The sequence below is a fragment of the Stegostoma tigrinum genome, chromosome 5, assembly GCF_030684315.1.
Source record: "Stegostoma tigrinum isolate sSteTig4 chromosome 5, sSteTig4.hap1, whole genome shotgun sequence".
NCBI classification, from domain to species: domain Eukaryota; kingdom Metazoa; phylum Chordata; class Chondrichthyes; order Orectolobiformes; family Stegostomatidae; genus Stegostoma; species Stegostoma tigrinum.
This window is the reverse complement of record NC_081358.1, coordinates 121,918,615-122,495,330: the sequence shown is the minus strand read 5'-3', so window position 1 is coordinate 122,495,330 and position 576,716 is coordinate 121,918,615. Positions and strand designations below refer to the sequence as shown.

The 576,716-nt window shown below is 42.7% G+C and overlaps 3 protein-coding genes across 10 annotated transcripts; 1 reads left to right on the top strand and 2 right to left on the bottom strand.

Moving 5' to 3' along the window:
* Positions 1–10,012: 10,012 nt before the first annotated feature.
* On the bottom strand, positions 10,013–92,160 carry LOC125451874 (NIPA-like protein 2). Of its 2 annotated transcripts, XM_048529566.2 has the most exons (11): positions 91,939–92,160; positions 68,069–68,137; positions 63,184–63,355; positions 44,133–44,192; positions 41,295–41,416; positions 38,264–38,360; positions 34,168–34,303; positions 27,760–27,848; positions 21,229–21,292; positions 20,584–20,678; positions 10,013–12,527 (listed from the first exon to the last, which is right to left on the bottom strand). In XM_048529566.2, the coding sequence occupies exons 1-11, from the start codon at positions 92,044–92,046 to the stop codon at positions 12,421–12,423; spliced, it is 1,119 nt and encodes a 372-aa protein (XP_048385523.1). In that variant the 5' UTR covers positions 92,047–92,160; the 3' UTR covers positions 10,013–12,420. The 2 variants fall into 2 exon arrangements, with proteins under 2 accessions (XP_048385523.1, XP_059502361.1); XM_059646378.1 differs by lacking the exons at positions 20,584–20,678; positions 21,229–21,292.
* Positions 92,161–165,565: 73,405 nt separating this feature from the next.
* Positions 165,566–173,611, top strand: LOC125451435 (potassium voltage-gated channel subfamily S member 2-like). Of its 2 annotated transcripts, XR_007247298.2 has the most exons (4): positions 165,566–165,794; positions 165,979–166,147; positions 169,564–171,689; positions 173,403–173,611. XR_007247298.2 is itself a non-coding variant. In XM_048528499.2 (3 exons), the coding sequence occupies exon 3, from the start codon at positions 169,613–169,615 to the stop codon at positions 171,014–171,016; it is 1,404 nt and encodes a 467-aa protein (XP_048384456.2). In that variant the 5' UTR covers positions 165,566–165,794; positions 165,979–166,147; positions 169,564–169,612; the 3' UTR covers positions 171,017–173,611. The 2 variants fall into 2 exon arrangements, 1 of the variants encoding a protein (XP_048384456.2); XM_048528499.2 differs by having other exon boundaries at positions 169,564–173,611.
* Positions 173,612–190,521: 16,910 nt separating this feature from the next.
* Positions 190,522–575,444, bottom strand: stk3 (serine/threonine kinase 3 (STE20 homolog, yeast)). Of its 6 annotated transcripts, none has more exons than XM_048529774.2 (12): positions 575,331–575,436; positions 532,328–532,383; positions 531,409–531,489; positions 517,261–517,389; positions 500,058–500,172; positions 448,455–448,619; positions 439,862–440,029; positions 347,688–347,825; positions 309,399–309,524; positions 264,889–265,078; positions 242,851–243,026; positions 190,522–196,585 (listed from the first exon to the last, which is right to left on the bottom strand). In XM_048529774.2, the coding sequence occupies exons 4-12, from the start codon at positions 517,275–517,277 to the stop codon at positions 196,427–196,429; spliced, it is 1,254 nt and encodes a 417-aa protein (XP_048385731.1). In that variant the 5' UTR covers positions 517,278–517,389; positions 531,409–531,489; positions 532,328–532,383; positions 575,331–575,436; the 3' UTR covers positions 190,522–196,426. The 6 variants fall into 6 exon arrangements, with proteins under 6 accessions (XP_048385731.1, XP_048385732.1, XP_059502237.1 ...); XM_048529775.2 differs by having other exon boundaries at positions 532,328–532,379; positions 575,331–575,432; XM_059646254.1 differs by lacking the exon at positions 532,328–532,383 and adding an exon at positions 556,482–556,542 and having other exon boundaries at positions 575,331–575,422.
* Between the last annotated feature and the right edge of the window lie 1,272 nt (positions 575,445–576,716).

Here is a 576,716-nt window from a genome sequence, read left to right as displayed (position 1 = left end):
TCATCAAGTTTTCATCTCTGGATAATGAATTACACAGTGGAAACTAAACAATGAGTAGAAATAAACAAATTAATTACTGGCTTGAGTAAAGAGGATTTTTTGTTTGTCATTAGTACAGAGTTTGACTCAATTCTTCCCTCGATGTTCCTTGATTTGTTGTTCTCTTTTAAATTGATGTCTTTTTCTACAAGCAAGAATATTTTTGGGACTGTTTGTCTAGTTTATCATTGACTCTAAACCGCATCATGCTTTCTTGCAGATCATCCAAGTCATTTCCAACCATTTACTATCAAATGCTGAAAATGTATGGCTAGTCATTTTGTCCTGTCTTAGCATCTGCTCAGTTTGCCCTTCTAATGGGAAAAAGAGAATTTTAAACCACAGAAGGAGGCTATCCAACCAAATACACTTAGAAGGCCCTTTTGAGAGTGTCATCGAATTAATCATGGCTGTGAGTCAGATGGTTGTGGGTTCATGTCTCACGCCATGACTTGAGAACAAAAAGTGGGGAAATTGTGTTAAACCTGTACGGAACCTTAGCTCAACCATACTTCAAGTACTGCGTGCAGTTCTACGTCAGAGGATTATAGGAATGGGAGTAGGCTATTAGCCCTCTGAGCCTTTTCTTGGCCTTCAATTAGACTATGGCTAATCCTCTACTTCAGTGCCATTTTCCTTAATATTTCTGTATCCCTTAATGCCATTCGATTGCAGAAACTTTTTGATTTCTGTCTCGAACCTACTTGATAATTGAGCTTCCACAGCTTCTGGAGTAGACAATTCCAAAGATTCACTACCCTCTGAGTGAAGAGATTCCATCTCATCTCCATCCTAAGTGCTTGCCCTTCATCCTGAGATTACATCCCCAATTCTATGCTCACAGCCGGGGAAAACATCCTATCTATATCCACCCTGTCTCTGCATAAATACCCTCATTCTTCCCACAATCCCAAGGATTAATCTGGTGAAAGTACATCCCTTCCTTAGATAAGACAACCAAAACATACACAATACTGAGATGAAGCACTCTCAAGACTCTGTATAGCAACAAGACATTTACAATCCTGTACTCAAATCCCCCTGAAATGAATGGCAACATCCTGTTTACTTTCCAAATTGCTTGCTGCAACTGTAAATAAGTTTTGGTGACTCATCAAAAAGAATACCTTTTGTACACCCACGCTTACAAACCTCTCACCATTTATACAACAATCTGCCTTGCTGCTATTTCCTAGCAAATCAAATAACTTTACACTTATTCACAACATAATCCATCTGCTATAATCCAGACTATTCTCTTAATCTGTCCAGGTCTTCTTGAATTGGCCTGGGATTCCCCACACATCTTACATTCCCAAACAGGTTGGTTTATCAGCCAATTTGGAAGCATTACAATTGGTCCCCAAATCCAAAGCATTTAATCTTGGGCTACTCAGTTAGTTACACTGATCTGGTTCATTGTTTCTCACAGATGTTTCATTACCCTTTTGCGTAACATCATCAGTAACATCTGATGAAGCTCCATTACGAATTCCCGTGCTTTCCTAGAATTCCTGGAAGCCTGGTATTCCATGAAGAAAGCCATCAACAAACACATAGAGGTCGACCCCACATACACTCCACTGCGAAGGAAAGCCGGAAGTGAGGTAATCCAGCTCAACGCACTCCAGAGTTTAAAAACCAGGCAGGAAAACACACTGACGCTTCTTTGGAGGCTGCACTGAGGATGTTAACCAGCACGGTAACAAAACGTCTGCGGAATAACAACGAGCCAGCTCGGTGAGACAACCAACCACAACACCCACAAATCTACTCTAAAAGCCAATTAGTTACAGCCTGTCACACAGGGAATGGTCCCTTTATCCCTACTTTCTGACTATTAGCCAATTCTCGATCTGTGTTAATATATTCCCCTGTAACATGAACTCTAATTTTATTCACTAACCTCCTGTGTGGGTTATCAAAAGCAAGTAATACCCTCAAATAAAAATTCCAGAAAGGTTTTTTTTCATAAATCCATGCTGACCCTGCCCAGAGGACCTGTTTTCCCAGTTAATAAGTTTTCCAAAATTATTTATTAACAGGGATGGGTGCATTGCTGGCTAGGGGGCATTAATTGTCCATCCCTAATTGCCCAGAGGGCAGTTAAGAGTCAACCACATCGATGAGGGTCTGGAGTCACACGTCAGCCAGACCAGGTAAGGATGGCAGTTTCCTTCCATAAAGGACATCAGTGAACCAGATGGGGTTTTACTGACAATTGACAATGGATTGATTGACACTTCATTCCAGATGTTTATTGAATTCAAATTCCATCATCTGCTGTGGCAGGATTTGAACCCAGATCCCCGGTCCATTATCTGGGTCTCTGGGTTAACAGCCCAGTGATAAAATCACTGCACCATTGCCTCCCCTTGTTCGTGGCTGATCAAGTACGTCAATACATTTTAGCCACACTATCCCAATAACCCATTATACCATTGCTAATCAAAAATCAATTTCTACCTGAAGCATACTCAGTTACTGAGCTTCCACAGCCTCTGGGGTGGACAATTCCAAAGGTTCACAACCTTCTACGTAGACATACGTGAACAACCATCCCCCTTATTTATTTTTAAATTATGCCCCCAGGCTTTAGACTGCCCAACTAGGGGAAACGTGTCAGCTGCATCCATCCTACCAATCCCTTTAAAAGTCTTGAGAGTACAAGTCTAATTTGCTCATTCTCACTTCTAGGACAGTCCTATCACCCTGGGAACAAGTCTGAAGAAGGGTCTAGGTCTGAAATGTCAGCTTTCCTGCTCCTCTGATGCTGCTTGACCTGCTGTGTTCATCTAGCTCCACGCTTCATTATCTCAGATTCTCCAGCATCTGCAGCCCCTGCTATCTCTGGTGAAACTTTGTTGCACTCCCTGGAAAAATATCATTCCTGACATAAGGAGACCAGAACTGCGCACTGTTCTTTAGGGGCAAACTCCTACAACATTGAAGTAAAATTTCAATACTCCTGGACTCAAATCCTCTTGTGATAAAGTCTAACCATTCCATTGTCTGGTGCAGCATCGACTGGACATTCCCAGCTGGGGCCACGAGCTCATAATGTCAGGCACTAATCTCTAATCCTGGGAGATTTCTTGTGTCTCCTCTGTGACTCAGGGCAGCCAGTTGTAAAGCCACCCTTTGGCAGTCCATTCATACCCGCGACCCCTGCTATTTAAAAGGGAAAACCGTCATTTCCCAGTCATGCACCAGCCTGACTCGGACGTATGGTGTCTCACCATCACTGGGTCAAGATCCTGAAATTTCCTCATTAACAGCATGGCTACAGTGCTTTTGCAATGCAGACTGCTGTCGTTCTCAAGGTAAGTCACTATCATGATCGTCTCAAGGGATGGACGAAAAATATCAGTCTTCCCTGCAATACCCATATTCTGAGGGTAAAAACACTGGCCGTTGGGACACGATGCTCGTGTGCTGTACTTAAAATACCTGGGTTGCTATAACACTAAATGCATCAAAATTGAGTTGGAAACTATCTTGTGGATTAGGTCAGAGGAAAACAAAGGACCGATAGTACGCTGAGATAACAGCCAACAAATCCTGGAGCCATTACCAGCGTTTACAGACCATATAGGAAATATTACAATAGCATCACTAGAATCTTAAAACACAAAAGAAGGCCATCTGGTCCATCGTGAGATATGACTGCCAAAGCATGGGAGATGCTCAACATATTCCAGAATCTCTCCAAGCTGTAAAGGTGGGGAACTGCAGATGAGCTAATATTTCAGTTTTGTTTTGCTAACACTCACAGACAGACTGGATTTCTTTATGAAAATTGGAGAGATTAGACCATGAAACATAGGAGCAGAAGTAGGCCATTCAGTGCAGTGAGATTGCTTGGCCATTAAGTAGTACATCTATGTTGGGATGGAAATGCATTAGGGCAGCAGTATCTGTGAATACCCTGAGGAAGACTGGACATCTGCTGCTCAATTCAAGTGGAGGCAAAGCCAGAAAAGACGTTCAAAACTAAACGGTCCTGTTTCTCCTGGCTGGTGGACCACTAGCTTTGGTTTCAAATCTTGCAGCTTGGAATGTTAGAGCACTCATCAATCGTCTCAAGAGTGACAGTCAGGAAAGGAGGACTGCAATCAATGTGAACGATCAGAAGTCCAAACTGTCATAGCTATGCCCATAGGAAAGGCTGATGGTGACCATTTTACTCAGAATTGAATTTGCCAACTTGACTAGCATCTTAGAGGCACTGGAAGAACTCTCCAATTGTACAAATCAAAAGACTCATGAAACTTCACCTACAGATCAGTCCACATCACCAGCACTTATTCCCCAACCCTCAACTCTGATGAAGACTTTAAAGGACAATTATATTCCTTCCTCGGTGAAATTCTCACTGCCATCCATAAAGAAGATCATCCTTCTGGGGAATTCATTGCCACATTTGGTCACCATACCTATGTCTGTGGAGGAGTCATTACCAAACACAGGTGGTTAAACTCAGTGCAAATGGCATTCTCTAACCGGCCTAAGTCTGACAGTTAGAGCTGATCATCTACCACAACATCACGGTCTCATGCTGCCCACAGTCATCTGTTTCTAGAAATCTGCCAACTTCTTGTCTTGAGCTCACTCAATTACTGGGTTCCTAGAGCTCTCTGGGGCAGAGAATTGCAAAGATTCATCACCTCTGAGTGAAGTGCTTCCTCCTCACCCCGAAACCCTGCCTCTCAGCCCTCCCAGCCAAGGGAAACAGCATTTTGCAAGAGGGTGTAATGAAACAAAAGTCTTATTTCAATGCTTTGCATTTCCATTGCAAAGAGTTCTTTCAGGTTCAGGCCATGCATTTCAGATGACTGAGGATAAAGATGCTTCAGATCTTCCCTCTGATTTTTGCATTGTGTCGAGTTCAGTATCTAAGGGCACTTCGCTGTAAATGTGTAAACATCTTCTCAAGTACCAATTACTCACGTAGGTTCCACTCGAATAAATATTTCCAACCGAGAGAATTTGTTGGCCAATCATTCCACCAGTTTCAGCAAAGCACTCTCCAAAATTTTCCTAAATCATCACTTTTTTTCTTCCAAAAACAAAATTCTATGAATGCCTTTCCTGGGGAGACAGGAAGGAACTTGACTGAGGGTGAACAGTTGTCTTGTCTTGGAGAGGTGACAAAGTTGGCCATTTGCCTGTAGTTTCAATGGTACCCTAGATAGGACACTCCTGAAAGACAAAGGTGAGAGATTGTGGAACAGGAACAAATAGCAGCATGGCTGGCTTCAAGATGGAAAGCAAACAATGGGAATGAAGTTATTCAGAATTGCAGAAAGTAGGAAGTGGTATTTGATAATGATCAATGTTGGAGCCACTGCTGTTCACAGTTTACATTATTGATATGAACTGCAAAAATAAAAGGACAAATTCGAAATTGACGAATGTCAGAATTGTTGGGGCAGTGAGAGGTAGAAGGCATGGTCAAAAAAAGGAACACTACAACAAATTACTGAACGATATTAATATATGCAGAATAGGGAAGAAAATGTTTGGCTCAGATAAGTGTAGGGTTGCACATTTTTCTCAAAATAATAGGAAGGTCACTTAGCACAAAGGAAGGCAGTGATGGTTGTGTAAGGGCGATCATCTCAGCTCCAGGACGTCTCTGCAAGAGTTCCTCAGGGTAGTGTCCTTGGGCCAATCATCTTCAGCTGCTTCATCGATGACCTTCCCTCCATCATAAGGTTAGAACGGGGGATGGTCACTGACGATTGATCAGTATTTTTTAAAAATTCATTCATGAGATGAAGGCATTGCTGATTAGGCCAACATTTATTGTCCATCCCTAATTGACCAGAGGGCAGTTAAGAGTTAACCATATTGCTGTGGGTCTGGAGTCACATGTAGGCCTGAAGAGGTAAGGATGGCAGTTTCCTTCCCTAAAGGACATTAGTGAACCAGCTGGATCCTTCCAACAATTGACAATGGATTCATGGTCATCATTAGATTCTTAATTCCAGATATTTATTGAATTCAAATTCCACAATTTGCTATGGCAGGATTTGAACCTGAGCCACCGGAACATAATCTGGGTCTCTAGATTAACAGTCCAGCAATTATACCACTAGGGCATCATCTCCCCCTGCCGTCTCCTCCCCCACATTCCAAATGTTCAGCACCATTTGCAACTGCTCAGATACTGAAGCAGTCCATGTTTGAATAGAACAAGATCTGGACAATATCCAGGCTTAGGCTGACAGTGCCAAGTAACTTTCATGTCACACGAGTGCCAGATTTGAACATCACCAACAAGAGAAATCTAACTATTCACCCCACTAACATTCAGTGGCATTATCATTGTTGAATCCCCCTTGAGAGGGTAACAACTGATCAGAAACTGAACTAGACTAACCATAAACATATGTGGCTACGAGAACAGGTCAGAAGCTAGGGATCATGAAGTGAGTAACTCACCTCCTGGCTCCCCAAAGCCTGTCCACCATCTCCAAGGCACAAGTCAGGACTGTAATGGAATATTCCCCACTTGCCTGGATGGGTGCAGCCCCAAGAATCTTGACACTATCCAGGACAAAGCAGCCCACTTGATGGGCACTATACCCACAAATATCCACTCCCTCCACCACCGATACTCAGTAGCAGCATAGCGTATGATCTACAAGATGTACTGCAGAAATTCACCAAAGATCCTGAAACAGTACCTTCGAAACCCACAACCATTTGCATCTAGAGTAGAAGAGCAGCAGATACATACAAATACCACCCCCTGCAATTTCCTCTCCAAGCCAGTCACCACCCGGACTTGGAAATATATTGCCGTTCCTTCAGTGTTTCTGGGTCAAATCCTGGAACTCCCTCCCTAAGGACACTGTGGGTCTAGCCAGGGCACGTGGACTGCAGTGGTTCCAGAAGGCAGCTCACTGCCACCTTCTCAAGGGGCAACTAGGGACGAGCAATAAATACAGGCCCAGCAACATCCACATCCTGTGACGGGATTAATAAAAATTTTAAGTTAGAAGGTGAGAGTCTTGGTGAGGGGTAGAGTATTGCTAGGAGTATTAAAAGACCAAGCAGAAAATTGCACCATGGGTTAGCAAGGCCCTAGAGAAAAAAAAAACAAACCAAACACCAGGTTTTATTTTGACAGATGTAAAATTTGAAAGTTCGAATAAACCTGAATCCAAGCTGGGTAGAAGGAAGTTACTGCAGATGTTGGTAATAACAAATGCTGGAGATCACAGTAGGTGGGATAGCATCCATGGACAGAGTGAAGAGTCATCTAGACACGAAACGTTGGCTTGCTTTCTCTCTACGGATGCCGTCTGACCTGCTGTGATCTCTGGAATTTGTTGTTTTCAACTGCATCCAACCCAGGTTAGGTTACTCTCAGGTTACTTCCCCATTAACGACTACTCACCCTCCCAGCCTGATCGTTAGCAACTCCTTTGTCTGTCCAACTGTCTTTCTCTTTCTTTGGGCTCTATCCTATCATTTACTCCCACCCACCTCCCTATTTTTTGCATATAAACTGATGTTTTCCCAGCAACCATGAGTCCTGAGGAAGGGTCACCAGATCCGAAACATTAACTCTGTTTTCTCCTCCACGGATGCTGCCAGACCTGCTGAGCTTTTCCAGCAAATTCTGTTTTTGTTCCTGACTCACAGCACCTGCAGTTCTTTTGGTTTTTATTTGCGTAGGTTACTCTCAGGCCTGGATTTCCTCAAGATTTGGAACAGCTCCAGGGATGGAACTTTATTCTACGCTTCTCACCTCCATTCCTGGTGCCCACGAGGCTGTAGATAACACCTCGCACTCTCAGTGCGGCTGGCTGTAACATCAGAAGACTCATTACCTGCCCAGCCCCTGTAATGTTTGTGGAGTCAGGCATAGTTTCTCCATGATGTGTGAGTCATGGTCCTCTGAAGATTCATGAATTATATTTTAGATTTGCCTAACTTTTTAAAGGTTAGTTCAAACACAGAATAAAGGAACAGGAGTATTCCAGTAGGACACTTTCTGAACCCAAGGAAAATAGTAAAATGAGCACAGTATTTACCTACTTGAGGCTGTTCTCAATTAAAAAAAAGGAATAGGATTCGGCCATTTGGCCCTTCAAGCCTCCTCCTCCATTCAATATGATCATGGCTGATCATCCAACTCAGTTCCCAGGTTCCTGCTTTCTCCCCCAAACCCTTTGATCCTTTTGGCCCCAAGGACTACAGCTAACTCCTTCTTGAAAACATTCAGTGTTTTGGCCTCAACCACTTTTTGTGGCAGTGAATTCCCCAGGTTCACCAGTCTTTGGGTGAAGACATTTCCCCTCATCTCAGTCCTAAATGGCCCACCCTGTATCCTTAGACTGTGACCTCCTCCTTCTGGACTCCTCGGTCATTGGGAGCATCTTTCCTGCATTTACCCTGTCTAATCCAGTTAGAATCTGATAGATTTCTATGAAATAACCCCTTATTCTTCACAACTCCAGTAAATATAACCCTATCCTAAAAGTCCAAAAGTTCTTACCCACTTTCCTATGCCCTTTCCATGCTGCCTGTGCTCCTTATCACAGCTCAGCACCAACTCATACCCCTCAATGCCTTTATAGTCTTTATGTCAGCTCACACACTCTGTACACCCCAAAACCATTTTTAAACACCTCTTACAAACTCATGCCCCAAACCCACCTCCAAGGTCCCTTTCTAGCTCTATACCAACTCATGGCTCTTCTGTTTCCACTCATCTAGCCGATACTATTATGAGACAGGTAGTTACAATGATATGTATGGAACTGCTTGGAAAGAAAAATTATTCACAAGCCTTCTTTTGGCAAAACTTCTGTTTGTACAACTTTATAAAAGTGTCAATCAGACAGAACATTAATATATCAATAACAGAGACTTAAAGCACTTCACACCTGTTAATCATATGCAAACAGACATTTAGACATCAACGAAAGTGATCACAGAAAGCACAAAAATCACAGCATATCTCCTGATTCAGATTACCCACTGTGACAGTGTAATATCAGCCCATTGGGTAATACAAACAGTTCTGGTCCTTACATAGAGGGACTAGAGAGGGAGCAGAGAAAGTCTAGCAAAGTAATGACTAGAAATGTGAAGCTATATATCAGGACAGGGTCTCTTATCTAAGGGATAACCTAATAGAGGTCTTTAAAATTATGAGGGTTTTGATTGGGTGGCTAGTGACAGAATGCTTCCTCTTGTGGGAAGAGTGTAACATGAGGTAACAGTATAAGATAGTCACCAAGAAATCCATTAGGGAAAACATGACTCTCTTTACCCAGAGATTGGCGAGAATTTGGAACTCAATATCACGGTGAATGGTTGAAGTATTTAGTATGGACGCATTTAAGATTAAGCTAGATAAGCAGATGAAGGTATAGAAGGACATGCTTATAGGTGAGAGAGAAGATCATGTGGAATGTAAACATGGACGAGTTGGGCTGAATGGACTCTTTCTAAAGGCATAGAGTACAAAAGCAAGGAGGTTAGACAAGAGATAATGGGAACTGCCGATGCTGGAGAATTCCAAGATAATAAAATGTGAGGCTGGATGAACACAGCAGGCCAAGCAGCATCTCAGGAGCACAAAAGCTGACGTTTCGGGCCTAGACCCTTCATCAGAAAAAGGTTAGACAAGATACTTGTTAGCTCTCAGTTGGAGTGGCTTGGAGGTTCGAGATTGTAGAAGTCCTGGCTTTGAAAGGACCTGTTTAGGAACACTTGGTGAATTTGAACTTAGTAAATAAAAACCAGAAGAAGTGCAGATGCTGTGAGTCAGGAACAAAAACAAAGTTGCTGGAAAAGCTCAGCAGGTCTGGCAGCATCTGTGGAGGAGAAAACAGAGTTAACGTTTCGGGTCCGGTGACCCTGAGGTTCTGAGGAAGGGTCATGGACCTGAAACGTTCACTTTGTTTTCTCCTTCACAGATGCTGCCAGACCTGCTGAGCTTTTCCAGCAACTTTGTTTTTGTTATTGTTGTTTATAAAAATCAGATTGGGGGGAGTGACGGCTGGAAGAAGAGAGGATTGTGGGAACGTTGAAGGGACACTGGAGGAAATTAGAACAGTCAGGTGGAATGAAGCAGAGGGTGAAGTGTGGGAATGGGAATATGGATAGCATATTCTACACCTCCAGCATCAAAACACAATGCACAACCAATTATACAAAACTATCCAGCCAGCTTGAAGCCAAGACACAGCCAGCTGGGCAGAACGGCAAGAAAATCATCAAGCGGTAAGGAGAGTAATACAGGAGAGACACGGACAGGCACAGACAGAGAGAGACAGGGACCAAGGAACTGAGAGAGAAAGAGAGAAGGTGGGGATGGAGAGAGAGAGAGCATGCAAAACAGGGAGAGACAAAGAGAGGGAGACAGAGAAAGAGAGACAAGGGGACCAGGAGACACGGAGAAAGAGAGAGAAAAGGGGACAGAGACAGACAGAGGGAGATACAAATAGAAACTAGGGAAAAGCAGCGACTCATATGCATCAGGGCCGGAAAAGGAATTGACCAATTTCTGATCCATCACAAAATATTCTCTGTTTTCTTTTTAATAACTTTTTAAAGGCATTTGTGAAGGTGAGAATATCTTGAGAACAGGAATCTTTTCTCATCATAGTGACAGCAGGAATTTAACATGTGACAAAAATATTAAGTAAATACCTAAACATAAAAATTCTAAAATAAATACTCTTTCCTACATATTAAAATAAATGATGCAATATTATAATACAGTACTTCATGCTGTGGGTTGAAATGCTGCTCCAGAGACTTGTGCCTATAATCGAGGCATGACATGTGGTGCATTACTGGGGGATCCTCAGACCTGAGACCATTAGAGAGCCAGAAAGAGCCAAGGTACTCCTGTGTGTCCTGGCCAGCATTCATTTCTCTCTCAACATCATCAAACCCTATTCAGTCACAGATCACTATCCTGTTAGTAGTATCACATTACGTACAAATTGACCGTAATTTGTCCTATGTTAGAAGTGCAACACTGCTGTCATGTAAAGTACTTTCTAGAGAATCATACTGCCGTTAAGGTACAGGAGCCATGTAGCCCATCAAGTCTATGCTCTCTGCCTCTGTAGAATGATCCATTCAGAGCCACTCTACTTCTGCAAATTTACTTCTTTCAAGTGCTCAACCTATTTCCTTTTACAAACACCATCTCTGTCTCCAGTTCTACCACCTTCCAACTGATTACACTCAGAGTCATGGAGAGGTGCAGCACAGAAATAGACCCTTCGATCCAACTCGTCCATGCTGACCAGATATCCTGAATTAATCTAGTCCCATTTGCCAGCATTTGGGCCCTATCCCTCTAGACCCTTCCTATTCATATACCCATCCAGACGCCTTTTAAATGTTGTAATTGTACCAGCCTCCACCACTTCCCTTGGCAGCTCATTCCATACACACAACACCCTCTGTGTGAAAAAGTTGCCCCTTATGTCCCTTTTAAATCTTTTCCCTCTCACCTTAAACCTATGCCCCTCTCGTTATAGTCGCCCCTACCCTGGGGAAAAGGCCTTGGCTAGACACCCTATCCATGCCCCTCATGGTTTTAGAAACCTCTGTAAGGTCACCCCTCAGCCTCCGACGCCTCCAGGGAAAATAGCCCCAGCCTATTCAGCCTCTCCCTGTAGCTCAAACCTTCCGACCCCAGCAGCATCCTTGTAAATTTTTCCTGAACCTGTCCAAGTTTAACAACATCTTTCCTTCTTAGAACATTCCCTGCCCATTTTCATGCTGAAAACCTTAAATCCGTGTCCCCTTGTCCCCGCGCTTTAAGTTTTATGATTTCCTGAGGTCATGAAGACAGTATGAGAGTGTGTTCTTGTTATTTAAAACAATCAACATCATTCCCCAGCATGGATGACATTTTTTCCTGATTGATTTTCCTCTTGCATTTCCATTGAATGAAGCAGCTGAGCTGATCTCCTTAAGTGCATTTTATACAACAGATTAAATAAACAATGGAAAGAATTTTTGTCTTGTTTCTTTGTTTAAACCTGGGAATAAACACGTGTCCATTTGTCCAGAGGTGTGCGTGAAATCTAAGTGGAAAAGAAACTCTTCAGCTCAAAGTTAGTGGTCCAATATCAAACAGGGTCAGGAAGACTGGCTATCTGATACACACGTTTAAAAACAACTAGCAACGATAAAAGGAGTGTTATTTTCCACTGTAAACACTTGCATTTACTGACTGAGCCACAATTGGCTCAACAGTGCTGAGTTCAGACACAATATTGTCAAATGAGGGATCCCAGGCCAGGCTGGAAAAATGCTAAAAATATCTAACTCGATGAGATGTTAAAGTTCAGTTAATGTTTTGAATATTAAATCCAATCTGTGTTTTAATGGTTATTTTACATCTTCACTCAGAGAGTCATTGTTCTGTTCTTCATCATTTACAGTTCCATAAGAATTGTTGTTCAACCCTGGTTGGATCTTCTCGGTGCTCCTTTGTTCTGCCAAGTAAATGAGAAAAAGACATAATTAAGTACATCAGAGATAGTAGGAACTGCCGATGCAGCAGCCAGAGATAACATGGTGTGGAGCTGGAGGAACACAGCAGGCCAGGCAGCATCAGAGGAGCAGGAAAGCTGACATTTTGGTTCAGGACCCTTCTTTAGAAATGGGGAGGGGGAAGGGAGCTCTGAAATAAATGGGTGGGGGGGAAGTGGGGCTGGGGAAGGTAGGTGGGATGGTGATAAGTGAGTGCAGGTAGGCAGTGGTGAGGATTGGTCAGTGAGGTGGGAGGAGTGGATTGATGGGAGAGAAGACGGACAGGTCAAGGAGGCGGGGATGAGACGGAGGGTTGGTCATGGGAGGAGGCCTGGGGGTGGGGAGATTTTGAAACTAGTAAAGTCCACATTGAGCCCATTGGGTTGTAGGCTCCCAAGGTGGAATATGAGGTGCTGCTCCTCCAGTTTCCGGGTGGCATCATTGTGACACTGGAGGAGGCCCAGGATGGACATGTCGCCCAGGGAGTGGGAGGGGGAGTTGAAGTGGCTTGCGAGGTGTCGTGAACCAAGTGTAGGTGCTCTACAGAGTCATCTCCGAGCCTCTGCTTGGTTTCACTGAAGTAGAGAAGGCCACATCGGGAACAGTGGATGCAATAGACCACATTAGTGGATGTGCAGGTGAACATCTGTCTGATGTGGAAGGTTTTTTTGGTTCCTTGGATGGGGGTGATGGGGGAAGGTGTAGGGGCAGGTGTAGCACTTCCTGCTGTTGCAGGGAAAGGTGCTGGGGCTGGTGGGGAGTGTGGAGCGGACAAGGGAGTCGCGGAGAGAGCGGACCCTGAGGAAGGCAGATAGGGCTGGGGAGGGAAATATATCCTTGGTTGTGGGGTCAGTTCATAGGTGGTGGAAGTGGCAGACAATGATACATAGAATGGGGTGATAAATGGGGGGGCACAAGAGGGGCTTTTTCAGTGTTTAATTGCTTCTTGAAGTGGGGTGGTGGGGTGGAGGGGTTTGGGTGTAGGGGAAGGAAAGGGAGGAGACTGCGAGCATGATAGCTATAGTACAGAGGCCCAGGCTCAGACCCTGGGAATATATTCTAATCCCATCGAGGCAGCTGCTGGATATTACATCCAGCTACTACATCTGGAAGGGAATCTGAACCTAAGTCATGGTGCTGGTAACTGAGACAACCACTAGCAATAATCAGAAAATAAACTCATCTGTTTCAGTAATATCCTTCAGAGATGGAAATCTGCTGTCCTTGCCGGGTCTGGCTTACATGTAACTCTCACAGCAATCTGAGTGACTCCCAACTGTCCTCTGAAATGGTCTGATAATCCCATCAGTTCAACAATAGTCACAGATGGGCAATAAATGCTGGTCTTGACAGGAAGGGCTAGATCCCATGAAAGAACAAAACTGTTGGAGTTAAAGTCACACTCACTGTATCCAGTGATAACGTAACAATGGGCTCAGAGTTGCAGGATTCATTTCCTACTCTCCGTCATTTTGAGAAACATACAAGTGCTTTTACAGTCTTTCTAACAGGCTTATCTGTGTGGTTGGCTCTCTGCCATCTGCCATGAAGGAAACGCCTCGCCTGAGGCATGGTGACCCTCAGGTTAAACCACCACTGGTCATCTCTCTCATGAAAGAACTGCCCTATGGACCACTGGGACTACGGGGGCTTTACCTTTACCTTGTGCAATATACATTTAGAAACCCAAGAGAATGATTGAATTACTTTTCAAATAACGCTTTTGAGTCATCAAGTACATTCTCATTGATGCTAAATGCTTGGAATGTGAGAGTCAGGGAATACTGTCAGAGTGTGGGACTGCTCCCAAGGAAAACATCCCAGGCCTGATATGCAAACGGATAACGATGGGTTTGGAATGACAACATATCCACAAAACTATTTGAAAAATTAATTACATGAAATGTTGAGAAGATTTACTAAATTAAAATGCAGGGGCAGATGAGTTATGGTGACTGGAAGCATATGATATTGGAAGTGAAGTATACCATCTGTGTGTTGGAGAGGATGAGAGGTCAGAAGTTCAAATTGAACAGTTTTTTTTTACTTATGACAGTTGTTGTACAGGTATAATGAGGTCAGGCAGTCTCTCTGCTGAGTTGTGCATGCAGTTAGCTCCCAGTTTGGTAACACTGTCTTGTCTCCATCGTGCCCAAGTTTCAATGTTGAAGGCTTCGGCTATTGACACATTTCCTCCTCTGAGGGAGGGGACAGTGGAGGGCAGGGGGGAGCAGGTGTGGGTGGGTTCTCAATGTCCAAGGCTTGTTGAAGATTGTGAGGAACGAGGAAATCCATTTCATCATGTCGTGGCAAAGTGAAGATAATGGAGACCGTCTCAGACCTATCCTTGTTGGTGGCATGGAAACAAACGAACGCTGGAGATCACGGCAAGTCAAACAGCATCCATGGAGAGACAGCAAGCTAACGTTTTGAGTCTAGATGACTCTTCATCAGGGCTAAGGTGTGGAGAGGGCAGCATTTATGCCATAGTGGGGGGGGGTGGTTTGGGAGGGGTTCGTGGCGGTGGTGGAGGTAGAGTGCTGGGAGAGAAAGGATGTTGATAGTGCAGATTAAGTGATTGGAAGGTGAGACTGGCAGAAAAATGGTGTGTCTAACAACCAGGCTAGAAAGACAGGGCAGTTCCTCTGGGGTCGGGGAGGGAAAAGAGGACATGACGACAGAGAAGGCAACAAGTAAAGATAAAAGTAAAGGAAGAAATGGGAGTTGGTTCACAGTTTAAAGGTGTTGAACTCAATATTAAGTCCAGAGGGCTGCAAACTGTCTAGGCTGAAGATGAGATGATGTTTTTTTCAGTTTGCACTGTGATTAACACGCTGAGGACAGGCAGGTGGGCGTGTGAGCAGGACACTGTGTTAAAATGGTGCAGATATGGGAAGGTCAGGGACCTGCTTGCACACAGACCAGAAATGTTCTGTAAAGCAGCCACCAAGTCTGCGTTTTGTTTCCCCAATATCGAGGAGGCCACATTGGGTGCAGCAAATACAATAAGACCATAAGACCATAAGGCCCATCAAGCCCACTCTGCCATTTAAATCATGGCTGATGGGCATTTCAACTCCACTCCCCTGCACTCTCCCCGTAGCCCTTGATTCCTTCAGAGATCAAGAATTTGTCGATCTCTGCCTCGCAGGCATCTAACGTCCGGGCCTCCACAGCACTCCATGGCAATGAATTCCACAAGCCCACCACTCTCTGGCTTAAGAAATGTCGTCTCATTTCCATTTAAATTTACCCCCTCTAATTTTGAGGCTGTGCCCATGGGTCCTAGTCTCCCCGCCTAATGGAAACAACTTCCCAGTGTCCACCCCTTCTAAGCCATACACAAGATTGGAGGAGGTACAGGGGAAATGTTGCTTCACCTGGAAAGAATATTTATCCCTTGGATGGTGAGCAGGGAGGAGGTGAAGGGACAGGTGTTGCACCTTCTGTGGTTACATGGGAAGGTGCCGTGGGGAACGGGAATGGTGTTGGTAGTTGTTGAATGGACTAGGATGTCTTGGAGTGAAAGATCCCTGTGAAATACAGACAGGAGAGTAAGGGGAAGATTTGTTTGGTGGTGGCGTTCTGCTGGAGTTGTCTGAAATGACGGAGAATGATCTTTAGAATGCGACGGCTGGTGGGATGAGCAGTGAGAGTCAGGGGAACCCAATCATGCTGTTGTGAGAGATGGGAAGGGGCAAGGGTGGGAGCATGGGTGATAGGTCAGATGCAGTTGAGGTCCCTGTAACCCACAGTGGGTGGGAAACCACAGGCATGGAAGAAGCAAGCCGCCCCGTTTGGGAAGGTGGCATCGTTTGAATAGACGTAACATAGGCAAAGGAACAAGGAGAATGGGGTGGAGTCCTTGCAGGATGTGAGGTGTGATGAACTCATTGCGAGGGTAGCTGTGGGCATCAATGGTATTGTACTGGAAGGCAATGGACATTTTATTCCCCAAAATGGGGACAGAGAGGTCAAGGAAAAGAAGGGAAGTGTCGGAAATGGATGATGTGAAAGTTATAGAGGAGTGGAAACTGGAGACAAAAACAAATTTTTCAAACTCCTGCTGGGAGCATGAAGCAGCACCAAAGCAGTTGATGCACTGAGAAAAGGATTGTGGGATGGGTGCCACTGTAGGACTGGAACCAGGGTCGTTCCACATACCCCTAAAGACGCAGGCATGACTGGGACCCATGTGGTGCCCACAGCCACTCCTTTGACTTGGGAGAAGTGAGATGAATTGTTCAGTGAGAACACAAGTTCAGCCAGGCGGAGGACAGGGTAGTGGATGGGGTTAGCTCAGGCCCCTGGTATGAAGCTGAGAGCTCTCAGACTATCCTCATGGGGAGTGGAGATATAGAGGGATTGGACAGCCATGGTCAACAGGAGGCAGTCTGGGGCAGTGAACTGGAAATTATCAATATGCTGGAGGGCATGAAAGGAATCATGGATATAGGTGGGCAGGGTCTGGACAAGAGGAGAGAAGTCAAGGTAGGTTGATATGAGCTCTGTGGGGCAGGAACAGACTGATACAAGGGTGCATACTAGGGGAGCCTGGTTTGTGGATTTTGGGAAAGAGGTAGAAGCGGGCTGTCCAGGGTTGGGAGACTATAAGGTAGGAGGCAGTAGCGGGGAGGGGGGTGCAGGAGGTTGGTGACAGACCTGGCAACAATGGCTTAATGTTCTGATGTGGGGTAATGGCCTGGGAGCAGAAGGAAGAAGCGTCTGAGAGTTGGCATCAACTCATGTCAGATCTGAAGAAGAGTCATCTAGACTTGAAACGTTAACTTGCTCTCTCTCCATGGATACTGTCTGACCTGCTGTGATCTCCAGAATGTTGCTTTCAGTACATCTGCAGTAATTTGCTCCCACATTTTGTTAATGACATGTTCAATCTGAATTCAAGTTCTGGTGTGAGTCATGATGTATCATTTCTCCAACAAACCTTATCAGTCATCAGAAGCCACTGAATTCTTGCAAAAATCTCCCAGAGACTTGACCTCGTTTCTAACAGATTGCAGGAAAATGACAATGAATGAAATAGAACATGCTGGTCACAGTTAAGCAGAGAAACTGGGCTTGCACTAAGTATTCTTTGTTATTCATTCATGGAATGTGAGCATTGCTGACAACTGCCCTTGAGGAGATGGTGGTGAGCTGCCTTCTTGAAGACCATGTACTGAAGGTAGGCCCACAATGCCCTTTGGGAGGGAGTTTCAGAATTTTGATTCAGCGACGCTGAAGGAATGGCAATAAATTTTCCAATTCTGAGAAAGGGTCACTCCAACCCAAACATTAACTCTGATTTCTCTCCACAGGTGCTTCCAGGCCTGTTGAGCTTTTCCAGCAACTTCTGTTTGTGTTTCTGATTTACAGCATCTGCAGTTCTCTCGGTTTTTAAATGTATTTTCCAAGTCCGGATGGTCAGTGGCTTGGTGGCGACCTTGCAGAGTGTAGTGATCCCATGTATCGAATGCCCATTGTCCTTCTGGATGGAAGTTATTGTGAGTTTGGAAGGTGCTGTCTATGGAGCTTTGGTGAATTGTTGCAGTGCACCTTGTAGATGGTACACAATGTGCCACTGGTACAGTCTGCCTGCAGTGAGTAGTTGCATAAAGTGGACATTACAGGGATAAAATTCCTTTCAGTTCCCATAGTTTAACAGTAGTAAACAAGGACCTGTACCAGAACAAGGGAACTATCTAAAGCTCTGTGTACTCATAGAAACCCAATGAAACATTTACTGAACCATTTAGCTCAATCCTACAGGGGACCAGATGTCCCTACACTACAGGGCATCAATTACTTTCTTTGTACAAGAAAATAGAACAGGTTAATGCATCTGTGGTGAGGTAAGTGCTATAAGGGAATGTCCAACCTTTGGGAACAGCAATGCTTTTCCTCAGTTTGCTTCCAAAATCTCTATTTTATGGGCTTGAACTGCAGGCTCCTAGTAAAAAATATCTCCTAGGCTTGTCTGATCAGGAGACTGGGCATGTGAGGGAGGATACAGATTTTCTGTATTGTATTGGATCTTTGAACATAGTGGGATGCATTGACAGAGAGCTCTGGAAGCTCTGGAATCTGGGGCTTCACAAGAGAGGTACTCAATATCAAATCAGGGGCATTTTGCTGAACTATTGTAAATTGCCAGTGAGGCCCCAGTGGGAGTACTGAGTCCAGATCTTGAGGAAGGATACGAGGGTCATCGAGAGAGTGCGGAGGAGATTTACCAGAATGGTTCCAAGAGGCTTTTTTTAAAACTCCACAAGATTGGACTGGAGAAGCTGGGGTGTTTTTCCTTCAATCGAAGGAGATCGAGGGAAGATTTGGTCCAGGTGACAAGATGGTGACCGATTGAAATGAAGCTGTTCCCGTTATCGGGCCTTATTGCTGAGAGTTAGTGTGAGAACTCTCAGGAGGTTGAGGGAGTGGACCTTCACAAAATGTTATCATTCAGCAAGACAAGGAGGCATTATCCCAGTGGCAGTTTTGAATGACTGTAGACTGTTACCTAAAAAGACTGTAATCATGTTGGATATAAGCATGTAGCACTGGCTATCAGTTGTCCTAATGAAGGTTATTGTTCCTCTAGTTTAAAGTATTCGTTACATATAATGTTTCGTTAATTTACTTATAGTTTACAGTAGAAGTCTTAAAATATATCCATCTTGGGTATTTCGTTTTAACTGATCAGTGGGAGTGCAAATCTCATGTTTAAAATAATCAGTCTCAATGGACTTGTGACAATCAGATTGGTTTTTCATCCTAGTGTGAACATTTTCACGCAAATTATTAGATGCCATGAAATGACCATCGATTGTTGTTAAAAAAATGTGGTTAACTATTGGCCTCCAAGAAAGGTAATCTGTTCTTATTCGCTCTGGCCCATGTGGCTCCAGAACCACAGCACTGTGGTTCATTGGTAACTACCTTCTGAAATACCCCTAACTCCCCAGGCCTGTCCACCATCTACAAGGCAGAAGTCAGGAGTGTGATGGAATACTCCCGACTTGCCTGGAAGGGTGCAGCTCCAGCAACACCCAAACAGCTTGCCACCATTGAGCTCAAAGCAACCCACTGGAGTGGCACTACAGTCTCAAAAATCTACCCCCTTCACTCTGCAGCAGTGTGTACCACATGCACTGCAAAAATTCAGCAGGGCTTGTTAGACAGCACCTTCCAAACCCACAAACACTTCCCTCTCGAAGGACAAGGGCAGCAGATACATGGGAACACCACGCCCTGCAAGTTCCCCCCCAAACCACTCACCATCTTGACTTGGAAATGTATTATTGTTCCTTCACTGTCGTTGAGTCAAAACCCTGGAATTCCCTCCCTAAGGGCATTGTGGGTCAACCTACAGCACTTAGACTGCAGCGGCTCAAAAAGGAAAGCTCTGGGATCTGGGGCTTCACAGAGGAGGTATTCAATATCAAAGCAAGGACATTTTGCTGAGCTATTGTAAATTGCTAGTGAGGCCCCAGTGAGAGTACTGAGTCCAGGTCGGGTCAGCAGACTTGAGGAAGGATACAAGGGTCATCGAGAAAGTGTGGAGGAGATTTACCAGAACGGTTCCAAAAGGGTTTGTCAAAACTCCAGAAGACTTCCTTCTACAGTGCAATTAGGGATGGGCAATAAATGCCAGATGATGCCCACATTCCATGGAAGCATAAGGAGAAACAGCGATGAAGGATCCTTTAGGCATCATCAGCCATGTGTGTATGATGATGTATAACTAATGGTGGCACCTTGCTGTGGGATCAGTGTTTTTGCCTTGTCATAGTCAGGAACTGCCTGCAATTGTAGTCAACTTAATCACTCTGAATTTCACCAGCTCTCCAAACTAAATAAAAACTGCTAAAATGTAGTTTACTTTGATTTTTTGCCATATTTCCAAGTCCTATAGGTTGTGTTGTACTTAATCACTGCTAGTATTTTTTTTTGACTTTTTTTTCACCCATGTTTTGTAAAATGACTAGGACTGACAAATATAATAACCACAGAAAAAATTCATACTTGGAACAGGGCCCATGTCAATATACGGGACTTCGGATGTCTGCTTTTCTCTGTTTTTGGCTATCAGGAAAACTCCAAGGAATGACAGCATGCACCTAGGAATATTGAAACAAGACATCACTGAAGACAAAACACGCACTCCAACTGTCCGACATCCTCACATTGCCCCTTTACACTGTTCAATGTGTGCAAAACAATCCAAACTTAGAAGGACTGTTCACGCATGAAATCACTTCTTATGACCTCCTGCCTAGAAAATCAACTTGGTAAGAACACCCACTCAGACTTGCACGGTGGCTCAGTGGTTAGCACTGCTGCCTCACAGCTCCAGGGACCCAGGTTCGATTCCACCTTTGGACAACTGTCTGTGTGGCTTTCCTCCCACAGTCCGAAAGGTGTGCAGGCTAGGATGATTGGCCATGGAAAATTGCCCATTGTGTTGAGGAAATGTGTGGGTTATAGAGGGATGGGTCTGGGTGGGATGCTCTGAAAGTCGATGTAGATTTGTTGGGCCGAAGGGCCTGTTTCCACACTGTAGGGAATCTATGAATAACAAGTTGTGGGACGAAGACACAAAACCCACGCAGGGAAGTAAAATGTGGGTGTGGGGAACTTTGCTTACCATTTGCTACTCTCATCACTTACCCAAATAAGAACATAAATATATTAAGCAAGGCAGCACCACGGAACTCCTGATAAAATATCACTCCTGCAGTGCAAAAGAAAGTCATAATTAGATGCTGTATACGCTATTCACAGTAATTAAAAAAAAATCTTACTGTACATTCTCAGGTGGCCTCCAATTGTAAATAGTTTCACATAAACATATGTTCGGACTGTAGCAGATTGCAATATCCAACCATCACTCCACTTGTTAAAGACAGAGTATTATAAATGGTGACGAAGACAATACCTTTGAATGAAGAATGAAAAGAAGCAGAATGTACAATTTCATCCGGAACCTAAGGGATTTGGGATGTACAAACACAAATTTAGAGGAGGCAATGGCCTTGTGGTGTTATCGCTGGACTGTTAATCCAGAGATCCAGGTAATATCCTGGGGAGGCTTGATTCGGCGAGGCGGATGAGGGTCCCACTTCCTACAGACACTCGTCCTCACCCTCAACAACTTCTCTTTCGATTCCTCCCACTTCCTACAGACAAAGGGGGTGGCCATGGGCACCCGCATGGGCCCCAGCTATGCCTGCCTCTTTGTAGGTTACGTGGAACAGTCCATCTTCTGCACCTACACAGGCCCCAAACCCCATCTCTTCCTCCGTTACATTGATGACTGTATTGGCGCCACCTCTTGCTCCCCAGAGGAGCTTGAACAGTTCATCCACTTCACCAACACCGTCCACCCCAACCTCAAGTTCACCTGGGCCATCTCCAGCACATCCCTCACCTTCCTGGACCTCTGTCTCCACCTCAGGCAACCAGCTTGTAACTGATGTCCATTTCAAGCCCACCGACTCCCACAGCTACCTAGAATACACCTCCTCCCACCCACCCTCCTGCAAAAATTCCATCACCTATTCCCAATTCCTCCACCTCCGCCGCATCTGCTCCCACGATGAGGCATTCCACTCCCACACATCCCAGATGTCCAAGTTCTTCAAGGACTGCAACTTTCCCCCCACAGTGGTCGAGAACCCCCTTGACCACGCCTCCCGCATTTCCCGCAACACATCCCTCACACCCCGCCCCTGCCTCAACCGCCCAAAGAGAATCCCCCTCATTCTCACACACCACCCCACCAACCTCCGGATACAACGCATCATCCTCCGACACTTCTGCCATCTACAATCCGACCCCACCACCCAAGACATTTTTCCATCCCCACCCTTGTCTGCTTTCCGGAGAGACCACTCTCTCCGTGACTCCCTTGTTCGCTCCACAATGCCCTCCAACCCCACCACACCCGGCACCTTCCCCTGCAACCGCAGGAAATGCTACATTTGCCCCCACACCTCCTCCCTCACCCCTATCCCAGGCCCCAAGATGACTTTCCATATTAAGCAGAGGTTCACCTGCACATCTGCCAATGTGGTACGCTGCATCCATTGTACCCGGTGTGGCTTCCTCTACATTGGGGAAACCAAGCGGAGACTTGGGGACCGCTTTGCAGAACACCTCCGCACAGTTCGCAATAAACAACTGCACCTCCCAGTCGCAAACCATTTCCACTCCCCCTCCCATTCTTTAGATGACATGCCCATCATGGGCCTCCTGCAGTGCCACAATGATGCCACCCGAAGGTTGCAGGAGCAGCAACTCATATTCCGCTTGGGAACCCTGCAGCCCAATGGCATCAATGTGGACTTCACCAGCTTCAAAATCTACCCTTCCCCCACCGCATCCCAAAACCAGCCCAGTTCGTCCCCTCCCCCCACTGCACCACACAACCAGCCCAGCTCTTCCCCTCCACCCAATGCATCCCAAAACCAGTCCAACCTGTCTCTGCCTCCCTAACTTGTTCTTCCTCTCACCCATCCCCTCCTCCCACCCCAAGCCGCACCGCCATCTCCTACCTACTAACCTCATCCCACCTCCTTGACCTGTCCGTCTTCCCTGGACTGACCTATCCCCTCCCTACCTCCCCACCTATACTCTCCTCTCCACCTATCTTCTTTTCTCTCCATCTTCGGTCCGCTTCCCCCTCTCTCCCTATTTATTCCAGAACCCTCACCCCAACGCCCTCTCTGATGAAGGGTCTAGGCCCGAAATGTCAGCTTTTGTGCTCCTGAGATGCTGCTGGGCCTGCTGTGTTCATCTAGCCTCACATTTTATTATCTAATATCCTGGGGATCTGGGTTCGAATCCCGCCACGGCAGATGGTGGATTTTAAATTCAATAAAAACATGTGGAATTAAGAATCTAATGATGACCATAAAACCATTGCTGTTTGTCGTAAAAACCCATCTGGTTCACTAATGTCCTTGAGGGAAGGAAACTGCCATCCTTACCTGGTCTGGCCTGCATGAGACTCCAGACCCACAGCAAAGGGGTTGACTCATTACTGCCCGATGGGCAATAAATGCTGGTGTGATGCCCACATCCCATGAATGAATAAAGGAAGTCTCTGAAGGTGGAGGCACACATTGAGGAGGCTGTTTCATACATCATTGTTCCTTCAGTGTCACTGCGTTAAAATCTGGAACTCCCTCCTTAACAGCTCTGTCAATGCCCCAACAGCCCAAGGATTGCTGAGGTTCAAGGAGGCAGCTCATCAATTTCTCCAGCGCAGTTATATGGTTGGAGCAAAAAATGCTGGCGCAGCCACACTTCATGACTGAATGCTGTTTTTCGAAAAAATGCAGGTGCAGTAAGTAGAAAGATTGACTGAAAACAACTTGCAAAAAAAAACAGAGGCAAGTTGTGGTGATCTGGAGTACTCTGTCTAAAAATTTCAACAGTAACATTTGAAACAGAATTGGTAAAACACTGAGTGACAGGATTAACAGAACAGTTCATTTGAAAATCCCTATTTAAAAATAACAGCAGGGGCATGATGGACTGAATGGTCCCTGGTGTCCTGAAGCACTGATTCCAGTATATTATGAATAATGTGGTTTGTGGCAGTATCTCATATTCAATTTGTCTATGCATCGATATGAAAGGCACATTAAGAAAATATTTGCATCTGAGTATTGCAGAAAATAAGATATTTTGTTGAAACGATATCTTGCATTTGTTGATATATTTCTCTGGCAGACTGTATTAAATAGGACGTCCCTGGATAATCCTAAATGTGCAAGAAATTATGCTGACAGTCGATTTAGGATTGTCAGTCAGGCTCACAGGACGGTGTACTTGCCCGTACTGAAAGTACACAGGATCCTGGTCTTAGCTGACAGAAAGGCCATGTTAATGCACTGTGACTGCGTCTACTTAACAAAATAAGCAATAGACACTTGCTGGTTCACTTCTCAGAGCAATGCCCTGACCAATCAGAGCTAACTTGCTTGGTTGAAAATTTAAACAAGCCTGGCTATTAACTGTCAATCATTATTAGCTGGTGCACTCTCCATAGCAAAACCTCTACCAATGAGAGTCCATTAGTCAACAAATCAACATTCTCTTCTCATGCAGTGTAAATGGTGGCATTCTTCTTGAATTAGTATTCTTGCAAATTGTCCTGATGGGACAACAATTCTCAACAATTGTGGCTTTTTTCAGCATTTCGCAAACTCTGTGTTACCAAGTAGCTATTTATAATTGTACTACAAATAGTTCCAGCAAATTAGTACATGCTTCCCAGGTGTTGGTTGCCAAACCATAAGATTATTAAACAATTGTCTAGGTTTTACTTCTAGACAGTGAGTTTCAGGATAAGATCCCAGCTTTATAGTCTCATTTAATCACCTTGTGTGAGAAATTTGGCATGACCATGAGATCTCCCACCAGCGTTCACAGATACACTATAGAACGTATTCTATCTAGGTGCATCATGGCTTGGTATGGCAACTGCTCTGCCTAGGACTATAAGAAACTATAAATAGTTGTGAACTCAGCCCAGACCGATCTTCCATCCACTAACACCATCCATACTTCCTGCTGCCTCAGAAAGGTAGCCAACATCATCAAAGACCCCTACCACCCTGGTTAGAATCTCTTCCAACCTCTTCCATCAGGCAGAAGATACAAAAACTTCAAACACACGCACCAACAGATTCAAGAACAGCTTCTTCCCCGCTGTTATTCTGAATGGACCTCTCAAATCTTAAATTTAGTGCTGACCTCACAGCTGTAATATTGTATTCCTCACCCTGTTCTATCATCCTATGAACTTTGTCTGGAATGATCTGTCTGTACTGCACGCAAAACAGAACTTTTCACTGTACTTAGGTGCACGTGAAAATAATAAATCAAATCAAACCAAACTCATTCGGCCACAGGTTCCCTGTGGGGCACAGTCATCACATTGTCTCACAAACTGAATACAGTGTTATTCACAATCTTTAGGCTTGTGATAGATCTCTGGAAGATTATTTCAATTCATCTTGTTCTTTACCTGTGGCCTTGCCACTGTTACATGTGCTGAGCCTACACACTTTTATCAATGTTTCACACTGATTTTGCTTTCAGGCAGCACACTCTAGCTCACAGCAACATATAATTCTCCTCATCTTTCTTTGGTTCTTTTTTCAAATATCCTAAATCTGTGTCCTTGATTAAAATTCCTCTAGGATTTTGAATAGCGTGAAACAATATCTCCCCTTAATCTTCACTGCTCTACTCAGAGCGAATCCTTCATAATTTAAAATTATACAATCTTATCTTTCTCCTTTACATGATTTACTTGATCCTTGCACAAGTTCAAATCATCCTTCATTTTATTTCTGCTAAATCCATAACTCTAACGGGTCTCATGTGCTATGCACCATTGAATGATGAGCTTTTCGGTTTGTTATTTAAGCTGATATTAGAAATCGCTGATCCTTAAATGCATGGCAGTTTCTTGATAAAACCATCACTCCTTGCTGCAACTATTAATCATTCATTGTGCATGAGTAACATATTGGCTGACAGAGGTCCAATAGACACTTGATATTAAGATCAGGCTAACTCTGAATAACAAAGCATGCTAAGTCCACAGTTTGTCTTGCAAATACCCTGGCATGATCCCAAAGCTGTAATTTAACCAGAGAAGCACAGTCTCATAATAAACACAATTATTTACCTGGTTAATGCTTCTCTGTTGCTATTTAGTGTTGCTATCAGCCAAATCGATAATCTCTATTGTTTTGGCCAGCGCAATGATGATGGGCAGAGTGGCCTCCTCCTGCACAGCAGATTTTCTTCACTTTCTGCACATCTGAAGATGAGGAGTGTTCAGGTATGAGAGGAGAGAGCAGGGAGGGGTAATATGTGAATTTCTCCTTAGGAGGGCCAGCACTGAAGCAATGGGTTGAATAGTCTTCCACGCTATAATTAATCTATGCTTCTATTGTAATGTCATCTAAATAGCAGCATTCTGTTCAAGAGAATCACTGGCTGAGAACTCAAAGAAATGAAATATTTTTCCCAGTGATGTTAACAGACATAACATTTGCTGAAAACCTAGAATGAACTGGAAATAAATTTCTGTAATAAAACATAAAAAAAACTCCTGTCAACTAAGTACAATAGCAAGTTACAGGCTCAGAAATGTTCACTTTGGTTGCAGTCACTGTCAGACAATACACTGTGTTTATGACTAATGTCCTGTCAAGGAGGTAGGAGTCCAGAAGCAGGGGTACGGCCTTAAATATGAGACAGGAGCAGAGGCTGATATCAGGAAGCACTTCATTCTCAGGCAAGTGGAAATCTAGAGCTCACAGGATCATAGAATCCCTAGAATGCAGATGGAGGCCACTTGGCCCATCAAGTCTGCAGCAACCCTCTGAAGTGCATCCCAGCCAGACCCTATCTCTGTAATCCTGCATTTACCATGGCTAAGTTACCTAGTCTGCACATCCCTGCATCTATGGGCAATTTAGCATGGCCAATCCACCTTAACCAGCACATCTTTGCGTGGGTTTCCTCTAGCTCCTCCCACAGTCTATACATATGGACAATGAGCAAACTCCGTATAGTCACCAAAGATTGGAATCGAACTGATGTCCCCTATACTGTGAAGTAGCAGTGCTAACCACTGTGCCACCGTACCACCCATTAAGAAGCCTCCCTGCCTTAAGAGGCTGATGAAGCATTTCTTTTGGGGAGAGTGTCAATTATGAATGTACCAGCTGAGGTTGACAGATTTTTTTAATAGGCAAGAGTATTAAAGCATTCAAAACCGCAGAGAGTGAATAGAGTTCAGATACAGATTATCCATAATATAATGTAAAATAATGAAATAGGGGCTTGAGAGACCGAATGCTCTTTTCCTGTTGCTACAATACTGCAGTCTCTCAGACGCGGCCTGCAACATCTCACAACAATATCTGTAAAAGATTGTGCTACAACAATGTACACAATGCATGACACAATGAATAGTTCCAAAGAAGCACATGCCTCATGTCTTTTTCTGCACAAATGGGTGTTTGAACAAAGTGTCGATTCCATCGCATAATAAAAGTGAACAAAGGAAATTCTGAGAGAACGCTCCAATAATTGCACCATGTCCTTATTCACTACCCTGGACAGTTATTCGATTCTCCAGCAATAATTAGGAGAGGTATTTAATCATACCTGCTATGATGGCACTAGCTGTGAAGAAAACAAAGTTGATTGGCACCACTTCTGTCGCATTATAGAGTCGCATTGCTTGGTTCAAGAATCTGAAATAAAAATCACTTTCATTGTTTGCAACTCCAAATTCAGCTCACATAATACAAAAGATCTTTCTATGCAACATTTCATTTAAGATTTCCAAAACACAGGAAGACAGGCAGTTCTTAATTTCCACAACAGCCCTCAATACTTTCGAAAGGTAGTCACTTTGTGGTTATGTCGAAAATACGACAGCCATTTTACACTCCACATTCCAATGGAGATAATATCCTGATCACTTTTAAACTTGTAAACAGAGATAGCATGAGAGATATACTAGCTTGGACACCAGGTTGAGCCCCAGATACTCATCAACTATGGCAGTGCGGCACACCCCAGTACTACACTGGAGCAGCAAACTGGATTTTCCTGGTCAAACTGTTCAATCTTGTACAAGAGGAGTTTCTGCATTTGAAAATACAGGTTTTGATGGATCAGCAATTTTTGGATCAGCAAATGGAGGATGGTAGGGGAAAGAGGGAGGTAATGGGGGTGCTTTAATCACATTGCTTGCCACATCAGAGGGTGGTAGTGTAGTGGCACAGTCCCACATAGTTGAGAGAAACATAAAAACAATATGGGCAGGAGAAGTCCATTCAGCCCTTTGAGCCTGTTCTGTCATTCAATATGATCATGGCAGATCATCCAACTGAGTCCCCTGTTCCCACTGTCTTCCCATTCTCTTCGATCCCTTTAGCATTAACAGCTATATCTAACAGTATGTCTGTAATTATATCCATTTTATACATCTGCCATGACAGGAACATTAAGGGAAACAATTAGAAAATGAATGAAACAATAACAAAATACTGCAGATGCTGGAGATCAGAAACAAAAACAGAAATCGATGGAGAAATTGGTCTGGCAGCATCTGTGGGGACAGAAACAGAATTTACGCTTCAAATCCATCACTCATCTATGGAAACTCAGTGAGGTCAGTTCAGGCAAACATGCAGGGCATTGTATTCACCGGACATACAGCACAGAAAGGGACCATTCAGCCCAAACAGTCCATGTTAGTGTTTCTGTTTCACATTTCTATCTATCCTTATCTATGTCCATCATTCCAAAAGTCCATTCTCTTCTTCAGTCTAGTTCACCCATAAATGTATCTATGCTCTTCACTTGCGCCACTCCCTGTAGTAGCAAGTTTCACATTCCCGACAGTGTCTGGATTCCCAAATGGACTTTTCAGACGACTCTCTTATATTGATGGTCTTTAGTTATGCTCATTTGAAAAGACAGTGCAGACACAATGGACCGAATGGCCTCCTGCACTGTAACAATTCTGTGACATCCTTCCTGAAAGAGGAAGCTTTCTCCCTCCTTTGGGTCACCCTCATAAGGTACTCTTCAGAGCATAAGAGACCCAACTTGATGCATGCACTCTTGCATTTCTATTTAACTCTTGTAAATTTTCTCTGTGTCCTCTCCTGTTGCTATATATCCTGGGATACAGAGCAGCAAACAGTCACCCAATTGTGCTCTAACTAAGGTTCGTTATAGTTTTAGTACAACCGTTGTTATTAGACTTCTGAATGGGCCTCAAATTTCAGACCTAATGTTGAGCTTGTTTTTTGAAGCTTCCTTAAGCACCTATTGTCACCAGGCTGACTGTCTTGGAAACTGGTGAGACAGACGACACTGCCAGTCTGAGAGGTGGACAGGTCTGCGAGTCAAAAATTGGTGTCGAGGTAGAGCCGAGAAGTCAGACATCACGGAGAGCTGTGGCAATAGGGGACTCCATTGTGAGAGGGACTGACAGGGGTTTCTGCGGCAACAGGCGAGATTTGAGGATGGTGTGTTGCCTTCCTGGTGCCAGGATCCAGGACGTCACTGACAGAGTGCAGAGAATCCTCGAGGGTGAAGGTGAAGAGTCAGAGGTGGTGGTGCGTGTCGGCACTAATGATGTCGGGAAGGAAAGGAGGGGCATTCTACAGCAGGACTTCAGAGAACTCGGAAGAAGGCTGAAAAGCAGGACATTCAGGGTGGTTTTCTTCCAGTTCCTCGGGCTGGAGAGGGCAGGAACAGAGAGATAATGGATTTGAACATGTGGCTGGTGCCGGAAGCAAGGATTTAAATTCTTGGATCACTGGGGTATGTTTTGGGGTAAGAATAAATTGTACAGGAGGGACGGTTTTCATCTTAATAGGTGGGGGACCAGCATTCTGGCAGGCAGGTTGGCCACTGCAACACAGGTGTGTTTAAACGAAGTAATGGGGGGCAGGGGCCAAACTGGAAATTTAAGAATCAAGTTAAAGGGAAATTGAGAATAAGAGAAGTTAAGAAGGACAACAGAATCAACAGAGCACAAACTCAAGAAGGGATCGTACAGTCTGGCCAAGTGAAAGAGGGATTGATAGGAAGGGTGAAGGGAGAAGCAAATTAAAAATATTATATATGAATGCACGAAGCATAAGAAATAAGGTAGATGAGCTTGAGGCTCAGTTGGAAGTTGGCAAGTATGATGTTGTGGGGATAACTGAGACGTGGCTTCAAGTGTACAGGGCCTGGGAAATGAATATTCAAGGCTATACGTGCTATTGAAAAGACAGACTGACAGGCAGAGGGGGTGGGGTGGCCCTGTTGGCGAGGAATGATATTCCCTTGCGAGGGGAGACATAGAAGCAGGAGATGTAGAGTCAGTATGGATAGAGCTGAGAAATTCTAAGGGTAGAAAGACCCTAATGGGAGTTATCTACAGGCCCCCAAATGGTGGTCAGGATGTAGGGTGTAAGTTGAATCAAGAGTTGAAATTGGCCTGTCACAAAGATATCACTACAGTTGTTATGGGAGATTTCAACATGCGGGTCGACTAGAATCAGGATGGTACTGGACCCCAAGAAAGGGAGTTTGTAAAGTGCCTCCGAGATGGATTCTTAGAACAGCTTGTACTGGACCCTACCAGGGAGGAGGCAATTCTGGATCAGGTGTTGTGCAATGAACCAGATTTGATCAGGGACCTCAAAGTAAAGGAGCCAATAGGAGGTAGTGACCATAATATGATAAGTTTTAATCTGCAGTTTGAGAGGGAGAAGGGAGAATCGGAAGTGTCAGTATTGCAGTTGAATAAAGGGAACTATGGAGCTATGAGGGAAGAGCTGGCCAAAGTTCAGTGGTACAATACCCAGCAGGGATGGCAGCGGAACAACAATGGCAGGTATTTCTGGATATAATGCAGAAGGTGCAGGATCAGCTCATTCCAATGAGGAAGAAAGATCCCAAGGGGAGGCAGGGGCAGCCGTGGCTGACGAGGGAAGTTAAGGACTGTATAAAAATAAAAGAGAAGTATAACATAGCAAAGATGAGTGGGAAGCCGGAGGACTGGGAAGCTTTTAAAGAGCAACAGCGGATAACTAAAAAGGCAATACACAGAGAAAAAATGAGCTGTGAAGGAAAACTGGCCAAAAATATAAAGGAGGATAGTAAAAGCTTTTTTAGGTATGTGAAAAGAAAAAAAATGGTTAAGACTAAAATTGGGCCCTTGAAGTCAGAAATGGGTGAATTTATTATGTGGAACAAGGAAATGGCAGAAGAGTAGAATAGGTACTTTGGATCTGTCTTCACTAGGGAAGACACAAGCAATCTCCCAGATGTAATAGTGGCTGAAGGACCGAGGTTAATGGACGAACTGAAGGGTATTTATATTAGGCAGGAAATGGTGTTGGATAGACTGTTAGGTCTGAAGGCCGATAAGTCCCTGGGACCTGATGGTCTGCATCCCAGGGTACTTAAGGAGGTGGCTCTAGAAATTGTGGACGCATTGGTAATCATTTTTCAATGTTCTATAGATTCAGGATCAGTTCCTGTGGATTGGAGAGTGGCAAATGTTGTCCCAATTTTCAAGAAAGGAGGGCGAGAGAAAACAGGAAATTACAGACTGGTTAGCCTGACATCAGTGGTGGGAAAGATGCTGGAGTCAATTATAAAAGATGAAATTACAACTCATTTGGATAGCAGTAACAGGATAGGTCAGAGTCAGCATGGATTTACAAAGGGGAAATCGTGCTTGACTAATCTTCTGGAATTTTTTGAGGATGCATCTATGAAGATGGATAAGGTAGAACCAGTGGATGTAGTGTACCTGGACTTTCAGAAAGCCTTTGATAAAGTCCCACATAGGAGATTGGTGAGCAAAATTAGGGCAGATGGTACTGGGGGCAAAATACTGAGTTGGATTGAAAATTGGCTGGCTGACAGGAAGCAAAGAGTAGTGATAAACGGGTCCCTTTCGGAATGACAGGCAGTGACCAGTGGGGTACCACAAGGTTCGGTGCTGGGACTGCAGCTGTTTACGATATATATTAACATAGACGAAGGCATTAAAAGTAATATTAGCAAATTTGCCGATGACACAAAGTTGTGTGGCAGTGTGAAATGTGAGTAGGATGTTATGAGAATACAGGGTGACTTGGACAGGCTAGGTGAGTGGACGGATGCATGGCAGATGCAGTTTAATGTGGATAAATCTGTGGTTATACACTTTGGTGGCAAGAACAAGAAGGCAAATTACTATTTCAATGGAGTCAAGTTAGGTAAAGGGGAAGTACAATGAGATCTAGGTGTACTTGTACATCAGTCAATGAAAGCAAGCATGCAGGTACAGCAGGCAGTGAAGAAAGCTAATAGCATGCTGGCCTTCATAACAAGAGGAATTGAGTATAGGAGCAAAGAGGTCCTTCTGCAGCTGTACAAGGCCCTGGTGAGACCGCACCTGGAGTATTGTGTGCAGTTTTGGTCTCCAAATTTGAGGAAGGACACTCTTGATGTTGAGGGAGTGCAGTGTAGGTTCACGAGGTCAATTCCCGGAATGGCAGGACTATCATATGTTGAAAGATTGGAGCAACTGGGCTTGTATACACTTGAGTTTTGAAGGATGTGAGGGGATCTGATTGAGGCGCATAAGATTATTAAGGGATTGGACATTCTGGAGGCAGGAAGCAAGTTTCCGCTCATGGGTGAGTCCAGGACCAGAGGACACAGTTTAAGAATAAGGGGTAGGCCATTTAGAACAGAGTTGAGGAAAAGCTTCTTCAGCCAGAGAGTGGTGGATATATAGAATGCTCTGCCCCAGAAGGCAGTGGAGGCCAAGTCTCTGGATACTTTTAAGAAAGAGATAGACAGAGCTCTTAAAGATAGTGGAATCAAGGGTTATGGGGATAAGGCAGGAACAGGATAATGAATGTGGATGATCAGCCATGATCATAATGAATGGTGGTGCTGGCTCGAAGGGCTGAAAGGCCTACTCCAGCACCTATTGTCTAGTGACTTTGTATTCCTTGCTCTGTTCAATCTTTGTATATTATGATCTGCCTGTACTACATGCAGAACAAAACTTTTCACTGTACCTAGGGATAATGGGAACTGCAGATGCTGGAGAATCCAAGATAATAAAATGTGAGGCTGGATGAACACAGCAAGCCCAGCAGCATCTTTTGTGCTTCTGAGATGCTGCTGGGCCTGCTGTGTTCATCCAGCCTCACATTTTATTATCTTGGAAGCTTTTGTGCTCCTGAGATGCTGCTGGACCTGCTGTGTTCATCCAGCCTCACATTTTATTATTTTCACTGTACCTAGTTATGTGTGACAATAATAGATCAAACCAAATCAATCCGTGGCACTATGCTGAAAAGCAGAGGAACTCTCCCTGCTCTCCTGGCCAATATTTATCTTATGATCTGGTCATTACTACTTTCCTGGCAGTCTGAAAAAAGTTCATTCCGGGCTCAGAACGTTAATTCTGTTTTTCTCTCCCTACAGATGCTGCCTGATCTGCTGAGTTTCTCCAGCACTTTTTTTTAATTTCACATTGCTATTCATGGGAGCTTGCACTGACTAGCTGGAAATTTTCATTTGTTAATCTACATTGACATTGTGAGCTTTTATTGCCCAAACCCAACTGCCCTCAAGAGGCTCTTTAGCCATTTCCAGAGGGCGGGTGAAAGTCACTTGCATTTCTGTGGGGTCTGAAATCAAATGTAGGCCAGAACAGTTGAAGATGGCAGATTTCCTTTCTAAAGGCAGAGCATTAGTGAACCAAATTTTTGTTATGATAATTGATAGTGATCACGATGACTGTAGTTATTTTTCAGTCCAGGTTTTTAATGAATTCAAATTGCACCTCCAATGGTGGGATTTCAACTTATGGCCGCAAAACATTAGCCTGAAACATTAGCTGTCCAACGACATGACCACCACATCACCAGCTCCCTAAATTGCAACAGTGACTAAACTTCTAAAGTATCTCCTTACATAAAGTGCTCCCAGACAGCCCGAGGTTGTGAAAGTCTTTCTTCTCTTTACAAACTGTTTAGTGAAGTCACTTACTGTACTTGGAAAATACAAGATGTGATCATAATGACGAACATGACGTAGAATATGGGATACTGGAACTGAAGCTGGCCCTGAATGGAGCTCGTCACCATCCCAGAGACAGCTTTTACTGAGATCACAGTCAGTGAGGCTGAAAAAGACATACAGTCAGTCAGTCAGGATCATTACATCATGTACGCAAATGTTAAACTGAAACAGCAAATAGGGCTAGAGCACAATGTACCATTTCAGTCTCCTTAGGCCAGGGAAGAATGTGCTTCCTTTAAAGGGGGTATCACAGAAGTTAACGAGATTGATTTCTGGATTGAATGGTAATCCTATGGCTGAGACTTGAAGAATGAGAGGTGATCTTACTAAAACAGAGAGAGGGAGCTGACAGGGTAGACACTGAGAGGCTGTTTCTGTCACATTGGAAAGTCTGGAACTACAGGGTATGGTTTCTTTAGAAGGGAATGGCTGTTTTAGAGACATATATATTGTATACACAGAGTCACAGAGGCCTGCAGCACAGGAAAAAAAACCTTCAGCCCATTGAGTCTGCACAAAAACAAGCATCCAATGATTCTAATCACATTTTTCACTCAATTTCTGTGTGTTTGGCACCTGGAAAGCAGAGCTATTTAATCTTCAAGTGCATTCAGGACAAAGACTGGCAGGGACTCCAAGGAAATCGGGGAATGAGGAGATCATCCGAAAGAGTGTTGTTGATGAAGGTCATCACAAGGAGTTAAATGGCCCACTCCTGCCCTCAGTTCTTACAATAAACAAACAAAGATTGCACAGGCCTCAGGGACTGGAGTTGTGATTTATAATAACAAGCATTTAGCTCTCTCCAGAGCCTGAGCTGTAATATCAAAGGATGAAAAGTCATCCTGCAGCCTATTCTCCCAATTTAAACAAAGAGAATTACATCACACCACCTATCGACAGTGCTTGAATAGAAATGCTACGTTACACTGAACCAGTGCGAGGACAGAAAGCCACCAGAGGAAATGCTGTAATGATCAACAAAAGGAGATGGAAAGTTCCCGCTGCAAAGCTGGGATATAAATAAGCACCATCTTGGGATGTGGCTTGAACCCTCCCTCTGTAAGTGACCAATTGAATTGTTAGTGTCAATTCTGTTTGTGCATTGGTTGGGTTTTGGAAGTGTTTTTTTTTCTCCAGTTTGCACAATCTTTTGAACGGGGCACAATATCAGTGACTGGTGAAGTTTCTGGGTAAAGAACTGTAAATAACCCCAATTCAATGGTGACAAATATTCTCAGCTGTTTTGGATCCACAGGTCGTTTTAGGAGGTCTGGCGGAGGTGGTAATGTTTTGAAACATTTTTTCAACAAAAGCCAGTGAGAATCAGGAACTCCTCCTAAGCAGACATCAAGACAAGTCAAGGCACTTTACAGACAATGAAGTACTTTTGGAAGCATTTAGGAACATCAGGTTTGGGAGCAGGAGTAGGCCATTCAGCCCTCTGAACCTGTTCCACTCTTCAATAGATTATGTCAGGTTTGGCTATGGTCTTAGCTCCACTAACCTGTCTACTCCCTATGCCCCTCACCTCATATGTGACTCCCTTGTATATCAAGAGTTATACCTAACTAGGCCTTGATTAAATTTAAAGGTACGGCCTCCACCTCATTTGGGGGAGAATTGCACAACTGAGTAATCTGAACAAAATTTGTTCGTCTCTGTTGTAAAGGAGGTCTCTTATTCTTAATTTTCTAGTTCCAGTTTCCCCTTCAAGAAAAATCATCTTCCTCCTAGTACCTACCCTATCCACTCTCTTCAGAATCATTTTGGTTTCATTCTCCTAACTGCCAATGTGTAAAAACTCAACCTGCTCATTCTTTCTTCATAAAGATAAATTTTTCATCCCAGGAATGAGTCAAATGAACCCTCTCTGAACTGACTGCAAAGCAATTACATCTCTTTTTTTCAAATAGGACATCAAAACTGTACCCAATACTCCAGATCTGGTCTCACCAGGGTCATGTACCGTTCTAATAAACTGCCCTACTTAAATATCATGCGCTCACTGTTGTTAAGTACAAAGCATTTAGCACAGAAAGCAAATTAAGTAACCCTGTCTATCCTCTCAAGTAGGCACTTAAGAATTCCTGAACATAATTTTGGAGAAAACATGGGAACAGGAGGAGTTTATTCAACCCCTCAAGCCTGTTTGGACACTAAATCAGATCATGTCATCCAGCCCCATCGTCTGAACTTTGCCCCACATTTCCCTAATACCCTTGTGTAACAAAAACCCTGCTCAGATTTAAAATCGAAAATAGCATCAATATCCATTTTTAGAAAGAGATGATCTGGCCACTGCTGTCTGTAAGCACTTACTGTATGCAAATTGGATGACACTTTCCCGAAATCGTAACAGTGACCAGCTACACTTCAACAAGTACTAAATGGGCTTTAATATACTTTGGAGATTCTGAAAGGTGCTTCATGAACTTTACTGCTTATTGTTTACCTTTCTTGATTGGTATGAAGCAAATGCACCAAAAATATTTTCCTATGAGAATTTGTTGCAATGTAGCAAATATTTAATACAATAGCTTTCATTTAGCCAGTGCACTGAAAATATAGTTGCAGTAGAGATGGGTGGCTACAATGGGTTAAATCACTTCCATTTAAATCCAGTGAAGTTTCTTTGCACTGCCTTGATGTTTACAAACCGCCCCCACCCCCTTATCTAATCATTTCTGTTATCTCGGTCTATGTTTCCTTGCTGGGTATGGAGTAAAAGTGGGTTAAACTGTTGCGACGAATGGCATGGAGGATTTAAGCACCCTCTTCTGTACCTGGTATTCTGGCTATGTTGTTAAGGTGCAAGATTCACACGGGCTGTCACCCAAGGGTGCTAACAGTAGATTTGGGGTGACATTCCAGCTCAGTGCTGAGGGACATTGCACTGTCAGACGAGATAGTGGATGTCAAAGATCCAACTGCCACCATCTCCCGACCAATATTTACCTTCAATCACAAAAAAAGCAGACAATCTGGTTATTACTACGTTGCTGTTTGTGGGGACTTGGTGTGCACACATTGGTTTCTACATTTACTACAGCAAATCAAACACAAAAAAAAGTCCTCCATCGGCATATCCTGTGACAATATATGACAATATAAGACATGAGCAAGAGCTTTTGTGCTCCTGAGATGCTGCTTGGCCTGCTGTGTTCATCCAGCTTCACACTTTGTTATATAAGACATGAGAAAACCCTCTTCCTTTCTGCGTGGTTTATGTGGATTAACATAAAAGAAGCTCTATTATAGGAAAGATGTGGATGCTTTGCAGAGGGTTCAGAGGAGGTTTACCAGGATGCTGCCTGGACTGGAGGGCTTATCTTATGAAGAGATGTTGACTGAGCTCCAACTTTTTTCATTGGAGAAAAGGAGGAGGAGAGGGGACCTAATTGAGGTATACAAGATAATGAGAGGCATAGATAGAGTTGATAGCCAGAGACTATTTCCCAGGGCAGAAATGGCTAGCACGAGGGGTCATAGTTTTAAGCTGGTTGGAGGAAAGTATAGAGGGGATGTCAGAGGCGGGTTCTTTACACAGAGAGTTGTGAGAGCATGGAATGCGTTGCCAGCAGCAGTTGTGGAAGCAAGGTCATTGGGGTCATTTAAGAGACTGCTGGACATGTATATGGTCACAGAAATTTGAGGGTGCATACATGCGGATCAATGGTCGGCACAACATTGTGGGCTGAAGGGCCTGTTCTGTGCTGTACTGTTCTATGTTCTATGTTCTAAGTGTTGGATGGCTTAACAAGGTGGTGCTTTAAATCAGCATTAACTACCTGTACGGCAAATTGTAATAATCACTGAGGAGGAGGTAACTGTACACCTTCGTATAGGCAGCAGCAACTTAGTGATTCTGTTGCAACTGCACTTCTGAGATTTGTCGCACCTTCACAACAGGTTCCTCATTTCCTTAGCTACTGCCTGCGGCTCACAGAGGCTGGAGATGCAGGCAGGAAAGGATTTGCTGACATTAAGACATATTCTCCCCCATGTTAAGAATGCCAGAAATGAAAACTGCAGCTATTCCCCGCTCAAGGGCAGCTCTTACCAAGTATCGAAGACATCAGCAGTAGAATCACTATGTGGTTCATGCCTCTTTTCTTGTAGAGATACAGCAAAATAACGAACAGTATAAATTCCAAAGCCTGTGCAGAAGCAAAAACAAGATGCGGTTTTACGCTGTGCCTCCAAAATTCCATATCAGAAGCAGAGATATTGTTTTCTGTAAAAATGCAAGAATATTTTGCCAGGCCATACCCTGCACCTGAACTACCCATCAGTTAAACCTTTAGAGCAATAAGGTTTGTAATAAAGGTAAATGGTCTGACAGAGATTCTCCTAACACACACTCACTTCACCGACCACCAAATGACCGGTCACGGCTGCACTTCTCAAATTTCACTTGGTAGAATGAATCCACTTGACGACCACCTGATCCACCATTTTCCACATTGATTCTCCTCACCACCATTGCACAGTCACAGCAATGTGTACCATTTACAAGACACATAGCTGTAACTAACTTGGGCAACTTCTGAATCCGTGACCACTTCCATCTAGAAGCATGGGGACAGCAGATCCATGGGAAAACCACCCCTCTGCAAGTTCCCCTCTTAGCCCCTCACTATCCTGATTTGGAAATATATCGCTGTACCTTCAGTGTCGCTGGGTCAAAATCTTGGAATTCCTTCCTTAAGGGCTGCATGCAGCGCAGCAGTTCGAGAAGGCAGTTCACCCCCACCATTGCGTCCACAGGCAATAAATGGTGCTGTTTCCATCAAAACTTACATCTCATGGATTGATACATTTAAATAAATAGAAAGACAGGTTGGCCACTTCAGCCATTCCCTCATTACTTTGCTTCAGGATTTTGCACATTCCTTGGGAAAGGGGTTGGTTATCTTGGAAAGCTGATTTGTGACACAGAGAGATACTAACAGAGTGGGTTCGATTCCCGCACTGAGGTTACTATGAAGGACCCCCCTCCTTGCACTCCTGGTGCGAGTGTTCTGTGTTCCCTCACATGTTCTTTCACTTTGTACTGTTGCTGACATCGGCAATAACTGTAAATCAACTTAAAAGTAAAAAGAAATCCACGGGCATTAATGAGGAAGAAAGGAAACAGATACGTCTGTAGGTTGGGATGATGTAAATAAGGGGAAGGATGTTCCTGTGGAGCATAAAGAAAGAACAAATGCCTGTTTCTGTGCTGGAAGCTCCATGTAATTATTGTGTAAATGGAGTCATCCTGTGTCACATCAGAACAAACATGAAAAGCTGCAGAGCTCCCTATGGTTTGGAACCTGTAATATATTTGATCGACCAAAGACCAAAACACACAACCCGGGCATGCTGCACATTCACAGCTAACCGAAAGCTGCTCAGTCCCACCTGCCTGTGATCTAAATTGTGCCAATTCCTTACCAGAGAACTAGTGTACGCTGACAATGCTGCGCTGACATTCCACAATGGGGAATACCCTCAGCAACAAATGGGCAGACTCTCTCGTAATTAAAGAGTTTGGTTTGATGATCAGCACCAGGCACACAAGTGTTATGGTCCAACATATTGCCATTGTGTCATCTCCCAAAACTGACAATGTGACACTGCAATTCGTTGGTAGCATCACATTTCTCTGCTCTAGCAGTCTACCACTTGATGCTGAAATAATTTTGTTCCCACTTATGTCTGGTCAGTTGTTGCAGGAAGATTTACCAAAATTCCAGTTTCCGACCAAAAATTACTTCCAATGCAAAATGTGAACATGAACGAATCTCAGCTCCCAAGGTATGAGAAATCACTAACAGCAGTGTTCATTGTCAGCTAGCTACAAACAGAGAGCTGGGACATGGGCATTGTTGGCTAGGCTAGCATTTGGTGCCCACCCCTAGTTGCCCCTTGAGAAGGAGGTGGGGAGCTATCTTCTTGAACTGCTGTAGTCCATGTGCTGTAGGTAGGCCCACAATGCCCTTAGGGAGGGAATTCCAGGGTTGTGACTCAGCGACCCTGAAGGAACGGCGATATGTTTCCATGTCAGGATAGTGAGTGGCTTGGAGGGGAGCTTGCAGGAGGTGGTGTTCCCATGTATCCGCTGCCTCTGTTCTTCCAAATGGAAGCGATCATGAGTTTAGAAGGTGCTGTCTGAGGATCTTTGGAAAGCTGCTTTTATGGGACGCATGTTTCCTTATCTAAGCCAGCAATTTTAGCCTATTCCTAATTGCTGTCAAACTGAGTGGCTTGTGAGGGTCATTGCAGTTAGGAGTCAATCACATTGCTGTGGATTTGGAGTGACTTAGCAGGCCTGGCCAAAGAGCTCCAATTTCCTTCCAAGACTGACATTAGTGAATCAAATGGGTTCTATGAAAATTGAGAGTAGTTTCAGACTGATTACTGAGACTCACTTTCAGCTGAAATGAAATTTCACCAGCAGCTGTGGCAGGATATGAACCATGGTCCCTAGCACAGAAACATGAGTCTCTGAATCCATTGGTTCCACTGAGAGTATGTCACTTTCCCTCTGAAGTCTAGAGCGAAGACTATAAGCAGTATAGTAGCCTGTTTGGGGTGATATAGGGAAGCACATCTTTACTCCAAGGCTAGTAGAAATCTAGAATCCTACTCCTCAAACGTTCCAGAAGTTGCCGATCAAACTGAAACAATATCAATTTATTAGTTAAGGGTATTAGAGAACATAGAACCACAGAAAGTAACCAGAGTTAACATATAGAGTAGCCATAATCCCACTGAATGGCAGAACAGGCTTGAGGAGCAGAATGAACTTTGTGTTTTGTTTTGAGGAGAATTTTAATTGGTTTAATTCTCTTCCACGCGGGAGGCTGGTTCAGTGATATTTATTCAAGGCTGACCAAGATAGATATTTAATAGATTTGGGAGTCAGGGATAGACAGGAAAGTGGGTTTGAGATCACAAAAGGATGGGCCAGGACCTAAATGAATGTTGTAGCTGGCACCATTGGTCCAATCCTGTTCCTAAGGCTGGTGGGAACAGTCTGCGGGAGTAAACTCCAATGGGAGCCCTAGAAAGCCAATTCACATATAACTTATTTCAGATTCTCTTACCAAATAAACTAGAAATGGCCAACTGATGAAGTATAGACTAATTTTAAGGGCTGTGATTTCTTGCTGGACATTAATGGCAAAGGTCACCAGAAGATAGGCTCCCAGTACGGCCAACGATCCCCCTACAGGAAAAACAAACAAAAATAGAGATGCTTTTAACTTTGGTATGTGTCAGAAGATCACTTCATACAGATTCCAATCACTTTCCTTCCCACATTCCTGGCCAATATGAAGTTGGTCACCAATAATCCCAAATGCCCAATTGTCCATGACAACTTTGCTGAACTAAGGAGTTCTTCCACAGTTGTTTCCAGGAGATGCTATGATTTCAGGGGTATCTTTAGATAGCTGGTATCTGCATTGTGCCATGACTGGGTAATTACCATATCATGTGTTTTGCAAAGGGAGCTAATCAGTCTTTAAAATGACCACCCATTCCTACAAAATGGCTTCCTGGATACACATGACTGTACTCCTGTATTGAGCAGGCACTGGGGGTAGACTGTCTCAGGAAGAGATTATAAGAGGGCTTTTTGAAATTCAACAAACATTTCCAAGGGTCAACAGGGAAAGTTGCTGACACAGGTTTCCCTGGGAAGAGCGAACAGCTATTCCCAGCTCACACAGCCTGAAGGAGAATCATCGAAGCAAATGGATGAGATAGTTAGAAGTTAATTACCTCAGCTAAAAGATGGCTCTGTCAGCTAAATGAAAATATGGTGTGACAGTTCTGGGATAGCAGCAAGGTTAAGTTTTGATCTGTGTAATACCGGCTGCAAGATTCCATTCTGATCAGAATTCCATGAAGAACAGTCAAAATCAGGAAAAGTAGATCCTCAATCAGGAAACTGAGGAAGGGTGATGGAACATGGTGTGCAACTGGATGAACGCAGCAGGCCAAGCAGCATCAGAGGAGCAGAAAAGCTGATGTTTCGGGCCTAGACCCTTCATCAGAAAATCAGACTGAGGGTGTCTGGCTAAAGACAGCTGCACTATAGTGATTTATACCTGCTCCAGGCTATAGTGACTGGAACCAGGGTCAGATGGATCTCATTGACTATGAGATCCTTGACAGGAGCTGTTAACCTGGGCCAGTCTGGGAGCCCTGGCGGACAGATGTAAATAAACAGGAGATTCCGAGAGTCTCCTCAGACTAGCGACAGGCTCTGAGCTGGCTGGTCATAGCCCAACTACTGTGCACATGTAAATATAGGGTGACTTGGTGACAGGATACCAGCCTCTGTGCAGTCATTTCACAGGCCTTAACATGGAGTGCCGTAAATACAGACAAAGAAGGATGCAAAGAGGCTTCAAAGTGATTTAAACAAGTTGAGTCAGTGGGAAAACACATGTCAGATGTTGTACAATGTGGCTAAATGTGACGTTATACACTTTGGTGTGAAAAACAGGGAGGAAGAATATTACTTATGTCGCAATGTGTGCTCTAATACATCAGTCAATGAGACAGGCAGGTGCAGCAAGCAATTTGGAAGATAAACGGTATGACTGGTCTTCATTGCAAGAGGATTTGAGATCAGCAGGAGAGATGTCTTACTGCAGTTATACAGGGCCTTGGTGAGACCACATCTAGAGTATTGGATGTAGTTCAATCTCTCTCCAAGAAAGGATGTACCTGCCACAGTGCAACAGTGCATCATTGAGCTGTAACTGGGGATGGCAGGACTGTATGAGAAGTGTTTAGCTCAACTTGACCTTCACTCACTGGAACTCAGAAAGATGAGAATGAAATGTATAAAATTCCATCAGGGCTGGACAGACAAGAGGCAGGGAGGAGATTTCCCCTGGCTGGCGAGTCCAGAACCAGGAGACCGAATCTGAGGATATGGGTTAGGCCGATAAGGACTGAGATGAGTCAATATTTCCTCATTCTAAGGATAGTGAAACTGCACAATTCTCAGCCACAGAATGCTGTGGAGGCAACATCACTGAATATATTCAAGAAAGAGATTGATAAATTTGGATAATAAAGGCATTAAAGGGGCAAGGGTGAATCAGCATTGAGATAGAGGATACTATACTGCTATCTTCCCTTCTTCCCAGATTCCGTGTTGCTCAGTCCACCTGTGGGCAATGTCACCAGCTATTTAACCACGAAAGCCATCACAGTTGCTGAATCTAAGACTACAACAGCTTAAGCTCAGAAAAGACAATCTTCAAGCAAGCCAGGCCTGTAACAATAACAGACTGTCGGAGGCTCACTGATGATGTTACCTAGAATGGTGACGAAACGTCTGAAAACTAACCTTCCAGCTCAGCGAGCAAACTCCCATCCAGAGCCTGGCTGACTTGTGACTGCAGACTCACAGCAGTGCTGTTGGCTGAGCAAGGGTAATTACAGACACTGACCTTGCAAGTGTTCAGATTCCATGAAAAAATAAAATGAAGTATGGGCTGGGTGGGCTGAATGGTCTGTTCCAGTGCTGTACATTCTATAGCATTCTGTCTATTATTCCTCTGAGATGCTCACAATATTGCTTCGTGATGTAAGTATTTTAATGTCAGACCTTCTGCATGAACCACCACACAGTTACCTTCACTGTTTTTTTTAATTTTCAACAACTGGTTGTTTATTGCTCTGTAATGTTAACTCTGCTTTCTTTTCACTGATGCCGCTAAGTTTCTCCAGTATTTCCTCTTTAGTATTTCCAGTTTCCACAGCTCTTTGTTTTGTTTTAATTATATATCGTGTTGTAAACTCATGGAGCAACATCCAAGTAAAGGCAATCTCTATATAAATCAAGGGCCTGCTGCTTTAATGCACCATCAATGCTCACTAATCAGACATGTAACTCATGTATTACACAAGATATGACTTACCCAGGATATCGGAAGATCGTAGGGTCTCCTTCAAGAACACCACAGAAATGGCTGCACTAGCTAAATGCAAAAGTAACAGTTTTTAGTATTAATACAAAGTTAATGGTAATTGTTAAAGGAAAGAAAAAGAAAATTGCAATTAATGGAGCAGGACCCACATTCTGTGATTAATGGAACACATTTCACAGTCAACAATAAATTAAAGGCAATTCCAAAGCCCACAACCACTACCATCTAGAAGGACAAGGGCAGCAGATACATGGGAACACCACCCCCTGCAAGTTCCCCTCCCAGTCACTCACCATCCTGACTTGGAAATATATCGCCGTTCCTTCAGTGTCACTGGGTCACAATCCTGGAATTCGTTCCCTCAGGGCATTGTGGGTCAACCTACATGGACTGCAGCAGTTCTAGAAGTAAGCTCACCCCAACCTTCTCCAGGGATACTGCCAGCAACGTGAACATCCCACGAAAGGATAAAATCAAAATTCAGAAAAAACGCAAGTACCCATGCAGCCAGATTGCCAGAGCTCTTGCAGTCGGCTTTTTTTTGCTGTGAGCGTGATGCTTTTGGTCGAGTCACAAAGTTGTGGGTTTAAATTCCAGATGCTTGAGAGCAAAGGTTCAGGCCAAACCCCCAGTGCAGCGCTGAGGGAGAGCTACTCGGTCAGAGGTGCCATCTTTCTTATATAATGGTACAGTGAGGCATCCTCACCATCTCAGCAGGATGTTAAAATTCCCATGGCAACAATTCAAAATGCAGCAAAATTCTCCCCAGTACCATGGCCAAGGCCGATCTTTATCTCCAGACCAATATTACAAACCACTTACGCATGGTCATTGTTACTTGGTTTCTTTGAGAGAGTTCGATGTTCAGTTACAGCACACAAGGAGATTATTTGGCCCATTCAGTCCATTTCTGTTCCAGTGTTATGCCCATGTTGGAGATCTCCAATCTTATTACCTCACAATCAAAACCATAGGAACAGAGAGGTGCCATTCAGCATCCCCAACTCATTCTAGCATAAAATGAGATCCTTCTTGCAAACGTAATTCCACCTAAGAAAATATTTACTTTACCCTGTGTTTAGCAGGAATAGAAATCAGCACAGAGGGAGAGCCATGAAAGAGGTGTTGGTTATTAGCTGACAGACTTAAAGCAAACCATAATCCTGACCCAACCACAGACATCAATATCAGAAACTGGAAGGGAAATACTGAAACAGCTTTGCATGTTATTGTGTGGGTGTTAGGAAGATTTCCTCTGCCTGGAATGTAGGAAGAAGCTGCGGGAGGAATAAAATGTCACCAAGCTGCAGGCAGGCAGCACTGGAGTTTGAGATGGGGTTGCAGTCATCTGTGTTAAAAAATAAAGCAGAATGTTGTGCTCCTGACTGAGCAACACCCCCTTAGGAAACGCCACTGAATTATTGAACTTCTGTGTTTCTAACAAGGCAATCATATTCTGGTCTCTATCTGATAAACTAAGGGCAGTTTGCAATTATAATCATCTGGAATATCTGACAAAATGCTGTTCAAAATGACGCAGGGAAAAGCTAATATAAAGAGGCCTTTGGCTAGGTTTTTGGGCCACTGCTTAGAGGGGGCATGAAAAATGTGGCCAACCGGATCCCTTTCCTGATGTCGGCCATTTTGGCCTAGGGCCCAGGAAGGCTACTGTTGCCTTGAGACCGGCAGCACTTAGGGTCCGTAAAGTCCTCTTAAAGGAAGGTTGGAATGTTCCAGTTGGCCTCCTGTTTCCCCAAAGTGATAGGCATCAATTTAACTGTTGGAAGGGAAAGACCCAGGCAGCCATGGTGCTCCGAAGCTGTCCTTCCATGCCTGTCTGGGTGTGAATGCACTCAATGGGGAGGAGCCTGTTTGGGATTCCTCTCTCAGTAGTGACCCAGCTGCTTTTGGTGATTTTTAATTCAAGTTCTGTAAAAGGTAGTGAGAGGCACCCATCCTCTCTGCTATTTCATTATTTGCTGCAGACTGCAGTCAGTTCCTCCACTTCGGATTGGCCCTCCAGTTGAGAGAGCTTACTTGCCAGCTTTAACTGGAAAAGGAGAACTCAACTTCCAAGAAATCTTAAACTGAACTGATTTACCTCCCCAAGGCTCATTCAGGACCTGACAAAATTCCCTAGATAGTGGGGAAAATTGAACAGGTGGATGTTGGAGAACTGTCCAAACCTCTTGCACCTTAATGGCTGAACTCCTAGGCCTTATCTATGTAGGCCGCATCTCTTCACTTCAGAAAGTCACAGCTCACTGCCAGGAGGGAGTGGGATTTCAAAATGAACAGACCCTAAAGAACATTCCTGGGAAGGGATGGATGTGGTAATATTATGGCTTTAAGTGGTTTATTTTGTTCTGTTTATTTTTTGTGAAAGGTTGAGACAGGGGCGCCAAGTCGTCTGTTCCAAGTCAACAAAGTAAACAGCTTGTGGTCTTGGTCTTTATTTTAAAAGTTGGAACAGTGGGAGCAGCATGAGGGGTAGAGTCAAACTCCCACAGAACCAGTGTTTTAGTTTAAGTCGCTGCTGGGGGTTTTGAAACTGCTTAATATCTCCCCCTGTTACAGCAAAACACTGGAGATCCCCTCTCTCTCTCTGAAAATTTTCTCTTGATGTTCTTTCCTGCTGCGATGGAGAACTACCTGTGAGATAATCTAGTTTACTGAATTTGCCTTTGCCAAGGGTGTGTTTGTGTGATGTTACTATTATTGGAACAGTTGCAATTTAGTAGTTAAATAAGCTGTTATTCTGTTAGGTTTTCTAATAGATTTGTTATTTCAAATCTTATTTCTTTGGTTTATATTTTAACTGATAGGGTAAGAACGAAGTGTGGTTTGCTTCGAGCCTGTTTGACCAATCAAGCTGCATCCAAAACACATCGCCTTACACTTGCCTTAAAAATATGAAAAAGTTGGGATCTAGGCTAGCTTCTTAATATTGTTTGAGGGGTTTAGTCTGCTCCATAGCAATGGGAATGTAACTGCATTAGGAGGAATAAAGATTCCATATGGGGTTTAAGGGAACACATGGTCCCTTCCTGACTTGTAATCTCATCCAGCCCTAAAACCTTCAGAGATCTCTAAATTTCTCCAACTCTAGCTTCTTCTACATTCCTAATGCTATTTGTTCTACACTTGATGGTCATAGTTTCAACGGCCATAGCCCAATGCCCAGGAATTCCTTCCTTAAAACTCTCTATCATTCTACCACTTCAAGATGCTTCTGAAAACCTGCCGCCTCAATGATGGAGATAGCAAGAACTGCTGACGCTGGAGTCAGAGATAACACAGTGTAGAGCTGGAGGAACACAGCAGGCCGGGCAGCATCAGAGGAGCAGGAAAGTCAACATTTTGGGCCAGGACCCTTCATCAGGACGATGTATACCGAAACATTGACTTTCTTGCTACGTTGATGCTGCCTGACCTGCTGTGTTTCCCCAGCTCCACACTGTATTCATTTTGACGATGAATTTGGTGACCAGCTATAATATCTCCTTAGTAACCAAGTGTGGGGCTGGATGAACACAGCAGGCCAAGCAGCATCTTAGGAGCACAAAAGCTGACGTTTCGGGCCTAGACCCTTCATCAGATGAAGGGTCTAGGCCCGAAACGTCAGCTTTTGTGCTCCTGAGATGCTGCTTGGCCTGTCGTGTTCATCCAGCTCCACACCTTGTAATCTCTGCTTCTCCAGCATCGGCAATTCCCATTATCTCTAATATCTCCTTACATGACTCAATGTCCCATTTTTGTTCGTTAATGCTCCTATGAAACTTTGGGGCCATTTGCTACATTAAAATGGTAGTCAGCATTTGTTGCTCATCCCTTTAACTGCTCGGCTCTCTGGGCCGTTTCAGAGGGCAGTCAACAGTCAACCACGAAGCTGAGAGTCACACATAGACCAGACTGGGTCAGGATGGATGATCCTTTCCCTCAAGGACATCTGTAAGTAGCAAACGAATACAGTTCGAACAGTCATTGTTTCAACGTCAGTTTTCTCAAAAAACATTTAACTTAAATTACACCATTCTGCCCTAGCAGGGTTTGAGTCCTCATCCCCCGAACATGAGCCCAGTTGCTATACTGTAGCCTCCTCCAAATAGTTCTCACTATTTCGATTTAGTAATGCATGTCATTTTTTGGCATCTCCATATGGACTCGATGTGCTTAAGGCAACCAGGAAGCTGGGGGCTACACTACTGGGTAATTTGAAAATGGTACTCCACTTAAAACTCATGCTGTTTGAAGAGAGTAGGTCCCTGCTGTTGAATCTGTGACTAGTCAGGGAAAGTGAGCACTATGCGAGTTTTATCAATTATTGTCAGGAACTGAGTGACTAAATCAAACAGCCCTATTGAAACTCCCCAACCTGAGTTATCTGCCTTCGTTGAGAAAACCCAGTTCCAAATCTCTGTCCGTTTCTTGTTCTTTTTTCTTGGCAGCTACCATCTCTCTTATTTTCGGCCAACGATGTACCTACTTGAGAAAGGGTGGGAATTTTCCACTGGGACCAGTTCCATTCTTTCTGTCTGCATTTTTTTTTGAACTTGAGCAATTGAGAGGACGATTTCAAGTATAAATACGTTGCTTCTAAATAGCAATTTTATTAAATCCAAGCCTCTCACAGCAGTAAAGCAGAGCTGGGGAAAAAATATGCTGCCTCTCTTTTTTTTAAACTGTGAGTAACCATAGAAACAAGGGAGTTATTTGAGGCCTCACTGAATGCTCACATCAGGTCAACTTGTTCACGATTGAGCTAATCACCACAAGCCTCACACAGTCTGCATGGACGCCCCCGTATAGAAACAGGATAATCAACGCGAGTTACTGAGACAAATTGAACACTCATCCCACTTTGACCATCATCCACATTTACAGAAACAGGGAAGAAATGCTTCCAGATCACTGGGGTTCCTTATTCATTTTGTTGTAGCTCCGAGAGTTTTTCCAAATCAACCGTTACAGTGAAGAGCAGTGTGAGTTAAAGTTCTGTGGAAAGTCCAGGATTATTGGGTCAGTTATGATCTCACTGAATGGTACAGCAGACTCGATGGGTCGAACTGCCCACTTCTGCTTCTGTGATTTATGGAGTTGCAAATTATGGTCAGGCCACTTGTCAAATTTTTTAAGAAAAGAAATTCTTTCATGGGAAGCGGACATTGCTCGTGAGGTCAGCATTTGTTGCTCATCCCTTTAACTGCTCGGCTCTCTGGGCCATTTCAGAGGGCAGTCAACAGTCAACCACGAAGCTGTGAGTCACACATAGACCAGACTGGGTCAAGATGGATCAGAGATAATGGGAACTGCAGATGCTGGAGAATCCAAGATAATAAAATGTGAGGCTGGATGAACACAGCAGGCCAAGCAGCATCTCAGGAGCACAAAAGCTGACATTTCGGGCCTAGACCCGAAACGTCAGCTTTTGTGCTCCTGAGATGCTGCTTGGCCTGCTGTGTTCATCCAGCCTCACATTTTATTATCTTGCGTCAAGATGGATGATCCTTTCCCTCAAAGATGTCTGTGAGTAGCAAACGAATACAGGTCAAACGCTCTCTGATGAAGGGTCTAGGCACGAAACGTCAGCTTTTGTGCTCCTGGGATGCTGCTGGGCCTGCTGTGTTCATCCAGCCTCACATTTTATTATCTACAGTTCAAACAGTCTTTGTTTCAATGTCAGTTTTCTCAAAGAACATTTAATTTAAATTTCACCATTCTGCCCTAGCAGGATAGTCCCCATCCCCTGATCATGAGCCCAGTTGCTACACTGTAGCCTCCTCCAAACAGTTCTCACTATTTCGATCAGTTGACAAACGGCCTGGCTGTACCAAACGCTACTCACTGAATTCAGTAATGTAGCTGACACCAAAGGCCCGAGATAGGACAGTATGTCACAGTCCAATAATAAGGAGCTGGGAGGTCATGTGGTAGCTGTACAGGACATTGGTTCGGCTAATTTTGGAGTATAGCACACAATTCTGATCTCCCTCCTTTCAGAAGGATGGTGTGAAACTAGAAAGGGTTCAGAAAAGATTTACAAGGATGTTGCCAGGTTGGAGGGTTTGAGCTCTAGGGCGAGGCTGAATAGGCTGGGGGTATTTTCCCTGGAGTGTCGGAGGCTGAGGGGTGACGTTATAGAGGTTTATAAAATCATGAGGGGCATGGATAGGGTAAATAGCCAAAGTGTTTTCCCCACAGTGGGGAGTCCAAAACTAGAGGGAATAGATTTAGGGTAAGAGGGGAAAGTTATAAAAGGGGCCTATGGGGTAACATTTTCACGCAGTGGGTAGTGCATGTTTGGAATGAGCTGCCAGAGGAAGTGGTGCAGGCTGGTACAATTACAACATTTAAAAGGCATCTGGATGGGTATATGAATAGGATGGGTTTAGAGGGACGTAGGCCAAATGCTGGCAAACGGGACTAGATTTATATAGGATATCGAGTCAGCATGGACAAGTCAGGCCTCAGGGTCTGTTTCTGCGCTGTACAACTCTATGACACTATGTGATAACAAGAACTGCCGATGCTGGAGTCAGAGATAACACCGTGTGGTGCTGGAGGAACACAGCAGGCCAGGCAGCATCAGCGGAGCAGGAAAGCTGACATTTCGGATCGGGACCCCTGACCCAAAACACCTGCTCCTCAGATGCTGACTGGCCTGCTGTGTTCCTCCAGCACCACACGGTGTTATCTATGACACTATAACCGCTCAAAATGTTGTCATAAGACCTGAACCTCAAATTTCCCCAACACTGTGCTGTATAGTAGTGACTAAACTGTGTAATCCTCATAGAAATATATAAGTGAACCAACGTCCTTTAGGGAAGGAAACACGGCCTCCTTACCGATTCTAGCACAGAAATATAGAAAATGGCAGCAGGACTAGGCCATTCGGCCCTTTGAGCCTGCTCCACCATTCATGGCTGATCATCCAACTCAGTAAATCAGGCAGTATCTGTGGAGGGATAAACACAGATTACGTTTCGAATTCAGTGACTTGAGCTGGTGAAGGGTCACTGGATTGAAACGTTAACTTTGCTTTTCCCTCTACCAGATGCTGCCAAAGTTAATGTTTTGAGTCCAGCAGCCCTTCATCAGTACAGGTCACTGGACCTGAAACATAAACTGTGTTTATCTCTCCACTGACAGACCTGCTGAGTTTCTCCAGCAATTTTTGTTTTTGTTTTAGATCTCCAGCCGTTCGCAGTTCTATGTTCTGTCCAACTGAGTTCCCTGTTCCCGTGCTTTCTCCCCACATGCTTCAATCTTTTTAGGCCTAAGTACTATATCCCCTAATTGAAAATATTCAATGCATAGGCCTTCACTGTTTTCTGTAGCAGGGAGCACAGGCTCCCCACTCTCTGGATGAAGACATTTCTCTTCAGTGGCCTACCCCTGGTTCTGGACTCCCGGGGTCAATGGGAATATCCTTCCTGCTGTCTGCCTAAACATGACCCCAGTCTCACAACCACGTTTCAACACTGAAATGTTGATTGCATTTCAAATCTATTTTGGGAGGCACCTGAAGGTTTTATTTCAAATGAAAGCATTTTTTTTCCCCAATGTTCTTAGCTGTTAGCCTTCCCTGAAGGGGTGTAAGTCAGCCACACAGTTTCACCACAGTAGGCATTAAGTAATAGCCACATCTCGAGCCTGAATGATAAATTTCTCTGAGAACATCCAGTCCTGCTGTTTCAGCCTCTTTACAAGCTGTTTGCTTGAGCTAATCCATGACTAACAAAAAATCCCCAGCGGAGCGACAAAATAAAAACCAGCAACATAGATTAGGAAGCAACGTGCTCGCAATGTCACTGCTTAAACTATGCCTTCAGCTCCCAAATGTAACGTCACCATAGCAACATCCATAACAAACCACTTTCTAATTTAATTTGGTGCTGTGCTTGTTAACTCTACAATTCAATAACGAGAAAAGTTAATCTTTACTTCAGGCAGCCTGTTGGATCCACACCATTTAAAAACACACAAATGGTGATTTTATTACATTCAGCTAAAGCAATGGCCCAAAGCTTTCCCAGAGTTCACCAAGCCCTGGATCTGTAACTTCACCAGATCCGTCAGTCAAGTGCCTAATCCGTGTCTCAGGTCACATTTTTGAAACGTTTCGTCAGTCCAGGGCCATTTCTGAGGGCTGTACAATCAACCACAGTGGGTCTGGTGTCATATGTCGATCAGACCAGGTAAGGACAATAGAAAATAGGAGCAGGAGTTGGCCATTCAGCCCTCCGCCATACTACATGATCATGGTTGATAACCCAACTCAATACCTTGTTCCCGCTTTCACTTCATACCCTTTGATGCCCTTTGCCCTGCGAACAATATCTAACCCCGTTCTTGAGAATATTTAATATTTTGGCCTTAACTGCTTTCTGTGGCAGAGAGTTCCACGGGCTCATCACTCCCTGGATGAAGACATTTTCTCTCCTCTCAGTCCTAAATGGCCCACCCTGTATGCTTAAACTGTGACCTGGGGTTAGAGGGTTTGGGCTATTTCCCCCGGAAAATCAGAGACTGAGGGATGATCATATAGAAGTTTACAAAATCATGAGGGGTATGGATAGGGTAAATAGCCAAGGTCTTTTCCCTGGGGTGGGGGGAGTCCAAAACCAGAGGGCATAGGTTTAAGGTGAGAGGGGAAAGATAAAGTAGGGACCTAAGGGGCAACTTTTTCACGCAGAGGGTGGTGCGTGTATGAAATGAGCTGCCAGAGGAGGTGGTGGAGGCTGGTACAATTACAACATTTAAAAGGCATCTGGATGGGGACATGAATAGGGAGGATTTAGAGGGATATGGGCCAAATGCCAGCAATATTATTGATATATAATATCAGGTCAGCATGGTCGAGTTGGACTAAAGGGTCTGTTTCCATGCTGTTTATCTCTATAACTATGACTCTCTAGTTCTGGACTCCCCAGTCATCCAGAGTATATGTCCTGTGTTAACCCTATCTAGTCCTGTTAGAATTGTACAGGTTTCTATGAGACTCCCCCCGATATTCTTCTAAACTCCAGTGAGTATAATCCGAACCAATCCAATTTCTCTTCATATTCCTGCTATTACCGGAATCAGTCTGATAAATCTTCACCGCAATCCCTCCACAACCAGAGCATCTTGAATTGGATGACTTAAGACTAATCAACCACATTCTCATGGTTACCGTTACTGAAACTTTACATTTTAGATTAAATAAATTAGTTTAAATTCTACCTGCTGCTGTGATAGGATTTGAATCCATGTCACCAGAATATTAGATAACAAAGTGTGGGGCTGGATGAACACAGCAGGCCAAGCAGTATCCTGAGATGCCGCTTGGCCTGCTGTGTTCATCCAGCTCCACACTTTGTTATCTTGGATTCTCCAGCATCTGCAGTTCCCAATATCTCTGATCACCAGAATATTAGCCTTCTCTATTCCTCGTCTAATGACATTAGCAGTATTAACCAGCTCCTCTAACTACAGAACTAGAGCTTCAGCTTTCTGGGTACAATTGCCAGTTCCAGAGCAGATTGCATGAATTTGAAAAGTGCTCTTTTCCTCTGAGGTTCTGCTCAAATGCATTTGTTTATTGCCGAAAGCAAAGTTCTGCCACAAGTCAGTGCAATCAGTGCGTGTGATAAATCTCAACTTCTTTTCAAAATTTGTTTTAAAAATTATCCTTCTACTTACAAGTGAGAAGCTGGCGAAATTTCATTAAAACTGCTGAAAACAGGCTCCCCAGGACAAAAAATGCTGGTAAGGTACCAACTCAGCAGAACCAGATTTTAAAATGATGAAAACTGACTTGGAAAAGAAGGAATTAGTTTCCTTGTTTGAATGATCAGAGCTGTTCTGGGATCCAGCAGCCGCTCGGTAGGTAACATCCTTACTTCTGAGCCCGAAAGTTCAGAGTTCAAAGGTGCAGCAAATTACTGCAGACGCTGGAATCTCTCCCAAAAATGACAAATGTTGGCGATTACAGAGGATTAGGTAGCATCCATGGAGAGAGAGCAAGCCAGCATTTCGATGAACCATCAGCCAGACTTGAAACACTCGCTCGCTTTCTCTCCACGGATGCTGTCTGACCCACTGAGATCGCCAACATTTTTTGTTTTGGGTTCAGGGTTCGAGTGCCTCTCCGGGTGTAAACACAAACAAAATCTGGTGCAGCACTGAGGAAGGGCTGCACTATTGAAGGAGCCTTTTTCTACATGTGGAGGTACTAGTGTTGGACTGGGGTGGACAAGGCCAGAAGTCACGTGACACCAGGTTATAGTCCAATAAGTCTATTTGGAATCACACAAGCTTTGGGAGTGCAGACCCTTTGTCAGGCGCAGTGACAGAGCAGGGCACGCAGACCCAGAGTTTATAGGAAGCGAGACCAAAAGATCATTTCAATGGTGTGAGTGGAGGGTCAGGTGATAAGTCTCTGCAAGTGACCAACAGTATTAAACGGTGTGTAAAGTGTTTATCATGTCAATGTCAGTGCTCTGCTGCCATGACAACAAGGCAGAACCATAGGAATATAAAAAAGGTGACATCTCAGGTCATTCACTGAATTTGTTCAGCATCTGACTCAGAGTTTTAACCTGGAACCAGGCTGGTTTTATTCCGAAAGCTGGAATTTTTAAGATGCCACACTGATTGACCATGACTACAAATTATGTGCTGCTGAACAAAGAGATTGTATCTGCAAATAAACAAACATCTTGGAGGAAATGATTCACCCCATAGCTGTGTGTGTGTGCGCACGCGTGTGTGTGCGTGCGTGTGTGTGCACGCGTGTCTGTGTGCAATAAGTAATTCAAAACTGTAGACACTAATTAATATAGAGAAATCATAACAAGTTATCAAGGTGATGCTGTCAAAACAGGACAGTAAGGAAGGTTTTACAGATATAGAACAGTGTGGTGAGGTCACATGTCGCGTGGCACGACCCCAAGATCCCGGTTGAGGCCATACTCATGGGGACCGAACTTGGCTCTCAGCCTCTGCTCGGCGACACTGCGTTGTTGTGTGTCCCAAAGGCCACCTTGGAGGATGTTTACCCGAAGACCCAAGGCTGAATGTCCTTGACCCCTGAGGTGTTTCCCCACCAGGAGGGGACACCCCTGTCTGGCTATTGCTGCACTGGGTCCGTTTATCCATTATCAAAGCGTCTGCGTGGTCTCGCCGATATACCATGCCCCGGGGCATCCTTGCCTGCAGCATATGAGGTAGACAACGTTGGCCGAGTCACATGAGTATCTGCCGTGTATGTGGTGGGTGGTGTTCCCACATGTGATGGTAGTGTCCATCTCGATGATCTGACATGTCTTGCAGAGGTTACCATGACAGGGTTGTGTGGTGTTGTGGTCGATGTTGTCCTGAAGGCTGGGCACTTTGCTGCGAACAATGGTCTGTTTAAGGTTTGGTGGTTGTTTGAAGGTGAGAAGTGGAAGCGTGGGGAAGATCTTGGTGAGGTGTTCATCGTCATCGGTAATGTGTCGAAAGCTGTGAAGAACGTGGCACAGTTTCTCCCCTCCTGGGAATATCGGACGACGAAGGGTACAGTATTGGTCTCATCCTGTTCTGTCTTCTGAGGAGGTCATTACGGCTTTCTGCTGTGGCACGTCGAAACTGGCGATCAATGAGTTGAGCATTGTATCCTGTTCTTATGAGGATGTCCCTCAACACCTTCAGGTGTCCGTCACGTTCCTCCTCATCTGATCAGATTCTGTGTAGGCATAGGGCTTGTCTGTAGGGGATGGCTTCTTTAATATGCTTAGGGTGGGAGTTACAGAAGTGCAGCATTGGTGACGTTATCTCTCAGCTTGCGATAGAGCGAGGTACTGAGGCATCTGTCCCTGATGGAGATGTGTGTGTCCAAGACTGAGACTGATTCTAAGGAGTAGTCCATGATAAGACTGAAAGTGGTATGAAAGCTATTGATATCATTATGCGTGGAGCTGGAGGAACACAGCAGGCCAGGTAGCTTCAGAGGAGCAGGAATGTTCTTCAGAAAGAAGGGACCCCACCCAAAACATCAACTTTCTTGCTCCTGTGATGCTGTCTGGCCTGCTGTGTTCCTCCAGCTCCACACTGTTACCTCTGACTCCAGCATCGGCAGTTCTTGCTATCGCCGATATCACCACACAGTTGTTTCAGTGATTCCTCGCTATGAGTAGAAAGGAAGAAAATCTCGTTAATGCATCTGGTGTAAAGCGTTGGACGGAGGTTCTCTGCAACAAAGAAATCGTTTTTGAGCCTGTGTATGAAAACGTTGGCGTACTGGGTGTGTTCAAATCTGGTCCCCATGGCTGTTCCCTGTGTCCGGATGAAGGCCAGTTTGTCGAAGGCGAAGGCATTCTGTTTAAGGATGAAGTGGATGAGTTGTAGAATGGCGCCTGGAAATTGGTGGAAACTAGCTGTTGGTGGTATTGAGCACTGAGGTTGTTGCAGCGATGCTGTCATTGTGAGGAATGTTGGTGTAGAGAGCCAAAATGTCCACTGTGACAAGGAAATTTCCTGGTTCGACTGGGCTGTTGGTTCTGGAAGGTTTCTGTAGCGTCACGACAGAAGTTGGAGGTTTGCTGTACAATGGGTTTCAAGGTGCCCTCACCGTAGCCAGAGAGGTTCTCACACAGGGTCCCACTGCCTGATACGATGAGACGTCCAGGTGTGTTAGCTTTGTGTATCTTCGGAAGCAGGAGAAGTCTCCTACATGGGAAGTATGCGGGATGAGAGTGCATAGGATACTCTAAAGGACTGGATCAAAGGTCTTAATCTGTCTGTTGAGTTCACTGTTCAGATCAGCAGGTAGCTGTCTGTAGTATTCCTGGTCATTCAGTTGTTGGTACACTTCCTCGCATTGTCCTTCCTATTCTGTACGGCAATGGCTCCTCCTTTTTCTGCTGGTTTGATGTCAATGTTGTGATTGGCCTTGAGAGCACAAAAGGCGTTGCGTTGTGCCTGGGTGACGTTCTGCACTACCTTGTGAGTGCAGGTGATGAATCTGGCATGAACACATCCCCCATTGAACACAGAGCAGGGGCTTCACAGTGGGGCCAATTTGATTCCTTCTTTTTTGGCCCCTGCACCACGATCTCTCTGTTGGCTGTTTCGGTTCACTGGTTGTCTCATGTCAGCTCGCTGCTGACATCTTAACATAGAAACATAGAAGATAGGTGCAAGAAGAGGCCATTCAGCCCTTCGAGCCTGCTCCACCATTCTTCATGATTATGGCTGATCGTCCAACTCAATAGCCCAACCCTGCTGCATCCCCACGACCTTGATTCCATTCGCCCCAAGTCCTACATCTAGCCGCCTCTTGAATACATTCAACTTTTTGCATCAACTAATTCCTGTGGTAATGAATTCCACAGGCTCACCATTCTTTGGGTGAAGAAATTTCTCCTCATCTCTGTTATAAATGGTCTACCCTGAATCCTCAGACAGTGACCCCTGTTCTGGACACACTCACCGTCGGGAAAATCCTCCCTGCATCTACTCTTTCCAGTCCTGTTAGAATCTTATAAATCTTTATGAGATCTCCTCTCATTAATCTGAACTCCAAGAAAAACAATCTCACCTCGTACATTAGACGCGCGATCCCCAGACTCAGCCTGGTAAACCTTCGTTGCACTCCCCTGAGAACAAGAGCTTCCCTCCTCAGAAAAGGAGACCAAAGCTGCACACACTATTCCAGGTGTGGCCTCACCAAGGCCCTGAACAACTGCAACAACACATCCCTGCTCCTGTACTCGAAACCTCTTGCACAGAAGGCCAACATACCATTTACCTTCTTTATGGCCTGCTGCACCCGTACGCTTACATTCAGCGACTGGTGCACAAGGGACACCCAGGTTTGTGGAAGAATTTCCGGAGCCTCATTTTCCTGATGGATTCCTCTGTGTCTGCCACCAGACCAATGGGGCTCGTTTCGGTGGAGGGGCAGGAATCAAGCCCTTGGCTGAGAACTTTCGATTTTGTCTGGTTGAAGGGTGTGATCAGACAAGTTGACGATGGGCTTCCCTGTGTTGGTCACGCTTTCACCCATGGAGCCGGGGTGGTGACTCTGAGACAGATTCTGAACAAAGCCTCACACCTACTATTCAGTGTCTGACCTGCAATGTTACCTGTTGTATACTCCTATGGCTCTGCCTGATTGTCATGACAGCACGGCACCGGTTTTGACATTATAAACACTTTACACACCGTCGAACATTGGTGGTCACCTGCAGAAACTTATTATCTGACCCTCCACTCACACCATTTGTATGATCTTTCGATCTGTCTGTCTATAAACTGTGTGTCTGTGTGCCCTGCTCTCTCACTGCACCTGACGAAGGCACTCTGAAAGCCTGTGTGATTCCAAATAAACCCATTTTCTAGATGAGGATGAGAAACTGATCACCGAATTCCTGCAGTGCAGAAAGAGGCCATTCAGCCCATCAAATCGGCAACACCAAAGATAGATTTGATTGAAATGTATGAAGTTCTAACAGGGCTAGACAGACTTGATACAGGGAGGATGTTTCCCCTGGCTGGGGAGTCTACATCCAGGGGACACAGTCTCAGGGGGATATGGGGAGATCAGGGAACACTTCTTCAATCAAAGGGGAGTGAACCTGTGGAATTCTCTGTACCACAGGAGGCTGTACAGTCCAAGTCACTGAATATATTCAAGAAAGATAAAGACAATTTTTTAAAGATTTTAAAAAAAAGTACACCCAAAGCAGGCCTCACTCACGATATCAGCCATGATCACTAGGATTTTCTGCTCATCTACTTGTAAGTATCTCAGAAGCTTTACCACTCAATCCAGCCTCTTTACACAAAAAAAAACTAATTGGTGTGACTTAGAAAGTGTTTCAAATGTGATTTAGAATTAATTCACTAAAAAGGATGACTAATGCACACCAATGTTTTAAACAAGGGCCTTGCATTTGAATCAAAACCAGAAGTTGCTGGAAAAGCTCAGCAGGTCTGGTAGCATCTGTGAAGGAAAAAAAAAATCAGAGGTAATGTTTCGGGTTCTGAGGAAGGGTCACGGGACCTGAAGCATTAACTCTGATTTTACTCTTCACAGATGCTGACAGACCTGCTGAGATTTTCCAGCAACTTCTGGTTTTGTTCCTGATTTACAGCATCTGTAGTTCTTTCACTTTTTACCTCGCATTTGAATAGTACCTTCACAATGACCGAATGGCTCAAAGTGTTTCGCAGTCACTGATGTGCTTTTAGATGTGTTGTCCATGTTGTAACGTAGGAAACCCAACATGCGCACAGCAAGTTCTTACAAACAGTAGAGTGTCTTTGGCCAGCTAATCTGTTTCAATAAGGTTAGACAAGGGATAAATGTTCGCCAGCTCACCAGGAAGAACACCCTGCTCTTCTTTCCAACACAGCCTAGATTATTCCACAGCTACCTTGAGAGAGCAGGTGGGGTCTCAGTCCATCTGCCATGGCAGGTATGAAACCCCTGTCTCCAGAACAGTAGCTTGAGATTCTGGTTTACTCCTCCAGTGACATTACAACTACACTTCACCTTTTCCCAATTCATCAAGCAGGCACAGCAGAGGAGGAGACTATTCAGTCCATCACGGCTGCACGCACTCCTAAAGTGACTTGCCCTGTCCCTTACCCCAAATCATCTCCCTGGAGCATTGCAGATTGGGTCTTTTCCAGATATTGAACTGTACACATGCATCGAGCCTTGGGAAGATCTCACTTGGGAGTGCTGTGTATGTCTTAAGGTGTTAAATGCACGAAATATGTAGGATTTATGGGTCCCCTCTGGTTTTATCACTCGACTATCAATCCAGAGATCAAGGTAATACACTGGGGACCTGGGTTTGAATCTCACCATGACACATGGAATTTGAATTCAATAATAATCTGGAAACAAGGATTTAATCATGACCATGAAACCACTGCCTATTATCTGTTTTTAAAAAAAAACCCATCTGGTTCAAAGTCCTTTAGGGAAGGAAACTGCTGTCCTTACCTGGCCTACATGTGACTCCAGACCCACAGCAATGTGACTGACTCTTAACTGCCCTCTGGGCAATTAGGGATGGGCAACAACGGCTGATCCCGCCAAAAATACACACATCCCATGAATTAATTTTTAAAAATGTGTTACATTGGGGTTGAGATTTGTTTGCAATTTGCAAGTGTCCCCTGTTTTGTTGGGTTCCTTGTGTCTATGTTCCAAATATCTCACAGAGCCATGAGGAACACATCTTTTACAGCTGGCCACCATTTGAGCCTTCCTGCAGAGAGAGATTGATCTAGGATCTTCACTCTCTTCAGCATCACTTTGAGGTTAGCATTTAATGTCCATCTCCAAATACTTTTGCTTCATTAAATACAGCTACAACAAAAGGAAATCCCAAAAGTCTTCTGTAAGCAAATCAGTGGCAAAACAGTGCTAAAAGGAGTAGGGCCCACTGGAATCCAGAAAGGGGGTTTATATACTTAGAGGCAAAAGATACTGTGGTGAATACTTCGCACCTGTCCCTATTTACAAGGCCCCAGGCCACGGTGACGGAAAGGAAAATTCTGTCATGAGAAGGGTTTAAAATCGACAGGGTGATGGTATTGGAGAAATTACTGACAATTAAAGTTGGCGAAAGACCGAGACCGGATGAGATGCACCAAAGGATACGGGAGTGAGAGTGGAAACTGCAGACGCTCTGCCAATTATCTTTCAATCTTCCCTGGATGTGGTAGCAGAGGATGGGAGAATTATGAACATGTCAACTAAAAAAACAAAGGTTGTAAAGATCAGCCCAGTTGGCTTAACATCATCGACAACCAATTATTCAGGGTAGATTTTAATAGGCATATGAAGAAGTCTGCATTAATTCAGAAAAATCAGAATGGATTTGGTCAGAGAAAATCATGTCTAATTGACTTGGAGTTTTTTAGTAAAAGAGAGAACAAAGAGCTTTGCTGAGGGTCATGCGTGTACATAAACTTCCAAAAGGCATTCAATACAGTGTGACACAGCAGGCTAATGAGTTAACATTTCAAATCTAAATGCAATTCTGTTTCGATCGCCAGATGTTGCTGAGTTTCTCCAGCATTTTCTGTATTTTTTTTAATTTCAGTATGTTACTGTGAACTGACATTTGGAATACTGTATCCAATTCTGGTCTCCCTTCTATAGGAAAGATTTTGTTAAACTTGAGGGAGTGTAGAAAAGATTTCCAAGGATGTTGGAGGTTTTGAGCTGTCACGAGAGGCTGCATGGGTGGGGGCTTTTTTCCTCTGGAGCGTTGGAGGCTGAGGGGTGACTTTACAGAGGTTTATAAAATCATGAGGGGCGAGGAAAAGGGTGAATAGCCAAGGTCTTTTTTCCAGAGTTGGGGAGTCCAAAACTAGAGGGCATAGTTTTAAGGTGAGAAGGGAAAGATATAAAAGAGACCTAAGGGGCAATCTTTTTACACAAAGAGTGGGTCATGCATGGAATGAGCTGCCAGAGGAAGTGGTGGAGGTAGGTACAATTACAACATTTAAAAGGCATCTGGATGGCTACATGAATAGGAAGCATTTCGAGGGATATGGGCCAAATGCTGGAAAATGGGACTAGATTAATCTAGGAAATCTGGTTGGCATGGACCAGTTGGACCGAAGGGTCAGTTTCCGTGCTTTACAACTCTATGGTTCTATGACTTGACAGCAAAGGTACAGCTCACAGAATTAAAAAAAAGGCATAAGAGAAAGAGAGTGATGTTCAATGGCAGGACAAAGGTTTGCGATGGATTTTCCCAGGGCTCGCTACTGGGGCCCTTATTTTTCCTCGTTCTGTCAACAATCTCGAACTTTGCAAGCAAGGGGCAATTTCAAAGTTTGTAAAGAGTAAAAAAATTCTTGGGAAAATTTTAAACCCCAAGAATAATGTAGAATTTTCAAATGATGTTGTCACATGGATGGAATGGGCGGATAGGTGGCAGATAAAGTTCAATGCAGAGAGAGCGAGGGGAGACACTAGGGCACGAAGGGCATAGAGAGATGGTAGAAATAAAGGATCCTATTCTGAAAGGAGTTCAGAAGCAAGAGAGAGCTGGTTGACATGTACACACCGCTGAAGGTAGCAGGACAGGTAGAGGGAGCTGTTAATGAAGCATACATTATTCTAGGTTTCATTTATAAAGCATAGAGTATCGCAGCAGGGAGGCTATTCTGAACTTATAAAAGGCACTGGGTAGGCCCCAACCGTGGTATTGTGTACAATTCTGGGTGCCACACTACAAGAAAAATGCGAACAAATCAGAGAAGAGGTTGATGAAATGGTTCCAGGAGTGAGAAACTTCAATTCAGAGGATAGGATGGGGAGGTTGGGACTGTTTTTCTTGGAGAGGCGAAAGCTAAGGGGAGATTGGATACAAGTTCTCAAAATCATAGAGGTACGGGACGGAGTGAATTGAGAGAACCTGTTCCCACTCAAAAAGGGTAAAGAAGCAGAGGGCACAGTTTTACAAGTTTTTTACAAAAGGAGCGAATGCGCGGTAAGCAAAAAGCTTTCTCAAATGGTTTCGGGTCCAGAGTGCGCTGCCTGGCAGTGTGAAGCAGGTTGGTTCAAATGAGGCATTCAAGAGGGTCTGAAACAAAAACAGAAATCAGTGGAGAAACTCTGCACATCTAGTTGCATCTGTGGAGAGAGAAAACAGACCTGGTTAAGTCCAGTGATCTTTCTTCAGACTGGACTCAAAACATTAACTCTGCTCTCTCTCCACAGATGCTGACAGACCCAGGTTTCTTCAATAATTTCTGTTTGTTTTAGATCTTTAGCGTCCACAGTTCTTTGTTTCTTTTGCCTCATTCAAAAGCATATTGTCGCTATTTAAGTAACTGGCCAATGTGAGGGGTTAATGGGAAAAGGCAGGAGATCGGCACGAGATTAAAATGCTCTGAAAGCCACAGCAGACAGGATGGGCAGACTGGCCTCCTCCTATGCCATAACTATTTGGCGGTTCTCTGTCCAGTGTCTGTACTCGCAATGTAAATCCCCAGGGATTTCGGGTGGTGAGTGATCAACCCTCAAGAAGAGCCTTACCAATGACAGAGACACAGCCCAGGGGAGCAACCAGAGTGGCTGGAGCGAAACCATACGCTGCAAAGTTCCCCAGCTCACCCATTCCCATCAAAAGGATTCCACACCACCACAGCTTGCTCCTGTAATATGGTGTTTGGCTTTCTTGGCACAATAGACGAATGTGCGTATATTTCTGTGATAAAAGAAACAAGAGTTTTGGGATTACAAAACAGATCAAGGTGCTCAGAACATACACACCAATAAGTTGAAGGCTAGTTTGTCATGTGAAAATGCATCATTAAAATGGTCTATTCAACATCAAATAAAAACTAAAACCTACTTAATGTAAAATGTTTACAATGTAATTACATTTCTCCAAATTTCCTCCAACGTTGAACAGAGGTACATTTACAAGTTACAGACCATCCTGGACCACATTCACTGCATCCAAGATAACAAAGTGTGGAGCTGCATGAACACAGTAGGCCAAGCAGCATCTCAGGAGCACAAAAGCTGACATTTTGGGCGTAGACCCTTCATCAGAGCAGTTCCCATTATCGCTCACACATTCACTGCATCCGACAGCTTTCTGGTTTCGCTTAGAGCAAAAGGCTACCAAATGACAAGGTCTCATTTCATAGAACATAGAACATAGAACAATGCAGCATGGTACAAGTCCTTCGGCCCATGATGTTGTACTGACCCATTACCCTACTAGGAACAGACTACCCCGCACACCCTACATTTTACTATCCTCCATGTGTCTACCCAAGAGTCATTTAAAAGTCTCTAATGTATCTGACTCCACTACGACTGCTGGCAGCGCATTCCACACGCCCACCACACTCTGTATGCAGAACCTACCTCTGACATCTCCCTCCGATCACCTTAAAATTATACGCCCTCGTAATAGTCATCCCTGCCCTGGGGAAATTCTCTGATTATCCACTCTATCTATGCCTCTCATCATCTTGTAAACCTCTATCAAATCACCTCTCATTCGTCTTCATTCCAATGAAAAAGGGTAAAAGATTTCACTTGTATCTTACTCCAATGGAGGGTAGTTGATTAATTTATTCACTTTTTTTTAAAACAATAAACTCTATGCAGATCTTTGAGCTGTTTTAATCACAGTTGTGAATGGAAACCCCCCAGGTTGTTACATGATGAGTTTGATCGAAGGAAGTCTTTTACTCATTTCCTGGGCTTGTCCCGGAAGTCAAACCATGCTAATCTATGATTTTATTTTATTGTCTTCAATCATGAACATATACATCACTGGCTAAACCAGAAGTTAGTGGCTATCCCTGACTGTTCAAAGTCAACAACATTGCTGTGGGTTTGGAGTCACACATAGGCCAGACCAGGTAAGGATGGCAGATTTCCCTCCCTAAAGGGCATTAGTGAACCAGATGGGATTTTACGGCAATCAACAAACATCACCTAGTTGTCATTATTCACGATTCATACAGTGCAGGAAAGGCCCTTAAGGCACATCGAGTCTGCTCCGGCACAACGACCACTAGGAGTGTGCTCATCCCAATTTACTGCACTTGTCCCTGGAATATTATGATATTTCAAGTGCTCATGCAAAATTTTTTTTAAAGGTTGCAAAGTTTCCAGCCTCCGTAGCCTTCCCAGGCAGTGCATTCCTGATTAAACTAATTATTTAAGAAGGCAAAAGTGAGTTGAATAAATGCTTTTGACACAGTCAGTGGTAAGGAACAGCATGCACCGTCTGAGAGTGAGTGGAGGCAAATTCAGCTGAGGGATTAAAAAGGGAATTACATGATTATTTGATTAGAAACACAGAAAATATGAGGAGGCCATCCAGCCCTTTCAACCTGCTCTGCCAATCAATATGATCATGGCTGATCATCCAACGCCATCCCTGTTCACGCTTTCTCCTTATACCCTTCAACCTGTTTAGATCTAAGAACGATATCTAATTCCTTCATGAAAACATTCAATGTTTTAATCTCAATAAAGTGTGAAGCTGGATGAACACAGCAGGCCAAGCAACATCTTAGGAGCACAAAAGCTGACGTTTCGGGCCTAGACGCTTCATCAGAGAGGAGACCCTTTCTGATGGGTCTAGGCCCGAAACATCAGCTTTTGTGCTCCTGAGACGCTACTTGGCCTGCTGTGTTCATCCAGCTTCACACTTTGTTATCTCGGATTCTCCAGCATCTACAGTTTCCATTATCTCTGAATGTTTTAACCTCAACCGCTTTCTGTAGCAGAGAATGCCACAGGTTCCCCCACACTCTGGGTGAAGACATTTCTCCTTGCCTCAGCAGAAACAATGTGCAGGGTTACCGGGAGTAGGCAAGAGATTGGCACTGGTGAGATTCTCATCTGAAGAGCCAGGATGGGATGAATGGCCTCCTTCTGGGCCCATAATAACCCTGTGAATCTGAAGGTGACAGGCCGGGGTGGGTGGGGCACTATTGCTAGCATGCACCCCAAGGGAAAGGGTGTGTGAAGAAACAGGAGCTGGAACCCATGAGAACTTGGAGTGGAAACTGCACCACCTAGTTATTCACATCAATCCACAAGACAAAGAAATTGGTTAAATGGGGGCACAAACAAGCAATGTACCCAAAGACACTGCCCCACCCTACATCTCGCTTGTGTGACACCACCGACAGCTTTCAGCACTACCCCAACCAGTCTGGAATCTGCTATGAGACTAGATTTTAATCTCGTTTGCTTTAAAATAGTTGTATTTGAAGAAAATCACTCAAAAAGGATATATGAAAGTATGGAATTGAAGAACTTTTTTTTTCTCCCCCCAGAAATGGCCTATGTTTTCTGGGGTTTAGAAGTGATCTCATTGAAGCAATTAGGTGCAGAATACTGACAGCCCCGAAACAGGCTCTTTGGCCCATCCAGTCTATCCTGGTGTTTATTGCTCTATACGAGCCTCTATCTCATTCCATTAATCCAGCCTTCTACTACTTTTCTCTTCATGCGTTTATCCAGCTTGCATGGAAATGTACACATGCAGGAGAAACTCAGCAGGTCTGGCAGCATGTGTGGAGGGAGATTCTGGTCAAAGATGTCTCTCCCTCATTCATTAATGACTATGTTTTCTTTGTGATCCTTGGGTCTGATCTCACCTTCAAGAGTGGATATCTTGTCCGTCCTACCAAAGCCAAATATGAGTTCCCTGTTTTGGTCTGTTAATTTAGCCCAGTCAGGGAGCCCTGGCTGGCAAAGATACTAACACTCTGGTAGCTGATTGTGTATGATGTAATACTAAAGTCAAGGACTGTTCATGTGTAAATAAAGGGTGACTTGGTGATGGGAAACCAGCCTATATGGGGTGATTTCACCATGGAGTGGAAATTGTACTCAGAAGGGACACTTTAAACAGATGCTGATCTCTAAACTCAGGCAATTTCCCAACCTGAGCTATACGCTGGGCAAGAAAATCCTCATGTCCTATCTCTGAGGTTGCAACAGAAAGAGGGATAGACAGCATTATCAGAGTCATGCAAGCCAAGGCTAGAACAAAGATGGAGAGGAGCAAGGCACGTGATGGGGCAAGGAAGGGGAAAAATTGGTAAATGATTCACTGGAATGGTAAAAATCAGTGCACTCAGAGATGGCAGGTCAATGAGGTGACCGAGATACAGAATACAAGCGAACATGGAAACTAGCGATGCAAGAATTGGAAGAATTGAAACCTGGAGAGTATTATAAATGCCATGTGGATTCCAACAACAGTCTGTTCAAATTAATTACCAGCAAGTAGAAGTCACCCAGTTGAAAGCTCATCATTGTAATCAAACCCTAAAAATTAAGATAATGGGAACTGCAGAATCCAAAGATAACAAATTGTGAAGCTGGATGAACACAGCAGGCCAAGCAGCATCTCAGGAGCACAAAAGCTTTTGTGCTCATGAGATGCTGCTCGGCCTGCTGTGTTCATCCGGCTTCACACTTTGTTACCTAAAAATTAACAAGCCGTTTGTGTATTTTAATGAGCAGTTACATAGATCCAGAAATGCTTCATTCATGAAAGAAGGTGCACTTTCTCACATTCACACTCTGACTAAAGAGACAAGTATGAGGCAACTGGGAAGGCAGTGAAAGCAAATTGAACAAATTGACTTTCTCAAGGGAATTGGATGGACTGCAACTGTTCAAGAAGGCAGCTCACTCTTGCCTTCTCCATGGTAATTAGGGATGGGCAATAACTGCTGGTCTAGCCAGCAACCGCTATTTCTCAAGAGCACATGAAACAAAAACTCAGTTTTAAAATTGCAGACTGGCAACAAAGTTGTTCCTTTTATCGTAGAATCCCGACAGCATGGAAACAGGCCCTTCGGCCAAACAAGTCCACACCAACCCTCAGAGCATCCCACTCAGACCCATTCCCCATAAGCCACCTAATCTACCCATCACTGAATACCACCAGCAATTTAGCATGGCCAATCCACCTACCCTGTACATCTTTGGACTGTGTGCAGAAACCGGAGCACCCGGAGGAAACCACGCAGACATGTGGAATTATGTGCAAACTCTACACTGACAGTCGCCCTAGGGTGGAATCAAACCCAGGCCCCTAGTGCTGTGAGGCAGCAGTGCTAGCCACTGAGCCACCGTCCTGCCTTGCATTATTGAAGATGGGGAAAGATTAAACCAATTGGTTAGCAAAAATCTAATGGCATTTCCAACCGGCTCTGGGAACACTTTGGAGGCAGGCCAATGAAAGGAGGCTGGGTGGTTCAATCCAGAAATCATATGAAGAAGATCTCTAGGGGTACACCTGGGCAGAGTTGACAACATGCTGCCAGCCTCAATGGGGACCATGGACAGTGACCCCAACTGGTGCTTGGTAGATGCAAGATGACAAACAAGTGGATTCAATCCAAACAAGATGCAGAATGTGGCGTACCTGTATATTTAGCGAAATACTGATGAGGACATTTCCGGCTATTGCCAGGACCGTTCCCAAAATGTTAGCCTGCAGAAAACAGAAAAGAAACATTTCCATAAAGAACAGGATCCAACACCAGTCCTGAACGACTATGTTTTAATGCAACAACAACAGAACAGAATAATGAGCATTGCCAATCTCTGCTCATCCAAACGCTGATTTTTCAACAAGGTAGCCTGCTTTCTTCAGGAGGCTGTCTCAAAGACAATGACCCACGTAGAGTTTGTTCTTAAATCAGGTGTCAGATTTTTGTTTGCCAATGTAAATCTGACAGAAAGAAGCAATGTTATCGTTCACAATTTCCCTTTACACTTCTATTGCTCACCCTGGATAAGGGGTGTTAAGGGGTGTTGAGGCCGGTGTAGGGAAGGAATTACAGGAATTAATTTTGACTATTGCAAGGGAAAAAGGTGGGAACAGGTGCTGGACTCAGCCAGCACCTGGCCAAACTGCTACAGCTTCTCTAAACACAAGAGCAAGTTCCTCTGAGCAACAGAGTCTCAAATAGTCATTCGGTAGTTCAGAACTTGAACATGGCTGAAAAAAAGACATTTTGTCAAAGCTTTTCATCTTGGACTCATCAGGGCATTTCACAAGAATACCAATTCAAGTGGAAAAGTTACATTCATACTAAAAGAGAAGAAAGCGCTGACAGATTAACAACTGGACCCCGATTGTTAGAGGTGTTGCCATGGAAAATGCATCAATTAGTGCTGATTCGCAGTTAACAGCCAGGCTTTAAGTTTTAAACCAAGTAGATCCATTCTAATTGGTCAGGGTGTTGCCCTGTGAAACAAATGACAGAATGGCTATCAGTGATTTTGTTGAATTGAAACGGGCGCTGAATGTGTACATGTTCTTCAGTCCACAAAGGATAAGACCCTGTATATTAAAATATGTGGCTTCTAGCACACAGCAGGATCAACTTGCAATCCAAAACTAATTGTTGATATAATTCCTCATGCATTTGGGATTATCCAGAAAATGTTGTCCAATTGCAGAATCATATCTAATGTTGTGAGTTTTGCAAGTATGAGCTTTATGTGATAACAAGGTGTAGAGCTGGATGAACACTGCAGGCCAAGCAGCATCAGAGGAGCAGGAAAGCTGACTTTTCGGGTCTGGACTCTTTTTCAGAAAAACGGGTCCAGGCCTAAAACATCAGCTTTCCTGCTCCTCTGATGCTGCTTGGCCTGCTGTGTTCATCTAGCTCTATACCTGGTTATCTCAGATTCTCCAGCATTAGCAGTTCATACTATCTCTGAGTTTTACGTGTGTTGTCATGTTTATGAAGGATACATGTTGTTTGATATTATCCACCAGTCTTTGGGGCATTCCATCCTCAGACCTGGCATCATACTGGAACTGAAAGCCATGTACCCATGCCCTGACTGAACCGAGTTAACCCAACTAATTTAAAAGTTAAACAAAAACCAGCTGTTAACTGTCAATTACATTCTCCGTGGCAACACCTCTCCAATCAGAGTTTACCTGCCAACCAATCAACGCTCTCTTCTCAATAAATATAAACGTTGGTTGTCCCCACAAATTCGTATTTTTACAAATGAGTGTAGGACAAAAAAACCACGATAAAATGAACTTTCTTTTCCACAATATACTTAGCTTTAAAATCCCAAACTGTAACTCCCTCCTTCTATAGATGCACAATGACTCCTCAATTCTATGTAAGCTACACATACAGTCTGAGGCCGTTCGCTGCTGGCTGCACACTGCAATGTTTTATGGCAGTGGGGTGGGCGACGGTTCGGAGTTTACAGATTGAATAATTGAAACCCCCATCGAGGTCATGGCTTCAGGTCACAAATTAAGTATTTTATCAAAACCGCCCTCTGTCCTTAAAACTCTGGTGATGCGTCACCCCAGGAACACAGAAGGAATCAATCATTCACTGCACTAATAACTATTGTTTCAGTGAGTGTTTTATAACAATATGCTCCATTGTACAGATACGCACTGTACTCTGGTGCTGTGGTAAAGATCAGCTGTTCTGAACTGGCACAGAGTCTTCTGATAAATTCCTCATCATTCAATCGACTGTTGTGTCATTTCTCCCCTCCCAGAGTAATGTTTGGTGTTATTATTCGCCATTCATCTTGCTGGTCTCCGTTTGGAGCATTAGATTAGATTCCCTACAGTGTGGAAACAGGCCCTTCGGCCCAACAAGTCCACACCGCCCCTTGAAGAATCCCATCCAGACCCATCCCCCTATAACCCACACACCCCTAAACACCATGGGCAATTTAGCATGGCCAATCCACCTAACCTGCACATCTTTGGACTGTGGGAGGAAACCGGAGCACCCGGAGGAAACCCGTGCAGACACGGGGAAAACGTGCAGACTCCACACAGACAGTTACCCGAGGCTGGAATTGAACCCGGGTCCCTGGTGCTGTGAGGCTGCAGTGCTAACCACTGAGCCACCGTGCCGCCCCTGTCTTCTAGCTGCCTTGCTATTTCCAATAGTTTGTTTCCTGCTCTTTATCGATGAAGATTCCATATCCCACAGGTTGATTCCGGTATTGAGAGGGTTGGCTTATGAGGAGAGATTGAACAGACTGCGACTATACTCACTCAAATTTAGAAGAATGAGAGGGGATCTTTTGGAACATATCAAATTATGAAAGCAATAGATAAGATAGAAGCAGGGAGGTTGTTTCCACTGGTGGGTGAAACTAGAACAAGAGCGCATTGCCTCAAAATAAGGGGGAGCAGATTTAGGGTACAATTGAGGAGGAACTTCTTCACCCAAAGGCTTCTGAATCTGTGGAACTTCCTTCCCAGAGAAGCAGATGAGGCTTCCTCATTGTGTGTTCTTAAAGCAAAGATTTTTAAACAGTAAAGGAATGAAGGGTTATGGTGAGGAGATAGGTTAGTGGAACTGTGTCCATGGAAAGATCAGCCATGATCCTATTGAATGGCAGAACAGGCTTGATGGACCAGATGGCCCACTCCTGCTCCTACGTCTTATGTTTTTAAAACATAGAGAGACTATTTACATTGGCATAAGGGCCAGTATTCAAACCCTTAGAGGCAAAAGAGTAACAGATTAGATGAGGATATTTTTGAATAAACTAGCGAGTTATCAGCTGGAATGCACCTGACCGAAAGGATCATAAAATCTGACTGCTGATAGGGAGGGAAATCTGCCAATGGTATCTGATCTGACCAATGTGATTCCAGACCCATTCGTCGACTCTTAACTGAACGCTGGATCACTTAGGGATGATCAATATTTTCAGCAATGCCTGGGTTCCACAAGAGTTAAAACTAAAAGAAACTTTCAGAGCTTACAGATATAAAGCGACTTTCAAAAGAATCAAAAGTGACATGAGAAAACAAAAACTATTTAAAAAATACACAAGTTGTTAGGATCAATGGAAAATGGTTTGCAGTATTCCAGCTGTGGTTTGTCTAATGCATTGTGCAGTTTTAGCAAACCTCTCCACTTTTATATTCTATTCCCTTTGAAATAATTTTCCATTTGTTGAAGTTAGAAGCTAGCTTTAATGATTCATGAATGAAGATCCCCAAATCCCACTGTTCTTTATCTTTCTGCAGTCTTTCTCCATTTAAATAATTTTCAGCTCCTCCGTTCTTCTTGCAAAAGTGAATAATCTCACACTTTGTCATCCCTGTACCTGAACAGGTTACATATCAAATGCGTGAATAATGAAATACATATGTATTAACTAAAATAATAACACAAAAGTTTTTAAATGGCAAAGCTAAGAGACAATTTCCCCTGGGCTTACTAATTCAGTCTGTCCCTGAAGGGGAGAACTTGATTTGCAAGCACTGTCACTCTAACAAAACCTGCGTCATCAACAGTAATTAGGCCCTAATTATTCCCACAATGTGCTGACTCTGATTACTTTTCTTCAGGCAGAAGCCATGGAGTGAAATACAGTTCCATAAACACAGAAGCTAGAGAGAAGTGGCTGATCTAGCTGATTAGTGTACATTTGCAGTAGTTTATATTGGGGTGAAAGGCCTCCTATAAGAGTCTATGATCCCATCTGTCTTACACTTCAACAGCAGTGCACTAGAGATAATGGGAACTGCAGATGCTGGAGAATCCTAAATAACACGGTGTGGAGCTGGATGAACACAGCAGGCCAAGCAGCATCTTAGGAGCACAAAAGCTGACGTTTCGGGCCTAGACCCGATGAAGGGTCTAGGCCCGAAACATCAGCTTTCCTGGTCCTAAGATGCTGCTTGACCCGCTGTGTTCATCCAGCTCCACACTTCGTTATAACAGCAGTGCACTATCTCAGCTGCCTGTTTCCTGATTCATTCCTCAAACATTTTCTACACATCTTCCATAAGACAGTGATAATAAGAACTACAGATGCTAGAGTCAGAGATAACACAGTATGGAGCTGGAGGAACGCAGCAGGCCCAGGCAGCATCACAGGAGCAGAAAAGTTGACATTTCGGGTCAGGACCCTTCATCCTTCTGAAGTAGGTCTCCGACCCGAAAGGTCAACTTTCCTGCTCCTCTGACACTGCCTGGGCCTGCTGTGTTCCTCCAGCTCCACATTTTGTTATTCCATAAGACAGTGCTGTGTTATATGAGAACATAGTACTATTGGGGTCCTTACCCTTACTGGATATATCCCTGGCGGTTTCATTGCGAGATCCCTACCTCAGGTCAACCAGTCCTAGAACCTCACAGCACCAAAAGAGACCAATGGGCCCATCTAGTCTGGGCCAGCTTGCCCCCTGTTCTTTGCCCTATATCCTTCTCAGCTCTGTTGCTGGTCTGTATGCTGTAGCCAACAACAGCTGATAGATGACTACATGCTACGACTCCTCCAACCCATCAACCCCACATTCTGGGCGGGCAACAAGCTAAGCCAGAGCTTAGAGAAACACTTTCTGCTGCTAGGAGGCTCAGGAACTAGACAACAGCACAACGAGCAGGAGAAGAAATCAACACAGCACATTGTCATAACCTGGAACGAACTGCCTGAAAGAGCAACGCAAATCAATTCAATGGGAAGCAGGTCACAGAACTGGGAAGAAATTTGCAGGAGGATGGGATAAAGGAGGGGTCTGGAACTAATTGGATGCTTTTTCCACAGACAGTACAAACACAGTATGTCAAATAGCCTCCTTCTTTGCTGTAGGGTCTTATAATTCCACTGTCCTACTTCAATCAGTCTTCCTGAATACATGCTATAAGTCACTCCCAAGGATGAAATGCCTGGTGAATTTACTGAACAGCTTGTAATGCGATAGATTCTCATAAATCCTGTGGCTAAAACTCTGCATGTAACTAACTAGAGTCACTTTCCAATGGCCTTGCTTGCTGCAGGCAGCTGTCAAATCATTAATAGCAAACAGTGCTTCACCATCCATCAGCCTGGCCCATTTCACAGCATCATCACCAATGTGCTGCTGACTGGTGGCTGGCGCCTCTTCCCTCCCTCGCCAGCTACAAACATAGAAAACAGGAGCAGCAGTAGGCCATTCAGCCCTTCGAGTCTGCTCCAGCACTCAACATGATCACAGCTGATCATCCAACTCATCCTGCTCACCCTTTCCCCATGTACTGTTCAATCACTTTAACCCCAAGAACCATATCTAATCCTTCTCGGAAACATTCAATATTTGACCTCAACTGTTTTCTGTGATGGAGAATTCCATAGGCTCCCCACTCTGGGTGAAGACATTTCTCCTCGTCTCCTTCCCAAAGAGCCTAGGCTGATTCTTAGACTGTGAACCCTGGTTCTGGACTCCCTCTAGTCATTGGGAACATTGCTTACCCTGCCTAATCCTATTAGAATGTTACCGGTTTCTATGAAATCCTCCCTCATTCTTCTAACTCCAGAGAATATAGTCCAGTCTCCTCATACATTTGTCCTAACAGCCCATAATTAGACAGGTATATTGTCATTACACTCCCTCCAAAGCTTGAATGTCCATCTTCAGGTTGGGAGCCCTAAACCGTACACTGTACTCCAGATGTGGTCTCACTAATGCCCTGAACAACTGCAGCAAGACATCTCTGCTCCTGTATTCAAATACTCGCGCTCAGAAGGCCAATATATCACTTGATTTCTTCAGCAGCCCCTGAGCCTGCAATGCTTACTTTTAGCAACTGCTGTAGAAAGACCCCCAGCTTTTAAACACACCAACGGAACATTACACCCGCACAGGCCTAACGAGACATCTCCTTGCCAGAAGGATATCCTGCTAAGGCCTGACATTCTCGGTCAATAAGTGGAGACATGGAGTAGAACAGCATGGAAAATAGGAAAAGGAGTAGGCCATTCAGCCCTTTGAGCCGTGGAAGTCAAGAGGGTGACCCGAGGTGATTCACTCAAAACGTAGTAGGGATTAGGGACTTCTGCTGAGGAGTTGAGTTTGTTCTACCAACAGCAACAGGGACTAGGAGGGAACAATACAGATTTATTCAAATTTATGAAGGGATTTTGTAAAGGTAAATAAAGGAGAGAGTGTTCCACTGGAACGTTGTTTAGTAACTAGTGAAGGTACAGATTTAAGATAAAGAGGCAAAGAGCCAGAGGGAAATAGTGATTAATAGTTTTAATCAAAAATTGTTGAGATTGGGAATGCACTGTCTGAAAACATGCTGGAAGCAGATTCAGTTGGAACTATTGAAAGGGACCAGCTCAAATACTTGATGATGGAAAATGTACAGCACAATAGCTAAAAGAGTAGAGAATGGGATAAACTAGACAGCTCCTTTAGAGAGCTGGCACAGGCCACAAAGGTGGAATGGCCTCTTCCCATGTTGTATTAAAATATGAGTCAATCTGTTCTGGATTGAACCCAAGGAAATGGGCATAGAACCTGCAAGGAGTAAACAAACGGTGTTGTTATGTGCAGAACAGGAGAACTCACTCCTCTTTCGCCACTCCCTGTGCTACACAAGCGAAACATTGATGGCACACTGCCATAATTCAGCACAATCCCACAACATGGTGTTTGCAGAAAAGGGAGGCTCCAATTATAATTTACAATACTGCTTTAGTTTGATGAATTCAAACAAAATGTTGGTGATTTTGTTTTGGAAAAGTGATTCACCAAATATTGCTGGCATCAAGATGAACATTTATTGTCCATCTCTGAGCACCACAATTATCATGTCAGAAGTGATAGATCAGCAAATAGTTACAGCACCATTGGCCATTCATCCCACCATGACTATGCTAGGCCTCCACAAGAACAACTCAGTTCACTCAGTAGCCCACACTTCCATCATGTGTGCTCTCCCTGAAAGCATGTCCTTCTAGATGGATGTGTTCATGGGTTTGGATGGTTGTGTCTAAGAGCTGGATGAACTACGGATGATTCGGAAGGCAGAGGGGGTAAATGAGAGGAGTTACCGGGAGTTGGTCACTCCTAAGGCTCAGGACAAGGATATCAGAGATAATGGGAACTGCAGATGCTGGAGAATTCCAAGATAATAAAATGTGAGGCTGGATGAACACAGCAGGCCCAACAGCATCTCAGGAGCACAAAAGCTGATGTTTCGGGCCTAGACCCTTCATCAGAGAGGGGGATGGGGAGAGGGAACTGGAATAAATAGGGAGAGAGGGGGAGGCGGACCGAAGATGGAGAGTAAAGAAGATAGGTGGAGAGAGTATAGGTGGGGAGGTAGGGAGGGGATAGGTCAGTCCAGGGAAGACGGACAGGTCAAGGAGGTGGGATGAGGTTAGTAGGTAGATGGGGGTGCGGCTTGGGGTGGGAGGAAGGGATGGGTGAGAGGAAGAACCGGTTAGGGAGGCAGAGACAGGTTGGACTGGTTTTGGGATGCAGTGGGTGGTGGGGAAGAGCTGGGCTGGTTGTGTGGTGCAGTGGGGGGAGGGGACGAACTGGGCTGGTTTAGGGATGCAGTAGGGGAAGGGGAGATTTTGAAACTGGTGAAGTCCACATTGATACCATTAGGCTGCAGGGATCCCAGGCGGAATATGAGTTGCTGTTCCTGCAACCTTCGGGTGGCATCATTGTGGCACTGCAGGAGGCCCATGATGGACATGTCATCTAGAGAATGGGAGGGGGAGTGGAAATGGTTTGCGACTGGGAGGTGCAGTTGTTTGTTGCGAGCTGAGCGGAGGTGTTCTGCAAAGCGGTCTCCAAGCCTCCGCTTGGTTTCCCCAATGTAGAGGAAGCCACACCGGGTACAGTGGATGCAGTATACCACATTGGCAGATGTGCAGGTGAACTTCTGCTTAATGTGGAATGTCATCTTGGGGCCTGGGATAGGGGTGAGGGAGGAGGTGTGGGGGCAAGTGTAGCATTTCCTGTGGTTGCAGGGGAAGGTGTCGGGTGTGGTGGGGTTGGAGGGCAGTGTGGAGCCAACAAGGGAGTCACGGAGAGAGTGGGCTCTCCGGAAAGCAGACAGGGGTGGGGATGGAAAAATGTCTTGGGTGGTGGGGTCGGATTGTAAATGGCGGAAGTGTCGGAGGATGATGCGTTGTATCCGGATGTTGGTAGGGTGGTGTGTGAGAATGAGGGGGATCCTCTTTGGGCGGTCCCAGATGTCCAAGTTCTTCAAGGACCGCAAATTTCCCCCACACAGCGATCGAGAACGGCCTTGACCGCGTCTCCCGCATTTCCCGCAACACATCCCTCACACCCCGCCCCCGCCACAACCGCCCAAAGAGGATCCCGCTCGTTCTCACACACCACCCTACCAATCTCCGGATACAACGCATCAACCTCCGACACTTCCGCCATTTACAATCCGACGCCACCACCCAAGACATTTTTCCATCCCCACCCCTGTCTGCTTTCCGGAGAGACCACTCTCTCCGTGACTCCCTTGTTTGCTCCACACTGCCCTCCAACCGCACCACACCCGGCACCTTCACCTGCAACCGCAGGAAATGCTACACTTGCCCCCACACCTCCTCCCTCACCCCTATCCCAGGCCCCAAGATGACTTTCCACATTAAGCAGAGGTTCACCTGCACATCTGCCAATGTGGTATACTGCATCCATTGTACCCGGTGTGGCTTCCTCTACATTGGGGAAACCAAGCGGAGGCTTGGGGACCGCTTTGCAGAACAACTCCGCTCGGTTCGCAACAAACAACTGCACCTCCCAGTCACAAACCATTTCCACTTCCCCTCCCATTCTTTAGATGACATGTCCATCATGGGCCTCCTGCAGTGCCACAATGATGCCACCTGAAGGTTGCAGAGACAGCAACTCTCATTCCGCTTGGGAACCCTGCAGCCTAATGGTATCAATGTGGACTTCACCAGCTTCAAAATCTCCCCTTCCCCCACCGCATCCCTAAACCAGCCCAGTTCGTCCCCTCCCCCCACTGCACCACACAACCAGCCCGTCTCTTCCCCTCCACCCACTGCATCCCAAAACCAGTCCAACCTGTCTCTGCCTCCCTAACCTGTTCTTCCTCTCACCCATCCCTTCCTCCCACCCCAAGCCGCACCTCCATCTCCTACCTATTAACCTCATCCCACCTCCTTGACCTGTCCGTCTTCCCTGGACTGACCTATCCCCTCCCTACCTCCCCACCTATACTCTCTCCACCTATCTTCTTTTCTCTCCATCTTCGGTCCGCCTCCCCCTCTCTCCCTATTTATTCCAGAACCCTCACCCCATCCCCCTCTCTGATGAAGGGTCTAGGCCTGAAACGTCAGCTTTTGTGCTCCTGAGATGCTGCTGGGCCTGCTGTGTTCATCCAGCCTCACATTTTACTATCTTGGATTCTCCAGCATCTGCAGTTCCCATTATCACTCACACGAACAGAGTAGTGTTCTCTAGTTTACTACCAGTGCCACGGGATAGTGAGGCGAGGTACAGGGAGCGGGCGCAGCTTAACACGTGGCTGCGCAGCTGGTGTAGGAGGGAGGGCTTCAGATATGTAGATAATTGGGATGCCTTCTGGGGAAGGTGGGACCTGTACAAGAAGGACGGGTTGCATCTGAACTGGAAGGGGACCAATGTCCTGGGTGGAAGGTTTGCTCGAGTAGTTCGAGAGGGTTTAAACTAGTATGGCAGGGGGGTGGGAACCTGAGCTGTATATCGGAGGTGAGAGTTGATGCAGGTGAGGCAGTAGCAAGAGGTAGACCAGCTAGTGGGAAGGATTTTCCTGGGAAGGAACCAAGGGATCAGTTAAAGTGTGTTTGCTTTAACGCAAGGAGTATCAGGAGTAAAAGTGATGAACTTAGAGCATGGATCAGTACCTGGTGCTATGATGTTGTGGCCATAACAGAGACATGGGTTTCTCAGGGGCAGGAATGGTTGCTGGATGTTCCAGGGTTTAGAACATTTAAAAAGAATAGGGAGGGGAGAAAAAGAGGAGGGGGTGTAGCACTACTAATCAGAGAGGGTATCACAGCTACAGAAGCTTCCATTGTCGAGGAAGATCTGCCTACTGAGTCAGTATGGGTGGAAATTAGGAACAGCAAGGGAGTAGTCACCTCGTCAGGGGTTTACTACAGGCCCCCCAATAGCAGCAGGGAGATTGAAGAAAGCGTCGGTCGGCAGATTTTGGAAAAGTGTGGACGTAGTAGGGTGGTTGTAATGGGTGACTTTAACTTTCCCAATATTGATTGGAACCTCCTTCGAGCAGAAGATTTGAATGGAGCTGTTTTTGTAAGGCGTGTTCAGGAGGGTTTCCTAACGCAGTACGTTGACAGGCCGACGAGGGAAGAGGCCATTCTAGACTTGGTGCTCAGAAACGAGCCGGGGCAGGTATCAGATCTTGTGGTGGGAGAGCATTTTGGTGATAGCGACCATAACTGCCTCACATTCTACATAGCTATGGAGAAGGAGAGGATTAGGCAAAATGGGAGGATATTTAATTGGGGAAGAGGAAACTATGACGCGATTAGACATGAGTTAGGAAGCATGGACTGGGAGCAATTGTTCCATGGTCAAGGCACTATAGATATGTGGAGACTGTTTAAGGAACAGTTGTTGCGAGTGATGAATAAATATGTCCCTCTGAGACAGGCAAGAAAGGGTAAGATAAAGGAACCTTGGATGACGAGAGTGGTGGAGCTTCTTGTGAAAAGGAAGAAGGTAGCTTACATAAGGTGGAGGAAGCTAGGGTCAAGTTCAGCTAGAGAGGATTACACGCAGGCAAGGAAGGAGCTCAAAAATGGTCTGAGGAGAGCCAGGAGGGGGCACGAGAAAGGCTTGGCAGAAGGAATCAGGGAAAACACAAAGGCATTTTACACTTATGTGAGGAATAAGAGAATGGTCAAAGAAAGAGTAGGGCCGATCAGGGATAGCATAGGGAACTTGTGTGTGGAGTCTGAGGAGGTACGGGAAGCCCTAAATGAGTTTTTTGCTTCTGTCTTTATGAAAGAAACGAACTTTGTAGTGAATGAAACCTTTGAAGAGCAGGTGTGCATGCTGGAATGGATAGAGATGGAGGAAGCTGATGTGCTGAAAATTTTGTCAAATATTAAGATTGACAAGTCGCCAGGCCCGGACCAGATTTGTGCTCGGCTGCTTTGGGAAGCGAGAAATGCAATTGCTTTGCCACTTGCGAGGATCTTTGCATCCTCGCTCTCCACTGGAGTCGTACCTGAGGACTGGAGAGAGGCAAATGTAATTCCTCTCTTCAATAAAGGAAATAGGGAAATCCCCGGCAATTACAGTCCAGTAAGTCTCACGTCTGTCGTCTGCAAGGTGTTAGAAAGGATTCTGAGGGATCGGATTTATGACCATCTGGAAGAGCAGGGCTTGATCAAATGCAGTCAACATGGCTTTGTAAGGGGCAGGTCATGCCTCACAAACCTTATCGAGTTCTTTGAGGATGTGACTAGAAAAGTTGATGAGGGTCGAGCTGTGGATGTGGTGTATATGGACTTCATTTGATAATGTTCCCCATGGTAGGCTCATTCAGAAGGTCAGGAGGAATGGGATACAGGGGAACTTAGCTGTCTGGATACAGAATTGGCTGGCCAACAGAAGACAGCGAGTGGTAGTGGAAGGAAAATATTCTGCCTGGAAGTCAGTGGTGAGTGGTGTTCCATTGGGCTCTGTCCTTGGGCCTCCACTGTTTGTAATTTTTATTAATGACTTGGATGAGGGGATTGAAGGATGGGTCAGCAAGTTTGCAGACGACACAATGGTTGGAGGTGTCGTTGACAGTATAGAGGGCTGTTGTAGTCTGCAGCGGTACATTGACAGGATGCAGAGATGGGCTGTGAGGTGGCAGACGGTGTTCAACCTGGATAAATGCGAAGTGATGCATTTGGAAGGTCGAATTTGAAAGCTGAGTACAGGATTAAGGATAGGATTCTTGGCAGTGTGGAGGAACAGAGGGATCTTGGTGTTCAGATACATAGATCACTTAAAATGGCCACCCAAGTGGACAGGGTTATTAAGAAAGCATATGGTGTTTTGGCTTTCATTAGCAGGGGGATTGAGTTTAAAAGTCGTGAGATCTTGTTGCAGCTCTATAAAACTTTGGTTAGACCGCACTTGGAATACTGCGTCCAGTTCTGGTCGCCCTATTATAGGAAAGATGTGGATGCTTTGGAGAGCGTTCAGAGGAAGTTTACCAGGATGCTGCCTGGACTGGAGGGCTTATCTTATGAAGAGAGGTTGACTGAGCTCCGACTTTTTTCATTGGAGAAAAGGAGGAGGAGAGGGGACCTAATTGAGGTATACAAGATAATGAGAGGCATAGATAGAGTTGATAGCCAGAGACTATTTCCCAGGGCAGAAATGGCTAACACGAGGGGTCATAGTTTTAAACTGGTTGAAGGAAAGTATAGAGAGGATGTCAGAGGCGGGTTCTTTACACAGAGAGTTGTGAGAGCATGGAACGCGTTGCCAGCAGCAGTTGTGGAAGCAAGGTCATTGGGGTCATTTAAGAGACTGCTGGACATGCATATGGTCACAGAAATTTGAGGGTGCATACATGAGGATCAATAGTCGGCACAACAGCGTGGGCTGAAGGGCCTGTTCTGTGCTGTACTGTTCTATGTTCTATGTTCTAGTACACTCTTGGACTGCAGACAGACTTCACAGAATCCCTACAGTGTGAAAGCATGCCATTCAGTCCATGCCGACCCTCCAAAGAGCATCCCACCCCCTACCCTATCCCTGTAACCCTGCATTTCTCATGGCTAATCCATGTAAACTGCACATCACTGGTCACTACAGGCAATTTAGCATAGCTAATCCACCTAACCTGTGGGAGGAAACAGAGCACCCAAAGATAGAGGGAAAATGTGCAAACTCCACACAGACAGTCTCCTAAGGCTGGAATCAAACCCTGGTCTCCGGCGCTGTGAGGCATCAGTGCTAACCACTGAGCCATCGTGCCACCCAGACCTGCACAGTATATCAGCAACAGAGAAAATCTACCAGCAATACCTCCACCATATCCCCCAGAATCAAAGAGAAGGCTGTCAATCAAATATCTTGAAGCTATCTGCATAAGCACTTAGGCAAAACTCTGGCAAAATCAACTTCAGTAGAATCTCCCCCTGCAGGTTCTCAATTCTCAAATGGCCAGTATTTCAGCAGACCACAAGAAATCTCTACAGTGACACTCTGAAGCTCTCCTTAGAGCATGGCAATGTTGACATTAAAGACTGGAGGAACTTACTACTAAGCATTCAAACAAATTACCTATTCAAACTTCAACACGTTTTGAGTCCCAACATCTTAATCCGTTATTGGAAGGTTGTAACAGTTTTTATATAGACAGTAATAACACACATTTAGAAATACTCAATATAAACAAGCATGGAGATATGAAGATTTGACAAATTATGTCGGTCAAATTTATCAGAATTCTTTGAGGAGGAACAAGTAGGATAGATAAAGGGGAGCCTTTAATGTAATAAGCTTAAATTTCCAGGATGCATTCAATAAAGTACTACATGATAGGCTTCTTAATAAAAGAAGCCCCTGTGATGTTGGAGATAGCCAATCCTCTATTAATACTAATACACTAACAGAAGACAAAGAGTTAGGATAAGGGAGCATTTTCAGGATAGCAACCAAAACTATTGGACTGCCTTAATTACTTACCCAGAATGGCCACAGTTACTTACAGAATGTATTAATGACTTGGGTGAGCAAAATGAACGTGCTATTAGCATGTTTGCAGATGATACACAAATAGGTGGCAAGGCAAGTGGTGAGGATGACATTAAGAGTCAGCAGAGGGATAATTACAGGCAGCATGGTGGCACAGTGATTAGCGTTGTTGCTTCATAGCACCATGGACCTGAGTTCAATCCCACCCTTGAGTGACTGTCTGTGTGGAGTTTGCACTTTCTCCCTGTGTCTGTGTGGGTGTGCTCTGGTTTCCTCCCACCATCCAAAGAAGTGCAGGCTAGGTGGATTGGTTGTATTAAATTGCTCATAGTGTTTAGGGATTTGTACATTGGTGGGTTATAGGGAGGATAGGTTTGGGTGGGTGCTGTGAAGGTCAGTGTGGACTTGTTGGGCCGAAGGGACTGTTTCCACACTGTAGGGATTCTATTCTATGATATAGGCAGATGTAGGAAAATGTCAGGAAAAAAAAATCACTTTGGCAGGAAGAATAGAATATGAATATTACTTAAATTGAGAAAGACTATGGAAAGCTACAGCACAGAGGGAGTTGGGAGTCCTTGTGGCTGAAACGCCTACATCCAAGTTCAGCACGTAATGGGGAAGGTAAATGAAATTTTAGCTTTTATTTCAAAGGAAATTGAGTAGGAAAGCTTTACTAAAATTAAAGGCACAACTTAACCACAGCTGGAATACTAGACCAACAGCTTTGGTCTCTGTAGTGTCTATGACAAGGTCAGCCAGTTGGACCTCATATTCTATGAGTTCCCTGATTGGGGCTGTTAATCTGGTCCAATCAGGGAGCCCTGGTTGTCAGAGATAACGAGGAGTGTCAGAGGTTCTGTTCACTCTGAGAGCTGGGTCAGTGGTAAGGACTCTCCACATGTAAATAAAAGGTGACTTGGTGATGGGGTACTGGCCTTTGTGGAGTTATTTCAGTCTCCTTATCAAAGGAAAGGCATACTGGCACTGAAGGTAGTCCAGAGAAGCTTCAGTCGGCTGATACTGGGAAAAAGGGATTTGCTTGTGAGGTAGTTTGGGCCTGTACTCATTGGAGTTTAGGAAAATGAGAGGTGTCACTATTGATCATGAGTCTGAGGGGCTAGACAAGATAAACGTGGAAAAGTTGTTTCCCTTTTTAGAAGAGTCTGGGTCCAGGGGGCATGATATCAGCAGAGCAAGGGGTCACAGATTTGTGATAAACATGAGGACGAATTTCTTCTCTCAGTGGGTAATGAATCTGCGGAATTCTTTACTACACAGGGCTGTCAAGGTTGGGTCTCATTTGTAAGGGGTCAAGGGGTATGGGTTGTAGGAAGGACAATGGGGTGAAGAAACACATCAAACATTATTGTACAGTGAAGCAAATGAAATGGGCTGAATAGCCTAAATTTTGCTCTGATGGCCTAATGGGTCATCAATATACTCGAGGCTGAAATATATTGATTTTTAATCAGTAAGGGAATCAAGGGTTATAGGGAAGAGGCAGGAAAGTGAAGTTGAGGATCATCAGATCACCCATGATCTCACTGAATGGCAGAACAGATTTGATGGGCTGAATGGCCTACTTCTGCTCTTGTCTTATGATCTAGAGTACCAATTGTGAAGTAATGAAAAGGAAGTAAATCCCACAGTCTGCCCAGGGAGATGTCCTGCGCCATGATCAGTGGGTTGAGAATCAGCTGTTCAGTCCCTTGAAGACAGAATTTCTTGGCTCTGATTGATCAACACCCATGAGTCAAACAACAGCCAATGACGACAAATTATAGTTGTAATGTAGAGAAATGAAAGGAATCAATTTGCACTTAGAAAGCTCTCGCAGTGGTGGTGACCTACACATTGTTCCAATTACTTTGTTTGAGGGGCTAAATACTGGGATTTTCTTCCAACAGGATTGAACCTGTCATACTAAAAGGAGCCAGGCAGGGAATTGAGTTAATCTCTCATTGAGAGATTTTATACAACGTGCTGTCAGCCTGTGACTATTTCTGGCCCCTCTGATTGTGTTGCACTCCCTTAGTACTGCATTGAAATGTTCACCAAAATCGTGCAAACAAATCTGAGACATGAGACATGGCCCTCTGATTCAGATCCTACATTCCAGCTTGCAATGACCCATCTTCTGAGCCAACATTTATCCCCATGCGACAAAAAACAACAAATAACATTGTTTCAAAGGCACAGAATTAAAATTGCCAACAGTGAGATGAGGCCTTTCTCTACTACTGTGAACTATTTTGATCTGTGGGCAGATTGATTCCCATTCTCGATACGATTTCACTGGCTTCCCACCTCAGTTTGGGTTTCGGGTCGGACCGTATCCTCTGGTAAGATAAATGCATTAAAAAAAATGAAATATAAGCCAGAGAAGGAATGTGACAGTGAAAAATGAAAAGGATTAAATATTGAGCAGAAGAAAAAAGGCAACAGCAGAAAGAAAACGACAAAGAGAAAAGGACTGAGCGGGAGATCAGCAGTAAGAGAGAGAGACAGGAAAGAAAACAGGACTTGTGTGAAAGGGCAATTTCACCTCTAGCAGAGACACTGGACATGTCGTTTTTACTGTGATAGTTAATCATGAAGTTTACATAGTATCTGACCTGGGATTTGTTAAAACACTTCTTCCTGGGTGATTACTGGAAATCCAAAGTCTCTCCAATTACATTTCTCTGCCTTTTTCATCAGGACAGGGAATTGGTGAACTCAGGTAGCTGGATAAGAGATAATGGGAACTGCAGATGTTGGAGAATCCGAGATAACAAGGTGTAGAGCTGGATGAACACAGCAGGCCAAGCAGCAGCAGAGGAGCAGGAAAGCTGACGTTTCGGGCCTGGGTGAAGGGTCTAGGCCCGAAATGTCAGCTTTCCTGCTCGGCCTGCTGTGTTTGTCCAGCTCCACACTTTGTTATCTCAGGTAGCTGGATGACAGGTTTGCAATGCAGTGGAAGGCTAGCTGCACAGGTTCAATTCCCACTCCAGCTGAGATTACTACTAAGACGTGCCTCTCAACACTGACCAGCGCAACCTGCCCTAGTGAGGGGGCAACCTCTGAGCCAGTATGGCAGCTTTGCCTTTACTGTACAGGCTAGAGAAAAGTTGCACTACCATTCTTATTTTATGCTCACGAAAAGCTCTGGTGATGCTTCCCAAATGAAATGTCTGAATTTATTCTATGAGGAACTGCTTGGCAAACAACCTTTTTTTTATTGAGCAGTAAAGGTTTGTAAACGCCTTGTGTCAATTTGTGGAGCTTTCAAGATTGCGTGGGCAAGGAGCAGAGAAACCAAAGGAATGTGCATGTGTGACCTGCAACATCAAAGGGCAAACTTCCAGGTCAGGAGCTGAAAAAGGCCACTCAGCCCCTCAAGCCTACTCTACCATTCAACAGGATCATGGTTGATCCAAATTATTTCACATTCCCAACTATCCATGTTCATTCTTTCTGCAACAGTGATGTTTTAATGACTTTGCTGGGACATTTGGCGCTGACCCTGTTGTTGACAATGGGAGGCATTGCTGCTTATTAAAGGAGGTTGATTCTGCTGTGCTGCCCATGGGGGAAGAGAAGTGTTATTTGAAGCGGCAGTCAAAATCATAGCCTTCGTACTCATAGCAACCTGAAAAGATAATAATATGCCTCACTGAAACCTTAGTGGGAAAGAGAAAACTTCGCAGATTCGTCGAGACCCACTATTAGTGTGGAAGCAGACCATTCGGACCATTGAGAGCACAATGACCCTGTGCAGAGCACCCCACCCAGATGCAACCCGTACCAATCCCTATAACCCCGCATTTCCATAGCTAACCTACTTAGCCTGCACATCTTTGGACACTTTGGGCAATTTAGCAGGGCCAATCCATCTAATCTACATCAGGTTAATAAATCAGTTGAATGATCTGATTCAGTGAAAAACAGATGTGACAAATAAATGGCCTATTCTTAGTATTGGTAAAAGTTGGGTTCTACCCATTATTTAAGTATCCTGAGAAATTAACACCAGTGCTATTCTCTGCACACTGTCAGCCAACAACAACTTTGCCAATTGACCCAAATCTTTTCTTGGCCTCGGGGACACTAAAAGTGCATGAAAGGGCCAATGATATTTCAGTAGCTTAAGAATATCTACATAAATGCTATTACATAGAAAAGAATCCAAAACTTCATTTCCCTTGGCTTTTCAAATCATGCCTCAGCAACAGATAAAGTAATATTTTTTGAAACACAAAGGTTTAGTGAGCTCCTCAGGTGATTCCATGAGCTTTACAAATCAGAAAGGTCATAGGCTCCATGTCTGATAAACGCTGGGTTGAAACACCTGTTATTCAGTACAGTCTGGGGCTGGAGGGACATAGCAGGCCGGGCAGCATCAAAGGAGTAGGAAAGTCGACGTTAGAGGTCGGGATCCTTCTTCAGAACTGGGGTGAACACAGGAGGTATAGATAATAAGTTTGCAGATGACACCAAAATTGGAGATGTAGCAGACAGCGAAGAAGGGTTATACCCATTTCCGAAGAAGGATCCCCACCCGAAACGTTGACTTTCCTGCTCCTCTGATGTTGCCTGGCCTGCTTTTATCCTCCAGCTCCATATTGACTCCAGCAGCTGCAGTTCTTGCTATCATCTAGTAAAGATTAGATGGGGAAGTCTGATCCCACCATAATCAAAGGCTTGCTAAGTAATTATCATTACATATAATACATGTGGCTATATTGAAATCATAAATGCAACTAACATTAAGGAATTTAAACAAGTCACTGTAATTTGTAGAAAGAACCCCGATCCCATCAGCGAGAAGGGGCAATTGAAGGACGAATGGTATAAAAACCAAAGACCAAATGATGTATAATGAAAGGTATAAACAAATAATCAACACCGGAAAACAGATGGCATTGTAAGGGGGCAATTGCAACCCATTACTTAGTTGTCATGACCCTGTGGAAATTGACTGCAGCTTCAAAAGGTAACAAACAGCACCCATTTAGTGTGATGCTGCTGCAAAATGTCGAGGAAGGGATGTAACAGTCCCTGTTGGAATGTGGTCAATAATCGTAAGAGCCCAAGGACAGGTGATAGGGGGTCTGGCAAACATTACAAGATGATAGGAGGACCTATGGTGGACCATGAAGTTGTCCATTATTGATCAAGTATTCACAGGATTGGATGTGCAGGTCAGAGGGGATGTGTCAATGTTGCATGTACCCATTGTAACGCAAAATGTATAACTAGCTCGTCCTTTGCCTTCCCCAATCGTGTCACTGGCCTCCGATCTGAGCTGTTATTAAGAGGGTAACTGGGCCCCACATGAAAGTCAGATTTGGAGTGTTCTCTGGCCTCTCCCACATACCAAGTTATAAAGGAGCCACAAATAAAGATTGTTTTGCAAATGCTGAACACAGCACTCGCACTCCTCTGTCAAAAACCTTTCCAAAAAGTTGTGATTATTTAATATCCTGGTTATTGCCTTACATGACAGCACTGTTCACCTTTTCAATTTAAATTCAGAGTTTTCTCTTTGAATAATCAGTTCATCTTAGAGTTCACATATCAGTTAATATTTCACAGAATCTCAGGAGGCCATTCAGCCCATACTCCCTCTCCTAACTATTTGAAAGAGCAATCCAATTATTTCCATTCCCCCCTTTTCCCCATAGCAATGTAAAATGTTCCTATTTTTAGGACAACATCCAATTCCCTTTCTCAACTACCTTTATCAATCCCTTTCAGGTGCTGCATTGCAGATCGTAAAAACCAGCTGCATTGAAAAATCTCTCCTCATCCCTTATAGGTTTTACTACTGATTTTAACAAAATAGATCTTTTACAAATGATTACATCCCTCAGATCCAGACAATGTGTTTCCAATCAAACATGAGAGCTTGTTTGAAATTCCTTAGGAAAGTAGGAATGAAAATGTTGGACCAAATAATTTTGTGCTGTTGCAATTAAAAATGATCAACATGTGCAATACTTCTTTACAGTCAGTGCTCGAGTTCAACTCAGTGAAAACCTTTTGGGGAATGTTTGTTTTGAGTCACACAGTACTGTATGAAGAGTATCTTATCTGTACTCGGTATTTTATTTAGGCTACCAGAAATGCAGAGTCTATATTGTTAAGAAGGGCATTATTTTAGACTAAACTCTGGAATTCCATCCATAATCCCTCCCACTCCTCCCTTAAGAAGCTCTGTCGATTTTAATCGTTTTAGCACCTTTTTTTGTCACCCATCCTTATATCTAACATTTTCAACAGGCTTAATTCATACAAAATCTACTGCTCTCTGGAAATCATTCCCTCTTTAATTCTCTCTGCTGCCCCCTCCTCAGCTTGAAGATGCTCCCTCAAGTGAGAAAGAACAGAAGCACAGGAAATAGGAGCTGGAGTAGGCCATTCAGCCCATTGAGCATGCTCCGCCATTCAATATGTTTGTGGCTGATCATCCAACTCAGTCACCTGATCCCACTTCCTCCACATAACCATTTTCTATGAGATGTAGGAAACACAGCATTTTGTGCACAGTAAGCTCCCACTGTGGACTGTACTGCAGATTTTGGTACTGGAGCTGCTCCCTGTTCCTGAGGGGATGCAAAAGGGGCTTTTGTTTCACACCTCATCTAAAAAAAAGTCCATGTGACCGTGCCACACACCCCCAGTACCACAATGGAATGCCATTCTGCATTGTTTCCAAGCTTCTGGAGTGGGACTTGAACCTACACACTTGGAACTCAGCAGCGACGTTGTTGCCCAGTGAATCATGGATAACAAGTGAAGGGCTGTTGCTCAGAGCATTCAACACCCAGTGTAAAGTTCACATTCTAATCTTTCAACTGGTATGTCTGCCCAATTTGCGTAAACAAGCAGCCCAATGTCCACTATGATAGCACTCCGGTGCACGTCATGGGGACATGATGGTAATGATACTGGAGTAGTAATCGGGAAGTCTAGGCCAATGGTCTGGAAAAGTGGGTTCAAAGCCCCCCAGCTCAGCTGGTGGAATTTAAATTCAACCTGCAACTGAAAGCTAGTCTCAATGATTTTACTTTTTATTATTCATTTATGGGATGAGGACATATCTGACTCGGCAGCATTTATTGCCCAGAGGGCAGTTTAGAGTGAACCACATTCCTGTGGGTCTGGAGTTACATGTAGGCCAGACCAGGTAAGGATGGCAGTTTCCTTCCCTAAAGAGCATTAATGAACCAGATGGGTTTTTCCAACAATCAACAATGGATTCATGGTCATCATTAGACTCTTAATTCCAGATGCCAACTGAATTCAAATCCCGCCATGGCAGATGGTGGAATTTAAACCCAGGTCCCCAGAACATTATCTGGGTCTCTGAATTAACAGTCCAGCGACAATATCACTAGGCCACCATTGCCTCCCCATAATGACGGTGACCAAAATGGTCAACTGTCATAAAATCCCATTATGGTCGCTAAAATCTTTGAGGCTAGCATTCTGCTGTGACTCCAGACTCACAGCAATATGGTTGACACTTAACTGCCCTCTGCAACATTTAGTGCAAAAGCAGTTAGGGATAGGCAACAAAAGATGAAAATAGTTTTTCCTTGTTCTTTTGCAGGATGTGCATGTCGCTGGCTTTGCCAGTATTTATTACCCATTCCTAAGTGCCCAATGTTGCTGTCGGCCTGGAGTCACATCTAGGTCAAAGCAGGTATGGATGGCAATTTCATTCCCTAAAGGGCAACTTGATGTGTTTTACAACAATTGACAATGGTTACACAGCTGTCAATGACTTTGTTGTGCCAAACTGCAATACCTTTAAAAACCAAAAGAACTGCGGATGCTGTAAATTAGGAACGAAAACAAGGTTGTTGGAAAAGCTCAGCAGGTCTGGCAGCATCTGTGAAGGAGAAAACAGAGTTAACGTTTCAGGTCCGGTGACCCTTCCTCAGAACCTGAGTTCCTCAGTTCTGAGGAAGGGTCACTGGACCCGAAACGTTAACTCTGTTTTCTCCTCCAACGATGCTGCCAGACCTGCTGAGCTTTTCTAACAACCTTGTTTTTGTTCCTAATTTACAGCATCTGCAGTTCTTTTGGTTTTCATCTTCAGCTTAGACAGTTTACAGCCTTCTGGACTTTAAAATTATAGTTCAACGTCTTCAAATTGTGAACTCACTCCCATTCCCTCCCTTTCTTTTCGCTCTACCTGTTACATTTCCTGTAACCCTCTCTCCCCTCCCTCCACCCCAGCCTGTTTTTTTTCCAGTCTGGCAGTTAGACACATCACTGTTCTGCCATTCTTGTATTCTGATCATTTATTCTGCACTATCAACAACCTTTCTCCCCCAAGGACTCCACCCTCAAACAGCACCCCCTCCCAAACCACTATCGCATAAATGCTATCCCCTCCATACTTCACGTCAACTCTGATGAAGAGTCATCTGGACTTGAAATGTTAGCTTGCTCTTTCTTCATTGGTGCCACCTGGCCCATGGTGATCAGCAGCATTTTTGATTTTCAGTGTTCGCTCTTGGATGAGGACATTTATTTATTTGTAATCAACCTGTTCAGAAATGTTATGACACACCTCTGGAGCAGGTGGAACTTGAACCCGTCACCCGCTAGCTCAGAGACAGGGACATTACCACTGCACTTGTTGGCCCTTATTTCAATTTTGCTTATTGGCAGAATGAAACTGGATCTAACTGCTAACGCAGATAATGATAAGCAAGTTGCAAACTGTCAAAATGGATGAAATTTTGGAGGAAGAGGTCAGGACCGACAGTGAGGAGAGGAGGAAAAGAATCCTAAGTTTGCCAGCAAACATTCCATAGTTTTAACAGCCATTTCCTTGCTCAGTCATTGCTGGCGACAAGTCTTCAAAATGATGGAGAGGTTTGTCTGCCCGGCGTATAAAGTCACCACACTCTTAACAAGATCACAGGGCTGTTCTCTCTCTCTGTCTCTCCACTGAGAGACTATGATGATGCTTTAACCTGGGCAGTGAGACTGCTGCCTGAAGTTAAATGGCAGTCCTTTGAGTTATTGGACCCTCCAGGCACCTCAATGCCTGTAAATATCGTGTGAGCAATGGGAACTGCAGATGCTGGAGAATCTAAGATAACAAAGTGTGGAGCTGGATGAACGCAGCAGGCCAAGCAGCATCTCAGGAGCACAAAAGCACAAGGATATCTTTGGCTTAATAAAATGTGAGGCTGGATGAACACAGCAGGCCAAGCAGCATCTCAGGAGCACAAAAGCTGACGTTTCGGGCCTAGACCCTTCATCAGAGCCATCTTTGGCTTGTTTGGACAGAACGTTTTTGTTTCCTTGATATGCTACAGTACAGAACTGAATTGCACTTGTGATTATTTATATATACAGAAAGTTTTTTTTAAATAAAGGTTTAATCCGAGGGTCATGGTAACCACAGCGAGTGGGGATGGGGGTGGGGGTGGTAAAGCCAAGCTGTAGGTATCATTCTGGATCACATTCCAGTCAGCTGGGCTAAGCTTTCCCAACCGTGTTGTCAGCAGGGCCATTGAGTTCAAAGGGTTGGGGGGCGGGTGGAAAGTTTACAGTTTGTGCATCTCTTAATCACGAAACACACACAACGGAGAAAAGAAGCTGAAGGAAATCTGCAACAAACGCAGAAAGGTGCTGGAGGAGCTCAGCAAACTGCTCCAAGCATGTCACTGCTTTGTTACAGATTCGCTTTGATTTGTAGGCAATTCTCCCCTCAAATGTCACAGTGAAAACAAGTTTTTTTTTGCCCGAGACTGAAGCGTCCGCGGCTCAGCCGGGGACCTGCTTACCTGATAAGGGTGCAGGTTACTCCAGGTATGTGGTAGCGTGCTGTTGTGTCGCTCGGAAACATTAGCAACAAGCCCCGGGAGGGTCACCCCTGAAACTGCACTTGCCATGGCTCCCAGGGCCGTCCTTACCGCAGTTCCTTCTCCTACCGTGGGTTGGGGCGCTGCACCCAGTCAAGCATCTCTCCCCGCCTAGTTTCCAGCCCCCCGGTACTTCCTGATCGCTTCAGGATATTGGAGAGAGAGAGAGAAAGATGACAAGGCGGAGCCCTGATACTCAAAAGATATTGACACAAAGACATCCCTTGTGTATTCGCGACAGGCACTCTTTATTAAATAAATCTGTACAGAAATAACACAGTGTGGAGCTGCAGGAACACAGCAGGCCGATACAGAAGACGTTTGGAGCCTCAATTTCCATTTGCATCTTTTTTTAATTCACTGAACTTGGAGAAACTTCGCTCTTGAATTAATTTTGAAATAAATTGCTCTGTGCTCTTTTCATTGAAGCAGGAGGTGGGGAGGTTACTGGGCGAAGGCAGTGTGGAGCTGGGTGCGAAAGGTCTGACCCTACCCAGACAGAAATGCGGAGAAAATTTCTTTAGTTTTATTAGCGTGTTCAGAGATGTTGACCGAAAGAACTGCGGATGCTGTAAATCAGAAACCAAAAAACAAGTTGCTGGAAAAGCTCAGCAGGTCTGGCAACATTTGTGAAGGAAAAAAAAATCAAAGCTAACGTTTCAGGTCCAGTGACTCCTCCCTCAGGTCCTGCCAGACCTACTGAGCTTTTCCAGGAACTTTTGTTTTGGTTTCTGATATGTGACTGCCTGCCTCTGGAGCAGGTGGGATTTGAACACAGGTGTTGTGCTCTAGGGGTTGAGGACATTACCACTGATCCACAAGAGGGCCCCTAAAGTTTCTTCAACTGGAGAGCAGGGAACCTGTGGAATTCACTGCCACAGAAAGTTCTCGAAGCCAAAACATTGTGTGATTTCACAAAAGGATTGGATATCACACGTTGGGGATCAAGGGATTGTGGGGAAAGGCAAGATCAAGCTATTTAGTTGGATGACCATGATGAAGGGTGGAGCAGACTGGAAGGGGTGAAGAACTTACTCGTGCTGCTATTCTCTATGTTCCCATGAGTCATGAACATTTGCATTTTTATTGTCCCATACAGCCAGAAGCAAAACGGGGAGGAGGCTTTGAATCTGAAATGCTACAACAACATAGGAGCAAGCTCAGAAAAATCACCTGGGCAAACAGCTAACAATGTTCTAAGAGAGGGAGAGAGACATTTTTAAATGTAGGATCATCACCTTAAATGTTAATTTTCTATTTCCATTATTTTTAGTTTAAATTCATATTGCTGAGAATGCATGGGCTTCAGGACTGAAATAACTGCACAGCGGCCAGTGTCCTGTCACCAAATCACCGCTTTATTTACATGTGCACTGTATATGGGCTGTGATCAGCTAGCTCAAAGAATGAGGAGACTTTCTGAATCTCCTGTTTAAATCTGTCAGCCAGAGCTCCCAGATTGGTCCAGGTTAACAACCCCAATCAAGGATCGCATAGTCAATAAGATCTACCTGACCCTGGTTCCAAACGCTACAAGGACCCTTGGAGTAACATTGTGATGATGTCACAGTGCTCCTCCTCTCTGGGCATAAATACAGTGTGGGTGGGGTTAGAGAAGAGAGCAAGAAAGACTGGGAGCAGACCAACTAGTATTAGATGGTAGTGTTTATAGAAACATCTTTCAATAATGTAAATTGGGGAGGTGATGACCGAGTGGTATTATCGCGGTACTGTTAATCCAGAGACCCAGATAACGTTCCGGGGACCCGGGTTTGAATCCCACCCGGCAGATGGTAGAATTTGAATTCAATAACTATCTGGAATTAATGGTCTAATGATGACCACGAATCCATTGTCAATTGTCAGAAAAACCCATCTGGTTCACTAATGTTCTTTATGGAAGGAAACTGCCGTCCTTACCTAGTTTGGCCCACATGTGACTCCAGACCCAAAGCAAAGTGATTGACTCTTAACTATCCTCTGGGTAATAAATGCTGTCTAGCCAGTGATGCCCTCATCCTGTGAACGAATTTTTAAAAACTGTAAGCTAGAACCTAGTGTATTCCTGGAAACCATGTATTTGTTGAATTAGACCTTAATAAACAGTGTTAGGCATAAGCCCAAGCCTGAAAAAAATTCTTGACCTTGCCTTGCCAAGCATTTATCTTTAACCCAACTCATGAGCTCAAGGTTTTGGATCTTTAGCGGTGGCTGGAATCCGAATTGGCCCGGCCAAGAGATACCTGAATAGTACTTTTAGAAAGGTGGTCACGCTGCAGGCCTGGACCGTGGAGGAAGAGTGGGAATGGGAGATATATCCAGAGAACCAAGCAGGCAGTGCAAGAGTCCTGTGATGTTCTGCTGAGGATATTGGTTCCTCAGAGGAGTGAAGCAAAAGCCAGGTTTGTGGCACCAAAGGCAGCTCAACTGTATAAGAAGCAAGGAAGAAGAGGTGGAGAACAGTAGTGATAGAGGAATCAATAACCAGGAAGGCAGGACTTTCTGAGGCTGTAGGCATGACTCCTCGACTGTGTACTGCCTCCCTAGTGCCAGGATGATATTGTGCGGCTGCAGGCAATATCAGGGTGGACAAGCAGCCAGAGATCATGCTCCACATTTGTATCAATGACTGGAATAACAGAGCTGCTGAGATCCTGAAAGCAATTTTCCAAAAGCTAAATAGGAGACTGAAAGGCAAGACATCAGAAGCAGCAGTTTCAGGATCACTGAATTCTCCCATGTGCTGGCAGGCACAGACATAGGAGAATTGAGTGATTGAACATGTGGCTGGAAAGCTGGTGTAGCAAGGATGAGTATCAGATTTCTGTGGCATTGGAAATGATTCTGGACTACTTGGAACTTGTACAAGTCAGGGAGTCTACACTTGAGTCTGACCAGGACAGCTATCCTAGCAGATGATTTGCCGGAACTGTTAGGGAATGTTTAAACTAGGCTCTCGGGACAAATTCAGAGAGTAGAAATTCAGAGCCAGGAACAGGAGACAGAAAATTAGCAAGGATATCTGCAAGACAAGGCAGCAGAGGTTAAAAAGTAGATGGCACAGGAATTTGGCCATGTTTAAATACGCGAAATCAAGGGAATAAATTTGAGCACAGATAGCCATGCAGCAACACAATCTCATTGCGATCACAGAAACTTGGCTTTACAAAGAAGCAAAAATGACAAAATTCCTGGATAGAGAGTTTTCAGGTAGGTGATCACTTAGGTCAATGGGCTGAGGAGTAGCAGATGGAGTTTAATTTGGATAAATGCAAGGTATTGAATTTTGGTAAAACAAACATGGATAGGATTAGTGCAAATAAAAGAAGGGCCTTGGGTAATTTTGCAGAACAGAGAGACCTAGGGGCTCAGGTACATAATTCTTTGAAGTTTGCATCACAGGTAGACAGGGTGGTTAAGAAGGCATTTAGCATGCTTGCCTTCATTGCTCAGACCTTTGAGTGTAGGAGTTGGGATGTTGTGTTGAGGTTTTACAAGATGTTGGTGACTCCTGTTCCAGAGTACTGTGTCCAGTTCTGGTCATCATGTTACAGGAAGGATATTATTAATCTGGAGAGGGTTCAGAAAAGATTTATCAGGATGTTGCTGGGAATGGAGAGTTTAAGATATAAAAATAGGCTGGATAAGCTAGGACATTTTCTCTAGAGTGTGGGAGGTTGAGGGGTGACCTTATAGAAGTTTATAAAATCATGAAGGGTTTAGATAAGGTGAATGGCAAGTTTCTTTTCCCTTGGATGGGGGAGTTCAAAACTTAGGGACATATTTTTAAGGTGAGATGAGAAAGATGTAAAATAGACATGAGGAGCAAGTTTTATTTTAATAGAGACTGGTTTGTGTGTGGAATGAAATTGCAGAAGAATTGTTGGATGCTGGTACAGTTCCAGTGTTTAAAAGACATTTGGATAAGTGAATGAGAAATGTTTGGTGGGATATGATTTAAGCGCAGGCAGGTGGGACTAGTTTAGTTTGTAATTATGTTCGCATGGACTGGTTGGACCAGAGGGTCTGTTTCCTCGCTATATGACTCTATGATAGATATGATAAAACATTTGGGGTGTAGTATTATTGGTTAAGGAATAAATTCCGGCTATGGAAGGGATGATGTATTAAAATAATCTTCAAATGAAGCGAAATGAAAACAAAACACTGCAGATGCTGGAGAGCTGATAAAAGAAACAGAAAATGCTGGAGAAACTCAACAGGTCTGGCAGCAGCTGTAGAGAGACAGAGAGAGAGAGTTAACATTTTGAGTCCAATATGACTCTTCCTTGCTACTCTGGTTCTAGGGGGTATGGGGTAAGTTGGATGTAAAATTGATGCAGTATAATAGTCGACACGTAAATTGAAAGCAACACTCAGCAGAGCCAATGTTGAGTCTCTTACTGTTTATGATATTAGTGATATGGAGGAAATTTAAGGAGACAGACTGATTTTTGATTAGTAACGGGTTGAATGGTTTTGAGCAGGAAAATGCATTTGATTCCCAGATGAGAACCACCACAATTGTATTGAATGGCAGAGCAGGATCGAGGGCTGAATGGTCTACTCCTGCTCCCACTTTTGATGGACTTTAATGTGGGATGCAGGATTGGGAAATTTGCAGATGGCAATGGCCAAGTAGTTGAAAGTAAAGAGGTTAGAAGTTGATTCCAGAATGGGGTACCATACTGTAGGGAGAATGTGAATGCATTGGAGAGAGTGCAAAAGTGATTTACGAGAATGGTCCCAAAGGTGAAAAACTTCAACGACAAGCTTAGATTGAAGAGGTTGGTACTGTTCTCCTTGGAGAGATGTAGATTAAGTGGAGATTTGGTAGGGATGGTCAAAATCATGAGGGCATGGTGTTGGACAGAGTGGATAAACAGTTCCCACTCATAAAGTGATCAAGAAACAGAGTAAAGATTGAAAGTGAAGTCCCAAAGCTGGGAAAACCTATCTCACCCAACAAGTGGTCAGGTTATGGAATGTACTGCCTGGAAATGTGGTGGAGGCAGGGTCAATTGAGGCATTCAAGAGGGTGTTGAATGGTTATTTAGAGTCATAGAGTAACACAGCATGGAAACAGGCCCTTCAGCCCACACTGGTCCGTGCTGACCACGGTACCCACCCAGCTAGTTCCAATTGCCCACATTTGGTCCATATCCCCCTCTAAACCCTTCCCATCTATGTACCTATCCAAATGTTTTTTAAATGTTGCTATTGCACCTAACTTTCTCTGGCAGCCCATTCCAAATATGCATCACTCTCTGTGTGAAGAAGTTGCCCCTCAGGTCCTTCTTAAACCTTTCCCCTCTCACCTTAAACCAATGTCCTCTAGTTTTCAATTTCCCAACCCAGGGAAAAAGACCATATGCATTCAAACTATCTATACCCCTCATGATTTTATACACCTCAATAAGGTCACCCCTCATTCTCCCATGTTCCAAGGAATAAAGTCCTATCCTGGCCAACTACTCCCTATAACTCAGGCCTACTAGTCCTGGGAATGGCCTTGTAAATCTTCTTTGTACACTTTCCAGTTTAACAATGTTTTTCCCATAAAAGGGTGACCAAAACTGTACACAATATTCCAAGTGCACCCTCACCAATGACTTATACAACTGTAACATAACATCCCAACTCTATACTCAATACCTCACCTGATGAAGGCCAGCATGCTAAATGCCTTCTTCAAACCCTGCCCACCTGTGATGCCACTTTCAACAAACTGTGTATTTGTACTCCTAGGTTCCTCTGTTCTACAACACTCCTCAGGACCTTACCATTTACTGTATAAGTCCTACTTTGGTATGACTTTCCAAAGAGCAACACCTCACACTTATCCGTATTGAAATTCATTTGCCAATCCTCAGCCCATTTCTCCATATGATCAAGATCACTCTAATTTTTGATAACCTTGCTATCAATGATATCTCCTAATTTTGTATCATCTGCAAACTTACTAATCATGCCTTGTGCATTCACACCTAGATCATTTATGTAAATGACAAATAAAAAAGGTCCCAGCACCAACCTGTTTGGTACTCCACGAGCCACAGGATTCCAGTCTGAGAAAAAACCTTTAACCATCACCCTCTGCTTCCTACCATCGAGCCAATTTAGAATCCAATTCACTAGCTCCCCCTGTATCTCATGCGATTTAAACTTCATGACTGGCTTGCTGTGTGAGTCTAAAGTCCATATAGACAACATCCACTGCCCTTCCCTCATCTATCCTCTTGGTTACGTCTTCGAAAAACTCTAAACAGTTTGTCAGACATGACTTCCCGCACACAAATCCATGCTGACTAACCCTAAACAGACCTTGATCACCCAAATATTGGTTAATTCAATATTGGTGACACTGGACTGACTCTCTGGTGGTGTAATAAGCTCCTTTATTAACACCCCAATTACAGAACCGTAATCCCTACAGCTCTCTGGAAACAGTATCTTCTCCAATAAATTGTCTACCATTGACGTCGGGCTCACTGGCCTGTAGTTGCCTGGCTTGTCTTTGCTACCTTTCCTAAACAATGGAACAACATTAGCCACCCTGCAGTCTTCTGGAACTTCACCAGTGGCTAAAGATGAAGCAAAAATCTCTGCAAGGGCCTCTGCAATTTCTTCCCGAGCCTCCCACAGTGCCTGAGGATGCACTTGACCGGGCCCAGGGCATTTTTCCCACCTTAATGGGATCTAAGGCTGCATTCACCTCCTCTCTGGTAATATACATGTGGTCCAAAACATCCCCACACAGTAAACACTGAGGAGAAATATTCATTAAAAAACTCACCCATCTCCAACAGCTCCGCATATTGCTGATCTTTAAGGGGTCCTATTCTCTCCCTGTCCTGTGGAGTTCTCCTGTACAGTTGTGATGATTATGGCAATGTCTCCCAGAATTCCACTGTGATGACGCTCAGCCACCCTCTGATTTGATGAATAGAAATTGTGTACAGGGGTATAGGGAAAACCAGGAGAATGGCACTAAGTTATAGTGGAGAACTGTCAAGGCATAATGGGCTGAATGGAATGGTGTCCCTGTTGGACTGGAAAGGAATAGATAAAGTGTTGTACACTGAAAATGCATGTGTTGATGAAATAATGTATATGATGATGTGAAGCTGACATCAATAATCCCATGTTATTGACACTCTGAGAGGATGGAAGAACTGTTTCCAGAGAGCTGTAGGGATTACGGTTCTGTAATTGGGGTGTAAATAAAGGAGTTTGTTACACCACCAGAGAGTCAGCCCATTGTCACCATTGGAGAAGTCAGAGATAAGGATGCAGCAGAGTAGGGACAGTCTGGTCTAAAGGGATCACAGCCTAAGGATAAGGTTAGGTCATTAGGGCTCAGATGAGGAAGAATGTCTAGACCCATTAAATGGTGAGTCTGTGGAAAGCGGTTGAGATCAAAACATTGCATCTTCTCACAAAGGAGTTAGATATCATTCTTATGGCTGATGAGATCAAAAAGAAATGGATAACTATTTGGAAAACTTTTTTTAAAAAGATTTATCCATTGGGATGTGGTGTCACCGGCAAGGCCAGCATCTTTTGGCCCTCCTCTAATTGAGCTGTGATTGGTCTAACTGTACTGAACAACTGATTTCTACAAGAGCAAAGGATTATCATATGACGTGAGATTGATTCAATTGGGCCTATATTCATTTGAGTTTCAAAAAGTGAGAGAGGATCTGATTGAAGCATATATAATTTGAAAAGAGCTAGACTGATCCCCTGGTTGGGGACTCTTAAACACAGGCTCAGGTTAGAGGGTAGACCATGTGCGACTGAGAGAAGGAAATGTTTCTTCATTGAAAAGACAATGAATCAGAGATTGCCATAGAGGCTGAGTTACCGAGCAGGTTCAAGAAAGAAGTTGAGACAGTCTAACATATCAAAGGCATCAAGAGATATGGGGAGAAAGCAAGAATATAGCATGGTGATGCAGGATTATTATTAATTCTGTTGAAAAACAGTGCAGGATCAAAGAGTTGAATGGTCTACTCCTGCTCCTAGTTTCTATGTTCCAATGATGGGTAACAGTCTTGTGGATGTTGAGCTCATTTTAGGGCCCAGAGACTGGTGAGACTGGTGTTTGTAACCAAAGGAAGCACAGAGTCCGAATGCTGTATGACTTCAAGATGGAGTTGGATATAGCAACTGAGGCTAAAGGGTTCAAGGACGGTTTGTGGGGGGGGAGGGGTTGTGAAACAGGGAAGGAGGAACAGGCAACTGAGTTGGATGATCAGCCATGATCGTAATCAATGTTGGAAACAGCTCAAAGGGCTAAGTGGCCTACTTCCTATTTTTCTGTTTGCACTTCGATTACTCTGAACTTTCAATGGGTGTCCCTTCACCGCAGGGACCACAGCCATTCAAGAAGACAGCTCCCTGGGACCTTGCTCAGAGAAGTGAGGGATGAGCATTGAATGCTGGCCCTGCCAGTGAAACCCACAGGTGAATTTTAAAAAGCTCACACATGATTTAGCCTGAGATGTATTTCCAGTGCTTTATTGAAGGTGTTCAATTTTTTTGTCTCTACTTTTATCCCTCATTTCAGTTTATATTGGTATCATTATTCACAGGAATCATCATGACTTATCTTCATCACCTGGCATATCTCCCTCATCTACAGAATGTCAAAGGTCAATGTTTTTAAGAAGAGAAAAAACTTCTACCAGTACCTCAGCACCAAGAGAAATCAGCTGTTTGTGGATTAAACCAATTATTTACTGGTGCCTGGTTCCTCCAACATTGAGAGTGAATTGGCCCTAAGCACTAATCTCTATTCTGCAACATTTGAGGCCTATTGCTGATCTAATCTGCTTACCCTTACCTGAAAATGATTAGCATTTTGCTTACTTTAAAATTAGCTCAGGGAAAAAAACAGTGATCATTTCTAGCCAGATATGAGTAATGATGCAGCCACAAATCATAGTATAGTGATCATAAATGTCAGGATTTGTACAATCTCGGAAAATGTGTTTCCAGCTATGATGTATTAGCTTAAAGAAGCACTCAGTATGATACATTAGCTTCCACTGATACATTTAGTGCAGGGCTGTTATCTTTATTTTTAATGCTTTAAGCATATCTGTGTGAGTTTTCTGAACTGTATGGAGTTATTACAAGTCAATATGAGTGATTGTGAAATTAGTTGTTACCTCTGAGTGTTTGAACCTGACTCAGAGGCTAGAGCAGTCAGTAACTCAATGTTCCTGTGATGTTGATTGGTTATGCCTTGTCAGAGGGCCATGCAAATGTGGAAACATTAGAGTCACCTTGAATTATGGCAGAGTGCTGTGGATTGGATATTGTGACTGTGTTCGGGCTTCTATGGAAACCATGGAAAAACAATCACAATTTCTGAGGAAATTCATCCTCATTATTAGGTTAGATCAAAATAGTTGGGTATAACAAGGTGTAGAGTTGGATGAACACAGCAGGCCAAGCAGCATCAGAGGAGCAAGAAAGCTGACGTTTTGGGCCTGGACCCTTCTTCAGAAAATTCTGAAGGCTGATCCCAGATACAGAGGGACTGTCTTATAAGGAGATGTTGAGTAGGTTGGGTCCGTACATAATGGAGTTCAGAAGAATGAGAGGAGTTCTTATCGAAATTTACAAGATTCTTAGGAAACTTGACACAGTAGATCTGGAGACGTTGCTTCCCCTTGTAGGAGAATCTAAGATTACAAACCAATAATTTCAGAATAAGGGGTCACACATCTAGGACAGAGATGAGAAGGAACTTCTTCTGTCAGAGGGGGGTGAATCTGTGAGTGAGTTGCTGCAGCCACTCTTTTCAATAGTACATATTGCTGCAATTGAGCATTAGTGGTGAAGAGATTGGATGTTAAAGGTGGCAGATGCAGTGCCAATAAAGAGGGCTGCTTTGTCCTGGAGAGTGTCACATTTCTTGAGTGATATTGGAGCTGCCCCCATCCAGACAGGTGGGGACTATGACTCAGATGCAGGGACATTAGTGCCGAGACAGCACTGGGAATTAATTTGACTACCAAAGTTCATTTTATGTAGCTAATTTATCGACTAGTCTAATCATGGGCAATATGTTGGTCCATTTCAAGGGAGTACAGTAGGGGCTTCAAACACATCCTGGCAGAAAGGTGTCAGTGTTGAGGATTATCGTGGAGGAGATTTTGTTGTCAGTCTTCACTGAGAGCGATCCGTGGGTCAGGAAACTGAGGATCCAGTTGCAGTGGGTGGAGCAGAGGCCTAGCTCTCAGAGTTTTCAGATTAGTCTGGAGGGGATAATGGTGTTGAAGGCGGAGTCAATGAGTAGGAGCCTGACAGGGATGTCCTTGTCATCCAGATGCTTTAGGGATGAGTGTAGGGCTAAGGATGTGGTGTCAGCTGTGGACCTGTTTTGCTGGTAGACAAACTGTAGGGGATTGAGGCCGGCTGGGAGGTTGGACTCGATGTGGGCCATGACTAGGCTCTTGAAGCACTTCATGATGATGGAGGTCAGAGCCACTGGGTGGTAGTCATTAAGGCATATTTCGCCTGTTTTCATTGGCACTGAGATGCTGGTGGTCTTCTTGAAGCAGGTGAGGACTTCAGATTTTAGAAAGGAGAGGATGAAGATGTCAGTGAACACTTCTGCCAGCTGCACAGGATCTAAGTGCATGCCTGGGGACTGCACCTGGGCCCGTTGCTTCCGTCGGGTTTGCTCTCAGGAAGACTGAACTGATGTCTGCAGTGGTCACAGAGGGAACCAGTGTGTCCGGGACTGTCGGGGCAGCTGACACTGTGCTTCTGGCATTCTGTTTGAGGCGAGCACAGAAAGCACTAAGCACATCAGGGAGGCATGTTTTGTTTGTCCACTAAACCAAATTAAATCAAGGTGGTACCTTCACCAACCACACTGTAACACAGCCTAAATCCACCTCCAAACATAGAAGAAGATAGGACCAGGATGAGGCCATCCGGCCCTTCGAGCCTGCTCCACCATTCTTCATTATTATAGTTGATCGTCCAACTCAGTAGCCTAATCTTGCTGTATCTCCATAACCTTTGATCCAATTTGCCCCGAGTCCTGTATCTAGCTGCCTCTTGAATGCATTCAATGTTTTGGCATCAGCTACTTATGTGGGAATGAATTCCATAGGCTCACTGCTCTTTGGATGAAGAAATGTCTCCTCATCTCCATCCTAAATAGTCTACCCCAAATCTTCAGTCTGTGACACCTTCCCTGTATCTACTCTGTAGTCCTGCTAGAATTTTATAAATCTCAATGAGATCCCCCTTCATTCATCTGAACTCGAGCAAAAACAATCCTACTGGTCAACCTCTCCTCATATGTCAGACCTGCCATCTCTGGAATCAGCCTGTTGCACAAGGACACCCAGGTCCCACTGCACACTCTCCCTCCCAATTTACAGCCATTCAAGTAGTAATCTGCCTTCTTGTTTTTGCTTCTGAAGTGAATAACCTCACATTTATCCAAATTATACTGTATCTGCCATTGATTTGCCCCTCACCCAACCTGTCAAGAACATACTGAAGGATTTCTGCATCTTTCTCCACAGTTCACCCTCCCACTCAACTTGATATTATCTGCAAACTTTGAGATATTACGTTTTGTACTTTCAACGAAATGATTAATATATTTTGTGAATAGCTGGGATCTCAGCACTGATCCCTATGGCACCGCACTAGTTACTGCTGCCAATTTGAAAAGAACCCATTAATTCCCTCTCTTTGTTTCCTCTCTGCCAACCAGTTTCCCATCCACCTCAGATAACAAGGTGTGGGGCTGGATGAACACAGCAGGCCCAGCAGCATCTCAGGAGCACAAAAGCTAACGTTTCGGGCCTAGACCCTTCATCAGAGAGGGGATGGGGAGAGGGAACTGGAATAAATAGGGAGAGAGGGGGAGGCGGACCGAAGATGGACAGTAAAGAAGATAGGTGGAGAGAGTATAGGTGGGGAGGTAGGGAGGGGATAGGTCAGTCCAGGGAAGACGGACAGGTCAAGGAGGTGGGATGAGGTTAGTAGGTAGATGGGGGTGCGGCTTGGGGTGGTAGGAAGGGATGGGTGAGAGGAAGAACCGGTTAGGGAGGCAGAGACAGGCTGGGCTGGTTGTGTGGGGCAGTGCGCGGAGGGGACAAACTGGGCTGGTTTTGAGATGCGGTGGGGGAAGGGGAGATTTTGAAGCTGGTGAAGTCCACATTGATACCATTGGGCTGCAGGGTTCCCAAGCGGAATATGAGTTGCTGTTCCTGCAACCTTCGGGTGACATCATTGTGGCACTGCAGGACGCCCATGATGGACATGTCATCTAGAGAATGGGAGGGGGAGTGGAAATGGTTTGCGACTGGGAGGTGCAGTTGTTTATTGCGAACCAAGCGGAGGTGTTCTGCAAAGCGATCCCCAAGCCTCCACTTGGTTTCCCCAATGTAGAGGAAGCCACACCGGGTACAATGGATACAGTATACCACATTGGCAGATGTGCAGGTGAACCTCTGCTTAATGTGGAAAGTCATCTTGGGGCCTGGGATGGGGGTGAGGGAGGAGGTGTGGGAGCAAGTGTAGCACTTCCTGCAGTTGCAGGGGAAGGTGCCGCGTGTGGTGGGGTTGGAGGGCAGTGTGGAGCGAACAAGGGAGTCACGGAGAGAGTGGTCTCTCCGGAAAGCAGACAAGGGTGGGGATGGAAAAATGTCTTGGGTGGTTGGGTTGGATTGTAGATGGTGAAAGTGTCGGAGGACACCCCCAGGACATAACACCAGCGCTTCGTCGGAGGCTCACTGATGATGTTACCTAGAATGGTGACGAAACGTCTGAAAACTAACCTTCCAGCTCAGCGAGCAAACTCACATCCAGAACCTCCATCTCCTATCTACTAACCTCGTCCCACCTCCTTGACCTGTCCGTCTTCCCTGGGCTGACCTATCCCCACCCTACCTCCCCACCTATACTCTCCTCTCCACCTATCTTCTTTTCTCTCCATCTTCGGTCCGCCTCCCCCTCTCTCTCTATTTATTCCAGAACCCTCACCTCATCCCCCTCTCTGATGAAGGATCTAGGCCCGAAACGTCACCCTTTGTGCTCTTGAGATGCTGCTTGGCCTGCTGTGTTCATCCAACTTCACACTTGTTATCTTGGATTCTCCAGCCGCTGCAGTTCCCATTATTTCCTATCCATCTCAATCCACTTCCCCCAAAGGTATGTACTTTAATCCTGCACATTAATCTTTTATGTGGGACTTTGTCAAATGCTTTCTGAAAGTCCAAATATGCCACATTGACTGGCCCCCTTGTTAACTCTAATAGTTACATCTTCATAGAATTCCAACAGATTTGTCAAGAATGATTTCCCCTTCATAAATCCAAGCTGATTCTGTCTGATCCTGCCACTGCTTTCTAAATGGTCTGCTATAAAATCCTTGACAATGGATTCGAGAATTTTCCTCACTATCAATGTTTGGCTTACTGGTCTAGAATTCCCTGCTTTCTCTCTACGCCTCTTTTTGAATATTGGAGTGACATTAGCCACCTTCCAATCTGCAGGGATTGTTTCAGAGTCTAGAAAATCCTGGAAGATGACCACCAATGCATTCACTACTTCCTTTAGTATTCTGGGATGTGTATTATCAAGTCCTAGGAATTTATCAGCCTTCAATCCCAACAATTTTCCCACCACCATTTCACCACTAATATTGATCTCCCTCAGTTCTTCCCTCTCACTAAATCTTGCATTCTCCAACAATTCTGGTATCTGATTTGTATCCTGTTTTGTGATTATAGAACCAAAGTACGTACCTAGTTCCTTAGCTTTTTCTTTGTCCCCTGTTAGACATTCCCCCATTTCTGCTCCTGTATTTGCTGGTGGACATTGGGACTCTGTTAAGCAGTACCTTGATTTAAAAATTCTCAGCTTGTTTTCAAAATACCTCTGTGGTCTTACCTGTGAAATTGCCTCCAGACCCCACAACTCCAGGAACCCCCACTCCTCCAATTCTGACCTCTTGACCATTCTCTGTTTTTATCATAATCCCACCAGTAATTGTGCCATATGTTCCCTAAGTCCTCATCTTTGGGATTTCCTCAAACCTCCCCACCTCCTCCTACCTTTAAGATCTTCAACTCTGGGATTTCCTCAAACCTCCCCACCTCCTCCTACCTTTAAGATCTTCAACTCTGGGATTTCCTCAAACCTCCCCACCTCCTCCTACCTTTAAGATCTTACTTTAAAATCTTTCCAAGATTTTGGTCACCTGCCCTAATATCTCCATATGTGGTTCAGTATCAAATGTTGCCAAACTTAGCTCCTTCGGATGCCATTTAACATTGAAGAGGCTATATAAATGCAACTTGTTGGGTGGAATGATCTGTTAGCTTGCATATCCTGTATAATTTTCACCTTGGAATGTGCTATCAGTAGAATTTTGTTTTTATTTAAGACTCAGGGCATAATATGAGGAGATGGTGGTGATGTCTTTGGACCAGTAATCCAGGGATCCAAACTAATTTTCTCAGGACGCAGGTTCAAACCTTACCCAAGCAACAAAGGACAATTTAAACTCAGTGAACGATCCTGAAATTGAAAGCCGGTATCAGGAATGGTGACTGTGAAACCATTGTCAATTGTTGTAAAAATCCCTCTGATTCATTAATCCTTTAGCATAGGTATAAGTGCCATGCTGACCTGTTCTGACCTACGCATGACTTGAGACCCACAGTAACATAAAGGTAAAGTTGCCATCATGCTATCAAATTAACCCCTGTGGCAATCCATCACTAATGAGTGTGATTGCCCACTGAGGAAACTCCATGACACTAGTCATGGGGTTTTAGGTCCTTGTGTGAATGATGAGCCCAATCCTAGAACCATATCCCCCAACATGCATTTGGCAGGTGTTTCTGGGAGATTGAAGTGGTCTTTGGCCTCGAGGCCATTGGCATTCCTTTCTCTAGTTCCTTTGTTGTACTTCCTCTTGCCTCCAGTGTACTCTCAAAGAATTGTTCCCTTTCATAAAGGTGTTTACTCCAAGTTGATTTCTCCTTAACAAGGCTCTCCCATACATTGACAGCTCTGTCGCATTCCTTGAGGAAGACTTCAGCGAGTCTTTAAAAAGTTTCCTTTGTCCTCTTCTCATTTGAGTGCCTTCCTTGAGTTGGGTAAAGATGATTTGCTTTGGCAGTTGGAACTCAGATGTCCTCAGCATGTGGACGGCCCAGCAGAGTTAGTTTCAGATGGCCATAGCCTTGATGCTGGCTCTATCAGCTGCTTCAAGGATGCTAATGATAGTATTCTTGTCCTCCCAGCTGATGTGGCAAACCATCTCAGAACAATGTTGATGGGACTTCTCAAGGATCTTGACGTGGCATTGACATGAGGTCCATGTTTCAGAAGCATATTGAAGAGTTGGAAGGATAATTGCCTTATAACATAAAAGGGACTTGGTATTAGCACAGATATCACAGTGGTTGAAGACTCTCATTCTTCGGTATCCAAAATCAGCTCTCGCAGATTGAATATGGTGTTGGAACATACTCGTCATTATCAACCTTAGATGAGTGCAGAGAGTTGAATGAGTGGGGAGGGTTGCGGTGCCAAAGGATGTTACAAAAATAGAGGTAGACAAATCCATGAAGGAAATTACATCTAAAGGCGAGAACTGTTACATGAGGAGATGTGCAGCCAATGTAGGGCTGCACACTCATTAGGGTGGAGGGTTACCATGGCTCAGGTGGGGGGTAGGTTTGAGAAGGCAGTGGCCTTCATGATAACCTCAGCCAGTGTGGGAATTGAAGCTGCACTGAATAGTATTACTCATCATTTCAGATTGCCTATCCAGCCAACTGAGATAACCAAACCCCAGGTGGTTGCCTGCTAACTGTCCCCTGAAATGTTCAATGGGAATTAGAGACAGGTATAAAACTCTGACCTTTACAATGATATCTCATTGGAAGAATAAGAGAAAAATAAAACAATAATGTAAGGTGCAGTCTATGACCTAGATGTCACTGTCTAACATACTCAGGAAATAGACTGAAGGTCTCATTTATAAAACCCACTTTGAACACTTCCATGAGAATACAGCTTGGCTTCATACCAGTCCATCACCTTCACTCCTGATTACTTCCAGGTGGAAATTCAAAATTAATTTAGTGGATTTGACGGAACTGGAACAATCTGAGATTAATGCAATGCAGCATTCTATCATTTGGAGGAATGGCATGAATGTGCATAGGCTACAGTTCCCTTTGTATCCCTAGTTTCTCTGTAGGCTGTTAATTGCTGGGTATTCGATCTGTTCCCCTTCCTGGACGACCCTGAGCTTCTGACCCCCGCCCCTCCATCCTGTCCATCACCAAGCCCACTAGCTTCCACTTCCATGACAGCTTCCAAATATCTCCTCTGTTCTCTGTCTCCTGGTCTGATATTAATCACCCTGTCATCTTTCAGCTGCCTGGTCTCCAGCCTCCGGACTTCTCTCCTTAAACCTCACTTCTCCTTTACCTCCCTCAATTTGTTCCCTAAAGTCTACCTTTCTGACAGAGTTCCTGTGATATGCTTTCCAAGGTGCCATATAAATGCATGTTGTGGCTATTGGTATGAAACACAGGAGATCCCATGGTGCAGTGGATAGTACCAACCCATAAAACGTTACACCACTCAACAGTGACAGGGTATTAAGAGCAAGAGAGATTCCTGGCTGGCCGTGTGATGTCCATACGCCAGGCTACAACATGCATTGTAGAAGTGTATGCTGTCATGACAATCAGAATTCCTGAGTGACCTGTGACACATCTCCATCACCAGCTCAAATAAGGACAGAACTCTTCTGCCATTTCCCAATTGTTATTTTCCAGCCTCATTCTCTCAGGGGCTTATGTTTATTTTAGCCTCTCTTTTATTCTCAACATTTATTTTCTCCTATATTTAATATCTTTGGTCATCTTATGTTTGTTTCCCAAACCTCTGGTTAACCACTAATCTTTGCCACGTTGTATAAAACAAAGAACAAAGAAAATTACAGCACAGGAGCAGGCCATTCGGCCCTCCAGGCCTGCACTGATCGAGATCCTCTGTCTAACCTGTCATCTATTTTCTAACAGTCTGTGTCCATTTGCTCCCCGCCCATCCATGTACCTGTCCAAATATATCTTAAAAGACGCTAACGTGTCTGCGTCTACCACCTCCGCTGGCAACGCGTTCCAGGCACCCACCACCCTCTGTGTAAAGAACTTTCCACGCATATCTCCCTTAAACTTTCCTCCTCTCACTTTGAACTCATGACCCTGAGTAATTGAGTCCCCCACTCTGGGGAAAAAGCTTTTTGCTATCCACCCTGTCTATACCCCTCATGATTTTGTAGTCCTCAATCAGGTCCCCCCTCAATCTCCGTCTTTCTAATGAAAATAATCCTAATCTACTCAACCTCTCTTCATAGCTAGCACCCTCCATACCAGGCAACATCCTGGTGAACCTTCTCTGTACCCTCTCCAAAACAACCACATCCTTTTGGTAATGTGGCGACCAGAACTGTACACAGTACTCCAAATGTGGCCGAACCAAAGTTCTATACAACTGCAACATGACCTGCCAACTCTTGTACTCAATGCCTCGCTTGATGAAGGAAAGCATGCCATATGCCTTCTTGACCACCCTATTGACCTGCGTTGTCACCTTCAGGGAACAATGGACCTGAACACCCAGAACTCTCTGTTCATCAATTTTCCCCAGGACTTTTCCATTTACTGTATAGTTCGCCCTTGAATTTGATCTTCCAAAATGCATCACCTCGCATTTGCCTGGATTGAACTCCACCTGCCATTTATCTGCCCAACTCTCCAGTCTATCTATATTCTGCTGTAATTTCTGACAGTCCCCTTCAATATCAGCTACTCCACCAATCTTAGTGTCATCAGCAAACTTGCTGATCAGACCACCTACACCTTCCTCCAAATCAATATCACAAACAACAGTGGTCCCAGCACAGATCCCTGTGAAACACCACTGGTCACAGGTCTCCAATTTGAGAAACTCCCTTCTACTACTACCCTCTGTCTCCTGTTGCCCAGCCAGTTTTTTATTCATTTAGCTAGCACACCCTGGGCCCCATGATTTGTTTTCTTCAATTTGATACTTTCCTTAACTTCATTGGTTAGTAATGGTTGGTTTATGCCTTTCCTAGAATCCTTCTTTCTTACTATTTGTCATGAAGCATGAATTATTCTCTTAAATGTCTGCTATTCTTCATCAACCAACTTTTTCGCTAGACTCCTTTCCCAGTCCACTCTAGCAACCTCTCTCCTCATTCCCGCCTACTTGCTTTTATTTAAGTTGTGCACATTTATTTCTGACACATCAGGCCAGGCAGCATCAGAGGAGCAGGAAAGCTGACGTTTCGGGAGGGTCATGACCCAAAACACCAGCTTTCCTGCTCCTCTGATGCTGCCTGCTCTGCTGCGTTCCTCCAGCTCCACATTGCGTTATCTCGGACTCCAGCATCGGCAGTTCTTAATATCTCTATTTTGGACCCAAGTTTCTCAGTCTCAAACCGAATGCTAAATTCAACCATATTATGGTCACTGTTTCCAAGGGAAACCCTTACTCTGGGGTCATTTATTAGTCCTGCCTCATCGTACTGATCCAAAATAGGCTCATCCCTGGTAGCACCCTTGGCATGTTGTTCTAGAAAGTGACCCTGAATACAATCTATTAATTCTTCCTCATTCCAGAACCAACCAGGGGTTAGGCTATTCAAGACAATGAGACAGAATTAATTAACATCATCATGGTAAAGGGATCTTAGATAACTGTGGTCATAACATGACAGAAATTCATTTTCCATTTGAGGGGAGAATTTTGGTTGTTTTAAACCATGAAGGTAATTGTAATTGCATACAGTTTTGGTCACTGGCCCACCAGAAGGCCGTGGACGCTTTGTAGAGGGTTCAGAAAAGGTTTACCAAGATGTTGCCTGGTATGGGGAATTTTAGCTGTGAAGAAAGCTTGCGTAGACTGGGTTTGTTTCCACTGGAATGCAGGAGGTTGAAGAGCGACCTGGTAGAATTTTATAAGATTGTGAATGGCATGGAGAGAGTGGAAAGTATGAGGCTTTTTCCCAGGGTGGAGCGGTCAACTACTCGGGGACACAGGTTCGAGGTCGGGGGGGATAGTTTAAAAGAGATGTGCGAGGCAAGTTTTTCACAGAAAGGGTGATGAGTGCCTGGAACACGCTGCCAGAGAAGGGGGTGGAAGCAGACACAAGAGCAGCGTTTAAGAAGCACCCGGAAGAATACATGAATAGGAAGGGGATAGTTCCTAAGTGCCATGCTCCAATTTTGAATCCAGGATCTTTTGGTTCAGATGCAAGGAAGCTGCCAACGATGCTTAACAGTGCAGATCATCGGCCTGCAATGGAAATATTTCAGAAGGTAAGCATCCACGGAATGCTGCTTGTGTCTTGGCAAAAAATGTAGCTTTGGAGTAAATGACTTGCAAATCAGCCCCCTGGCTACAAACTCCCTCTCGACTCCTGCAATCTCCAGATATAGGAAAGACAGTGACATGAATAATAAATACCATCCCAGCAAGATTTTAATGAACATCAGTCTGCTAGTTGGGATCATGCAGAATCATGAAACTTTAAACAATGCTGCAAAACACAATGTCTTCTCTTAATGTGATACTTGCTGGAGGGTGGCAAATACTAATTGCTGTATTGTTGGTCAGACTATACGCATGAAATTTTTCAGATTTCCCCTAATCTGTATGACTTGTGTTTTATGGTACAGCAAACCTTTTTTAACCAAGACCTATGGGACCAGGAATGTTCTGGCTGATCAAATATTCTGGATAATCAAAAGGCCCATATAATCAATGTAAAAATACACACTAAGTAATAGACATACAATGCAGGGGTATATACACATCACTATTATACTTTATTTACAGCATAAATCACAAGCTATCTGCAGATCTTCAGCTGGCAGACTAAGGCAGTAAGCTCAGTGCTTGAAGAATTATTGATTTCCTCGACTCAAAGCTTGATGTCTTTATCTCTTCCTCATTCGGTTGTCAGGTTCCCAATAGCACTGTGGTTCCATTTGTGTCGATTGATCAATAAATACTCTCTGTATTGTAGTCTGAAAGTCATTATCCCAGTAAATGTCACAGCCTATCACTGTAGCTGAAGCCTCATCAGCTAACCTGCAGGTCAGCACCAATACTGCGCTTCGTGTGAGGCTGGATGAACACAGCAGGCCAAGCAACATCTCAGGAGCACAAAAGCTGACGTTTCGGGCCTGGACCCTTCATCAGCAGGCCCGAAACGTCAGCTTTTGTGCTCCTGAGATGCTGCTTGGCCTGCTGTGTTCATCCAGCCTCACATTTTATTATCTTGGAATTCTCCAGCATCTGCAGTTCCCATTATCTCTGCGCTTAGTGGTTATTTGTATGCTTGGTTCTGGACCAAAATGCTATGGGTTTGCTTTACTCTAGAAATCAGAGCAGGTAATCTCAGCCAACAGTTTAGTGCCGAGGGAATGCTGTTTCAGTCAGAAGTGCTTTTTTATTTGACATCAAGCTGAAAAAAATGTTCTCCTTTGGATGTAAAAGGCTCAGTGGCAATATTTGAAATAGAAAGACGTCAAGCTTTATGAGACCCCCTCCAACCCTTGTACCTTTCTGCCCCAACACATTCTGTGCTCAGCATGTAAATTGACCCTGGATTTCGAAGAAGGCACAGGAATAGCAGAATGAAGATCTGAACAAAAATCAGAAGGTGCTGGAAAAAGTCAGCAGGTCCACCAGCATGTATGGAGAGCGAAATAGTTGACCTTTCAAGTCCGGTGGCCCTTCCTCAGAACTTCCTGAGAACAGCTGAGAATGGGTGGTAATTATAATTGGGGTGTGATTGGAAGGCATGGGAGTGAGATGGAATGATGGAGATGGTGCCCAGGAAGAGAGAGAAGACAAAGGGAATCAGACATGGGATTGCTAATAGTAAGCTGTGAAAAGGTTACTGATGAATGGCTGATCTTGGGAACTGTGAATAGCTGAAAATGGGTTGGCCACACTGGGAGTGGGTAGAATAGCTGGAGATGATGTTGAGAGAGACACACAGGAGAAGCAAACAAAAGGATTACTGATGATAAACCAAGAAGAAGCTCAATGCTGAATGGGCGCCAACAGCAAGTGTGAATAGTTGAAAATGGATTGGCTGTTCTAGGAGCAACTCATACAGAAAATGACTTTGGTGTGAGGGTGTGGGTAACAAACACGCAAGAAGGGTGTTCATGCTGTGTACTTGCTAACCTTACTGTTGAGTCCTGAAGACTGTAAGGAGTTTAGGTAGAAGATGAGGTGTTGTTCCTCCAACTTGCATTGAGTTATGACAGAGCACTGCTGCAGATGAGGCAGAAATGTTGGCTTGGCAACACAGTGGTGTGTTGCAGTTGCAGGCACCCTGGTCATTTCATGGCCAGAGCATAGAGTTTTTGGCAAAATGGTCATCCAGTCTGTGCTCACCTCCTCAGTGTGAAGGAGACCGCATTGTGAACAGTGAGTACGGTAGACTAGATTGAGCAAAGCAGAGGGAAATCATTGCTTCACCTGGAAACTGTGTCACCTCCTCCCAGCCCCACAGTACCTTCCCTAACAATCGCAGGAGTTGCAACATTTGCTCATCTACTTCCTCCCTCCTCACTATCCTGACACATTTTTTCCTAAACCCATTCCTGTTATCAGCATAGCTATCACCATTTCCTAACTGCTTTCCATTCTGGCGAATGGTCTACAGACTTGATGCACTGCCTCAGACTAGACGGCATCGTCAGAATAAAGGGCACTAATTTAAGACTAAGATGAGGATTCTCTCAGAGGGTTGTGAGTCTTTGGACTGCCTTGCCGCAGAGAGCTAGGGAGGCAGAGTCGTTGTGTACATTTAAGGCTGAGATCAAAAGATTCTTGATCAGTTGGGGAATGAAGGATTACAGGGAAAGAACAGGAAATTGGATGTGAGGAACGTCAGATCAGCCACGATTCTATTGAATGACAGAACAGGCTTAAGGGGCCGAAAGGATTACTCTAGCTCCGATTTCTTGTGGTCTTATGGTCTCTTTTTTTTCTCTCCACATGTGCTACCAGATCAGTTGGATACCTTCAGCTCTGTCTATTTCTGTTCTGGTTTCTGAAAGGATTTTTTTTGAAGCTTGAAAGGTCAATTTATCCACACTGTTAATACGATTTTTCCATTAATGCACCATTTGCTGCCTGTCCCAAATTGTCCCTCAAACTGAATGTCTTGCTCAGCTATTTCAGTGAAGAGTTAACCATTTCCATGGGCTGGGCCAGGTAAGGATGGCAGATTTCCTTCCCTGAAGGACAATAATGGACCAGATCAGTTTTGTTTTGTAACATTGTATGATAGTTGTCATAGTTACAATCACAGAGACAGATTTGTAAATAACATTCACCTTCCTTCAGTTGCTGGGGTTATTGTACATCCTACGCCTTCACCATTAGTCTGAGCCTCTGGATTAAGCCCATTTACCACTCAAAGTGCGTATCCTTTCCAAATTTCATAAACAGCATTAAATGTTGAGGAGAGAGAGAGAGAAAGAGAAAGACAGTAAAGGAGGCAGGACGGAAAGAGGGCTTGGGTTTGAAAGGTTGGGGGATGTGAAATAACTGCACAGAGGCCGGTATCCTGACACCAAGTCACCCCTATATTTACATGTGCACAGTACATGGGCTGTGACCAGTCAGCTCAGAGCCAGTCCCAAGAATGAAAAATCTCCTGTTTATATCTGTCAGCCAGGGCTCCCTGATTGGCCCAGGCTAACAACAGTAAACAAGGATCTCATAGTCCTGGTATCAATCTCTACAGGAGGAGGAAGTAAAATTGACATAGAAGATCAGTCATGATCAGATTGAGTGTCAGGATGTCTCCTCGATGTGCAGTAGAATAGACACAAGCTGGCAGGGGTAGAAGTTAGGCATGGCAAGAAGACCTGGTGAATAACATTTAAGGAGGCCCTTTAAGAGCAGGATACCACCTGAGATGGAGCAAAGGAGACTGTGATGGAGCAAGCCTGGTGGTGGTGGGGGAGCATGGGGGTTTTCTTTCTGCACATTGTATTGTATGGGAGGAAGGGAACTACACCTTATTGAAGGCCAGAGTAGATATGAGGGGGTGCACAGCTTATTCCCCTTTCTTCAACGTAAGAATAAGCATTCAATGTTCAGACCACTGCCCATGCCGAATTTGTACCTGGTAAATGTCTCTGATGCCTTTTTGTTAGGAATGATGAAACTGAAGTTGTACGGTATAGGGAACAGGCTTTGACACATTGCTGGGTGTTTTATTTTGTAAAGGGTGAAATGACAATAGTATGAATGGGTTATTGGCAGTCAAGGAACAGGTCAAAGAGCCTGAGAGCAGCTAGGTTCTGAAAGTTGGTCTGTCTGAGTAAAAGATTGGAGAGCAGTGCTGTAATGCGGTTGCCATGGTGCATTTAACCATCGATCCATTAATTTGTCTTGCAACGGGTCTCCTTCAGAAGACGACAATTATTCGTGTCATTAGCTGTCAGTGGGTGAGGCAAATTACAGTGACACATTGTAAATTAATCTTAAACAAAAGTATTTCATCACTTAAAAGAAAATTGCAATCGATAATGAGCGCCAGGCCAGAAATAATTAAAAACACGAGCCAAGAGTCACTAAAGCAAGGAATTTTTGAAGGAGGTTTGAGGGAAAGGGCTGAGCACAATTGCAAGCATTATGGCAGGGTATTTTCAGAGTCAGACAATGGCCATAAAGCATTGTTCACAGGGCAGTTCAGACATGAAAGTAAGGTGATTTGAGTAAGTAAGTCAAAAATGGTTTCTACTGGCAGAAAGATGGTAACCTTGGGAACAAAAAATGCTGGAGATCACAGCGGGTCAGGCAGCATCCATGGAGAGAGAGCAAGCTAACGCTTCAAATTTAGATGATTCTTCCTCAGAGCACTTTGAGATGTGGAGTGGTCACAAAAGGCACTATGTAAATGCAATCCTCCCCCGGGTGGGATGGTTTTAACCTGTGCACCTGCTGCTCACATGGGACCACAGTAATATCTTCGAAAGTGAAAAGCATTACAAATCTATCGCAATAGTGAAATCAATTTCAAAATGTAGTCACCCCTATCATGCAGGTGATGGGAAATGATTGAAAAATTACTCAATTCAATCATGTAGCGCCATTGATTAAGAGAAGGAAAGGAGCTGGTCCCTGGTGGCTCTAATTCAAATGTTTTGTATCAGATTGGGGGAAATCAATGAAAGACATTATACGTGATGAGATTGCTGAAGAGTGCAATGGCTATTATGAATATTGAGTATGTATTGAAGAAATGGGAATTTGATCTCACACAGCCTGTATGAGTTTTTTGAAGAAATGTCTACAATGGAGAGCGATGATGATGATGTTATACACCCTGGTTTCCAAAATAATTCAGAGCCATACTAAAATCAATTCAATGATTTAATCAGATGAGGTGACGGGACCAACACGTGGAGGATTCTTGTTTGTAAAGAGGCTGGATTTGAATGGGCCCCTGCATGGACAAAATTAAACCCCATCGTCCTCATTGAGCTTAGAGCAGTACAGCTCAGGAACAGCCCCTTTCGGCTCACAATGTTGTGCCGAACATGATGCCTAAATTAAACGAATCCCTTCTGCCTGCCCTTGGTCCAGACCCCTCCTTTCCTTGAATATTTATGTGGTTATCTAAAAGTCTCTTAAATGACCCTATTGTATTTGTTCCCACCACCACCCCAGTAGTGCGTTCCAGCCTCCTACCACTTTCTGTGTGAAACATTTACTGCTCACATCTCCTTTGAACTTTCTCCCTTTCACCTTAAATGCATGCCCCCTGATATTTGACAGTTCACCTCTGGGAAAAAGATGCTGACTGTTAACCCTCTCTATGCATTTCATAATTTTATAGGCTTCTATAAAGTGTCCCGTCAATCTCTGCTGCTCCACAGTAAACAACCTTAGTTTTTCTAGTCTCTACTGACAGTTCATACCCTCTAATCCAGGCAGCATCCTGGTAAACCTCTTCTATACTCTCTCCAAAGCTTCGACATCCTTCCTGTAACATGGCGAACAGAATCCAAAGTTTTATAAAGCTGCAACATGGTATCCTGACTCTTGTTCTCAATTCTCCAACCAATAAAGGCAAGCATGCCGTATGCCGTCTTTACCACCCTATCTAATCTCATGTTGAGACCATTGCTGTTCACCGTTTCTATTAAAGACTTTTGTTAACATTTGTTAAATTTATTTTGTCATGTGATAAGGCAGTATTTATTACCCAAATCCAATTACCCTTGAGAAAGTGGTGGAGAGCCATCTTCTTGAACTGCTGTAGTGTATATGGCGCCAAGTCTTGATGGTGTGAATTTGGAAGAGAGCTTTCAGATGGTGATGTTCTTAAACATCTATTTCCCTTGTCCTAAGCTGTAGGGACTGTGGGTTTGTTGTTTTCTAAGAAGTGTTGGTGAATTTCTGCAGTGCATTTTATAGATGGTTCACACTGCTGATACTGTGTGTGTCAATGGGAAAGGGAGTGAATGTTGAAGGCATTAGAATGGGTGCCAATCAAGCTGCTTTGGCCTGGATGGTGTCAAGCTTCTTGAGTGTTGTTGGAGCTGCACCCATCCAGGCAAGTAGTGAGTATTCTGCCACACTCCTGACTTGTGCCTTGTAGATGGTGGACAGGCTTTGAGGGTGGGGTCATGCGGTGAACTACTTGCTGTAGAAGCCTATTATTGCAGTGCTTTGATCCCACTTAATGACAATACTAGACCAGTTAGATACAGAGAGAGAGACCTGCTTTGATAGACTATATATATTCCTTTTTCATTTATTGTGGTGTACAGGTACATTCATTGAACCCATTCAGAAGGTTTTACGATTATACTTTCCACAAAAGAACTTTGCTTAGGTTTTCTTCTTGTGTTATAATTCTTTTTGTTACTTCATAAAAGAAACAGCTAAAACTCTGACTATAAACACCAGAAGGAAGGATTCAACCTGTTTTGTCCCAACAACTTTACAGACAGCCAAAATCTCAGTGAGTGGTCAAGTCTCTCTCCACAAGAAATCTTCTTGTTCAGCTGCTACAATAGTAATCATTTTGTTTGGCTAATTTCAGCATTTGTTTGATGCTTTATCCTTTGCTTATTGCTTCTTGCTGTGACCTTTAGCAAGCTATTAACTAGGCTCACTTATAACTTAACGTGTGTTATCTTAACTTCATGTCTTTGACAGTCGTATGGAAAGTTTCTCCTCTGACATCTTCACAGCCTCTGTTTCTGATATTCTACTCAGCAAATCAATATTTTCCTACCACCCTGACATCTTGGATTGCTAGTAACAGGATCTGTGCTATTATGGACCTGTAGTCTTTGAGTGGCGCTATCTCTGTCTGGATGAATTGCTCACTTACTCTCTATTTTTCTCTCTTTCATCAGAACGTAAATCCCAAGTCAGAAAAAGCCCTTGCAATTATTTCTTTAGGTGGTTTGCTGTTAATTGATCCAAACTCACATGATTTCTTGAAACGCAAGCCTTTTAACTCATTGCTCAAAATGCCTTTCTTCCATTGTAGCTTGCAAGCTTTCAGAACAGCAATAATATATTAACCTTCATCACGGTAGCCCCAGTATTTACATGGAAGGTTCAGTTCAGCTTTTGGTGATAATCGGAACTGCAGATGCGGGAGAATCCAAGATAATAAAATGTGAGGCTGGATGAACACAGCAGGCCTAGCCGCATCTCAGGAGCACAAAAGCTGACGTTTCAGGCCTAGACCTTTCATCAGAGAGGGGGATGGGGTGAGGGTTCTGGAATAAATAGGGAGAGAGGGGGAGGCGGACCGAAGATGGAGAGAAAAGAAGATAGGTGGAGAGGAGAGTATAGGTGGGGAGGTAGGGCGGGGATAGGTCAATCCAGGGAAGACGGACAGGTCAAGGAGGTGGGATGAGGTTAGTAGGTAGAAGATGGAGGTGCGGCTTGGGGTGGGAGGAAGGGATGGGTGAGAGGAAGAACAGGTTCGGGAGGCAGAGACAGGTTGGACTGGCTTTGGGATGCAGTGGGTGGAGGGGAAGAGCTGGGCTGGTTGTGTGGTACAGTGGGGGGAGGGGATGAACTGGGCTGGTTTAGGGATGCAGTGGGGGAAGGGGAGATTTTGAAGCTGGTGAAGTCCACATTGATACCATTGGGCTGCAGGGTTCCCAAGCGGAATATGAGTTGCTGTTCCTGCAGCCTTCAGGGGGCATCATTGTGGCACTGCAGGAGGCCCATGATGGACATGTCATCTAAAGAATGGGAGGGGGAGTGGAAATGGTTTGCGACTGGGAGATGCAGTTGTTTATTGCGAACCGAGCGGAGGTGTTCTGCAAAGCGGTCCCCAAGCCTCCGCTTGGTTTCCCCAATGTAGAGGAAGCCACACCGGGTACAATGGATGCAGTATACCACATTGGCAGATGTGCAGGTGAACCTCTGCTTAATGTGGAAAGTCATCTTGGGGCCTGGGATACCTCACCAACACCCTCCACCCCAACCTTCAGTTCACCTGGACCATCTCCAACACATCCCTCACCTTCCTGGATCTCTCAGTCTCCATCTCAGGCAACCAGCTTGTAACTGATGTCCATTTCAAGCCCACCGACTCCCACAGCTACCTAGAATACACCTCCTCCCACCCACCCTCCTGCAAAAATTCCATCACCTATTCCCAATTCCTCCGCCTCCGCCGCATCTGCTCCCACGATGAGGCATTCCACTCCTGCACATCCCAGATGTCCAAGTTCTTCAAGGACCGCAACTTTCCCCCCACAGTGATCGAGAACGCCCTTGATCGCGTCTCCCGCATTTCCCGCAACACATCCCTCACACCCCGCCCCCGCCACAACCGCCCCAAGAGGATCCCCCTCGTTCTCAGACACCACCCCACCAACGTCGGATACAACGCATCATCCTCCGACACTTCTGCCATCTACAATCCGACCCTACCACCCAAGACATTTTTCCATCCCCACCCCTGTCTGCTTTCTGGAGAGACCACTCTCTCCGTGACTCCCTTGTTCGCTCCACACTGCCCTCCAACCCCACCACACCCGGCATCTTCCCCTGCAACCGCAGGAAATGCTACACTTGCCCCCACACCTCCTCCCCCACCCCTATCCCAGCCCAATGGTATCAATGTGGACTTCACCAGCTTCAAAATCTCCCCTTCCCCCACCACATCCCAAAACCAGCCCAGTTCGTCCCCTCCCCCCACTGCACCACACAACCAGCCCAGCTCTTCCCCTCCACCCACTGCATCCCAAAACCAGTCCAACCTGTCTCTGCCTCCCTAACCTGTTCTTCCTCTCACCCATCCCTTCCTCCCACCCCAAGCCACACCTCCATCTCCTACCTACCAACCTCATCCCAGCTCCTTGACCTGTCCGTCTTCCCTGGACTGACCTATCCCCTCCCTACCTCCCCACCTATACTCTCCTCTCCACCTACCTTCTTTTCTCTCCATCTTCGGTCCGCCTCCCCCTCTCTCCCTATTTATTCCAGAACCCTCACGCCATCCCCCTCTCTGATGAAGGGTTTAGGCCCAAAACGTCAGCTTTTATGCTCCTGAGATGCTGCTGGGCCTGCTGTGTTCATCCAGCTTCACATTTATTATCTTCAATTCAGCTTTTAGTCATTGGTCCAATGACTAAAGGGTTAATAGTGATTGTAACTGGAACATAGAATCAGAGAAGACCCTTTGAGCCTTCTAAAATTTACAAGTGATATGATGGTATATACAAAGAATAGTAATTCAGGTCTGGAGACATGGATTGCAGGGTGAATGTTGCATGGTGTCTAGGATGGCAGATGTCATTTTAATGCAGACAAATGTAGGCTGGAGAAGCTCCAAGAATGTTTCTAGCAGACAGTGCACTTGTTGAAGGTAATGGAGCATAACACGAGCTGAAACAATCATTGAGAACTCATTAAAGGCTCAGAAACAGTAGGGTAGAAATATCAGGGAAAGCAAATTGGAAATTAAGCTGTCGAACCATTCAATATGGAATGAAGAGCCCTGCACCTCGGGTGTATAAGAATTTGCTTATGGCTTCACTCATGGTACTACGCTGGGTCAGTTTTGCCACAGTACAGATGCTCTTATACAGAAGGTTAATAGTTGGTGTTCATGATAATAGATGTTCCACAGATTACCGATGATCATTTGGTAGTAGAGATCTTGAATTACTGAACAAAGACACAGATACGTTTTTCCGTCATCGGGACAATGTACAAGAATTACATTATAATGGGAAAACCAACATTTCTGCTGTTTGGAAGCAGAATGATGATTGATTGGCAATTGGAAGTGTTGCTATAAATAATGCATCTACTAATGACGATTGACATTTAACTGTCAAAGCCTCAATAACATGGTCTTTTTTCAGTAATAAGTTCGACAAACTGTTTGTTATGATGATAGGGTCTCAAGAGTTTGAAGCATTTACTTTGCAGTAAATGAGCTTGTAAAGAGGTTGTTCAGTGATTGATACATTGGATGTAGTCCAGTTGGATAAATATTTTTTGGATTGATAACAATTGTAGCACTTGAGGGCATGATATAAAATCAATTTCAGGAATGTTCACTTTCAAAGCTATTAGGTTTTCAAATGACTGGGGCTAGGCTTGAGGGGAGGTGTGGGAACAGGCTGGCTCCTTTTCATTAAAGGGATCATGCTGAGGGACAAGATTTATTGCCTGTCCCTAGTTGCCCTTGAGAAGGTGGTGGTGAGTTACCTACTTGAAGTGCTGCAGTCCAAGTGTTGTTGGTTGATCCACAATGGGAGGAAATTCCAGGACTTCGACTCAGTGACACTGATGGAACGGCGATATATTTCCAAGTCAGGATGGTGAGTGCCTCGGAGGGGAGCTTGCAGGGGGTGGTGTTCCCACGTATCTGCTGCCCTTGTCCTCCTAGGTGGTAGTGGTTCTGGGTTGGCAGGTACTGATCTTGTAGATAACAAGTTGATAACTGTGGTGTCAGGCAGGAAACGTCCAGATGTTTTCTTTCTGAGCTAGCTACAAGATTTTGTTTTGCATTTTTCAGATTTCACAGCTTTGACCTGGATCTGCAACATACACAATTACACAGTTTACTGGATAAGGGAATGAAAATCCAGAAATCTGGAACTTTCCCTTCCCTGTAGGGTTGATGAGCCTGGAGTTGGCGGAAAACTTCCACACAGCAATTGATAGATTTTAGTTGTGGTCACAGATTGGAGGCCAGGGGTAGATACAGATGAGCTGTGGTCCATGTGAAGGGCAGAACAGGTTTGAAAGCTGAACAGCCTACTACTAATGGCATCTTCCACGACCCTACATTTCTGTGTTCCCAGACCCTGGGGTCACCAATACATTCGATCGGGAATGCAGAAGTGTTGTTCAGGAAGCAATGAGAGGGCAGAAGTCATCAATGTAAGGAAGTAAAACACTGTGGATGTTGATAAAAGTCTCCAATCTGAAACAACTATCTTCAGAGATGTGAACAGACGTTTTCAGTACTTCCAATATTTTCTGTATCAGCTTATGACCATAGGGCATTATTGACATGAATAGCTGAGATACACTCAAGGAGAAGAAAGAAAAACAGATGAGTCAGAGTAGGACAAAAGGAAGAGAGAGTGGGTGGAGGATATTGTGAAGTTTAAACACCAGCATGAATAAGTTGGGCCAAATGACTGTTTCTGTTCTAGAAATACTTCCAAATACTTTGTGATGTTCATGTTGCAAATTAAACTAAGAACCAAGATTGGTTAGAGTTATCAGTAACCTTGTGTCTGTGCATATGCTGGAAACATGTTTTAACCCATCAGATTGACAAGTGTCTCTCACATGACTGGATAGTCTAATGGGGAGGGAGGCAATGGTGTACTGGTAATGTCACTGATGTAGTAAACCAGCAAGCCCAGGCTAATGCTCTGCAAGCATTGGTTCAAATCCCAGAGCATCAGATTTGAATTCAATTAAAACTCCAGCCTAATGGAGACTGTGTAAATGCTGTCAATTGTCATAAAAACCTATCTGGTTCACTTGAGGAAGGGAAACCTGCCATCATTCCCTAGTCTAGCTTAAAAGTGATTCCAAACGCAGAATAACTCTTAAGTGCCTTCTTGGATGGCAATAAAACATGAGCAAACACAAAAAAAGGTGTTTTTTTTAAGCGATATAGGTTCGGAAATATACATCAAGGTACAAGTGAAGGACTCACTGCATTGTCCTTCACATAGTATCATCTTGATTACATGGTTAACCTGGACCAGTCAGATTCAAAACTGAAATATAGCAAAGTGTCATAACACTTCAGAGTCCCCATTTGGTTTTCAGTCTATAAAAGATCAAACTCAGAAATAGTACCAAAATGAAAATAGACTTCTCAAAGTACAATAGGTTCTGTAACTCAGCCAATTCCACCTGGCACACCATACCCGCCACCCCCGCATTACCATCCTTTCCCACCTCGCTGACTCACCTAGGGCTGGATTTTACAGTCCCTGTGCCATGCATGTGTGCCCACTCCCACCTCTGCTGTCATTACACCAGCAGTGGCGAGGCCATTGGGTAATTCACCCAAGTACAGGACACATTCTGGGCCCTGTGGGATGTAGCCAGTGGTGGGAGAGGACCAGGCAGAGTGTCCACTCTCAGCAGCTTCCAGTTGGTTCTGGCCAAGTAGAGGGATGACTCTGTATTGGACAGCTCCCTCCCAGGGTCTTCTGCTCACATCCATAAATCTATTTTCCCCCCAGTCCCTACACTCACAAGGGCCCACTAGGCTGGCCCCCAGTACAACTGTAACCTCAGTCCCCTCTCCCTCACCCCACTTACATTAACAAAGGCTTCTTGCCTTTGGGATATGGCTGCAGTCCCAGCATTGGCCACTGCCTCTAGTGGCACTGCTGGGATCAGAGACATGACTTCCTCCTGAGATGGAGATGGAAGTTTTATCTCATTCCAAGGGGAAGTTGGCAAGCTCACCCCCTCCCCGCAATGTCTGTCTCCTGGAGGAACCTGACACACTACAAACTAGCCATTTGTACCCAAGGTCCAAATCAAGCTTCATCCTTCACATAGAATGCTCTTTATATAAGGCTCTAATCTGAGACTCCCATCAGGTGGCCATAACAGATCTTCAGTCAGTGTTTGGAAGAAGGACAATGCAGTGAGTCCTTCACTGGTACCTTGGTGTATATTTCCCAACATATATCGCTTAAAAAAAGCACCTGGTTCTTACCACATTGCTATTTGTGGAGTCTTATTGTTCACAAATGGGCTGTTGTATTTCCTACCGTACAAAAGTGACAACCATCCAAAATTATTTAATTACATTTTTGTTATTTTAAGTGGTTTGGCTTGCACTGAGATTATGAAAGGTCCTATACAAATGTAGGTCTTTCTCGCAGCTTCTCGATATCTCCATTCCCTGACTTCCAGGTCAAAAGTTTTGAAGATAAAGGGTGTTCTCTTCCTGTGTTGGGCCCAAACAGAAACTGGACTGCACATGAAGTGGCATTGTTGGTCTGCCCGCTGATCTGCCACCTCGTTCCCTGGCTTTCCAGAGATAGAAAGGAGAGGTCAGAAAGGTGAAGTCTCCTGACTCATCTTAAAACATATAATGTTCAAATTGCTTTTTGTTCTATTACATGAGTCTGGTAACTGATATATGTTCACTGTACTTGATTGGTTAGACTTGGATGTGGGCTCAGCCCAAAATGAACGGATACCATAGAAACCAGCTGAGCTGTGAGCAAATACTTCCTGCTGACTGAGATATTGTAAAACTCTTGTTAATAAAGCTGTTGTACATTTAGGAATAATATCATCTCAATATTGCTCAGAGATATGTGAAATATACAAAAAAAGTGAACATGAAGGGCCTGTTCTGTGCTGTACTGTTCTATGTTTTATGTTCTATGTGGACAAAAACAGCTATTGACCACAATGAACATTTATGATCCAACCTCTCTCTTGCCTAAACTCAAGGGAAATACAATAGATGCTGCAGATCTGAACTAAAACAATGGAAAGTGTTGGAGAAACTCAGCCAATCTGGCAATATCCATGAGACTGTAACAGAGTTAGCATTTTGATTATGATATTACTCTTCTTTAGAACCTTTAAACTCAGAGATCATCGTTTGCCCTTGCCACTTTGAAAATGAAGGACATGGGAAGCTGGTGGTAAATTCCACAATTTCTCATCTGGCTTCCTTCCACAAGCCTCATAAAATTCCTCTCGAGGTGACCAGCTAGGAAGAGGTCAGCTTAAATAATGCTGCTAGTAAATGTAATTATTTTCTCCTCTTATGGATGTCAGATTCTGAATCCCATTTACATGGAACTACTTAGCAAGACTACACAGATGAAGGCAACAGTAACTATTTTAAGATAAGCTATAGGAACATGAGTTTTGGGCCCTCAAACCTCCTCTGCCAATGGGATCATGGCTGATCCAACATTTCTCATGTCTGCATTCCTGACCTTTCGTTTCTTTTGATATTCTTCCCAAGAGGCCAAATCCCATGAGATTTAATTTACAGGTAGGTTGTGGTGTATTGGTGATGTCACTGGTCTAACAGAAAGTCAGATGACGGCAGATGTGCAACTACGACTGATTGGTGTACTAACCCATCCAGTTCACTAATGTCCCTTAGGTATAGAAATTACATCCTTATCCAGTCTGACCCAGACCATTAGGGTTGAATCTTAACTGCCCTCTGGACAATGAAGTATTGGTAATAAATGCTTACCTAGCAAGTGAGGCCTACATCCAACAAACGAATAATAAAAGCAAAATTGCAGGCCAGAATGTGGCCTTTAGCTGTCAGGAGGTGCATGATAAATACACACGAAGTCAGCAGTGAAGATTTACAGAGGTGTACTGGTTAGCATCTGGGTAAATGCTCGAATATTTTCCCCCTCATGTCACCGTTCTTGGTCAATGAGGTATGCCTCTTTGCTGACTACCAGGTTACATCTGTTCACTCGTTAACACTTCCTAATAAAGCTTGCAAGATGCTTGATCAGATACTAATCCTTCTTTAAATGCAAGTGATACCAGAAAACACTTCCCAGCCAGTGTCAAAACAAGTGCTTGCTTCACTTCTGATAAAAAAAACTATCTTCAAGCCAGAGAATTGCTCAGCACTGGAGGAGACCACAGGGCCCATCATGTCTGTGTTGGACTTTTCAAAACTCAATCCAATTAGTTCTGCTGCACATTGCCTCCTCCCACATAGTCCTGTACCATTGGTGCCATTTTATTGACTTAGCAGATGCCAATTATGCTCCGTTAGTTCAATTTACCCGTGTTATTTGCGATAACTGATTAACAATCTAGATGGCCTCTCCACAGCAAGTGAAGAGACTGTTCTATTAGAGAAAGCTGTTATATTTTGGAGGAGGCGTCCCTATTGCATGGCTAAAAGCTCCACGTTTGAGATCATTGCACAACATTTTGGGCATGGAAGGTGCATCAGGGACATGCCTATCGGGGGATTGTCTGTTAGTATATTCTTCTAATACTCCTGCCAACGGGTGGCATCAGCAGGAGAGTTTCTTGCTCAGACGCCCAGTGTTGGAACTACTGCAGGAATTTGCACTTATCCAATGGAAGTCATAGTCATAGAGATGTACAGCATAGAAACAGACCCTTCGGTCCACCTTGTCCGTGCCGACTGCACATCCCAAATAAATCCAGCCCCATTTGCCAGCATTTGGCCCATATTGCTCTAAAACCTTCCTATTCATGTATTCATCCAGATATCTTTTAAATGTTATCATTGTACCGGCCTCCACCACTTCCTCTGGCAGTTCATTCCATACACGCACCACCCTTTGCATGAAAAAGTTGCCCCTTAGTTCCCTTTTAAATCTTTCACCTCTCACCCTAAATCTAAGTGCACTTGTTTTGGATTCCCCTACCCCGGGGAAAAGGCCTTGACTATTCATTATATCCATGCCCATCATGGTTTTATAAACCTCTATAAGGTCACCCCCTTGGCCTCCGACGCTCCAGGGAACATCACCCCAGACTATTAGGCCTTTCCCTACAGCTCAAACCCTCTAAACCTGGCTTCATCCTTGTAAATCTTTTCCGATTCCTTTCAAGTTTCACAACATCTTTCCTATAGGAGGGAGACTCAGATTGAATGCAGTATTCGAAAAGTTGATGGCCCATTCCTAGGAAATGAGGACAGGAGAAACGACAAGGAAGCCTATCTGTTCAGATACTCTGAAGTTCCTTTGTAAAAACTTGTTTCCGATTGCCGCACTTTCAATGATATAATTACTCCTGGAGCTAAGATAACACAGTGTAGAGCTGGATGAACACAGCAGGCCAAGCAGCATTTTACGAGTACAAAAGCTGACCTTTCGGGCCTAAACCTAAGATGCTGCTTCACCTGCTGTGTTCATCCAGCTCTACACTGTGTCATCTCGGATTCTCCAGCATCTGCAGTTCCCATTACTCCTGGAGCTTGTAGGTAAGATTAATTGAATGAATCATTGATAGGTCTGGATCACATTCCAGAGAATGAGGCCTGTGACCAATAACTTTCTATATTTTTCAACCTGGTAGGCTGGTGACTGCGAGCAGCCAAGCTGGAGAGTTGGTTATGTCAGCCCACAGTAAATTGCATTTAGAAACCAGCTTTAACCAGATGAGATGCCACGTATGTCTTGTCAAGCAAAACAAAATTAGGCACTAACAGAACTGTGTAAGGGAATGCTGAAATAACCGAAAGAGAGAGAAACCTAAAAGATTTGGGAGAGCTAGACAGAGAGATATTGTTAAAGGAAGAAATTTCATATTCAGGGCCTTGGTACGGTTACCAATGATGAAGCAAAGATTAGATACAAGAGACAAACACAATCCATTTATCATATTGTATCTCATCGATACTGAGTCAATCACTAACTGTAAAGGGGCGGCAATCATTAAACCTTTGGCCAATGAGTTCCTAAAACAGGACATGTTTTTGCCCCTTGCCACTAGCACACTGAATAACCGAGGAGTAATGTCCTTGGAAACATTTACATGCATCTAGAATGTCCTAAACTCCTTTACAATTAATAAAATATTTCCCGAAATTTTGGTACTATTTGTATTGTCAGAAACAGAGCTGCCAATTTGTGAAGACCAAATGTAATAACCAAATAACAAAGTGTGAAGCTGGATGAACACAGCAGGCCAAGCAGCATCTTAGGAGCACAAAAGCTGACGTTCCCGGCTTAGACCCTTCATCAGAGAGGGGGATGGGGAGAGGGTTCTGGAATAAATAGGGAGAGAGGGGTAGGCGGACTGAAGATGGAGAGAAAAGAAGATAGGTAGAGAGGAGAGTATAGATGAGGAGGTAAGGAGGGGATAGGTCAGTCCAGGGAAGACGGACAGGTCAAGGAGGTGGGATGAGGTGGTAGGTAGGAAATGGAGGTGTGGCTTGAGGTGGGAGGAAGATATGGGTGAGAGGAAGAACAGGTTAGGGAAGCGGATACAGGCTGGGCTGGTTTTGTGATGCGGCGGGGAGGGGAAGAACTGGGCTGGTTTTGGGATGCGGTGGGGGGAGGGGAAGAACTGGACTGGTTTTGGGATGCGGTGGGGGAAGGGGAGATTTTGATGCTGGTGATGTCCACATTGATACCATTGGGCTGCAGGGTTCCCAAGCGGAATATGAGTTGCTGTTCCTGCAACCTTCGGGTGGCATCATTGTGGCACTGCAGGAGGCCCAGGATGGACACGTCATCTGAGGAATGGGAGGGGGAGTTAAAATGGTTCGTGACTGGGAGGTGCAGTTGTTTACTGCGAACCGAGTGGAGGTGTTCTGCAAAGCGGTCCCCAAGCTTCCGCTTGGTTTCCCCAATGTAGAGGAAGCCACACCGGGTACATCCCGCCCACAGTGGACGTCGACAGAACCCCAGCCACAGCGGACGCCAACGGAAACCCCGGCCACAGCGGACGCTGATGGAACCCTGCCCACAGCCAACGACCACATCGCTCCGTCCACAACCTCCACAGCCAGCAACTCCAGAGAAGACAGCCACACTGAGCCCTGCCGCATCTTCACCTTCCCCCCAGACCTCCCAGTGACTGAGGACGAACGGCCAGTCCTAAGCAAGGGGCTCACCTTTGTCCCCCTCCACCCACACATCAACGAATACCAGTCACATTTGGACATAGAGCAGTTTTTCCGCTGCCTTCGCCTCCACGCTTATTTCTTTAACCGGGAGCCTCACCCTCCCTCCACTGACCCCTTCACCCACTTCCAACACAAGTCCTCTTCCTGAACACCACCCCCAGGCCTCCCAACCTCCCTTGACCTCTTCATCTCCAACTGCCGTCGAGACATCAACCGCCTCAACCTCTCCACCCCTCTCACCCACTCCAACCTCTCCCCCGCAGAACGGGCAGCCCTCCGCTCCCTCCACTCCAACCCCAACCTCACCATCAAACCCGCAGACAAGGGAGGCGCAGTTGTAGTGTGGCGCACTGACCTCTACATCGCCGAGGCCAAACGCCAACTCTCGGACATCTCCTCCTACCGCCCCCTTGATCATGACCCCATCCCCGAGCACCAAACCATCATCTCCAACACCATCCGTGACGTCATCACCTCAGGGGACCTCCCACCCACAGCCTCCAACCTCATTGTTCCCCAAACCCGCACAGCCCACTTCTATCTCCTTCCCAAAATCCACAAACCTGCCTGCCCTGGTCAACCCATTGTCTCAGTCTGTGCCTGCCCCACCGAACTCATCTCCACCTATCTGGACTCCATCTTCTCCCCTTTGGTCCAGGAACCCCCTACCTACGTCCGTGACACCACCCACGCCCTCCACCTCCTTCAGGACTTCCAATTCCCTGGTCCCCAACACCTCATTTTCACCATGGACATCCAGTCCCTATACACCTGTATTCCTCATGCAGATGGCCTCAAGGCCCTCCGCTTCTTCCTGTCCCGCAGGCCCGACCAATCCCCCTCCACCGACACCCTCATCCGCCTAGCCGAACTCGTCCTCACCCTCAACAACTTCTCTTTCGATTCCTCCCACTTCCTACAGACTAAGGGGGTGGCCATGGGTACCCGCATGGGCCCAAGCTATGCCTGCCTCTTTGTAGGTTACGTGGAACAGTCCCTCTTTTGCACCTACACAGGCCCCAAACCCCACCTCCCTCTCCGTTACATTGATGACTATATTGGCGCCGCCCCTTGCTCCCAAGAGGAGCTCGAACAGTTCATCCACTTCACCAACACCTTCCACCCCAACCTCAAGTTCACCTGGGTGATCTCCAACACATCCCTCACCTTCCTGGACCTCTCAGTCTCCATCTCAGGCAACCAGCTAGTAACTGATGTCCATTTCAAGCCCACCGACTCCCACAGCTATCTAGAATACACCTCCTCCCACCCACCCTCCTGCAAAAATTCCATCCCCTATTCCCAATTCCTTTGCCTCTGCTGCATCTGCTCCCAGGATGAGGCATTCCACTCCCGCACATCCCAGATGTCCACGTTCTTCAAGGACCGCAACTTTCCCCCCACAGTGGTCGAGAGCACCCTTGACCGAGTCTCTTGCATTTCCTGCAACACATCCCTCATACCCTGCGCCCCGCCTTCAACCACCCCCAGTGGATCCCCCTTGTTCTCACATACCACCCCACCAACCTCCGGATACAATGCATCATCCTCCGACACTTCCGCCATCTACAATCCGACCCCACCATCCAAGACATTTTTCCATCCCCACCCTTGTCTGCCTTCCAGAGAGACCAATCTCTCCGTGACTCCCTTGTCAGCTCCACACTCCCCTCCAACCCCACCACACCCAGCACCTTCCCCTGCAACCGCAGGAAGTGCTACACCTGCCCCCACACCTCCTCCCTCACCCCCATCCCAGGCCCCAAGATGACTTTCCACATTAAGCAGATGTTCACCTGCACATCTGCTAATGTGGTATACTGCATCCACTGTACCCGGTGTGGCTTCCTCTACATTGGGGAAACCAAGCGGAGGCTTGGGGGCCGCTTTGCAGAACACCTCCGCTCAGTTAGCAACAAACAACCATGCCTCCCAGTCGCGAACCATTTTAACTCTCCTTCCCATTCCTCAGACGACATGTCCATCATGGGCCACCTGCAGTACCACAATGATGCCACCCGAAGGTTGCAAGAACAGCAACTCATATTCCGCCTGGGAACCCTGCAGCCCAATGGTATCAATGTGGACTTCACAAGCCTCAAAATCTCCCCTCCCCCCACTGCATCACAAAACCAGCCCAGTTCGTCCCCTCCCCCCACTGCATCCCAAAACCAGCCCAGCCTGTCTCCGCTTCCCTAACCTGTTCTTCCTCCCACCCCAAGCCGCACCTCCATTTCCTACCTACCACCTCATCCCGCCTCCTTGACCTGTCTGTCTTCCCTGGACTGACCTATCCCCTCCCTACCTCCTCACCTATACTCTCCTCTCTACCTATCTTCTTTTCTCTCCATCTTCGGTCCGCCTCCCCCTCTCTCCCTATTTATTCCAGTTCCCTCACCCCATCCCTCTCTCTGATGAAGGGTCTAGGCCCGAAACGTCAGCTTTTGTGCTCCTAAGATGCTGCTGGGCCTGCTGTGTTCATCCAGCTCCACTCTTTGTTATCTTGGATTCTCCAGCATCTGCAGTTCCTATTATCTCGAATGCAAATACTGTTAACTGGCATAATTTTTTAACTAGTTTGACCTCCATGCGACTTCGGGCCTTTAGCCTCGCAAGTCACTCTGTTGTCACAAGTCATTATAAAGTCTAAATAAAGTGCTGAAACTGGATGGACTCCTGGCATTAACTTAGACACTGTAAACAGCAAGCCTGTCAACGGTGCCAATTGCTCATTAATAACTTATGGGGGTAAGTACCAAAATGGGGAGAGCGGTCCCTCATCAAGCAACAGCCTGACATAGTCAATCTCACAGAATCATACCTTACAGACAATGTCCCAGACACCACCATCACCATCCCTGGATATGTCTTATCTCACTGGCAGGACAGACCCAGCATGGGGGCCGGCACAGTGGTAGACAGTTGGGAGGGTGTTGTTCTAGGAGTGCTCAACATTGACTCCAGACGCTAAGAAATCTCATGGATTCAGGTTAAGCATGGGCAAGGAAACCTCCTGCTGTTTAGCATATACTGTCCTCCCTTGGCTGATGAATCAGTACTCCTCCATGTGGATCAGCACTTGGCGGAAACACTGAGGATTGCATGGGTGCGGAACATACGCTGAGTGGGAGATTTCAATGTCCACAAGATTGCCCTAGCAGCAGGGCTAGCGATCAAACTGGTCATGTCCTAAAGGACATAGCTGCTAGACTGGGTCTGCGGCAGGTGGTGAGGGAACCAACAAGAGGGAGAAACATACTTGACCTCATCCTTCCCAATCTGCCAGCTGCAGTTGCATCTGTCCATGTCAGTATCAGTAAGCGTGACCATCGCACAGTGCTTGCGGAGACAAAGTCCCGCCTTCATGTTGAGAATAACTTCCATCATGTCGTGTGGGACTGTCACTGTGCTAAATGGGGAAGACTTTCAACCAATCTAGAAACACAAGATTAGGCACCATGAGGCGCTATGGGCCATCAACAGCAGCAGAATAGCATTCCACAATTTGCAACTTCATGGCCTGACATATTCCCCACTTAACCATTTCCATCAAGCCGTGAGATCAGCCCCGGTGCAGGAGGACATGCCAGGAGCAGCACCAGGCACAGTCAGAGTCAGATGAAGCTATAATACAGGACAGCTTGCATACCAAAGACAGGCCTAAGAAATCCTACAACTGATGGATCAGATCTAATCTCTGCACCCCTGCCACCTCCTGTTATGAATGAATCTGGACAATTAAATAACTAACAATGGTGGATGCTCCACAGATATCCCTATCCTCAATAACAGGGGAACCCAGCACATCAATACAAACCCATTTACAACCAGGAATGCTGAGTAAAGGATCCATCTCAGCCTCATCCAGAGGTCCTTCGTCTTACAGGTGCCAATCTTCAGTCAATTCATTTTACTGTGAAAGCCTGTGAAAACAGTGAGTGCTCAAAAGGCTATGGACCCTGGCAACATTTCAGCAACAGCACTGAAGACTTGTACTCCAGAACACTCCAGACTTATAGCCATGCTATTTTAGGACAGCTACAACACTGGAATCCACCAAAAAAAATGTGGAAAATTGTTCAGGCTGTGTTCTATACATAAAAAGCAGGACAAATCTGACCCAAAGTTCACCATATGTATTAGGGTAATGGCTAAATAGGAAATACATGAAGCTAAGCCACAGATAAGCCTGATACCAGTGAATGATGGAACAGGTTGAAATGCCTTCTGTTCCTATGATGGGCTTCAGATTGGTTTCACAGGTCGGCGTAGCATCGAGGCCTGTACTGTGCTGTAATGCTCTACGTTCTATGTTCTATGTAGGTGCTTACTTTTTTTGTAATCTTACGATTTGCCATGATCAATAATTATTTCTTGTCTTGTGGGTGATGAGTTAGTCAACACCTAACACAAAACAGAAGATTGTGCCCACAGACTTCCTTTTAATTTGGAAACAGTGCAATAAAACTTTGTGTTGTGTGGAATTGTGGTTCTACCACTGATGTTATCTACAAAGAAAAAGGGACAGAAAATGAAGAAGCTGTAATTAGGAGAGACACGTTTATGTTTCACAGGCTGAAGAAACAGGACATTAAATGTTGGGATGTGAAGAGATGCGCTATTTTAGATCTTAGAAAAAAGAATAAATTTGCAACCAGACCAAAGAGATTAAATTATCATAAGAATAGTTATTTAGAATGAGTCATTTATGGATTTTCCCTTGATGTGTGGCAAGATTGAAGAAGCATTGGGTTTAACGATAAAAAGATAGATGATCTCATCCTAGTTCAAATATGATGTTAGTTTGAACATAGATTTCATCATTACTTTGATGGGAGATGCTTATCTACAAATATTTTTGGTTAAATAGTTTTGTTTTCCCTCTCACCAGAGTTTATAGTTGCTTTCTTGCAAACCTCTTTTGAAGTTAGGAGCAGTGCTGATAAGCAAAACCTACACCATGCTCCACTTGAAGCATTTATAAGACAGCTGGTTTACATCTTTATTCCATGATTTAATGGAACAGTAAACATGACAAAGTATAAACAGATTTCATCGCTAGGGCCTCCTCACCCTACACCATGGACTCAAATATCATATCCAGGTGCAGTGTCCCAACGAACGAATGAGAAAGTAAAGCAGAGCACGTGTTGCTGTGGATGCTATTGGAAATCCATTATCATCTCTTTTTTTTACAAAACACGCTTCAAAAATCAAGAAGCTCAAAGCTATGAGTAACGTTCTGACTTGTTATTGAAATGTTCTGGGGTCGTAGGGGCCAGAATAAAAATGATTGAATCATTTTTCCGGTCAATTACATGCAGCATGCACATTGCTATCAAATGCCCAGATTAGTTTTCCCCTAAAAAATTCAAGTTGTTTAAACAATGAGTGCATTTTGCCTGAGAAATTACCCTGCTTTTATTGGGAGATGTTGCTGTAGTTTTCATCACAAGTTCATTTACGTTATTAATTCAGAAAATGTGGGCATCATTGGCTGGGTGGCATTTATTATCGATTCCTAATTACCCTGGAGAAGGTTGTGCTGAGCTGGCTTCTGGAACCAATGCAGATGTGTGACATAGGGAGAGAATTCCAGGATTTTGACACAGAGACATTGATGGAACAGCAACCTAATTCCAAGTCCAGTGGCCTTGAGAAAGTGATGAAGATGGTGGATCAAGTGAGTAGCTTTGTCCTGGATGCTGTCAAGTTTTAATATAGTTGCAGCTGTGGACGGAGAGGATTCTATCACTCCCTGACTTCAGCCTTGAAGGTCGTGTACAGGTTTGGGGTGGTGTTTACTTCAGCATCAAATAGTGAGGCTGCATTTGCCATCTCCAATCTATAAGGACTGCTCTAGAGAAGTTTGGAAAATAATCACCAATGCATCCTATTTTTTTAGAGCCACTTCCTCTAGTACTCTGGGAAGGAGATTATCTGATGATTTGTCAGCCTTTAACGCCATCAATTTTCCCAACAACATTTTCTTCCTAATACTGATTTCCATCTATTCTGATCTAATATTTCTGAAAGATTTTTGTGCCCTCTTTTATTAAGACAGAACCAAAGTAGGTATTCAATTCTTCAGCTAGTTCTTTCTTGTCCACCATAATTTCTCTGGTTATTGACTGTAAGAGATCTCTATTTACCATTATTAATCATTTCCTCTTCACATATAGAAGCTTTTACAGTCAGTTTCAAAATTTCTTGCAATTTTATTCTCATATTCTATTTTCTCCCTCTTGATCAAAGTTTATGTCTTATTTTACTGAATTCTAAAATGTTGCCAATACTTGGCCTTACTGCTTTTTCTGACAATGTTATATGTCTCTTCTTTGGATACAATTCTATCTGAATTTCTTTTGTAAGCCACAGTTGAGGCACTTTTCTTCCTTTAATTTTGTACCAGACCGGGATGAATAATCCGTGCACATGTTCTTTAAATTTGAACATACACCATCAAGCACTTTAGGAAGGTTTCCCAAACCATTTTTGCTGACACATACCCTCATGGTTATCTTTTTACTTGTTGCAGTATCCGAACCTCTGACCTGCTCTTGTGACCATTGTATTTATATGGCTAATCCAGTTCAGTTTCTGGTCAATGGTAACCACCAGGATACTGTTGGTGGGGATTCAGAAATAGCAATGCCATTGAATACTAAGAAATAACAGTTAGATTCTGGCTTGTAGGAAATGAATGCTGCCTGCACATGTGTGGCACAAATATTACTTGCCACTTATCAGATCAAGCCTGGAAGTTCACCAGATCTCATTGCATTTGGATATAATATCTGAAGAGTTGGTATTGGTGCTAAACATTGTGTGATCAGTAAACATCAACACTTCTGAGTTTGATTTTTAAAAATCAGGTGTGACTGGTTAGGCCAGCAGTTATGTACAATTCCAAGTTACCCTTGAGAAGGTGATGGTGAGCTGCCTTCTTGAATCGCTGCAGTCTGTTGGTGTTGGTAGATCCACAATGCTTTTAGCAATGGAATTCCAAGATGGTGACCTAGCGACACTGAAGTAATAGCTACACATTTCCAAGTCAGAAGGATGAGTAGCTTGGAGGAGAACATGCAGGTGGTAGTGTTCCCATGTCTCTTCTGCTCTTGTCCTAGATGGAAGGGTTTGTGTGCTTGGAAATTGCTGTCTAATGGTCTTTGGTGAATTTCTGCACTGTATTTTGTAAATAGCACATACAGCTGCTACTGAGCATCAGCGATGGAAGGTCTGAATGTCTGTGGATATGGCGCCAATCAAGCAGGCTGCTTTTTTCTGGATGGTGTCAAGTTTCTGGAGCATTGGTGGAGCAGGGCCTAACCAGGCAAATGGGGAGTATTCCATCACATTCCTGACTTGTGCTTTGTGGATGGTGGACAGGCTTTGAGATGTCAGGAAATGAGCCACTTATTATAGGATTCCTAACCTCTGACCTGCTCTGACTGTACCTCTATGGTGAATCCAATTCAGTTTTTGCTCAATGGTAACCTGCAGGATATTGGTTTTGTGGGGATTCTACGAATATCAAAGGACAACGGTTGGCTTCTCTCTTGTTGGAGATGGTCATGGCCCAGACTTGGGTGGCATAAATTTTACTTGCCACTTGTCAGCCCAAACTTAGACATTGTCCATGCCTTTGTGCATTTAAAAGTGCACTGCTTCAGTGCCTAAGGAGTCTTAAATAATGCTGAACATTGTGCAATCATTCGCGAACATTTCCACTTCCAACCTTATGATGGGGAGAAGGTCATTGGTGAAGCAGCTGAGATGCCACTAGTTAAAGATTGCAATTCTGAAAATGACCTCATATCCTAACTCTTCCACAAGTTATTGATGTGGCATCATATGGCCAAATTCCGTCCCATTTGAAGAATACAGAAAGTTCAGAGGAGGTTTACTAGAATAGCATCAGTAATGTTCTACAGATTGACATCAGTGATTTTCTATAGAATGGCACCAGAAGTGGGCGACTTCAATTACCTCAAGAGACTTGACGAGACTGGCAACTCTAGATTGTTCTTCTAAGAACCTCTAAGGCTACTCAAGATTACCCAGAGGTGATCAAAAGTTCTGAATTACAATAGCAACTACCTTCAAACGTATTTCATAAAGTGCTTTCAGACATGCGGTGGCCGTGAAAGCCACCAACCATATTAACGGATGTATTTCTAAACACAGAAACACAGAAAATAGAATTGCCCCTCTTCAACATGATCATGGTTGACCATGGTTCTTACTTTTCTGTCATACCCTTTAATCCATTTAGACAGAACAGCCATATCTAACTCCTTCTTGAGAACTGTTGTGATGATGCTGTCACTTTAAGGGATTATCTTGTCTTTTGTTTTGAAGAGAGGCTGTTAGACAGAGATACTGAGCTAGCTACTGAAGGCCATTTGAGTAAACAAGGGAGGCCTTGGGCCTTGTTTTAACAGCCTGAACGGTTGTGGCCTCCTCTCACAGATCAGGATTTCTGGGTTCAGTTTCTTTCAGTAGCAACAGAAGCAATAGTGGATATCAACTGAATTGGAAACTTCAGTAGATAATGGAAATTGCAGGTGCTGAAGAATCCAAGATAACAAAGTGTGGGGCTGGATGAACACACCAGGCGAACCAGCATCTTAGGAGCAGAAAAGCTGACGTTTCGGGCCTGGACCCTTCTTCAGAAATGGGGGAGGGGGAGAGAATTCTGAAATAAATAGGGAGAGAGTGGGAGGCGGATCGAAGATGGATAGAGGAGAAGATAGGTGGAGAGGAGAGTATAGGTGGGGAGGTAGGGAGGGGATAGGTCAGTCCGGGGAGGATGGTCAGGTCTAGGGGGCGGGATGAGGTTAGTAGGGAGGAAATGGAGGTGCGGCTTGAGGTGGGAGGAGGGGATAGGTGAGAGGAAGAACACTTTAGGGAGGTGGGGATGAGCTGGGTTGGTTTTGGGGGGAGGGGAGATTTTGAAGCTTGTGAAATCCACATTGATACCATTGGGCTGTAGGGTTCCCAAGCGGAATATGAGGTGCTGTTCCTGCAACCTTCAGGTGGCATCATTATGGCACTACAGGAGGCCCAGGATGGATATGTCGTCTGAGGAACGGGAGGGGGAGTTGAAATAGTTCGCGGCTGGGAGGTGTAGTTGTTTATTGCGAACCGAGCGGAGGTGTTCTGCAAAGCGGTCCCCAATCCTCCGCTTGGTTTCCCCGATGGCTTGGGGACTGCTTTGATCAGTCATTACGTATCTGGAATGTACACTTCATATTTGCCTTTAAAATAAGAAAAGGTTAGGACCTAGGCTACATTCTTAAAATATTTTGAGGGAGTCTGGTCTGATCAATGTTTTGAGGAGCAGCGGCAATACCTCATATTTCACTTGGGAACCCTGCAGCCCAATGGTATCAATGTGGACTTCACAAGATTCAAAATCTCTCCTCCTCCGACCGCATCCCTAAACTAGCCCAACATGTCCCCGCCTCCTGAACCTGTTCGTCCTTCCTCCCAGCTATCCACTCCTCCCACCTGAAGCCGCACACCCACCTACCTACCAGCCTCATCCCACCCTCTTGATCCATATTCCCTAGACTGACCTACCCCTACTCTAATTCTCCACCTATACTCACCTTTACTGGCTCCAACCCCACCTTTTTGACCTGTCTGTCTCCTCTCCACTTACCTGCCCTTTTATCCATCTTCCATCCGCTTCCATACCCTCTCTATTTATTTCAGAATCCCCTTCCCCTGCCCCATTTCTGAAGAAGGGTCCAGGCCTGAAATGTCAGCTTTCCTGCTCCTCTGTTGCTGCTGGGCCTGCTGTGTTCATCCAGCTCCACACCTTGTTAACTCAATGTTTTGGCCTCAACTTATTTTCTGAGGCAAAATTAAGAAGGACTCCAAGGCAACAGTTCTGATATTTTCCATTGTCAAGAGTGTCAGAGCCAAAGTGCACTGCTCTAAGGCCAAGGAACCAGAGGGTAGGTGAAACCATTCTGTTACCACAGTGAAGTGTTATGATCTGGAATGTGCTGTAGCGGTGACAGCAGATTCAAAAGGCCCTTCTCTAAATTGAATTCCATAATTACTTGAAAAGGAAAAAAGTTGCAGGTCTCGGAAGAAAGATTGGGGTAGATTAGATTCCCTACAGTGTGGAAACGGGCCCTTCAGCCCAACAAGTCCACACCACCCCTTGGAGCATCCCACCCAGACCCATTCCCCTATAACCCACTACACTACAGGCAATTTAGCATGGCTGATCCACCTAGCCTGCACATCTTTGGACTGTGGGAGGAAACAGGAGCACCCGGAGGAAACCCACGGTGACATGGGGAGAATGTGCAAACTCCGCACAGGCAGCTACCTGAGGCTGGAATCAAACCCAGGTCCCTGTGGCTGTGAGGCTGCAGTGCTAACCACTGAGCTACTGTGCTGCCTCATAGTGTGGGACAAATCTGATAGTTCATTCATAGAACATTACAGCATTACAGCACAGTACAGGCCCTTCGGCCCTCGATGTTGTGCCGACCTGTCATACCGATCTCAAGCCCATCTAACCTACACTATTCCATGTACGCCCATATGCTTGTACAATGACGACTTAAATGTACCTAAAGTTGGCGAATCTACTACCGTTGCAGGCAAAGCATTCCATTCCCTTACTACTCTCTGAGTAAAGAAACTACCTCTGACATCTGTCCTATATCTTTCACCCCTCAATTTAAAGCTATGCCCCCTCGTGCTCGCCGTCACCATCCTAGGAAAAAGGCTCTCCCTATCCACCCTATCTAACCCTCTGATTATTTTAAATGTTTCAATTAAGTCACCTCTCAACCTTCTTCTCTCTAGCGAAAACAGCCTCAAGTCCCTGAGCCTTTCCTTGTAAGACCTTCCCTCCATACCAGGCAACATCCTAGTAAATCTCCTCTGCACCCTTTCCAAAGCTTCTACATCCTTCTTATAATGCGGTGACCAGAACTGTACACAATACTCCAAGTGTGGCCGCACCAGAGTTTTGTACAGCTTCACCATAACCTCATGGTTTCGGAACTCGATCCCTCTATTAATAAAAGCTAAAACACTGTATGCCTTCTTAACAGCCCTGTCAACCTGGGTGGCAACTTTCAAGGATCTGCGTACATGGACACCGAGATCTCTCTGCTCATTTACACTGCTAAGAATCTTACCATTAGCCCTGTACTTTGCCTTCTGATTACTCCTACCAAAGTGCATCACCTCACACTTGTCTGCATTAAACTCCATTTGCCACCTCTCAGCCCAGCTCTGCAGCTTATCTATGTCTCTCTGCAACCTACAGCATCCTTCGTCACTATCCACAACTCCACCGACCTTAGTGTCGTCTGCAAATTTACTAACCCATCCTTCTACGCCCTCATCCAGGTCATTTATAAAAATGACAAACAGCAGTGGACCCAACACCGACCCTTGCAGTACACCACTAGTAACTGGTCTCCAGGATGAACATTTCCCATCAACTACCACCCTCTGTCTTCTTTCAGCAAGCTAATTTCCGATCCAAAATTCAGTACAGGCATTGTGGACTGATTGGTCACCTTCCATGTTATATCATTCTATTTCACAGACTCTAGTACTAGAGCGCAAGTGAAAACTGGCCAAATCTTAAAGAACGCTTGCAGTTTTCACTCTACAAGACATCTGTCTAACCAATACTTACTCTGTCAGGTTCATTGAATAGGTTATATAGGAGAATGCCATAAAGACACCAAACTAAATGAAAATCACCTATGTTAGTGTAATCTTTGAAACATTTGAACAGCTGATGTTATATTTTCCTTGGAAGACCTACAGTCATCAACTCACCTGGCCAAGTGCTAAATAAAACCCATTAGGCATCTGGAGTATATATGAGGGTAATTCAGTCTCGTTACTGAAGTTCCTTTCCAAATGCTTGGGCAAGATAAATTAGTAGCATAGAGACCTTGCAACAATCAGGTTTGTAACTAGGCTTGTAATATATTAAATGTTTTGACAGATTGTTGCAGTTAACCTGAAGGAGAAACACATTTTCAATGTGAAATAAGATATGTATCCGAAGCTTTGATTTTGGTTTTGTGGAAGCTGTAAATACTTAGTTCCTGAAATGCTTGAGTTGAAACTGAGCCATGCAGACCAGGAGAATTCCAAGTTTAATCCTCAATCTGTCCTGTGTTTGCTGATCTAAGACAAGAAGATTGTACATTACCACAGTTAACCCTAGCATTAAAGAGGAAAACAATCAGACCAACACCTGATCACTATTTAGAAACTCGGACTTAAAAGGAAATGTGCACATTTTCTTTTAAAGAAACTGCCAGCAATCACTGTCCCAGTGACATATCTAAGGACATAAATGGCTTAAAATATAAGATGGTGACTAATAAATCCAATATGGAGAAATTTGATTGCTCGGAGAGTGGTGAGAATATAGCAGTTATTACCACATGGAATGGTTGAGCCAAAATGTACCGGGAGCATTTTGTACATATGCATGAGGGATAACAGAACAGAAGACACAGTGGTTAGCACGACAGCCTCACAGCACCAGGGACCTGGGTTCAATTCCAGCCTTGGGTGACTGTCTGTGTGGAGTTTGCACATTCTCCCTGCATCTGTCTGGGTTTTCTCTGGGTGCTCCAGTTTCCTTCTGCAGTCCGAAGAGTTCCAGGTTAGATGGATTGGCCATGGGAAATGCAGGGTTACAAGGATAGGTTGAGATGCTCTTTGAAGGGTTGATGCAGACTTGATGGGCCAAATGGCCTCTTTTTGCACTGTAACAATTCTATGATTCTAATAATCATGTGGAAAGAGGCTCCACTGAAGCATAAAGACTAGTATGGACTTGCTGGGCTGAATGGTCTGTCTGTGTGGAGAATTTTAAAATCGAGGCCCCGTTGGAAAAGCAGCCCATTGTAGGTTAGTAAGCACAGGGGAATTGTGTCACAGAGTCAATAGTGCACAGAAAGAAGCCATTCAGCTACTCATGCCTGCTATCTGTACAGCAATCCAGTTTTTCCCATTCCCTGGTTCTATGCTGCTATAGGTTTATTTCCCTCAAGTGACCATTCCTTATGAATGAGACCATTGTCTCCAATTTCACCACTGCTGTCGGCAGCTACTCTGCATTAAAGAAAAATTCTTCCTCATGATCCTCTGCATCTTCGATGTAAAACCTCAGATCTGTGTCACACAGTCCTTGTACCATCATCTAAATCGTTGTGTACTTTATCCAAACCTGTCATAATCTTCTACATTTTTTAAAATCAAATCTTCTTGTAGAGGCAGGACATTTTAAAAGCAGACTTGAATTTCTGCTGGCTAACTTAAAGGAACTCTGAGAATATTTAAAATTTTAAGTCTCTTACAGTAACAAACAAAAATCAGCATTATGCATGCATTATTTAAGAGGCAAATAATACTCCAGACCAAAGACAAGATAATTCTTATTACTGTTATAGTTTCAGAGATAATGGGAACTGCAGATGCTGGAGATTCCAAGATAATAAAATGTGAGGCTGGATGAACACAGCAGGCCAAGCAGCATCTCAGGAGCACATATGTGGCAGAATTGGAATCACTACACATCCAGCACAAATCACTCCCAGCTTCCACTGGGTTTACTTCTTCCTGTTTCGCTGAGTCATAGCCTTCTGTGACTATCGAAAGTCCTGTCCCTCTGTATTCCAAACCCCCTTCCAGCAGTAAAGTTCTCTCCAGTGATTATATCTCTTGGCCTCTCAGTGAGAATCTTCCATTGACTTTAAATCTCTGCAGTTTCCTTGTCTTCATTCAGGAACATTTTCATGAGCATTCTGCCTGGTAGCTAGCACAATATTACTCACAAGGGTTACTGCTTCCTAGGAACCTGTATGTCTTTACAAAGCCAAAAGAGCTATCTCAGATTCCATAACCGTCACAAAGGTAAAGTCAGGTGCTTTGCCCTTCATCTTCAGGTGTTAACCTACTTAAAAAACATGCATTAATGTTGCATTTACTGTCCTTTGCTTCAAGGAAGCAACACCAGCTTTGAAATTGCAGCTAAAATCTCTTAATTCCAGATCCATTCTGGTAAGTCTCCTTTGCACCCTCTCAAGAACCCTCAAATGCTTCTTAAAATGTGGTCTCCAGAGCTGAATGCAATTGTCTAGTTGTGGGATCACCAGAGATTTTTTGGTGGTTCTAAATAAATTCCCTGCTTTTTTACTCAATACCTTTCTTTATAAAGTCCAAGGTCTCATATTCTTTGATCAGTACCTCCTTCAATAGTTCCTGCTACCTGCATAGATCAATGTACATAAGCTCCCAGGTCCCTCTGTCTCTGCATGTCTCTTTATAGCTGTATTATTTAGTCAATATTCCTTCTGACAAAATGTATCATCTTGTAACCTGCCTGCCCACTCTGTAATCTATGTTCTTTGGCAATCTATTAGTATAATCCACTGTTAGCCATACCCCCTAGTTTAGAATCGTGACAAATTATGATGTTGTACTCTGTACTCCTGTAGCGAAGGTATTTATGTACATAAAAGCAATGATCCAGAGAAGGATATTTTGGACACTTCAATCTATAACATTTTTGGTCCTTCTTTCAATATTTTCTTATACAAGCTCACACTCACCCTCCTTCTCCACAAAGTTAAATTTGGTTAAGCAGTGATTTATGTCAAGAGCTTTTTAAATATCCATATAGACAACATCCACCACATTCCCTTTGCCAACCTTCCCTATTACTTCAGGAAAACATTCAATCTGTTAGTCAAACATTCCATTTCCAAATCTGTGCTCTCCTTAATTAAACCTCCCCAAGTTTTTCTTCCCTTGGGTATCCTCTCTAAAATAATTGCTGAAAAATCTAACTGATCTTTAGTTGCTAGCACTCTTCTGGCTTGAACCTTTATCACTTACCAATCCTTTGGCCCCTTCTTGCAATCTCGGGAAGATTGTGGAAAACCCTTCCCACTATCCTGATCCTGTTTCAACTTATCCTGCTTTAAAAAATACGTTACAAACTCTGAGCCAAAAAAAACTTAACAAAAAGCACCTCTTCTTTCGTCATCTCACTATTTCTGGAATTTTCTCCCTAATCCTCTCCATCTCGCTACCTCTGGAATTCTGGTTACACACAGTGATAAGTAGATGACACTTGTGTCTGAGTATTGGAACTACAAAACCCTGCAACAGCCTCCAGTTCCAACCATCAGTAACAGAGTGAGTTTAAATAGTATCAGAGATAATGGGAACTGCAGATGCTGGAGAATCCAAGACAACAAAATGTGAGGCTGGATGAACACAGCAGGCCAAGCAGCATCTCGGGAGCACAAAAGCTGACGTTTTGGGCCTAGACCCTTCATCAGAGACGGGGATGGGGTGAGGGTTCTGGAATAAATAGGGAGAGAGGGGGAGGCGGACCGAAGATGGAGAGAAAAGAAGATAGGTGGAGAGAGTATAGGTGGGGAGGTAGGGAGGGGATAGGTCAGTCCAGGGAAGACGGACAGGTCAAGGAGGTGGGATGAGGTTAGTAGGTAGATGGGGGTGCGGCTTGGGGTGGGAGGAAGGGATGGGTGAGAGGAAGAACAGGTTAGGGAGGCAGAGACAGGTTGGACTGGTTTTGGGTTGCAGTGGGTGGAGGGGAAGAGCTGGGCTGGTTGTGTGGTGCAGTGGGGGGAGGGGACGAACTGGGCTGGTTTAGGGATGCAGTGGGGGAAGGGGAGATTTTGAAACTGGTGAAGTCCACATTGATACCATTAGGCTGCAGGGTTCCCAGGCGGAAGATGCCACCCGAAGGTTGCAGAAACAGCAACTCATATTCCGCCTGGGAACCCTGCAGCCTAATGGTATCAATGTGGCTGCAGGGTTCCCAGGCGGAATATGAGTTGCTGTTTCTGCAACCTTCGGGTGGCATCTTCCGCCTGGGTACCCTGCAGCCTAATGGTATCAATGTGGACTTCACCAGTTTCAAAATCTCCCCTTCCCCCACTGCATCCCTAAACCAGCCCAGTTCGTCCCCTCCCCCCACTGCACCACACAACCAGCCCAGCTCTTCCCCTCCACCCACTGCAACCCAAAACCAGTCCAACCTGTCTCTGCCTCCCTAACCTGTTCTTCCTCTCACCCATCCCTTCCTCCCACCCCAAGCCACACCCCCATCTACCTACTAACCTCATCCCACCTCCTTGACCTGTCCGTCTTCCCTGGACTGACCTATCCCCTCCCTACCTCCCCACCTATACTCTCTCCACCTATCTTCTTTTCTCTCCATCTTCAGTCCGCCTCCCCCTCTCTCTCTATTTATTCCAGAACCCTCACCCCATCCCCGTCTCTGATGAAGGGTCTAGGCCCAAAACGTCAGCTTTTGTGCTCCTGAGATGCTGCTTGGCCTGCTGTGTTCATCCAGCCTCACATTTTGTTGTCTTGTAACAGAGTGAGTTACAGGCTGGGTCTCATACAGGGACGGTGTTGGGGGCGGGGGGTGGGGGGGGTGGGTGATGGGGTGTGGTTTGCTTTGCCAGTTGTGGCTTTTCAGCAGTAAATCAGAGAATTTATAGTTTATGAAGCAGTTGCTCTGTGCCTCCTGCAAACAAGTTATAAGTAGCTGCAGAAAGAGAGATTGAAGAATAGCAAGTCCTGACAAGCAAAAAAGATCATCTCAGTGAACCCTGTGGACAAGAACCATTGAACTCCCTTCCCAATCTTTCCCTCTAGCCCTAACATCAGCTTTTGCAGTTATTCTCTCTACCCATTGCACCATTTTTGTGCATAAAGGAAGTTTTATAAGGAGGTTAGAGTCTTAACAAGGAGAGTTTTATGTTGACAGTTGATAGATTTTAGCTACTATGTATTTGTAATTGTTATTCTTCTATGCAGAATCGTGACCTGTTTTTTTCTGTTAACCTGGGTCCAAGTGACCAGTAATGTGGGGCAACTTGTGTATTTAAATAAAATCTTTGACTTTTGTGATTACTCTGGGCTAATGAAGCTTGATTTGCAGTGCTCTATCTCAGTGAGACATGAAAATAATCCAGGAGTGAGTTATAGTCCAGAATCAAATCAAAGAGTTTGGGGTCTTTATATTTAAATACCTAGCAGTAAATTATAGATTGGGATACGCTGTGATTACAGAGACATGGCTGCAAGGTGACCAGGGCTAGGAACAAAAATCTAATATCCAAGCTCAGGGGATAATAGGGGAGCCAATGAAATGTTGGGCTTTAATTCAAAAGGAATGGAGTATAATGTAGTGAGGTTTTGCTAAAACTATGCAAGGCATTAAACAGACAACAACTGGAATACTATGAACAGTTTTAATAACCTAAGGAAAGAATTAGAGGCATTGAGAGCATCGGAGGCAGTCTAGAGAAGGTTCACCAAATCACTATCAGGTATGGAGGGACTATCAATATGAGAAGATTTTGAGTAAATTGAGTCTGTACTCATTGGAGTTTAGAAGAATGAAAGGCAACATTATTGAAACATTCAAGATTCTTAGGGGACCTGACAGGTTAGACCCAGAAAGTTTGATTCTTCTTATGGGAGAGTCTAGGATCAGAGGGCATTGTCTCAGACTAAGAGGTCACACGTTTAGACAAAGGTGAGGAGGAATTTCTTCTCTAACAGGGGAGGGAATCTGTGGAATTCTGTACCGTAGAGCACTGTTAAGGCTGTGTCATTAAGTATATTCAGGTCTGAGGTAGACACATTTTTAATCAGTAAGGGGATTCAAGGGTTATGGGGGAAAGAAAGGAAAGCACTGAGGATTATCAGGCCAGCCAGGATCTCACTGAATGTTGGAGAAGACTCAATGGGCATAATGGCCTACCTCACAGCCACTTTTGGAATATCGCATACAATTCTGTACCCCCTTCTATAGAAGGATGTTATTAAACTTGAGAGGGTATAGAAAAGATTTACAAGGATGTTGCCAGGGTTAGAGGGTTTGGGCTATAGGGAGAGCCTGAATAGGTTGGAGCTATTTTCCCTGCAGTGTTGGAGGGTAAGGCTGACCTTATAAAGATTTCCAAAATCATGAGGGACATGGATAGACTCTTTTCCCTCGGATGGAAGAGTCTCAAAACTGGAAGGCATTGGTTTAAGGTGAGAGGGGAAAGATTTAAAATGGACCTGAGGGGGAGCTTTGTCACATAAAGGGTGGTGGGCGTACAGAATGAAATGCCAGAGCAAGTGGTCAAGGTGGGTACAATTATAACATTTAAAAGGCATCTGGATGGGTACACAAATAGGAAGGGTTTAGATGGATATGGGCCAAATGCTGGCAAATAGGATTAGGTCAGACTCAGATGTCTGGTCAGCATGGACAAGTTGGATTGTATAACTTTACATATTGCTGTCTGGTGTGAAGGATGAGCTGAGTTACGGGAGACAGACTGTTAATCTGTTCCTACATCCAAATGGCATGGTGTGTAACAGATGCTTCTTTCATTCTCATTAACTAAACCTCCAGAGAAATCAGTGACAATCAAGCATCATTTGTCTCAGTCAGTTCAAACATCACTTGATTGTAAAGTGATTTTCAATGATCAAAATGAGAGGAATTCTATACATTGGCACTCATTACAGCTAACTTGCCTTCTGTTGTGTGCAATAGCCAATTGTAGCAGAATTATGTTAGAATTGTTTTATCGATAGTGGGAAATATTGTTCTTTAGAAACTCCAAAGCTTAATTTTGAATTATTTTGCTTTTGTATATACAAATTAATAGCTTTTGCTGCAGTCTGTCACTGTATGTCCTGTTGGTGACATGTTTAGATTTTTAAAAGTGTTGCCTTGTAATTTCCCAAGAAAGGGGGTTGATAATGGTGGAGTGAGGGGAGATATCAGAGATCTATGTGAAAGAAGGCACTAACAGTCCGTCACCCTAACCAAGGAGATTTCAAGATGGGAAGTAAAGAGGAATAGTGGTGAAGGAAATTCAGTGAAGTAAACTTCAAATACACACTGAAATAGAGGAAAAGAAAGATTGGTTTGCAAGACCGAATATAAGAGACAGAAAAGGAAAATCAAAACTAAAATTAATAAAACTGCATTTAAAAATACTTGAAAAAAATGAATAGTGAATAATCTATCGACTATGATGGAATGGTAGAGCAGACTCAATGGGCTGAATGGCCAAATTCTGCTTCTATATTTTATGGTCTATGGATGAATGAGATGCATCCCTTTTAAGTGTTCACCTCCTGGGCCACGCGGGCTGAAGGCAGTCAGTAACAATTCTCACCCCATTGAAAGGGTAATTAAGCTGCCAGTTACTTGACTTAACTTTCTGTCTCAAGTTTTAATGGTAAATTTGTGGGCAAATACAGCAAGCAAGTGATGTGAGAGTTACATTATCATTAGCCACAAAACCATTAACATATGCATCCTTATTAGACTACATAATGGCCTGGAGACTGTGGGACTTTTCAACATGAACTGTTACTGTTCAATGTTATTATCTCTCTGAAACTGACCAATACTTCAAGACTGGGCATGTGGGCAGATTAAAGCATGAATCCTTCAAATTGTATTAAATAAATAATGGGTGCACAACAGTAGAAGCTATAAATTACCTCCACCTACTCCTTGAGCCAGTGGTTAGTGAAATCAATTGACTTGATGAGAATTTCCTCTATTTTGGTCCCACACAGTTGTTCGAGACCCTGTTAAAAAGTTATGCCTTATGCGATCAACCTGTTAAAATAACTGTTGCTAAACAAATTTGATTCTGAAACTATATATTTAAGTAATTATGAAAGAAAGGACATGTTGTCAACACTATTCATCCGGACAGAAGCAAGAATACTCAAATTTCAAAAGGAACAACATTTTTTACATGTGAAATATTCTGTCTCCATTTTGATTTATCTAATAGGCCTTTAAAAAATTAAGAGACAACAAGGTGTGGATCTGGGTGAACACAGCAGGCCAAGCAGCATCAGAGGAGCAGGAAAGCTGAAGAAGGGTCTAGGCCCGAAACGTCAGCTCTCCTGCTCCTCTGATGCTGCTTGACCTGTTGTGTTCATCAAGCTCTATTTTCTTTATAATATTTAAAGTTGTTTTAGTTATTTGTGCTTTACATTTCCTGTAGTGGGCGATGTGAGGTAGGAACCGGAAGAGGCCATTCTCCCCGTCCTGCCTGTTCCACTCTTCAATGGATGACCCGATTGGAACCTCAAATCCCCACAGTTCCTATGACTCTTCTTCCACAAAGAATCTAGAACTAGGAGTCACTGGTTAAAAATCAGGGGTTGCCCATTTAAAACAGAGATGAACCTTTTGAGAAATGGAGTTCCAAAGCCTTGTGGCCCTCTGAAAGAAAATTCACCTCACCTCTGCTCTCCCTACTATAGGAAAGATGTTGTGAAACTTGAAAGGGTTACAAAAAGATTTACATGGATGTTGCCAGGGTTGGAGGGTTTGAACTGCAGGGAGTGGCTGAATAGGCTGGGGCTATTTTCCCTGCGGCCTCAGAGGCTGAGGGGTGCCCTTATAGAGGTTTATAAAACCATGAGGGGCATGGATATGGGGTCACATGTAGGCCAGAGCAGTTAAGGATGACAGAATTCTTTTCCTTAAAGGATGTTAGTGAACCAGATGGGTTTTTATGACAATCAACAGATGGCTTGCATCTTTCCATTAGACTAGATTTTTTTTAATTCGAAAGATAAATTGAATTCAAATTTTACCATCTGCCATAGTAGGATTTGAACCCATGTACCCAGAGCATTAGCGTGAGGTTCTGGATCACTGGCCCTGTGACATCAGCACTATAGCACCATCTCTCTTCTAGATTCTAAAAAGGGTGCAGGAGAAGAACTTTAAAATTATTTTTAAGGATAAGGTGCAGAGTTTAGTGTAAAGCACAGGGGTGAAAGATTAGGTCAGGTGGATTTGATGTTACATCAGATCAGCCATGATATATTAAGAGGCAAAACAGACGAGGGTTGAATCGCCTACTTCTACCCCTGATTAGGGGAGTTGAATACGGAAACATGGAGGTTATGTTTCAGTTATATAGGGCAGTGATAACACCAAATCTGGAAATTGGTGTTCAGCATTGGTTTCCTTACTTATGTAAAGACGTAAACACTTAGGAATCAGTTCAGAGAAGGCAGTATCATGAAGGCTGTGATTGTATCTGCTGGAGTTTGAACGAATAAGGGGCAACTAGATTCAAACAGATCAGATCTTGAGGGGTCTGAATGAGGAGAGGATGTTTCCTCTTCTGGGAGTATCTAAAACCAGGGGTCACTGGATAAAAATCAAGCGTGGCACATTTTAAACAGAGGTCATGGAGTCATAAAGATGTACAACATGGAAACAGTCCCTTCAATCCAACTTGTTCATGCCAATTAGATATCCTAAATAAAGTCCCATTTGCCACCATTTGGCCCATCTCCCTCTCAGCTCTTCCGAATCATATACCCATCCAGATGCCTTTTAAATGTTGTAACTGTACCAGCCTCCACCACCTCCTCTGGCAGCTCATTCCATACATACACCATCCTCTGCATGAAAAGGTTGCCCCTTAGGACCCTTTTAATTCTTTCCCCTCTCACTTATACCCCTCTAGTTTTGGACTCTCCTCCCTGGGGAAAAGACCTTGCCTATTCACCCTATCCAAGGCCCACAGCAGTGTATGGTTGACTGTTGCCCTCTGGGCAATTAGGGAGGGGCAATAATGGTCAGTAATACCCACATCCTGTGAAGCAATTTTTAAAAAAAAACTTTTGCAATTAAAAATAATCTGCTTCTATCACCTTTTCAGTGAGATGGTTCCAAAGAGCCTCTGAGAGGAAAGGTTTTGCCTCATCTCAGTTTTAAATGGGCAACTCCACATTTTTAAGCAGTGACCCCCAAGTCCTGATCCTCCTGTAATATAAAAACTCATCCTCTCCACATCTAATCCATTAAGACCCCTTAGGATTTCATATGTTTCGATCAGGTCAGCTCTTATTAATCTTTTGATTCAAGCACTAGGATACCCGGATCCCCCTGAATCTCAGAGCTCCCAAACTTCTGATAATTTATACATCCTACACTTCCTACCCAAAATGGGCAGATTCACTATTTTCCCACATTATGCTCCATTTTCCAGATCTTCGCCCACTTAGTTATCCTGAGGTTGTAGACGTGCTCACCGAGCTAGTGCGTTTGATTGTAAATGTTTCGTTACCCTGCTAGGTAACATCATCAATGCCTCCGGTGAAGCATTGGTGCTCTGTCCCGCTTGTTATTTACATGCCTCGGTTTGCTGGGGTGGTTAGCATCACTTCTGGTATTTTGTATATTATCCCAGTTTTGCTGGTTTTGGGTATGGGATCCTTTACATTCGTCAGTTCCAGGTTGCAACACAAAGCAGATCGGGAATGCTTGTACAGCGTCTTCAAGAGAAATAGATACCTGAAAAGCACAATCCCCTATTATCACTGAGACAGACCACAACAGGAAGACACAACATGACCAGAATCACTTATCATCCTACCATACATCAAGGACATTTCAGAGATGACCACAAGATTACTCAGATCCTTAGGTATCAGAGTAGCCCACAAACTGACAACTACCCTACAACAGCCACTGAGAGAATATAAGTTCCCACAGACAAAACAAGCAAAACCAGTGTAATATACAAAGTAAAGTGTGGAGCTGGATGAACACAGCAGGCCAAGCAGCATCTCAGGAGCACAAAAGCTGACGTTTCGGGCCGAGATCCTTCATCAGAGAGCTCTCTGATGAAGGGTCTAGGCCTGAAACGTCAGCTTTTGTGCTCCTGAGATGCTGCTTGGCCTGCCGTGCTCATCCAGCTCCACATTTTGTTATCTTGGATTCTCCAGCTTGTTATCTTGGATTCTGCAGTTCCCATTATCACTAATATACAAAGTACCAGGCAAGGACTGTGAGAAGCATTACATAGGTCAAACTGGAAGAAAACTGATAATACGGATACATGAACACCAACAAGCCACCAAGAGAGACAACCAATTCTCATTTGTCTCACTACACATGGAGAAAGAGGGACACATTCGACCAGGACAACACATCCATAGTCACACAAGCCAAAACAGAGACACGCCAGGGAATTGCTAGAGGCCTGGTATTCTAACCAGAACTTCAAAATCGACAAACATGTTGAATTAGACCCTATGTATAAACCACTGAGAAACAGAACGGGAAGTGATGCCAACCACCCCAACAAACAGAGGCACATAAATAACAAACGGGACAGAACACTGACACTTCATTGTAGGCGCACCTAGCAGGGGGCCAAAACGTTTGCAATCAAACCCACTGGCTCGGCGAGCAAGTCTACAACCTCATCCACAACCAGTGCTACAAACTTTAAACTCAGTTATCCGAGATATATCCCTCTGTATCCTCTTCATAGAACATAGAACATAGAACAGTACAGCACAGAACAGGCCCTTCAGCCCACAATGTTGTGCCGACCATTGATCCTCATGTATGCACCCTCAAATTTCTGTGACCATATGCATGTCCAGCAGTCTCTTAAATGACCCCAATGACCTTGCTTCCACAACTGCTGCTGGCAACGCATTCCATGCTCTCACAACTCTCTGTGTAAAGAACCCGCCTCTGACATCCCCTCCATACTTCCCTCCAACCAGCTTAAAACTATGACCCCTCGTGTTAGCCATTTCTGCCCTGGGAAATAGTCTCTGGCTATCAACTCTATCTATGCCTCTCATTATCTTGTATACCTCAATTAGGTCCCCTCTCCTCCTCCTTTTCTCCAATTAAAACAGTCGGAGCTCAGTCAACCTCTCTTCATAAGATAAGCCCTCCAGTCCAGGCAGCCTCCTGGTAAACCTCCTCTGAACCCTCTGCAAAGCATCCACATCTTTCCTATAATAGGGCGACCAGAACTGGACGCAGTATTCCAAGTGCGGTCTAACCAAAGTTTTACAGAGCTGCAACAAGATCTCACGACTCTTAAACTCAATCCCCCTGCTAATGAAAGCCAAAACACCATATGCTTTCTTAACAACACTGTCCACTTGGGTGGCCATTTTAAGGGATCTGTGTATCTGCACACCAAAATCCCTCTGTTCCTCCACACTGTCAAGAATCCTATCCTTAATCCTGTACTCAGCTTTCAACTTCGACCTTCCAAAATGCATCACCTCGCATTTATCCAGGTTGAACTTCATCTGCCACCTCTCAGCCCATCTCTGCATCCTGTCAATGTCCCGCTGCAGCCTACAACAGCCCTCTATACTGTCAACGACACCTCCAACCTTCGTGTCGTCTGCAAACTTGCTGACCCAACCTTCAATCCCCTCATCCAAGTCATTAATAAAAATTACAAACAGTAGACGCCCAAGGACAGAGCCCTGTGGAACACCACTCACCACTGACTTCCAGGCAGAATATTTTCCTTCTACTACCACTCGCTGTCTTCTGTTGGGCAGCCAATTCTGTATGCAGACAGCTAAGTTCCCCTGTATCCCATTCCTCCTGACCTTCTGAATGAGCCTACCATGGGGAACCTTATCAAATGCCTCACTGAAGTCCATATACACCACATCCACAGCTTGACCCTCATCAACTTTTCTAGTCACACCCACAAAGAACTCGATAAGGTTTGTGAGGCATGACCTGCCCCTCACAAAGCCATCTTGACTGCATTTAATCAAGCCATGCTCTTCCAGATGGTCATAAATCCTATCCCTCAGAATCCTTTCTAACACCTTGCAGACGACAGACGTGAGACTTACTGGTCTGTAATTGCTGGGGACTTCCCTATTTCCTTTCTTGAAGAGAGGAATTACATTTGCCTCTCTCCAGTCCTCAGGTACGACTCCAGTGGAGAGCAAGAATGCAAAGATTTTTGCAAGTGGCGAAGCAATTGCATTTCTCGCTTCCCAAAGCAGCCGAGGACAAGTCTGGCCCGGGCCTGGCGACTTGTCAATCTTAATGTTTGATAAACTTTTCAGCACATCAGCTTCCTCCATCTCTATCCATTCCAGCATGCACACCTGCTCTTCAAAGGTTTCATTCACTACAAAGTTTGTTTCTTTCGTAAAGACAGAAGCAAAAAACTCATTTAGGGCTTCTCCTACCTCCTCAGACTCCACACACAAGTTCCCTATGCTATCCCTGATCGGCCCTACTCTTTCTTTGACCATTCTCTTATTCCTCACGTAAGTGTAAAATGCCTTTGTGTTCTCCCTAATCCGTTCTGCCAAGCCTTTCTCGTGCCCCCTCCTGGCTCTCCTCAGACCATTTTTGAGCTCCTTCCTTGCCTGCCTGTAATCCTCTAGAGCTGAGCTTGACCCTAGCTTCCTCCACCTTAAGTAAGCTACCTTCTTCCTTTTGACGAGAAGCTCCACCGCTCTCATCATCCAAGGTTCCTTTATCTTACCCCTTCTTGCCTGTCTCAGAGGGACATATTTATTCATCACTCGCAACAACTGTTCCTTAAACATGTTCTCTTCACAACTTAATTTCCCATTTTGGAGTCATCAGTGAATTTAGAAACTGTACATTTAGTTCCTTTATTCTCATCCCTGTTGGCATGCCACTTGTCACATGCTGCCAACCTGAAAAAGACCCACTTATGCCAACTCTCTGCTTCAGGGAATGACCAGAGACTGCAGCAGGAGTCAGCTGTTACCCCGTAACTCTCACCTTTAAACCAAATAAACAGCTTTGGCATCAACTGTCCTCTGTTAGAAGGTAAGCTCCCTCTCTAACAAAATCCACTGTGGGCTGCAGGGGTTCAAGAGGACAGCTCACCACCATCTTCTTCAGGGCAGTTAGGGATGGGCAATAAATACGCTGTAGTCAGTGACACCTGCAACCCATGAATTAGGTGGTGGATATTTATAAATTATGCACTATGGACAAATCAAGGGATACTGAATAGGCCAAATACCTGATCATTGCACAACTTGGGAAATGTAAGCAGCACGTACCTTACATTTACATGCCCTTACATGAATATATACACAACAACATACAAGCCTGGATACACTTCCACACAAGTATATATGCCTATACACAAAGGTACACACACCTATGTAAGAAAGACACATACTGAAAATATACACACTCTATACACTAATATGGACACCATCTAGGAATATGTATAAACACACACAAAGGGATATGCATCAGAGATAATGGGAACTGAAGATGCTGGAGAATCCAAGATAACAAAGTGTGAAGCTGGATGAACACAGCAGGCCAAGCAGCATCTCAGGAGCACAAAAGCTGATGTTTCGGGCCTAGACCCTTCATCAGAGAGGGGGATGGGGTGAGGGTTCTGGAATAAATAGGGAGAGAGGGGGAGGCGGACCGAAGATGGAGAGAAAAGAAGATAGGTGGAGAGGAGAGGATAGGTTGGGAGGTAGGGAGGGGATAGGTCAGTCCAGGGAAGACGGACAGGTCAAGGAGGTGGGATGAGGATAGTAGGTAGGAGATGGAGGTGCGGCGTGGGGTGGGAGGAAGGGATGGGTGAGACGAAGAACAGGTTAGGTCCATCTCAGGCAACCAGCTTGTAACTGATGTCCATTTTAAGCCCACCGACTCCCACAGCTACCTAGAATACACCTCCTCCCACCCACCCTCCTGCAAAAATTCCATTCTTTATTCCCAATTCCTCCGCCTCCGCCGCATCTGCTCCCACGATAAGACATTCCACTCCCGCACATCCCAGATGTCCAAGTTCTTCAAGGACCGCAACTTTCCCCCCACAGTGGTCAAGAACACACTTGACCGCGTCTCCCGCATTTCCCGCAACACATCCCTCACACCCCGCCCCCGCCACAACCGCCCAAAGAGGATCCCCCTCGTTCTCACACACCACTCCTCCGGATACAACACATCATCCTCCGACACTTCCGCCATCTACAATCTGACGCCACCACCCAAGACATTTTTCCATCCCCACCCTTGTCTGCTTTCCGGAGAGACCACTCTCTCTGTGACTCCCTTGTTCGCTCCACACTGCCCTCCAACCCCACCACACCCGGCACCTTCCCCTGCAACCGCAGGAAATGTTACACTTGCCCCCATACCTCCTCCCTCACCCCTATCCCAGGCCCCAAGATGACTTTCCACATTAAGCAGAGGTTCACCTGCACATCTGCCAATGTGGTATACTGCATCCATTGTACCCGGTGTGGCTTCCTCTACATTGGGGAAACCAAGCGGAGACTTGGGGACCGCTTTGCAGAACACCTCCGCTCAGTTCGCAATAAACAACTGCACCTCCCAGTCGCAAACCATTTCCACTCCCCCTCCCATTCTTTAGATGACATGTCCATCATGGGCCTTCTGCAGTGCCACAATGATGCCACCCGAAGGTTGCAGGAACAGCAACTCATATTCCGCTTGGGTACCCTGCAGCCCAATGGTATCAATGTGGACTTCACCAGCTTCAAAATCTCCCCTTCCCCCATCGCATTCCAAAACCAGCCCAGTTCGTCCCCTCCCCGCACTGCACCACACAACCAGCCCAGCTCTTCCCCTCCACCCACTGCATCCCAAAACCAGTCCATCCTGTCTCTGCCTCCCTAACCTGTTCTTCCACTCACCCATCCCTTCCTCCCACCCCAAGCCACACCCCCATCTACCTACTAACCTCATCCCACCTCCTTGACCTGTCCGTCTTCCCTGGACCGACCTATCCCCTCCCTACCTCCCCACCTATACTCTCCTCTCCACCTATCTTCTTTTCTCTCCATCTTCGGTCCGCCTCCCCCTCTCTCCCTATTTATTCCAGTTCCCTCACCCCTTCCCCTTCTCTGATGAAGGGTCTAGGCCCGAAACGTCAGCTTTTGTGCTCCTGAGATGCTGCTTGGCCTGCTGTGTTCATCCAGCTTCACACTTTGTTTTCAAAGGGATATGCATATGTGCACACACACTCATACACTGACCAAACCTACAGTACCGTTGTGGTCACCACATTACAGGAAGGATGTGATTGTACCTCAGAGGATAAAGAGGTTACTTACAGGGGATAATGCAAGGACTAGAACATTTAGTGATGAGAAGATTGGGAAGGAGGTTTGCCTTCTTACATCAGAATCATGGTAGGGTCGATGGAGAAGCTATTCCCATTTGTCAAAGGAACAAGAATGAGACGGCACAGATTTAAAGTGATGGACAAAAGAATCAAGGATGATGTCAGAAAATAAATTGAAGACAGCAAGTAGTTAAGTTATAGAAATGTGACAGAAGTTGGTTTAATGAGACATCCCCTCGTATCACAATCGAAACAGTACCACTACAGCAAAAATCCATTGTCAGTTTATCTGACCACACCCTTCAACCGGACAATATTGACATTCTCGGCTGAGGGCTCAGTTTCTGCCCCAGCACCGACATGGACCCCATTGATCTCATGGCAGGAACAGAGGGATTCATCAGATGATGGATACTCCAGGAATTCTTCCAAAATGTCAGCAGTGAGTCCAACAGACCACAAACCAGATCAGTTGACAGACAGATCCAAGGGGGAGTGGGCAAAGATGGAGTTGAATTAGACCCCTCCGGAGGGCTGCTGCCCTAGGCTCGATAGGTATGCTCAAGCCGTCAGGACATGTGTTCATGCCAGATTCATCAGCTGCACTCACAAGGTAGTGCAAAACGTCACCCAGGCACAACGCAATGCCTTTTGTGTTCTCAAGGCCAATCACAACATTGACATCAAACCAGCAGACAAAGGAGGAGCCATCGCCATACAGAACAGAATGGATGACTGCGAGGAAGTGTACCAACAACTGAATGACCAGGAACACTACAGACAGCTACCTGCTGATCTGACCAAAAAACAAGTCCATCAACTGAACTAAGATAATAAAATGTGAGGCTGGATGAACACAGCAGGCCAAGCAGCATCTCAGGAGCACAAAAGCTGACGTTTCAGGCCTAGACCCTTCATCAGAGGCCTCTCTGATGAAGGGTCTAGGCCTGAAACGTCAGCTTTTGTGCTCCTGAGATGCTGCTTGGCCTGCTGTGTTCATCCAGCCTCACATTTTATTATCTTGGAATTCTCCAGCATCTGCAGTTCCCATTATCTCCATCAACTGAGCTGACTGGTCAAGACTTTTGATTCAGGGATAGTCAGAGTATCCTATGCACTATCCTATCCCGCATAATCCCTGCATAGGACGCTTCTCCTGCTTCTGAACATAGACAAGACCAACACACCTGGATGTCCATCGTATCAGGCAATGGGGCCCTGTGTGAGAAATTTTCCAGCTATGTCAAGGGCTTCTTGAAACCCATTGTACAGCAAACGCCCAGCTTCTGTTGTGACGCTGTGACACTACAGATTTCTTCCAGAACCAACGGCCATTTGAGCCAGGTACTTCCTTGTCACAATGGACATTTCAGCTCTCTACACAACGTTCCCACGATAACAGTATCGCCACAACAGCCTCAGTGCTCAATACCACCAACTGCCAATTTCCAGACACTATCCTACGACTCATCCACTTCATCCTCGACCACAACATCTTCACCTTCAACAACCAGTTCTTCATTCAGACACACGGAACAGCCGCGGGGACCAGATTTGCTTCCCAATATGCCAACATTTTCATGCACAGGTTCAAACAAGATTTCTTTGCTGCACAGAACCTCCGACCAATGCTATACCAGATACCTTGACATTTTCTTCCTTTCGACTCATGCTGAGGAATCACTGAAACAACTACATAGTGATATCAACAAGTTTCCTCCCACCACCAGACTTACCCTGGACTACTCCTCAGAATCAGTCTCATTCTTGGACACACACATCTCCATCAGGGACAGACACCTCAAAACCTCACTCTACCACAAGCCTACAGATACCCTCACAATGCTGCACTTCTCTAGCTTCCACCTGAATCATATTAACACAGCCATCCCCCACAGACAGGCCTGAGCATACACAGGATCTGCTCAGATCAGGAGGAACACGACTGACATCTGAAGGTGTTAAAGGATGCCTTTATAAAAATAGGATGCGAAGCTCACCTCATCGATCGCTAGTTCCGATGTGCCACAGCACAAAACCGAAATGATCTCCTCAGAAGACAGACACGGGATACGATTGATAGGGTGCCCTTCATTGTCCAGTACTTCCTGGGGGCAGAGAAACTATGCCATGTTCTTCCCAGCCTTCAACACATTATCGATGACGATGAACACCTCACCAAGATCTTCCCCATGCCTCCACTTCTCATCTTCAAACAACCACCAAACCTTAAACAGACCATTGTTTGCAGCAAAGTGCCCAGCCTTCAGGACAACATCGACCACAACACCACACAACCCTGTCATGGTAACCTCTGCAAGACATGTCAGATCATCGAGATGGACACTACCATCACATGTGGGAACACCACCCACCAGGTACACGGCAGATACTCATGTGACTCGGCCAACGTTGTCTACCTCATACGCTGCAGGCAAGGTTTCCCCGGGGCATGGTATATCGGTGAGACCACGCAGACGCTTCGATAATGGATAAACGGACCCAGTGCAGTAATAGCCAGACAGGGGTGTCCCCTCCCAGTGGGGAAACACCTCAGGGGTCAAGGACATTCAGCCTCGGGTCTTCGGGTAAACGTCCTCCAAGGTGGCCTTTGGGACACACAACAACGCAGTGTCGCCGAGCAGAGGCTGAGAGCCAAGTTCGGTCCCCATGAGGACGGCCTCAACCGGGATATCACACACACACACACACACACACACACACACACACAGACACACACTCTCTCTCTCTCTATCTCTCTCTTAGAGAACAGCCGATGCTGGAGAATCTGGGATAACAAGGTGCTTTTAAAGAAGGGTCCAGACCCGAAACATCAGCTTTCCCGCTCCTCTGATGCTGCTTGGCCTGCTGTATTCATCCAGTTCTAGACCTTGTTATCTCAGATTCTCCAGCATCAGCAGTTCCTACTATCTCTAGGATATTTAGCTGGGTGGGTATATGAATGCTTTTCCTTCATTGAGAGAACAGTAACCAAGGGAGCAGGGGTTGAAAGTAAAAAGTGATGAGGAGGAGACCAAAGATTTTTCTTCAGGCAGTGGGTGCTTGGTAGAGGGAATGGTAGATACAGAACCCCATCGCATTTCAAACGCAAAATTGGAAATTTACTTGAAGAGGTGCCAAGAGCTGGACAAGGGGACTCAGTTGCAATGTGGATGTGTGAGCCAGGAGTTACACAGCTAGGGCCTGGTCATTTTCACAATGCTGCTACACACGCTTAGTTAAGGAAAGGTTCCCACACTTGAAACTTTATCTCTGTTTCTCTCTCCACAGATGCTGTCGGACCTATTGAGTTTCTTCCCCACTGTTATCAGACCTCTTAGACACTAGAGTTGATCTTTCTCTGCACCTCCTGTGTAGCTGTAACACGATATTCTGTATTCTGTTCTCTTACTCTGATGTATTTATGTAAGATACAATTTGTCTGATAGCATGCAAAACAATACTTTTCACTGTATCACAGTACATGTGACAAGAATAAATTAAACCAAATCACCTTCTGTTTTGTATCAGAGATGATGGGAACTGCAGATGCTGGAGAATTACAAGATAATAAAATGTGAGGCTGGATGAACACAGCAGGCCCAGCAGCATCTCAGGAGCACAAAAGCTAACGTTTCGGGCCTAGACCCTTCATCAGAGAGGGGGATGGGGAGAGGGAACTGGAATAAATAGGGAGAGAGGGGGAGGCGGACCGAAGATGGAGAGTAAAGAAGATAGGTGGAGAGAGTATAGGTGGGGAGGTAGGGAGAGGATAGGTCAGTCCAGGGAAGACGGACAGGTCAAGGAGGTGGGATGAGGTTAGTAGGTAGATGGGGGTGCGGCTTGGGGTGGGAGGAAGGGATGGGTGAGAGGAAGAACCGGGTAGGGAGGCAGAGACAGGTTGGACTGGTTTTGGGATGCAGTGGGTGGGGGGGAAGAGCTGGGCTGGTTGTGTGGTGCAGTGGCGGGAGGGGACGAACTGGGCTGGTTTAGGGATGCAGTAGGGGAAGGGGAGATTTTGAAACTGGTGAAGTCCACATTGATACCATTGGGCTGCAGGGTTCCCAGGCGGAATATAAGTTGCTGTTCCTGCAACCTTCGGGTGGCATCATTGTGGCACTGCAGGAGGCCCATGATGGACATGTCATCTAAAGAATGGGAGGGGGAGTGGAAATGGTTTGCGACTGGGAGGTGCAGTTGTTTGTTGCGAACTGAGCGGAGGTGTTCTGCAAAGCGGTCTCCAAGCCTCCGCTTGGTTTCCCCAATGTAGAGGAAGCCACACCGGGTACAGTGGATGCAGTATACCACATTGGCAGATGTGCAGGTGAACCTCTGCTTAATGTGGAAAGTCATCTTGGGGCCTGGGATAGGGTGAGGGAGGAGGTGTGGGGGCAAGTGTAGCATTTCCTGCGGTTGCAGGGGAAGGTGCCCGGTGTGGTGGGGTTGGAGGGCAGTGTGGAGTGAACAAGGGAGTCACGGAGAGAGTGGTCTCTCTGGAAAGCAGACAGGGGAGGGGATGGAAAAATGTCTTGGGTGGTGGGGTCGGATTGTAAATGGCAGAAGTGTCGGAGGATGATGCGTTGTATCTGGAGGTTGGTAGGGTGGTGTGTGAGAACGAGGGGGATCCTCTTTGGGCGGTTGTGGCGGGGGCGGGGTGTGAGGGATGTGTTGCGGGAAATGCCGGTGAGGCGGTCAAGGGCGTTCTCGATCACTGTGGGGGGAAAGTTGCGGTCCTTGAAGAACTTGGACATCTGGGATGTGCAGGAGTGGAATGTCTTATCGTGGGAGCAGATGCGGCGGAGGCGGAGGAATTGGGAATAGGGGATGGAATTTTTGCAGGAGGGTGGGTGGGAGGAGGTGTATTCTGGGTAGCTGTGGGAGTCGGTGGGCTTGAAGTGGGCATCAGTTACAAGCTGGTTGCCTGAGATGGAGACTGAGAGGTCCAGGAAGGTGATGGATGTCCTGGAGATGGCCCAGGTGAACTGAAGGTTGGGGTGGAAGGTGTTGGTGAAGTGGATGAACTGTTCGAGCTCCTCTGGGGAGCAATAGGCGGCGCCGATACAGTTATCAATGTAACGGAGGAAGAGTTGGGGTTTGGGGCCTGTGTAGGTGCGGAAGAGGGGCTCTTCCACGTAACCTACAAAGAGGCAGGCATAGCTGGGGCCCATGCGGGTGCCCATGGCCACCCCCTTAGTCTGTAGGAAGTGGGAGGAATCGAAAGAGAAGTTGTTGAGGGTGAGGACGAGTTCAGCTAGGCGGATGAGGGTGTCGGTGGAGGGGGATTGGTCGGGCCTGTGGGACAGGAAGAAGCGGAGGGCCTTGAGGCCATCTGCATGCGGAATGCAGGTGTATAGGGACTGGACGTCCATGGTGAAGATGAGGTGTTGGGGGCCAGGGAATTGGAAGTCCTGGAGGAGGTGGAGGGCGTGGGTGAAACCATCATCTCCAACACCATTCATGACCTCATCACCTCAGGGGACCTCCCACCCACAGCTTCCAACCTCATTGTTCCCCAACCCCGCACGGCCCGTTTCTATCTCCTTCCCAAAATCCATAAACCTGCCTGCCCTGGTCGACCCATCGTCTCAGCCTGCTCCTGCCCCACCGAACTCATCTCCACCTATCTGGACTCCATTTTCTCCCCTTTGGTCCAGGAACTCCCCACCTACGTCCGTGACACCACCCACGCCCTCCACCTCCTCCAGGACTTCCAATTCCCTGGCCCCCAACACCTCATCTTCACCATGGACGTCCCGTCCCTATACACCTGCATTCCGCATGCAGATGGCCTCAAGGCCCTCCACTTCTTCCTGTCCTGCCGGCCCGACCAGTCCCCCTCCACCGACACCCTCATCCGCCTAGGTGAACTCGTCCTCACCCTCAACAACTTCTCTTTCGATTCCTCCCACTTCCTAAAGACTAAGCGGGTGGCCAATTGGCACCCGCATGGGCCCCAGCTATGCCTGCCTCTTTGTAGGTTACGTGGAAGAGTCCCTCTTCCTCACCTACACAGGCCCCAAACCCCACCTCTTCCTCCGGTACATTGATGACTGTATCGGCGCCGCCTCTTGCTCCCCAGAGGAGATCGAACAGTTCATCCACTTCACCAACACCTTCCACCCCAAACTTCAGTTCACCTGGGCCATCTCCAGCACATCCCTCACCTTCCTGGACCTCTCAGTCTCCATCTCAGGCAACCAGCTTGTAACTGATGTCCATTTCAAGCCCACCGACTCCCACAGCTACCTAGAATACACCTCCTCCCACCCACCCTCCTGCAAAAATTCCATCCCCTATTCCCAATTCCTCCGCCTCCGCCGCATCTGCTCCCACAATAAGACATTCCACTCCCGCACATCCCAGATGTCCAAGTTCTTCAAGGACCGCAACTTTCCCCCCACAGTGATCGAGAACGCCCTTGACCGCGTCTGCCGTATTTCCCGCAACACATCCCTCACACCCCGCCCCCGCCACAACCGCCCAAAGAGGATCCCCCTCGTTCTCACACACCACCCTACCAAACTCCGGATACAACGCATCATCCTCCGACACTTCCGCCATTTACAATCCGACCCCACCACCCAAGACATTTTTCCATCCCCACCCCTGTCTGCTTTCCAGAGAGACCACTCTCTCCGTGACTCCCTTGTTCGCTCCACACTGCCCTCCAACCCCACCACACCCGGCACCTTCCCCTGCAACCGCAGGAAATGCTACACTTGCCCCCACACCTCCTCCCTCACCCCTATCCCAGGCCCCAAGATGACATTCCCCATTAAGCAGAGGTTCACCTGCACATCTGCCAATGTGGTATACTGCATCCACTGTACCCGGTGTGGCTTCCTCTACATTGGGGAAACCAAGCGGAGGCTTGGAGACCGCTTTGCAGAACACCTCCGCTCAGTTCGCAACAAACAACTGCACCTCCCAGTCGCAAACCATTTCCACTCCCCCTCCCATTCTCTAGATGACATGTCCATCATGGGCCTCCTGCACTGCCACAATGATGCCACCCGAAAGTTGCAGGAACAGCAACTCATATTCCGCCTGGGAACCCTGCAGCCTAATGGTATCAATGTGGACTTCACCAGTTTCAAAATCTCCCCTTCCCCTACTGCATCCCTAAACCAGCCCAGTTCGTCCCCTCCCCCCACTGCACCACACAACCAGCCCAGCTCTTCCCCCCCACCCACTGCATCCCAAAACTAGTCCAACCTGTCTCTGCCTCCCTAACCGGTTCTTCCTCTCACCCATCCCTTCCTCCCACCCCAAGCCGCACCCCCATCTACCTACTAACCTCATCCCACCTCCTTGACCTGTCCGTCTTCCCTGGACTGACCTATCCCCTCCCTACCTCCCCACCGATACTCTCTCCACCTATCTTCTTTACTCTCCATCTTCGGTCCGCCTCCCCCTCTCTCCCTATTTATTCCAGTTCCCTCTCCCCATTCCCCTCTCTGATGAAGGGTCTGGGCCCGAAACGTTAGCTTTTGTGCTCCTGAGATGCTGCTTGGCCTGCTGTGTTCATCCAGCCTCACATTTTATCACCTTCTGTTTTGTGTTTGTTTCAGATCTCCAACATCAATAAGACCATAAGAATTGGAAACAGGAGTAGGCCATTCAGCCCTAGATCTGCTCTGCCATTTAGTAGGATCATGCCAAATCCAACACTTCTCACATCTGCTTTCCTGCTCTTTCCCCATAACCCTCGATTCCTGACTGATCAAGGATCTATCTCTCTCAGCCTTAAATGCACACAAGGACTGTGCCCCCCCCCCCCCCCCCACAGCTCTCAGTGGCAAGGAGTTCCAAAGGCCCACAACCCTCTGAGAGAAATCTGGGGTTATTTTCCCTGGAGTGTCAGAGGCCTACAGAGGCTTATAAAACCATGAGGGATATGGATAGGGTGAATAGTCCAGGTCTTTCTCCAGGGTGGGGGAGTCCAAAAGTAGTGGGCATAGGTTTAAGGTGAGAGGGGAAAGATATAAACGGGATTTAAGGGGCAACTTTTTTCATACAGAGGGTGGTGCCTGGATGGAATGAGCTGCTAGAGGAAGTGGTGCAGGCTGGTACAATTACAACATTTAAAAAGCATCTGGAAGGGTATATGAATCGGAAGGTTTTAGAGTGAAAAGAGCCAAATGCTGGCAAATGGGACTAGATTAATTTAGGATATCTGGTCAGCATGGATGACTTAGACTGAAGCGTCTGTTTCCATGCTGTACATCCCCATGCCTTTAAGAAGAAATTCCTCATCACAGTCTTAAATTGACACCTCCTTATTCCTGAGACTGTGCCCTCTGGTCCCCGACTCTCCCACGAGGGGAAACATCCTCTCAGCATTTCCCCTGCTCCTCAGGGTTGTTTTGTTTAATTTTACCATCCTTAGAGGGGTGGCCAATAAAATATTGGCACAAATGCCAGCAGATTCCATGCTAAGCAGGCAATTCCCAATCCCTGAGCCATTGAGCACGTTCAGTGACTGGGGGTGGGGAGTATTTAAGACTGGAGGAAAATTGAACATAAAGAAAGGGTGAACTCAGCTGAGCTAAGCCTGTGTGAGTATCGAGATATATCTCCCATTAAGGCTGCAATAAATATACTTCTGTGAACGATTTGAAACCACTTGTTCACATCAGGTTATGTAATTATCAGCGATGATTAATTCTAGTTTAATATGATCTGCTTGAACGTGTCTAGTTGGCTATTTTTTCATTCTCTCCCTCTCTCTCTCTGTCTCAGACAAGGCGAATCCCTCGTGGAGTGAGCTCCCTTTCTGGCTCACCGTCTCCTTGATTCGGTCGCCGTTTTCCCGGGACTGGGCGGATTCAGGGGCTGGAGAAGAGCTACTGACTGAGCTGCTCACCCTCAGCCCTCTCCCCAGGCTGCAAACTGGAGGCACAGCGACAGGGTGAGAAACCTTCCCCGCGGGCAATAACCGGCTAAGGCGAAAGAGTTTACAGGGTCAGGGAAATGAACAGTGACGTGGCTCTGAGGCACAGAGTATATAGTCGCTGCTAAATACAACCTCGGAGACATCAGGTCGAAGAGGCACTAACAGCGACAGAGAGATCCAGAGCGAAATGAGGCAGAGAATGAGGGACAGACGGAGGAAGAAAAAAGGAATTAGCGAGATAATAACGGGGGCAAGGAGAGAGAGAGAGGGAGAAAATGAGAAGGATAACGGGGGAGGGAGAGAATGAGAGGGTTAATGGGGGAGGGAGAGAATGAGAGGGATACTGGGGGAGGGAGAGAATGAGAGGGAAACTGGGGGAGTGAGAGAATGAGAGGGATACTGGGGGAGGGAGAGAATGAGAGGGAAACTGGGGGAGTGAGAGAATAGAGGGATACTGGGGGAGTGAGAGAATGAGAGGGAAACTGGGGGAGGGAGAGAATGAGAGGGATACTGGGGGAGTGAGAGAATGAGAGGGTTAATGGGGGAGGGAGAGAATGAGAGGGTTAATGGGGGAGGGAGAGAATGAAAGGGTTAATGGGAGAGGGAGAGAATGAGAGGGAAACTGGGGGAGGGAGAGAATAGAGGGATACTGGGGGAGTGAGAGAATGAGAGGGTTACTGGGGGAGGGAGAGAATGAAAGGGTTAATGGGGGAGGGAGAGAATGAGAGGGAAACTGGGGGAGTGAGAGAATAGAGGGATACTGGGGGAGTGAGAGAATGAGAGGGAAACTGGGGGAGGGAGAGAATGAGAGGGATACTGGGGGAGTGAGAGAATGAGAGGGTTAATGGGGGAGGGAGAGAATGAAAGGGTTAATGGGAGAGGGAGAGAATGAGAGGGTTAATGGGGGAGGGAGAGAATGAAAGGGTTAATGGGAGAGAATGAGAGGGAAACTGGGGGAGGGAGAGAATAGAGGGATACTGGGGGAGTGAGAGAATGAGAGGGTTAATGGGGGAGGGAGAGAATGAGAGGGTTAATGGGGGAGGGAGAGAATGAGAGGGATACTGGGGAGGGAGAGAATGAAAGGGTTAATGGGGAGGGAGAGAATGAGAGGGAAACTGGGGGAGTGAGAGAATAGAGGGATACTGGGGGAGTGAGAGAATAGAGGGATACTGGGGGAGTGAGAGAATGAGTGGGTTAATGGGGGAGGGAGAGAATGAGTGGGTTAATGGGGGAGGGAGAGAATGAAAGGGTTAATGGGGGAGGGAGAGAATGAAAGGGTTAATGGGAGAGGGAGAGAATGAGAGGGAAACTGGGGGAGGGAGAGAATAGAGGGATACTGGGGGAGTGAGAGAATGGGAGGGTTAATGGGGGAGGGAGAGAATGGGAGGGTTAATGGGGGAGGGAGAGAATAGAGGGATACTGGGGGAGTGAGAGAATGAGAGGGAAACTGGGGGAGTGAGAGAATAGAGGGATACTGGGGGAGTGAGAGAATAGAGGGATCGTGGACAAGCTGGAGCATCACAGGGAGGGAGAGAAAATGAGATATAGAAGGACAGACAGACTAGGAGAGAATTGGAAATTAACAGGGACTATGAGCAAGAGATAGAGGGATTGCACATGGAAGGGAGACTACTGAGGGGGAGAGAGATTGAAAGAATGAGAGGGAAGACCAAGAGAAGGAGAGAGAATAATAGAATAAAGGGACAATTACAGAGAGAAAGAGGGATCACGGATGCAAGAGAAACAGTAATACAGGAAGGATGAGGGGCAGAATGAGAGAGAGACAGAAAGAATGAGAGAATAACAAAGGGGCAAGGAGAGTGAGAGACTGAGAGAAATAGAAGATGGGAGAGAGAATTACAGGAAGAGAGAGAATGAGAAGGTCAGAGATGAGGGATTGAGAGGATTACAGGGAAGGAAACAGGCAGGAAGCGAAAATGCTTATTCTAGGGTTAAAGTATGAGAATCCAGGCAACAGCGAAATATTTGAGGTGGCGACCAGGGAATGAAAGAGAAAATCAACTCTTAATACAGGGTAACCCAAAGTCTCTGAACTGGATCATGGAGACTGTGAACTAGATCCTAAAGTCTCTGGATCAGATCCCAGGGTCTCTGAACCGGATCCCAGGATTTCTGAACCTGATTCCAGGGTTTTCCAACCAGATCCTAGGTGAACAGATCCTGTGGTTTAATTCATAGGACCCAACCCAGAATTCCTGATCAGGATCTGGAATGCCGTGTTCTGAATCCATAGGTTTCTGATCCAGATCCTATTATAACCTGGGGTTTTGATCTGGATCCCAGGACAATAGCCCAGACTCTCAGAACTGGAGCCTGGAAGCTGAATGATATCTCAAATCTTAAACCTAGAGTCAGTGATCCAGATTCCAGAGTATGGCTCTTGGAGGCTCTGATCTGGAATCTGATCTGAATCCCAGGCTATACATCCAGACTCTCTGAACCAAATACAAGAGTGTAATTCCAGAGTCCCTCATCTGGTTATCAGTCCTTGATCTGGCCTCTGATTTTAATATCATGCTTTAACCTGGGGTCTGGCTTCTTGAGATTTCACAGAGTGAAGCTGGAGGAGCACAGCAGGCCAGACAACATCACAGGAGGAGGAAAGTTGACGTTTCGGGTCGGGACCCTTCTTCAGAAAATTCAACTTTCCTGCTCGTCTGATGCTGCCTGGCCTGCTATGCTCCTCCAGCTCCACACTGTGTTATCTCAGACTCCAGCATCAGCAGTTCCTACTATCTCTGGAGTATTGTGTGCAGGTTTGTCTGTGGAAGGATGTTCTGGATGTGGAGGAAGTGCAACAAAGGTTTACCCTGGATGGCAGAACTAATGTCAGAAGAGAGACTGGATCAGTTAGGACTATATTCACTGGAGTCTAGAAGAGGGGGAAATCTCATAGAAATTGAGTTGATTCTAATAGGACTTGACGGTAAACACAGGAAGGATCTTCTTGACAAAGAACCAGAGGTTTTAGTGTAAGGATACAGGGTGGGCCATTTAGGACTGAGATGAGGAGAAATGTCTTCACTCAGAAAGTGGGGAGCCTGAGGAATTCTGTGCCACGGAAAGCGGTTGAGGCCAAAATAATGAATGTTTCCAAGAAGGAGTTAGATATAGTTCTTGGGGCGAAAGGGATCAAAGAGTGTGGGGGCAAAGTGGGTCCAGGGGATTGACTTGGATGATCAGCCACCTGAGCTGTCCTGATATCTCACCAACTGTCTTGTTTACCCCTGGGCTGTCCAAAACTCCACTCCCTGAATCCCTCCTGGACTGCCCTGTTACCTCTCTCCTGCCAATCTCCCTGATTTCCCCAAATTCCCCCAGACTGCCCCCTGTTGTGGGTCTTATTGTGTTTATTCTGGCGTGAAATCTATCTGCACTGATCCTCCATGTTATCTGTTTTATTTCTCTAGTTATTTCCACCCGTCCCCCAGGGAGTGTGTCGGCCTTGCCCTCCCGGGGATGAGGGCCCCAAGCCAGGATCCCGGGGGGATGGGGGAAGAGGCCGAGCCTGACGTGACGACAGATGCTGAGATCCAGGTGAATGTGGGAGGCCTGAAGAGGAGACTGAGGAGGGGCAGCCTGTCACGGTTCCCAGACACGAGGCTTGCCCAGCTGCTGAGGTGCCGCTCGCTCGACTCCATCCTGCAGCTGTGCGATGACTACGACGGCGAGGAGTATTACTTTGACCGCAACCCCGCGCTCTTCCCCCGTATCGTGGATTTCTACCGCACCGGGGAGCTGCGAACCGCTGGGGGCAAACACTGCGTCTTCTCCCTGGGCCAGGAGATTGAGTACTGGGGCATCGGGGCTGGGAGCCTGTCCAGGCTTACCCCAGGGGACCGCGACGAGGATGGGGACGGCGACGGGGCCAGTGATCTGGGCAGCAGCAGCTCCTCCCTGGACGAGGTGCTCAGCTTCTACCGGGATGCTGCCAGCTACGATGGGCAGAAGCTGGGCAGCTGCCGTCGCCGCTTATGGCTCATGCTAGAGAACCCGGGCTACAATGCCGCCAGCCGCTGCTACAGCGCCATCTCAATCCTGATGGTCCTGAGCTCCATCACCGCTATGTGTGTGCACAGCATGGCCGAATTCCAGCGCCTCAGCCCCCACTTCGAGGCCTTGGAGCATTTCTGCATCGCCTGTTTCACCCTGGAGCTGCTGGCCAGATTGCTGGTGTCACCGGGCGTGGGGCACTTCTTCCACCGGCCCCTCAACCTCATCGACCTCATGTCCATTCTGCCCTTTTACCTGACCCTGCTGGCCAAGCTGGCGATGGAGAGCAGCCCGGCCCTAGCCAACTTGGGCCGGGTGGTGCAGGTTCTCAGGCTGATGAGGATATTCCGTGTCCTCAAGTTGGCACGTCACTCCACGGGGCTCAGGTCACTGGGGGCCACCTTGAAGCACAGCTACAGGGAGGTGGGCCTGCTCCTGCTCTACTTATCTGTTGGAGTATCCGTTTTCTCTGTGGTGGCTTACACCATTGAGAAAGAAGAGAATTCCTCCCTGGCCACTATCCCCTCCTGTTGGTGGTGGGCTACAGTTAGCATGACCACCGTAGGCTATGGCGACGTGGTACCCATCAGCATCGGGGGCAAACTGACAGCGTCAGCCTGTATTTTGGCTGGCATCCTGGTGGTCGTGCTGCCCATCACCCTCATCTTCAACAAGTTTTCCCACTTCTACCGGCGTGAGAAGAATCTGGAGAATGCTATGAGGAACTGTGAGTTTGATGAGCGTCTGGCTCAGCTGCCTCTGCTCAACCTCCGTGACTACTATGCAGATAGAATGAAGTCGCTGATGGTCAGTCTGAATAACATGAGCAGAGGTTCTCCCAGCGAGCACAGTGTGAACTCAATACATTGAATCCAACCCTGAACTGTTGGGTAACGTGGCAAGGATTAGAATATACGAGATATCCAACAATCACAAATCAAACGCTGCATTTAATACTCTTGGCAACTGGTGTCCTCAACCTCAACACTGCTATTGTACACAGTATATACAGTGGCTACATGAAGTAACACGGACATGAAGGGAGAGGGGTTGCGGTCGTTGTAATCTCGCTGGATTAGTATTTCTGAAGCTGCAGTTAATATTGAGGGGCGATCCACACAATTCCAACTCCGAAAGCCATCGGAATTTAAATTCAACTGATCAACCTAGGATATAAACTGTCAGTAATTCTAACCATGAAACCAGAATCAATTGTCATTTAAAAAAAATCCCACCTACATCACTAGTATATCCTTTAAGGAAGGAAATATGGTGTCTTTGTCTGGTCTGGCCAATGCAGCAAGACGTTGACTTTGAAACAGCCCTAGCAATCCATTCAGATCAAGGGCAATTAGGGATGGACAACAAATGCTGGACTTCCCAGAAGAATTAAAAACAAAGACAGTAACAATTTGCATTTATCTGGCACCTTTATTGCTGTGAAATGTCTCAAGGCATTGTACAGGATTGTCATCAGGCAAAACGAGATACTGAGCTACACAAGGAGATATTTGGGCAGATGACCATCAGCTTGGCCAAAGAGGTGATGTGTAAAGAGCATCTCACTGGAGGAGGGGAGGACAGAGAGGATTAGGGAGTTGACACAGTGACTGTGATGGAATAATTAAAATAGGGGGCACACAAAAGGCCAACATCAGCAGAAAGTGGGAATACTGGAAGATTTCTATTTATAGACTTAGGGAGTGACAAGACTGTGAAGTTTGAAAGACAAAAATGAGGACTTTTAAATATGAACACCATGAGCCCAAATTTCAACCTTATTTTGTTATTAAATTGCAGCTAACCTACATTGAAACTACTGACTATAAGCCTTTTTTTTAACATCCCTATTTTCATTATACTATGCTGTTGATTTCTGTGTAGCTTTAGGTGATCTGAGCATTTTAAGTTCTCTAAATCTCTGTCCAGACAATAATTATGTACTTAAATAAAATGCTATTCTGTAATATACCAGATGTAACTCTCAGGGTCAGCACAGTGGTTAGCACTGCTGCCTCACAGTATTAGGAGCCTGTGTTTAATTCCACCATCAAGCAACTGTGCCTGGAGTGTGCACATTCTCCCCGTGCCTGGATTTCTAGTGGGTGCTCTGGTTTCCTCCCACGGACCAAAGATGTGCCGGCTAAGCCATGCTAAATTGCCCATAGTGTTCAGGAATGCCCAGGCTAGGTGGATTTGTAAATGCATGGTTACAGGGATAGGGTAGGGGGCTAGCTTTGGGTGGGATGCTCTTCGGAGGGTTGGTGTGGACTCGATGGGCCAAATGGTCTGCTCCCACACCGTACGGATTCTATGATTCTAACTCATGCTGAAATGTTCCTGGAGAGGAGATAAAACTGTCCAGATTACTGAAAATATACAAACTGCATGACTCCCTACACATCTTTGAAATAGTGCCAGGAGATCTGGGCTGGTTCTTGGAAATGAGGTGGGCCAAGGGAGGTAATATTTAGGCAATAGTGATCATTGTATCAAACAATGACAGAGAGTAACAATGGTCAATCCAGACTAAGGGAAATCAGTTGATGAAGAGCTAATTTCAATGGGTCAAGAACAGAGGTGGGCTGGATAGACTGGACTGAAAGGTCAGTGGGAGGAACTATAGTGGAACAATGGGCTAACTTCAAAGAGGAAATTGTTCAGGTCCAGTCAAGATAGATACCCTCGGAACAGAAAGGTACAACAAGCAAATCCAGAGCTCCTTGGATGGTTCAAACAAGATAACAAGAATTTAAAATTAAAAGAGGAAAAGTGTACTTAAGACAAGTGTCAGGCAGAAAATAAAAGTGGGAACCAAGAGGAAAAGAGAAGTATCACATGAAAAAAAAAAGGCAGATTAGAGAATCAAAGAGATATTCTGAGAAAAGACTGGCAGCCAATATGAAGGAGAATTCAAAAGTCTTCAGTTGCCCTATGAAAAAGGTGGTAAAAGTGGTGATTAGGATCCAGAAAGGGGACCTGAGGATAAAGCTGAGACTCTAAATGAATACTTTACATTCATCTGTACCAAAGGGGAAGATTCTACGTAGGTTATGGTGACAGAGAAAGAAAGTCTTGTCATTAGAAGAGTTCCAAATTCATTGGAAGGAAGTGTTAGGTTGATGTTAGTACTTAAAGTTGGAACTGGATTGGATGCATCTGAGGATCTTGAAAGAAGTCAGGGTAGACATTGCAGGCCCACCAGCTACAATCTCAAGGGTAAACATCTGAAATGTTGACTGCTCCTTTCCTCCAGATGCTGCCTGGCTTGCTGTGTTCTTCCAGCCTCTTGTTAGTCTACAACCTCAATCTTTCCTGGACTGCGTGATGTGGATGACCCAATGTTGGAGTGTTGGACTGGCATACACAAAGTCAAATCATACGACACAAGGTTATAGTTCAACAGGTGACGAAGGAACAGTGCTCCGAAAGCTTGCAATTTCAAATAAACATGTTGGATTATAAGCTGGTTTTGTGTGACTTCTGACTTTTTCCCTAGGCTCGAAGGTGGTGTCAGCATATTGGAGGATTGCAAACATTACAGCCTTCTTCGAGAAAGGTTGTAAGGATAATCCCAGCAATCGCTAACCAGTTAGTTTAACTTAAGTGGTGGGGAAGATTTTAGAAGGAATTATTCAGGATCAAATTAGCAGTCACATTGATTAGGAAGAGTCAGCATGAATTTCTAAAGGAGGCATCATGGGTCACTAACTTGTTGGAGGTTTTTGAAGAGATAACAGAAAGAGTTGATGAGAGTGATGCTGTTAATGTGGTTTATATGGATTTCCAGAAGGCAGTCGATTTAGTGCCACATCACAGACTTGTGAGAAAAGTTATTAAATCTCAGTATAAAAGGCACATGAGCAACATGGATACAAAATTGGCTGAGTGACCAGCAACAAAGTAATGGTTAATAGATACTTAGAGTTGCTCTGAGATTGGTTTTGGAACATGTTTTTCCTGATGCATATTAATGACTTGAATCTTGGTGAACAGAGACAAGTTAAAGTTTTACAGACAGCACAAAATTTGGAAGAATTGTAAATTGGGAGGAGGACAGTGTGGAATTCCAAAAGAAAACTGACGCCCAGGTGGAGTGGGCGGATAGGTGGCAGAAAAAGAGAAGTGCCAGGTAATGCACTTTGGTCAGCAGAACATTCAAAGACAAAATATAGAATAGGTGATGCAATTCTGAAAGAGGGAGCAGGAACAGAGAGAGCAGGGTGTATATGTGCACAAATCATTGAAGGTAACAGGACAGATGCAGAGAGCAGTGAATAAAATGTACACTATTATGATCTTTATTAACAAAGGCATTGAGTACAAGAGCAAGGAGATGATGTTGAACTTGTACAAGATATTTGTTAGACCTCTGCTGGTGTATAGGCACCATACTATAGGAAAGATGTGAATTCATCAGAGAGCATGCAGAACAGTGTTTATACAAGTGGTACCAGAGTTGAGAAACATCAGTTATGAAGATAGATTTGATATAAGGTTTCAAAATCATGAGAGGTTTGAATAACTTAGATATAGAGAAATTGTACCCACTCATGAAAGAATCTAGAATGAAGGCAAAAATTTAAAGTGATTTTTGCAAAAGAAGCAAATGGGATGTGAGAAAAGATTATTAACACACGTCTACGGAGTACAATGCCTGGAGCAGGTTCAATTTGAAATATTCAGGAGGGCAACAGACATTTATTTGGTTAGAAACAATGTGCAGAGTTATGGGGGAAAAGGCAGGAAAATGATAAACAGTCATGACGCACATTTGGACAGCATAATTGGCCAAATAGCCTCATTCTGCTCTGTAAACATTTTGGTCATTCCTCTGTGATATGCACATTGGAGAGGGTTGACAAGGTGTTGGTTTAATTTCCCTGCCAAAGGACAATACTGTGCCAAATTACAGCATCAGTTAGATTATTGCTCTCAAGAGTGGGATTTGAACGCACGATCGTCTGACTCAAATGGCTGAATGGCCTCTTTCTGTGCTAGAATCAATCTAAAAGTAAATGAGCTGCCACCCATTGAGTTACAGCTGGCACTGGTTGAGGAGAATATCACACCTGCTCTCTCCTCCCCCTGTACTGTATAACATTTTAGACTATGGGACAGACTCAATGCATGCTGCTATCGATGCCCTGTATAAAAGTCTTAACTGCTGTGATACATCAGGGACTGTGCTTTAACACAGGAAGAAAATAATCTTTCTCCATTTTCCACAAGAAAATCAAAAACGACAGACCTGCTCTGTCAAACAATCGACTGAAGACTATAAATTCTGAATCAATATCTGTTGTCATTTTTGATGTGAAATTTGATATACTGTATTAGTGACTGTGGGAGAAAAAGAATTGCATGTCCAAGTTTGGATTTTAAATTGCATGAACTGCCTGGAAGGCATGTTACTGAAAGAGGCATCAATCTTTGCTGCTAACACTAAATTTAAACAATAGATTGTGAATCTTTTGAAACAGTTGATTATGACTTTGGACCATTCATTGCAAAAACAATCTGGTCTTCCACAGGAATTTCAATAAAGAATGCAATGACTAAAATTTAACCAAGCAGTTTCATTTCAGCCCACTTTAGGTGGGGAATGAAATGTTCACGTTTCGGGTCTGGTGACCCGAAACGTTAACTCTGTTTTCTCCTCCACAGATGCTGCCAGACCTGCCGAGCTTTTCCAGCAAATTTGTTTTTGTTCCTGATTTACAGCATCCACAGTTCTTTTGGTTTTTAATCAAATCGTCACTCTCTCTTCAGCCTTTGTTCACAAGTAACACTGAGTAGGTCACATTATCACAGTGAAAGCAAAATACTATGGATGCTGGAAATTGGAAACAAAACATGGAGATTGCTGGAGAAACTCAGCAGGTCTGGCAGCATCTGTGGAGAGGGAGAAACCGAGTTCATGTTTTGAGTCCAGAGATAATGGGAACTGCAGATGCTGGAGAATTCCAAGATAATAAAATGCGAGGCTGGATGAACACAGCAGGCCAAGCAGCATCTCAGGAGCACAAAAGCTGACGTTTCGGGCCTAGACCCTTCATCAGAGAGGGGGATGGGGAGAGGGAACTGGAATAAATAGGGAGAGAGGGGGAGGCGGACCGAAGGAGAGTAAAGAAGATAGGTGGAGAGAGTATAGGTGGGGAGATAGGGAGGGGATAGGTCAGTCCAGGGAAGACGGACAGGTCAAGGAGGTGGGATGAGGTTAGAAGGTAGCTGGGGGTGCGGCTTGGGGTGGGAGGAAGGGATGGGTGAGAGGAAGAACCGGTTAGGGAGGCAGAGACAGGTTGGACTGGTTTTGGGATGCAGTGGGTGGGGGGGAAGAGCTGGGCTGGTTGTGTGGTGCAGTGGGGGGAAGGAACGAACTGGGCTGGTTTAGGGATGCAGTTGGGGAAGGGGAGATTTTGAAACTGGTGAAGTCCACATTGATACCATATGGCTGCAGGGTTCCCAGGCGGAATATGAGTTGCTGTTCCTGCAACCTTCGGGTGGCATCATTGTGGCAGTGCAGGAGGCCCATGATGGACATGTCATCTAGAGAATGGGAGGGGGAGTGGAAATGGTTTGCGACTGGGAGGTGCAGTTGTTTGTTGCGAACTGAGCGGAGGTGTTCTGCAAAGCGGTCTCCAAGCCTCCGCTTGGTTTCCCCAATGTAGAGGTAGCCGCACCGGGTACAGTGGATGCAGTATACCACATTGGCAGATGTGCAGGTGAACCTCTGCTTAATGTGGAATGTCATCTTGGGGCCTGGGATGGGGGTGAGGGAGGAGGTGTGGGGGACACGTGTAGCATTTCCTGCGGTTGCAGGGGAAGGTGCCGGGTGTGGTGGGGTTGGAGGGCAGTGTGGAGAGAACAAGGGAGTCACGGAGAGAGTGGTCTCTCCGGAAAGCAGACAGGGGAGAGGATGGAAAAATGTCTTGGGTAGTGGGGTCGGATTGTAAATGGCGGAAGTGTCGGAGGATAATGCGTTGTATCCAGAGGTTGGTAGGGTGGTGTGTGAGAACAAGGGGGATCCTCTTGGGGCGGTTGTGGCGGGGGCGGGGTGTGAGGGATGTGTTGCGGGGAATACGGGAGACGCGGTCAAGGGCGTTCTCGATCACTGTGGGGGGAAAGTTGCGGTCCTTAAAGAACTTGGACATCTGGGATGTGCGGGAGTGGAATGTCTTATCGTGGGAGCAGATGCGGCGGAGGCGGAGGAATTGGGAATAGGGGATGGAATTTTTGCAGGAGGGTGGGTGGGAGGAGGTGTATTCTAGGTAGCAGTGGGAGTCGGTGGGCTTGAAATGGACATCAGTTACAAGTTGGTTGCCTGAGATGGAGACTGAGAGGTCCAGGAAGGTGAGGGATGTGCTGGAGATGGCCCAGGTGAACTGAAGGTTGGGGTGGAAGGTGTTGGTGAAGTGGATGAACTGTTCGAGCTCCTCTGGGGAGCAAGAGGCGGCGCCGATACAGTCATCAATGTACCGGAGGAAGAGGTGGGTTTGGGGCAGTGTAGGTGCGGAAGAGGGACTGTTCCACGTAACCTACAAAGAGGCAGGCATAGCTGGGGCCCATGCGGGTGCCTATGGCCACCCCCTTAGTCTGTAGGAAGTGGGAGGAGTCAAAAGAGAAGTTGTTGAGTGTGAAGACGAGTTCAGCTAGGAGGATGAGAGTGTCGGTGGAGGGGGGCTGGTCGGGCCTGCGGGACAGGAAGAAGCGGAGGGCCTTGAGGCCATCTCCATGCGGAATGCAGGTGAACAGGGACTGGACGTCCATGGTGAATATGAGGTGTTGGGGGCCAGGGAATTGGAAGTCCTGGAGGAGGTGGAGGGCGTGGGTGGTGTCATGGACGTAGGTGGGGAGTTCCTGAACCAAAGGGGAGAAAATGGAGTCCAGATAGGTGGAGATGAGTTCGGTGGGGCAGGACTAGGCTGAGACGATGGGTCGACCAGGGCAGGCAGGTTTGTGGATTTTGGGAAGGAGATAGAAACGGGCCGTGCGGGGTTGGGAAACAATGAGGTTGGAGGCATCCCTCACACCCCGCCCCCGCCACAACCGCCCCAAGAGGATCCCCCTCGTTCTCACACACCACCCTACCAACCTCCGGATACAACGCATTATCCTCCGACACTTCCTCCATCTACAATCCGACCCCACCACCCAAGACATTTTTCCATCCCCACCCCCGTCTGCTTTCCGGAGAGACCACTCTCTCCGTGACTCCCTTGTTCGCTCCACACTGCCCTCCAACCCCACCACACCCGGCACCTTCCCCTGCAACCGCAGGAAATGCTACACTTGTCTCCACACCTCCTCCCTCACCCCCATCCCAGGCCCCAAGATGACATTCCACATTAAGCAGAGGTTCACCTGCACATCTGCCAATGTGGTATACTGCATCCACTGTACCCGGTGCGGCTTCCTCTACATTGGGGAAACAAAGCGGAGGCTTGGGGACCGCTTTGCAGAACACCTCCGCTCAGTTCGCAACAAACAACTGCACCTCCCAGTCACAAACCATTTCCACTCCCCCTCCCATTCTCTAGATGACACGTCCATCATGGGCCTCCTGCACTGCCACAATGATGCCACCCGAAGGTTGCAGGAACAGCAACTCATATTCCGCCTGGGAACCCTGCAGCCATATGGTATCAATGTGGACTTCACCAGTTTCAAAATCTCCCCTTCCCCAACTGCATCCCTAAACCTGCCCAGTTCGTCCCCTCCTCCCACTGCACCACACAACCAGCCCAGCTCTTCCCCCCGACCCACTGCATCCCAAAACCAGTCCAACCTGTCTCTGCCTCCCGAACCTGTTCTTCCTCTCACCCATCCCTTCCTCCCACCCAAAGCCGCACCCCCAGCTACCTACTAACCTCATCCCACCTCCTTGACCTGTCCGTCTTCCCTGGACTGACCTATCCCCTCCCTACCTCCCCACCTATACTCTCTCCACCTATCTTCTTTTCTCTCCATCTTCGGTCCGCCTCCCCCTCTCTCCCTATTTATTCCAGAACCCTCACCCCATCCCCCTCGCTGAGGAAGGGTCTAGGCCCGAAACGTCAGCTTTTGTGCTCCTGAGATGCTGCTGGGCCTGCTGTGTTCATCCAGCCTCACATTTTATTATCATGTTTTGAGTCCAGTCTGACTCTTTTGCAGTTCTGAAGGGGTTGGAAAATGTTTCTTTTTAATACTTTTAACAGAGATGGATGAGAGGGGAGGGAAACAAATGGTATGGAGGCCCAGTATAAAAGACAAACTTTTGGTGCAAGAGAACTATTGACATAAAATGGTGTCAATTAAGGTCCATAGAGGGGGAAAGGGTTCTCTCTATGTCTGATGACAAAGGTATGTTTAATCCTGAGAGAATGGAGTGCAGCGAGTTCAGAGTGATATGGATTAGAGTGGGCGAGTGGTGCAGGTAAAGCCAAAGTCATATTGGCAGTAGGCTCATACACAGCATGGGAACAGATCCTTCATTCCAACTTGTCTGTGCTGACTAGTCATCCCAATCTGACCTCGGCCCATTTGCCAGCATTTGGCCCATGTACCTGTTAACCTATTCATGTACCCATCCAGATGCCTCTTAAATGTTGGAAATGTACCAACCTTCACCTCCTCTGGCAGCTCATTCCATTCACACACTATCCCGTGCATGACAGAGTCGCTGCTCAGGTCCTTTTTAAATCTTTCCCCTCTCACTTTAAAATTATGTCCTCCAGTTTTGGACTCCTCCACCCTGGGAAAAACACCTTGGCTATTCACCCTATTCATTGCCCCTCATGATTGTATAAACTTCTGTAGGGTCGCCCCTCAGCCCCTGATACTCCAGGGAAAATAGCCCTAGCTTATTCAGCATAATTCAAACCCTCCAACCCCAGCTACATTTTTGTAAATCTTTTCAGCACCCACTCAAGTTTAACAAAATCCTTCCCATAAAAGGGAGCCCAGAAGTGCACTCAGTATTCTAAAAGTTGTCTCACCAATGTCCTGTATAGCCACAACATGACACCCAACTCCTGTACTCAAAGTTCTGACCAATGAAGGCAAGCGTGCCAAGGACGCAATGAAGAGATCAAGTACATGTGAAAGGCCAGAGGGAGGGGTTCAGGTTCATTCTCAATTTGTGCTGTTACGTGGAAACAAACAAGAAGTGAACAGTGGATACTGCAATTAGAAGATGGAAAAAAAAGATTCACAAGAAATATACCAGAACCAAGAGGTTATAACTTTTAGGGAAGTGTGAACAGGTCATGGGTCTTTTCTCCAGAGAGAAGGAAACTGTGAGGTGACCTGCCAGAGGTATTTAAAATGATCAATGGTTATGATTTAAGATTGTGGAAGAATTGGTTTGCATAGGTGTGTCCATAACACCATCAACAGAGAAAATAACTACTAGGAAATCCAATTGGTAATTCAAAAGGAATACCTTGACCCAGAGATGGTGAGAATGTGGAATTCCTTACACAGGGAGAAGTTGAGGAAAACCGCATAGCTGCACATAAGGGGAGGGCACAAGATTAACACGAGGGAGAAAGAATTAAATTCAGGGGTCAGATGAAGAGGGTGGAAGGAGGCTTGTCACTGAATGGATGGAATGGCCTGACCTTTGCTGTCAGCAGTTAGTGCATTCAGAGGGCTCAGGGAGATACAACACCTGGTTCTGATTTACTCACAGAGAGAATAGAATAAATGTTAGAATCAGCCCTGAGTGTGTTCCCCTCCACATTTCTGCACATTACTAGCTCTCATGCCTCAGAATATACACAAAGTCCAGGCCATCATGCTGTTAGAGGCTTAGCTGGACCATGATGGACAAGCCCTAGCCTTCTGTGGTGAGTTTACTTGAGCTCCTGCTTGCAATGGATTTGACTGGGGAGTCTGTCAGGAAATTTCACATGAAACTAAAAGACAGAAAGGTGCAACACCAACAGCAATGCTCCAATCGTATTTCATTGCACATCTCTGTACCTCACCTTCAGTCACTACAGAGTTTGCATTTAAATGACAATGAAGGCCATTAGCCTCATTATTATTTTGACAGCAATGTTTGGCCTGATCCATATTGCCAGTGTTTGTATATAATTTTGTCATTTAAAAAAAGGCGGAAATGGTTTTTGATGACAGCAAATGGAGAAGAATTTTTTTTAATCCATCAATCATCCATATTGCATACTTACCCCATTTTTTAGTTGGTGAAATTAAACTGCACACACTCACGATATGATGTGACAAGCAGCATAACATCACAAGAATACCCAAGAGCAGAATGAACTGATCATCCATTTAATAATATGCAGCCCTTGGGAGAAACCTTACAATTGCTTCTGTAAGTTGGAATGTGCTCAGTGAATTACACAGCATGTTCTATTTACCCAGGTCCTTTTTACTCAGATAAACTAACTGATAAATTTTCAATGATCTAATTAGGAAACAGCGGCAGATAATACAATTTTGTGTAAAATTTATTGGCAGCATTAATATAGATAGGACCATGTTTTACATATTGATGTAAACCAAATATTAAGATCTGTTTTACAAAAACAGAAAACAGATGCAGGAGTAGGCCATTCAGCTCTTTGAACCTGTTCCACCATTCAATATGATCATGGCTGATCATCCAACTCAGTTCCCTGTTCCTGCTTTCTTCCCCATATCCTCCGGTCCCTTTACTTAAGAACTACATCTAACTCCTTGAAAACATCCAATGTTTTGGTCTCAACCACTTTCTGTGGCAGAGGATTCCACAGGCTCATCACTCTCTGGGCAAATGCATTTCTCCTAATCTCAGTCCTAAACGGCCCACCCTGTATCCTTAGTCTGTGAACCCTGGTTCTGGACTCCCCCAGTCATTAGGAACATCCTGGGTTTACCCCTGTCTGGTCCTGTTAGAATTTTATAGGTTTGTATAAGATTATGAGTAGGCCATTCGGTCCTTTGAGCCTGCTGTATTATTCTATAAGTCTATGGCTGATCTTCTCTCAATGCCATATTCCCACTTTCTCCCCATATCCCTCGATGCCTTTAAATTTTAAAAATGTATCCATTCTGTTCTTGAATATATTCAGCAACGTAGCTTCCTGTGGTCGAGAATTTCACAGCTTCCCTCCCCTCTGAGTGAAGAAATGTTTTCTCCTCTCAGTCCTAAATGGTCTACCCCATATCCTGAGACTATGTCCCTGGGTCTAGATTCCTGCACCCAGTGGAAGTCTCCTCCACGTGTCTGGTCTTTCCAGCCCTGTTGGAATTTTTTGTGTTTCAATCAGATCCCCCTTTCATCCTTCTGAACTTTCGTGAATACAGGCCCAGTTAAACCAACCTCTCCTCATAGAACAGTCCTACTTTCTCTGGTATTAGCTAGTGACTGAACCTCTCCTGTACTCCCTCTGCAGCAAGTCTACACTTTCTTAGGTATGGAGTCCAAAACTGCACTCAATATTCCAGGTGTGGTCTCCTGAAGGCCATGTACAACTGCAGTAGGACGACTCTACTTCTGAACTCAAATCCTGTTGCAATGAATACCAATGCCTTCCTGGTGATCCCTTTGTACTTCCACACTTCCCAACATATCATCATTCCTTTCTGCTTTTCACAGTGAAAGTGTATAAATTGACATTTAGCCATGTTTTACTGTATCTGCCATGTGTTTGCCCACACACAACTTGCTTAAATCATCCTGAAGCCTCCTTACATCCTCCTCACAACACTCAGTCCCGTCCAGTTTTGTGGTGTCAGTAAATTCGGAAATGTTGCATTTGGGGTCCCTGCACCCAGGTCTTCCAACACATGGAACGTTCTGGTACTCCAATACTGCAAAAATGGAGATTGAACCAGTGTTTCTCGTAAAATACATTGTAACCTCTATGTTTCAATTTATAAAACTCAGGATTCCATTTGCTATTTTATCCACAGTCTCAACTTGCCTCGCCACCTTCAAAACATTTACACACATACTCATAAGTCTCTCCAGTCACTCTCTCAAATTCCTATCAATATTCCCTCTGGGCTTCAACTTCACTGGCAAGTCTACTAAATGGCACTCTATCAAAGCATGTGGAAGTCCATGTACACCACATCCACCACATTCCCCTCATCAACCTAATCATTGAACACCAGCAAGTTAGTTTGATGCAAACCTGTAGTTGACAAATCTGTGCTGCTTTCCCTAATTAGTAGACTCTTATCCAAGTGACCGTTAATCTTGTCCCAAAAGATAATTTCTAGAAGTTTGCAGACCACTGAAATTAAATTGACCTGGCCTGGAGGGATTTAGCCCCCCAGCTTTTATTTTAGATAAGGCAGTAATATTTGAAATTTCTTAATCCTCTGGCATCTGTCCCAGATCTAAGGAGGTTGTGTCCCTACAATTTCTACTCATACGTTGCTCATTATGCTCAGCGGCATTCCATCTGCTCCTGGAGACTTATCAAGTTTAAACTATAACAACTTCCAAACAAAATTGAATATCTTCTATAACCATGAACAACAACAAGATTTATACAGGACATTTACTTTGGAAAAATAATGCCAGGGCAAAGATACCACAAAGAAGTGTAAACAGACAGAAGCAAAAATGAAGTTTCAATTTTGAAAGGAAGGCAATTATTGTCGTCAATCTTCGAAACAGATCACAGGAGGACATAGGAATGCAGGTTAATTTTATCTTTATTCAAAAAACCTCAGAGAGACAGTCTGTCTTAGACTGGCTGAGCAAAATTATTACTGGGTCTTTCCCAACTCTGTCTGTTATAGACAAAAATAAAATCAATCTGTACAACCCCAGGCTTACACACATTGTTTACTTTTCATTCTTGTACAATAAACATAAATCTTTTACTTGAGGACATTCTCTTTCTGTCTGTAGGAATCTGTTTATTCTCTAGAATGCTTTCAAGGCTGATTTAGGCCTTAGGGTCCGAAGGTACCTCCCCAGTCATTTCTGCTGATGCGTCAAAGGTTGATGCTAAAATGTGCCTTTCAGTTCCAGCTTGAAAATGTTGTCTTCTATTGTAACCCCCTTTACTAAAATCTTATTTAATTCTCACCACAGCAACCATTGCTTCATTGCCAAGGGGATGACGATGCTGTCACTATAAAAAGGTTATTCTGTCCTGGCTATTTTTGAAGAGAGGTTGTAAAGGCAGAGGTGAAAAATGGCTACATCAGACTGCCTAAGTCAACGTCAAAGGAGGCTTTCAGGCTTTTTAAAAAACAATTGGACCTTGGAAGGGCAGTGGCCAGTTCTCCAAGTTCAGGCTTTTTTTTTAGCTGTAGCAGTCACAAGATGTTTGAGTACCAGAAGGGTTGCAAGCTTCAGTAAATGATTCCTAACTGACCTTCTCTGAAATCTCTCTGGATGTTGTTCCTTCCTGCCTATAAGAATTTGGGTTTGAATCCACCTTTTTTGCTAAGGGTCTGTTTATGGGATGTTACTATATTGGAACAGTCAATTAGTTGTTACTGTATCGAGTATTCGGTTAAGTTTTCCAATCCATTCTAAATTCCATTTCCTTTTGTTCGTGTTTAACTACAGTGTTTAAATTAATTGTGCTTTGCTTAAAGCTGAGTGGTTTGACCAGCTGCACCAAACCTGGAGCACTTCACATCTATCTTTAAATAAGAAAATGTTAGCATCCAGGCTACCTTCTTAAAATACTTTGAGGGGTTCTGGCCTGGTCCACAACAAGGCTCTCTGATGAAGGGTCTAGGCCCGAAACGTCAGCTTTTGTGCTCCTGAGATGCTGCTTGGCCTGCTGTGTTCATCCAGCCTCACATTTTATTATCTTGGATTCTCCAGCATCTGCAGTTCCCATTATCCCTCAAGGGTAAATCCAATTTGCCTTCCTTATGTCACATGTGCATTCAGAAATGTAGAGGGCAATTAAAAGTCAAAGCACAAAGAATGGTAACAGGCCCTTTAGCCTAAGCCTGAGCCAACACATGACACCTTTCTAAACTAAAAACCTTTTGTCTCTACACGGTCCTTCTGCTCCCTGTCTACTTATTTGTCAGTTAAGTTGCCTCTTAAGCATTGCTATTGTATCTGCTTCAACCATCACCTCTGGCAGTGCATTGCAGGCACTTAGTCTGTGTCAAATAACCTGCCTCGCATCTCCTTTAGAATTTCCCCCTTCTACCTAAACCTCTGACATTTCGATCCTTGATAGGAGACACTTACTATCCATTCTATCCATGCCTCTCATAACTTTGTAAAACACTATCAGGTTGTCCCTTAGCTTCTGACATTCAGGTGAAAACAAACTGAGTTTGTCTAATCTCTCGTCATAGCTAATACCCTCCAAATGGCAACATCCTGGTTAACCATTTCTGTACCCTCTCGAAGCCACCACATCCTTCTGGTAGTGTGATGACCAGAATTGTACACAATATTACAACTGTTGCCTAACTGAAGTTCTGTACAACTGCAACACGGCTTGCCAATTTTTATACTCAATGTCCAGACTGATGAAGGTAAGATGCCATGCACTTTCTTGACCACCATATACATTTGTGTGGCCATTTTCAGGGAACTGCGGGACTTGTATGCCTAACTGTGGACCTGTATGCTTCAATCCCTCTGTATGTTCATGCTTCTAAGGGTTCTGTCACTTATTGTATTAAAGTCACCTGTGGGCCTGGAGTCACATGTAGGCCAGACCAGGTAAGGATAGAGGATTTCCTTCCCAAAGACAGGTTAACCAGATGACTGAAGTGATGCAACATTCCCAATGGTCAGCCTGAGGTGAAAGATAATGCTCTGGCTTCTTTCTAGATCAAGGGCATCATTAATTACAATTGACCTCTTTGCAAGTTCTTTCTGAACAACAGCACAACCTCTGTCTATTGCAAGATAACAAAGTGTGAAGCTGGATGAACACAGCAGGCCAAGCAGCATCTCAGGAGCTCTGATGAAGGGTCTAGACCTGAAACGTCAGCTTTTGTGCTCCTGAGATGCTGCTTGGCCTGCTGTGTTCATCCAGCTTCACACTTTATTATCTTGGATTCTCCAGCATCTGCAGTTCCCATTATCTCTGTCTATTGCAAACAGCTTCATGTTCGTATAAAAAAAATGTTGTGTGGTATGTACCATTTTGGTCCATTTTCTGGCTAGGGGCTAAAATCAACTCCAAATTTGCAGTGCATTTCAAGAGCTCTTTTTGTCGTAAACACTGTGAAAGTCAAATCTTAGACCTTATAGTGGCTCTTTTTTCATATTGCTTTGAGAAACAGAAACATTGTCATAATAGAAATTTCCACCACATCAGGCCAAGCACTTCTGCTGATATTAACATTGTGAAACTGGCTTTTCACTCAGTGTAAATAGCAAGAAATGCCGGTGCTGGAGTCAGAGAAAACAGAGTGTGGAGCTGGAGGAACATAGCAGGTCTGGCAGCATCAGAGGAGCAGGAAAATTGACGTGTCGAGTCGGGGCCCTTCTTGAGAACTTCTGCAGAAGGGTCCCACCCGAAAACATCAGCTTTCCTGCACTTCTGACGCTACCTGGCCTGCTGAGTTCCTCCAGCTCCACACCTTGTAATTTCAGACTCCAGCATCGGCAGTTTTTACTATCCCTGAGTGAGTTATGAACCGCACTGCGAGCCTGACTGATGATCCTAAAATGGTCACCAGTACAATTTTTCTCATGCATTCAGGACAAATCAACAAATGTGCCCCAAGTGCACAATCATATCAAATGTTAGACACTATGTTATGGGTTTTGCAAGTGCAGGCTGGTTGAATCCATTCAGTGCTTTCTGGAGCAAACATCAGTGCCAGAGTGATGTCAGGGAGGGCACAAGTCCCTAAGACAGGCAGACCTTATCCTGCAGCAATAACGTTCAGCTGTCTACAAATCCTGATGAGTGCAAATGTATCTTTCTTCAGCAACGTTGAAGTGAAATTACTGACAGCGTATACATTTTCACTGCTGAAAACACTGTGCAAATTCCAATAGGGTAAGAAACCATCCAAGAAATAGCGAAACAACACCTAAGACAGACACATGCATTACTGAGTGAGCAGACTTCAGTAGCTTGACTGAAGCAAAAGGTCAGTTTAGTTTAGTTAGGTGGATGGTTGGCTTGTGAATACAGCATGATACCAATTGTGTGGATTCAATTCCTGCACTGGCTGAAGTTACCATAAAGGATTCTTCTTCTCAATTTCCTCTCCATGCCCAAGGCATGTTGACCCTTAGGTTAGACCACCACCAGTTGTGAGTGTGTGTGTGTTTCTCTGTATTGAGAAAGCAGCCCTGTGGCAGAAAAACATCCCATTGTTGACATTCCCCAGATTAAAATCATGCAATAATCCAAAGAATATTTATTAGCCAGAAATTTGCCTCATGGATGTCTAGAATTAGCCCAATTCCCTTCTTGCAGAGGGAGATAAATTGTAGTTAGACGAGGGGCAAAAATGACAAGAACTCTGATGTCGGTTATTCAGCAGATATGGTGCACAATTTAGATGATAATGTTTTATATACGTAAGATCAGTAAATCCTAGAATAGTTTGGATTTTAAGGATTTTTTTTTCTAGATTTGTTAACACCTTTTTTGACTTTTCACTATGAACAGCTTCTGCGTGTTTAGTTTGAACAGTGTAGTTCTTTTATTCCCTCACCTCTTGCATATTACTGCAGTTTTGACATGTATGTTTATATACATCATTTTAAAAATCTATTATTTGTAAACTTTGTTGGTGCTTTGAAAATGAGCAGGAGTAATCACTTGCTATTTAAACACAACCAAAACACCTTGTCAAATCAAAAAACAAGATGTTTTATAGTGAGAATCTCGTGCTTTGGGTTCTTTGTACTTATTTTTCTCCATAATGCGTACTTCAAAGAAACTCACCTAGCATCCTATCTCTCGCCTATCTATCACACTAACTCCCATCTTATCCTCTCACTCACCTTCCACACTCACCTTTCCTTAGTTGCCGTCAAAGTGGCCTTGGATCCTTTAAATAATGTAACTCCTGAAATATGCAGCAAATCCAGTGAAAAAGGGATGTGCTTTGGCCTGCAACCTACGTACTGTGTGGATTTCTTCCTGGTTTTCTATGATGGACGTATTCAGGACGGACAGGTTTGGAATTCTGTTTTGAAAAATAGTTGGTCAAAACTGTTCCTATTGCAACATTAAAATTTAACTAAATGTTCACGAACTTGGAAGCCTTGGAATTAAACTGCCTTGCTTACAACACCGAACCTCCCCAGCCATAGACTGCTCCTTCCCCTGATTTCAGATCTCAAGTCACCCTGCTCCTCTATCTGGGACTGTCAATACCCGGTCCACTGGGCAGTGGACTTTCCCAGTGACATCAAGTGCATGTGATGCCATGTTTTCTGGGGTTGGGAGGAAAACATCTCCTCTAATTATGCAGGGCTCTTCACTGAAAACATCAGTCTAAATTTTTCTGGGCCAGGACAGAAGAACAGAAACCAGGAAGGATTGAGGGTGTAATTTTGCTGATCAAAATCCTTGGCTTATTTTCAAATCAGTAATCTCTGACAGGATAGTAATACAGAAAATCAAACACTGACCTGGAGTTGGAGAGCAAAATATCAATTTCTCTGAAAAGTTTCACTTTGTTAGAGTGATGCACGCTGAAACACTGGTTAGCAACAAAGTCTGTTCCAGTTGCAACAATCTAGAGCTGAACAACATAAGAGGTATTTAAATGGCTACACTTACAAGAACTGCAGAAGTCTAAGGAACTGTAGCTGAAGGCATTGCCTTCCAGAAGTAATGAATGTAGCGGTAGTGTCTCTTCCCTTGAGCCAGTAGGCTAGAATTCAAGTCCCACCTGCTCTAAAGATGTATAATAACATCTCTGAATAGGTTGGTTAGAAAAGAGCAACCTTGAGAATGCTTGTGGTGTAATATTAGTGAACTTACTTCTGGATTAGAAGGTCTGGGTTCAAATCCCAAAGCTCCAAAGGTATACATAACATCTTTGAACAGGTTGATAAGAAAATATCCACACTACTAAGGCTATGAATAGCAACATCTACATGTATTCTTACTGGGTATCTGTAACTCAAGTTTGGTTCAGTGTAAGGAATGAATATTTGTTTGGCTTCACTGAAACAATCAATAAATCAATATGATTGCTGAAAGAAACATGAACTGATGCAGTTAGTTAGTTATTAGAATCCATAAACTGCTATTCGAAAAATAGTTAAACATGTTACAAATATGAAGTTTATTAGTTTGTGTTTTGGAACTACCTAAAGGAAAATGCAGTAGTTAAGGGCGTGTGTGACCTGCTTTGAATCTTGCTGTACAAGTGGCCTAATTTGCTAAAGGGTAAATGAAGCTCAAATTGATTTACAGGTAAGAAAGTGCAAGATAGTCACATTCTCTGCTGACTAGAGCAGCTGTGCTGATGTTTGATGGATTTCTAGAGTCAGATTTTGGTAACTGAGACAAGTGAAGATTGGAATGAAGATGGCTTGTGTGAGACCCTGGAAGTACAACATAAGTGGTCACAGAAATCAGTGGGTGCCAAGATGGATTATAACACCTGCCTTGGATCTTTGGAGCTTTGTTCCAGTTGTTTTAGAAGATGTTGAGACGCTGTAACCCTCTATTCCACATCTCCTATGACATCACACCATGCCCAAAGCCTCAGTACAACTCCACTGCCAACCACCCAGTATCAATCATGCTCAGACCTCAGAAATCATACGGAGATGAAATATATTAAGCTTCTAAAAATGCACATAGTTCTCACTGTACATATTTGATTGTGAAAAAAATTCCCATTCATTGTAACTAATTAGCATGTCAATCTGGATACGAGGCTGATATGAAACACATTGCCACAGAGGTCAGCCGTAAGAGGGGAAAAGTTCATGGCAAACCATTACATTATCAGTCTGCAGGGTTTTCTAAGGCTGAATCTGGCAGAAATAGATGTATAGAATCACAGACAGGGTAGAAAAATAGAGGCAGCCAGTCTCTTATTGTTCACTGAGCAGAATGTGGGTAGGGGTCCATGGTCAGATTGAAAAAAATAAAGTTGTTTGGATTTAAATGGGGCTGGAAGTTTCACTTAGCTTTGGCTAGTATCCTCCAGGGTAATTCTCGTCATGTAGTCCACCTAAGGCTCATAGTTAAGTACATCCATGGCATGGAGTTTTTTGAAAGTTAAGAAGAAGACTTTTCTCTCACTCAAACTTTAAGTTGCCCATGAAAATAGTCAATGTTGTTTCCAGTTTGTTTGCTATAGAGGAATTCAAAAATGTGAAATCTTGTACAATCCTTCTAATCAGTCCCTGGGTATTCAAGTATCTTTTTATAAATTGAATATGTCTACAGAGATTGTATCATTAACAATCAAAACACCCAACTGCTGTTGATACTGATCTGCTTTATTGTGACACATTGGAATTAGACATTATAAAATAAGTTAGTGGCCCATAATAAGGAAATAAACATAAACAATTCGAAATATTGCATATAACTTTTCAATTAAAAATAACAGAAGCCAGGCTCGAGAATTTTCTTTTTAAATAATTCAATGTTTAGTTTCAAAGAAAGATTGACAACATCACTGATACATGCATTTAAAATTCAAATCAGCAGCAGTGGTTTGGAACAGATAACAATGGATTATGATTGTTTATTGTAAATGGATTATGAAATGATAGAAGAATAAATGAAAATGCACCATCGCCCTCAACACACTAAATCTGCAGACATTGGGATCAGTAATACTTTCTCACATGGTTTTTCTGGAATTCTAACATCTGCATTCATTTGAGGTGCTGACAGACACAGCATTGGACTGGAAATTGACTGCCACTTTGTTTTCAACTGTCTGCTGTTTTCAGTCTGATGAGAACAGAACAGAAATTCAAAAGACAGTGGAAGCAAAGTATGTGGACTGGAGTTATTCGGGCTACTAGCAGAACACTGCACAATCACCATTACTTTGCTGAAGAGGAACAGGTTGTGTGGCCTAACAGCTGCATATCAGTGTTTATGCTCCACATGAAGCTCATCATACCGTGCTTTATCTCACGCTATCAACGTATTCATTTAATCCTTTCTCATCTATCGATCTAGTCACGAGCACCTCAAGAAAAAGTAGAAGTCAGGCAAAAACAGCACACTGTCACACCACCGCCCCACTCATCTCTTCCCATGACCAGTTTCTGCCCCAAGTGTAGCAAAGCCTGCAAAAGCCTCATTGGGCTGTACAGCCACCTATGGACTCACCCCAAGAGTGGAAGAAGTCATCCTTGTTCGCAAGGGACCACTGATGATGATGATTGTGACAATATCCATCCAACATTCCCCTAAAAAGGGGATCTATTACCATGAACTGCTTATGTTAAGTCATAATTTGCCTGTAAGCACATAACACAACACATTTTACTGTATCTTGGCAAATGTGACAATAATGAACCGAATCATATTAATGCAGTGAAGCCATCAGTAATGTAAAAAGCACTGTATTGCTTGATCAATAAAATATTATGCCTGAGCATAAAAGCCACAATGATAGCTGTTATGATTGAATGCATCATAATCTTTACTGTTGGTATCAACTATTGAGAAAGTGTGTTTCATTACAAGTCACAAAAAGCACATTCTTAAAAATAAATTGCAGAACACAATACTGCAGCACAATCACACAGGTGTAACTCTGACCTTAATTCTAAAAAAAGGAGCACTTCCAATTTTAGATATGATTCTTCAGAGATTTATATATAGCTCAACTTACAGATCTTTATGGTTAACAAGTGGTGAGGTCAATTTAACATTCAATTATTATTCTGCACTGTCACCTCTCGTTCTTAACATTGTTCCAATGTGCCATTTTATAAATAAGAAGTCGAACAGTATTTTTTTAATTGAACATTCTTAACAAAGCTTTCTTAATTTCACATTGGGCTTTTTATAGTGAGAGATTACATCTTTCTGAGTGCCCTGTGCAGTTGTGCACGTATTTGGCTGAGGCAGTGTGCAAATTGCATTCTCAGGTTGGATTCAGTTTCACAAAACTCAGTAATTGTAGTTCTTTAGTGCATGTCTGTTCAGAGATTCTGAGCAGCGTGACACTTCAGCTCATCTCAATTTTAAATAAAATACATCAATCAACTTAACTTCTTTAAAAGGCACTGAAACTATTTCAATTTGGCAATTTGCTGTGATTCTTGCAATCAAAAGAATTTCTTGAAGTTTCTTCAGCTTTAAAAGTTTAAACTATAATCTGAAAAATAAATAAGACGGAATGTAGACTTGACTCACTTTTCTGTGAACAAAGGCCTCTATCTTTGGCATAACAAATTTAGTGATTCTAAATAAACCTGATGGATCATAACCTGGCATTGTCTGATTTCTAACTTTGTCCATCCTAGTCCAATTCCAGCATCTCCACATCAGGTTAATTCAGTATTATCTGCTCAGTTTCCAATTAAATACATCTATCAGGATGATGCATATTAAAACAGTCATGTAGTTAATCTCCTGTCAGAGCTCACAGTAAAAGGCAAAGAGAATGCTAATGGTAGTAAAGATGATATACATATGAAGGTGGTGGGTGTTTTTCAGAAAATAGGTCAGCTCTGCTGAGACCAGATTCATACAAAAAAAAGACATGTGGGGGCAGTTGAGAACTCAATGTTGAATCCTGAAGACTGTAAAGTGTCTACTGGAAATTGAGGTGCTGTCTCGTGAGCTTGCGTTGGACTTAGCTGGGGCAATACAGTAGGCTTAGGGCAGACTTCTTAGAATAAGAGCAAGAATTATGGGTTTAGAGTAATCAGATTAGTTTAGAGGTTAGTCAAGTGCTGAGACCTACCTCAGCTAAATACATTGGAGCAGCACGGTGGCTCGGTGGTCAGCATTGCTGCCTCACAGCACCAGCAACCTGGGTTTGATTCCATCCCGAGGTGACTGTCTGTAAGGAGTTTGCACATTCTCCATGTGTTTGCATGGGTTTCCTCCAGGTGCTCCAGTTTCTCCCACAGTCCAAAGGTGAGCAGGTTAGGTGAATTCGCCATGCTAAATTGCTCATTGTGTTCAGGGATGTGAATATGAGGTGGGTTACAAAGGGATGAGTCTGGGTGGGATGCTCTGAGGTTTGGTGTGGACTTGTTGGGCCAAAGGGGCTGTTTCCACACTGTTGGGATTCTATCATGAATCTAAGATTTGCTACACCAACAGATAACACAGATCTACACCACAAAATTATCTTAATTGTAACATAGTAGAAAAAGATGAATATCTAATTTCTAGAGCTTTTTTCCAGTATTAATCTTAGTTGACAAATGAAGAAGTGAAATCAACTCATTTGGTCAGTGCAAGTACCCAGTGTCACGTTAATTTCTCCTTTAACAAAATTAACATGTCAAGCATATACACTATTTAAAAGTCAAACAGCGCCTTTGTAAATCTTTTGGAGTAACAGGTGGCACAGTCCAACTTTTGGAGCTTAGTTGTTTCGTCATGCATCAAGTTGGTGATGTTCCACTCAGGGTTTGTGTTCACTGAACGAGCAACTGTCAAGTTTTAAAGGATAAATGAATGTTAAGTTTATATCATTTTAAAAATTACATAACAGTTACAGTGAGTTTATTTGGACATCGCCCAAACTGCCAAATGGCACGGGGTTGAACTCAATGTCCAGATGACGATGACATACAGGAGGAGAAGTAGGCTATTCAGCCCATTGAGTCAACTCCATCATTTAATGAGATCATAGTTGATCTGACAACCCTCAACTCCACCTTCCTGCCTTTTCCCCATAATGCTTAACTCCCATATTGATTAAAAATCTGCTTATCTCAGTCTTGAATATACTTAATGTCTAGCCTCAACAGCCCTCTTCAGTAAAGACTTCCACAGATTCACTACGCTCTGACAGAAAAATATCTTCCTTATCAATCAAATGCCAAGTTTATGCAAAAAGGCAACCTCACAGAACCTTTTGTACTGATGTCACAACAACTCTTTTAAGGCATAAATATGTGGAAAGTTACTATTCTAAGATTCCTTAAATGTGTAGCAAGAAGAATCTGTTGATGCAGCTTAAATGTCTTAAGTTTCTGTCAAGGTATCTATGTCATAGTTCCACTTGTAAGTTGACAAAATCAATCTAGTCAGTGCATCTGTTTACAGCCTACTGCTATCATGGCATGGTACAACTTGATACACATACTAAAATTGAGACTAGAAAAAAATAAGACATCAAGGTACAAAAAAAGCAAAAAAATTGGCACGCACTGATTTCTTCCAGAATTCATGTGCGCCAATGAAATTAGTGTTCACTTCTGAAACAAATAAATTACAGTCTTTATCATTTCTGTGCGTTCTGGGAATCTGATCTCTGAACACTGTCAAGATGGGCAATGAAGTATTCTGTTTCATCTTGTATAAATCAGAAGCAGTGGTTAATGCATCAACAATTGCTCCGTATCAGTTTTGTGTTGAGTGTTTGTGCATCAAAGTCTACTTTTGTCAGTAAACCCAAGCAAATGTATCACATCAGGCGTGTACATCAAAGTAAATACAAAGGAGATCTAGCAAGATTAGCAGAAATAAAATGTTCTTTTAAGCTACAGCAGACACAATTACAAGCATTCATATCACAGTGCTAGAAGCAGCTCCAGTCTCTCTGGTCTAATATTAACAAACAGGTGCATGTTCATTCAATAATACAAAGCGTTGTCTCTAAGAAATGGCACTTTTCTATGCCACAAGAGGTAAAACAGCTTTAAGCAAACACTTGTCACCAGTGACATGAGGTATTGCATGATAACCTACTGCAATGACATGGCAGTCTTGACTGTTCAACCTATCTGTACAGGTTAGGAATGTAAGCTTTATACTATAGACTTATGCAGTCTATTTCCAAAAGTGCGATACATCCAGGATCTGAAACTTTAAAGACATCAAATATGTTGCTTTTGTTCTTCTGTACACTTCAGAGGATTGTTCATTCAGTCATGGGCTGTGGGCTTTGCTGATAGCACAAACATTTCTTGCCCATCCCTAATTCCCATGTGTAAGTGATGGTGTGCCACCTTCTTGAAACACTGCAGTTCATTTGGGGTAGGTGCACTGACAGCGCTATGAGAGCGGTTTTGATTCAGAGATAGTAAAGGAGCTCCCTCTCTTGTGGTTGTACCTGCACCAAATGGACTCCAGTGGTGTTCTGATACATTATAAAATGGCAGTAGTTTCAGCACATTGTAGGATTATTTGCAACAAAAAGGTATGACATGAGGTAAGCAAGTTAGTTGGCAGAAATCCAGTTTTTACACAATTATTATTGAGATTAATTGACCCACTTCAACAAAGTGTTGGCGCCTTTCAAAATTTGACTGAGAAGTCAGAGAATACTACAAAGCTTACTTATTCAGGTTAAGTTTAAATGTTTAAAGATTTTTAATGGGGTTTCTTGATACCACAACATTTTTTATATTTTTAATTTATTCATTGTCCTTAATTACCCAGAGGGCAGTTAAGAGTCAAACACATTGCTGTGGGTCTGGAGTCACATGTGGGCCTGCCATAGGAAGGATAGCAGATTTCATTTCGTAAAGAACATAAGTGAACCAGGTGGGTTTTTAAAATAACTGACAGTAGTTTTATGGTCACCATTAAGCCAGCTCTTTATTTCAGATTTTATTTACTTCAAATTTCATATACCATGGCCAGATTTGAATTCTTGTTCCCAGAGCATTGGGCTGGGGTTCTAGATTGCCAGTTCAATGACAGCACCAGCTAACCAGCACCTCCCCATTTTATCAGCAATACAATGCGTCAGGTATTTAGTGTTTGTCATAAATACTGTGGTATTTCTATCTTTGTTGTATTTGAAACTGTGAAATTTAGAACTGAATTATAACATCAATGGAGAGTTCTAAGCTGTGCGGATAAGAAGAATGGACGTTCAGCATATTGCCATTAAAACTGTTTGCTTCAATACCTATGGGAATAACTGCAGATCACAATCAATACAATTTTAGCAGTATGTAAGTATTTTTGGTTCTATGGTTGGTCTGCTGGTCAATGTACCTTCTGCCCTCATAACAACCTAAAAATTCCTGCACAGACCAAGTACAAGTTGGCCCCTTAAAGTTTGATGTGTATGATACCAGGTTAAAACAAGTGTAAACTCCTGTCCATTTGAACATAAAATCACTTATTCACAAGAAAAAGAAATTAGAGGGTGCATTCCTGACAGAATAAATATATTACAGGCCATGCTACCCACGGCAGGTTGGGAACATTCAGTGGATGAGAGGTGGATGTCTGAGTTTGGCTAGAAGTTCTGCTGTCTTCGTTTCTTGGCATCCATGGCATCCAAAATGGGTTGCCGTTTAGCCTGGTATCTTTGGCGCAGATCCTCAATTTCTCGTTCCATCATTGGATCCAGTGCACTCAACCGCATCTGTAACTCTTCAAAGCTCAGGTTCTTTAACTACAAAACACAAGAAAAACACAAAGGAAAACAGTATTGATAAAAACAAAATGTTATTATAGCACGGCACACATTATTAAAAGGTGATGCAGAACATAGAACTGTACAGCACAGGAATGGGCCCTTCGGCCCACGATGTTGGGTCAAACATGATGCCAAATTAACCTAATCTCTTCGGCCTGCTGCCCTTTGTCCTTATCCCTTCATAATCCACTCTAAAATTATTCTATTGGAAATAAATTGTAAAAGCCTGCAACAATCAAATATACCAATATTTTGTGTCTCCAATGCAAATGGAAAGCTTGCATCTTTTATTTAAAACAACAAAGATCTTGAACTAAAAACTGAAAGAACTGCAGAAGATGCTGTAAGTCAGGAACAAAAACAAAGTTGCTGGAAAAGCTCAGCAGGTCTGGCAGCATCTGTGAAGAAAAAAATCAGAGTGAATGTTTCGGGTCCGAAGTTCAGAGGAAGGGTCACTGGACCCAAAACATTCACTCTGATTTTTTTCTTCACAGATGCTGCCAGACTTGCTGAGCTTTGCCAACAACTTTGTTTTTGTCAAAGATCTTTAATTATTCCCTTTTCATCTTTACAATGAAGCCCTTTCCTTTTCCTGCTCCATTATAATGATTTGCTACATTTCAGTTAATTGTCACGAGCAATATTTGAGCAGTTTAGGAAGGGAACAAACCAACAGCACTTCATTCCTCCATTAACCTTCCACAGATAATTCAGTAGGGATGAAGTTAATTACATTCAGAACAAGGCCAAGGAACAATAGTCTGAATAGAATTTAATTTCGGAGAGCTGATTAAGTGATATCAATGGTACTTTTAGGTTAGCTATTAATGCACGTATATTACATTGCACAGTGTGCCTCATCTGCAGATCCCTGTCTAATTCCAACATATAGGTAGTACCTGAATCAACTGTTTATTTTCTCCCTCTAGTGGTACACTTCAGCGTGAGAACTCATAAAATAGCCAGTTCAGAAAACATTATAATAAAATGTGAGGCTGGATGAACACAGCAGGCCCAGCAGCATCTCAGGAGCACAAAAGCTGACGTTTCGGGCCTAGACCCTTCATCAGAGAGGGGGATGGGGTAAGGGTTCTGGAATAAATAGGGAGAGAGGGGGAGGCGGACCGAAGATGGAGAGAAAAGAAGATAGGTGGAGAGGAGAATATAGGTGGGGAGGTAGGGCGGGGATAGGTCAATCCAGGGAAGACGGACAGGTCAAGGAGGTGGGATGAGGTTAGTAGGTAGAAGATGGAGGTGCGGCTTGGGGTGGGAGGAAGGGATGGGTGAGAGGAAGAACAGGTTCGGGAGGCAGAGACAGGTTGGACTGGTTTTGGGATGCAGTGGGTGGAGGGGAAGAGCTGGGCTGGTTGTGTGATGCAGTGGGGGGAGGGGAGGAACTGGGCTGGTTTTGGGATGCAGTGGGGAAAGGGGAGATTTTGAAGCTGGTGAAGTCCACATTGATACCATTGGGCTGCAGGGTTCCCAAGCGGAATATGAGTTGCTGTTCCTGCAACCTTCGGGTGGCATCATTGTGGCACTGCACGAGGCCCATGATGGACATATCATCTAAAGAATGGGAGGGGGAGTGGAAATGGTTTGCGACTGGGAGGTGCAGTTGTTTATTGCGAACCGAGCGGAGGTGTTCTGCAAAGCGGTCCCCAAGCCTCCGCTTGGTTTCCCCAATGTAGAGGCAGCCACACCGGGTACAGTGGATGCAGTATACCACATTGGCAGATGTGCAGGTGAACCTCTGCTTAATGTGGAAAGTCATCTTGGGGCCTGGGATAGGGGTGCGAGAGGAGGTGTGGGGGCAAGTGTAGCATTTCCTGCGGTTGCAGGGGAAGGTGCCGGGTGTGGTGGGGTTGGAGGGCAGTGTGGAGCGAACAAGGGAGTCACGGAGAGAGTGGTCTCTCCGGAAAGCAGACAGGGGTGGGGATAGAAAAATGTCTTGGGAGGTGGGGTCGGATTGTAGATGGAGGAAGTGTCGGAGGATGATGCGTTGTATCCGGAGGTTGGTGGGGTGGTGTGTGAGAACGAGGGGGATCCTCTTTGGGCGGTTGTGGCGGGGGCGGGGTGTGAGGGATGTGTTGCGGGAAATGCGGGAGACGCGGTCAAGGGCGTGCTCGACAGAAAACATTTTCTGGTCTAATCTCACTGTCCAGTTGCCTTGTAAATTGCAGTATCTCAAGTATATATGCGTGTTTTTACATATGTGTCAAAAAATCTTTTTAAGTACAGAAACTATACATCAACTTCCCCAATTTAAAGTTTTCACATATGAATATCGGACTTAGGAGCAGGACATTTAGTTATGTGGGGTCTGTCTTATGAGGAGAGGTTGAGTAGACTGTGCCTGTACTCATTAAAATATATAAGATTAACAGGTTACCTAATTGAAACACACATGACTCTTACAGAACTTGACAGGGTAGAATCTAAGATGGGAGGACATAATCTCAGAATATGGGACCGCACATTTAATCAAGATGAGAAGGAATTTCTTATCACTGAGGGTTGTGAATCCATAGATTTTTTTTACCATGGAAAGTTTTTGAGATATTTGAGTATATTCAAGAATGAGACTGACATTTTTAATCAGGAAGGGAATCAAGGATTATCGGTAAAGTCAGGAAATTGGAGCTGAGGATTATCAAATTGGCCATGATCTCACTGAATAGCAGAGCAGAGTGATGCGGTGAATTGCCCACTTCTGCTCCTAAGTCATATAATCATTATGGTCTTATGGAATAAATTTAATGATCCAGTTTTCACTACTTCTGGGAACAGGATTATAACCCTCCAAGAGAAAAAAAAATTCTCCTCATCTTTGTCCTGAAGACTTTATTTTTAAACCATGCTTTAGTCTTCCTGTTGCACCTCACAGGTGTAGCATGTGGAAATCAAGCATCACTATTCCCAGAGTCACTGCACAAGTTAAAGATTTTAACAAGTATGCAGAATCCTCCAAACAGCTCGGTTTCTGTACCTAACAGTAACTTTAAAAAAAGTCACTCATGGGATCTGGACGTTGCTGGCTGGGCCAGTGTTTATTGCATGTCCCTGCTTGCCCCTCAGAAAGTGATGGTGTGCTGCCTTCTTGAATCGCTACAGGTAGACCCACTATGCTGTTAGTGAAGTATTTCCAGGATTTTGACCCAATGACATTGAAGGAATAGCAATAAATTTCCAAGTCAGCAAGGTGACTTGAAGGGGAATTTGCAGGTGGCGGTATTCCTATGTATCTGTTGCCCTAATCCTGCCAGTTCGAAATGGTTGTGGGAGTCTGAGGAGCCTAACTAAGTAGTTGGGTATGGAAGGTACTGCTTGGAAATATGGTGGAGGCAGATTCATTTGAATTATCCGGGAGAGTATTGAATGGTTATATGAATAGAAATGATGTGCAGACATGGGGGGAAAAGGCAATTGATTGACCCTACAGAATAGAATCAACAAAGGCACAATGGGCCAAATGGCCTCTTTATGCACTGTAGTAATTCTGTGATTCTGACCTTTTTCAAAAGCACTGATTCATTCAACTATTATTCCTCTCTTACATACTTATCACTGACTGTATAGCTCTCTATCATCATGTAACTTTTTAATAGAATGTTTCTCAATATCATGGGCAAATAGTTGACCAGCAGATTGAGAATCGAACCGCGTTTTCTAGTAGCGTAAATGTTAAAGAGACTTTTGCTGATATAGTTCATGGAAAAAAGTATTTTAATCATGAATTGTATCAGAAATTCCACAAAAAGTGTCCCCTTTTTATTAAGGAGCTTCGAAAAAAAATAAACTACTATACATGTAGATGTTGGATTTGCTCTCCCATGTTTCTGTAGTGATGGATCTGAACAAAATGCCTCAGATGTCATTTCTTCCTTTTTTTCCTGGTTCTTTTATTCCCTGAATACAATGCATTCAGAATACTCAAAAAACTTCAACTTCATCTGTTTTCATGATTGATGTGTTGTGTTACTGAGTAAAGGTAGGAGATTGGTGCAAGTTGAAAAGCTTAGAGAGCTAGTGCAGACACAATAGGCCAAATGGCTTCCTCCTGCACTGTAACAATTCTGTGATTCTGTGAATAACAGCAGGAACATAACAGCAATGTGGCAGAAAACAAATGACAGACTCCTTAGCAAAGTTAACCAAGCTATGAAGAAAAATGCAGTCACATATACTGACATCAACGAGAAAACAATAAGATTGTAAAATCAGCTGAGTTGGGCAATCACTGTGGGGGTGGATTATTATAAAGCTCGTTAACAGAAATTTTAAGCATTTCAGAAATGTTTCCAAACCTTTAATGGTGATGCTATAACATTAGCAATGGTATATCACTGCAGAAAATTACTTAATCTGCATCTGTGAGTAAAATTGAAAAAGATAAGCTTGTTTCATTGTGGTTTTCTCTTGCTTTTAAAATACTTATTTTGCTCTCACTACATTGAAATTGATGCTCTGCTCCATATTCAACCATTTCAGTAGATACCTGGGGAGCAAGTCTCAACTGATTTACTAAAATAACATTAGCATCTTTACAATAATAATTAGGACATTGCTTCTCCAGTAGGAAAAGACCATTCATTACTTGTTAAAGAAATAGGGAGTTAATTATTCATGTACACAAACGCTTCATGCTTTATAAAATTGTTCTCAGGACACTAAAGCTGATTTGAATAATTTGCTATATAAAGACAAAATAAGGAAAACAATTTAAACTAAACTCTATCATCTTCTTAGTTCTTTCTTTATTGAAATATTGTTGCTGTCTTGTTAACGAAATATGACAAACTAAAATCATTTAATCTGGCTAAATAACTTGTACTGTGAATTATGACAAGCCTTATACTGTTGATACATACAAGTAGATTGCTTTGTAAACAAAAACTAAATTTAGGAAAACCCACTGTCCACTCAAAAAATATACATCCTAACTATCAGGACATTTTTAGAAATTAAGCATTTCAAAAGATCCTCTTTAATGCTCCATTCTCCAGTCTCTAATGATTTGGGGCTTATCAGGAAGCAGGTGCTAAACTGGAAAATTTGATGACTTGTCTAGTAAAGTAATAATCAGTTCTGAGGAGAAGTCATACCAGATTTGAAGTGTTAACTCTGTTTCCCTCTCCACAGATGCTGCCAGACCTGCTGAGTTTCTCCAGCATTCTGTCTGGTTGTTTCAGATTTCCAACATCTGCAGTATTTTGCCTCTGTTAAATGAATAAGCATCTTAGCTCAATGAATTTCTGTACTGAGGTTGTGTGTTAATTTCACAAAGCTATTTTTACAAATAACATGATGTTTGAATGAATCCTGGTTCTGTAACCGATTTTGTAGGAGTGTTGAAAAGGTAGTTCAACCTGACTCTGAACCCACACTTTAATAAGACTATTAGGAATGCTATCTACTTCAAGAACAGCAAGTCTTTGCGAACAAGAGGACAAAGACTTCCAATTACACACAACATTTTTCTATCTGAAATATGTATAACAGCATAACAGTTTATAGGTCAGAAGGAAGACATCAGAACCATTAGGGCAAGGCTAGCTCTCTGAAATTGCTATTAAATTAGTTTCACTTGCCTGCATTTCCCTATTCCATTGGATTTTCTATTCAGTAAATATCCAGTTCTCCTTAGAAACGTTCAATTTAATCAACTTCCACCACCCTTTCAGAGCGCATTTCAGATCATAATTTGTTGCATTAACAAAATCCTCCACATAGAGTTATTGAGTATATATAGCATGGAGAGAGGTCCTTTAGCCCATCAAGCCATGTAGGACATCAGGCACCTATGTAGGAACAGGAGCCTGCCATTCAGCTCATTAAACTTACCCACCATTCAACACGATCCTGGCTGATTGAACACTTCAATGCCTTTTACTCACTCCATCCTCATAAACCCGCACAGTACTGCACTGCATCAATCAGAATTGCACATAGTATTCCAGCTGTGGCCTAACCATCATCCTATATAGCTCTATCATTACCTCCTAGCTCTTGATTTCAATGTCTCTACTAATGAAGGCAAAAATCCCATATACCCTCTTAACTACTCCATCTCCTTGTCTTGTTTTCTTCAAAGGTCTATGTATATATCCACAAGGTCCTGCTAATGCTCAGTACAACCTAAGGTCTCACCATTCATCAATAACTCCCATGCCTTTTTAGTCCTCCCTTACATCACTTCACACTTTTCAGTACTAAAGTCAATCTGCAATTGTTACGACCATCTGACCAACTAGTCTATATTGGTAATGATTCATAATATCAATATGTAAATAAATTGATAAATAATTTGCACTGATTATTCAAACATAGAATAACCATTTGTCCTGAAAGACAATATTATCTATTGAGAGAGCAGATGAATGTCAAAGACTCTCAGTGCATGATTGAAGGGAAAATTAAATGAAACGATTAAAAAGAAAGCAACATCAAGAGTGGATTTTCAAAGGCTGAAGGTAGTAAGGAAAGGAAATACTCCATCTCTGGTGACCACTTCGAAACTGATGTCTATTTCAAGGCCACCAACTCCCACAGCTACCTAGATTACACCTCCTCTCACCCACCTTCCTGCAAGAATATGATCCCCTAGTCCTAATTTCTCCATTTCCGCTGCATCTGCTCCCAAGATGGGGCAATCCACTCCTGAACATCCCAGATGTCCTCTTATTTCAAGAAGCACAACATCCCCCCTTCAGTGGTCAAAAACGCATCTCTTGTGTTTCCTGCACTTCTGGCCTCACAATTCATCCCCGCAACAAAAACAAAGACAGAATCCCCCTTGTCCTCACGTATCACCCCAGTAACCTCCAGATTCAACGCATCATTCTCCACCACTTCCGCCACCTGCAATCTGACCCCACAACCAAAGATATATTTCCCTCCCCACCCCTCACTGCATTCTGTAGGGACTGCTCTCTCCAAGACTCCCTCATCTGCTTCACACTCCCCATGAGCCCCACCACCCCTGCCACCTTTCCCTGCAACCGCAGAAAGTGCTACACCTGCCTTACACCTCCATCCAAGGATCCAAAAAATCTTGCACATCAGACAGATGTTCAGCTACACATCCGCTAATGTGGTCTATTGCATCCGCTGCTCTCGATATGGCCTCCTCTACTTCGGTGAGAACAAGCGGAGGCTCAGAGACCGCTCCGTAAAGAACCTGTACTCTGTTCATGACAAACAACAATGCCTTCTAGTCACAAACCATTTCAACTCCCCCTCCCACTCCCTGGGTGACATGTTCATCCTGGACCTCCTCCAGTGTCACAATGACACCACCTGGAAACTGGAAGAGTAGCGCCTCATATTCCACCGTGGGAGTCTACAGCCCAATGGTCTCAATGTGGACTTTATTAGTTTCAAAATCTCCCCACCCCAGCTTCATCCCATGACCAACTCTCCATCTCATCCTGCGTCCCTGACCTGTTCTCTCCCACCTCATTGACCAATCCACATCACTGCCTACCTGCACTCAACTATCACCATTCTCCCCACCACCCCTTCTCTCTGTATTTATTTCTGAGCTCCCTTCTCCCTCCCCCATTTCTGAAGAAGGGTCCTGACCCAAAACGTCAGCTTTCCTGCCCTTCTGATGCTGCCTGGCCTGCTATGTTCCTCCAGCTCCACACTGTGTAATCTCTGACTCCGGCATCGGCAGTTCTTAATATCACACAGGAATGTCAGTTGTTCAGCTATTATGAGCTCCTAGAAATGTGTGTTCAGAGAACAATTTCATCTCAGGTGGTCCTTCGCACTTTCCCTCATCCCTTCATCTCTGACTATGAGGTATTGACTCAGCTGGGCAATGAGTGTGATAATGGATCAGTCATTATATTACACATTACTCACAGTGCCTGATACTCATTTTCGTTGAACATAAGACAATAAAAAGTTTGAAACACAGCAAGGAATTTCATGAGGCTTCTGAGGGCAAGAAATAAGGTGGAGCAGAGTACTTGATTCAATCAGTGATAGAGTCAGCATCCTGCTGTCAGTAGCCAATTTGCATATCATGAATACTTATTAAATAGGATCTTTTCAAAACTATGTTGCATCTTCAATTAAGACAGCAGTGCACAGGAAACTTGTGCCTCCTGTTTTCTGACCACTTAAAAGCAGAATGTACCTGAAAGATCATTCAATATTTGTATCCGAGGTGGCATTTTGTCTGCGTCTATCTCAGTGACACAGTGCAGTAGGAAGCGGAGAAGCTGGACAACTGATAATGGCAAGGATGATGGATGGCTAGGCTGAAAGGAGAGTAATGGTGGCTGGGTTGCATCTGCGAGGTCTCATTGTGTTTCAATCAACATGGTTGCTCACAAAGATTGAGCTGGCAGGACATCAAGTTGGTGAGAGACAGAACCACTGTTGGACTTGAGGAGATGTGCCCATGGGGGATCTGACCCAATCATTTCCACTGGTAAATTTTAGCTGCTTTGTGGGCGAAGGCCATGTACAAACAGGAACTCATATTTCTATCTCCATCCTTCACACAGGTCTCATAAATCCTATCTTTTTAAAATCTGGGGCAGTGGAGAGAGACATCTGCAGCTGAGAATTTCGGCTCCTAACAGCAAGGCCCCACTGGGTGTGATGGCTGTCGCCAATCCTCTGGCATCCCAAGAGTTCTGGCCCAGAGGGGTCTGTTGCATGGATGCAGGGGTGTATTTTTCCACCCTGCCTCCTGGAGGCACTGGGGTCACCAGTAGTTGGGTTGAAGATGCTTGCTATAGAGGAGTGGGTGGAATAAGGGGTTTAATTGACAAAACATGCATAAAGGGATGCCCGCCATGGTTCCATAAATCACACCTCAATGACATGACATATACGATATGTTGCTCCTAGTTTCAATCTTTCTTCTCCTTGTCTGCAGAACTGGGGTATTCAGAAAGGCAGGCCTCTTATAGCTACCCTGAATTGAGTCTGGTGACTGTGGCGGGCGATATTTTCTGTCTGCTCCACCACATAGTATCCCCACGGTTGCTATTTGCACTTAACATTTTGTGTCACAATTGCTTTTGTGATGGTTCTTAACAAATAAGCAAAAGTGGCATCCACATCTGCTCCTCCAGTTGTGAAATGGTTCTTTTTTGATAATTACTGTTATAGAAACATGAACAGGACATTTAGCCACTTGACAATGTTCTGCCATTCAATTAGACTGGGGTAATCTGTAAACTAATTTAATAAAAAGGGATGGCACAGTGGTTAGCACTGCTGCCTCACAGTGCCAGGGACACAAGTTCAATTCCAGCCTCAGGTGCCTATCTGCGTGGAGTTTGCACATTCTCCCTGTGCCTACATAGGTTTCCTCTGGTGCTCCGGTTTCCTCCCACAGTCCAAAGATGTGCAGGTTAGGTGGATTGGTTATGTTAGATTGCTCATAGCGTCCAGGGATGTTTAGGTTAGGTGGAGTAGCTATGAGAACTGCAGGGAGAGGGTAGGTGGTTGAGTCTAGGTAGGATGCCCTTCAGAGAGTTGGTGTGGATTTGGGGGGGGGTCAAATGGCCTGTTTCCACATGGAAGGATTCTATGAAATATAGGTTTACCCCATATCCCTTATTGCCTTTAGCTAATAAAGAATGATAGTTTTAACAAATGAACTGACTAAAGAGAATTGAAAAATTCTTTCAAATTGCATGAAGAAGTTTGTAATGTTCACTTCAAGAGGTGTGGTTCTAATTATTAGGCCATATTCTAAAGCTCTCTCGTCCTGGGCTCCTGATCAGTAGCTACAGCCCTGAAAAATTAAAATAACTCACCTTACTATTGTAAATTTCAGGGAAGACAACCCTAATTTGATTAAAGTCTCCTTTAGATTTACTAGAACAATCTTTGGATTCCAAGTCAGCTATTCTGCATTTCCTCTAACATCAATGCATCCTCCCTGACGTGTGATTTCTCATGATACTACAGGTGTGATCTATTCAAAAATTTGTACACACTGGTTCAGAATTCTCCACAGCATTCTCTCCACTTCAAGGAACGGAAAAAAAATCCTGCATTTGCTAACAGGGATCAGTAACGAACAACTTTAATCCATGATCTGTTTTAAAATGAGCTTTGCACTGTAATTAGGTTTTATACAGCTTTAAATAAACAAAAACATTTCAAAATTATTAACAAGTATGGAAATTTTATTGTCAAGGCTACATGGTGTTATAGTGCTTGTTTTCCTGAATGAGTTAGATGTTTGACATCCAATTATTCAATAGCTCACAGCAAGGCAACATTGAAGACTTCTTTTGAATAATAATATTTCCAAATATTATTTCAAAAGCTACATTGCATTCTCAGAATATTTACAAAAGAAAATTTAGTATTGTTAGGTTAGGAACAAAAAATATTTCAGTACATATTTTCACAAGCTCAGAAGTTACAGAGGTTTGTTTGAAATCACAAGCTTTTGAAGCACTGGTCCTTTGTTACCTGATGAAGGAGCAGCACTCTCAAAGCTTGTGATTTCAAATAAACCTGTTGGATTATAACTTGGTCTCATGTGATTTCTTTTGAGGCAGCAGCTAAATTAGTGATTAAGGGAGATCACTCTAACCATCTTCCCCTCGATATCCAATGGTAACACTATCGCTAAATCTGGCACAATCAGCTTAACTGGCTCATATAAATACAGTGGTTACAAGGGAACGTCAGAGACTGTGAATTCTGCAGTAAGCGATTCAATATTTGCACAAATTTATTGTTATTTTTAAATCTATCACACTACTTCCTAATTTATAAAATCTCAAATTATACTATTTTCAAGGACATTAACAAGAATTATCCAGTAGAGCTGCTAGGACCCACTCTTCACCTCGGCTGATTAATACACACTTTCAATTTAACTCACAGAATTTAACTATGACTTCCAGATTTTAACTGTTTCTCTAAAAAAATTAGGGGTTGCAAGCACTTCCTACATATTCCTACATGCTAGAATGAAAGACTGATAACAGAGGGCACAGATTCAAGGTATTTGGTAAAAGAATCATAACATGAAGAAAGATGAGTGGTTAGGATTTGGAATGCGCTGTCTATCGAGGTGGTGAATACAGATTCAATTGTAGACTTCAAAAGTAAATTGGATAAATATATGAAAAAAAAACTGTAGGTGTGTTGAGAAAGGAGGAGGGAGTGAGGCTAACTGAATTGCTTTCTGAAATATCTGGTGCAGATTCAAACGTCTAAATAGCCTCCTTCTTTGCTGAATTATTCTTTATTATGTAAGTGTGTCAAACTATATTTCCTAGCAGCGATGGTGCTGTAGCATCTTGGTTTTGCATTTCTCCATTTGTCAGCTTGTACTACACAGACATTATTGTACGAGAATTTCTTCAAAAAACAAATCTATGTATGATTTTCAAAATGGCACTGCACTTGTGCACCAGATCAAATTACACCAGTTCTGCTCAAGACTACATTTTGCTGCCACTCCTTGGATGCATAAAACAAACATAAAACTTCTTACCTAGTGCTTTCCAGATTTTTTTTTAAGATCTAATTCGGGAAACATGTTTTAATGCATAATTTCTTAAAATGTAAGAATCTGGAAAGAAGAACAACTCAAAAATGCTGGAGTACACATAATCTTAGATTGGCACAACAACGTGGGCCAAAGGTCCCGTACTGTGCTGGACTGTGTTGCATGTTCTATCTCCCACAGTAATACTGCCAAAAAAGACCTGTTGTTTTGAATATTATGCTAATTACTTACATTCTAAATGCTGCTGCAATGCACCAATTAAGTTCAAAAGACAGCTTACTGCCATCAAGTAACTGTAGAAATTTTAATGAAGTTATGCACAATAAGCATCTAACAATTTAAATCAGCCTTCAAATATGTAGGTCAAATTCAAGTTTCCATAATTAATTCCACATAGACAAAAAAAGTATAGATAAAACACACAGTTGCTTATGCATTCAGCTACTTTATAGCTTCATCTCAGGTGACTTTACATCTTTGTTAGGGGCTTTGCCAGATCATCATTATTAAATCAACAAGTTATGTTAGCACTTAAGTAACTGAAAAATCTCAAGAAAGCAAAGGATGTTTTAAATTTCTCATACAGAAGCATATGGGTAATGTTTTAACCAAAGGTTGCTGTGGATTTACATCTCTCAGCGTAATTAATATCTTAGGCACAAATGTGTTGACATCAACTTAAAACAGAATAACATACAATTAGTTTTCCATTGCATTCAGGCTTAACAGCAGTCAATGAGGTTGTATGTGTGTGAATATTTGTTTTAGCAAAAATTTAATGGCTTTTCTTGTTATTAAATGAGCAAATAGCTAGAAAAACAGGTAACGGCTCACATACTCTGATAGCCAGATAGTTGTTCCAGTGCAGACTGGAACCACATGTCAGAGACAGTTGTCTCCATGGGAATTGCCCAGGAAACTGATGCATAGTTCTCTTGTGTCTGGAACTCTCCAGTGCAATACAAATCTACCACCACCCTACAAGTGATATAAACCACTACCTGCCCTGAGCAATCCAATTGCCTGCCGAGCCAACAGCTAACTTGCCAGCCTGCTTGAAGCTCTGGGATGAGTCACCTACTCCTGCCAGCCCTGACAAAACCCTCACCCAAGGGCCATGACAGTGCCCTTGCGCTACTCATTTTCCACCAGCCCCAGCATTGCTGCCTACCATTCCGGTTGCTGCCAACTTGACATCCAAATACCACTGATTCACCCTACACCTCTACTCCCCAGCTAACAACACTCACCCCGGACTGCAATCAGTTCCAATTCTCCTGCCAACCCCAGCTCCCATCACACCTGAAATTCTTTGTGCTCTCCTTCTCCTAATCGGCACCCTACCCAACTGCCTCACCACATACCTGGCACCCTATTCACTTGGCACTCTAACCCTACATTGTAATCCACTTAATCCTTCACAGCTGCTGTCAAAGTGCCTGGTGTGCTGTTGGCCATTTAAGTCTCAGAGCAAGGAACAGAAACTGTTGCAAAAGGGAGCATGGTTTGACTTCCTCTGACTATACTAAACTATAAGGAAGTATGTTCATTTCTGCTATGCCCCGGATTTCTGAAGGAGCTCGAATCAGAATTCCTGACTCAGTACAACCATAGAAAAACGAGGAAAGTAGCATGTGACTATCAATGCTGTTCCTTAGAAAATCAAGGCGAAATCAAAATTACAACTCCTTGACAGGTCTTCCCAGAAATTTGAGAAGTTAATGTGAGCTGAGTTTCTATCCTATTGCTCTAAGGATACGAGATCACAAGTAAGTGATATTAGGATGAGGGGGTTCACAGGGTGGGGTTTGTGAGACAGAAAAGTTGACAGCAAGGGGAAATGTTGGCTGTCAGGGCATCCATGTTCCTAACGCTGTCTATCTTGATCAGATCTTTGAACAAGCCCACAACCCTTCTTCAGAGGAAGAGCCCAAAAACAACCCTGCACTGGTTTGTTTGTCACGCTCCCAGGATGGCAAATGCCCAGCTACCACTATACTGATGCCAACAGGGGAAGACTAAAGTCCTTATGTAGGCATGTTTGACCACATAAAATACGAATGATAGATTGCATGAACTCTTTTGTTAGGTAGTTGAGATGATGTAATTAATGTCACATTTCTCAAAATCTAAATGCTGCTTTCATTTCACGAAAAGAAACTGTAAAACACAGCATAAGCATAGAGTGTTGAAATCAGCAGTATCCCTTCTGTATCCCGGCCATCTGCCAGCTCTTACATTAGCTGCTGCATTAAGTTGTTCTTTACAATCATAAACAAATGGCACAAACCAAATTATGAACTTCAGAACAATCAATTAATGAACCTGAAATTCTGCTGTGGACAAGAGTTAATATTAATTGCACATTAAAACCAAATGTTCAGAAACTGTCAAAAGTATCTGAATTTGGATCTGGTGTGACCAATCCCATGGTCACCGTTCTTTTAATTTTGCCTCTAATATTAAAGAGGTTAGATCTCTGTCAATAACACTTTGCCTTTGTGTAATGCTGTTTAATGTAGTAAAGCAAAGTGAGTCTCACAGAAGTGTTAAACAAAATTTGACACTGAGCAGGGCACAATTTCTTCCCCCATGGGTTTCTGCTTGAGATTTTCAGGGTTCCATATTGCTTTTCAGAGGTAATGTTTTGGTTTTCAGGGTCTCCATTTTCATTTGCACTGATTCATTTATTAGATACAGTCACTTCATAACAATATTGCTTTTGTGTTGACATTTGCCATTTTTAGACTCACACAGCAGCAGAGTTAGAAGAATCCTTCAATATCCATAATAATTCTCAACCTTCTGTTAAACTTAAAGCTGCAACACAAAGGGAAGCCATGAATTTCTAAGACACCACAATACTTACGTTGGTATAGGTCAAGGTCAGAAGTGGGAATGTCAATTGATGATGACACCATATTCAGCACGATTTGCAACTTCACAGATACTGAAGCATTCTATGTCTAAATGCAACAAGATTTGGACAGTATCCAGGTATGGATTGACGAGTAATCATATCCAGTATGTGCCAGGCAATCAAAAGAGAATCTATGCATTGTCTCATGACATTCAATGGCATTACCATCACTGAATACTCCAATATCAACATTCTGAAGGTTATCATTGATCAGAAATTGAACTGAAATACCCATAGAAATATTGTAGATACAAGAACATGTCAGAATTTTGGGATATGGCACTGCGTAACTCACCCTCTGACTCCAGAAAGTCTGTCAACCATCTTCAAGGCATAAATTAGGAGTTTGATGAAATGCTCCCCATTTGTCCAGATGCGTGCAGCTCCAATCACACACAAGAAGCCTGACACCATCAAAGAAAAAGCAGACCTCTTGATTGGCACTACATCCACCAACATTCACTCACTCCACCATTCATACTCAGCAGCAGCAGTGTATACCATCTACAAGATGCAATGCAGATATTCCCCAGTGCTCCTTAGAAAATATCTTCCAAACTCACGGCCACTGCTATCTAGAAACACAAGGGCAACATATACATGGGAACACCACCATCTGCGCATTCCCCTCCAAGCCAGACACCAACCTGACTTGGAAATGTATTGCCATTCCTTCATTATCACCAGATTATAACCCTGCATCTCCATCCCTAACAACATAGTGGGTTTACCTATATAAAACAGACCACAGTGATTCAAAAAGATAGCTCACCACCATCTTTGTAAGGGCATCTAGGCCAAAAAGTGCTGGCCCAGTCAGCGAAGCCCATATCCTATGATGACTTTCAAAATAAAACTCTTCTTATTTACTAATGTTTTTTACGGAAGAAAACGTGCCATCTTTACCTTGTTTAGCAAACATGTAACTCTAAAAGCAACGTGGTTGACTCTTAACTTCTGAACTTTGAAATGGCCCAGCTAACAATGTCCCTTGCTGCCAGCTTTCATGGAAATTTTCCTGCCACTATGTGACCTCCAAGATCTGTACGTGGCAGCACTTCTGAAACCGTAAGTCAATGTGTTCACACAATGAGAAGCCACTATATAAGCCAATTTATATTAAAATCTAAATTAAGAAACAAAATCTGACAGAACAAACTGAAGCACCAAAAATGACAATGGCAAATCTTGTCCTATTTAATCTGCGTAGCCCTCCTTACTACCATCTGGTGGCTTATGCCGAAATGGAGAATTGCCTCACAGCTGAGTCCAACAATAACTTATCATACTCATACTTTCAAAATCACTCCTTATAAACCAATGTCCAGTAGAGATGGTGGCACAACAGAAAACAGTCAGACTGGATTTGCTTTGGATGTCCAAAACATGGTTCCAGACCCTACGAAGTCTCAAGTCATCAGGTGAAATATGGAGAAGGCAATCTCCTACTGATTATCACCTTTTACATATCCACTCTACCCAAGTCAGCAAATTAATTAGTTTTCGTCGATGTCAAACACCAACATTCAGGATGGCGATTCCACAGAATATGCTCACACGAGGAGCCTCGATGTCTGTCACCAACAGTAGCTCTGTAGCACCATGCTAACCAAGCTGGCACGCTGGAGACCAACTGAGTGCTTAAATTACCAGTTAAGAGCTACTTGCTGCTTATGCAAGCATTTGGCAGTGTTGTGAGGATCCACCACTGTATGGGTTCCTTGCGACAAAGGCTGCTTTTGCAAGAGGGCATTCCTTGAGCAAACACACTTATGATTTGTGAAAAAAAATTTCTATCTACTCTCTTTGTTATTTAGCCCTGACCTTGAATTTAGTTTTCAACTCACTGCACAATGAAAATTTTTACTTCTATTTTACCTTGTAAGAACTCATTATAATTTTGAACATTGCATTTAATCTCTTCTTTATCATCTCTATTGCTCCAGTTTCTCTAGTGTTGACTCAAAATAAAGCCACTCATTTCTGCTACCATGATAGTTTCTCTTCTTCACTGTCTTTGTGGCCTTGACCTTTTTCCTAAAGTAGGATATTTAAAACTGAATGTGGTCCTGACTATAATTCTTATCTAACTCCTTGAGCTTGTGCTCTCCTCCTGTTCATAAAAACTAGAATTCCATGTGTTCTTTTTATGGCTTCATGTCCTTACTGTTAAAAAATTACAGGTCTAATTGCCCAAGTCTCTGTGTTCTACTTTGCTTTTAAGTTTTAGCATTTTGTATACATTTCCTCTCATTAATTTATCTCAAAAATGTAATAGTTTACTTTTTTAATCTTAAATTTCACCTGACACCTATATGGCCAACTTACTAACCTGCATAAATCCTTCCTGAAGTAAAATTCCCAGTTTCCCATGTTTTATATTTTTATGAATATGGAAATATGATCCCTTTCCAAAGTTCAGGTCATTTTGCCTGATTAACAGTAGTAATTTATTGACTGTGAAATGGTTTGTCATGACCCGAATTTGGGAAAGATGCCAAATAAATGTGAGATTTTTTAATTTCTATCCATAAGGTCACTAAGGGTCATAGAACATAGATCATAGAACATTACAGCACAGTACAGGCCCTTCGGCCCTCAATGTTGTGCCGACCTGTCATACCGATCTCAAGCCCATCTAACCTACACTATTCCATGTACATCCATATGCTTGTCCAATGACGACTTAAATGTACCTAAAGTTGGCGAATCTACTACCGTTGCAGGCAAAGCATTCCATTCCCTTACTACTCTCTGAGTAAAGAAACTACCTCTGACATCTGTCCTATATCTTTCACCCCTCAATTTAAAGCTATGCCCCCTCGTGCTCACCGTCAACATCCTAGGAAAAAGGCTCTCCCTATCCACCCTATCTAACCCTCTGATTATTTTATATGTTTCAAATAAGTCACCTCTTAACCTTCTTCTCTCTAATGAAAACAGCCTCAAGTCCCTCAGCCTTTCCTCGTAAGACCTTCCCTCCATACCAGGCAACATCCTAGTAAATCTCCTCTGCACCCTTTCCAAAGCTTCCACATCCTTCTTATAACGCGGCGACCAGAACTGTACACAATACTCTAAGTGTGGCCGCACCAGAGTTTTGTACAGCTTCACCATGCCCTCTTGGTTCCAGAACTCGATCCCTCTATTAGTAAATGCTAAAACACTGTATGCTTTCTTAACAGCCCTGTCAACCTGGGTGGCAACTTTCAAGGATCTGTGTACATGGACACCGAGATCTCTCTGCTCATCTACACTGCTAAGAATCTTACCATTAGCCCTGTACTTTGCCTTCTGGTTACTCCTACCAAAGTGCATCACCTCACACTTGTCTGCATTAAACTCCATTTGCCACCTCTCAGCCCAGCTCTGCAGCTTATCTATGTCTCTCTGCAACCTACAGCATCCTTTGTCACTATCCACAACTCCACCGACCTTAGTGTCGTCTGCAAATTTACTAACCCATCCTTCTACGCCCTCATCCAGGTCATTTATAAAAATGACAAACGGCAGTGGACCCAACACCGACCCTTGCGGTACACCACTAGTAACTGGTCTCCAGGATGAACATTTCCCATCAACTACCACCCTCAGTCTTCTTTCAGCAAGCCAATTTCCGATCCAAACTGCTATATCTCCCACAATCCCATTCCTCCACATTTTGTACAATAGCCTACTGTGGGGAACATTATCGAACGCCTTGCTGAAATCCATATACACCACTTCAACAAGTTTACTCTCATCCACCTGTTTGGTCACCTTCTCAAAGAACTCAATAAGGTTTGTGAGGCACGACCTTCCCTTCACAAAACCGTGCTGACTATCCCTAATCAATTTATTCTTTTCTAGATGATTATAAATCCTATCCCTTATAACCTTTTCCAACACTTTACCAACAACTGAGGAAAGGCTCACTGGTCTATAATTACCAGGGTTGTCTCTACTCCGCTTCTTGAACAGGGGAACCACATTTGCTATCCTTCAGTCAATAAAAATTTCACAAGAAATTGTAATTCTTCTGTTTTGACAAACTGGCCTTGAAATTTCCTCGAATCCCATTCCATTGTGGATCGCCTCAATGACTGCCAACATTCTCATAGTACACCTTCCTTTCCCAGGAAAGTTTCTTGGAAACTGCACTTCAGGCCCTACACACAAGTACAATTCCAGTTTTTCACACAGCAAGTGCTGCCCCTATATTTTTCCTGAACTCAAATGTTGTTCAGGTGCACAAAACTGCCCATGAGTTTAAATTCCTGACTCTTTGTTGTACTGAACTAGTAATTGTGAAGCAACTTCTTTTACAATTTCACAATTTCTAAGATTTCTATGAGCGCTAACTAATGTTCTAGGACTTATCTGAACTCGAACTACACAGAATGTACATAGTTCAGTTGCATATAGCAGCACAGCTAAGAGACGATCTGCTTAATGTAGAGTCCATTTCTTTTTTTCTCTCTCTTTTCATACGCACTGTCTTCCAGATTTGAACTCCTCTTTTGTGACTTTCAAGCTTTCATAAGTGATAAACTGAAACCCTTCCAAAGGTCCTGCCCCAATGCTAGGCAGAACTGTATATAACTAATATACTAAAACAGTCAAATGTAGCAAGCCCTTTTAATTTGCTGTTCCTTAAATCAATGTGGATGCAATTTACTAAGTCATATTTCAGAAATAACATTGCTGTTGAAATTTTCCTCAATTCTTCAACAGTGAAGATTCACTAACATCAACTTGTATTTATTTAATACATATAAAGCTGAAAGCATCCACGGTAACTCACACTTTACTCATAATACATCAATAAAAGAAAAATACATTCGTTCTACAGTTAGGTAAAAGCTAAATTGATTGTTTTCATATCAATGTGTTCCAAACTAATTCTTGCAAACATACCCAGTTCGTGCTATGACTTGTCAAGACTCCATCTTCTCCACAAAATAATCCACTCAAAAGACTGTAAAGCAGTGCAACCTCCAAATAACTGGCAGAGATTTAAGACGAGTTAAATGGAACAAAAATGGCAAGAAAGTTAAACTGCAGTTGTCATGATCAAAGGTTTCTTAACTGACACAAGATATAATCACCTTCAGTAAATACTGTCCATATACCAGTGTACCTATACTATTTGGATTGCAGCAGCTCAAGAAGACAGCTGGCCATTAAGGACATTTGGAGATGGGCAATAAATGCTGTGAAAGAATTTTTAAAAATGGCCAAACTGTGTCAAAACAGTTTGCGCTATCTTAATGGCTTGCAAAATGTCATTTAAAGTATAAAATACTGAAATTCAAGGTAGCATTTGGGAACTGGTTAGAAATGTTAAATAACTATCTTTATAACATAAATGCATACAAATTATATCAGAGACAATGGAAACTGCAGATGCTGGAGAATCCAAGATAACAAAGTGTGAAGCTGGATTAACACAGCAGGCCAAGCAGCATCTCAGGAGCACAAAAGCTGATGTTTTGGGCCTAGACCCTTCATCAGACGAAGGGTCTAGGCCCGAAACGTCAGCTTTTGTGCTCCTGAGATGCTGCTTGGCCTGCTGTGTTCATCCAGCTTCACACTTTGTTATCATGCATACAAATTAAGTGGCTACAAGACAAGGTCAAAGCCTAGGAATACTGCACGAGTAACTCATCTCCTGACTCCCCAAAGCCTGTACACCATCTACAAGGCACAAGTCAGGAGTGTGACAAAATATTCCCACTTGCATGGATGAGTACAGCTCTAACAATACTACAGGAAGATGGTTGTAGTTGTGAGATATCAGTCATCTCAGCTCCAGGAAATCTCTGCAGGAGTTTCTCAGGGTACAGTCCTAGATCCAACCATCTTTAGCTACTTCATCAACGACTTTCTCTCCATCATAAGGTCTGAAATGGGGATGATTGCACGATGTACAGCACAATTCCTGATACTGAAAATAGTACATATCAAATGGAGCAAGACCTGAACAATATTCAGGCTAGGCGGTGTCTCATTAGCGAAGTGAGTTTGATCAGGTACAACAAAAAATAAAATTGCTAGGCTTCACTGTGGATATTCTTCCAAAAACCTTGACACAACTTGGGCTTAGCTAAAATTAAGAAAAGCAAACATCAGCCCTGTCCAAAGATGTAGGAGTTATCTTTAAAACAGGAGTTTCAGGTGTGTACTTAGTTTCAAAGTTACAGTGTAGTTTTCATTTTTTTGTCAGCTGTGACTTACTTGGTCTGATTTGCCTCTGAGTCACAAAATTCAAGGCAGAAGTCCCATTTTAGGACTTACACATAACAATCAAGGCCAACATTCCAATGCAGTACCGAGTGAGCAGTGAATTGTCTTTCAGTTGAGACATTAAACCACAGTGATATCAAAGAGCCCTGGCAAAGTTGAAGTCAATGGGAACCAGGGGTAAAGTTTGGTTCACTTTGATTGAAGTTGTAACTAGCACAAATGAAGATGATTGTAGTGTTGGAGGTCAGTCATCTCAACTCCAGAACTTCATTGTTGGAGTCCCAACAATCCTTAGCTGCTTCATCAATGGCCTTTCCACCATTATGAAGTCAGAAGTGGTAATGTTCAGGGATAGTTGCACAATATTCAATGCCATTCTCAACTGCTCAGATACCAGTCCGTGGCATCTGTAGGAAGACCTGGACATCTTTCATGTTTGAACTGATAAGTGGCAAGAGGTATTTATCCCCCACTATCAACACGCTGCGGTTGTCTTTGATGAGAAACTCAACGGGACTCACCATCCAAATGTGTGGTAGCCATAGGGGCAGGGTGCAAGCTGGGAATTCTAAGATAAGCAAGTCATCTTCTGACTTCCCAATTCTTTTCTACCACTTAGAAGGCATAAGTCAGGAGCGTAATGGAATATTCTTCACTTGCCTGGGCAAATGTTGCGCTATAAACACTCAAGAAGCTCAACACCATCCAGGACAAAGCAGCCTGCAGCAGTTTTTAGAGTAAAAATCTTCATCATGACAAATGTCACTCCACAGCGACACCACACAATGTTGTGTTTCTTTAACTGATGTTGCTAATTCAACTAGAACCCAAGAATTAAAGAATAAGTATCATTAAGGCAATAAGTCTTTAAAAGTCACAGTACAATTCCAAATAGATATGCGTAATCTTATTAAATGGTAGAGGCAGGCTGGCAGGGCCAAGTGGTTTACTTTTGCTCTAATTTCATATATCTGTGGTTGTACAAGTCAGTAGGTAGATCCTATTTTGAATTCCCTGTGCTGTATGGATCACTACAATGTAGAAATGATAGTACAGTTCTTGCAAAGGAATGACACTGAGTGATTAGAATGACAAGCCAATCTTACAAATTCACAAGTCTATTCCCCTAGATCTTCGATCCATTCAATTTGCTGATAATCCTATCCAGAAGCGTGAATTCATAAGATCAGCCCTTCTAGTCTCAGGAGTTTAAGTTATGAGCGAAGGTTCAAGAAATTTTTCTTTAAAGGAGGAAAGGATGTATTTTCTGAGCCTCAACCAGACAGGAACCAGAAAATAAAAGCTCCATCTCTGTATTTCCAGGAGTGGGACAGGGCCTTGGAACAGGCCCACTTACACCAACTAGGTAACATAGGTAATTTTGAATATAGTTAGAGCCCAATTCTGCTAAAATTTTCATTTTTCAGCAAGGCAGCCATAGCTCAGTAGCTGTTGGGTTTCAGACTGGCTCCAGGGAGGTAATGACATGTCAAAAAGGAATGAAAGTTTTATAAAATAAGTTGAAATAGTCTTTAAAGGGGCTTACCATTTAAAGTTGTATTATAGGTTAGGGGTGTTATGTAGGGGTGCAATAACCAGGAAGGCTTCCACTGGAAATGGGCAGTGCACCACAGAGATTGCCACTGGAAAGGAGAAACAGCCTGCAAACACTATAATATAAGGCTGGGTGTTAGGAGGCCAGAGGATAGGGATCAGGGATATAAAAGGAGGAGGAGACAGTATCGGCTCTACAGGCAGAGATGAAGCTACCTGGACATGACCGAGAACAAGAAGTGATGGAAAATTTGGCTTTCCTGGCAAATAGTCACAGGCTCTGTTGTTCTTGTCAGCTATTGTCACCTGCTATATTACCAGGTAACTGCATATCAGTGCATCATACAGGTGATGGATGTTGGAGAACAGTCGGAATCACAACTGATGGGACATTATGGGTTCAGAGGTCATTGAGCCTGGTGCAGTGAGGTACTGCCCTGCAATACCTGTAGGCATATAGAAATAATGCTGAACCTGTCTGCAATATACATTGGCCTCTTGCTGCCAGATTCTCAAAATAAGTTTCAGAGATAGTAGGAACTACAGCTGCTGGAGAATCTGAGATAACAAGGTGTAGAGCCAGATGAACACAGCAGGCAAAGCAGCATCATAGGAGTAGGAGAGCTGACATTTCGGGTCTAGACCTTTCTTCAGGAGTACTTCTTTCCTTTCTTCTCATGGGAATTCCCTCCTCTGTGTCATGGGTGGCAAGCCTCTGGCTACACTGTACCATTTCAAGTCATTTTGATGCAGTCTTTGATACAACCTAAGTCTTAGGAAAAGCAGCAGCCTTAATTACAGCCAGTGCGGGCGTCTGAAGCCAGACTCCATTTCCATCAGACACATTAATAATATGAACATGTATTTTAGTGCTGGGGTAATATCAGGTCCGCAGACCATAAATCTCAGCAACTGGCAGATCATATCAAATTATCTGTTCTTTCAGCTGTTCACAACAGGCAGCGCATTGATCATGTCCAACCAACCTGAACTTACAAAACCCAAACGTGCAATCTGATTCTGCAACTGGATCACACTTAGCAAACAACCACAAGCAAACAATCACACTAACAACCAATTTAAGATTACCAGTTGGAGTCAGTTTGGCTCACAAATACATGCTATATTCATGTGCAGACCAACCTGATTCACTCCATGTGAATGAAGAAATGGTTGGAGACACTGAATAGTGCAAAGGCTACTGACACTGACAACATTCTGTCAATAGTAGTGAAGAATAGTACTCTTGAATTTGCTGCTCACCTTGCCACGCTCTTACAATACAGCTACAACACTGGCTTTCATCCAACAACATGGAAAATTGTCCGGGTATGTCCTGTACATAAACTGCAGAACAAATCCAACCCAGCCAATTACCATCTCATCAGTCTACTCTTAATCATCAATAAAGTGATGGAAGATGTCATTAAAAGCGCTATCAAGCAGTACTTGCTCAGCAATAACCTTCTCACTAACTCCCAATTTGGGTTCCACCAGGGCCATTCAGTTCCTGACCTCAGAGCTGGATTCCAGAGGTGAAGAGACATTGACAGCCCTTGACATTGAGGTTGCATCAAGGAGCCGCAGGAAAACTGGAATCAGTGGGCATCAGGTGAAGCTCTCCACCTACCTTCTTTTCTCTCCATCTTCGGTCCGCCTCCCCCTCTCTCCCTATTTATTCCAGACCCTCTCCCCATCCCCCTCTCTGATGAAGGGTCTAGGCCCCTTGCTCCCAGGATGAGGCATTCCACAAAATCTGGAGTCGCTCCTGGCATGTAGGAAGATGGTCTTGTTTGTTCTGATGGGCAGAATGTCCTTCTGGTTTATGGCAGCATGTTAATGAAAAAGACCATTGTGTTGCTACTGAATAATAGCAGTGTGCAAAAGCTAGTTTTATTTAATGCTCAAAGTTTTGACATTGCTAGCCTATTCACTTGGGTACTGCTGGAGGAAGTCATAGACACTTGCAAAACATTGCTATACCATGGCAATATAGGTGTGCCATCATTGTTCAAAACCACACTTATTATACTTATGAACTTAGCAACTTGTGCAGGAGTCCCTCTTGTGGTGCAGAGATAGTGTTCCTCCCCCTGAATCAAACAATCTAGGTTCAGGTCTCAGTGATAATGGGAACTGCAGATGTTGGAGAATCCAAGATAACAAAGTGTGAAGCTGGATGAACACAGCAGGCCAAGCAGCATCTCAGGAGCACAAAAGCTGACGATTTGGGCCTAGACCCTTCATCAGAGAGGGGGATAGAGAGAGGGTTCTGGAATAAATAGGGAGAGAGGTGGAGGCGGACCGAAGATGGAGAAAAGAAGGTAGGTGGAGAGGAGAGTATAGGTGGGGAGGTAGGGAGGGGACAGGTCAGTCCACGGAACTCGGGCAGGTCAAGGAGGTGGGATGAGGTTAGAGGAAGAACAGGTGAGGGAGGTGGAGAAAGGCTGGGCTGGTTTTGGGATGCAGTGGGGGGAGGGGACAAGCTGGGCTGGTTTTGTGATGCCGTGGGATGAGGGGACGAACTGGGCTAGTTTTGGGATGCAGGGGGGGAAGGGGAGATTTTGTGGAATGCCTCATCCTGGGAGCAAATGCGGCAGAGGGGACAAATTGGGAATAGGGGATGGAACATTTATTGCAAACTGAGCGGAGGTGTTCTGCAAAGCGGTCCCCAAGCGTTTCACTCCCGCACATCCCAGATGTCCAAGTTCTTCAAGGACCGCAACTTTCCCCCCGCAGTGGCCGAGAACGCCCTTGACCGCGTCTCCCGCATTTCCCGTAACACATCCCTCACACCTCTCACATCCCTGGACTGACCTATCCCCTCCCTACCTCCCCACCTACACTCTCCTCTCCACCTATTTTCTTTTCTCTCCATCTTCGGTCCGCCTCCACCTCTCTCCCTATTTATTCCAGAACCCTCTCCCCATCCCTCTCTCTGATGAAGGGTCTAGGCCCGAAATGTCAGCTTTTGTGCTCCTGAGATGCTGCTTGGCCTACTGTGTTCATCCAGCTTCACACTTTGTTATCTTAGGTTCAAGTCTCACTAGTTCCAGAGGTGTATCATAACATCTTTGAACAGGATGATTAGGGAAAAAAATAGGTCAAATAAAAACAAAACGGTTTTAACAACACAATTTTTGTCTAAATGGTCTTGCCTTAGGATCCCCTCTGAACCCAGCTCTCACTATGACTTCATCCATTCCCATAAAAAGTGTTCTCAATGGAATGACAGCTAACATCCCACCCCTAGATATTTTCAAAGGGAAATTAGTGTTTTCTCTATTTTAATCTACAGCTGTTTATATGCATTAAGCAAAGCCTGATAGTTAATTGTAAATTAATACTAACTGCCACATTGTCCATAGTACTGCTTCTGCCAATCAGACTCTAATTCTCAGAGTTTGTGGTGGCATCAAGCATGGGGAGATCAAGCCCAATGCATTGGAGATTGAGTTCAGCACGGAGGAGATCAAACCCTTATGGGGAGTGTGTGCCCAGCATGGCGAAGGACTTAGGAAGGACTGCAATGTTGAACTTTTAGCTTTATTTCATTTTTCTATTTTACACTAAGAAGGACGTTAATGTTGAATTTCTAACTATACTTCCTTACTTTTCTATTTTGTATCTTAGGTCTTGTACTTAGGTACCTTTGTACCTAAGACAGTGCCTAAGAATGGCAACATTGTACACTTTTCATTGTACTCCTGTATCCCTGTACTTGAGTACATGTGACATTAAAATCTAAATCTAAATGTAAAATCTATCAACCTTACTTTTTTGGGGAACTTTCTGATTTCTGTCCTACATGGACTATCTCTAATTTTAACATTAAGTCATCTTCTTAGGGATTCCATCATTAGGCGTTTTTTCTTTCAACTTTAGCAAATCAATTTATTACTTTAAACAGCTTGATTATGAACTCTTAACTTCTCAACTTTGTAAACTCAGAGGAATACAGATCCTTGTAATTTGACCCTGTAAGGTTTCATATCACTCTAATATTTGTTCATGTTTGTCGTATATTCCTCTGGTTAGATGCTCAAAAATAGAACATAGGAAGTGAGATGGGTCTTGGGCCAAGGCTCTGTACAATTGAAGTATCACTTGCTCATTTATGAATTGCACCTAAACGTCAGTCAGTGGTACCCCATGCTGCCTTGTTCATTTAACTGGGCAGCTTTTAGGCCAATACCAAAGGTAAAAAAAAAATCACAGTGCAAAATATTTGAACACTGTATGCCTTTCAGTGTAGTGGGTGAAGAACAAATTCTAAGAAAAATCCATCTGTCTCAAATGACAAAACCAGTTGGGAAAACTAGTTGGTCATAAAGTTGAAAGGTGGTGCTATGAGACTAGTAGCCTGGGGCCTGAACTAATGATCTGGAGAGATGAACTGTAGCATTTAGGGAAGTTAATTTTAACCAATTAAGGGAAAATGGTGATATATTGGCAATGTCACTAAAGTAATAATCCAGAGGGCTAGGCTATTTTTCTGGGGAAACAAATTTCATCACAACTGCAGGTGGAATTTAAATTTAATTGATAAATCTGGAACATAAAGCTAGTCTCAAAGATCTATCCTTCAGGGAAAGAAGTCTTCCACTTACATAGCTGACATGTGACTCCAGACCCACACCAATGTGGTTGGCTTTTAGTTACCTCTGAAATGGCCTAGCAAACTACTCAGTCTAAGGACAATTAAAGATTGGCCAGTAAAACAATGCTGGCTTAGTTACCAAAAGCCACATCCCTTGAAAGAATAAAGGAAAAAAAATTGGTAAAAAATGCTAGTCTCATATATTTTCATTCTTAATAGCTAAAAAAAGCTATCAGTCTTTCATAACGAAATATCTGTTATTGTCTGATCCACACACCTACAGCAATGTGGTTAACGCTTAAATGCTCTACCGAGCAATAATCGAACTACAGCAAAGAGGTTGAATAAGGATTAAACTAATGACCTAGGCACCTATACTACCCAGTTGGCCCTGCAAAGTGCTCCTCACTAACATCTAGAGGCTTGTGCCAAAATTTGGAAAACCTGACCAATTGACCAACAATCTGACAGTCATGAGTCACGTCGACAGCCAATGCCCCTGACTCCACCATCATTATTGCTGGGTATGACCCATCCCATCAACAGGGAAGATACGACAGAGATGACGGCACAGTAGCATTCAAGATGGTGTTGGCCTGGGAATCCTCAATATTGACTCCAGAAATCTCATAGCATCAGAGCTTGGGAAATCTGTTGCTGATTACCACCTACTGCACACCGTGAATGAAACAGTGCTCCCTTCATGTTGAACCCATAACGATGAAGCAGCAAGGGAATGGAGGAAGCAGAATGTACCCTATGCCCAATCTGTGACCTCACATAAGAACATAAGAACCAGGAGCAGGAGTAGGCTGTCTGGCCCCTCGAGCCTGCCCCGCTATTCAATAAGATCATGGCTGATCTTTTTGAGACTCAGCTCCACTTATCCACACGCTCACCCAAATCTTTAATTTCTTTACTGTTCAAAAATTTATCTAACCTTGCCTTAAAAACATTCAGTGAGGTAGCTTCAACTGCTTCACTTGGCAGGGAATTCAACAGATATACAACCCTTTGCATGACCTGGTAAGTCCCTCATTTCCTGTTTACAATCAAGTCAGGAAATAAATTTTGACTCAACAAGTGTTGGACCTCAGGATCAGCACCAAGCATACCAAAAGTGAAGTGGTAATCCAGTGACACTACAAGACTTGACTTTTTCATGCTGAAAAACAGTGGTGGCATGCTGTATTCAGAGGAAAATGACTCTAAAACCAACTAATCAGATCAAAATAATCCAGCCACTGTCAGTCTGGAATGATGGTGTACAAGGAAACAACTAAACAACAGAGGAGGAAGGTCTAAAACATTCCCAAGATGGTTGAGACTAGCACATCAGTTTAAAGTCACTGTAATTTTCAGCCAGAAGCGCCAAATGACTGATCCATGTCAAATTCCTTCTGAGGGCAGGTCCATCATTGATACAAGTTTTCAGGAAATTCGATTCACTCCACATTATATCATGAAATCCTTGAAGGCTTTAGTTAGTAATTTTTTATGGCCATGGGAATCTGACAGTAGTACTTAGAATTTGGTCTCCAGAACTAGCCATATACCGAGACAACCCTTTCAACTACAGGCATCTGCTCATGAATGTGTAAAATTACTTAGGTATGAGTGACCTACAAAAAGGAGAAAAAATCGAACCCAGCCAACTACAACCCAATTAATATAGTCGCAATCACCAGTAAAGTGATGGAAGGGGTCTTTCACAGTCTATCAAGGAACGCTTGTTCAGCAATAACCTGCTTACTGAAACAGGTTCTGCCAGGCCTGTTCAGCTCCTGACCTCTTTCAGTCCCTAAAACATGCTGAATTGACTGATCTCAATTGGATTGGACTCAGTTATTGAGACTCAAAAATTGAATTCCCTGTCGCCACCTTCTGCCATATCTCATGTAATAATGCGCAAGGCATCTAAAGGAGATCAGTGTTTAGGAACTGTACTCTTGCCTCTGTAAGACAAGGAGAGAGAAAATTAAAAGCGTGGAGGAGGAACAATGTACCTACATTTCTTTTGAAATAATTTATGCTAGAGATGAGGGGAGGACTATTAAAGTTCACTAGATTAACATTATCCATGCCCAGTTACTATGAATGCCTAGGAAATGACAACTTGCAGGCTTCAGATGCAGATGACAAGTTGAAAGCTTAGCAATATGAATACAAAGAATGGCTTAAAATTTCATCTTTGAACCTTCATTTGTAATGTAACTCTCACTTTACATGTCAGGCTCAGTGTTTTTATCTCTCCCTCTAGACTTTCAAATAGAAAGACTGCACTGTCTTGAACTTTTGAAGTAATTCCCCAAAGTAAAAAAGACTAATGGCAAACTTTGAAAATCCTGACAAGTAATGGATCAGTCACTAAAATTAGAATGCTCAAATGTATAATATTCTGATTCTGTACCTTCAATCTTCTTACTCAATTCACATTAATTCCCCTGCTCTTTACAGACTGTTCCAGAAATAATGCCATATGTTGAATCTCAGACATGCCCTCTTTATAACCTGCTTATCCCAGGACATCATCCAGTAGAAAATTTAATCCAAAACGAATGATTTTGGCAATAAAATTCAAGGCAAAGATTCAGAACTTTGATCACTGAGTTTTAATAATGTCAGAAGCTTAAAGGATGCTCTTAGGCTGAACTTATACTGTGCAATATGGCTTAATCTTTTGCAATAAATTAGATATAAAATGTATCACTGGAGTCTTGATCAGAACAAAAGTGGTAAATATATTTGACTGAATTGATAGGCATTATAGAAACGTAAATACTTGTTACAGAATGTTATCTCAAGATGCTTCACAGAGCAGAAAGGGATAATAATCATGGATGGATAATTGGGGAGGTGACCGGACATCATCGAGATGACGGATTTTTAGAGAAGCGTAGAAGTTCAAGTTAGATGTAATTGATAGTAACAAAACAGTCTGATGTAAGCCCATGAGCATATAGAGCCGTTGAGCTTTGTAGCATAGTAAGAGGCCCTTTGGCTCATCATGTCTACTTCAGTTATTGTCTATACTAGTTCCATTTTCCAGCATTTGGCTTGCAACCTTATATCCTGTGGTGCTTCAAATGATCATCTCAATCCTTCTTAAATGTCATGATGGTTGCACTTCTACCATTCTTTAAGTCAGAGTGCCCACCATCCTCTGGATAAAAACACTCTTCTTTAAATTCCTGACCATGATGAGAAATCTAAGTGCCTGGTTACTGATTCCCCTGATTAAATAAGTTTCTTCCTATTTGCTCTATCTGGACCCTCAGAATGTTGTCCACCTTAATCAAATCTAGCTCAATATTCTCTGCTCTAACGAAAACAACCTCAGCCTATAACGAATTGCTCCAGCCCGAGTAACATCTTGGTGAATCTACTCTGAACACTCTTTAGTGAAACCACATCCTTCCTCTAGTGTGGTAGCCAGAATTGAACATAGTACTTCAGTTGTGGCTTAAGATTTTATACAATTCTATTGTAGCTCCCTGCTTTTGTGTTCAATGTCTCAACTAATAAAGGCAAGTATCCCAAATGCCTTCTTAGCCACTTTACTCACCTGTCCCTTTGTCTTCAAGGATCTATGCACACCAAGGTGCCACGGATCTTCTGTACTTCCTACAGTCATACCATTCATCGTCTAAACAATTGCTCATCCTTTCAAATTATATCATCTCATTTTTCAAGATTAAATTCCATTTGTCATTGTTCTGCCCATCTGACCATCCATCTACATCCGGTAACTCAGGCTTTCCTCGTTATTTACCACATCACCAATTTTTGTGTTATCTGTAAACTTACAGTCTAGATCATTACTGCACACAACAAAAAGCATGGAACTGAGCACTAAACTGTGTGGTATGCCTCTGGACACAGGATTTCAATCTTAAAACACAGTATTTGATGATCATCTTTGGCCTCCAGCCACAAGGCAACATTGGATCCTATTTGTCAAACTGCCTGAATCTCATGGGCTCTTCTTGACTGATCTCCCATTCGAGAGCTTATCAAAAGCCTTATCAAAGTCCATGTAGACTACATCCACCGCATTATGTTCAAACACACATCAAGTTACCTTCCGAAAAATCTCAATCAAACCTTTCAGAAATGATCTTCCCTTGACAGTCATGCTGACTATCCTTGATTAATCCTTTCTTCTCCAAGTGAAGATTAGTTCTGTCCCTTGGGAGTTTTCCCAATAGTTCCACTACTACTCATGTTAGACTCACTAGCCCATGGTTCCCTGGTTTATCCCTATCACACATTTTGAATAGCTGTCCTCCAATTATCTGGTACTTCTGTATCCAGAGAGAATTTCAAAAATGTCAGTCTCTTCCCATGCAATCTCTTCCATTTCCTCCCTCAGCAGTCTTACTTGTATCTCAGAGATAATGGGAACTGCAGATGCTGGAGAATCCGAGATAACAAAGTATAGAGCTGGGTGTTCATCCAGCTCTACACTTTGTTATCTCCTAGTTGTATCTCATCTGGCTTCAGGGTTAGCCACTAAAACTGCCTCCCTCTCAGATTTGTTCAAGTATATTACAGTCCGATTCCCTACATATTTCCTCTCTACTGTGAATACTGATGTGAAGTACTCATTTAAAATCTTGTGGTTTCATCCACATATTTCACTTAGATCCCTACTGGATGCACTTCTTCTCTGGTTACTAATATACTTGTCACTTGTCACTAATATACTTTAACACTTTGTCTATCTTAGTTGAAACCCCCTATTATTACCCTATTATTTTTACACTTCTTTGAAAATTGCCTACATCTCTGCTTTTCTATCTTACCTTGAGACTGTTTTCGGGTCTGCAGTACACATTCAACAATGTGCAATGAGTCCTACTGAAATTGCTGTAAATAATAACGTCTGGAACACTTTTTTAGTGTCAAACTGGAAAATTAAACATTATATATTAGGCATGCATATGAGCAGTGTTACTAAGAACTACAATATACATAGGTGGCACCATGGAAAATTAAACTCTTAAATGCACTTAAACTCACACTCTTACATTGCTGTGATATGCTCCTTGTGGTAGCTGTAAGCACTACAAATTGGTCCTCAGAAATACTACTGGTGACAGGCTAATGATTATCAGTATTTCACCTGACTGCTACAAAGCTGATGACCCCTGCTGGCTAGTTTTCACAACTCTAGCACATGCAATGAAAATCTCACACATCTCAGAATGTATTTCTACATCCTCAGTGATGATGTGGAATTGTACAAATTCACTATTCTACAGACCACAAAAGGAGACCACACCACCAGGTCCAGCCAGACTGGACCAAGATGCAAGCCTGTAATTTCATTATTAACTGAAATACCTAGCAGTGTAGAAGGCAGGTCAATGACCTGTGCTCAGCAATGCCACCATCTTCACTCTGCTACTTGACCAATTGCTCTAACTCTGTTTTTGCTTTTGTCTTCATTAATACAACACAAAAAACATTTCGACAATATCTGCAAATCAGGAGGTGGAAGGGAGACAGCAACTCAGCAAAATTATAATTACAAGAGAAGTGGCACAAAGCCGATTGACAGAGATATGGGCTGACAAGTGTCTGCATCCAGATGATGAAAGTAGGGTCTTAAAAGAGATTGATAATGCTGTAGTTGGAGTTAAATTCCCTAGATTGAAGAAAAATTCCATTAGACTGAAAGTCAAAAATATAACACCTCTGGTAATGAGAGGAAGGCAGAACACTGGAAACTCTAGGCTGGTTAGCTTGATGTCTGTTGTGGGGTAGATGTCACAGCTGGTTATTAAAGAGACAATAGCCGCACAAGTTCACCAAAGGTCCTTAGACAGCACATTCCAAGGCCAAATTCAATCTAGAAGGACAAGAGCTGCAGATATATGGGAACATCACCACATGCAAGCTCCCCTCCAAGCCACTCACCGTCCTGACTTGGAAATACATTGCCATTCTTTCAGTATTGCAGTATAATACTACAGTAGTTCAAGAAGGCAGCTCAACACCACTTTATCAAGGGCAACTAGGGATGGGCAATAAATGCTGGCCCAGCTACTGATGCACACATCCCACAAGTGAATAAATAAAGATAAATAAATTGAAAATCACTTACAGAAATTCAAGGTATGAAAGAAAACTCAGCATGTCAAAGGGAAATCAAGGCTAACAAATTTATTGGAGCTTTTTGATGGTCTGACATGCAGTTTGAATAAAGGGGAACCTGCAGACATATGATACTTGGTTTTTCAGTAAACTTCAAAAAGGTACCTAATAAAAGGTTATTGTGTAAAGTAAAAGCTGATGGTATACAGAGTAAAATAGCATTAATAGAAGGTTGGCTGACTGCCAAAAAACAGAGCATGTATAAATGGGCCTTTCTCTGATTGGCAGAATCTAACGAGTGGAGTCCTACAGGCATCTGTGCTGGGCCCTCAAAATTCTTCAATTTATACCAATGACTTAGATCAAAGGAGAGATGGCATAATAGATAAATATACAAGTGATAGCAAGATAGGTAGGAAAACACACGAGGTAGATATAAGGAAGTTACAGATAGACACAAGCAGATTGAATGAATGGGCATAAATCTTGCAAATGGGGTATAATGTGGGAAAATATGAATTTGTTTGTTTTGGCAGGAAGAATAAAAACAAAATATATTTCTTCAATGGAGAACGATGGCAGAATTCCAAGGGGCAGCAGGATTTATGTGCTCTGGTGCATAAGTCACAAAAAGTTATAATCAAGGGCGGCTATATTATGGAAGCAACTGAACATAAAAATAAAGATAAAAACCAAAAGAACTGTGGATGCTGTAAGTCAGGAACAAAAACAAAGTTGCTGGAAAAGCTCAGCTGGTCTGGCAGCATCTGTGGAGGAGAAAACAGAGTTAACATTTCAGGTCCGGTGACCTTTCCTCGGAAATGTTCTGAGGAAGGGCCACCGGACCCGAAAGGTTAACTCTGTTTTCTCCTCCACAGATGCTGCCAGACCTGCTGAACTTTTCCAGCAACTTTGTGTGTGATAAAAATAAAGATATTATACTTCAGTTGGGCAGGGCATTGGTGGGATAACAACTCAAATAATGTGCACAGTTCTGGTCTCCTTATTAAGGAAGGATGTAAATTACTTGGAGGTAATTTAGAGCAGGTTTACTAGATTGTTTCCTCGAATATCTTAAATGGATAGCTTGGACAGAATAGATGTTTTTCCAATAGAGTTTAGAAGAGTCTGGAGTGACTTGATTATAGTGTATAAAATCCTTTGATATCTTCAAAAATTAGGCACGGAAAGAATGCTTCCTCCTAGGGTCAGTCTAGAACTAGGGGGCACTGTTTTAACACTAGAGATTTCTCTTTTTGGACAGAGTTGAGGTGGGCTTTCTCAGAGGATTGTGCAACTTTGAACTCTGCTTCAGAAGATAGCAGAGGTAGGAGTGTTGAAAACAGAGATGAAGAAATGCTTGTGAGTCAGGAGAAGTATGATTATTGGAAGCAAATAGGTATACGGAATTCGAATCAGAAACAGATCTGCCATCACGTTACTGAATGGCAGAGCAGGGTTGAGGATATCTTATTTAAATCTACTGATATTTTAGAGCATGTCACAAATTTCTGCAATCTTGAATGATGTGCCTCATAAGTGGGACCACCGTACACTTAAGGTAAGAAGTTCTCAAATTATTGTTTGATTAAGAAGCTAACAGGATTATAAGTAAAATATGTAGCAATGTCATACTTTTAAAAATGTCAATTTGCATTTTTTGTATTCACTAACAATTAACCTGCTGAGGGCGGCACGGTGGCTCAGTGGTTAGCACTGCAGCCTCACAGCGCCAGGGACCCGGGTTCGATTCCAGCCTCAGGCAGCTGTCTGTGTGGAGTTTGCACATTCTCCCCATGTCTGCATGGGTTTTCTCCGGGTGCTCCGGTTTTCTCCCACAGTCCAAAGATGTGCAGGTTAGGTGGATCGGCCATGCTAAACTGCCTGTAGTGTTCAGGGTGTGTGTGGGTTATAGGGGGATGGTCTGGATGGGATGTTTCAAGGGGTGGTGCGGACTTGTTGGGCCGAAGGGCCTGTTTCCACATTGTAGGGAATCGAATCTAATCTCATTAATTTTGTCACACAGCCATATGTTCAATGAAATAAATATTGGCACTTTATTCGTTCAGTTAATATGGCTGTTAATCTGTTTTGATGCTCATTTGGACTTTATACTTGAAAGTAACATGAATTCAATTTATGGAAAATAGTACTTGTTAATGATTAGGTTGGGTATTTAAAATACGCTGAATCACATCCAGAACATAAGGGACATTTACTAAATACTCAACAGTGAGCCTATATGTTCAAAGATATTGAGCAAATCTTTGCCCTTTTTAAAAAAACAATCATACATAAAAATCATAAGGGGTTACTATGTTACACACGTATAGTTTAGAAGATAATTATGATCCCAGTTGACAGTTATACTGGATAAGTCAGATAACTAAAATGAATCCTGGCTTGTTCGTCTTATTTTTGCAGTTGGTTCTTGTGGTAGCTAATTACTGAAATATTCACGTAAGGACATCTATGTTCTTTTAACAAATGGCACAAGCTTATAACATATGATAAATAAACAAAGCAACATGTGCACTTGTAAATCAATCTGAAAAGACCTTAACATAAATAGCAAACAAAAATTCAACTCTTTTCCTAGCAATATTTTTTGTAGATAATCTTATTGATACCGTTACTCCTATCTTAATTCTCTAACTTCTTATTCAACTTACGCTTTCGAGATTTAATGGCTAAAAGACTTCTTTCCAGTTCTCATGGCCTAAATTTCTTTTCCGTTCTGAGAACTTCAAAACTTCTACATAAATTTTCACAGCTTGAAGACTTGACAAACTAAAAACACTTTTGTTGGACCAAAATTATTCCCTTCTGAACTAAACTTAAATCACTCATAGCTCCTGGTCTGTTTTTGCTGTCACATAAGTTCAACTTTGTAGAAACTTAATCAGTTAACAACATGATATCATACTGGACACTTAACTAGCTTTCTTGGAAATTATATCATTCCAAATGACTTTCTGACCGCTAAAAAAATTACATTTTCCAGAACTGAAACCCCGCATTTATTTTACCTCTCAAGTCCAAATTCCCAAAATTATAATATATTGTACACTTTTATTACAAGATACCGAGTTTAACTCTCCCCGGATTATTCTTGTAATGAAACAGAATCACAGAACTATTGCGATGCAAAATGAGGCCATTCCAGCCATTATATCTGCACTGGTTCTCTGAGTGTTTTAACTTAGCACCAAACTCCTGCCTTTTTTCCCTACTATACTGCACATGGTATTGCATTTGCTCATAGAGAAATGAACATGGTGGACTGTGGTGAGATTTGTGGCAGACGTGGGCAATGGGCAACAAGTCAGGTGAGGCCAATCTTGACATCAGGACCATATCATTGCACCTGATTTGTATCTGACAAGCTGCAAACCAAGTTCCCTGTTAGGCAGCAGTGAGGTTCCAATTAGGGTTTTAATATTTGTTAAATGCCTTACTAACAGCTCAACTTGCCTCATTGACATTCAGCTTCCTAGCTTACCAAACAATCCCAACCAACTTGGCAATAAGAATACTCAGAGTGGAGACCTGATGGCTTCCACTTGTAGTTTGCTCAGAAGGACCTCCGTGTTTGTCACAGGGCACCAACATCTGGTGGTTCAAGGGCACTGAACACATGCACCCCACATTCATGGGTATTAGCATCTGACATGTGCCAGTCTTTAACAACCGTCACAACATCTTTGATCAACTTACAGTATATGTCTGCACTTAAATACTGCCATCAAGCGGCACTGGGGCAACTCGGTGTTATGCTGCAGCAAGCTATGCATTTCAAGGTCACTTAGAGATAAGCAACAAATGCTGACCTCACCAGCGATATCCACATCCCATGGAAGAATAAGAATAAATCTAGAACTAACATGAAATAAACATAAATAAACCTGCAAACCATGATCGAGCATACTACTAACTGCACATTAAATAGTAGTCACAACCATGACAGATCTCGCAAATTTACTTAGCAACCCACTCAGGCATCACAGTAAATCCCTTAAGTGCTGTCTTCTTCAAGAGGTATTGCAATTCCTGTCCTTTGAACATTTTGTTTTTATTTCCTTCACAGCAATTCCAACTCAAACCCAGTTGCCCTCTTGTTTCTTCTACCTGTGATCAGTTCTCAGGTGACCAGACTCTAGTTCAGACTGTTACATTGACAGCTCTCTGCCCAGCTGCTCAATCTTTTTCCCAAGACTGAGCCCCATAGTACTTGCTGGCATGCACTTCATGGCTCCAGCTCTACAGCTGGGCTGCTGGCAAAAGCTGTCATGTTGGATCTCTGTTCACAGCACACACAGTCTCGTTGTCATGTTTTTGCACTCTAGACCAGATAACATGAGTAAGTTTTTAGCACCATCTCCCCTAGTCCCAGCATTGGGTTTTCATAAGAACAAATGAACATAACAACTAGGAGCAGGAGTAGGCCATCCGGCCCCTCGAGCCTGCCCCGCCATTTAATAAGATCATGGCTGATCTTTTTGAGACTCAGCTCCACTTACCCGCCCACTCACCATAACCCTTAATTCCTTTACTGCTCAAAAATTCATCCAGCCTTGCCTTAAAAACGTTCAGTGAGGTAGCTTCAACCACTTCGCTGGGCAGGAAATCCCACAGATTCACAACCCTTTGGATGAAGAAGTTCCTCCTGACCTCAGTCCTACATCTGCTTCCCTTTATTTTGAGGTGATGCCCTCTAGTCCTAGTTTCACCTGCTAGCGGAAACAACCTCCCTGCCTCTACCTTATCTATTACCTTCGTAATCTTATATGTTTCCATAAGATCGCTCCTCATTCTTCTGATTTCCAGTGAGTATAATCCCAGTCTACTCAGTCTCTCCTCATAATCCAACCCTCTCAACTCTGGAATCAACCGAGTGAATCTCCTCTGCACCCCCTCCAGTGCTAGTATATCCCTTCTCAAGTCAGGAGGCCAAAAGTGGCCTCACCAGGACCCTATACAGCTGCACCGTAGCCTCACTGTTTTTAAACTCCATCCCTCTAGCAATAGCAGACAAAATTCCATTTCCCTTTATAATTACCTGCTGCACCTGCAATCCTACTTTTAACGACTCAGTTACAAGGACACCCAAGTCCCTCTGCATAGCAGCATTCTGCAATTTTTTACCATTTAAAACATAGTCCATTTTGCTGTTATTCCTACCAAAATGGATGACTTCACACTTATCAACATTGTACTTCATTTGCCAGACCTTTGCCCACTCACTTAGACTATCTAAACCCCTTTGCAGACTTTCAGTGTCTTCTGCACACTTTGCTCTACCACTCACCTTAGTGTCATCTGCAAATTTTGATACACCACGCTTAGTCCCCAACTCCAAATCATCTCTGTAAATGGTAAACAATTGAGGTCCCAGAGATAATGGGAACTGCAGATCTTGGAGATTTCCAAGATAATAAAATGTGAGGCTGGATGAACACAGCAGGCCAAGCAGCATCTCAGGAGCACAAAAGCTGACGTTTCGGGCCTAGACCCTTCATCAGAGAGGGGCATGGGGAGAGGGAACTGGAATAAATAGGGAGAGAGGGGGAGGCGGACCGAAGATGGAGAGTAAAGAAGATAGGTGGAGAGTCCCAACACTGATCCCTGAGGCACACTACTAGCCACTGACCGCCAACCAGAAAAACACCCATTTACCCCTACTCTTTGCTTTCTACTGGTCAACCAATCTTCTGTCCATGCCAATACATTACCTGTAATACTGTGCAACTTTATCTTCTGTTGCAGCCTTTGGTGTGGCACCTTGCCAAATGTCTCCTGGAAATCCAGATACACCACATCCACAGGTTCCCCACTGTCCACGATGCAAGTAATGTCCTCAAAGAATTCCACCAAATTAGTTAAACATGACCTACCCTTCATGAACCCATGCTGGGTGTTCCCAATGGGGCAATTTTTTATATCCAGATGTCTTTCTATTTCTTCCTTAATGGTAGATTCAAGCATTTTCCCCACTACCAAAGCGAAGCTACCTTTTTGTCTACTTCCTTTTTTAAATAGTGGCATCACATTGGCTGTTTTCCAATCTGCAGGAACCACCCCAGAGTCCAGTGAATTTTGGTAAATAATGCCATCTTGGTAAATAATGCCATCTTGGTAAATTCATGCCATCTTCTTGAGTGTATCTGGCCTGTTCTTCTGCCATTTCACATTTATATGGAGCCCTAGGCATACTGTGAGTAATCTTTCGCTTCCACTACAAAAAGACAGTGCCAAAATCCAAAAAAAAAACATAGATTCCCTCACAATATTGAATCAAGGTTTGCCTGCTGTCTCAGCTGGATTCAATTTTGGCATTTACAAGAGAAAGGGAATTGTCATCATGCCCTGGACAATATTTATTCCTCAATTAACATTAAAATAAGCTTATCTTGTCATTATCACATTGCTGTCTGTCACAGCTTGCTGTGGGCAAATTGGGTGTTTTACTTAATTCGTGGCAACAGTAGCTTAAATTCAAGAATACCTCATTGGCTGTAAAGACATTGTGTTCTTGCAAGTCGTATAGTATGTAAATTTTTTTCTACACAGCTTAACTCATAATAGGAAGAAGTACATTTCAGTGCATCAGAGTACCTGTGCTATGGCTGAATTCTCAGAAAGACTTAGTGCACTATAAATTTATCCACGAAGAAATTGTCTGACAAGCATGTCAAATCCTGAACATTTAAATCAGGGAATGAGACGGTAGTACTTTCTTTTCTCTTTTATGTTCTTTTTCATTCTTTCTTTTCAATGATGTCCTGAACTCCAGGCCTCAGCACGAGCTTGGACTTCAGGCTTCAGCATGGACTCAGACTCTCAGCCTCTGTATGGACTCGGACTCTCAGGGTCAGCATGGACGAGGCATGGCGATCTTTCAACCCGGTGTGGCAGCCTCTTGCCTCATCATGGCTGTCTACCAGCCTGGCATAGCAGTCTTCCAGCACAGTGTGGCATCCTCTCAGCCCAGCATGACGATTTTTCAGTCGCTTGGCATGGTGGTTTCCTGTCAGCCCGCCATGGAGGTCTCTCCACAGCCTGCCATGGCAATCTTTTGACCCAGCAGTGACTACCGACCTGAAGGTGATTCCAGAGTGATCTGTAGTCAAGGCCTGGGGGTTGGTAATCCAGAGGATTGGTAAATTTTTTCATTTAAACGTCAGATCAATAGAAACGATTCAACTATCTTGAAGCATTAGCATTGCTTGGAGGAGGGTAAGTGCAGGTATGTCAAGGATTAAGGACACTGGAGGTTGAAAGGATTAGTGAGAAAAAAGTCGAAGAAAGCATGGAGAATTCCTAATTTGAGCTACCTATAATCCATCTGGCTAACATTGAACTATTAGGGAGAATAGACAATATGCTTTCACTTTATTTTACATTTTCATGAGATATGGTGACACTGGATCAGCCAAGATTTATTGTCTAACTGAACTGCCCTAAAGAAGGTGGTGGTGAGCTATCCTTAACAACTATAATCCTTGGGATGTAAGGACAACCACAGGGCCAGTAAGAGGGTAGCTTCATGATATTGGCCAGCAACAGTAAAGGAATGAGGATATAGTACCCAAATCATGGCATGTGACATGGAGGGGAACATGCAAGAGGTGGTGTCCCCATCTGCACTTGACCTTAAGGTGGTATAGGTCAAAGATTTCAAAGGTGCTGTTGGAGAAACTTAGGTGTTACTATCTGCAGTGCATCTTGTAGAAGGTGCACACTGCTGTCACTGCATTGGTAGTGAAGGTAGCTGGGGTGTCTTTCAAATAGGTTTCTTTGTTCTGAATGGTGTAAGCTTCTTGAGTGTAGTCGGAATTTCAATCATCCAGGCACGTGGGGGCTATTCCATTACAGTACTGAACTGCAGATGGTGAACAGGCTTCAGGGAGTCAGAAGATGAGTTACATTCTATGGGATTCCCAGCATCTGACTACTCTTGTAGCTCACAATATTTATATAGAACATAGAACATAGGACATTACAGCACAGTACAGGCCCTTCGGCCCTCAATGTTGTGCTGACCTGTCATACCGATCTCAAGCCCATCTAACCTACACTATTCCATGTACGTCCATATGCTTATCCAATGACGACTTAAATGTACCTAAGGTTGGCGAATCTACTACCGTTGCAGGCAAAGCGTTCCATTCCCTTACTACTCTCTGAGTAAAGAAACTACCTCTGACATCTGTCCTATATCTTTCATTCCTCAATTTAAAGCTATGCCCCCTCATTGTCGCCGTCACCATCCTAGGAAAAAGGTTCTCCCTATCCACCCTATCTAACCCTCTGATTATTTTATATGTTTCAATTAAGTCACCTCTCAACCTTCTTCTCTCTAATGAAAACAGCCTCAAGTCCCTCAACCTTTCCTCGTAAGACCTTCCCTCCATACCAGGCAACATCCGAGTAAATCTCCTCTACACCCTTTCCAAAGCATCCACATCCTTCTTATAATGCGGTGACCAGAACTGTACACAATACTCCAAGTGCGGCCGTACCAGAGTTTTGCACAGCTTCACCATAACCTCTTGGTTCCGGAACTCGATCCCTCTATTAATAAAAGCTAAAACACTGTATGCCCTCTTAACAGCCCTGTCAACCTGGGTGGCAACTTTCAAGGATCTGGGTACATGGATACCGAGATCGCTCTGCTCATCGCTAGTCCAGTTCCATTTCTGTTCAATGATAATGTTCAAGATGTCAATTCTGGGGAATTCAGTGACGGCAATGCCATTGAAAGTCAAGGGGATGAAGATTAGATTCTCTTTTGTTGGAAATGGTCATTGCCGCATACTTGTGTGGTGTGGATATATACTTGCCACATATCATCCCAAGCCTGGATATTGTCCAAGTTTTGCTGCGTATGGACACAGGCTGCTTCAGAATCTTAGGAGTCACTGATGGACGTGAAGGTTGATCAATCATTGTGAACATCCCCACTTCTAATCATATGATGAAGGTAAGGCCATTGCTTAAATTGTTAAAGACAGTTGAGTCGAGAAAAGAACCCTGAAGATCTCCTGCAGTAACGGCCTGGAGCTGAGATGATTGACCTCAAACAACCGTAAACATCTTTATTTGTGCTAAGTAGGACTTGAAACAACAAAGGGTTTTCCCCTGAAGTACCGTTGACTCCAGTTTTGCTATGGCTCCTTAATTTCAAACTTGGTTAACTATGGCCTTGATGTTAAGCATATTCACTCTCACCATGCCACTGAAACTCATTTCTTTTGTGCATGTTTTGTTACAAGGCTGCAATGTGACCAGGAGCTTACTGGCCCTGGCAGAAACCAATGATAAGGTAGAGAGGAGAGTATAGGTGAGGAGGTTGGGAGGGGATAGGTCGGTCCAGGGAAGACGGACAGGTCAAGGAGGCGGGATGCGGAGGTAGGTAGGAAATGAAGGTGCAGCTTGAGGTGGGAGGAAGGGATGGGTGAGAGGAAGAACAGGTTAGGGAAGCGGAGACAGCGGAGACATGGAAGGTCATCTTGCGGCCTGGGATGGGGGTGACGGAGGAGGTGTGGGGGCGTGTAGCACTTCCTGCGGTTGCAGGGGAAGGTGCCGGGTGTGGTGAGGTTGGAGGGAAGTGTGGAGCGGACAAGGGAGTCGCGGAGAGAGTGGTCTCTCCGGAAGGCAGACAAGGGTGGGGATGGAAAAATACCTCGGGTAGTGGGGTCGGATAGGAGATGGCGGAATTGTCAGAGGATGATGCGTTGTATCCAGAGGTTGGTGGGGTGGTATGTGAGAACGAGGGGGATCCTCTGGGGGCGGTTGTGGCGGGGGCGGTTGTGGCGGGGGCGGTTGTGGCGGGGGCGGGGTGTGAGGGATGCGTTGCGGGAAATGAGGGAGATGCAGACAAGGGTGTTCTTGACCACTGCGGGGGGAAAATTGCGGTTCTTGAAGGACAGGGACATCTGAGATGTGCGGGACTGGAATGCCTCATCCTGGCAGCAGATGCAGCGGAGGCAGAGGAATTGAGAATAGGGGATGGAATTTTTGCAGGAGGGTGGGTGGGAGGAGGTGTATTCTAGGTAGCTGTGGGAGTCAGTGGGCTTGAAATGGACATCAGTTTCTAGCTGGTGACCTGAGATGGAGACTGAAGGGTCCAGGAAGGTGAGGGATGTGCTGGAGATGGCCCAGGTGAACTGAAGGTTAGGGTGGAAGGTGTTGGTGAAGTGGATGAACTGTTTGAGCTCCTCTGGGGAGCAAGAGGCGACGCCGATACAGTCATCAATGTACTGGAGGAAGAGGTGGGGTTTGGGGCCTGTGTAGGTGCAGAAGAGGGACTGTTCCACGTAACCTACAAAGAGGCAGGCATAGCTGGGGCCCATGCGGGTGCCCATGGCCACCCCCTTAGTCTGTAGGAAGTGGGAGGAATCGAAGGAGAAGTTGTTGAGGGTGAGGACGAGTTCGGCTAGGCGGATGAGGGTATTGGTGGAGGGGGATTGGTCGGGCCTGCAGGACAGGAAGAAGCGGAGGGCCTTGAGGCCATCCGCATGAGGAATACAAGTGTATAGGGACTGGACGTCCATGGTGAAAATGAGGTTTTGGGGGCCAGGGAATTGGAAGTCCTGAAGGACACTTGCCCCCACACCTCTTCCCTCACCCCCATCCCAGGCCGCAAGATGACCTTCCATGTCAAGCAGATGTTCACCTGCACATCTGCCAATGTGGTATATTGTATCCATTGTACCCGGTGTGGCTTCCTCTACATTGGGGAAACCAAGCGGAGGCTTGGGGACCGCTTTACAGAACACCTCCACTCGGTTCGCAACAAACAACTGCACCTCCCATTCGCGAACCATTTTAACTCCGCCTTCCATTCCTCAGATGACATGTCCGTCATGGGCCTCCTGCAGTGCCACAATGATGCCACCCAAAGGTTGCAGGAACAGCAACTCATATTCCGCTTGGGAACCCTGCAGCCCAATGGTATCAATGTGGACTTCACAAGCTTCAAAATCTTCCCTTCCACCACTGCATCCCAAAACCAGCCCAGTTCTTCCCCTCCCCCCATTGCATCACAAAATCAGCCCAGCTCGTCCCCTCCCCCCACTGCATCCCAAAACCAGCCCAGCCTGTCTCCGCTTCCCTAACCTGTTCTTCCTCTCACCCATCCCTTCCTCCCACCTCAAGCCGCACCTCCATTTCCTACCTACCACCTCATCCCGCCTCCTTGACCTGTCCGTCTTCCCTGGACCGACCTATCCCCTCCCAACCTCCTCACCTATACTCTCCTCTCTACCTATCTTGTTTTCTCTCCATCTTTGGTCCGCCTCCCCCTCTCTCCCTATTTATTCCAGGTCCCTCTCCCCATCCCCTTCTCTGACGAAGGGTCTAGGCCCGAAACATCAGCTTTTGTGCTCCTGAGATGCCGCTTGGCTTACTGTGTTCATCCAGCTCCACACTTTGTTATTCTGGCAGAAACCAAACTGAGCACCAATGAGTGGTTCTTAGCTGCTTGATAGCACAGATGATATGTATCATCACTTTACTGAGAAGAAACTGATAGGGTGGTACTTGGCCATGTAGGATCTGCTTTTTGTGCACAGGACATAGCTGGGTAATTTTCTACATTGCCAGGTAGATCTAGTGTTGTAGCTACACTGGAACAGCTTGGCTGCTGGTCCAGCAAGTTCTGGAGCACAGATCTTCAGTAATATTGTTTGGCCGATAGCCTTTACAGTATTCAATACCTCCAACCATTTTTGATATCAAATAAAGTGAACTGAATTGTTGAAGACGAGCATCTAGGATGCGGGGGACCTCTGGAGGAAGCCTGGATGCATCATCCAATCAGCACTTCTGGCTGAAGACTGTTGGAATGCTTATGCCTTATCTTTTGCACAATTAAGCTTATTGCTTAGCAAGTGCTGCTATTAGCATTGTTGATGACCTCTTGTACCAATTTGTTGATGATCAAGAGTAGACTGACGGGCAGTAACTGGTTGGGGTGAATTTGTCCTTTTTTTTGTGTACAGGTCAAAGCTGTGCAATTTTCTACATTGGCTGGTAGATATCACTTGCATTTGTGTCTTGTAAATAGCAGATAAGTGTTGATGGTATCAAAAGGGAACTACTCAGCGCCAAATCCCAAACTCTAACTTACTCTTACAGACACAGTCGTTACATGGCTGGCGCAGTTCAGTTTCTGGTCAATGGCAACTCCCAATATGTTGATAACGGAGGATATGGCAGGGAGAAATGGTCATTTCCTGGACATATAAGTCACACATTGCACAGATGCTGCCAGGCCTGTTGACAATTTCAAGCATTTTCCATTTAAGAACAAGAACAAAGAAAATTACAGTACAGGAATAGGCCCTTTGGCCCTCCAAGCCTGCATCGACATGCTGCCCTTCACAACTAAAACGCCCTATCCTTCTGGGGTCTGTATCCCTCTAATCCTATCCTATTCAATTAGTTGTCAAGATGCCTTTTAAATGTCACTATCGTATCTGTGTCCACTACGTCCTCCAACAGCGAGTTCCAGACACTCACCACCCTCCATGTAAAAAAACTTGCCTAGTACATAACCTTTAAACCTTGCCCCTCGCACCTTAAACCTATGGCCCCTAGTAACTGACTCTTCCACCCTGGGAAAAAGTTTCTGACTGTCCGCTCTGTCTATGCCCTGCATCATCTTATAGCCCTGTATCAAGCCATCCCTCAACTTCCATCATTCCAGTGAGAACAACCCAAGTTTCTCCAGCCTCTTCTCATAGCTAACACCCTCCATACCAGGCAACATCCTGGTAAATCTTTTCTGTACCCTCTCTAAAGCTACCACATCCTTCTGGTAGTGTGGCGACCAGAATTGAACAAAATTATTCCAAATGAGGCCCAACTAAGGTTCTATAAAGCTGTGACGTTACCTGCCAATTTTTAAACTCAGTGCCCATTTTTAATCCATCTAGATTAGACCTTCCAAAACGCATTACCTCACATTTTTCCGGATTAAATTCCATCTGCCATTTCCTCCCAAGTCACCAACTGTTCTATATCCAACTCTATAATTTGATGGTCCTTATCACTATCCACAATTCCACCAACCTTTGTGTCATTGGCAAACTTACTAATCAGACCTGTTACATTTTCCTACAAATAGCAAAGATCACAGTTCAGTTTTCCTTTTTCAGTTTTCTTTTTCAATTCACTTTTTCAACATCTGCAGTACTTCACTCTTGCATAAGTGATCCAAACCTCACAGTGACACTTGCCCTTTCAGACTTGCATCACATTTGAAAATTGGCATTATGCAAAGCCATCCTGTTCAGAATATAATACCTAGAATTATTCTGCTTAAAATCGCTACTTACAAAGTTAAAGTCTCCATCTTGCGGTAACTTCCAATTATCAGGGAAAGGATTTTTTGATTTGTGGAAAGGTTCTTGCAGATTCTGATTACAGTTTCCCACAGGTTTAGTATTTTTTTCCTGTTTGTCAAAGTAATCCATAAACGCTGGTCTTTGGTGCTGTTCGGTTGCATCATTCCCTGCAAGAAAGAAAAAAAGTACCAACAAATATTCAAAGTTCCACTTTATGCTGTTTATGAAACATGGTCCAGATCCTGCAATGTAACCAAATGAAAACATTTTCTTTCCAAAAGTAGAGATGTAGAAATGGATAAATGTTGTTGAATAAAACTTTAACATTAGGGATCAAACAACAGTAAATAGTGGCTACATTTCAAAATAACAAATTTTCTGTGAAACATTTCAGGACGCAAAGTCACAAAAATCACCACGAATAGGCAATTATTTTTCCTCTCTTTCACTGTTCTACTTTATTTTGCAGAAGTTAAAGAAATAGTCAAATTAGTACTACACTTAACTACTGTGAAGAATTTTTGTACAAGTAAATTTACCCATAAAGATTTTTTTTATTATTATTATTCAGATAGGAAACAAGTTAGAAGGCAAAATATTTTCTTCATTTGGGGACATAGTGGCATAGTAATAATGTTGCTGGACTAGTAAGCAATGACCATAAATGAATGTTCTGGAGACATGGATTTGAATCCACCTTGAAGGATGGTGAATTAAATAAAAATTTGGAATTAAAAGTTAGCCAACAGCAACCTTGTAACCACTGTCAATTGTGGTAACAATCCATCTGGTTCAGTAATGTCCTTTAGGGAAGGAAATCTGCCATCCTTACCTGTCTGGGTTACCTGTGACACTAGACCCACAGCAATGTAGCTGACACTTAACGGCCCCTGGCCATTAGGGATGGGCAATAAATGTTGGTCCAGCCAGTGATGCCCTCATTCCGTGAATGAATTTAAAAAATAATTAAATTGGAGAGGGTTCAGAAAAGATTTAACAGGATATTGCCAGGACTGGAGCATTTGAATTATTACAAACCACAACAACCACAACCCAAGCTACAAACCTACTGCAAATCCTTCGAGAATAGGCTATTCAGGATAGGATGTTTCAAGGCAGAGCAACCTGTCAATGAGGATGATGCAAGGTGGAATCAATGAAGAATAAGTAAAAAGTGGTTACCTCCACTTTTCCTCAGGGAAACAATAGCCTAGTGGCAGTGGCATTATTGCTAAATAATTAATCCAGAGACTCAGGTGTTCTTGGGACTAAGTTCACATCTCACTGTGGTAGATGATGGAATTTGATTTCAATAAAATTCAATAAAAATCTGGAATTAAGAGTCTAATGATAACCATGGAACAATTGTTGGTTATAGGGAAAAACACATCTGGTTCACTCATGCTCCTCGAGGGAAGGAAACCTGTCTAGTCAGGCCTACATGTGACTCCTTAACTGACACCTACATCCACTGAACAAATTTTTAAAAAAACTACACGTGAGCTGTGGGGCCTAGTCCTTTGACACTACTGGAAACTCCTGATTAAGGGGAGGCACTGGGGGCCGGTTGAAACAGCAATTGTTTCACTCAATTTATATCTCTAGCAGATATAGAAGCAGATGAGGAAGAGATGGAAGTTTGAAAAGCTTTGTGGATTTTAATATTCCTTCAAAATATCTTGGCTAGGCTGTTTCCCTCCTTTATAACAGATTCTAGTGCTTTCCCTACTTCTTTTGTAAGGCTAACAGGTCTGTAGCTCGCTGTTTTCTCATTTGCTGTCTATTTAAATAACGGGGTGAGATTTATTACTTTCCATTCCACAGGAAACATTCCAGAATTTATAAAATTTTGGAAGATAATAACTAGTGCATCAACAATCTTTACAGCCACCTCCTTCAACACTCTGAGCTGAAGACTCTCAGGTTCTGAGGAATTATCAACTTTCGGCCCAATTAATTTCTCAATATAGTCTTCTTAATATACTACTTTCCTTCTATTACTACTGCGACAAACATTACATTGGACAGACAGGAAGGAAATTAACCTCAAGACTACACGAACATCAAGTGGCAACAAAAAGACACGGCCAATGCTCACGCATCTCTATTCACACGGATAAGGAAAACCATCAAGTCAATTGGGACAACACCAGGAAACTGGGACAGGCGAAGCAGAGACAAGCACAGGAATTCCTGGAGGCCTGGTTCTCCGCTAAGAAAGCCATCAATAAACATAGAGCTAGACCCCTTATACACTCCATTGCAAAGGAAAGCCGAAAGTGAGGTGATCCAGTTCAACGGACACCAGAGTTTAAAAACCATGCGGGAAAATACAACAGTGCTTCATCGGAGGCTGCACTTATGATGTTACCCAGCAGGGTAATGAAACATCTGCGGATAAACAATACAGATCAGCGAGCCAACCAACCACAACACCCATAACTCGAGCTACAAATCTACTCTAAAACTTTAGACTTTCGTTAAACCCTTCGATCTCTGTCATCTTTGGATATTGGATTTTGAATTTTTGGAGATTTCTTGTGTGTAAACAGACATAAAGTAGTCATTTAGTTTCTTTGCTATTTCTCTATTCCCCCTTATAAATTGTCCTGGCACTATCTGCAATGTAATCTCACTTAGCGGCAATTCACCAATGCCTTGAAAGGAACTCTTCACGCTGCTTGTCAAAAGCATAAAAGTCGGAGACAGATGTGCTGATGTTGAGATAGGTCTCACTAGACGTCTTATCAGTCACTGCTACAAATCTCGCCTTAGCCCACATTGCTCGGACCCTTATAAGAATCTGACCCCCAGTGTAAATGATAATAAAAAATAGCTTTCCATGTTATGAACAGAACAAAAAAAACTTCATTTAATTTATACATGCAATGAACAAGAACATTCTAGTTGTTTTTGCTCAAATCACTGGTTTGCTGAATAAATGCACTCAAAATAAAAAAACAAATGCAAATGATAATACAAGTACCGACAACAATCAATGCATCTTGGCTTTATGATGGCTGTGTTTAAATTTAATTTGAATTCCAAATGTGTAACAACGACAATTGCATTTTCCTTTAAACTTTTATTTCCATATCCCATTCCAGTTCTTCCTGCTTTTATTCAGTTTCCTCGACCTAAATGTCAGGCAAATAATTATTTTACTCTTAGGTATATTTAATGCAACTCTGGAACCCACTATGAGTTGCAGGTGTCTCAATATGATTGATCAGCGTTATTAAGAAATTGGAACAGGAGGAGACAGTTTCATCCCTGAAGTCTGCTCTGCCATTTAAAGGCATCATTCATTGCTATTCTAAATGTCAGTTTGATTTTATTGGTCCTGATGCTACAGAACTATGAACAATATATAAATATTGTTCCATTAGGTGCGTGGTAAAGTTTAAAACTGTATAGCAAAGCAAGTTTGCCTGCTTCATAGTTAGAAAATTTCTGATTGAACTGTGAATTGGATTCATCTGAAGGCACTTAGTCAGGTGTTGTCAGACTGCTAATTCAACACCTAGTCCTGGATGTTCTGCAGTTTCTTCCAGTTAAATGTTGTGAAGGCCGAAGTCAATATCTTTGTCCCAAGCCACAAACTGTATACCTTTGTTACCAACTCCATTCCCTTCCTTGAAGTTGTCTCAATATGAACCAGACTGTTTGCACTCTCCTACATTCCAATCATCAGAGTATTTTTTTAAAAATTCCATATAATTAATAGACAACACATCACGCAGAGACTTGGGGACTGCTTTGCAGAACACTGACGCTCGGTTCGCAATAAACAACTGCACCTCCCAGTCGCGAACCATTTCCACTCCCCCTCCCATTCTTTAGATGACATGTCCATCCTGGGCCTCCTGCAGTGCCACAATGATGCCACTCGAAGGTTGCAGGAACAGCAACTCATATTCCGCTTGGGAACACTGCAGCCCAATGGTGTCAATGTGGATTTCACAAGCTTCAAAATCTCCCCTCCCCCCACTGCATCCCAAAACCAGTCCAGCTCGTCCCCTCCTTCCTAACCTGTTCTTCCTCTCACCAATCCCCTTCTCGCACCTCAAGCCGCACCTCCATTTCCTTTCTACTAACCTCATCCTGCCCCCTTGACCTATCCGTCCTCCCCAGACTTAACTATCCCCTCCCTGCCTCCCCACCTACACTCACCTCTACTGGCTCCATCCCCAGCTCTTTAACTTGTCTGTGTTCTCTCCACCTATCTTCTCTATCCATCTTCGATCCGCCTCTTTCCTTATTTATTGCAGAACCCTCTCCCCATCCCCCTTTTCTGATGAAGAGTCTTGGCCTGAAACTTCAGCTTCTGTGCTCCTAAGATGCTGCTTGGCCTGCTGTGTTCATCCAGCTCTACACTTTGTTATCTTGGATTCTCCAGCATTTGCAGTTCCCATTATCTCTGATACAAATGATCATGATCTTAGCATTTATAACAATTACATGAATAAAAAGAAACAAAAATATATGGCCAGCAGTTAAATGGTTGTATAGAATGGGAAGTCATAAACATTTGCTTTAAAATCTGCTTGAATTTGTTGCCATATACACATCAACCACAAAAATCAACATCCTCCTTCATAACGTCATTCATTTCTCAGCCTGCTTTAGCCGATTCGCTGGTCAATCTTCATGTTGTAAACCTGATCTTATCCAAGTTTGCTGTCTTTTACTATCCAGCGCTGTCCAGTCTTACCACTCCTGATTGCTGATCCAGCATTACCAACTGGTTCTAAAATGTTAATATTGAAATATACCATGTGTTTGGAGTTTACCTGACTTTTGACATGAGGTTTTCTCTAGATCAACAATTTCTACTACCTTTGCTGAACTTTCTGCTGCATTGAATCAATAACTTTGTTTTGTTTAGCTCTAACAAAATGGCAAAGTACTTAACTAGTTGAGCATTCTCATAACTGTAACCAGTAAGCCTGTCTATAATCATTTCTTTTGAATATTCTTTATCAGGGTGAGCAACACTATGAGATATATGTATGCAGAAAAATAAGAAAAAATTCTGAACATGATTATACAGATACCTATTAGGAGATAATGGCCGCTTTATTGTTTACTCTGTATTATTTCATACTGTATGCCTTTGATATTGTTGAAAGAAAAACAGTTGCTCCAAATTCTATTTCTCCCTGAACAGTGTTCTGGTTCAGAGATAATGGGAACTGCAGATGCTGGAGAATTCCAAGATAACAAAATGTGAGGCTGGATGAACACAGCAGGCCAAGCAGCATCTCAGGAGCACAAAAGCTGACGTTTCGGGCCTGGACCCTTCATCAGAGAGCCTAATAGATAGTAACGTTTCAAGGCAACAATTCACCATCACCTTCCTGAGGGCAACTAGAGATGGGCAATATTTGAGGTGACTCAGAAAAGATCTAAAGGGGGCATGAAGAAAAAGCCTCCTTACACAGCAAGTGGTTAGGATCCGGAATGCACAGTCTGAAAGGATGATGGTAGCAGAAGCAATTTTTCATTCATTCATGCAGGTATTGCTGGCTAGGTAAGCAGTTATTGTCCTTCCCTAAGGTTTTATGATTTTCAAAAGGCAATTCCGTAAGCTCCTAAAGAGAAAAGGACTGCAGGGTCACTTGGTAAGAGCAGGTAAAAAGTACTAATGAAAATTACTCTTACAGGAAGTCAGCATGGACGACACAATTCCGAATGATTTCCTTCTGTTCTGTGACCATTTTATAGCGTGATTGCATGTGATCAAACATTGTGTGGCAAATATTGCACAGAATGAATTTTTATTAAAGCAGCAAAACATCGAAACAAAAAATCAACATGAAATGTATTTTATTGAAATGTTAGAATGGGAAATACCAGAGCTGTCAACATTGAGTAAATGCTATTTTCAGATTTTGAGTTACCCACCAGCTGTACACTCAAGAGCATCAATTCATGTCAAAAACATAAACATTCCTAAATGTGGTGATCTGCATCCATCACAGGTGTTACATATGATGGTTGGTCCACATTTAATCCGCAAGCGTTGGCCCATGAACACTGACATGACTGTTTGAAATTACCTTCAATCATCATTACAGTGATCAAATCACACTTCATACTAAGTGCAGGAAGAAGTCTTTTCAGCCAATCATTTATCCCAAATAGACGGAAAGGATGTACATCTGCTCCAGAACAAGAGCAACAAGGACTGCAGATACGGAAAAAATTAAAAGTACAAAAAGTTTAATAAGTTTTGCTATCTTACTGCAAAAAGTTATAAGACAACAAAACTTCTGTTTATCTGAAAACAAAAGGTGCATTTATGCAGCAAGTTGGGACATCCCGAACGATGCTAAATGACGTGCATTTTTTATGCAACAAAAACAGAAAAGCTGGACAAATGCAGCAGATGGTCAACATCCGTGGAGAGACCAGATAAGTCTGAGTTTCAGGTGTAAATCTTTCTTCATAACTCAGCTATGGCAACGGGTTCCCACACAAAGTTTCTGTCGACAAATCACAACTGCAGTATTGACATCCATAGTATTCTCACCCAGATCTTTTGATCAATGTTGATGCCACGGTTGTTACTGCTGACTGCAATTAAGAGTATGCCCTTTCCTTTTTTCACTGTCATAGCCAGAATTTACTGTCCCAGAGCAAAAAGTGAGCCATGCCACAAGGAACTCCACGGAGGGCTGGCAAGTAGAAAGAGTGCCGCTTGACTCCACTGTGTTGACTCAAGGAGCCCTACCAAAACTCAAGTCATGGCTCATGGGAATCATCTCAGCTCCTGGACATCTCTGCAGGAAGTGGCAGGTAACATTCACACCGCACAAACACTAGGCAATGATCATCTCTAATAAGAGACAACCAAATCACTGACCCATGATATTCAATAGTGTAACCATCACTGAATCCCCTGCTCTCAAAATCATGGGGCCTACCACTGACTAGAAACTGAAATAGACTAGCCATTTAAATGCAATGGCTAAAAGAGCAGGTCAGAGGCTAGGAAAAACAGCAGTGGGTAACCCAAAACTTGAAAGGCTTGACACCATCCAGGACAAAGCCGCCCTTTTGACTGGCACAAACATCCATAAACATTCATCACTCCACCACCAACAGCCAATAGCAGCAATGTGTACCATCCACAAGGAGCAGAAATTCACCAAGATGCCTTTGCACTACTTTCTAAGAAAGTACTACCATCTAGGAGAACAGGCAGCATATGCATGGGAACACTACCAACTGCAAGGTCCCCTCCCAGCCATTCACCAACTATACTTGGAAATATATCGCCATTCCTTCAGTGTCACTCAGTCAAGATCCTGGAAAATGTCCCTAATGTCAGTTTGGGTGTCTCAACAGCACATGGAATGCAGTGGTTCAAGGCAGTAACTCAACACCAGCTTCTCAACGGCAATTGCAGGCCCAGCCAGCAACGCCCAGGACCCTTCAGTGAATTTGAAAAACCAAAAGATATTATCACTTTAGGTAACACGCCTTAAGGCTAGTCAGTCTGCTTGCAATGTTATGGTTGAATTTTTGTTGACGATCTTAACAGTTTATTTCCAAACTTTTCAAAAGCAAATGTTTCAAAGGCATGGGTGTGAAGGGTTGTAAATCATTCAGGATCAATTTGAAATGAGATTTTAGGTCTTCCCAATTTAACACTCACTGTTTATCACTATCCTAGGCCTGCAATTAATGTTGGCTGTATCATAAAGTCATAGAGAATTACGTATGAAAAGAGGCCCTGTGGGCCATTGTGACTCCATTGGTCATCCAGGACACATCAATTGTAATCCCACTTTCCTAAACTTAGCCCATAGCCTTGTGTGCTTTTGAAGTGTTTATCAAATATATTATAAAATGTTGTGATGGTTCCAGCCTCTACCACTATTTTAGGAGTGAGTTCCAGGTACCCACCATACTCTGGATGAAAATGAAATTCTTTAGATATCCTCTAAATCTCCTGCCCCTTCCATTAAATCTCTGCTTGTGATAACTGACCCCTCCACTAAGGGGAAAAGTTTCTTACCATCAACCCTGTCTATGCTCCTCATACTTTTTTACATCTCAATCAGGTCCCCCTCTGTCTTCCCTGTTCCAAGGAAAACATGAAATCAGAGAATGCTGGAGAAAGTCAGCAGGTTTGGCAATACCGCTGGACAGATAAAAACATAATTAAAGTTTTGAAGTTTCATTTGAAAGAAGAGGTATACTGTACCCCAACATTAACTCTGTTTCTCTTTCCACAGATGAGGCCAGACCTGCTGAATTTCTCCAGCATTTTACTGTTTTTAGATCAGATTTCAGGCATTTGCAGTATTTTGCCTTTGAGTGATTAATCACCGTAATTTCTCTTCCAGGTATGCCCACCTTGAAGTTTTGTTCATCTCTCTGATAGGATATCCATTTCAGTCTCCTTGCTTGAGCATCTTCAGGGCTTTTGAACTCTGTCCCAAAACTCATTTTCACAGCCACATCTCCTTCCTCACTGAGTGCCCTTAGATCATCCTTACTCCGATTCCAACTGAACTTTCATCCTTCGTGTTTCAAATCTACTCAACATTACAAGTATCTCTGAGACATACAATGCTCCTCAGAGAGTTGTTCTTGCTGCATCCTGAGATCCAAACTCAGTCCTATGCACTACCAAGATAATAAAATGTGAGGCTGGATGAACACAGCAGGCCAAGCAAATATGCACTACCACATGCACATACTCAACCTCTTTGTTCAATAGCACTGTCTCATACTTTCTCAAAGCTGTCATGGACCCCAGCTCCAATTTATTCTTTGTTTAATTCAACTCTTTGACAATAATTTTATCTCTTCCTTTCATGTGTTAAGGAATGTAAGTCAACAGGGGCTGATGGCCCTCTAGGTTCTTCCTCCTCCTCTTTCCCCTTGATTCCATCACTCCTTCTAATGCTACCACTTGCTATGTATTCACTGCATGCTCTGATCTTCCCTGCTGTGGTGCTAAACAGTCTGTGAACAGAAAAGGATTTAGTTTTATACCTTTATGCCCCTATTTTAATGAATTTCTGATACGACATGACAATGAACTCTTCTTCCAGCACCTTCACCTTTATGCCAACTTCTTGGACAAAATCTTGCCCTATCCCAGGACCTTTTTTGGCCTATCTATAATACTAGCCCTCAACCTGGAATAGTTCTACTGGCCTTTTCTGTGGTCTTGATCTCTTCTTCAAGAAGCTCTGAAGAAGAGTCATATCAGGCTCAAAATTTTAATTCTGTTTTCTTCTCCACAGTTACTGCCAGACCTGCTGGATTTCTCCAATACTTTCCACTTTTATTCCAGATTTCAAGCATCTGCAACATTTTGATGTTAAACACCCAGGTGAATCTCCTCTTCACCCTTGCAGGTGCACATCCATCCTTTTTACAGAATGGTGATCAGAACTGTATACGGTACTCCAGCTGTGGACTAACCAATGTCCTAAACATCCTATATATTGCGGGGTAAATTTCTGGGTACCTTCCGGTCATCAAACCCAAGTCTCTGCTGCTTAGAGCCAGTGTTAGGGACATTCTTGGAGGAGCCCATGCAGTGTACCTCTACCCATATGGAATTTATACTTCCAGACACTGCATATGTGCGCGGTCAGCACTTTCATACAGGCCTGATGCAAACCATAATGCATGTCACAGGAATGTAAGAATGTTAGGACAAGAAGCAAGAATAGGCAATTCAGCCCCTTGAATCTGCTCTGCCATTTAATATGATCATGGCTGACCTCATTTTCCTGGTTGCTCCCCTTAACTATTTACCACACTACATATTAAAAATCTGTCTATCTCATGCTTAAATTTATTCAGTGTCCCAGCATCTACTGGCCTCTGGGGTAGTGAAATCATGAACCTTTGAAAGAAGTAATTCCTCCTCATCTCTGTTTTAAATCTGCTACCTCTCAGCCTGAAACTGTGATCTCTCATTCTAAATTACCCCATTAGGAAAACATTCTACTTTGTCAATCCCCTTAGCATCTTATATACCTCTATTACATCTCTTCTCATTTTTCTAAACTCAAGCAAGTGTAGTCCTCAATCTCTCCTCTCCTCAAGCCTTTCACCTCTGTAATACTCTAGATGCAGTTTCATCAATGCCTGATAGAATTGCGACACCACTTCCTTACTTTTATACTCTATCCCTTGAGTCATAAAGGCAAAAATTCCATTTGCCCTCCTTTATTACCTGCTGTACCTGCATTCTAGATTTCTGTGACTCATGCACAAAGACATCCAGATTCCTTTGCACCAAATAATTTTGAAGTTTCTGGCTATTTAGAAAATAAGTTTCCTTTTTATTCTTCTGACCAAAGTGGATATCCCATAGTTATCATGTTAAATCCATCTGCCAAATTTTGGCCCAATCACCATATTCATTTGTAAAATTCTTATTTTTTCATTTCAACTTATTTCCTCATCTATGTTTGTGTCTTCAGCAAAATTTGACTAATGTACATTGTGTTCCTGAATCTAAATCATTGTAAACAGTTGAGGCCCAAGGATTGAAACCTGTGATATCCCACTAGCTACAACTTGTCAAAAGCGCGTATATCGCATTTGCCTCTTTTGGTACTGAAAGACTTTTATTTTTGTTTATAAAGTGTGCAATTCTGAGCAGACAAAAAAAATTCCTTAGAAGCAGTAATGATCTTTAAATCATTGATATGACTTAAATAAATGCAATTGCTTGCATTGATATGAATGTCTTCACAATTTCTGTGCTGTTAGGAGGCATGATACTTAAGTTGGAGACCAGCAAAATATTGTGAAAACTAATGGCATTCTGTGGAAATATATTATCTTCTTATTTCTACCTTCAAATTTAATGTCCAAGTTTGAGTTTGAGCTATAAAGAAACAGAAGCATACCTGACAAGCTGAAAGCTTTTCCATAATAATTTGTTCACATTTCTTTATGAAAATAACTTTCATTCTGAATAAAACTGTATGACGATTCAGTCCTCACTTATAAGTGATTGTTCGTTGTTATAAAATGTATCACTAATTAAAAGTCAAGGCTGATTTCTGCTCACACAAATTTCACTACATCTTTTTAAAATACACTGACTGGGATCTGGCTGTATGGGTTTCAGTATTCATTAGTGATATATGTGCCTGCATGGAGACTTTGTCAGGTTGTTTCAGACCCAGAGAAACATGACAGCAATCCCACTGGGTATTCAAATACCTCAAACAAACTTTCTCGCAGTGGTCATTGAAATGGTATTGATTGGAAACTCTAGCCAGTCTTCCCAACCAACCAGTACATACACATACTTAGCTGAGGGAAAGTGAATCATGCATTTTAAAAGGGACCCCAATAAATTCGACTTGAATATTTCACTGCTGGTGGCAAATAAATTGTGATACTATAGACACTTATAGTATTAGGTGATGTATGTTACTCTTCCTTTTAGTTTTTGCTTGCCTATGAGTCCAAATCACCTCCCATTGAAGCCCAAATGCTAAGACTGACAGATTGGTGCAATGAAATCTAGTTTTAAGCTAAATAAAAGTGGGGACGGTTTTGGAGAGGACTTGTGTAGGCTAACAAAGCAGAAGAATATGGCAGGATTGTAGGGCAGTTATTTAGATAATGATTCTGTGAGGCGGCAGGAAATAGATTTTCAATCAGTAAGCAAATCAGAGTTATAGGGAAAAGGCCGAAAAGTAGAGTTGAAGATTGTCGAGTGGTTGAACATCAGGTCAGCTATGATCTCACTGAATGGCAGAGCAAGATCGATGGGCCAAATGGCATACTTGTGCTTCATCTTATAGTCTGTGGAAGAGACAGAGTGTACAAAACTAAACACAGGGGAAATTAATTACATGCATACAGTATTCAGGACAAAATAAATGAACTAACAGCACAAGCAGTATTTAATAAGTATGATCCTATAACCATGGGAAGGTATGGTTACAAGGAGACCAAAGATGGGAACTAAATATTCAGAGATATTTGACTTTTCAAAAGGACAAGTACAAAGGAAAAGGTGGTGGGATACATTTGTTAGAACAAGATGGAATAAGTGTGATAGCAAGAAAAGTTCTTGGGTGGCGGATTCAGAATTCATACGGGTTGAGGTAGGATATCAAAGGGGAAGAAAACACTAATGGGAGTAGCACCCTAAAAGTAGCTTTACTGTGTGATAGGGAATAAATCAAGAGGTAATGATGGCAACTAAAAAAGACAGTACATAATCACGTGCCACTTTAACCTTCATGTAGATTGGGAAAATCAAATTGGCAGAATTACCCATGAGGAATATTCATCGGGATAGTGGATCCAAACAAGGATTAGGCTATTTTAGATCTGGTAATGTGTTGTGAATTAGGCTTAATAAATATGAGGAAACAGTGATCATAACATCAAGTATTCAGCATTCAGTGTTAAAGGGAGGAGTTTTGGTGGGAAACAACCAAGCTAAACTGAGATAACAGGAATACAAAATAATGAGGGCAGAGATAACTGTATTGGATTATAAAAGCATTTTAGCAGAAAAGATGGCAGACATTTAAGAACACAGTTAATAACCTGCAACAAAGGTATATCCCAGTGAGGAAAAGGAAAAAAGAGAGATATATAAAAAAACAGAAAAAGCCAAAATGAGCATAAGGCCCTTACAGAAAGAGGATTGAGAAATAATAATTGACAGTCAGGAAATGACAGCAGAGTTGAATAAATAGTTTGCATCACTCTTCACAGTACAGAATATGAACAGTGTTCCAAAAATATTGAATAATCATGGGGCAAAAGGTGGAAAGGAAATAATTACAATAACTATCTGGGAGAAAAGTACAAGGGTAACTAATGGGGCCAAAAACTGATAGATCCGCTTGACCTGATGGATTGCATCCTAAGATATTAAAGGGAGTAGCTACAGAGATAGTTAATTTACCAAGGAAGTAAAATATGATATCGGGTTGAAAGAAAAATATGCAATGTAGCAAAGATTAGTGGTAGATTCTTAGCAACTGCCCAAGAATCCTTAGATTCTAGATAAACCCAGGTACTGAAAAACTGCTAATGTAACACCTTTATTTAAAAAGGGAGATTTAAAAAAACAATTAACTAAAGGCCAGTTAGCTGAACATCTGTCATGAGGAAATGTTTGAGCCTGTTGTAGATTACACTATAAAAGAGCATTCAACAATACATAATTAAGTCAGAGTCAGAAAGGCTTCACAAAGGGGAAATGATGTGTCACAAGTATATTTGAATTCTTTGAGGAAGTAAGAGGCAGGATAGATACAGGGCAATGAAAAGATTAAATATGTTTTTATTTTTAACAGTGCTCATTAAGGTACTGCTCACAAGGCAACTTAATAAGCCCATAATGCTGGGGAAACATGTTAACAAAGGTAAAAGATTGGTTAACTGATAGAAGATAGGGAGTTGGGATAAAGGGGGTATTTTCAAAATGGCAACCTGTAACTAACAGACTGTCACAGGAATCAGTGTTGAGGCCATAATTATTTACGATATATATTAAAGTCTTGGATGAGGTAAGTGAATGTACTATCACCAAGTCTGCATATGATATAAAAACAGGTGGGACCACAAGTGGGGAGGATGACACAAGGTGTCTACCGAGGGATATTGATAGGTTAAGTGAGTCAGCAAAAACTTGGCTGATGGAATATAATGAGGGAAGAAAATGTGGTGTTCTACACTTTAGCAGGAGGCATACAGAAGATGGGTATTATTTGAATGAAGAAAGACTAAAGAAAACTGCTGCACAGAGGGATTCAGGGGTCAACTGGACTTTCTCTCCTGATTATTGTTCCCGAGAAGGAAATCAACCCCATCCACAGGTAATTTCTAATCTACACCAACTATCACTAATCCAGAAAAGTCACACTCCAGCTGGACTTTGTACTCAACACTGGCTTTCATTCAACCCTTTAAAGGGAAGACTGAATTCTTCTCCAGGAAGTGGATTTGAATAGTCCTTATATCTCTTAATATTGTTATGGGACTGGACACTTGCTTTGAAGTAAAAGAGGTTGTAATTGTATCAGTGATAATGGGAACTGCAGATGCATTGTATCAGTGATAATGGGAACCTTTGTGCTCTAGAGATGCTGCTGGGGCTACTGTGTTCATCCAGCCTCACATTTTATTATCTTGGAATCTCCAGCATCTGCAGTTCCCATTATCTCTGTTATTATAAAAGAGGTTGTCTTTGCTTTCAATAAAAATCATTCATATTTATCATCTTTCCTTTGTATTTCTTCTGTACGCCCAGCAGATTTACCTTGGAGATAAATCTGCTCGGTGTACAGAAGAAATACAAAGGAAAGATGATAAATATGAATGATTTTTATTGAAAGCAAAGATAACCTCTTTTACTTCAAAGGAAGTGTCCAGTCCCATAACAATATTAAGAGATATAAGGACTATTCAAATCCACTTCCTGGAGAAGAATTCAGTCTTCCCTTTAAAGGGTTGAATGAAAGCCAGTGTTGAGTACAAAGTCCAGCTGGAGTGTGACTTTTCTGGATTAGTGATAGTTGGGGTAGATTAGAAATTACCTGTGGATGGGGTTGATTTCCTTCTCGGGAACAATAATCAGTTGTAGTCAAAGCTAATATCTTGATGTGGGGCCTTTTCCTTTTGAGTTTCCTTCTTGGTTTTGACCTTACAAACTCCAGAAAGTCCCATGGGTTTCCCTCTCCATTCCAGGGTCCTGAATGAATGTGTTATCGGGTGTAATTACTGTTATAATGGAAACACCTTAGCTTCACAACTATCTATTCCTTATAGGCTGACGTTTCAGGCTTAGACCCCCCATCAGAAATGGGGAGGGGAAGGGGGTTCTGAAATAAATAGGGAGAGAGGAGGAGGCGTAACTTAGAACATGCTTCGCAGTGGGGTTAAAATTGTATCAGAGATAATTGGAACTGCAGATGCTGGAGAATCCGAGATAACAAGGTGTAGAGCTGGGTGAACACAGCAGGCCAAGCAGCATCTTAGGAGCACAGAAGCTGATGTTTCGGGCCTAGACTCTTCATCAGAAATGGTCTGGAGGGAGGAGGGTAACTTCTTCAGGTTACACATCCTTAGAAGATGCTTCACAGTGGGGTTAAAATTGTATCAGAGATAATTGGAACTGCAGATGCTGGAGAAACCGAGATAACAAGGTGTAGAGCAGGATGAACACAGCAGGCCAAGCAGCATCTTAGAAGTAGGAAAGCTGATGTTCTCCAGCATCTGCAGTTCCTATTATCTCTGATACAATTTTCACCACTGTGAAGCCTCTTCTAAGGATGCCTAACCTGAAGAAGTTCTTCGATCCACTTACCCCTCTCTACCTATTTATTTCAGAACCCCCTTCCCCTCCCCCATTTCTGATAAAGGCTCTAGGCCTGAAACGTCAGCTTTCCTGCTCCTAAGATGCTGCTTGGCCTGCTGTGTTCATCCAGCTCCACACCTTGTCATATCGGATTCTCCAGCATCTGCAGTTCCTATTATATCTATTCCTTATACTGGCTACTCGCCTTCCTTTCACTCTTTCATTTTTTTATTCCTTCTAAGTTTATGAAGGTGATAGGATAAAGGTTTAATTTAATGAATTAGCTCATAAGCACCCATCATTGTTGGCACCTTTTTAGTAGTTGCAACCCTTTGGTCGTCAATATAAGTTCTTATTATGGAAGGTACTGAGTTTTTAAATTCACCTAAAAGAAACTCTCCAAGAACTTCATCAATGGTTTCAGCTTCTAATGCTCATATCCACCTGTCAAGGTTAATTTTCTTAGCCCTTTCAAATTCAGCATGGATTTGTCTAGATTGTTTCCTTAAATTCAAGAACCTTTGCCTTTATGCCTTGGGCACTGACTCATATGCAGCCAATACAGTCCTCTTCACTGCATCATAATCCTGAAAACCTCCTCTGACAGTTAAGCATAAATCCTGGTCTTTACCTGTTAACTTGTTCTGCATAAGCATTGTTCAGTCCTTTTTTGCCAGATTAATTTGTCCAGCTATTTTCTCAAATGACCTATGAATGCCTCCACATCGTGTTCCTCAAATTTTCACAGAACCTGTGAAAACTTAAAACATTTCTTTACCAGACTTCAAATTATGACAGATTCTCAGTATCTGAAGTATCCTGTTTGATCTGCATCATTTTAAGATGATATTCACATTCTCCCACTTTCTCTCTGTCTTGTAGTTGTAATTAGGGGAAGCAATGGCCTAGTGATATTATTGCTGGACTGTTAATCCCGACACCCAGGTAATGTTTTGGGGACCTAGGTCTGAATCCTGCCACAGCAGATGGTGGAATTTGAATCCAATTAAAAATCTGGAATTAGGAATGTATTGATGACCATGAAACCATGGTTGATTGTCAGAAAAACCCATCTGGTTCATTAATACCCTCTAGGGAAGGAAATCTGCCATCCTTACCTGGTCTGGCCGACATATAATTCCAGATTCACACAATAAATTAACAGATTCTTAACTGTTCTCTGAGATGGGTAATAAATGCTGGTCTAGGCAGCAATGCCCTCATCCCATGAATTAATAAAAAATATTCTAGTTTTCTCATTTCCATTCCTTTCAATTCCATTTCCTGTATTCTTAATTCTATTTTTTTATCCTTGCCTTTTTCTGCTCTCTCCTTGTTCTTTGCTTGTCTTTGAATTCTATCTCCAGTTTATAAATTCCCTCCTCATGCTGATTTAACCCTAACTGAATGTGACGTGATTCCAATGTTACTCTACCCAGAGTACTTGGTCTCTCTTGTGTTTTCTCTAAATCCAAGGGCCATACTATTACCTCAGTTAGTATTGTCATTCTTAGTTCTGCCAGGCAATGCTGCCTCCAGTTCACTCACTATTCAGTAACCTGGTATTTGTAAGTTTTCTTAAGATTACCAGGGAAAACTCTGCCACCTGCAGGAAATCATTTGCCATTTGCAGCACCATGCCTTCAATGTAGGAAGTAACCTGACATTTTCCTCCACCTATATTATTGACAAATACCACATCCCAACCTTCACTGCTTCCATTTCAATTCAATCCTGAACAAGCTCCCAAACTTTGTTACACTTCATGGGGAAGTGCGCTCAAAGCCTACCCTACTCCCAGAGTCATCACAAAGGTTTAGGATTTTAAAAAGTACGCAGAATTCTCCAATTTACTTGATTTTCAGAGCCAAGTTGACAGAAAGTGCAGACTAGGTTTCTATACTTAACAATAATTACTATATATCACAAATAGATACTCCATCTGTAGGTAAACAATTCTGAATCATTGACATGTAACACCACAGTTAAAACATCAACACCCCCCTTATAAACTCCCCCTCCATACATACATATATAGAAAGACACAAAAAATTGGGTAAGATGAGAGAGAAAGACTGAGAGGCAGTTCAGTGGTCCCTGTTCACAGGATTTATTGAAATAATTCTTGTGCTGATCAGAGCCCTGATTCTTGATCTCCCTCCTCTGGATGCTTTCACTAGTTTGCAGGGGCACAGACTGACTAGTCTACAGTTAGAAAGGTTTCTGTCCAATTAGTTAAAAGCCCCAGCTTACAGCAAAGGCCGAAAGAAAAATAAACTGGCGTTTGTCAAGTTTAAAGTGTTTTTTTTCTGCACAGAAAAGAGACAGCACCTGAGCTAGGGGATATTTGATGGCTTCTCACTATCTTGTACACTGTCCCAAGCTGTTCAGTTACCTGGGAGCCAATTATATATTCCCTGGCAGGCAGAAGCTTTTGTCATTGGTAATTGGTTACTAGTTCCCAGATCTGTAAGCTAGTTGTTGCTGGTTGAATCCCTATTTGTACGCAGTTCTTGGCTCTAGCTTGTCTGCAAAATCTACCACATTTGCTTAAACTGCAGTTAGTGTCTGATTACTTGCTTTTAACAAATAATGCAATTCTTCAACAAAACTTAGTTTTTAAAAAAAGTCCTTTTTTCAATTCAGTCCCAATTAAAAATAAAGCAAAACAACAAGATAAGGCCTTTACATGAATCCTTATTCAGTCAGCTGTAAGATGTTCTGTGGGGGAATGAAAGCAATGTACAGCCTGCTACCAGGCATCCCTATAAAAGTGGTTTATACCTTTATTATAAAAAATCTGTCTAATGCAGCAGGTGATTAATAAGTTATCTGTGCTGAAAAGCAATCAAAAGCAATCAATGAGAAATGCATGCAACACTGCTAAATGAGGCACCCTGATCACTCCACCCACTGCCTGCCCAACATATGCTTCACTTCAACATCATGCCAAACAGCAAATTAAATATTACATGGTCAAAATATTAATAGATTCCCAGAAACCAAATAGCAAATAAGCACCTGCTCATCAGTATTGTTTTCCTACCTGTCTTCAACAATGAGTTGTGATTTCAGAGACCCTCGGGTCAGCTAAGTTGCGGAGATTTCCCACACTGTTAATTCTGCCAAGAGATCTGAACTGTGTGGTTACTTAAAATTGATAGTATTCAAGTACATCATCCCACTGTGGAGCCTGATGAAAGGTTTTTTCATTCAAAAGTTCTGTAATCCATATAACATCGGGGGAACTGTATTCGAAGATTGTTTTACCTTCTTCAAGACTAGTTTCAGTTTTATTTTATTAATTAACATAAATCTGAACAAGTAGTGTTAGCTGAAGTACGCAGGTTCTTCAGGTTCCTACAACTTTAGATTTTGTGAATGACAGAAGATGATGCTGGGCATCCCTTTCATTTCCAGTGGTATTACACACTCAAATTGGGAATAGCTGGTAGAAATGAGATATCACATGCATCTTATAAAAGATGCCATTAATGGACTTCGAAGACCACAGGTTTTAGATTTTTAGAGAATCAATCTGCTTTGGAAAGTCAAATTTTTGATGTAAACACAATATAAAATGTAACTGTAACAATATCCTTTGTGTATCTGGACACATTGGAATCCAGAATCAGCTGTTTAAACTTATTGAACTACGGAAATAACTGATCAAAACTCAACAATACTCAACATTCATCCTTGGTTTCATTACCTCCGAAGGGCTTTCTATTCATGTTGTCTCGATCATTAACAAGGACATCTCCAACCAATTCTTTGTACTTCACCAGCCACATCTTTTCAATCAAATTTCAGACCCTTCTTCAGCATCAGAAAACTTTAATCAAAGCAACAAATGGCATAATCTGCGACTGTAACCTTCTCATCCTCTCTGGCATTTGATATGGTGGACTACACTATTCTCCGCACGTGTCCTTCATGGTCCCATTCAACAGGAATTCTCACACTTAGTTCATCTCTGGTTTATTCAAGTGTAGCTATTGTATCTCCAGTAATAGAGATAACGGACACTGCAGATGCTGGAGAATTCCAAGATAATAAAATGTGAGGCTGGATGAACACAGCAGGCCAAGCAGCATCTCAGAAGCACAAAAGCTGACGTTTCGGGCCTAGACCCTTCATCAGAGAGGGGGATGGGGAGAGGGAACTGGAATAAATAGGGAGAGAGGGGGAGGCGGACCAAAGATGGAGAGTAAAGAAGATAGGTGGAGAGAGTATAGGTGGGGAGGTAGGGAGGGGATAGGTCAGTCCAGGGAAGATGGACAGGTCAAGGAGGTGGGATGAGGTTAGTAGGTAGATGGGGGTGCGGCTTGGGGTGGGAGGAAGGGACGGGTGAGAGGAAGAACCGGTTAGGGAGGCAGAGACAGGTTGGACTGGTTTTGGGATGCAGTGGGTGGAGGGGAAGAGCTGGGCTGGTTGTGTGGTGCAGTGGGGGGAGGGGACGAACTGGGCTGGTTTAGGGATGCAGTTGGGGAAGGGGAGATTCTTCCCCAACTGCATCCCTAAACCAGCCCAGTTCGTCCCCTCCCCCCACTGCACCACACAACCAGCCCAGCTCTTCCCCCCCCCACCCACTGCATCCCAAAACCAGTCCAACCTGTCTCTGCCTCCCTAACCGGTTCTTCCTCTCACCCATCCCTTCCTCCCACCCCAAGCCGTACCCCCATCTACCTACTAACCTCATCCCACCTCCTTGACCTGTCCGTCTTCCCTGAACTGACCTATTCCCTCCCTACCTCCCCACCTAAGCTCTCTCTACCTATCTTCTTTTCTCTCCATCTTCGGTCCGCCTCGCCCTCTCTCCCTATTTATTCCAGAACCCTGTCCCCATCCCCCTCGCTGATGAAGGGTCTAGGCCCGAAACGTCAGCTTTTGTGCTCCTGAGATGCTGCTTGGCCTGCTGTGTTCATCCAGCCTCACATTTTATTATCTTGGGTATCTCCAGTAATGCTTTCCCCTCCAACCCTGTTGTGTTGTCTGTATCACATTCCTTGACGCCTTTCTCTGCAATACCCATAAGTTGCTAATTAATGACAGAATGTAAAAAGATGAGTTCAGCTTCTATTTGTTTACTATTGACACTGCCTGCCACTCACATGCTTTCATAAACTGAAATTTCCTCCAGTTAAATGAGATGAAGAATGAAAGCCATTATCTTTGAACCCTGCTACAAACTTCATACTCTTCCCAATTACTTATTTCTCCTCCCTTTCTGCCTCAGAGGGAATATCAATGATCTATTTGACTCTGAATTAAGCTTTGAGCCAATAACACGTTCAACAGAACATGCTCTTACAACACTGCATATCTTCAACGACTTCAATGGCTGTTCAACTTTTCTCTGTAAAGTTTATCAAAAGCTCTGCTATCCAGTCCAATCCTGCATATCGTTGTACTTGCTTAGTATTTCAATCCTCTGTGAACTACTTATGGCCTCAAATCCTAAAGTATCATTCTTGGATTTAAGGCCTTTTATGGTTTTACACATAACTCAGTAATCATAGCAAAAAAAAAATCCACAACATGCCATTTCTCGGCCAGTGGTCTCTTGCCCATTCTACCTTCCCTTTGCTCCTCTTTTTGGTAGCTGTTTCTGCAGCCTCTAGACTTCACACTCTGGAATTCCCTTCTTAAATGTACTCAATTCCATTACACTTGCTTATGACTGATGGAAAACATACCTCTTCACTAAATTTGTCGTGCATCCCTACAAATATCTCCTTCAACCTGGTTTTTGTATTTACACCTTTGCAAAATAAAGAATACATCTTTTTACGTTTCTGTATTTTTGACATTAAACTAAAATGACTTTGGGGTGTTTCAAAGAATGAAGGGCTGAGGAAGGAATTGCTGCACTTTTGAAAATAAATTACTGGAACTTTTAGTTGTGTTTACACAGTTGCTTTGCAAGCAATGAGGGAGGAGAGACAAGATGACAAGGGTATGTATGCAGATTGAAATCTGGTCAACAACAGGTTGCTGAGTGGTTTGCACCGATGTATGTGTGTGCGTGTGTGCGTGCTTCTATATCTCTGCACGCAAGTAGCTCATACCTGGAGACAGTTAGTCATTTTCTCCCACCAATTATTATAAGCTGTTGCCTCTAACCAGTGACAGTGAAACTGAATGATTAATACGTTAATCTCCTGTATTTCCAGCAAATAACTAAAAGAACCTGGAAGGAAGCAGTTTGGAGACAGAGGTCCTGGGCAGAAATAGGAACATTTCATCAAAATCTGTGGACTGGTGTTCTTGAACTCTGCTTCCCAGTTTTTTTACCCTCAAACAAATACTTATGATTTTTATTTGCCTGTGTCTGTCCAAATGTGTGTGTCGAGGTTTTAGACGGGAATTTCAACTAATACAGCTATATGTTGATACCTTATTGTTATTTATCTGTCATTAGAATTTACTCACTTGTAATAAATTCTAGTTCTTGTTAAGCACAGAAAGCTGGTCAGTGTTTTCAACTAATGTGAGTCCATCAATATTCTCATTAAATCTTTAACTTTTGTGTTAACTCTGAGAATATCAGGGTTCACGTATCAGCGCACTTTCCCAAGTCGGTCATGTCAATTAAGTGCTTTTGAATATTATTGTGTGGTAAAGGCAGCAGATAAATATAAATCGTTATTAAAATATCAGCTTACAATGTTCAACAATTTTATTTAAAGGCAATAGTTTGTTCTTACTTTTCATTGTTCCATCTTCTTCATCTTCATCGCTGTTAATTACCATGGTCCCCAGGTCTGACTCTAGCATAGTGCTGTTGTGTTCAATCATGGTTTGGGCACCTTCACTCATGGTACTAGTTGCTCTCATAGTGCCTGTGCCTGCGTGACTCGTCTTCACCATGGTGTAAGAATCAACCTCATCTTCATCCTGCAGAATGTACAAAACATTAGCAATAAGGCTGCACACCTGTCTGGAATTTCTTTGTTAGAAGATCAGCATATACTTTATGAAGTATACTTTTTAAAGTTCATTAACAAAGCGAACAATTTTTTTCTGCATAATCAGAACACTTGTGTGACGGAATTTTCATTCTAATTAGTAGTCCTGAGAAAGGTGCAAAAGTATGCAATAATTTTGCATGACAGTTAATCCGCCAAAAATTCAGGTGAAAATAGTTGAAACCTACATGCAAATTTAGAAACAATATTGGAACTGTCATTATCTATTATTTTAACCATTAACTAATAGAACATTCAGACAATCAGAATGCAAAAGCTGTATTTTTTGAGTGAGAATTACCTTTAAAATTTTTACCAGACTTTTCAAAATCTATAGTATGTCTTTCCATGTGTTACAGTTGGAAATGAAGAAAATCACATCCTTAAATAATCACTATATTTAGCAAGGAAATAATTAGCACAAGCCCAACTATTTCTAAAAAAGACCTAACATTGTGGACAGATGAACGAGTCTCCGATTTCTGGAATTGCCACTCATAATGGAAGGGGCATGACCAAGAGTCTAGAATTAGAAGAGACTAAGTATGTCAAAATGTTACAAAAGGGGACGAATTTGGAAACAAGGATGAGAATTTTAAAATCAAGGCATTGATTAACCAGCGGTCAATGTAGGTCAGTGCATTTGAGTGATGTGTGAAGGGGGGATTTAATTTCCTTACACATTTGCTCTATTGGTCAGTTAAAGGAAAAGCTGCCCATACTCAGAATTCTGGCCTACATGGCAGTATCCCATTGTATATTGGTGGCAATCACAAGGTCCACAAGTGGATTTTATTGGTTCAAAAATTGCAATGCAATGAGAACACAAGTGGCAACATCAATGGCTCAGCACATTTTGTTGCTCAGTATTGGTAATCCATTGCTGAAATGATTACTTGATAAACGTAATACATTCCAGTATTATATAGAAATGCATATCAGATCTATGATAGTTATTGTTCCATGGTTCAATGCCTGAATGATATACAATAATAATGTGACTAAAATGACTGCACAGAGGCCAGTATCCCTTCATCAAGTCACCTTTTATTTAGGTTGTAGACACACTTGCTGAGTCAGTGAATTTGGTTGCAAACATTTCATCACCCTGCTAGGTGACATCATCAGTCCGTCTCTGGTGAAGCATTAATTTGTTCAGCTTTGTTATTTATATGCCTCGGTTTGCTAGAGTGATTGGCATTACTTGTCGTTTTGTTTCTCAGTGATTAGGTAATTCACAAGGGATTCACTAATTCCATGAACTAATTCTATTTTAGAAATGAATGTTATAGCCTGCTGGACTTATGAGTATCATCCATAGAAATATTGCAGTGTTAACGACTGTTGAAACTCTGTATAATTCTATGCTTGATGCAAAATTAAGATTACATGAAAACTCAGGAATACTATGCACCAAAACATTCAATTTATCTTGTGCAATTTGAAGAATTAGTGTATTTTTGCATCCACGGGCAACTGATCATCACTCTCTTATTCCTTTGGGAACAAACACAATAATCACCTGCAAACAGGCCTTGGAATCTTAGCCACTTATTAAGATCAATTCTGTCCTCATGTTTTGACTGCCTTCAACTTTCAAACATACAGAATTGAAACTAATTCAGCATACACAGAACAGAAAAACCTCCAAAATATACCACTAATCATCTGAAAACTGAAACACAGAAAACAAAAACAGCAAATTTTGGAGACAAAGAGAAACAATCTTTCAAAATAGTAAAGCATACCTTGAATTGAGGGACGACAGTCCATTATAAAATGCATTGCCTGAAGGGAACACAGCTCAGAAGTCTATAAACTAATTCATATACAATGATTCATGCCATTCAAGTTTGGCAAGTCTTACAAGTTGACATTTAATCATCTAATCTAAGTTGTATGTAATTCAAAATTTTATTTGATCAAATGGAGACAAAATCTGCTTCACGATTCAAGTTTGCCTCTTAAGCTTTCTAATACAATTTTAACATCATATAAGGTTCACGTATGCTTTCATTTTACAAAATTTAAAACTGCAGGGACCATTAAAGTAATTTTTCTTTCAGAAGATTTTGACTGTTGTTCTATCTAGAACAAATAAAAACTGTTGATGGCATATACACACTGAATTTAAATATAGGTAAATACTTTTCATTTCTCATGTGTCAACAGATCCAGAAAAGTTTACAATTCATTAACCAATTTCTTCCAAAAAAATCCTTGTCACGTTGACAAATTATTTTAGCTGGGTTAAGTTTAATAATGCTTTTCTAGAAATCATTTGATCATTTTAGAAAAGTATTTGAAGATCAAGAGAAATTATCAAATGAATATCTGAGGGTGCAGGAAATCTTGCACAGGCAGGAATTTTGAGTAAATAGCCTGGACTACAGTAAGACATCTATATTCAGCTATCATTTCAACGCAACAAAAAGCCAGTGAGTCAGCTCATTGACAGCAATATAATCTTTCCCTTTTTGATACATGGTGTGGTGAAGGTCTCCACTGAAATTCAAAAACTGAAAATGTGATTGTGTTTTCACTTTTACTAATATGGTCATAGAGTCACACAACATGGAAACAGCTCCGTTCAACCAGTTCACACCGAACATAATCCCAAACTAGACGAGTCCCACCTGCCTGCTCATAGTCCATATCCCTCCAAACCTTTCTATTCATGTACTTACACAAATGTCTTTTAAACATTGTAATTGTGCCCACATCCACCATTTCTTCTGGAAGCTCATTCTACATGTGATCCACCTTTTAATTTGACTGCAATGTTTTGGTTAAACTACAGTATTAGGCAGATTTGGATGGGATTTGGGATTGTGGTCCACAAATAAAAGCAGTAAGAATAGATTAAGGATTTAGATCTGGATTAAAATGAACAAATTATTTCCAAAAGCATAATTCAACTTAATCCAACTAACTATTAAACTAGATTTGAAACTGTAGAATATTTTCTCGTAAATATGATGTCAAACATAAGTTCTATGGCTGGATGTCTCTTAAACAGATAAGTCAAACTGATGATAACAAAGTGTGAAGGTGGATGAACACAGCAGGCCAAGCAGCATCTCAGGAGCACAAAAGCTGACGTTTCGGGCCTAGACCCTTCATCAGAAAGGGGGATGGGGAGAGGGTTCTGGAATAAATAGGGAGAGGGCGGGAGGCGGACCGAAGATGGAGAGAAAAGAAGATAGGTGGAGAGGAGAGTATAGGTGGGGAGGTAGGGAGGGGATAGGTCAGTCCAGGGAAGACGGACAGGTCAAGGAGGCGGGATGAGGTAGTAGATAGGAAATGGAGGTGCTCCACACTCCCCTCCAACCCCACCACACCTGGCACCTTCCCCTGCAACCGCAGGAAGTGCTACACTTGCCCCCACACCTCCTCCCTCACCCCCATCCCAGGCCACAAGATGACCTTCCATATTCAGCAGATGTTCACCTGCACATCTGCCAGTGTGGTATACTGTATCCAATGTACCTGGTGTGGCTTCCTCTACATTGGGGAAACCAAGCGGAGGCTTGGGGACCGCTTTACAGAACACCTCCGCTCGGTTCGCAACAAAAAACTGCACCTCCCAGTTGCGGACCATTTTAACTCCCCCTCCCATTCCTCAGACGACATGTCCATCATGGGCCTCCTGCAGTGCCACAATGATGCCACCCGAAGGTTGCAAGAACAGCAACTCATATTCTGCTTGGGAACCCTGCAGCCCAATGGTATCAATGTGGACTTCACCAGCTTCACAATCTCCCCTTCCCCCACTGCATCCCAAAACCAGCCCAGTTCATCCACTCCCCCCACTGCATCATTAAACCAGTCCAGCTCATCCTCTCCCCCCACTGCATCCCAAAACCAGCCCAGCCTATCTCCACTTCCCTAACCTGTTCTTCCTCTCACCCATCCCTTCCTCCCACCTCAAGCCACACCTCCATTTCCTACCTACTACCTCATCCTGTCTCCTTGACTTGTCCGTCTTCCCTGGACTGACCTATCCTCTCCCTATCTCCCCACCTATACTCTCCTCTCCACCTATCTTCTTTTCTCTCCATCTTTGGTCCACCTCCCTCTCTCTCCCTATTTATTCCAGAGCCCTCTCCCCATCCCCCTCTCTGATGAAGGACCTAGGCCTGAAACGTCAGCTTTTGTGCTCCTGAGATGCTGCTTGGCCTGCTGTGTTCATCCAGCTCCTCACTTTGTTATCTTGGATTCTCCAGCATCTGCAGTTCCCATTACAACAGTCAAACTGATGAGTTTAATTAATTCTCACTCAGACAATAAAATCATAAAGCACAGAAGAAGACCATCGTGTCTTTGCCAAACATTTGACAGATCTTCCTAATTATTCCTACGCCTCTGTTCTGTCTCCATTGTCTCTATTTCAAGCATATTTCCAATTCCTTTTGGAAGTAATTATGGAATCTGTTTTCTTCCATCTTACGCCCCCCGCATTTCCCCCAGATGTGTCTTGCTGGTTTTGTACTCAGAAAACATACCCTTTTTTCTCCTTTTTAAATCAATAATTTACACCAAATTTACACATCTCTCCTCTACCACCATTATTACTAGCTTTGTCTTTTGCACTGGGCACTTTCACAATCTGTTCCATTTTTTTCTTCCTCGCCTTCTGGCTACTGCATAAAAAACACCACTTTCAGGTTCCTTTCAGTTTCAAAGAAATCATCCTGGACTTGAAACGTTAGCTCTCCTTCTCACTCCACAGATGCTGCCAGAGCTCCTGAGTTTCTCCAACACTTTCTGTTTGTATTATTATTTATTAGACATGGCAACTTTGCTTCAAAAGGAACTTTTTTTAGAATAGACTATTGTCCCTGTTTATTTGAAGTACTGTAAATACTAATCTTCAGGTCATGCCAGCGTCACATTTAGTTAGTGATGCATACTGCCTCCTAGTTAAGCAACTCTTCAATTTTGAAATGCTCATTGTAGGAGCAAATTACTGCGGATGCTGGAATCTGTACTGAAAACAACAACTGCAGGAGTCTCTCTCTGTGGATGCTGTCTGACCTGCTCTGATCTCCAGGATTTGATGCTTTCAGTTTAAATGCACAACAATATTTTCAAATCTCTTTGTGGGTTAATCTTCCAAATCTCCCACATGCTGCCACGTTCTAATGAATTTGCACCAACAGTGCAGTATGTACAGTAAATGGCATCTACTAAATAAGGATGGTTTGCCATATTTTGAGTGGTTCATCAGTCTCTGACTCTCAAAGCCCAAGAGAACTCAATTGTATTATTGTATTGAAATAACCAACTCTAAATAATTTCATCTCTGTGATGATGTTATACTTTGAAATATTTATGAATTCTAGACAAGGACTTGGCTGAACTTACTCTGTCTTCAACATCATCTACAACCTTCAGCCTTTCCAACAATTGTTTCCTGACAGTCTTTCTAAAGTAGGTTTTAAATAGGTTAAAACTTTATAGTTTAGTCACGAAATGTTTCAGGATCAAGGCTGGGCTATATGACATTGTTAAGCTTTGTTTGACAAGAAATATATATAAACAAATCGAAAGATCAACATTGGTAATTAAATGTGTAAATTAGAAACTGTATTTTACATCAACTTGCCATTTCTCTGAGAAACAGGTGTTGACCACATGAGAACAAATGTAACTTACTTCCACTTATTTATTTACCATTATTCTGAGGCATGGCTATCAAGCTAGATTATTCATGGAACACTCATAAAAGAGAACGCTAAGTGCTTAAGGATCTGAGTATTATGAGGAGAAATACTTCAATAAAAATTCTACTCATCTCTTCCAGTTGTTTATGATATATAATTTCTGATTGGGTAAATAACAACAGGATTCAAAGACAGCTAGAATGAACTTGTGAAAAGCAAAATATGCTTGACAAATCTTACCAAACCTTAAGTTTAAGAAGTTGCAAGTGGATAGACATAAATAATGAATTTGTTGCGTATATAGATTTGAGGAAGTAGTTCACTAAGTTACTTCACAAGAGGTTTGTTCAAAAAACATATGTAATCTAAGAGGGGTCATAGCACCATAAATAGAAAGTTGGTAAACACAGAAGGACAGTATTTTTCTGACAGCAGTTTTCTGCTGTATCTCCTGAAGTGCTGACGACGTACATACCACCATCAATCACAGCAGTCTCACAGTTAATTTATCCTCAGGGGAGGCTTTCTTCGTCAGAGATGGCACTTCCACCTGGCACTCAGGGAGAGAGCTGTCAGCTAGTCTGAATGCTCTCATAATAATGGTGCACAGATTCTGCAGTACAAGGCTAGGTACATGAAAGGGATCTCATGTTAGGCAGCTGAAGTCAAATGGAGAGAATAGAGGCATGGGGAGTTGAGGTCTAAATGAAGAGGCCTGAGTAAGGGAGTATCTTTGTCAGGTATCTTTGTGTGACTGTCTGAAGTAGGAAGGGGATGCTTTTGAAGTAAGTGGCCCAATCCTGGTCCTACCTCCTCCTATCCCCCATCTCATCCAGCCACCTTCAAAACTCAGGTTTGGGAAAGCAAGTGGTTGGATGTAGACAGGTTAAGTGTGTGGGTAAAACTCAGCAAATGGAATATAATGTGGGAAAATGTGAGGTTATGCACTTTGGCAGGAAGAATAGAGGAAGCGAATATTACTTAAATGGAGGAACACTGTAGAAAGCCACAGAACAGAGAGATTTGGAAGTGTTTGTCCATGAATCACCAAAAACTAGCATCCAGCTTCAGTGACCAATGGAGATGGGAAACAGAATGTTGGCTCTTATTTCGAAGCAAATCGAGTTTAAAAGTAGTGCAGTTTTACGAATACTACACGAGGCATTTGTCACATCACAGATGGAATACTGTTGAACAGTTTTGGGGCCCTTATCTAAACAAAGATACAGTAGCATTGAAGACGGTCCAAAGAAGGTTTGCAAGGTTGCGACCAGGTATGGAGGGTCTCATACGAGGAGAGTTTGAGTAGTTTGGGCCTGTCCGATCTAGAATATAGAAAATAAGAGGCAACCCTTATTGGGACATACGAGATTCTTGGAGGACTTGGCCGGATAGATGTGAAAATCTTTTCTCCCTTTGTATGACAGTCAACAACCATAGAGCATAATTTCAGAATTAGAGGTTGCACATTTAAAGCACACAATGCCCGGTTACAGACCTGGAGGCAGTAAAAACTGTAGCTGCTGGAAGCTAGAGTCATTAAACGTGGAGCTGGAAAAGCACAGCTGGTCAGACCGCATCCGACGTGCAGGAAGGTCAATGTTTTGGGCTTGAACCCTTCGTCAGGCTCCCTGACAGAGGGTTTCAGCCCAAAACATTGACTTTCCTGCTCCTCGGATGTTGTCTGACCACCAGTCAGACAGTCCAACAAGTTTATTTGAAATCGCAAGCTTTCTAAGAGCAGCCCCTTCAAAAAAACAGGACTATAACCTAGTGTTGTGTGATTTTTGACTTCATCCACCCCAGTCCAACTCACAGCACCTCCATATCATTTTAAGCAGATCTGAGAAGTAATTTCTTCTCTCTCAGAGAGTTGTAAATCTGTGGAATTCTTTACCACAGAGGACGGTTGAAACTGATTCATTAAGAATATTTAAGGGTAACATTTTTTTTGTCGGTAAGTGAATTAAATGCTATGGGGAAAAGGCGACAAAATCAAGTACAGGATTATCAGATTAGGCATGATTTCATTGAACTGCACAGCAAACTTTTTGGGCTGAACTTTTACTCCTCTGTGTTTTGGTCTCAGATGGGCACTTCCGGTTGCTTTTGCCAGTTGTCCAAAAAACTCCTGGAGCAATTATTCGACAGTCTCAATCACGCAGGTGATAGCCACTAGCAATATTCTCATGTTGCATTTTATTAAACACGAACATCGGCTATACTCACAACCCCAAGTCAAAAGATAGTTGGTTGAAGCCCACCTCCAAATGCTCGAGCACATACTCTCTGTATAGTCCTGACAGAGTGCTGTATTGTGAATGGTGCCATTTTTTGGTTGTGATATTGAACCAAGGTCCTTCCAGGCCAACGCAGATCATGAAGCAGGGACTGCAGTAGGCTCCTTTCGGGTCTTTGTCAGTTCCGATAATTACAAAATACTGCTCAAAATATTGATTTTTTAACAAGTTGTTGTCAAAGAGAATAATGTGCTCCCAATAGGGAAGGTAACTCACTTTCATCCCAGGGGACGCTTGCTTATTAGAGAGAAAGAGTGTCATGGTGGTAAGTTTAACATGAGGGTCACCATGACTCAGGTGAGGGATGATTGAGAAGACCTTCATGTATGACCTCAGCTGTATGGGAATTGAACCTACATTTTGAGCATCACTTTGCATTGCAAACCAGTCATCCAGACAACTGAGCTAACAATGTCGCCACTAGTGGAAGCATCTTCTCAACACCTATCCTGTCAAGCTCCCTCAGAATATTGTATATTTCAACAAGATCACCCGCATTTTCCTAAACTCTAATGAATAAAAGTGTAACCTGTCTAGCTGTTCTTAATAAATCAGTCCATTGATTCCAGGAATCTCAAGAATTTCCTGTGAACTACCTCATCCGCCAATGCATCCTTTTTTAAACACATGAACAAAGCCTGTGCACTGTACTCGAGGTGCAGCCTCACTATATCACTTTGCACAGTGGTAACAAGTCTTCCCTGTTTCTAAACTCCAACCTCCTAGCAATAAGAGCCAAATTTTAATTTGCCTTCTTAATTCCTTGCTGCACCGTCATGCTAACTTACATTTCAGACAAAAAAAATCCCTCAGATTCCTCTATGCTGCAATTTTTTGGAGTTTCTTTCCATTTAAATATAAGTTTGCCTTTTGATTCTTCCTACTCAAGTATATACTTCAATCTTTGCTGCAATGAATCCATCTGCCAAGTGTTTTGCCCACTCACTCAACCCAGTTATATCCTCAGCACATCTATTTTTGTATAATCATCAAAACTAAACACATTGCACTCTACCCTTTCCTTGAACTTCCAAAACCCGTGTCACTTACAGTCTCACACTCCCATCCCTGATCACAGAACAAATTTGGTGTAATTAATCTAAGAGGTGGGACTGTTTCTTGAAACATGGTGTCCAGATAACTGCCACCTCCCTGATGTGGTACAGTGTCCTCAGTTTAGACTGCTGCTTATTAACTCTGAGCCAAAATTGCATGAGCAGCCAACACTTGCTGCAGATATAGTCACTGTGGATCTCATCAGCAACTACCAACTCCCATTCTACAGCTACAACATACCACCGTCCCACCATCTCTTGCCTATATAATTAACTGGATATCAAATATTGCAGAAGTGAATTTCCTAACTACTTTTTAGCTATCATTGCGTCTCCTGATTTCAATCCCTTGGCCAATAACCTGTTTTCCTGTGATGTCAGACTTTTTCTCTGACAGACATAAGTAGGTTGAAGGAGCTCTCTGTCATTGCTTTCTTGTCACTCACTGCTTCTCACACAGATCGGCTTTCCCAGGCCACTTCATATTGATGTTCATTTGCTCTCAGGCTGCATTAGATCAGGACTACAGTGGGCTGCCAAGTTTCAACTCCCTGATCGTAAAGAGTAGGGTTCTACAAAGATAATCAATGAATATGCAACTTCCAGTCAAGGGTTTTGTAGTCCAACCTTAAAAGTGAAAAGGCAAAGATTTCTTTTATGCATTATGTTACAGTTCAGATTAAAAGAGGCAGATTCTTCGCTTGCGAAGATCAGTTGGGAAGAGATTCGTCAGCGATTTCGTTGGCACAACCGTTGGTGGCTGTAGAGTCCTATTCTGGACCTGCAGATCCTGGGGCAGTGCGGGCAGGGGAATGCTCCGGACAGCGGGGCTTGAGATGAGGGCTCCTTCCTGCGTTTCCGTCTGTCCTCTGCAGCTGCTCTCCTCGAACATTCGAACTGCTCTGTCACCGTCGTAGTTTTCTTCCGCCATGCATCCCTGTCAGAGGCCAGCTTTTGCCATTCCGTTGAGGCGATGCCGGCCTGAGACAGCTGTTGCTTCAGTTGGTCCTTGTAGTGCTAGCGCGGGGCACTGCTGTTTCTTTTGCCGTCGCAGAGTTCCCAGAAGAACACTGTCTTGGGTATTCTGGTGTTGTCCATCTGCAATACGTGACCCGACCATCGAAGGTGCTTCAGGAGAAGGGTCGCTTCGATGCTGGGGAGCCAGGCCATTTCCAGCACTTCGTTGTTGGAGACGTGGTCCTGCCAGGTGATGCCCAACGTTGGTAGAATCGTTCCAGCAGCCGCATCTGTTTCCAATACAGAACCCAGGCCTCAGAGCCGTAGAGCAGTGTGGCGATGACCGTGACCTTGTAAACCTGGATTTTCGTCGACATGCTTATCGAGTGGTTCCCCATACACACTTCCACAGCCGCCCGAAGGTGCTACTTGCTTTCGCAAGGTGATTGTCGACGTCTCCTGTGACTGTAGCATCGTTGGAGATTATCCTTCCCAGGTACGTGAAACGTTTGACCGTGTTGAGGGGGTGGCCGTCGATTGAGATTCGATGTGGGTTGTATGCGCTGCATGGCGGCTTCTGGTACAGAATCTCCGTCTTCTTCAGACTGACCGTTAGCCCGAAAGCCTTTGCAGCTTCGGAGAAGCGCGTCACTGCAGTCTGTAGCGCATCTTCCATGTGTGAGTAGGGTGCAGTCATCCGCATACAGCAGCTCCATGATGGGCTCCCGTGTTGTCTTCGTGTGAGCGAGGAAGTGGCGCAGATTGAAGATATTGCCGTCCGGGCGGAAGTGAACGTAGATGCTGTTCATGATGCCCTCCTTCACTTCCTGCAGCATCATGTTGAAGAAGATGGCGAAGAGCGTTGGTGCCAAGATGCAGCCCTGCTTCACGCCGTTGCTGATGGGGAACGGGTGTGATAGGTCACCGTTGTATTTCACCTTGCTGCTCTGACCTTTATGAACTTGCTGCAGGATGGTTAAGAACTTAGGAGGGCATCCGAGCTTCCCCAGGATTTTCCATAGACCATCGCGGCTGACAGTATCGAAGGCTTTGGTGAGGTCCATGAATGCCGCGTACAGTCCAACGTTCTGCTCACGGCATTTCTCCTGAAGTTGGCGTAGTGCAAAGATCATGTCGGATGTGCCACTGTTCGCTCTAAAACCACATTGACTTTCTGTCAGGTTGTCCTCTGCAATGGTGGGAATCAGTCTGTCCAAGAGGATTCTGGAGAGAATCTTCCCGGCCGTAGACAGCAGAGTAACGCCTCTCTAGTTCAAACAGTCCGATTTCTCACCCTTGTTCTTATACAGGGAGACTATCACAGAGTCACGTAGATCAGCTGGCACCTCACCCTGTTCCCAACAGAGTGCAAGTAGGTTGGTGAGTTCGTTCAGGAGCGAAGATCCTCCTAATTTGTATACTTCTGCAGGGATTCCGTCGATGCTGGGGGCTTTGTGGAGTTTCAGCTTAGAGATGGCGGATTGAACCTCATCCAGCGTTGGTGGACGGTCGAGTTCGGATCTGATGTCCTGCTGCGGGATTCTCTCGATGGACGCTGTTTGTACTTGGCAATTGTCCGCGAAGAGCTTCTCGTAGTGTTCTGTCCATCGCTCCGTGATGGCTTCTTTGTCAGTAAGCAAACTGGCACCGTCAGCAGAGCGCAAAGGGGCCTGAGGTTGGTGGGTCGGTCCATACATTGTGCGCAGAGAAGCACTCCCGCACCGAGCGCTGTGCTGCCTGCCAGTTATACAGCGGTGGGACTGGGGCCGGGAGCAGGGCCCGAGGCCCCGGGCCCACCGCTCTTTCCCCGCCTGAACCGCGTCCTCGCCGACGCTGTGTCCTCACACTCTGCCTCAGCCATTTTCACAGCGCAGCCCGGGGTGGGGCCATGGCTAAGACCCGCACCAAACACCCAAATACAGGCTCACACACACACCCCCTAAAGGCAGACCCAAGAACTCACTGACATACACTCCCAGACACAGACACACACACCCCCATAATGCAGACCTATGCACTCACTGACACACACCCCCAGACACAGACCCACACGCTCACTGACACACACCCCCAGACACAGACCCACACACACACACCCCTAAATGCAGACCCACACACTCACTGACATACACTCCCAGACACAGACACACACACCCCTATAATGCAGACCTATGCACTCACTGACACACACCCCCAGACACAGACCCACACGCTCACTGACACACACCCCCAGACACAGACCCACACACACACACCCCAAAATGCAGACCCACGCACTCACTGACACACACCCCCAGACACAGACCCACACACACACACCCCGCTAAATGCAGACCCATGCACTCACTGACACACACCCCCAGACACAGACCCACACACTCACTGACACGCACCTCCAGACACAGACCCACACACACACACCTCTAAATGCAGACCCACGCACTCACTGACACACACCCCCAGACACAGACCCACACACTCACTGACACGCACCTCCAGACACAGACCCACACACACAACCCCCTAAATGCAGACCCACGCACTCACTGACACACATGCCCAGACACAGACCCACACACTCACTGACACACACATCCAGACACAGACCCACACACACACACCTCTAAATGCAGACCCACGCACTCACTGACACACACCCCCAGATGCAGACCCATACAAACCCCCAGACACAGGCCCACGCACTCACTGACATACACCCCCAGACACATCCCACACACACCCCCAGACACAGACCCACATGCTCCCTGACACCCCCCCTGAGATGCAGACCCAGACACACCACCAGTCACAGACCCACATACTCACTGACACCCCCCCCAGACGCAGTCCCACACACACCACCAGACACAGATCCACACACCCACACACACACCCCCGACGCAGAACCACACTCTCACTGTCGCACATCCACAGATGCACACCCACAGACACTCACTGACACAGACCTCCAGCACACACCCACACACACTCACTGACACACACCCCAGATGCACACCCCCACACACTGACACAGACCCTCAGATGCAGACCCATACATACACTGACACACACAGACCCAGAATGACACACACACTGACACAGACACACCCCTGCACAAAACCCACACATACCCCCACTCTTACAACGTCTGCCGGCGCTAGGTTCGCTGCTGGTTCGGTTTGACTGTGCACCGTCCACTCACCGCTGCTTGGCAACAATCTCCTCACAGCCGTAGCAACGACAGCAGCCGGCCGAAGGACAGGCCTCTGGATCCCATCCCTGGAAGATGCTGCAGTGGCGTATTTTGTTGTTTGCTGACATACGCCATCGAAACCAGCAACAACAACAAAAATAACCATGTCTACCAAAGCAGAGCAGTCCAGCCTAGGAGAAGGACAACTCTGACTCCAAACCCAGGTTGAGAAAACTCGTCAGTCTTGGCAGGCAGTCCCGCTAGGGGAAGGAAAACTCTGAATCTCAACCTACAGCCTTGCGGCCGCCGCAGTCGTCTCAGCTTGCTGTGCCACTGTGTAATGTCCCCTGGCCTAAGGAGTGGCATCGGTTCGCGCGCACCAACTGTCACTATTAAACTACGCAGCGCAGGCGGGAAGAAAAGTCCTACAGCGATGGAAGAGGGGCGTACCGGCAGGTGTTAGATGGCACTGGAAGTCGCAGTCTCCACTCTGCATGTAGGCGGCTCAGACCAATGGGGCGTCTGTCTGTTGACTCGAGGCAACAACAGCATTCGGCAGCCCTCTGAGTGACCAAGCAGCCCTCTTCAGGGACAGCACTGCTTGCTCCGAATGGAGACGGACCTAGAAAAGGTGGTTCAAAGAAAGCTTGCCTTACCATCACCTCGTTGGTTCGCTGCGGCCAACGGGCATCTCCCTCAAGCGCTAAGAACAAACAGATTAAATCTAAACACTCAACAAAGCTCAAGCTAGCCTGCTGGAACGTACGCACAATGCAGGACTCGCCAGCAAACGAACGCCCGCAAAGAAGATCGGCCCTCGTCGCACGCGAACTGTCCCGGCTGAACATCAATATTGCTGCTCTAAGTGAAGTCTGTTTCGCAGACCAAGGTTCGTTGGTAGAACATGGTGCAGGCTACACTCTGTTCTGGTCCGGCAGAAGCAGCACCGAAAACAGACTCTCAGGAGTAGGTTTAATGATCAAGAAGACAATTGCCGACTAGCTCCAAAGCCTACCAATCGGCCACTCGGATCACCTCATGACCCTGTGACTCCCACTGCAAGCCAACCAGTTTGCCAGTCTTGTGAGCATCTATGCCCCCACACTGCAAACTGAGCCCGCAGTCAGAGAACCCTTCTACGACCAGCTGAAGTCTCTCCTCCTGAAAGTCAGCACGAAAGACAAACTCATCGTCAGAGGCGACTTCAATGCGAGGGTGGGCAACGACTCCGTGGCATGGCCCGGAGTCCTGGGTCAACATGGCATTGGAAGCTGTAACAACAACGGGAGGCTGCTTCTGGAGCTCTACACAGAACTCGGACTGGTGGTAACAAACACACTGTTCCAACAGAAAGCAAGATTCAAGACAACTTGGAAGCATCCCCGATCCAAACATTGGCACCTCCTGGACTACGTCCTAGTGCACCAAAGGGATGGATCGGACATCCTACAGACCAGGGCTATGCCGAGTGCGGACTGCTACACAGACCATAGGCTGGTACGGACGAAAGTAAGACTAGTAGTCAAGCCAATGACAAAGAAGAGGGGACCATGTTCCAAGAAAATCCACGTAAGCAAGCTCTGCAATCTTCGTGACAAATTCCAGTCCAAGCTAGAGGAGAGACTGAAATCCAAGGACTCATCGGTCACAGATGGAAACACAGGAAAGACATGGAATCACCTGGAGTCTGCTATGCGAGATACAGCTGTTCAGGTGGCTGCACACACTTCTAGGAGGACCAGTGACTGGTTTGACGAAAATGACACTGAGATACAGGCTCTCCTCCAGAAGAAATGCTCTGCCCATCAGACCTTGCTCTCCAGATCTGACAACAAAACAGCTAAAGCAGAATACATTGCTGCATGCAGTACCCTGCAAGCCAACCTCAGAACGTTGCAAAACGACTGGTGGTCAAAACTGGCAGAAAAAACAGCATTATGCAGACACTGGCAACACCAAAGCTTTTTATGACTTCAGAATAAAATGGCTACCTATTGCTCTATTCTATTACATTCAGCAACAAAACTAAAATAAACATCCAAAATGAACACTCCACAACTTCACTACTTACAAAGGAGCAGAAATTTCTTTCCGACATCGTTGTGTAAAACTAAGAGTTTGAACTGGACCAGTTATCATGTAGATTCTTGGGAGTTTGTTTTTTACAAAATAAACATATTCTGAAATATAACACTTATGCTGGAAAAAAAAATCTGGGTCTACCGAGTGTAGCTTTCAATTTTAGACTGTGTTTAACTGAACCATTGCTTCAATGAAAAATGTGATCAATCTCACCCACACTAACAAAGTCTGCCTCATCACTCAAAATAGCTAACTGAGCTGTCTCCACAAATCAAAAGTGAAAATAAAATTCTCATACATCTGCTATATCATCCTGGTGCTCTAATTGCTGTTGAAATCCCCACTGATCCTCAACTGCTATTTTGACCTGTCAGTGAATTAGCCCGCCATGCACCAATGGAAATTACAATATGACTCAGCCAGTCAGCGTAAAGTGATGGAACTCAGATCAACCAAATCAAATGAGCCAATGGTGAACAGATAGGCTGTCTTACACCATATATTTTCGATGTAGATGTCTTCTAAAGTAGTTTGCTTCTTTTCTATCAGCCCTATTCCAATTAGATGATTACCTAACATTAAGAAACAATACAAAACTTGCTCCTCTACATTATTAAAACACTATGAAACTAGGCAGTTGACAAATAAGAAAATTAACCAAAACATTATCAGAGGATAATAAAAACCGCACAAACACCAATGTTTAGAGTAACTTGAATCAATTGCACCAAACTCTACATCACTAGCAATTTTGCATCCATGCCTGGGCATTTCAGTCACTTGGATGGGGCACTGCCTGATGCAATATTTAATATCTCACTGTTATGATCCTAGCCGATAAAACTTCTGTACAGGTCAGAAACCAGAATTAAGTCTGGCATGAGAGGGCTTATTTTTTATTGTAAAAATTGTGTTCATTCACCAAAACATATTGGCATGAAGCTGCAAAGCTTTTTTTAAAGAGAAAAGAAGTTCATTATACAAAAGATGCAAACGAAAGCAAAATAAGCTATCTAGATATAGATAAAGTAGGAAAAATCTTATAATATACAGCAAAACAAAGTCTCATCCTATTTCCTGAGTCTTAAAACTACAGAAATTCCATCACTGCCTTGAGCAAGCAGACTGCAGTGGTTCAAGAAGGCAGCTCATCACTTTCTCAAGGGTAACTAGGACTGGGCAATAAAAATTGGCCCAGCCCAGAAAGACTAAATCCCATAAATGAATAAAAACTATCTCTCTGAATCAAATCTTTAAGTTTGACTTCTGAGATAATGGGAACTGCAGATGCTGGAGAATCAGAGATAATAAAATGTGGAGCTGGATGAACACAGCAGGCCAAGCAGCACCTTATGTGCTCCTTATCTTTAAGTTTGACTTAGCTGATTCTCCCCACTTCTGTCCTGTGAACTATAAAGTTTTCTTGCATTAATACGCACAAAACTGACAGCTTAGACTTACTTCATTTCTACTAACCTGCAGATTTCTAACCAAACACAAGAAGTTTCATGAACTAAACTTTCTAACTGAGATAACTGTTTTTTAGAACTATTCTATGCTCCTTTCTGGGAGAGAAGCTATATTTCTCATCCCAGCCAACTCCTCCTAATTGCCTAAAATGTTCAATCTTTGGTTTTTCTAATCTAACATCAGTTCACAATTATTCTGATCCAAAAGCAAGCTAATGGCCTTCAGTGTTTACACTTACTGTCACAAACCAGCACAGTAAAAATAATTTTTCATTCACACTCCAGTGAGTCCCTGCTTTCTGACACACATTGGATCAGGTAACTGTTTCAAGGGACTGTCTAAACTTTTTTTAAACTTCAGAGAAGTAACCAATCCCATGGCCTCCTATTTTAAAATGCAGATTTCAAAAGTAATGTGAATTTATGTACATAACAGAAATCTTTCACCACGTCATTTCAGTTGACAAAGTTAATGAAAATCTTAGTTGCACTTTTATTTTCTGTGAAGGATGCTTCAATGCTATGCCATCTTAGTTATAGTGAATCACTTTTGAAATATTAGTCACCATTTTATTTTCATTGAAAACTGCTTTGAAGAAAGTAAAAGAATTTGAATTTAAAAAGCCAAGGTTTGGATTATTGACATTTTTATTGGATTGTAGTGAAAACAATTCTTATGAATGAATGAGTGTTCTCTAAAGCTTTTCAAAGACATTTATTTATTGTTTTATATAGGATGCATAATGATTTAAAGGAAATGAAAGATAATTTGAAAAATTCTTAAATTAGAAAAATTATAAAAGTATGAGAGAGCCATGGGGGCAGGTACAGGACCATAGTTGGGCATCAGAAACATGAATAAGATCTCCTGTATCAGGACAGCAGTATGATTAAATCAAAAATCACCTTCTCTCATTTGCAACAAACATCAGGGCATACCCAGTACTATTAGTTTAGAACAAAGAGCATAGAACATTACAGTGCAGTACAGGCCCTTCCACCCTCGAAGTTGCGCCGACCTGTTAAATTTTACACCTTTTGGTTCCCAATTCCAATCTTCTTCCCATCCACATATTCAGGTAACATGTGCATACATACTGTTTAATCTTGAGCTGAATGCCAAATTCTATATACTACCAACTATCTGCTTGGTTCCACCTCAATTCACAGATATTTTCATGGATATTCTTAAATAACACCAAATCTAACATCTCTAAAAATCCCCCTCAGTGAATTTAATAATTCTGCTGTCTTATTGCCACTTTTTGTCTTGCACATGATCTCCTTTGCCATTTAGTCTTATTCTTTATCCTGTCACAGGCATTCTTTCTTGTTCTATCTGACCCTTCTGGCCTTCCCTGGGGCTATTCTTCCCTAAAGTCAGTCATATCTGGACTGGTATTTGATTCTGATGTAAAATTATTAACCTAAAGCATTTTTCAGTCTCCACAGTTGATGCCTAACTTTGAATATTTCCAGCACTTTTTCTAATTCTGTATTTGTTTTTGTCAGTTGTTCTATTAAGCACCATTTGTCATAGAATCCCTATACTGTGGAAATAGGTCAGTTAGCCCAACAAGTCCACACCGCCTCACTGAAGAGCATCCCACCCAGGCCCGCTCCCCTATCCATGCATTTCCCATGTCTAACCCACCTAACCTAAATATTCCTGGACACTAAGGGCAATTTAGCACGGCCAATCCACCTACCCTGCACATCTGTGGACTGTGGGAGGAAACCGGAGCACCCGGAGGAAACCCACGCAGACACAGGGAGAACGTGCAAACTCCACACAGACAGTCGCCTGAGAGTGGAATCAAACCTGGGGCCCTGGTGCTGTGAGGCAGCAGCGCTATCCATTGAACCACCATGGCACCAATCTTTCAATATGTAGAAAGACTTATGCTTCATTTTCTGAATTGTGAAGTACAGAAACATTCTATAGTTCTTTTATCTTACCTTGACAGAAGAACTTTAATACAGCATAACAAAGTGTGGGGCTGGATGAACACAGCAGGCCAAGCAGCATCTTAGGAGCACAAAAGCTGATGTTTCCGGCATAGACCCTTCAGCATCCCCCTTTTCTGATGAAGAGTCTAGGCCCAAAACATCAGCTTTTGTGCTCCTAAGATGCTGCTTGGCCTGCTGTGTTCATCCAGCCCCACATTTTGTTATCTTGGATTCTCCAGCATGTGCAGTTCCCACTATCTCTGATCACAATTTTAATACAGCACATTGCTTATTAACATACTCTACCATAGATGATCTGAAACAAAGTTTCCAAACAATGAGAGAGAAGCTATTCACTCTATTTGCAAAAATATGCAACACTTTAGTGGTGCTTCAGACTTAGTATTAGAGACAGGGCTCTTGTTTTAAGTCTCCATTTATCACTGAAATCATTACATTAGGAAATTTGATAGCTGGTGAATTCTTGGCCTACACACTGTATAACTTACTTTGTAGAAACTGCCGAAGTACATAGATTATCGGTCCATATACAAGGTACTAGATTCATATTAGTTAACAGTAAATAGTGGAGATCCAAATTACCAGAATTGCACCATGTGTTGTCTATATTCCACCGTGTTTGATTGTTATGTATTTCTGATAATTTAAAGACTTTGGTGTAGGTAGCGGGGCTCCTGGCCATGAGCTGAAGATCAAGCAAGTCCCTCCTTTCAAAAAGGCCAGCTACTTCTTTTAACACCTAAACACAGCCTGACCAGCAACAGACGTTTCCTTAGGATCAAGAACCTGTCAAGAAGCGGTCGCAGGCCATAACCACTTCTGTAGTTAGCTGCATAACCAAGGAGAATTGGTTGCTTCTGGCAGAATGTCTATCCAAGGCCATAACTTGCGGGAGGAGAAGTAGGTTATTCAGCTCATCAAATCTACTCCATCATTCAATGAGATCATGGTTGATCTTATAATCCATAATTCCACTTTCTTACCTTGACTTTTAACCCATAATACATCTTACAGAGGTTTATAAAATCATGACGACATGGATAGGGTGAATAGGCAAAGACGTTTTCCGAGGGTGGGGGAGTCCAAAATTAGAGGCCATAAGTTTAAAGTGGGAGGGGAAAAATTTGTAAAGGACCTGAGGGGTAACTTTTTCATACAGAGGTAACTTTTTCATGCATGTATGGAATGAGCTGTCAGAAGGAGTAGTGGCGGTGAGTACGATTACGACACTTAAAAGGCATTTGGATGTTCATATGAATCGGAAGAGTTTAGGGGGATATGGGCCAAATGTTGGCAAACAGGGCAGACTGGGGTGTCTATTTGGGTGGATGAGTTGGACTGAAGGGTCTGTTTCCATGCTGTACGAATCTAAGTCTCTACGGCCTACTGAATGAAAACCTGTCTGTCTTGGCCTTGAATATACTTAACAACCCAGCCTCAAAAATCCTCTGCAGTAAAGAATTCCATATATTCACTATCCTTGGAGAAAAAACAAAATCTCTTCAATTGTTTTAAATGGGCTACCAATCAATCATTAAAGAAGTAAAAACTCTCATTTTGAAACCATAATCTAACCAAGCAGAGTCAGCATGGCTTCATGAAACATAATTCTGCCTGACTAATTAGAGTTTTTTGAGTAAGTCTCAACCAGAGTCAATGGAGGGGAACCAGTAGACATACTGTATTTGGACTGTCGAAAGGTTTTTGACAAGGTACTTCACAAAAGGTTAAGTCACAAGATAAGGGCCTATGGTGTTGGACGCAGTATATTTGTGTGAACAGAAAATTGGCTAATAGGCTGGAAACAGTGTGTGGGGAGAAGAGGATCTTTTTCAGGTTGGTGACCAGTAACCAATTGGGTTCCACTGTGGAAGTGCAGGGACCGTTACTGCTTATGGTATATTATGGTAGGAAGCAAAGGCACTGTAGCCAAATGTGCAGGTGACACAAAAATGTGTGGAAAGGCAAGTTGCAACAGGAACATGAAGAGTTTACAGACAGCCAGTGATAGGTTAAGAAAGTGAGCAAACAGTTGGCAAATGGAGTAAAATGTGGCAACATGTGAAATTGTTCATTTTGGAAGGGAGAACAAAAGAACAGAATGTTGTTAAAATGGAGAAAAACTGCATATAATGCAACTTGTGGGGGTATGGGGGGATGGGGAATCCTGCACATGAAACACAGAAAGCTAATATACAGGTGATCAGAAAGGCTAATGGAACATTGGTAATTATTTAAGGGGAGATTGGAGTATAAGAGCAGGGAAGTCTTACTGAAACTGCACAAGGTGCTGGTGAGCCTATATATGGAGTATTGTGTGCAGTTTTAGTCTCCTTATTTAAGATATAATTTCATTAGAGGTAATTCAGAGAAGGCGATTAGGATGATCCCCAGTATGGAGGGATTGTCTTAAGAGCAAAGGCAAAAGAGGTTGAGGCACTTATTGGAGTTTAAAAACAAAAAGAAACCTACAGCACAGGAACAGGCCCTTCGGCCCTCCAAGCATGCGCCAATCAAGATCCTCTGTCTAACCTGTCATCTATTTTCTAACAGTCTGTGTCCATTTGCTCCCTGCCCATCCATGTACCTGTCCAAATGTATCTTAAAAGACGCCAACGTGTCTGCGTCTACCACCTCCGCTGGCAACGCGTTCCAGGCACCCACCACCTTCTGTGTAAAGAACTTTCCACGCATATCTCCCTTAAACTTTCCTCCTCTCACTTTGAACTCATGACCCCTAGTAATTGAGTCCCGCACTCTGGGAAAAAGCTTTTTGCTATCCACCCTGTCTATAACCCTCATGATTTTGTAGACCTCAATCAGGTCCCCCCCTCAATCTCTGTCTTTCTAATGACAATAATCCTAATCTATTCAACCTCTCTTCATAGCTAGCACCCTCCATACCAGGCAACATCCTGGTGAACCTCCTCTGTACCCTCTCCAAAGCATTCACATCCTTTTGGTAATGTGGTGACCAGAACTGTACACAGTACTCCAAATGCAGCCGAACCAAAGTCCTATACAACTGCAACAAGACCTGCCAACTCTTGTACTCAATACCCCGCCTGATGAAGGAAAGCATGCCATATGCCTTCTTGACCACCCTATTGACCTGCATTGTCACCTTCAGGGAACAATGGACCTGAACACCCAGAACTCTCTGTTCACCAATTTTCCCTAGGACTTTTCCATTTACTGTATAGTTCGCCCTTGAATTTGATCTTCCAAAATGCATCACCTCGCATTTGCCCGGATTGAACTCCATCTGCCATTTATCTGCCCAACTCTCCAGTCTATCTATATTCTGCTGTATCGGCCACATAGAAGAATGAAAGGTGATTGATCGATTGGCTCCACATGTTGAGGTGTGGTAGATGAGTTTAATTTGGATAAATGCAAGGTATTGCATTTTGGTAAAACAAACATGGATAGTATTTACACAATTAATCGCAAGGCCTTGGGTAATGTTGCTGAACAGAGAGACCTAGGGGGTTCAGATACATAATTCTTTGAAATTTGCATCACATTTAGACAGGGTGATTTGGGAGGCATTTAGCATGCTTGCCTTCGTTGCTCAGACCATGATGTCACGTTGAGATTGTGCAGAATATTGGTGAGGCCTCTTCTGGAGAACTGTGTACAGTTCTAGTTGCCCTGCAATAGGAATAATATTGAGCTGGAGAGAATTCACAGAAGATTTACCAGGATGTTGCTGGGAATGGAAGGTTTGAGTTACAGGTAGTTCTGCTATAACATGTGTTTTGTTGACGCAAATTGGTTGCAATGTGGCTGATGAATAGTGGACGCTGTTTGGATAACGTGAACTTTCTGCTGTACAGATATTGTGATTTCAATACCAACTTTCCTACAAGTCTATTTACTAAGGTGGTTTTCTACAGCATGATTTTCTACAGCACAACATCATGCAAGAAGACATTTATTGCATTATGGGAGAACTACCTATATAAAGATAGGCTGGATAGGCTGCAATGTTTTCTTACTGCAGAGAAGGAAGTTGAGGGGTGACCTTATAGATGCTTATAAAATAATGAGGGGCATAAATAAGGTCATATTGTGACAGATGGATCTGTTTCTGGAGTAGAACAGGTCAACAGCAACAGCAAGGAGCGGTAGACCTACCTATTCCCAATGCTGAATCCCTACATCATGTACTGAGTACCTGAGAATAAAACCCCACTCTCCAGAGAATCTGCAGACAAGCATACCAGGGTTTATACACCATTTTGAGAAGGCAATGAACTGGTCACATTATTGCGAGACTATTAATCCAGAAACTCACCTAATGTTCAAATGGATAAGTCACAGAGATGTATAGCATGCAAACAAGCCCTCGGTCCAACCTGTCCATGCCGACAAGTTATCCTAAATAAATCCAGCCCCATTTGCCAGCATTTGGTTCATATCCCTATAAACCCTTCTTATTCATGTACCCATTTAAATGTTGTAATTGTACCAGCCACCACCACTTCCTCTGGCAGCTCATTCCATACCTGCACCACCCTCTACGTGGAAAAGTTGCCACTTAAGTCCCTTTTAAATCTTTCCCCTCTCACCTTAAACCTATTCCCTCTCGTTATGGACTCCCTCATCCCAGGAAAAAGATCTTGTTGATTTACCTTATCCATGCCCCTCATGATTTCATAAACTCTATAAGGTCACCCTTCAAACTCCGATGCTCCAGGCAAAATAGCTCCAGCTTATTCACCCTCTGTCTATAGCCCAAACCCTTCAACCCTGGCAACATCCTTGTAGATCTTTTTCTAAACACTTTCAAGTTTCACAATATCCTTCCTATAGCAGGGACCAAGAGAGGCATGGATACCAAACACCTTCTTCACTGTTTCATCCACATGTGACTCCACTTTCAAGGAACTATGAACCTGCACTCCAAGATCTCTTTCTTCAGCTACACTCTCCAGGACCTTACCATTAAATATATAAGTTCTTCCCTGATTTCCCTTTCCAAAATGCTACACCTGATATTTATCTAAATTAAAGCCCATCCGCCACTTCTGGGTCCATTGGCCCACCTGACTGAGGTCCCATTGTACGCTGAGGTAACCTACTTCGTTGTTTGTACACCTCCAATGTTGGTGTCATGTAGAAACTTACTATCCATACCTCCTATGCTCACATCCAAACCATTTATATAAATGACAAAACACAGTGGACCCAGCACTGATCCTTGTGGTACACTGCTGGTCACAGGCCTCCAGTCTGAAAAGTAACCCTCCACCACCACCCTCTGTCTTCTACCTTCAGGCTCGTTCTGTATTCAAATGGCCAGTTTTCCCCGTATTCCATTTGATCCAATCTAGCTAACCAGCCTAACATGAGGAACCTTGTTAAACACCTTAGTGAAATCCACCATTCTGCCCCCATCAGTCCTTTTCATTTCTTCTTCAAAAGACTCAATGAAGTTAGTGAGACATGAATTTCCATGGATCTGGGTTTGAATCCCATAATGGCAAATGATGGAATTTGAATTCAATCATAAAAATATGGAGTTAAGAATCCACTGATGACTATGAAACCACTGTCAAATGACAGAAAAACCTATTTGGCTCACGAATGTCCTTTAGGGAAGGAATTCTGCCATCCCACCTCACCTGGTCTGGCCTATATGTAACTCCACATCACAGCAATGTGGTCAACTCTCAACTGTCCTTTGGGCAATTAGGGATGCTAGCCTAACTAGCAATGAATAAAAACAGATGCTCCCTGCATGCTGGGGTGAATACAAGTGATGATGGGACAATGCGAAACTGCATTAACTACCCATTTGAGGACTCCACTTGCAAGTAAAGTGTGGAAGATTGTCCATGGCATTCATGTAATGGCCCTAACTGAAAAGGAGGTGGGTCTGTGGTGAGGACCCCACTGAATTAAACATTTCCCTGTCCCTAAAGATGCCATGTAGAAGGGACACGGACTTCCCCATCAGCGAGAATACCACGGGTGAGAATGTGTTATAGTCTCTACATGAAAAGAACTCAATAAAAATAGCGAAAGTGAGGGATTCAAGCTAATTAGCTGAGCTTATGCAGAAAGAGGTGACAAAGAGGAACAATAAACTTCCACCAAGAAGTTTTAAGGGAAATGAAAATGGACAGATTTGAGTTGAAGAACTTGACCTGATGCTCTTGTCATTCAATCACAATTCTCAATTCCCAGTGCTGCATACATAGGCATATGGCAATGGTTAATCTCAGTTTTTCCTCATTATTTTCTTCTTAGAGCCTGATTACTATTATGCTTCCTGCCTCCCTCCAGAAAAATAGGACACAATGAGTTGTGAAATTTTTCTTTTTCTCTATATCAGTCTGTTATCAGATGTGATTCAAGCAAAACAAGACATACAATGTCAACATATTTCATTCCACCCATACCCTTATAAGAAGTTCCATCTGGAGGTTTAACTGGCAATTCATTTCACTCAACTCACCAAAGCAAAATTTTACAAGAAGTCCTGTGGCTTTCAAAACTCAAAATTGCAGGGAGTAAAATCATGTCTAAACAGATTGAAATATGAGAGAAACGAGGAGCATGTAACACATTTATCTTCTTATATTTTACTCCTTAAAGGCTTTTAACATTAGGTTTAACTGAAAACCTTGTTAACATTAAGATTTCTCACTTTTAAACTCATATCTCTGATAGTAATATTTTAATAGTCTTTTAGCTGCTGAAAGAATTCCACGGTTGCCCATCTATCACTAACTGCACCTCCTTATAACAGGATTTTAACTTCATGCTTGATAAACTTCAGAAGTTTTAGATAAATAATAAATGTCTCAGTGTAACTGTTTCAAAATTTGGCAACCCAATAAAACATTAAAACATTGGCAATAGTTATGTTAGAAATATTTCAGAGGGAAATTATTCCCCAAAGTAGCATTCTTAGTTACTACCCAGATCATTTTTCAAATTTGATCCAAATCACTATCCAAGGATTTAAAAATAATAATGAATGATACAAAGGTAATAAATCACTGTCTATTTTTCATGTAAGTGTAACTCCCAATAGGATCCTTTCTTTATTCATGATTATTGGTTCCATCAACACTAGAGGGCAGTGGAGGAGGAGGAAAGACTAAAAACAGTGGCACGGTGAAGAACTTGGACAAATTGTAGGTATATTTTGATCTAGGGGTTGGTTAACTTAGCTGGCTAGACAGCTGGTTTGCAATACAGATTGAGGCAAACAAGAGGTTTAAGTCCTGCATCTCTCACCTTCTCTGAGGCACAGTAACCCGTAGGTTAAATCACCCAGTCATCTCTCTCTAATGACTGAATAGGACTATAGTGACTCTTATTTTGACATATATTATCTTGTGTAATCCTATCCAGCTTTGAAACCTAAAAGATCACACACTTCAAAGAGAAGCAAACTGTCAACTCAGAAGTGGCATTGAAAAATTGTGACTGAAACCAACTCTGAGGAATTTATTTTATAACATTTCTGATAATATATAAATTATGCCTTTTAGTTATATCTCTTCCAGTCATGATAGTTCAATTCATAAATCTTTCTTTCAGAAAGGAATTCTTTTTGAGCAGTTATGTTCTTGTTTATTTCACATATAGTTTTCCATTTAACATTGTACAGTTTGACTATCCGTAGGGGTGGGTTTTACGGCAACAGGGCTCAATGTAATTTAGTTAATAAAACAGTCAATCTTTACAAAATCTCAAACTGCAATTTGTTCTCCTTCTGTTCAGACATGTACTATATGCATGTAAAGTCAGCAGTGAAGTGTATGCTGCTAACAAGCAAGAATATAGGTGCTAAGCTAGTTAAATTCTTCAGCTAATAGTATTAAAGATCGTATTACAGCATTACAGGTAAAATATCAAGTGACAGCTACCTTCAGTTCTGAAGAAGGGTCACTGAACGCGAAACATTAACACTGTTTTCCCTTCACAGATGCTGCCGGACCTGCAGAGTTTTTCCAGCAAATTTTATTTTTGTTTATGATAACACAGTGTGGAGCTGAAGGAACACAGAAGGCCAGGCAGTATCAGAGGAGTAGGAAAGTTGACATTTTGGGTCCTGACCCTTCTTCTGAAATCAAATGTCAACTTTCCTACTCCTCTGATGCTGCCTGGCCTGCTGTGTTCCTCCAGCTCTATGCTGTGTTATCTGTGACTCCAGCATCGGCAGTTCTTACTATCTCTGTTTTTGTTTGTGACAGGTTTCTCTTACAATTAGATTTTTAAACAAATTAATTTGTGTTCAATGCATTATTAGGGACATTGAAAAACTCAGATCTCTACCTCTCAGTTGATTCACACCTTTCTAGAAGTTGCATGTGGGATGAAAGTCACTTGCAGTGCATCCATCTTGAAATAACAATGATGCCAGATACCAGAATCCACAAAGAAACAACAAAGCAGAAAATTGATTTGTAAGCAAGAATTGCACTGCTTGTCTTCTCATCACTCTCAAAAACCAGTGAAGAAGTTACTTACATCAACAACTGTTCACTAAAGAATCAAGATCTATAAAATTCACCACAACAGAAGAAACAAGACAACAGCCAAACAGTCAAGACTCAGATTTAAAATCCAACACCTCAAGGACCCTAAGAAATTTAAACTGCAACTATCTTTACCTTCCTGGCTCTCGACACTTTCCATCCTTTTTATGCCAATACTTATGCTTGAGTGTGTGTCTGTCTTATGGTGTGTATTTTTCTGGGTCAATAGGTAGTTAAATTCTGCTTTATTTCATAAATCTTGTAAATTGGCTTCTTACTTTTGATTGAATTAATTATGTTCATGAGTTTATGAGTTAATTCAAATGCCTTCGTTGTGTGGTAAAAGATAAAAGTATTTATTGCAACTGACTGGCAGGGAGCTAAATCCCCCTCTCACCTAGTGACTACATATTCATACAATCTATTCATCCTTTCTTGTTCTAAGTCCTGTATTCTATGTCCCACTTCTATTATATCTAAACTCCTTTATGTGTGTTGCATTCACATATTCATGATACAAATGCCAATATAAGATGATGCTGTACAATTAACACTCTGTCTTACATTACCTAATCTTTGGAATAGTTGTTGTAGGTCACCTGAAAAAAGACAATTTTGTGCTGAATTTCTGCATGTGATGTATGGATAAGGCAGCTGCTCACAACACGCTGTTAATAACCATGTCACAAGAGACTTATTTCATGGTATCATTGAAGAGGAAGAGCTGCTTCAACACTGCACTTCTGCTGCAGGATAATTATTGCGGGACTGAGAAATACCTTGGGAAGTAATTTTCTGACTTGGTGCACCTGACAAGCAGCATCATCAACCAGAAGTACAGGTTGGAAATTAAGTGGTGTGAAAATAACGTGCAATCCCAACAGCCATGCTCCCAGCTGGAAACCTACTCAATGGCACCATCTGCTTTGTAACTATTCTTTGATTCTCCAAGTTAGTCCTTACCGAACATGGTCCCACTGTGCCTACATTTTAAGGCTTAAAGATTGTCATGATACCTTTGTGAGATTTGGAGAACTGTGACAGCACAAGGTAGAAGACCATTGAAAGCAGGTGGATTGCAATGGTAAATTTACCCATTAACAGTAGAGCTATGGTAGCAAAGCTTAAACTCAGGATACACTTGGATGGGGTATGTAAGAGAATATTAAGCAGGTGGAGTAACTGCTTAGTAACAAGATAACAAACCGCTTGTGAGTCTCTTGCAGTATCCCTGCCTCTGAGCCAGAGGCCTGGGTTCAAGTCTTACCTGGTGTGAGGTGTGTTACAATATCTCTGAAGGGGCAGGATTAAAAATATCTAACGGGCTGCTTGTGAAGTGCAGTGAACACATATTATAAGTGTAAACAACTCTTTGTTAACTCAGCAGTGCACCAGTTCATTGTTAATGCAGGACAACTATGGGCTTCCAGTGTGTGACCAGGTGCATAACAGCCATTTAAAGATGATGCGGTGTCACGAATTCCAGGATGTCCTAGCAGTAGCAAGTATGGTCACATACGGCGGATGGGATAATCAGGCTAGCATCGAATGAGTGTAGCACTGGAAGGTAATGGTACACAGTTAATGAGGGAAGTTTGGGGCAATAGTTTAAGAAAACATATGTGATCTCACAGACAAAAACCTTCCATGAAAGTTGGCAAAATTGTTTAGCCAATTTCTGGTAAGTTTCAGTCCTTTACATCTGTGTCCCCAAAGCTTCTTACATAAAAACATTGAAACACAGAAAATAGATGCAGCAGTAGGCTATTCAGCCCTTTGAGCCTGCACCACCATTCAATATGATCATGATTAAGCCTGTAATTTCAGTATACCATTCCTGCTTTTTTTCCATACCCCTTGACCCCTTTAGCAGCAACGGCCAAGTCCAGCTCCCTATCAAATATATCTAATGAACTGGCCCCAACATCTTTCTGTTAGAGAAAATTCCACAGGTTCACAACTCTCTGAGTGAAGAAATTCTTCCTCACTTCAGTCCTGAATGGCTTACCCCTTATTCATAGACTGTGACCCCTAGTTCTGGACTTCCCCAACATCGAGAATATTCTTCCCACATCTAGCCTGTCCAGTCCCGTCAGGATTTTATATATTTCTATGAAATCTCCCCTCATGCTTCTAAATTCTATTGAGTACAAGCCTAGTCAATCCAGTCTTTCTTCAAATGTCAGTCCTGCCATACTGGGAATCAGTCTGGTGAACCTTTGCTGGACTTCACCCCAATAGAAAGAATGTTCTTCCTTAGACTAGGAGACCAAAACTGCACATAATAGTCAAGATGTGGCCTCACCAAGACCCTATAAGTGCAGCAAGACATCCTTATTACAATACTCAAATCCTCTCACTATGAAGGCCAGCACACCATTAGCTTTCCTCAATGCCTACTACACCTGCATGCCAAGCTTCAGCGATTGTTCAACCATGATACCTCAGTCTTGTTCCACCTCACCTTCTCCTAAACTGACACCATTCAGATAATAATCTGCCTTCCTGATTTTGCCACCGAAGTGGATAACCTTGCATTTATCCATATTTTAATGCATACGCCAAGTATTTCCCGGTTTGCTCAGACTGTCCAAGTTACCCTGCAACCTCTTAGCATCCTCTTCACAGCACACACTGCCACCCAGCTAAATGTCATCTCCAAATTTAGAGATATTGCATTCAATTCCTTCATCCAAATCATTAATGTGTATTGTACACAGCTGGGGTCCCAGCAGTGAACCCTGTAGCACCCCACTCATCGCTGCCTTTCACTCTGAAAAGAACCTGTTCATTCCAACTCTCTGCTCATCTTCCAACCAGTTCTCTATCCATGGCAACACGTTACCTCCAATACCATGAGCTTTCATTTTTCTTACTAATCTCTTGCATGGAACCTTGTCTAAACCCTTTTGAAAGTCCAGATACACAACATCTACTGATTCACCCTTGTGTAGTCTATTGATAACTTGCTCAAAAAATTCTAGAAGATTTGTCAAGCATGATTTCCCTTTTGTGAATCCATGCTGACCTCGACCGATTCTGTTACTACCTTCCAATTGCTCAGTTATTACATTCTTTAAAATTAACTCCAGCGTTTTACCACCACCAATGTCAGGCTAACCAGCCTATAAGTCCCTGTTTTCTCTCTCCCTCCTTTGTTAAAAACTGGAGTTATATTAGCTACCCTCCAGTCCATTGGAATTCTTCTCGAGACTACAGAATGCTGGAAAAATATCAAGAATGCACCCACTACTTCTAGAACCACTTCCTTAAGTACTCTGAGATGCAGAGCATCAAGCCTTGGAGACCTATCAGGTTTTAATCCCATCAATTTTCCCAATACCAATTCCTGATTAATAAGGATTTCCTTCAGTTCCTCCATGCTTGGCCATATGTCCCCTAGCATTTCCGGAAGGGTATTTGTGTGCTTATTAGTGAAGACAGATTCAAAGTACTTGTTCAAATGGTTTGCCATCTCTTTGTTGTCCATTAAAATTCACCTGATTCTAACTGCAAGAGACCTACATTTGTCTTCACCGGAGTTTTTCTCTTCACATATCTACAGAAGCATTTGTGGTCAGTTTTTATGTTTTCTGCAAGCTTACTTTCATATCCTATTTTCCCATTCTTAATTAAACACTTTGTCTTCCTCTGCTGAATTTTAAATTTCTCCCAGTCCTCAGGTTTGCTCCTTTTTCTGGCCAATTTGTATGCCTCTTCTTTGGCTTTAACCTTATCCCTTATTTTCCCTATTAGCCATGGTTGAGCCATCCTCCCTGTTTTATTCTCTATGCCAGACAGGGATGTACAAGATAATAAAATGTGAGGCTGGATGAACACAGCAGGCCAAGCAGCATCTCAGGAGCACAAAAGCTGACGTTTTGGGCCTAGACCCTTCATCAGAGAGGGGGATGGGGAGAGGGAACTGGAATAAATAGGGAGAGAGGGGGAGGCGGACTGAAGATGGAGAGTAAAGAAGATAGGTGGAGAGAGTATAGGTGGGGAGGTAGGGAGGGGATAGGTCAGTCCAGGGAAGACGGACAGGTCAAGGAGGTGGGATGAGGTTAGTAGGTAGCTGGGGGTGCGGCTTGGGGTGGGAGGAAGGGATGGGTGAGAGGAAGAACCGGTTAGGGAGGCAGAGACAGGTTGGACTGGTTTTGGGATGCAGTGGGTGGGGGGGAAGAGCTGGGCTGGTTGTGTGGTGCAGTGGGGGGAGGGGACGAACTGGGCTGGTTTAGGGATGCAGTAGGGGAAGGGGAGATTTTGAAACTGGTGAAGTCCACATTGATACCATATGGCTGCAGGGTTCCCAGGCGGAATATGAGTCGCTGTTCCTGCAACCTTCGGGTGGCATCATTGTGGCAGTGCAGGAGGCCCATGATGGACATGTCATCTAGAGAATGGGAGGGGGAGTGGAAATGGTTTGCGACTGGGAGGTGCAGTTGTTTGTTGCGAACTGAGCGGAGGTGTTCTGCAAAGCGGTCCCCAAGCCTCCGCTTGGTTTCCCCAATGTAGAGGAAGCCGCACCGGGTACAGTGAATGCAGTATACCACATTGGCAGATGTACAAGTGCTGAAGTTCCTTTAAATGTTCTTTAAATGTCTGCGATTGCCAATCGACCATCAACTCCTTAAGTGTCCTTGGCCAGATTATCCTAGCCAGTGCAAGCTTCATAGCATCAAAGTTAGTTTTCTTAAATTTCAGGACATTAGACTCATATTTAGCTGTGTCACTCTCCAGCTTAATGAAGAATTCTACCATATTATGGTCACTCTTCCCCAAAGGATCTCGCACCACGAGACTGCTAATTAATCCTTTCTCAGTATACAATACCCAGTCTAGGACGGCTTGCTCTCTTAGTTGGTTCCTTGACATATTGGTCAAGGAAATCATCCATCATACATTCTAGGAAATCCTCCTCCATCGTATCGCTACCAGTTTGGTTGGTCCAACCAATATATAGATTGAAGTCAAACATGATAACTGCTGTACCTATCTCTAATTTCCTGTTTGATAAAATATCCAAACTCATAACTTCTGTTTGGTGGTTTGTAAACTACACTCTTTTTTCCCTGATGAAGGGTCTAGGCCCGAAATGTCAGCTTTTGTGCTCCTGAGATGCTGCTTGGCCTGCTGTGTTCATCCAGCCTCACATTTTATTATCTTGGAATTCTCCAGCATCTGCAGTTCCCATTATCTCTTTTTTCCCTTTGGTGTTCTGCAGCTCCACCCATACAGATTCCACATCATCTAGGCTAATGTCCTCCCTAATTCTCACATGTGCCTGCAAAGCGGCTCAAGAATACCTTATAACATCATTGTTTTATTCATTCACAGGATGAGGGCATCGCTGGCTAGCCAGCATTTATTGTCCATCCCTAACTGCAGAGTCAACCACATTGCTGGGGTCTGGAGTCACCAGACTAATTAAGGATGGCAGTTTCCTTCCCTAAAGGACATTAGTGAATCAGATGGGTTTTTCTGACAATCGACAATAGATTCATGGTCATCATTAAACTGTGAATTCCACATATTAATTGAATTCAAATTCCGTCATCTGCCATGGTGGGATTCGAACCCAGGTTCCCAGGCCATTTTCTAGGTCTCTGAATTAACAGTCCAGTGTTAATACCACTAGGCCATCACCTCTCCATGATCAGGAAGAAATGTCAGTAGATTATTTGACTGACATTCCAGTTTGCCAAATAAAGAATAAGTTATATATTACATCAGTATGTTAAAATAATGCCACCACCAGAGCTGCATAAGCAGGTGCAGATACATCAGGAAGTAAGGATAATGCTGGATTATAAGGATAGTAAGAATGAGGTAGGAAGAGGCCTGAGCAATTCCCAAATTGATCATTGTATTATCTATTTTGCTGACACTGAACTCCTATGTAAATAGACGCCATACATTTAAACTTAAAGGCAAAGGAATAAGGGAACATAGAATAGCTACTCACAGGATTTAATAGCTACTCACAGGATTTAAAGAAGTCTGCAGGGACATACAGGGATGTAAACCTTTAGCCATACATGATGTGGTTGTAAGATAACAAAGTGTGAAGCTGGATGAACACAGCAGGCCAAGCAGCATCTCAGGAGCACAAAAGCTGACGTTTCGGGCCTAGACACTCTGATGAAGGGTCTAGGCCTGAAACGTCAGCTTTTGTGCTCCTGAGATGCTGCTTGGCCTGCTGTGTTCATCCAGCTTCACACTTTGTTATCTTAGATTCTCCAGCATCTGCAGTTCCCATTATCTCTGACATGATGTGGTTGTAGGTGTATCCACTCCAAAAAAACAGCATCCTTATTGCTTTAGTCCAGAGAAATGTTCTATAAACAGGCCCAGTTAGAAACAGAAACCCAATTCATGTTGGAAAATCACTGATCTGATCCCAGTCAAGACCACAAAGCTGGAGCTCCCCAGTAATTTGAGTGTTTAAACCTGATCAAACTCTACATAGGCTCAAAAAAGCTCAATGCAACATCAAAGTTTAAATTCCTATCCAATTCCTCACTTGGAAGATGATATTGATATGGTTGAAAGTGTTGGATTTCTTACTAATATAGATTTTTTTCCACTTCAAACCCCAAGTTAAAAAGACTTTGGACTCTGTCATACTTCCAGTTCCAAGCGATACCATTTGCGGTAAGAAATATCCCAGCAATTTTCCACAGATTGAAAAATCAAGTCATAGCCTGTTACCCTAATTCTGTAGTTTATCTTGAGTACGTGCTGAAATATAGGGACACATGGAATAGCCACTTAGGATAATTTGAAAATACATTTAGAAGATTAAGATCAGCTGATTTGGTGATAAACCTTGTCAAAAATAAGTTACAAAAGCAGTTACCCTACCTAGAGTATATAGTAAGGGAAAACCAAGTGCTGCCAAGTTCACAGATACAAAGAAACATAACATAGGAGGCAAGATTAGGCCATTTAGCCCTTCAAGTCTACACTGTCTTTCATATGATCATGGCCGATCATCCAACTCAGTACCTTGTTCCTGCTTTCTCCCCATACTCTTTGATCACTTTAACCCCAAGACCTCACTCCTTCTTGAAAACATTCAATGTTTTGGCCTCAACTACCTCCTGTAGTAGAGAATTCCACAGCCTCACTATTGTTTAGATGAAGAAATTTCTCCTTATCTCTGTCTTAAATGGCCTACCCTGTAGACATAAATGATAAGCCTCTGGTTTTGGACTCAGCTTAGTGGCATGGTATAAAGGCGACAATCTTTCCCACAATGTCAGCAAAATGAAGGAGCTGGTCATCAATTTCAGGAAACGGAGTGGAGGACAAGCCGCAGTCTGTATCAACGGTACTGAGGTAGAGGTGTTCGAAAGCTTCAAGTTCCTAGGAGTGACTATCACCAACAATATGTGCTGGTCCATCTACATTGACAATACAGTCAAGAAAGCACAACAAACCTCTACTTCCTCAGAAGGCTAAGGAAATATGGCTTGGCTGCACTGACTCTTATCAAGTTTTATAGATGCACTGTAGAAAGCATCCTATCTGGATGCATCTCAACTAGTTATGGCTTCTGCTGTGCCCAGGACCGCATTACAGAGAGTTGTGAACACAGTCCAGTTCATACAAAAGCCAGCCTTCCTTCCTTTGACTTTGTCTACTTTTTCTGCTGCCTTGGGAAGCAACCAACATAGTCAAAGACCCCTCCCATCCCAGTTATACTCCCTTCTATCCTTTTTCACTGGGCAGAACATACAGAAAACACATACCAACAGATTTAAGAGTATCTTCTTCCCCGCTGTTATCAGACTTATGAATGGACCTCTCATATATTACATAAAAACCAAAAGAACTGTGGATGCTGTAAATCAGGAACAAAAACAAAGTTGCTAGAAAAGCTCAGCAGGTCTGGCAGCACCTGCGCAAGGGTCACTAGACCCGAAATGTTAACTCTGTTTCCTCCTCCACAGATGCTGCCAGACCTGGTCTAGCAGCATCTGCGCAAGGGTCACTAGACCCGAAATGTTAACTCTGTTTCCTCCTCCACAGATGCTGCCAGACCTGGTCTAGCAGCATCTGCGCAAGGGTCACTAGACCCGAAATGTTAACTCTGTTTCCTCCTCCACAGATGCTGCCAGACCTGGTCTAGCAGCATCTGCGCAAGGGTCACTAGACCCGAAATGTTAACTCTGTTTCCTCCTCCACAGATGCTGCCAGACCTGCTGAGCTTTTCCAGCAACTCTGCTCTCGTATATTAGAGTTGATCTTTCGCTGTATCTTCTCTGTACCTGTAATACTTTTCTGCATTTTGTTCTATTACACCTGATATACTAACGTAAGATATGATTTGTCTGATTAGCACACAAAGCAACACTTTTTATTGTACCTCAGCACATATGACAATAATAAATCAAATCAAATCAAATGATAAAAATAATTGGAACATCATTCCTGCAGTTAGCCTGTCTAGCGCTACGGGAATTTTATAGGGTTCTATGAGACCCCCTCATTCTTCGAAACCCCAGTGAATATTATCCTAACTAATCCAGTTTCTCTTCATATATCAGTCCTTCCACCCCAGGGATCAGTCAGACAACCTTTGTCACACTCCCTCCATAACCAGAACATTCTTCCTCAGTTAAGGAGGCCAAACTGCACACAATACTCCAGGTGTAGTCTTATCAATCCTGCTCATGTATTCAAATTCTCTTGCTATGAAGGTCAAAATATCATTTGCCTTCTTCACCACCTGATGCATTTTCATACTTACTTTCCGAGACTGTTGTGCAAGGACAGCCAGATCTTGTTGCACATCCCATTTTCCAAATCTATCACCATTCAGAGAATAACCTCACCTTGCAATTTAGATACCACACAGAAGCCCACATTACACTTCAACTGTCATGCATTTGCTCAATCACTCAACTTGTTCAAAAAACACTGAAATTTCTCTGCACCCTCCTTATTGTTCATCCTCCCACCCAGCTTTGTGTCATCTGCAATCTTGGAGATATTACAGATGCTTCCTCATCGAAAGTATTAATACATATTGTAAATTCTTGGAGTCCAAGCACTGATCCCTGCAGTACCCCTCTAGTCTTTGCCTGTCACTCAGAAAAAGATCCATTTATTTCAATCATTGGATTTCTATCTGACAAACAGTTTTCTATCTGTGTCAGTTCACTAACCCAATCAAATGAGCTTTAAATCTACATGCTAACCTCTTATGAAGAACCTCATGGAAAGCCTTCTGGAAGTCTACGTAAATCACATCCACTGGCTGTGCCTTATGAACTCTACACTGTTACAATATGAAAATCATTCCAGTAGATTTGTCAAGTATGATTTCCCTTTCATAAGTCTACAATTTACAGTTTAAATAGATGACTTGGAGTTGGGGACCACATGTAGGGTGTCAAAATTTGCAGATGACACTGAGATGAGTGGCAGAGCAAAGTGTGCAGAGGACTCTGAAACTTTGCAGAGGAACATAGATACATTGAGGGAGTGGTCAAAGGTCTGGCAGATGGAATACAATGTAAATAAATGTGAAGTCATACATTTTGGTAGGAGTAATAGTAAAAGGGATTATTACTTGAGTTGTAAAAAGTTGCAGCATACTGCTATGCAGAGGGACCTGGCTGTCCTCGTCCATGAATTACAGAAGGTTGGTTTGCAGCTGCAACAAGTAATTCAGAAGGCAAACAGAATTTTGTCCTTCATTGCGAAAGGGATTGAGTTTAAAAGCAGAGAGGTTATGTTGCAGCTGTACAAGGTGCTGGTGAGGCCGCACCTGGAGTATAGTGTGCAGTTTTGGTGTCCATACTTGAGGAAGGATGTGCTGGCACTGGAGGGAGTGCAGAGGAAGTTCACTAGGTTGATTCCGGAGTTGAGGGGGTTGGCTTATGAGGACAGACTGAGTAGATTGGGATTATATTCAGTGGAATTCAGAAGATTGAGGGGGGATCTTATAGAAACATAAAAAATTATGAAGGGAATAGATAAGACAGAAGTAAAGAGGATGTTCCCACTGGCAGGTGAAGTTAGGGCAAGACGGCATAGCCTCAAGATTAGAGGGAGCAGATTTAGGACTGAATTGAGAAGGAACTTCTTCACCCAGAGGGTTGTTAATCTGTGGAATTCCTTGCCCAGTCAAGTAATTGATGCTACTTCAGTAAACATTTCTAAAGCTAAGGTAGATATTTTTTGAGCAATAAAGGAATTAAGGGAAACGGTGAGAATGCGGGTAAGTGGATCTGAGTCCACAAAAAGATCAGCCGTGATCTTATTGAATGGCGGAGCAGGCTTGAAGGGCCAAATGGCCTATTCCTGCTTCTAGTTCTTATGTTCTTATCTATGCTGCCTCTGTCTAATCCTGTCATTATTTTTCAAGCGCTCTGCTGTTAAATCTTTTATAACAGACTTGCATTTTCCCCACCTCTGATGTCAGGCTGACTGGTCTATAATTCCCCATTTTCTCTCTACCTACATTCTACATTGGTGGTAGTGGTGGTGGTGTGGGGGGGGGGGGGGGGGGAGTGTGTTAGGGTTGGACTTTAACTGCCCTCCAATCCATAGGAACTGTTCCTGAGTACACTGAATCTTGAAAGATACCTGTGAAAGCATTCAATTTATCAAGGTCTACTTCCTTAAGTTCTCTGGGATGTAGATTATCATGTCCTGGATATTTATCAGTCTTTAATCACATTAATTTTCCCAACACTATTTCCTGCAGTTTACCTGTAGTTCATCCCTCTCATTACAGCGTGTTCTCCAGCATTTGTTGAACATTGTTTGTGACCTCTTCTGTCATCCCCATTATACCTTCCCTGTTTCTGACTTACCTTCTTGTCTTCGCAAATCTTTTTCCCTTCCTATACATATACATGCTTTTAAAATCAGTCCCACATAAGAGATCAATGCACAAGATAAAAGCGCATGGGATTGGGTAAAGTGGATTGAGATGGATAGGAAACTGGTTGGCAGACAGGAAGCAAAGGGTAAGAATTAATAGGTCCTTTTAAATTGGCAGGCAATAACTAGTGGGGTGCCACAGGGATTGGTGCTGGGATGCCAGGTATTCACAGTATATAATATATATATATTATAATATATATTCATGATTTGGATGAGGGAACAAAATGTAACATCTCCAAGTTTGCAGATGATACCAAGTTGGGTGGGTGGTAAACTGTGACAAGCACACAAAAACCTTCAGTATGTTCTTGACAGGTTGGGTGAGGGGCAAATCAATGGCAGATACAGTATAATTTGGATAAATGTGAGGTTATTCGCTTCAGATGCAAAAACAAGAAGGCAGATTACTACCTGAATGGCTGTAAACTGGGAGAGGGGAGTGTGTAGTGGGACCTGGGTGTCCTTGTGCACCAGTCGCTGAAGGTAAGCATGCAGGTGAAGCAGGTGGTAAAGAAGGCAAATGGTATGTTGGCCTTCATTGCAAGAGGTTTTGAGTACAGGAACAGGGATGTGTTGTTGCAGTTTACAGGGCCTTGGTGAGACCACAGCTGGAACGTTGGGTGCAGTTTTGTCTCCTTTTCTGAGGAAGGATGATCTTGCTCTCGAGGAAGCGCAGCGAAGGTTCACCAGTCTGATGGCGGGTCTGACATACGGGGAGAGATTGACAAGGTCGGGATTGTTTTCACTGGACTTCAGACAAATGGAGGTGGGGGGGAACAGTCTCATAGAGATTTATAAAATTCTAACAGGACTGGGCAGGATATGTGTGGGTAGGATGTTCCTGATGGTGGGTATGTCCAGAACCAGGGGTCATAGTTTGAGGATTCAGGGTAGATGATTTAGAATGGAGATGAGGAAACATTTCTTCACCCAAAGAGTGGTGAGCCTGTGGAATTCATTACCACAGGAAGTAGTTGATGCCAAAACATCAAATGCATTCAAGAGGCAACCAGATATAGCACTTGGGGTGAACGGGATCAAAGGTTATGGGGAGAAAGCAGAATTAGGCTATTGAGTTGAATGATCAGCCATGATCATGAAGAATGGTAGAGCAGGCTCAAAAGGCTGAATGGCCTCTTTCTACTCCTATCTTCTATGTTTCTATAATTGTAGCTGTACCTTTCTTACCTGCACTTCCTTCCTATTTAATGCCTTCCCTAATGTTACCACTCCAGTGTGGGGATCTACATAGAACCGTAACAGTTCTCTACGTCAGCTACTGTGGCCCCATTTGATTCTTGCCCTTGAATTCTTATCATTTTACTGACTTCCCATTTTTTAAAATTTTGTCTTTGTTTCCCTTCTTTTCTGCCTCCCTGTATAGGTTTTCAATCCTGCCATTTTAGTTTAAACCCTCTCCAACCGCACTATCAAATACTCTCCATTCGACATGAGTTCTAGTTCTGCCCAGATGCAGCAGACCGGCAAAAGTACAAACTGTAGTGGAGCTCCCTGACTCTAAAACTAAGCAAAATGTTCTGAATATATCTGGTTTCTGTCATATCTTTGTATGAAACTTTGCAAAAATAGCTCTTCCACTGACAGATTCACAACAAAAGGCAGAAGAGGTAGTGTGGTCAGTTAGGCAGCTCCTGAAAACATGAAAGTCATGTTGACCAATATTTTTTGCCCATAATTTCACTAAATCTGTCAAGGTACCGAGCAATGAGGATAGACACAGAAGATTCAACCCTCCCATTAACTAACCAGGTCATACCTATGACCAGTGTCCACCTATCACCACCATTCCCCTACCCTTCTACCTCCCTAATTTATCTGCAGCTCCCCCTACACCCACATCCAGTCCTGAAGAAGGGTAATACCCAAAACGTTGACTTCTCCTTTCTTCCAGATGCTGCCTGACTTGCTGTGTTCTTCCAGTCTCCTGTTTGTCTACCTTAAATATTCACAAGGGGTCTGTCCCCACAGCTCTCTGTGGCAAGGAGCTACAAAAACTCACAATCCTCTGAGAGAAGAAATTCCTCCTCATCTCAGTTTTAAATTGATATCCCTTTATTCTGAGACAATATCTTCTGGTTTTAAACTTTCCCACAGGGAGAAACATCCTCTCAATATTTACCCTATCAAGCCCCTTAGGAATCCTATATGTTTCAATGAAGTATTTCTAAGTCTTCTAAACTCCAGTGAGTAGTCCCAACCTGTTTAGCCTTTGTCAGTACAACAATCCTTCCATTCCAGCGGTCATCCTATGAACCTTCTCTGAACTGCCTTCAATGAAATTATGTCATTCCTCAAAAAGGGACCACAACTGTTCACAGTAGTCCAGATATAGTCTCAATGGTACATTGTATAGTTGCAGTAAGACTTCCTGACTTGTAAACTCCAACCCACTTGAAATTAGGGCCAACGTTCTACTAACCTTCCTGTTACCTGCTGCACCCGTATGCTGGCTTTCCGTGTTTCATGCTCGAATAGTCTTAAGTCTCTATGTTTCGCAACTTTCTGCAGGATTTTTTTCCTTTGAAATAAAATTCTGTTCTTTTGTATTCCCCTCCAAAGTGACCAACTTCACATTTTCTCACATTGTACTAGATTTGTCAACCTTTTGCCCAGTTATTTATCAACAAACTGCCTCCAACACCGTGGGCCCTTATTTAAGGTCTTCACCTTTTGTGAGGTAACTTCTTAACTGCCTTCTGTAAGTTCAAATACAACACATCAACTTGATCCCTTTTATTTACTCTGGTTGAGACTTTCTCGAAAATACATTAGACATGATTTCCCTTTGAAGCTAATTCTGCTTGCATTCTGGAAAAGTATCCATGGAATCTTTCATATAGTATTTCTCCTAGACAATGTGTGCTTGCAAAATCCCAGAGTTAGCTGCCTTTGTTAGTATTTGAGGGAAGAAGTTGTTCATATTCAAATTTCTATTTTTCAGAGGTAGCGATAGGCCTGGATCCCTGCACTGGGATCTAGAACTGCACAGGGTAGGCTGGTAATGCCTTTTTGAAATCTGTATATTTTTACATAATTGGGTAGGAGGCATCAGTCATGCTTTACCCTACCATTTTGATCCATATCTTCTTACATAAATTTATAGTTGACCCTATCCCCAATTCTACTGAGCTGGTCTGATTCCCTACAGGTGTTAAACTCTCATCACTTCAGTGGAAATTGGAAAACTTACTAGGGGCAAGTTCTTAATGGGTCCACGATGATTTAAACTACTTTGCTATTGGAGTGAATGAATTCCAAGGCTTGGTACCTCCATTGCTCTGGGATAAATAGTGAAAAGCAGATACAGCGATGATATTTCTGTCCACACAATTTTGTGGCCATTTTTCATTGCTTGTATTCCATCTCAATTCAAAATGTGAAAATTCTGCCTCTGATGTCAGGAATAGCAAAACAAGTCATCAGTTTGGAAAAATGACGTGTATTACCCACAGAGCTGAAGTACTCAGTTGTATCTTGTTCATCTATTCAGAAGAGCAGAGAATGCATTGACATGTTAAGTGTACAGCATGGAAGGCATGGTTCAATTTTACACTGAAGAACAGGCTCAGCAAGCTTGATTCATTATGTGATATTAGTTGCTGGAAATAGTTTAAAATATTCTTGGCAAACTTTATTCAGATGTAGCAGTAAACTGCCCTGCAGTGCTTTATCCAGCAGCAAAGCTAAAAACTGGCAAGACATGCACATACCAATCAAAGATGTGATTCAAGGCCCTTTGGATGAGACAACAGAGCTTTACTGCTAGCACTACTGGCCAATCATTCATTGCATTTATTCCCTACAAAACATCATGCTGATTTTATTATCTTTTGTATTTCATTTACTTAAAAGTCAAACTAACAGGAATAATGTTACAACCACCAGTTAAGGCTATCATGCACAGAATTTTCATGTAATTTACAAATACAAAATATTTCATTACGTAAATTAGAAAAATATCTGGAAGTTTGTACAATGAACCTCCAGAAAAAGTATCAGTTCACTACAGTGAATCACGTAATAATCATGAAACTGGAGTACATTTGAATTCCTTGTAAAATTGAGGATGTTATAGAAGTAACTATAGTCTGAGTTGAACTGCTGATACATTAGTTATGTTGAAGTATTTACAATGGAACAGTGTGGTCTTCATTACATCCTGATGTGAACCATTGTTGTTGTTGATTTGGCATATGTTTGTTGTCACCTAAGAGATTCCTTGGATAGGTGGTCTCGCCACTCGTAAAGCATACCAACTTTTTTCAACTTATTGTTAAAAAACCTCAGGCCACTTCCTGCACCACCTTTTAATTTCTAATGGTTGAAAATGACTTATAATTGCATCAGCTGTTTTCAATCACTAAAACTCTCCATGGCGATCAATGTCCGCTGGCAAGATTTTCAGTGTAAAGATTTCCTCGCTTTGTGCTTGGGTACACGTTTGAGCAGAGCTCTGCTTCAATCCCTCTTCCCTATACAATGATGTACATTGGCACGTCTCCCCATTTATATCATTGGTTAACAAAATACATCATGGTGTCAATAATTCCTCTTCTATTTTTGTAGCTTCCTCGTTTGAACAGATCTTTTTTGTCTTCATTGACTGTTAATGACAGCATTTCCCCAAAAAAAACTGACAGAATACCTCAAGGCTTGCAGATAAAATAGAAATTATCAGTCTATCCCTTTGAGGGTCCAGTGGTATAAATATTTGGAAATGTTTCCCACAAGCTGCCAGGCAACGGATCACTCCTGTGCAGCTGCTCACATTGGATATTAGATCCAAATCATACTTCAAAATACACATAAGGGAAAAAAAAGCAACCACGTGCAGTAAAGCTTAAACTAACATTTAAATTTTGAGATTGGAATTAACCTTCTGTAGAACACTCTGCTTGTAATTTTTCTTAATTAAAACAGCCTGTACAATTACCTCAGCAGAGCAGTACAGCTATCAAAACATACCATTTTGTCAGAATGCATTCCCATCTCCTTAGGTACCCATCATCTGTGTAAGGATAATTTCAGGATGCTATAGCTATTCATTTATTAACTGTTCTCAATTAGATATTGAGGATATATTTTAAATTAATCTCCTTTTGGACACATAATGTGCTATGACTGAATGAATATTACGTTTCATTTTGTGCAAATCACCATTTCACATGCGTAGCTTATATTTTAGCAAAATGCCATGTTATGTTCATTCATTCAAAGCAACTTTTAAATGTGCACATTTAAAAATTAAACTACATCCACAATAAAAAGAATCTATCTTAAAGAACTGAGATAACACCCCTGTTTCTCAATGCCATTTTGAACCACTGCAAACTAAATATCATGACACTCATGGAATCATCATGAATAGTTTGGTCCAAATAACAAATTAGGATACAAGTCAAATAACTATTTCTTTTTGACATCTGAACTGGTTTACAATTTCAAGAACTTCATGGACAGGATTTTTTAGATACCAGGATTTCTCTCATTGCCACTTTGAAGAGTTAGTGTAGAACCAATCACAGAAGCCCCAAATAAGCTCATTAATTGGCTGGAGACAGAACTTCAGCCCTGGTGGGCTGGCAGCTCTGGCAGTGGTGGCAGAGGCAGCAGTGGCCAGGTCAGGAACCATAAACAGTTCCCAAATTCAAAGTAGCAGAGTGCAAGGTCAGGTAAATGCAGGGAGTACTCACTGTCTAATTATTCAAAGAAAGTATCCAGAACCTCATCCTTTTTCTCTTGCATGCACATACCTATAACATATATAGACAGTTAATACTCAATGTTGTATTTTAAGTATGGAATTGGTAAAAGCGGGACTAGCACATAAGTCAAACGGGTGCAACATCTGAAGTCTTGAAGCTGAATAATAAGCAATTATAAAATGGGCTAGAAAGAATTCTGCAAGCTGTTTATCCTCTTGGCTCCAGATGATATGGACCCAAGGATTCCAGAGACGTGCCAGGACAGTATGGAAAGCAATGTTAAATAAAATAATTTAATTCTTCTGGACTACTTCAAGCAAATTATTTTTGGAAATTAGCTCAATGAAGTCATATTTGTAGAACGGTACTGAGACGAACCAAATTAAATGAGCGTCATCAACTTAGAATGCAATATTGTCACACTTACAGAGTTCTCATCATCTTCTTCGAGTTCCCTCTGCTGTTCCTGATGTCTTTTTGCTTTAATTTCCATTGCTTCAATTATTAAATCTCGCAGAATTGACACCGATTTGGCATTTTTAATGAAACTGTGCTGTAGCAAGAGAAAGAAATGCAGCAAACTGATTAACAGTTAGTTAACATGCAACATTTACAATTAAATGAAGTATGTATTGACATATTCCTTCCAATGTCATTAATCTCCCCTTGAAAAAGTCAAATATTAACGAATCACAGGATTCCTGGAGCTGTTCATTGGCTCAATAAACAAATGTATACTGTGGACACCCCAACACTTGTTTGCTGTTCAGTTTTCTGAAGTGGCAGCATAAATTCTGCAATTGATTTCAGAGTGGCAAGATAACAGAGATGAATAAATGGTCAATTTTTCTGCTCCTGCCCTCATTATGTGATCCTTTTGAAACTGGATAAGGATCGATGATGACAGGTAAAAATATTACTGTTCTGGGTAACTTGTTACTAACTTGCACAGCAACAGTTATGGATTGAACTTATGTAGGAAGAACAACTCCTTCAGTGAAGAAGCAGAGGCCTGCCAGCATACAAATGCATCACATGTATTGTCATCATCTTAATAAGAGAACAAGAATGTGATTTTTGGTAAGAAGAAACCGAAGAAGAAAATGCATCACTATGCATGTGGATGAATTTCGGTGTTTAGGGATATTTTGACATATAAAGGCGAAATACATTTTTTTAATTTCAAAAATATATTTTATTCATGCAAATATCTTTACATACATACATACATGGTCACTGAAATAGTTCAGTTCTATATATTAGCATATGAAGAAACAAACAAACATTGCAGTTTGGCCCTATCCAGTAAACAAACCAAAAGCATTTCTTACTTGTACAAGACTATGTTGACATATATTTTAGACACTGGAGAGTCTTGTAACTGAACAGACTCACATTTAAGTTCAGCTCACATTTAAGTTCCTGGACCTTAAAATCTACTAGTCTGCAACACTCGGGGGAGGTCAACCCCTTGCTCCTGAAGACCAACAGGTTTCAGGCATGGTATTATTAAACATACTTATTTAGCCCAACAAACTGTTGCAATCATGTGGTTTGTAAGTTAATTATGCTTTGGGAGTGTAATTTAAATTTAGAAGGACCAATTCTGATGTCTGTCTGAAAATCAACTTGACTATTAAAGATCAAGGTTTTTTTGAAAAATGAAGACTTGGACTGTTTTATTTGGATGAAAGTGCAAGTTGTTTACATTTGGAGTCAATGACAAAAATATCTGAGTTCATGGCTATCTAAAAATCCCAGAAAGGTGGTGTTAAGTATCAGTTTGTTAACAGCTATACCGTAAACTCTCAACTTATTTTTAAGTTCGAAGAGAGTTGGGGTTCAGTACAGCAAATTAACATTTCTACCCAAATACATGGCTAATGTGTTTCACATTGCCATGGGGAAAGAGGCGGAGGAAGCCATTTTTAGATCTAGTTACAGACTTCCCTATAAATCAATAAATCTCTCAGACTGAGAAGTGTTTTGTGAGGCCAGTCGTAAGAAAAAGCTGCCTGACATTATGAAATACCACAGCCAGATGCAGCAGGGAGTCAGCCTGTATTTGAAGAGATGAATCCTGCAGCCATGTAAGGATTTCAGCAAAGTACACTCAACAGAACAAACTTCATTGCAAGTGATGGATTTAAGAAATACTGAAAAAACTGTGGAAAGCACCTAAAGAGAACAACCCAGAGTTACATTTAGGAAAAAGGAAATATGGGAATGCAGTAGAAGCAGGGGGAAGTGGGGAACTGTTTACTACAAAGATTGCTGTCCTGTGGAGAGCACAAGTGTACAATAAGTCAAAAAAGGGAAAATTCGTCTTGATTAGTTTTAAAACTCACAATCTCATCATGCCATTATTTTCAGTTGTTTTCTTTTCAATCAGAAGATCAAATCTCTATTTAAAACTCAACATGTTTTAATTTCTACAGACATTGCAGTCATTTTCCTATCTTAGTTCAATCAATGTGCATTTAATATGCCTTAGAAATTTGGCCTCAAAGCTGTTCTTTATTCATTTGTGGGCATTGACGGCTGGGCCATCATTTATTTCCCATCCCTAATTGCTCTTGATAAGGTGGTGGTGAGCCACCTTCTTGAGCCACTGCAGTCTGCATGCTGTGGATAGAGTTACAATGGAGTTAGGGAGTGAGTTCCAGGATTTTGACCCAATGACAAAGTAACAAGTCAAGATGATGAGTCTGCCCAAGGAATCTGCCCAGAATTTGCATGGGATTTCCCTATGATCTGCTGCCCTTGTCCTTCTAGACAGAAGTTGAGTTTGGAGAGTACCTTCTAAGGAACCTTTTAGGTATTTAAAACATACATTACAAAATACAAGCAGATGGGTTACAACTGGAGGATTCAAAATAAATTGTTTTCCAGATTGGAATTTCTCAGGACATTCTTCTGGATGGAAATATTTTACTATCCAAGTTATCTAAGTACAACTCAAAAGAAATAAATAGCCAATATCAGCATCGATACAAATAAATTAGTCTTGTTAAAATATTTAGTGTTGGTAGAAATTTGAGAGTAATTACTTGTAACACAATAAGGCCAACTCAAATTGCTGCATTTACAATACTGAGTATATTCAAACCAATTTATGGGCTGCGGGGTCTTGAAAATCACTGTGGAAATGCAAGTCATTTTCTTTTAACGGTTTATGAAGAATGTAATTACAAGATATTTGGGTTCTCAATCATAAGTAGCAATGGTAAAACCATAATCTGAATGCAAGGGATTAATTTTAATTCAAATTAGTATTGGTGCAAAAGTAGCACAGTGACCAGCCTATTCTGAAAAAGAGAACAGAATGTACTTGGACATGTTTTAATATATGATATCACTTTGCATATTGATGAAGGTAGGAGTTGGGTCCAGCCAGGAAGACAGAGACCAGACACTCAAGGAAATAGTTCTCGGCATTAATTAGAAGTAGGATGAGGTTCAGAAACAGATTCTGACATGGATAAATGGAGGGAAAGTTAAGTGTCAAGTATGCTCAAGAATTTCTTATGGAGCCAGGAGGGCCGTTCTTGCTCTTTCCTCTCCATAGAATCTTACAGAAAATTACTGAAGAACAGTCAGTTGTCTGAAAATGATGACTTTGCTTTCTCTCCACAGATGTTGTCAGACCTGTTGAGTTTCTCCAACAAATTCTGTTTATGTTTCAGATTTTTTTGACCTTGACTGAAATCACAAGCCTGACGAAGGAGCAGTATTTCAAAAGCTTGTGATTTCAAATAAACCAAATAAACCGAAACCTTTCAAATTGGACTATAACCTGGTGTCGTGTGATTTCTAATTTTGTCCATCTCAGTCCAACGCGGACATCTCCACATCAAGAGATGGTAAGACAGAGGGGGATAAGGAAGTAGTGAAGTTAGATGCAACAAATGGAATGAGGAGGACAGTAAGATGGGGTTGTTTGAGGGTGTGAGAAAGTGAAATGAAATCCCACTTAGCAGCAAAAAGATTGCTAAAAGGAGACAAGAAATTGAAACATTTTGTCTTCCATTCATCAGGAGTATGACCCAAGCAGACTTGCAAATAGGGAAACAAATTTACACAGCACAGAAAGAGAGTGCTGATTGGTTTGGCCATCGTTGACACTGGAGATGTAGCAAGAATAGTTAACAGTATTCTTAATTCTCAGACTGTTCAGGTAGGTTCTTCCTACATTTCCACCGGCAGCACCCTGACCAGAGACTGAAAGTTTCCATGACCCCTATTGTTTCCATGAAAAGGTGCAAATTATTTTTGCCTGTGTAAAACAGTGTCCTGTGTATTAATTTATGTGGCTTCTAGTATGTGCAAATCTTAGCTATCAGATTATGCCCAAAGTTACACCAGAAACCAATTTTATATCAGTCAGGCTCACATTATTGGACATGCTAGAAGTTCACTGTATTTCTAAGTTTTGGGTCATTCTCAAATTTTGAAATGGTACACTGCACACTGAGGAAATCATCAATATAAATCAAGGAAAGTGTCCGAATACTGACCGCTGAGGAGCACTACTGTATAACTTCCTCCAGTCTGAGAAATAGCCATTTATCACCAGTGTTTCCTGCATCTGCTCATTCAGCCAATGTAGTATCCATCCAACATCCCTATTCCCACAGGCCTCAACTATGATGACTAGTTATTCTGTGGTACTTCATTAATGCAGTTTTGGAGTCTTTCATCAACTGTCTTTTTTGCCTCGGCAATGTATACAAAATGTCACATCATGCTTCCCAGAGCAGCAGAGTAAAAAAGCAAACACTTAAGTGATTTCTCCCATCCACCCAACCTATCCTAAACACTGCTCCACTTACCTTGCAACCTAGAACCTGACCTACTTGGCAATCTATCCCTTTCCCACTCGGCACCCCATCCTCCATCCAAATGGCGCCCTACTTACATTATACCTTACCCACCAGGCACTCTACCACATACCAATTTAGTATTGTAACCCTGGCACCCTACCTGATCTCTGGCTGCACCACAGCTGGATAGCTCCCTACTTATCTAGTACCCTGGCATCCTAAATAAAAATTTAAAAAACTGCAGATGCTGTAAATCAGGAGCAAAAGCAGAAGTAGCTGGAAAAGCTCAGCAGGTCTGGCAGCATCCAGCACCCTACACTCCCTGCACCCTAACATTATTATTATTTTACACGCTTACGGTTTGACAGCAGCCAGCAAAGTGGCTGTCAGGACTTTAAATTTCATGATACAGTAGTTGTCTGCAATAATAAGAGGGTGCAGTTTGTCTTTCTCCGAGAATTCTGCACAACAAAAGAATTGTCGGAATGGAAGTACATTCCCCATTTCTGAGACTGTCCTGAGCAGAGCCTCTTCTCAGAAATGCAGAGCTCCCTTCTTTCATGAAAAGGGCCAGAATTGCAATCTACATGAGTTTGCCACTTTTTGGAAAATCCAGCCCAATGCTGGTTTGCTGTTCTTTCCAAATATTTAATAGTAACATGCCATTGTTAACTATGCAATAAATTTTATGAACAGTAGTAAGGCTTAAAAGGCCCGATTGTGAGTAAAGCAGTTGTTGCCAAATGGATATCCATCAATATTTCATCAGGGTCAGAGCCTTCATTTTGACTCATTCAATTAATTCCAGCTTCAAGAGAACTGCAACATTATCTTGCCATTTGTCTTCATTTCTTGTCAATTGTTTATTTTTATGATTAGCCCTGCCACTATCCCTAGTGTTTTCTATCCTTTCTGCTTCAATTATACATTACCTTTTTCCTCACTTTTGTTACTTTGTTTTGTTACTTAGCCGGTATTAAATTCTCAGAAATCCATTTTTTCCAGCTGGTTTCACTTTTGTTTTCCTTTGTAATTCTGAATCCTAAATTGTATTCCTTCTCTCACTGAATTATGGTCTGAGACAACAATGTCTATTTTAATAATAAAAAGATGCCGGTTTTTCTGTTTTATAGCTTCAACTTAAATACGTGTTCTGAGTCAATAGCCAAGTTCCTTGGTCTTTACAAAAAAAACCTGATTACTTAGAGGACAAGGTCAAACAATCAATTATCCTAAAGTCTTAAAATTCACCTACATTGGATCCAGGCTGCCTCAATGTTCACTTCACTGCACATAGCTGAATGACTGATTTTTTGCAAAACTGCTGATTCTTTTATGTCACCAATCAGAGCTTGCTGCAAGTCCTCTGAGTGGCAGCATGTCATGGGACAAAATAAACTAGTAGTTGGGTTGGAATAAGGCCATTCTTACACAAATCTCATTAACCCTAATTATTTAAGAACTGGAAATCTTTTTGCTATTCAATGTAAGACAGACAGTTTGACAACACAGATGCTGTCATAGAATTGGGAGCAGTGATGGAGAGGAAGCATATATAAGAAAGCTGTACCCCTGCCTGCAAAAGAATTTTCCACACATGCATGAAGAGAGGATGACCCCAACATGTTATTAACCCCGAATATGATTGCGCAGAAGTCTAAAGGTAACTCATTGACAGATATGTCTGCACAGTTGGGAGGAGAACCGTACAAGAGAAGTGCTATAGAGATGGGAGAAGAAAAGGTGAGTGGTGAACTGCAGCACATATTGGAGTGAAATTGAGGGGGACGAGGTAAAAGCGCACTGGTTCACAATAAGAAGTATGTAATCCTTTACTTTGGCAAACACACACAGATGCAAAACTTTGGTGCCAATGTTTTTGGGAGACACCATTGGGATAACCTGAGCACCAGGCTTTGAAATGTTGGTCTGCTGAAGTCAACTGGTGAAGGGGCTGACTTCAGCCAGACACTGGAACTGTGCCACAGAATTCTCGTTTTGAGAGACAGAAATGCACAAGAACACATCTTCAGCTGCAGAAAGGATACGAAATACTGTGTCAGCTATCAGCAAAAAGGGCAGTCAAAAGCTTTCTGACAACTCCAATGGTCAGGAACAAATGGCATGACAAAACAAAGGTTCAGAGAGTTTAAGATAATAAAATGTGAGGCTGGATGAACACAGCAGGCCCAGCAGCATCTCAGGAGCACAAAAGCTGACGTTTTGGGCCTGGACCCTTCATCAGAGAGCTCTCACATTTTATTATCTTGGATTCTCCAGCATCTGCAGTTCCCAATATCACTGGTTCTGAGAGTTTGACATTTTTCTACTTTAATATTCATCAGAATTTCTAATAAATATAGAAATTCCCATTTGTAAAGTCATAAAACACAGGGGCAGAAACTAGGCCACTAAGGTTTTGGAGTAGATTAGCCATGCAACCCATCAAGTCTGCTCTGCCAGTCAACCATGGCTGATACATTTCTCAACTCCATTCTCTCTGTAAGGCTTGATCCCCTTGACATGCAAGAACCTATCTATCTCTGTCCTAAATATACTCAATGACCTGGCCTCCATAGCCTTCTGAGGCAGTGAATTCCATAGATTCAGCACTCTCTGGCTGAAGAAGTTTCTCTTTATCTCTTTTCTACAAGGTCTTCCCTTTATTCTTAGAATCTACTCTCAGGTCCGAGTCTCTCCCATCAATGGAACATCTTCCCAAAATCCATTCTGTCCTGGTCATTCCGTATTCTGTGAGTTTCAATTAGATCCCTCCTCATCCTTCTAAACTCTATCAAGTATAGACACAGAGTCCTCAAATGTTCCTCATATGTTAAGCTTTTCATTCCTAGGACCATTCTCATGAGCAAGCTATGAACCCACTCCAGGGGCAGTACATTCTTCCTGGGATATGGGGCCAAATGTGCGCACAATACTCCAAACATGACCTAACAAGAGCCTTAAAGAGCCTCAGAAGTACATCCCTGCTTTTATATTCAAGTCCTCTTGAAAGAAGTGCCAACGTTGCATTTGCCTTCCGAACTACTGACTCGACCAGCAAGTTTACCTTGAGAGAATACTGGATTAGAGCTCCCAAGTTTCTTTGCACTTCAGACTTCTGAATTTTCTCCTCATTTAGAAAATAGTCCATGCCTCTATTCTTCTTACCAAAGTGCATGACCTCACACTTTCCCATGTTGTGCTCCAACTGCCACTTCTTTGTCCACTCTCCTAAACTGTCCAAATCCTTCTGCAGCTTCCCTGCCTCCTCAATACCACATGTCCCTCTACCTATCTTTGTATCGTCTGCAAACTTAGACAGATGCCCACAATTCCTTCATCCAGATCATTAATGTATAAAGTGAAAAGGTGTAGTCCTAGCATTGATCCTTGCGGAACACCACTTGTCACTAGCTGTCATCCTGAGAAAGAGCCTTTTATCCCCACTCTCTGCCTTCTGCCAGATGGCCAATCTCCTATCCATGTTAGTACCTTACCTCCAGGTTTTATACCCTGTATAAAAACTTAGCTCGTGCGGCAAGCAGCCCTCTTGTTTTCAGCAGCAGCAGCGCAAGCCAGCGTGCCGATGGGAAGGTAAGGCATTTTTGTTTCTCCCTGTGTAAAAACTTACCTCGTGTGGCAAGCGGCTGTCTTGATTTTAGCCGTGGGTGTGTGAAGGGAATGCGCGCCAGGAAGAAAGAGATAAATTCAGGCATTGGCTAAACCCGAAACACTACACATGTAGTGTCTCCCACCCATCCTCCTCCTCTAACCAAAAAAGGCTATGTGGAGGTTCGGTAAGGGACAGTTTTTTTTCATTCTTCTTTTGAAAATCTAGAGTAGAAGGAATGGAAGGGAGGGCAGTTGCGGGTCACTGCTGCTGTCCCCTCTGACTTCACCTGCGAGAAGTGCACCTGACTCCAGCTCCTCAAAAACCGTGTTAGGGAACTGGGGCTGGAGCTGGAAGAACTCCAGATCATTCGGGAGGTTGAGGGTGATAGAGAGTAGTTACAGGGAGGTGGTCACACCCAAGGTACAGGAAAAAGGTAGCTGGGTAACTGCAGGAAGGGGAAAGGGATTGGAAAAAAATGCAGGGATCCACTGTGGCCATTCCCCTCAATAATAAGTATGCCGTTTTAGATATTGTTGTGGGGGGGGGGGGGCAACCTACCAGGGGAAGGCCATAGTGGACAGGTCTCTGGCACTGAGCCTGGACGTGTGGCAAAGAAGGGAAGCGGGGAGAATAGGAGAGCAATTGTAGTGGGGGATTCAATAGTAAGAGGCACAGACAGGCGGTTCTGTGGATGCGAACAAGATGAAAGGATGGTATGTTGCCTCCTGGGTGCCAGGGTCCATGATGTCTCAGATCGTGTCTTCAAGGTCCTTAAAGGAGAGGGTGAGCAACCAGCAGTCATGGTACACATCGGTACCAATGACATAGGTAGAAAAGGGACTGAAAATGTGAGAAACGAGTACAGGGAGTTCAGTTGGAAGCTGAAGTCCAGGTCAAACCAGGTACTTATGTCTGGATTACTAACAGTGCCACGAGGTAAGAAATAAGGAGAGAGTGCAGCTAAACATGTGGCTACAGAGCTGGTGTAGGAGGGAGGGCTTCCATTATGTGGATAATTGGAGCACATTCTGGGGAAGGTGGGACCTGTACAGTATGAATGGGGTGCACCTGAACTGGAAGGGCACAAATATCCTGGGAGGGAGGTTTGCTACAGCTGTACGGGATGGTTTAAACTAGTCTGGCAGGGGTTGAAGAACCGGATTTATAATTCAGAGGATGAGGTTTTCGGCCTTCCAACAGACACAACAGGGAGTGAGGTGGTTTATAAAGAAATGTGGTTGATGGAGCATAATTGCGGACACCGAGATGGTTTGAAGTGTGTATACTTCACTGCAAGAAGTATCAAAAATAAAGTGGATGAACTTAGAGCATGGGTCGGTACTTGGAACTATAATGTTGTGGCCATTGCAGAAACTTGGCTAAGTCAGGGGCAGGAATGGTTGTTGGAAGTTCCGGGATTTACATGCTTTTAAAGAAATAGGGAGGGTGGAAAAAGAGGCGGGAGAGGCATTGCTATTCAGGGCGAGTAAAGCAGCTACTGAAAGGCAGTTGGAGAATGATAAGTCTACAGAGTCAGTTTGGGTAGAGGTCAGGAACAAGAAAGGAGCAGTCACTTCGTTGGGGGTTTTTTACAGACCACCTAATAGTTGCAGAGAAGTAGAGGAACAGATTGCGAGGCAGATACTGGAAAGGTGCAGACGTCACAGGGTTGTAGTCATGGGTGACTTCAACTTTGCAAATATTGGTTGGAAACATTTTAGTTGTGACAGCTTAGATGGAGCAGATTTTGTCCAGTGCATTCAGGAAGGATTCCTGACACAATATGTAGATAGACCAACATGAGGAATGGCCACTTTGGATTTGGTGCTTGGCAACGAACCAGGCCAAGTGTTAGATTGTTGGTAGGAGAGCATTTTGGTGGTAGCATTCATGACTCTGTTTCTTTCAGAAGAGTCATGGATACGGCACAGTAAAGTTTATCACTGGGGGAAGAGTAATTACAATTCAGTTAGGGAAGAACTGGGTAACATAAATTGGGAACAGATGCTGTCAAGGAGGAGCACCACAGAAATGTGGTCACTGTTTACTGCATGTGCTTGATACATTTGTCCCTGGCAGGCAGTGAAGATGCGGTCGAGTGTGGGAGCCATGGTTCTCGAGAGAGGTCGAACAACTGGTTAAGAGGAAGAAGGAGGCTTATGTAAGGTTTGGGAAAAGAGGAATGGATAAGGCTCTAGAGGGATACAAGTTAGCCAGGAAGGAGCTGAAGAAAGGGCTTAGGAGAGCTATAAGGGGGCATGAGAAAACCTTGGCAGATAGGATCAAGGAAAACCCCAAGGTTTTTTACACGTACATGAGGAATAAGAGAATGGCCAGAGAAAGGGTAGGGCCAATCAAGGATTGTAAAGGGAATTTGTGCACAGAGTCTAAAGAGATAGGAGAGGTCCTTAATGAATACTTTTTTTCAGTATTCACAACTGAGAAGGACCTAGTTGTAGAGGAGGACGTTGTGAAACAGGCAGGTTGGCTAGAGGAGGTTGATGTTAGTAAAGAAGGTGTGCTAGGAATTCTGTGGAAGTTGAAGATAGATAAGTCCCCTGGGCTTGATGGGACTTATCCAAGGATTCTATGGGAAGCGAGGAACGAGATCGCAGGGGCTTTGGCGATGATCTTTTCGTCCTCACTGTCCATGGATATAGTGCCGGAAGACTGGAAAGAGGCAAACATCATTCCCTTGTTCAAAAAAGGGGATAGGGATAATCCTGGAAATTACAGACCAGTTAGTCTTAGGTCAATGGTGGGCAACTTATTGTAAAGGGCTCTGAAAGACAGAATTTATGATCACTTGGAAAGGCACAGTTTGATTCGTAATAGCCAACATGAATTTGCGAGGGGTAGATCATTCCTCACAAACCTTACTGAATTCTTTGAAGAGGTGACCAAACACATGGATGAAGGTAGAGCAGTAGACGTGGTATACATGGATTTAAGTAAGGCATTTGATAAAGTTCCCCATAGTAGACTCATGCAGAAGGCATGCAGTAGGGGGAAATGTGGCAGATTGGATTCAGAATTGGCTGACCCTTAGAAGACAAAGGGTGGTAGTGGAAGGAAAATATTCAACATGGTGCTCAATTACGATTGGTGTACCACAAGGATCTGTTCTGGGTCGTCTTCTATTTGTGATTTTTGTAAATTATTTGGATGAAGGAGTGGAAGGGTGGATTAGTAAGTTTGCGGATGATACGAGGACAGGTCACATTGTGGACAGTGTGGAGGGCTGTTCTAGGTTACAAAGGGACATTGATAGAATGCAGAGCCAGGCTGAGAAGTGGCAGATGGAGTGTAACCATGAAAAGTGTGAGGTGATTCATTTTGGAAGGACAAACTTGAAAGCAGAAGACAGGGTTACCGGAAAGATTCTTGGCAGTGTGGAGGAGCAGAGGGATCTTGGGGTTCATGTTCACAGTTCCCTGAAAACTGCCACCCATGTTTATAGAGTTGTTAAGAGGGCACATGGTGTGTTAGCTTTCATTAATAGAGGGATTGAGTTCAAAAGCCGTGAAGTTATGCTCCAGCTGTACAAAAGCCTGGTTCGGCCACATCTGGAGTATTATGTCCAGTTCTGATCACCGCGTTACAGGAGGAGCAGAGGGATCTTGGGGTTCATGTTCACAGTTCCCTGAAAACTGCCACCCATGTTTATAGAGTTGTTAAGAGGGCACATGGTGTGTTAGCTTTCATTAATAGAGGGATTGAGTTCAAAAGCCGTGAAGTTATGCTCCAGCTGTACAAAAGCCTGGTTCGGCCACATCTGGAGTATTATGTCCAGTTCTGATCACCGCGTTACAGGAAAGGTGTGGAAGCATTGGAAAAGGTGCTGAGGAGATTTACCAGGATGTTGCCTGGAATGGAGGGAAGGTCTTACGAGGAAAGGTTGAGCGAGCTCGAGCTTTTCTCTTTAGAACGACAAAGGCTGACAGGTGACTTGATAGAGGTGTACAAAATGATCGATACGTAGAGACAGCAGACAGCCAGAGACTTTTTCCTAGGGTAAAGGTAGCTGAAATGAGGGGGCATAGTTTTAAAGTGAGTGAAGGTAGAGATGGGGGAGACATCAGAGGTAGGTTCTTTACTCAGAGAGTGGTAGGGGCGTGGAATGCATTGCCGGAGAGGGTAGTGGAGTCAGTCTCATTAGGGGCATTTAAGTGGCTAATAGATGTGCATATGGATGACGCAGAAGGTAGTGGTGGAGGTTAGACAGACCTTAGGATTAGGGTAGAAGTTCGGCACAACATCGTGGGCCAAAGGCCTGTACTGTGCTGTACTGTTCTATGTTCTTTTACACCATGGGCCCTTATCTTACTCAGCAGTCTCCTGTGTGGCACCTTGTCAAAGGCCTTCTTGAAGTCCAGGTAGATAACATTCATTGGCTCTCCTTGGTCTAACCTCATCATTACTTCCTCGAAGAATTCTAGGAGATTCGTCAGGCGTGGCCTCCCATTAATTAAACCATGCTGACTTTGCCCTATTTTACCATACACTTTGAAGCGTTCAGAAATCTCATCCTTCACAATTAACTCCAAAATCTTACCCATGCCCGAGGTTAGGCTAATTGGCCTGTAATTTTTTGTCTTTTGCCTTACCCCCTTTTTAAACAGGAGTATCACATTAGCGATTTTCCAATCCTCAGGGATCTCCTTGACTCTAGCAATTCCTGAAAGATCACCACTCGCGCCTCCATTATCTCTTCAGCTATCTCCTTTAGGACTCTGCCCTCAGTGAGGGCACTGCACTGCGATAAAAGCCCACCCTTATAATGTGATAATGCAGAAGTTCAGCCACAAAACAACTGGTATCTAAGTATGAAATTAAGAACAAAAGAACTGGAAGCAGGAAGAGGCAATTCAGCCCCTCAAGCCTGCTTCGCGATTCAATACCTTCATGGCTGATCTCACCTTGGCCTCAACTCCACTTTGCTGCCTGCTCTCTATAACTCTTCAACACATTACTTATTAAAAATATGACTATTTTCTCCTGAAATTTACTCATTGTTCTGGCTTCTACCACACTCTGGAGTAGTAGAAACTACAGATTCACGACCCTTTGATAAAAGTAACTTTTCCTCATCTCTATTTTAAATCTGCTACCCCTACTCCTAAATAAACTGTGACGTCTTATTCCAGATTGCCCACATGAGGAAACATCCTCTCAATCTGACTTACAGGAAAAATGTTATCATGTTTCCTAAAATGCCCCAAAGTGCTTCATGTAAAATGAATGGACTTGAAAAACGTTTGTCACTTTCATGAGTAATATATGACAGTCATTTTGTGCATAGTAATGTCCCAGAAGTATAGTGATTTCATCTGTTTTACTTCTGATAATGCAATATTCGCTTAAAATGGTTTTGAAATGTCAAAAGGATTTTGTTCTCATGCTTTCTTTTGGAGCTTGGAACCCATTTTTGAAATCTGAGGCAACCATCACTGATGCCAACTGAGTCAAGTTGAAGTTTGGTTCCCTTACTTGAGGAGAAACGTAATTGCAGGCATCTCATATACCTTAATTATATGTCCTCTCATTCAACTGAACTCCAGGGAGTATGGGGCTAAACTGCTCAATCAGTCTTCATAAGATGAAGTCCTCATCTCCAACTGCCTCCATCTGCCTGCAGTTATGTCCTTCCTCAAGTAAGGGGACCAAAATTCAGCTTGACTCAGTTGGCATCAATACTCATCGCCTCAAGTTCAAAAGTGGATTCCAAGCTCCAAAATAAAGCTTAAGAACAAAATCCATCTGACATCTCAGAACCATGTTGAGGGAATTTTGTATTATCAGAAATGAAATAGATGAAATCACTGTTATTTCTGAGACATTACTGAGAACAAAAGGGCTATCACAATTTGCTCATAGCAGTGGCAGATGTATTCAAGTCTATTCATTTTGTATGGAGCATTTTGGGACATCTCTGGAAAACATGATAACACGCTTTTGTTAAGTCAAGTTATTGGAGAACAAATTTTTATAGTCCCAAATCACTCAGGACCACTGGTTCTTCTGTACAGGCAGTCCCAGGTTCAAACTGTCTCTGTTCTTGAGTCCGTTCACAAGTCAATTTGTTCACAGGTCAAAACACAATCCAAGACAACATAAATCAGTCATTTATAAGTACAAGGAAAGGTTTGCACATCGGATCTTTAAAATTAGCAGGTCTGGCTAGATGGTAGTGGTCATGGGTTTGGAATTTGCTGTCTGAGGATCTTTGGTGAATATCTGCAGTGCACCTTGCAGATAGAACACACTGCTGCCAGTAAGCATCAGCGATAGAGGGAGTGGATGCTTGTGGTGCCAATCAAGTGCGTTGTTTTGTCCTGGTTGGTGTCAAGTTTCTTTGGTGTTGTTAGAGCTGCATTTACCAAGGCAGATGGAGAGTATTCAATCACACTTGTGACTTGTGACTTGTGCCTTGTAGATGATGGGCAGACTTTGGGGAGTCAGGAGATGAGTTACTCGCCGCAGTATTCCTAGCCTCTGACCTGTCTTGCAGTCAATGTGTTTATGTGGTGTGTCCAGTTGAGTTTCCAGTCAACAATAAGTCCCAGAATATGGATGCGGTGGATTCAGTGATGGTAACACCATTCAATGTCGAAGGGAGGTGGTTAGATTGTCTCTTATTGGTGATGGTCATAGTCTGGTATTTGTGCAGCGTGAATATTACCTGGTAATCGTCAGCCCAAGCCTGGAAATTGTCCAGATCTTGTTGTATTTGAACATGGACTGCTTCAGTATCTGAGGAGTCGTTGAATGGTGCTCAACATATCGGTGAACATGCCCTGTTCTGACCTTGTGACGGAGGGAAGGTCATTGATGAAGCAGCGAAAGATGGCAAAGTCTGGAACACTATCCTGAGAAACTCCTGCAATTATGTCCCGGAGCTGAGGTGACTAACTTCCACCAAGTAAAACCATCATCTTATGTGCCAGGTATGTGTCAGTGGACAGTTTGCCCCATTGATTCCAGCTTTGCTAGGACTCCTTGATACCACACACAGTCAAATGCAGCCTTGATATCACACACTGTCACTCTCACCTCACCTCTGGAATTCAACACTTTAGAACCACGACTGTAATGTGGTCATAAGCTGCCCAAACTGGGCATCAAAGAGCTGGCTATTGCTGAGCAAGTGCTGCTTGACAGCACTGTTGATGAAAGCTTCAATCATTTTGTTGATGAGTTGGTCTTTTGTCCATGGCTTAAAAAGCCTGTTATGAGGTCAGGGGATGCGTGACTGTGTTAGAATCCAAACTGAATATCGAATCAAAATCGGATCCTTTCCAGCATTTTTGCTGATGATAGAGAGTGGACTGATGAGGTGGTAGTTGACCAGATAGGATTTGTTCTGCTTTTTGTGGACAGGACATATCTGGGTAATTTTCTACATTGTTGGATAGATGCCGGTGTTTTAGTTGTAGTTGTAGTTAGTTCCAGAGCACAAGTTTTCAGTAGTATCGCCAGAATGTTGCCGGGCCATAGTCTTTGCAGTATCCAGTGCCTTCAGCTGCTTCTTGATATCACATGCAGTGACTCGAATTGGTTTAATATCGATATCTGTGATGTTGCAGGCCTCAGCAGGAGGCCGAGATAGATCATCTACATATGGCTGAAGATGATGAAAAGGCATCAGCCTGGTGTTTTGTGATGATAACTGGGCACAACATCATAAGCATGGAAATTTGTGTGCTAGGTGCTTAAGCGTACACCCATTTGATGCTGATTTCCTGACTTGATGGTAATGATGAAGTGGTAGATATGTTGAACCGCAAGTTTGAGTTTGAACACAATTCTGCTGCTGTTAGCAGCCCACAGTGCCTCGTGTATGCCCAGTTCTGAGTTTCTATTCGAAGACTGTCACATTTAACATGGTGGTACTGTCACTCAATAAGTCAGTTCTTCGTCTCTACAAAGGACTGTACACTGGTCTTCTATCAATATGTCATGGGTAAATGCATTAGATTGATGAGGACAAAGACAGATCACACAAATTTCTCAGCAATTCCTCCACAGATGCCAATGACACAGCAGGTGTCATTTATCTTCACAAGAGATTCCAACTGTTCAATTCTCCCGATCTGGCCTTGAAACTCCCTCTCTAGAGATGCTCCATTAAGGTCTATCACAATGACCGCTCCTGTTATAGCTGAGCAGCCTTTTTGAATGAGGGTGGAACATTTAAAATCCTAATGTCCTGAAAATCCTGACTCTGAATTTTAAACTATGCCCTCTATTATTAGACTGTTCTGCTAGCGGGAATTTTCTCTGACATTTTCTATTCAACATCTTAATCAAATCAACCCCTGTAGACCTAAAGTCCAACAAAATGAATTGCTAGTTGTGTAAGCTGTCATTGTAATTTAAAACTGGAAATACAGGTATAATTCTAGAAAATTCATCTGCAGTTCCTCCACGGACAATATAACCTCAGAGGGTTGTGGTAGGTATAACTGAACACTCAAGTGTCCCTTGATTCAAAGCTAACGTCTACTCGGGGTCAGAGATTCAACCATGAGTCATTATGTACTTAAGCTGATTCTTAACCCACAAATCACATGGTCGTGGACACATTCCACATGGTAGTGGGCTTCAGAGTGAATGATTTGGATGCTTTTCTATCCTTTCCTGTTGCTGCTATATCCCATCAAAACACTGACTCAACAAGTGACACAACTTGAAGGATAAGTCGTTGCCATTCTGAATGGTAGGGACAAAGCTCTTCCTAGTCATTACCAACAATGTTGCTGTGTTTCAAGTAGTGCTCCAGAATGTTTTTAAAACATATGCTTTGTGATCTCCTAGAACACTGTCCATTCGATAGAACCAGTAGCCAAGAAAACTCAATAGTTAAGCTTGAGCATGAGAGTCAACAATAAAGCAGCTGAGAGAGCTCACAAAATGGGAGCTGAGAGATCAGTGCTAATTCAAACTTGAAACTGCCATTGGGTGGAAAAACAGGCAAAGCAACAGCAAATCGCTGGTATAAAAAGCTGTAGGCATAAACTGCAGAAAAGAAAGGACACATTGCAAGGTATGTTTGAGGAAAAAGTGTGAACATACAGTTAAAGTATAGAAACTGAAGAGTAGAAAGAAAATCTACACAGTGCAACAAGAGCATTAAAAAAAAGCCTAGACTCTCAATCTGAAGAAGAGCTGTTATTAAAAATACTAGCCAATGCCAACAATACCAACTGACACTGAGTCACTCCCTTACTGAACGGCAAACTGGCAAGAAGTGAGATGGACACCGAAATGGCAGTTTCATTTCAAGTGAAAGCGTGCCTCAGAAGCAGCTCAGTTATATTGCACCACATGCTCAAAAATTGTGCTAAGAACATACACAAATTAAGGTGTGTCTTTAAGGGGGTGTATCAACATGAATGTTCAATTATACGATCAGAATGAAGATATGTCCTCACAGGAAAGAAAGAAATGTCAAAAGAAATCATCAACTTTATTACAGAGAATGTGGTTGAAGAAAATCAGACTCAATTCAGCTAAAGTAAATCACTTGTCAGGTTCTGTCACAAACAAGTTACTGTTTTCAATGGTGATCTGGGAAGCATGAAAAAGACCTCAGCCAAACTGAAAATCAACAATGAAAATCAAGAAAAATATCGTAAGGATAAGTGAGCACCTTATACCTTATTCGAAGCAGAAATCCAGCCAAACAAAAAGTATGAATTAAACCAGGGTAGCACTTACAATTAATTTGCTTGCAAACATCAATAGTGACTACTACACTCGTGACACTTGAGACCAACAAAGCCGTGTTTCCCTGTAAGTTAATAGCCTTCCAATGCTTTTCAAACAAGTGCATCAGAACAAGCAAGTTGATGAAGGTAGCACCTTCACAGCTTAAAGAGCGCGATGCTCCCATAGATTGCAGAAAGGGAACTGTCGTGCTTCATCCCAGCGACAAGTGTGAAGTAAAGCATAAGTAACATTTAGGAAACTGAAATCAGACAAGGCCAGAAGGAATATAAAGGAAGCATAAAGACCTTAAACAAGGAATCAGGAGGGCTCAGAGGGGCCACAAAATGACCTTGGCAAGCAGGGTTAAGAAGAATCTCAAAGTACTGTACAATTATATCAGGAGCAAGAGGGGTATCAAGGGAAAGAGAATGTCCACTCAAGCATAAATGAGAGAATTCACACATGAAGTCAGGGAAAGTGAGTATTTTGCTTCAGTATTCACCAAGGAGAAAGATATGGGTGATGGTAAAATTAGGGAGGGGAACATTGATATTCTAGGGCACATCAGTACTAAGAAGTTGTCGGGTGTCTTGAAAAACATTAAGGTAAGTAAGTCCCCGGATCTATCCCAGGATACTGAGGAAGGCAAGGGAGGAGATATCTGGGACCTTAACAGAGATCTTTGAGTTTTCTTTAGCCACAAGTGAAGTAAAAGAAGACTGAAGAGTAGCCAGTGTTGTTCCTTTGTTGAAAAAGGATAATATAGGAAATTATAGGCCAGTGAGCCTTACATCAGTACGGGGAAATTACTGGAGAATATTCTTAGGGACAAGGTTTACTTGCATTTGGAAAAGAATGGACTTACTGGAGATGATCAACACAAGGAGGTATTGTTTCATAAATGTGATTGAGTTTTTGAGGAAATGACAAAAAGTATTGTTGAGGGTAGGACAGTGTACGTTATCTACATTGACATTAATAAAACATTTGACAAGATCCTTCTTGGTAGGCTGATCCAGAAGATTAAGTCACATAGTATCCCCAGTGTGTTGGTAAGTTAGGTACAAAATTAGCTTGGTCATAAAAGACAGAGGATAATTATGGAGGGGTATTTATTTAAGTAGAGATCTATTACCACAAGGATCGGTGCTGGAATATCTGTTGTGTGTCATACATATAGAAAGAATTTGGATGAAAGTGTAGGTGGTCTGATGAGTAAGTTTTCAGACATGAAAATTGGTAGATTTGTGGACTGTGAGGAAGGTTGTCAAAGAATACAACAGGATATACTTGGAAAATTGGGTAGAGAAATAGCAGATGGAGTTTAACCTGGACAAGTGTAAGGCAATGCATTTTGTGAACTCAAATACAAGCAGAAGTATACACTAAATGGTAGGACCCTTAGGGAGCACTGATTATGGGGAAATCTTGGGGCGTAGTCCATAGCTCCCTGAGAGTGGCATCACAAGTGGATAAGGTGACAAAGGAGGAGGACAGCATGCTTGCCTTTATCAGTCAGGGTATTGAGTATAAAAGCTAGTCACACTGCAGCAGCTGTATAAGACTTTTAGTTAGGTCACATTTGTAGTACTGTGTGTATTTCTGGTCACCACAATATAAGAAGGATGTGGAGGCTTTGGAGAGAGTGCAAAAGAGGCTTCCCAGGATGTTGATTGAATTGGAGTGTATTAGCTATAAGGAAGGTTAGACAAACATAGAAACATGGAAGACAGGAGCAGGAGGAGCCCATTTGGCCCTTTAAGCCTTCTGTGCCATTCATCAGATCATGGCTGATCCCCTAGACTGTTTTCACTACAGCACCGGAGCGGGAGGGGTGAACTGACAGAAGTATATAAAATTATGAAAGGCACGTATAGGGTGGATGGTCGGGGTCTTTTTACCAGGGTGGAAATGTCAAATACAGGGGAGCACAGCTTTAAGGTGAGAGGGAGGAAGTTTAAAAGAGATGTACGAGGCAAGTTTTTTACACACAGGGTGCTGGGTGCCAGGCACGCACTGCTGGGGAGCATGTATGAGGGCATTTAAGAGGCATTTAGACAGACACATGAACAGACATGTGGGGATATAAGGACCATTTGCAGCAAACAAGATTAGTTTAGAACTACATCATGATCAGCATAGACATGGTGGTTGAGGAGCCTGTTCCTGAGTTGTACTGCTCTATATGGTCAAGCAAACAGGGTCTATAACTGAACTGTCCGTCTACAACATGAAACAAGAAGGTGCAAAAGAATATACCTTTATTTCAGGAGATTAACAGACCATAGCTTCCCTTACATTGAAAGAAAAGACATTTGGGAAGCCTGGCTTGTTCAATCCTGTCGTCGAAGCCTGGGCCCGGTACATAGAAAGAATGCTGGGAAATCTCAATGGATCTGGCAGCACCTGTGAAGAGAAATCAAATTTAACATTTCAGATCCTTCTGAGGAAGGGTCACTGGACCTGAAACATTAAATTTGATTTCTCTTCACAGGTGCTGCCAGATCTGTTGAGCTTTTCCAGCAAGTTCTATTTTTGTTTCTTTTTTACAGCACACACAGTTCTTTCAGCTTTTATTTGGAAATAATGTGTTAATTTTTCCAGGGCAAATGACACTGGGGCAGATGGAAAGCAATGAGTAATCCTCTGAGTGCTTATGAACCTGCAGTATTTTTGATTATTAGGAACTAGCATTGCCTAAGGCACCAGATACGAAAGCCTTTCAGAAGTTGACAGATTCAGTTAAGGAATATTACGAATTCAAGCCTCCTTAAATTCTGAGACTCTATCAGTATTGTTTGGCTGTTTGAGAGCCGGGGAATTTGTGTTGCAATTTTTAACAAGGTTAAGACAACTGGCAGAGACATGTAATTGTGGGTTAATCCTGAATGAGATGCTGAGACACCGTGTGGGACGTGGGATTAAAAATGTAACCATGCAAAAGGACCTTCTAGCTGAAGCCCAACTAGACTTCAAACAGGCACTAAAACTGGCTTTGTCATTAGAAAATGTGGCAAGTGGAGCATAGGAGCTACAGGGCATCCCAATGCAAGTGGACGCCGTGACCTGTCTGACTGAACTTGGGGAACACGACATGAGTGCAGGTGATCACAGAGCCTCACACAGGGCATATTCTGAACAGAGGAGCATAGATCAGCCCACAGTAAAACCCCAAAACAAAGCCGAGCCTTATCCAAATGGCTAAAACATTCATCAGGATCCAGGCCTGCAAGCCATTGTAGTTGCTGCCAGTATGCAGATTCGAAACAGCAAAGAAGTTCTAAGAGGCCTCACTTGAGTAAGAGAACTCATTGGTCGGTATCCAGTGGAGTTGCTGATGGGGAATAGACACAGCACCAGATTAAATCTGATGTTCCTGAATCTGGAGGGGATAGGGGAAACAGCAGCAAGAACACCAATACCCAAGTGAGAAAGACAGTTTATTTCAGGGGACAAAGTCTGATGTCAAACCACGGAAACGGTCCTGCATGGGTACAAGGCGAGATCGACACAAGGTCGGGTCCCATGACATACAAAGTTTGGGTAAGTGAGGCGGTCCTGAATAATGTGTGAATTACTTGAAAGCTGTTATCTTGCAAACAGGGCAGGAGCAAAATATGAGAGATGATGGGAACTGCAGATGCTGGAGATTCCAAGATAATAAAATGTGAGGCTGGACGAACACAGCAGGCCAAGCAGCATCTCAGGAGCACAAAAGCTGACGTTTCGGGCCTAGACCCTTCATCAGAGAGCTCTCTCTGATGAAGGGTCTAGGCCCGAAACGTCAGCTTTTGTGCTCCTGAGATGCTGCTTGGCCTGCTGTGTTCGTCCAGCCTCACATTTTATTATCCAGGAGCAAAATATGTCTGGCTCCTCAGAACAGCCCGAAAGGCTGTCAGAAATTGTGGGTTCTCCCCCTCCATCTAGAATCAAAGAAACCTCAGGTAAGAGATGGATGCAGCCTCCATATGGTTACCACCTGAAGAAGAGCAGGAAACTCTTCCAAGACACTCTGGGCACGTGATGGGCTACAGTCTGGTACCTGCCGCCCATGTCTGTGTCAGAGTCAGAAAAACCGGACCAAGGGCAGAAACACCCCAGGAGAAGCTACAAGAGAAAGAACAGCTTACATACACAAACTTAGTGGGAAAGGGATGTAGTGATGAGAGCACAGGCCAGATGGATCTCATTGCCTATGAAATCCCTGATTGGGATTGTTAATCTGGGCCAATCAGCCAGCCCTGGCTGACAGATATAGACAGCAGTCTCAAGGATTCTCTTCATTCTAGGGACGGGCTCTAATCTAGTCAATCAGGGTCTGTATACTGTGCACATGTAAATAAAGCATGACTTGGCGAAGGGATACTGGCTTTTGTGCAGTTATTTCAGTTTACATTGTAGGAGCCTCTGAAATAAAGAGGGAGGATGTTGTGCATTTATGTTGGACTGTCACTTTAAGAGACCAATCCATGGCATAATGACGATGTCATCAGTCATTTTGAAAATGAGCAACTCAGTCAAATTTGTTGCCTGCAACATTAACACGTGTATATTAAAGCTTCTGCTGTTATAAACTCTTCAGCTGCCTATCCTTCTTGAAATGTAACACATTTTTCCTCACATCCTCTCTCTCCTAGACTTGCTTTTGGGCATCAACTTGGAGCAGCTAGAATGCTGCTTAATTCCAGAATACTGGGACCATATAAAATTTATACTGGACACCTGTCCCAGACCATGTAGTGTGAGAAGCATTGTCACCAGGGCTGGTATGTTTAAAATAATGCTATATATACAGGAAAGTCATGCTGACTAGAAATAGGAATTGATCACTTCTCTTGCAAGGCCATATATTAAATCTTCTTTGAGCTGATTATCAAACAGCAGTGACAACAGCGAAGAATTCAGTGCTTCAGATCATCCTTTCTGCTCAAAGAAGTATGACAAATTATATTATTATATAATAAAAATGGGGAACATAAATCTAAATAGATTTAGAAGATGGAACTTTGACCCTCTAGCCACTACTAAACTCAAATGTATATTTTCTTACGTAGATTTGCACAAAGTCCAAAATGAACATAACTTTTCTAAACTAATATGAAATAGTCAAATTCTTACATTATTCAACAGGCACTGCAGCAATGAAGTTCTTGTAACTTACTTATGAAGACACGCAATACTCCAAGCTCACAATATACTGTCAGTGAAACACTTCCAACACTAAAAGGTCTGGAAGTCATTCAAAATGATTTCTTTTTAATCAAGGTTCCAACTGAAAATTTCAAAGGATTCCAATAATTATATTTAATTAAGTGGGCTCAAAACTGAATTTTTCACCAGATATGACTTCACTTACTTGTGTTATGCACATACAATATTATTTTGTACAACACTCAAATTTCACAGCTAATACATCAAAACTAATCCTGCAGTCAAATGTATTTTCAGGGAATATATTTCTATACTCACTGACAGTAATATGACAGGATCCTTTGAAATCAAGACAGGAGTCAAACAGGACATGTCATCATCTCCACCCTCATCTCCATCTTCACTGGTGCTATTCTTCATCTTGTCAACAACAAGCTTCCCAGTGATGTGGCCATTGTCTACAGGATGGACAGAAAACTTTTCAACTTCAACCAGATGAGAAATAAGAAGATGACGACATCAACCTCGCTCATGGTACTTCAGAATGCAGATAACAGTGTCATCTCTGCTCTGCCGGAAGAGAATCTTCAAGCCTTGCTTAATGTCTTCTCAGAAGCTTAGCGAAGAATTAGTCTCAGCCTTAATCTCAAGAAGACTGGAATTCTTTACCAACCCATCCCAAATACAGTTCGAGTTCATATCTCCATCAAGATCAATGGAGAAATCTTCCCAAAGGTCGAACATTTCTCCTACCTGGGAAGCTATGTCTCATCTAAGGCTAACACGCACAGATTCAACGCAGCATCCAATCTGCGGGTGCAGCCTTCAGACGCCTAAGGATGAGAGTCTTTGACAAATGAGACATCCATGCTGATACCAAGATCTCTGTGTAAATGGCATTCATCTTTACAACTCTTCAATATGGCTCCAAAAGTTGGACTACATATATTTGCTGCATCAAGGCTCTTCAGAAATACCACCAATGCTGTTTGAGATAGATTCTCCACATCAGGTAGGGGTACAAGCATCCTTGAAGCAGTCAACACCAGAGTCGAGACCATGATCATCCAAAACCAACTCCATTGGGCTTGTCACATGTTTAGGATTCCTCTTTGAACTGCCAAAACAAATCTTCTTTGCCCAGCTTAAGGAAGGCACTCGAATGAGAGGAGGACAAAGGAAACATTTCAAAAACTTCCAGAAGGCTTCCCTCAAGAAATGTAACATAAACGTCATGCATGGGAGACCTTAGTTCAGAAGAAGAAATTGACTTGGAGGAAGCTCCTATATGTAAAGTTACAATTCTTTGAGAACACCTGTCGGCATCAGAATGTATGAAAAAGGAGCTGGAGACCAGAATGTCAGCAATCTCAATGCCAAGGTCCAATCCCAACTCCCAGAAACACCTGACAAATCTGTGGTCAAAGTTGTGGTTCTAGAATCAAGCTCATTATCCCACAGAAGGCATGACCAATAACACAGAATTTTCCAGGCTGACAATCACACTTGTTAGTAAGTGATTGATGCTCTTACAATACATATACTATAAAACAGTACAGTGATTGATACATTTAATATACTTGGGAGCACAGTGATGATTTTGAGCGTGGTGAGAATGGCGGAACAAGGTGAGATGCTCATAAAAAAGAAAACGCTGGATGAACAGGAGGTCACATCAAGGTGTGACCATGTGACAAATGTCACAAATATCCTTCAGATAAGGAAACTGACCCTCTTTAACATGTATAGTTCGAGATTCACAGCAATTTAGTGGACTCTGAAGTGCCCTTTAAAATTGTCTAGAATGCCACTGAGTTAAGCCAAACCACTAAAAGTATTCTAAAAAGGAATCAAACCAGACAGATCACATTGCGCCAACACAGGTTTGAAAAGAACAATAGTAAACTGAGGCCTATTGACTCTGCAAAATCCTCCTCAATAACATCTGGAGCTTGTGTGAAAATTGGGAAGGCTGTTTCAAAGACTAGTCAAGCAATAGCTTGACACAATCATACTCATGAAATTGGATGTTACAGACTATGTCTGAAACATTAACATCACACTTCTTGGTATGTGCTGTCCCACCGAACATACCCAGCAGATGCAAGATTGACCACCGTACAATGCTTGTGGAGTTACAATCCCACCTTCAAACTGAGGATACCCTCCATCTTGTGCAGCACTATCACTGCGCTAAATTGGATAGGTGCTGCCTTGCCTCACCTCTGGAGTTCAGCTCTTTTTTTCATGTTTAGACCAATGGTGCAAGGAAATGAGGAGCTGAATAACTCTGGTGGAATCCAAACTATGGACTCTGGATGACACCATCCATTGCTGATGATCGAAAGTAACTGGCTAGGTTAGATTTATCCTGCTTTTTGTGGGCAGGACATAACTAGACAATCTTCCACATTGGCATCTAGATGTCAGTTTTGTAGTTGTAATGGAACAGCTGACTTGGGTGCACTAGCCTGATGCCAGCAATCTTGCAAGTATTTGACTTTCAGGTGATTATCCAAGTTTCTTTTGAAAGCCACGACTGTACATGCCCCACTATTCTGCAAGGAAATGCATTCAAGATTTGAACCACTCTAAGCTTACATTTGTGTCCTCTGGTTCTGGGCCTTTCCACCAACTTCTCGCTGTCATTAAACAGCTCATCAATGTTGTCAAATACTCCTTGAAAAGTTGATATCACAATTGCATTAACATAAGCCAATAAAGGAGGTCAGGATGATCCAAAACGAATGCAGTGCTTCAGGGTTTAAACTGTGTTTGTTTATAGGTCAGTTCAGGTTCCATGAGGTACAGCTAACACAACAAGATTCACACAATTACAATTCATTTGGATTGAATCCAACTGAAGATTTGCAACAAGCAGCTTAACCCAATCTTCAGAATATTTGATATTTTATAGTCCAGACGTGCAGGAATACCAAGGCACATTATTTCTTACTCTAATGTCATGCAACTGGAGTGTCTGATTTGAGTGTTATGCTGGTTGTTCTGGGTCACTGTAACTGTCGGTTGCAACAAACCAAATTTGTGTCTACATTCGAACAAGACATCAGATTTTACAAAACATATATCTCTAACTTCACGTGAGTAAATCCTGCATTTCTGATCTCAAGCACTTAGCAGCCTCCCGCTCATAAACAAGGATGTGAAGATTAAACACCAATAGCACATTGATTATTTCTGAAACCGGTTTGCAAAGAAATATAACGTTTGATAACTAAACAACGTATACAAAATCTAATCACCTGCACATAGTCAACTTTATGTCGGTATTACATTACTCATGAAGAAGAGCCAACCTCTCTACTTGAGACAGCTGGAGGAGACTAAAGCTTGGGGTATAAATAAAAAATAATTACAAATAAGTCCAATAAGGACATCAATAGAATTTATTTCCCAGACATTGACCAGAGTGTGGAACTTGCAACCTGGAGTGGTATTGAGGTACAAGCTAAAGACAAGGCTGGCACTTTTGCACTCAGCTTCAGCCAGAACAGCCAAGAGCATAACCCATTTTGGCCTCCACCTGAGGTCCCCAGCACCAAAGATGCCTCTTCAGCGACTACAGTTTCACTCCTTGGCCAAATGGAGCAAAACCCAGACAAAATCCAGGGTTGGGCTGACAAGTGCCAAATAAAGTTTATGCTACAAAAGCACCAGGCAATGACATTTTTCAACACAACAGAATCTAATCACTGACCTTTGACAGTCAAGAGCTTCACCATCACTGAATCTCTTACAACATCCTGGTGGGAGGAAGAAGATTTATCATTGACCAGAAATTGAACTGGACTAATTATGTAAATACTGTGTCTACAAGCACATCAGAGGTGAGGAATCTTGAATCCCTGGAACTCCTTCCCTAACAGCATTGTACCTGCACCAAATGGACCGCAGCAGTTCATGATAGCAGCAAACTACCACGTTCTCAAAGGCAACTAAGTGTGAGCAATAAATAATGGATCAGCCAGTAACTCCCAAATACTGCAAATTAATAAAAAAAAATAAGAAAAGAAATGACTGAAGTCACTGGAATGCTATGTGCTATGCTCTTTTTACAAAAAGACTGTGATTACCAATAAATGCGGAGCTGGAAAAGTATAGCAGATCAGATGGCATCCAAGGAGAAGGAAAGTCAACATTTTGGGCTGAAACCCTACATCAAAACGAGGGAGGTGGTGGGGGTGGAAAGCCCAGAAATAAATACAGGGAGAGGGGGTAAGATTGAGGGGAGGGTGGCTGAGATGGAGATAGCTGAATGCAGGTAGGGGGTTATTGTAGTTGGTCAATGGGAAGGGTACAGCAGATAAGTGAGTAGTAGGATGGATAGGTTGGGAGTGGAAAGGTTTTGAAGTTGGTGATGCAGGTAGGAGGTTATTGGGGTTGGTTTGTGGAAGGGTGGGCGGATAGATGAGTCAGAAGATGGACAGGTTGGGGAGGAGAGATTTTGAAGCTGGTGAAGTCAATAGTCAGTACTGTAATCCCCCAAGGTGAAACATGTAGTGTTGTTCCTCCACTTTGTGTTTAGTCTCACCCTGACGGTGGAAGAGGCCAAGGGTGGACATGTCACGAGGGGAGTGGAAGGGGGTTCTCAAGGTGATCTCACAAGGAATCAAGGGCTATGGGGAGAGTGTAGGGAAGTGGAGTTGAAATGCCCATCAGCCATGATTAAATGGCGGAGTGGACTCGATAAGCCGAATGACCTTACTTCCACTCCTATGTCTTATGGTCTTATGGGTTTTAAAGTGGATGGCAACTGGAAGGTTGGGTTGGTTAGTGCATGCAGAGCCCACATGCTCTGCAAACCAGTCCCCAATTCTCAAGTGGTCTCCCCAGTATACAGATTTGGAAGGATTATTTGGGGCCTTGGATGGAGATGAGAGGGGAGGTATTGAGGCAGGTATTGCATCTCCTACGGTTGCAGGGAAAAGCACCTAGTGTGGTGGAGGGGTTGGTGGGGAGTGTGGAGATGACAAGGAGTCACGAAGTGAATGGTCCCTGCAGAAAGTGGGGATGGCGACTTTAATTCTCCCTCCCATTTCCCTGGTGACATGTCCATCCTTGGCCTCCTCCACTTTCAGAGAAAAGCCAAATGTAAACCAGAGAAACAACACCTTATATTTTGCTCTAGGAGCTTATAGCTTAATGCCCTGCTTCACCAGCTTCAAGATCTCTCCTCCCAAAACTTATCCATCTTCCTACTCATCTATCCACCCCAGCCTTCCCACTGACCATCCACAATGATCCCTACCTTCATCCACCTATCTCCACTTCAATTATGCACCCCACCCCTAGCCCAACCCCACTCCATCTATTTATTCCTGGGCTGCACCCCCCTCAGTCCTAACAAGGGGTTTTGGCCCGAAGCATTGACTTTTCTGCTCCTCAGATGCTGTTTGGCCTGCTGTGCTTTTCCAGCTCCACGTTTATTGACTCTAGCTTCCAGCATCTGCAGTCCTTACTGTTTTCATGGCTGCAACTGTACTGAAAACTTATTCTCCAAAATTAGCAGTGCGCCAAGCCAGGTTGTCCAGCATAGCTGTAACGCTGGCCACAACCAGCAATGTTGAAAATTACTGAGGCATTGACCTGTCACAAATACAGGACAAATCTAACCCAGTGAATTACTGCCTCATAACTATTCACCAATGCCGCCAGTGCCATTTGGCTCCAGGCCTTGTTTGTTGAGTTGTGGACCATAGAGCTGAACTCCATAAGTGAATGAGAGTGACTGTCCTTGTCATGTCAACAGGGCTGAATTCAAGAGGTAAGGTGGTAGTGAATGTTTTTGATATCAAGACAGACTGTGGTATCAAAAAGCCCTCTTAAAATGGAAATTAATAGGAATTAAGGGATAACAGACACAGGGGAACATCATCATCTGGAGTTTCCCTCCAAGTAACAAACCATCCTGAAATGGAAATATATCACTGCTCTTTTACTGTCATTGCATTAATATCCTGAAGCTTCCTTTCCATTGCACAGTAAGTGTACTTACACCAATTCAGTTGTATCAGTTCAATGAGGCAAATTTCATCACTATTTTCTCACCAGCAATTTTTTTCAGAGCTATTCATTCATAGGTTGTAGGCATTGCTGGCTAGCCCAACATTTATTTCCCAATTTTAACTGCCTGAGAAGGTGATGGCGAGCTGCTTTCTTAAACAGCTGTGGTGGAGCTAAAACCACAGTGCCGTTAGGGAAGGAGTTTAAGTAGCGAGATCCAGCAAGAGTAAAAGAATCACAATATACTTCCAAGTGAGAACTGTGCTTGACTTGGAGGAAAAACTCGAAGGTGACGCAAAGTCCATATAGACAGATTAAGTGAGTGGGCAAAAATTTGGAAGATGGATTATGAGGTGGGAAAATATGAGGTTATGCACTTTGGCAAGAAAAGGAGCTGAATATTATGTAAATAGAGTAAGACTTCAGAGGCTAGAGACAAAGGAACTTGGGAGTCCTCATCCATGAATCCCAAAAAGCTAGCATAAAAATTCATCAGGGAATGAGGAAGGGAAATGAATGTTAGCTTTTGTAGTATAAAGTAGGAGGTTTTGCTAAAAAAATGCAACGCACGAGTCAGACCACAGCTGGAATATGGTGACCAGTTCTGAGTCACTTATCTAAGGAAAAGCATACTGGCATTGGAGGCAGTCTAGAGAGGGTTCACTAGGCTGATGCCATATATGGTGGAACTGTCTGATGAAGTGACTAAGCAGACTGGGTTTATACTCAATGGAACTTAGAAGAATGAAAGGTGACCTTACTGGAAGACAGGGACTTGACAGGACAGATGCAGAATCATTGTCTTCCCTTTTGGTTGTTTAGAACCAGATAGCATAATCGCAGAATAAGAGTTTGTGCATTTAATACAAAGATGAGGAGGTGCTTCTTTTCTCAGAGAGGAGTAAAAATCTATGAAATTATTTACTGCAGAAGGCTAGCAAGGCTAGGATGTTAAGTATACTCAAGACTCAGATTGATTTTATAGGGAAAAAGCGGGAAAATGATGTTGAGAATTATCAGATCAACTATGATTTTACTTATTGGCAGAGCAGACTCCATGGGCTGAATGTCTTACTTCTGCTCCTACGTCCTGGCCTTAGGTGGTGGTATTCCCCTGTATTTGCTGTTCTTTTCTCTCGAGGTGGTAGAGGTTGCAAGATTGGAAGATGTTGTCTGGGGGGTTTTGGTAAGTTGAACAATGGTAAACATGTTGCCACTGTATGTCAGTGGGGGAGCATGCAAATGTTGAAGGTGTCGGATGAGGCACCAATTATATGGGTTGCTTTGTCTTCTTGAACTTCTTGAGCTTTGTTTGAACTGTACACACCGAGCAAATGGAGAGTATTCTGATCTGTGCATTGCAGGATGGTTATTACGATCTGACAGTTATTACAATGTAAGCTGACAGTTAAACTGGGCAAATCAAATCCCAGAGTGAAAGCTCTCTTGATAGACTGTAAGTTTTATTTTATTTTTAACCATGTAAGTCAGTCACTGTCATATTCACAAGGGGTTGTCAATGTACTTTTAGCAAAATAATAAATGTTTTATATATACAAAAAGGGGGCAAGTACCATTAAAATTAAACCATATAAGAACTAATTGTAATTATCCTGTTATAAATGTCTGAAATAGAGTATCAAATCTTTTACCGTCAACTACAATCTTACTGCTACTCAGTCTTCAGTGAAGGGTCACCCCGTCTCCACTTTAAAGTTCCTTGTTCAGTTGGGACGGCTAATAATAGGTTTCTGGAGCTTCCTTCTTCTTGACTTCCAAGCACTTTCAGACAAGACACATGAAAATACCCAGCTTCCATCAGTTTTCTGTAGATGGCTTTTTTTTCCCTCTCTTAGGCCAAAAGACTTTTTGCCATCCCTTATGTTTTGGAGGCTCTTAAACTAGCACAGCCCTTTTCATTCTGACTGAACCAGGATATATTGTTTTACGTTCTTAACATGGTTCTGTTTTCCTGTGACACTAGACTTCTAGTGTTAGATAACAAGAGTTTTTTTCTCCTCTTCTAATTTTGTTTCAAAAGCATTGAATTGCTCACCTCAAGCTTTGGTCCCAAAGATGTAAACTCTTATTAAAAATGCATGTATCAACAAATTTCAGACATCCAGCATCACTCTGAGCAGAAAATAGAAATTCAAACTTAATGCAGTCTGATTCTTCCATATTACGACACAGGTTTCCAAATAGTAGTAATGAACTTTCATGATAGTGGTGGGCAGAATCTGGGGAGCCAGGTGATAAGTTACTCCTGGTGGAACTTCTAGACTCTGATCTGTTCTTGAAGTCACAGTTTTATATATCTGGTCCTGTTCAGTTTCTGGTCAATGATAAATCATAGAATATTGATAATTGGGGGTTCAGTGATGGGAATTCCATTGAATATCAAGGGGTAATAGTTGGATTCTCTGTTGTGATGATCATTGGCTGGCATTTAAGTTGCAAGTAACATGTGTAACACATATCAGCACAAGGCTAAAAACGTTTTCCAGATCTTCCTGCATTTGTACATGGGCTACCTCAGGAACTGAACAGTGGTGAATGACATTGAGCTTAATGCCACCATCAGCACACACCTCTACTTCTGACCTAATGTTGGGAAGAAGGTCATAGGTCAAGCAGCTGAAGAAGCTTGGGCGTTACACACACTGTCCTGACGAATTCCTGTTGTGATGTCCAATGGCTCAGATAATTGCCTTCCAGCAATCCAAACAATATTCCTCTGTGCTAAGTATGACTACAATCAGAGTTTTCCCCGGACTCACTTGACTCTAGTTTTCTTAGGACACTGATGCCATATTTGGTCAAATGCTTCTTTGGTGTCAAAGGTAGTACCCACATTTCTCCTCTTGAGTTCAGTTGATTTTTCAATGTTAGGACTAATGCTATAATGAAGCTGCGAGCTTCAGCGTGCAAGTTATTGTTGAGCAAACGCCATTCGATATCCTGTCATATGCAACCTACCATCACTATGCTGTTGATTGGGAGTAAATTGATAGAGCAGTAACTGGTCAGGTTGAAGTTTTCCTCTATTATGGAAAGGGTTCACCTAGGCAATTTCCAATATTGCTGGGTGGATGCTACTGTTGCAACTGTACTGGAACAGCCTGGCTAACTGCCCAGTTCAATCTGGAAGGCAGGTCTTCAGTACAATTGTCAGAATGATGTCGGGCTCCAGACCCTTTGCAGTATCCAGTCCATTAACTGTTTCTTGACACCACACGTAATCAATGAACTAGCTGAACTCTGGCATCCACTTGCGAATGATTGATCGTTCACTTCCAACTGAGGATACTTGCAAATGTCTCAGTTGTTAGCTGTGTTTCTTTATTGTTCTACTTTTTAGTAAGAAAGACTGCAATGCTTAACGTCTTAACTTACTTTTCTTTATTTTTCTTGGAACCTAAGATTTAGTAACAAGATGGTGCTGTAAGTGTGACCTGTAAACTTTTCAGTTTACTCGTGTGTGTACATGGGACAATAAAACTAATTCAATTCAATTCATTTCAATTCTTGCCTCAGTTGTTGGTAAAGTGTTGGACCTTACCTCAGTTGTTGGTAAAGTGTTGGAAAAGGTTATAAGGGATAGGATTTATAATAATCTAGAAAAGAATAAATTGATTAGGGATAGTCAGCACAGTTTTGTGAAGGGAAGGTCGTGCCTCACAAACCTTATTGAGTTCTTTGAGAAGGTGACCAAACAGGTAGATGAGAGTAAACTGGTTGATGTGGTGTATATGGATTTCAGCAAGGCATTCGATAAGGTTCCCCACAGTAGGCTATTGTACAAAATGCAGAGGAATGGAATTGTGGGACATATAGCAGTTTGGATCGGAAATTGGCTTGCTGAAAGAAGACAGAGGGTGGTAATTGATGGGAAATGTTCATCCTGGAGACCAGTTAAAGGTCGTGTACCGCAAGGGGCGGTGTTGGGTCCACTGCTGTTTGTCATTTTTATAAATGACCTGGATGAGGGCGTAGAAGGATGGGTTAGTAAATTTGCAGATGACACTAAGCTCGGTGGAGTTGTGAATAGTGACGAAGGATGCTGTAGGTTGCAGAGAGACATAGATAAGCTGCAGAGCTGGGCTGAGAGGTGGCAAATGGAGTTTAATGCAGACAAGTGTGAGGTGATGCACTTTGGTAGGAGTAACCGGAAGGCAAAGTACTGGGCTCATGGTAAGATTCTCGGTAGTGTAGATGAGCAGAGAGATCTCGGTGTCCATGTACACAGATCCTTGAAAGTTGCCACCCAGGTTGACAAGGCTGTTAAGAAGGCATACAGTGTTTTAGCTTTTATTAATAGAGGGATCGAGTTCCGGAACCATGAGGTTATGCTGCAGCTGTACAAAACTCTGGTGTGGCCGCACTTGGAGTATTGTGTACAGTTCTGGTCACCGTATTATAAGAAGGATGTGGAAGCTTTGGAAAGGGTGCAGAGGAGATTTACCAGGATGTTACCTGGTTTGGAGGGAAGGCCTTACGAGGAAAGGCTGAGGGACTTAAGCCTGTTTTCATTAGAGAGAAGAATTGAGAGGTGATTTAATTGAAACATATAAAATAATCAGAGGGTTAGATAGGGTGGATAGGGAGAACCTTTATCCTAGGATGGTGACGGCGAGCACGAGGGGGCATAGCTTTAAATTGAGGGGTGAAAGATATAGGACAGATGTCAGAGGTGGTTTCTTTACTCAGAGAGTAGTAAGGTGATGGAGTGCTTTGCCTGCAACGGTAGTAGATTCGCCAACTTTAGGTACATTTAAGTCGTCATTGGATAAGCATAGGGACGTACGTGGAATAGTGTAGGTTAGATGGGCTTGAGATCGGTATGACAGGTCGGCACAACATCGAGGGCCGAAGGGCCTGTACTGTGCTGTAATGTTCTACGTTCTTGCTTTTTGTAATGATGTAAGATCATTAGACCATAGATTTAGGTGGTGAAATAGGCCATTCGACCTATCGAATCTGCCCCATCATTTATGTTTCTCAAACCCATTCTCCTGTCTTCTCCCGGTTACCCTTCATCCCCATACCAAATAAGAACCTATCTATCTCTTTCTTAAATTCACTCAATGACTTAGTCTCCACAGTCTTCTGCAGCAATTAGTTCCACAGATTCATTACCCTCTGGCTGGAGTAATTCCTCATCATCTCAGTTCTAAAGGGTCATCCTTCACTCTGAGGCAGTGTCCGAGGGACCTAGTCTCTCTTCCTAGTGGAAATATCTTCTCTATGTCCACTCTATCCAGGCATCTCTGTATTTTGTAAGTTTCAATCAGATTCTCTCAAAATTTTCCAAACAACACCGAGTATAGATCCAGGGTCCTCAACAACTCATATGATAAGCATTATCATTAAGAATCGATATAGTTTTGAGCTTCCTCCTCCAGTGTGTTATTTAATTGTCCTTTGACATTCACAACTGGGTGTGGCAGGACAGCAGAGGTAAGATCTGATTCTTTGGTTGTGGGATTGTTTAACTCTGTCCTAGCATGTCAGTAGTTTCTTGTTACAGTTTCATCAGGCTGACACCTCAATTTTAGCTGAGCCTGGTGCTTTTTCTGACTTGCCAAATGCAATCTTCATTGCACCAAGATTAATCATAGGGCTTGGTGGTGGTGGTTAAGTGGTAGAGTGGCAGAAATGCCACAAGAGTGTGAATTGAATCATTTGGAAGGTCGAATTTGAATGCAGAATACAGGGTTAATGGCAAGAATCTCAGCAGTGTGGAGGAACACAGGGATCTTGGGGTCCATATCCACAGATCACTCAAAGTTGCCACCCAAGTTGATAGGTTTATAAAAAAGGCACATGGTGTGTTGGCTTTCATTGGCAGGGGAACTGAGTTTAAGAGTCGTGAGGTTATGATGCAGCTCTATAAAACACTGGTTAGACCACACTTGGAATATTGTGTTTGGTTCTGGTCACCTCATTAGAGGAAAGATGTGGAAGCTTTAGACAGGGTGCAGAGGAGATTTACCAGGATCCCGCCTGAACTGGAGGGCAGGTCTTATGAGGAAAGGTTAAGGGAGCTAGGGTTTTTCTCATTGGTGCGAAGAAGGATGAGAGGTGATTTGATAGAGCTGTACACGATGATGAGAGGCATAGATAGAGTAGATAGACAGAGACATTTTCCCAGAACACAAAGAACAGCAATGATCTTATGGAATGGCAAAGCAGGCTCAAAGGGCTGAATGGCCTAGTACTGGTTCTATTTTTCATGTACTCAGGACGGGAATGGGTATTACAAGGGGGCATAATTTTAAGGTTATTGGAGCAAGGTACAGGAGAGATGTCAGAGGTAGGTTCTTTACACACAGAGTGGTGGGAGTACGGAATGCACTGGCGGCAGTGGTAGTGGAGTCAGATACTTTAGAGACTTTTCAGTGACTCTTGGATAGGCACATGGAGGATAGAAAAATGTAGGGTATGCAGGGTGGATTGATCTTAGTAGGATAATAGGTCAGCACAACGTCGTTGGCCGAAGGACCTGTACTGTGCGGTACTCTTCTATGTTCTACGTTCTATACGAGGCCATGAGATTACATATTGTTGATAAGTACAGTTTTACTGCAGCTAAAGGGCCACAGCACCTCTTGGATGCTCAGTTTTGAATTGCTTAATCTGTTTGACATTGATTCCATTCAATGCAGTTGTAGTGCCAGGGTATCCTCAGTGTGAAGACAGGACTTTGTCTCTCCAAGGGCTATAAGATGGGGTCACTCCTGTTAGTAGCATTATGGATTAATGCCCGAACCCAAAGGACATTCTGACCTTGAAACCTTCAGAGGTTCTTCCGAGTGGTGCTCAACATGGAGAAATGATCAATAAAACAGGAGGGATGCTATAGATGGCAAATCAGCAAGAGCGTTCCTTGCTTATGCTTGACTTGATACCATGAGACTTCATGGGGTCCGGATTAAGTGTTGAGGACTCCCTGGGCAAGCATGACGTGACTGTAACCCACTGTGCTGCCATCTTAGGGAGGACTGCCCCAGGACACTTCTGAGCCATTGTCTACAAGATATGATTCCTTGAGAATGACTGTGTCAAGCTGTTACTTGACCATCCTTTGGACACCCGTCCCAACTTTGGCACAAGTCCCTACATGTTAATAAGTAGAACTTTGCAAGATTGACAGGACTGTATGTGTAATTGTTCCTGATATTTTGTCAATCGTGGGTGGTTCAACCACTTCCACCTCTTTTCTCAGAGCTAGGCAACAAATGTGCTACCAGAAGAAAGGAACTGTGGAATCTGGACCTTGCAAACAAATGATTCCTTCCGTGATCCTTTGGATGCCAGGTTATACAAGATCCAATGCCATCCAGTTAGTACTTCATTTCAACTGGGAAATTAGAAATATTTCTCCTCGCAAACATTGTATGAGTACATTAAATATAGAAGCAGAAATAGACCATTCAGCCCTTTGAGCCTGCTTTGCCATTCAATAAGATCATTGCTGTTCTTTGTGTTCTGAATATCCATGTTCTCATCTACCTCCAATAATATTTTATTCTCTGCGACAAGAGTTTACCTTCGTTTTAAAAATATTCAATGGCCCTGCCTCCATTGATTTCTGAGGTCTGGAATTCCAAAGTTGCACAACCTGTGAAGGAAAAGATGCCTCCCCATTTCAGTCCTAAGAAGGGAAAACCTAATTTTAAAACTGCACTACTTGTTATAGACTTACCCATGTCCATATTTTCAAGACCATTCAGGGTGTTATATAATTCAAAAATTCACCTCTCATTCTTCTAAACTCCAGTGAGCCAAATCCAATCTGTCCAATATTTCCTCATTCCACGTATCAATTTAGTAAACTTCCTCTGAACTGCCTCCAATCCATTTACATTGTTCATTAAATAAGGAGACCACAATTGCACGGAGAATTTAAGTGCCAAATCAATTCACCAGTGCCCTGTAACTGAAACACAGCATCCTTACTTTGAGGTTCAATTCCTGTCATAATAAAGAACAGCACCTTCTTAATAATAGTTTTCTTAATAACTGCTGTATCTGCACATCAGTCTTTCATGACTCATGCACAAGAACAATCTGTGTTTTGGAATTCTGCAATCATCCTCTCTTAAATACTTTGTTTGTATATAAAATTGGTTAATATAGATTTCAACTTCAAATTTTCTGCACGGGTGTAAAAAAATCCTTTGCATCATTTAATGCCATGGTGACACTGACAGAAACTGGATAAGTTGCCCACATCCTTGAGACTGATTCCACAAGGCTGCAACAAATAGTACTTCTCGGAGATAAGGCGTGAGATTGGCACAACGCTAAATGATCAGCCAGCTACTGAAGATCAATGATTAATGGTTGAATGCCTCTTTTTGCACTGTATGAATTCTGTGATTCCGTCCACAATAAAGTAGAGATGTCAAAGGTAAGTCTCCTATGATACATCCAGATACATAGTTAGTAGACAGGCATCTCAGGATGCACACATGGTACCCAAAGTCTTGCAAATGCAGATGTCTGCCCATCATAAAGGAGGTGTCTTCAGCTTGACCTTGCAATAGTGTGGATGACAACAAGGCCCCTCCTCCTAACTTCCTTTGGTACCTCTTATATTGCACAGTTTTTTGTTGCTTTACATGCTCAAGTAGCACAAGGGAGTCAAAGAAGTTACAGTAAAATAGTCGACACAACAATGCATTTTTAAGGGCAGATTAATTCTGGCCGAAAAAACTCAAGTGAAAATCTGAATTTAGCACTGGACCATATTGCAATAACTTGTAAAAACTGAAAAAAAATTGTGGATTCTGTAAAACAGAATCAAAAACAGAAGTTGTTGGAAAAGCTCAGCATGTCTGGCAGCATCTGTCTGGTGACCCTTCCTCAGAACTGATGATATCTGGAAAAATGTCAGTTTATATGCAGAAGATAGCATGGGAGGAGGAGGTACAGAGGGATACATTCATTTATTCTTTAGCCCATTCCCCCACCCTATCATCTGCATGTTATCCAAAATTTGGGATCATTACCATTCGAAGGAAGGGTCACCGGACCGAAATGTTAACTCCGATTTCTCTTCACAGATGGTGCCAGGCCTGCTGCACTTTTCCAGCAACTTCTGTTTTCTGTTATAATACCTTGTGTTTATAAATGAGTTTTCGCATATAGATAGCGCACTCACATAGAAATATACAAAACAACCACATCAAAATCAGTCACACTAAAGGTGGATGTGTGAGAATTTGTGCATCAGAATTTATGACCCATACTCATTGTTCAGGCCCTGGGGGCTTATTTTGTGCTTAAAGCTCCCATTTACACATGAATTTTACATAGACTTCCTGACATAAAAATGTATTTTCCTAAGTAAACTAACAAGGCTGTACTGGAAAGCCATTTGTCAAACCTGCAAAAGTTGTGTTGCAGTAGTCCTTTGCTCTGGGTTCTTCACTAGACACTTCTTGACAAAGTCTGTGAACTCATCAGACCAAAGCTCTGGCTTCCGGAACGTAGGTGGTGGGTTGGTGGGAATCATAAAAATAGCCTATTTTTAAAAGAAAAGGAAGGGGGAAAATCAGTTGGACATGGAAATCAGAATCATCTGAGTTTTAGTGCAGTCAAATAAACAAATCCTTTTATTCACCTTCTCTATCTAACAGTAAATCTGATGTACGCATTTTTTACTGATCTAGAATTTCTATCAGGAATGAAGTTCAGGAAACTAGTCCATCTGCTACCAATGTAGCCATTTCCCATTAAATTTCCTCTGTGCAAACTGAATCTCATTGAGCACTTCATACTTTATTTTATCTATTATTGTTTATCAGTCTCAAGAGAAGCTTTCCATTTTTGACCTGCTTAGTGAAACCAAAGGCACTTCCTGACCAAACAGATAAAACCAACAGACTGCTGTTTAGTGCCAGGATCATTTCCCACCTAAATAATTATTCTCAGTGGATCTCAGCCGTTTGAAAACACATCTGCTGAGTCAGCACTATCTCTGTTTCCAAACATAATATATTCTGAATTCTCAATTTTCAACATTAATGATTATAAACCACATGTACTAAGGGCATAAAATAATTTTTACAGTCTACTTTAAAACACTACCTTAGGTTAATGGTACAGACCAATTTCCTTACAGGAGAGACACAGTTGTTCAGTTTTATCCACCCAGCCAACTCACTGCTCGTTGAGCCACTAACTGCAATGCTGTGATCATACTTTTCTATTAATCTTTTCAACAACATCTTGTGCTACATCCATTTGCTAAAGTTCTGAAAGTTACCAGAAGTACGTCTGCTTTTTCAACAGCCACAATTTATAACTTCTCTTGTTAATCTTTCAAAATGCTTTCAAAACTATGTCATGCTTGACTAATTACACTGGGAATATGGGAGCAGCTGTAGGCTAAGACCATAAGACCATAAGATATAGGAGTGGAAGTAAGGCCATTCGGCACATCGAGTCCATTCCACCCATTAAATCATGGCTGATGGGCATTTCAACTCCACTTCCCTGCACTCTCCCTGTAGCCCTTGATTCCTTGTGAGATCAAGAATTTATCATCTTCGCCTTGAAGGCATTTAACATCCTGGCCTCCAATGCTCTCCGTGGCAATGAATTCCACAAGCCCACCACTCTCTGGCTGAAGAAACGTCGTCTCATTTCCGTTTAAATTTACCCCCTCTAATTTTAAGGCTGTGCCCACGGGTCCTAGTCTCCCCGCCTAACGGAAACAACTTCCTAGCGTCCACCCCTTCTAAACCATACATTATCTTGTAAGTTTCTATTAGATCTCCCCTCAACCTTCTAAACTCTAATGAGTACAATCCCAGGATCCTTAGCCGTTCATCGTACGTTAAACCTACCAGTCCAGGGATCATCTGTGTGAATCTCCGCTGGGACACACTCCAGCGCCAGTATGTCCTTCCTGAGGTGTGGGGCCCAAAATTGGACACAGTATTCTAAATGGGGCCTAACTAGAGCTTTATAAAGTCTCAGAAGCATATCACTGCTTTTATATTCCAAACCTCTTGAGATAAACGACATTACATTCGCTTTCTTAATCACGGACTCTACCTGCAAGTTAACCTTCAGAGAATCCTGGACCAACACTCCCAGATCCCTTTGTACTTCTGCTTTATGAATTTTCTCACCGTTTAGAAAATAGTCCATGCCTGTATTCTTCTTTCCAAAGTGCAAAACCTCACATTTGCTCACTTTGAATTTCATCAGCCATTTCCTGGACCACTCTCTTAAACTGTCTAAATCTTTCTGCAGCCTCCCCACCTCCTCATTACTACCTGCCTGTCGACCTAACTTCGTATCATCGGCAAACTTCGCCAGAATGCCCCCAGTCCCTTCATCCAGATCATTAATATATAAAGTGAACAGCTGCGGCCCCAACACTGAACCCTGCGGGACACCACTTGTCACCGGTTGCCATTCCGAAAAAGAGCCTTTTATCCCAACTCTCTGCCTTCTGTCAGACAGCCAATCCTCAATCTAAGTCAGTAGCTCACCTCGAACACCATGGGCCACTCACCTAACTCAGCAGCCTCCTGTGAGGCACCTTATCAAAGGCCTTTTGGAAGTCTAGATAGATAACATCCACTGAGTTTCCCTGGTCTAACCTACTTGTTACCTCTTCAAAGAATTCTAACAGGCTTGTCAGGCACGGCCTCCCCTTACTAGATCCATGCTGACTTGTTCTAATCTGACCCTGCACTTCCAGGAATTTAGAAACCACATCCTTAACAATGGCTTCTAGAATTTTACCAACAACCGAGGTTAGGCTAATCGGCCTATAATTTTCAATCTTTTGCCTTGATCCTTTCTTAAACAACGGGGTTACAGCAGCTATTTTCCAATCATCTGGGTCATTCCCAGACTCCAGTGACTTTTGAAAGATCACAACCAAAGCCTCCGCTATTTCCTCAGCCACCTCCCTCAGAACTCTAGGATATAGCCCATCAGGGCCAGGAGACTTATCAATTTTTAGACCTTTTAGCTTTTCTAGCACTTTCTCTTTTGTAATGCCTACCGTACTCAACTCTGCCCCCTGGCTCTCCCTAATTGTTGGGATACTACTCATATCTTCCACTGTGAAGACTGACGCAAAGTACTTATTAAGTTCTTCAGCTTTTTCCTTCTCTCCCATCACTAGCCTTCCAACATCAATTTGCAGTGGCCCAATGTCTACTTTTGCCTCTCGTTTGTTTCTTATGTACTGAAAGAAACTTTTACTATCATTTCTAATATTATTAGCTAGCCTCCCTTCATATATGATCCTCTCCTTCCTTATTTCTCTCTTTGTTATCCTCTGTTTATTTTTGTAGCCTTCCCAATCTTCTGATTTCCCAGTGCTCTTGGCCAATTTATAGGCTGTCTCTTTTTCTTTGATATATTTCCTGACTTCCTTTGTCAGCCATGGCTTTCTAATCCCACCCCGGATAATCCTTCTTTTCTTTGGGATGAACCTCTGTACTGTGTCCTCAATTACACCCAGAAACTCCTGCCATTGTTGGTCTACTGTCTTCCCCGCTAGGCTCTGCTTCCAGTCGATCTTCATCAATTCCTCTCTCATGCCCCTGTAATTACCCTTCTTTAGCTGTAACACCATTACATCCGATTTTGCCTTCTCTCTTTCAAACTGCAGACTGAACTCTACCATATTATGATTGCTGCCTCCTCAGTGTTCACTTACTTTCAAGATCTTTTATAACGCCAGGCTCATTACATAGCACTAAGTCCAGAATAGCCTGCTCCCTTATGGGCTCCATCACAAGCTGTTCCAAAAAGCCATCCTGTAAACATTCCATGAATTCCCTTTCTTTGGATCCACTGGCAACATTATTCACCCAGTCCACCTGCATATTGAAGTCCCCCATGATCACCGTGACCTTACCTTTCTGACATGCCCTATCTATTTCCCGGTGCGTCTTACGCCCCCAAGCATGGTTACTCTGCTCCTCAAGTATGCTCTGCTATTCTAAACTACAGCTGATCATCCACCTCAACACCATGTTCCTGAACTATTCCCGTATCCCTTGGCGTCATCCATACCTAGAAATCTATCAAACTCTGCCATGAACTTATCCAATGGATGAGCTTCTAAGGCCCTCTAGGAAGAGATCTCGAAATATTCACTACCCTCTGAGTGAAGAAATTTCTCTTCATCTCAAGTCCTGAAATAAAAAAAACATTACGATGCAGAAGGAGGCCATGAGCCCATTGTGCCGACAGTGCAGTGCATTTAAAACCCTAAACAACTTGTGTGCAAAAGATTTTTCCCACATCGTCTTCGCTTTGTTTGCACATCACTTTTACAAGCAGAAAATCTTCACACTATCTACTTTATCCAACCCATTCATGATTTCGAAAACCTCAAGCAGATCTTCTCTAAGCCACCTTGATTCAAAAGAGAACAGTCTCAACTTCTTCAATCCATCCTCATAATAAAAGTTTTTCACACCTGCAACAATTCTAGTGTACTGCTTCTGGACCACCTCCAATGCATTTGCATCTTTTCTATGATGTGCCTCACACAACTGCACATAATATTCCAGATTAAGTCTGACAAGTGTCTTCTACAAGTTCAATATCACTTCCTTGTTCTTGTGTTGTTATTCCCGTTAAGTCCAGGGATTCCTAAAGTAGAGAATGGGAACACTAATGGAATTGCAAACAGAAATCTTGGATCAAAAGTTCTGAAGCAGCAATGAGTGCCATGAAGCTCACTTAGTTACAACTATGCTCTTGCTCTAACAAAAAGGCCCCTGCTTTCATTAGCCTCCACTCACAACCTCACAGTTCTCACTGAGTGTTCATGACAACTTCCAAATCTTGGAAAGCAAGGTGTCTTTACTTGTGTACTCAAATTCTTTTGTGGTAAAGGTATTCTTAGATTCTTGCTTAACCTGGATATTAGTTTTCAATGATGTATGAACAAGGATATCAAGATTCCTTTGGAGATAAACAGTTCACAATCACCCAACATTTAAGAAATATTCTGCAAATCTGTCCCTCTGACCCTAACTTATCCACCTTCTATTCCATCTGCAATCTTCTTGCTCAGTTACTTCATCCTGTTTGTGTGTCATTTCCACAATACAAACTCCCACTCAATTTTGTGTCATCTGAAAATCTGGAAACATTATACTCAGACGCACATCCAAATCTGCAATATAGGTTGTAAACAGCTGGGGCCCCAAGTACTGAACTATGCAGTACCTCACTAGTCACAGCCTGTCAACCTGAAAAAGACCCATTTATTCTTATTCTCAGTTTCTTTTTGTTAATTTAAGACACAGATGAAAAACAATTTCATCTCAGAAGGGGTTGTGAATCTTGTGATTCTTTACTACAGAGGACTATTGAGGTTGGGTCATTTAGTATATTGAAGATTGAGATAGACAAATTTTTAATTAGTAAGGGGATCAGAATTGTATGGGAAAGGCAGAAAAGTGGAGGTGAGGATTAGCAGATCAGTCATCTCATTGAATTGTGGAGCAGATTTGACAGGCTGAATGGCCACTTCTGTTCCTGTATCTTATGATCTTAACTAATCCTCAATACATGCCAGTATATTATCCTCTATCCTATGTGCTATAATTTTATTAACTAAATTTTGTGGGACCTCATCAAAAGCCTTCAGAACATAGCACAACCACAGGTTCTCCTTTTTTTATGCTGCAAGTAACATTGCCAAGAAACTCTCATCGGTTTGTCAAACATGATTTACTTTTTATAAATATTAGCCATTAGCTGCATAAAGCTTCTCTCATACCTTAATAAGTTCCTTTGTTTGGATTAAATAACTTTATTTTGCATTGAACTACACGCTGTCAAATGCAATAGAAAATTCTCTCAAGTTACAAGTCACTCTTATCTGAAGGTTCTTTACTACAAAATTATTGATTAGCTAAAATATATACATTCAAATTAGGAACAGGAGACCATTCAGCCCCTTGAGGCTGCTGTGCCATTCAATAAGATTATAAACAATCTGATTGTAATCTCAAATCCATATTCGTACCGACCCCAACAGCCTTTTGCTACGTTACTTAACAAGACTCTATCTACCTCTGCCTTAAGAATATTCAAGGACCCTGCCTCCATCATCTTGTCATGAAGAAAGTTTCAAAGACTCATGACCTTCTGAAATAAAAACTTTGCTGCCTGTCTTAAATGGGAGATCCCTGAATGATAAGCCTGTTTCCTGTTTGGTTCCTCATCGTACTGATCCAGAAAACTATCATGTTATTCCAGGAAGTTGACTTCTACAGCATGGATGCTCATTTTACATACCCAATTTTGTTTTAAACAGATTAAGGTTACCTACGATTACTTTATTACCCTTGTTATATGAATCTCTATTTTCGTTCCCACCAATACTTGCTGTCCTTTGATCCTTCTTAGCTCCATGCAAAAAGATTGGATACACTGTTCTTCTCATCTCAGACTAATTTCATTCTTTAACAACAGGACTGCTCACCTAATTTCCCTTTTCACCTTTCCTTCTCAAAAGAATATTCTTGAATATTCAGTCTGCAGCCTTGGTTACCCTGTAGCCACATGTCTGTAATGGCAATTATCTCCCACCCATTCACTTGTAACTGTGCCATCAATTCACCGAGCTTGTTGTGAACTTCCAGACACACTACCTTTAATTCTGCCTTTTAACACCGTTCTGTGTTTTGATTCTTCTTTATACTGATTTTCTTTTTTTTCAATATTTCTATTTCTGAAACCCAGATATAATTCAGGTGCAATTACAAAATTTCAGTCAAATCACAGGTTATTTTCTTTCTTGTTGGAACTCTCCATTTCTTATGTAGTAATCTGCATTTTCCATTCTCAGGCACCAATCCCACCAGCAAAATTTAAAATGGGGATGGAAAACAAATAGGAATTCAGCAAAGCTACTGTTTCTTGAATCCTGGAGTTGGCAGCATTGGGTTGAATATTACTTTTGGGTGGGAATGCCCTGAAGTGACTGTTTTTTTGCCATTCCAACCTAGAGAAACATGTCAGAATCATGCCCACATGAAAAAGACACTGACAATGGCACACAGTAGCAAATATTTGTAAATCAATCTGTTTTCATCCACTTCTTAACCATTTTATTTTTCTTTCTTCTTGTGGTATTTAGAGATTTAACATAGAACATTACAGCACAGTACAGGCCCTTTGGCCTTCGATGTTGTGCCGACCTGTCATACCAATCTGAAGCCCATCTAACCTACACTACTCCATGTACGTCCATATGCTTGTTCAATGACGACTTAAATGTACTTAAAGTTGGCGAATCTACTACCGTTGCAGGCAAAGCGTTCCATTCCCTTACAACTCTCTGAGTAAAGAAACTACCTCTGACATCTGTCCTATATCTTTCACCCCTCAATTTAAAGCTATGCCCCCTCGTGCTCGCCGTCACCATCCTAGGATAAAGGCTCTCCCTATCCACCCTATCTAACCCTCTGATTATTTTACATGTTTCAATTAAGTCACCTCTCAGCCTTCTTCTCTCTAATGAAAACAGCCTCAAGTCCCCAGCTTTCCTCGTAAGACCTTCCCTCTATACCAGGCAACATCCTAGTAAATCTCCTCTGAACCCTTTCCAAAGCTTCCACATCCTTCTTATAATGCGGTGACCAGAACTGTACGCAATACTCCAAGTGCAGCCACACCAGAGTTTTGTACAGCTGCAGCATAACCTCATGGTTCCAGAACTCGATCCCTCTATTAATAAAAGCTAAAACACTGTATGCCTTCTTAACAGCCCTGTCAACCTGGGTGGCAACTTTCAAGGATCTGTGTACATGGACACCGAGATCTCTCTGCTCATCTACACTACCGAGAATCTTACCATGAGCCCAGTACTTTGCCTTCCGGTCACTCCTACCAAAGTGCATCACCTCACACTTGTCTGCATTAAACTCCATTTGTCACCTCTCAGCCCAGCTCTGCGGCTTATCTATGTCTCTCTCTAACCAACAACATCCTTCTTCACTATCCACAACTCCACCGACCTTGGTGTCGTCTGCAAATTTACTAACCCATCCTTCTATGCCCTCATCCAGATCATTTATAAAAATTACAAACAGCAGTGGACCCAACACTGACCCTTGTGGTAAACCACTAGTACCTGGTCTCCAGGATGAACATTTCCCATCAATTACCACCCTCTGTCTTCTTTCAGCAAGCCAATTTCCGATCCAAACTGCTATATCTCCCACAATCCCATTCCTCCGCATTTTGTACAATAGCCTACTGTGGGGAACCTTATTGAACGCCTTGCTGAAATCCATATACACCACATCAACCGGTTTACTCTCATCTACCTGTTTGGTCACCTTCTCAAAGAACTCAATAAGGTTTGTGAGGCATGACCTACCGTTCACAAAATCGTGCTGACTATCCCTAATCAAATTATTCTTTTCTAGATTATTATAAATCCTATCCCTTATAACCTTTTCCAACACTTTACCAACAACTGAGGTAAGGCTCACTGGTCTATAATTACCAGGGTTGTCTCTACTCCCCTTCTTGAACAGGGGAACCAGATTTGCTATCCTCCAATCGTCTGGCACTATTCCTGTAGACAATGACGAGTTAAAGATCAATGCCAAAGGCTTGGCAATCTCCTCCCTGGCTTCCCAGAGGATCCTAGGATAAATCCCATCCGGCCCAGGGGACTTATCACTCTGTAGGATTTCTAATACCTCTTGCTTGTGAACCTCAATACCACCTAGTCTAGTAGCCTGTATCTCAGTATTCTCCTCGACAACATTGTCGTTTTCAAGAGTGAATACTGTCAAAAAATATTCATTTAGTGCTTCCCCTATCTGGTCTGACTCCACACACAGCTTCCCACTACTATCCTTGATTGGCCCTAATCTTACTCTCATCATTCTTTTATTCCTTAAATACCTATAGATTTAAGATTCATTCCAATTGATGCAATTTATTTTTGTCTACAGTACATCACTGACACCAATTGGCTTTTCAATGGGATTCTTACTTTACAAAATGCTTGGAAGAAGAGACGATGATCTTCGAAGACAGTGTTGTGGACAGAGGTACAAATATTAATGACATGACTTTGAAAGGACTTTGCCCAGTATGCTGTTGATTCAGCAACCATCAACAGAGGAAGAAGCTTGGATGTATGGTTTTGTAACTTGTCTGAATACTCCTGGATGTACAAAAACTTTTCCTTTAAAATTGCTTATTCCATCTCTTTCTGCTTCAGAAATGACTGACCAAAATCTTAGCCTTCCCAAATTCTATTAAACTTTCTGTTCTCCTACTCTGACACTTTCCTTGAATTGTTTCCAGCCTCTTTAATATTCAGTGACATTAAATATTCCAATCTGATTTTGATGACACTATTCAAAACTGCAGGCGAACCAAGTATGAACGTTGTTTCATCCTCAATTTCAGCAGTGAATTTTATTTTGCAGTTAACTCCTACAGCTTTGTCTTCTTCGTTAGCTTCTTCCAGTGTAATTCAAAGATACTGTAATTTTGAACCAAATTTGAAACTAATGAGTAAGCAAAGCCCTTCAACAGACCAATGGGACAAGGTGAATGTTTCAGCAAACCTCATGTCAAAAATTGGAGTAATTTAGAATTATGAAGGTTATTGCAACAAACAACAGTTAAAGGAAAGCTTGCCTAAAAGTGAAATCAGCATTTTGAAGTCTGGAGTATTGTGCTACCAATCAGGACCACAAGAGGCTGCCAAAGCATCGGGAGTTCCTGAAACTTCTAATAGTTAATAACAAGCGTTACAACTTTAAAATGATTAGTCGGTCAATATATGACAAGATCGGAAGATATTGATGTAATCTTGTCTTGGGTGAAAGCAAAAATCAAACCAATCCTCAGAAGTTGGTTTATGGTAAATACCTTTCTAATGCTTTATTCTTCTCCATGTCACAGGGCAGAAACAATACTTTCTTTCTTGTTCTCATCTTTTATTACGGCATCTCAGAAACTATTGTTGCAAGACTATATTATAATACTTTTATTCCAGCAGACTGGACATGGAATAGATTCAAAATATGCTGTGTTTCGGTGTTCTACTTGTGGAAAAGAAGGAAAGTTTGATAACTATTTCTCATAACGCATTTGTTGATGTTCACAAAAATGATTGGTTGCATTTCTCTGAGACAAAAATGTTGCACATTATTTACAAATTTCTAGTTGTTTGTACTCCATTTAGACAGAATTCATATTGTTTACTATGGCAGGTAACTGGTAAAACTAGGTTCTTCTCTGGAGACTATCATTCTACAGTAGATGAACTTTGAGCTGCGTGCTCCACCTTTATCTTCAAGATTATCTTCTCCTTTTCCTATCAGTGTGGTAACAGCTGTAATAAATACTTGTTTGACAGGGGCCTCTTGACTGTGAAGGACACAATGTAACAAAGTTAAGCTGATCTCTTAATTGAAGAATTCAATGGATAACACAAGAAGGAACAATGTCAAACCTATTGATGTACCTGTCCTATGCAAAAGATTAAGTCAAAAGAAAGTTCAGACGGTCTACCTTCAAATTTATTCTACACTGGTTTGTAGATCACAGCTAGGTCATTGTTGATACTTCCTCAAAATCTACTGAGTCAACTGAAAAGCATGATACTCATTTACATGAAAAGCCTTCTATCACTAACGATCAGCACAGGAAGCTTCAATGGGCTTTTTAACACAATGTAAAATCTGCAAGTTACATCTTTTCCAGCACACAGCTCACAGAAAATACTTACATTCATCAACTTACATGAAAGTAGATAAATCATCCCGAAATGATTCTGCACCTTTCTTACCACAGTATAACTGTTATGTTCAGTCTACTTACTGCTCGCCTTCCATTTTGATGACCCATATGGAAAGAGCAGGAGACTGGGAATAAAATTTGATTTGCTTGAGTAAAGAGCCAACAAAGGCAAATAGACTAAATAATTACATTCTGTGCCAAAACATTAATGCATTTGTATTTGTGAAGAACAATATTATTTGTTAGAACACTGGGCTTCATTTCAAACACCTATATTCAATTGCTATGTACAATGGGGAGGAAAGTTCTTGCATAAAGGAACAATACACTGTGGCTTTTTTAGAGCTACCCTTGCTGGATTCAACCTGGCCAGCTCATGAATATCATTTGAATATGCAGTGTGTTTACCATTGAAAACCAGAAGGCTCATGCTCTCAATTCCAAACATTTGTTTTTTTAACATAAAGAAATTTACCAGGTTAGTCATGAAAGATTGACAAGTGAATGTATTTGTTCCAAGTAGCCATATTTAGGATTATTTAGTTAGCAAATATAAATCCCTGAAGCTAAGTAATCACCTCCTCATTTGCTGAGTTTAAGGTGCTTAGTGGGCCAACAACCACAACCATCTTCCTGTTCAAATAAAGGGTCACAAAAGCCAAGACGTTTCCTCTGCTTTCTCTCCAGAAATGCTGCTAGACTTGCTGAATTTCTCCAGCAATTTCTGTTTTCATTTCAGATTTCCAGCACCCACAGCTCTTGGTTTTATTCATTGTCCACTGTGCCAGGTATCACAGTTATTATTCTAGGATTCCTTGATACCATATTCATGCCAGATACAACATTCACATGGGCTTTCTGGTTGAAGGTATATGCAAATGCTTCAGCCTTGTAGGCAGATTAGCAGTTCGTCATTTCCTGTTCATCCAAATGACACACCACTGAAGTTTCCAGTGATAGAAATATTCTGAAATCACTTAAATTTACATCAACTTCCAATGTTGCTAGGGTGACTATATATCCATTTTCCAAAACAGCACCTGGATGCAGTTCTACAGACAAACAATGCTCCCAGAAGAGTCACCAGTCACAAAACATGCAGGACCCACAGAAAGCTGCCTTGTGGTTGGTTTAGAAAATGGTAAGAATTGTGATGAGGATGGAGGGATCCAACTGATGGGAGCTTTGACAATCTCCTGGTTTTGAACAACAAAAGAGATGGGTTCGCTGATGAATGTTTTGTTATCTAGAGATCACAGTATTCATGCTCCATACACCACCAAGTGCTGAGCTGCTCCACCAAGTTCTTGAATCATTCCCAAAATATGCCACTTTTATCATGCATAACATAGTGTGGAACTGGAGGAACACAGCAGGCCAGGCAACATCAGAGGAGCAGGAAGGCTGACGATTCGGGTCGAGACCCTTCAGAAATTTGCAGAATTTCAGAATTTCTGAAGAAAGGTCCCAACCCAAAACATCAACTCTGATGCTGCCTAGCCTGCTGTGTTTCACCAGCTCCACAGTGCATTATCTCTGACTCCAGCTTTTGCAGTTCTTACTATCTCTGACTTTTATCAAGCTAGTTGGTTAAAGAGGGAATAGCCTGGGGCCAAAATATTGTGTTACATAGGGCACTAGCAATTGAACTAATGTGTGGCAGCTGCATCAAAGCCACATGAACCCTAGCAGCGAAATCAGAGTGTGCTCCACAACCTTCTGTGATATGGGTGAACGTTGAACTAAGTGCCCTGATTTGATTTAAGAAATATCATGATTCTGATCAGGCCACAAGAATACTTTCCACATCAAGCAGATGTTCACCTGCACATCTGCTAATGTGGTATACTGCATCCGCTGTTCCCGTTGTAGCCTCCTCTGCATTGGGGACCGCTTTGCAGAACACCTATGCTCAGGTCACACTAAACAACTGCACCTCCCAGTCGCGAACCATTTCAACTCTCCCTCCCATTCTGCAGACGACATGTCTATCCTGGGCCTCCTGCAGTGCCACAACGATGCTACCCGAAGGTTGAAGGAACAGCAACTCATATTCCGCTTGGGAACCCTGCAGCTCAATGGTATCGATGTGGACATCACAAGCTTCAAAATCTCCCCTCCCCCTACCACATCCCAAAACCAGCCCAGCTCATCCCCGCCTTCCTAACCCATCCTCCCGTCAACCCATTCCCTCCCCCACCTTAAGCGCCACCCCCATCTCCTACCTACCAACCTCATCCCACACCCTTGACTGTCCGTCCTCCTTGGACCTATCCCCTCTCTAACTCCCCACCTACACTCACCTTTACTGGCTCCATCCCCGCCTCTTTGACCTGTCTGTCTTCTCCCCACCTATCTTCTCCTCTATCCATCTTCTATCCACTTCCTCCTCTCTCCCTATTTATTTCAGAACCCCTTTCCCCTCCCACATTTCTGAAGAAGGATCTGGGCCCCAAAACATCAGCCTTCCTGCTCTTCTGATGCTGCTTGGCCTGCTGTGTTCATCCAACTCTACATATTGGTTAGCACTGCCGTCTCACAGCACCAGGGACCCGGGTTCAATTCCAGCCTCGAGCGACTGTGTGTGGAGTTTGCACATTCTCCCCATGTCTGCGTGGGTCTCCTCTGGGTGCTCCAGTTTCCTCCCACAGTCCAAAGATGTGCAGGTCAGGTGGATTGGCCATGCTAAATTGCCCGTAGTGTTCAGGGGTGTGTGGGTTATAGGGGGATGGGTCTGGGTGGGATGCTTCAAGGGGCAGAGTGGACTTGTTGGGCCGAAGGGCCTGTTTCCACACTGTAGGTAATCAAATCTAAAAAAAAATCTTGTTATCTCAGATTCTCCAGCATCTGCAGTCCCTGCTGTGTCTGAAATGATTCTGATCTTTATGCTTTTAGACTCACGATGAAAATTTTTTAAAAAGCTACACTCTGTAATATGAAGTACAACTAGGGTCTGTATTTTACCATATTTTGGCAAAGTGTCATTTGCATTGAATCCCTACAGTGTGGAAACAGGCCATTTGGCCCAATGAGTCCACAACTACCCTCTGAGCAGCTCTCCACCTAGACCCACCCACCCTAAGCCAGTAACCTCGCATTTCCCATGGCTACTGCACTTAACCCACACATTCCTCGACGCTTTAGGAAATTTAGCATGGCCAATCCACCTAACCAGCATATTACTAGACTGTGGGAGGAAAACAGAGCACCATGCGGAAACCCATATAGACATGGGAGGATCATGAAAACTCCACACAGACAGATTACTTCTCAATTTCATGGAAGCCTTCTCTCTACAATTCTTAGCAACTTTCCTAACGCGGTTATCCCAAACTGTCCTCATTAACTACCAATTCTGCCCCCCTCAACAGATGCTTGCCCAATTCTACCATTCACACTAGCTGGAAAAACTTACCACTGCTGGGATATCCCAGAAAAGAGTGTCATCCCTGTCACTGGTGCCATATTTGAAAGGCCATTACAGGCAAATGCATGCCAGAACATGCAGTGACATTCCAGATCTACTGTGCACAACTGCGTACATAATTGTAAGTATGGTAACGGATAACAGTCCCCACTTTGCAAACCATGACTCAAGATCTTGGCAGTTGGCGTGTGCAAAGGAAGGTCCACTTCCTCCCTCAGGACCAGCACAGGAGGCCACACCACCAAACCGTACCAGCCTGTTCCAAGGTCAGCACCCAGATCAATGCACTCTCAGAAGAATTCAAGTCGCAGACATTTTCATTTCTGTTGCACACTTATTATTTACATGGAAGGCAACAGCAGGCACTTCTCACACAGTGAGTTCTGGGCTCCACCTCCCTGAGTAGCATCCTCTTCCTGGTAACCCTCCCCATTAACCCCATATACTTTGCACATCCCCAAGTCCTTCATCCAACCTGTGTATCTGGATCTGCTTCTGCCCACATCTGCTACCCCCACAGCCATGGACAAATAAGATGAACGTGCCAGGTCTGGTATTGCACTGTGTGCCTCCAACCCCAGAAGTCAGGATGCTGCTCACCATTGACAACCAACCTCCCACGTGACCTTTGGTAGATGGAACCCTGCAGACTGATCATGGTTCATCCAATTGTATGACTTAGCCAGACAGTAACAAACAATAAGTGACCATATCTCTGATTGATAATATGTGCAACTCCCTTCCTGTTCCCATGGTTTCCCAGACTGACTGTATTGGACCCATCAGACACATGGCCCCTGATTGTGAGTGCGCAACCTGACACTTTTTACTGCCCAAGCACCTGGACTAAATCTGCTCTTGACTTACTGTGCTGGGCTCCTATGATTGGTGCTTCCTTTAATTTCAGTGACATATATATCGAGTCATGGTCATTTGCTTGAAGGATACACAGTAGGTTTGTAGCTAAGCCATCTGAGACCAGAGTGACAAATATCATATAGCAGATGCCCACCCTTTCACTGACAAGTACTGGCAACCATGTCAAGCTACCTGAATGTGGAAACACGCTAAGAATCAAGACAATCAAGCAACCTTAAGCTCTGGCTGAGTGAGCAATAAGGGAAGGCAGGAATGCTGAGAGTATCCAGATAGTCACTGAGAAATTATGTTGAGAGAGAAAACCTTCGATTGCATCGTTTTGTTTAATTCAATCATGGGTTGCGGGCATCAATATTAAGTAGTTGCTGACTGGCCAGCACTTTGTACCCATCCCTATTTGCCTTTGAGAACATGGTGCTCAGGTAACTTCTTGAGCCACTGCAGTCCATAAGCTGTAGGTAGGATTTTGACCCAATGACAATGAAGCGACACTGTTATATTTCCAAATCAGAGTGGTGAGTGCCTTGAAGGGGAACTTGCAGGTGGTGGTGTTCTCGTGTATTTGCTGCCCTTGCCTTTCGAGATGGAAGTGCTCATGGGTTTGGAGGTGTCTGAGGATCTTGAATGAATTTCTGCCATACATTTTGTAGTTAGTACATACCATTGCTACTAAGTGTTGGTGATGGAGGGAGTAGAAGCTAGTGGATGTGGTGCCAATCAAGCAGGCTGTTTTGTCCTGGATTGGGTCAAGCTTCTTAACTGTTGTTGAAGCTGCACCCATCCAGGCAATAGAGAGGAGCATTTCATCACATTCTTGACTTGCATCTTGTAGATGGTGGACAGACTTTGGGGAGTCTGGTGAGTTACTTGATGCAATATTCTTAGCCTCTGACCTGCTCTTATAGCCACTGTTTATTTGTGGCGGTTCCAGTTAAACATCTGGAATGGTCCAGCACCCACACCCCCATATCAGGATTCGGTGTTGGTAACACTGTCAACATCAAGGTGTGGTTAAATTGTTTCATGTTGGAGATGGCCATTGTTTGGTATGTGCGTGGCACAAATGTTACTTGGCAATTGTCACTCCAAGCCTTGATATTATCCACATCTTGTTGCATTTGAACATAGACTGCTTCGGTATCTGTAGAGTCACGAATGGTGCAAAATATTATGCAGTCATTGCCAAACATCTCCATTTCTGACCTTATGATGGAGAGAAGGTCATTGATAAAATAGCTAAATGTGGTGAGCCAAAGACGCTATCCTAACAATCTCCTGCAGAGATGTCCTGGAGCTGAGCTGACTTATCTCCAACATACACAACTATCTTCTTATATGCCAGGTATAATTCTAACCAGGGGAGCATTTGCCCCAATACCCATTATTGCCTGTTTGCTAGGGTTCCTTGATGCCAGACTCAGTTGAATACATCCTCGATGTCAACAGCTGTCACTCACCTACCTCTGGAATACAACTCTTTAACCATATTTGAACTATGGGTGTACTGAGGTCAAGAGCTGAGTGGCTGCGGCAAAACCCAACTGCGCATCACTGAGCAGGTTACTGCTGAGCAGGTGCTCTTTGATTGCACTCTTGATGACATTTTCCAACACTTTACTGATGACCGAGAGAGGACGATAGGGACAATAATTTGCCGGGGTGGATTTGTCCTGCTTTTTGTGTATGGGACATATCTGGACAATTTTCCACATTGATGTGTAGATGCCAGGGTTGTAAGTATACTGAAACAGCTTGGCTAGGGCAGCGGCAAGTTCTTGAGCACAAATCTTCAGTATAATTGCCGGAATGTTGTCAAGGCTTGGTTAAATACAAGAGCTGAATGTCTGTCTCTGCATGCAAAGTTTCCTTTCGGCAACACAGCAATGAGGGGTGCTGGTGTGCTCCAAGTGCAACATTGAAGTCCAGAAGCACACTGCAAGAGAATGGGAACTGTACCCAGTGGATGCAGAGAGGCTGGTAGTTGTGAGATGTCAGTATCCAGGATATGGGATGCATCCAGCCTCTGCCTATGGAGCATGCCTGGAGATATCAGTCTCCAAGATAGTGGCAGGAGGAGCATGGAAGTACTGGTATCGCCAGGTGCTTATTCTGATGTCAACGTTGGAAATCTCAGCACCTGGCTTTTATTTAACATGATAGAATAGGGAAGTGAATATTAGTGAGATGAGACCAGCCAGCAATGAGGGTGATAATGAGTGATAATACCAGTGAATAGTCCTCTCACCACTCACGTGTGAAAATTTCATTTTGAAATTGGAACTCTGTTGGAAAATGTGACTTGTTGCACTCTATATTGAGAAAGGCTTCACTGCACTTCTCACGTGATTCTCCAAGATTTCTCACCATATGCCACATCATTTGTGGCCTGGAAAAATCCTCATCTAGGTTTTTAACAGCAATATTAAGCACATAATTATAAATAAACAGCCTTACTTATCCTCAAAGGTTAATTTCATGTTTGTAGAATGTCAAATTTTTCTGTGATGGTATAAGAATGCCTGAGTTAAAAGTAATAAATATGTATTTCTGAAGTTTATTCTATTTTATCTTCTACCTTAATTCGATATACATGTGCTATTCTTTATTAAGTGAAATGTAATCAGTCATTTCAACGAAATGGTTAACTGTGCATGGGAATTCTTCAACCGTATTGGCTGCTTAGCCTGATGGACGCTAGTGACGTTATTGAACACCAAAGATGCAGTCAAACTGATGATGGTGAAATGAAAGTCATTTTGGAAAATGGAAAATTCACAAAATGGAGACAGCTTTTTTTGAGGTCAGAGCTTACTATCAAATCTTATCCAAGTGTTATTTTAGTGCATCTTGAGCATAAATAAAAATAAAAGTGGAGTCAAAAACAACATTTGAGGAGATAAAGTTGTGCAGCATCAAAAATCAAGAGAAATACAAGAGACGGTAGGTAAACATTTAAATGAGACATAATGCTGTTACGAATCTACGATCTACTAAGCTTTCTTTTGCAAAATTGCGCTCTTCCTTTCCCACAATAACATACAGGCTTTTAAATCCCAAAAATGCATCTATGTATCTAAATTTCTCTCTTCCAAGAGAAAATGAACATCAGTAAATTTTTCATCTTCTCAGTCCACAGCCTCTTTATGTAAGGGACCACATAGTTTTTTCCTTTTTGGGCTATAAGCAGAAAGTAAGTTGGATTGTTGTACAGCTGAAATACCAGGAGAGTTTTGCATCTTGGAAAAATCAAGTAGTGCATATTTTTAGCTGTGCAAGACAATGTTGCTTTTCTAAGTAATAAGGAGGATTTTTCTGAGATAGAGTGGCGCTAAGAATCTGAGTTAAACAAAGTCTGCCTGCCTCAATTGATTGAGCCACGAATGGCATGTAAGAAATCCAAAATCTTGGGCTCTTATTTATATTATTGATCTGTGAATCCTGTATACAGTTTTGGGCCTCACATGATGGATGATATACTAACCACAGTACCTATCCAATCAAGAATAATCGTTAAGTCAGGACTGGAACAACATACTTAGAGTAAATGTGATAAAGGTCTATAACATAATTAAAGGATGCCAATTGATTCATTATTTCAGATCAGTAGATTAGGGAGGACTCTAGAGCATATGGTTAAACAATCCAAGAGTAAGAATAGATTGGATGTTGGTGATTCTTCCTTTCCCAGAGTACTGAGAGCCCCTGGAGTGTGTTGCTGGCTGACGTGCTGTGCTCTGACCCTGTGTATGCCACATGGATTGGTTACAGCACAGAAGAATGTCATGCTTGTACGAGATTTCTGCAACAGCAACTCAAACATCCCACTTCAATACCTTTTCCCCAACAGCCCCACATTTTCCTTCTTTGTTGATGATCCAATACTGTTTGAAACCAAGACTGAATGTGCCTCCACCATAATCTCATGGACAAAAAAAAACAAACATTTGTCATGTAAAAAAGCTTTTCCTCTCATCATCTGTGTCTCTTTTTGCCAATTACCTTTAACCTGTAACTTCTGGGTCTACCCCTCCCACCACTGACTACAGCTTCTCTCTGCCTATTCTGTCAAGACTCTCACAACTGAAAACCCTGTCAAATCCCGACTCATTCTTCCTGCTCTAAAAAGAATAGCCCCAGTTTCATTCATCTATCCGTGACCAGTCATGGCTCAAGAGGCTGAATGGTTTACACCTCTTCACATCTACATGCTCTTTGTGTTAATATTTAAGGATGAAAGAATATCATAAGGACGCATGAAAAGAAGCATTATATTTTGTACAAAGTAGTTATATTATTGGAGAAAACAACAGAACCATCATAAATTTGTTATTTGTCTTAATAAATACAGTAAACCTTCTAAAGATATTGATAAGAGTCTTCCCTATCACTATCAAAGAACTAACATCCTTCTGCATCGGGATCTCATAGAGAAAATACTACTGGAAATGTCATTTGAAATTAACCTGAAACTTGGGACTACCTATCTCTAGAAAATTGGACTACCAGCCAAATATTTACATATTTAGTCTGCACTGTGGTTTTCTGGAATAGTGTCAGTGAAATTTTCAGCTTGGTTTGAAGTTTTAACCACGAAGCCACACTAGGATCTTAATAAAATGTCTTCAATGATTTTCTCAGTATTTGAACACATTCCAAACAATAGTTTTCAGCATTTTCTTCTATCACTGATGTCAGAATAACTGTCCTAAATAGTTCCGTTTTCTCTCTGCCCTTTTTTGAACAGGAAGTCAACACTTTCCAATTTTCAATTTACAGGGACAATTGTAGAATCTGAGCAATTCTGAAAGATCACGACTGTTACCATTCACCATCTCTGCAGCCACTTCTTTTGATGTAGGGTATCAAGTCCAGGGGATTTGTCAGCTTTTAGGCACATTAATCGCTCCAGCCCATTTCTTCATTGCTTCAAGTTCCAACACTCAGTAGATTTCTCATTTCCTAACATTTCTGCTATGTTTTGTTCTGTACTCTATTATAAGCAGATACAAAATTGTAGTATCAATACAGAAGTGCATCCACTGAAAATTTTGTGCACATCTAAGTTAAGCTACAAGGGGCATTTAAATAGCTTTATGAATATAGTTCTTTCTGTGAATCAGAAAAACATTCTGTATTTGTCTGCAAATTTGGAGATAACTTCCTTTATTTTGGACGGAATCCAATCGGTTCTCTGGGACATTTGGCGGCTAGTGAAGTATAAGATTTGGAAATGAGAGGGAAAAACCAAGACAACACAATAATCAAAACCATGCAACTGACAGCATGAAGCATGTGTAATACACTGCTACTATTTCGTGTCTTACTAATAGAATATAGCAACAACAAACAGGTGGTAGATGATGCAGTAATCACTCAAGACATCAGAAAAGATGTTTCACATTTATAGTACTTTAACAATCTCAGGATCTCATTAAGCAGTTTCAGCAATGTATTTTACTGTTTAAGTGCTGTTCTAATGTTAGGGGGAGAAAAAGACAATTGGCATATAACAATATCTTACAAACGTAAAACCACAACCGAGAAGATAATCTTTATTTAAAAAGCAACTTTGTTTGAGGTACGAGGTGTCCAAGACAGCCTGGAAAATGTCTCTACTCTTCCTCAACATAGTATCATGGGACATTGGGCAGAAGGAGCTTTAGTTGAACATTTGATTTGAAAGCAAATTTCCAGTAATTCAACAGTCCGAGTGCTACCCTAGTTTTTGGCCTCAAGTCTCTAGAATGAGATTTTTAACTATAACCTTTGAATCAAATGTGAGTTATAGTTATAGTACATCCGATGCAACTTTTTCACTTGGAATAACAACTCAGAACTGGAATTAAGATCTCAGTGGAAAGTATACGGGCTAATTTTTTTAAAAAATGGACATTGCAAATGCAAGTACGCATCAAAGGCAGAATCTTTGGTCTTTTTGGCTAAATGCAAGTTGCGTCACATTGTACGGAATGATTTCTTGCTGAGGGTTTTCATACCATATTTTAGCAAACTCACTTCATTAATAACTATCATGCCCCTATTGAGTCTTGAACACCCCACTTCTACCCATCGTACCACATGCTGTACCAGGAATAACGTGCAACTCACTGGAGATCCTAGAATTCAACAGCATCCTTTTTGCCTATGACATTTTTAAAATCCCGAACTGGACTTTCAAAAGCACTATCAGTCTACAGCTGATGTGATAATTTCCTACCTAACTCCCTACCTACGTCCGTGACACCACCCATGCCCTCCCCTCCAGGACTTCCAATTCCCTGGCCCCCAACACCTTATTTTCACATGGACGTCCAGTCCCTATACACCTGTATTCCTCATGCAGATGGCCTCAAGGCCCTCCGCTTCTTCCTGTACCGCAGGCCCACCAATCGCCCTCCACCAACACCCTCATCCACCTAGCCGAACTCGTCCTCACCCTCAATGACTTCTCTTTCGATTCCTCCCACTTCCTACAGACAAAGGGGGTGGCCATGGCTACCCGTGCATGGGCCCAAGCTATGCCTGCCTCTTTGTAGGTTACGTAGAACAGTCCCTCTTCAGCACCTACACAGGCCCCAAACCCCACCTCTTCCTCCGTTGCATTGATGACTGTATCTGCGCCACCTCTTGCTCCCTAGAGGAGCTCGAACAGTTCATCCACTTCACCAACACCTTCCACCCCAACCTCAAGTTCACCAGGCCCATCTCCAACACATCCCTCACCTTCCTGGACCTCTCAGGCTCCATCTCAGGTAACCAGCTAGAAACTGATGTCCATTTCAAGCCCAATGACGCCCACAGCTACCTAGAATACACCTCCTCCCACCCACCCTCCTGCAAAAATTCCATCCCCTATTCCCAACTCCTCCGCATCTGCTGCATCTGCTCCCAGGATGAGGCATTCCACTCCCGCACATCCCAGATGTCCACATTCTTCAAGGGCTGCAACTTTCCCCCCACAGTGGTCGAGAACGCCCTTGACCGCGTCTCCCGCATTTCCCGCAACACATCTCTAACACCCTGCCCCCACCACAACCGCCCCCAGAGGATCCCCCTCATTCTCACATACTACCCCACCAACCTCCGGATACAACGTATCATCGTCTGACACTTCCGCCATCTACAATCCGACCCCACCACCCAAGACATTTTTCCATCCCCACCCTTGTCTGCTTTCCGGAGAGACCACTCTCTCTGAGACTCCTTGTCCGCTCCAACACTCCCCTCCAACCCCACCACACCCAGCACCTTCCCCTGCAACCGCAGGAAGTGCTACACTTGCCCCCACACCTCCTCCCTCACCCCCATCCCAGGCCCCAAAATGACCTTCCATATCAAGCAGATGTTCACCTGCACATCTGCTAATGTGGTATATTGTATCCATTGTACCCGGTGTGGCTTCCTCTACATTGGGGAAACCAAGTGGAGGCTTGGGGACCGATTTGCAGAACACCTCCCCTCGGTTTGCAACAAACAGCTGCACCTCCCAGTCGCGAACCATTTCAGCTCCCCCTCCCATTCCTCAGAGGACATGTCCATCATGGGCCTCCTGCAGTGCCACAATGATGCCACCCGAAGGTTGCAAGAACAGCAACTCATATTCCGCTTGGGAACCCTGCAGCCCAATGGTATCAATGTGGACTTCACAAGCTTCAAAATCTCCCCTTCCCCCACTGCATCCCAAAACCAGCCCAGTTCTTCCCCTCCCCCCACTGCATCACAAAATCAGCCCAGCTCATCCCCTTCCCCCACAGCATCCCAAAACCAGCCCAGCCTGTCTCTGCTTCCCTAACCTGTTCTTCCTCTCATCCATCCCTTCCTCCCACCTCAAGCCGCACCTCCATTTCCTACCTACCCACCTCATCCCGCCTCCTTGACCTGTCCATCTTCCCTGGACTGACCTATCCCCTCCCTACCTCATCACCTATGCTCTCCTCTCTACCTATCTTCTTTTCTCTCCATCTTCGGTCCACCTCCCCCCTCTCCCTATTTATTCCAGTTCCCTCTCCCCATCCCCCTCTCTGATGAAGGGTCTAGGCCCAAAACGCCAGCTTTTGTGCTCCTGATATGCTGCTTGGCCTGCTGTGTTCATCCAGCTCCACACTTTGTTATCAGTCTAGAGCTGCTATGCACGGTCCCTGATATTTGTCCTAGACATGACTGACACTGCTCTCTGCAACTGTACCCGCCTTCCATAAAACTCAAGCTCTCACTACTGCCAACATCTTGCATCATTCATACCACCCACTCCAAGCTCCAACACCAATATCCAGCATGCTCTCTACACTGCCTACTTACTTGCTCAGGATACCTCCTCAACTGGATAGAAAATAACAACCGTGCCACCCACTTTCATTTCCAATAATACCTGACCTCTTTCATTCCAGAAAGAAATTAGCCCAAAATACAGCGGGAAAACTCCAGGCAGGTGTGCTACTCTTTCATTCAGCTCTTCATCCTTACGAAGAGAACATCCTGACTCTGAACATCCCAAACAGAGCATGTTCTGGTATAGAAGATTACCCTCAATTTACTGTGCAGGACACCACTGTGTGGAGGCTAAGCTCCTTGACCTGACTTAGGCCTTCTGACAATGGCAACAAGCTCGGTCCCTACACTAAATGTGTAGGTAGGTAGACAACAAGAATATAACAGGAAGCCTGGCATCTCTGAAACAAGACTGAAACATAAAAAAGCAACGCAAGGCAATACAAGACAGAGATGCTGTGAACATCAGCTAGGGTCAGTGATTTTAAGACCATTAGACCATAAGATAAAGGAGCAGAAATTAGACCATTTAGCCCATCGAATCTGCTCCACCATTCAATCGTGGCTGGCAAGTTTCTCAACCTCATCCTCCCATTTTCTCCCTGTAACCCTTGATCCTCTTGATAATCATAGAACATAGAACATTACAGCACTGTACAGGCCCTTTGGCCCTCGATGTTGTGGCGACCTGTCATACCGATCTGAAGCCCATCTAACCTACACTATTCCACGTACGTCCATATGCTTGTCCAATGATGACTTAAAAGTATTTAAAGTTGGCAATAATCAAGAACCCATCTACCTCTATCTTAAATATACTCAATTGCTTGGCCTGCACAGTCTTCTGTGGCAATGAATTTCGAAGATTCACCACTCTCTAAGCGAAGAAATTTTTCCTTATCTCCATTCTAAAGGGTCTTCCCTTTACTCTAAGGCTGTGCTCTCAGGTCCTAGTCCCTTCTCAGTGGAAACATCTTCCCTATGTCCACTCTGTCCTAGCCATTCGGTATTCTGTAAGTTTCAATTACATCACGCCTCATTCTTCTAAACTCCATCGATCATAGATGCAGAGTCCTCAGATGTTCCCCATATGTTAAGTCTTTCATTCCTGGGATCATTCTCATGAACCTCCTCTAGGCTCACTCCAGACTGTGCGCTCTGACAGCAAGCAAACAGCTCAGACTTGCAGCCAGGTCTAATCCATGATCTGGGTCTTTCCACATAGCCCTCAGTGCAAAGTGTCTTTGCAGATGTATTACAATTCTTCATTCTGACGAGGGATCACTGGATCCAAAAGCTTTAACACTGTTTTCTGTCCACAGGTGCTGCTAGATCTGCTGAGTTTCTCCAGCAACTTTTGTTTTTGTTCATTCCAGCATCCTTCGTTCATTGCTTTATATTATTACAATAAGATTTGCTGGTGCAACCCTAGGTGCAGAAGTGAAGTTCAAAAGCATTCCTATAAGTGGATCAGAGATATGCCAAGATGTATTTTTCAAGGTTGGCAGATGCCAATGTCTGTGGACATTGGGATGGTGTTGCTGGAGCCCATAGTGCATGCCCTGATATGTTGGTGCCTGTTTTCCAACATAGAAGTCATTCAGAGCAATCAACAAGCTGAATTCAACAGGTACTCACACTGATTTCCACGTTGCATTTTCTCAACATCTAATACGTTGGACAAGTTTGGCAAGATCAGAACTTGAATATTAATGAGGCAATTTTGGCAGTCAACAAGGAGCTCAACAAGCATTAATCCCCATTAACTGGCAACTCATCACTGCCTGGTAAAAATCTCACCACACTCTATGTGAAAAGTGATTGCGTCCCATCCTGTCACATATTTTGCCATAGTCCATGTCAATCAGATTACAAGATTCCACTCCATGATTTTGTGTCTACATCACTGGTATGTTTTGCCGTGACCACATATGGAAAGCAGAACAGCGGAGGTTCAAATCAAATATCATGCACTACAGTACAGAGCAGGACACAGAGAAAACTAGAAGTCTTCTGATGGTTGCATAGGTTGATACTTACTATTTAAGTAGCTTGCTGTGTACAAGTGTTGCAATGCATAACCTGACCTGGAAATACCTGGCAATTTTGGGGTAAGCACAAGTGGGAAACAGAATCTCAGATTTTTTGGAAAGCATATATAAAAAATTAATTGGCATTCTAGCAGAAGAAATTAGTATACACTGTACTAAGGTGAGACTATGTTTGGATTGTTGCTCATAATTTCACACTGAAAACAAAAGGGAAGGAAACTCATGCTATCGTAACTAACAAAAATAATCAACAAGCTACTTTATGCAATCTATTAATCTACAATAACTGCACATGCAACAAATACAAGTAAATCTGCTTAGAAAGCTTTCTGAAAAAAGGTGTTTTCATACAATGGAACAATTTAGAATAAACTTCAATCTTCAGTTCAGTTTGGTTAATAAATTATGTTGGTTCTATGTACAACAGAATTTATGCATCGAAAGCGCTATTTTTCTTTCGCATGTGGCAGTTTATGGCAGTCTCATTAATTCGTTCATTAATATCAGCATTTCAAAAATCGTCACCTTCTCAGCCAAATTTTTCATTCACTCTAGAAGGTGGTAAAGGTTGTAAACCGGTAGGATGGAAGGAGGGAACAACAAGAAAGGTAGCAGCTAAATATAAACAAAGCAGGAAGGAGAGCAGAAAAAACAGAAAGGAGGTTGATGGCAAAGGAATAAACCGGCAGACAACAAGGTTCTAAGAAGGCGGTTAAGCGTACAGAGGGAATCATGTTAAAAATGAGTGAAAATGTGTACCCAGTAACGTAGATGATGCTGCAACAAAACAGAGGAACTGAAAGCAATGAGTGATGACAGAAACATTCAATAATTATTTAGTTTTGATTACTCAGCAGTTAAAACTAATAGGCATGAATGATCACATAATCAGATCAGTACATTAAAATAAAATAGGGTTTTTCAAAATAAATTAATCAAACTAAGAGAATAAGGCCTCAGGTCCACATGGATGTATCTACATGTTTCAAAATTCTGAAAAACACTCTGAAAAGACTATTCTCTGCTTTCTGATGTCAAGCCAATTTTCTATCCATAGAATGCTAATACCCTCTGATCAAATCACCTCTTCATCTTCGACATTCCAGGGAATATCTCTCTTTGATGACGTGGATGTAGTGTACTTAGATTTCTAGAAGCATTTGACAAAGTGCCAACTCAAAGGTTACCACAGAAAATAAAATCTTACTGTAGGAAGTAACAAACAGGCATTGATGAGATATTTCCAGGCTAAAAGGAAACAAATAGAAGGCATAAATGGATCATTTTATGGTTAGCAAGCTGATTGACTGGTGAACCACACAGACCAGTGCTGGAGCTTCAGCGTTTTTATAGTTTTAATGCATGACGTGGGTAAAGAGACAGAAGGTATTGTTGCTAAATTTGCTGATATAATAAACTTAGAATGCAAAAACAGAAGAAATAGGAGCAGATATAGGCCATTCAGACCCTCAAACCTGCCCTGCCTTCAACAAGATCATGGTTTATCTGCCCTACTCAACTCTTCTTTCATACCAATCTCTCATAGTCCTCAAATTCCAAACTTTAAAGTCTATTTACTTTCTCTTTAAATGCCTTCAGTGATCTAGACTCTATAACTCTCCAAAGTAGAGAAATCCAAAAATTTACAACCCTCTAAAAGAAGAACTTTGAGTGCCTCTTATTCTGTAACATTGTCCCCTAGTTCGAGATACCTCCACTGGTGGAAACATCTTCTTGACATCCATCCTGCTAAGCCCCTCCTAATTCCACGTGTTTCAGTCAGATCACCCCTTACTTGTCTAATCTCTTATGAATAAAGGTCTAACCTGCTCAGCCATTCTTGATAAGACATTCTTCATCCTACAAAACAACCTAGTGAATCTTCTTTGACCCACCTCTAATTCCAGTGCATCCTTTCTTAAATACTGTGACCAAAAGTATACACGGTACATCAGGTGCTGCCTCTTCAACATCCTATACAATTGCAGCAAGACTGCAAGACTTGTGGTGAAAAAGCAGAGCTAACATTTCAAGTCCAGTGACCCTTCTTCAGGGCAATTCTGAATAGGGATCACTGGCCTTGAAAGTTAATTTTTTCTCTCCACAAATGCTGACAGACCTGCTCAGCTTTCCCAGCAACTTCTGTTTACGTTTCAGATTTCCAGCATCCGCAGTTGTTTTGTTTTATGTGACAAGACTTCCCTAATTTTAAACTCCAACTCCTAGCAATAAAGGTCAAACTTCCATTTGCCTTCTTAATTAATTGCTGCACTGCTAATGATTTGTGTTTCATACAAAAGATCATCGAGATCACTCTGCACAGCACGTCTTTGGAGACTCGCTCCAGTAAAAGAGGCCTGCCTTTTGATACATCTTACCAAAGTGCATGACCTCGTACTTCCCTACATTAAATTCCAAATGCCAAATTTTTGCAGATTCAATCAATCCATCTTATTCCACTGCAGGTTCCTTATGTCCTCGTCATAACATGCCCTCCTATATACTTTTATATCATCAACAAATTTGGATGTTACACTCTAACTCCCTACTCCAGGTCATTAACAAAGAAGGTAGACAGATAGGTCCCAGGACTGATCCTTCTGAGACTCCACTAATTTTTTCTTTCTTACCTGAAAAAGACGTATTAATCCTGACTCTGTCTTGTGTGTTATCTAATTGTCAATCTATGCTAATATGTAACAACCAATATCATGAGCTCCTATCTTGTGCAATAACTTGTATGTGCCAACTTATTGAATGCTTTCTGGAAATCCAGATAGAGTCAAAGAATCATACAATGCCAAAACAAACTCTTCAGTCCAACTTGTCCATGCCAACCAATTTACCCAAACTAAACTAGTCCCATTTGCCTGCCTTTGACCCATATCCCTTGAAACCTTTCCTATTCCTGTACCTAGTCCAAACATCTTTTAAATGTTCTAAATGTGCATCTGCATCTGCAACTTCCTCTGGCAGTTCATTCCACAAACAAACCACCCATGTGTGAAAACTTTGTTCCTCAGATCCCTTTTAAATCCTTCTCGTCTCAGCTAACATTATACCCTCTAGTTTCGAAATCCAAACATGAGGGAAAATACCTTAGTTATTCACCTTATCTATGCCCCTTATGCTTTTATAAACCTTTATAAGGTCACCCTTCAACCTCCTAAGCTCCAGTGAAGAAAGTCCCAGCTTTAACAAGTCTCTCCTTATAACGCAAACCCTCCAAGTTTCATACCTATCTGTTTTCTGGTATCACTCTGCTGTGCTATATCAACTCTAACAAATACATCAAACATGATTTCCCCTTCACAAAACTATGTTGCCTCTGTTTAATGGTATTAAACTTTTGTAAATATTGTTATTTCTTCCTTAATAATGGATGCTAATATTTTTCCAATGACACACATTAGACTAACTGGAATAAAAGTAGAAAAGTAAGTCATGAAGAGCACACAACGAGGCTATAAAGAGGTTTAGCTATGTTTCGTGAGTAAGCAATGATCTGGCAATAGTGTATAATGTATGAAAGTGTGAAATTGTCCATTTAGCAGAGAGAATTTTAAAAAAGCAGACTATCTGAATGATGAGATTACAGAGTTCTGAACTGCAGAAGAATCTGGGTGTCCTCGTGAATGAATCAGAAAAGGTTAGTATGCAGGTACTGCTAGTGATTAGGAAGGATAACGGGATTTTATCAATTATCTAAGGGAAATTGAATGAAAAAGAAAGTAGATTATAATTCAGCTATACAGGGCACTGGTGCAACCACATCGAGGGTACTGTTTACAGTATTGGCCTCCTAAATATCTGAAATGGAAACTTAAAAGCTTGGACATGCTTGAATCCTTAAGAAAGGTCACTGGACTTGTAACTTTAACTCTGCTTTCTCTCCATAGATGCTGCCAAACCTACTGAATTTCTCCAGAAATTGCTGTTTTTAGTTCAAATTTCCAGCATCTACAGTTCTTTGTTTATGTTATTCTGGGCTTGCATCCACTAGTTTTGAAGAATAAGAGGCATCTTGACTGAAACATACAAGATCCTCAGAGATCTCGAAATGGTGCATATGGAAAGGATGTTTCCTCCTGTGGAACAATCCAGAACCAAGGGCCTCTATCCAAAAACAAAGGGTTGCTAAGTTGATACAGAGATAAGGAGAACAGTTTTCCCACAAAGGGTCATTAATCTTTTAAGATCGCTTGCTAAAAAGGCAGTGAAAACAGGATGCTTAGATATTTTAGGGAATAGATAGATGGATTCTTGATGAACAATGGAGTAAAGGTTATCAAGGAAAGGGCAAAATGTAGAATAATCAGATCAATATGACCTAGCTGAATGGCAGAGCTGGCTTGAGGAGCCAGGGTAGCCCACTTTCTTTTGCTTTGATTTTGGGTCATTCGCCAGAAGAACAGCTTGGGATCAATCAGTTCACTGACATCCTGGTCATTTTGACTAAGCCAGATCTTACGTACCCAACAGGAAATCCAAGTATATCTTTGCAGGCATTGATGTCATAGGACATTTTAAGGAAATTCCACTCTGAGGGCATTCATCTTCAGCTCTTGGATAAAGTTTGAATGATTGTCCCTCAAGCAGTTCTAGAATAGGTCTTTTCTGATTGGATCATTCTGAGCTTCAACCTATGCCTTTCAGTGACATCACTTTGGCACATCTATAATGTAAGAGCCAATTTGAACAACACAATTGAACATTGATCGATCCAACAGTCACCAGCTCCTGTCATTGCTTTAGTGATTCAGACATGTTTGTGACTCTGGGCAATGACAATGATGATGTAATCAATCGGGACTATTATGTTGCCATGTTATTTAAAACCTGTTCGGCTGGCAGAACAGAATAGTGGCAATGAGCCAATATTCTGCACATTTGGCAAAATTAACATTTCCAATCCCCTCCCTGTCAATGATTCTATTTCAGAAATTGGAAACTCTTTCAGTTCTGACATTGACGTGTCCCAGAAGAATAAGCCTTACCGCCAAGCAAAAACAAACGCCCCCACCCCGCCCCAGCCTGCCTCAGAGACATTGATCAGGTTTCCTTATTTGCCTCTTTGGCATCAAGGCGCTATTCCGGATAACATATTTCCAGTTTAACACATAGGTTCATAGGGCACTTATTGCTTCAAAGAGAGAACACATGAAGTTTGTCAACAAGTTCATTTTCATGGCCAATCCAACCCAAAACACTGACATAATTGAATTAAATGTCAAGACAATCTGGGCTTTAGAAGCACAAACCTGCAATGTGAAAATAGCAGCAAATTAAGGATTACTTTCAGCATAACTCAAAACCACATGGAACAGGATCAATTGTGTGCTTTATTAACTAGAGTAATAATATAGTTATGCACTCAGTTGTCTGAGTATAATGACAGTGAAAAACACATTTTGTCTGTAAACAACAGATTACCTACTTACGCAGGTTCTACTACAGAAACTTAAAACCTATTTAGCTTTAAGATGTTTTAACTTATCAAGCCTAGTAGAATAATATCCATACCCCACTTCAATCATTAATGCATCAAATAAAGTTCATCTTCAAACCTTATGCTTGAGTTTTCACTGGCCATTAGTTTGTTAGTTGTACAGGGAGACTAAAAATCCAATAAAACATTTATACAAGCACTTTATTGCCGACAGGATTATGCAAGACAATTGGTTACAGCTGGAGAAAACACATTGCAGTTTTATCTGTTAAACTGGTTCCATCACAAGCTTCGCGGTAGATATTAATATTTACTTTTACTGTCAGCACTTCTTTCTTCAAATAGAGTAAGTGCCCTAGTCAGGGCGGAGGATTCACTATGACCTAGGTTCCACCTCAAAGAGTAGCTCTTATCTGCAAAACGATTGAGGTGGAAGAATTTTAATGTTGTCCAAGATAAATCCTCTCTTACAGTCAATCATATGCTGTCAGTACACTGCAATGTGTTAGCAAATTGAAAGGTAACAACGGGCATGTTTTAAATGAAATGTTAAAGACCTTAATTAGTTGGACTGTTGTGTTGACCTAAAAGGCAAGGTGCAAAAGCACAAAGACCTTAGATAAGGTTCGCTTAAGCAAACATAGTCTTCTGATAAGATTATCTGATGAAGTGATATACCTCCGATCTAAGTTTTGTTCTGTGATTAGCTCATTATCTGCTCAGCCTTCCCAAAAGTAAGTTATGAACTTCTTAGAAGCTAGTTTTGTAACAGATAATATATGCTTTGTGGCTGAAGTATTATACTTAAGTTAATTTTAATAAACAGCTTTCATTTTCATTAATTTTTACCCTACTCAGCAAAATTAACTTTAATTATCAACGTTAAAAATCTTATTTTTTGTATGAATTAGATGTCCTGTCCATAAGTGAAATGGGCTTTTCTACAATCCTAAGATTCTACTTACAACCTAAAAACTGCAGTCCTAATAATTTCAGAATTGATTGGACTGATGAGGAGCTTCCGAGTAGCTACCTGGGCTCAAATCAGCCACATGTGGTTTGGATAGACACCCAGGGTTCACCTCTGCACCATTTGACAAGCAGCTTCACCATTGTATATCCCTCAATATGGTTCTCATTGCATTTGATGCCTTTCCAAATGAGCCTTTTCATTTTTGTTGATCACAAGATAGATTCTTCCTTAGTCAGAGGATGTGTATGACCTTTACCTGGATTGTTTGTTCCCTACAGCATTTCCACTGTCCTCTTGGAAGAATCTCCTGCAGCAGCCAAGTTCCAAGTACAGTACTAGCTTTGAAGTCTGGTGACAAGCACAGAACAATATGCCCTGCACAGTGGAGCTAGTTTTGAGTACGTCTTAATATCGAATAATTTGGCTTGGGCAAAGATACTGCTGTTCAACTGCCTTTTGTGCCACCAAGTTTGGCCGATTTTGAGAAAGCACAGCTGGTGGTACTTCTCCAGCTGTAGGTTGCCCAAGTCTCCCAAAACTTAGAGGAAAACAAGAATAACTGCTGTCTGGTAAACCATGACCTTAATTTTAGGATCCTGGCCTTGAAATTATCTTTTCCTCAGTCAGCGATGCAAGAGACAATGATCAATTTCTTAGTCTTCCTTCATTCAGAGGAAGTACTCTACGTGCAGAAAATGGTCCACATTTTCTAGCATCTTGCTGCTGATCTCAATCAGCAGAGAAGGGTACATCGCTGTGGAAAGTGGTGAAAAGAGGGCCCTAATTTTTTGTGCGTTTAGTAAAAGGCCAAGTTTCTCAACTGCTTCAGAGAAGCAAAGAATGCCCTTGAGTTCATCTTCTGTTCTCCCATACTGAAGCCTCCACACCCGATATTGAACTGTTTCAGTTCGAGACTGCAGGCAGTATAAGTTGATCTCCATGGCAGGGCGTTTGTGTGTGTGTGTGTGTGTGTGTGTGTGTGTGTGTGTGTGTGTGTGTGTGGCGCGCACATGCATGCTCATGCATGTGTATGGTCTCAATATGCTCAACCAGGCCCCTAAGATAGTGCAACAGAGTGGGATTTATACCCTTCAATCGAAATAGGTCCCACCCTCAAAAGTTTCCAGACAATCAGTTTGGCTGGCAGCTTTTGTAGCCCAACACTATTAGAACCCAGTAGTGGGTGCTGCTCAGACTTCTCTACTGCCATGAGAAAGATCAATGGTGACCCAAACTACGTAAATCTCAGGGCTCTGCGGTAAGAAGGGATACAAAGCAGAAACGCATATTAGGCGGGAGAATGATCTTTTATGAGGGGATAGATTCGAAGTTGTTGACTTGTTTGCTGAGCTGGCTTGTTTTCATTCAGACATTTTGTCACCATGCTAGGTAATATCATCAGTGAGACCTCAGATGAAGCGATGTGGTTCTACTCCACTTGGAATTTATAATGTCTGGTCTGTTACAGTAAGTTGTGTCATTTCCAGTTTTGCTCTGTATGGGTTTGTATATGGGGTCCAATTCTATATATTTGTTGACTGTATTACAGGTTGAGAACCAGGCCTCCAGGAATTCCTGTGCAAGTCTATGTTTGTCTTGGGCTACATTGGTTACGTTGTCCCAGCTAAACCGATGGCCTTCAATGACCGAGTGTAGTGATATTAGGGAAAGTCTGTCGTGTCGCTTTGCTGCTAGCTGGTGTTCCTATATTCTGATGGCTAGATTCCTTCCTATCTGTCCGATGTAATGTTTGTGGCTAGGACCTACAACAGAGACTGAAACACCTAGTTCACGGATCACGCCATTCCATCCACTCAGCACAGGAATGCCTCAATATCCACAACAACATAAAAATCAGCGACAATGAGATTTTGGCATCCTTTGACATTCACAACATTATTCACATCAATTGCTATTCCATTAGCAAAAGGAACACTGGCCTAGAAGAATCAGGAACACAGGCCAGAAGCCCCAGCAGCAATGACAACATACTCAAACTACTATACTTGTGCCTCACCACACACTTTTCTCGTTAATAGTCAAGTACCAAAAGGTCAATGGCACACCCATGGGGTCACCCATCTCAGGACTCATTGCAGAAGCAGTCATGCAATAACTAAAACACACTATCCTCCCGGACATCAGAGCTGAATGTACTACCAACAGGGTCTTCCAATCCTCACTATACAGAAAAGCAACCCACACTGACCAAATCCTCAACTTGCACAGTAACCACCCCAACATGCACAAACAAAGCTGCGTTAGGACACTCTTTAAACAGGCCATCATTCACCGCAACACGCCAGAGCTACCCAGGAAAGAAGAAGAGCACGTATATACAAGAGACATGTGGAGACTGCTTAAGGAGCAGTTGTTACGAGTGATGCATAAATTTGTTCCTATGAGACAGGTAAGAAGGGGTAAGATTAAGGAGCCTTGGATGACGGGAGCAGAGGTGCTTCTCGTCAAAAAGAAAAAAGCAGCTTACGTGAGGTGGAGGAAGCAACGGTCTAACACAGCTTTAGAGGATTACAGGCTTCCTCGGAAGGAGCTCAAAAGTGGGCTGAGGAGGGCCAGGAGGGGGCACAACTAAGGCATGGCAGGAAGGATTAGGGAGAACCCGAAGGCATTTTACTTATACGTGAGGAATAAGAGAATGATCAGGGAGAAGGTAGGACCGATCAGGGATAGCGTAGGGAACTTGTGCGTGGATTCTGAGCAGATAGGTGAAGCCCTTAATGAGTTTTTTGCTTCAGTTTTCACTGGAAATTTTGGTAAACATTAAGATTGACAAGTCCCCAGGGCCAGACCAGATTTATCCTAGGTTGCTACGGGAAGCGAGAAAGGAGGTTGCTAAGCTGCTGGCAAAGATCTTTGCTTCCTCACTCTCCAGGGGAGTCATACCGGAAGATTGGGGGGAAGCAAATGTTGTTTCTCTTTCCAAGAAACGGAATAGGGAAATCCCTGGAAATTACAGACCAGTCAGTTTTACGTCTGTGGTCAGCAAGGTTTTGGAAAGAATTCTGAGGGATAGGATTTATGACTGTTTGGAGAAGTATAGCATGATTAAAGGGAGTCAGCATGGCTTTGTGAGGGGCAGGTCATGCCTTACAAATCTTATTGAGTTCTTTGAGGAAGTCACGAGACAGGTTGATGTGGGTCAAGCAGTGGATGTGGTGTACATGGACTTCAGCAAGGCATTTGATAAGGTTCCCCACGGCAGGCTCATTCATAAAGTCAGGAGGCATGGGATACAGGGTGATTTGGCTGTCTGGATTCAGAATTGGTTGGCTGACAGGAGGCAGAGAGTGGTTGTAGATGGTAAGTATTCTGCCTGGAGGTCAGTGCTGAGTGGTGTCCCGCAGGGCTCTGTTTTTGGGCCTCTGCTCTTTGTAGTTTTTATAAATGACTTGGATGAGGAGGTTGAGGGATGGGTTAGTATGTTTGCTGATGACACAAAGGTTGGAGGTGCCGTTGATAGTGTCGAGGGCTATAGCAGGCTTCAGCAAGACATTGACGATGTGCAGAGCTGGGCTGAGAAATAGCAGATGGAGTTCAACCTGGATAAATGCAAAGTGATGCATTTTGGAAGGTCGAACTTAAATGCTGAATATAGGATTAAAGGCAGGATTCTCGGCAGTGTGGAGGAACAGCAGAATCTTGGTGTTCAAGTGCATGACTCCCTCAAAGTTGCCACCCAAGTGGATATGTGATAATGGAAACTGCAGATGCTGGAGAATCCAAGATAACAAAGTGTGATAATAAAATGTGAGGCTGGATGAACACAGCAGGCCAAGCAGCATCTCAGGAGGCTGCTTGGCCTGCTGTGTTCATCCAGCCTCACATTTTATTATCTTGGAATTCTCCAGCATCTGCAGTTCCCATTATCTCTGATAACAAAGTGTGAAGCTGGATGAACACAACAGGCCAAGCAGCTTTTGTGTCCTGAGATGCTGCTTGGCATGCTGTGTTCATACAGCTTCACACTTTGTTACCCAAGTGGATAAGGTTGTTAAAAACGCATATGGTGTTTTGGCTTTCATTAACAGGGGGATCGAGTTTAAGAGTCGCGAGGTTATCTTGCAGCTCTACAAAACCGTGGTGAGACCACATTTGGAATATTGTGTCCAGTTCTGGTCGCTCTATTATAGGAAAGATGTGGAGGCTTTGGAGAGGGTGCAAAGGAGGTTTACCAGGATGCTGCCTGGACTGGAGGGTTGTCTTATGAGGAGAGGCTGACTGAGCTCGGACTTTTCTCTTTGGAGAGAAGGAGGAAGAGAGGTGACCTGATCGAGGTGTACAAGGTAATGAGAGGCATGGATAGAGTCGATAGCCAGAGACTTTTCCCCAGGGCAGGATTGACTGCCATGAGGGGTCATAGTTTTAAGGTGTTAGGAGGAAGGTATAGAGGAGACGTCAGAGGGAGGTTCTTCATCCAGAGAGTTGTGAGCACATGGAATACTTTGCCAGTGGGAGTCGTGGAAGCAGAGTCATTGGTGACATTTAAGCGACTGCTGGTCATGCACATGGACAGCAGTGAATTGAGAGGAATGAAGGTTAGGTTATTTTATTTTTGGATTAGGATTATTCCATGGTACAACGTCGTGGGCCGAAGGGCCTGTACTGTGCTGTACTTTTCGATGTTCTATGTTCCATATAAAACTTTCACTATGAACGGATATCTTCCCAACTTCATCCATAGATGCCTCCTAAATAGACAAAAACAAGAGGACACAGTACGCCCTAACATCATTGGCCATACTGCCCTACATCAAGAACACATCAGAACTGACGAGACTCTGACGACCAGTAGGAATCATGGTAGCAAACAAGCCCACGGCTGCTCTACGACAAACAGTCACAAGGATTAAAGACCCCATACCCATGACATGCAGAACCAGTTTACAAAATACCATGCAACGACAGAAAAGAAACTAGTCATCAGAATACAAGAACATCAGCTAGCAGCCAAACGACACAACAAACTTTCCCTAACATCAGTACACTCAGACAATGAAGGCCATCAGTTTAACTGGGACAACGTAAACATAGTAGCCTATAGTGGCCTAAGCCAAACATTGAAACAGACGGGAATTCCTCGAGGCATGGTTCTCAACCCATAATGTAATTAACAAGCATATAGAATTGGACCCCATATACAATTCAGGATCAGTTCCTGTGGATTGGAGGGTGGCTAATGTTGTCCCACTTTTCAAGAAAGGAGGGAGAGAGAAAACAGGAAATTATAGACTGGTTAGCCTGATGTCAGTGGTGGGAAAGATGCTGGAGTCTGATTATAAAAGATGAAATTGCAACTCATTTGGATAGCAGTAACAGGATAGGTCAGAGTCAGCATGGATTTACGAAGGGGAAATCGTGCTTGACTAATCTTCTGGAATTTTTTGAGGATGTATCAATGAAGATGGACAAGGGAAAACCAGTGGATGTAGTGTACCTGGACTTTCAGAAAGCCTTTGATAAAGTCCCGCATAGGAGATTGGTGAACAAAATTAGGGCACATGGTATTGGGGACAAAATACTGACTTGGATTGAAAATTGGCTGGCTGACAGGAAGCAAAGAGTAGTGATAAATGGGTCCCTTTCGGAATGGCAGGCGGTGACCAGTGGGGTACCACAAGGTTCGGTGCTGGGACCGCACTGTTTACAATATATATTAATGATATAGTCGAAGGCATTAAAAGTAATATTAGCAAATTAGGTGATGACATAAAGCTGGATGGCAGTGTGAAATGTGAGGAGGATGCTATGAGAATACAGACTTGGACAGGCTAGGTGAGTGGACGGATGCATGACAGATGCAGTTTAATGTGGATAAATGTGTGGTTATACACGTTGGTGGCAAGAACAGGAAGGCAGATTACTATCTAAATGGAGTTAAGTTAGGTAAAGGGGGAGTACAATGAGATCTAGGTGTTCTTGTACATCAGTCAATGAAAGCAAGCATGCAGGTACAGTAGGCAGTGAAGAAAGCTGGCCTTCATAACAAAAGGAATTGAGTATAGGAGCAAAGAGGTCCTTCCGCAGCTGTACAGGGCCCTAGTGAGACCGCACCTGGAGTACTGTATGCAGTTTTGGTCTCCAAATTTGAGGAAGGACACTCTTGCTATCGAGGGAGTGCAGCGTAGATTCACGAGGTCAATTCCCGGTATGGCAGGACTATCATATGTTGAAAGATTGGAGCGCCTAGGCTTGTATACAGAGATAATGGGAACTGCAGATGCTGGAGAATTCCAAGATGATAAAAATGTGAGGCTGGATGAACACAGCAGGCCAAGCAGCATCTCAGGAGCACAAAAGCTGACGTTTCGGGCCTAGATCCTTCATCAGAGAGGGGGATGGGGAGAGGGAACTGGAATAAATAGGGAGAGAGGGGGATGCGGACCGAAGACGGAGAGTAAAGAAGATAGGTGGAGAGAGTATAGGTGGGGAGGTAGGGAGGGGATAGGTCAGTCCAGGGAAGACGGACAGGTCAAGGAGGTGGGATGAGGTTAGTAGGTAGATGGGGGTGCGGCTTGGGGTGGGAGGAAGGGATGGGTGAGAGGAAGAACCGGTTAGGGAGGCAGAGACAGGTTGGACTGGTTTTGGGATGCAGTGGGTGGGGGGGAAGAGCTGGGCTGGTTGTGTGGTGCAGTGGGGAGAGGGGACGAACTGGGCTGGTTTAGGGATGCAGTAGGGGAAGGGGAGATTTTGAAACTGGTGAAGTCCACATTGATACCATAGGCTTGTATACACTTGAGTTTTGAAGGATGAGAGGGGATCTGATTGAGGCGTATAAGATTATTAAGGGATTGGACATTCTGGAGGCAGGAAGCATGTTTCCACTGATGGGTGAGTCCAGAACCAGAGGACACAGTTTAAAAATAAGGGGTAGGCTATTCAGAACAGAGTTGAGGAAAAGCTTCTTCACCCAGAGAGTGGTGGATATATGGAATGCTCTTCCCCAGAAGGCAGTGGAGGCCAACTCTCTGGATACTTTCAAGAAAGAGATGGATAGAGCTCTTAAAGATAGTGGAATCAAGGGTTATGGGGATAAGGCAGGAACAGGATACTGATTGTGGATGATCAGCCATGATCATAATGAATGGTGGTGCTGGCTCAAAGGGCCGAATGGCCTACTCCAGCACCTATTGTCTATTGTCTGAATGAAAACAAGCCAGCTCTGCGAGTAAGTCAACAATTTCACTTACAACCCGAGCTACAAATCTTTGCAAAAGCTTCAGGAGATAGGTTTCCCTTAAGCAAATAAGGCATCTCCCCACCCTCCAAAGAATGCAATCTCCTTCCTTTCCATCTTTTCACCAACTTTGATGAAAAAAAATGGCCTTCCACACTTACTGCTTTCCTTTACCTAATATATTACAGTAGTAGAAGCAGATTGACATGGTGAAATCAATGGCCACAGGCCTCAATCAAACCTAATACTTGTTACAGCCCAATGTACACCACTCCCTTTTACTAGAAATCTACTGAGATGGGTAGGAAGGCAGTAGACTACCTAAGTTACATACTTTATGTGCCATAGCCAACCAAAAACTCAGCAGGAGAGCCCATAAAATCTAGCCTCATCAATTTGGTGTAAAACTGAAACTCAATATACAACTGTAGGCAAAGAAAATGAAAACAATTAAAAGAAGCTCAGCATACTACCTGTTTGCGAAAACAAAGGATCAATAATAAAGGCAAATACTACAAATGCTGAAAATTTGCAACAAACACGAAAAATGCTTGAGAAACTCAGGTCTGACAGCATCTTTTGAGAGAGAAGCAGAGTTCTAAAGAACAGTCATATCAGTCTCAGATAAATTCTGTTTCTCTCAGAAAGAGAGAGAGAGAGAGAGAGAGGGAGAGAGAAATGCTGCCAGACCATTAAACTTATAACACTGAATTACAAATCCACGCACAGACATCATCACTGGCCAATTTCACAAAGAATGACAGGGCACCCAAGACACTGGAGCAAAATAATGTTTTTGACTTAAAAGCATATCTTAGACTTTACAGCAGTCTTCAAGCTAACTGCCTTTATTAGAAGCTTTAAGTTTCCAAAATATTAATCAGTTAGCTGAACATCAATTAAATCTCTAAACTAAACAACAAAAAAAATCAAAAGTCAATGTTGCACACAGAATCTAACTTCAGTACCAGCACCATCATTCCAAGGCACTATAACAATCATAATGGCCAAGCCAAAGGGACAGGCTATGGAAAAGATCTCTTAAACTTTGATCAAAACAGGTGGGGCATAAAGTGGAAGGAGGCAGGAAAGTGAAGGAGTGAGGATCCAGACTTCTGAAAATAAAACCATCAATGATAATGTTGCGGAGAACAGGGATCAGAGGCAGGAAACACGGGTCTGGAAGAAATTAGAGTTCAACATTGCAAGGCCAGAGGACTCTCCGATGGCTCTGCACATATTTGCAAATATTTGCAATATTTGCTTCTCCTGCGCAAGATATGTTATATTTGCTATTCAAATCTGTGTAACTAGCCTTAATTGTGACAAAGTTGCCACAAACTACCGCAGTATCAAACTGAGACCTCTAATATGGTAGCAAGAAGTCATTTTGAACACGATAAATGAATCAAAGTGAAGGTAAGCATTTCTACAAAACACTTAGAATGCAATAAATGGAATTATACTGACACACAACTTGAAATCTAAAATAAACTACTTACAAACTGAGTTGCTTCAAACATATGGAAGGAATCTTCCCAGCCTGAACTACATGAACTATAGCATGAAATTTTGGAAAATCAGGTGAAATATTAAGAAAGACCCTTCTCAACATCAAGACTAAAATGTCACATTTCTAACCAAGTCCCAGGCTTCAAAACAAGATTCTCATCAGTGAGCCACAAGGGGCCTATTAACAGTAATTATAGAAAAAAAACTCCTTATCATCCTTGTTACTACCCAGTTTGGCCTTATTAAAATGCAGTTGTCTATTCTCAAGCACATCAGATACAAACTGCACCCCAAGTGTTCCTAATATGACAGTCTGAGCAGGTTCCTGGCAATTCCAGCTCACCTTCTGCCTCTTCAAATCTCCACCTTGAGCAGATGGTATCAGCATTTCAAGTCATGCTCCATGGGCAGCAACCAATGAACTCCAGATTTACAAATATTGGAATTCAAGTTGTACCTACCTCATCATATCATCATGGCATGTCTCAGATTCATAAACAGCACACCTGTGCTTTAATGTTACAACTTTGAATGCGCCATCATCTTTCATTGTCATGCTGCTGTAATAGTTTAGTTTAGATTTCATGTTGTGTATCAGTATAATTCCATTTATTGCACACAGGGACTGCCACTAAGTCTGGCACATGAACCACACTACAGAATACCTTAGGGCTGTTTACTTGTGCACTCACTTTGCAACTGCCTGGATGCTCAAGGCTCACTGTACTTCTGCCATGGGTCATCATTCAAGAAGGTGGGCAGTTGTCATAATGCACCACCCTATTTCAATGTCATACCAACCAAATGCACAGGCTATGCATCCAACATATTGGTTGTGTGTCAACTAAATGACCATATCTTAGCCTCTAAGGGGAAGAGTGATCAGTCAAGTCTAGCAAACTGACCACACACCTATCAATAATGTCAACAATGGGCAGTTAGAGAAACACAGAAAAAAAATGCAGAAATGGTCCTGGATGCTGTCAAGTTTCATGGGTGTTGTGAGACCTTCGCTCATCCAATCATTACGCTTTGCACATGGTGGACAACTTTTGGGGAATTAGAAGGTGAGATTTTCTCTGCAAATTTCTATCCTCTGATTTACTCTTGTTGCCACAGTATTTATAAGACTGGTCCAGTTTAGTTTCCAGTCAAATGTAAACCCTATGAGTTGTCTCACATTGCGAAGCAGCCACTGCAATGTAACGGCTGGGTAAGCACTTAAAAAGAATGATAAAGACCAACTTAATCATAAATTCCCATTTACAATCAGCATAATTTATCAAGTAGCAATTATATAATCAACTTAAGTGAAGAGATAAGGTGAACTGGTACATTTGACTTCTTTCTTCCGTGCATTTCTCACATGAATCAGGAACGTAAAAAGCCAGTGATGAACAAAGTCCAGGGAAGCTCATCTCTCAAGTGATATCACTTAGACACCATTTTGACAGTTTCTGTACCCTTTCCAATCATCACATTGCAATTTTAAGAATATCTAATGAATGTATTTCCCATTATAGGAAATATAATGAAATCAAACAACTTTAAGCTGCTTGAAACTGCAGACGTGATCGTCTATCTGAATCTAAACACCTTTACAGTTGAGGTAAATAATTATTTATAATAATCTGTTTTGATAGGCCTGCACATTGTTAAGATATAAAGTGTTCCTATCACTGTATTAGCCACTGACATTTTTGAGTTAATGAGTGCACATTCAATGCAGACCATTCAGGCTGTCAGCATTATCGCAGCAACAAAAATTTACCCGACAGATGAACCGAATTGTAACACCACGCATAAGCATGTATGTAATTTATCAAATGAGCCTCCTGCTTGTTACTGAGGTCATTGTACAGAGTTTACTGTACAGTACACATTACAGTACATTGGCAACATAAAACAAATATGCACAGTAAATTTGTCTAAAATTAATCACATATCACTCTGATTCAGCACAGTTAAATTCTAGTCATAGTTGGCCATTTGTAAAATACTGCAAAACAACATCATCATCATCATCATCTGTCTTGCTGATTAGTATTATTATATAGGGTAAACAATAGTTATTCTTCTGCAAGTTTCCACAGAGATTCACCTCACACACAACGATAATAAATAACTGTTAAACTTCATTTGTAGCTTAGCCTTTGAGCTTCAGTCATTGGTCAATAAAAGTCCAAAGGTGGTGAAAATGATCCTATTATATTGTGTGTATAAAACCATCTTTATGCTCAAGGTACACCCTGGCACAGTACGTCTGCACAGAAAGTTCAAGAACCATTAAACATAGGTTTACTTTATCAATAAAGGAGGGTTGTCCAGTTTTACTTATGAATGATCTTATCTATGTTTGTGCACTTAACACTAATAAGTATATTAATAACTGCATTCCACACAATTTTCTGAGTTAAATCAAAAGTTACCATTAAACTAATGAATCCCAAGATTACTTTGAAGCTATTTTTTAAATAAACAAAAATGGGTCAAAATTTACTCTGGGCATTAAGCCAATTGATTGTATTTTTGAAAACATTTACACAGATTCTTTCATGACCAAAGCGCTTTACAATCAATGAAGTACATTTGAAGTGCACTCATTGTAGTCACTTAGCTACTACTTCCACTTTAGATACAATCAACTATGCTAAATACAAGTCAATGAAGCAATTGAACAAGACAGAAATCAGTCTGGGGCCACTACTGACCTCAAATTAATTTCTAAATAAGCAGAAACACCCAGATAAATCTGAGGATGCCCTGCAATTAAGTTTCAGAGATAGTAGGAACTGCAGATGTTGGAGAATCTGAGACAAGGTGTAGAGCTGGATGAACACAGCAGGCCAAGCAGCATCATAGGAGCAGGAAAGCTTGACATTTGGGCCCCGACCCAGACCCTTCCTCAGAAGACTCTGAGGAAGTGTCTAGGCCCGAAGCATCAAGCTTTCCTACTCCTACGATGCTGCTTGACCTGCTGTGTTCATCCAGCTCTACACCTTGTTGTCTCCTGCAATTAAGTTTTGTTTTTCATCTATAGCTTCAGGTGAGCTGTAAGCACTTGTTAGCCTCCACAGGCAAATCACTCTTCTAAATAAATTAATTTCAGGCTAGTAGCTCCAGACCTTATCAACAAATAGCTGAAAGGTTCAATTGTGCAGTGGAGCAAGCTTGGTTAGGAATGCAGACTTTAGAACTGGAGAATTGAGGGTGCCTTTCTGCTTCTTTAGGCATAATCAACATAATTTCAAAAACTTTTTAAATCTTATGGGCAACAGACAACCACAATGGAGACTGAAGAACTCCAATATCTGTACAGAGCAACAAAGCGATGTAAAGCACCTTGGAGTACTTTATGATGTTGTGGGTGTTATATCAAGGTATATCACTTTTATTGAGAACAAATCTTACAGAGAAACAACCAAACAGTTCAAGATTAAAATATTTAATACGTTAATGTTTGTTCACACATTGCAGGCAGGCGGGTCAACTAAAAAATTGCCAGAATATATATCTGTTTCATGCCCAAAAATCAGAGCAACGCAAATCAATTTTTAAACATATTATTGCATGGGATGCTGGCATCACTGCCAAGGCCAGTATTTTTTACCCATCTCCATTTGCCCATGAAATAAGTGCTCATTACAGAAAGGATGTAAGAATCCACCACACATCTGTGGACATGGAGTCACATGTAGACCAGACTGTGTAAGAATGGCAAATATCCTCCCAAAAGAACGCAAGAGAACAAGATATCTTTGTATGACAACCAATGATAGTCACATGGTTTTTATTACTGAGATTAGTTTTCAATTTCAGGATTTTTGTTAGTTGTATTTTAATAATTAATTAGTTTTCCTGACTATCTCTTCCCCATTGTCTAGAGTGACACTTAGCATTTTGGTCCTGAGGGGAGTACAAAATGGTAAAGGTAAAGGATTAAGAAATCATGTAAAACCATGGTTAAATGATCTTAGATAATAAAATGTGAGGCTGGATGAACACAGCAGGCCCAGCAGCATCTCAGGAGCTTTTTCAGGTTGGTAGGGTGTAGCCACAAAAGTATCACAAGGATCAAAAATGTCTGAACCTCAGCTACAGCAATCCCCATTTATCCATGGGGAACAGGAATGCTGCCCTCCCACAGATAACAAAAAACACAGATCCCACTTCTATGCAAGACTCCTACCTACTGCGAAGGGCTGCACAACCAGCCTAGACAAGTCAACAGGGGAGAAAAATCAAGTAGGGCTCACGTCACGTGTACGCAGATCTGCAGGTAGTGGACCCATGATGATAGTAGTGAGTATACTTATAATCTGTATAGATAACTTCATTGCGAGGACAAATTGTTACATCATCAACTAAACTGGAGACAAAATTAAATGGCAAATTAAACTGTATGAACATGCCAAAGGATATGGGCAGGGTATGTAAGGTGGAAAAGAACATGGTTGAAATTAGAGACATGTGATATTATCCATTTTGATATTTTACATGATGAGATACTGCTAAATATTGGTGTTCAGAAGAATAGTGCCACAGAACAAGATGGAGGGTATTCTCAATGTGAAGCCAGGACTTTATCTTGACAAGGGGTATATGGTGGTCATTCTTCCCAAAACTCTCATGAATAAATGCATCTGCAGCTGACAGATTGGTAAGGATGAGGTCAAGTATATTTTTCCCGCTTGTTGGTTCTGTCACTACCTGCTGCAGACCCACTATGGCAGCAAAGTCCTATAGCATCTGACCAGTTTGATCACTAATGTTGCAGCTGAGCCATGCTTGTGGATGTTGAAATTCCCAACCCACAGCACATTCCACAGCCTTGCCACCCTTAGTGTTTCTTCCAACTGCAGTTCAACATGGGGGAGTACTGATTCATCAGCTGAGGGAAGACAGTATGTGGTAATAAGCAGGACCTTTCCTTGCCCATGTTTAACCCTATGCCATGAGACTTCATAGGGTCCAGAGTCAATGTTGAGGTCTCCAAGGACAACTTACTCCCAATTGTATACCACTGTGCAACCACCTCTGCTGGGTCTGTACTGCCAGTGGCACAAAATATATTCAGGAATGGTGATGGTGGTGCCTGGGACATGTTTTGGCAGGTACGATTCCATAAACATGAGTATGAAAGGCTGTTGTTTGACTCGTCCAAGAGGCAGCTCACCCTATTTTTGCACTAGCCAAAATAAGATTCGTGAGGAGGTCTTTGCAGGTTAAACAGAGCTGTTTCTGCTATTATCTTTTCTGGTGTCAAGGTTGCCACCAGGTGGTCCGCCCGATTTCTTTGATGAGATTTCATAGCAATTTATACAACTGAATGGCTTGTTAGATCATTTCAGAGGAATGAATCACGAGGCCAGACCAGGTTACAATGGCAGATTTCCTCCCCTGAAGGACATTCATGACCCAGATGAGATTTTCTGACAATCGACAATGTTTTCACGGCCACCAGTAGATTCTTCTTTCCACATTTTTAAAAACTCAAATTCCATCATCTGCTCTGGCAGGATTCGAACTTGAATCCCCAGAATATTAGAGACAAAAAAAACTGCAGATGCTGGAATCCAAGGCAGACAAACAGGAGGCTGGATGAACACAGCAAGCCACACAGCATCTGGGAAGGATGGGGCAGTCAACATTTTGGGTATTGCCCTTCTTCAGGACTGGCTTGTTGTGTTCTTCCTGCCTCCAGTTTGTCTCCCCAGAATATTAGTTGAGTTTAGTTGGATTAATAGCCAAGCAATAATACCACTAGGCCAATGCCTCACCATGAATGCTTCAGGGTGGCTGTTTTTGACAGAAGGTGTTATGACAGTAGATTAATGCCATAATTTCACTCCCACATTGTAGCATTAGCATGTTGGTTCTGCAACATACACATCAATAAGATTACATTCTTCAGCACTTCCTTGGGACATGGCATCTGCCTCCTTGTGAGGCCTTCATTGTGATTTATGTAAGGGTTAAGAATACCATTACTGAAATGGTGTGTTTTTTTTGACACTCCCCAGAGATTATCAGCTCATGAGTCTGACATGGGCGTCCCACAACACCAGGTTATAGTCCAACAGCTTTATTTGAAATCACAAGCTTTTGGAGTGTGGCCCCTTCGTCAGGTGCAGTGAGAGGAGAGTATATATGAAAAGATGAAGGGCAGAGAGATCAAAGGATCATACAACTGGTGTGAGTGAAGGGAACAAAATGAAAATGGCTGACTGACTGCCTCCTGTTGAATCTTTAATCATTCATACATTCCTGCATTCTAGAAACAGCAGAAGCAGGATATGGTGAATTCTGTTAGGGAAAGAAGACGCAAGTTTCGATTCAGGAAGATACAAACTCTATAATCTGTTTCAAGTCACTGCCCCAAGATAATTAAAGGTTTCTTCAATGTCTGCCTAACTTTCCAAACCTCAAACAGACAGACCATTCAGAATGTGCTAAAGGCCAGACACTGATTGTAGGAATAGATAACAAGGTGTCGAGCTGGATGAGCACAGCATGCCAAGCAGTATCAGAGAAGTAGGAAGGCTGACATTTTGGGCCTAGACCCTTCTTCAGAAATGACTGTAGGTATGAGGCTTTGTTCAGAATTTGACTCAGGGTTTTAATCTGGAATCAGGCTGGTTTTATTCTGAAAACAGGAATTTGTAAAATGCCACTCTCACTGACACGTGGTGTGTTTCTTAAACAAAATAGAATGTTTTTGCAAATAAACAAACACCTGGGATGAAATGATTCACCCCATAGGTTCATAGATATGTGGCTCTGTGTGTGTGTGTGTGTGTGTGTGTGTGTGTGTGTGTGTGTGTGTGTGTGTGTGTGTGTGTGTGTGTGTGTGTGTGTGTGTGTGTGTGTGTGTGTGTGTGCATTTGTGCGTGAAAGAGAGACAGAGAGAGTTGATTTTTGACCTTGTCCACCCGGAGTTCAACACCGGCACATCATGGACATCCCAGTTGGTGGATTCCTTGTGGTGTCGCTGAACTGGCAAATACCAAATCAAAAGAGGGTGCAACTACATTATCTCAGCTTAAAACAGCGACCTCCAAACAATAGTGCACAGCCTCCAGAGGGAGAAGCATCAAGGGAAGATCCAGCAAGGAGACAAACAAAAATGCCCAGACTGTGTCTACTTTGACCACATTGTCATTTCCTACAGCATTCAAAACCAGAGTGCAGCTGCTTACTAAAGATAAGCTAGGCTATCAGCACTAAATCCCTCTTACGTTCCCCCAGACCCACACCTCCTCCCTCTCTATTTATTCCTCAGCCCCTTACCCCTTCCCAGTCCTGATGAAAGGTCCAGGCCTGAAACACCGACTCTCTTGCTCCTCTGATACTCGCTGACCTGCTGTGTTTCCTCCAGCTCTACACTGAATTGACTCTGCAGTTCTTGCTATCTCCGAGCACTAAACCATTGTCTGCTGGAGCAGGACATGCACTTGAAAACAAAACCTGGCCGTTGCATTCCATTAGCCGTCAAGAATACAACTATGTTGAATATCATGCCAGCAGCTTATTTCGAGGAGCAAGTGTGGATCTCTGTGGAATCTTCTAATTCTTGACTCATAAATGTATCCAGGATGGCAAAGATGCCATTTTCTCCAGATTAAATGAATTTATATCTCCCTCCGCCCATGACATGGAGTGTCAGCACCCAGGCAGTCAGATTCCCCACCATCGCCAGCTTTCAACAGGTTTGGGCGCTATACCTTGCAACCACATTGCTTTGAGAGTGCCCCTTCACCAAACTGCGAGTTCATCAACAATAATGTCTTCCACTCCATCTTTGGCCACCAAACATCCTGTGATTCGGCATTATATATAAATATGGCAGAACTCACAGGTTCCTGTCTCTTTACAAAGTCCTTGGGCCTGCTCGGGAGACAGCGACTACCCCCTCCAAATATAGCTCATGACACGTTTACAAAACCCTGTGTTTCATACATAACAGAGATACAAAGCTGACATGCTTCCACCTGATCCATGGTGGAACGGATCATTGGCCTCTTTATGGAGGAAGTTCACTGGATTAATTCTAGAGATGAACTGTTTCTTTTGTGAAGAGAGATTGAGCAGTTTAGACCTTTACTCTCAAGTTTAGAAAAATGAGATGAGATCCGCTTAATGTGCATCAGATGCTAAAGGGCATTGTAATGATAGATGTAAAAAGGATGTTTCCTCCCCTGGAGCAATCTAGAATGAAAGATCAAATTTTTCAGATATGGGGTAGCAGACTTAAAACTTTCAAAAGGTCACAAATCTATGGAACTCACTACCCGAGAAAGTGTTGGATGCTGGGACATTGAGTAAACTTAAGGAGGAGATGTATAGATTTTTAATTAATAATGCATTGAATGGTTATGGGGAGCAGGCAGGAAAGTGGCGTTCAGGCTGAGATGACATCAGTCATAAATGGATCAAATAGCTGAGAAGGCTTGAGAGGCTGAATTGTCTACTTCTGCTCCTAGCTCTTCTGATCTTATGCAGAGGAAATGGGGGATGAACAGCAATCTCCTGTAGATGAAGGTAAGATTGAGAATCAGGACACTGAGTGGGAGTGGGAGTGGGAGGGGCATCTAAGAGAGTAAGACAGGGCTATATACTGTCGAGAATGAGAAGCTAGAGAGAAACTAACTGAAGCATGTTTCAAACTATGTTTGTACTTCTCTTTATTGTGTATACCTTTTTGTTTGTTATGTCACAAACAGCATCTGATTAGTCCAAAGTACAGATGGATTGGATTATCTTTGCAATCATTGAGGTTTCAAAGATTTCTGTTGCTGAACAAATACTTTGCTATCCATAAGGTTGTATACCTGTTATCTTCAAGTATCCCACTTTCACTTATTTACACTTTGCAGGTGCCACCTTTAGGGAAAAAGCAGCAGTCAGTAAGACAGAACGCTAACATCACATGGCATGAAAATTAAGTTGCTCTCAAGCATGTTGTATCCAAGCATTGTGCAGTGAAGTTTCAATGGTAACTATACAATGGTAGTCAGTCACCGTATATGTTTATACAAGGCTACTCCGAGACTTTTAATAAGAGATTACAGTTTATTACATAAGAAAATGAAAAAAACAAAGCTATATATGTGGTCATATAATTTGATTTGGTAAGATCTTAGCTTAAACAACAAAAAGAACAATGCAACCCTTTTCTCCAACAATATCCCTTAGACACATTCAACCCCAATATAGTATCAAACTTAACTCTTTAATTTCTGTCTTATCTGACAAGATTAAAGGCTTTTCCTTTTAAGCTTTCTGCATGTTCATCAGATGTTATTCTGTCTGTCCCTTCCAGAGATATAAAAGTACACGTTAACCCATTGACTGTTCTCACTGAAACTGCCAGATAGCTCAAGGCACAAATTTTCTTTGAAAATGTGTTTGAACTCATTCAACCGACAAGCTCCCCTCCAAACAACTCACCATCCTGTCTTGGAAATATACTGGCACTTCTTCAGTTTTGCTGGGTCAAAACCCTGGAATCCCCTCCCTAGTAGCACCATGGGTCTACGTACAACACATGGAATACAACAGTTCAGGAAGGCAATTCACCACCACCTTCTCAAGAATGACTAGGGATAGGCAATAAACGCTGCAACCCAGGCAGCGACCCCCTAAGCCCACAAATGAATAAAACAGATCTACACTGCACAGAATCTGTGTAGTTCAGCTGCCTTCTCAGCATTATAGATATCTATAGGACTTCTAACACTGTCTCACAGCCTCACTTCCTGTCTGCAACTTGGAACACTGAATTTTCCTGACTGACTTAGTGAAAACCTTGCGTTCTCCCTTTTCCCTATTGCTGGGAAGGACTGCATGGAACTAATATTTTTAAAGTTAAATGTAGAACCCTTGGAACTGAGTACACATTCAATGTTACATTCAGATAGAAAGTGGGCTTCCAGCACAAATTGACGATAGTATGTCGAAATGGAATCCATCACAATGATCAGTGCAAAATACCTGAATGCCTTCAGATGTATGTTCCAAATTGTTGGTATTATTATGCATAGCTAACTCAGTCATACATTAGATCAGGGTCATAACAGTGTAGAAGGAGGTTATTTGATCAATCTCTCAGCAGAGCAATCCAATCATTCCCTTGTTGTGTTCTCATTGTTCCGCGAGTTTATTCCTCTTTAGTGTCTATCCAGTTTCCTTTTGAAATCGTTAATCATCTCCGCTCACATCACCTGGTAGATTAGTGAAATATACATGAGCAACTCCAGATCAGTAAACATAGTTAATGTCCAATGTGGAGAAAAATGCAGAGACAAAGTCAGAATAAAGTTGATTTCTAAAACATGAGCTATGAAATGACTGAGGAAAATTTCGATACAACAATGCAATTTAACCACAGAGAACACACCCGTGAATTTAATCAGCCTTAGACAAGATACTATGAGGATGCAACCGGAAAAATCATGGGGCATGCAATTAGGATGCAGCAAAATAGGATTAAAAATAAATAGAAGGAATAAAACAAAGTAGAAATTGTGAGTAGCTTTTCAAACTGGTTAGATAATATATACAATGCATTGCAATTATTTATCTTTCATTTGTACGATAAAAAAAACAAGTTTCTTAATGAATGTTTCCTTTGGCTGATTGTAGCAAGTAATTTGGAAAGATTGTTGATAGCCTTTTGTAATTGATCTGCTACAGCAGGCTGAAAAGCAAGGTAACATAAAAACACCAAGCAAGATGGATCTGTTTAATTGGATGATATTATTGAAATTGGACTTTCTTTACATGTCAATGAAAATAGTAAGTTTTTCTGCATGCAGACAGCACTCTAAGTACAGAACAAAGCAGCAACAAACAATGAGATGAGACAGTGTGAAAAGGATTGCCACTCGCATTTTATTGATATATTTTGACAAGTGACTCTACACACTTCAAATAGAATTCATGCCAGAAACTAGCAGATAAACTTTTTTACTTCAGAAGAAACTTTTGAGTCAGAAATTGTCCTTTCACAGCCTTCAATTTCACATATCCATTTTAATGCAGAAATAAGTATTCCACTGAAGCAAAGGATGTAATAGGTGACTAACTGCTTGATCAGAAGTAGGTTTTAAGGAGAGTCATAAAGAAAAAGGGAGGTGGAGACATGATGACTAAGGGAGACTCGAACCTTGAAGGTATCAAGGTTTACTTTGTCTTGGTAGGTTATCACATCCCTAAAGGAGATATGTCATTTAGGCAAAACAAAATTGCATGCTTCAGTCCTCAGAGATTTTCATCTTGATCTTAAAACTATCACAAATGATACATTGCAAATATTAACCTGTACCTGAATCATTTAAAATACAAAACTAAGAAAACTCACCAACCCATCATCAAATCATGTAAGCGCATGTCCTGTCTGCATTGTGTGCAAAGTATTTTTTCAATAAATAAAGCATTTTCAACAAAAAGTTAATTGGTATTTAAGGATAGTTTCCACGTAAATTGCTAAAAAAAGTTTTTAAACTTCCAATTTGTAAACAATTTCATATCTAAAGTGAATGAGCAAAATACTGAAAGAAATATCTATCTAACCATTTTCCTCATAAGAGTGATTGGTGGTCTGCTCTAAATACTGGTAGCAACTTTTTAATGACTACAGCAGTTGCTAGTAACTTAATTACTGATTTTGTTTACCTATTAACGACAATAAACTCCTATCTTTGGACTGACAAACCTTTGAACATTACTGGAAATAACATGTGACACACCAGAAATTGTAGAAGTACCGTAATTCCAATAAATGCATATCTCAATTATTAGTTCACTTTTGTAATAGAAATCCAAGATTTCTTTAATACAAGCAAAATAATATGAAATAAAAACAGGAAATGCTGGAGAAACTCAGTGGAGTGGCAACATTTGTGGAAGGAAAAACAATGTTTATTTATTCACCTTCTCCTCTCTCCATATTTATTTCAGAATCCCCTTCCCCTTACCCATTTCTGAAGAAGGGTCCAGGCCTGAAACATCAGCTTTCCTGTTCCTCTGATGCTGTTGGCCTGCTGTGTTCATCCAGCTCTACACGATGTTAATGTTTAGAGTCCAATAGTGCTTCTTTGTTCCTCTTTGGATTCAAAATGTTAATTCTATTTCTCGCTCCACAGATGCTGACAGACATACTGAGTTTCTCCAGCATTTTTTGTTGTTATCAAAGATTTCCCTCATCTAAACAGCTTGTCCACAATGAAGACGAAGCTTGGTGCACCTGAATTACTACTTCCTGATCTTGTCTGAAATTTAATACAATACCCATCATCCAGCTTGATGGAACCACCTGTAACTGGAACCATTCCCACCTCTCCAAACGCAGCCACTGCATCTCTAAAAAAAGCTTTGCCTGGCACTCCTGAGTGGTCAATAGACAATAGACAATAGGTGCTAGAGTAGGCCATTCGGCCCTTTGAGCCAGCACCACCATTCATTATGATCATGGCTGATCATCCACAATCAGTATCCTGTTCCTGCCTTATCCCCATAACCCTTGATTCCACTATCTTTAAGAGCTCTATCCATCTCTTTCTTGAAAGTATCCAGAGAGTTGGCCTCCACTGCCTTCTGGGGAAGAGCATTCCATATATCCACCACTCTCTGGGTGAAGAAGTTTTTCCTCAACTCTGTTCTAAATGGCCTACCCCTTATTTTTAAACTGTGTCCTCTGGTTCTGGACTCACCCATCAGCGGAAACATGCTTCCTGCCTCCACAGTGTCCAATCCCTTAATAATCTTACACATCTCAATCAGATCCCCTCTCATCCTTCTAAACTCACTTTGAGAGTTCTTCAAAATTCAACCCTTGTTTTCTCCTTTGAAAGGCTGCTTGGCAACATGATCTGCAAACATTAGTGCCACATGTAGGCTGACTTTGTGCAACTCTAACTCTCCTCTCTAATACTTCCCTCATCAATCAGCCTTCTTATCAAACATTCAGTTTTGGATTTAGACTTCTTCCAACTAAATGCTATGAACGTGAAAGATATTCAACAGGATTTATTATTATTTTCTGTGGATATATCTGTAACTAATTACAGATTTATTTAGAATCAAAAGTTGGTCATTGTGGTTGATCACTTTCATATTCAAACTACCCTCAGGAAGGGTTAACATTCAATTCTCAATTACAGTTTGCAGAGCTAATGGTAGTGATTTGTGCACATAGGCAAACAGAACCTTCTGCTTTTCTACAATCCTCACAGATTTTCACTATAAAGAAAATTTTACGGTTCATCTTTCTTGGATCCATTTTTCATGTTTACACATAATGAACATCAGTAACTTTTTGCTCTTACCTATACAGCCGAATGCCTGAATACAGTTATAGTTATAACCTTGAATATAGAACTTAGTTCTCTTATTTCAGTAACTCATATATACATGGTGAAAAATTAGTCTGAGTATAAATATCTAGGAACAGCATGGATTACATCATGCTCATTGCAGTAGGTACCCCTTCTCCCTATTCTTATTCGTCAGAGATGAGCTTCCCTTCACAAGTCTACACTTTTATCAGATCATACATCTCCAGGTGCTCAGTTACTCCACTCTATAGATGGATTAAACAGGAGACACATGAACCAGTCTATTGCCATAAAATTTATGTTTAAAAGTCATAACACTGGAAACGTTAAATTTCTTAAGCAGGCAAATGATGGCCAAATGACAGAGAAACATACTATAAAGTACACCAATAAAAGAAATCTACAACACATCAGACAAGCTGGTTTGTTGATATATTTCAGCAGCAATTCAGTAAAATTATGGTAACAATGTCTGTTAACTACCGTGACCATAAAACAAGAAATCTGGAAATTCAGCCAATCAATATCAGTAGCAGGGTGCTGAAGTTGAAGGCCATAGAAAGTTATTATATGAATTTTTTTTCCTCTTTGGAACAACTGTTTTATGATCTCTAGCTTTAAAACATATATGTAATAAAACTGTTACCTCAGGTCAGAAAGAACAGGTACTGCTAATGGACCGAAAAAGGAATTCAACCTCATGCACTACTGAAATGCAATAAAATTAACAATCCCATACAACTATAATTCAAAACAGGACAATGTTACAGATTTACAAGACTCTATATTGTTTTATAGTCATTTTACAAGAATTTTACAACATGCATTAAAAAATTCAATAATGTTATTTGTTTAAATAATCTATAAAAATACAAGGTTCACTTCTTTTCAAATTCTTAAAAGTACGGAATAATTTACATTAAATAATCATGGTCATCAAAGTTCATCATCGTAACTATACAAAACATGCTAGTTCACAGCATATTCAAAATACAGAAATATATTTCATCAAAATAATACCAGTCAGTTGACCCACAGGAATACTAACCAGAATGGCTACCTGTTCCAGGAACTAACTAAAATTTTAGAATGTAGATTTAAAATTTAGCAGAAAATTCATTTTAGAGGTTTTTAGCAATGCGAGCTGTGGAAGGTTTTTGAGGTCTGTCACAGCATACGGTGAAATTTCAATGTGTCAAATTTGGGCAGCCCCAAAACTCCAGCTGTGCTGAAGTTGTCAGCCAAGCTTGTTGGCAAAATACAACATCGAACAGAATGATATTACAGATAAACGGAAGTTCCCAACTGGTAACACCAGATTAGCCAAACTCATTAGGTTTGTCACATGTCTATGCTAAATAATCAGAGTGGAGTTTAGCCATAGCATGAAATCACTGAATGTGGGCAAGCCATCTTTTGACTATGAAATTTCCATGTAAAAACACATTCAGTTCCCAACATTTGTCATTTGTAAAATATGCATTTTACTATACAGGATCAGGTCATTGAATGGTGTGAAGCATAATGAAAATTGAAGATAACCATGTTTGCCTGTTTGCATTAATTGACATTGATCACCAATGTACTGAAGCAAAACCTTATTCCAACTGATCTGCTGATTGGTCCAGTGACAGACAAAACATCTTCAGATGAAATGTTAACCAAAGTCTCTTAAAATTTTCCTATATAATGGATATGCCAAAAGCAAAATCAATAAATAAGCAGTTTTCATCCAAGCCCTTCAGTAGGCTTACTCCACAACTTTAAAAAAAAATTCCAAACAGCAAAACTGGTCAGCTAAATGCAAACTGAGCCAAAAGAAAAGAAGGTTTCACAGAGCCAGTTGTCATTTAATTTTAAAAGTTAGTTGAAGCCTAATTGTCCTTCTAAAAAATCCTCCAGCAAACATTTGCTCATTATTTATTGACCAAAATAAATGCAAAATTGCAACACCTGAGGAATACTTCTTACAATATTTAGACATTGAAGGAAAATGTCGACACAGGCAGATAAATCACTTGCAGCTGTTGTTTGAGATAATTAACAGTTTATTTTAAGTATTCATCAGCAGCAAAGAGGTAATATGATGTGACTTATTTTACTGCTCAATATGAAGATGTATTGCTTTGCTTCAGAATGAGGACTGACTTAAAACTGCAGTATTTGCTCAATTTATTTTAATGTAATAACCTAACAATGTCTCTGCCACGACATGTTGTCAGTGATAGTCCTCAACAACAGTAGTGTGACAGAATTCTTTGAGGTTCAGGCATGAGTCAAGCAGGGATGTGTCATCGCCACCCACCCTCTTCTCCATCTTTATTGCCACTATTCTTCACCTTGTCAAAAATTAGGTTTCCAGTGGTGTGGACATGGTCTTCAGAGAGGAGGAAAAACTTCACCCGAAACTGACTAAAATTCAAGAAAATGACACCAACCGCACTCGTGGAATGTCAGTGTGTGGACGAAAATGTCATCACTGCTCTCCCAGAAGAGAATCTTTGACCCTTGCTTAATTTCTTCACTGAAGCATACCAAAATATTGGCCTCAGCTTCAATTTCAAGAAGACTCAAATCCTTTACCAAATCATCCCAGGTGAAATTCGGGTCCATCTCTCTATTAAGATAAATGGAGAAATCCTCCCAAACATGGAACATTTCCCTTACCTGGGAAACTACCTCTCATCTGAGTTTGAAAAAATGCAATGATTCAGCATTGTATCCAATCTCCAAGCATCTTCCAATTCACAAGGATGGGAGTCTTCAACGACACCCATGTTCATAAGATTCTTTGTAATAAGGCAGTTATCTTTCAAACTCTTCTATATGGCTCCAAAACTTAGCCTACTTATTAGAGTCAGACTACAAGATTGTTAAGCAGTACAATCAATACTGTTTCAGAAGGATCCTCTGCATCACTGGGGAGGGCAGGCATACTAACGTCAGCGTCCTTGAAGCAGCTAATAGCACCAGCAGTGATGGCACAACCATCATATGTTGGAAATATAGAACTTATTTGAAACCTATATGTCACTAAAAGTTGTGCATTATGTTCAATGCTCATTCAGAAGCAGTCTATGATCCTCACAATGCCAAACCCCAGGTTGGGAGAAACTTGGCTTACATTGAGATAAATTGCTTACATCGTGAATGAAATGCAGTTATTTCAAACTAACATTAGATCCACAGCAAAACTGCAATCTCTGAGAAAATAAGCATTATTTTCTATCATTTGAATTTCTCAAGAGGGAAAATTGAAACTTTGTTTTTACTAATCTCACATTAAAATCAATGATGTCAAAACAACCATTAGGAAATCTTGGTGATCTTGCTATTGATCAGTAATGATAAATTCAATAGTGTCTACTGTTTTCTAGTGAAAATTCATGAGCAAAAAAACTCAGATAAATTTATGGAATGAAATGTGCATAAAATATTAAAGTGTTTACAAAACACATTCACATACTATACTACATGTTAATCAAATATATGCAAATTTTAATAACTATACACTAAATGTTGCTCTGCTGCGTTATTGAAGCTGTTCTTTTGTTGGTGGTTGTGGTCACATTAATTTTCAACTATAAAACTGGGTCACATTGGAAAATAATTTAGGAAGCAGGGATTTAGAATGAAAAAGAAAGGTATAATTCATTATCACAGACTGCCCCAGCAGTCATCTTTTGATTTGCCTCAGCATCACTTGAATTATTTCAAAAGATTAGCACTTAAACTGAAATCTTAAACTCCTTGTTAACTCTAATTGCTAACCATCTGGTACATATTAATCCACTAGCACAGAAATAAATTATGCTTTTGTTATATAATCACGGTTCAGGATACACTGCTTAAGATCTCTACAGAAACAAGTGTGAAACCATGCTGCTCGACATTTCAGAAAAAGAAAATTTCATCTTATCAAGGCACTTAATTACAACTGAATGCTGGAAACAGATTGATCATTGCCAGACAAGTACAACTATTTGCGTCTGTTGATGAAGCCACCATCATGATAGAATGGCCTACCTCACTGAGCAATTCGGAGGAAAGACTCAAAATAGCATATTTGGGTTGGAGTTTTACAGCATGAAAGTAGGCTCTTTGGACCATGGTGCCTATCAACAAGAACATACCTCTAGTCCGATTTTTCAGCACTTGGCCTGCAGCCTTGTATGCAATGGCACTTTATGTGATCATCAAAATACTTCCTAAATGCTGTGATTGTTGCTGCCTCTACTACTTTTTCACATGGAAAAGATACCTTATATCCCTAGTGCAAAAAAAGTTACCTTAAATCCCCTCTTCTTCTTTTGCCTCTTACCTAGATATATAGCGTCTGGCTAACTGACCACTATGAAGGGAAAACGTTTCTCTTGTCAATGCACCTTAGAACTTTGTACAGATTCCCGGCTCAAGGAAATACACGTTTGAGTTTCGGAGCTGGAGTCCGAGCGGCAGACATTGCACAATATTAGGGAAGGGAAAGGAAGCCTGGTCACTTTGCTCAAGGAGGTCACATCCCTAAATTTGGTCTGTGAACTGGGACATGAAAGTGTGACTGCAGGTGAGGAAGATATGGGAGCCAGGTTGTTTCATTTAAGGAGCCCCTATAATTATCCACAAGTCAAAAGTTCTTGCAAACTGTGCATCAGAATAGGTAATGCAGGGAGGATAAACAAACTGACCTTGGCACTGCAGTATGAGGAGATATTCAAGCTGGGAAAAAAATCAAAACCTACTCGTGGCAGGGAAGAGTATTAAGGGGCATAGATATTGTTCTCTGCATTCATGGGCATGTGTCTGAAGGCTGTGGTGGTCACAGTGTTAAGGACATCTCCTCAGGAGTAGAGAGAAACCTGGAATGGAAAGGATCAATTTTCAATGTCTCCTTTAGTACTAAACATATTGAAATGACTATAAAGGATGTTCTGCTCAAATCATTTGAACAATGAGAAGAAAATTAAACAGTAGTAACTTCAAGCAAATTATCTCTGGATTAATATCGGAACCATGGGTGGACTACACAGGGCAAATATAGTCAAGGAATTAAATGCATGGCCCTGTATTCTGCATTCAAATTCAACCTTCCAAAATGAATCACTTCACACTTTTCCAGGTTGAATTCCATCTGCCACTTCTTTGCCCAGCTCTGTATCCTGTCAATGTCCTGTTGCAACCTACAACAGCCCCCCACAGTATCCATAACTCCATCAACCTTTGTGTCATCGGCAAACTTACTATCCCACCCTTCCACTTCCTCATCGAAGTCATTTATAAAGATCACAAAGAGCAGGGATCCCACACAGATCCCTGCAGAACACAACTGGTCACTGAGCTCCAAACTGAATACTTACCATCTACTACCTCCCTCTGTCTTCTATTGGACAGCCAATTCTACATCCAGACAGCCAAATTTCCCTGGTTCCCATGCCTCCTTACTTTCTGAATGGGTCTATCAAGGGGAACCTTCTCAAATGCCTTACTAAAATCCATATACACCACATCTACTGCTCTACCTTCATCAATGTGTTTTCTCACATCTTGAAGGAATTCAATAAGGCTTGTGACACATGACGTGCCCCTCACCAAGCCATGCTATTTCTAATCAAACTGTGCTTTTCCAATAATCATAAAGACTATCTCTCAGAGTCTTCTCCAATAAATTGCTCACCACAAAAGTAAGGCTGAATGGTCTGTAATTCCCAGGATTTTCCCTTTTTCCATTCTTGAACAAGGGAATAACATTTGCCAACCTCCAATCATCTGATACTACTCCAGTGGTCAGTGAGGATACACAGATCATCACCAAAGGCACAGTGATTTCTTCCCTTGCTTCCCATGGTACCCTGGGTATATCCTATCTGGGCCAGGGACTTATCTATTCTCACATTTTTCAAAATGTCTAGCACATCCTCTTTCCTGACATCAACCTGTTCGAGCATATCAGCCTGTTTCACGTTGTCCTCACAAACTACAAGGTCCCTGGTGAATACTGAAGCAAAGTATTCATTAAGGTCCAACCCACCTCCTCCAGCTCCAGGCACAAGTTCCCCCCACTATATTAAGGAAGCTGAAGTCACCCATGAAAACAACCCTATTACTTCTACACCTTTCCAAAATCTGTCTCCCAATCTGTTCCTCAGTGTCTGTGTTGCTATTGGGGGGGTCTACAGAAAACTCCCAATAAAGGTACTGCTCCATTCCTGTTTCTGACTTCCATCCATACTGATTCAGTAGACAAACTGTCCTCGACGATCCCCTTTCCGTAGCTGTGATACCATCCCTAATTAACAATGCCACTCCCCCACCTCTTTCACCTCCCTCCTTACTTCTTTTGTAATATCTGAATCCCGGAACATCCAACAACCAATCTTGCCCCGTCTTATCCAACTCTCCGAAATGGCCGCAACATCGTAGCTCCAAGTATTGATTCATGCTCAAGGTTTGTCACTCATTTTCCTGACACTTTTTGCTTTAAAATAGACACACTTCAGGCCGTCGCACTGATTGCAACTTTGCCCTATCAACTGTTTATCCTTTCGCACAGTCACTCTGCATGCTGTATCTGCTTGTACACCAGCTACCTCATTATCTGATCCCTTGCTTCGGTTCTCATCCCCCTGCCAAACTAGCTTAAATTAATTAAGGCATCTTAAATCTCCAAACAGATAGAAATTAACCGGCCTATTCAGGCTTCTGCCACGAACGAAAACAAGTCTCCAAATGATCCAGCACAAAGTCATTGGAGAGCCAAGCACGTAACCAGAATCTTTGTTTGTGTCCAACCTATATCTACAGCATTATTACACAAAAAATGTCTGCCCCAAATGAGATTTGCTGAATTCAACCAACTTGTTATCCACAACTGTTTTCATGAAGTACAATTTATTGTAAATCAGTTGGACAGGCTTCATTATTTAAAAATACACAACTGTTTGGTAGACAGAACTTGAGTATTGCAGTAAACAGTATTGATCTTTTCATTCTTTATTTTTATGGATTTGTAACAATCATGTATTAATACAGGACTTAAAAAGGGAAGATCTGTGTAACCTCACAGATGCCACCATCTCCTAACTTCAATGTTGTACCATCTTTTCTGTAACTACTACACCTATTTGTTTTGCTCAGGGTAATGTAGTTCCTGAATACTGGAATGTGTCACCCAAGGTACTTTATTTACTACAAGCTCTTATTGCGCAAATCTGAATAGGTACAGCACTTGTTTCTGATAAACATGAATTCAGAGTGCCATTGACAACACCCACCATTTAACACTCCAAGAAATTGTTGCATTAGAAGCAGGATTATTATTAATATTGTTTCATTCAACCATTGTTGTCTGCAACAATTGAAAATTTAATTAACCTTCTTGAGATGAAGAATCAAATTCTTCAAACTTTGCTTAGTAGTTTCCTGCAGCACATAGAAAAGTCTGCAGAATGAAGTATTACATTAGCTATACAATTATAAAATGAAATTTAAACAATAGTTCAGTTTTAAAACCAAATTGTTCAAGCTCTAATAGTCAACTACAGTATTCACGTCCTAACTGAAGTTGAAGCAGTCGTTCCCTGTATTGCTTTGTAAGCTTTCATCACAGATATTCCCTCTTTAACAAACAGCAATAAACACGGACAATCCAAAGTCAACAAAATAGCCTCTAACATGGCATTAAAAAATATATATTGCACATAAATGACGAGGTGGGCCAAACTTGCAGCATCCACCTTCCAGTATCAGTTCCTGAAGCAACTAAGTTCAAGCCAAAAGCAGAATCAGATTCTTTGATATACAAAGCAAACAAAAGAACTTACAAGAGGGCACAAATTCATTAGAACATAGTTCATGGTGATGTTCATTAGAGATGGCAAGAAATCTCTAAAGAACAAAATAAGAGGAAGTACAAATTATGCACCGGGACCATTTTCCTACATCTTCAGTTTCAGCTTATCAAACAGAACAATCTGTCCAATCCACTCTCTTTCCTGCATTAAGACCAGAACTATGCAGAGTTCTGTTTGTGTTACAATTCAGCTAATTCAATACAGGACACTCAGTTTGTTCTTAATAACATAGACCAGATGACAGTAGTTGATGAAACATATATATTATTAATACAGGTCTGTCAACTACCTAGTAGGTCAAAATGGCTCAAAGAAATCCATCAACTAACTAGACTCAGCTGGAACACACTGTACTACTTGACAATTGTTATGAACTTGCTATCTTGTATTTTCCCATCCTCGGCACCTATCAATATTTTATGCTATACAAAGTAAATGTATAATTTAGTGTAATCTTAGAAGGTTAGTATATGGTTTAACCATTGTGTCTTGCATGTTTGCTTATAAATTCTTAAACTGAAAAGATTTAGAATCATAGAATATCTACAGTGTGGAAGCAGTCCATTTGGCCCATCGAGTCCGCACCAATTCTCCGAAGAGTATCCCACTCAGACCCGCACCCCTACCCTATCCCTGTAGCCCTGCATTTCCCATGGCTAATCTACCCAGCTTGCACATCCCTGGACACTTTGGGCAATTTAGTATGGCCAGTCCACCTAACCTGCACATCTTTGGACTGTGGAAAGAAACCAGATCATATGGAGAAAACCCATGCAGACATAGAGAGAAGTGCAAAATCCACACAGAAAGTCATCCCAGGGTGAAATTGAACCCAGGTCCCCGGCATTGTGAGGCAGCAATGCTAACCACTGAGCCACCATGCCGAACCTGTCAGATTGTCAGGGCTTTTCCATAGGAAACAAGATCTGAACAACATCCAGGATGAATAAATAGCATGTAACATTCACTTCACACAAGTGCCAAACAATGACCTTTTTCAACAAAAAGAGTCTCTCGCCCCTTGATTTTCAATGGCATTACCAGCACTGAATCTTCCATCATCAACAACCATGGCTCGGTCAACACTGGGAATTCTATTGCGAGTAACTCACCTCCTTCCAAATAACACAAGTCAACAGTGTGATGGAATACTCTCCAAGTTCCTGGATACTTGCAGGTCTATTATCATAAAGGAAACCTGACACCATTCAGGACAAAGTGAACCATTTGAATGGCACCCATTCACCACCTTCAATATTGATGCACAGCAGCAACAGTATCACCTACAGAATGCATTGCAGTAACCCACTAAGACTCCTTCAATAGCACTTCACAGACCACCTAGGAAGACAATGGCAGCAGTTGGATGGTATAACCAGCCCTTGCAAGTTCTCTCCAAGACACACAGCATGCAGACTTGCAACTGGGATACCTCCACTATTGTTAGGTCAAAATTCTGGAACACCCTTCTCAATATTACTGCGTATATCACTACACCCAAAAAAATGCTGTAATTCAAACAAGCTGTTTACCATCATCCTCTCCAAGGCAATTAAGGATGAGGAGTGCGCAATCAATCCTGCCCTAGTCAACAACATATCCAATGAAGAAATTTAAAAAATAATTAGTATCAGGATACAGACATTTTTAATTCCAGAATTAGGCTCATTAGAAACTGATCTATAACCATATTAGCCAATTTCACATCTAACACTTTCAATGGCAGTCGGGAAAATTTCGGCTCCAGAGCTGAACAGACCTGGTGATATAAAATTATACTCAACAATGTAACACTCACCTATGACTGGTTCATTATTCCCATGTAACACATTTTCGCAATGCTCCGCCATGTTCTAATCCCTAAAATCTTTTCCCAGAAGCCTCTCCAAACCCAAGAACAGTGATCTGGACTTGTTCACATGCATTTTTCACAATTGCACCACCACTCCAATCTTATCAATGGCTCACTCAGAGTTAACATTTTGGGTTCAGTGACCTTACCTCAGAACTCCAAGGAGGAAGGGTCATTGGGCCCAAGACGTTAACTCTGATTTCTCTCCACATATACTGCCAGACCCGCTGAGCTTTTCCAGCAATTTCTGTTTTTGTTTCCAATTGTTTCTAACAAACTCAACAGAGAGCATTTCAGGCTGCATCTAATTTTACGTCTTGCTCTTGTACTCAACATGAGTTTAGTTTCTGATTTCATTCACACTCCCTAACAGACTGCCTGCTTCCAGCTGAACAACACTACCATGGTTGCTCCTTCCTCAGTAAGCCTGTTGCTGAAACCCTCACGCATTACTTTGTCACCTTAATATTCAACTATTTCAATATTCTCCAGGCTAACCTTTCATTCTTCACCCAATAAACTACTGCTCATCCAAACCTCCAGTACACAAATTGTATCCTACACTCAATATCATTCACCAATCGTTTTTAAGTTCCACAACACCTCCAATTCATTATTCTCATCCTTTTGTCAAGTAAGAACGTGAGTACTAGGAGTATCGGTAGGCAATTCAGTCTGAGTTGGCAATTCTGTCCCTTGAGCCCACTGGGCCATTCAATACAATCACAGCTGATCTCATCCCAGTCCCAATTCCACTTTCCTGCCCACTGTCCATAATGCTTTTGTAGTGATTGTAAGGAAGCTAGCCATGGGGAGCTCACAGAATACAAGTTCCCTGAATGGGGCAGTTAGTCCAGTCCAATCAGGGAGCTCTGACTGACAGACATAAGCAGGAGTGTTAGAGCTTCTGCTCATTCTGAGAGCTGGCTCAGAGAGAGGTGGATCATTGCTCTCCACATCAAGACTCTCCACATGTAAATAAGGGGAGACTAAGTGACCCGATATTGCCGTTTGTGAAGTTATTTCACCTTCAATCCAATACTAATCAAAACTGTCTATCTGCTCCTTAAATTTGCTCAGTGTCCCAACAGTCACCGCACACTGAGGTAGGAAATTCAACAGATTGGCAACCTTTAGATAATTACTGGCAGTTCTGCTGTAACGTGCGTTTCATTAATGCGAATTGGCTGTAATGCGATTGATGAATAGTGGACTCTGTTTGCATAACGCAAACTTTCTGCTGGACAGGTATAGTGATTTTTTTTTGTGATTTCCCTTTAATGCAATTTCTATGGCAATTTTCTATTACGTGAGGTCACATAAGAATGCGTTATAGAGAACTAGCTATAACTGTTCCTCACGTCTGTTTTAAATCTACTAGACCTTACTCTAAACTTTTGATTCTAGATTGTTTTACTAGAGGAAACATCATCTCTACATCTGCATTGTCAATTCCCTTTAGTTCTTATATACCTCGATTTGTTCTCCTCTCATCTTCTTGCAAGTATAAGATTAAACTGCTCACTGTCTACCCACAACCCAAGCCTTGGTGAACCTTCTCTATCACGTTGCACCATAGTAGTAGCATGGGAGTAATCACCAGTAACTGATTATACAATTCTACTCACTGAAAATTAGACAGTCCTGGATCATAAAGCATTCAGACTGCAAGTTTATATGAAATAACAAAGTGTGGAGCTGGATGAACACAGCAGGCCAAGCAGCATCATAGGAGCACAAAAGCTAAGATGCTGCTTGGCCTGCTGTGTTCATCCAACTCCACACTTTGTTATCACGGATTCTTCAGCATCTGCAGTTCCCATTATCTCTGATACAAGTTTATATGAGTACAGATCTCCAAATGAAGTCAACTGCTTAATCTCTCTTCAAAAGAAAAACCCCTCATCTGTGGAATCAAACTCATGAATCTACTCTGAACTACTTCCAATGCAGCTAAATCCCTCTTCAAGTAAGGGCACCAAAACTGCGCACAATACTGCAGGTGCAATCTCATTAATGTCTTGTAATGTTGTGGTAATACTTATCTATGTTTTTTACACTATTCCTTTCGCGAAAAATGCCAAAGTTCCATTTGCTTTCCTTATCAAATGCTTTACCTGAGCATGGGCTTTCTGTGATTCATGTACGAGGACACCCAATCCCTTAGCACTGAAGAACTCTAACATTTCTCTGCATTTACGTAATAAGTTGCTGTTCTGTTCTTCTGAACAAAATAGATAACTTCACACTTATTCATATTAAGCTCCATCTGCCAAATTTTGACTCATTCTCTTAATATATTCATATCTATCTATGTACTTCTTTATTGCAACTTACTTGCCCACCTATTTTAATTATTTGCAGATTTGGCTACAGTATCTCTATCCCTGCATCCAAATAGTTGAAGACCAAGGATTAAAACCTGTGGCACTCCACTAGTTATACTTTGCCAATCAGAAAAAGACACATTTATCCTGACTCTCTGCTTTAAAAATCACCACCCCTTCCCACCTATTTAAATTTCTCACAATCCTATCACTGCCATCTCTTTCAGCAAACTTCTGTTCTTTCAAATCTGGCCTCTTCTGCAACATTCCCCTATGAAAACACGAATCAACTATTTCAAACCAAATACAACTTTGTCAAAAATACATTAGCTAGCCCGGTTATCAAGTTAGTACTATCAAGAAGTCTTCAATGCTCAAACTCTCAGAAAATAAAAAAAGCTATTGTTCCTTTAATCAATCCAAGTTCATTTGAACCCACAGTAAAAATGTAAAATGCAACACACTTCCAGTAAACGTCAGCTCAAAGTAGAATTGTTTGGATTTTTGAACGAATCCAGTCAGTGTCCTATGTCACAGACTACAACGTATCATAATTATAAAAATAATTTGAACATATTCAAATACAGTTAACTAATGCAATATTGAAGCAATGAAGGAAGCAAATGCTGTTCAAATCCATTATTAAAACTGACCATTAAATTCTTAGTAGCTATACCTAAACGACTTACCGAAGAGATTGCTTGCCCCATAAAGTCAGTAGCACAAATGTAGAATCTGTAATCAATCAACTTATTTCTCTGTCAGTATTCTTTATATCATAAGAGAAAAACACTTATCTGTGAACCAACTTTACATTGTTTGCTTTGTATATCCCAAAAAAAATTTAACAGCAGTTATTATTCTTATTTACAATTTTTAATAAAATGACAACAGATACCACTTAGCCCTCTGGGAAGAAAAATAACTGAAAGTTGGGTTAGTAACTTTGGTTAGTAAATATATTTTGTCCAAAAGCTGTACGAAATAAATTAATAAAATCATAAGTATCATTTGTCGTTCTTGATATAAATGAAATGTTTTAGACCTAATTTTAAAATTTCTGTAATTTAAAGAAGTATTGAGCAAATACAGTTTACACTTACTTCATGTGCCTTCATGGCACATGACGTAAGATCTGATTATCTTCACCATTATTTGGATAATTGCTCAATTGTGATATGTACGAGATAACTGGTTCACGTGACAAAACTATTAACCCTAGGGCTATGGTAGTCTACGACACAGGTTCAATTTCAGAGTGGGGTGCATTGAACTATGTGATGAACATCCTCCAAATAATTTGAATAAGCTGTTACCACACAGAAAAGGCTTAACCTATAGCACTTTTGGATTGGGAAATACAAAATTTGGAGAAATGATCACTCTAAAAGTGCTGACGTTGACTATAAATGTAAAGTTGTGGTGATGATGAGAAAGTGGACCAATAACTCTAAATGGGAAGCAACACTTCCTTAGATAAAATAAGAGATAGACAAGGAGTAGAATTATTTTTTCAATAATGTAACTAATAATGAATATTGACAGAGAAAATAAAGTTTTTATTGCATGCTTTTACACTTTATTGAACAAAATTATGTACGAATTAGCTTTATTATATGTACTCAAATGAGTGTAGTGAAAATATTATACGTCACAACTTACAGCACCATCTTAAATACAAAGGTATCGAGTTACAGCTTCTTCAGTTACAGATTAGTCACCAAAATATGATACCATTTATGGTAAAGAGTACCTAGGTACAATCCTTAGTTACAGAAAGGAGAAATGAAGAAAAAAGGTTACAGTACAGCTATACACAGTATAACCAAGTATCAGAAAAACAATAAGCAAGTTAAAAACACAAATATTACAGTCTCTCTCCAAGGGCTTTCCACAGAAGACAAGACTAGCTGTGGGCTGCTGGCATCCCTGCTCCGGACCACCAACCATTGTACCCATTTCGGGGTCCGGGTGTCCAAAGCCAAGAGTTTGAGAAAGTAGAAGAGGAGAAGAAAACCACAGAGGGGAGGAAAAGAGAGAGTTAAAAAAGAAAAAGAACAGGCGGAGCAGACAAAGTCTGACGAAAGTGTCCTACACCGTGTAATCTTACTGGAGTGACGGCATGCTTTAATAAAACAATATGCTGCTAATTTTACATTTAATTGAAGAATTTTATGGTGCAGAAGCAATTCATTCCTGGGATATGGGTGTCATATGAATTTCGGCCCATCATGTCTGCCGCTGCTTTCTGAGCATTTTGACTTAGCAGCAAACTCTTGCTAGTTCTGTGTAATCCTTAGCATTATTTAAATGGAGACAATCATTCAATGCCCTCTTGAGTGTATCAATCTGACTGTATGCCTGTACCACACTACCAGTTAATGCATTCCAGATGCTAACTGTTCACTCTATGATGAAGTTTTTCGCATATCACATTTGCTTCTTTGGCAAAACATTTTAAATTTGTGCCCTCTGATTCTCAATCCTCTTACATGGGGGAACAATCTACTCTGTCCAGATCCCTCACGATTTTGAAAACCTCCATCAAAGCTTCCAATGAATAGTCAATTTAGTTTTCCAGTATATTGTTTTAGTGGCCCTATCTGTGGATGAAGACATTCTCCGGCAAAAACATAAGTCCCAAACTCACTCATTCATTCATTGTATCTAAGCTGCACAATATTTTTCAAAGGGAGGCCAACACCTGCAACATTGGAAAAGGTGCTCAGACTTAATGACCTCTTTCTACACTGTGGGGATTCTATGATTCCACATGTGCATAAGGCATTATAACTATAAGAACGCAAAGCATAGGAATCTGGAATGAAGAATATAATGATGACTATGAAACAACTGCCAACTATTGAAAAAACACCATCTGGTTCACTAATGTTCTTTACAGAAGGAAACTACTGACCTTACTTGGTCAGGCCTACATGTGACTCCTGACCCACTGCAACTCCTAACTGACGATTGGGAAATTAGGGATAAGCAACAAATACTGGCTTAGCCAGTGACACCCACATCCCATGAATGATTTTTTTAAAAAAGAGGCAGAAGTAGGTTATTCGGCCCACTGAGTCTTCTCCACACTCAATGGGATCATAGCTAATCTGATAATCCTCAACTCCACTTTTGTGTCTATACCCCCAATCCTCAATTCCCTTATTGGTTAAAAATCTGTTTGTCTCAGCTTTTAATAGACTGAATGACCCAGGCTCTACAGACCTCTGCAGTAAAGAATTCCACAGATTCACTAACATCTGAGAGACAATTTTCCTCCTCATCTGTGTCTTAAATAGGCAACTCTTTATTCTGAGATCATACACTCTTGTCCTTTATCCTCCCACATTGGGAAACAACCTTTCTGAATCTAACCTGACAAGCCCCATAAATATCTTCTTTGTTTCAATAACATTGTCTCTCATTCTTCTAAACTCAAATGAGTACAAGCTCAAACTACTCATCTTCTCCTCACAAGAAAATCCCTCCATACTGGAACAAATCTGGTGAACCTTCTCTGGACTGCCTCAAATACCAGTATACCTTAGATAAGGGGACCAAAACTGGTCACAGTCTTCTAGGTGTGGTTTGACTAGTCAGTTTTATACTTTTCACAGGACTTCCCAATTTTTATACTCCATTCTCTTTGAAATATCGGCCAACAGTCCATTTGCCCTCCCAACTACCTAATGAATTTGGACACTAGCGATTTCGACCACGAATATAATTTACAAATATGGTCTGAAGGAATTCCTGAGATCTAATAAATTATGGAATATGTGATGGATACAGTAATTACGATTTAATTGCATTTTATTTAACTATATTAATACAGGGAGTTGATATTCTATGAGGTGACAAAGTGTGGAGCTGGATGAACACAGCAGGCCAAGCAGCATCTTAGGAGCACAAAAGTTGGCGTTTCGGGCGTAAACCCTTCATCAGAAAAGGGTATTTTCTGAGGAAGGGTCTAGGCCCGAAACGTCAGCTTTTGTCCTCCTAAGATGCTGCTTGGCCTGCTGTGTTCATCCAGCTCCACACTTTGTTATCCCGGATTCTCCAGCATCTGCAGTTCCCATTATCTCTCTCATTCTATGAGGTGGGTACTTTGTAAAGTGTGATTAAATAAGGCTCTCACATAAGTATGGACTTGAATTCCATTTAACCCACAGTCATCTTCCAGTGTATAACTCAAGGCTCCCCAAATCCCTTTTTTCAGCACCTTTCTGCACTCTTTCGCCATTTAAATAATACTCAGGTCTTCCAACCAATGAGCATTAACTCAAATTTTCCAACGTATCTTCCATCTGCCAAGTTTCTGCACATTCACTTAACCTGTCTATGTCCCTCTGTGGACTCTCTATGCCATCTTGGTAGGTTAGCTTTCAAAGCAAAAGGATTTAATATAAAAACAGGAGTGTTTTGCTGCAATTGCACAGCAACTTGGTAATGTGTGCAGTTTTGGTTTCGTTAGCTGGGAACCAATGTTCTGGCTATGGAGGGAGTGCAACAAAGATTTGCCATCTGATTCCTGGGGTGGCAGAACTGACATATGAAGAGAAACTGGATTGGTTATGATGGTATTCACTGGAGTTTAAAAGAATGAGGGGAGGCAATGGTTAAACTATTAAACCAGAAACTGAACAAATGTTCTGGGGTTCCCAGGTTCAAATCCCATCATGGCAGATGTTGGAATCTGAATTCAACAAAGCACCTGGAATTAAAAGTTTATTCACCACAAATTCATTGTCGGTTGTCAGGGGAAACTCATCTGGTTCACTAATCTGGTTCAGTTCTGTTTAACTGTTAACTCTGTTAACTCTGTTTTCGCCTCCTCAGATGCTGCCAGACCTGCTGAGCTTTTCCAGCACTTGTTTTTGTTCCTGATTTACAGCATCCGCAGTTCTTTTGGTTTTTATTTGGTTCACTAATGTCCTCTAGGAAAGGAAATCTGTCAGCTTTACCTGGTCTGACGTACATGTGACTCCAGACCCACAGTAATGTGGTTGACTCTTAAATGCCCTCTGGGCAATGAAGGATGGGCAATAAACGCTGGCCTAGCCAGCAGCATCCTTATCTCATGAGGGAATAACAAAAATCTAAGTAACCTATAAAATTGCAAGAGGACTATGCAGGGTAAAAACAGGAAGGATGTTCGAGATGGCTGTGGAGTCCAGAACTAGGGGTCAACAGTCAGCATATGCTGTAGACCATTTAAGACTGAGTTGACAAGAAATTTTTTGACCTGGACAATGGTGATTATGTTGAATCCTCTGCCACAGAGAGCTGTTGAGGCCAAAACATTGCATATTTTCAAGAAGGAGTTAGATATAGTCCCTAGAGCTAAAGGGATCAAAGCAGCGGAGAGAACAGAACAGGATAATGAGTCAGATGATCAGCCATGATCTTTTTGAATGGTGCAGCACAATTGCAGATCTGAATAGGCTATTCTTGCTTCTATGTGCTATGCTTCTATTTTCACTACTTGCCTTCACATCTACATTTTTCGTCATCTGCAAACTTAGCACTAATACATTTACTTTCCCTATTAAAATCATTAGTATATATAAGTAATGAATAATATTTAAATATTAATATATAATGAATAATTGTGCCCCAGTACTGGGCCCTATGGCACTCCAGTAGTTATAGGTAGCCATCCTGAATATCACCACCTCTTCCCCAGCCCTCACTTAAGACAACTCTCTGCCTTCTACTAGCTAGCCAATCTAAAACAAATTCTTATTAAGCACGAAGCCAGAAATTGCTGGAAAGGCTCAACAGGTCTGACAGCATCTTCAAAGAGAAACCAGAGTAAACATTTCAGGTCCACTGAACCTTCCTCATTTCTCTTCATAGATGTTGCCAGACCTGCTCAGCTTTTCCACAATTTCTATTTTTGTTTCTGATTTACAGCATCTGTAGTTCTTTCAATTTTTATTTCTTATTAAGTAGCCTTATGTATGGCACCTTATCAAATGCCTTTTGTAAATTCAAATATATTACATCTACTGGTTCCCTTTTATCTATCCTGCTTGGGATGGCAAAGGGCCAATTGGAGAACAAGAAATAAATTTACACAAGGAGGCAGGGCATAGCTAAGGTGTTAATGAATACCTTGCATCTGTGTTTGCAAAGTGGAAGATGCTGCCAATGGAAGATGTCCATGGTGACTGAGGAGGAAAGTCAGTCACTGGAAGGGTTCAAATTTAACAAGGAAGAAGTCTTAATGTTGGAATTTAAAAACAAATGAGATACATCCAAGGGCCTTGAAGGAAGTAAGGGTAAAAATTGCAGGGGCACTGGCTATAATCCCTTCTAGACTCAGGGGAAGTGCCAGAAGACTAGAAAATGAAAAAGCTTACAGCCTTACACTGGAGACATTTCCCACAAAATCATACAAAGTCATTCCTCCTATCTATTCCTCAAACTCCCTTTCCCGCCCCTACCACATTTACTCATAATCAGATTGTGTTGATACACTGAGGCACAAGTCCAGCCTCTATTAGCTCCTCTTTTATTTCAAGGAGTGCCTGCACTCCCAATAGTGTCCACTATGCTAGGACTATAGAGCTGCTGGCTTATCAAATTAACAGGACTTGCTTCCAGCTGAAGCAGGAGTCTTTCCCTTATCTAAATAATGCTGTCCTAAGCATTAAGTAGATGCAGGGTAACCAGTTTCAACAGGGAAGGACTCTTTGGGTGTCAGGATGTTAAACATGCCCATCCAAGAAAATGGAAGTAACAAGAGGTTAGATCTACAACTGTACTGGATTTAATCAAGATCTTTAAAAGCGAATTAGAGAATTGTGTAAAACAAGACATGCACTGGGTTATAGGAAAAGGTGGGTGATTAGAAGTAGGTGAGTTGCTTTTGCAGACATCACAGACACAAGAGATTTAATGATCTCCTCTGTGCTGTACCCGTTCAATGAAGGGCTGGGAATATAAATGCCACGATGGCACCCACCATAAATTCCACATCCAACATAATTTAGGGGGAGGTAATGGCCTCATGGTACGATATCTGGACTGTTAATCCAGATAATGTTCTGGAGACCTGGGTTCAAACCTGTTACAATAAAAAAAATCTGGAATTAAAAGTCCAATGATGACAATGAATTCATTGTCGATTGTCAAGAAAGAAAACCATCTGGTTCACTCATATTCTTTAGGGAAGGAGGCTGCCATCTTTTCCTGGTCTGGCCTACATGTGACTCCAGACCATCAGTAATGTGGTTGACTCAACTGCCTTCTGGGCTTTTTGGGGATGGGCAATAAATGCAGCCTAGCCAGTGACACCCTCATCCCATCAATGAATAAAAAAAATCACAAACTTGAAAATCTTGTCCAACAAATCTTCTCAGCCTTAGCCAATCTGCAAGCAACCTCAACTTCCTGGTTGAGCCTGAGTTGAGCTTCCAATCCCATATTTTCTCTAAAGTTGTCAATTTTTTAAAAATTCATTCATGGGATGTGGGTTTCACTGGTTGGCCAGCGTTTATGCCCATTCTTAGATATTTTTGACAAGGTGGTGTGAGCCGCCTCTTGAATCACTGCAGTCCAACTATTCTGGTTTGACCTACAATAATATTTGGGAGAGAATTCCAAGATTTTGACACAACAGGACAGTGAAGGAACAGTGATATATTAGTCAGTTCAGGATGGTGAGTGGCTTTGAGGAGAAATGGCTGATGGTGGTGCTCCCTATATTGATTGCCCTTGATCTTCTAGATAGAAGTGGTCATGGCTTTGGAAGGTTCTGAACCCTTCTGAAGAAGGGTCTGGGCCCGAAACCTCAGCCTTCCTGCTCCTCTGATGTTGCTTGGCCTGCTGTGTTCATCCAGCTCTACACTTTGTATATCTCACTACAAATGCGATTTCTTTTATCTATCATTTTACATGTATTTGGATTCATTCAAATCAATCAAAGCTGAAGAATTCTCCCTGAAAGCTATTTTTAGACTTTAAACCTGGAGCCTCACTGAGTATCTGCATTGTCAGGGCCAACTTGTTTTTTCAATAATACTTCATTAATTTAATTTGTACAAATCAGCGTACGAAAAGCTACAACCAGTTTTCAACATCCAGTGAGGGCTCCTGAATTACTGTACTTAGATTATGCTACTTCATTCATTTATGGAATTTCCAAGCTGTTATGGAAATGTTAAAATGAATTCCAAATGCCAAACATAAGTTACTAATGTGCTAATTTTTCATTTTGAAACCTCTCAGTTCATTGAAAGATCCAAAGTTGCTTCTGACAATGATAAAGCATTCGTATAGCTTAATAAAAAATGCATTAAGCATCTAAGTGTCGTGCAAGTTTACAACATTTTATTATTTTTGGGATACTGAATCCTAAAGTAGAGGTAAATAGGATTTTAGTTTTCAGTGATGTGTAGTTACATCTTTTTTTATGAAAAAGTCAGAAAGTGATCTGGAATGATGTATTAAGGACACCATCCACAAGAAACCATGTGACTTAAAGCTAAATAATTAAATCTGTTTACTGTTGACTTGAGTTTCTGTGACTAGCCAACAGCCAACAAAGGCCTCTAGCTGATTGAAAACTGAAGATCCTTTCCAGTTTAAGAGCAGGTTAGTTTTGGCAGCCTCCAGGTCAAAAGAACTAGAAAGAAGTCATAAGCTGTTTTAGCAATCCAAGTAGATATGGCTAGTAAAAGCTCTTAATGTTTCTTAAAGTTCACTGAGGATATGTTAGCTTGTTTGAATCACTGAGGGAAAGAATGAGAAATTCTCATCTGGTGAATGTGCGAGAAATTGCCATAAGGAAACACTTGAGACATCAATTCAGTAAGCAATTTTAAATTTTAAATCTTAAATCGGGCAGCACAGTGGCTCAGTGGTTAGCACTGCAGCCTCACAGCGCCAGGGACCCATGTTCGATTCCAGCCTCGGGCAACAGTCTGTGTGGAGTTTGCACATTCTCCCCGTGTCTGCGAGGGTTTCCTCCGGGTGATTCGGTTTCCTCCCACAGTCCAAAGATGTGCAGGCTAGGTGGATTGGCAGCGCTAAATTGCCCGTAGTGTTCAGGGGTGTGTGGGTTATAGGGGGATGGGTCTGGGTGGGATGCTTCAAAGGGCAGTGTGGACTTGTTGGGCCGAAGGGCCTGTTTCCACAATGTACGGAATCTAATCTAATCTAAGTTTAAATATTAAGAGAAATGATATTTTACTGGGGTTGACTGCCTGTAGATGGATATTCCTGAAAGACCATAAGACACAGGAGCAGAAACAGGCCATTCAGCCCATCAAGTTTGTTCCACCATTCAATAACATAATTTGATAATAACTGATCTGATAATTTTCAACTCTATTTTCTTGCCTTTTCCACATAACCCTTGGTTCCCTTATTTACTTGAATCTTTCTATTTTTCTATTTACGGTAAGATTGTTCAAAATTTTTTTTTATCTAGCTTTGCTTTTTTTTTCCCTTGTAATAAATTTCTGTTCTTTTGCTAAAAGTACACTGATAGGCCTGTGTGAATACGTCCGGTAACACACAACAGTAACCAAGACACAAAGATAAAACTTATGGTCTATCAGGTTTCACCCTGTCCAGTACGACCATCAGCTAGGATCATAACACATGACAAAAGAAGTAAAACATAATTATTCATTGCATTTTCATTAAAAATGCATACGTTCAATTAAAATAGCTCTATAAATACATTTGGAGTAATCTTTCAATTACTGTATAAAGTTTTGCTTACTTTATAGCATGATTAATCAAAAGATAGGAAATCCATTCATCAATGCAAATGCGTGGTTTAAATTTCCTTTGTAATTGCATCTTGACCAGAAAAGATGAGCTCATACACTTAATTGGAACCTTATTCTGGTGAAAAAAGGGAAATCACTGTATACTATGTTACCCCAATTAGCATTTCATTAGGATCATCGAATCACAAATACTTATGCCCTTGGCATTAAGCTACTTGATTACACTACAAAACGATGCAAGGCTTTATTCTGGAGAAACACATCAATAAAGATGATATTTAACTATCATACGTGAGTTCATAGTCCTATTAAAGGCAATTAGCAGTGTCGATAGATGTTTATTTTCAAAAGAAAAGTCTCATTTGTTCTGACTTTTGCTCTCTTTGATCAATTTATACTTCTCCCTCTTTGTCTCCTTTTTGTGCCTGATTTGAGTTTAAAATGCCCAAGTTCCTTCTCAACTATTCCTGTTTCTTAACTCTTGATAGTCATAAAGAATTACAGCATGGAAGCAGGCCCTTCAGTCCATGTTGTCCATGCCAGTTCTCACTAACTCTAATTCTCACTAGTTAAGGGACACATCTCAAGCTTGATTATTCACCAATGTTTCAAATAGCACATTATCAATATGCAAACTGAGCGATGTGTACAGCAAAAATATTCAAGCTAAAGGACAGTGAAGCAAGATGCTCCACTCTAGCAAACTACGACCAATAGCTTTTGTGCTCCTAAGATGCTGCTTGGCCTGCTGTGTTCATCCAGCTCCACACTTTGTTATCTATGACCAATACTAGATGGATTCCTGGAATGGCAAGTTTGTTGTAGGAGGAGAGATCAGATCCAGTGGGCACTTATGCAACTGAGGTTAGAAAAATAAGAGGATATTTTCTTGAAACATAATATTCTGAAAGTGCCGGACAGATTGGGTGCTCAAATGCTGCTCCCCTTGGCAGGGGAGGAGGGTGTCCAGGGCACAAGGGCATGTTCTCAGGATAAAGGGCAGGCAATTTCAAACTGAAATATGCAGAAATTTATTTAGTCAGAGGGGGATGGTGGTGAATCTGTGGTATTCTCAACCACAGAATACAGCGGAGGCCAAGGCATTGAATATCTATGTGAAAGAAATAGACAAATTTCGAGAGGCTAAGTAAGTCAAAGGGTATGGGTAGAGAGCAGGAGCACTGGCATTGCGATAGAGGATCAGTCATGAACATGTTGAATGATAATGCGGGCTCAATGGGCCAAATAGCCTACGCCTGCCATTTCCATATTTTGTTGGACCACTCTTAATCAGTTTCACATGTAGGCCGAAACAGGTTAAGGATGGTAAAGCACATTCGTGAACCAGCTTGATTTTATCAACAAACATCACAAATGCATAGCTACCATTATGCCAGCTCTTTATTTGAGCTGTTTACCGGATTCAATTTGCAATGGAGAGATTCAAATCCATACCCTGAGAGCATTGGCTTGGTGTTCTGGATTGCAAGTCCAATAACATTACCACCAGTCACTGCTTACCCGTATTTCCTCTGGTTTATGAGATTATGTACTCTGGTCATAGAGTTATAGAGATACACAGCACAGAAACAGATGCTTCAATCCAAGTCGCCCATGTCGACCAGATATTCTAAATTAATCTAGTCCCATTTTCCAGCATTTGGCCCCTGTCCCCCTAAACCCTTCCTATTCATAAACCCATCCAGATGCCTTTTAAATGTTGTAATTGTACCAGCCTCCACCATTTCTTCTGGCAGCTCATTCCATACCTATGCCCTCTAGTTTTGGACTCCCCTACCGCAGGGAAAATACTTTGTCTATTTAGTGCATGCGCCCCCCTCATGATTTTTCATTAAGGTCATCCCTCAGCCCCTGATGCTCCAGGGAAAATAACCCCAGCCTATTCAGCCTCTCACACCCTCCAACTCTGGAAACATCCTTGTAAATCTTTTCTGAACCCTTTTGTAGATTCACAACATCCTGCTTACTGCAGGGAGACCAGAATTGCATGCAATACTCCAGAACTGGCTGAACCAATGTCATGTTCAGCCGCAACATGACTTTCCAACTCCTATCCTCAATGCACTGACCAATGAAGGCAAGCGTACCGAATGCCTTCTTCACTATCCTACCTACTTGCAATTCCACTTTCACGGAACAATGAACCTGCACTCCGAGGTCTCTTTGTTCAGCAACACTCCCTAGGACTTACCATTAAGTATATAAGTCCTGCCCTGATTTGCCTTTCCAAAATGCAGCACCTCACATTCATCTAAAGTGAACTCCATCTTCCACTCCTCAGCCCACCTTTCACTCTCCCATAAGAAGAAACCACCTCCCTACATCTACACTGTCAAATTACCCAAGAATATAATATGATCCAATAAGCTCTCTTCTCATTCTGCCACATTCCAAAAATACAAGCCCAATTGACTCTTCTTGTAACAAAATCCCTCCAAACCTGGAATCAAGCTAGTTAATCATCCCTGGACTGTCTCAAATGCCATGACGTCTCTCCTTAGATAAAGGCACCAAGCTGATCACAGTATTCCAGTTGTGGTCTAACTACAGCCTTGTATAGTTTTAGCAAGACTGCCATATTCTTATGCACTGTTCTCATTAATATAAAGACCAACAGCATTCCCTATTGCCCAATGAACTCGCTTGCTAGACTTTTGTGATTAATGCAAAAGACCCCAAGTCCCTCTGTGCTGTAAATTTCTGAAGACGTTCCCCATTGAACTCATATTCAGCTCTTCTATTCTTCCTGTAAATCTGTATGGCCTCATACTTTCCACATTTCATCAATCAAGTTTCTGTTACTCATTTTGGCTGTCTATATTTCTATGTTGGCTTATTGTGTCGTCCTCACTGCTTGCCTTCCCACCTGTTCTTGTATCATCTACAAACCGGAAGATAGTACATTCAAGTCATTAATATGACTGTGGCCCCAGGAGTCATTCCTCAGGCACTCTATTCTTCACAGATTGCCATCCGAATGATGCCCCGTCATCTGAACAGCACCTTCTATGAGTTAGACATTCCTCTATGCATGATAATTTGGTACCGCAACACCACAGGCTCTTATCTTATTAGACAGGCCCTGTGCAGTACCTTATCAAAAACCTTCTGGAAATCCAAATATATGTACTAATTACCCACCTTTATCTATATTACTCGCTGTCTCCTCAAATAACTTTAACAAATTTTCCTGGTACGATTTCCCCTTCATGCAGCCACATTGACTCGGCTTGATTCTTTTATGAATTTCTAAATATTTCCAGTGATAATGGCACCATTAAGGTAATGAAGCTGGAACAGTAATCCAGAGATTTGACACCTCCAAAGACAATGTTCAAATTCTATTGTGCTGGTGTGTTCAATTTTAAGAGGTTTTGTATAAGTATTGGTAAGCGTGAACTACAGGGTTGTTTTAAAAACTAATCTGGTTCAATGGCATTATTGCACATGACTCCAGACTCCCAGCAATGTGGTTTACTCATGGCAGGCTTGAAATTGTCACTCAATTGTACAAGAAAAATTGTACATACAACTACAATCATTTGGGACTACCTTTTCTCAATGTCAATGACAAGAGGTCAACAAGTGCTAGCCTTGTTCAACATTGATGCCATTTTTCTTTTCCAGTAGTCTTATATGTGCCAACTGGAACAAACTGTGTCGGAAATCAGATGACATCAAGTTATAGTTCGACAGGTTTATTTGAAATCACAAGCTTTCAGGGCGGTGTGGGCAACGCTCCAGAAACTTGTGGTTTCAAATAAACCTTTCGGACTAGAACCTGGTGTGATCTGACTTCTGACCTTGCCAATCCCAATCCAACACCAGCACCTCTACAAAAGGACTAAACTGTGACACTGAAACATCGAGTAGTGTGCAAATTCAAATCTTGCCTGCAGACCTTTGGGTTAGGCTGCTCAAAAAACAAAGGCCACAAACTTGTTCCAGAAAGCTGTGTCAACTCATTTGCAACTGAAAATGGAACTTAAATTTTGACCACATACCACCTAAAATTTTAAACATTAACCCAATAGAAAGTAGAAAGCATTAAGAATCAATCAAGGTGAAAAGGTGAAAGTGATTCAGCTCCAATGACACTGTGTCAGAACAAAATTTTTGGAAACTAGATCAAACAGCTGCATTTATTTTGACATAACTTCCACAGCTGGCCAGAAGCTTCTATTTTCCCAAATCATCTGATCCAGTTGCAGAACTTGACTATTCTTTTTATCCAAATCAAAGCATTTTCATATTCTGATCTTAAATTGACCGAATCCAGACTCCTGTATTTACTGAAAAGACCTAATAACTATTGACTACATTAAACTGTGGTTTGACAATTGAAATGTTTCCAATGAACCAGAGTAAATGAATTCAACTGAAATTCATTCTTCAAGGTTACAACTTTCTTTAACCCATCAACTCCTCCACCCCAATATTTCTTCATTCTTTTCATTGACTAGCGTCATTTAGGTATTAATCTCCTTTATGTACTAATTTAAGTAATATTTCTAGTACTAAAATAAATCGAAAATTTGAACCACATTAGACCATTGGGAGGGTGGAGGATTCGGAGATAATCACCTGCAAGTAAACAATTTCCTTGTGGAGTGTCTTTGCAAAAAAAGTTGGGAGAGAGATGCAGTGGTTTTTGTTAAGATGTGTAGAAAGGAACTCCATGACTCTGAACACTGCATCAGTCTGTCAGGGCGAAATCATGGTGGAATTTTTTAACCATGTTTTCAAGGGAGAAAAGCTTGGCTGATGGCAGTATGCAAATGTGAAAATTTCCTGTTAAATCTGCCACTCCACCTTTTGGAAACCCAGTGAATAGAATGCTCAGAGATAATGGGAACTGCAGATGCTGGAGAATTCCAAGATAATAAAATGTGAGGCTGGATTAAAACAGCAGGCCAAGCAGCATCTCAGGAGCACAAAAGCTGACGTTTCGGGCCTAGACCCTTCATCAGAGAGGGGGATGGGGAGAGGGAACTGGAATAAATAGGGAGAGAGGGGGAGGTGGACCGAAGATGGAGAGTAAAGAAGATAGGTGGAGAGAGTGTAGGTGGGGAGGTAGGGAGGGGATAGGTCAGTCCAGGGAAGGCGGACAGGTCAAGGAGGTGGGATGAGGTTAGTAGGTAGCTGGGGGTGCGGCTTGGGGTGGGAGGAAGGGATGGGTGAGAGGAAGAACTGGTTAGGGAGGCAGAGACAGGTTGGACTGGTTTTGGGATGCAGTGGGTGGGGGGGAAGAGCTGGGCTGGTTGTGTGGTGCAGTGGGGGGAGGGGACGAACTGGGCTGGTTTAGGGATGCAGTTGGGGAAGGGGAGATTTTGAAACTGGTGAAGTCCACATTGATACCATATGGCTGCAGGGTTCCCAGGCGGAATATGAGTTGCTGTTCCTGCAACCTTCGGGTGGCATCATTGTGGCAGTGCAGGAGGCCCATGATGGACATGTCATCTAGAGAATGGGAGGGGGAGTGGAAATGGTTTGCGACTGGGAGGTGCAGTTGTTTGTTGCGAACTGAGCGGAGGTGTTCTGCAAAGCGGTCCCCAAGCCTCTGCTTGGTTTCCCCAATGTAGAGGAAGTCGCACCGGGTACAGTGGATGCAGTATACCACATTGGCAGGTGTGCAGGTGAACCTGGTGCCGGGTGTGGTGGGGTGCGGTTGCAGGGGAAGGTGCCGGGTGTGGTGGGGTGCGGTTGCAGGGGAAGGTGCCGGAAGGTCCCGGCACCTTCCCCTGCAACCGCAGGAAATGCTACACTTGTCCCCACACCTCCTCCCTCACCCCCATCCCAGGCCCCAAGATGACATTCCACATTAAGCAGAGGTTCACCTGCACACCTGCCAATGTGGTATACTGCATCCACTGTACCCGGTGCGACTTCCTCTACATTGGGGAAACCAAGCAGAGGCTTGGGGACCGCTTTGCAGAACACCTCCGCTCAGTTCGCAACAAACAACTGCACCTCCCAGTCGCAAACCATTTCCACTCCCCCTCCCATTCTCTAGATGACATGTCCATCATGGGCCTCCTGCACTGCCACAATGATGCCACCCGAAGGTTGCAGGAACAGCAACTCATATTCCGCCTGGGAACCCTGCAGCCATATGGTATCAATGTGGACTTCACCAGTTTCAAAATCTCCCCTTCCCCTACTGCATCCCTAAACCAGCCCAGTTCGTCCCCTCCCCACACTGCACCACACAACCGGCCCAGCTCTTCCCCCCCACCCACTGCATCCCAAAACCAGTCCAACCTGTCTCTGCCTCCCTAACCGGCTCTTCCTCTCACCCATCCATTCCTCCCACCCAAAGCCGCACCCCCAGCTACCTACTAACCTCATCCCACCTCCTTGACCGGTCCGTCTTCCCTGGACTGACCTATCCCCTCCCTACCTCCCCACCTACACTCTCTCCACCTATCTTCTTTACTCTCCATCTTCGGTCCACCTCCTCCTCTCTCCCTATTTATTCCAGTTCCCTCTCCCCATCCCCCTCTCTGATGAAGGGTCTAGGCCCGAAACGTCAGCTTTTGTGCTCCCGAGATGCTGCTTGGCCTGCTGTGTTCATCCAGCCTCACATTTTATTATCTTGGAATAGAATGCTCAATAGTATTACTGCATTTACCTGAGTGAACTGAGAATATGACCCTCACCAGAGGTTCCGAGAAAGCAACCAAGGAGTCCACATCAATACCTGTGAAACAACACTTTGTGAAAGCCATTCAAGTAATCTAGGCAGTTTTGTTCTTTCCTTTTATTTATCCCTTAATTGTATTTGTTTGTTTGTCCATCTTTTGTGTAAATGGGTTTATGGCTAAAAATATTTCAGGTTTAAAGCATAGACATGAATTAATTTACTTTGTTATTTAATTCTTTTCTCTTCTAAAGTTATTGTGCATTTAACAAATGGTTAATTCCTTTCATTTGAGTGTCTGCCATTAATTATTCACTAAGTCTGGGACTGGGTATTCTAAAGTCTGGTTGGGAACTATTGGAGCATTTATTCGGTGTTTTCGACTGTTTAGCTGTACTATGTTGCAAATACAGAGGTAGAAAGACTGATTTAGTTAGGCTGCCTGCCTCTGCATCATAACAGTATGAAGGGGCTGTTAACTTTTAAATGCATTTGTAGCTTGCATTAGGATATATATGGCTTTCGGATATATTTGGTAAAAGTTCCAATTTGGCATTTGAATTGAGGCACCAAAGAGTGCATTGCTCGAATGAAAAATGTGTTACTTTTTAAATTGTATTTTCTGCAACATCGGACCTACACTTACGGTACTGCACTTATAGATAATTCATAAATAAAGCATCTCTTCAAAACAAATTAAAACAAATGGGAGAGACAGGAACCTTGAAGCAGTCCCAATATTTAAAGAATGCAAATAACGGTAAATAGTATTTTTCTTGGCTAGTTAGCTCCCATGAATCAAATATCCATCCAAATTTTGGGTAACAATTTGAAGACATTTCATTCCAAGCTTCCCCATTAATGTCATACAACTATGATTTCCGGTGGAATTACTTGGTACATGAGGTGCGATACCTTCAAAAAAAACATGAAAGAGTGTTTAACATGTTCCACATCTTCTAATTTCCCAACTTTTGAAGGTTGAGTTATGAGATGTACATGAGACACCACAGAATTCCTGATGCGTAGACTCTGGGGAAATTGCCTTAAAAAATTAAAACGTGAATAGGAAATCACCCTGTTACCAAGACCTCACTCTCTGAGCAAGAGTAGGACACTTCAGACAGTTCTGACCTGAACAATTACCTCAGGAATGTTAAACAGAAGAATCGAGTCTTAAACATGGATAACTACACAATTGAACCATTACTTCCTCCAACCCAACCTCCCCTTCAACACCGCAAACACCATCCAACCAAACCTCACCACCTTACCCTGCTGCCAATTTATCCAACCATAGACCTACTTCACTGCCACCCTATCAAGCAATTGCGGCTAATACCCCCTACTCCCTTTGTCATTTACTTGACTCATCCTACAATCCCACCCTATCCCCTACCACCTATCTTATGCACCTCCCCTCCTTGGCATACCTATACATTCACCTATATACTAAAACTAATCATTCATGCACTAATTCACCACCACGAACATTCTAATGAATTAGCGACTTGGGAGAAAAATTATATTCTGGTCACCCACATGATAAGGACTAAATCTACAGTGTAATCACTGCTCTCCTTCAGAATATGAACTGTGAATGTAATTTTGCCACCAAATTCTGCACTTGGTTTACAGAGATAAAAGGTGAATATACCTAAACAAAATACAACTGAAAACAAAAGGAAAACATCCCTCTTGGTGATTGTTAAGAGACCATTAGTTATTTTGGATTTTTTGTATCCATTTGGGGATCTTGGGCATCTCTAGCTGGGCCAGCATTATTGTGAGTCCCCAGTTGCCACAGAAGCGGAGGTAATGATGAGAGATAATGGGAACTGCAGATGCTGGAGAATCCAAGATAATAAAGTGTGAAGCTGGATGAACACAGCAGGCCAAGCAGCATCTCAGGAGCACAAAAGCTGACATTTTGGGCCGAGACCCTTCATCAGAGAGGGGGATGGGGAGAGGGTTCTGGAATAAATAGGGAGAGAGGGGGAGGCAGACCAAAGATGGAGAGAAAAGAAGATAGGTGAAGAGGAGAGTATAGATGGGGAGGTAGGGAGGGGATAGGTCAGTCCAGGAAAGACGGACAGGTCAAGGAGGTGGGATCAGGTTAGTAGGTAGGAAATGGAGGTGTGGCTTGAGATGGGAGGAAGGGATGGGTGAGAGGAAGAACAGGTTAGGGAGGCAGAGACAGGCTGGGCTGGTTTTGGGATGCAGTGGGGGAAGGGGATGCGCTGGGCTGGTTGTGTGACGCAGTGGGGAGAGGGGACGAACTGGGCTGGTTTTGGAATGCAGTGGGAGAAGGGGAGATTTTGAAGCTGGTGAAGTCCACGTTGATACCATTGGGCTGCAGGGTTCCCAAGCGGAATACGAGTTGCTGTTCCTGCAACCTTCGGGTGGCATCCTTGTGGCACTGCAGGAGGCCCATGATGGACATGTCGTCAAAAGAATGGGAGAGGGAGTTAAAATGGTTCGCGACTGGGAGGTGCAGTTGTTTACTGCGAACTGAGCGGAGGTGTTCTGCAAAGCGGTCTCCAAGCCTCCGCTTGGTTTCCCCAATGTAAAGGAAGCCACACTGGGTACAATGGATACAGTATACCACATTGGCAGATGTGCAGGTGAACCTCTGCTTAATGTGGAAAGTCATCTTGGGGCCTGGGATAGGGGTGAGGGAGGAGGTATGGGGGCAGGTGTAGCACTTCCTGCGGTTGCAGGGGAAGGTGCCGGGTGTGGTGGGGTTGGAGGGCAGTGTGGAGCGAACAAGGGAGTCACAGAGAGAGTGGTCTCCCCAGAAGGCAGACAAGGGTGGGGCTAGAAAAATGTCTTGGGTGGTGGGGTCGGATTGTAGATGGCAGAAGTGTTGGAGGATGATGCGTTGTATCTGGAGGTTGGTGGGGTGGTGTGTGAGAACGAAGGGGATCCTCTGGGGGCAGTTGTGGCGGGGGCAGGGTGTGAGGGATGTGTTGCGGGAAATGCGGGGGACGCGGTCAAGGGCGTTCTCGACCACTGCGGGGGGAAAGTTGCGGTCCGTGAAGAACTTGGACATCTGGGATGTGCGGGAGTGGAATGTCTTGTCGTGGGAGCAGATGCGGCAGAGGTGGAGGAATTGGGAATAGGGGATGGAATTTTTGCAGGAGGGTGGGTGGGAGGAGGTGTATTCTAGGTAGCTGTGGGAGTCGGTGGGCTTGAAATGGACATCAGTTTCTAGCTGGTCACCTGAGATGGAGACTGAGAGGTCCAGGAAGGTGAGGGGATGTGTTGGAGATGGCCCAGGTGAACTTGAGGTTGGGGTGGAAGGAGGAAGAAGTGGCCTTCTTGAGCCACTGCACTCCATGTGCTTTAGGTGTACCCACAATGCCCTGATTGTGAAAATTCCAAGATTTCATCTCAACAAAAATGAAGAACATGTTCAAGGAAAATTTGCAGTTGGTGGTGCTCCCATGTACCTCCTGCCCTTGTCCTGCCTAGGTGGAAGTAGTTATGGATTTGGATCGTGTAGTCTAAGGATCTTTGGTAAATTTCTGCATCTTATAGGTAATACATACTGCTGCTACTGAGTTTCAATGGATGAAGGAGTGCATGTATGTGGTTGTGGTGTCAGTCAGATGGGCTACTATGTCCTGGTTCTAATTAAGCTTCTTCAGCATTGTTGGCACTGCTTTTATCCAGGCAAGTGGGGAATATACCATCACATTCCTGACTTGTGTTTTGTAGATGATGGACAGGCTTACCAGAATGGACCAACAATGAAACAAGGAAAACTCCAGGAAAGCATAAAGAAATAATTTCTGAAAAGTCTTAGGCTGTCCAAGAGTGTTCACAACCTTGATATTACAATTGTCTCCAAAACGAGCTTCTATTTGCGACATGTCTGTAACACTGCTTGACTTTGTTTGTGTCTCAGCTCTCTTTTTGCTGAAATCCTAATCTTTGTTACCTGACAAATACAGTCATACTGACCAGCCTCCCGCCTTCAATATATTTGAGGCCACCCAAATTTCAACAGCAACATCTCATTTGAGCTGAGTCCCATTCAGCCATTACTCTTATAGTCAATACACAGAACCAGCTCCCACACAAGGAATTCTTTGATTTCAACATTTTCACATTCAGATCCTTCCTTCCTGCATATTCTCTGTAACACTGTCCAGTGCTCAAACCTCCTAGATATCTGTTCTCTTTTAATTCTAGCTTACAGCTCATCCTGAAGGAGTGAGGCTTCGAAAGCTTGTGTTTTCAAATAAATCTGTTAGACTATAATCTGACGTTGTGTGATTTCTGACCGCAATTTAAGTGAGTCACCGTTAGTATCAACAGTTTTTGAGATCTCAAGGCCTAAAATTCCCACCCTGAAAACCTCTCAGTCACTCTTTAAACTGCTACCTAATACTGACCTTTTTAACGTATCATTCATATCTGCTCTAATAACTTCTGAAACTTGGTGTAAAGTTGCTTGATAATGCTCCTATGAAGCATCTCAAATAATTTTAAAAGCTTATAAACACTATTTAAATTAATGTTGTTGTACTTAAAATATGTTCTATAAGAACAAGAGATAACAAGGTGTAGAGCTGGATGAACACAGCAGGCCAAGCAGCATCAGAGGAGCAGGAAAGCTGACATTTTGGGTCTGGACCCTTCTTCAGGGTTTTTCTGAAGAAGGGTCCAGACCCCAAATGTCAGCTTTCCTGCTCCTCTGATGCTGCTTGGCCTGCTGTGTTCATCCAGCTCTACACCTTGTTATCTCAGGTTCTCCAGCATGGGCAGTTCCTACTATCTCCTTCTATCAGAACAAACTTAGATTCAAGTAAAAAGTTCCAGAGACAGCAAGAAAGGATAAAACAATCAGCTGCTCGTTAATTTCGAGATTTAAACTGAGATTTGCAAGATTGGTTAATGTATAATGCATAACAGAATGACGAAGGTATTTAAAAATTATTCACTTAGTAATTAACAAAAGATTGTAGAAACCTCAGCAGAAGGACGTACCACACAATGTTTTGTCTTTTCATTTCTAAAGTACTATAAAGCATGCTATTTAAAATTTTAAATACGTTCACTGAAACACAAGCATGACAATTCCCAAATGTTAACTTTAAAAGCTTAATAATCAAGCACCAAGTGTGTCGAAAGTTCAAAGCAGTGCCAAGACGTAATAATTTTGTTACAAACAGAGAACCAGTTTCTAATCTGCACTTATATCAAGAAAACGAGAGAATTCAATAAAATTCCTCTGGTCTATGGAAGACCTTCTTTAGTACCATCATTGCGAGAAAATGTTTGAGTGAAATGCCAGAAATACAAACATACAAACATCTTACAGAAGTAATGAGCAAACCTTCAGTTTATTCATCATATTTCACCACTTATTTAAACTGACAAAATTTCATAGTGAGGTACAACAAAGTACTTCACTTGCATTCATTTCATGTTGAGACTTTTATTGTTCAAGATGTGTGGCCACCACTGGCTAGGCTAAAACTTACAGTCCATCTCCAACTGCCTGCAGAAGGTAATTGGTGGTGATTTGTCTTCTTGACCACTGCAGTCTTTGGAAAGTACGGAAACATGGAGAGCTGTTAGGAAGTAAAAACTGGAACTGCTGAAACTCAAAACTTGAACTTTGTTTCTCTCTTCTCACATGTTGCCAGAGTTTCTCCTGTGCTTTCTGTTTCTCTTTCGAGAGCAGGATCAGGTGGCCCGAGACGACCAGCGGCGAGAGTGGGAACAAGCAGCTTGAGGCGGCTGATGGAGCCAGCATGAGCAGGCGGCCCAAGGAGGCCGACGGCGAGAACGGGAGCACACAGCCTGGGCAACTGGTGGCAAGAGCCAAAGCAGGGATTCTAAGGCAGCCGGCAATGAGAGCAAGAGCAGGCAGCCTGAGTGGAAGAGTTTGAGCCCTTCTGAGGAGTGTTAGCCCAGAATGGTTAGGCACTTATGGACCGTAGTGTTGAACAGTTAACTGTGTTTCATTGTTATTCTACTTCTTAGTAAGAAGGACTGCAATGTTTATCTTTTTATCTTTGTTCTCCTTATTTTTCTGCTTTGTATCAAGGTAGAGCTATTAGTGGCGACTTGTTAAGTTTTCATGGCACTCATTTGAGTACATGTGACAATAAACCTAATTCAATTCAATTCCTCTTTTAAATCTTTCCCCACTCACCCTAAACCTTTGCCCTCTAGTTTTGGGGTCCTCTACCATGCAGAAAAGATTTTGGCTATTCACCTTATCTGTGTCTCTAAATGATTTTATGAGCCTCTCTAAACCTCAGCCTCTGATGCTGTAGGGAAGTCAGTCCCAGCCTACCTAACCTCACCTTATAACTCAAACCCTCCAGTCTCTGTAACATCCTTGTTTTAATCTTTTTTACGCCCTTTCTAGTTTAATAACATCCTTCTTATAGCAGGGAGGCCAGAATTGTACGCAGTACTCCAAATGAGGCCTCACCAATGTCTTGTACAGCTGTAACATGACGTCGCAACTCCTGTATTCAATGCTCTGACTGATGAAGGCAAGTGTGTCAAATGTCTTCTTCACCATCCTGCCTACCTGTGATACCACTTTCAAGGAACTATATGCCTGCACTTCTACATATCTCTGTTCGACAACACACCCCAGGCCCTACCACAAACAGAGTAGTTACAAATCTTTTCTGGAGAAGGGTCTGGACCCAAAATGTCAACTTTCCTGCTCTCTGATGCTGCTTGGCCTGCTGTGTTCATCCAGCTCTACACCTTGTTATCTCAACTTCTCCAGCATCGGCAGTTCTTACTATCTCAGTTACAACCCTGCCCTGGTTTGCCTTCCCAAAGTACGACATCTCACATTTATCTAAATTAATCTTCATCTGCCATTCCTCCGCCTGCTGATCAAGATCCCATTGTACTCTGAGATAACCTTCTTCACTGTCCACTATACCACCACGTTTGGTGTCATCTACAAACTTACTAGCCCGGCCTTCTATATTCTCATCCAAATTGTTTATATAAATGATGAACAACAGTGAACCCAGAACCAACCCTTGCGGCACACTGCTGGTCACAGTCCTCCAATCTGAATAACATCTCTATAATCACCATCCTCTGTCTCCAACCATGAAGCCAATTTTGTATCCAGTTGGCTAGCTCTCCCTAGATCCCATGTGATCTCATGCTACTAACCAGCCTACTACGCAGAACCTTGTCAAAGTCCTTGCTGAAGTCCATCTAGACAAGGTCTACCACTCTGCCTTCATCTATCTTCTTGGTCGCCTCTTCAAAAAACTCAATCAAGTTTTTGAGACACGGTTTCCCATGCACAAAGCCACACTGTCTATCCCTAAACAGTCCTTACATTTCCAAATGCAGGTCGATCCCATTTCTCAGAATCCCCTCCAACAAGTTAACCACCACTGATCTCAGGTTCACTGGTCTGTACTTCCCTAGTTTTTCCTTGCAGACTTTCTTAAATAATAGCACAACATAAGCCACTTTCCATGGCCATCTATCACTGGTGCAAATATCTCTGCTAGGGGCCCTGCAACTTTATCACAAGTTTCCCACAATGTCCTGGAAAATACTTTATCAGGTCCCTGGGAATTATCTACCTTTACGCATTTTAAGATCTCCAGTGGACTCCTTTCAAGACATGATTATTTATTTCCCCAAGGTCCCTAGCTTCCATGTCTTTCTGTACAGTAAAAGTGATGTGAAATATTCATTTAGAGTCTCACTAATCTCCTGTGGTTCCACACATAGGTGCTGTGATTGGTTCGCTCGCTGAGCTAGTTCGTTCGTTTGCAGACATTTCAGTGTCCTGCTGGGTAATATCATCAGTGCAGCCTCCTCCAAGCTATTCAACTGTCAGCACTTTCATCCCTCGAATCAACCAGGTGAACCTCCTCTGAAATGAACCACACCCTTCCTCAAGGAATCCAAAACTGGACACAATATTCCAGATATGGTCTCTCCAACACCTTATATAACTATAACAACACTTCTTTACTTTTCTAGTCCTGTCCTTTTGCAAGATTCCATTTGCCTTCCTTATTATACGCTGCACTTGCGTACCCAATTCTGCGACTCATCCACGAGGAGATCCAGATCCCTCTACACTGTGAATCTGCTTTCCATTTAAATAATTCGCCCTTTTATTTTACTGACCAAAATGGATAACCTTGTACTTACTGAGATTAAACTCCATCTGCCAGATTCTGGCCCATTGTCTGAGACTATCAATATCCATCTGTAAATGTTTAACTCATCATCACAGCCTGCCTTCCTGCTTACTTTAGTATCATCCATGAATTTTGCTATGTTACACTCTGTCCCTGCTGGCAGATCATTTATATAGGTTGCAAATAATTGAGGTCAGGGAACTGAACCTAGTTACAGTTTACCATCCAGAGAAGGACCCATTTATCCTGGCCCTCTGCTCTCTATGAGTTGGCCAATTCTGTATCCAAGCCAATCTTCTAACCCTTAACCTCCTGAGATCTAACCTTCTGGGTCAGTCCTTTTTGTGGCACTTTGTCATATGCTTTCTGGAAGTCCAGATATACCACATCTACCGGATCCCCAAGATGCACCTTGCTGGATAAAAGACTCAATCATACTGTGGTCACTGTTATCCAGCAATTCCTTAACACTAAAGTCATTAATCAATTCTGTCACATTCTAGAACATCAAATCTCTGGTCAGTTCTAAAGCAAGAAAGCTGGCCTCCTTGAGAGTTTTTTTGATTCTTGCCTCATTTTGTAACATAGACTATAAAAGCAGGGGCGTTATGTCGGAGCTGCACAAAACTTTGATTAGGCCATGAATGGAGAACTGTGTGCAGTTCTGGCTGCCCCACAGTAAGATGGATGTGATTGGATGTAAAAGAAATTCAGCATGCTACCTAGGATGGAGCATTTTAGCTGTGAAGAAAGGCTGGATAGGCTTAGGTTATTTTGATTAAAGCAGAGAAAGCTGAGGAGGATGGAATCTGATTGAGATGTATAAGATTATGAGGGGCATGGAAAAGGTGGAATGGAAGCAGCTCTTCCCCTTCATTGAAGGGTCAATAATAGGTGGGCATAACTTTAAGTTGAAGAGCAGGAAGTTTATAGGGGAATTGAGGAAAATTTGGTTCAGCCAGAGGGGGTGGGAATATGAAATGCACCACCTGAGTGGGCAGTGGAGGCAAGAAACTTCAAAATCTTTAAACAGTATGTGGACAAGCATGTGAAAAGTTATCACATCCAAAGCTATGAGACAAGTGCTGAAAAGCTGAATTAGTGTTGATAGTTGGCGCAGACTCAATAAGCTGAAAGACCTTTTCCAAGCTATATGATTCTACGTCTCTATACCACTATTTCACCAAACAACAAAATGCAGTGGGTTCCTCTGTCCTCAGCTCGTTCATCTCTGCCCAAGACATGCCCTCCTCAATGTCTTTGCGTCACTGCAAGTCTGTAGCTAAGTAATCCCATTACTGTGTCCTGCCTGCTGGAGTTTGGAAGAGGAATGGAAGGAATATTCAGGAGTTTCAACCATATGAATATGTGAGAATATGAGTACTTACGCAACATGTAGGAAAGATCTGATTGAATACTTAAAATGCCAAGGCATAGTAGACTATGGACCAAGTGCAGGTAAATGGGATTTTTATAATTTGGTTTTCAGTGGTCAGCATAGACGTGGTGGGCCAAAGGGTCTGTACCTATGGTGTATGACTCTATACCTTTATCACTGACTTTTCCCCAGGGCAGGATTGACTGCCACGAGGGGTTATAGTTTTAAGGTGTTAGGAGGAAGGTATAGAGGAGATGTCAGAGGGAGGTTCTTCACCCAGAGAGTTGTGAGCGCATGGAATAGTTTACCAGTGGTAGTTGTGGAAGCAGAGTCATTAGTGACATTTAAGCGACTGCTGGACATGCACATGGACAGCAGTGAATTGAGGGGAATGTAGGTTAGGTTATTTTATTTTTGGATTAGGATTATTCCACTGCACAACATCGTGGGCCGAAGGGCCTGTACTGTGCTGTACTTTTCTATGTTCTATGTTCTATGTACTCTGGCAGTGAGAAAGTACTACAACACCCCATACTGCAACATACACATGTGCACACAGTACTTCACCTCATGATGGCACTGGCAACAGACACAGCTTCAATACAACCTGTGTGCATCATGTTCATTTATTTAAACTATTATTTAAAATATTGTTACAGAATCAATATTGTCCCTAATAATACTTATAATGTCAAAATTACTATTATTAAGCAGTTACCTACCCTCATTGGATGAATATCTGCATAGGGAGGTTTGCCTTCTGCCATTTCAATTGCTGTGATTCCTAACGACCAGATGTCTGCAACACAATTGTAGCCAATTTCTTGGATCACTTCTGGAGCCATCCAAAAAGGTGTTCCTATCACAGTGTTGCGTTTTGCCATTGTGTCCTGGAAAGTCACATCACATTTGCAACTTTATTAATTAATCAATAAGCAAAAATACTGAAAATATTGTTGTAATTTTAAAACACTTCCTCAAAATTAAATTAATTAAAGGTGAAACAACTGCCATACAGAGATCAGAGTATGACGTGTGACTTTCACTTTTAAATGTAGAACAATCTTAATCTATGTTGCTACATGAAACAAAATATCAATAATTTAGTCCATGGATGGAATTCCGCAAGGATGCTGCAACTCTTGTTGGATGATATCAGGATCTCTGGCTAGATGTTTCAGTTGATATTTTCCACTGTTACCAACATTCTGTTGCAGTGATGGGGAGGAGACAGCTGGAATTTCAGCTCCATTTGATTTTTCACTAAATGAGTGATTGAGCTCATAGAAAAGCAGTGGCCTGCTTAGTGCAGAATTTTTTTTTAAGAAAGACCACCTACAGTTCAGACCCCCCCCCCCCACCAACATTTTATCCACTCTTAACTCGAAGAGATGATCATCATTGCTAATTGACAGTGACTGAATAAGTGAATCAGAGGGTGGCTGAGTCATCACAGCAGAATTCTGGGAGACATCACCAATCATTATGAATTTAGAGCAGTTCAGAGAAAACCTGGTGTCAAGGAGACTCAAGGGGAAAGGGCATAGTCAGAAAGACCTATACTGACAGGACACTCAGTTGTGAGGGCGACAGACAGGAGATTCCTTGGCCGCAGAACAGATGTCAGGATGGTGTGTTACCTTCTGGGTGCCAGGTTCAAGGATGTCTCTGAGTAGCTGCAGAACATTCTGAAGGAGGAAGGTGAACAGCCAGAAGTCATTGTGCACGTTGGTAAAAATGACATAGGTAGACAAAAAGATAGGGTCCTGTGAAATGAGTGTAGGGACTTAAGTAAGAAGTTAAAAAGCAGAACCTCAAGTAATCTCCAGATTATTCCCAGTGCCATGTGCCAGTGAGACTAGAAACAGAAATACAGGCCAGATGAATGCATGGCTGAGGAACTGTTGTACAGGGCAGAGATTTCAGTTCTTCCATTGTCGGAATCTCTTCTGGGGTAGCGGTGACCTGTACAAGAGGTATGGGTTGCACTTGAACCAGAGAGGGTCCAATTACTTGCAGGTAGATTTGCTAGTGTTACCTGGGAGGGTTTAAGCTAGTTTGGCAGGGGTGGGGGCTCTGAATTAGATAGGGACGATCGAGAAGTCAGGGGAAAATACATTAGCCATTGGGAGCAAGTTTACTATTGAGGATAGCCAGGGGCACAGTAAAGGGAGGAAAAAGACTTAGAAGATCATAGAATCTCCACAGTGTCCCTATAACCCACCTAATCTACACATCCCTGAACACTATGGGCAATTTAGCATGACTAATCCACCTAGCCTGCACATCTTTGGAATGTGACAGGAAACCCATGCACACTTGGGGAGAATGTGCAAACTCCACAAAGACAGTCGCCCGAGGCTGGAATCAAACCCAGGGCCGTGGAGCAGTGAAGCAGCAGCGCTGACGACTGAGCCACCATGCCATCCTGCTTTAAAGTGTATTTATTTCAATGCACGGGACCTGACTGGTAAGGTAGTTGAGCTAAGAGCAGGGAATGGCTCTGGGGGCTGGGATATTATAGCCATAACAGAAACATGGATGAGAGAAGGTCAGGACTGGCAGCTAAATGTTCCAGGATGTAGAAGCTACAGGAATGACAGAAATATAAGTAAGCAAGAAGGGGGATGTTGCCCTTTTGATAAGGGAGGACATAACAACAGTGCTTGGAGTGGATGTTCTAAAGGGGTCATCAAATGAGGCTGAGATATCAAGGTGTAGAGCTGTGATAATGGGAACTGCAGATGCTGGAGAATCCAAGATAATAAAATGTGAGGCTGGATGATCACAGCAGGCCCAGCAGCATCCAGGAGCACAAAAGCTGACGTTTCAGGCCTAGACCCTTCATCAGAGAGGGGGATGGGGTGAGGGTTCTGGAATAAATAGGGAGAGAGGGGGAGGCGGACCGAAAATGGAGAGAAAAGAAGATAGCCTAGGCCCAAAACGTCAGCTCTCCTGCTCCTATGATGCTGCTTGGCTTGCTGTGTTCATTCAGCTCTACATCTTGTTATCTCAGATTCTCCAGCATCTGCAGTTCCTACTATCTCTGATCAAATGAGGCTATATGGTTAGAACTTAGAAACAAGAAGGGGTTGGTCACTCTGTTGGGACTGTATTATAGACACCCAAATAGCCAGTGGGTATTAGAGGAGCAGATGTGTAGAAAGATCGCAGATGCCTGTAGAACTAATAAAGTAGTACTGGTTGGAGATTTTAATTTCTCCTGTATTGACTCGGCCACCCAGTGTAAAAGGTTCAGACAGGGTCAAATGTGTCCAGATAAGTTTCCTAAATCAATATGTAGGGGGAGGGTTCTACCTTGTTTTCTAAAAGGAGGTCCAATATTGCACCCTCCCTACTTGGGCAAGTGATTGAAGTGTCTGTCAGAGAGCACTTTGGGTCCAGCGACCATAACGCTCTCAGTTTTAACAGTTAGACAAAAAGATAGCACAGTTTGACAGGTTAAGGTGCTAAACTGGAGCAGGGCCGTTAGGCAAGATCTAGCAGCAGTTGGCTGGGTGAGTCTGTTTGAAGGTAAGGGAACAACTGGCAAATGAATGGCTTCCAAAAGTGTAATACCAAGATTCCAGGGATAGAATGTTCCTATTCCTTAGTGAAGGGAAAAGCTGGCAGTTTTAGGGATCCCTGGCTGACAAAGGATATTGAGGCTCTGGTCAGGAAAAAGAAGGCATACACTGAGTTTCAGCTATCAGGCTCAAGTGAATCCCTGGATGAATAAAGAAAGTGCATTTCTTTAGGAGCACACTTAAGAGGGAAATCATGAGAGCAAAAATGGGGTATGAGATGGATCTGGTTAAAGATAAGGTTAAAGATAATCCCAAGAGGTTCTATAGCTACATTATGAGTAAAAGGGTGGCAAGGGAGAGAATAGGTCACCTTAAAAACAGCATAGTCAACTACATGTGGTGCCACAGAAGAGGGGGGGGTGATTTTTAATGAATATTTCTCCTCAGTGTTTACTGAAGACAGAATCGTAGATGCTAACGAAATAAGGGAAACAAATGGGGATATTTTGGGCCGTATACATATTACCAGCGAGATGTTTGCAACCATAGATTATATTAAGGTGGATAAATCCTCTGGGCCTGATCAAGTCCACCCTTGGACGTTGTGGGAGGCTAGGGAAGAAATTTCAGAGGTGCTTGCAGAAACTTTTGCTTCATCTTTAGCCAATGGTGAAGTTCCAGAAGACTCAAGGGTGGCTAATGCTGTTCCATTGTTGAGGAAAAGTAGCAAAGACCAGCCAGGCAACTACAGGCCAGTGAGCCCGACGTCAGCAGTAGGTAATTTATTGGAGACGATACTGAGGGACAAGATCAACCAACATTTGGACAGTCAAGGTCCGATTAGAGATAGTCAGCATGGATTTGTGCATGGGAAGTCATATCTGACAAATCTGTTCGAGATTTTTTAAGAGGTAACCAAGAGGATAGATGAGGGTGGGCAGTGGATGGTAGGGAGGGGATAGGTCAGTCCAGGGAAGACGGACAGGTCAAGGAGGTGGGATGAGGTTAGTAGGTAGGAGATGGGGGTGCAGCTTGGGGTGGATGGGAGGAAGGGATGGGTGAGAGGAAGGACAGGTTAGGGAGGCAGAGACAGGCTGGGCTGGTTTTGGGATGCAGTGGGTGGAGGGGAAGAGCTGGGCTGGTTGTGTGGTGCAGTGGGGGGAGGGGACAAACTGGGCTGGTTTAGGGATGCGGTGGGGGATGTTGCCTGGACTAGTAGGCCTGAGTTATAAGGAGAGATTGGCTAGGATAGGACTTGATTTCTCAGAACGTAGCAGAATGAGAGATGGCCTTATTAAGGTGTAGAAAATCACGAGGGGCATATATAGTCGTTTTCCTAGGGATGGGGAACTGGAAACTAGATGTCTAAGGCAAGAGGGAAAGGATTTAAAAAGGGCCTGAAGGGCAATTTCTTCATGTAGAGAGTAGTGTGTACATGGAATGGGCTGCCAAAGAAAATGGTGAGTTAGGTACAACAGCAACATGTAAAAACATCTGGATAGGCACATGCTTGACAAGGTTTTAGAGAGATGTGGGCTAAATGCAGGCAATTGGAACTAGTTGAGTGGCCAACAAGGTCAGCGCAGGCCAGTTTGGGCCAAAAGGCCTGTTTCCATGCTGTAATATGACTCTAAGTTATTTACATTAAGTGTTGTTTCGGGATGTTTGCTTGTGCTTTTAAGATTACGCAGCGTAAACTTTTTGCTATTTTTATCCTTTTATATTTTTATCCAGCAACCATCACTGGCAAGGCCAGCATTTGTTGCTCAACTCAGATCAAGAAAGTGACAGTGAGCTGCCTTTGGAGCATGATTTAGTAGTACATCAGTCCACCGTTTGAGGTTGTTCTGCTTCTTGATTGTTGTAGTCTATCTTCTGTAGGTCAACCTGTTGTGCCACTGACAGGAATAGTGGTATAGATCCAAGTCAGGATGGTGTATGGTTTGAAGGGAACTTAAAGGTCAGGTGATGGTATTCCCAAGTGCATGTTGCTATTGTCTTTTTAGGTGGTAGAGTTTACAGTTTTGTAACTCATCTTGGAGGAGTTGTTGAGTTGCTGCAATATTTCTTGTAGATGGCACAGACTCCTGCCACTGTGTGTCAGTGGAAGAGGAAGTGAATGTGAATGGATCATCTACAATCCACTTTTATTTTGTCCACAATATAAACTTTCTCTTGACTGGAAATATGGCATTGTATCAGGCCGCATCCATGCCTGTTCTGCCAGTGGGATAGGACACTGATTCCATTCATCAGACCATATCAGGCCTTTCCTTCCCAATTTGTGACACAATTATTCCAATCTTGGCACAAGCTCACAAACAGTCATAAGGAGGACTCTGCATGGTCGCTAAGGCTCGGTATGCTACTACTAGTACATGCAAATATATAAATCAGAAGCAGGAGTAGGCCATTTAGACCCTAAAGTCTGTTCCATTATTCAATACGATCGGATCTGATTGGATTTACATTGCTTTTACTGACAAGACAGACGTAGGTGGTTTTCCAAAATGTCAGGTCGATGCCAGTGGTATAACTACAGCATACAGCATGAGGAATCAATGCAACGGACGTGAACATGTCTGTGTGTGCTTCATGCAGGTCTGTGTAAACAAATGGCTCTGGTCATAGTGCCTCGATGCTTCAGTGCATGGCTACCAGACTAGTGTTAGGACCCACCAGGATAACCCTTATTCCCCAGCAGCCTCCTACAGAGTCTGGATATTTGCCTAAAGTGTTAAAGCTTCTGGGACTCTTGTAAAATGAAGGTATCATGACAGTTGCCCATGTCAGACTAGCTTTAAATTCAAGAAATAGAATCTTTTTCTCTGAAGGAATTTGGCTGGGTGAGCAATTGGTGCCCTGACGACAAAGTGGATATAATTTATGATGTCTTTGACAGCAAAACCTTTGGTGTTTGCACTGGCCTTTCAGTGTCAAAATGGATGCATTCCACCAATCCGTTGACAAAGGGCACCATTACCTGACAGATAGCTTGATGGGTACCAAACTGTGAAATAATACTCAGGCCCACAGTTGATCCTGGAATAACCTGGAAACATAAAGGCTGATGATGTTTTCGCAAACAGTGGGATCCCATAGTAGCCATGAGGCATCCAGTCACCAAAGCAAATCCATTCCATCTGCATGAATAGGAGAAGCCTCCTACGGTACAGATGCTTTCATCTGAAGGAAACTGGTCCTTGGACAGGTGTCTTAGGGCACATCTTTCTCCTGACAGCCCTTCTCAATGTTTCTCAATCCTGTTCCTGACTTAAAGTGTGCATCTGCTGAAACTTCTGCTTACTGATATGCCTAAAGTCAGTGTAGTCTGTTCCCATCACAGAACCCTGAGTTGTCAATGCTTTGTGGAGCAGGGCTTCCTCTGCCAACATATGTTGCTCAGATGAAGCTAGCAAACAATGTCCCTGTCCAGAGCACTTTCAGTGAGAAATACATATCTCTTCACACCCACAAGTGCTACTCTACAATGCTGCCTGAGCAGTTGAGCACAATTTCATCTCATCAGTGCCTCTATTGATGACTCTTGTCCCTGACCCCAAGCAGGTGACCTGCCTGAGTCACTGGATGGTCCCTGTGCCTGAAGATTGAGAGTGCAAACTGACTCAAACACCTTTAGAATTTACTCCACAAATGTCTTTATAGGCACTTATTTGTGGTGCGGCAGGTTCCCGACTTCCGTCCCCATGCTTGTGCTCGTACTATAAATTACATCACATTCCAAAGGCAGTGGATCCAGTGCCACCTTCCAACAACATGATTTCCAAATCATACCTGCATCTCAATGGAGATTGACCTGACCAAAGTCTCCATAAACTGACAACAGGAAAACTGAATCCATGGTTTCTCCACTCTTTTCTTTTTCAATGTCTAAAGCAGATTCCCACAATGCTATTTTAAGGAAGAACTGAGGAGTTACCTGTCATGGCAATTTGGCACATAGAAAATAGGAGCAGGATTAGGCCATTTGGTCCATAAAGCCCACTCCACAATTCAACATGGTCATGGCTGATCTTCAACTGCTGTGACATATTCTTACATCCTCCCCACATCCCTTGAAACTTTTAACCTCTAGAAGTCTACCTTTTTTTCTTGAATAGAACTATAAGGGTCACCACACTCTGAGTGAAAAGAATTATACTCATCTTAATCCAAAATGGCCTTACATTTAATGTTACATTCTGAGACCGTGATGACCTCTTGTTCTGAAGGAATATTTAATTTACATGAATTAACAGAATTATACATGCTTCAAAGAGATACCCTCTCATTCTTCTCAGTTTCAGTGAGTACAGGTCCAGCCAACTCAAGCTCTCCTCATACAACAATCCCGCCATCCCAGAAATCAGTATGGTGAAATTAATTGCATTCCTTTGTTGGTAAGTATATCTTTTAGGTAAGAACAGCTCAATGTGATTTGAACTAGTTCATTAAGTGGGCAAATATATAGTAGATGTGGATAAACGTGACATTATCCAATTTGGTAGCAAAAACAGAAAGGCAGATTGTTACCTGAATGGCAATAGATTGGGAAAGGGGGAAGGTGTCCTTTTAAAGGCTGCTGAAAGTAAACATGCAAGAGGTGAAAAGGGCAATGCAGTAGAATTTGAGTACAAGAGCAGATTTCTTCTTACAACTATACGGGGGATTGATAAATGCACACCTGAGTTTTGTATACAGTTTTGGTTTCCTTATCTGAGTAAGGGTGTTCTGGCTATCAAGGGAGTGCAATAAAGGTTTGACAGACTGACACCTGAGATGGCGGGACCTGGCAAAAGTGGCAAGACTGGATCAATTAGGATTATATTGTTATAAGGAGTGGTGAGCCTATGGAATTCTTTCCCTCAGAAAGCGTCTTAGGCCAAAACATTGAATGTTTTCAAGAAAGAGACAGATATAGTTCTTAAGACGAAAGGGGCCAATAAAGGATATGGAGAGAAAGCTGAAACAGGATACTGAGTTGGATGATCATCAATGATCATGCTGAAAGGCAGAGTGGGCTGAAAGGGCTAAATGGCCTACTCTACTTCTGCTCCTATAAACTATGTTTCTATGTGGCCATAACTGCATTAAATACTCCAGCTATGGACTCACCAAGGCCATGTAAAGCTTCAGGAAGACCTCCTTACTCTTGTACTCGAACCATCTTGCAGGAAGGCCAATATACCAGTTGATGCTCTGATGAACAGTCATCTAGACCCAAAATGTTAGCTTGTTCTCTCTCCATGGACGCTGCCTGACCCACAGTGATTTCCAGTGTTATTTGGTTTCAGTAAAGATTCCAGATTCTGCAGTAATTTTCTCCTACAATGAACTAAGGATGTCGGAGATCTGAAACAAAATCAGAAATAGCTGGAGAAACTCCTTTTTTTAAGATTCTATGAATGAATGAATGATTTCATTGTCATGTGTATTTTACTGTGAGGTAAACAGTAAAATACAGTGAAAGGTTTTTCCTCTGTCGCCACGATCTGGCGCCATTTGAATAGATTTAAGAATAATAGAAAAAATAGGAAGATATTGCTTAAAGGCAAGTGTTCCTTTAAATCTGCTCATATGGAGGCCCAATTAATGTACTGCTTTCATTTAATTAAGTACACTTTGCTGAGAAAGGTCATTGGCAATTTTGCAGTGGACAAGTAGGAGATCCCCTCCAGACCAGAATTAAATCACATTATAAGCACTGAGTAAAGGAATTTTAATCCTGCATGGAGCCATACTATATCTGAATGACATCAAATATAACTTAATTTTTCTGGATACTTACTGTCAATTGGCCTGCAACACCAAAGTCTGCAAGCTTGGCATGACCCTCTGTGTTCAGTAGGATATTTCCAGCTTTTATGTCTCGGTGTATTTTTCTCATGAAGTGTAGGTATTCCAGCCCTTTCAAAGTGGATTTAAGAATTGTTGCTATTTCATCTTCTGTGAGCTAAAATCAGAACATATCACATGCTAAATGCTAGTTTACAGCAATAACATGCAATGATATTTTAACATGTTAAAATGTAAACTGTAACTGATAAAATCCCCCACTACATTCACTTTTAGTTACTTCAATTTTAATGAAACACACATTGCTAATTTCTTTCTCCAGTATGTTATACACTTTTTTGTATTACTATAGAAGTATGCATGGCACATAATTTACCAATGTCCAAAACAATAAGATTTCAAGCTTGGTGGTGACCAGAAATTGATCAACTGAGGGAGTTCAAACCAGAGGCAGAGGTCAGAAGCAGGGAAATATGGACAAAATATTTGGAATAGTTCACTGAGCATTTCTACCAGTTCAGAGAAGCTGGATAAGGGCGAAACTGATGATAACATGATGGTAAGCTGTGAGTTCTCCACAAAAGTAAGACCCAGGAGAAACATAAAGACATTTTTTTTAGAAAGGCCCCACGATACAAGATGCTAAAGAATGTATTCTTCATTTACAAGACTTCAAACATAATTCTGAAGCTGTTAATTATAGAATCATACAGTACAGAAGGGACCTTTCAGATGACCCAGTCTGCACTGACAAACTACTCTAAATCTACGCTTGTCCCACTTTCCAATACATGGTCCATAACCTTGCTCATCCAAATATTTTTTGTTAGATTAGAGAACAAAAACAATCTGAACTAATGTAACCTCTCTTGGTAGTTGACACACTCCAGCTCAAGCACCATTCTGATGAATCTCCTCTGAGCACCCTCTAGTGCAATGAGATCCTTCCTAGTACAGTGACCAGAAATGCATACAGTACTCCAGCAAGGGCCTTACCAAAATCTTGTACAGTTCCAAAATAACCTTCTTGCTCTTATATTCAATGTTAAGACTGATGAAGGCAGATGTCTAATGTGTCTTCTTAATTACTCAATTAACCTGCCCCTGCCACTTTCAGGGATATGTGGACAAACAGCCTAAGATTCCTCCTGAGTTGCCTGATGTTCTGTCATTCATCAAGCACACCTTTGACACGTTACTTCTTCCAAAGTGCATCATCTCCCACTTACCAGGATGAAATTCAATCGGCTACTGATCTGCCTATCTGACCAATCCATCCGTATTTTCCTTATTCCTCACTAATACCTTCTTCCTCAACCACCAGCCAATCCTTGTGTCATCTGTAAGCCTATCATCCCTACCACATTCCCATCTATAATGAACATATATTTCATGAACAGTAAAGATCCCAGCACTGATCTCTGTGGTACGCCATTGGAGACTGATCTCCAAACAACTTTCTACCACTACCCTTTGTCTCCGACCATGAAGTCAATTTTGGGTCCAATTTGACAAGTCTGGATCCCATGTGCTTTTTCATTTCCGACTTGACAAGTCTGGATCCTATGTGCTTTTACATTTTTTTATGCGTGACTCGTATGAGACCCTGCTAAAGATCATATATGATAATCCTATGACATGCAACAACCTACTAACAAGGAACAGAAGTCTATTCCGGCCTGTTCTGTCATTTAATATGATCTTGATTGATTTAATACCTCTACATTCTTGTCTACTCTTCACCACTTCGATTGTCAAGAATCTTCCTTCCGTTGATTTAAAATTTCTTGAGGACTCTGCTTTTGTTGCCTTTTGAGAAAAAGATCAAAAGACTCACAACCTACAGGACAAAACAGTTTTCCTCACCTGTCTTAAATGAGTGATCTGTTATTTTTAAAGTGCCCTCTAGCTCTAGATTCTCCCGCAAGAGGAAATACTATTCCTACAGGCATCCTGTCAAGACCGCTCAAGATGTTATACATTTCAAATCAAACCACCCCTTACTTGTCTAAACCCAAGCAGATAAAAGCCTAAACTGTTTATCGGACATCCCATTCATTCCAATTTAATTTTAATAAAACTTTAAGTTGTTTTCAGTGCATTTACATCTATTCTTAAACAAGGAAACCAATACGGTACACAATACTCCAGGTGTGTTCTGTCACACAAAACCAAGAATAGAACCAGGAGCAGAATTTCTGGGCCATTGAGGCTGCTCTACATTCAATATGATCATGGGTGATGTTGGATTGTAACACCATTTTCCTACCCACTACCCATACCACCGATTCCCTGAAAATCCAAAGATCCGTCTCACCCAGCCACAAATTTGTTTAACAATAGAGCATCTGAAACCTCTGAGGTTGAGAAATCCAAAGGTTCACAACCCCATGAGTGAATAAATTTATCGTGGTCTCAATTATACAGGATCATTCCCTAGCAGAGGCCAGCAGAAACAATCTCTCAGCATCTACCCTATCAAGCCTCTTCAGAGCCTCTTCAACGCCGGCTCTTTGACCTGTCTATCTCCTCTCCACCTATCTTCTCCATCATCCATCTTCTATCAGCCTCCCCCTTTCTCCCTATTTATTTCAGAATCCCCTTCTCCCCCGCCATTTCTGAAGAAGGTCTTGACCTGAAACGTCTGCTTTCCTGCTCCTCTGCTGCTGCTTGGCCTGCTGCCTTCATCCAGCTCTATACTGTGTTATCTCAGATTCTCCAGCATCGACACTTCCTACTATCTCTCAGAATAGTAACTGTTTGAATAACATCACTTTTTGTTGTTCTAAGTTCCAGAGAACATAGACCTAATTTACTCAACATTTCATCATAAAGCAACTCTCGAATCACAGGAACCAATCTAATGAATCTTTACTATATTAACTTTAACACAAGTTCATCCATTTCTAAGTTTGTAGATTAAAGCTGCGCACAGTATTCCAGATGTAGTGTTACAAAATCCCCAGTATAACTGTAACAATACCCCTTTATTTCTGTACTCCAATCCTGTTGTATTAAAGGCAAGCACCCCATTTAACTTTCCAATTACTTGCTGCATCTCCATGCTAATTTTCTGTATTCCTTGTACAAGCACATCCAAGTGAACAACACGGGGCTGACAGGGAGAGGTATCACTTCATTGTGTGTGTGAGACAGCCTGGAAGCAGTCATGTACACTGAAGAGTGGATTGTCGTGGGTTGAGTATCAAGGAGTGCTTAAGCCCCAAACACTACATCACTGTAGTGTTTCCATCTCTCTCTCCTCTTCCAGCCACAAAAAAGGGGGAAGTGAGATATGCCATTAGAAAATGTTTTGGTAGCAGACTGAATAGTAAGGCCTTGGCTCAAGAGGCTTTGGTGAGCAATGGCTCAGCAAAATGTACAGGTAAGCTCAGGTAAAGTCCTTGTAATTTTCCTCTTTAGTCTTAGAGCGGTTGAGATGGAAGCTAGGGCAGGGCCATGATTTTGCTGCAGGATGAGGGAACTCAGGGAGACTTGCATCATCTGATGACTACACCTGTGGGAAGGGCACCCAGCTGTAGCTCCAGGGAGACCGTTTTAGGGAGCTGGAGCTGGACGCACTCAGGATCATCCGAGATGCTAAGCACATCATAGATAAGAGTTTTAGTGAGGTGGTCACACCTAAGGTACAAGCAGAGAATAGTTGATTGACCACCAGGAAGGGCAAAGGGAGTAGGCAGAGATTTCAGGAATTCCCTGTGGCCATTCCCCTCGAAAACAAGCATACTGTTTTGGATACTGTTGAGGGATGAATGACTGCTCAGGGGAACGAAGCAGTAGCCAGGTCGGTAGCACTGCGACTGACCCTGGGGCATAATGGGAAAGGGTAAAGAGTACCTTAGTGATAGGAGACTCAATTGTTAGAGGATCAGACAGGAGATTCTGTGGCTTCAAATGATAATCCAGGATGGTGTATTGCCTCCTGAGTGTCAGCGTCCAGAATGTCTTGGAGTGGCTGCAGAGTATTCTTAAGGGGGCAAGTAAGCAGCCAGAAATCATTGTGCACATTGACACAAATGACACTGGTAGAAATAGAGGAGGTCCTGCAGGACGATTATGGAGAGCTATGAAAAAAGTTAAAAACCAGGACCTTGATGGTGGTAATGTCTGGATTACTTCCAGTGCCACGTGCCAGTGAGGGTGAGAACAGGAGGTTATGCCAGATGAATGTGTGGCCAAAGAATTGGTGCAGGGGGCAGTGATTCAGATTCTTGGATCATTGGGATCTTTTCTGGGGCAGAGATGACCTGTCCGAGAGGGGCGGGTTGCACCTGAACTGGAGGGAAATGAATATCCTGGTGGACAGATTTGTTAGTGCTACGAGGGAGGATTTGAACTAAACTGGCAGTGGAGTGGGATCCTCAACATTAGGGAGGCAAGTGTGAGGCTAGAAGGAGATACAGTAATCAGAAATAGTATTTTGAAGAGACAGGTCAGGCTGGAACACAACAGGGAGCAAGGAATGTCTCTTGGATTAAACGGCACCTATTTCAATACAAGAGGGCTGACAGGTAAGGCCAATGAACTCAGGACTTGAATAGATACGTGGGACTGGGATACTATAGCCATTACAGAAACATGGCTAAGGGAATGACAGGACTGGCAGCCTAACGTGCCAGGGTACAAGTGTTTTAAGCAGTACAGAGGTGGAGGAAAGAAGGGACGGGAAGTTACATTTTGATTAAGGAAAGTATCACAGCAGTAGTTAGAGACGAAATAACAGAGAGATAATTCAGTGAAGCTATAAGCAGGACAGAGGTGGAGGCAAGGGGGGAGGGGAAGTTACATTTTTGATTAAGGGAAGTATCACAGTAGTCATCAGAGATGAAATAACTGAGACATAATTCAGTGAGGCTTTGTGGCTGGAGCTGAGAAATAAGAAGGGAATGGTGACGCGATTGGAGTTGTACTACTGGGCCCCAAAGAGGCAACAGGCATTAGAGGAATAAATATGTAGGGAATCTGGGGAGACTTGCAGGAGCAATAGCATTGTCACAGTGGGGGATTTTAATTTTCCTAACATAGACTGGGACTGCCATATGTTCAGGGCTTGAATGGAGTGGAATTTGTTAAGTGTGTTCAGGCAAGTCTTATCAAGCAATATACAGAGGGTCCTACTCAGGTAGGGACAAAACTCGGCATACTCTTGAGAAACAGGGCAGGACAGGTGACTGAGTGGTCAGTGGGGGAGTACTTTGGGACCAGCGACCATAGTTCCGTTAATTTTAAAACAGTTATAGAGAGGGGCAAAGCAGGTCCACAGATTCAAGTTCTAAACTGGGGCAAGGTGAATTTTGACAGAATCAGACAGGAGTTTGCAGGGGTTGATTGGAGTAGTTCTGTTGCAGGCAAAGGGACCTTCAGCAAGTGGGAGGCCTTTAAAAGTAGGAATTTTTTTCTGTTTATTTCTGGGATATGGGTGTCGTTGGCTGGCCAGCATTTCTTGCCCATCCCTAATTGCCCTTGAGAAGGTGTTCGTGAGATGCCTTCTTGAACTGCTGTAGTCCTCCTGCTGTGGGTTGACTCACAGTGCTATTAGAGAGGGAATACCTGGAATTTGGCCCAGCCACAGTGAAGGAATGGCAATATATTTCCAAGTCAGGATGGTGACTGACTTGGAGGGGAACTTGGAGGTGGTGGTGTTCCCATATGTCTGATGCCCTAGTCTTTCTGGATGAAAGTAGTCGTGTGTTTGGCATGTGCTGTCTAAGGATCTTTGGTGAATTTCTGCAGTGCATCCTGTAGACAGTACACACTGCTGCTACTGAGCATCGATGGTGAGGGGAGTGAATGCTTGTGGATGTACTGCCAAGAGGGCTGCTTTGTCCTGCATGGTGTCAAGCTTCTTGAGTGTTGCACTCATCCAGGCAAGTGGGGAGTATTCCCTGGATAGTATTTCATCACACTGCTGACTTGTGCCTTGTTGATGGTGGACAAGCGTATTTCTCGCTTCTGGCCTACTCTTGTAGCCACTCTGTTAATGTGGTGAGTCGAGATGAGTTTCTGGTCAATAGTAACTCCCAGGATGTTGATACTGGGGGAATCAGTGATGGTAACAGCATTGAATGTCAAGGAACAGTGATTAGTTTCTCTCTTATTGACGATGGTCACAGCCTGGCATTTGTGTGGTATGAATGTCACTTGCCACTTTTCAGCCCAAGCTTGGATATTGTCCAGATCTTGTTGCATGTGAACATAGACTGCTTCACTATCTGACGAATTGCGAATGATGCTGAATATTGTGCAATCATCGGCGAACATCCCCACTTCTGACCACTTGATGGAGTGAAGGTCATTGATGAAGCAGCTGAAGATGATTGGACACTACCCTGAGGAACTCTTGCAGAGATGTCCTGGAGCTGAGATGATTGACCTCCCACAACCATGACCATTTTCCAATGTATCAGGTATGACTCTAACCACCAGAGCATTTGCCGCCTGAAACCCACTGATTCCATTTTGTTAGGGCTCATTGATGCCACACTTGGTCGAAAACACCCTTGATATCAAGGGTTGTCACTCTCACCTCACCTCTGGAATTCAGCTCTTTTGTTCTTGTTTCAACCAAAGCTGTAACGAGGTCAGGAGGTCAGTGGCCCTGGCAGAACCCAAACTGGGCGTCACTGAGAATGTTATTTTTGAGAAGGTGCTGCTTTATAGCACTGTTGATGACACCTTCCATCACTTTACCGATGATTGAGAGTAGATTGATTTGGCCAGGTTGGATTTGTCCTGCTTTTTGTGTACACAACATTCTTGGGTGTACCTACACTGGCCCTAAACCCCAAATCTTCCTCCGTTACATTGATGACTATATCGGTGCCGTCTCATGCTCCCACGAGGAGCTTGAACAGTTCATCCACTTCACCAACATCTTCCACCCCAATTTCAAGTTCACCTGGACCATCTCCAACACATCCCTCACCTTCCTGGACCTCTCTGTCTTCATCTCAGGCAACCACCTAAAAATTGATATCCATTTCAAGCCCACCTATTGCCACAGCTACCCAGAACACACCTCCTCCCACACACTTTCCTGCAAACTTTCCATCTCCTATTCCCAATTCCTTCACCTCTGCCGCATCTGCTCCCAGGATGAGGCATTCCACTCCCATACATCTCAGATGTCTTCGTTTTTCAAAGACCGCAACCTCCCTCTTGCAGTGGTTGAGAACGCCCTCGACCATGTCTCCCGCATTTCCCACAATTCATCTCTCACACCCCGTCCCCACAATAACCACCAAAAGAGAACCCCCTCATTTTCACATACCACCCCACCAACCCCCAGATCCAACGCATCATCCTCCAACACTTCCACCATCTGACATTTTTCCATCCCCACCCTTGTCTGCTTTCCAGAGGGACCACTCTCTCTGTGAATCCCTAGTCCACTCCACACTCTCCTCCAACCCCACCACACCCGGCACCTTCTCCTGAGACCGCAGGAAGTGCTACACTTGCCCCCATAACTCCTCCCTCACCCCCATCCCAGGCCCCAAGAAGACTTTCCATATCAAGCAGATATTCACCTGCACATCTGCCAATGTGGTACACTGCATCCACTGTACCCATTGTGGCCTCCTCTACATTGGGGAAACCAAGCGGAGGTTTGTGGGCCGCTTTGCAGAACACCTCCGCTCGGTTCGCAATAAACAACTGCACCTCCCAGTTGCAAATCACTTCAACGCCCTCTCCCATTCCTGAGACGATACGTCCATCCTTGGCCTCCTGCAGTGCCACAACGATGCCACCTGAGGGTTGCAGGAACAGCAAATCATATTCCGCTTGGGAACCCTGCAGCCCAATGGCATCAATGTGAGTTTCACAAGCTTCAAAATCTCCTCTCCCCTATACTGCATCCCAAAACCAGCCCAGCTCGTCCCCGCCTTCCTAATTTGTTCTTCCTCTTACTTATCCCCTCCTCCCACCTCAAACCTTACCTCCATTTCCTTTCTACTAGCCTCATTCTGCCCCCTTGACCTGTCCGTCCTCCTCTGACTGACCTATAACCTCCCTACCTCCCCAAGTACACTCACCTCTACTGGCTCCATCCCTGCCTCTTTAACTTGTCTGTCTCCTCTCCACCTATCCTCTCCTCTATCCATCTTCGATTCACCTCCCCCTCGCTCCCTATTTATTTCAGAACCCTCTCCCCCTCTCCCTTTTCTGATGAAGGGTTTCGGCCTGAAATGTCAGCTTTTGTGTTCCTAAGATGCTGTTTGGCCTGCTGTGTCCACCCAGCTCCACACTTTGTTATCTCAGATTCTCTGGCATCGGCAGTTCCCATTATCTCTGATACTTGGGCAATTTTCCACAATGTCAGGTAGATACCAGTGTCGTAACTGTACTGGAACAGCTTGGCTAGGGGAGTGGCAAATTCTGGAGCACAAGTCTTCAGTACTATTGTCAGAATGTTGTCAGGGCCCATAGCCTTTACAGTATCCAATCTCTCCAACCTTTTCTTGATATCACATGGAGTGGTTCAAATTGGCTAAAGGCTGGTATCTGTAATGCTGGGAACCACTGGAGGAGGCCAAGATGGTTCATCCACTCGGCAGTTCTGGCTGAAGATTGCAGTGAATGCTTCAGCCTTATCATTTGCACTGATGTGCTGGGCTCTTCCATCATTGAGGACAGGGATATTTGTGGAGCCTCCTCCTCCAGTCAGCTGTTTAATTATCCACCACCATTCACGACTGGATGTGCCAGGGCTGCAGAGGTTAGATCTGATCCGTTGGTTGTGGGATCGCTTCACTCAGTTTATCATTTGCTGCTTTCACTATTGGTGTGCAAATAATCCTGTTTGGTGGCTTCACCAGGTTCACACCGCATCTTCAGGTATGCCTGGCTACTTCAGGTTGCTCCTGGCATGGTTCCTGCACTCTCCATTGAACCAGGGTTGATCTCCTGGCTTGATGGTAATAGTTGAGTGGGGGATATGCTGAGCCACGAGGTTACAGATTGTGCTAGAGTACAATTCTGCTGCTGTTGACGGCCACAGCGCCTTGTGGATGCCCAATCTTGAGCTGCTAGATCTCTACGAAGTCTATCCCTTTAGCAAGGTGATACTGCCACACAACATGATGAAGGTTGTTAGGAATGTGAAGGTGGGAGTTCGTCTCAACAAGGACTGTGCAATGGTCTCTCTTACCGATACTATCATGGACAGATGCAACTGCAGCAGGCAGGTTAGTAAGGATGAGGTCAAGTATGTTGTTCCCTCTTGTTAGTTCTTGATAGCTAGACTTCAAGGTCTATATATTCCTATGTGGGTGAAGGGCAAGATTAGCAGGAGTAGGGAACCCTGACTAACAAGAGATTTTAGGTTTTGACCAGAAAAAAAGAGAGAGGCATGGCTTAGGTACAGCTAAGCTGAGATCAAGGGGATCCCTGGAGGTATATGGCGGATTTAGTTTACTGTCGAAAGAAATCAGAAGGGTGAAAGGGGATCATGAGATAGCTTTGGGTGAGAAGATTAGAGTGAATCTGAAGAGATATTTAAAGTATTTTAAAGGAAAAAGAATAACTCGAGAGAGAATAGGGCCCTTCAAGGATCAAAGTGGATATGTTTGTGTGGAACCGCTAGAGATGGCAATGGCCTCAATGAATATTTCTCCTCTGTGTATATCGTGGAGAAAGACATGAAGACTTGGCAACTTGGGCAAGTTAGTGGCAATATTTTGGGAACAGTCCATATCACAGTACAGGAAGTGTTGGACGCATTAGAATGTATGAAGGTTGATAAATCTCCTGGTCCTCACAAGATATATCCAAGAACTCTGCACGAGGCTAGAGAAGAAACTGTGGGGGCACTGCCTGATATATTTGCATCATCATTAGTGACAGGTAAGGTCCCAGAAGACTGGAGGATAGTGAGTGTTTTGCCCTTATTCAAGAAAAGAAAAACCTGGGAGGTCTCGACCAGTAAGTCTAACATCTAATGGTAGGTAAGTTACTTGAGAAGATTCTGAGAAATAAGATTTACAGGCATTTGGAAAGGCAGGGAGTCGTCAGCATGGGAGGTCATGCCTCACAAATCTTTTTTGGACTTCTTTGATGAAATGATCCTTGAAATTATCCGTGGATAAGCATATGGATGAAGATGAGATAGTGTAGGGGGAGGGGCTTAGATTAGTTCACAGGTCGGCACAACATTGAGGACCGAAGGGCCTGTTCTGCGCTGTATTGTTCTATGTTCTATGTTCTATGACCAGGAAAGTTGATGAGGCCAAGGTGGTAGATGTAGTCTGTATGGATTTCAGTAAGGTCTTTGATAAGTTTTTTTCCTTTATTTATTCACAGGATGAGGGTGTCGCTGATGAAGCAGCATTTATTTCCCATCTCTAATTGTCCAGACAGCAATTCAGTGTCAATCAGTTAGATGTGTATTTAACCTTTCCAAAAAGCAAAGAGAAAGCATGTGCTTTATGAGTTAAATACTTCACTTTTTATGTTGGATTTCATTCTGGACGTGCCAACTGTCAGTACATCCTTATTTAACAGACACATGTAAGAACAATTAAATTGAGATTATTGATCCATTTAAACCAGGATCCGAATACCAGATCAAAGAAGCAAAGCCATGTTGAGATACACAACTTCATTTTGTGCCAAAGATATAACCTTAGAAATCAGCTGGGGACTATTTGTTTGGATCTCTATTAATGTGGTAGTTCTAATGTTAATAATAAAATATTAACAAAACAATTCTTCCCCGTAAAACATATTTACCAGGAATCAAAATGAATCTGCCAACTAAGCAAAGTATTCATCTCCTCTCAAAAGCCACAAAGCTGCATTTTCATTTGAATTTTAAAAAAAGACTTCACTTGAGAAATGTTCACATACAAAACACATGTATGGACTGCATCAACCTCAATCACCCACTACTCACTAATGGAAAAATGCACCGCCCACTCACTCTCAAGTTCAACCAAAAGGCAACTAAACACATAGGACCACAGCTACCATTTGTTGTTTGATGTGGTAATCACAGAATACCAAGTTGTAATAACTGGAATGCACAAAGCTACTGAAAGCCAAAATCGTAGGAGACAAAAAAAAGTGATCTTTTAGGTTCATTGTAAGATACAAGCTCCACATATAACCAGATCACCAGAATCAAAAGGAGCACATTCTAACCTCATCATTTGCAAACCTCACTGCAAAACTGTAACAATGTTATTTTCTTTCGTTTATATATTGTTAATTTCAATTAGTCTACAAGTCACAACTTGAAATGGCCATCCTGAAATTGCATCTTATATAAGTATTAATCATAGTAATGTAGCTCTATTACTTTCTATTACACTACCTATTGTATAAGTAAAATAACTTTTATGAATAACATGGACAGGTATTAGTTTTGGACCCTGTAAATAAACAATTTACAAACTGAGATGAGCTTTTGAAAAAATAAGCCCTCAAAAATATCAAACATACTTAAATTAATGAAAAAAATTATAATAACATAAATGTATTAGTTGTTTATGTGTATACTTTATGTTTTCATTACTTACTATGAACAAATTTAATAAATTCTGTTTTATTCATTGATGTAGGCTGGCTTGGCTAGTATTTGTTACCCAGTCTAATTACCCTCCAGACCAAATGGCTGAAGTCATTCACAGAACAATTCCACAATCAACAATTTTAGCAACAAAATGGAGCATTTCTGGGAGTTCTGGAAATTGAAACAAAATACAGTAAGGATCTTTAAAATTATTAATTTAAGATTAAATTACACCTAAGTTATTCTCAAATGTAGTCATCAACTAAGAAGATATAGTGTAAGACCAGTGTTTGTGTCTAAACAGATTAACAGCAGACTCAACTCGCCTATTCTGTAAGGAGTAGAATCCATCACAAACAACAAGATCAGATTACCAATTTATCATAGCAACAAGCATTAATAACTATACCACACAACACAAATGGAATTGGCAAAGCAACAGTCTTAACAAAATAAAGGAAACTTCCGCTAATCAAGAATAAATCAATTTCTGCAATACAGTGTAAAAATTCAAAGGCTGATAAGATTATTATTAACATCTGTATAGCATTCCTGCTTCAGCATGTTAAATCACGCACAGCAAAAACAAACGCAGAGGAACCTACTGACAAGGAATATCACTTCAGAGTACTTCACAAAATGCAAATTTCATCCATCCAAACAAAGGCTTCATTTTATAATCAGACCGAGTATTTACAGCAGCTGAAAAATAAAGCTTGGTTAGTAGCACCAAGGCCAATTCAAAGGCTATTTTTTAAAAAAAATTGGTTCATCCAATATTGGGGGTCACTGGTTCGACCAGCACTTATTTCCCTTCCACAATTATCTTGGAATGGGGTACTGGCAAGCTGCCTTCTTGAATCACTATAATCCTTGTGGCAGAGTTAAACCTGCAGTGCTGTTAGGGAAAGAGGTCCATAATCGTGACAATAAAGAAATGTTGATATAGTTCCATGTCAGAATCACAGCTGGCTTGAAGGGGAACTTGCAGGTGGTGGCGCTCACATGCATCTGCTTCCCTTATCATTCTATTGGCAAATGTCACTCATTTGGAAGATGTTGTCTAGCAATGAGTTACGGTAATGAATCATGACTATAATACACACTGATACAATACACATGGGGTAAAGGCAGTGAATGCTGAATGTGGTGGTGTGGGATCAGTCAATTTATGACCCAGAAAATGGTCGAACTTAGAGCATTGCTGGAGCTGCACTCATCTAGGCAAGTGGAGAACGTTCTACAAGACTCCTGATTTGTGCTTTATAGATGGTAGAACATAGGAGGGAAATGGGAGTTGAGTTACTCGCTGAAGAATTCTTAGCCTCTGATCTGTTCTTTGAGCCAGAGTATTTATAAATGGTCCAGTTTCTTACCAATGGTAATTGACCAGGACGTTAATAGTGAGATCAGTGATATGCCACTGAACGCCAAGAGTTGATGATGAGATATTCTCTTGTTGGATGTGGTTATTTTTTTTTTTAGATTCCCTACAGTGTGGAAACAAGCCCTTCGGCCCAACAAGTCCACACTGCCCCTAGAAGTATCCCACCCAGACCCATCTCCCTATAACCTACACATCCCTGAACACTACAAGCAATTTAGCATGGCCAATCCACCTAGCCTGCACATTTTTTTTGAATTGTGGGAGGAAACCGGAGCACCCGGAGGAAACCCACGCAGACACGGGGAGAATGTGCAAACTCCACACAGACAGTTGCCCGAGGCTGGAATCGAACCCGGGTCCCTGGCGCTGTGAGGCTGCAGTGCTAACCACTGAGCCACCGTGCCGCCCATTTGCCTGGCATTTGCTTAGTTTGAAAGTCATTGATCAATCAGCAGAAGATAGGCTGGCCTAGAATATTATCCTGACGAATTCCTGCACAGAAGTCTGGGATTGAAATAGTTGGCTTCCGACAAGCACAAACATCAGCGCTAGGTATGAATTTACGCAGCAGTGTGTTTTCCCCATTTCCCACTGAATTCAAATTTTACCACGGCTCCTTGATGGTACAGTCAGTAAAATGTTGCTTTGAAGTCACTTTCACCTCACTCCCTGAGGTTAGTTCTTTTGTCAATCTTTGGACCAAGGTTGTACTATGATCAGAAACCACATAACACTACCTGAACCCAAACTGAGCATCAGTAAGCATATTATTGCTGAGCAAGTGCTGCTTGATGTCAGCAATGCTTTTCATAACATTTCTCATCATTGAAAGTAGAATGGTAGGGTAGTAATCGGTTACATTGATTTTTTTTTCCTACTTTTTGAACAGGGCATACCAAGGCAATTTTTCATTATATCAGATTGATACCAGTGTTGTAGATGTACTGAAGCAGCTTGGCTAATGGCACAGCTAATTCCAGAGTTTTAGGTATTGCTGTCAAAATGTTGTGAGATACATAGCCCTTGCAATAACTAGTGCCCTCAACCCGTTTCTTGGTATCACATGGTATCAACTGAGTTCACTGAGGTCTGGCACCTCTGTTGAGGTAACATCTGGAGGAAGCTGAAATAGATCATCCATTCAGTGCAGCAGTTCTGCCTGAACATAGTTACAAATCCTTCAGCCTTGTCATTTGCAGTGAAATACTGGGCTCCCATATTGTTGCAACTGACATATTTGTGGAGCCACTTCATCCAGCTAGCTATTTCACTGTCCTCCACCATTTGCAACTGGATGTGGCAGGATTGCAGAGCTTTGATTTGATCCACTGGTTTTGGGATCACTTAGCTCGGTTTATCACATGCTGCTTCTATCACTTTGCACGCAAGCAGTCCTTGTTATAGCTTCAGAAGAGATCTGCCAGGCAGGTTGTAGTTGACTACAAATCTGCTGGTGATAGTGGCCGACAACACTTCATAGATTCCCATGACATTACAATGGGAAGTGTAGCCAAATGTGTCAGAAGACCAAGTACATCATTCTTTCCTTGGAGCAGACAGTGAGAAGCAGGAGGAGGATGAAGGTGTTACAGCAGGGCAGCCCAGTGCCCAGGTATTGGAAGAAGACAGCCGAGGACACTTAAGACCTCAGCACAATTGGCATGACAGCAAGAGCCATGCTGCTTAAGTATCTCTTCACAGGAGCACTTCTCGATCCAATAACAATGAACTCTATAACTCACCACCCACAAGGGACAGAAGCTTATCCAGCAAGCATATATGTATATTTTATTCCAAAGCCACCCAAAGGATCCACATCAGTCTTTAAATTATACCAGGCTCAGGTACCCCACCCATTCCCACAACCTGCCCTGAACATCCATTTTGCTTTTCTCAACAAGCTTTAAAACATAGATGACTGATCCATATCACAGATTGTCCTTATATTTAGGAAATGACAATACGATGAAACCTTAACCAAGGTTAAATGCTCATCAAGTGCTTATATTCAATGTGGCTAAGGATGAAGTTGGAATAACATGCACTATTAGAGATATATATGACCTCACGTTTAGAGGACCATGTGTAAAATGTCAATGAGGGATAGGTTAGAATATTTAGGTCTAGAGATAACACAGGTATGGTGAGAATCTTAGCTGAAGCAAGGTCAGGCAATGTTTGGATGTTGTAATAAATGGCATTGTTAATGGCAAGGACAGCTTTCTTGACATCAAAAATGATGCTAACATTCTGAGTAATATGGTTCACTCTCAGATTATTGCCAGGGAGAGCTGGAATCTGTAACTAGAAATTGAGGTTTGGATAAGGGATCGAGAAGAATAAAATCAGGTGAGTGTGGTCTTACTCAACATTTCAGGAGGATGGTGTGTCAACCATGTCAAAAGCTGCAAATAACTAGAGAATATGGCAAGGGATAATTTACTTTTATCAGTTACGTAGAATGCCATTTGTGATAAGAGATCCATTCAAGAAGATCTTTCTGTAATTTGAAATTGTGTGCTTTGATTTCTTTTCCAATCTTCACAACCTACATTACATCTGTATAGGGAAGAGATTTCACTATGGTGGACTTTTTTTAACATGAGCTTGAAAATATGTAGCAGGCTTTCTATATTGGGTAGAGTTTTGGATCATCATTTTGATTTAAGATTTAAAAGAAGTCTGAGGGGCAACATTTTCACACAGAAGGCGGTTGGTATATGGAATAAACCATCAGCAGAAGTGGTAGATGCAGGTACAGTTACAATGTTTAGAAGACATTTGCATAGGTACTGTAGTGATTAGAACAAAGGCCAGGTGGATCTCATTGACCATGAGATCCTTGATTGGGGTTTTAACCTGGGCCAATCAGGGAACCATGGGTGACAGATATAAACAGGAGATTCAGAGAGTCTCCTTATTCTAGGGACTGGCTCTGAGCTGACTGATCAGAGCCCATGTACTGTAAATTAAGGACGATTTGGTGATGAGATTCCGGCCTCTGTGCAGTAATTTCAGGTAAATGAATAGAAGAGGTTTAGAAGGATATGGGCCAAATACAGGCAAGAAGATTAACTGAGCAGAAAAATTGGTCAGCATGGATGAGTTGGGCTGAAGGGTTTGTTTCAGTGGTCTATGACTCTATGACTCTATGTCCTGTGTCCTAGAACTTTCAAAGAAGTAACAACAGTGATTTTAGACATATTACATTTGATCTCTCCAGATTTATTAGATTTTTGAACAGTTCTCAAGGGTTAGAAGGCAGAAAATTGTTATAGTCCAATTGTCTCTCCAAAAGCTGCTTCTAATATGTGTAAAGAGCGCGATTTTATATTCTAACAGGAGGCTGTAGCGGAGTGACAATGTGCCTGTACAGGTAATCTAGCAGCCCAGACTAATGCAAGAAATAGGACTAGTAGATAAAATGATCTGACAAGCCTGCTCATTGCGATCATCGCTTATATTGATGTCACCTCCACTTTTCTGTCCACTGCGCACTCCTCAGGATTCCGTGAGAAACCAGACAATGATGGAGACACCACAACTCTGTGGGGCAGAGAACTGCAAAAAATTCACCAGACATTTAAGGTGCAAAATTTCTCATCTCAGTCCTAAATGATCGGCATTATCCTATTCCCTCATGTTTTAGGTACCATGACCAGCAGAAATAATCTCTCAGCAACTACTCTACCAAACACCCTTGAGAATCTCATGCAATCCAGGAGATCACCTCCTATTCTTCTAAACAACAGACAATATGGACCCAACTTGCTCAGCACAATGTTCTAACAAATGGGTTCAAGTATGAAAGACCAGTGGAATACAGATTCTATTAGATGCAGATGACACAAAGACGGGTGGAGAGACAGGTAGTGTTCAGGAAACAGGGAGGCCATAGAAGGACTATAGGACAGGTATAGTGCCCTAAGATTAGAAAGAGGCAAACATCATTCCCTTGTTCAAAAAAGGGTACAGGGATAACCCCGGAAAATATAGACCAGTTAATCATACGTCAGTGTTGAGCAAATTATTGTAAAGGGCTCTGAAAGACAGAATTTATGATCACTTGGAAAGGCACAATTTGATTCGTGATAACCAACATGGATTTGTGGGGGGGTAGATCATGCCTCTCAAACCTTGTTGAATTCTTTGAAGAGGCGACCAAACACATGGATGAAGGTAGAGCAGTGGATGTGGTATACATGGATTTAAGTAAGGCATTTGATAAGGTTCCCCATAGTAGACTCATGCAGAAAGTAAGGAGGCATGGAATAGGGGGAAATGTGGCAGACTGGATTCAGAATTGGCTGACCCTTAGAAGACAAAGAGTGGTAGTGGATGGAAAATATTCAACATGGTGCTCAATTACGATTGGTGTGCCACAAGGATCTGTTCTGGGTCCTCTTCTATTTGTGATTTTTGTAAATGATTTGGATGAAGGAGTCGAAGGGTGGATTAGCAAGTTCGCAGACGATACGAAGGTGGGTCACGTTGTGGACAGTGTGGAGGGCTGTTCCAGGTTACAAAGGGACATTGACAGAATGCAGAGCTGGGCTAAGACATGCCAGATGGGGTTTATCCCTGAAAAGTGTGAGGTGATTCATTTTGGAAGGACAAGCTTGAAAGCAGAATACAGAGTTAATGGAAAGATTCTTGGCAGTGTGGAGAAGCAAAGGGATCTTGGGGTTCATGTTCACAGTTTCCTAAAAGCTGCCATCCAGGTGGATAGAGTTGTTAAGAAGGCGTATGGCATGTTCACTTTCATTAATAGAGGGATTGAGTTCAAAAGCCGTGAAGTTATGCTCCAGCTATACAAAAGCCTGGTTTGGCCACATCTGGAGTATTGTGTCCAGTTCTGGTCACCCCATTAGAGGAAAGATGCGGAAGCGTTGGAAAAGGTGCAGAGGAGATTGACCAGGATTTTGCCCGGAATGGAGGGAAGGTCTTAAGAGGAAAGGTTGACAGGGCTAGGGCTTTTCTCTTTAGAATGACGAGGGATGAGAGGTGACTTAATAGAGGCGTACAAAATGATTGGAGGCATAGATAGAGCAGATAGCCAGAGGCTTTTTCCTAGGGTGGAGGTAGCTTTTACGGGGGGTCATAGTTTTAAAGTGAAAGGAGGCAGATATCAGGGAGGCGTCAGAGAGTGGTAGGAGCATGGGATGCATTGCTGAAGAGGGTAGTGGAATCGGCCTCATTAGGGGCATTTAAGCGGCTATTAGATAGGCATATGGATAATAGTATAAGGTAGTGGTGGAGGCTAGATAGACGTTAGGTTTCGGGTAAAAGTTTGGCACGACATGGTGGGCCAAAGGGCCTGTACTGTGCTGTACTGTTCTATGTCCTATGTTCTATGACTTGGACAAGCTAGCAGCGTGGGCAAAGAAGCGGCAAATGGAATACAATAGAATAGAAAGTGTGAGGCCATGCATTTTGGTAGGAAAATAGAGGTGTACAGTATTTTCTGAATGGAGAAAGGCTTTGGAAACCTGACACACAAAGGTACTCAGGAACCTTAGTTCATGTTTCTCTTAAGGTTAACACGTAGGTTCAGTTATGAAGGCAAAGCCGATGTTAGCATTTAATATTCATTTCAACAGGACTAGAATACCAGACCAGAAATGCACTGCTGAGGCTGTACAAGGCTCTGATCAGACCGCATATAGATTATTGTGTGCAGTGCTAGGTCCATTAGCTGGGGCCAGAGAATGTTTCCAGAATGATTTTGGGAGTTAACGGCTTATCATATTAGGAGCAGTTGACGACTCTGGGTCTGTACTCGATGGAGTTTATAGGGAGGAGCAGGAACTCAGTGAAACTTAACAGTATTCTGAGTATTTCTAAAGAAGGGTCCCAACCTGAAATGTCAAGCTTCCTGCTCCTCTGATGCTGCTTGGCCTGCTGTGTTCATCCAGCTTCACACTGTGTTATCTCAGTATACTGAGAGTCCTGCATAGTGTGGTCACTGAGAAGATATTTCCACTAGTAGGAGAGACAAGGGCCCAATGACACAGACTCAGAGTAAGGGACAACTCCTTAGAACTGAGATAAAGATGAATTTCTTCAGCCAGAAGGTGGTTAAATTGTGAAACCCATTGCTGTAAAGAGCTGAGGAGGCCAAGTCACTGAGCGTATTCAGACAGAGATAAACAGGTTCTTGACTAGCGAGGGCATCAAGGGTTATGGGGAAACAGCAAGAGAATGGGTTTGAGAAAAATCAGCATAATCAAGTGGTGGAGCAGACACAACAGACCAAAAAGCCCAATTCGGCTCCTCTGTCTTCCATGGTTGCCAGACAGATATTTGTTTTCTGTCTTTGAACAAGTGAACATTTGTGGCATGTGTGTGTTGTTCTACATGACAGTTGTATCCCCCGAAGATAGATTTTTACTGTGCTGCTTTTCTTGTAGAGAGGTGTTATACCAATGCTGCCGGAACAGTTACTTCAGAAACGGTGGGTAAACAGCTTTGAGACCCTTGACAACAAAGTATGAAGCTGGATGAACACAGCAGGCCAAGCAGCATCTCAGGAGCACAAAAGCTGACGTTTCGGGCCTAGACCCTAGGCCCAAAACGTCAGCTTTTGTGCTCCTGAGATGCTGCTTGGCCTGCTGTGTTCATCCAGGTTCACACTTTGTTGTTTTGGATTCTCCAGCATCTGCAGTTCCCATTATGATTGATACAGCTTTGAGATCCTTGGAATGTTCATTTTAAATTAGACAAAAAGCATGAGTTGGTGGAGCAAGGCTCTCACAGATCCAGGTTTTTAGTTATGCTCTCAGTTTAAGTTTAGGGTTTGAAGTTGCTAGATACAGCTCTTGCTGCTGCAGGTAAAAGCGTGAGTTCTCTCTCTGCTGTTTATTGTTTATTTTGGTGCTCCACTCTCTGGACTGGAGATAGCAGATGAGACATTCTGTTTTGCTGAACGTGTTTTTGCCAAGGGTACATTTGTGGGATGTTATTATATTACAATAGTGGATGATTATTCTTTTGTTAAGTATTTCAAAATTATATCTATTCTGCTTTGCACTTTTTGTTTGTATTTTAACTGTGGGATAAGAATAAAGTGTGTTTTGCTTAAAGCAAATTGAATGCAACTAACTGAATCACATCCGGGACACAGCGCCTTTAAATAAGATAAAAGTTAGGACCTAGCTTTTTTTATATATTCTGAGGGGATTTTGGGCTGGAACATAACAATACATTATGAATGTTGTGCGCATTGTGTTGTGTTTTCTGTTTTGTCCCGTAACTTATGATCCCATTTACCCCAAGTCTACATCTAGCCACGTCTTGAATACATTCAATGTTTTGGCATCAGCTACTTCCTGTGGTAATGAACTCCACAGGCTCACCGCTCTTTGGGTGAAGAAATGTCTCCTCGTCTCCTTCCTAAATGGTTTACCCCAAATCTTCAGACTGTGAAGGGTGATAATGGGAACTGCAGATGCTGGAGAATCCAAGATAATAAAATGTGAGGCTGGATGAACACAGCAGGCCCAGCAGCATCTCAGGAGCACAAAAGCTGACGTTTCGGGCCTAGACCCTTCCCCGAAACGTCAGCTTTTGTGCTCCTGAGATGCTGCTGGGCCTGCTGTGTTCATCCAGCCTCACATTTTATTATCTTCAGACTGTGAACCCTGGTTCTGGACACACCCAACATCAGGAACATACTTCCCACATCTACCCTGACTAGTCCTGTTAGAATTTTTTAAGTCTTTATGAAATCCGCCCATAATTCATCAGAACTCCAGTGAAAACAATCCTAACCTAGTCAATCTCTCTTCATACATCAGTCACACCATCCCCAGAATCAGCCTGGTAAACCTACACTGTACTCCCTCGAGAGCAAGAGCATCCTTTCTCAGAAAAAGAGGCCAAAACTGCACACAATATTCTAGGTAGGGCCTCACCAAGGCCCTGTATACCTCATAGAAGAACAGTCGTAAATAAGGTCAATGGCAAAATATAGTGGCTCAAAATTTGAATCTATGCAGTATTCAGGAAAAATAAATGAATTAACAGCATAAATAGAGTTCATTCGGTATGATCTTATAGCCATTATGGAGACGTGGTTACAAGGGTCTCAAAGCTGGGTACTAAATATTCAGGAGTACATGATTTTTTTAAAGATCAGGCACGTAGGACAGCACAATGGGATAGCTTTGTCAGTTTGGGATAGAATAAGTACAATGGCTGGAGATGACTCTTTATCACAAGGTGTAGAATGTATACTTGGGTGGAGGTAAGAAACAAGAAGAATGTTAGGAGTAATACTGTTCGGAGCAACCTACAGGCCCCCAAAAGTAGCAATACGGCAAAGCAGAAAATAAATCAGGAGATAATGAAGATAAAAGAAACTACATTGAGCATAGGTGACTGAACTTTTCACGTAGATTGTGAAAATCAGATTGGCAGAGGTAGCCACAAGGAAGAATTCACGGAGTGCATTTGGGACAATATGTTGTCAATCCAATCTAGAATCAGGTTATTTTAGATCAGGTGATGAGTAATGATGCAGGTTTAATAAATGATCTCAAATTAAAACATCCCTTAGAAATCAGTGACTATAACAGGTAAAATTGAGAGGGAGAACTTTGGGTCAGAAACAACTATAGCACACTTAAATAAAGGTAACTGAAAAGGAATAAGGGCAGAGCTAGTCGGAGTGGACTAAGTTTAGCAGCCAAGGTGGTGGAGGAAAAATGGCAGATATTTAAGAAGATAGTTCATGGTTTACATCAAAGTTATATTCCAGTGAGAATTCGAGGAAATGGATAAGGCAAATATGGCTTACCAGGGTTAAGGACAGCATCAAATTGAAAGCAAAGAAAACTACAATTTGGCAAAGATCAGCATTAAGGCAAAGGATTGGGCAAGAAAAGATGATCAAAAAAAGGGAGAAAATAAACACTGATGATAATCTTGCAAGTAGTATCAAGACACAACAACAGCTGATTTAAATATAAAGAGCAGAGAGTGGCCAAAGAGAACTTAGGCTCTTCAGAAAATGAACTTAGAGAAAAATAATGGGGAACCAAGAAATTACAGAGCATTTGAATAAATAAATTTCAGCAAACTTCACAATAGAAGATACCATTAGCACTTCAAAAAATACAGATAATCAAGGGGCAAAAAAGACAGGAAATAAAAATAATAACTATCATTGAAGAAAAGCCAACTGAGCTAAACAATGGCATGTCCTGTGGCCCTGGTGTGATGCATCCTAACAAATTAAAACAAAGAGCTACAAAGTGGCTACACTGTGGATACACTATCAGTAATCTTCTAAGAAGCGTCAGATTCTAAATAAATGCCGAAGGATTGGAAAACTGCCAAGGTGACACCTTTATTCAAAAAATGGAAGGAGGCAATAAACAGTTAACTATTGGCCAACTAGTTTGACATTTTCATTGGGAAATGTTAAAGTCTATGATAAAGCATGCAATTGCACAGCATTTAGAAACACACAACATAATCAAGCAGAGACAGCATTGTTTCATCAAAGAGAAATTTATTGGAATTCTTTGAAGAAGTATCAACCAGGATAAGGTAAATGGAAAGCAATGATGTAAAATATTTGGAGTTCTAGAGGGAGTTTCATAACACATTAGGTTACTTAGTAAGTGTTTGAGATAGTATATTAGGATGGAGCAAGAATTAGCTAACTAAAAGTAGACAAAATTGGGATAAGGGAAGCACTTTCAGGATGACAGCCAAAAACTACTGGATTGATACAGGAATCAGTGCTGAGGCCACAATCATTTCCTTTTGTATGAGGTACATAAATGCACCTTAGCTGAGTTTGCAGATAACACAAAAATAGGAAGGAAGAAAAATAGCATTATGACATACATAAATGCTCTGGAGGAAGGTATAGATGGTCTAATTAGCAACTGTGCAGATGACACTAAGATTGGTGGAATAACAGAATGCAGCAGAATATAAATAGATTGGACAGTTGGGCGGAGAAATGGCAGATGGAGTTCAATCCAGGCAAATGCGAGGCGATGCATTTTGGAAGATCCAATTCAAGGGTGAACTATACGGTAAATGGAAAAGCCCTGGGAAAAATTGATGCACAGAGAGATCTGGGTGTTCAGGTCCATTGTACCCTGAAGGTGGCAACACAGGCAGATAGAGTGGTGATGATAGCATACGACATGCTTTCATTCATCAGACAGGGTATCGAGTACAAGAGTTGGCAGGTCATGTTACAGTTGTACAGGATTTTGGTTCCACTACATTTGGAATGCTGCGTATGGTTCTGGTCGCCACATTACCAAAAGGATGTGGATGCTTTGGAGAGAGTGCAGAGGAGGTTCACCAGGATGTTGCCTCGTATGGAGGACGCTAGCTATGAAGAGAGGTTGAGTAGATTAGCATTATTTCCATTAGAAAGACAAAGGTTGAAGGGGCACCTGATTGAGGTCTACAAAATCATGAGAGTTTTAGACAGGGTGGATAGCAAGAAGCTTTTTCCCAGAGTGCGGGACTCAATTACTAAGGGTCACGATTTCAAGGTAAGAAGGGAAAAGTTTAAGGGAGATATGCGTGGAAAGTTCTTTATGCAGAGGGTGGTGGGTGCCTGGAACACATTGCCAGCAGAGGTGGTAGAGGTGGGCACAATAGCATCATTTAAGATGTATCTAGACAGATACATGAATGTGCAGGGAGCAGAGGGATACAGGTCCTTGGAAAATAGGCGACAGGTTTAGATAGAGGATCTGGATCGACACAGGCTTGGAGGGCTGAAGGGCCTGTTCCTGTGCTGTAATTTTCTTTGTTCTATGTTCTTCTTTGAGGGCTGCAGTGATTAGAACAAGGTCAGCCAGCTAGACAGCATAGAATGTGAGTTACCCTATTGGACCAAATTCACAGCCCCAATCAGTGAGCCCTGGCTGACAGTATAAAAAGGGGAGTAACAGAGGTACTGGCACTCTGCTAGTTGACTCAGAATGAGGCAGTACTAAAGTCAGGGACTTTTCACATGTAAATAAAGGCAACTTAGTGAGTGGATACCAGCTTCTGGTTCACATTAGTTCAATGGCAACAAGAGGAAAGTATCTTTGAGTTGGGGTATGCATTTCTTACATCATGCCTTTGTTTGGGAAGCTTGACTCTGTCGAACCTGCCGTTGAGGACTGAGCGCAGGATGTGGAAAGAATGCATTTTTTTTCTGGGCAAATGATACTGTAGCAGAGGAAAAGCAATGAGTAATTCACCTGACAGCCTGTGGAGCCACAGCTTTTCCTACTCCAAAGGAGCCGAACTTTCCCTGAGCCACCAGAAACTAAAACCTTTCAAAAACTGACAGGGCATTGTTAAGGAATATTACAACCCTAAACCTCCTCTAATTCTGAGGCACTATCATTTTCACTCAGCAATTCAAGTACCAGAGGAATCAGTATTGGGATTCTGTACTAGGTTAAGATGACTGGCAGAAGCCTGTGACTTTGGTTTTACCCTTAATGAGATGTTTAGAGATCGTCTGTTATGTGGGAATAATGATTTAGTTATGCAAAAGCGCCTATTTGAAGGTCAACTGAATTTCAAACAGGTGCTACAACTGGCTCTATCATTGGAAAATGCTGCAGTGGACATATGAGTTGCAAAGTATTCTGATGGAAATGGACATCCTCACCAGTCCAACTGAGCTTGGGGAACACCACATGAGTGCAGGCAATTGCACAGCCTCACTCAGGACTCCAGGTTGGCCCACAGCATGGCCCCAAAATAAAGCCACGCCATGGCCAAAAGATTATAATTTTCTTCAGGATCCTGGCTGTCACGTCATTTCAGTTGCTGCAAGAAGCAGACTCAAGACAGCAAAAGACTCCCAAGAGACCTAAACTGAATAAGATAAATCATTGGCCATTATCCAGGAGTGTATTCAGGAGAGTTCGTGCCCTGGAAAGTCCACTTACATCTAGTTTGGAACAGTTAAATTGCTTAGCAACATCCAAATCAGAACCAATCAAAATAAATGTCTTGTTAAATGGATCATCCAGTTATAATGGTGGTTTATACCAGCGTGGCCATATCAGTGATCACAGAACCAGTTTTTAACAAAATTCACTCTGGACTCCAGCCCATAAGTTTGTACAAGACCTTGGCTAGACTGAGAACCTATACAGGGGAACCTTTACGGATTTAAGGGTATAACTTCAGTTTGATTCTCTTATGAAAAGCTGCTGTTTCAATTACCAGTAATTGTAGCAAAAGACTCAGGCCTAAGCTTTACGGGGTGAAATTGGTTGCGATAGATTAGCTCAATATTTTTCAATTAGAAAATGGCTGCCTGAATGAACATAGGATATCGAACAATACAGCACAGGAACAGGTCCTTCTGCCCACGATGTTGTGTTAAACATGGCACCAAATTAAACCAATCACTTCTGCCTGATGAAGGGTCTAGGCCTGAAACGTCAGCTTTTGTGCTCCTGAGATGCTGCTTGGCCTGCTGTGTTCATCCAGCCTCACATTTTGTTATCTTGGCTTCTGCCTGACTTTGCTCCATATCCTTCCATTCCTTGAATATTCATGCGTCACTCTTAACCTCTCTTCAATGTCCCTATTGTATGTGCCTCCACCACCACCCATGGCAGCTCATCCCAGATTCCTACAAGTCTCTGTGAAAAGAAACTTGTCCCTCACATCTCCTTTGAACATTCTCCCTCCCAACCCCTACTTTAAACACATGCTCCCTCGTTTTAGACATTTAAACTCTGAAAAAAAAAGATTTTGACCACTAACAGTATCAATGCTTCTCATAAGTTTACAGTCTTCTATCAAGTCTCCCCTCAGCCTCTGCTGCTCCAGTGAAAACAACCTGAGTTTTTCTAAGCTCTCCTTATAGTTCATACCCTTTAATCCAGGCAGTGTCCTGGCAAACCTCTTCTGCACCCTCTCCAAAGCCTCCACATCCTTCTTGTGGCTACCAGAATTGAACACAAAGAGTGAAGTCCTAATTAAATACCTGGAGGTCTTCCAGGAAGGTATAGGGATTATCAGAGGAGCCAAGGCCACCTTACATGTTGACCAGGAAGCAATTCCCAAGGCCCAGTCAGTGATACTTGCCTGACAGGCAAAAGTAGAGGCAGAAATCAGAAGTCTGGAAAGTAAAGGAATCATCAAACTTGTCCAAAGTGCAGAATGGGCAGCACCAATTATACTGATTTTGAAGCCCTCTGTGAGGATTTTAAACAAGCTGTACACTGCTTTTCACAACTGGATAAATATCCAATCCCTCGCACTGAGGATTTATATGCACAAGTTGGCAGGTGGGCTGTCCTTCAGGCAGCTGGACATGAACCATGCTCACTTGCAATTGCATTTCGATGAGGATTCCCAGTAGTTTACAATTAATAGCCATAAGAGCTTGTACCAATATATGAGATTGCCACTTGGAGTATCATAAGCTTGTTCAATTTTTCACTAGATGATGGGGAACATTTTGCAAGTTCTACCTCAGATTGCCTTTTACCAAAATGACATTCTAACAGGGAAAACTAACAGGGAACACTTAGAGAACTTGGGTATCGTCCTAAGGCATTTTGGGAAGGCTGTTGTATACCTAATAAGGGAAAATTGTGTGTTATAGGCCCCCCCCAAGTGATTTACTTGGGCTACCGAATCGACAAGACTGGGTTACATGTATTGGAAGTTAAAGTGACGGTGATCAAAAGGTGCCCCAGCTCATACATCTGTCCAGGGGCTTAGGCCATTTCTTGGGGTGGTAACTTATTGTGACAAGTTTGTACAAAACTGGCCTCCACCCTGGCACTTTTGCATTAATTCCTAAAAAATGGTCAGCCTTGGAATCAGTCATATAAACAAGCCCTAGCTTTCAGTGAAGTAAAGAAACAGCAATACTCCTCTAAAGTGTTGGTCCAGTATGTCATCCAGAAACATCTGGTAATGACATGCAGTATCTTCCGATATAACATCAGGATGGTATTAGCTCGTTGGTGACCCAATAGGGAGGAATGCCCAACAGTGAATGCATCCACTTTGGCTACTGCAGAGCATAAATACACCCAGATAGAGAAAGGATCGGCAATCATATTTGGAGTAAAGAAGTTCCACTAATATCTTTAAGGATGGAAATTTGTGATTATCACAGGCCATATGACCCCTCTTGGTCTGCTTGAAGAGGACTAGGCAGTGCCGCCCATAGCTTCAGGCCACATTCATTAGTGAGTTCTAATACTAAGTACTTATAATTACAAGTTAGAACACTGTCCTAAAGGCCGAGAACCGAATGCAAATATATTGAGCCACCTCCCAACAGCAGAAGCATCACAGGTAGTATCCCCAATGGAAGAGTCTGTAATGGCATTAAATTTTCTGGACATGTTCCCAGTCACCACTAGCAGTATCAGACTTTAGACACAGAAAGATCCAGTCCTTTCAAAACTAAAACAACTGGTGGTGATGAGGGGAGCCAAAGCTACATGTACATTGTTACATTTTAGCATCCATATAAATGATATCTATTGAACTGTCCTCATTCACACATTTGATCATATTTTTCAAAAAATTCTAACATATTTGTTTGGCATGACCCCCCTCTGACAAAGCTATGCTGACTATCCCTATGTGGGATTGAGAAGGTTAAAGTGCATGGAATTTAGGGAAACTTGGCAAGATGTATCAGAAACTGGCTTAGTAATAGGACACAAAGGGTAGTGGTAGAACGCAGTTTCAGTGACTACAGGTCAGTGTCCAGCAGTGTACCACAAGGATGAGTACTGGTGTGCTTATTGTTTGCTGCATACGTAAACAATATAGATGAAAATGTGGGGGTAATGTTAAGCAAATTTGCACCAAGATGGACTCCACCTAATGAAGGAGCAGCATTCCAAAAGCTTGTGATTTCGAATAAACCTGTTGCACAATAACCTGGTGTTGTGTGACTTCTGACTTTAGACACCAAGATAGGGAAGAAGATAACTGTAGGTTGGAGGAAGATACAGATGTATTGATCAGATGGGCAGACCAGTGGCAGATGGTATTTAACCCTGATAAGTGCAGGTGATGCATTTTGGAAGAAGAAACAAGATGAGGGAGTACTTAATGAATGGAAGGACAAGGATTAACTTAGACGAGTGGAAAGATCTTGGGATAATTATTCACAGATCCCAGAAGTCAGCAGAACACGTGAACTGAATAATTAAGGAGGTATGTGTGACACTTGTTTTCATCAGTTGTGGCTTATAGAAAAAGAGCAAGGAGATAACACCGAAGTTGTACAGAACATTGGTCAAGCCACAACTGGAGTAGTGTATCCAGTTCTGGTCACCTCACTACAGGAAGGATGGGATAGCACTAGAGGGGACAGAGAGGATGTTCACGAGGCTGTTGCCAGCATTGGAGAAATTGAGCCATAAAGAGAGACTAGATAGACTTATATTTTTTTTCTTCAGAGCAGAGAAGACTGAAGGGTGACATGATTGAGGTGTATAAGATTATGATGGATATGAACAGGATGAAAAGAGAGCAGCTGTTCCCCAGGATCACGGTCAATCACAAGAGAGCACAGTTTTATGGCAAGTGACAGGAGAATCAGAGGGGAATTCAGGAAAAAACGTTTTCACTCAGCAGGTAGTGGGAATTTGGAACGCACTGCCTGAGAAGGTTATGGTAGATGGAAACTTAATCTTTAAAAAATATTTGGATGAGTACTTCGAATATCATAACATTCCAGGATATGGGATAAGTGCAGGAAATTGGGATTAGCACACTGCATTTTTAGTGGTTGTTATGTCATTGCATTCTTGATAGGCCAAAGGGCCTTCTCTGTGCTGTATGCATCCATGAACATGGATAAATGTGAAGTTGACTACTTCAGTAGGGAAAAAAATGGTTAAATATTTTTTAATTATTATTCGTTGGGGAAATGTTGACGTCCCAAGGAAACTGGGTGTCCTTGAAAGCAAGCAAATAAAAAAGGAAAGAAATACCGACACTGTAAATCAGAAACAAAAACAGAAATTGCTGGAAAAGCTAGCAAGCCTGGCAGCAACTGCAGAGAGAAATCAGAGTTAACGTTTTGGGTCCAGCGACCCTTCCTCAGAACTGATGGCAGCTAGGAAAATGTTGGTTTATATGAAGAAGATAGGATGGGGAGAGGGGGTAAGGAGTATCTTGGGGGATACAGCCCAAAGAAACAGAAGAACAGTTGGATGAAGAAGTAGATAACAATCTGGCTAGGAGGGTGCATAGCTATTAATGGGGGCCGTTAGTGGCTAACAATATGTGTAATAGCACGCTATGTGATAACAAGGTTTGGCATGTGGGGGTTGGGGTAAGGACACAGCAGAACGAAAGCCTTAAAGTTATTGAACTTGATATTAAGTCCACCGGGTCCCCACGTGGAAAATGAAGTGTTGTTCTTCCAGCTTGCATTAAGCTTCGCTGGACCACTGCACCAAGCCTGAGACAGGGATGTTGGCCAGGGAACAGGGTGGAGTGTTCAAGTGGCAGGCAACTGGAAGTTCAGGGTCATTTTTGAAAACAGAACGTTGGTGTTCTGTGAAGTGATCACCCAGTCTACACTTTGTGAGCATCAAATGCAATAGATCAGATTCAGTGAAGAGCAGGTAAAACTCTAATTCCGGGAAGGTTATTTGGATCCTTGAATACTGAGGAGAGAGGAAGTAAACAGACAATTATTACATCTTCTGTGGTTGCAGAGGAAGGTGCCACGAGACAGGGTGGTGTTCCAAGTGAGGGACGAGTAGACTAGGGTATTCTGGAGGGAACAGTTCCTGCAGCAAGCTGACAAGGGAGGGGAAGGGAATATGTGGTGACATCTGCAGCTAATGATCTTCTGGATGTGAAATATGATGGGATAGGAGGTTTAAAAGCAAGCGGAACCTTATTGCTGTTGCAGGAGGGAAGAGAGGGGGTGAGGGCACAAGTTGGGAGATGGTACGAACCCGGTTGATGGCCCTGTCAACAAGGCTGCTGGAGAATCCTCAGTTGAGGAAGAAGGTGGTCATTCCAGAGGCTCCCTTGTCAAAGTTGGCATCTTTGCAACAGATGCAACACAGACGGAGGAACTAGGAGAATGGAATGGAGTCTTTACAGAAAGCAGGTTGTGAAGATGTATGTCAAGATAGCTGTGGCAGTCAGTGGGTTTATTGTGGATATTGATAACCAGCCTATCCCCAGAAATGGAAACAGAGACATTTAGAAAGGAAAGCGAGGAGTCAGAAACGGACCAGGTGAAAGTGACTGGGTGGAAATTAAAAGCAAAATCAATAAACTTTTCCAGTTCCGGACAAGAAAAGGAAGCAGCATCAATGACACCATCACCGGATAGAGAGTTGTGGGTAAGGTCCAGAATAGGACTAGAACAAGGAATATTCCACATATCCTACAGAAAGACAGGCAAAGCTCAGGGCCATCCAAGTATCCGAGACTACTCCTCTACCTGAAGGAAATGAGAATTCATAGAGATTCTCAAGCCGGAGGACAAGCTCTGACAGGCAGAGGAGGCTAGTGGTGGATGGGAACAGTTCAGGCCTTTGTTCCAGGAAAAAGCAGAGTCCAAGACAACCCTGGTGTGGGTTGTGCATTCATGGTAAAGAGGTGGTGGCTGGAACCTGTAAACTGTAAATTCCAAAACTGGCATAAAACATCAGAGGAATCACAGATGTAAGTAGGCAGGGACTGGACAAGGGAGACAGGAGTGAGTCAACATGGGACAGGAGTAGACAGAAACAACGGGTCTGCCCGGCCATCCTGTTGTGGATTTTGGTAAGGAGATTAGAAGCAAATTTGCAGGGTTGAGAGGCTATCAGCTGGGGGGCAATGGTTGGTGACTGTAGTTGACACAATGGCCTGATGTTTCTTGTTGGGGTCATGGTGCAGGGGGAGATCGGAGGAGGTATTTCAGAGCTGGCACTCAATTAAGCAATGTGGAGGTCAGTCCAACAGGAAACAACAGCATCACCCCCTCCCCACCCCATATCAGCAGGCTTAATTACAAAGTCAGGGTTGGATCTGCAAGCACAGAGTGCAGTCAGTTCCTGAGAGGATAGGTTGGAATGGGTAAGCGGGGAATGGTGTGCAGAGAAACTCTGGGGGGAAGGGAAAGTGAAAGAGATAGGGAGTATGGAGTTAAATGAAAAGATAAGCAACAGGATAGCATGTGTACAGGTGGATTTAAGCTTGAGGCAGACTAGGAATACAGCAAAAAGGAAGGACAACTTAAGACATCTTGGGATTTCCAACCTCTCTAATAATGATAAGAAAGCTAGCATGAAGACACGTTATCTAAATGCTCGTAGTATTCGCAACAAGGTAGATGAATTAACAGCACAAATCCTCTTGAATGATTATGATGTGGCAGGCATCACAGAGACATGATTGCAGGGAGCTCAGGACTGGCAGTTAAACATCCAAGGATTCACAACATATCGAAAAGACAGGGAGGTGGGCAGAGGGGGTGGGGTTGCCTTGTTAGTTAGGAATGGAATTAAATCTATGGCACTAAATGACATAGGGTCAGAAGATGTGGAGTCTGTGTGGGTGGAATTGAGGAACCACAAAGGCAAAAAACTATAATGGGAGTTATGTACAGACCTCCTAACAGTGATCAGGACCAGGGGCGCAAGATGCACCGAGAAATAAATAGGGCATGTCAGAAAGGCAAGGTCACAGTGATCATGGGGGACTTCAACATGCAGGTGGATTGGGAAGTGCAGGGTCAGATTAAAACAAGTCAGCACGGTTTTAGTAAGGGGAGGTCGTGCCTGACAAACCTGTTAGAATTCTTTGAAGAGGTAACAAGTATGTTAGACCAGGGAAACCCAGTGGATATTATCTATCTAGACTTCCAAAAGGCCTTTGATACGGTGCCTCATGGGACGCTGCTGAGCAAGGTGAGGGCCCATGGTGTTCGAGGTGAGCTACTGGCTTGGATTGAGGATTGGCTGTCTGATAGAAGGCAGAGAGTTGGGATAAAAGGCTCTTTTTTAGAATGGCAACCGGTGATGAGTGATGTCCCGCAGGGTTCAGTGTTGGGGCCACAGCTGTTCATCTTATATATTAATGACCTGGGTGAAGGGGCTGGGGGCATTCTGGCGAAGTTTGCCGATGATACGAAGATAGGTGGACAGGCAGGTAGTACTGAGGAGGTAGGGAAGCTGCAGAAAGATTTAGACAGTTTAGGAGAGTTGTCCAGGAAATGGCTGATGAAATTCAAAGTGAGTAAATGTGAGGTTTTGCACTTTGGAAAAAATAATACAGGCATGGATTATTTTCTAAATGGTGAAAAAATTCGCAAATCAGAAGTGCAAAGGGATCTGGGAGTGTTGGTCCAGGATTCTCTAAAGGTTAACTTGCAGGTAGAGTCCGTAATTAAGAAAGCGAATGTAATGTTGTCGTTTATCTCAAGAGGGTTGGAATATAAAAGCAGCGATGTGCTTCTGAGACTTATAAAGCTCTAGTTAGGCCCCATTTAGAATACTCTGTCCAATTTTGGGCCCCACACTTCAGGAAGGACACACTAACCCTGGAGCGTGTCCAGTGGCGATTCACACGGATGATCCCTGGAATGGTAGCTTTAACGTATGATGAACGGCTAAGGATCCTGGGATTGTAGTCATTAGAGTCCAGAAGGTTGAGGGGAGGTCTAATAGAAACTTACAAGATAATGTATGGTTTAGAAGGGTGGATGCTAGGAAGTTGTTTCCATTAGGCGGGGAGACTAGGACCCGTGGGCACAGCCTTAAAATTAGAGGGGGTAAATTTAAAATGGAAATGAGACGACATTTCTTCAGCCAGAGAGTGGTGGGCTTGTGGAATTCATTGACGCAGAGTGCAGTGGAGGCCGGGACGTTGGATGCCTTCAAGGCAGAGATCGACAAATTCTTGATCTCAAAAGGAATCAAGGGCTACAGGGAGAGTGCAGGGAAGTGGTGTTGAAATGCCCATCAGCCATGATTTAAATGGCGGAGTGGACATGATGGGCCGAATAGCCTTACTTCCACTCCTATGCCTTATGGTCTTATGGACTAATGTCATGTCAACAGTTCTCAATGAACAGGTCACGTGCAGTCAAAAGACCAGAGGGAAGGGTCCAGGTGCAAGGAGAGCAGCAGAGGTTGACAAAAGGTGTCTGTGGAATGGGAGGGTGGCACTTGTCAAAAGAAATAGGCAAGGAGGCAAAGGTTGCAAAAACAAGAGTTCAACGTCATGTCATGCCCAAAATTCATTAAGCTGGGAATGCAAAAAGATAAAACTGAGACCTTAGCTGAGCACATCATGTTCAGCATTAGACAGCAGAAGGTCAGGAGGGATGACGAATACATGACAGGAGGTGGGGCTGGGGGAGGGTTTAGAATCAGAGGGAAAGGGTGAGGAGGAAGGTTCTGAAGGGCTATGGGTTGTTGCGTATCGTGGACCTTGATGCCTGAAAAAAAAAGAAAAAGAAGTTTCTTATCAGCATGTTGAATAAGCCAAAAGATGAAGTTGAACTGAGGAGTGGTGGAGTCCTGGGCCAGCTAGATATGATGCTGATGGAGAGACAGCGAAGAGTGTATGGCACTGATTGGCTTCAAATCTAGCATGTTAGTGCAGAATGGAATGCCGGCCTTCATTGCAAGAGGGTTCAAGTACAAGAGCAATGAAGTCAATCTACAGCTGTACACAGCCTTGGCGAGAACATACCTGGAACAGCGGGTGCACTTTTGGTCTCCTTAAGTAAAAAGAAATACTCGCCAAAGAAAAAGTGCAGCAAAAATTCAGACCAATTCCAGGGATCACAGATTTGTCACACAACAGACTGGGTCAAAAAGGCCTCTATTCACTGGAATTTGGAAGAATGAGAGGACATCTATCTATTTATAAAATTATGATTGAGCTGAACAGAATGGAAGGAGGGTTGGTATTTCCCCTCTTGCACAGGGAGGTGCAGAGTTCTGGAATAAGGGGTCACAGTAGGCCATTTCACACTGATAAGAAATTTCTTCATTTCTGAAGGTGGTGAACCTGTTGAATTCTTGACCAGAGAAGGCTAAGGCCAGAGATAGTGGGAACTGCAGATGCTGGAGAATCCAAGATAACAAAGTGTGAAGCTGGATGAACACAGCAGGCAAGCAGCATCACAGGAGCACAAAGGCTAAGGCCAGCTCACTGAAAATGTTTAAGAAAGAAAAAAAAAACAAAGAACTGCAGGTACTGGAAATCAAAAACAAAAACAGAAATTGCTGGAAAATCTCAGTAGAACAGCTCTGAAGAAGGTTCATTGGACCCAAAATGTTAACTCTGTTTTCTCTCTGCAGAGCTGCCAGACATATTTAAGAATGAAACAGATGAACCGCTAGAAACTAAGGCCATCAAGGGGCATGGGCACCGAGCATGATTATGATAGACAGTCATAATCATGCTGAATGGCACAGCAGGATATTTGAGGCAGATGGCATGCTCTGATCCTATTTTCTAAATTTCTATGCTTCCAATGCTGATCTCTGCTCAAGAGTACAGCAGTTCCAAAACTTTAAACTTTCCTGCAAGATGGGGATTAATCCTCTAAATAGCACATCCTTGTTTTTCTTTTATCAAGAGTGGACAAGGTAGGCGTTGTCAGAACCTACATTATCTGAAATATGGGATTCTGTCAGCCAGTTGGATGTTAAAACAAGAGATTTGCATCAACCAGGTGAGTGCTACAAGCATTCATTCTCTTAGAATGCAGAGCAGGCTGCACAGGTAGGATTTGAAATCATGATCTCATGTGGCCCAGATAGATCAACTAACCTTAGTAGGCAGTGTTCACAGTGTTCACTTAATTAATTTTGCTTCTGAGAAATAATGAGTTCAAATCCTACCATTGGAAAGTGTAAACAAAGTGTAAAAATTGTGATTTTAAATTAAATTAAATCTGTTCATCATCATAAAACTCAGCCGTCATTTTTCAAAAAATAAATGGTTTAATGCCATAGTGTAAATGACCAAATTGAAGACCACTGCAAGAACTAGCTATACCTTGGAAAATGAACAATATGCTACTTTTAGTTTAGCTGCTTTGACCTTGTAGAAATCAGTCTTTATTTTCCATGAAATATAATGGAGATTCTGATTACATAATTGAAACAATAGAGCCCTACATTTTAACGGAAAAGTGATTCTTGGGCCGAAGTTTATATTTATTTTACACTTAATTTAGTGTCACATTAGGCCCACAATTTCATCTTGCGTGAATGTAACTCCTAATTCAGATAACTTTAGTATCAGTTCTTCTCTATTCAGAATTATATTTTTGACATTTTTCAACATATACAGAAAAAAGGAATAATTTCATCTGTAAACTTACTTGTGACATAAAAATCCTGTTTGCCTTAACAAAACAATTAAATTGATGAGCTACATCAATAAAAACCACTTCAAAAGATAATATGGCATTTAAGTGTGCAACATATGTGCTCTCAGGCTATTTAGGTGTGTCTGACATTTAAAAGATAGCTTTGAATTTACTTGGATTGAGCCAGTGTTTATGTATAAGCCATCAGCATAGTCTATAGAACATAATGATCATACAGAGTAGTAAAACATGAAGAAATAAACAATACTATGCATTGGGCTTCGTGTGAACTGGTATCATTCTTTGTCAATTTATTGTCATATCCCTCTAAAAACAAACATGGTGCAAAGACCATTTCATTTATTAATGACAGTATGCTTACATAGCGGAAAGTCACAGTTATAGTTGTTTACTGAAAATCTGCTACAACAGCCAAATTCAAATTTCAAAGGATATGTCAAAAATGTTATTCATTGGCACATTATAATTATCAAGTGAGATGTCATTTGCAAATAACACAGGATGACACTGATTTTCGAGAACGTACAAAGAGAACATTTAATTTAAAATTTTCAGATGAAATTTGATTTTTGGAAAGTATTGTTCTTCAGATAAATTTACATGAGAAATTATGATGGTGTCAGCATGTTGACTGATTGCTTCAAATTATTTTAAACAAATTTATCCAAAAAATATTCTTCTGGGCTGCCTGCAGATAATAAGCTTCGGTGGGTGGGGGTAGAGGAAAGGTTAGTATTCTAGTTTGAAACGTTATTTCATAACTAATCCATATAACACTAAAACTGTGCAAGAATTGGAAGAACCACAAAGTAATTTCCAAGTAACACTGGTGTCCTGTGTTCTTTTCAAGAGGTGCAGCCAGGGAATGCTTCAATTAACATGAAACCAGATTCCCACTTAATACTGAGCAAGTTTGGCAGCATCTGTGAAGAGAGAAACAGAGTTAATGTTTTACGTCCAGAAGCTGATTGCGGCTGGAGAAGGTTAGTATATATGCTGGAAATAGGGTGGAGAAAGGGGTGAGGAGTAAACAGTAAGTGGAGATGAAGTTCAGAGAGAGAAAACACAGTTGGGCAGACAAAGACATGTGTAAAGCTCAGCCTGGAAGAATGAATAGCTGCTAATGGGGATCACTAGTGTCTGACAATGGTTGTTTGTGGTGACAGCCCATGTGACGACAAGGCTTGGTGTTTGGGGGATTAAAGTAAGGACATGACAGAAAGTGCTCAAACATAAAATTGTTGTACGCAAGTCCAGAGGGTTGTAGGGTTCCAAAGCGGAAAATGAGGTGACTTTCCCAACATCTCCCCACACCCTATGGGACCATCCCACGCCACTGCAGAAGTTGCAACACCTACCCATTTATTTCCTCCCTCTTTAGTATCCAAGGCCCCAGATACACCTTCCAGGTGAAGCAGCAATTTACTTGCACTTCACTCAATCTAGTCTACTGTATTTGCTGCTACAATATGGTCAACTCTACATTGAGGAGATGAAGCACAGATTAGCCAACCACATTGCAGAACAGCTATGTTCTATCTGCAGAAAAGACCCAAGTTTTTGATTGCCTGATACTTCAACACACCACCGTGTTCCCTGCCTAACATCTGCCTCGAGCTTGCTATGATGCTCCAGTGAAGCTCAGCACAAGCTAGAAGAACAGCACCGTATCTTCCACTTGAGAACCTTCTGGATTCAATATCAAATCAATAATTTCAGGACTTGTGCACTTTCTCCCATGTACTTACCCCAACCCCAGACACCAGACCTTGTTATCACATCAGCTGCTATCATAAATAACCTACTGTCGGCGATTCATTCTCCCAGGCTGATCTTTACACATTTCTTTATCTGTTCAACGGTTTTCTTTCTCTGGATTCTAACTCCACCTGTTGTTTACTCCATTCCAGCGCATACACCAACCTTTTCCCAGGTACAATCAGTTCTGAAAAGGGTCTCTGGACCAGAAAGGTTAACTCTGTGTCTCTCTCCACAGATGCCACCAGATGTGCTGAGTTGTTCCAGCAATTTCTGGTTTTATTTCAGATTTCCAGCGTCCACAGATTTTCTTTTCCCCAGTTAGACTGGTCTGAAACTAGTGGCTTAATGGATTGTAGGTGAAGATATTAAGGGTGAAGTTATCAAATTAATTCTGGAATTGAACCCATGGTATTATGAAGTACTTTTCAGTATTAAATAAGATGATATTTCTTCAGAGAAAACATATTAGTACAATGAGCAGGGTTTTTCTGCAGGCTTTGAGACATCAGTGCAAGAACAATTAGAAGTCTCAAGTCATATTTACCTACAGTGAGACTAGCTCAGCTATGTTCCCAGAGCAGCCTGCTAATTATCACTTCCACACCCAACATCCTATTGATGATAGCAGGCAGGTTTGCGATGCTACAGTCCAATCACAGCGTTGCTGAGATAGATCACATATCCTCAACATGGGAAGATACTCGTGTATGCTCAATGCATAAAATGAAATAAATAATTCTGAGAAGCAAAGCCAATGGGACATTCAAAGCAAAGAAGATAAACTCTAAATAGCTCTCCTGCCTTAGAGAGGGGCCTTTTTGATCAACACCCTCTCTTTGGGGTCATAAAAAGCTGCTTGCATCAAGCAAGTGGCTTCAGTTTGGCTATAAGACTATTCTGCTGCCATGCAGCAGACAGCTGTTATGCCTCTTAGTAGGCTCTTGGAAAAGATCCATGCCTCCAAACCTAACAGCATGAGCCAAAAAATTCAACTCAATACTCCAGTTCTAGTTTAAGCTGTTTAATGTGTTTCAGATTTAAACATTTAACTGGCAATTGATAACATATAAATCAAATGGAATATTACTCCAAAACATGAATGAAAAGTTTATCATTAATCCAAATCTTAAAATAAAATTACAATATAAGAGAGGTATATTTCTTTGTTATTTGTGATTGGATTCAGAGTCGTTGAACAATGTGTACAAAATACTAATTTATTGGGTCACCAAAAAATGTCTTATAGCATGGTTCCAAAATACAGGATGGTTTGTAAACTCATGATCTGAGTTTTATGTAAAATTGATCACAAATTCAAATCACAGGACTGGATGACTTTTAAGCACAAAGTCTGCTATGTGCAAACCTCATTTGCAGCTAAGTTTCGCTGCTGCCATCTCTTTTTGCCCTAAATTTCGGCCCAGAAGAATTTCAGTTTTGCCAGGGCAAATCTTTGAAAAGTACTTACATTCAAAAAAATAGTATACGCTTGATCATAACTAAACAGAAATTCTAGCTCATGGATATTAAAAAATGTTGAACAAAATATCAAAATAATTGGCTCAATGTTGAGCAACAGTTCCAGTATAGCACTCAAACCATTATGACTTCTTCATCATTCTTCTCCATTATTGTCCAATATTACTAATTCCACTGCCTCTCATCCCTCTGTCCAACTGTTCTGTGATCTTCGCTCAAAGAAAAGCAGCACTAACACAGTTGCATTCAAACTATTTTATCTTCAATTTTTTTTTGTTTCTAGTCCTCTATAAAACACGAGTGTATTTTCTTCTTCCAGAAATGTCCAAACTAATTTCAACAGTGAGATTATGCCCACAGTACAACCTATCTCTGAATATCATCTATATACAGATTCATCCAGTTGTTTGGAATCAGTTTGTTACAAGCCATGCAAATCAATGAATTTCTACTTTGAACAACTGGCTATAAATGAGAAGGTAATGCAAGATCTTTCTCTTAAAAAAGCAAAGTAAATAACAGTTATATGTTGTAAGAAATATATTGGTCTAAAATACTGCAGACAAACAAAGGAATTCAAAGTACATCAGGCCAGAAATCCAAGATCCACAGTCAAACGTTTATGAGAATTAAAAACCAAAAGAAACTGTAAATGCAAAAAGCAGAAGTTGCTGGAAAAGCTCACCAGGTCTAGCAGCATCTGTGAAGAAAAAAATCAGAGTTAACATTTTGGGTCCAGTGACCCTTCCTCAGAACTTGTGGCAATTAAGTCCATTATAACAGCAGAGCATTTAGAGATATGTAACATAATAAAGCAGAATCAGCATAGCTTCATCAGCAGGATGATGGCTCAGTGGTTAGCACTGATTCCTCACAGCACCAGGACCCTGGGTTCCAATGACCCTCAGGCAACTGTCTGTGCAGAGTTCGACATTCTTCCTCCGTCAGCATGCATTTCCTCCCATAGTCCAAAGATGTGCAGGTTATGTGGACTGCCATGCTAAATTGCCTGTAGTGGTCGGGGTAGGAGGGTGGGTCTGGGTGGGGTGCTCTTTGGACGGTCAGTGTGTATTTGATGGACCGAATAAGGCCATAAGACCATAAGACATAGGAGTGGAAGTACGGCCATTTGGCCCATCGAGTCCACTCCACCAATTAATCATGGCTGATGGGCATTTCAACTCCACTTCCCCGCACTCTCCCCGTTGCCCTTGATTCCTTGTGAGATCAAGAATTTATCGATCTCTGCCTTGAAGACATTTAATGTCCCGGCTTCCACTGCACTCTGCGGCAATGAATTCCATTGAAGAAATGTCTCCTCACTTCCATTTTAAATTTACCCCCTCTAATTCTAAGGCTGTGCCCACGGGTCCTAGTCTCCCTGCCTAAAGGAAACAACTTCCCACCGTCCACCCTTTCTAAGCCATACATTATCATGCAAGTTTCTATTAGATCTCCCCTCAACCTTCTAAACTCTAATGAATACAATCCCAGGATCCTTAGCCGTTCATCGTACGTTAAATCTACCATTCCAGGGATCATCCGTGCGAATCTCCGCTGGACATGCTCCAGCGCCAGTATGTCCTTCCTGAGGTGTGGGGCCCAAAATTGGACACAGTATTCTAAATGGGGCCTAACAAGAGCTTTATAAAGTCTCAGAAGCACATCACTGCTTTTATATTCCAACCCTCTTGAGATAAACAACAACATTACATTTGCTTTCTTAATCACGGACTCTACCTGCAAGTTAACCTTTAGAGAATCCTGGACCAACACTCCCAGATCCCTTTGTACTTCTGCTTTCCGAATTTTCTCACCATTTAGAAAATAATCCATGCTTGTGTTCTTTTTTCCAAAGTGCAAAACCTCGCATGGCTTGCTTCTAGGCAGTAGAAGGGGAAGATAGTTACAACACAGGATCCAGGAATCCCTGTGCAAAAATCATAATAAGCTCACATACAAGTTCAGCAAGTAATACAGAAAACAGAATATTGCCTTTACTGATTAGATTCCCTACATGTGCAAACAGGCCCTTCGGCCCAACAAGTCCACACCGCCCCTTGAAGCATCCCACCCAGACCCATCCCCCTATAACCCACATACCCCTGAATGCTACGGGAAATGTAGCATGGCCGATCCACCTAGCCTGCACACCTTTGGACTGTGGGAGGAAACCGGAGCACCCAGAGGAAACACACGCAGACATGGGGAGAATGTGCAAACTCCACACAGACAGTCACCCGAGGCTGGAATTGAACCCAGGTGCCTGGCCCTGTGAGGCTGCAGTGCTAACCACTGAGCCACCATGCCACCCCAAAGGACATTTCAAAGGGAATTTCAAAGGCATTAGCAGGGAGAACTCACAAGGCTGATCCCCTGTCTTTCGGGCCTAGGCCTTTCGTCAGCCTTCCTGCTCCTATGATGCTGCTTGGCCTGCTGTGGTCATCCAGCTCTACAGCTTGTTATCTCAGACCGAGCATCAGCTTGTGAGTCCTCCCTGTTAATGTCTCCGATGCCAGTATATCTTTTGTTAAATAAAGGGCTCAAAACTGTTCACAGTATTACAGCTATGACCTGATGAGTGCCTTGGATAGTTTTCTAAGACATTCCTATTTTCATACTCTGTTCCATTTGAAATAAAGGCAATATTCTATTTTCCACATTATTTGCTGAACTTGTATGTGAGCTTTTTGTGATTTTTGCAGAGAGACTCCTGGATCCCTCTGTCATAAATGTCTTCAGTCTTTCTCCATTCAAATATTACTCAGTGCCCTGAGGAAGGGTCTAGGCCTAAAACATCAGCCTTCCTGCTCCTATGATGCTGTTTGGCCTGTTGTGTTCATCCAGCTCCACACCTTGTTATCTCGGATTCTCCAGCATCTGCAGTTCCTATTATCTCTGATCCTCGGTCTGGATGGGAAATTGAGTGTCCTGGGCTGGTACTCAAAAAAATTTAGAAGAATGAGAGGCAACATTATGGAAACATACAAGATTTTTCAGGGATTTGTCAGGGTAAATGCAGGAGTGCTGGTTCCCCTGTGGGAGGGTCCAGGACTATAGGGCAATATCTCAGAATAAGGGCGCACCTATTTAAGACATCAGAGGAGCAATTTCTTCTCTTAGATGGTGGTGAATCTGTGGCATTCCTTACAGCAGAGGTCTCTGAAGGTTAGATCGTTAAGTATACTCAAGGCTGCAAAAGACAGATTTTGAATTAACAAGGGAATCAAGGTTTATGGGCAAAGCTTAGTTGAGGATTGTCAGAGCAGCTATGATTTCATTGAAAATTAAAACAGTGCCCCTTGTTCTGAATAGTCCCCAGCTGCCTGGATAAGGACACTCAAGATGCTTGACACCAGTCATGACAAAGCACCTTGCCTGATTGACCTTTCATCCATAAACATTCAGTCCCTTCACCACTGATGTTCAGTAACAGCAGTATGTACTATACACAAGATACACTGCAGAAATTTACCAAAGCTCCTTAAACAGTACATTCCAAACCCACGACATCTACCACCTATGGACAAGGGCAGCAGATACATGGCAACACCACCACCTTCATATTCCCTCAAAGCTAAATACCAAACTGACTTGGAAACATATCGCCTCTCCTACTAGGTCAATATCGATAACAGTATCATAGCTGTACCAACATTAAATGGGCTGCCAGTTCAACAAAGCAGCTCACCACCACCTGCTCAAGGATAACTAGGCTGGGCAATAAATGCTGGCCAATGGGACAGATTATTTTCAAAATTACATGTCGTTATATGCTGCAAATAATACATTACCTCAGATCATGTTCATACAATTTCCTATTCTCAGAAGACAGAAACTAGACAGCGACAAATCTCGAGGTGAAAGTCAAAGTTAGTGGCTCCAACTTGCTGCCTGCTCCTTTAGACCTCCATTCTTGTCAGAAATCCCCAACATTCTTGGCGACACCCACCGCCTCCAGTGCATGGAGGTTGGCACTGGACACCTGCCGGCCTCATCACATCACTGATCCATTCAGAGTAATTAAGGGGATAAACAAGATGGCGGCAGAGCAGGTCACTCCAGCCAGCGCACCTCTGCTTTGTCAGTTCCTTTTCTTTTTTCTTACCTATTTTCTTTTCTGCATTCCTCCTCCACCCCACCCTCCTCACTTCCCACATAACTTTTGACATCTTGAACATACCCAGAGGTAATGGGGCCGAGTTCAACTCAAGCCCAATGTGGGAGAAGAGTCGCCGGCCATGCCAGTGCAGGAGGCAAGTCCCAGAGGTGGGTTATGGGCCGGACACTAGTGCAGGAGGTAGTCCAAGCTCAGGCCAGCCTGGGAGTTGAATTCTGGAAGCAAGTCGCAGGCAGGAGCCCACAGCAGGAGGCAGTCTGAGTCCAGGCCAGCTTGGGAGGCAAATCCTAGAAGCAAGCCCTGGAGGCGAGTCCCAGGTCGGGGGTGAGTCACAGGTCGGAGGCCAGTACGTGGAGACTGCAAGGCCTCACGTTCTGAAGTCTGGTGGGCATGGGCTCAGCGAAAAGGGCTTTTATTTGGGAATTTTTAACATATTATTTATTCTCATTCCAGACTCTGAGTAGTTAGAGTACTTTAAAACTTTGTATTCCTATGCTAGACCTTTTTTCTACTTTTTCAGTCCTGTAACAAATACTTAAAAGTATCTGTACCTAGGTACCCGTACCTAAGACGGTACCAGAGCAGCAACATTACGAACTTTTCACTGCACTCATTCGAGTGCACACGGCAATAAAAGCTATTCCATTCTAATAATTATCCAGTTATGTTAAATAACAATTAAAGGCTCACAGCACAAGGCCAGGTAGTTTCTCATTCCTGTCAGCAGAAATTAGATAAAGATGTTTAATTAGTTAACCTGTAGTTGTACGGCACTATGCTATGTCAGTACCATACCTACAATATATACCAGCAGCTTAGCTGGCAAAGAAGCTGCCTATGCTTCAACCATATGGGGCATGTCTCAAAATCTAAGGAGAGCAGTCTTTGATTATGTCAAGGGGAAAGTCATAACTCAGGTCGTCTTGGCATAGTTAGTCAAAAGTAACTTCCAATCTCAGTCCAGGGACTCAGACACAATCAGTCAGCTGCTTTGAGGGAGTCGGGGTCAAGACGTTCCATATCACTGCAGTATGGGGAATAGGCCAAAGTCAGGCCACAGGTCAAACGCAACCAGTCCAGGGATTTGCAGTAAGTCAGTGGGAAAACTGCCTGGAGCTAAATCTACAACTATGTGGGAAGCTAGGGAAGTGACTGATGGCCCCTTGCTGAGACATTTATATCACCGATACCTACAGGTGAGCGATCTAACATGATGCCAATTTTCAACAGAGGTGGTAAGGAAAAGCCACGGAACTATAGACTGGTGAGCCTCACACTAGTGGTGGGCAAATTATTGGAGGGAATCCTGAGGAGCAAGATTTACATGGATTTGGAATGGCAAGGACGGATTAGGGATGGCCAATATGCCTTTGTGCATGGTAAATCATGTCTCACTAACTTGAGTGAGTTTTTTGAAGAAGTAACGAAGAGGGCTGATGAGGGCAGAGCTGCACTTGTGATCTATCTGAACTTCATTAAGGCGTTCAATTAGGTTCTTTGTGGTAGACTGGTTAGCAAGGTTAGATCACATGGAATATAGGGAAAACTAGCCATTTGGATACAAAACTGCATTCATCAAGCAGTTATACAGTACAAGTTGAAGACATCTATAATCCATAACCATGCACGTGAAACAAATTCACCGACCAACAATGTGGGTTACATGTCCTGGCCACAAGTAATCATGACGATGCCATTACAAATTGCTCACTGGCATTGCTGTGAAATAGAAGTAATCATGAACAACCTTAAATGTATCACCTGCAGGTCACAATTTACAAAGGTAATCCAAGGTTTCATAGGCTATACAAGGGCACTGACTTGGGTTCTCACCTGAACTCTGAGTATTTGCCAACATGCTCTTTCATGCAATTCTGCCTTTACAGGTGATGGAGTTGCAAGGCTTCAGTAATCCTACCACATTTACAATCTCCTACCTTATTTGTGCACATGGCTTGTGGTGTATACACCAGAATAGATCCACTATGTCAAACTATCCATGCAGACCCATTCCATGGCCAGCTTTTTTGGGATCTTCCGTGTTCCAATATATGGAGGACTATGTTAGATTGTAATTTGAGAGTGATGAGAATGCTGACCACTCACATTACTAAGAACCTGATATTCCCCACACTAGTTCATTGGAACAACAAACAATAGATCTAGCCACAGAAGGGGTCATCATCGCTGTGGCCATACTGTACCAAAGGCTCAGGAAAATTGAGGAGGAAAAGGATTAATGGCACAGTCCTGGTGCTAAACTACTGAAAGGATGTGAATACATTGGAGAGAGTGTAAAACAGGCTGATGAGAATGGTTCCAGGGATGAGAAAATTCAGGTTTAAGGACAGATTGTTGAAGCTGGAACTGTTTTCCTTGGAAAAGAGAAGGGAAAGGGGAGATATGATTGAAAAAAAATCTACGTTCTGTTCGCAAAAAAGATCTGTACCTACCTGTTGCCTGCCACTTCAATGCACCACCCTGCTCCCTGGTCAACATCTTTGTCTCTGGCTAGCTGCAGTGTTCCAGTGAAGCCCAACGCAAGCCGGAGGAACAACACTTCATTTTCCGCCTGGGGACCCTACAGCCCTCCGGGCTCAATACTGAGTTCAATAATTTTAGGGCCTAAACTCTCCCATGTCCCAGACCCCCCACCCCACACACCAGGCCTTGTTACCACATAGTCTGCCATTACACACCCCCTGTTAGTCATTAACGGTCCCCATGAACAACTACTCACCCTCCCAGCTTGATCGTCAGCAACTCCTTTGTCTGTTCAGCTGTCTTTCTCTCTCTTTGGGCTCTATCCTACTGTTTACTCCCTCCCCCACCCACCTCCCTATCTTCTGCATATAAACTGACATTTTCCCAGCCATCTGTTCTGAGGAAGGGGCACCAGGCCCAAAATGTTAACTCTGTTGTCTCCTCCACAGATGCTGCCAGACCTGCTGAGCTATTCCAGTAACTTTGTTTTTTTGCCTGAGATTTCATAGAAGCTTTCAAAATCAAGAGAGAATGAGACAGAGTGGATCGGGAAAAACTTCTAGATGGATTGAGAATGGAAGGACTCAGTTTTGAAGTTTTGCAAATTAAACAAATGCGAGGTAAGTAAAAACTTATTTTTAAACACAGTGAGTACTTAGGGACATGTATTGCATTACTTTCTGGCAGTGCAGATTGAGACAGGTTCAATTGGGTGATTATTTCAATATAAACAAGCATTGTTTCTATTTTTAAAAAATTATTCAATGTGACAGGTTTCATGGAAAAAGCAAGAGATTGTCACAAAGTTAAAATGCTCAGTGAATAAGGGCAAACACAATGGGTGTCTCTTTTGGTGTCGACATTCAACAGTCTCACAATCTGCAAACCTTTGTTACAGGAAATATTCACAGAGCAAACAACGGTATAAACTTGTTAAAAGTCTTCCATCAATATATTCTTAGGTATAGGCATTATGTATGAATAAAGCTTTAACCGTTACATACAAAAGTTTAGACAGATAAAGAAATCCCACTGCTTTAAATAGTTTATAGTTTTCTATGAGATCCCCACTCATTCTTCTAAGCTGCAGTGAACATGGTCCTAACTAATTCACACTCTTTTCAAAAGTTACTCCTGTCATCCAAGGAATCAATCTGGCAAGCCTTTGTTGTATTTGCTCCACAGCCAGAACATCCTTCACCTAATATGGAAATCAAATCCGCATACAATACTTAAGGTGTGGTCTCACCAAGGTCCTACACATAGTAGGCCATAAAGTGATAAGTCGTTCGAGAATGTCAAAACGTCAGTTCTTTTCTGGATGTCAATTAGGTAGTGCGCATAACCAAGCTATCATATACTGTCCCACTGGTGGCAGCCTTACATGTTGCGTGACAATGGTTTGCACTGGAGCAGTCATGGAGTAAATAAAATGAATTTGGTAACATTAAGAAAAAAGTCTTTAAACTGCAGGAATTCAAACGATGTTCCCTAAAATTACAAAAAATTAATTTGACGTTGTCTATTTTTCATTAAAGTTGGCACCAAGGCCTCAACACACTCTGTAAATCATTCATGGACAGTGAAGTCTGAGGAAATCAATCTGTAAATTTCTTTTGTTGAATCCTGCTGTTCGCTTGAGTGAACAGATAATTCAGTAGATAGGATTCTGAAGATTTTTTGCGAAATCATTTCAGGATGTTTGGGTAATGTATAATCAGAAAAGCAATTGAACATTACACACTCAGTGGAAATTGAAAAATGTGTGGAATGCTAGATTCCACTCTCTTCCATACGGTTGCTGAAACCCCATTTAAATTATTTGGATTACCTGAGGCTATATTTATCAAAATGGAATACGTAAGCCATAATTTATGCTTTAGTTTTCATTTATATAGTTGTGAAGAGAGAAGTTAGGAAACGTCATCAATTTGTACGTACGAATTATCTGATGGTTGTGAATCTTATTATTCCACAGTATACTTCCTAGGTTTCTCTCTGGTACACTTTATAAAATGTGGCATTAGTTCAGCTTTTTGTTTTAAAAATGTGTGAGGCTATGAAAGGAGTAAACAAAGTTTTACCAGACTGATTCATGGGATGGCAAGATGGCCATATAAAGAGATATCGAATTGCTTAGGATTATCGTTAAAAGAATGAGGGGGATTTCGTAGAACTCTGTAAAATTCTAACCGGACTAGACAGGGTAAGCACAGAAAGAACGTTCGCAATGACCAGGATGTACAGAACCAGGAGTCACAGTCTCAGGAAATGGGCTAGGCCATTTAGGACTGAGACGAAGATAAATTTCTTCACCCAGATAGTGGTAAGCAAGGCTCCTTCTAAGCTGCACTTAGAGGTCCTTGCAGAAAAGAAAATTTGAGACAGCGCTGATGGTGAGCTTCTGGAATTCGCTGCAACAGAAAGCGGTTGAGGGATCAAAGGGTGCAGAGAGAAAATGGGAAGAGGGTGCTGACTGTTATGATCAGTCATGATCATACTGAATGGCAGAGTAGATTCAAAGGGCCAAATGGCCTAATCTTGCCCCTATTTTCTTTGTTTCTACATTTCTACACTTCTACTTTACTGCACAATGAACTCTTAACTATATTTTAATGTTTTACTGTTAATGCTGTAACAGGGGATACTCAAGAAGAATCAAGTGTCTGCCAATGTGTTTTTTAACCGTACAAAATTTGTCAGCAATATTTTCCAAGTTGACAAGAGTCCTGGAGAGAGAGAGAGAGAGAGAGAGAGAGAGAGAAAGAGAGAGAGAGAAGAGAGAGAGACAGAGAGAGAGAAAGAGAGACTGTGTGTACTTGTTCATACGTGTTCGTGTGTAATGATATTGATGGGTTGATAGTTAAACAGATGAACCAAACTCTGCACTAACCCTTTCCACAGATTCAGCATCTGTCTCAATCTCTGTCTAACCTTGATCAGATTCTGTCTGGCTACACTGGGATTGCTATTTAGTCATCCGTGGGGAACTGTGCCAATAACCCACGAGACAGGAGGTCAGGCTCAGCATGCAAAATTTCCCTCGAACTGGGAACTAACATGCTGCATGCTCTGTGTTTCACTTAGCAAAGCCCGCTCTTTACAAGGAGACAAAAAAATTGTAACAGTGTAAATAGTGGAAAACAACAGGTCGGTCAAAATCTACAGCAACAACAAACAACATTTCTTGGAGTATCTCATCATTTGTTCACCCATCTGGGATATATGATGCTTTTCTCACTGTTTCTCTTTCTTTGTTAAATGGCATATTTTATTCTAAGTTAGCACATTTGGTGTTGTGGGTATAGGGCATTACTCACCATTTAAGTGAAGGCTGGGATACTTTTAATGTGTATTTTGATTTTGGCATTGTGGACAATGTTACTATTTATGCTGAACTTTAGAAAGTGCAGAAATTCATAGTTGTCTGGTTACTTAAAATGACCTCTCTTTCGTAAGGCATCATAGAGTTATTTCAGCGAAATCAAAATAAATTACAAAGAACAGAAAAATTGTTACAAGCATACACAATAAATACCAGATGTGTTTCTTTTTAAATTTAACCATCAGTTTAAAAATAACAAAACTCTCAGAGTAATGTTACATAAACTGATCATGTTTGAGCTTCAAGACAAAAGAACAGTAAAAAGTAGACATATGAATGAAAAGTATAAAGCTAACGTTGAACATGCAAAATTAAGGAAATATGAAGACAGAAAACTGAATTTTGATTTTATTTGTCCATGAAGTTGGGATGTAGCTCAAATGCAATATGTACTTGCTGCAAAGCACTAACTGGTGAATTTTAGTCATGAAGTAAGATTGGGTAGACTGAGTTTTTCCCTTGGAGCAGAAGAGGCTGAGGAAGAACATGATTGAGGTATATTATGAAAGGCAGAGACAGGAATAAGCTTTCCCATTAACGGAGGGGAACATCAATGACCAGGGGCATATATTTAATGTAAGGGATAGGAAGTTAGGGACTGTGAGGACTTTTTTTTAACCTAGAGTGTGGTGGGAATCTGGAACTCTGCCTGTAAGGGTGGTAGAGGCAGAAATCCTCATGACATTTTGGATGTACATTTGTGATGCCAATACAAAGAAATGTTCCAAGTGCTGGAAAATGGAATAAGAATCAAAAGAAAGAATAATGGCTTAATGGCTCATCTGAAAGCTGGCGTTTTTGACAGTACAACATCCCCTAAAATACTGCAGTGGTCAAGTTCTGAAAACATTTCAACCTACAACTTCAAATTCAGTGTAACAGGGTGACTCACCGAGCCACAATTGACACTTAAATGGTTCAGTTTCAAACGGTATCTGATAATGCCAGTGACGTACTCTAGAACATTTATTATTGAAGTAGACTAACAAATACAAATTGGTTTCATGTACAAAGATTATTTTGGGATGCCTTTCAAATCTTCAATTCAAGATTCTTTAAGATCTCTTTTACGTAAGAGGGACCTCTGGCCACTGAACAAACTAGTTGTTTTTCGCAAGTGAAGAAGGGTAACTCATACAAGCAGTCTGGAAAATCAATCAATGTGAAAACATGCAAGCAGGCTTGTGTGCTATTGTTTCAGCACAATATGCTCATTTGCCAAAGTCACCCACCAGTAGGAATTTTAATATTTTCTGCAAAACACCATTGAAGATGCTAGCTTGGAAGAGTTGCTGAGCACATGGGGGCACAAGGAGAGGAAACACAAAACAACAGTGATAACAAGGTGTACAGCTGGATGAACAAAGCAGGCCAGGCAACATCAGAAGTGTAGGAAAGCTGACGTTTTGGTTCTGGTGCCTTGTTCTGAATAATGTCAAAACGTCAGCTTTCCTGCTCCTCTGATGCTGCCTGACCTGCTGTGTTCATCCAGCTCTACTGCTTAATATCTCTGACTCCAGCATCGGCAGTTCCTACCATCTCTCAAAACAATAGTGAAATGTTCCAAAGTGCACAACGATTAATGCCAGATTGTTCTTTTTTCTTCAACCTTATGCAAGGGGAAAGACTTGCCTTTCATGATTTCAAGGCATCAGAAACCACCTTGCAACAAACAAAGCATTTTTGAAGGGCACAGTAAGGCAAAGTCGCCATCGTCTGACAGACCATATGGCTGCTTCTCATCAGAGAGGGATGACTCTGCAGTTTAACCTAAGGGTCAACACAAGTCAGTGACTGAGATGGAGAGTCCTTCATGCTAGCCTTAGTTGACGTGTGAATTGAACCCAAGGCGTTGGCATCACTCTGCGTCACTAATCAGTCATCCAGCCAAATGAACAAAATAAACCCCTTTTTTGTAGTGCAGTCTCTGTTGTAACCTATGAAACACAACAACCAATTTCAACAAAGCAAGCATTGCTTTCAGTGCAAACCTTGGCCAGAACACATGCTTCAAAATGGTGCAATGACATTCACTGAAAAGCAAAGATGGCTTCAGTTTAAAGTCCCATCTAAAACATGGTCTTCCAAACAGTGCAACACTTCTGCAGCAATTCCAAAGTTTTGATTTCAATTTTCTAGAGAGGGACTCAAAACCTGCAAAAATCTGAATCAGAGGTGAGAGCATTACTAATTGAGCTGCAGGCAACACTTTATGTATAACTGAAAGTAAAGGCACTGAATGATACTAACTTGGCTTCCTGAAGCTGTCATCAATAATCCCTGCAGAGTTTTCAGCAATTTTAAAACATTTAAAACACTTTTAACACATTTTTAAAAATTTATTTGCCTTCAGTTAGAAACAAAACATCATTAAAGGTTAGAAGCAACAAGAATATCTTCACAAAATTTCAGAATGACATAAACAAGCTTTAATTTATGAGCAAAACCTCTGCAAACGTTTCAGAGATAGTAGTAACTGCCAATGCTCGAAAATCTGAGATAACAAGGTGTAGAGCTCGATGAATACAGCTGGCCAAATAGCATCAGGACAGCAGGAAAGCTGACATTTCGGGTCTGAATCCTTCCTCAGGGTACTTCTTCAGAAATTTCGGAAGAAGGGTCCAGACCCGAAATGTCAACACTTTCCTGGTCCTCTGACGCTGCTTGGCCTGCTATGTTCATCCAGCTCTACACCTTGTTATCTCTGCAAACATTTGTCGTCTATAACTTGTATGTAATGTCAAATATAACTCAGAAGAGGGCACTGTAATATTAAATATTTCTTCAACTTTCAACAAACTTTCATGAAAAAAGATCTTGATTTTTTTCCAACTGTCTTGATCACATATCAACTATAAATCCTGATTGATTAGAATAAAACAGCAATAATTCAGCACGCAAATCCAGTGTGCAAAAGTAGAAATAGCATTCCACCATTTCAGAATGCACAATTTAATAAGACTTAAATCTGAAATTTTCATTTTCTAAGACATGGATTAAAAAGAAAGATTTCTTACAGTGTCATTCAATAAAGTCACAACTTCATACAATGCACTGCAAGGAAGACAAAACCCCAAGTTCAGCCAAATTAATAAATTTAGTGCACTTACAGTTTTGTTCCGTAGTCGAATAATATCAGACACAGACCCAGCTCCACAATATTCCATAACTATCCAGAGGTCTGTGTTTTTAAAATAGCTGCCATAGTAATTCACTACATAAGCACTGGGGAAGAAAAAGCACAAAATCAGAGTTAAAATTCATAATTCTCCTCATCTTTAACAAAAATATTCCTCAGTTCCTTCTGAGAGAAGTCACAGATAGCTGGGACTGCTACTCATAGTCCCATTCCCACTCCCACTACAATGCTAATGACCTATCAGATATGCACCTTGTCCACCTACATTACAAAACAAATACAAATGAGTTTCACACTATGGTATTCAATTTTCCACACAGAACATTTTCCAGATAACATCCATACAAAAGCAAAAGGCTCCAGATGTTGGTAACCTGAAATAAAAACAGATTATGGAAATGCCCAGCAGGTTTGGCAGCTTTGTGCAGAGAGAAAAAGAATCAGCATTTTAGGTTGCGATGACCCATTGATAGGACTGGAAATGGTCAGAAATATAGTACATTTAATGCAAGCATAAAGGTTAAGAAAGGGAAGGGTCAAGGTCAAAAATCACACAATACCAGGTTATAGTCAAACAGTTTGTTTGAAGACACAACATTTCAGAGTCTCGCTCCTTCTTCAGGTGTCAAAGCTGGCTCTCAGTCTACCGTCAATCCCTTCATGCAGCAAATACAACATACAAAACTAAAGAACTACAGAAAATCACTGTTTAACTTGGGAACTGTGCTTGGGATTTTGAAAGTTGGAAACAAAGGATGCAGAAGGAAAGATGTAGCATTTCCTGCATTTGGATGGGTAAGTGCCACAGGAACTGGGGATTACATTCAGCTTGCTGAGAGATGGATTTGTGGAGGGAACACTCCTTTGGAATACCAAAAGGGTTGAGCATATGTATTTGGGAGTGGCTTCTGTCTGGGGGAGGTAGAAATAGTGAAGCATGGTGTGTTGAATATGCTGGCTGGTGAAAGGTGACAACATGGAGAGACCCACTGCAGTTCTGGAGGGAGGGCAATGGGTGAAAGCAGGTACAGAAAATGGAATATGGTTGAAAGCGCCATCAACACAACAGTAAAAGGATCCTCGGTTATGCGAAAATAGGGCCAAACCAAAAACATAAGCATGCACGTTGAATCATCAAAACACATACAATAACAACTGCCCTATTTGTTTGAGATAATGGGAACTGCAGATGCTGGAGATTCCAAGATAATAAAATGTGAGGCTGGATGAACACAGCAGGCCAAGCAGCATCTCAGGAGCACAAAAGCTGACGTTTCGGGCCTAGACCCTTCATCAGAGAGGGGGATGGGGGGAGGGAACTGGAATAAATAGGGAGAGAGGGGGAGGCGGACCGAAGATGGAGAGTAAAGAAGATAGGTGGAGAGGGTGTAGGTGGGGAGGTAGGGAGGGGATAGGTCAGTCCAGGGAAGACGGACAGGTCAAGGAGGTGGGATGAGGTTGGTAGGTAGCTGGGGGTACAGCAACTCATATTCCGCCTGGGAACCCTGCAGCCATATGGTATCAATGTGGACTTCACCAGTTTCAAAATCTCCCCTTCCCCCACTGCATCCCTAAACCAGCCCAGTTCATCCCCTCCCCCCACTGCACCACACAACCAGCCCAGCTCTTCCCCCCCACCCACTGCATCCCAAAACCAGTCCAACCTGTCTCTGCCTCCCTAACCGGTTCTTCCTCTCACCCATCCCTTCCTCCCACCCAAAGCCGCACCCCCAGCTACCTACCAACCTCATCCCACCTCCTTGACCTGTCCGTCTTCCCTGGACTGACCTATCCCCTCCCTGCCTCCCCACCTACACCCTCTCCACCTATCTTCTTTACTCTCCATCTTCGGTCCGCCTCCCCCTCTCTCCCTATTTATTCCAGTTCCCTCCCCCCATCCCCCTCTCTGATGAAGGGTCTAGGCCCGAAACGTCAGCTTTTGTGCTCCTGAGATGCTGCTTGGCCTGCTGTGTTCATCCAGCCTCACATTTTATTATCTCTGCCCTATTTGTTTAATGCTGCCACAGTAGTAGAGTACAGAAAGTAACCTGAAAATTTACTTCTCATAGAATAAAGTCTAATTTATGACAATCATTCAGTAATTAACATATAAATTAATTAATATATAGTTTCTCACGTATTTTACATTGATTTTAAAATATAATTTATTTTGAAGCATTATTACAGGAAAGGCATGTTTCCAGATTAACTTGGAGAAGCTCGAAAACACATTGCAAGACAATCATCATATGCAACTTCACATAAATGGACCAATCTATTACGTAAGTATAATTGAGAGTGCCACAAAAACACAAAACATAGATTTAATGTTAGTGTTAACATTGGGCTATCAAAACAAGCTACCGGTCTGTAACCACTGAGGAATTAGGACTAGCTTTTCAAAAAATAAATTCCGGACCCAAGGGGCACAGTCATTTTGAACATCCACTTCAGTGGGCAGAGCTGAACAAGGTTGCATATTTTTAAGTGAATGGGACCTGTGTGTTATTTATTGAAAAAAGACAAACTACAGCATGCAAAGAAACATTTCAATGGGGTCAGTCCAAAGATCCTTTACCATGTTATCCCAGTGGGTCTGTTGGCTGACTTCCAGAAGAGGCGGATGCACCTGCATCCTTTACTTAATCAAAATTTTAAGAAAATATCTTCAGGTGGTTTAAACTGCATGTCTTTGGATAATCCTGACAGACAGATGGCTGAATAATATCACTAACTAAGGATTTGACTGTGTGAAACATTACATTCCAGAATGAGACAATGAATGAAAAGAACAAGTACATGGAAGTAAATGTCCAACTTTTCATATGCTCAATAGCAGATGTTAGAAATCAGAGTTAATGTTATACAAATCAAGAGAGAAAGCAAATATGAGTAAAGCAAGATTTACAACTGGCTTGCTTTCCTACTGAAATAAAACATACACATCTTTGCCTAGATAACAAAGTGTAGAGCTGGATGAACACAGCAGGCCAAGCAGCATCTTAGGAGCACAAAAGCTGACGTTTCAGGCCCAGACTCTTCGTCAGAAAAAGCTTTTCTGCTGAGGGGTCTAGGCCCGAAACATCAGCTTCTGTGCTCCTAAGATGCTGCTTGGCCTGCTTGTTCATCCGGCTCCACACTTTGTTATCTCGGACTCTCCAGCATCTGCAGTTCCCATTATCTCTAACACATCCTTGCCACTTGACCTATTGAAACATTTGCCATCACAGACAGAAGACGTTCAAAAAGCCCATATTTACGGTTTTTTTTAAAACAGGTTGAACAAGGAAGAAATTAATTTGAGAGACTATGGACTCTTGTAGTTGGGACAAAGCAGCCTATGATATGGCACTTCTTAAAATTTAATTTACGATTATCAAGGAGGAGAATATTACTACCAGACAACATGACATTTTCCCTTTTCAGAGACATGAGATCACAAGATTAAATATGATCTAGCATTTTTCTGATGAAGGGTCTAGGCCCGAAACGTCAGCTTTTGTGCTCCTGAGATGCTGCTCGGCCTGCTGTTTTCATCCAGCTCCACACTTTGTTATCAACATAACCCTTAATTCCTTTACTGTTCAAAAATCTATATGTCCTTGCCTTTAAAACATCCAATGAGGTAGCCTCAACTGGGCATAGAAGTCTACAGAGTCACAAACCTTTGGATGAAGAAGTCTGTCCTCAACTCAGTCCTAAATCTGCTTCCGCTTATATTGAAGTATGCCCTCTAGTTCTAGTTTCACCCACCAGTGGAAACAATCTCCCTATTTCTATCTTATCTAATTCCTTCACAATCTTATATGGTTTGATAAGATTCCCTCCCCCCACCGATTCTTCTAAATTCCAATGAGTCAAGTCCCAGTCTACTCAATCTCTCCTCATAAGTGAACCCTCTCATCTCCAGAATCAACCTGGCGAACCTCATCTACACCCCCTCCAGTGCCAATACATCCTTTTTCAAGTAAGGAGTACTCTAGGCCCTCTACAGGTGTAGCATAGGCTCCCTGTTTTTAAACTCCATCCCTCTAACAAAGAAGGGCAATATTCCATTTGCCTTCTTAATTACCTGCTGTGCCTGCAATCAAACATTTTGTGATTAATGCACAAGGGCATCCAGGTCCCTCAGCACAGCAGCATGCTGTGATTTTTTGCCGTTTGAATAACAGCCCATTTTGCTATTATCCCTTTCAAAATGGATGACCTCACATTTATCAACACTGCATTCCATCTGCCAGACTGCTGTCCACTCACTTAACCTATCTTTCTCCTTCTGCAGACTTTGTGTCCGCTGCACACTTTGCTCTACCACTCATCTTAGTGACAACTGCAAACTTTGACACACTATACTTGGTCCCCAACTCAAAATCATCAATGTAAATTGGAAGCAACTGAGGTCCTAACACTGATTCCGGAGGCTCACCACTAGCCACTGACTGTCGACCAGAAAAACACTCATTCATCCCCACTATTTGCTTTCTGCTAGTTGATAAAGGATTCAGAGGGAGCCTGCCAATTGGATACAAAATTGCCTTGGTAATTAGTAAGAGACAGAGGATGGTGGTGGAGGGTTAACTTTTGGACTGCAGTCCTGTGACCAGTGGTGATCTGCAGGGATCAGTGCTGGGTCCACAGTAGTTTGTCATTTATAGAAGCGATTTGGATGATAATTTAAAGGCATGCTAAGTAAGTTTGCACATGACACCAAAATCGGTGCTATAGTCGACAGTGAAGTATGTTATCTAAGATTACAAATGATCTTGAACAATTGGGCCAATGGACTGAGGAGTGGCAGATGGAGTTTAATTTGGATAAATGCAAAGTATTGCATTTTGGTAAAACAAACAAGGGCAGGACTTACACAGTTCATGGTAGGGAGAACACGGAGACCTAGGGCTTCAGGTGCATTGTTCTTTGAAAGTTGCATCACGGGTAGACAGGATGGTTAAGGTGCTTAGCAAGCTTGCCTTCATTGCTCAGATCATTGAGTACTGGAGTTGGGCTATCATGTTGAGGCTGCACAAAACATTGTTGAGGCTAGTTTTGTAGTACTGCGAACAGTTCTGGTTGTCCTGCTATAGGAAGGATATTGTTAAATTGGAGGATTCAGAAAAGATTTATCAGGATGTTACTGGGACTTGGTGGGGAGGGGAGGTGGTTTGAGTTATAAGGAGAGACTGGATAGGCTGGGACTTTTTTCACTGGAACATGTCAGCTTGAGGGCTTAAAGGTTTATAATATCATGAGGGGCACAGATAAGGTGAATAACAAAGGTCTTTTCTCTGGTGTTGGGAAGTTCAAAACTATGGGGTACATTTTTAAGGGAGTGGTGAAAGGCTTTGAAGGGAACTGAGGGGCAAATCTTTCACATAGAGGGTCATTTGTATGTGGAATGAATTGCCTGTGGAAGTGGTAGCTGCAGGTACAGTTACAATATTTAAAAGACATTCAGACAGGTCCATCAATAGCAAAGGTCTAGATGGATACGGGCCAAACACAGATAAGTGGCACTAGTTTAGATTGGGAAACTTGGGTCAGCATGGACAAGTTGGACCAAAGGTCTGTATCCATGCTGTATAACTCTACGATGCTAAATGCTCACATAGCCTATGGCACCCATAGTTTGCAAAATGTGTGTTCCAAAGACACACAGAAAATATTTTGCTTCATCGCAGCTTTAAATGGACAAGCCTTGATTGTTTAATAGCAACCCCTAGTTCTAAATTCTCCCACAAGTGAAAACATCCCTCCCCTGTCAAGAAAACTCTGGATCTTATCTGTTTCAAAGTAATTTCTTTTTCTTTTAAACTCTAGTGGATACAAGCCTAGCCTGCTCAAATTTTCCTCAATCTAAGATGACCTATCCATTCTAGGCAATTAATATAAAAGAAAGAATTGCACATGCTGTAGATCTGGAACAGAAATAGAACTTGCAAGAAAAACTCAGCAGATTTGGAAGCATTTATGGAGAGAAACCAGAGTTAATAATTTTGGAGGAGGCACCCATTGGTGAGAAACAGAAATTTTTAGTTTCACTTGTCACTGTTTCTTTTCAGTCTGTGAACAGGATGTCTGTACAGAGTAGTGCTCCTAACAAGAGAAGGATATCGTGAGTTAGTTTCTTAGAATGAAGGTGGCAATGGTGCTGTTTCCAGACTGGACAAGAGCCCAGAAGTAATTAGTTAAACTGAGTGTAGCGCAGTTCAAATGTGAAATGAGTCTAGGGAAAAACACTGCAGTCCCAGTTTAAAAACTGAAATCCCAAGTGAATGAAACCTACCCAGGTGTTATATATACAGGAATAATGATGTGACTGTTACACAAGTGGTGTTTTGGGGACTGTACCAGGGATGTTTTCAGTAGTATACAAAAGTTGTTTTGATTCTTTTAAATGTATAAAGGAGTATAATTTATTATTTCCCCAGGGTAGGGGAGTCCAAAACTAGAGGGCACAGGTTTAAGATGAGAGGGGAAAGATTTTAAAGGGACCTAAAGGCAAACTTATTCATACACTGGGTGCAGCATGAATGGAAAGAGCTGCCATGGTGGTGATGGCATTTGCTACAATTACAACATTTAAAAGACTTGGATGGGTATATGAATAGGAAGGGTTTAGAGGTACATGGACTAAATACTGGCAAGTGGAACTAGATTAACTTAGGGTGTCCGGTTGGCATGGATGAGTTGGACCAAAGGATCTGTTTCCATGCTGTACATCTCTCTGGCTTGACTTTATAATGGGAATGATACCTTTATTGTGTGTTTAGGATCTTTGAATTTGTTTGATTGAATTGGTTTGGATTGTTCTATTTTATCTACTTTATTTTTGTAACAGACATCAGCTTTATTGTTAAAGTCTGCAGTGTCGTACGCAAGCAGTTCAACATGATACCACTTTGTTAAAAACCAAAACATGAATATCATGCCAAGTTCCTGACTGGGATCTGACTTTGTCCAGAAGACACATCTGATTGGATCATAACAAAGTGAGATTGCTAAATCTGAAGACTGTTAAATTTCTTCTCTTATTTAAAGTACAAATGATCTGAGACAGTAAGAACTGCAGGTGCTGGAGAATCTGAGATAACAAGGTGTAGAGGTGGATGAACACAGCAAACCAAGCAGAAGTCGAAGAGCAGGAAGGCTGATATTTCCGCCCTGGGCCCAAAACGTAAGGCTTCCTGCTCCTCCGATGCTGCTTGGCCTGCTATGTTCATCCAGCTCTACAAATGATCCAAGATGGATTGAGAAAATTCATTAAAAGGCATGACTGTACATTGTCAATGAATGGATTTTAAAAAACTATTACATGGTTTACAACATTATAACGTTCTTCAAGGTGTAAAACTCAACAAAAAATCAAAGTAACTTACACATTGTGTAAGCTTAAAAGAAAAAATTATAGAGTTGCCAGAAATAGTAGTAAACTGGAGGATGGGAGTTTTTTTTTCAATCAATAAAGCAAAAAAATGGAGAATAGAATAAAATGTAATTCACTTAAAAAAATGAAAACAGACTGTAAAAACTTCTACAGACACATAGAAGGTAAACATTTGGATAAGGTATTCAACGGATCCATTACAGGCCAAGTCAGGAGAATTTACAACAGGGAATGGAGAAGTGGCAGAGAAGCTAAATTATTACTTTGTGTATATTTCCACTGAGTAAGTTACGAGAAATCTTACAGAAGTAGAGATCCAAGTTACTAGGGAGCATTAGGGGTTGAAGGGAATTAGTATTAGTAAGAAGGTTGTTTTGGAGAAATTGATGGGGTGGAAGTAGATAAGATCACTCCAAATCGTTGAAGGAGGTGGCTTCAAAGATAGTCAATTTATTAACGATCACCGTCCAAAAAACTAGACTCTGGAATAATCTTGCAGATTGTAAGTGAGCAAATGTTACTGTACCACTTAAGAAGAGGAGTTAGTAGTAGTAGGGAGAATGCTGGAATCTAATAGAAAAAGGATATGATAAATGGAAGCTTGAATAATCATGATCCAATTGGGCATAGTCAGGATCGAGTTGCAAATGAGAAACTGTATTTCCAGAACCTGGAGCTATTTTTTTGAGGTTATTATTTTAAAAATTGAAAAAGGGACTAGATGGACAGAATATATTTGGATTCCTGAAGGTTTTAAAAAGGCTCCCTACAGGAAGTTGGTTAGTAAACTTAAAGCATATGGCTTGAAGTAACTTGTTGGCATAATTTAAAGATCGGATAATGGACGATCCTTGAGTAGGAATAAACAGGGCACCATTGCCTAGGTGGCTGTGGCTAGTGTGGTAACTCAAAGGTCAGTACTTGGATCACAGCTGTTCATAACATATAACAATGATTTGGATATGGGGACCAAACACAATATTTCCAAAATTGTAAACCATACTGCGCTAAATGGGAGTGTGTTTTGTAAAGCATTTCCAGAAAGAATTAATGAATGGCAAGGACACGGTGGATGCAAAATAGTCTTACCATGGAAATTGGCCTATGGCCCAAATTGGTCCATGCTGCCTACCGTGCCCATTCAGCCAATTCCAACTGCCTGCTTTTGGTCCCTAGCCCTCTAAACCCTTCCCATCTGCATCTATCCCTTTGTTTTTTAAATGGTGCTATTGTACCTGCCTCAACCGCTCTGATGTAATTATAGGTTAGTCACATTCTAGGATGAATATATGTGTAGATCTTTTCTTGAATGGTAAGCAGTTGGAAACTACAGACGTATAACGGGACTTAGGCACCCACGTCAACAAGTCATCGAAGGCTACCATGCAAATGCAGCAAACAACTGGGAAGGTGATGGAATTTTAGCCTTTGTCGCAAAACGATTTAAGTGCAGGTCTTGCGAAGTCTTGTTTCAATTATATAAAAGCTTGGTTAGATCACATCAGGATCCATGTGTGCAGTATTGATCTCTATCTCAAGAAAGATCCAATTGTAACAGAGGAAACATAACCAAATGTTCACAAGACCTGCCCCCTGATTAATGAATAGTTTCATGAGGAGAGTCATAGTCATGGAACACAGAGCAGTCTAGCAAAGAAACGGACCCTTCGGTCCAAATCGTCCATGCCCACCAAATATCCTTAACTGATCTAGTCCCATTTGTCAGTATTTGACCCATATCCCGCTAAACCTTTCCTATTCATGTATCTACCTGAAATCTTTGTAAATGTCGTAATTGTACCAGCCTCTACTTCTTCCTCAAGCAACTTGTTCCACAGACATACCACCTCAGAGAGATAAAGTTGGCCCTTTAAAATCTTTCCCCTCTCACCTTAAACCAAAGTCCTCTAGTTTTGGATTCTCCTGCCCTGGGAAAAAGACCTTATCCATGCTCCCTCATGATTTTATGAAGCTCTACAAGGTCACCCCTCAGCCTCCAATATCCCAGAGAAGAAAAGCCCCAGCTTCTCCCTATAGCTCAAATCCTCCACTCCAAACTGGGCCTGTAGTCTTGGGTTTCGAAGAATGATATGTGATCTTAAGACCATAAAATGTAGCAGCTAAATTGTGCCATTTGGCCCATCAAGTCTGCTCTGGCATTCGATCATAACAGATGTGTTTCTCAACCCCATTTTTCCACCTTCTTCCCCATAACCTTTGATCCCCTTACCAATCGAGAACATATCTATCTCACTCAATGACTTAGCGTCTACTGTCCATTGTGGCAATGGCTTACACAGATTCACTGGCTGAAGAAATTCCTCCTCATCTCAGTTCTAAAGGGTCATCCCTTCACTCTGAGACTGCTATTTTTCTTTATTCATTCACTGGATGGGGCAGTCGCTGGCTAGACCAGCATCTACTGCCCATCCCTAATTGCCCAGAGGGCAGTTACAAAACAACCACATTGCTGTAGGCCAGATTAGGTAACGATGGCAGTTTCCTTCCCATTAGTGAGCCATCTTGGTTTTTCTGACAATCAGCAACGCATTCATCGTCATCATGAGACTTTTAATTCCAGATATTTATTGAATTCAAATTCCACCATCTGCCATGGTGGGATTCCAATTCAGGTCCCCAGAATATCACTTGGGTCCCTGGATGAATAGGCCAGCAATAATACCACAAGGCCATTTCCTCCACTCTAAAGGTCCTAGTCACACTGACTGGAAGAAACATCTTTTCCACATCCACTCTATCCACGCCTCTCAGTATTCTGTATATTTTAATCAGATAGCCCACTCATCCTTCTAAACTCCATCAACTACAGACCCAGAGTCCTCAGCTGCTCCTCATATGACAAGCCCCTCATCTCCAGGATCATTCTTGTAAACTTCCTCTGGACCTTCTCAATGCCAGCTTAAAACTGCTTCAAACCTACAAAATATTGAAAAGGATGGGCAAGATAAATGCAGGTAAAGTATCCAGTTTTGAGAAGATTTGTAGCTCAGGTTGAGGTTCTGGATGTAAGTTTGCTCACTGAGCTGGAAGGTTCATTTTCAGACATTCCGTCACCATTCTAGGTAACATCATCAGTGAGCCTCCAATGAAGCACTGGTGTTGTGTCCCGCTTTCTATTACATGTTCAGGTTTCCTTGGATTGGTGATGTCATTTCCTGTTTTGATGTCATTTCCTGTTATTTTTCTCAGATGGTGGTAGATGGGCTCCAAATCAATGTGTTTGTTGATGAAGTTCTGGTTGGAATGCAGAGACACGCACGAGAATTCCTAGAAGCATGGCATTCCAACCAGAACTCCATCAACAAACACGTTGATTTGGAGCCCATCTACCACTCTCTGAGAAAAAGAACAGGAAATGACATCACCAACCCAAGGAAACCTAAACACATAAATAGAAAGCGGGACACAACACCAGTGCTTCACCGGAGGCTCACTGTTGATGTTGCCTAGAATGGTGACAAAACATCTGGGAACACACCTTCAAGCTCAGTGAACCAGCTTACATCTGGAACAAAATAAAGACCCACTCTCTTGTGGACTGAGAGGAGGAGAAAGGAAGACGTTGGGTTGGCTGTGCACCCTTGCAACCAGTGGATCTTAATGCTGGCTTCAGCCTAATGCTGGTTCAGGGGAGCAGCCAACCTGCAACGATGGCTGCGGCAAGTGCTCGTGCCCCAGGTCAGGGGGTCCGGAACACCATCCGTGTTTCTGTGAAGAAGGTGGATGAAGGTGCACCTGTGGACCGTACCTTCTTTGTGAAGAGGGTCCTGTTGGACTGTTGTGGGTTTGCTGCTGCGGACATTTACTGCCTGCAGGATTTCCCCCGGAGAAGGTTTTTACAATGTGACCTTCAGGAGTGCCAAGCTTTGCGAGCGCTTCCTGGAGGTTTTCAAGGAGAAAGGAGGTGAGGGTCCCCTCTCTATATTGACCACTGTCCCGCTGTTTGTGATGCCAGCGCAGAGGAGCCGTATGGTTACTGTACACATGTACAACCCGCATGTGCCAGCAGTTGATGTCCTGACCTTCCTTGGAAGGTACGTGAAGGTGGAAGGGGACCTAACTGACATCATGGACCCCTTTGGCATCTGGACCAGTAAGAGGCAGGTCAAGGTGACGCTGAGAATGGGCGCGGACGGGAACGTCGTACACCCACCGTCCAGCTTCGCGATCGGCGGGAGCAAGGGTTACTTGACCTACGCAGGGCAACCTAAAGTCTGCCATGCCTGTGGTAGGTCAGGTCACGTGGCAGCCGACTGCAAAGCCACCATCTGCAGGAACTGCAGGGAGGAGGGACACCTTGCAGAGGATTGCCCACAAGAGAAAAGCTGCAAGCTTTGCGGGGGAGCGGGCCACATCCATAGGGCGTGCCAGCAGCGGGGGACCACCTACGCCCAGGTCACCGGCAGGGGCAATGCGGGGCCAGCCCCCACCAGAGGAGAGAAAGGCACCAGGGCCCTGCGAGGATCCCACTAATGTGCAGGAGGGCCAGGTCGTGCAAGAGGGCCCAGCCCCGCAGGATGGGCCCGAGGCCAGGAAAGCGCCCCTCCAGACTCCGCTCCCCCCCAACAACCCGGAGTCATTGGAGGCGGTGACAGGCGACCCAGGGGAGTGGACGACAGTCCGGAAAGCGAGGAGGAAGGTGCGTCAGTGGGCCCAGGAACCGCAACCATCGACACGAGGCCGTACGACACGAAGCCCACAGACAGCACGGCCTCCGAGTCGTTCCTGTCGTCTATCACGGAGGTCTTAGACGACGGCATGAGGGAGTGGCTGGACCAGCCGATATCCCTGGATGAGCTGACCAGAGCCCTCAAGTCCTTGGAGAGGAATAGGACTCCTGGGAGTGACGGCTTACCGGTCGAGCTGTATTCCGCTCTGTGAGACCTGGTCGGCCAGGGCCTGCTGGAGGTGTACGATAGTGCGCTTCGGGCAGGGGAAATGTGCAAGTCCATGAGGAAGGGCATCATCACCCTCATTTACAAGAGGAAGGGGGAGAGGGAAGAAATTAAGAATTGGCGTCCCATTTCACTATTGAACGTGGACTACAAAATCCTGGCCAAGGTCATAGCCACCCGGGTCAGGTCTGTCCTGGAGTCGGTGATTCACCCTGACCAAACCTGTGCTGTGCCGGGCAGGAAGATCGCTGAGAGCCTCGCGCTCATCAGGGATACGATCGCCTATGTACAGGACAGGCGGGTGGACACCTGCCTCGTCAGCCTGGACCAAGAGAAGGCCTTCGACAGGGTCTCTCATGCTTACATGAGGGACGTCCTCTCCAAATTGGGGTTTGGGGAGGGCATCCGCAACTGGATCTGGCTGCTCTACGCCAACATCGTTCGTGCAGTCTCGATCAATGGGTGGGAATCGGACAGTTTTCCCGTCAGATCTGGAGTCAGGCAGTGCTGCCCACTCTCTCCTGCGTTGTTCGTGTGCTGTGTGGAGCCCTTCGCCGCATCCATCAGGAAGGACGTGAGCCTGAAGGGCGCGACTATCCCAGGCAGCAGAGGCCTTCAGGTCCAGACTTCCCTGTACATGGATGATGTCGCCGTCTTCTGCACCGATTGTCGGTCAGTGAGTAGACTGTTGGTCATCTGAGGCCAGTTTGAACTGGCCTCAGGTGCCAAAGTCAATAGGGGTAAGAGCGAGGTCATGTTCTTCGGGAACTGGGACGACTGCTCCTTCATCCCCTTCACCGTCAGGACAGACTACCTGAAGGTGCTGGGTGTTTGGTTTGGTGGAGCTGGGCCGTGCACTAAGACTTGGGAGGAGCGTGTCACCAAATTGAAGCAGAAGCTGGGCAGGTGGACGCTCCGGTCCCTCTCCATCGCGGGTAAGAACCTGGTTGTCAGGTGCGAAGGGCTTTCGGTACTGTTGTATGTGGCGCAGGCCTGGCCTATTCCCTGGACCTGCGCCACTGCGGTCACCCGGGCCATCTTCCACTTCATTTGGGGGTCGAGGATGGACCGGGTCCGCAGGGACACCATGTACAAAGACCTGGAAAATGGGGGAAAGGGCATACCGAATGCCACCCTCACCCTGACAGCTACCTTTGTGGGCGGCTGCATCAAGCTGTGCGTAGATCCTCAGTACGCAAACACCAAGTGTCACTACTTACTGAGGTTCTACCTGTCCCCGGTGTTGCGAAGGATGGGCCTGGCCTCGTTGCCGTGGAACACTCCAAGTAGTTGGACCGTTCCGTACCACCTGTCCTTCGTGGAGAAATTTTTGAAAGGAAACACCTTTGACCACAAGGCCGTCAGGCAGTGGTCAGCACGCAGTATCCTCGAGACCCTTCGGGAAAAGGAGAGGGTGGATCCCGTCGTGTGGTTCCCCACGCAGACTGCCAAAGTCGTTTGGCAGAATGCCTCATCGCCAGAACTTTCAAACAAGTACAAGGACATTGCTTGGCTGGCGGTGAGAGGGGCTCTGCCAGTGAGATCCTTTATGCATGCCTGGAATCTCTGCACCACCGCACGCTGCCCTCGAGGTGGCTGCGGGGGGGACAAGACTGTCGATCACCTCCTTCTGGAGTGTGCCTATGTGCAGGAGGTCTGGAGGGGGATGCAGTGGTATTTGTCGAGGTTCGTCCCAAGCAGCTCCGTGACGCGGGACTCCGTGCTCTACGGGCTGTTTCCCGGGACGCACACCGAGACCAACATCAACTGTGCCTGGGGGACCATCAATGCGGTGAAAGACGCTCTTTGGTCTGCCCGCAACTTGCTGGTCTGCCAGCTGAAAGAACTGACCCCGACCGAATGTTGCAGACTGGCGCACTCCAAGTCCAGGACTACGTGCTGAGGGACGCGCTAAAGCTTGGGGCAGCTGCCGCCAAGGCGCGGTGGGGAAAGACAACCTTATGAAACCCCTCGTCCAGAATAGAAAAAAAGGGCCCTATCTGGTAACTGGGCCCAGCTGGCGCTTTCCCCAACTGGTCAGGGGGCCAACTGGGACTGTGCGGGGTGACGACTGCCGGGGCATTTTCTTTGCTTTGTTTTTTTTTCTTCATTGTTTGTTTTTTTTCCTTTCGTTGGTGTACGTACCCCCTGGATAGCCCGGAGTGGCTTGCATGACTGGGTAGGTGTGTAAATGTTTTATTTTTTGTACATCTTATGAATAAAGTATATTTTTTCAAATAATAAAAAGGTGATGAAATGTCTGAAAAGGAACCTTCTAGCTCAGTGAGCAAATGTACAACCAGCAGGTAAAATATTTCCCCTTATCAAGGAATCAACAAGGAGGGGGCAATAATTTTAAAATAATAGGGATGCCATTTTGGGCTGAGGAGTAGAAGAAGCATTTTTACTCAGTGTTGTAAATCTTTACAGGGCTGTGAAAACTTTGTCTTTGACTATGTTTAAAGGAGATGATGACCAATGATGTAAAGGGTTATAGAGACAATGTGGATATAAGACAGTGAAACGTTTAATCTGCCATGATTGTAACAAACAGCACAGCAAGTTCATCAGACTGAATGACTCACTCCTGTTTCTGTGTTCCTACACTGAAATACTTTAACAGAATTCCGGGTATACAAATTTTGTCACTCATGATATTGATTTAAGAGAACCTTCTCCAATTGATCAGCAGGCTTCTGCTTTTATTGCAGAGAAATAGGCCCAAGTGAAAGCAAAATTCAGTACCTCAGCTTCCTTCTCATCAAATTTTTGAAGGATTAACAAAAATTTAAATAGTTCCCCATTGGGTCTTGGATTAGAGTCAGGTCTTCCATTGTCAGAATGTACTGCACATTCAGAGACCTGACATTTTAGTTCCAGACTTTAGAGCTGGTATGTTCATTCTCTGACCTTCTCTTTCTATTCAAACTCTATTTAAAGTCTTTAAATTCTCTTGATGGTCTCTTTTTTTGTTCTTTTTGAAGTGCTATTTCCTTTGCTTATTTTGCTCTCTGTACTGCTTCTCTTCTAAGTTCAATTTCTTAAATTCCATCTCTCTTTCCTGTTTAAGCTGCTACATGTACAATCTGATTCTCACTAACTCAATTATCTCACCATCCAAGTGACTTTGCTGTTCTTCCAGTTTGAACTGTTGTGCTATTAGCTCAATTATGTCTGCTTTCTTAACCTAACTGCTAGGCCTGTTCAATTAGCTTAACCTTGGTGGTTATTTGGAAATCAGAGGTAAATATTTCCTCCCCAGAAAAGACTTAGCAACTACCTCAGCTATTTTAGTGTAATAATGCAGAAGAAACCTAGTATATTTTGTTTTATCCTTTTCCAAATATTAGTATCGCACTTTCAAATAAATGTTGGCTGTATCTCATTGCCAGTGCCAACTTTAATATTACAACCAAGTCTGGAGAAGTACAATATCACTAGTCTGACTACGTTGCTGGACACAACATAAACTATTTTTTTTAATTTACAAGGATGACCAATTAAAAATCTTATATATACACCAGAATTTAAAACAGCAAGACCTGTATTTTAGGTTTTTTAAGTAATTACTGGTTTATTATCAATCCAAACTTATTCAACAAAGATGCAACAATCGGTTAAGATACACATAACAAAATATCCCCAACATACATGTACACATTCACAAGCTTCTTTAGAAAAAACCCTGTGGCCAATGGGCTATTCTCGATAAAGCATAGAATCTTCTGGCTTACATGGACAAGTCACTAATTATCTGAAAATTTAGCAAACACAGCTTGCTCAGGAAATGAACTCAAGGTATTTCTTCTATCACTCTTCCAAAGTTACAAACTGTTTATCCTGAACTCAACAGAATTTTTTTTCAGAAAACAGAATGTTCAGCTAGGCAGCTTGTTCTTAGCTAGCTTTCCTCCAACTCAGCAGGTTCTTAGCAAGTTTCCCTCCAATGGAACTAGATAAAATAAGCGTGTCTCAATGCTATTGTTCTGCCCACCAGAGGTCCACAGTGAAACAGTCATTATCAGACATGTCATCTGCAGGAAACCTTGTCAAAAACAAATCTCCAATGTTCAGTGTTCTTTCAATTAACTATTTTAAATAAACCATTCCAGTCATTTCCACAAACTTAAAATATATCCATTTTCTATACTTCTTCAAAATGTACATATCCTGAGCAATATTTTACGTAAAACTGCTTCCATTTCCAAATGTAAAATTCCTAATGTACACTCCACCTCTGCCAGACAAAATCAGAAGGAGCAGAACTCAGAGCCCTCCATCCTTCCCTCCAGCAAATATCTGGCTTAAAATCTGAATATAAATGCACACAAGCATCAAATCAAGCTCTCCAATCATTTCAGAATGCTATTTCATAATTTTCTTCAATGCTTTGAGATTCCCAAGCCATTTAAAATCTAACAATTCAATTAAGTACCGGTAGAAAAAACAAAGTACAACCCGTCCATAACAACTTCTATGGTTACTGGTCTCAGAACAGTAGCTACAGGATTAACATATCTTTTGATTGCCAGAGAGTCAGATGTTCATTACGAATTATCAATCAACAACTTTTAAGCGGATTCCCAAAGAAGTCCACAAAAACAAAGATTGTTCAGAATATTAGTCTCAAAGCCACCTTTGAAAGAGAAGCACTAAGATAAAGCAGCAACAAATTGAAGACAGATGTTCTAAACTCATGTTTCAGTTGTTCTACTTTTATTCAGCAAACTTTATCTGAAAATAGTATGTCCACAGTTAGTGCTCATTGAAACATTCAGGCTTTTACATGCTCACTAAATTATAGCACTTGAAGGTAAACATCTGCAAAATGCACTAAGCTGTTAGGTGAAATTACCACATTCCACTGCTCATACCTATCACATTGTTGCATTATTGAAATCTCCTTAATAATTTCCTGCAGGTCGGACTCCACTGGCACTTGCTTTATTGCAACAACTTGGCCAGATTCCTTATGGATTGCTTTAAAAACACTGCCATAAGATCTGAAAAAAGAAAAGATGTATTTCAAATAAATATCAAACAAATTTCTACTTTATAGCATTTTTTAAAATGCTCTACTAAGTGTATCTCCTAATTTTAACAGATGAAGGAAATTCCATTCCTGTATATTTTCTCTGGCTCTTTTCTATCATGAACAATTTCTTGTTTATCAAACCTTTAGAAGTTAAAGGCAAAACACCATATCTAATTTACTTAAATTCACATTTATGAAGAATATATTACATGATGTTTATTTAAAATGTTATAAAGTTATTTTTTTTTGTGCTGACCTGCTGAATTAACATCTGACAACAACTTAAACTTGTATAGCACCTTTAAAGTAATAAAATATCCCAAGGTAGAAGACTGGAGTTTGATAACATTGTATGACACTCAGCCACAGAAGAAGATATTAAGTCACAAGCAAAAACTTCAACAAATGAAAAGTCTGAAAGGAGGGAAGTGAGGTAGAGATGGACACGAACAGAATAGTCAGTAGGGAGAGTACAGAGTTTTCCTTCCCCAAGTCCCTCAACCTGATCCACTCCCTTAGCCTCTTTAAAACCTTTGTTAAAACCTGCTCCTCTGACCAATCCTAATTGTTCATTCTTTGGCTCAACATGCATTTATTTTTAATTAAGCCACTATTTTTTGAGGATGTATCTATGAAGATGGATAGGGGAGAACCAGTGGATGGAGTGTACTTGGACTTTCAGAAAGCCTTTGATAAAGTCCCACATAGGAGATTGGTGAACAAAATTAGGGCACATGGTATTGGGGGCAAAATACTAACTTGGATTGAAAACTGGCTGTCTGACAGGAAGCAAAGAGTAGTGACAAACGGGTCCCTTTCAAATGGCAGGCAGTGACCAGTGGGGTACCACAAGGTTTGGTGCTGGGACCACAGCTGTTTACGATATATATTAATATGGATAAAGGCATTAAAAGTAATATTAGCAAATTTGCTGATGACAAAGTTGTGTGGCAGTGTGAAATGTGAGTAGGATGTTATGAGAATACAGGGTGACTTGGACAGGCTAGGTGAGTGGACGGATGCATGGTAGACGCAGTTTAATGTGGATAAATCTGTGGTTATACACTTTGGTGGCAAGAACAAGAAGGCAAATTACTATTTCAATGGAGTCAAGTTAGGTAAAGGGGAAGTACAATGAGATCTAGGTGTACTTGTACATCAGTCAATGAAAGTGACCGCACCTAGAGTATTGTGTGCAGTTTTGGTCTCCAAATTTGAGGAAGGACATTCTTGCTATTGAGGGAGTGCAGGGTAGGTTCACGAGGTCAAACCCCGGAATGGCGGGACTATCATATGTTGAAAGATTGGAGTGACTGGGCTTGTATACTCATGAGTTTAGAAGGATGAGAGGGGATCTGATTGAGGCGTACAAGATTATTAAGGGATTGTACACTCTGGAGGCAGGAAGCATGTTTCCACTCATGGGTGAGTCCAGAACCAGAGGACACAGTTTAAAAATAAGAGGTAGGCCATTTAGAACAGAGTTGAGAAGAAACTTCTTCACCCAGAGAGTGGTGGATATATGGAATGCACTGCCCCAGAAGGCAGTGGAGGCCAAATCTCTGGATAGTTTCAAGAAAGAGATAGATAGAGCTCTTAAAGATAGTGGAATCAAGGGTTATGGGGATAAGGCAGGAACAGGATACTGATTGTGGATGATCAGCCATGATCATAATGAATGGTGGTGCTGGCTCGAAGAGCCGAATGGCCTACTCCAGCACCTATTGTCTATGAAGATTGAATCTATTATCTTTTAAAAGTTTGGCTGAAGGAAACCATGGCTAGTCCACGTGTGGAAATTCAACATCAGTCTAACAGAACATTGTGAAGCATAGACAGTTCAAGAGAGATGATGGAAGAATAGAGTTGGTTTCTTGCATACATGTTGAAGCTAACCTCATATCTATACAAAATATTGCTAAGGGTATTAAAGTCTGAAATATTAAAAGAACCAAGATATACAAATCATATTTTGTTCAGACATTCACACTTTTGCAAAGAAATTCATCCTAAGTTCTTTACTGGCAGCCATCATATTGCTCCAGACATGGAAATAATTTTGTCCAGTCTAGCTAATCAAGGCTTTTGGAATTTTGAAGACCCCCACCGCAACCTCCAACTCCACCACCGCCCCAGGTACCCTCTTTCCCACAGAAGAGATCTATGCTGAATCGTTTTTGATAGATGCATTCTACCAATTCTGATAACACCCTTTTAAATCTTTTCAGCACTTTCTCCAATACTTCTACATACTTTCTATTGTGTGAGAGCAAGGCTGGTAATCCTAGTATTGAGCCTATGTTCTGTAAGAATTTAACATTATCTCCATTCTTCTGAATTTGATTTGTCTAGAAATTGCACAAACTTTTATTTCTTGACAGTAAAACAAAAGTAATGGATACAATATGCTCAATTTAAGAAACGGCCAAACAACTTTTTTAGACAGGTGTACAGAAATTAGGTTGCAAGGCACTGGACCAGACTTTCATGTGTGTTTGGGAAAATCTAAACTACACATTTGTGTATTCTGAAATGTATACTCAGCCATGTGTGACTATGCCCAAGATTTCTGTCTTTTCACATCAGAGTCATTTCCAGTGCACTTTTAAGATCAACAATGGAGTGGGTGAGGAATCACAGTAGAGACGCAGGATGGTTAGCAAGTCTGCTTCCACTCTCCAACACAACAGCCAAGCACCCAACATGGTTTAAAGGTCTGCAAAAACTCACTCTCAAGTTGCCAATGCCACCTCCATTCCTCCATGTATCCTCCTCATGAATCTACGGAATTCACTACCCCAGAGTGTGATGGATATTGGGATATTGAGTAAATTTAAGGAGGAGACAGCCAAACTTTTAATTAGTAATGAATTGACGAGTTATGGAGAACAGGCGTGAGGATGGAGTTGAGGCTAGGATGAGGTCAGCATGATTGCATCTCATGTCTAACATGGCAGGGAAGCACCCAAAATAGCTTTTTTGGGAGCAACCATTTTCAAAATGGGCTGAAAGTTCAATTGCAGCTGTTGAGGTCAAAGCATGGGTTTTGGAGAGTGCCAGGTTTTGGTGAGGAGGAGTAGTATTAAGATGAAGCAAAGTATGGTCTTTCCTTCTCTTTTAATCCAATAGTTACTACAGCAGTTTATAGTCGTGTGCTCCTCCTGTGAGATGTGGATGATCAGGAAGAAGTCAAATGTCCTTGACAACCATGTCTGCAGGGCGTGTGCCCACCTGCAGCTCCTCTCAGACCGCATGGATCAGTTAGAGCAGCAGTTGGACTTATTGAGGAGAATACAGGAAGCAAGAAGTTTTTATAGGTATGAGTTTCAGGGGTATGGTCACAACAAAGGTTCAGCCAGATAATGGGTGACTGCCAGGAGGCGCAGGCAGGCAGGCACTGCAGCAATTCCCTGTAGCTATTCCTTTCTCAAAGAAGGTACCATTTTGAATACTGCTGGGGAGGCAAAAATCCTCTTGGAAGAAAGCAACAGCAGCAACCGGATCAGTGACACCACAATTGACTCTGTTGTATGGCAGGAAGGGTCAAGGTTTAGGCGAGCATTATTGACAGAGGACTTCATACTCAGATGCACAGATAGGTGTTTCTGCAGCCACAATCCAGACTCCAGGATGTGTTGCCTGCCTAGTGCCAAGATCAAAGATGTCTCTTAACAGGCATGGGACATTCTGGAGAGAGAGGGTGAGCAACCAGAAGTTGATTCATATTGGTAGTAATGACACAGGTAGGAAGAGAGATGAGATCTTGCAAAAGAAAAATTTAGAGAGTTGGGTATGAAGTGGAAAAGCTGGGCCTCTGAAGTTGTAATCTCAGGGTTACTTCCAGTGCATTATGTAAGTGAGGCCAGAAATATGAAGATAATATGGTTGAATGTGTAGCTGAAGAGCTGTATAGGAGGGAGGGCTTCACACATCTGGATCATTGGAATCACTTCCAGAGTAGGAGGGACCTGAACATGAAGGATGGGTGGCACCTAAATTGGAGGGACACCAATAGTCTTGCAGGGAGTTTTGCTAATGCCACTCAGTTGAGTTTAAACAAGTGTAGCAATGGGGTGGGAACCAGAGCAGTATGTGGGTGTTTGAGGAGAAGGTAGAGGTTAAGTCAAGTCAGTCTAATAGGAAGAACTGAGGAGCCAGATTAATTAATTCAACAGGAGAGGTAGTCTGAAGTAAGTTTATTTTAATGCAAGTATAACAAATAAAGCAGATGATTTTACATCCTGGAATAGTACATGGAACTGGAATGTTGTAGCCACGACAGAGACTCAGTTGACAGAAGGGCCAGACTAGCAGACCAACAAGGTTACAGCAGGATATAGATCAGTTGGAAAGCTGGGCTTGGAAATCTGGACAAGTATGTGAGATCAGCATTTTGGGAGGTCAAATGCAAAAGGAAAGTGTACAGTAAAGGTAGGATTCTTACTGCACTGACATTCAGAGGAGTCTTGTGATGCAAGTCCATAGCTCCCTGAATGTGGCAACACAAGTTGGTAAGGTAGTAAAGAAGGCATATGGCAAGCTGCCCTTCATCAGTCAGGGCATTCAGTATAAAAACTGGCAAGTTATGTTGCAGCTGTATGAAATGTCCGTTCAGCCGCATTTGGAATACTGTGCACAGTTCTGGACACCATGCTATAGGGAGGATGTGAAGGCTTTGGTGAGGGTGTAAAAGACGATTACCAGGGCATTGTCTGGATTAGATTTTATTACTTATAGGGGACGCTGAACAAACATTGGGGAACCTGACAGAAGTATATAAAATTGAGAGGCACAGATAGGGCAAATTGTCAGATGTTCCAAGATGGTGGCAGAGTAGGATGCTTCAGCCAGAGCTCCTCTGCTTCCCCAGCTCATTTTCCTTTCTTGTTCTTTTTTCTGCAGTTTGTCTTGCCCCACAGCCAACTTTTAACCTCTTAAGCTTACCCAGAGGGAATGGAGAATGGAGGATGGAGGCAAGTCGCAGGTCGGAGCCGAGAGTGGCAGTCTCCAGTGGCCAGCCTGGAAGACATCCTGGAGACAAGTTGCAGGCCTGAGCCCGGAGCGGGAGGCGATCTGAGCCCAGGCCAGTCTGGGAGATGAGTCCTGAAGGCAAGTCACAGGCTGGAGCCTGCTGCAGAAGGAAGTCCAAGTTCCAGAAATGAATTACGCGTAGAGCCCAGCAACATGCAGGCAGCAAGGCTTCATGTTCTAAAGGCTGGTGGGCACAGACTCAGTGAAAAGGACTATAATTTGAGTACTTAATGTTTCTTTTTATTTTCATTCTGGACTTCTGAGTAATTCGAGCACTTTTTAAAACTTTGTGTTCCTATGCTAGACTTTTCAACCCATTCAATTCTGTCACAAACACTTGGAGTATCTGCACCTTGGTACCCTGTATCTAAGATGGTGCCAAACTTTTGACTGCATTCATTCAAGTGGATGTGGCATTATAGGCCATTCTAAGCTGTTCTTTCTCACAGGTGGAAATGTCAAATACTAGGGGACATAATTTTAAGATGAAGGAGATAACGTTTAAAGAAGATGTATAAGACAAGTTTTGTTTTAAACAGAGGAGGATAGGTGCCTGGAACACACTGCCAGAGGAGGTGGTAGAAGCAGATACGATAGTAAATTTAAGAGACATTTAGACAGACACAGGAACAGGCAGGGAATAGAGGGATATGAACCACATGCATGCAGATGAGGTTAGTTTAGAATGTCATCATGGTCAGTGTAGACAAGGGCCTGTTCTACTGCTGTACTGTTCTATGTTCTAACAGTTTGGTATTCCATTTTCACTTCAAAGCAGAGTGTCTTTTAATCAATGGTAAGGAACAAGTGCAAATTTTTAGTTTCTAACTTTCAGAAGCAGTATCTTTTGAAGATTAAAGCTGTCAGGCATGTAAATCACTTGCTTTCATGGTGGAAAGTAATAACTTCTTTGAAAAAAAACCACAGTTACTAAAGAGGTAATAGGAACTGCAGATGCCGGAGACTCCATGATAACTAGGTGTAGAGCTGGATGAACACAGCAGGCCAAGTAGCATCAGAGGAGCAGGAAAGCTGACGTTTCAGGCCTAAACCCTTCAGAAATGGGGGAAGGGTAGGGGGTTCTGAAATAAATAGGGAGAGAAAGGGAGGTGGATCAAAGATGGATAGAGGAGAAAATAGGTGAAAAGGAGACAAAGGTCAAAGAAGCGGGGATGGAGCCAGTAAAGGTGAGTGGAGGTGGGGAGGTAGGGAGGAGATGGGTCAGTCCAGAGAGGAGGGCGGACAAGTCAAGGGGGCAGGATGAGGTTAGTAGGAAGGAAATGGGGGTGCAGCTTGAGGTGGGAGGAGGAACAGGTTAGGGAGGCAGGGACAAGCTGGGCTGGTTTTGGATGCGGTAGGGGAGCAGAGATTTTGAAGCTTGTGAAATCCACATTGATAAATGGGCTGCAGAGTTCCCAAGCTGAATATGAGTTGCTGTTCCTTCAACCTTCAGGTGGCATCATTGTGACACTGCAGGAGGCCCAGGATGGACATGTCGTCTGAGGAATGGGAAGGGGAGTTGAAATGGTTCGCAACTGAGCGGTGCAGTTGTTTACTGCGAACCAAGCATAGGTGTTCTGCAAAGCAGTCCACAAGCCTCCACTTAGTTTCCCCAGTGTTGAGGAGGCCACATGGGAACAGGAAATGCAGTATACGACATTAGCAGATGTGCAGGTGAACATCTGCTTGATGTGGAAAATCTTCTTGGGGCCTGGGATGAAGATGAGGGAGGTGTGTGGGCAGGTGCAGCACTTACTGCTGTTGCAGGGAAAGGTGCCGGGTGTGGTGGGGCTGGACAGGAGTCTGGAGCGGACAAGGGAGTCACGGAGAGAGTGGTCCCTCTGGAAAGCAGACAAGGGTGGGGAGGGAAAAATGTCTGTGTCGTCGGATTGCAGATGGTGGAAGTATCGGAGGGTGATGTGTTAGATCCAGAGGTTGGTGGAGTGGTACGTGAGGACAAGGGGGATTCTTTATTTGGTTGTTGTTGTGGGGAACGGAGTGTGAGGGATGAGTTTTGGGAAATGCAGGAGACACTGTGGAGGGCGTTCTTGACCACTGCAGGGTACTTGGTTGAATTATTATAACCGGGGAGAAGGTAACAAGTAAACTGATGGCTTTAAAGGCAGATAAGTCGCTGGGCCTAATGGCCTTCACCCTGTGGTGTTAAATGATAGTGGAGATAGTGGATCATTAGTAATGATATTCCAAAATTCCTTGCATTCTGGAAAGGTACCAGTGCATTGGGAACATGTTAACGTGACACTATAATTCAAAATAGGCCAGAGGCAAACAGGTGGAAACTATGAACTAGTTAGAAAAAGAGGAGGGGGTGTAGCACTACTAATCAGAGAGGGTATCACAGCTACAGAAGCTTCCATTGTCGAGGAAGATCTGCCTACTGAGTCAGTATGGGTGGAAATTAGGAACAGCAAGGGAGTAGTCACCTCGTCAGGGGTTTACTACAGGTCCCCCAATAGCAGCAGGGAGATTGAAGAAAGCATAGGTCGACAGATTTTGGAAAAGTGTGCACGCAGTAGGGTTGTTGTAATGGGTGACTTTAACTTTCCTAATATTGATTGGAACCTCCTTCGAGCAGAAGATTTGAATGGAGCTGTTTTTGTAAGGTGTGTTCAGGAGGGTTTCCTAACGCAGTATGTTGACAGGCCGACGAGGGGAGAGGCCATTCTAGACTTGGTGCTCAGAAACGAGCCGGGGCAGGTATCAGATCTTGTGGTGGGAGAGCATTTTGGTGATAGTGACCATAACTGCCTCACATTCTACATAGCTATGGAGAAGGAGAGGATTAGGCAAAATGGGAGGATATTTAATTGGGGAAGAGGAAACTATGATGCGATTAGACATGAGTTAGGAAGCATGGACTGGGAGCAGTTGTTCCATGGTAAGGGAACTATAGACATGTGGAGACTGTTTAAGGAACAGTTGTTGGGAGTGATGAGTAAATATGTCCCTCTGAGACAGGCAAGAAGGGGTAAGGTAAAGGAACCTTGGATGACGAGAGCGGTGGAGCTTCTTGTGAAAAGGAAGAAGGTAGCTTACATAAGGTGGAGGAAGCTAGGGTCAAGTTCAGCTAGAGAGGATTACATGCAGGCAAGGAAGGAGCTCAAAAATGGTCTGAGGAGAGCCAGGAGGGGGCACGAGAAAGGCTTGGCAGAAGGAACCCGGGAAAACACAAAGGCATTTTACACTTACGTGAGGAATAAGAGAATGATCAAGGAAAGAGTAGGGCCGATCAGGGATAGCATAGGGAACTTGTGTGTGGAGCCCGAGGAGGTAGGGGAAGCCCTAAATGAGTTTTTTGCTTCTATCTTTACGAAAGAAACTAACTTTGTAGTGAATGAAACCTTGGAAGAGCAGGTGTGCATGCTGGAATGGATAGAGATAGAGGAAGCTGATGTGCTGAAAATTTTGTCAAACATTCAGATTGACAAGTCGCCAGGCCCGGACCAGATTTGTCCTCGGCTGCTTTGGGAAGCGAGAAATGCAATTGCTTCGCCACTTGCCAAGATCTTTGCATCCTCGCTCTCCACTGGAGTCATACCTGAGGACTGGAGAGAGGCAAATGTAATTCCTCTCTTCAAGAAAGGAAATAGGGAAATCCCCGGCAATTACAGACCAGTAAGTTTCACATCTGTCATCTGCAAGGTGTTAGAAAGGATTCTGAGGGATAAGATTTATGACCATCTGGAAGAGCATGGCTTGATCAAATACAGTCAACACGGCTTTGTGAGGGGTAGGTCATGCCTTACAAACCTTAGAGTTTTTTGAGGATGTGACTAGAAAAGTTGATGAGGGTCGAGCTGTGGATGTGGTGTATATGGACTTCAGTAAGGCATTTGATAAGGTTCCCCATGGTAGGCTCATTCAGAAGGTCAGGAGGAATGGGATACAGGGGAACTTAGCTGCTTGGATACAGAATTGGCTGGCCAACCGAAGACAGCGAGTGGTAGTAGAAGGAAAATATTCTGCCTGGAAGTCAGTGGTGAGTGGGGTTCCACAGGGCTCTGTCCTTGGGCCTCTACTGTTTGTAATTTTTATTAATGACTTGGACGAGGGAATTGAAGGATGGGTCAGCAAGTTTGCAGACGACACAAAGGTCGGAGGTGTCGTTGACAGTGTAGAGGGCTGTTGTAGGCTGCAGCGGGACATTGACAGGATGCAGAGATGGGCTGAGAGGTGGCAGATGGAGTTCAACCTGGATAAATGCGAGGTGATGCATTTTGGAAGGTCGAATTTGAAAGCTGAGTACTGGATTAAGGATAGGATTCTTGGCAGCGTGGAGGAACAGAGGGATCTTGGTGTGCAGATACATAGATCCCTTAAAATGGCCACCCAGGTGGACAGGGTTGTTAAGAAAGCATATGGTGTTTTGGCTTTCATTGACGGGGGGATTGAGTTTAAGAGTCGTGAGATCTTGTTGCAGCTCTATAGAACTTTGGTTAGACCGCATTTGGAGTGCTGCGTCCAGTTCTGGGCGCCCTGTTGTAGGAGGGATGTGGATGCTTTGGGGAGGGTTCAGGGGAGGTTTGCCAGGATGCTGCCTGGACTGGAGGGCTTATCTTATGAAGAGAGGTTGACTGAGCTCGGTCTCTTTTCATTGGAGAAAAGGAGGAGGAGAGGGGACCTAATTGAGGGATACAAGATAATGAGAAGCATAGATAGAGTTGATAGCCAGAGACTATTTCCCAGGGCAGAAATGGCTAGCACGAGGGGTCATAGTTTTAAGCTGGTTGGTGGAAAGTATCGAGGGGATGTCAGAGGCAGGTTCTTTACGCAGAGAGTTGTGAGAGCATGGAATGCGTTGCCAGCAGCAGTTGTGGAAGCAAGGTCATTGGGGTCATTTAAGAGACTGCTGGACATGTATATGGTCACAGAAATTTGAGGGTGCATACATGAGGATCAATGGTCGGCACAACATTGTGGGCTGAAGGGCCTGTTCTGTGCTGTACTGTTCTATGTTCTATGTTCTATCTCTGCAGTGGGGAAGTTGCTGGAGTCAATGATAAAGAAGGAGAAAGCTCAATACATGGAAAAGAGATCAACTGACCAGTGTAGGTATGGTTTCATGAAGGGCAAGTCATTCTTGACAACTTTCTGAAGTTCTTTGAGGATGTTAACCAGCAAGGTAAATAATGGGGTATATCTAGACTTCCGGAAGGCATTCGACAAGGTGCCACATAAAAGACTGACCTAGAAGGTCAGATCCTAGGGATTAAGGGTAGAGTATCGGCTCTGATAAGGATTAGAGGACTGACAGAGCAGAAGTTCAGGATAAATAGGTCCTTCTCTGAATGGCAAACTGTGGCTACAGGGATGCCACAGGATTCAGTTCCCAGATCTCACCTATATCACAAGGTATACAAATGATCTGCAAACAGACAGACTGTAATGTAGTAAAAATTCTGGATGAGACTAAAATAGCTGGGAAAACAGGCTATGTTGAGGAGATAAAGAATTGACAAATGAATATTGTTAGGCTCAGAGAATGGGCCAAAAGCTGGCAGATGGAGTTTAATATCAATAAGTACAAGGTTGTGCATTTTAGCCAGAAAAATAAAGGCACAAATTATTATTTAAATTGGAAGCAGATTCAAAATACATCAATGCAGAGGGATCTGGATGTCTTTATGTATGAATCAAAAGATATGCAAGTGCAGCCTTTAACAAGAAAGGCGATTGAAATCCTGGCGTTTATTGCAAGAAGGCGGGATTATAAAAGTAGTGTTGTTACAATTATATAAGGCATTGGTGAGAACTCACCTGGCGTATTGTATTCAGTTTTAATCTCCTCACTTGAAGAAAGATGTGGTGGCACTGAAGACAGCTCAAAAGAGGTTCACCAGATTGATTCCAGAGATGAAAGGGCTGTCATACAAGGAGCAATTGAATAGCTCAAGCATGCTGGAGTTCAGAAGAATGAGAGGGGATCTGATATAGGTATATAAGATGCTGAACGGAATTGATAATGTGGACATTCAACAGACGTTCCCCATTGTGGTACTGTGTTGAACAAGAGGTCATAGATACAGAATGAGAGGAGGTAGGTGTGAAACTGAAAGGGTTGTGAATCTGTGGAACTCAATGCCCCAAAATACAATGGAGGCAGAATCAATCAACAGATTCGAGACAGAGAAATTGATGATTCTGATGTAAAGCAGAACAAAGTGTTACGGAGACCAGGCCAGAAAGTAGAGTTGAGACCAGGAAAGATCAGCCATGATCACATTTAAATGGCAGAGCAGGCTTGAATGGCCTTCTCTCATTCCTAATTCCTGTGTTCCTATTGTAGCACAAATATGACAGTGATGGCTGTCAGGACTTTTTCTTTCAATATGGTTTTAATGCATCATTGCATTTATAACAACCCAAAGAACTACCAATGCTGTAAATCCGGAACAAAATCAAAGTGGCTGGAAAAGCTCAGTGGGTCTGGCAGCATCTGTGAAGGAGAAAACTAGAGTTAATGTTTCGGGTCTGCTAACCCTTCCTCATTTGTAACAATTGGAAAGGGAATGTAATGCATCACAATTACACAGTGTATGTCAAGATAAGAGACAAATTACCTAAGCAGGGTAGAGCCTTATGATGAATCACTGCATTAAAAACAGATCCACATTACTATACGGCATCTAATGATAAAATCTGACAGTTTGAAACAATTTATAGTTAACTTGTAGAATGCTCCCCACTTCTCAAGGCTTCCCCTAGTGGTCACAAATTCTCTAAGGTGATGCTTCCTTTTTCAGGCTTACAAAATCCACACCAGCACAGAAAAATAGTTTGTAGGAGAAAATGATTTGCCTATGGTCCTCACGCTAGAATCCCAAATTAAGAGGTGTGAGTAAGTTTGCACCAAGGTCTTCCCAACCCACCGATGACCACAAAAATAAATGGCATGGAGTCAGAAAAGTAGAGGAAATTGCTTTTCCAGGAAAAAGAAGTAGGTTCAGCATTTCACATCCCACTTCACACCTCCACTGGAGAAGAAAATTTAATAAAAGGGAGAATAAAGTATAAATGCAATCTTCCAAGTAAAAGTCTGTAAAATCTTTTATCAGTACATAAAATTGAAACATTTAGCTAAGATGAATGAGAGTCCATTACGAAGACTCAGGAGAATTTATAATGGACAAACAGAGAAATGGGAGCTTTGTCAATGTTTTCACTGAGGAAGGTACAAGAAATCTCCCAGATTAAGGCAGTGAAATGACTAGGGAGAAGAGGAAATTAGTATTATATAGAAAATTGCACTGGAGACATTAATCAGGCTGAAAGTTAGTAAGTCCCAAAGATCTGATATTCTATGTCCTAGGGTGTTAAAGAAGGTAATGACAAAAATGGTTAATGCATTGATGATCATGTTCCAAAATAATGTAGATTCTGAAATGACCCTGCAAATTGGAGGTTAGCAAATGTTACCCATTTCTACCCCCTCATCCCCCACATAAAATATTTAAGCAGTGAGTGAGAAGTAAAACTGGCAACTACAGATCTAATCACCTTAAATCAGCAGTAGGAAAAATGCTAGAATCTACTATAAAGGATATGATAAATAATCACTTAGATAATAATGATCTGATTGGACATGATCAGCATGGATTTGCAAATGGGATATCATGTTTGATGATCTTGGAGTTTGAGGATTTTACGAACAAAATTAATAAAGGGGAGATGAGGGACTTAGTAGATTTGGGTTTTCACATGAGATCAACCTCTGGAGGTTGATTTGCTAAATTAAAAAGCATGGCATAGGAGATTATGTACTGGCATGGTTTAAGATTGGGTAGCAGTGGGAAAACAGAATAGAAATAAAGGGTCATTCTTATGTTGGCATGCTGTGATTAATAGAGTACCACAAGGATGAGCACTTGGGCCACAGCTGTACACAATGAACACACAAAAGATTAGGCAGTGGGGACCAGCTGTAATATTATGATGATGTAAAGCGGCTTAAGGAGGATTTCTACAAGTTGAGTGAATAGGCAAAAACAAGGCAGACAAAAGGTGTGACAAAATGTGAGGTTATCACTTTGGTAGGAGAAACAGATGTTAGAGTATGTCCTAAATGGGAACAGGTTTGAAACTAAAGATGGATAAAAGGGCACAGGTGTCCTTGTCAATAGGTCATTGGAAGCTAACATGCAGGTGCAGCAAGCTATTAGGAAGGCTGATGGAATGTTAGCCTTTATTGCAAGAGGATTTGAGTACAACAGTAATGAAGTCTTGCTTCAAGTATAGAAACTTGGTTAGACAACACCTGTGAGAGATTTTAGTCTCTTTACCTCAGGAACGATGTTATTGCCATAGATGGACTGTAACAATGGCTCAGCAAACTTTTGCCTAGATGGTGGGATTGTGCAATGAAGACAGATTGTGCAAACGAGGCCAGTATTCTTTAGACTTTCAAACAATGAGATGTGATCTCATTGAAATGCACGTATAACTTAAAGAGAAAGAAAGGACAGATCTAGGTAAGGTGTTTCCCTTGTTTGGGTAGACCAGAACCATTAAGTTGGGAATCTGAAATTCTCTACCCCAGAGGGCTGTGGAAAAATCAGACTTTTGAGTATGTTTGAAGTAGAAATAGACAGATTTCTGATTTAAAATTGCATAAATGGTATTAGGGATAGTGTGAGAACAAGACAGTGAAGTGTTCATCAACAACAGCTAGCTTAAATAATAGAGCAGGCTCAATGGTTGAACAACTTACTCCTCTTCCTATGCTCCAGCCTAATACCGCCAACCCATTCTGTGTATTATAACATATACAAATGAGCTCACAGGAAATGCTGACGTAAAGTTCCATTAACAAACTCAATCTCTGAAATTTACAAATTAAACCATTTCAAAGCTGTGCAATGATTCCAGTTTTGAATGGTAGCAAGAGAAGCATGCTGCTGATTAAACAAGAAGTTATTTCAATAGTTGCACTACTTACCCTTCACCAAGTTTTTCCAATACATCAAAAACCTCTTCTGGCTGCTTAGTAAGGCTGTCTTCACTTAGCTTTTTCAACTTGCTAAATTAATAAAAAAGAAATTGAGAAACATCAGAAAAGGCATTCATTCCATTGCATCTGATCCGTCCACTCGTATGCACAATTACCCCTACTCAAATCACTCAACTGTTCTGAAAATGACAAGAAAACTTTTTCCTTTCTCAAAGTCAGCTTCATAACAACGCAACCAAAAATAGTTTTTAAGCACAGTATTTGATTATTATTCCCTAATGGATTTATTTGTGATTGACCTAGATTTGTGGTGCCCAGTTCTGGTCTCTAGCAAGTGGAGGCAGCTTTCCTAGATCTATCCCAAAATTAGTTTCTTACAAAATCCAACATTTTTATAACAAACTACCTCTGTGTCTGAACTAGCAAATAACTTCATACAAGATTTTTTCATCTGGCAAGCATGTGACAGAAGGACATAATTGGCACATGACAATTCTTGCAATCTCCATTCCTTAATCTAATAATTTTCCTGTTGATCATTTTTTTTTACTAATGACTGTTATTTTTCACTTTCAATAAAACCAGATAATTTACCATTGGGCACATCTTTCCTAAGAGGTCCAACAGTCAACTTTTATCAAACACTGAGCAATATGTTGTCAGGTTAAGGGGTTGGATCTGGGTGAGATCTCTTCTGAGGGTTGACACAGACTCAATTGGTCAAATGGATTCTATGATTCTAGGAAAAATTTCAGTCTATTCTACTGATAGGTTTCTTCACAACTACATACGTACTAGCTTCTATATAAAATTCCAGCAGATTAGTGAGGAATTTACAAACCAACAGTGCTAATTTGACATCATAATAATTTTTGAACTCAGAACAAAACCATCTCGGGTCACTTACATATATTAAGTATTGTTCTTCTCATCCTGATTTATTTCATTTAGGAAAAATCCTTCCTTAGAAAAAACGTTTAAAGAAGACAGAATTCTATTACACATGCATACTCAAATATTACAATTTAGTTCAAGCTATACACATCCTATTCAAGTCTAATTGTTTTCATTAATGGAATCTTAGAAATTTGAGCCAATACACATGCTGAAAAGGTTATCCATCAAGACCCAATACTCCTTCTCCCATAGCCCACCTTCAATTTCCTCTAACAAATGGTTCATCACTGGCATCACTACTTCTGCCAAGGCATTTATTCTCCAAACTATCCTCTGTTTTCCTTCAAAACAATCTAAGATTCTGAATCCTTTATTCTTCTGATTTCAATGGTAATTTTACACTAGCAGCCAACTCACTGGCCAGTGGAAATGTTTTCCTATTCCAGCTCATCAAAACTTGATATTTGTGAACAATTCCTTCACATCTCCTGATAGTCTTTCAAAGAAATTTTTAAAAAATTTTAAAATTACTGTATTGTTCCCACCAGCTTTGCTATATACTGTTGTGACAAATCATTTATCACAATCTGTAGTCTCAACCCTACTTGGAGCATTGGAGGCACATGATCGTTTTAAGTAGAATTTCGGAATGGTGGGGGATGAGAGGAAGGAGGAGAAGGAGCATTGAAATACAGATTCACCAGGACACAGGACAGGTGATGGTGTTATCACTGGACTGTTAATCCAGAGACCCAGATAACATTCTGGGGACTGAGGTTCAAATCCCACAAAGGCAGATGGTGGAATCTGAATTCAGTAAAATATCTGGAATTAAGAATCTACTGAAGACTGCAAATCCATTCTCAATTTTTGGAAAAAAGCCCATCTGGTTCACTCATGCCCCTTTAGGGAAGTAAAATGCCATCCTTACCTGGCCTGGCCTACATGTGACTCCAGGCCTACAGCAGGCAATTAGGGATGGGCAATAAACACTGCCCAGCAGTGAAGCCCTCACCTCATGAGTAAATAAAGGAAAAATTAATTAAATTGGAACTGGTCCAGGAGACCTCCTTTATAGCGATTAATGTTAAAAAATACCTATTCCTTGTTTGAGGTGATCTCCACCCTAACCAGAAACAGGTCCAGTCCTCTCTGATGAACGGTCTAGGCCCAAAACATCAGCTTTTGTGCTCCTGAGATGCTGCTTGGCCTGCTGTGTTCATCCAGCTCCACACTTTGTTATCACAGGTCCAGCCCTCACTGCTTGGTTTTCATCATACAAGCTGAAGAATGGCCACTGGTCCTCCCTTATAGGTCCTCAATGACCAAATTATCCACAAATCTTCTCAATGCTAAACTAAGAAGAAAGATAGACAAAATATCTTCTCTCAATGGGGTGGGAATATTTTAAATTCTATTCTCCAAATAGCACTGATTGCTCAGTTGTTTAGAATGTAGAAAATTATGGAAGTCAAAGGATAAAGGCATCAAGTTGGGGAATGGAGGATGGGTTGGGGGAGAATGGAGATAAAGTCAAAGATAATCTTACTAAAAGATGAAGAAAGGACTTAGGCCAAAAATTGTGGCGTTTTCTCCCAAATTATTCTACAAATACATCCTGTTTACTTTTATATATAGTTCCACATACTACTCATTTATCTTCTAGAGATCATTTTGTTGATAGGACTGTTTATAAGATAAATGTTGCCAAGAAGAATTGCTGAAATGTCTAACATTCAAGCAGCGTTAGGAAATTTGGATAGTTAAACATGGGATTGTGTTCTGGATGTGAGTTTGCTCGCTGAGCTGGAAGGTTCGTTTTCAGACGTTTCGTCACCATTCTCGGTAACATCAGTGAGCTTCTAGGAATTCCTAGAAGCATGGCATTCCAACCAGAACTCCATCAACAAACACTTTGATTTGGAGCCCATCTACCACCCTCTGAGAAAAAGAACAGGAAGTGACATCACCAACCCAAGGAAACCTAAACAGATAAATAGAAAGCGGGACATAACACCAGCGCTTCACCGGAGGCTCACTGATGTTACCGAGAATGGTGGCGAAACGTCTGAAAACGAACCTTCCAGCTCAGCGAGCAAGCTCACATCCAGAACCTCAACCTGAGCTACAAATCTTCTCAAAACTTGCTAGAACCTTGTGTTATCACATCTTTAAAGAGACTTCCCATCACTTCCTCAGTAAAAGCACTAAATTGCCAGTTTAGGTTATATCCTGAAATTCTGGAAAGATTTGAGAAACAAGAATGCTACTGCAGAGCCTATTTTACAGTTGAAGAGAGAAAAATCTGTTCAATTGGTTCGTAGTAGTATTTGCGTGTGTATTGGTGGCAAATTGAAACTCTTCCAAAACAAGATGAGCTTTCGCATCAATCAAAATCTTTAAACCAGAGATTGAAAGATTTTCTTTAGGTAAAGAAACGAAGGAATATGAATCAAAAGTGAGTATAGATAATTCAATTACTGATCATTCACAATATCAACAAATGGCATTATGGCAAGAGTTTACAATTCTGGGTCAAGAATCTGGGGACCAATTCAATACTGGTCCCTGATACACCCAGCTAGATTTTTTAAAAGATTAAAATACTTGCTATCTAATTAAATATAACAGGAGGCTGTCAAAGCTGGAGGACCAAATGGAGTCTCTCTAGCAGGGTTGAAGATGGGTCACTATCAGCTGGGGCAGAAGCTGCAGAATCATGATAGAGAAAAAGACAGATCTATGCTGTGGAACCAAAGGCCGCAGCTTTATCCCTGCAGTCATGACTGGTGTGGAGACAGGAAGGGAATCCCTCATGGGATTAATCATGGTCAACAAAAACCCATAGTAATGCTTGCATTGCCATGCACTGGGCCAATATCTCTTGCGTTGCACTGCTGACTGGCTTCAAGCACCAGTTAGCACTATGCAGGACTCTAATGGACTCTGACAAGTAGTCAAATGGGGGAAAACAATGAGCAACTGATGTGACCTCAGCATTTTTGGTGTCAGGATTACAGCAACAAACCAGCACAACAGTCAGCAGCATTCTGGACCTATCCACCTCTAATCGTCACCCCAATCTGTTTCTAAAGTCAACCCATACGTTGCTCTATTCCTATGGAGCACATGCACTGTTTGAAAAAAGTCATGACAAGCACTAGTATGGAGCTTTAAAGAAAACACACAAAGTAGAGCTTTTAAATTTTAACAAAACAAAAGTTAATCTGTCAGAAAAAATTGTGATTTAAAAAATCACATCTGCTTTGGAGAGATAATAGGAACTGCTGATGCTGGAGAATCCGAGATAACAACGTATAGAACTAGATGAACGCTCCTGCTCCTCTGCTGCTTGGTCTGCTGCATTCATCCAGCTCTACACCTTGTTACCTTACATCTGCTTTGAACACTTCTTCTGCGATGAGTAAGCCGTCAGCCTCTCCTTCAGATTTACAGAATAGCTGTGTAAACAGAACATTCAAAATTTTCTCACTGATTTTACTGGGGGGGGGGGGAAATTACTGAAATCCCTTCATCAATTAAAAGAAAATGCAATAGATGGTTTGTCTCATGACATTTTATAGGAGTTCTTCATTTCTGAACAGTCTCCAAGGGAAAACAGTAATGACCTCTTCCCACATGTAACTTGAAAACAAAGGGATAACAAAATAACAAAAGACATTTGAAAGTTAAAAATTACTTTCTCTTTCCAACCCCTATATCACATATTTGGATCCACTTGCAAAAACCACGTGGAAACTGCCCTAGTATAAAGCAGTTAACTGCCAGTCTTTTGTTTCCTACATTTCATACAGTATTAATTAACGCAGCAAAGAATGGCATGTTGCCAACCCTTTTCATCTTGCACTTGAGGACAAATGCAAGGACATCAATTTCAAACTATTGCACAATGTGTACTATAGAATAAGGGGACTGGTTGCCAAGTTGCCATGAAGAAAACAGACGTGCAACTGTAAGTACCCCAAACTGCCGGATAATTTTTTTTAAAAAAGGTACTATGCGCTAAAATCATTTTTGTTAGCAGGGAGTAACTTCATAGTGTACACAGCTTCTAGTAAGCAAAAGTAAGTCAATATTGTTTATTGCTAGTAAAGCCATTAGTGTACACAGTATATTTCTGCAATTGCTGCCCATCATAGAATCATATCAAGCAGTTGCTTATTTTTGGATTGTGCAAGCCTGGCTAAATAAGTTCAGTCCATTCTCAATTAGAAACAACCAAAAGGAAAATATTAAGAGATAATAAAATGTGAGGCTGGATGAACACAGCAGGCCAAGCAGCATCTCAGGAGCACAAAAGCTGACGTTTCGGGCCTAGACCCTTCATCAGAGAGGGGGATGGGGAGAGGGAATTGGAATAAATAGGGAGAGAGGGGGAGGCGGACCGAAGATGGAGAGTGAAGAAGATAGGTGGAGAGAGTGTAGGTGGGGAGGTAGGGAGGGGATAGGTCAGTCCAGGGAAGACGGACAGGTCAAGGAGGTGGGATGGGGTTAGTAGGTAGCTGGGGGTGCGGCTTGGGGTGGGAGGAAGGGATGGGTGAGAGGAAGAACCGGTTAGGGAGGCAGAGACAGGTTGGACTGGTTGTGTGGTGCAGTGGGGGGAGGGGACGAACTGGGCTGGTTTAGGGATGCAGTTGGGGAAGGGGAGATTTTGAAACTGGTGAAGTCCACATTGATACCATATGGCTGCAGGGTTCCCAGGTGGAATATGAGTTGCTGTTCCTGCAACCTTCGGGTGGCATCATTGTGGCACTGCAGGAGGCCCATGATGGGCATGTCATCTAGAGAATGGGAGGGGGGAGTGGAAATGGTTTGCGACTGGGAGGTGCAGTTGTTTGTTGCGAACTGAGCGGAGGTGTTCTGCAAAGCGGTCCCCAAGCCTCCGCTTGGTTTCCCCAATGTAGAGGAAGCCGCACCGGGTACAGTGGATGCAGTATACCACATTGGCAGATGTGCAGGTGAACCTCTGCTTAATGTGGAATGTCATCTTGGGGTCTGGGATGGGGGTGAGGGAGGAGGTGTGGGGACAAGTGTAGCATTTCCTGCGATTGCAGGGGAAGGTGCCGGGTGTGGTGGGGTTGGAGGGCAGTGTGGAGCGAACAAGGGAGTCACGGAGAGAGTGGTCTCTCCGGAAAGCTGACAGGGGAGGGGATGGAAAAATGTCTTGGGTGGTGGGGTTGGATTGTAAATGGCGGAAGTGTCGGAGGATAATGCGTTGTATCCGGAGGTTGGTAGGGCGGTGTGTGAGAACGAGGGGGATCCTCTTGGGGCGGTTGTGGCGGGGGCAGGGTGTGAGGGATGTGTTCCGGGAAATACGGGAGACGCGGTCAAGGGCGTTCTCGATCACTGTGGGGGGAAAGTCAAAATATTGTTTGATTGAACATTTTTACTCATTCATGAAACGTGGGTACCACTGGCTAAGCCACCATTTACTGGCCATCCTTAATTTCCCTCAAGATGGTAATAATAGGCTGCCTTTCCAAACTACTTCAGTCCACTGGGCTGCACGGTCACCCACAGTCCTGTTAGGAAGGAATTCCAGGATTTTGACTTAACGACAAATCTAGTTCCAAGTTAGAATAGTGTAAGAGTTACTTGGAGGTGGTGGTGTGACCATGTCTGCTACCCGTGTCATTCTCAGTGGCAAAGATCACAGTTTGGAAGGTGTTGTCAAAGGAGGTTTAGTGATTAATGCAAAGCATTCTGTAGATGGTGCACACTGTTGACAGTGTGTTTACGGCGAAGTGACTGAATGAAGAAGGCATTGGCTAGGTTGCCATACAAGTGGACACGTTGACCAAACTTATCGAGTATTGTTGGAGCTGTACCTATCCAGTCAAGCGGACAGTATTCCATTGCACCCCTGGCTGTGCTTTGTACATGGCGGACAAACACTGGGGAGTTAGGAGGCAAGTTATTCACAACAGAATTCCGAGCTGCTTACCTGCTCTTGGGGCCTCTGTGTTTATATGGTTATTGCAGCTCCACTTGTGGTCAATGATAATCCCCAACATGTTTATAGCAGCAGATTTACAATAACAATATCATTGAACAAAGGGTAACAGGCAGGTTCTGTCTTGTTGGAGATGGTCATTACCTGACACTTGCATAGTGTGAATGTCATTTATGTTTTTAACCCTTGACTGGATGTCATTCAGGTCTTGCTACATATGAACACAAGCTCCTTCAGAATCTGAGAATTCGCAAATGATGCTGAATACTGTGTAATCATCAGCAAACATCCCCACTTCTGACCTCATAATGGAAGGCAGATCACTGATGTAGTAGCTGAAGACAATTCAACCCAAGATACTACCCTGATGCAGTGATGCCCTTGACTGAGATGTCTAACCTCTGATCACCACAAAGCTTCTTTTGTGCTCAGTATGACTCCATCCAAAGTTTTCTTCTTGATTCCAGTTTTGCTGGGGCTTCATGCCATACTAGGTCAAGCACTGACTTGGTGACAAGGAAAGTCACAATGAACTCATCTTTGGACTGTTCTTTTGTCCATGTTTGGATCAATGTAATTATCAGATCATGAGCTGAGTGGCTCTGACAAAACACAAATTGGACATCAGTGGACAGGTTATTCCTTTGCAAATACCACTTGACAGCAATATTAATAATTCCTTTCATCAGTTTGCTGATGATCGAGTGGAGACTGATACAGCACTAACTGGTCAAGTTGGATTTGTCCTGCTTTTTTCTAGGCAGGACTATCTGGGCAGTGTTCCACATTCTTGGCTAGATGCCAATGTTGCAGTTGATTCAGATCTCGAGAGACAGCTAGTTTTGGAGCAGAGGTCTTCAGTCCCATTCCTAGAATGTTGTCGAGGCCAACAGCCTTTCCAGTATCCAGTGTCTTCAGCTATTTCTTGATATCACACAAAGTAATTATACCTCATTAAAAACTGGCATCTGAAAAGTTGGGAAACTCAACAGGAGGCCAAGATAGATCATCCACTCAGCACTTCTGACTGAAAGTGGATGCAAATACTTCAGCCTTGCCTTTTGCACAAATCTGCTGAACTCCACCATCATTGAAGAGAGGGATATTTGTCAAGCTGCCTTCTATTTGTTTAACTGTCCATCATTTCTATCATTGAACTTAGTAAATGAGCAACTCTTTTAGTTAAGTCACTAACATTTTCACGGTTCCAAGGAGAAATGCGTTTTTAATTAAATTAATCCTTTACACCCAACTGATGGTCCCTTGCCTCACAAATTGGTTGTGAATTCTGCGAATGGTTTCACCTCTACTATCTACAACTAGCCTATCATTCCAAAACATTATACATGTTCAGACTCTCAGATCTCTACATTCTAAGATTGGCACATCAGCACCCTTATAAATAGGGAGCTAGCTATTTGATTATCTTGCAAAAGAAACAGAAGTTGCTGGAAATGCTCAGCAGGTCTGGCAGCAGCTGTGAAGAAAAACTTCAGAGTTAACTTTTCGGGTCCGGTGACCCTTCCTTAGAACTGTTCTGCCAGACCTGCTGAGATTTTCCAGCAACTTCTTCTGTTTTTATTCCTGATTTACAGCATCTGCAGTTCTTTTGGCTTTTGTTTATCTTGCAAGTTTGACACAGCAATAGGGTACAAAGGGCATAGGAGAGAAATAGGACATTCAGCCCATTGAGACTGCTCTGTCATTAAATGAGATCAAGGCTAATCTGACCTAAGCTATTTTAATGGTCTGTGGCTATCATGATCTGATCCTTTTTATACACTATGTATCACACAATCTCACAGAGCAGTCAGAAGTTGCCACAACATCTTAAAGTGCCTAGCCTGCACAAATTAGCGTGAAGGATCCAAAAAAAAGGGGCAACCTGGCACTTGTGTACATGTTATTTATCCTTTTCCAAGCCTGGATGTCATTCAGGTCCTGATACCTATGAACACAAACTCCTTCAGAATCTGAAGTCACGAATGATGCTAAATACTGTGCAATCATCAGTGAATATCTCCACTTCTGACCTCATGATGGAAGGCAGGTCACAGTTAACATGCAGTTTAGGATTGTATAGGATTAAAATAAAAGATCCATTAAATTTCCAGAAATAGTAATAAATTGAGGATAGAAAGGATTTTGGATTGCAAAGGTATACCAACAAACGAATAAAGAAAGAAGGGAGACAGAAAACAGGGAACTACAGACCTAGCAGCTTTATATCAGTAGAAGGAAAAGGGCTACAATCTATTAAAGAGGTCTGTAAGAAGGAAATGTTTCCCCAAAACAAATGTGGGTCTATTACAAAAGTCAAGAGAATTTATAATAGACAAATAGAGAAATCGCAGGGAAGCTAGATGACTATTTTATACCAATCTTCATTGACGAAAATACAAAAAAACTCGAGAATTAGTAATCCAAGGGACTGACAGAAATGAGGAATTAAAGGAAATTAATGTTAGTAAAAAAGTGCTGTAGGTGAAATTAATTTTTAGCAAATCTCCAGAACAAATTATATTCTATATTCCTGATTGTTGGAAAAAAAGGTTAACCGTGAAATCGTGGAAGCATTAGTGACCATCCTCCAAAATTCTTGTGATTCTAAAATGGTTCCTGCAGACTGGGTAGATTAATTGTCAACTACTACTTAAGAACGGAAGAGAAGCAAAAACAGGAAACTACACACCTGCTGGCCTTACAGCAGTAATGGGGAAATGGTTGATTTTATTTACTTGGATCATCATGATCTGATTGACCAGAGTCAGCATGGAACTATGACTGAGAAACTGTTTGAGTGTTTTTTTTAAGTAAATTGCAAACAGAATTGATAAAGGAGAATAGGTAGAAATATTATCCTATGATTTCAAAGACTTTTTGACAAAATCTTGTACAGGACATAATAAATTAAAGCACATGGTATAGTGGTTAATATACTGGCATGGGTTAAGCACTGGCTAACGTAGGGTAGGAATAAACAGGTTACACTCACATCGGCAGGATGTGACAAGTTGGATAAACAAGATTCAGAACTTGGGCCCCAACTGTTCACAATACTAGATATTGTGGAATAAAAGACACACACTTTTCAGCAACACTCAAGTTTTGTACTACTCAACAACTATTTGTTCACACTATATCAATGATTTGAGTGTGGGTACCAAATATAAGATTTCCAAGAACAGGTATAATGCAAATCTAGGTGGGAACGTTGGTGCGAGCAAGATGCAGAGCAGCCTAAACAGGATTTGGACAGACTTAGTGAGTGAGCAATTGGATTGCAATTGTAGAATAATCTTCAGTGTGCTAATAGCTACACTAATAGCCAATTTATAATAATTCATCAAGGCTGTGATGTGGCTCTTTGTATGCTAGAAGTGATGTATGCTTGTTTTCAGGGGGCCAATCTCTGCAGCAAAAGAAATATATTCAAATCTTCTCACAATTTTTGAAATTACCCTGGCAATTATTCAGTTATCCTGGAACCTGAGATTATTCAGTTCTCCTGTGCTTTCTCTGTTGCCATGCTTCAGCCAACCAATATCAACTTGCCAACCAATCAGCACCTTTCCCTTCTGGTTAATAAGTTGTTGTGATCATTTAAAATGTGGCATTCTTACATTTTCCCCAATAAGGACAAAACGAAAGTCTTCAGCAACCCTCCTCTGTTTTCAGCTATATTTAATTTAGGAACAGGAGTAAGCCATTCAGCAAGTCCACGATGACCACCTCTCAACACCAGGGCTAACCTTCCACCTGTGCACCACTTTCCCACATTACTTCAATATTCCTTCATGCCATTAGTTTACAGAAACCTATTAATTTCTGTATTGAACCTACTTAATTATTGAGCTTCTAATGTCCTCTGGAATTAGAATTAGAATTAGAATATCCTTTATGGTCACGTGTACTCAAGTACAGGAGTAGAGTGAAAAGTTTTACAATGTCACCTCTTGTGGCACCATCTTAGGTACAAAGTACCTAGGTACAAATATTGGATACAATACAGGAACAAAATAGAAAAGTAGTTGCATTATTTTACAGTGATTCATAGTTTAAGTGAGAAATACAACATAGTTAAAAAGATAGACATTACAGTCAAACAAACAAATTACAAATAAACATTACATTGCAGTAGCTCAGCGCAGAGGCTTCCACACGTGGTCCAATTACCCATATCAGTCCAACAACCATACCTGCTCCACTCCAAGCCTCCAGGCTGCTCTGCACCAGTCTTAGCTGCTCATAGGTAAATTTTCTCATTTCCAGCACCGGCCTCACTCTGGGACTCGATTCCCCGCATCGGCCCCCACTCCAGACCAATGACACAGTCCAGATTATTGGGACTGGAATTCGTATTCCCCACATTTGATAACTGGATTTGACACTCCCTTGTGGGAGAGTCTAGGACTAGTGGTCATATTTAAGAATGAAGAGTTGACATATAAGACACTGAAGATGAATTTCTTCTCTTAGATTTACCATGGAGAACTGGAAAAGCTAGTTCACTAAGTATATCCAAGGTTTAGATAGATAGATTCTTAATCAGTAGGGAAATCAAGGATCATAAAGAAAAAACAATAAAAGTGGAGTTGTGGATTACCGAATCAGCCATAATCTCAGGGAATCACTGTTTAGACTCAAAGGGCTGAATCGCCTACTTCTATTACCATGTCTTTTTTTGATTCATTCATAGGATATGGGTTTCTCTGGCTAGGCCAGCATTTCCTGCCCATCCTTACTTTTCCATAGGACAGTTAAGCATCAACCATATTGCTGTGGGTCTGGAGCACATGTAGACCAGGCCAGGTAAAAATGCCAAACATCCTTCTCTATAGGACATTAGCAAACCAGGTGACATGATCCCTTGACCCTCACTGGCCCAGTTGGCTGACTGATTGCATCCAGCCTCCTGGACTGAGATCAGATGCTATCCTTGACTGTGGCGGGATCCCTGACTTGACAACAGTCCCTCATTACTTGAGCGGGTCTACTCGCCGTTAGACTTTGAGGCACTGCTAATGCAGTGTTGGCTGCTGGAGGCTTGACATTGACATAGCCCTTTGCCATATGACAACATGCCCCATGTTTTGACCGATCAGAACTGACGGGCCACGAGAAGCTGCTCGGCTGTGAGTCTGCAATAATCGGCTATAAATATAGAAGTACTACGAGCCTTTAAGTTATCAATGTGGCAGCAAAGTGCAAAGTAGTATGAGGGCAAGGCAAAGATATGCTAGCATCTAAGCAGACAAAGTGAATGATTGCTCAGGCAGTAAGCAATTAGCCCCAAGATGCATCCTGGTCCAATCCATGAGATGGGTGCTTGTTTTTGCATACAATGGGGTCTGACAGCAGCAAAACAATGAAAGTACAGGACGCAGTGGAGAACTATCTTCTAAGTGAATAGATGTGTCATGTTGATATGTTATGTCTGATGCCAACCTTTGTGAACCTTTGCGTAGGTAGTGACTGTCCATGAAATGTAGTCTGAGATGCTAGGGACCAATCTGCAATATGGAGAATCGGAGCAGAAAGCTGGAGCTACCAGCTGCCCACTCTGACATTCGTGCTAGAATAGAATAGAAAAGAAATATCATCACGTGTGCTTTTACGTGAAAAATACAGTTTTAAGTCGACCCAACAAAGCACCTGTATCAATGGCAAAAGTCATATATAATAACAAAAAAAAGTAAAGACAAAGTTCAGTGCAGTTGAGTTAATAGCTCCTGGAGTCAGGGAAAGCCGATTAAAGAATGATGGAATACACTGAAGATGCAGCCAGGCTGAGACCTCCATTCCCTGACAACACTGCCACTGAGGATTGCTGGAACACTTGGAAGCTGAAGACAATGACGACCTCCAAGGGGTAAGAGATCTCCATGTTGGGACAAGGCCATCACTCTCCTACAGATTCCCTGGCCCAGCCGTAGACCTGGAGCCTCAGCCCAGCCTGTGAGTCCAGGGCGGGAGAGTTTCGGAAATCATTAAGAGTCTAGTTTTTCTTTGGTACGTGGGAGGCTAGGTATCTGAGTATAAATGAGGCAAGGGTGTGTACTAATGACATGCAAATGAAGGAAAATAGGCTTCTTGCCACTCAGCAGTGAGATTCTTGTCTAGTCATACAAAACTTTGCTGCAGAAGAATCAGATGGGTATTTTCTGACAGTGAGAACCGTATTTTTCCAACCCACCTACCATTGTCCACATCACACAGGGTTTGGAGAATTCAGCCTAATGACATTGAAGTGAACGAAGCAGAACACAGGAGATAAAGAAGAACATGGTACAGCATGAGCAAAGGAGAAGGATACATTTATAAAATTAGAAAACTAAATTGAAACTATTTAAACTCTGAAAGAGAAACAGATGGAAGGATAAATAATTGATTATGAATGAACAAAGATAAAAAGAAAAATAAGAACAAAAGGTTGGCTGAAATACAGCAGTTGTTAAGATAGCTATACAAATTACATTTTCATGGGACAAGAGTGAATTGTGATGTCAAGAGTTTCAAGAGTTCCAAGAATACTCCTTCCAAATCAAAATAAGTTGGAAGAAATTGAAGTACTACAAATCAATTTTCTAAGCAAAATTTTTTTTTGCATTTAATTAAATTTTTAGAATATAGTTATTGCTATTTCACATTGATGTAAACTTGTCACTATAATTCAGTCAGGTAAGCAACTGACCTCCTTGGCAGATACAAGCCAGAATTATAAAACTGCCGAAGGGTGGCTACCAGTCACACAACAGATCCAGTATAACTGCAATTCAACTAATATCACATACTGGGAGAGCTGTGGACTATAAAAACCACATCATAGACCGGTCCATGAAGTTCAACAAAAATCTTTTGAATAGGCACAGAATTTTGTATAAGTGTACTCAATGGTATGACAAAGTCTCTTTTCTTTGTTCATATCACAGAGGCAGATTGGCAAGGTCAGCATCTATTGTCGTCAAGGTGGGGAACAGTAGTTTGGAACTGCTGCAGTCCATATGTTGAAGGTATTCTCCAACTGATCCAGCTGATACTGGACAAGTCATATCTCAGAAAATAACTGACTTGGTAAGAGCTGGCCTTTTGCTAAAACCTTGGAGATTAGTTTCTGAATATATTCACATGACTCTGCCAGTGTACCTTAACCAAAAGACTGAAATGGTCATTAAACAAGAAAAATATTAACTAAAGATAACAAGTGGTGGATGAGCACTGTAGGCCAAGCAGCATCTTAGGAGCTTATGAACTATATTACACTCAGCAAAAATATTGTAAAGATTTCAATACAAACACCAGAAAAAGGTTAAAATTTACACCATTTAGTTTATTCCAGCAACACATTTATAAACACCAAAATCTCAATGAAGAATTACTACTTTCGTCACATTAAATCTCAGGCTGCCAAAGCTGGAACCAGTTTCCTTCAGGAAAAATTCCACACATTCACCAGATTTTTTTTCTTCAGCTGGTTTCTGTCCTTGAGAAACCTATAACAAACTGCAGGCAACTTCAGAGTGTAGTGAGAATAATAAGGATCTTGGAAAACATCATGGAAGGAACCATGAAAACCAAAAATAAAAATCAAACTCGCTCATACTATCGAGCAAATGTGAGATCAAGAAACTTAATTCTCAGCAGTCTTTCCCTGGCATACCCATACACAATGCCTGACTGGCAGCAACATTGTGTACAATCTACAAAATGCTTTGCAGAATTTCACCAAAGACCCCTACTCAGCATCTTCCAAACCCATGACCACTTCTGTCTAGAAGGATAAGGTCTATAGATACCTGGCAGCATCACAACCTGCAAGTTCCCCTCCTTCCTTATCACTGGGTCAAAATCCTGGAATTCCCACCCTAAGAGCATTGTGGGTTAACCTACAGCACGTTGACTCCAGCAGTCCAAGAAGGTGGCTCACCACTACCCTTCTCAAGAGCAACTACGGACAGCATAAATGCTGGCCAGCCAGCAACGCCGATGTCCCATGAATGAATTAACAAAACTGATAAGAAATGAACCAGTGGCAGAATCTCAAACCTTTTGGAAGGCTGCAAATTAAATTGAGTTTTTTTGGTAAGGATTCTTATTGTATCTTACCAAGCTTGCATCATTAACTACTTACTCTACCCCCATATGACATTTGCTCTAAATATCATGGCTATGCAGCCATTTGGAGGTCCTACACATGCCAGTGTGTCAAAACATTGGCTTCCACATGCAGAAGTTGTTGCTGAGCAAGGATCTCAGGAGGTCCATGTAGCATGGAGAAAGATTAGAGTGAACCTACCCCCTACAGCAACCTTCACATCCACTGCACCTTGTTCCTGGTATGACTCCCCACTCACAAGGTATTGGCAAAAGCTCAGCACTCCTACTAGCATGGCTGCTGTGCACCCCGCTGAGCGTCAGTATTTCAAAGCTGCCTGCAACAGGGGCCTCGAGTCTCTAGTGGGTAAGGCTGCACAAAGCAGCAGAATCCTTTTCTTGGAGGACCTGCAGATGAGGTCATGCCACCAGGCATTGGCAGCTGTTCCAAGATGACTACCAGTTAGTGTCGTCTCAACAATCCAAAGGAATGGCTAGAAGTGCTGCAAGAAAGCCAATGAACATATCTGCTATGCCAGGGTAGGTGCCACACTCCTCTCTCTGCTATCTCACACTCATTCGTTCTCTGTTGTTATACTTAACTTCTACCAAAGTTCATGGTCTGCCATTCTCACTCCTGCCTGCAACATCTTCCCTCACCCACTCCCACCTACCAAAACATCCCAGACCATGAACCCTGCATGGCATCAGTGCTGCCTATTCTCTCCCTCAGAGATTAAAATTGGCAGATATGACAAGGTGGGCATCATAAAGACATGACTGCAAGGAGACCAGGATTGGGAGCTGAATATCCAAGAATATACATCTTATCTAAAAGGTAAGTGGGCAGAGGGAGTGGGGTTGAATTATTAGTAAAAAATGAAATTAAGTCAATAGTTAGAAACAAAGTAGGATAAAATGGTGCAGAATCTGTGTGGGTAGAATTGAGGAACTGCAGAGATTAAAAACAAAACCATAGTTGGAATTATGTGCAGGCCTCCAAACAGTAGTTAGGAGTCGGGGCGCAAGATACACCAGGAGATAGACAAGATGTGTAAGAAAGGCAAAGTTACGGTGATCATAGGGGATTTCAATATGCAGGAGGAACAGAGAAAATCAGGTTGGTAGTGGATTGGAAGAAAAAGAATTTGTGGAATGTCTACAAGATGGCTTTTTGGAGCAGCTTGTGATGGAGCTTAGTAGGGATCAGGCTACACTGGATCTAGTGTTGTGCAATGAGGCAGACTTGATAAGGGAGCTTAAGGTAAAGGTACCCTTAGGAGACAGTGACCATAATATGATAGAATTTACTCTGAAATTTGAGAGGGAGAAGACAGAATCAGAGGTAATGGTATTACAGCTGAATAAAGGCAACTACAAAGGCATGAGGGAGAAGCTGGACAGAACTGACTGGAAGATGAGCCTAGCAGGGAAGACAGTGAAACAGCAATGGCAGGAGTTTCTAGGAGTAATTCAGGAGTTCATTTCTAGGAAAAACAAGCATGGTACAGGGACGTTGAGGCAACCATGGGTGACTTGGGAAGTCAGGGATAGCATAAAAGCAAAAGAGAAAACATATAAAGTGGCAAAGGGCAGTGAGAAACCAGAGGATTTGGAAGCTTACCAAGGCCAACAGAGGGCAACAAAAAAAGAAATAAGGAGGGAGTAGATTAAATAAGAGGCAAGCTAGCCAGTAACATAAAAGAGGACTGTAAGAGTTTCTTTAGATATATAAAAGGCAAAAGTGGACATTGGACCACTGGAAAACGACACTCAAGAGACAGTAGTGGGGAACAAGGAAATAGCCGAGGAACTGAATAATTACTTAGCATCAGTCTTCACAATGGAATACACAAGTAATATCCCACAAATTTGAGAGAGTTGGGGGCAGAGGTGAGTATGGTGACCATCACCAAGAAGAAGGTGCTAGAGAAACTGAATGGCCTAAAGGTGGATCAACCACCAGGACCAGATGGACTACACCTCAGCGTTCTTAAGGAGGTAGCTAAAGAGATGGTGGAGGTATTAGTGGTGATCTTTCAGGAATCGCTAGAGTCAGGGGGTCTCCCAGAGGACTGGAAAAATCATAAACATGAGGCAAAAGACTGAAAATTACAGACCGATTAGCCTAACCTAAGTCGTGAGTAAGATTTGAGAGTCCATCGTGGAGGATGAGATTTCTGAATACTTTGAAGTGCATGGTTAAATAGGATAGATTGAGCATGATTTCATCAAGGGGAGGTCATTCCTGACAAATCTTTTCGAATGCGTTGAGAAATAACAAGCAGGTTAGACCAAGGAGGACCAATAGGTATTAGAGAGACATTAAGAAGGCCTTTGACAAGGTGCCGCACAAGAGGTTGCTGAGTAAGATAAAGCCATGATGTTAGAGGAAAGGTACTAGCATAGATAGAAGACTGGCTGTCTGGCAGAAAGCCGAGAGTAGGGATAAAAGGGTCTTCCTCAGGATGGCAGCCAATGACAAGTAAACTTATCACTTTATTCATTAATGATCTAGATGAAGGAACTGAGGGCATTCTGGAGAGGTTTGTAGACAGTAGGTAGAGGGATAGGTAGTATCATGGATGCAGGGAGGCTGCAGAAGGATTTGGACAGGTTAGGAGAGTGGGCAAAGAAGTGGCAGATGGTGTACAATGTGAGAAAGTGTGAGGTCATACACTTTAGTAAGAAGAATAGAGGCTTGGACTATTTTCTAAATGGGGTGAAAATTCAGAAGTCTGAAGTGCAAAGAGACTTGAGAGTTCTAGTCCAGTATTCTCTCAATGTAAACTTGGATGTCGAGTCAGTAGTTAGGAGGACAAATGCAATGTAGGCATTAATTTTGAGAGGACTTGAATATAAAAGCAGAGATATACTTCTGAGGCTCCGTGGGGCTCTAGTCAGCCACATTTGAAGTATTGTGCACAGTTTTGGGCCCCAATCTCAGGGGAGATGTGCTGGCTCTGCGGCAGGTTCAGAGGAGGTTCACGAGAATGGTCCCAGGATTGAAAAGCTTACCATGAGGAATTTTTAAGGATTCTGCGTCAATACTCAATGGAGTTTTGAAGGATGGTGGTAGAGGGGTGGCGATCTAATTGAAACTTACCGAAGAGTGAATGGCCTGGCCAAAGTGGATATTGGGAAGATTTTTCCATTGGTAGGAAAGAATAGGACCCGAGGGCACAGCCATGGAGTTGAGAGAAGACCTTTTAGAACAGAGATAAAGAAAAACTTCTTTAGCCAGACAGTGGTGAATCTATGGAATTCACTACCACAGAAGGCTTTGGAGGCCAGGTCGCTGAGTATATTTAAGACAGAGATAGATAGGTTCTTAATTGTCAAGGGTTAAAAAGCGGGTGAATGGGGTTGAGAAATTTATCAGCCATGATTGAATGGCAGACCAGTAAAAGCCATCCTACTCACACTTAATTCAATCACTGCTTCCCTTTCCTTCACTACGGTAAAAGGCAGTTCACAGTGCCACAGACAGGTGGAGGGGTGCCTGTCCTTACAAGAACAGATTGGAATCATTGAGTCATACGGCATACAAACAGACTTTTTGGCTTACTATATCTATGCTGACCAACAAATACCAAACTATACTAATCGTATTTACTCGCACTTGGTCCATAGCTCAGTATCCCTGGCATTTTAAGTGCTCATCCAGATGCTTCCTAAATGTTGCGAGTGTACCTGCCTTCTACCTCACTATCAACACCACGCAACAGAGGCAATGCCCTAGTGGTATTATCGCTGTACTGATAATCCGGAGACCCAGGTAATGTTCTAGGGGCCCGGATTCAAATCCGCTATGGCAGATGTGGAATTTGAATTCAATAAAAATTTGGAAGCCAAAGTGTGATGATGACCATGTGTTTATTGTCAGCTAAAGCCCATCTGGTTCACTAATGTCCTTTAGTGAAGGAAACTGCCATCTTTACCTGGTCTGGGCTATATGTGAGTCCAGACCCACAGGACTGTGGTTGACTCTTAACTGCCCTCTGGAAATTTAGAGATAGGCAATAAATTCTGGCCTAGCCAGTAACATCACATCCTATGAATGAATAAAGAAGAAAAAACCCTCCAGGTAGCATGTTCCATATTTCTACCACTGTCTAGGTAAAGATTACTTTTCTCAGATCTCCTCTAAACCAATTGCTCATTGTCTTAAACATTTTCGCCCGGTCTTAAACACATCTCCCATGGGGAAAAGATTCTCACAATCTACTTCTGGCTACGCCTCTCATAATTTTGTATACATCTGTCAGATACCCCTCTGCTTCCTCTGGTCCAGGAAAATAAAACAGTCTCTCCTCACAGCACGTGGCTCAGTGGTTAGCATTGCTGCCTCAGCACTAGGACCCAGGTTCGATTCCACCCTCTATGTGGAGTTTGCATAATCTCCCCATGGCTGTGTGGGTTTCTGCCGGGTGCTCCCCTTTACTGCCACAGTCCAAAGATGTGCAGGCTAGGTGGATTAGCTGTGCTAAATTGCGCATAATGTCCAGGGATGTCCAGGTTAGGTAGGTTAGCCATGGGGATTACATGGAGGATTACAGGGGTAGTAAAGGGGATGGGAATGGATCTGGGTGGGTTTCTCTTCAGAGGGTCAGTGTGAGCTTAATGGGCTGAATGGCCTGCTAGGAATTCTATTATCATAACTGAATCTGTTTGTCCCAGGCAGCATCCTGGTGAATTTCCTCTGCACCCTCTCCAGTGGGATAACATGGTGACCAGAACTGTACACAATATTGCATTTATGTATTATAAAGTTTAACAAGACTTCCTTGTTCCTATATTCCATGCCCTGGGTAATGAAGGCAAGCATCCTGCATGCGTTCTCCACCACCTATCTACCTGTACAGATATGTTGTGATCTATGGACTTGTACACCAAGGCATCTTTATTCCTCAGTACTCCCTGGGACCTACCAATCACTGTATACATCCTTCTCTTACCAGACCTTTCAAAGTACATCATTTTGCACTTGTCACGATTAAATCATGATAGCTCAATGGTTAGCACTGCTGCCTCACAGCACCAGGGACCTGGGTTCAATTCCACCCTCAGGTGACTGTCTGCGTGGAGTTTGCACATTCTCTGGGCACTCCAGTTTCCTCCCACAGTCCAAAGATGTGCCTGGTAGTTGGATTGGCCATGCTAAATTGCCCACAGTGTTCAGGGATGTGTAGCTTAGGTGGGTTATAGGGGGATGGTGTTAGGTCTGGGTGGGATGCTCCAAGTGTCGGTGTGGTCTTGTTGGGCCAAAGGGCCTCTTTCCACACTGTGGGGATTCTATGATTATATTCCATCTGCCATACTCTGCCCAATTTACCAGATAATCAATAACAGAATGCTGCCTGAAACCATCCTCCTCCCTATCAACAATGCCACCAATTTTTGTGTCATCTGCAAACTTACTGATAAGACCTTCTACATTTACAAACTGTTAATGTATATAACAAACAACAAGGATCCCTTAACCAATCCCTGGGTTGGACCACTCTTCACAGGCTTCCAATGCCAAAAATATTTCTTCACCATCGTTCTTAGTCCTTTGTTTGCAAGGCAATTTCAGATCCAGTATGGAGCTGGAGGAATACTGCAGGCCAGGCAGCATCAGAGGAGGAAAATTGATGTTTCGGATCAAGATCCTTCTTCTCCCAACCCAAAACGTCAACCTTCCTGCTCCGCTGATGCTGCCTGGCCTGCTGTGTTCCTCCAGCTCCACACTGTGTTATCTCCAAGTCCAGCATTGGCAGTTCTTACTATCTCTTCGGATCTAGTTTGCCAATTTGCCTTGGATCTTTTGGACCTGCCTTCCATGTGGGACCTTGTCAAAGGCCTTACTGAAGTCCGTGTATACCACATCAACTGCACTACCTCATCAATATATTCAGTCACCTTATTCAAAAAATTCAACTAAATTTGTCAGGTAGGATTAACCATTAACAAAGTTGTGTTATATATATCATGGCCCCAATAATCTCCTCCGTTGCCTCCCATAGCAGCCTCGGATTCATCTCATCAGGCCCTAGGGATTTATGCTCATTTGTGTCGGCGAAATATCTAATATCTTCTCCTTATTAATTTTAACATGTTTTAGAGCCTCACCATCCCAAATGAACTCCCCAGCCACAATGTCTTTCTCCTCTGTGAGTACAGGTGGTAAGTATTCATTTAAGACACCACCCACATCCTAACACTCCATACTGAGCTTGTTGATTTGGTCCAATAGGTCCCAATCTTTCCCAGCAATTCTCTTACTCTTAATATACTTATAACAAGCCTTGGGGTTTTTCCCTGACCCTAACAGTCAAAGATATTTTTTGCCCTTCTTTGCACACAATTTCTTTTTAAGCAACCCCTTACACATTCTATACTTTTGAAAGGTCTCTACTCTTTTTAATGCAGTGTACCTGATGTATGACCTTTTTACCAATCAAACTTACAATATACCTTGACATCCAGGGTTCCCTCAACTTGTTCCTTTCACTCTTAGAGGAAACACAAGCCCTGAATTCTCACTATACAATTTTGAAAAAAATCCCACTTTCCAAATGTAGACTTACATGCAAGTAGTTCTTCCAAGTCTATGTTTGCCAGATCCTGTTTAATGAATTTGAAATTGTCCTTCCCCCAATTGAAACACTTAGTGCTACACTATTCTTAGCCCTTTCCATAATAACTTTGAAACTTAGAATTACAGTCACTATTCCCAAAATGCTTGCTAACTGATATTTTACCAGTTTCATACCCAAATCCTGGTCAAGCACTACCCATTTCCTGTAGGCCTATCTACATAATGACACAAAAAGTTCTTCTGGGTACACTTTAAAAATTCCACTGTGTCTAATCTTTTCGCATTGAGACCATCCCAGTTAATATCAGCAAAGTTGAAGATTATACAGTTGTAATCCTGTTTCTCCCACACCTTTCTACAATGTGATTACATATCTGCTCCTCTTTCTCCCTCTGACTATTGGGAGACCTGCAGACTGATCCCAGAAAAGTAATTAGCCTTTTTTATTCGTCAGCTTTTGTGCTCCTAAGATGCTGCTTGGCCTGCAGTGTTCATCCAGCTCCACACTTTGTTATCTCCAGCATCTGCAGTTCCCATTATCTCTTGCCTTTTTTATTTCCACTTTTTATATTTTAATTCATATGATTGAATCATAGGATCCATATAGTGTGAAAGCAGGCCATTTGGCCCAATGAGTCTACACCAATCCTCCAGAAAAACATGCCACCCCCTTCCCCATCCCTGTAGTTCTCACCGTCCACACTACGGGCAATTTAGTACAATTATTCTACCTAAATTGCACATCTTTGAACTACGGGAAGAAAGCAGAGCACCTGGAGGAAATCCATGCAGACATGGGGAGAATGTGCAAACTCCACACGGACAGTCGCCCAAGGTTGAAATCGAACCAGAGTCACTGATGCTGTGCGGTACCGTGCTACCCTAGATAGTTATATTTTAATAATATTTTATTGTATTGATTTGTGTTATTTCTACATGACCTCATTTGAAGATTCTTCTGGAATTCCTCCCACATTACAGCAATGATAATTTCCTTTATCAATACTGTAATGCCCCCACCTCTCTTGCATGCTCCCCCGCCCCACAAAACATCTGGATACCAAGGGCACGTATGTCAGACTCCCTACTTATTGACTTTAGATCTGCCTTCAACATCATAATTCCAACCAAATCCATCTCTAAACTCCGGACAGCTAGGACTCTACTGTCCCTTCTGCAAATGGATTCTTGACTTCCTGATCTGCAGACTGCAATCAATAAGGGCAGGCAACAACATTCCTCCATGATAACTGTCAATCCTAAACAAGCAAGAACAAAGTTGAGAACAGAGTAGGGCTGACAAATTAAACTGCTCTTAATTCAATGCAAGAGGTCTAACAGCTAAGGCAGATGAACTCAGGGCACTGTATGGGAACATGGGACTGGGATATCATAGCAATTACAGAGACATCGCTCAGGGATGGACAGGACTGGCAGCTTAATGTTCCAGGATATAGATAGTACAGGAAGGATAGAAAGGGGGACAAGACGGAAGGGAGGGGGGGTGGCATTTTTGATTAGGGATAACAGTTCAGCGGTACTTAGGGAGGATATTGCTGAGAATATGTCCAGGAGAGTTATTTGGACGGACTGAAGAAAGAAAGTAGGATTGGACTATGGACCCCAGCCCCTCCAACCCCATAATCAGTGGGAAACTGATCAAGAAAATACTAAGGAGATCTCAGTTATTTGTAAGAATAATAGGGTGGTTATGGTAGGGAATTTTCACAATCCAAACAGAGACTGGGACTATCATTGTGTTAAAAGCTTTGATGGACAGGAATGTATGAAATGCATACTAGAAAAAATTCTGATTTAGTATGTGGATGTGCCTACTACAGAAGGTGCAAAATAAGACAGGGCAGGTGACTGAGGTGTCAGAGCACTTTTGGATCACTGGCCTTAATTCTATCCATTTTAAAATAGAGATGGAAAGGATAGGCTGGTTCTAAAAGGTGAATTTCTAAATGGGAGGAAGGCCAATTTTGAAGATATTAGACAAGAGCTTTCAAAAGTTGACGGGGTTGGGGGGGGGCGGGATAGTGAATGTTCACAGGTAAAGGGACAGCTGGAAGATGGGAAGCCTTCAAAAATGAGATAACAAGAGTCAAGGGGCAGTATATGCTGTTAGGGTGAAGGGCAAGACTGTTAAGTGTAGGAACTGCTGGATGACGAAGAAAATTGAGGTTTTGGTCAAGGAAAAGAAGGAAGCTTACCTCAAGTGCAGACAGCAGAGATTGAGTGAATCCTTGGCAGAGTACAAAGGCAGTATAAGCACAGTCAAGAGGGAAATCAGGAGAGTAAGAAGGGGATATGCTATAGCAAATATGCTTAAGGAGAATCCGTAGAGATTTTTTGATACATTAAGGGCAACAAGGTAAACTAGGGAGAGAGTAAGGACTCTTAAAAATCAGCAAGACTGCCTATATGTGGAACTGTAGGAGATGGGGCAGTTACTAAACGAGTACTTTGCAAGTATATAAAAGGGAAAATAATTGCTAAAATGAATGTTGATTCCTTGGAGGATGAGACTGGGGAGTTAATAATGGGGAGCACAGAAATGGTGGAGTCACTAAATCAATACTTTGTTTAAATTGGATAATTTCCATAATGAAAGCCAGTACACACACCTCTGCCCCTGACTCTTTGCTCCCCGTTACTACTTCTCCAGCCTCATTTTCCAGTAGTCCAATATCCACTCCTGCCTCTCTATTCCCTTTTAGCTATCTAAAAAATACTCTTGCAACCTTATTACTAGCTAGCTTACTCTTATATTTCATCTTTTCCCCCTTATTGCCTTTTTATTTATCCTCTGCTAATGCACAACTTAGCTTGCCACTTTTTAGCCCAACCCTGCACATCATGCATTTGGACATAAATCACCTCAGTGTCATAGCAGACTCGAGTGGTGCTGAACAGAAGTTTTTGAAGAGGTTTGACAAAGTTCACCTGAAAAGTTTATATTCATGAAGGGTTCAAAATTAGACAGTATGTTTTTAAACTCAGGCAGTAAATAGGAAACTCAAGCAAAATTTTCACACTAAGCCTAACAAACATGTGGAGCACATTACTGATGAATTCTATTGAAACAACCATAAATGGCTCTAAAGGACAACTAGATAAGTTTCTAAAGAAAGAAAGGATTGTAGGATTTGGTAGGCAGCCAAGAAGCCAGGTCAACTAAAAAGGAACAGGTTTGTTGGGCCAATCATCATTGCCAATAAAATGTCCTATGTTCCTCTAAGTATGGCACTAAGTGAAAACATTTTTAACACAAGTAAAAGTTGATGCAATGCTGAAAATTAATATGGGGCTGATGTATTACCACAAACCACTACATGTAACTAATATACTATGAAAGCAGAGCAGGTGAAATTTGCGAGCAAAAGTTTAGTCTGACTCTTAAATCTCTAAAATGAAAAACAAATAGAAACTAAATCTAACAAATCCTACAGTATCTGATTTCTTCATTTTAGACTTAGGCAATTGTTGAGTAAAATAATTCAACCTGACCTTGGCATACAGTAAAAGCTTCATGGAGAGACTCAGATCTTAGGGATTCCTTAGACAATGCCTATGCAATACAAAGAAATAGAAAACAGGTTCTCAATTGTGGCATTTAATAGGATTTTATCACAAACTCCATAAACTTATAATAACTGGTTCACAGCAAACAACTGACATCTGCCAGCTATCTGGATTGGTAAAAATCCATGGCATCAACCAGTGGTTGTTTCATCCTTCTGAGCTTCAGACAATAGTACGGAACGCAACATGCACTAGAATTCTATCCTCAAGGTGGGTTATCTTTGATTCTTTCAACTGTCCAGTATTATCTGGAAAAACAAACACACTTTTTTCATAACTAATGATTGCTGCATCAGTACCACTCGCCCTAAGCTACTACTAAAGTACGGTCACCAAGTGGTCACAGCAATATGATACACAGCAGAACCATTATCTTGATTGCAAACTCACATGATTTTTTACTTAATAAAAGAGGAATTACAGAAACCACACAATTCAAACCAAACATCTGACTCTTTTGTTTCTTCCTCTGAACTGTGCTCTTTTAATTGTAGCCAACTAATAACCACAACCTACTAGAAATATGTAGGCTTTTCTCTTTACTCCAATTGAAAGGGAGGTAACGAAAGACTCAATTAGCCATCACCTGAAAAATTAAGACAACAAATTCTACCCATCTGGAAATTGCAGATTTCCATACTTTCACCCTTGCACCCATCTGTTCTGCAGGCTTCATCTACTATATTAATCTAATAAATAATTATCTGGGCTTCCATCCAAAGACATATCCTGTGTTTCTTTATGAAAAACACCCATGTCTTATTTTATTCTGTTATGTTACTGTTCAGTTAGATTTTGTTTTATAGCTTTTTATGACTTCATTTGGTTCGATGTGAAAAGAAAAGACAACAATGATATGAGTGTTTTTCATATTTACATAAGTTAAGACCAGAACAATTTCACTGCCTTTCATATATTTTGGCTGCATCCTCTAGATCAAGAAAGAGCATCAATAGCAATCTGAACTGTAACTATAGGAAAAGGAACTAACAAGATTGTTGTACAGATGCCCACTGTTGAAAGGTCTCTTTCATCTACAAAAGGTTTCTCTTTCGCAGCTTCCATCATTCTGATTGCCGGGGAAGAAAACATATTTCCTTCAAAGGCTTGATACTGCTTCATATTTCATAAAAGTACCTGAACACATTTAATAAAACCGCATAAGTAATTATGAGACTGAATATTCATATTGGTACAAAATAACCTCAGCAGCAATGCATTGTGCAAAATAAAAATAAGCACAAAATACATTGAAAATAATGTCAGAAGTCAGGACTTTCACTAATGGTTACAAAATTTTCAGCACCATTCACAACTCCTCAGTTACTGAAGGAGTCCATGTTCAAATTAAGAAAAATTTGAACAATATCTAGAATTAGCGTTTGGAACATTTGCGCCATACAAGTGCTAGTAAATGACCTTTTCCATAAAGTGAACATTTAATCATCGTTCTTGAAATTCAATGGCTTTACTTTCGCCGAATCCCTCACTATGAAAATCCTGGGTATTGGCAGTGACAAGAAACTGAACTGGGCACTAGCCATTAAATATTATCGGCAGAAGGGCCCTGTTCCTGTGCTGTACTGGCTACAAGAGCAGGTCAGAGGAATCCTGCTTCAAATAACTCACTTCCTGGCTCCTCAAAGTCTGATCATCATCTACAAGGCACAAATCAGGAGTTCTTTCCACTCGCCAACATAGGTGCAGTTCCATCAACACTCAGCGAGTGTAAAAGACGAACCAGCTTGACTGGCACAATGTCTGCAAACATTCACTCTGATAGACAGCAGCTACACTGCAAAAATTCATTATGACTCCTCTGGTAGTACTTTCCAAACTTATTACCACTACCATCTAGAAGGCCAAGGGCAGCATATTCATGGGAACGCCACAGCCTACAAGTTCTCCTCCAAGTCATCCACTATTCTGACTGCTGTTTTTCACTGTTTCTGGAACTCCCTCTTGAATGACGTCGTGAGTGTACCAGTTAGACTGCAGTGGTTCAAGATGGCAGCTCACCACCACTTTCAAAAGCAATTAGGGGAGGGCAATAAACACCCAGCCAGTGGATCCCAATCCTCAGAATGAATAAAACAAAATTTTTGTTCCTATTTTCCGGAGCTTCAGTGGCTAGCTATTTCAAACAAAACAAAATCTAATGATATTCCATAACTAACTCTGAAGCAGATGAAATCTTCAATCAAAAAGGGATATGTTTTAAAATAAACTAATATGCCAACATGAAAAAGGAAATAACTCATGCACAGAATTATTCCTTCAATATTTCTCTTGTACACATTATTTCAGTTGTTGAGTATATTATACACAACATATGTTGCATTTTAAGTCACAGTGTACAAGTACATATTCCAATAAAGGGCAACTGTACAATTGAGAAATAACTGAAAGGAACATTCAATATGTCTTCAAGACCACTGGATTCCAGTAAAACAGCCTGTGAATTCAGCTGCAATTTTTGTGGTACAATGAGGCTTAAATCAGAACTCAAAAAACATGCCTTAAAGCAAATTATACGTGCTGGATAATTGAAACAAAAGAGAATGTGGGAAAACTCAGCAGATCTGACAGCATCTGTGGAGAGAGAAATAGCGTTAACATTTCAAGTCCAATATACTTTTCATTGCTTCTGATACTTAAGATTGTTGCCAAATCTGTTGGGTATTTCCAGCGCTTCTGTTTATATTAAAAACACAACATTCTGGAAATGGTTATTGCAAAAGTACTTGTTCATACAGATGCCAGCTCTTCCCTGTAAAAATACTTGAGGCTATGCCTTCTATTTGAGTGAGCGAGTGAGTGAGTGTGAATGAATGAAAGAAACAATTAGGGTACGTCGATTACCTGTATTTATGTAGGATCAAGTGAATACGAATCTGTTCCTCAATTCTTCCACCATTCAATTAGATTCTATTATGTCTGTAACACAATTCCATTTACCTTTGTTTGCTCCATAAGCCTTCGCATTCTTACCAAAAACATATCTGTTTTAAATTTTTGAAACTCAACAAATATTTTATTAAGGCACACTTTCACATGTCCTCTTCAATTTATGGTGAAAAATAGCTTTCTAACATGACCCCGAGCAGCCCAGATTAAATGTTCCTCCCAACAGCTTGAAGGAGTGTCTCTCGTATTTAACATATTGAATACTGCAATCACCTTACACTAAAGTTATCTTCAAAACACAAATAAATAATTGCCCAGTTTATGTGACCTATCCTCATAATTTATCCCTATAATCCCAAACTGACGTTTGTGACTCAGCACTTTAGAAGAATGGTCTAATTAAGAAACATAATTCTTAAGTGACTTAAGGAATCTAGAACAGGTGTGGAAGGATCAGAAGGTGGAGGCTTTTGCTAACTTCAAGGTTATGATTTCTTTGAATGTATTCAGTGATAGAAAATTCAAGGTACAGGCAATGGATTTACATGTACAAAGCAAAACGAGATACAGGGATAATATAGGAAGATGGAGTCAAGATAGAATATCAATCATGATTTTATTTAATGGCAGCATTGGCTTGAAGGTCAAGGCGACCACTCCAATCCTATTTATTAAGAGGGACTGCATCAAGTGCCTACTGAAAATCCAAAAAAGTAACATCCATTAAAATTCCTTTACATAATATATATAGGACCTCCTCAAAAAAAAACTGGGTTAGTTAACTACGATTTACCCTTCATAAATCTATGCTGCATTTTGGACTGTGGTGGGAGAATCCAAAACAAGGGTAATGAAACTGAGCTAATCAATTACCTCAAAATATAGCATCCTCTAGTGTCAAATGATTATAACACGTCAGAGGTTCACATTGTGATAAAAGCTCATCATACATTATAAATTGGAAGTTTGGATTTAAAGTGGAGTAATAATGCCTAGTTTAAAATTTCATGTGCATTTCTTTATGCTTTGCTTAGCTTAGTCTACTTACCTGATGTTAGATGTGAGTTTGTCCAGCACGGAGGAGACTGTCGTTGATGACATCGAGCTGGCACAGAGAGGGAAGCTCAACATGACAGCAAGAGCAGGAATAGGAAGCCTGGGGCGGCCAGCACTGGCAGGAACAGGGTGCAAGATGGCAGGAGCAGACAGCCCAGGGCAGCAGCAGGAGCAAGGTTGAGCCCTGAGCCGGGGAAGTCAAGTCCTTGTGAAGAGCGCGAGCCCAGCATGGCTAGGCACTTATGGACTATGGTGCTGAACTTTAAACTGTGTTTCTTTGTTATTCAACTTTTTAAGGAGGACAGCTCTATTTAACTTTTTAACCTTGCTTCTTTATTTTCCCGCTTTGTACATAAGATTCTCAACCTTGGTACCTTTGTACGTAAGATGGCACCATAAGTGGCAACTTGTAAATTTTTCACTATACTCAAATGAGTACGTGTGACAATAATCCTAATTCTAATTCTAAAAGAGGAGAGACATGGTTTTAGTTAGGTTTGCTCTTAAAGTGGTACCAGTCTGTTGATACGCGCATTTTTAATGAGGGTTTGCAATTTTATTGCTGGAGGTGTACAGTTCAATTAGAAACAGGGAGAAAAAAAAATAAAAGCTATTGCCTCACAAGAGGAACGTAGTGTCATAAAAAGAAAGAATTATCCAGAAGATCAGGAAAATATGCAGGTTCAGTCAGGACAAAAAGGTGATGTTTGTTTAACAGTTTCCAAAAAAATCAAGGCTTCATAAAATGTCCTGAGAGGCTTAACAGAAAAACATCCAGAAACAGAAAACTTCTGGAGACTGAGGGTATTGAAAACCCTTGTGCTTGCTCTCAAAGTGCTTAAACATCAGGAAGAAGAAAGCTCCAGAAACCAGCTGCAGCTGTGCCAACTAAGTTAGTAACTTTAAAATGGAGATAAGGGTGACCCTTCACTGAGATTTGGGCATATGGAAAGAACAGGAAAGTACAGTTGAGGACTATCTTATCAGCCAAAGTTAATTGATTGGTGGAACAAATTCAATGGACTAACTAGCATGCCTCCTCTCATACACTTTGTGGTAGATAAGAGGGCAGACACTTGAAGAGATGTTCCATAATTCTCAATAAAAAAAATGTATTCCACTGAGAGAGAAAAATTCTGCAAGAAAAATGTATCACCTGTGGCTAACTAAGGGATTTAAGGATGGTATCAAATGAAAGAAAAGGCATATAATGCTGCAAGGACTAGAGGTATGCCAGAAGATTGGGAACACTTTAGAAAGCGGCAACAAATCACTAAAAACAAAGGAAAAAAACTGGAGTAAATCAGACTAAATAAAAAAATCAAAACAATACATTATAGGGGCGGCACGGTGGCTCAGTGGTTAGCACTGCAGCCTCACAGCACCAGAGACCTGAGTTCAATTCTAGCCTCGGGTAACAGTCTGTGCGGCGTGTGCACATTCTCCCCATGTCTGTGTGGGCTTCCCCTGGGTGCTCCGGTTTCGACCCACAGTCCAAAGATGTGCAGGTTAGGTGGATTGGCCATGCTAAATTGCCCTTAGTGTTCAGGGGTCTGTGCGTTATAGGGGGATGGGATGCTCCAAGGTGCGGTGTGGACTTGTTGGGCCGAAGGGCCTGTTTCCACACTGTAGGGAATCTAATCTAATCTTAAGAGTTTCTATAAATATACAAAAAGTAAAACAGTTACTAAAGCAAATATTGGTCCTTCAGAAGCTGAGACTGGAGAATTAATAATGGGATATAAAGGGAATGGCAGAGTCTTTGAAAAAGAGGAAGGGAGAAAATATTCACGGTCACTAGAGAAAAGTTACTGAGAAAACTCATGGAGTTACAAGTTGTTGAGTCCCTTGAATCTAAGGGTTCTGTGGCTGCAGAGATAGTGGATGCATTCACTGTAATCTACTAAAAATTAGCCAGACTCAGGAAATCTAAGTTGACGGCAAAGCCTCAAATGCATCCCCGCAATTTACAAATAGAGTTAGAGAACAGGAAACTGTAGACAATTACTCTAATACTTGTTATGATGACAATGCTTAAATCCATTACTAAGAAAATACAATCAGATATTTAAAAGTCAAAAATCAAAAACGCTGATGATATAATTTAAATCGGTAGAAATAACCATTTTTACTGAATAATTTGCAATGTTACTGATCTGCACTGACTAGTCACTTTTCCTTATGAAAGGGAAATATCTTTTCGAAAATTTATTAAGGTTTGTTCAGAGGGACCACACAGGGCAAATTAAGATAAACCAGAAAATGTGAATAGCTTTATTTACTGGAACTGCAACGAGGGGTATAGACATCGCACACACACAGTACCTGTGATGTCACTGCCAGAAAACCCAAGGGGTAACTTACTGCAAGAACTGGACATCTGAAATACTAAGTGATATAAAGATGTTTTAGCAAGAGCAGCAGCATTGACATATGCTTTCATCAAATGTTTTTCTGATGTGTAGAGTCTTGAATATTACGCAATCTTGTTTTATCAGGTTAGAACCACAATTAAGGATTGCAGATTTCAGATAATACTGAACCCCAAAACATGCTTAAGAACCCTGGAATCATGGCTGCAAATATGCTCACCATCCCACCTCCTTCCCCAATGACCATTCCATTCCTGAACGTTCAGAGTCTCCTTCCCTATCCATCTTCTATTTTGGTAGGAAATATGAACTAGCAGAGCACTGTATAAATGGTGATAGATTGGGAAATCCTAATGTACAAAGAGTCTGGGTGACACTGTATACTGATTACTGAAAGTATGCATGCAAGTGCAGCAAGCAGTTAGGAAGGCAAATAGTATATTGCTCTTCATTGCAAGAGGGTTTGGACTGCAGAAGCAAGGAAGTCTTATAGCAGTCTCTCATCTCATTACAGGGCCTTAGCAAGACCATACATGAAGAATTTATTAGGTGCAGTTTTGGTCTCATTACTAAAGAAAATACATGTCATTGATGGAGTGCAGTGAAGATTCACCAGATGAAAGCAGATTTGTCTTATGAGGACAGATCAGTTGAATGGGCCTATATTCACTGGAACAAAAAAAAGTTGCTGGAAAAGCTCAGCAGGTGTGGCAGGACCTGTGCAGGAAAAAAATAGTTAATGTTTTGGATCCAGTGACCCTTCCTTAGAACCCCTACTTTCAGTTTTTATATACACCTGAGTTGGGCAGAATGAGGGGACTGCATTGAAACATATATAGTTCTGTCAGGACTGGGCAAGGTGGGCGCAGGGATGATGTTTCATGTGGTCAAGGAAGTCCAAAACAAGAGGTCACAAGGGGCAACAAAATGATTGAAGGCAGACAAGTCACCAGGACCTGATGGCCTTCATGCCAAGGTTTTAAAGGAAGTAGCTGCAGAGACAGTGGAGGCATTGATCAAAATATTCCAAAACTCACTCAATTCTGGAGGACTCGAGAGAATTGAAAACTGTTAATGCGATGCTACTCATCAAGGAGGGAAACAGAAAGCAGGAAACAGTTAGCCTAACATCTGTCACTTGGAAATGCAAGGGTCCATTATTTAGGAAGATATGACAGGACATTTAGAAAAGTGGAGCTCTATCAAACAATGCCAAGATAGTTTTGTTAAAGTGAAATTGTGCTTGACAAGTTTTGTACAGATCTTTGAGGATATAACAAGCAGAGGTGACAAAGATGGATGTAGTGTATTTGGATTTCCAGAATGCATTCAACAAGGTGCCACATTAAAGGTTACCTGGATAAGATAAGAGCTTAAAGTATTAGGAGTAATGTAGGAGCATATATCAAGGATTGGCTAACACGCAGAAGACAGAAATGGTACTTTTTAGGTTGGAAATAAGTATACAGCTTCAATTACTTACCAAATATGCAAGTGACTTGGAAGTGCGGGGGGGGGGGGGGTGGGCGCGGGTGGAGGAGGTCAGAGTATAATAGGTTTACCTATCAAACAGTTTAGGCCTTTATTCATTACAGCTTAGAAAAATAGTGAGTGTTACTTTAAAGCCTCATTCAGGGACCATGGCCTTGCTAGCTGGCCAGCATTTAGTACCCATCATTAGTTGCCCTTGAGAAGGTGGTTGTGAGCTGCCTTCTTGAACTGCTGCAGTCCATGCACTCTAGGTAGATCCACAATGCCCTTAGGGAGGGAATTCCACGAATTTGCCCCAGTGCCACTTAAAAAACAATAATATACTTCCAACTACGGATCATTCGGGAGGCAGAGGGGGTAATTGAGAGGAGTTATCGGGAGTTGGTCACTCCTAAGGCTCAGGACGAGGATAGATGGGTTACAGTTAGGGGGAGGAAAGGGGACAGACAGACAGTGCAGAGATCCCCTGTGGGCATTCCCCTCAGCAATAAGTATACCGTTTTGGATACTGCTGGGGGGGATGACCTACCAGAGGAAAGCCATAGTAGTCAGTTCTCTGGCACTGAGCCTGACACTGTGGCAAAGAAGGGAAGGGGGCAGAATAGAAAAGTACTCGTGGTAGGGGACTCAATAGTTAGGGGAATCGACAGGAGATTTTGTGGGCAAGATCGGGATTCCCGGAAGGTATGTTGCCTCCCTGGTGCCAGGGTCCGGGACGTCTCCGATCGGGTGTATAAAGTTCTAAAAGGGGAGGGCGAACAGCCAGAAATCGTGTTACATATTGGCACAAATGATATCGCCAGAAATAGGTTTGAGGATATAAAAAGTGATTTCAGGGAGTTAGGATGGAAGCTGCAGAGCAGGACGAACAGAGTAGTGTTCTCTGGTTTACTACCGGTGCCACGAGATAGCGAGGTGAGGAACAGGGAGCGGGCGCAGCTGAACACGTGGCTACGCAGCTGGTGTAGGAGGGAGGGCTTCAGATATGTTGATAATTGGGATGCCTTCTGGGGAAGGTGGGACCTGTACAAGAAGGACGGGTTGCATCTGAACTGGAAGGGGACCAATGTCCTGGGTGGGAGGTTTGCTCGAGTAGTTCGAGAGGGTTTAAACTAGTATGGCAGGGGGGTGGGAACCTGAGCTGTATACGAGAGGTGAGCGTTGATGCAGGTGAGGCAGTAGCAAGAGGTAGACCAGCTAGTGGGAAGGATTTTCCTGGGAAGGAACCAAGGGATCGGTTAAAGTGTGTTTGCTTTAATGCAAGGAGTATCAGGAATAAAAGTGATGAACTTAGAGCATGGATCAGTACCTGGTGCTATGATGTTGTGGCCATAACAGAGACATGGGTTTCTCATGGGCAGGAATGGTTGCTGGATGTTCCAGGGTTTAGAACATTTAAAAAGAATAGGGAGGGGGGAAAAAGAGGAGGGGGTGTAGTGCTACTAATCAGAGAGGGTATCACAGCTACAGAAGCTTCCATTGTCGAGGAAGATCTGCCTACTGAGTCAGTATGGGTGGAAATTAGGAACAGCAAGGGAGTAGTCACCTCGTTAGGGGTTTACTACAGGCCCCCCAATAGCAGCAGGGAGATTGAAGAAAGCATAGGTCGACAGATTTTGGAAAAGTGTGCACGCAGTAGGGTTGTTGTAATGGGTGACTTTAACTTTCCTAATATTGATTGGAACCTCCTTCGAGCAGAAGATTTGAATGGAGCTGTTTTTGTAAGGTGTGTTCAGGAGGGTTTCCTAACGCAGTACGTTGACAGGCCGACGAGGGGAGAGGCCATTCGAGACTTGGTGCTCGGAAATGAGCCGGGGCAGGTATCAGATCTTGTGGTGGGAGAGCATTTTGGTGATAGTGACCATAACTGCCTCACATTCTACATAGCTATGGAGAAGGAGAGGATTAGGCAGAATGGGAGGATATTTAATTGGGGAAGAGGAAACTATGATGCGATTAGACATGAGTTAGGAAGCATGGACTGGGAGCAGTTGTTCCATGGTAAGGGAACTATAGACATGTGGAGACTGTTTAAGGAACAGTTGTTGGGAGTGATGAGTAAATATGTCCCTCTGAGACAGGCAAGAAGGGGTAAGATTAAGGAACCTTGGATGACGAGAGCGGTGGAGCTTCTAGTGAAAAGGAAGAAGGTAGCTTACATAAGGTGGACGAAGGTAGGGTCAAGTTCAGCTAGAGAGGATTACATGCAGGCAAGGAAGGAGCTCAAAAATGGTCTGAGGAGAGCCAGGAGGGGGCACGAGAAAGGCTTGGCAGAACGGATTAGAGAGAACACAAAGGCATTTTACACTTACGTGAGGAATAAGAGAATGGTCAAAGAAAGAGTAGGGCCGATCAGGGATAGCATAGAGAACTTGTGTGTGGAGCCTGAGGAGGTAGGGGAAGCCCTAAATGAGTTTTTTGCTTCTGTCTTTACGAAAGAAACCAACTTTGTAGTGAATGAAACCTTTGAAGAGCAGGTGTGCATGCTGGAATGGATAGAGATAGACGAAGCTGATGTGCTGAAAATTTTGTCAAACATTAAGATTGACAAGTCGCCAGGCCCGGATCAGATTTGTCCTCGGCTGCTTTGGGAAGCGAGAAATGCAATTGCTTCGCCACTTGCGAAGATCTTTGCATCCTCGCTCTCCACTGGAGTCGTACCTGAGGACTGGAGAGAGGCAAATGTAATTCCTCTCTTCAAGAAAGGAAATAGGGAAATCCCCGGCAATTATAGACCGGTAAGTCTCACGTCTGTCGTCTGCAAGGTGTTAGAAAGGATTCTGAGGGATAAGATTTATGACCATCTGGAAGAGCATGGCTTGATCAAATACAGTCAACACGGCTTTGTGAGGGGTAGGTCATGCCTTACAAACCTTATCGAGTTTTTTGAGGATGTGACTAGAAAGGTTGATGAGGGTCGAGCTGTGGATGTGGTGTATATGGACTTCAGTGAGGCATTTGATAAGGTTCCCCATGGTAGGCTCATTCAGAAGGTCAGGAGGAATGGGATACAGGGGAACTTAGCTGCTTGGATACAGAATTGGCTGGCCAACAGAAGACAGCGAGTGGTAGTAGAAGGAAAATATTCTGCCTGGAAGTCAGTGGTGAGTGGAGTTCCACAGGGCTCTGTCCTTGGGCCTCTACTGTTTGTAATTTTTATTAATGACTTGGACGAGGGAATTGAAGGATGGGTCAGCAAGTTTGCAGACGACACAAAGGTCGGAGGTGTCGTTGACAGTGTAGAGGGCTGTTGTAGGCTGCAGCGGGACATTGACAGGATGCAGAGATGGGCTGAGAGGTGGCAGATGGAGTTCAACCTGGATAAATGCGAGGTGATGCATTTTGGAAGGTCGAATTTGAAAGCTGAGTACTGGATTAAGGATAGGATTCTTGGCAGCGTGGAGGAACAGAGGGATCTTGGTGTGCAGATACACAGATCCCTTAAAATGGCCACCCAAGTGGACAGGGTTGTTAAGAAAGCATATGGTGTTTTGGCTTTCATTAACAGGGGGATTGAGTTTAAGAGTCGTGAGATCTTGTTGCAGCTCTATAAAACTTTGGTTAGACCGCACTTGGGATACTGCGTCCAGTTCTGGGCGCCCTATTATAGGAAAGATGTGGATGCTTTGGAGAGGGTTCAGAGGAGGTTTACCAGGATGCTGCCTGGACTGGAGGGCTTATCTTATGAAGAGAGGTTGACTGAGCTCGGTCTCTTTTCATTGGAGAAAAGGAGGAGGAGAGGGGACCTAATTGAGGTATACAAGATAATGAGAGGCAGAGATAGAGTTGATAGCCAGAGACTATTTCCCAGGGCAGAAATGGCTAGCACGAGGGGTCATAGTTTTAAGCTGGTTGGTGGAAAGTATCGAGGGGATGTCAGAGGCAGGTTCTTTACGCAGAGAGTTGTGAGAGCATGGAATGCGTTGCCAGCAGCAGTTGTGGAAGCAAGGTCATTGGGGTCATTTAAGAGACTGTTGGACATGTATATGGTCACAGAAATTTGAGGGTGCTTACATGAGGATCAATGGTCGGCACAACATTGTGGGCTGAAGGGCCTGTTCTGTGCTGTACTGTTCTATGTTCTATGTTCTATGTTCTAAGTCTGGATGGTGAGTGGCTTGAAGGGGAGCTTGCAAATGACGGTATCTCCATATATCTGCTGCCATTGTTCTTCTCAACAGTAGCTGTCATTCATTTGCAAAGTGCTGTCCATGGAGTCTTAAGGAATTTCTGCAGTTCATGCTGCAGATGGCATATACTGCTGCTGAGTGTCAGTGGCAAAGGGACTGAATGTTTGTGCGTGTGGTTCTAACCAAGCCAGCTGCTTTATCTTCAAAATTGTCAAAAGGTGCGTTACTCACTGCAAGACCCCTAGCCTCTGACCTGCTCTTGTTGAAAGATGCAAGATTCTTAGGGCACTTGACAGGATAGATTACGAGGTCTTTTGACTAGTGTGGGGGCATGGTGATCTCAAACTAAGGGACATAGTTACAAAATAAGGGGCTATAAGAGCTTAGCACACAGTATTGGGTAGAAATATTAGACCAGCCATGATCATGTCAAATGGCAGATAAGCCATGTAGTCTTTTCTTACTCACTACACTTTCATGCCTCCAAATACTCTATCTCACTGCAGGTAAGTCATCAATCCACAATCTTTGGGAAATCTTCAGAGGATCTACTTGCCTCATACTTCAACCTTTCCCAGTGGTTGCTCAATCTTGCATTATGATTCTCCAGATGCATCTGAGAGAAGGCACCACCAACTTTTTTCTGATGTTTCCATCAGTGTCGTGTTTCACTGTGCTTTTACATGGGTACTTTGGGTCTTGACACAGGCTCAGGCCAGACTTCTTAGTCATGGTGAAACAATGTTTGTTGCTGCATTGTACATAATGGTAACACTGCCAACCTCATAGGTTCATCCACACCAAGCTCCATCACCACAGGACGTTTGAGTAGTTTCACAGATTGGCATTCTCAGTCAGGTTGTTGTTGTTCCATACTTCCTTATTCAACATTTCATCATACCTACTTTTGAGATCCTTATGTTCAGTTCACTATCAAGTGATAGAGCGCTGGCAACTTTAGAGCATAGAAATGTGAAGCAACTAACAAAGTCCAGGGTCACATAATCCATTTAACCTGTCAATAGAGTCCATGAATGTGCAGGCTAGATGGATTAGCAGAATCAAATCTGGCACCCACAAGAAAACAAAATCTCAAGGGATTCAAATAGTAAATATATGCTTAGTATAAAACACGTGAAATACAGGTATAAAGTTTCCTGTTTTATCATTTTATAAACATGAAAATCAATTTATTCTATTTGATTCAGTTGGTTTGTCAACAGCAAGGACGGAAGAAAAGGTAGAGAATAGTGGTAATTAAAAAGCAAAATATTGTGATTTGGAAGCTTGAAAAATATAGAAAGTACTAGAAATACTCAACAGGCCTAGGAGCAGTTAACGTTAAGTCAAATTTGACTTCTTTAAGTCTGTCAAGATGTCTTGTAGAAAAGGAAAGAGCCCAGTAATTGTGTGATTGCTGACATCTGCTTTGCTCAAAATAAACCAGCTCTCTTTATCTGCTACTGAAAGATGTCTCATTCCACATAACATCAAATTGTTGAGAACATTTTTCCAGGCAGCTCTAAAATGGAAATTACACATCCATTCTATTGTTAAATGAGTTAATATTGATCCATACATGTTTCAGAAACCAAAATAGCATCTTCTCTCAAGCAAAGATCTTGTGAGATAAATCAAAGAACTGCGGATGTTGAAAATCTGAAACACAAACAGAAACTACTGGAGAAACTCAGCAAGTCTGACAGCACCTATAGAGAAAGAAACAGTTCACATTTCAAGTCCAGTGACCCTTCATCAGATCTGAATGCAGGTTGGAAAGGTGCTATGGGCCAGACCAAACCCCCTCCAAATGTATCAAGGTCACAGCCTAGAGCCTAGCTTCTATATTATTTGAAAGGAAAGTGTAAGGTGCTGTGTACCAGATGTAACTCAATTGGCTACGCTAGTCAGCTTTAAGCAAAACATACTTTACCTTATTCTATAATTAATTAAAATACAAACAAAAAATAATTGGAATCACAACTCTATTGGAAAACTTAACAGAATAACGGATTATTAAACTACTAAACAGCAACTGTTCCAATATAGTAACATTCCACCAACACACACTGAGTAAGGGCAAATTTTGTAAAATAGATTGTTTCTCATACAATTCTCACAGTTTTTAAGCTGCAACAGGGAGAGGAATAACAGCATCCACATCCAACTTCAAGACCTCAGTAGTTCTGTCAGAGCCTGATGTACCTATTCATGCTGTTCCTATTGTTTTAACTTTTTAAAATAAAAACCTGAGGCCTCACAAGCTGTTTACTTTATTGGCTTGGAGTAGACTGCTCTGTCGCAACCTCTCTTCATTAAAACAAAGGACAAAAGTCATCTTTTAAAGCCATAGCATCATCAAAAAGGGCAGTTTACATGCTGATGTAAGGGATGGGATAGGGGACAGAGTGAACAAAATACATGAAGACAGTGCTGAGAGAGAACATAAAAGATGGTAAACAAAGTGATTGCTGATGATCAGCCGAGATGGAGATAAATACTTGGGAGGGTGCTAACAAGAAGTGTGTATAGTTTGAAATGGGTTGGCTGTGCTGGGAGCAAACCGTACAAAACAGGACCTAAGCACACAGGGGTGCTCACATTCTTTAATTATTAAACTCAAATGTTGAGTCCTGAAGGCTGTAAACTACCACAGCGGAAGATGAGGTGCTGTTCCTTCACCCTTTCTTCAGTTTTGCTGGAGCACGTAGTAGTCCTGAGATCACAATGTTAGAACTGGAACACATGCGTTGAAATGGCAGGCAACTGAAAGCTCTGGAAGGATCTTGTAAGCACTTACAAATGGTAAAGTAGAATCACAAAGCAGCAATGTAAAGCGTGTGGAAGTTTTCAGAAAAGGCTGCAGAATCATTCTTGGAACACACTTCAGCAAATGGAACAGGAGAAGGCAAATACACTTAAAGGTACCATGGTAAAGGGAGACTCAGGGATTCGGGTATGTATTCAGGGAAGTTACTTAGAGTGATTTAGACAAACAATAAAGATGTATTTCAGGAATAGCGAGATAAGCACACAGGAGAGAAAGGAATAGAAAGGTATTCTGATTGTATGAGATTTAACAGAATGGGAGGAGGTTTGAGTGAAGGTAAAATACCAACAAAGTCTACTGAGCTGAACAACCTGCAATATCACCCACACCAATTTAGTGATAAAATGTAAAAAATAGAAAAATGCACTCAACCTGAAAATTATGGCAATACAATTTTACGCAAAAATGCACTAGTTGAAGTAGCAGTTGGAGACACTTAATTAAGGACATCTAGAACAGATTTACAAAAGGCAAAGGTAAGATTCTTAGCAGTGTAGATGAGCAGAGAGATCTCGGTGTTCATGTACACAGATCCTTGAAAGTTGCCACCCAGGTTGACAGGGCTGTTAAGAAGGCGTACAGTGTTTTAGCTTTTATTAATAGAGGGATCGAGTTCCAGAACCAAGAGGTTATGGAGAAGCTGTACAAAACTCTGGTGCGGCCGCACTTCGAGTATTGCGTACAGTTCTGGTCACCGCATTAGAAGAAGGATGTGGAAGCTTTGGAAAGGGTGCAGAGGAGATTTACTAGGATGTTGCCTCGTATGGAGGGAAGGTCTTACGAGGAAAGGCTCAGGGACTTGAGGCTGTTTTCATTAGAGAGAAGAAGGTTGAGAGGTGACTTAATTGAGACATATAAAATAATCAGAGGGTTGGATAGGGTGGATAAGGAGATCCTTTTTCCTAGGATGGTGACAGCGAGCACGAGGGGGAATAGCTTTAAATTGAGGGGTGAAAGATATAGGACAGATGTCAGAGGTAGTTTCTTTACTCAGAGAGTAGTAAGGGAATGGAACGCTTTGCCTGCAACGGTAGTAGATTCGCCAACTTTAGGTACATTTAAGTCGTCATTGGACAAGCATATGGACGTGCATGGAATAGTGTACGTTAGATGGGCTTCAGATTGGTATGACAGGTCGGCACAACATCGAAGGCCGAAGGGCCTGTACTGTGCTGTAATGTTCTATGTTCTATGTTTGATCAATCTAATAATTTTTTGATGCAATACCAGAGAAAAGTTTTGAAGGGAAAGTAGCAGATATTGCTCATACAGATTTAAAGTACTGAGAAAATACGATGTCAGAAACTGATTAATAAAATAAAGATTCGTGGAGCAGGCGAGTCAGTGTCAGTTTGGTTAAATATTGTTTAAGGTAGTCATGGTAAAAAATCATTTTTCAGACTGAAGGACAAATGAATGAGGTGGTAAATAATGAGGAGGATTGCCCTAGATTATAGGAGAATAAGGATAGGCTGTTAGCAGCAATTTGAACTCAATAAAAGGATGGTGATAGAGATAATAGGAACTGCAGATGCTGGAGAATCTGAGATAACAAGGAGTGGCGCTGGATGAACACAGCAGGCCAAGCAGCATCTTAGGAGCAGGAACGCTGATGTTTCAGGAGGGTCTATGCTGCGTGGCATGCTGTGCTCATTCAGCTCCACACCTTGTTATCAAAGGATGTTAATAGTTCAGATTAAGTGATCTCACATGAGAATCACTTAATGTGAACTATCAACATCCTTTCCCCACCCCACCCCCAAACTACTGCAAAAATTTTGCCCCATCGACATTTCACTTCAGGTCTGAAGAGTCACCTTGACTCAAAACATTAGCATGCTTTCTGTCCATGAATGCTGCCTGTCCCACTGTGATCGCCAGCATTTTTTTGTTATGAAGGGAAGGACCTTGTGTAGTACCAAGGATCAGTGGGAACTTGTTGTTCTTATCCACCAGGACGGTTATGTTGAAACGGCATAGACCATACTGTGCAATTTTGGAATTCCCATTTAACAAAGGCTATGTTTGGACTGGAGAGGCTGCAAAGGAGGTTTTTTACAATGTTATCTGGATTGGAAAGTTTTAGTTATGAGTAGAGATTGAATAGACTGGGTGAGTTTTCCTCAGAGTAGAGGAAACAGAAGGGGGTCATGATTGAGATGCATAAAATTATGAGAGACATAGATAAGGTAGAAAAGGAACATTTCCCCTTGGTGGAGGGATCAAAGATGGGGCCTTGGGTATAAGGTAACTCCAGAAGGAGATGGGAATCTGGAACACAGCTTGTAACTGTGTAGAAATCCTCATAACGTTTAAGAAGTACTTACATTAGTGAGGCAATGGCCTAGTAGTATTATTGCTAGACTTTTAGGATAAGGTAGGTCCTACAAAACCAAAATACAGATTTAACATCTGCTTCGAAGGGCCTGTACTGTTCTATTCTCTGGGAACCAATGATTTTCAGGAAAACAATCTAAATTTTAAGTGAGGACTTAATACCCAAATTTACTTCTGATAGAAAACTAGGTGATGATAAGTTGTCAGGATGACCAAAACAGGCTGCAAAGAGATGCCAACAGCTTGGATGGGCAACAAAAGCAGCTGGAACATTATGTGGCAAAGTTTGAGGTTATTCATTTTGGTCAGAGTAGAAAGGCAGAATATTTTTATTAAGCATCAGACTGGTAAATGTTGATATTCACCTGTACTCAGGTATCCTCATACAAGGAACACAGAGGATGCATATACATCAGGCAATTAGGAAGGCAAATGGTACACTGGCCTTTATTGCTAGGAAATTGCATATGGAAGTCTTGTTACAATTGTACTATGTAGAGCTTTGGCAAGACTGTACAAAGTATAGTACAGTTTTGATTTCCATGTCTAAGAAAGAAGTAAAGAAGATTCAAATAGGTTAATTTTTAGGATGGGAAAGCTGTATTCTGCCAAGAGGCTAAGCAACTTGGGACAATCTGCAGTTTCAGTAGAATGGAGAAGTTACCTCCTGGAAACATACAAGATTTTGCAGGGGCTTGGCAGGGTAAACTCAAGAGGTCTTTTGGGGAATTTAGAACACAGCAGCAGCAGCAGTTGAGGAGATCACACACACACAGCTATTTTCTACCCAAGGAAGTTCAGGATATGAATTGATTATATTCAAGGCTGGACTATTTAAATGTTTGATCCTCAAGAGAGAAAAGGTTAGGGCAAGGAGCATGGAATTGAGGTAGAAGATGCATTGCTGATGAAGGGTCTAGGCCTGAAACATCAGCTTTCCTGCTCCTAAGACGCTGCTTGGCCTGCAGTGTTCATCCAGCTCAACACCTTGTTATCACCAAATCACCAAGAGCAGGTTCTAATCATTAGTATCAGATTTTTAATTTCTAGAACTCTTTCCTTCCCCCCCCGCCCCCAAGGAAAACAGTGTCATTGACAAATCTTCAAAAAAAGGTGCACTGTGGTCTGTGACATCTTGGGGACCTGAACTACTGCACAACAAATTTACTCTTTCTTTTCCCAAAGAAATGTAATGACAGTGTGTTGCAAAGCATTACAACATCGTAAAGTTATCCCCGGCGATAAGGGAAATCAAAAAGAGAAATTCAGGATCAACTCCAGTACTAGAAATCAGGAACATAATCTCCCCGAATTAACTTCCTCCCAAATATTCATGTTTTTAAAGCTCCCCTCGACACCATTTCACCAAGACCAGAAACAAAACAATTTTAAAAACAAGCCTACAATGATAGTCACTTCTAGTTGGAAAACAACAAGCAGTATTTAAAAACACTGGAACTTCGATGCCCTTCTGAACTGACTTCGGGAACAACACGTACAAACATAAACTGAGTGAGTAGAGAGAAGAAAAAACTCTGTAAAAGTTTCATCTTCTTCCTGTAAACAACCACTGCATTTAATGCATCAAACGACCCGCCTCTGCCTCTACCCCCACCGCCCCCTCGACGTCTCCGAAAGGGGTTGTCACTACCTTCTGGGCGCCGACGGCTCCATCACTACGGTGACGCCTTTTAAACGTGCGACGGTTACAGTTTCAAACCGCCATGCTCGACTCGCCTGACGTCACTGCACGCGCCTCTCTCCCCCTCCCCTCCCCTCCCCTCCCCACCCCACCCCAAACCTTCCTCCTCCAAAACGGCAGCTGGTGACACCGGCGCCGTCCTCCTCCGCCCTCAGCCCGCCTCCTCGACCATCCCATTGGTCGGAACGCTATCGTGCCAGAAGTGCCGTCTGTGTGGCAGCGTCGAACTGTCAATCAGTTTGGGCAGTCACGATTCTCTGGTCACAGACTGTTCTTCCTCCTGCGCAGCCGCGACTAATCACGGTGGAGTCTAAGAGTCTTTGATGTCGTAGCTCGTAGCTGGCGGAGTCCTTGATTCCGTTTTAAACCGTTTGGTTATTTGAAGGGCACATATTAACGAGAAATCACATGGAAACAAATGCCCGTAACTTCAGTCATCGGGTGGTTTAACGAACTAGCTCTGACTGGCTTTATTCTGGGAGATGTCATCACGTTACCACTCTCCGCAGCTGGCCGTGCCCACCCAGATTGACCAACATGTCCATCTTCGGTGAGCAAAATAAAATCCTGAACAACTGCGGATGTTATAAATCAGAAACAAAAAACAGAAGTTGCTGGAAAAGCTCAGTGGGTCCAGCAGCATCTGTGAAGAGAAAGAAGAATTAACTTTTCGGATCCGGTGACCCTTCCTCAACTGATGGTAGCCAGGAAAATGTTGGTTTATATGCAGAAGATAGAGTGGGGGCAGAGCGTAAGGAGTAAACCATAGATGCGTATAGAGCCCGAAGAGAGAGGACAGTTGGACAAACAAAGGAGTGGATAACAATCTGGCTAGAAGGGTGAATAGCTTCTAACGGCTAACAATAGCTAGCGCACAATGGCAGACTATGTGGTAACAAGGCCTGCTTTGTGCGGTGAGGGGCGAGGACCTGGGGAAGTTCAGGCCCTGAAATTATTGAACTCTATATTGAGTCTGGAGGGCTTCAACATCCCCAAGTGGAAATTGAGGTGTTGTTATTCCAGCTTGCTCTGAGCTTCGCTGGAATGCTGCAGCAAGCCTGAGATGGAGATGTTAGCCAGGGAACAGTGATGTATTAAAGTGGCAGGCAACTGGAAGCTCAGGGTGACTTTTGCAGGCAGAACATAGATATTCTGTGAAGTGGCTGCCCAACCTACGCTTTGGGGAGACCACATTGTGAGCAACGAATGCAGTAGACTAGATTGAGTGAGAGAAGAGGTAAATGGGCAGACGTTACACCCATGGCGGTTGCAGGGGACGGTGCTGTTGTGAGTGAAGGAAGAGTGCACCAGGGTGTCTCGGAGAGAACAGCTCCT

Excerpts from the sequence above, each read along its gene's own strand:
- LOC125451874 (XM_048529566.2), bottom strand. The coding sequence starts at position 92,046 with ATGGCAAGTGCAGTTTCAGGGGTGACCCTCCCGGGGCTTGTTGCTAAT. Across the intron at positions 68,138-91,938 it reads GTAACCTGCACCCTTATCAG|GCTAACATTTTGGGAACGGT; the intron begins GTAAGCAGGTCC and ends TGTTTTCTGCAG. Across the intron at positions 41,417-44,132 it reads ACGATCTTCCGATATCCTGG|GGGGATCGTTGGCCGTACTG; the intron begins GTAAGTCATATC and ends TTTTTCCTGTAG.
- LOC125451435 (XM_048528499.2), top strand. The coding sequence starts at position 169,613 with ATGAGGGCCCCAAGCCAGGATCCCGGGGGGATGGGGGAAGAGGCCGAG.
- stk3 (XM_048529773.2), bottom strand. The coding sequence starts at position 575,353 with ATGGAGCCGTCGGCGCCCAGAAG. Across the intron at positions 448,620-500,057 it reads TTCGACTACGGAACAAAACT|CTCACAGAAGATGAAATAGC; the intron begins GTAAGTGCACTA and ends TTCTGATTTTAG. Across the intron at positions 265,079-309,398 it reads AAGAAGATGATGAGAACTCT|GATGAAGATGAGGTTGATTC; the intron begins GTAAGTGTGACA and ends TACATTCTGCAG.